At 45.3% G+C, this 539,719-nt stretch overlaps 13 protein-coding genes, 1 long non-coding RNA gene and 1 other non-coding gene across 35 annotated transcripts in view; 8 read left to right on the top strand and 7 right to left on the bottom strand.

The window, feature by feature from the left end:
• Window positions 1-5,330: 5,330 nt before the first annotated feature.
• Window positions 5,331-11,136, bottom strand: PHETA1 (PH domain containing endocytic trafficking adaptor 1). The gene is made up of 2 exons (XM_033159255.1): window positions 11,044-11,136; window positions 5,331-6,709 (listed from the first exon to the last, which is right to left on the bottom strand). The coding sequence occupies exon 2, from the start codon at window positions 6,695-6,697 to the stop codon at window positions 5,891-5,893; it is 807 nt and encodes a 268-aa protein (XP_033015146.1). The 5' UTR covers window positions 6,698-6,709; window positions 11,044-11,136; the 3' UTR covers window positions 5,331-5,890.
• Window positions 11,137-29,872: 18,736 nt separating this feature from the next.
• On the top strand, window positions 29,873-102,364 carry SH2B3 (SH2B adaptor protein 3). Of its 2 annotated transcripts, none has more exons than XM_033159256.1 (8): window positions 29,873-29,982; window positions 42,704-43,486; window positions 91,487-91,597; window positions 92,713-92,804; window positions 97,178-97,272; window positions 97,599-97,813; window positions 98,542-98,713; window positions 100,890-102,364. In XM_033159256.1, the coding sequence occupies exons 2-8, from the start codon at window positions 42,713-42,715 to the stop codon at window positions 101,198-101,200; spliced, it is 1,770 nt and encodes a 589-aa protein (XP_033015147.1). In that variant the 5' UTR covers window positions 29,873-29,982; window positions 42,704-42,712; the 3' UTR covers window positions 101,201-102,364. The 2 variants fall into 2 exon arrangements, with proteins under 2 accessions (XP_033015147.1, XP_033015148.1); XM_033159257.1 differs by lacking the exon at window positions 29,873-29,982 and adding an exon at window positions 40,440-40,569.
• Window positions 102,365-104,461: 2,097 nt separating this feature from the next.
• Window positions 104,462-164,501, bottom strand: ATXN2 (ataxin 2). 6 transcript variants are annotated; one of them, XM_033159259.1, is made up of 26 exons: window positions 164,359-164,501; window positions 148,338-148,374; window positions 145,736-145,795; window positions 144,742-144,813; window positions 142,833-142,983; window positions 138,983-138,988; window positions 137,778-137,902; window positions 136,174-136,265; window positions 135,174-135,371; window positions 133,806-133,984; window positions 131,743-131,952; window positions 129,937-130,119; window positions 128,776-128,973; window positions 127,007-127,117; window positions 126,452-126,522; window positions 121,978-122,282; window positions 119,612-119,675; window positions 119,229-119,381; window positions 117,331-117,391; window positions 115,423-115,607; window positions 114,773-114,905; window positions 111,357-111,410; window positions 108,955-109,100; window positions 107,336-107,563; window positions 106,041-106,212; window positions 104,462-105,211 (listed from the first exon to the last, which is right to left on the bottom strand). In XM_033159259.1, the coding sequence occupies exons 3-26, from the start codon at window positions 145,766-145,768 to the stop codon at window positions 105,183-105,185; spliced, it is 3,159 nt and encodes a 1,052-aa protein (XP_033015150.1). In that variant the 5' UTR covers window positions 145,769-145,795; window positions 148,338-148,374; window positions 164,359-164,501; the 3' UTR covers window positions 104,462-105,182. The 6 variants fall into 6 exon arrangements, with proteins under 6 accessions (XP_033015150.1, XP_033015149.1, XP_033015154.1 ...); XM_033159258.1 differs by having other exon boundaries at window positions 117,325-117,391; XM_033159263.1 differs by lacking the exon at window positions 131,743-131,952 and having other exon boundaries at window positions 117,325-117,391.
• A 394-nt stretch (window positions 164,502-164,895) lies between these two features.
• LOC117052385 lies at window positions 164,896-196,003 on the top strand. 2 transcript variants are annotated; one of them, XR_004427254.1, is made up of 3 exons: window positions 164,896-165,019; window positions 166,656-166,756; window positions 195,681-196,003. It is a non-coding gene; the product is annotated as an uncharacterized LOC117052385 (long non-coding RNA). The 2 variants fall into 2 exon arrangements; XR_004427253.1 differs by lacking the exon at window positions 195,681-196,003 and adding an exon at window positions 181,138-181,345.
• BRAP (BRCA1 associated protein) lies at window positions 185,401-200,850 on the bottom strand. Of its 3 annotated transcripts, none has more exons than XM_033159267.1 (12): window positions 200,606-200,850; window positions 198,939-199,100; window positions 197,166-197,367; window positions 195,118-195,307; window positions 192,992-193,105; window positions 191,509-191,657; window positions 190,760-190,835; window positions 190,206-190,344; window positions 188,205-188,314; window positions 187,244-187,333; window positions 186,414-186,517; window positions 185,401-186,108 (listed from the first exon to the last, which is right to left on the bottom strand). In XM_033159267.1, exons 1-12 carry the CDS (start codon window positions 200,685-200,687, stop codon window positions 185,748-185,750), a joined length of 1,779 nt encoding a protein of 592 aa, XP_033015158.1. In that variant the 5' UTR covers window positions 200,688-200,850; the 3' UTR covers window positions 185,401-185,747. The 3 variants fall into 3 exon arrangements, with proteins under 3 accessions (XP_033015158.1, XP_033015156.1, XP_033015157.1); XM_033159265.1 differs by having other exon boundaries at window positions 197,166-197,364; window positions 200,606-200,814; XM_033159266.1 differs by lacking the exon at window positions 200,606-200,850 and having other exon boundaries at window positions 197,166-197,408; window positions 198,939-199,064.
• A 111-nt stretch (window positions 200,851-200,961) lies between these two features.
• Window positions 200,962-230,792, top strand: ACAD10 (acyl-CoA dehydrogenase family member 10). Its single transcript, XM_033159268.1, has 20 exons — window positions 200,962-201,031; window positions 202,220-202,412; window positions 203,112-203,260; window positions 204,818-205,012; window positions 206,402-206,855; window positions 208,884-209,025; window positions 209,877-209,945; window positions 210,790-210,971; window positions 212,199-212,349; window positions 214,709-214,854; window positions 216,261-216,434; window positions 218,996-219,369; window positions 220,490-220,630; window positions 222,710-222,847; window positions 223,738-223,828; window positions 224,429-224,587; window positions 225,820-225,992; window positions 227,391-227,534; window positions 229,042-229,119; window positions 230,231-230,792. Exons 2-20 carry the CDS (start codon window positions 202,229-202,231, stop codon window positions 230,363-230,365), a joined length of 3,279 nt encoding a protein of 1,092 aa, XP_033015159.1. The 5' UTR covers window positions 200,962-201,031; window positions 202,220-202,228; the 3' UTR covers window positions 230,366-230,792.
• Window positions 230,793-232,698: 1,906 nt separating this feature from the next.
• Window positions 232,699-266,843, top strand: ALDH2 (aldehyde dehydrogenase 2 family member). Its single transcript, XM_033159269.1, has 13 exons — window positions 232,699-232,864; window positions 240,504-240,608; window positions 244,481-244,621; window positions 245,621-245,700; window positions 248,896-249,007; window positions 250,372-250,500; window positions 251,552-251,665; window positions 257,791-257,893; window positions 259,050-259,234; window positions 261,165-261,329; window positions 262,575-262,732; window positions 264,312-264,426; window positions 266,278-266,843. Exons 1-13 carry the CDS (start codon window positions 232,733-232,735, stop codon window positions 266,308-266,310), a joined length of 1,572 nt encoding a protein of 523 aa, XP_033015160.1. The 5' UTR covers window positions 232,699-232,732; the 3' UTR covers window positions 266,311-266,843.
• Window positions 266,844-269,801: 2,958 nt separating this feature from the next.
• Window positions 269,802-298,574, top strand: MAPKAPK5 (MAPK activated protein kinase 5). Of its 2 annotated transcripts, none has more exons than XM_033159270.1 (14): window positions 269,802-270,287; window positions 274,329-274,402; window positions 275,331-275,406; window positions 277,127-277,224; window positions 278,084-278,192; window positions 282,086-282,175; window positions 282,751-282,846; window positions 285,059-285,139; window positions 286,868-287,055; window positions 287,935-288,055; window positions 289,788-289,918; window positions 291,383-291,504; window positions 296,267-296,371; window positions 297,347-298,574. In XM_033159270.1, the coding sequence occupies exons 1-14, from the start codon at window positions 270,252-270,254 to the stop codon at window positions 297,439-297,441; spliced, it is 1,422 nt and encodes a 473-aa protein (XP_033015161.1). In that variant the 5' UTR covers window positions 269,802-270,251; the 3' UTR covers window positions 297,442-298,574. The 2 variants fall into 2 exon arrangements, with proteins under 2 accessions (XP_033015161.1, XP_033015162.1); XM_033159271.1 differs by having other exon boundaries at window positions 269,803-270,287; window positions 291,383-291,498.
• A 6,565-nt stretch (window positions 298,575-305,139) lies between these two features.
• LOC117050884 (disintegrin and metalloproteinase domain-containing protein 21-like) lies at window positions 305,140-307,359 on the top strand. Its single transcript, XM_033156815.1, has one exon. It carries the CDS (start codon window positions 305,140-305,142, stop codon window positions 307,357-307,359), a length of 2,220 nt encoding a protein of 739 aa, XP_033012706.1.
• A 2,363-nt stretch (window positions 307,360-309,722) lies between these two features.
• On the bottom strand, window positions 309,723-353,786 carry TMEM116 (transmembrane protein 116). The gene is made up of 11 exons (XM_033159273.1): window positions 353,675-353,786; window positions 347,982-348,028; window positions 344,512-344,575; window positions 340,842-340,982; window positions 330,396-330,500; window positions 325,193-325,242; window positions 324,050-324,133; window positions 322,004-322,130; window positions 316,297-316,441; window positions 314,587-314,660; window positions 309,723-310,508 (listed from the first exon to the last, which is right to left on the bottom strand). Exons 1-11 carry the CDS (start codon window positions 353,738-353,740, stop codon window positions 310,299-310,301), a joined length of 1,113 nt encoding a protein of 370 aa, XP_033015164.1. The 5' UTR covers window positions 353,741-353,786; the 3' UTR covers window positions 309,723-310,298.
• Window positions 353,787-358,482: 4,696 nt separating this feature from the next.
• ERP29 (endoplasmic reticulum protein 29) lies at window positions 358,483-368,236 on the bottom strand. Its single transcript, XM_033159274.1, has 3 exons — window positions 368,067-368,236; window positions 362,579-362,717; window positions 358,483-359,908 (listed from the first exon to the last, which is right to left on the bottom strand). The coding sequence occupies exons 1-3, from the start codon at window positions 368,208-368,210 to the stop codon at window positions 359,400-359,402; spliced, it is 792 nt and encodes a 263-aa protein (XP_033015165.1). The 5' UTR covers window positions 368,211-368,236; the 3' UTR covers window positions 358,483-359,399.
• A 4,935-nt stretch (window positions 368,237-373,171) lies between these two features.
• NAA25 (N-alpha-acetyltransferase 25, NatB auxiliary subunit) lies at window positions 373,172-409,093 on the bottom strand. 3 transcript variants are annotated; one of them, XM_033159276.1, is made up of 24 exons: window positions 408,973-409,093; window positions 401,533-401,618; window positions 399,203-399,341; window positions 398,317-398,435; window positions 397,096-397,170; window positions 395,933-396,040; window positions 395,006-395,084; window positions 393,776-393,887; window positions 391,793-391,882; window positions 389,407-389,576; window positions 386,773-386,885; window positions 384,088-384,295; window positions 383,194-383,283; window positions 382,414-382,594; window positions 382,154-382,253; window positions 381,168-381,319; window positions 380,592-380,717; window positions 379,011-379,254; window positions 378,680-378,803; window positions 377,521-377,583; window positions 375,949-376,046; window positions 375,727-375,837; window positions 374,100-374,246; window positions 373,172-373,684 (listed from the first exon to the last, which is right to left on the bottom strand). In XM_033159276.1, the coding sequence occupies exons 1-24, from the start codon at window positions 409,031-409,033 to the stop codon at window positions 373,562-373,564; spliced, it is 2,919 nt and encodes a 972-aa protein (XP_033015167.1). In that variant the 5' UTR covers window positions 409,034-409,093; the 3' UTR covers window positions 373,172-373,561. The 3 variants fall into 3 exon arrangements, with proteins under 3 accessions (XP_033015167.1, XP_033015166.1, XP_033015168.1); XM_033159275.1 differs by having other exon boundaries at window positions 377,521-377,586; XM_033159277.1 differs by lacking the exons at window positions 398,317-398,435; window positions 401,533-401,618; window positions 408,973-409,093 and having other exon boundaries at window positions 377,521-377,586; window positions 399,203-399,306.
• Window positions 409,094-414,197: 5,104 nt separating this feature from the next.
• Window positions 414,198-414,361, top strand: LOC117052516. The gene has a single exon (XR_004427263.1). It is a non-coding gene; the product is annotated as a U1 spliceosomal RNA (small nuclear RNA).
• Window positions 414,362-415,889: 1,528 nt separating this feature from the next.
• TRAFD1 (TRAF-type zinc finger domain containing 1) lies at window positions 415,890-428,614 on the top strand. Its single transcript, XM_033159278.1, has 13 exons — window positions 415,890-416,036; window positions 417,965-418,033; window positions 418,644-418,712; window positions 419,643-419,778; window positions 419,886-419,939; window positions 420,940-421,345; window positions 422,141-422,398; window positions 423,376-423,443; window positions 424,474-424,695; window positions 424,792-424,924; window positions 425,750-426,059; window positions 426,668-426,725; window positions 427,836-428,614. The coding sequence occupies exons 3-13, from the start codon at window positions 418,663-418,665 to the stop codon at window positions 427,881-427,883; spliced, it is 1,743 nt and encodes a 580-aa protein (XP_033015169.1). The 5' UTR covers window positions 415,890-416,036; window positions 417,965-418,033; window positions 418,644-418,662; the 3' UTR covers window positions 427,884-428,614.
• Window positions 428,615-430,287: 1,673 nt separating this feature from the next.
• HECTD4 (HECT domain E3 ubiquitin protein ligase 4) overlaps window positions 430,288-539,719 on the bottom strand; it is a 112,138-nt gene continuing 2,706 nt past the window's right edge. The window contains exons 1-76 of one of the 9 annotated variants that reach the window (XM_033159287.1): window positions 534,604-534,956; window positions 515,233-515,750; window positions 511,268-511,357; window positions 510,682-510,812; window positions 509,111-509,219; window positions 508,707-508,845; window positions 505,514-505,684; window positions 504,706-504,898; window positions 504,175-504,336; window positions 502,642-502,755; window positions 501,745-501,885; window positions 500,515-500,747; window positions 499,555-499,700; window positions 497,280-497,350; window positions 496,153-496,258; window positions 495,041-495,161; window positions 492,630-492,752; window positions 488,278-488,402; window positions 487,189-487,342; window positions 485,780-485,880; window positions 484,081-484,279; window positions 482,154-482,273; window positions 480,671-480,775; window positions 480,254-480,417; window positions 479,197-479,430; window positions 478,531-478,723; window positions 478,224-478,328; window positions 476,374-476,462; window positions 475,965-476,140; window positions 474,529-474,664; window positions 474,277-474,418; window positions 473,139-473,305; window positions 472,359-472,505; window positions 470,880-471,064; window positions 469,108-469,261; window positions 467,478-467,758; window positions 466,220-466,409; window positions 466,055-466,136; window positions 465,617-465,819; window positions 464,484-464,619; window positions 463,899-464,081; window positions 463,500-463,670; window positions 462,606-462,775; window positions 461,112-461,227; window positions 460,266-460,369; window positions 459,883-460,044; window positions 459,593-459,741; window positions 459,151-459,230; window positions 458,896-459,059; window positions 457,255-457,492; window positions 455,343-455,479; window positions 454,384-454,510; window positions 453,967-454,104; window positions 453,126-453,262; window positions 452,850-453,010; window positions 451,403-451,584; window positions 450,997-451,202; window positions 449,885-450,015; window positions 449,355-449,560; window positions 448,801-448,980; window positions 446,628-447,931; window positions 445,019-445,226; window positions 444,100-444,323; window positions 443,721-443,872; window positions 442,817-442,923; window positions 441,262-441,385; window positions 440,879-441,069; window positions 440,580-440,726; window positions 439,914-440,033; window positions 439,616-439,771; window positions 438,171-438,274; window positions 436,957-437,178; window positions 434,659-434,825; window positions 434,339-434,534; window positions 433,728-433,950; window positions 430,288-433,183 (exon numbers count right to left, since the gene is read on the bottom strand). In XM_033159287.1, the coding sequence (XP_033015178.1) occupies window positions 433,047-433,183; window positions 433,728-433,950; window positions 434,339-434,534; window positions 434,659-434,825; window positions 436,957-437,178; window positions 438,171-438,274; window positions 439,616-439,771; window positions 439,914-440,033; window positions 440,580-440,726; window positions 440,879-441,069; window positions 441,262-441,385; window positions 442,817-442,923; window positions 443,721-443,872; window positions 444,100-444,323; window positions 445,019-445,226; window positions 446,628-447,931; window positions 448,801-448,980; window positions 449,355-449,560; window positions 449,885-450,015; window positions 450,997-451,202; window positions 451,403-451,584; window positions 452,850-453,010; window positions 453,126-453,262; window positions 453,967-454,104; window positions 454,384-454,510; window positions 455,343-455,479; window positions 457,255-457,492; window positions 458,896-459,059; window positions 459,151-459,230; window positions 459,593-459,741; window positions 459,883-460,044; window positions 460,266-460,369; window positions 461,112-461,227; window positions 462,606-462,775; window positions 463,500-463,670; window positions 463,899-464,081; window positions 464,484-464,619; window positions 465,617-465,819; window positions 466,055-466,136; window positions 466,220-466,409; window positions 467,478-467,758; window positions 469,108-469,261; window positions 470,880-471,064; window positions 472,359-472,505; window positions 473,139-473,305; window positions 474,277-474,418; window positions 474,529-474,664; window positions 475,965-476,140; window positions 476,374-476,462; window positions 478,224-478,328; window positions 478,531-478,723; window positions 479,197-479,430; window positions 480,254-480,417; window positions 480,671-480,775; window positions 482,154-482,273; window positions 484,081-484,279; window positions 485,780-485,880; window positions 487,189-487,342; window positions 488,278-488,402; window positions 492,630-492,752; window positions 495,041-495,161; window positions 496,153-496,258; window positions 497,280-497,350; window positions 499,555-499,700; window positions 500,515-500,747; window positions 501,745-501,885; window positions 502,642-502,755; window positions 504,175-504,336; window positions 504,706-504,898; window positions 505,514-505,684; window positions 508,707-508,845; window positions 509,111-509,219; window positions 510,682-510,812; window positions 511,268-511,357; window positions 515,233-515,750; window positions 534,604-534,795 (13,272 nt within the window). In that variant the 5' untranslated portion in view covers window positions 534,796-534,956 and the 3' untranslated portion in view covers window positions 430,288-433,046. Of the gene's footprint in view, window positions 433,184-433,727; window positions 433,951-434,338; window positions 434,535-434,658; window positions 434,826-436,956; window positions 437,179-438,170; window positions 438,275-439,615; window positions 439,772-439,913; window positions 440,034-440,579; window positions 440,727-440,878; window positions 441,070-441,261; window positions 441,386-442,816; window positions 442,924-443,720; window positions 443,873-444,099; window positions 444,324-445,018; window positions 445,227-446,627; window positions 447,932-448,800; window positions 448,981-449,354; window positions 449,561-449,884; window positions 450,016-450,996; window positions 451,203-451,402; window positions 451,585-452,849; window positions 453,011-453,125; window positions 453,263-453,966; window positions 454,105-454,383; window positions 454,511-455,342; window positions 455,480-457,254; window positions 457,493-458,895; window positions 459,060-459,150; window positions 459,231-459,592; window positions 459,742-459,882; window positions 460,066-460,265; window positions 460,370-461,111; window positions 461,228-462,605; window positions 462,776-463,499; window positions 463,671-463,898; window positions 464,082-464,483; window positions 464,620-465,616; window positions 465,820-466,054; window positions 466,137-466,219; window positions 466,410-467,477; window positions 467,759-469,107; window positions 469,262-470,879; window positions 471,065-472,358; window positions 472,506-473,138; window positions 473,306-474,276; window positions 474,419-474,528; window positions 474,665-475,964; window positions 476,141-476,373; window positions 476,463-478,223; window positions 478,329-478,530; window positions 478,724-479,196; window positions 479,431-480,253; window positions 480,418-480,670; window positions 480,776-482,153; window positions 482,274-484,080; window positions 484,280-485,779; window positions 485,881-487,188; window positions 487,343-488,277; window positions 488,403-492,623; window positions 492,753-495,040; window positions 495,162-496,152; window positions 496,259-497,279; window positions 497,351-499,554; window positions 499,701-500,514; window positions 500,748-501,744; window positions 501,886-502,641; window positions 502,771-504,174; window positions 504,337-504,705; window positions 504,899-505,513; window positions 505,685-508,706; window positions 508,846-509,110; window positions 509,220-510,681; window positions 510,813-511,267; window positions 511,358-515,232; window positions 515,751-534,603; window positions 534,957-539,719 lie in introns of those variants that run through there. The other 8 variants (XM_033159288.1, XM_033159284.1, XM_033159283.1 and 5 more) reach the window with 8 other exon arrangements.

The following is a 539,719-nucleotide window of genomic DNA, read 5'->3' on the forward strand; positions in this document are numbered from 1 at the left end:
GCATTGAGTAGGGTGTGTGCTTCCCTGCCCCCCCCCACCCCGTTTTCATCAGAATGGAAGGCATTTTTATGTATTGGCAGTTCACGGCTTCCCTTGATCTGGGCTTCTGACAGGCCCTGAAAATGCCCCCCACCCCCCAATGCAGGAACCATCTGAGCAAATGCAGTTTTCATGTACCGTTAACTTTTCTAACCGTTTTGCACGTCAGCCGGAAACAGAAAGTGGAGTTGGATCCATTGACTTCTTCCCCCTGGCTTTAGTGGAACAGGATTTTTGAACTAAGCACTTAAGAGAGAGCCTTTCAAACCCGGAGAGAAATCCTGTCGCACTGAAAGCTGGCGGGGAGGCGTTAGGTCACGTTTTCTTAGCTTCATGTACTGTACTTTTAAAAAGTTTCTACAAGATTGATTGAACTTTGTTAAACATTTTAAAGAGAGAAAAAAGGACCACAAGTTCTGTAAAAGAGCCACTAAAAATAATAATAATAATAATAATGAAATTGTATAACATCTTGGCTTGGTGTCTCAGTTTATTGTGTTGATCTCCCATTTTGTCCACTGCCTGCCCTGCTAGATTAATGAAGTCTGTGTCCTGTGTTTTCCTGCACTAGGTGATGGGAGGAAAGGCCAAGGGAACTCATGCAAGAGTAATTCTATGATGTCTATATCCTGCCTTTCCTCCAAGGGCATTAAAGATGGTCTTCATTTGCAGGTGGTAACCCAAGCTTCTCTACTGCTCTAGCTCACAGGAGGCTCAGACAACAGCTTTCTGTTGTGGAAGCACACTGACAATTCAGCAAAACACGTAGAGAAATAGATCAGTGCGGCCCAGCTGCTTTGTCTGTCTGAGCTCGTTGCTGCCTTCCACCGGGAGCTGCCCCACCTTCTGCTGAATTGGGTCACCATCAACAAATACAACTGAGCCTGGAGAAACTTCATTGGGGAGGTGTGGTGCAGCAAGATTGCAGCTCTCTGTTTGCCTTGCCAGCTCACCCAGCCTCTCACCTTGTTTTGATTTGCTCTGGGAACTCGGAAGCGATTTCTGATCAGCTGCAAAATGCTAACACTTGTGGTTTTTCTCTGGAACGGAAAAGGGTTTCGAGCAAAGCGCGCAGGCAGCTCGGGCGTGAATTGGACACCCTCAACTGTGCTTGGAGAGGCTCCTTGGGTTGTGAAAGAGGAAAACACAGGCACAACACGTTCGGTTTTGCGGCTCAGTTCTTCATGGAAATCTTTAATTCTGTTTCTTAATCAGAAATATGATACAACACTGGGTGCTTGCCATGACAGCCCCAAAGCATAAGTATCACCTGTGAAAATGAGCTGCCAAATTACAGCTCTAGGGGAGTGCAGAGTGTTCCTCTGGGCAGCATCCATCTCTCTGAGGCAGCCATTCACCAACAGTACCAAATTTAAGCAGGTTTCGAAGGAGAAGCAAGAGACGTTGATGAACCATCTCAAATTCAGTTCACATCTTTGCATCAGCTCTTTTTTTTTTAAGGGGTCACAAAAATTCAGCGGCATTTTAGGGCACATTTCTCCCAGAATACATATTTTTCATGTGATATCCCCTAATGCACATTTTTGTATGTTGCTTTTACCAATGTACAGTATGCATTTTCTTTGGCACACTTTTCCCTTAAGTTATTCTTGTACACATCTTTTGGTTGCAGAACTGCACCCCCAAATTAAGAAAAGTGCCATTTCAAAAAAAAAAAAAGCTGCACTTTGCGTCACAGATGGTTGCAGGAAGCATGAATTAGCTGGGTCTGCATTAAAATGCAAACCAGACCAAATTTCTCTCCCATCCCCAACACTTATCCAAAGATTCCTTAGTTGAGGGAAGGGAAGGCCACGGCAGTGAAATCAAGTTCCAAACTGGTTTTGCCTTGTTGTGCAAATTCTCACTGCATGACTTGTCAGGGAATGTGACTGGCACAACTGCCGGGCAGCTCAAGGGGACTTGAGAGAAATGAATTGTCACACCCAACCTGCAACAAGCACACTGTTTGGACACAGCAATGAATTTGGAATCACTGAAAGCAAGGCGGCAAGATCTAGTGAGGAAGGTTGCGCCCACTGGAGCATGCTCAAGCATAAATGATCGCAGAGGGGGGCAGAAGACTTAACCCTTTGCCATAGTGCCAGCCTTTGCAAACCTGGCACCCTCAGATGTTTTGGACTAAAGCCCCCGGCCAGCATGCTGTTGTAGCCCAAAACATCTGGAGGGTACCAAGTTGGTGAAAGCTGGCACAATGCACCAATTGCTTCCTGCCGACTCTTGTGGCTGGAGACACCGAGTGACAAAATTGCATTCTCCTCTTTCAGTGGCAAAAATATGCCCTCTGTCCTTAAAGAGCTGCCTGCACTTTCGACAAGAGGCATCCCCAAGCCTGCCTCCAGGAGTTGTGAGCAAGCTGGGCTGCTGCAAGGAAGCCTGTCCTTGTCTCCCATTTTCTTTGTGAGAAGAAACCCCACCCAAGACCTTAGCTGCGGAGCTTTTCAGAAACCCACCGGCAGGTTCAAACCCCAAGCACAGGTAGGTCTGCAACAGACCCCTGCTTGAAGCGCCCAGAGAGCAGCTGCTAGCCCGTGTAGACGATGCTAAACTATAGACGGGATCAGGATCAGCTTGTGAGCTGCGTCCTATTTTCGTTTGCCTAAATGCATCTTTTGGGACGTTACCAACCAGAAATGCAGAGGACGCCTTCTTCCCCTATCCCATAATGCAAGGTCGGAGGCTGACAGAGGGATGCACATATTCCGTTCTATTTTTACAGTCTGCGGTAGCTGAGTTCATCGGAAGGAAGCAGGAACAGAAGTGATAGATTATACCAGTGTTTTTCAACCTTTTTTGGGCAAAGGCACACTTGTTTCATGAAAAAAATCACAAGGCACACCACCATTAGAAAATGTTAAAAAAATTAACTCTGTGCCTATATTGACTATATATAAAGTAATTCTCTTGAATAGGAATCAAATAAACACAAAGAAAGTATTTTATAATTACTTTATTATGAAATAGTAAGTAAACAGAAATATGAAAAATTATAAAATACTTTTTCAGTGCGCAACCAGGGCCTGTTTGGCTGAACACAAAGCTGATATTCTGGCTGGAATTTTTCCCACGGCACACCAGGCAACATCTCGCGGCACACTAGTGTGCCACGGAACAGTGGTTGAAAAACACTGGATTATACATACCCACAGGGACACAGAAACAAAGCTGGTTTCCCCACTGGAACCCCACTTCACACAAACCTGACTCAAGGAGCATCTTGTAGGAAAAAAGCCCAGACTGGAAAAATACCTCAGAAGGTGTCGTACGACGCCTCCTCTTTTTGCCTGAAGTTTGGAAATGATTCCTAAATTCCCCAACCAAGATGGCATTTCTTTTTTTCTTCCAGTCACTTTTACCAATGCAATTTCCCACGCTGCTTTGCACTGGCATTTGTAAATGTGAAAAGCAGGAGCCTGATCTCTGGAGAAGGTGCAAGGTTCAATCTGTAGCATTTCCTGATAAGGCCCAGGGAGCCTCTCCAGCTTGGACAACATGAAACGAAATGAACCAGTGATGTGGGCTTGGAGCAGGACAGCTTCCCATGCTCCTATTTAACTCAGCTCCTTATCAACAGCCATGAGACCTAGGGACTTACTTCATTTGGAGGGGAAGAGCTGTAGTCCAGTGGCAGGGCTAGACAGGTCCCTGGTTCAATCCCCAGTATCTCCAGGTAAGGCTGGGAATGTCTTTTGTCTGAAACCCTGCCACTCTAACCACTATGCCGTGCTGCCTCCCCCTCTTTAGCAATGAAGAGTAAAGGAGAAATGAACATGCATGAAGCCGTCCCTCTTGTTTCCTCATCACGAGCGCCAGCTGAGCATCCCACTGAACACACACACACACACACACAAAAAAACATGTACATTTTGGGGCAACTCGCTCAACTCCTTTTCTGTAAAATGAGATTCCCTCTCAGTGTTGTCATGATGGCTATAGTTCAAGAAAGATTCACTGCCCTTCAAACGGGCTTTATAAAATGGTAAATGGGGCGGCGGTCAAGACCAAGGAAATCTTTTACAAACTTCTTAAGTCAGGCATAGGCAAACTCGGCCCTCCGGATGTTTTGGGACTACAACTCCCATGATACCTAGCTAACAGGACCAGTGGTCAGGGATGATGGGAATTGTAGTCCCAAAACATCCGGAGGGCCGAGTTTGCCTATGCCTGTCTTAAGTTAACAGAAGCAGTGCAGACAACAGGTTGGAGGCAATAAAGGCTGCATGTTTATTCAGTTCATTCCGTTTCCACGACATTTCCTTGACTGCTAGGTTCTGCATTACATTTGAGCTTTCACTCAACGTAAAAGCTACTTCCAGAAACATTGCATAAAATGCAACAAATATAGCACACATTTCCATGTTATCTGCAGAAGGTTTTTTTTCTGCAGGCAGATGATTTTTTTCTATATCACAAATAGCAGAGGGACGGGCACTAAACTGGCTCCATATTCCACTATATTTCAGAAGTGCCTTTTATGTCATGCAAAAGCTGGAATATGATACAGAAATTGACAGTAATGGGAAATATTAGGAAAACTGGAACTAATTGCAGCCTAAGTGCTACTCAGAGTAGACCCCTTGAAATTAATGGCCCCAAGCCTCGGCTCTTGCTCTGTAAATTACTATTGTTTGTATAATGTATTTTACATTGTAATGTAGCCAAAGCAAATTCCGAGTACATTGAAAAATGTACTTGGCCAATAAATTATTATTCCATTCTATTCTAAGTTAAGTCATGACCATCTACTCCAAAATGTCTCCCCTGAGCAGGACCAGCAATGGATGCATCCCAGTATTTTGGTATGGCAGGACACACACTTTATTCTTGTGCAGTTAAACACAGCCTGCTCCTTGCATATTGCAGCCGTGTCTGAATCATTAACCATGCCTCTTGGTTTAGAATGTCAGAGCACCAGGAAAAAAAACCTGACAGCTGCCCTTTATTTCAGACTCTTAGTGGATGTTTCCCCAAGGTCATATTTGGGATGGGGGGGGGGGGAGTTGAGCATTACACCCATTCACAATTGTAGTGTAGCCATAGTCTTAACCTTACCTAAATCAGTGCCATTCAAAGGTGAAACTGACTTAAGAGGAGTATGCAGAATGAAGGGTCCCTGAGGGCCTCTATGGGATGGCCCTTCCTCTTTTCTCACACCTGTATGCTCAGGTGCCTCTAATTTAACCAACGACAAACCAGGAACCCCCAACACCTGACAGTGCTTGATGCAAGATGGAAGAATCCCAGGAGACAGCAAGTAAAACGATGGCGGACTTTTCCAAACCAGCCCCGCCATGATATCAGAACCGGGATGGTCCGTGTAGATGTCTCTGCCTTCCCTTTGGTGGAGAGCTGGCCCAAACCATCTCATCCCACTGCTTAACCCGGTCAGGATGCTCTCCCACCGCCCCAAACTCTGTCCAACCCAGTGGTGACTTTGGTAACAGCAGACATCCATCTCAACGGCAGACAGGAAGGAAAGGACCACGGTAAGAAATGTCAACATCTCTGATGGTGGTTCTAGTCTGGCCTGGGTGGTGGTGACAGCTGGTATTAAACTCAGATTCCTTTTTATCATTAAGAAGCTGAGGCTTTCTAGGTGCAAAAGAATAGCAAGTCTTCTCCAGGAACTGCACGGAGGTTGGTGGGAAAGCAACTGGGCCTGGTTTTAAAGGCAATGGTAAAATCCTCCTGCCACCATCCATGAGTTGGGCAGGAGGTCGGTGCAACGGCAGGCAGAGAGCAGAGTTTCCAGGAGCTGAGTGTTACCTACAGCAGACAAGGTCTCCATTTACTGGCCTCTCCCGGGGTGCCCCCGCTGCCAAGGAGCTCCTCACAGCCCTCCATCCTTTTGTCCCTCCAGCCATGCCCTTCTCAGCTCCAGGACTTCCCTTCCATACCAGTCATGGAGTCTGGAAAAACAGCTTGGGCTGCCAGGGCCCTCTGAACTACAGGAATTGCCCGACAGGGCCCTCCTCCGAGGAGGCAGCGGTGGGGGCTTCAGACCCCCGTCGAAGCTGTCCTCCCCACAGGTCCTGGTGCTCCAGGAGTTGGCTTGGGGGTACCCCGCCGGCAGGCTGGTTGGGCCTTTGGAGTTGTACCAGAGGGCGCAGCCATTTTCTTTCGCCGGGATGCAAATCGGGACGGACGGCTTCTCCGGGAGCAAGTCGTGTGAATTCAGCGCCGTTTTGTTCTTCCGGTAAAGCGGCGCCCTCCGCTGGACCCGGTGGCAGCCCGAAGAGGCCTTCTGCATCTCCTCCAGCTGCTTCTCCAGCTCCCTCACCAGCAGCCGCAGGTAGCCAAAGCTGGCGCGAGAGAGGGCCTTGACCCAGCTCTCCATGGCGGCCTGGCTCTCCGCCGCCAGGACGTAGGTGCGGGACTTGGCGCAGTCAAAGCGGATGGCGAAGGCAAACTCTTCCGTGGACTCGCACAGCTCCACGGTGCAGCCCTCCAGGATGACGACCCCCACCGGCTCCCGGCTCTCCCGGTCCTCAAAGTAGAAGAGCATGTTTCCCCTCAGCACAAACCAGCGGCGGTGGTAGGCCGTGTTCCGCTCGCCCTTCTTGTAGAGGAAGCCGGCATTGTCCGCCGGGGCGTCGCAGGTGGCGTAGAAGGCCAAGCTCCGCTCGTTCAGCTTCATGTTTGCTCGGGCCTGGAAACAAGGAGGAAAATAAGAGGGAAAGGAAAGGCTGAGTCTCCCCAAGGCCGTAACCAACCCCTGGCAGGCGTAATAGGCAGGAACCAGGAGATCTATCAGGCCAGGAGATGTCGGCTGTTTTGAGCCCTCTTCTGGGGGCACAAAATGGCTGCAGCCTCTGCCTCATGAAGAGATTCAGGAGAGGCAAGAGGAAGGACTTTTTCACACAGCGCTTAGTTGGAACTATGAAATTTTGCTCCCACAGTATATAGCAACGTTCACGACTGGGATGGCTTTGAAAGGAGTGCAGGCAAATTCGTGGAACATAAAACTACCGGTTGTAGTGACTATGCGCTACTCCAGCATTGGGGAACTAACTGAATTCCCCTTGCGAGCATCACAAGTCGGAAGGCTATTGATCTCGGGTCCTTGTTTGCGGGATTCCCACTGGGGCACCCAGTTGCCCACTGTGGGAGCAGGATGCTGGGCCAGATAGGTCCTCTTTGGCCTGATCCAGACACTGGTCTCTTCTGATGTTCATTCATGCCCTCCAACACTTCTGCCCTGCCTGGGAGCACTGGAGGAAGAAGAGGAGTGCGGGAGGAGCACACCGCCATCCTGGTGGGGTGCCATCGTGGCTGTGACCCCGCCCATGCTGGGTGCCACGCCCCTGCAGGCGGCATGCCCCGCCCCCAGGACAGCGTACCCCTGCCTGCTCTCTGCCCCCCACCTCCCCAGCGCCAGACCCTGAAGCTCCGTCACAGCCTTGGAGGTACCCAAATTTCAGGCAGAATCTCACAAATGTTGTCCCCTGGCTCAGCTTTCCCCCCAGGATTCTTCCTAAACAATTTATTGCCATATAAGGCAATAACCTCTGGAGTTAAGGTGAGCACACAGGTTCAAAGGAAATCAGCATATCAGTCCATCCCCACATCTCAACTCACTGCCAAGAGTTGCAGCTGGTCATTTAGGTAGCTTTTCTAAGCCTGGGCTGCTCACACAGCTGAGATCTAAGGTCTCGCAAGGGAGCTTTGCAAGAGGTTAGACTGCTCAAGTGTAGCAGAGTTTCTTAATTGCAAGCTCTGCCACCTCCAAAATCTGCACGCTTTCTCTAAACGCCACCAGTATCTCCGTATTGTCTGCTGGGCAAATGTGCATATGGCAACTTGGTTGACCTGGGGTGGGGGGTGGGGTGGATGCGTCTGGATGTGACTGACAGCTGTTTCCAGGATCGAAAAAAACAAACGAGGAAACTCTTCAAAGCCGATTCACTTCCTCTATTCTAATCTTAGCAGCTTTTACTAACACATAAAAAACAGAAGGAAAGAAAGAAGCAGAAAATGGTTTTAACTACGGAGAAAGTTGCTAATCGGGTCAAACAACTCATCCTGCCCGCCTGGTGCTGAGTAACTCTCCCGAGAGGACGTGCTCCCTTCCAGCCATCTCCTTCCCCTACCCAGATCTTGCCACTGCATCTTCTGAGGTCATTTGCTATTAAGGAGGAGTTGGGGAGTTTCTAAAGGGATCTGTTGAAGAACGTAAGAAGAGTCCTGAGGCTGGATCAGGCCCAAGGGGGCCCACCAAGTCCAGCATCCTCTTCCCATGGTGGCCAATCAGATGCCCCATGAAATAACCTGCAAGCAGGACCTGGGTGCGAGAGCAGCACTCTTCCCTCCTGCGGCTTCCAGCAACTAGGATGCAGAGACATTTATTGTCTCCAGCCATGGAGGCAGAGCTCAGCCGTCAGGGCTAGCAGCCACACGCAGCCTCGTCATGAATTTGTCCATGTGGGAATGTGCAGGGAGGCAGGAGAGGATATGTTGTTTATTAATATCCTTCCTAACTTGCGCTACCAAGTTCTTTTACTTAGCAGAGTTTTACATTCCCCTTTTAAACGCACGGCGGATAGCTGGTTGCAGGCTCGTGTAAGCCTCTCACTATTAGGTTCCTGGTAAGTTCATCGCCGAAGAATTGACGCTTTTGAATTAGGGTGCTGGAGGAGACTCTTGAGAGTCCCATGGACTGCAAGAAGATCAAACTTATCCATCCTTAAAGAAATCAGCCCTGAGTGCTCACCAGAAGGACAGATCTTGAAGCTGAGGCTCCAGTACTTTGGCCACCTCATGAGAAGAGAAGACTCCCTTGAAAAGACCCTGATGTTGGGAAAGATGGAGGGCACAAGGAGAAGGGGACGACAGAGGATGATATGGTTGGACAGTGTTCTCAAAGCGACTAGCATGTGTTTGGCCAAACTGCGGGAGGCAGTGGAAGACAGGAGTGGTTGGCGTGCTCTGGTCCATGGGGTCACGAAGAGTCGGACACAACTGAACGACTGAACAACAACAACAACAAGTTCCCTTATACAGTGGTGCCTTGCAAGACGAAATTAATTCGTTCCGCGAGGGTTGTCGTATAGCGGAAATTTCGTCTTGCGAAGCACGGTCAGAGGAAGCGCGTTTTTATGAAAAAAGAAATCGCAAAACGTTTTCGTTTTGCGAGCCACGGCCATAGGGAAATTCATCTTGCGAGTCCCCCTTTCGTTAGCGAATGCCTTTCGTCTAGCGAGTTTTTCGTCTAGCGAGGCATTCGTCTTGCGAGGTACCACTGTATCCCTCTTAAAAGAATAAACACGCCACAATCTTGTTTAAAGTATGTAAAAGAAGTTTACTCATCTCAGTTTACAGTGGGATCCCTGGAGGCAGACTTAGTTAAAGATATAATATACATGTTGATCTATCCCATATGGGGATAATCCCAGTGTCCTCTGTTGGCTAAAAGCCAACAGGGCGTTTCTAGCTAAAGAGCTGCTCCAACGACAGAGGAAGTCAAAGAGAGAGAGGATGTGCTGTGTGTCTTGTCCTTTTGTTACCTGGACAGGTGAGGTCACGCCCACATTCAGTCACATGCAAAGGAAGGATGTTCCAGCCAGGAGGAAACAGGAAGTTTTCGACTGGCTGGACCGAACATTCCCCCGCATGTTTTCCACTCTAGGAAAACAAGGAATGTTGTACTTGACAACATGGATGAGGCCTTTCCAACTTTGCAGTTCTGTGATCCAAAGCTAAATTGTTGAAAGCTGTCATTTTCCATGGCTCTATGTGGATCAGAGGGTACAGCTTTGTCCCTGCCACCTCTATGATGCAAGCCCTACCTGCCTGGCACAGACCGGGTGGCAAGAGGGTTGTGCTTCACACCAAAAGCATTAAAGGAGGACCCTGCTGGGCTCAAGAGCATCACCCAGAATCCATCACGGTCAGTGAGTGTTCCTGGCAGGAAAGGAGAATGTAGGAAGAAAAACCAGAAGCTGCCCTCGAACCAGCCTTTCGGCCAATGATGCAAATAACCAATGGTTAGGAATGATGGGGCTTGTAGCCCACCAACATCTGGAGGGCCACATCTGGATGTTCACCCCCCCCAGAACAAACCCCTGCCATGCTTGGGACTAATCTTGCTCAGTCCAAGGACCAAAGCCTGAAAATGGATGCAGTTGAAGCAAAATAATAATAATAATAAATAATCTATATGCCCCCTTTTCTGCAGTAACAGCACAATCCTAACCATTCCTAGTCAGAGGTCAGTCCTACTGAATTCAACAGGGCCTACTCCCAAGAAAGTGTGATTTCAGTCTTACTTGTTCCTGTGGTAATATTAACCAATTGGATTATGACGTCATTAAGAAGCTATTTTATCAATTTATCACTTTTATAAAAATACAGACGCCCTCCCCCACCCCCACCGCCGTAAGATGTTGACTCGATTCCTCCCTTTTCTTCTTTCTCCTGTTCTTAAGTCCATCTCCTTCCATGCTTGCTACCTTTGACGTAAAAAGGTATTGCTGATTCAACTGAGGCAGGTGTTATCTTAGATGTGAAAAGAAGGTATTTATTTATTTTATCCAAGGACTTAACAAAAGCCCCAGGTAATAACATTCCCTCTTTGTAAGAGAGAGTCCTGTTGAACTGAGAGGGGTTTAAAGGTAAAGGGCCCCCTGACCATTAGGTCCAGTCGCGGACGACTCTGGGGTTGCGGCGCTCATCTCGCATTACTGGCCGAGGGAGCCAGCATACAGCTTCCGGGTCATGTGGCCAGCATGACTAAGCTGCTTCTGGCGAACCAGAGCAGTGCACGGAAACGCCGTTTACCTTCCCGCCGGAGCGGTACCTATTTATCTACTTGCACTTTTGACGTGCTTTCGAACTGCTAGGTAGGCAGGAGCTGGGACCGAACAACAGGAGCTCACCCGGTCGCGGGGATTTGAACCGCCCACCTTCAGATCGGCAAGCCCTAGGCTCTGTGGTTTAACCCACAGCGCCACCCGCCCTTGTCCCTTTACTTACACGTTTACTTACACGTAAATCTCTGTCATCAGGCTGGGAGGCTGCAGTTCTAAACCCAAAATGGGAAGGAACTTCCTTCTTTGAAAGGAGGGGAGGAATCTGGATTTTCTTGCTGTTCACAGGCGCCTCACTTTAAACTTGGCTCTGAGAAGGCAATAATAGAAAAATTTCAGTTTTCACAATGGAAAAGCATTGTTTAATCTCCATCCAGACAACCCAGGATGTAAAAGCACCAGGCAAGAGGATATGCAGTCATCTGTGTGTCAAATGGTTGGGCAATGGGCACCAGGCATGAATCCATCGCCAAAGCTGTGCATATTTGGGTATGTCTACCGAACGTTAAGCAATCGTAGGGCAGCTGTAGTCTTTCTTAGGAGGAATCACCTTGGAAGAGAGATCTGTCTCTGACTGGCACACCACACCGAGAAATGGGACAGGAATGCCTCTCCTAAGATAGCAGCGCCCAGACGTAACAACCATGACTACCGAGTGGGAAGGGTGTAACTCTGCGACAGAGCATCTGTCCCACATTCAACTCCCAATGGCATCTCCAGATGTGGACTACTCTGAACTATATGGAGCAACTATCTAATTCTGCCAAAGTACTGTACTTGCTGGGCTGCGTGGTGGTATCTCTCACACAGCAGCAGCAGACACGACTTCAGGAGAGGAATCCTCTCCCACCATGGAAGGGAAGTCTTCTTATCTAAGATGGCACCTGTGAGGTCCATGGGGTGGTTGCTCTCCAGTAACGAGTCAAGACTCCAGCCTGGCTATATACAGGTTTTTTTATGCAAACTATTTACAGTGCAAAGCAACAAGTCCATGTCCGTCTCAGTCACTGGCAGAATCCGGGAGTGGCCACTTCTGGCTCCGTCCCCAACATAAGAACTTCGGCACCCCCAACTCTCCTCCTCCCCTCCTTGCATTTCACCCCTCTGCGCAATTGGGGTGACGGAAATGGCGTACCTCCCTCCTGGCCCGCTGGGTCTCTGAAGCATCCCCACGCCCTCTCCTCGCGGGGCTAGCCCCTTCCCGTTCCTCCCCACTGGAGGCGTTGCTGCGTCCCCCGCTGGAAGAGGTACTGCTGTCCAGGTGCTGCGAGGGCTCTCTGTATCTCGACAGACCCTCCACCACCTTCCTAGGACCAGGGGGCAGTTCGCTGACAGCACCACTGGTCCTTTGAGAAGAGGCATTCTCTCTTTAAAAATAAAAATAAAAAATTCCACAATAAATTTATTGTGAGAAGAGGCATTCTCACCCAGGAGGGGAGAGGTCCTTCAAGATGCTACCTGCTGCAACAGTTGCCCTGCCCCATCGTCTCACCCCTTCAACACTGTCATTTTACTCACATGCAAGCTTACGTTTTCAATCTGTGAAAACTCGTGCAATTAATCAACTCAGTTTTCTTTTCACCGGATGACTCTCCTAATTAACCTTTCCTCGCACGGGCACTCAGGATTACAGTATTTAATATGGACTAGTTACCGGTTTTCCCAGTAGTAATGTACGGAAGTGAGAGCTGGACCATAAAGAAGGCTGATCGCCGTAGAATTGATGCTTTTGAATTATGGTGCTGGAGGAGACTCTTGAGAGTCCCATGGACTGCAAGAAGATCAAACCTATCCATTCTCAAAGAAATCAGCCCTGAGTGCTCACTAGAAGGACAGATCCTGAAGTTGAGGCTCCAGTACTTTGGCCACCTCATGAGAAGAGAAGACTCCCTAGAAAAGACCCTGATGTTGGGAAAGATGGAAGGCACAAGGAGAAGACGACAGATGATGAGATGGTTGGACAGTGTTCTCGAAGCGACTGGCATGAGTTTGGCCAAACTGCGAGAGGCAGTGAAGGATAGGCATGCCTGGCGTGCTCTGGTCCATGGGGTCACGAAGAGTCGGACACGACTGAACGACTGAACAACAACAACAACAGTTACCGGTACTCCTTAGCAGCCCTTAACCACCACCACCCCCGTTGTACTCGCAGGTGAGACCAAAATCTCTCCATGCAGAGATGAAGCCACCGGTAAACTGTCAAGTGCCACCAAGATCCCACTGCCGAACCCGGTGACCTCCAAGCTAGCCTGCTGGTTCTCCACAGCAGCGCTGAAGCAAGACCCAGTTGCCAGTCCAGTCAGGAGTGGGAGACTCCCATCCTTTGAGAATGCAAGAAAAGCCCTGCATGAATCAGGCCCATAGCCTATCGAGTCTAGCATCCTGTTCTCAAAGCCACCAACCAGGTGCCTGTGGGAAGCCATCGAGCAGCATCCAAGCACAGCTCTCTTTCCTCCTGTGGTTTCCAGCAACTGGCATTCAGAATCATTTCTCCCTCGGACCACGGAGACAGACTGCCCTCTTGTCCACGAATTTTTTCCTCCAAGTGCATTTCCTCTGCTCTCTGACCCCTAGTCCTGGAATGATTATATTCCATGATCACCCTTTCTTCCTTTGAGGTTGGCGGTTAAGACCCCTCTGCGCCACATTGGCCTGATCTGTGTATCTACTAAAAAAATGTACAAATATTATATATTAATATCAACACTAGTAGTAATAATAATACTAGTTCTATTGTCCACCTTTCACCCTAAGGCCACAGGGCCGGTTGCAGCACTGAAACACAGTATTCAAAACAGCTTTAAACAGCCGACAATCGCATATACGTGTACACGCACACACGCAAGGCACCCAGACCCTGCCCATGCCCACGTGCCCCCTGCCCCCAAGGGTCCCCTGCGCCCCTTCCCCTCTCCAGAGGGGCGTGTCGCGGGAGGGAAGGGGAGCCAAGGGGACACCCCCGCCCCAGTCCCGAAGCTTGGCCCCCGCACCTCGCTCGCCCTCCTGGGGAGGGGGGCGGGGAAGGAGAGGCGCGCACCCCTTGGCCATGTGCAGAGTGCGCGCCCAGGTGGCTTCTTGCCGGGCCCCTCTCCTCCTCCTCCGGCTCACCCCCGCGGCGTCCCCGGGCGCAAGCTCTCCTCTCGCCAGCCAGGCAGCTCCTTTTGTCCGGCGGGGATCGGCGCTGCGCCCTGGCCCGGCCGCCTGCGGCTCCGCCTCCGCCTCCGCCTTCTCCGGGCTGGCAAAGAGCCCCGCCGCCGCCGCCGCCGCCGCGCTCCGGCCGCCCCTCGCCTTCCTCTTGCCGCCGGGGGCGCTTAGGGCAGCTGCGCTCAGCAGTGGGGAGGGGCGCGCAGTGGAGACGGGGGGGGGGTCGCCGCTTGCTTCTCTCTCTCTTTCTCTCTCTCAAATGTCATTCCTATATGTTTTAGATCCGCGAGAGCCACCATGGCACGGATGTAAACAAGGCACATGTAACCACTGCCTTGTAGGAGAAAAAAAGGCTAAGGAGTAAACCCTACACAAATCTGAATCGGAGTTCCTAAAACGGTTCGATGGCACCTTGGATGCCTCCTTCCGGCAACTCCTGCAGCCGAGCTGGTGCCAAATATATTGCTCTGCATTCCTTTGGACCACATCAGCGAGGCTTGTGGTCTGGGCAGAACCAGGGCCTCCAGACCAGACACACGTGCCAGGCTTGTGTCCTGGGGTGGGGTGGGGTGGGGGTCACTTCGATGCTGCTAACCCAGCGGTTAGACTTCGCCCCCGGGGGTAAAGGTGAAACTCGAAAAATTAGAATATCGTGGAAAAGTCCATTTATGTAAGCAATTGTTTTCATTAGCTACTGGAGTTTAATATACGAGATAGACTCGTGACATGCAAAGCGAGATATGTCAAGCCTTTGCTTGTTATAATTGTGGTGATTATGGCATACAGCTGATGAAAACCTGAAAGGACAAACAGGCCAAAACCTACGCCAAAGGATAAATGGATATAAATCTGATATCAGGAATCACAAGACAGAGAAACTAGTAGAACACTTCAGTCTCCCAGGACATTCTATAAAAGATCTCAAAGTAGCTGCCTTAATACAAAGGAATTTCAGAAATAGACTGCAAAGAGAAGTGGCTGAATTGCAACTAATCGCCAAACTTAAAACCATGGAGAAACCTGGTCTGAACAAAGACATTGGATTCTTATCTCATTATACATGACAAAGCTAACTTTAGCCATCTCACCCCTTGCCTTTCCCTGTAAAACCCTGTAAAAATTGCATTTGTCAACAGGTTTTCCACACCTACCAGTATCAGCTTATCACCCATTCCCACCACCCTTCTGAGTAATACCCCTCCCCACTCCCTCACTATATATAAGGGTCTGGTGACTTCCGTTTCAGTGTATCTGAAGAAGTGTGCATGCACACGAAAGCTCATACCAAGAACAAACTTAGTTGGTCTCTAAGGTGCTACTGGAAGGATTTTTTGATTTTTGATTTTATATTTTGTTTTAACTATGGCAGACCAACACGGCTACCTACCTGTAACTTTTAAGTTGAATTACTGAAAGAAATGAACCTTTCCACGATATTCTAATTTTTCGAGTTTCACCTGTACACTCCATTGTCTCTCAAGACAGGCAAATGCCCAAAACAGCAATACATTTGTGCGTGTTTAAATGCCACCTTAGAGGGGGGGTGCCCCCCTCCCAATTAAAATACAATGCATTACAGCAGCAACGCTTGAATTCATTAATAGGCTGGAGAACACGGGCACACATACCCAAACCCACACACCCCACTTTCTAAAATACGGGGGTACTCCTAGATGCATCATTGAAATATATATATATCTCACCCTTGATCAAGAGACTACAGGGCAGTTGACAGCATAAAACACAGAACACTTAATATAATAACAGTAAAAGGGGTGTGTGAGAAGTCTTTGACATTTTGCCCAGGTGACCTTGGTGGCCAGGAATGCATTTTATTTTACTAGATTTGTCTGGTACATCAGCTATGGCTGCATCAAGATCAGGATCCTTTGGCTGCTGTATTCCATGCCTTGGTAACCTGGAGACGGTTGGAGGATGGATGGCGGCTAACAGATTGAGGTTGAATCCTGACAAGACAGAAGTACTGTTTTTGAGGGACGGGGGGTGGGGGTGGGGGGGACTCCCTGGCCTTGAATGGGGTAATTGTGCCCCTGAAGGGCCAGGTGCGCAGCCTGGGAGTCATTTTGGACTCACAGCTGTCCATGGAGGCGCAGGTGAATTCTGTGTCCAGGGCGGCTGTCTACCAGCGCCATCTGGTACGCAGGCTGAGACCATACCTGCCCGCAGACTGTCTCGCCAGAGTGGTGCATGCTCTAGTTATCTCCCGCTTGGACTACTGCAATGCGCTCTATGTGGGGCTACCTTTGAAGGTGACCTGGAAACTGCAATTAATCCAAAATGCGACAGCTAGACTGGTGACTGGGAGTGGCCGCCAGGACCACATAACACCGGTCCTGAGAGATCTACATTGGCTCCCAGTACGTTTCCGAGCACAATTCAAAGTGTTGGTGCTGACCTTTAAAGCCCTAAATGGCCTCGGCCCAGTATACCTGAAGGAGCGTCTCCACCACCATCATTCTGCCCGGACACTGAGGTCCAGCGCTGAGGGCCTTCTGTCGGTTCACTCACTGCGAGAAGCAAAGCTACAGGGAACCAGGCAGAGGGCCTTCTCAGTAGTGGCACCCGCCCTGTGGAACGCCCTCCCATCACAGGTCAAGGGAATAAACAACTACCTGACATTCAGAAAATATCTGAAGGCAGCCCTGTTTAGGGAAGTTTTTAATTTGTGATATTTTAAATGTATTTTAATATTTGATGGAAGCCGCCCAGAGTGGCTGGGGAGACCCAGCCAGATGGGTGGGGTACAAATAAAAAGCTGCCGGATTGCTGATGGGGGCATCTGCTCAGGGACATGGGGCTCCCTTGCTTTTTTCTTTTTTCTTTTAAAAATAATTTTATTGGTTTTGCAGGTGCAAAGTTATAAACAAAGAATCAAAAAAGTATATTCGTATAAAGAGATTCCTCCGAATCTCAGGGCTTCCCCTCCCATCCCCTCCATGGGGTCCCATTTTTAAACATTTAATACTGCATATTCTTCCATACACAATTTTTTATATCAAACCATTTTATCCATGGTAATTATTGAACTACAAGTGAGATCAAAATCCTGCTCATGTTTCCATCTGCTTACAGTGGTCTCCTAAATAACTTATAAAATTTCCCCCGTTATTTTATCAAGTTTTTATCCTCTTGGTTTCTGAGTTTTCCAGTCCGTTTTACCATCTCAGCATACTCCATCAGCTTGGTCTGCCATTCCTCTCTGGTAGGGACTTTCTCTTCTTTCCATCTCTGAGCTAATAACATCCGGGCGGCTGTTGTTCCTTTACATAAAAAGTCTCTCCTCTTCCTTTAGGATATCAAAACAAAATAAAAAATTGAAAAATCCTTCCAGTAGCACCTTAGAACTAAGTTTGTTCTTGGTATGAGCTTTCGTGTGCATGCACACTTCTTCAGATACCAACTTAGTTGGTCTCTAAGGTGCTACTGGAAGGATTTTTTTATTTTTTATTTTGTTTTGACTATGGCAGACCAACACGGCTACCTACCTGTAACTGGAACTTTGGGATATCAGTATCTGTAATTCCTAATAGGAAAAGCTTCTGGTTTCTTAACAAAAGTTATTTTAAACATTTTCTTCATTTCATTGTACAATATCATCTCTGTTAAAAACTTTTATTACTTTACAAGTCCACCACATACGATCAAAGGTATCTTCCTCTTCTTTACATTTCCAACAAGTATTTGTAGTTGTCCTATACATTTTTTTCCCCCAACTTGGCAGGGTTTAAATACCACCGGTACATCATTTTCATATAATTTTCTTTCAATGCACAACATGCCGCAAATTTCAAATCTGTTTTCCATAGCCTTTCGCAATCTACTATCTGAATATTATGTCCCAGAACCTTTGCCCAGTGTATCATTACTGACTTGACCTGTTCATCTTTTGTATGGCACTCTAAAAGCAAGCTGTACATTTTGGACAGTAATTTAACATTATTCTCTAAGAGATCTTTTTGAAATATTGATAATTTCATGGCTAAAACCTTTCTTTTCACCTATCTTGAAAACATTGTTTAATTGGTGAAACTGTAACCAATGGGACTCCCTTGCTGAAGCTTCTGCGCTCGCCGGCTGCCCATCTAGAGCCGAGCCAGCCCCAAGGGTCTTGGGTCAGCATGCAACGCCCTGCACAATTTGAGCCTGAGATACCTTAAGGGCCACCTGAGCTTTTATATCCCTGCTTGATCACTGAGATTATCCAGAGGAGGGTCAGCCAGGTAACATAAGCCCAACAGAACTCAGCTGGAAGTTGGGCATTTTGTGTTGCTGGTTCCAGGCTGTGGGAGACCTTTCAGCAGTCTTTGCAGCTGTTTATTCCTTTGATTTGCCAGACAGTTTAATGATTAACTGTATTGTTTTAGTTTTGTGCTTTCGGTATTGCACACAGTCCTAACAGTTTGTGATAATGCTGTGCATAAATGCTTTTTAAAAGAAACAGAGTTGTTGGGGAGGCAAGGAGAAGTGTAGCTTCTCAGGCAAGTTGGGAAAGGGCAGCGTGTGGGAAATGAGTCAGTAACCACCAGGAATCACAGGATATTGAATACCATTTGGAAAAGGAAATCAGAAAACCCAAGTGGAGAGAATGAATAGGCTTGTTTGAGCCCCTAACAGCTTATCGTAACAGTATTTTGGCTGCCTGGAGCCCTAGGCTCGCAATAGGGAGTGAGGTTGTATTCTAGCATTTCATTGCAGGACAGAGCTGGTGTCAAGAGTCTGACACTAGCAGTGAATCAGATGAGATATCCATGGAGGCCCAGAGACTACTAAGGGACAGACAACTGATCAGGGGTTGTTGTTGTTCAGTCGTTCAGTCGTGTCCGACTCTTCGTGACCCCATGGACCAGAGCACGCCAGGCACCCCTATCCTCCACTGCCTCCCGCAGTTTGGCCAAACTCATGCCAGTCGCTTCGAGAACACTGTCCAACCATCTCATCCTCTGTCGTCCCCTTCTCCTTGTGCCCTCCATCTTTCCCAACATCAGGGTCTTTTCCAGGGAGTCTTCTCTTCTCATGAGGTGGCCTCAACTTCAGGATCTGCCCTTCTAGTCAGCACTCAGGGCTGATTTCTTTAAGGATGGATATGTTTGATCTTTTTGCAGTCCATGGGACTCTCAAGAGTCTTCTCCAGCACCGTAATTCAAAAGCATCAATTCTTCGGCGATCAGCCTTTTTTATGGTCCAGCTCTCACTTCCATACATTACTACTGGGAAAACCATATCTTTAACTATACAGACCTTTGTCGGCAAGGTGATGTCTCTGCTTTTTAAGATGCTGTCTAGGTTTGTCATTGCTTTCCTCCCAAGAAGCAGGCATCTTTTAATTTCGTGACTGCTGTCACCATCTGCAGTGATCATGGAGCCCAAGAAAGGAAAATCTCTCACTGCCTCCATTCAGGGGTGTCTTACCCATAGAGGCTAGTGGGGCAGGGCGCCAGGGTGCCAAGTTCTGGAGGGCACCAGGGAAAAGGCGGAGGTTGGACACAGCGCCTTCTGGCATCAGCTTGCTGCCCTCGCCCACCTCCGCCATGCCGCACCATAGCAGCGCCACACCCAGAGCCTCCGTCTGCTGTGACCACTGCAGCACGAAGCGGCCAGCTGAGCCAGGAAGCGCCGCATCCAGTCTCCGCTTCTTCCCTGCCGGAGGAGCCACCCTCCAGCCGCTGTCTGCCTCCTCCAGCCCCACCGGCAATGCGGTCCTCCCGAAAAAAAACTCTGGGAAACGGGGGCGGGGGGCGGCATCAGAGGGAGCTTTGCACCACGGCGCCGGATATGCTTAAAATGGCCCTGCAACTGATGAATGCCACCGACCCCTCCACCAACTCACAATCGGACCCAGTCCGTGAACCCCCTTGCATGCAACCGACAGGAATCTACAGACACATTTCATAACTATAGAAAGCACAGAGAGAGAGAAGCATCTGCAGGCCATCTCGGTCAGTGCTGCTGAAAGTGCAGCAACTTTGGGCTCAAACACTTTCCACTCCAGCTGGCCATTACATAACATCCGTAACTAAAAAATAGTGCTTGTGCTTACATTTTTTCCTCCAGCCTCCTAATCCCTTTTCTTCCTGTGTCATGTCTTCTAGATTGTTAGCCTGAGAACAGGGAGTGCCTGAGAGCCTTTTTTTCAGCAGAGAAGTAAAAAAAAAAGGGGGGGGGACTTAAACTTTGAAAAAGTTTCTGCAGGTGCCTTTTTTAAAAAAAGCAAGTAAATGTAGGCTCCAACATGATCAGCCTTTGCAGCTGCATGCAGGCCCAGCCCAACTATTAGGCAAAATGGCAGCCTCAGGTGGCAGATGGGTGGGAAGGAGCACTGAGTTTATTTGGAGACACAGCTGCCTCCTTCAGCCCCACCAAGATAGACTGCTGCTTTTGGATTTGGTGCAGTATGTGATCCCATCATCAGCTTTGAAGATTCAGCTGTCTATCAGGTTAGCTTCTGTATGTGGAAGGGAAGGCACGGAACTTTGTCCCTTTGCTTCAGGCAGCAAAATGTCTTGAGCTGCCCTTGGCTGCATCTCTGAGTTATCTTCCTTATATACATAAAAATGTAAGGTTGTCATCACACAGCCCAGATTGGATGTTTGGTAGTGCTGCACCACATTCCTGGATTTCTGTGAAGGAATGGGGTTGGAAAGGTGAAAAGCAAGCTTGGTAGTTGCATGAGGCGAGAAGGGGAAGCTCTAGGGGGTTAATGTGGGGGGGTGGTGGCAGTGGGGTTGGTAAGCAGAATGAGCAGGGGCACAGCCCCTAGTAATGGTATTAGGAGTGATATGGTGGCAGTTGCATAAACTTTTGGATCAACGCTAAACATAAGTAAGGTTCCGGGAAAAACACACCCTTTGCTCCCAGGCTGTTGATGAACTACAATGATGATGTCATTTCCTGTGACTTCATAAAATCATAGAGTTGCAATGCAGGAATATTCAGCTGTCCCATATGGGGATCAAACCTGCAACCTTGCCATTGTCAGCACCACGCTCTTAACCAACTGTTTTATCCAGGCTGACTTTTTATGCACGATATTTCTACTGCTGCTGTTGTGGATTGCTTTGTGCATTGATTGATTGATTTTTAATATTTTTTATAATTTTATGAAGCTAAAACTATAAACATTAAGGCATAATTGTGCATTATTTAAACGGATTGCATATGTGGTTGTTTTTTTTTTTTTTTTTGCAAATGTGTTTATATTCTAATGTTTGCCCCGCTCTCCATTTACTTATTTATTCCCCACCTGCATAAAGTTGTGAACGTAAATTACGGGCCCGCTGTAATTGTGGTATTTTCTTATGGTTTCCGTTTGCTCAAAGCAATTATGGTGGTGGCCACCAGGTGGCGCTTGAGCCTTGTTTATTTGCAAACTCTGTCCTATGTAGTTGGTGGTTGGTGGGGTTTCGTTTAGTCCTGTCCGACTCTTCGTGACCCCATGGACCAGAGCACGCCAGGCACTCCTGTCTTCCACAGCCTCCCGCAGTTTGGCCAAATTCATGCTAGTTGCTTTGAGAACTGTTGTGTCGTGTCGTGGGTTCTGGTAGCAATAAGTCCAGCAACACTTCTTAGTGAACAGCTCTTTATTATGTATAAGGGATAAGACAAGACTGGGGAATAGGGGGTAGGGCAAGCTCTATTTATAGACACATTGGGACAGAGGGAAAAGATACATTTTAGCGGGAACCAATAATATTTAAACTTTCCGGCGGGACCCAATCAGGCTGTGGATTGTGATTGTACTCTTCAAATTGACCAATAACATTACACACTGTCCAACCATCTCGCCCTCTGTCGTCCCCTTCTCCTTGTGCCCTCCATCTTTCCCAACATCAGGGTCTTTTCTAGGGAGTCTTCTCTTCTCATGAGGTGGCCAAAGTACTGGAGCCTCAGCTTCAGGATCTGTCCTTCCAGTGAGCACTCAGGGCTGATTCCCTTCAGAATGGATAGGTTTGATCTTTTTGCAGTCCATGGGACTCTCAAGAGTCTCCTCCAGCACCATAATTCAAAAGCATCAATTCTTCGGCGATCAGCCTTCTTTATGGTCCAGCTCTCACTTCCATACATCACTACTGGGAAAACCATAGCTTTAACTGTACGGACCTTTGTCGGCAAGCTGATGTCTCTGCTTTTTAAGATGCTGTCTAGGTTTGTCATTGCTTTTCTCCCAAGAAGCAGGCATCTTCTAATTTCTTGACTGCTGTCACCATCTGCAGTGATCATGGAACCCAAGAAAGTGAAATCTCTCACTGCTTCCGTTTCTTCCCCTTCTATTTGCCAGGAGGTGATGGGACCAGTGGCCATGATCTTAGTTTTTTTGATGTTAAGCTTCAGACCATATTTTGCACTCTCCTCTTTCACCCTCATTAAAAGGTTCTTTAATTCCTCCTCACTTTCTGCCATCAAGGTTGTGTCATCAGCATATCTTATTTTACTCTTTATTATTTACGTGTACACAAATGCTTTATGCTCGCGTCGCTCTAAAGACAACGTAGGAACGCTGCAAACGGTCAACCTGCCCTTGCAAATTCTCACTTCTTAAGAGAGATTATACACTAAAAAAAAAAAGGAGGGGAAAGTTGCCCAAAAAACAGCAGCGCAGGATGAAAACAACGCTTTTTGCACAGCTCCTCTTTCTCTGGGGGTCACGGAGGCCTCTTGTTCCTGAAACACAGGAGTTGGAATGGCAGCTGTTTTCCTTGGAATTCTGAGTTATTTTTAGGTTGTGCCTCACGCTTGGAGAAGGCATGAGGTTTGCTCTTCCTGCTGGCTGCAGTGTTGCTGCAGACACTCGCCCCTGCTCTTCCCACTGGGCTGGGGGGCTGGGGAGGGGGGGAAGGGCCCCCTGACCGGCTCTTGCTGAGTAACCAAAATGATCAAGGGGTGGAGCGACTCCCCCATGAAGGAAGAAATCCAGGTTGCATTGTTTGGGACTTTTCAGTTTAGAGCAAAACAGAGCAAGGCCTTGTCCTTTCTCCCACTCTTTCCAGGTACACTCTGCACTTTAAAACTCCTATGTCTGAGCACACACACACTTTTTTTTGGGGGGGTCCACAGTTTTCCCTGCAAAAACCCGCTGCTTAAAGCTGAATCGGAGCAAACGCAACTGAAAAACCTGAATTGATGTCTTCTCTGATGATAACAATACAGTGGAACCTCGATTTTCGAGCATCTCGGAAGCCAAACCATTCGGAACCTGAATGCCGAAAAACCGTAAGTGCATGCTTCCGTTTTCGAACGTGCCTCAGAAGTCGAGGTGCGTGTCTCCATTTTCTCCATTGAAATTGCCGACCGCCCATTGCGCCTTGGTTGTCAAATGTTTCAGAAGTCGAACGGTCTTCCGGATCAGATTACATTCAACAACTGAGGTTCCACAGTAATAATATTTATACCCCGCCCATCTGGCTGGGTTTCCCCAGCCACTCTGGGCAGCTTACAGCCGACATAAAAAAATTGTAAAACATCATACATTAAAAATTTCCCAATACATGGCTGCCTTCAGATGTCTTCTAAAAGTCAGGTGGTCGTTTATTTCCTTGACATCTGATGGGAGGCTGTTCCAGGGCGGGCGCCACTACCAAGAAGGCCCTCTGCCTGGTTGAACGCTAAAGAGTGAATTTTTGTAGGGAAAGCTCTGAGCCAAAGAATTCCTGTCGGAATACACTGCGTGGATCCGTTAAAAGATCCGCGGTTAATTGTTTATTTTAATGGTTATTGAGAACTACTTTTAGTATCCTTACGCGTAAAAGCGAAAGTGAAAGTAAGAATGAACAGTCGGTTTGCCAATAAGATAAATCCGCCTTTAACTTGTAGTCCCGGTAATGTTTCAAAGTTATCAATGAACGTTAACCCTGCTTCCCGCCTTTTTGGAGGGCAGCAGCAGTGGTTTTATTGGTTGGGGTGTTGATCGTGATGTCACATCTGTTCCCTAATAAAAGGCTGAGGCTCCCCGCTTAGGCACGTTTTCTTCTTTTGGGTTCTTTTACTTTCAGTTCAGGTCAAGTTTAGTTTAAGGGTTTTTGGGAGCGGGCTGGATGGGCTGGATGGGTTTTTCCTTTAGTTAAGGTTTAGTTTGCGGAAGATATTTCGGTGAGATTTTAGTTAGGCTTTTAGGTTTAGCCTAGGGCTAGATTTGCGGAAGATATTCGGTTTAGTATTATTTAGTTTAGTATCGCGGAAGATTGGGCGCGCAGGGACTGAGAGCTTAGGGAAACTTAGCTTAGGGCAAGAAACGAGCCTACGCGGGTTTTGCCAAAGCCACTAAAGATATACTCGGTGTTTGTCGTCCTTTGGGGAAAAGGGTAAAGGTTTTAAGGATTTTTTAATTTTAACCAAAACTTAGATAACGTCCTTGGTTTGGTTTTCCCAGTTCAGATTCAGGGCATCCATTGGTTTTCGAGGCATCCATTAGTTTTCGAGGCATCATTTTAGTTCCGAGGCATTCATCAACTCACGCACCTTCGGAGTCATTTTCCGTCTTACTCAGCTTCCTTCAGATTGTGAGACTTGGCCGGCGCCCGTGCTCATAAGCACGTGGAACGCTGGCCGCTTTCCCCCCGCAACTGGTACCTCGTGCGTGGGCAGCTTAGGCTCACGCACGGGGAGCTCCAGCACCGAACCCCGGCAAATTCCATCTCTACAATCCTATGATTCAGACACAGGCCTTTACAGCGTGGCCATGCGCCTGGAAAGGTAAGTGTGGATAAGCCTTTTTTTTCTCTTTCTCGTAACTCTAGGACTCGGGGGCATCCCATGAAGCTGAATGTTGGAAGAATCAGGACGGAAAGCAGAGCGATACATTTGGCACCAGTTTGGCTGCAGGAGTTGCTGGAAGGAGTTGTAAAAAAGTGCAAACCAACTGTCTTAGGGACTCTCCTCTGGATTTGAATCAGGCTTACTCCTGATTCCCAAAGATGTCCGTCCACAAGGCAGCAGGTACAGATTTTTCCTTGGGGTTTGCTCCTGAAGCCTTTCTCATGAATGAGTATATCTGCAAGGTGATGGAGGTTTTTGGAGTTTCCTTCTCCCTTCCCAGGTTGATGAGCCCCACCAGCCCCTCACTTGTGCTATAAGAATTTAAGGTCTCAAATACATAAATTAAATGTACAAGGCAAACACGTACATAAATATATAAACCACATGTCTGAAACAGTGCAGGAAGACAGTCCTGAAACCATTTTGACTCCCCCAAAGGCGGAGGAAGGCTCCGCGCTACCCGGGGCAGTGAAACGAGGTGCCCCTGGGGGCGGGGCGCCGTGACGTGACGGAGTGCGCCTATGCGACATTTCGCGCAGGTGCACTCCATCGGCGGGCCGCTGCTGCTTCCGCAGCCCCCTTTTAAGCCGCAGAGCGAAAAGGCGGCTCGTGGGGCCGTGTGCTGCTGCTCCCAGGGTGACAGAGGGAGCGGCAGTGCGTGGGGGTGACAAGCGGCAGCGCCTCCCGCCACTCTCCACGCACCACCGCTCGCTCCGTCGCCCCAGGAGCAGCAGCGCCGCACAGACAGGGTGCCGGGCAGCGGGCCTCCCCTTGGGGAGTGGCGGGAGGGGCCGTCGCTTGTCACTCCCCTCCCCTGGCACCCGGGGCGTACCGCCCCCCGGCCCCCCTAGCGACACCCCTGGACTCCCCCAAACTGACCAAATGTTTCTCTGCAAGGAGGGAGGAAATGAAAAAAACCTCCCGTTGTCTCTGTGCTTACAAATCCTGCCTTAAGGGCACATTTAATGTGTGAATAGGGTGAGCCTGTGACCTGGACAGTATTTATCATTACAAAAGAATGGCCAGGCTGCCAGGGTGATCCAACCAGTGACCATTGACAGGTTTTCTGCCACACAGGATTTTGCTGGGGATGCGGGTGGCGCTGTGGTCTAAACCACAGAGCCTAGGGCTTGCTGATCAGAAGGTCGGCAGTTCGAATCCCCGCGACGGGGTGAGCTCCCGTTGCTTGGTCCCTGCTCCTGCCCACCTAGCAGTTCGAGAGCACGTCAAAGTGCAAGTAGATAAATAGGTACCGCTCTGGTGGGAAGGTAAACGGCGTTTCCGTGCGCTGCTCTGGTTCGCCAGAAGCGGCTTAGTCATGCTTGCCACATGACCCAGAAGCTGTACGCCGGCTCCCTCGGCCAGTAACGCAAGATGAGCGCCGCAACCCCAGAGTTGGACACGACTGGACCTAATGCTCAGGGGTCCCTTTACCTTTACCTTTTTTACCTCCTTCTGTGATGTATGTATGATATATTGGGGGTGGTGGTCTTGGGCTACACCCCTTCTCGGATGTATGTATGATGTTTCTGGGGGTGTTCTTGAGTTTGAGGGTGGGCAATTTCAAAAGTCTATAAATTAAGGGCTGGCACACCAATGTTCTGGGTTCCTCCACCCTCCTGCATGTGGTGAGTGGGGACCCTGTTGCAACAGTTTACTAAAAATCAGGCTTACTAGCTGCTTTGCTTCTCAATATTCTCTTGTTGGCCTCTGTTATTTTCTCCTACCGATAGAGAACCCACTTAAGGACTATACGGGCTCTTGGGTACCCCATAAGGGTAAAAGGGCAGATTTTGTTTACAACAGTTCCCTCTCCAGCACATGCAGAAACCACCTTCTTGACTGTTGGCCAATTCCCTGGAGCCTGTCTTCACAGGCAGGAGAAGTTCCTAACTCACCCAGGATTTGAAACCCATCCGCTCCCCTCACCTGGTTTAGCCGGCCTGCTGAAGTCGTTCTCCAGGTGTGGCCGCTGTCTTGTCGCATGCTGACAGCTTCTAGGAGCCACAGGTGAGAGCTGAGTGCAGGGTAGGGGCCAAAGGAGGACAGATTATCCCAGAAGGAGCACAACGTGTCCCCCAGCAGAGCTACCATCCCCTCCCCTAGCGATTATACAATTCTGATTCTATGAGGAAGGTTTTGGATATTTGACCCGCAGGGGGCGCTGGCTGCACAATAAGCCCACATGCCTGGTTTTTGTCAGGCATGGGGAGAGAATCCTAATTCCTGTTTTTTTTCTGGGGGTACGCATACCCCTAAACATTGTGGGAATCTTTGTACTTTTGTCCATTTGTTGTTGTTGTTGTTCAGTCGTGTCCGACTCTTCGTGACCCCATGGACCAGAGCACGCCAGGCACGCCTATCCTTCACTGCCTCTCGCAGTTTGTCCAAACTCATGTTAGTCGCTTCGAGAACACTGTCCAACCATCTCATCCTCTGTCGTCCCCTTCTCCTTGTGCCCTCCATCTTTCCCAACATCAGGGTCTTTTCCAGGGAGTCTTCTCTTCTCATGAGGTGGCCAAAGTACTGGAGCCTCAACTTCAGGATCTGTCCTTCTAGTGAGCACTCAGGGCTGATTTATTTAAGAATGAATAGGTTTGATCTTCTTGCAGTCCATGGGACTCTCAAGAGTCTCCTCCAGCACCATAATTTAAAAGCATCAATTCTTCGGCAATCAGCCTTCTTTATGGTCCAGCTCTCACTTCCATACATCACTACTGGGAAAACCATAGCTTTAACTATACGGACCTTTGTTGGCAAGGTGATGTCTTTGCTTTTTAAGAGGCTGTCTAGGTTTGTCATTACTTTTCTCCCAAGAAGCAGGCCTCTTCTAATTTCGTGACTGCTGTCACCATCTGCAGTGATCATGGAACCCAAGAAAGTGAAATCTCTCACTGCCTCCATTTCCTCCCCTTCTATTTGCCAGGAGGTGATGGGACCAGTGGCCCTGATCTTAGTTTTTTTGATGTTGAGCTTCAGACCATATTTTGCGCTCTCCTCTTTCACCCTCATTAAAAGGTTCTTTAATTCCTCCATTTACTTTCCCTGATTTGAACTATAAAATGGTGGATTTTCTCGAGGCACGCACACACACACACACACACACACACACACCGCCCCATGGCTTCCTCCGTGAATTGGTCCAAACCCTTTTTCAGACTGTCCCAAGTTGCGGGTCAGTACATCTGGTTAGGAACCTAGGAAACCCCTGAAGTTAGGCTGCTGTTGTTCCATCTATTTCAGGATTGTCTACTCTGACTGGTAGCATCTCTCCAGGGTTTCGGGCAGGGGACACACCTCACCCTCACCTGGACACGCCAGGGATTGAACCCAGGGCCTCCTGCATGCATGCAAGGCATTTACGACCCCACCTGCTCTTTCTGGTCACGTATTCCCCAGGTCCCACGACAGCATTATTGGCAATTGTTAACACAAAAACTCATTCAGCGTTGCTCCAGGCAGCTGCTAGATCAGAATTAGCAACTCATTGGAAAGATACAAACCACATTGTCATAACACAAGTAGTAATAATAAATAAATAATATTTTTATCCTGCCCATCTGACTAGGTTGCCGCACGCAGCCACTCTGGTTGGCTTCTGGCAAGTGGCTTCATAGAGTTTGGCGCGACACCCTGTAGGAAAAACTGGCAACGGCTCGGCTAATGTGAGGCACAACCAAAAAAGGCCAGTTTTTAGTAATTTGGCAACCTTTCATCGACTTTATAAACAAACAGCAAAGCTTGCGCTGTCCTAGAGGTGATGCTTCATTCTGGAGAGGATGCATTCTTACTGTGGCAGAACTGGACTGAATTTCCCTTCTCTGTCTCCTTATTTTACCCTCTCTCCCGCACTCCCAGCCAGAAAAAGTAAAGGCCGCTCACAAATAACTCTTCCCTTTGTTGATGTGACAAAAAGGTTTTATTCACGTTGTTGTATGTTGCACATCTCTTTGATGTCTGTTAAAATTTCAGTTAAAATATTCTGAATGGAAAAAAGCAGCTGCCTTATCCTGCTTCAAGCTGTTGATCTGCCCAGACTAGTATTGCTGACACTGACTGGCAGCAGTTCTCCGGGATTTCAGGTGCTAAGGACTGAACCCAGAGCCTCCTGCAAGCAAAGCTGCTGCCCTGCCACAGCGCTACACAGCCCTTCCCCTAACAACAAGCTGCCTCATACAGAGCCCATACAGGCCAGTTTTGTTGACATGGGCTGGCAGCAGCACTTTGGGGGTTTCGGGGCGCTGGGGACTGGATCCGAGCTTTCTGCAAGCAAAGCAGCTGCTCGGCCCTTTCCCTAACAAGAAGCTCCTTTATACAAAGTCCACCCAGACTGGTATTGCCAACACCGACTGGCAGCAGCACTTCGAGTTTTCAGGTGCTGACGATCGAACTGGAGCCTGCTGCTGTTGCTGTGCCACTGCGCCCTTCCTCCAACAAGAAGCTGCCTCATACAGAGCCCATCCAGACTAGCATTACCGACACGGGCCGGCAGCAGTTCTTCGGGGACTTGAACCCGGAGCCTTGTGTAGGCAGAGAGCAGCCCTTTTCCCCCTACGGAGATGGCGAGCGGGGGCGCGTGGGGAGCCCTGTGACCTCTCCAGCTCCTATGCGCTCTCGGCGCTTTCTCCTCCGCCCCTGCGCGCCGTTTCCTGGCGAGGCGAAGAGCCGCCTCCGAGGGTGGGAAAGATGCGGGGCGGCGGAGCGGCGGCGGCTCGGCGGCCCTCCCGCTTACACAACCCTGGCCGCCTTCCGCTGTCGAGGACCGAAACTCGGCGCTAGAAAGTTTCCCTCCGCGCCCGGGCGCTTCTCGTTCCCTCCTGCTTCTTCCCCGGGTCGGCGAGCGCGCCAGAGCGCCAACTTCTCCCTCCGACGACGACGCGCCCCGAGGAGCCTCCGCCGTCAGAGCGCGCGGCCCGCCCGGCTCTCCCGCGGCCCCCGAGGGGCGGCGGCTCCTCCTTCCTTCCCGGACCCGGGCTGACTTTTACATAACCGCCCGAAAAAGGCGTCGCCAGCGCCGCCCGGGCGCCTCGAGGGGGCGAGCCGAGCCTGGTCCCTTCGCCGCCGCCTTCTCTCTCTCTCTTTCTCCTTCTCGACGAGGCGGACTCTCCTTGCTGCTGCTGCCGCCCCGGCGAGGGCTGTGGGCGGACGGGCGCCGGGCAGGGCGCACCATGGGCCACAGGACGAGCGCCGGCTTCTCCTACAGGTAAGGGGACCCCCCTCCCATTTTCTGCCGCTCCCCCTTTCTCTTCCCTCGGAGCAGACCGCTCACCTAGCGCGCCTCTGCTCCGGGAAATACTTCGAGTTTGGGTTTATTTTTGCTTGAGGTCTATCTCTCTCTCTCTCTCCCCACCCCCCCCCCAAATAAAAAAGGGCATCTTCGTATATTTTGTTCAAAGTTGCTTGCTCGGGGACAAAACACGAGCCCGCCCCCCCCCCCAAAACAACTGGGTTTTCCCCCTGTGCTGTAGTACAAAAAAAGAGTGCTGCTGAGCATGGACAGAGTGCCTATTCCTTAGCACTGAGGAGCTGTTAGCTCAGGATAGGAAGGGGTGGGCAGGCTGAGCTGAGCACCCTCAGTGCCGTTTTAGCCAGCAGGCAGCATGGAAATTAGTCATGATGGGAAAGCTGCCCCTGTTGGATTTCTGACCGCTGGGTGTAGATGTGAAGTGCAGGATTTCTGCAACTACTTTTCGCTGCCCTCCTGCATACGTTGGCTGTGATCTGCCATCTTACCTCCCTCAGTGCTTATTATTGTTATCATTAGTGTAGGAGCATTTATTACCCCCCTCCCCAATCCACCCCAATATTTTGAATTTTGGGGTGGTTACAGCAATTGGAACATTTCGTTTCACTTTTAATTTGTATACTGCCTTTCTGCGTCGCTATGCCCAAGGCAGTTTACAACAACAAAATATACAACCAAGAACACACACCTTATAATAAAGGTCGTAATAAAACAAAACTTTAAAGTATTAAACGAAGTAATAGTCAATAATCTATTGGGATATAATGGCACGCAATAAAATTAACTCTCGAAAAACATCAGCAAATGATAAACAGAAATTCACTCTTAATAATAATTACCAAATCATGATCTATAAGAATAACTGCAAGTATCACAAGGCATAACAGTTTGAAGGAATTTTAAATCCCAGAAATAAGGTGGGTTCTAGAAATAACACGGTCCACTGTCCCTCAGACCTTGTGGGGGGCCGGACTATATTTTTTTTTGGGGGGGGGGAATATGAATGAATTCCTATGCCCCACAAATAACCCCAGAGATGCATTTTAAACAAAAGGACCCCTTCTACTCATGTAAAAACACGCTGATTCCCAGACCATCCATGGGCCGGATTGAGAAGGCGATTGGGCCTGATCCGGCCCCCGGGCCTTAGGTTGCCTACCCCTGCTGTACAATGAAGTTGCCAGATAGGTGCATCTCTGTGGGGAGGGAGCCCCACAGTTTAGGGGCTGCCACGGGGAATGCCCTCTCCCCCTGGGCCACCCAGCAACCCTGAGGGCCACCCAGCAACCCTCTTCTGAGGGAGATGGAACTACCCAAAAGGGTGGTTGATCTTGGTACCTTAGAGGGTCTGTACTCCGTAGGGAAGGAGATGGTCTTTCAGGTGTTTGGGGCCTGAGTCATTTAAACACCAATGTGAGCACCTTGAATTGGGCCAGGAAACGAACCCGCAATCAGTGCAGCTATTTTACAAGGAGAGTTATATGAGATGGGAAAGCGAACCAGCCAGGAATCTGGCCGCTGCATTTTGGACCAATTGAATGTATGATCATGAACCTGCCACCCCTATTTTTTTTAATAAAATATATATATTAAATTTTCGATTTTAACAATCTGATCAAACCACATCATATATTCCAAATTACACATATTATTCAATAATCAAACAGACCAAATATTATGCCAAATTATAAAAAAATAATAATATTGGGGGGGACTTCACCATGCTCCGATGTCTGATCATCTCATAATCATTCCCGATAGTTCCCATAAGTCATTCTGGTGTTAATCCTCATTATTTTCCGCAGCCTCTGAGTAGTTCCGGCAAGCGAGGTAGCTCAAAACAGTGTGGTTTTTGTGTCCAAGATTCCCCTCCGTAGGTTCTCAGCATCTCTTCACAGACCGATGTTTCTGCCAAATCAGTCCAAAAATCTTCCCACTGCATGCAGGTGCCCAGTCCGTTCGGTCCGGATAAAATCCCATCAGGGCATCCGCCCAATACTTTTTCCCAGACCAGTTGTCATTCAAACATTAGCCTTTCCAGGGAAGGGTTTTAATTGAAAATACAAACATGAAATAGTGAAGACTATGTAATTTGATTCAACAAGGTGGTCGGCACTTGAACCTGCCACCCCTAAGTGTGTGTGTGTGTTTTCTCTCTCCCTGCTGCCTGGCATGGGGTGGGCTGTGCTGCTGCTTTGGGGGTTGCCGGTTTGTGCCAGGGAACCTCTGCCTTTTTGATTAACCAGCTAAAATAGACCGAACACAGACATGGAGACACTTTCCTCCCTTTTCTCTCCATGCCTGGAAAATCTTTTGTCTGCTAGATTTCTGCATGTGTAAAAAGGTGAAAAGTTGGCAACTCTTAACTGCATGTGTGGCAGGAGAGAGAGAGAAATCTTACAGGTGTGCAGTCTTGATAGTTGTGAAGAACTGAGATGCGAGGTGGGGGGTGGAACAACGCACATTTGGACAGAAGCAGTATTTTTAAAAGTCAGGCTATATAAATGGACAGAATAAATAAATACAACCAATACAGATGCACCCAGTAGCTGCAATTTCAGCAAAGGTAAAGCTAAAGGTACACCCCACCATTAGGTCCAGATTCTGGGGTTGTGGCGCTCATCTCACTTTATTGGCCGAGGGAGCCAGCATACAGCTTCCGGGTCATGTGGCCAGCATGACTAAGCCACTTCTGGTGAACCAGAGCAGCGCACGGAAACGCTGTTTACCTTCCCGCCGGAGTGGTACCTATTTATCTACTTGCACCTTGATGTGCTTTCAAACTGCTAGGTTGGCAGGAGCAGGGACCGAGCAACGGGAGCTCACCCCGTCGCGGGGATTCGAACCGCCTGCCTTCAGATCGGCAAGCCCTAAGCTCTGTGGTTTAGACCACAGCGCCACCCACGTCCCTTCAGCAAAGTTAGAGACTCTCAAATGGGTGTTCCCATTTCCTTCATGTCGCCCCCCTCCCCACTGGGGCTTCGGTCCTAGACACAATCACAAACACACACACACCCCCCTTCAAGTCTTCCCTGCCCCACTGCCAAATAAGGTTGCAGCAACCCTTCCTCTTCAATGACTAGAAACTTTTTTAAAAAACAAAAAAACCCCACAAACTAAATTAAAGCTGAGAATGTCAGGCTTCTCTTTTCTATATGCAATTCTAATTTCTGTGCTTTTGTGGAATTAGTCCAGCCGTTAGTTTGCATTTGACTCATCTTTGAAAAACAAAAACAAAAGAGTGCATATTTCCTATGTCTCCTCTTCAATCCACAGAGAGATTCTTGAAAGTTTGTGTTCTGAGTGTATGTGGAAAAAGAAGATTTGGTTGGTGCGATCCTTTGGCTTTTGCTAGGCTGCCCTGGTGCAAAAGAGGGCCAGTGGCCTTGCTATGCCTTTCAGGGCTCCAGGACAGAGAATGAATTTATCTTCCCCCACCCCACCCCACAATAAGCTGCATGTACTGAAATTCTCCAGCCACAGGTGGACAAATCTGTCAACTTTGATTTCCAACCGTTCTTGTTTTTTGTTGTTGCGATTTTTCTCTTTAGAAGCTGTCGTGAAAATTCACCAGCCGTTTATTGCGAATCGTTCCTAAATAACCAACATTTTAAAATGTAATTTCGCCCCGCCTTAGCATAATGCATTTTAGTGTTATTTCATGGCCATGGATAGTGTTAGGCAATCTTCCCCTTAATATATATATATAAATTTGGCCGGAGAACTGAACCACAAAATTCTGAGAAGTGCAGATTTTGAAGGATAACTGTGTTTTCTGGTTCAGGGCGATCCAAATTAGGCCGGCTGACACAAATCCCTCCCCCAATATCACTATTCCTCTTACACCCTTGTTAAGGCTTTTGTAAGTCACATTGTGGCCCTCTACAACCTAACAAACACAATGTGCTTTTAACTGTATGTTTTAGATCAGGGTCAGCAAAGTCTTTCAGCGAGGGTCCTGTCCACTGTCCCTCAGACCTTGTGGGGGGCCGGACTATATTTGGAAGGAAAAAAATGAACGAATTCCTATGCCCCACAAATAACCCAGAGATGCATTTTAAATAAAAGGACACATTCTACTCATGTAAAAACACGCTGATTCCTGGACCGTCCATGGGCCGGATTGAGAAGGCGATTGGGCCGGATCTGGCCCCCGGGCCTTAGTTTGCCTACCCATGGTTTCGATCTAAGAGGCAACAATCTGCAAGGCCCTTTTGGAGAATAGTCTGCTAGTTCAGAGCCGGTGAGCCACATCATTATATATATTTAGGTGTCTTCTAGAAACCAGATTACAGTGGTACCTCGGGTTACAAACGCCTCAGGTTACAGACGCTTCAGGTTACAGACTCTGCTAACCCAGAAATAGTACCTCGGGTTAAGAACTTTGCTTCAGGATGAGAATGGAAATAGTGCGGCGGCAGCGGGAGGCCCCATTAGCTAAAGTGGTACCTCAGGTTAAGGACAGTTTCAGGTTAAGAATGGACCTCCAGAACGAATTTAAGTTCTTAACCCGAGGTACCACTGTAATTAAGAGTAAGGGTTTGATGGTTATTTTGCTGAAATGATATACAGTATCTTCTGTGGGCATGTAAACACCCACCCACCCCCAAGTTTAACTTGTATTTTAGTTTTCTGGATCACTTGCTAGAATCTGTAGCTCCTTAGGAACATGAGAATCGGTGATGAAACCACTGGTCCATCTAGCTCAGTATTGTCCACACTGACTGGCAGCAGCTCTCCAAGGTTTCAGGCAGGAGACGTTCCCAGCCCTACCTAGTGATACCACAGATTGAACCTGGGAGCTTCTGCGCGCAAAGAGGGTTCTCTGCTGCTGAGCTCAGGCTGTAAGTTTTGCAGTCCTTGTGGCTGTGAAGAAAGAGAAGAATTAAATCGGAAGGTGGAACCGTTACACTTGGCGGTCAGTGAATCTGGCTCTTAATAGTGGTCGTAGTAACAGTCACAAAGCTGTTCATTTAACCTCTTCATTATTCTCAGATCTTTGGCCACATTGACTCATCTCACTCTGTTCCCGCCATTGACATTTGTAAGCTCCTGGAGGGCAGGGACTTTTTCTTTTAATTTGCCATTAATTTAGGGCCTAAGATATAGGGAGTGTTATTCATTTTTTTCCATGCATCCACCCTGTGAGGCAGGTTAGGGCTGGAAGGCAATTTTCTGGAGCATTGTGGCTGAGTAGGGAGTAGGGATTTGAACCCGAGCCCTTGTGGCCCTAGACCATGGATAGGCAAACTAAGGCCCGTGGGCCGTATGCGGCCCAATCACCTTCTCAATCCGGCCCGCGGACAGTCCTGGAATCAGCGTGTTTTTACATGAGTAGAGTATGTGCTTTTATTTAAAATACATATCTGGGTTATTTGTGGGGCATAGGAATTCGTTCATTATTATTTTTCAAAATATAGTCTGCCCCCCCCCACAAGGTCTGAGGGACAGTGGACCGGCTCCCTGCTGAAAAAGTTTGCTGACCCCTGTACTGTACCTAGACCAGGCATCCCCAAACTCTAGCTGTTTTGGGACTACAACTCCCATCATCCCTAGCTAACAGTACCAGTGGTCAGGGATGATGGGAACTGTAGTCCCAAAACAGCTGAAGGGCCAAGTTTGGGGATGCCTGACCAAGACCAACACTTTAACCACTTAACACCGCGTTACACCAGCTTTGACCGTGCTCTGTGAGAAATTACACTTCTGAATAAGCAAAAAGTGGATCTGAAGCTTCATTAGACCACTGAAGTTAGGATTTCTGCCCCATGTTGGAGCACTTATTCCCCCCCCCCGCCCCACAATATTCATATTGAGATAACGCCACCTGTACAGGTGACTGGCCTCTACAGGTGCCAAGGGATTGCAGCAACCTGAGGCCAGGATTAGCTGTCAAGGAAACTGGAGAAAAGGCCTTGAATGCTCCTACGGAGGGAGGGAGGTGCAAGGGTGCAGGCAGGGAGAAAGGAGAAATGCTTTGAAACAGTCTGACGCCCCCCCAGGCTGGGACTGATGGGAGCAGTTGTCCAAACCAACTGCCCCCCAGCCTGTTCCCAGAAAGCAGCGTCTCATTATAGAGCCAGAAGCCACAGTGTAAGGAGGTGTGCGTGAATCTGAATTTATGGTATGGTTAAACCACAGAGCCTAGGGCTTGCCGATCAGAAGGTTGGCAGTTCGAATCCCCGTGATGGGGTGAGCTCCCGTTGTTCGGTCCCTGCTCCTGCCAACCAGAGCAGCGCACGGAAACGCCGTTTACCTTCCCGCCGGAGCGGTACCTATTTATCTACTTGCACTTTGACGTGCTTTTGAACTGCTAGGTGGGCAGGAGCTGGGACCGAGCAACGGGAGCTCACCCCGTCGCGGGGATTCGAACCACCGACCTTCTGATCGGCAAGCCCTAGCCTAGGCTCTGTGGTTTAGACCACAGCGCCACCCACATCCCAGTACACACTCGTAAGAACAGTGTCTCTTGGGCTAAGCTGGCCCCTACCATTAAGCCAAGTGAGGCAGCTGCCTCGGGTAGCTGATTTGGGGTATTCCCAAAAGGCGGCAAATTATTAGTTACCCAATTTATTACCAGCTGGGGCTGATGGGAGCTGTGGTCAATAGACCCCCCCTTCAATTATATTAGCCTCATCTCCTTGTAAAGCCCCCTGAGCTAAGGGCTACCATTGCATCTCGCAGCACAGCAGAAATGTTGGTGGCTTTGAAATAACCATTACAACTCATAGCTACAGACAGCCTTGCCCTCCATGAATTGTGGAATATATCAAGTGAATCGTCTCCTACTGTTCTCTCTGCCTGCTGGAAAAGTCACTGTAGGCAGAGCCGTGGGTGGGGTGGGGTGGGGTGGGGGAGGCCAGGATGGGACTGGGTGTGTCTCCCTCTGGGATTATGCATTCCAGATCGTTGGTATTTGGTTTCAAACTTCATACGTGGGTGGGGATTGTGATGCATAAATGCCAATAAATTATGGGGGGGGGGAGGGCAATGCTAGAACTCATTCATTTACCTCAGGGGGTCAGCAACCTTTTTCAGCCATGGGCCGGTCCACCTCAGACCATGTGGTGGGCCAGACAGACAATATTGGGGTGGGGAGTGGGGAGGATGAACGAATTCCTATGCCCCACAAATAACCCAGAGATGCATTTTAAATAAAAGGACATATTCTACTCATGTAAAAACACCAGGCAGGCCCCCCCCCCCCACAAATAACCCAGAGATGCATTTTAAATAAAAGCATACATTCTACTCATGTAAAAACACCAGGCAGGCCCCCCAACAAATAACCCAGAGATGCATTTTAAATAAAAGCACATATTCTACTCATGTAAAAACACCAGGCAGGCCCCCCAACAAATAACCCAGAGATACACTTTAAATAAAAGGGACACATTCTTCTCATGTAAAAACACACTGATTCCCGGGCCAGATTGAGAAGGCAATTGGGCCTGCATCCGGCCCACAGGCCTTAGGTTGCCTACCCCTGATTTACCTTGTGCTTGTTGCTGGTTTATTTATGACTCAACACTTTTAAACTTTAAAAAAATGTTTTTATTATTATTGACTAGGTTTGTGGGTAAAAAGAGTGGTCTTTGGATAATCTCTGCAGTTGGGTTTGTGATTTTGGTTGTTTGAAATGGGCCTTCCCCCCACCCAACACACTTTCCCCCCTCATTCTGGTCATATGAGAGCAGAGCTGACTGGGTTTCTCAAAGGCTTATTTGTCTGGGACGTCCTCAGTGGGTTGCAGGTTAAAATGAAAGATAGTCTCCCTCCTTCTCCACCCATCCCCCTGGGAGCTGATGCCATATCTGGATAACATCCAGGAGGATCATCTGTGAGGGATTTGCCTCGGCCTTTTTGAAGTTTCAGAGCCTCTTGTTGTGACTTGCTGGTATCATATGCCGGGAAGATGAAGGATGGATACAGAGGGCCGTTTCTCGCAATTCCGGAGGGCTGTAAAAAGTTCAGAGCCAGGCTTCCTGTGTCCAAGTCCAATATGCTAACCATGACAGCTAAATGGAACCTCCATAACCCAAGGCAATGTACCTCTGACTATCAAATGCTGAGAAGAAACAGCAAGGGGAGGGGTTTGGAAGGCTGCTTGGTGCTACCCAAATTAACAGGCCAATGTTAAAAATGTTAAAAACTTTGTCGAATGCCTGCAGATTGAGAGACTTCCAAAAATAGTTTGCAAACCGGAGCAGTTACTTCCAGGTTTGCGGCGTTCGGGAGCCAAAACGTTTGAGAACTAACCTGTTCGAAAACCAAGATATGACTGTAATGACGAATGATTCTTTTTTGTAGTAATGAGGGGCCTTTTATGAAAATGTGTGTGTGCATGGACGCAAGCACACTTTGCACTTTGGAGAAAACTTTCACAATGCCCTCTCGTGAACTTCCATGATACACCTTTCTCCACTTTTCCTTGCAGGGTCGGCGTTTATTTTTACAACCTGTTGGCCGAAAGCCATCTATGTGTGCGAGCGACAGAATCCTGGAGGTGGTTGTTTGCAGTGCCCAGAATGGCTGCATTCTGGGGATGGGTTGGTGCTTCTCAGAAGTTTGTTTGTTGGCGGTTCTCCGAGTAGATCAGGAACGGTGGGCATCTTGTGTTTCAAGTTCGGTGCTCAGCCAGAGGAGGGTTGGGGAGCTGGGTGTGTCACAGGCACACACAGAGCAATGGCAACACACAGCAGGCCTGGCTAGTGTGCGCTTTGTGGCTTCCCAGCACCGTCCACACAATGCCAAGATGCTGTCTGCGGAAAGGGATCCCTCAGCGTGGAAACAAGGGAGGCAGCCAGCCAATTTCTTTCCTTCTGTGCGCTCCTCTTCTGTCTGGCTTTCTTTTCTGCTTCTGCTTATCTTCCTCCTTTCTCTCTCACCTTTCTTCTGCCGTTGCTCTTTCAAAATCCCTTTCTCTCTCCCAAAGATTGTTGCGTTGCTGCAGATGCAACCCATTATTCTAGGTCAGACAGACCTCACGATCCTATTGCAGCTTGAACATCTCCCACTGAATACCAGGGAGCTACCGAATATCTTCCTATATACATTAAAATGTAATGCTGTCGTCGCACAGCCCACATCGAAGGATTTCAAATTGCACGGGGCAAGAAGCGGAGGCTCTAGGGGGAATTTAATGAGAGGGAAATAGAAGGGCGGTTCGCGAGGAAAACAGGCAACCGTACAGCTGTACAGTGTGTGTGTGTTTGTGTGTGTGTGTGTGTGTGTGTGTGTGTGTGTTGTATATATGTTGGCTGTTTCATGCACTCTGGTGTTGCCTCTGTGTGCCAAGGCAGGAGTTCTCATGCCCCAGAGCTTCAGACCTCCCTGCTCTTCAGAATCATGAAATATGCTGCCCCCTGCCTCCATCTGTGCGGCGCGTCAACTTCCCCAGTCTAAAAAGGAGGAGAAGTTGGGAGTGGACTTCCTCCTATAGTGCTTGCTAGAAAAAGCCATTGTGTGGTTGTTTTTTTTTAATTTTATTCGGCCGGCAGAAGGGGGAACCTTCCAAGCGGTTCTATTTCGGTGTTGCGCGGCTGCCGTCGGCGCACGTCCACGCCGTCCTTCTTAGTGCGTGACCGGGACCTCTGCGCACACAAGTGGAGTGGGGGGGGGGCTCCACTTTTGCGCCCGGAGCTTCCCTTCCCAAATGGGTGGGCCTCCCCCTCCAGCCAGCACGCCCACAGGTGCCAGTCTGCCACCTGCAAGGTAACGGTGCACATCTCGTGTCGATTTGGGTGTGTGTGTGTGTCCTTCCTTTACTTTCTCTGCTGCGCTGGAGTGCAGGGAAAGCCCCTTCCTGAAAGTGCGCTTGGTGTTTTGCAATTTTTGGCTGTGTCCCTAAGAGGGGGGCGGATTCCACCCGGCTATTTTCAGTGTGCGTGTGCTGAAGGCACGAGCCTGTTGTGAAGACAATCCTGTCTTTAAAAGAGGAGTTTCTACAAAGCTGCCGTATCCAGGTGCGCTGATACGTAGTTGTCCGATGGGAAGGAAAATCCAAAAATGGCACCTCTCCTTTGGAAGGGAGGACCAGTTGTTGTTGGGTTTTTTGCAGGTATTGTGGTGCTTGGGGGTTTCTCTTGTTCAACTATGATCGCTGGGTCCCACCCACCCACCCACGCTCTCTCCCCTACCCCCACCCGTTACCCAGTGACCACTGGAAAGCTTGAGGTGAAGCACGAGGCCTGGTGTGTGGAAGTGAGAGCAGCTGCTGAGTCATGGACAGGCTGGTCTCGCTGATAGACCCAGCAGGCGGGGGCCCGGCTGGGGGGCAAGAGCTCAGGCGCCCGACCAGCAGCGGAGCACGTTTGCGTGCCTTTCTGGGTTCTGGATCCGGAGCAGATTGGAGGCTTCTGGCGTTGGCTTCCAAAGTTCTGCCGGCTCTTCTGAGCTGGGTGGCCTGCCCCACCTAGGGGTTCGGCCGCCCAGAATCGTGGTGGCGTGGTATCCGTGAGGGTCCTCTCAGCCACGTGGTGCCCTTGCTTCTTCCTTGCGTTCCTTCCGACCAAGGGCATGTGAAGTCTCTGCGCCACCAGCAGCGTAAGGAAGAATCCTCCCCATCCTGCTATCTCCTTCGCTCCAACTCCCGGCCTGCTGCAGCTAACTCTCTCCTCGCTTCGCCCATTATCGTGACCCCTGCTTCTCAGACCGCTCCCTGCTATGTCTTCCTGTTCCCCACTCCGACCCCTGGGATGTCTTGCCACTCAGGCCTGCCCTTGACACATGCCAGACCCCGACGCCTTTCCTCTTCCCGGGCGAGCTCCCAAAACGTCGCACGGGCTCAGCGTTTTGCGACTGACCCTTTCCCCCCCTCGGAAACTGTGAAATGTTCCCCGCCGATCTGAAATCGCAACCGACGCAGCCGCCGGGTGCTCAACGCAGCAGCCCATTGCGAGTGTGTGATTGTTAAAGAAAGCTTTGCAATCTGGGCAAGCTGTGAATCAGAAGCGGGGAACCTTTTTTTCAGCCTCTTGGGGAAAGTGGGGAGTGTCGGGGAGGGGCCCCCTGTCTGTCAGTGGTGGATGGAGCTAGATTCAAAAGTGGGCATAGCTGCTTCTGCAGCGGGCAGAATGCTGTCGTTTATAAGACTTGGGTTGTGATCGTTATTATTTAAAGGACCCTCTCTCTCTGCCAGCAAACTTTCCTCGAGAGGCGTTCCCCCGTCAGTTTGCCTTTTAATTGCAAGCATGGGTTTTCTCGAGGAAGTCTCGAGCCTGCCTGCGAAGAAAGGCTGCCCATGTGCTGCTGGCTGGGGCGAGCAATGAACATGCTTCCTGCTTGGAGTGGCGTGCGCTGCAATGATAAAAAACACTTTTGCAGGATGGAGAGAGGGGCTGGCTGGGAGGGCGTCAGGCTCTAGAGCCAAGCGGGCTGCGAAATCCCATGCCTTTGGGGGAGCGCCGGACTTCCTTGCACAAACCTGAGAGGCTTGGGCCAGGGCCGGCCCTAACGTTAGGTAGAGACAAGGTTGCCGGCCTCAGGCAGCAGGTGCTTAGGGGCTGCGAATGAGGTGCTGGAGGGACAGAGGGGTGCTTATATGCCTCACAGCATGCCTGCCCCGCTAAGCTAGCCTGGTACCCTCAGGTGCACTGCACTGCACGACACCATCCCATTGCAAAGTGTGGAACTAAGACCACACTCACAACATTCATTCAAAGCGCTATGATACCACGGTAAACAGTGACGGTTTCAGTTACAGGTATCTGAAACTGAAGAAGTGTGCATGCACACGAAAGCTCATACCAAGAACAAACTTAGTTGGTCTTTAAGGTGCTACTGGAAGGATTTTTTTTTTATTTTGTTCAGTCACGGTTTCACTTTCAGAGTTCAGGGACGCATCCCAGACAGGTAGAAGCACTCAAGGAGAATGCAAACCAGGACTACAAGCGGGTGTTGCTTGGGGAGAAGTCCTGAGGGTCAGATCCAGAGGCTTGCAGGGCCACCTGTGGTCCCTGTGTGCAAGGTCCCCCACCCTTCCTGTATGGGTTGTGGAGCAGATACTTCAAAACGTAGCATGTCTATTCCTTTTCCTTGGAAGAACCTGGTCTGTGTGCAAAACCGGGGGGTGGGGGTGGGGTGGGGTGGTCAGGGGGCTGCTCTGATGTGGAGTCTGATAGCCAGGAACAACCTTCCCCTACAGATGGTCAGGAATCTGTATTGCAGTTTTTAAGGCTATACATTTACAACCATATGCATTTATTGCATTTTAATTTATTGCTGTGTTGTCTCTTCCCTAACCCTCTCCTCATAAGAACCCTGCGAGGTAGGTCAAGCTGAGCCGTAGCAACTGAAGGTTGCCCATGAGCTGACCTAGGAACCTGGATCTCTCCAAATCCTAACCAGACAAACCGTTCTGCTCAATTTCACTGTCCGAATGAGAGGTTTTGGGTTGAAAATGTCCTTGAAAGTTAATGCAGGGGTGTTCTTGTTCTTGGGGGACGCAAGAAACCAACCAGCTTGCTTTTTGTAACCACTTTTGAGTTTCCTTTCTTCTTCTTTTTGCAGTCGGACAGTGTATAAATCTTATAAAATAATTGGAAACTAAATAAATTGACCCGTATAGTCAGAACCCACAGTGTCTATGAATTCAAGTCCATTGTTGCTCCTTTGTGGCATTATTACTACTTTTGCAATTTATTCCTATTTTGGTTGTGTTCTCGTTTTTCCCCCGCAGTGCACCCAAATGTTTCCGGCCCCTGTGATGAACGGGCTCCCTGCCCCGCCAGGTGACCCCGCGCAGCCCGGCGGCTGGAATGAGTTTTGCGAGCACCACGCCATCTCCACCGCCAGAGAGCTGGCCCGCAAGTACCTCCTGTTTGTCAGCGAGAACCCCCAGCATGAAGTCCTGGCGGCCGAGAACTTCTCCCTCCAGTTCGCCGACCTTTTCCAGCAGTACTTCCGCAACGAGGTGAAGGACGGCTTCGCCACGAACCGGTTCCGCATCCTCCCCTTCAGCAGGGTGCGGGATTACCGGGAGACCGGCCGGAAGCAGGCGGGGGGCTCCCTCGGGGGTGTCGTGGCCAAAGCCGAAGTGGGGCTGGCCGACCAGGCCGCCAGGGGCCCCGAGGCCCACCCCCGAGGCCTGCCCAAGGCCTGGAGCTCTGAGGAGCTTGCAGGAACGGCTTCCCTGTTGGCCGCGAGGAGACCCTTTTCCCTGGACCGCCTGAGGAGGAGTTGGCGCAGCTTTTTCCGCAGGAGGTCCTTGGAGCCGGCCCCCGGAGGAGGGGAGATACTGGACTCGGTTTCGAAGCCTGGCCTTGCCCGGAAGTTCTTCCCGTGGGCCCTTTCGCAAGACCCATCTTCTCAGATTCGGAAAGAGGGCACTCTGAAATACTGGATGGTGACCGAGGCTACAATGGACAGCGGGGCTTGCTGGCAGAGGTGCCGGCTGGTTTTGCGGAGAGCGGCGGCTTTGGACAACGGCGATTACATCCTGGAGGTGTTTGATCCCCCCAAGGTGAGTGAAGGGAGCCGCTCCCGGAGGCCTGTCTCTCTCTGTCTCAGTGGCTTGTTGCGGCGCTGGTTCCCTTGGGGAAGCTGTTTGCTGTCCTGAAGCACGAATGTGCCTTGTTTCCAGTAAGCAGAATTTGTCTCTTCCTGCATTCTCATTCATCCTCATGGCAAGAACCATTTTGCCCCAGAGACTTTGTTTGATTCAGGGAAGGAAAAGACGACTCCTTCCTACGGTGCACAATTATATTTCCAGAGTCCTACTGCTAGTAAGAGGGCAAAGGGTTGCTTTAGATCAGGGCACAGGCAAACTCCGGCTCCAACATGGGGCAGAAATCCTAACTTCAGTGGTCTAATGAAGCTTCAGCTCCACTTTTTGCTTATTCAGAAGTGTAATTTCTCACAGAGCACGGCCAAAGCTGGTGTAACGCGGTGTTAAGTGGTTAAAGTGTTGGTCTTGGTCAGGCATCCCCAAACTTGGCCTTCCAGCTGTTTTGGGACTACAATTCCCATCATCCCTGACCGCTGGTCCTGTTAGCTAGGGATGATGGGAGTTGTAGTCCCAAACATCTGGAGGGCCGGAGTTTGCCTATGCCTGCTTTAGATGACTGTGCGCTTAGAGAAATTCACAGGGAAGGAGAAACTTATCAGAAGCCAGGGCCATTGTCAAGGCTTGGCATGGTGAGGTATCTGTCCAGATGGTTTGTTGTCGTGTTGGCACTTTGCGTGTGGGAAAGGAGACCCATTTTTTTGTGAATCTTCTACTAGAACGGGGTTGTTATTGTTGTCGATGATGTTTTCTTGACTGGTGAGAAGGACCTGGTTAAACGGTGCTTGCCCTAGTGAAAGCAGTGATCATCATCTTCCCAAGGGAGGTGGGTTTACTGAAAGTGAAACTGAGTTGGGGATGTGGGTGGGGAGCTTAGATGTGGGGTAGACATCGCCTCCCCCAACAGGCCCTTTTTTCAGTTGTGCATTCATGGTGGTTTTGAGGGTGTAAAATGCAATTCCGCTTTCGGTGCAGTTTTGCAACTGCAAGGAAGTTTTGGGGGGTGCTCTGTTTTTAATTTTAAAAAAACCATCAAGGGGGTGGAGTGACTCCCCTATAAAGAAAGGTTGCAGCCTTGGAGACGTTTTAGTTTCGAGAAAAGGCAAAAAAGAGCCGCCACTACAGAGGTTTATGGAGAAAACGGGCCGAGAAAAGTTTTCATCCTCGTAACGCAGGAATTTGTTGACATCCGGTGAAGCCGTATGTTGGAGGAGCCGGATAAAAGGAATTTGTAACTTACACAGGCCACAGTTGTTGTTGTTTATAAATGTTTTTATTTATTTTCAAAATTGCAAAAAAAGCATAAAGATCAACATAATGTAATATCTGGTTTGGCAAACATACAATCCTGGTAATGGATGCTAGAATCAGAGTCCATCAGCTTATTCCAAACGTTATCCCACATCCTTCCATGTGTGTTTGATGGTTTTCTTCCATCATCTTCGTCTTTTATAGCCTGTGAATGGCAACCAGGAGCTACAGAGTGATAAACGACCACATTTTCCTTGTGCTGCTCATATGTCAGTTTTTCTGCCGATGCTACCATACAGAATCGAGTACAGCCGTACCTTGGTTTTCAAACAGCTTATTTTTTTTTTTTTATAAGATTTTATTATTTTCTATTAAGACAAAGGGAAAACATAACATAAACAACAACATTCACAATATAAGAATACAAAATACAATACAAAAACACAACACAAAAACATAATCAAACAATCACAATAAAAGAAAACATATACATACCTTTAAACTAACACTTATCCTCTTACTTTTCTTGTTACTAACTTCTCTATTTTGAGGGACTTCCCCCATTCCCTCCACTGTCTTCAAAATCATATATATCTTCAAGGTAGCTTTGTATCTTGTTCTATTCACATTAGCTCAATTTCTAATACACTTTACTTTGCTTAATCACATCTTAACTTTAACTCCAAATCTTAACACAATTCCTAACAATTAAGTTTTTCACGCAAAAATATCTTACCAACAATTTTATCTAACATATGTCTACTGAAGCCGCTATTCTATTTAATTCTGCTCAGATATTCAATTTTACTGTTTTAACTAAATAATCCTTAAATTTCTTCCAATCCCTTGACACCTTCTCCTCCCTCTGGTCCCGGATTCTGGCGGTCAGCTCTGCGAGTTCCATATATTCCATCATCTTCATCTGCCATTCTTCCACCGTTGGTATCTCTTCTCCTTTCCATGTTCTTGCCAATAATATTCTAGCTGCTGTTGTGGCATACATAAAAAACACTCTATCCTGACTGGGTATCTCTTCATTGGTCATGCTCAGAAGAAATGCCTCTGGTTTCTTACAAAAGGTAACTTTCATTACCTTCTTGAGCTCATTATAAATCTTATCCCAGAAAGCATTTACCGCTGGGCACAGCCACCACATATGATAAAAGGTACCTTTCGCATGTTTACATTTCCAACATACATCTGACATTTTGGTATTCATCTTAGCAATCTTAACTGGTGTCAAATACCATCTGTAAACCATTTTCATTATGTTTTCTCTTAAACTATGACAAGCAGTAAATTTGATACCTTTCTGCCACAATCTCTCCCAGTCATCCATCATAATATTATGTCCTACATCTTTCGCCCAATCTATCATTGACGATTTAACCAGTTCATCTTTCGTATGCCACTCTAGCAAAAGATTATACATTTTGGAAAGGTTCTTAAAGTTCGATTCTATCAGTTCTGTTTCCAGTTTTGATTTTTCTACTTGAAAACCAACTTTTTTGTCCATTTTGAATGTTTCATATACCTGATGATAATGCAGCCAGTCGGGGACCTGACTTTTCACTTGATCGTAGCTTTTTAGCTTGAAAGAGTCCCCTTCCTGCTGCAATATGTCCATATATCTTAACCAATTTGCAGACATGTTCGGTCTCTTATAGGCCTTGGCCTCCACTGGAGAGATCCATCTAGGGGTCTTTCTCTCTAACAAGTCTTTATATCTAGACCAAACCTGGTATAAGGATTTTCTAACTATATGAGACTTAAAAGTTCTGTGGATCTTAGCCTTGTCGTACCAAAGGTATGCATGCCAACCGAACATATTATCATACCCTTCCAAGTCCAATACATCAACATTTTCTAGTTTGAACCAGTCCTTTAACCAGCAAAAGGCCGCTGCTTCGAAGTAGAGTCTTAAGTCCGGCAGGGCAAAGCCACCTCTCTCTTTAGAGTCCGTTAAAATCTTAAACTTAATTCTTGGCTTTTTGCCCTGCCATATGAACTTTGATAAGTCCTTTTGCCATTTCTTAAAACAATCCAATTTGTCCAGAATTGGTATGGCTTGGAATAAAAACAGCATCCTTGGTAGGACATTCATTTTTATCACGGCAATTCTTCCCATTAACGACAATTTCAATCTTGTCCATATTTCCATGTCTTTCTTTATTTCCATCCACAGTTTTTCGTAGTTGTCCTTATACAGGTTCAGATTCTTGGTTGTGAGGTTGATACCTAGATATTTTACTGTTTTAACAAAATTGAGGCCAGTGCTTTCCTGTATTCTTTGAATTTGTTCTGCACTCATATTTTTTCCTAAAACTTTGGTTTTCTGCTTGTTTAACTTGAAACCAGCTACAAGTCCGAATTGTTCGATTATTCCCAAAGCTCTGGGGACACTGCTTTCCGGTTCTTGCAGGGATAACATCAAATCGTCTGCGAAGGCGCGTAGTTTGTATTCCTTCTCTCCCACACGAATTCCTTTTATCTGTTTATCCTTTCGTATCATATTTAGGAGGACTTCCAGGACCGTAATGAAAAGTAAAGGGGAGATAGGGCACCCTTGTCTTGTTCCCTTTTCAACTTCAAACTCCTCCGATATCACACTGTTTACTATTACTTTAGCTCTTTGCTCTGTATAGATGGCATTGATGCCATTCAAAAATTTTTGACCAACTCCCATCCTTTCCAAATTCTTTTTCATGAATGTCCAAGAGACTTTATCAAATGCTTTCTCTGCATCAACAAACAATAGTGCCGCATCTGTATTTATGTTTCTCTCCAGTTTTTCTAAAATGTCCACAATAATTCTCGTATTATTACTAATTTGTCTTCCTGGCAGGAAACCTGCTTGGTCTCTATGTATATAGTCTTTCAACACTCTTTTCAATCTTGTAGCCAATATATTTGCAAAGATTTTATAATCCACATTCAAAAGGGATATTGGGCGATAATTTTTCATTTGAGTCTTATCGGTATCTGGTTTTGGAATCAGTGTGATAAAGGCTTCCTTCCACGTCTCTGGTGCCCTATCTCCTTCTAGTATCTTGTTGCATACTTCTCTTAGTGGCTGCGATAGCCAGTCTTTCAATGTCTTATAATATTTTGCTGTTAAACCATCCGGTCCTGGAGCCTTCCCCAATTGCATGTTGTTTATCGCATCTTCTATCTCCTGTGTCGTTATTGGGTGGTTGAGAGTAACTAGTTTTTCCTCTGGGACCTTTTGCAATCCATTCTTTTCCAGAAATCGGTCAATTTCTACTTCATCTATCTTCTCCTCCTTGTACAGTTGCTTGTAAAATCTTTGAAAACACCATCTGATTTCCTCAGGTTTCTCCACGTTTTTTCCGTTTACTACCAAGGTATTGATGACATTTGCCTTTTGTCTTTTCTTCAATTGCCAAGCTAGTAATTTTCCACATTTATTAGCCGATTCAAATGTTCTTTGCTTCATCATTTTCACTTTCCATTCGATGTCCTGATTCATTATGTTGGCATATTGAGATTGCAAGTATTTAATTTCTTTTTGGATTTTGACACATCTGGGATGTCCTCTTAGTTCTTTTTCCTTTTCTTTGATTGATTTCAACAATCTCTCCATCTCTACATTTTGTTGTCTCTTCTTTTTTGCTTTTTCACTAATGAGAAATCCTCTCATTACAGCTTTACTTGCATCCCAAGCAATTCTTTTCTCCACTTCGGAGCTCCAATTTATCTGAAAATATTCTTTCATCTTTTTCGCCGCTCTTTCCACTAGCTTGGTGTCTCCCATCAAAGCGTCATCCATTCTCCATCTAAAAGAGTCCTTGGAAATCATTTTTAAATTTAACTGTACAGGGTTGTGGTCTGAAAGAGTTTTAGGGCCAATTTCTGCCTTTTGTATTTTTGGAGCCAATTCATTCGATATCCAAATGTAATCTATCCTCGACCATGACTGCTGAGGTTCGCTAAAGTATGTTGCCTCTGTATCTGTGGGATTTTTTAATCTCCAAGAGTCCACCAAATTCAAATTATCCACCATTTCGAAAAAAGTCTTTGGGAGTTTCCCATCATTCGTTAATTTGGTTCTTTGAGATCTATCCATTAATGTGGAAACTGCACCATTAAAGTCTCCAAGGCAAACTAATTTGTAATCCAAATAGTCCAACAGCAGATCATGTATTTTCTTATAAAAAATTGACTTTCCATCATTTGGTGCATAAAGTCCCAGGATCAAGAATTTTTCGCCTTGTATGTTAATTTCAATTGCGATGTATCTCCCTTCTTCATCTTTAAAAAGCTGTCTTGGGCTATATTTCTCCTTTACGTATATCACTACTCCTCTCTTCTTGGCCTTGTCCGATGATATAAACTCTTGGCCTAATTTTTTATTCTGTAGTAATCTTCGATGACGTCGGGCTATGTGGGTTTCCTGTAAGCATATTATATCCAAATTCTTCTTTTCTATGCTATAAAACACTCTGCGTCTCTTTGGTCTCTGATTCAATCCCCGGACATTCCATGTCATTAACTTGAGCGCCATTTTCCTTTCTCTAGCCTTCTCCTCCAGTTGCTTCTCCTATCTTGTCTTCCTCTGGGTCCTTGCCTGGACTGGGTAGGCTTGGTGGTGGTCCCGGCGGTGGAGGAAATACCTCTGGAAACCTGTAGAATTGTGCTGGGTCGAGTGGTGTGCCTTTAAATTGTTCCAGGTGCTTGTCCAAAAACTTCTGCTTCTCCGCCAGGGACCTTATTCTTATCTTTTTTCCTTCAAACGTAAATGCCAGGCCTTCTGGAAATTCCCAACTGAAGGGGATTTTCCTTTTTCTAAGCTCAGTTGTCAAATCGTTGTAGGGAACTCTTTTGTCAAGGAAAAATCTGGGGATGTCCTTATAAAAAATTACTTTATTCTGCTCCACCACCAGGTTGTTTCTATAATGCAAGTCCAGAAAGTAGTCTCTGTCGTGTCGATCGTGTAGCACAATCAAACAGTCACTGACTGTTTTACTGCTTTTCTTTCCTCTGGAGCCTCTTGGACCAAATCTGAAGGCCTTCACTATGCGTGCTGAGACGTTGATTTCTTCTATCTCCCAAAATCCTGAGAATAACTTCACTATGTAGTCTTTTAGGTTTTCCCCTTCCAGTTCTGGAAGATTTCTTAGGCGGATGTTGCCCTCTCTTTGATGAAGTTGCAGAAACGCGAGGGACTCTTCAACAGACCTCTGTCGTGATCCAATACTCTCTATCTGTTCCAAATCTAAATTATCCAATTTTTCCTCTACCTTTTTTATTTTTTCCTTGACCACTTTAATTTCCTCTGAGTCCTTTTTCAAGGTAGTCACCTCTTGCCCAATCCTATTGATCTCTTCTCTGTTCTTCCTTACGTTCTCCTCAATTTGTCCAATGGATTTTTCTAGGGTCTGCGTAGAATTTTTAATGTCAGCTTTTATATCAGCTTGTAATTTTTCTATTGCTGAATTCACTGCTGTATTTCCTGATGAAACTTGATCTTGTGTTTGCTTCAACCCGTCAGTCACGCTTTTCAATCCTGCTGCAATTTCTGCAACACTAACAACTAATTTCTCCATTTGTTCCTGTAGAGTTAGGGAAACAGAGCCTTTTCTTTTTTCAGAGCCAGTTCCTTTTGATCTAAGTTCCATTCCTTGTGGGCTCTGTAACTGTAATCTCAAGGTCACTCCAGTTTCTGTAGTAACAATCTCAGACATTCACAGCAGAAGGCCAACAGTCCCAAAAGTAAACACCAGGTGGCCAGCAGCTCAGTCCTGAGAACAAAGAGGCTGCTGAGCCAGGAGCCCACACCAGTCCCGAAAATCCAATTTTTAGGCAAAGAGTTTTAATTTTCCAAAATATAAGTTCCTTAAAGCCAAGAAGGGTCCATTTTCATGTAGCCCAAGTCAGTCACAGTTCCTAACTTGCAGTGTTACCACCAAAGTCCACAAAGTAACTTGTATCTGGTTACAAAGAAATCAAAATGTCTCCACTGGTAAACAGTCCCTGAAACACCAACAAAGGAAAAAAAAATGGCAACAATATATCACAGCCCGCTACTGACCCGGAATCCTAGTCCAGAGGGTGAGGGGCGTCTTCTTTTGCCATATCAACTGTTTTTAAGTCTTTAAACATCCTTTAAACAACTTTTAATCAACTTTTAAAAAGTTCGCAAAACTTTTCCGTTAGTCGCGGCTTTGATCTTTTAGCGCTACCAAGCTCGCGCAAACAGTTTAAAGGGAACAGGCTTCCTTTTGCAGTTCCTCTGTAAGCAGTGCTCTTAAAACTTGTAAAAATAATCCAATTCTTTAACTTACAGAGTTTCTTTGGAGATTTCTATGCAGGAAGTGCCGGGTGCTCGAATCTGGCGGGGTCGCTGCTTTGATCCTCCGCAGGCAGACGCTTCTTCAGTCCCGTGCCGGCGCTCCGCTCGCCCGATTTACCCCCTTACGAGGGTCAATCGGGAACGGAGACGGCACGTCTGGGACCCACGAAGCTCAGGTCCACGGGACGCTCTTCCCGTGGCTTTAAGGGACCCGTGGCGCAGGCACGGAAGTCCCTAAAGCCTGGCGGAGGACGGAGCCGTCGGACTCCCGTCCGCCATTGACCGGCACCTAACCGGAAGTCCCTCAAACAGCTTACTCCTTGAACGTTTCGGCTCCCGAACGCCACAAACCCGGAAGTGACTGTTCCGGTTTGTGAACTATTTTTAGAAGCTGAACGTTCTGACGGGGCTTCCGCAGCTTCTGATTGGCTGCAGGAGCTTCCTGCAGCCAATCAGAAGCCGCACTTTGGTTTCTGTATTTTTTTTTTAAAAAATAAGAATTTATTGGATTTTCATAATAAAAATACACAAAATACAAATACATACACTACACAGACTACACAAAATACACACAAACAAAACAGTTATTTACTCATCCTTATCTTCTTTATAATCCTAAACTTGGGACTTCCTCACATTCTCTCTTTCGTGTTCATTTCTAATCTTCTTTAGTAACTTTGTAACATTGTAAAATCTACTTTCTTACATCTAATCTTAATCTTACAATTATAATCAACATATCTTAAATCTTAAATCTTATTCTTGTCAACATATCTTAAATCTTACTCTTATCAAATAAAAGATCAGATTCCAGATCTCCACTTCTTTTATACTCTCTTCATTTAACTTTGTTATGCTGTGGCCTATATTTCTCCTGATTCCAATTTCATTCATATATATATAACACATCTTAACAAATACCTAAATATTTCTTCCATTCTCATAGTCCGTTTTCCCTCTGGTGTCGGAGTACCGTGGTCAGCCTTTATAATATCCCCATTAATCCAAACTTTATCCCACCCCCTCCTGTCCATCATCACCCTTCCCTTTGCCTTTCCCATCCCCCAACAGTCTCTCCCCCAACATCCCCCCCCCCAGTCCAGGTTCTTCTTCTTCTATTATATCCTTCATGTTCAGTTTTACTTCTTTTCCTTCTATTATTTCCTTCAGTTGTAGCTTCCTCTTTTTGGTTTCTGAACGTTTGGTTTCTGAACAGATTCCGTTCGACTTCCAAAGTACGACTGTATACCAAGATTCACTATTTACACCCGTTGCCAGTTTCCAGAACCTAGCAACTTCCAACCGCACTGCAGGGTAGCAGAAGGGGCATTTATGGGCGAATCTCTTGCCAGGATTTCCCCGTGTCCCTAGCAGCACCAGCACAGGGGATGCAGAGATGGGCACACAGGTAGCTTGGCCGTATTTCATTAAAGACTTACACGAGGGTGGTCCAATGCATGGCCCTCTGCAACATATAATCCCTTCTCCCAACCCTTGTGCTGCCTTCCCAAAGTAAATGAGGCGCTGGGCTTTAAGAAGGAGGCATGAGGGCTCTGACAAGGCCCTGGAGGTTCTCATGATTCCTTCCCCAAGCTTAGTCAGTGTTTCCCAGCTTTGCGAAGGAGGTCGGAGGGCTCGAGGACCCAGCGAAAACCTCATGCCTCCTTCCCAAACCCCAACACTTGGTATGAAAAGTTGGGCAGTTGGACCGCCCTGCTTTAGACCAACACGCCAGCACATGGTTAAACCGTGGAACTCTCTCCCACAAGAGGCAGTGATGGGCCACCGATTTGCATGACATTTCAAAGAGGGCTGGACAAATTCATGGAGGAGAAGGCTGTGCCCTGATAACCTATGCTCTGTATCCATAGTCAGAGGCAGCAGTGCTTCTGAATACCAGTTGCTGGAAGTCACAGGAGGGGAGACGCTTGCTGTGGTGCAAGGACCCTGCTTGTGGGCTTCTCATTGGGGCATTTGGTTGTCCACTGTGATGCTGGACTAGATGGGACATTTGCCCGATCTGGCAGCCTCTTCCTATGTTCTTAAGCACAAGAGAGCAGGTCCCTGTCCCAAAAGAGCTTACAGTGGCGCTGTGGTCTAAACCACTGAGCCTCTTGGGCTTGCCGATCCCCGCGACGGGGTGAGCTCCCGTTGCTCGGTCCCAGCTCCTGCCAACCTAGCAGTTCGAAAGCACGCAGTGCAAGTAGATAAATAGGTACCGCTCCGGCGGGAAGGTAAACGGCGTTTCCGTGCGCTGTTCTGGTTTCGCCAGAAGAGGCTTAGTCATGCTGGCCACATGACCCGGAAAAACTGCCTGCGGAGAAACGCCGGCTCCCTTGGCCTCTAAAGCGAGATGAGCACCGCAACCCCAGAGTCGTCCGCAACTGGACTAGACCATCAGGATTAGGTCAGCAGCAGTTTAGGATTTTTATCAGTCGCTGCCACCACCCCTCTGCCCTGGTCCACATGTGAGCATTTTTTCTCCATTCACTTGGACTGAGGGACCTTGGGTTGTGGAGGCCATGGCCGGCCCAGAACTGCAGACCACGCCATTTAATCTCCCTCTGATTCAGTTCACATTGATTCCAAAACGACTTGCAAACCAAAAGGCAACTATCCTTTGAAATTCATCCTTGCCCCAATGTTAGTTCTCCACCTAACTAATGTTTTGTTGTTCAGTCGTGTCCGACTCTTCGTGACCCCATGGACCAGAGCACGCCAGGCACCCCATCCTCCACTGCCTCCCGCAGTTTGGCCAAACTCATGTTAGTAGCTTCGAGAACACTGTCCAACCATCTCATCCTCTGTTGTCCCCTTCTCCTTGTGCCCTCCATCTTTCCCAACATCAGGGTCTTTTCCAGGGAGTCTTCTCTTCTCATGAGGTGGCCAAAGTACTGGAGCCTCAACTTCAGGATCTGTCCTTCCAGTGAGCACTCAGGGCTGATTTCTTTGAGAATGGATAGGTTTGATCTTCTTGCAGTCCATGGGACTCTCAAGAGTCTCCTCCAGCACCATAATTCCAAAGCATCAATTCTTCGGCGATCAGCCTTCTTGATGGTCCATCTCTCACTTCCGTACATTACTACTGGGAAAACCATAGCTTTAACTATACGAACTAATGTTTACAAAAATGCTTATCTTAGGGGGGGAATGTAAAGTATTTTTTTTAAACAATTCATGCATTTGTGAAAATAACATGCAGAAATTTGTCATATTTGGGGAAAGTGCTTGCAAAAATGTGTACGTTCATCAAAACGGAAAACTTTTCTGTTCTGTCAGGCCTATGAAGGCAATTAGGAATTCATCTTTCCACAATATCTGATTTCTGATTCTAACTTTTTAAATGTGGTTTTTATTGCACGGTTCTGTGTACAGTTGTTGTGAACCGCTTTGATATTTTCTTTATAAATTAGCTAGATATAAGTATCTTTGCAAACAAACAAATGATGCGTCCCTTGGGAGAAACTTGCACCAAAATGCGTATTGGTTTTCATGATGATTCTAAGATAAACAAATCGCAGAATTGCCGCAGAAATGTGGAGAACTGACCATAAGAGCTGTTTGACAGTGGAACGGACTCTCTTGGGAGGTTGTGGACTCCCCTTCCTTGGAGGTTTTTAAAGCAGAGGTTGGATAGCCATCTGTCATGGATGCTTTAGCTTAGATTCCTGCATTGCAGGGGGTTGGACCAGGGGCGTAGCGAGGGGGGCGGGCCGCCCCGGGTTCCATAATGGAGGGGGTGACAAATTAGCAAGAAAATTTTTTTTTTTGCATTTTTTTTTTTGGGGGGGGGGAAATGCCTGCTCCGAAGGTCTTATCTTACTATACTATGGATTATATAGCTATATATGAAATATCATGCATATTGGTTAATATCTTGACCCTCCCCACCAAAATAGCTGTTCACTTGCCTGTTTTCCTATGTCATGAAGGCTGAAATTTCAGTTCAGAGAACACTTACTGTTCCCAACCCTAACCCTGTGGAAAGCCATCTAATTAGACTTTGAGAGGTTTTTAGGAGGTAATTTAATTATTGTTTGATTTTATACCAATGTTATGTATCTGGTGTTAACCACCCTGAGCCCGACTTTGGCCGGGGAGGGCGGGATATAAATAAAAGTTTATTATTATTATTACTTATTATTCCTTTGTAAGAAAATATGAAATAACGTAAAAACAATTTGGCGGGGGGGGGGGGGGGTCAATGGGGGGGTTGACAAGAAATTTTCCGCACTGGGTACCACCTGACCTTCCCATGCCTTGGGGGGGGGGTGACAAATTTTTTTTGCCCCCGGGTACCAATTTACCTAGCTACGCCCCTGGTTTGGACTAGATGGCCCTTGGAGGTCACTTCCAACTCTACAATTCTGTAAAACTGGGGGAAATGAGCAACTAAGATAACCCGAAACTGACAGGCCCTTCCATCCTTTTTCCCTTTGAGAGATTTCCTGATTTAACCCAGAGATGAGGGAAAGATTTTGGTGTGTGTGTGTGCTCTGACAGTTTGGTTGCCTTTTTTGGGATGGAATCAGTAGATAACAGCTTCCCTCCTTTGGCAGCCAGAGCTGCTTTTACATGTCTGCAAAATTTTGGCCCCTGCATATCTCATGGGTGCTAAGGGCTGGAAGCCAGTGTCCTTGGATGAGCCGGCCGAGAGTAAATACTCTTTCCATAGGGTTGCCAAAAAATAGGGGACAAGCCGGGGGGGGGGGTGTTTTAAATTAAATTAAATTATATATTTTCTTACAAACATTTTAACACGTATTAAAAGACCATTTCATCATAAAGCTTTTGAATAAAAAAAAAAAGTCCACTATTTTGTAGAAAAAAAATAGTGAACATAATGTGAAAAAGTGGACTGTCCACTCAAATAGTGGACACCTGGCAACCCTATCTTCCCGTCTCTTTGGGGTGTGTGTGTGTGTGTGTGTGTGTGCACACTTAATCCTGGCTGCTGCCCCAAAGGAAGGCATTTACTGAATGATTTTTAAAATAGTTACAAAATTACTAAAGTAAATTTGAATTGAATGGGGGAAGTCCCTGGAATAAGATTTGGAACAAGATTAAGAAAGTTAAATAAGTGTTTTATGTATGTTTTTTGAATTTTGTATGAGTTTTTCTTCTCTGTTTTTCTTATTTTTTGTTTAATCTTTTTTTAGTATGTAGTATGTTTGTAGTGTTTTTATATGTTTGTTACCTTTTTTTGGAAAATCAATAAATTCTTTAAAAAAACAAAACAAAGGAAGGCATTTACTACACTTTGAATGGCGAAAGCCCTTTCCAAACTTCTCCTCCCACCGGCCTTTAGCAGCGGAAGATTTTGTAAGTGCAGGTCACAATGAAGCTAGGAAAGGCCATGGTAGCTAATAAGAATTGTCTTTTTTTTTTTTCCTTTTGCAGAGGAGAAATGTGCTCTCTCTCTCCCCCTCCTCCTCTCTTCCATGCCTTCAAAGCTCCCCCTCCAATGTTAAAACAGGAATCTATTCATCCAGTGCACAGAGGCCGACAATTAATAGAGAGCCGAGGACGGGGATTGAATTTAAACTCATGTAGGGTTGCCAAAAGGATTCGCTCTCCTCTGTCTCTGCCCCCCCCCCGGCCCTTCAGGAACTAAATATAGCTCCGTGGGGCCATGTCGGATGCAAGTGTCTTCCGGAGGACTCAACAACATAACATTCTCCTAATGCGTCTTTGGCCTTCGTTTAATGAGAGAATGTTTTCTACACACCGCAGCTCCCCCCACAACCCTTGCAAGAAAAGGGGAAGAAGGGAGTCTGCATTTGCCCTTAAGTTACAAATGCGTGAGCATTTTGTGCTCGCTGGTTTTGGGGGGGAGCAAGTTTTAACTGTTGTTGTTTTTTCTTAAAAAAATAAAAAAGAGGACAAAGGCGCAGGGGGTACTTCTTAGATCAGCTGCAAATCCAGTGATTTCTTGTGTCCGGGGGAGCTCTGTTGCATTTCGAGGGATTCCTGCCTAACCCCCAGGGTGTAAATGCTGCTTTGCCTGCATCAAATTCATTCATTCATTCATTCATTCTTTCATTATTGCATTTTCCTCCAAGGAGCTTTCCTCTTCATCTAATTCCCACAACAACCCTTTGAGGTAGGTTAGGCAGAGAAGCTGCAAGAGAGGCCCCAAAGTCACCCAGAGAGCTCCATGACCAGGTGGTGGGATTCGAACCCTGGTCTCCCAGGTCCCTAGTCTGGCACTGCACCGCACTGGCTCTTAATTAATATTAATTAAATATTAAACAAGAGCGGCTATTTATTAAGAGCTTTTAGTATACAGGTACATTTATTTATTAAACAGATTTCTTTGCTCTCCCCTCACGTTACATTGCCCATGCCCAGGCAGTTTCAGGTGTTTTTTTTTTTTTTTAAATGCTTAGAAGCATCAGAAGATGCCAAGTTAAATACAGCAAATTTGCCATTTTCAAAAACCACAGCTCAAACTCCCCCCCACCTTAACATAGGACTGGGATTTTATTTTTAAAGGTTTTAATATTTCTCATAAAAGCTAGCCGTGACAAGGACCTTCCATGTTTCTCGCTGGGGAATGAATTCCAAAGGGGTGGAGCCACCACTGAGAAGGCTCTGTCTCTTCCAAGGGAGAGCGTAGGAGCCTGATTTTGAGGGAGATCCACCTACACCGGGGGGGGGGTAGGCAAACTAAGGCCCGGGGGCCGGATCCGGCCCAATCGCCTTCTAAATCCGGCCCGCAGACGGTCCGGGAATCAGTGTGTTCTTACATTAATAGAATGTGTCCTTTTATTTAAAATGCATCTCTGGGTTATTTGTGGGGCATAGGAATTTGTTCATTCCCCTCCCCCCAAAAAATGTAGTCCGGCCCCTCCAAAAAATGTAGTCCGTGCAGGGACTGGGCGCAGATTCCCCCCTCCGCCCCCCTGACTCCCAGCTGTGGATGTTAACTTTGCCCCACAGAAATTATAAAGCGGGCAGGGGTGCTAGAGAAAACTGGTGCTTCTGCAGCTCCTACTATCTAGCACAAGGGTCAGCAAACATTTTCAGCAGGGGGCCGGTCCACCGTCCCTCAGACCTTGTCGGGGGCCGGACTATATTTTGGGGGAAAAAAATATGAACGAATTCCTATGCCCCACAAATAACCCAGAGACAAGGACACATTCTACTCATGTAAAAACACACTGATTCCCGGACCGTCCGCGGGCCGGATTTAGAAGGCGATTGGGCCGGATCTGGCCCCTGGGCCTTAGTTTGCCTGTCCATGATCTAGCACTGTCTCAAAGACACAAACCTGCAAGTGATGCTAGATTTGCTATTCCTAAACTGGCTCTGATCTAGATGCTTTCCCTGGGCTCTGTCTCTCGGTCACATCAAGACCTATCTTTGGACTCAGCTGCACATAAAACGTTTTAAGCATGTTTCAAGTGCAATATACAGTGGGACCCTAGATAGCGATGGTGAGCCTTATGGAAAATTCAATGTATTTTTAAAAGTGCTTTTAAAAAAAAAAAGCATTTTCAGAACTTTTTTTTTAATATGTCTGTAGATTCCACCTTTCTTTATTTTTATTTCATTTAGGAGATTTATATACAGTACCACTGTTCACTCAACAGCAGCAGCAGCAGCAACAACAACAACAAAGGTCCCAGAAATGTCACGTTTAAAAAGCAAAATGCAATTAATGTGAAAAGTAATTAGAAGAAAGCCCCAGTTAAAACTTCAGATAGATCTAAAATCCCTTAAGAGGCCTGAGAGAATGAGAACAATTTTGACTGGTCATGAAAGGACGGCAGAATGGACTCTGGGCAGTCCTTTTTTGGGGAGGGAATCCCACCGACAGGATGTCACAGCTAAAAATGCGTCATCGCTGCTAATGAGAGGACCTGGTGAAGAGCGTCATTAGATGACGCCTGAATCTCGGCAGGTGTTCCATTAGGTACCTGGGGCAATGCCACATAGGGCTTTCAAAGCCATCACCTTGAATTGGGCTTTCAAGAAAATTTGGAAAGCCAATTAAGTACTTTTAGTGCCCAGAAACCTTGCACCTGCAGTCTCTACTAGGTGTAGCAGAGGGGGATTGCTCAGTTGGTAGAGATATTCCTTACTCTTAATCTCAGTTACAGGTGAGTAGCCGTGCTGGTCTGCCATAGTCGAAACAAAATAGAAAATTCTTTCCAGTAGCACCTTAGAGACCAACTGAGTTTGTTCTTGGTATGAGCTTTCGTGTGCATGCACACTTCTTCAGATACACTGAAACAGAAGTTATTTAAGGATCTGGTGACTTCTGTTTCAGTGTATCTGAAGAAGTGTGCATGCACACGAAAGCTCATACCAAGAACAAACTCAGTTGGTCTCTTAAGGTGCTACTGGAAAGAATTATCTATTTTGTCTTAATCTCAGGGTCGTGGGTTTGAGCCCCACATTGAGCAAAAGATTCCTGCATTTTAGGGGTTGGATTGGATGACCTTTGTGGTCCCTTCCAGCTCTGCAGTTCTAGGATTCTAATACTTTCCAAATTGTCTTCAAGGGAAGTTCAGCATAGAATGTATTGCCAAGAGAGAACCAGAGGTCAGATCACTGTGGCCAAGACAGCAATGCCCCAGAGACTTTGCAGCTGGTGAAAGGCACTGCAGCCCCAGGCTGGAGGAATGTGGATCTGTCCAGAGCAGAGTATCAAACAGAGCCAGGAGGTGATCCACCCATTGAGCTTCTGTCTTGCTTGGATCGAGCTTCAACTCATTGGCTGCCGTCCTGCTGTTGGTTCAATAATTCTTGTGTACACACGCAAATATTCCAGATTGCAACATGCTTCTTACTGGTAAAAGGATGTGTTGATTTATTCTTTCTGGTGGTTTTTATCCATTTCCGCAGCGTCACTTGGAGATTTTCACACTTTGTCTCTCATGCCAGGTCCTTCAGGGCATTTAAGGTGCCAGCTGGCCACTGGGGGAAGGAGCAAGTGTCAAGAATGGCACGCATGACAATGTTTATATGGTGTGCTTTTATGTTTGCAGTGTGTGTGTGTGTGTGTTAAGCTCAAGGAGCAGATACTCTGACTCTTGGCAGAACTTTTAGCACTCCCAAGTTTGTCTCGCAGTTGAGGTTCGGCAAAGTTTTCCTTTTTCCTTTCCCCTCTTAATTTAACGTGCCGTGCAAAGCAATGTTTGCTTTCATCTAGCAAATCCAGCTCTTGGAACACGATGCTCATGAAATGGTTTTGGACACGATGTTGGGGGAGAATCCAGAAATACAGAGAGACTAAATACAGAGAGACTTAGGACTTGGCCTAAAAATTGGGTGCCTCGAAAGGAGAAGAACTGGCAAATTTCGTGCCACCGAGCTTCTCCCTTGGGCATCCCCTGGACACAGGTGATGAATGGCCAGCTGAAAGGATACTGGAATCAATAATTCCAGGAAAGCATTTTTGGGTGGGTGGGTGGGGGCTGTTTTCCCCTTTGAGAGCTGACTCGACTATTCCTGCCAGGTTCCAGCCCAGAGCAATACAGTATTTACAGCCAAGCTGAAAAATCCCATGAAAATTAGTACTTCCAACGGAAGCATCTGTAGTCATTTTATTTCAACCAGATGTTACGGCGGGAGAAGGCTTCGGGAAGAGAGGATGTGCTCTTTGTGCTGTGTTTACCGCCATGTGCTGTGTGGGGGTTGGGAACGCGACAGCATCATTTCCGGGGGTCAAGAAGGAACTTCCTTTACCCCCCCCCAAAAAAAACACTATGGCTATTGATGGGGAGCTTCTGGCAACTTGGGCTATTATGTGGCCCTTGAGGCAATACTCTCCGGCCCTCAGGACTCTCCCCAGTCCTTGCTCCTACTTGACTCGGCTCTGTCAGCTGAACGGCAATAAAGCGTCTTGCTTCAGCAGGTGTGGCCCAGAGATGTCCAGGAAGCCTTTCTCTGCCTGAGATCCTGCAAGAGCCGCTAGTAGTCACAGAAAGTAATAGGGATGTTTGCATGTTACACGCAGCAAACATGCAATCTGTGTACATGTCAACAATACCTCAATACGTTAAGGGACAACTCTCCCTGTATGAACCGACCCAGACCCTGCGCTTGTCATCTGAGGCCCTTCTCTACGTCCCCGCTCCTAGAGAGGTTCGGAGGGTGGCAACAAGAGAACAGGCCTTTTCTGTGGTGGCTCCCCAACTGTGGAATGCTCTCCCCAGAAAGGCTCACCTGGCACTGTCATTACAAGTCTTTAGACGCCAGGGGAAAACATTCCTCTTTACCCAGGCCTATGGCTATTAAAATAATCTATGTCCTGTGAAAGTGTGTGGGGAGAAGACAGTTATTCTGGTGATTATTTTACCATTAGGCTGTCTGCCAGTATGTTTTTATTTTTATCATGGAAGTTTTGTAATGTGTTTCTATTGTTGTACACCACCCTGAGATCTTTTGATAAAGGGCAGTATATAAATTGAAACAACAACAACAACAACACACTCCACACAAAAACTTGGACATTTATAGAGACGGCTTATGCCAGTGTTCAGTATATATGAGTCATCTGAGCTAGATTGGAACAGGCTATTCCCCCCCCCCTTTTTTCCCCTGTTGAGGGACATATTTCCCTGGGGTTGATCTGTTGGCAGGGGCTGCATACTGGTACCCCGTTTTTTGCTGGTCTTGTGAAATTTGGTTGAGGGCTGCCAATTTCTCCTCCCACGCTAGGCTTGATGGACGGTTAGTCTGGTATAAGGATGGAATGGATAAAAAATTGAAATACAAGTAATTCCCTGGAGTGAAGAATCTAAAGAGATTCTTAGCGTTTCCAGCAAGTCAGAAGGTGGAACTTGGTTAGAACTGAACATGGAAATGTTTTGTTTCTTCCAAGGCCCCGCTGTCCATGTGGCTCTCTCAGTTCCCGTAAATTTCTCCATTGACTCTCCTCTCTTAATCACACTTGCTTCCTTCCCTCTCAGCCCCTTTGCTTGGTCCCAGTAATTTGGGACCAATTTGGGACCAACTTGGAATGTTGATAACGTAACAGAATATGCTGCTATTTTATTTGGCACCTTCTTGCTTTTTATTAATTGGCACGGGCAAAAGTTAGTCAGGCCTCTGCCGCATGGAGCTTCCAATCTAATTTTGCTGGTTGGGAGAAAGAAAGTGTGGGATGACACTTGTTTTGTTGTAACGTCATCTAACCTCCCTAACGAAACAAATCAGAGTGAATGTTCATTAAATAGCCAGCGTTGTCTAATCTCCCTGCAAACGAACCAGGATGAGTGCTCAGTTCAACAGGTGGTGCCCCGATCTTTCTTGCGTTCTTTTCTTCTGGGCCAAAGCTGAACTGAGGTGGGTGGGGATGCCAGCTACGCAGATGTGCGAAATTGTGGTTTGTGCGAAAGGATGGAATGGGTCGTTGGCCCAAGTTGTGTGTTCCAGGTATCCTCACTTTGAAGTGGCTGTTCGCTGGGGCTCCTTGGTTTGGGGAGACGGTGAGGCCTGGGCCTCCTCCGCAAACTACGAAGCGTACATCTTGCAAAATACGACCCACAATCCTTTGCAAGGTGCAGGAATCCCCAGAGCAAAGGACTCAACCTGCAGAGGGTTTCCTGCCAGCAGAACGTTTTGAAACCGCCATCCGGCTGCGACGCGGCCCTTTGTTCCATTTCCCACTTTGAAACCTGGAGACTTAGCACAGCAATGTCTTTCTGCCTCTCCTTTCCATTACTTGCAAAACCAGTGGGGTGGGCGAGTGTGGGGACCCCCCAGCCCACTCGTTCCAGATACATCTGCTCTGCTCTTCATTTTTTCGTGACTCCTGTGCTTGATTTCTCCGGAGGCACGGCAGGAGAACCTTGCAGCCCTGAGCTACGGCAGGCAGGCCTAACCGCAGGCCCGGCTCGGAAGTCCCTGGGCTGGCTCTTGCCTTTGTGAATGGAGCAGAAGTCTTTTGCAGAGCCGCTTTTCATTCATGGGGGGGGGGGGTGCTGCTTTCAAAGAGCTGCTTTGCCGCACGGCTTCCTCTTTGGAAGGGGCAGCAGCCCTGAGAGCTCTGTTCGCCTTTTCAGTAACGGCACCGAAACTGTTTTGATATGGGGGTGTGTGGGTGGGAGTGGGGTGGGGAGTTGGTTGAAGCGGAGATGCCCAAACTTGGCTTTTTGATGAGCCCCCGAAACGACTCTTGTGCAAATAAGTGGTACCTTGGGTTAAGAACTTAATTCGTTCCGGAGGTCCGTTCTTAACCTGAAACTGTTCTTAACCTGAAGCACAACTTTAGCTAATGGGGCCTCCCGCTGCCACTGTGCCGCCAGAGCACGATTTCTGTTCATATCCTGAAGCAAAGTTCTGAACCTGAAGCGTTATTTCTGGGTTAGTGGAGTATGTAACCTGAAGCGTCTGTAACCTGAAGTGTCTGTAACCTGAGGTACCACTATTGTTGTTGTTCAGTCGTTCAGTCGTGTCCGACTCTTCGTGACCCCATGGACCAGAGCACGCCAGGCACCCCTGTCCTCCACTGCCTCCCGCAGTTTGGCCAAACTCATGCCAGTCGCTTCGAGAACACTGTCCAACCATCTCATCCTCTGTTGTCCCCTTCTCCTTGTGCCCTCCATCTTTCCCAACATCAGGGTCTTTTCTAGGGAGTCTTCTCTTCTCATGAGGTGGCCAAAGTACTGGAGCCTCCACTTCAGGATCTGTCCTTCTAGTGAGCACTCAGGGCTGATTTCTTTGAGAATGGATAGGTTTGATTTTCTTGCAGTCCATGGGACTCTCAGGAGTCTCCTCCAGCACCATAACTCAAAAGCATCAATTCTTCGGCGATCAGCCTTCTTGATGGTCCAGCTCTCACTTCCGTACATTACTACTGGGAAAACCATAGCTTTAACTATACGGACCTTTGTCGGCAAGGTGATGTCTTTGCTTTTTAAGATGGTACCACTGTACTTGTCTGTATTTCTCTGTTTATTTACAGTGGTACCTCAGGTTACATACGCTTCAGGTTACAGACTCAGCTAACCCAGAAATAACGCTTCAGGTTAAGAACTTTGCTTCAGGATAAGAACAGAAATTGTGCTTTGGCGGCACAGCGGCAGCGGGAGGCCCCATTAGCTAAAGTGGTGCTTCAGGTTAAGAACAGTTTCAGGTTAAGAACGGACCTCCAGAACGTTTTAAGTTCTTAACCTGAGGTACCACTGTATTTCTCACTTCTGTTTATATCTTGCTTGCCTTTTGGCAGCCAAGCTGTGCCTCGCAGCTACTGTTGGACTCCTGTTCCCATCATCCCTGACCAGGGGTTGTGTTGACTGGGACTGATGGAAGTTGGAGTCCAACAGGAATGGAGTGGAGGGGGGAAACCAGCGCGGTTCAGATTTTAATGCGAACCTGCCTGATTTGCACTTTCCGAAAGGGTCCGTAAAGTAAACTGACACTCAGCTGTCGCTCAAAATTTGCACCTCTCCAGATTTTGTGGTTTCTCCAAACAAATAAGGCACACAAAGTGTAGTGGGCATAAAAGGCATATATTAGTGAAAATAACATATAAAAAGGTGAGCTCCCGTTGCTCGGTCCCAGCTCTTGCCAACCTAGCAGTTCGAAAGTGCAAGTAGATAAATAGGTACCACTCCGGCGGGAAGGTAAACAGCGTTTCCATGCACTGCTCTGGTTTTGCCAGAAGCGGCTTAGTCATGCTGGCCACATGACCCGGAAGCTGTACGCCGGCTCCCTCGGCCAGTAATGCGAGATGGGCGCCGCAACCCCAGAGTCTTCCGCGACAGATCCTAATGGTCAGGGGTCCCTTTACCTTTTTATGTTGGGGAAAGTTGCTTTGTACGCAATGTTCCTTTGAGAGCAAGCAAGAAACGAGAGACTGAAAGGGACTGAAATTGACAGGTATGCCTATCCGTACAGTCAAACAGCTTCTGGAGGGCCTTCTGGACAACAGTCTTTGTCTCTGAGGTGGGCTGAATCCAAAATTTCTTGCACAGAAAGCATGTTCTTCCTAAAGACCATATCCCCATAGCGCAGGATTCCAATCTTCAGTGTATAGGAAGTGGTAGGTTGAAGCATAGAAAAGCACTCTTATCACGCTCCGGAGCATCCCTGGTTCTGCGGTATGCCTTTAAGTCTGTGCCTTGCCTTTGAATCTGTAAACTGATTTCAAATTAAACATTTTCTCCACAGGAAGGGGTTGGCATAGAGCACTCGGCAGAGAAGGGATGGTGTTGATGAGCATTAGGCCAAGGCTTGGGAGATCCTGGTTCATATCCTCATTCAGACAAGGAGCTCATTGTGTGACCTGGTTGTACTCTGCACCCCGAGCTTTCTAACCTACCCCACAGGGTTGCTGTGAGTGAGGGTTAAAAGGGGGTGGAGAGCTCCTTACAGAAAGGTTGGGTGTCAGTGTAATGTTGTTGTTCAGTCGTTCAGTCGTGTCCGACTCTTCGTGACCCCATGGACCAGAGCACGCCAGGCACGCCTATCCTCCACTGCCTCCCGCAGTTTGGCCAAACTCATGCCAGTCGCTTCGAGAACACTTTCCAACCATCTCATCCTCTGTCGTCCCCTTCTCCTTGTGCCCTCCATCTTTCCCAACATCAGGGTCTTTTCCAGGGAGTCTTCTCTTCTCATGAGGTGGCCAAAGTATTGGAGCCTCGACTTCAGGATCTGCCCTTCCAGTCAGCACTCAGGGCTGATTTCTTTAAGGGTGGATATGTTTGATATTTTTGCAGTCCATGGGACTCTCAAGAGTCTCCTCCAGCACCATAATTCAAAAGCATCCATTCTTCGGCGATCAGCCTTCTTTATGGTCCAGCTCTCACTTCCATACATTACTACTGGGAAAACCATAGCTTTAACTATACGGACCTTTGTCGGCAAGGTGATGTCTTTGCTTTTTAAGATGCTGTCTAGGTTTGTCATTGCTTTTCTCCCAAGAAGCAGCCGTCTTCTAATTTCGTGACTGCTGTCACCATTTGCAGTGATCATGGAACCCAAGAAAGTGAAATCCCTCACTGCCTCCATTTCTTCCCCTTCGATTTGCCAGGAGTTGATGGGACCAGTGGCCATGATCTTAGTTTTTTTAATGTTGAGCTTCAGACCATATTTTGCGCTTTCCTCTTTCACCCTCATTAAAAGGTTCTTCAATTCCTCCTCATTAATAATAAAATGAAGAAATAAATGCTAATAGAATTTATTTCATTGAGTGTCACGTTATCTAAAAAGATGTGTGTTGGCAAGCCTGCTTGTTGCCAGATAGGCGCTTCTCTGCAAAACTGGGCTTTTGTTACTGTTTTTGTGTCCTAGGAGCTGAGGTCTCTCCTCCCCACCCCACCCATAAAATATTTTGTCATTGCCATTCAAATAGTGTGCATGTACCACATCTTGCGATCGATTATGTGGGGGTGGAGCTTACCTAGCTTCCCCCCCCCCAATATTTTATTCCTCTGTAATTTGTGTAAAATGTGTGAAACGGCTCTTGTACTGTACCAACACTGAGGTTTTCTGGGCTAAGCCCCAGTTGAGTCACAGCCCTGATTAAGCCTCCCTCCCCGCTCTTTTAAATTCGGAAACTCTGAGGTTTTTTAAAAAAAATTCTTCGAAGGCTGTCTAGAAGGCAAGTGTTGGGGTTTCGTGCTGGGTTTCTCTCCCCCCACCCCACCCCGGCCGAGGAACATTTTCCTCTCCAAGTTTTGCAAGAGGAGACAAGATGTGTCAAAATCTTTGTTTGTCATTTATTAAAACCACAGCTTTTTTCCATCGTTGGTCATTTCCGGCTAAGACTTCAGAGCAGCTTTAACGACGCGTTTTGGCATTAATCACTAAAGTATGAAGTGTTTCTCATTTTGAAAACTCTGTTGCTGGGACAGTCAGGGCGTGCGAAAAGAGATGGGCTCTTTGAAGAGAAGACCACAGTGCTAGGATGGGGAATGACACCACCCCCCTTCCTTATTAAAATACAGATTTCCAATTTATATAAAAAAGCTGCTAGTTCTGCGTGTTGGCGTGGTGATCTTATTTTTCAAAATCCTACCCTGGAGCGCAAATGAGCATTAAAAGGTTGTGTAATCTATTGACAGTTTGTTTAATAACATGAAGTTATGGAAAGTTCTTGTTTTCGGCATGGGCTCGTTTTTTTCTTAGCATGTTTCCAAAATGGCAGGCTGGAAGGCCTGGTGCCAGCTTGCTCAGAGGTTTAGAGACGGCAGCATGCCAGGAAGAAGGTTCTGCTGTAGCCTTCAAGGTTGTAAATTATTCCAAACCTTTCAATTCCTGATTGAACTGGAAGACTTATTTCTAGGTAAATGTGGGTAGGAGTCAGTTGCAAATCACTGCGGTGTTCGTTCATTAGGGGATACCCAGGGGTTTGTGGGTGGTTTTTCCCCCCCAGCTGTTTCAGCACTTCTCAGGTGGGTTGATCCCAGGGAAGAAATCCCAGCTCTGCGGGCCCGATCCTGATTGGAGCTGCTGCTGTTGGGGAACAACAATCAGCACGTGGGATTACAGCCTTGTACACTTGCTCACGAAGACAAATCTGTTTCTCAACCACCTCTTGTTCTGCAGCAATTTCTACCGGAGGGCATCTTGTCCTATTTTTAGATAAGATGCAATACAGAAAGAAAAGGAAAGAGAACGAACTCCCTGACTCCTTTTGTTTAGCTTTGGCGCAGAGAGCAGGGAGGGCTGTCTGTTGGTAGCAAGGCTTCCTGGAATAAATAAGTTGTTATTGCTATGAATTTATTGTTATCATTTATCATCCTTTTCGCAAAAAAAAAAAAAAAACCACTTGGGGATGCTTATGTTAAAAAGTCAACAGAATGTAGCCTCCGAACGACAAAATCAAATAGATCCAGTTGCATTTTTGATTCCAAAAGGGCCCGTTTTAGTGAGCCATATTCTCCGACTGTGTGTGTGGTTGTGTGTAGGGTGTGTGTGTTCCCTCTCTTGGGGGGGGGGACTGTTCTCCACCCAGGAGGGACTACAATGCAGAAGGCCTTGCTCTGGATTGACCCCCCCCCCACCTCCCAGCTTGTCTGTGTTGACCCTGAAGTTTCTCCTTTTGGGTATACTGAACTATAGGGCTGGCCCCACCCATGAGGCAAGCTGAGGCGACCGCCTCAGGTGGCAGGATCCACAAGGGCAGCAGATCCCAATGTAGATCTTTACCCCTCGGCCCCCTTTTCCGGATATACATCTTTACCCACCCTTTCTTCCCTGGTGGGAAGTGGGGCACTATTTCGTGGTTTGCGTCAGGCGCCAAAAAACATTGGGTTGTCTCTGCTGAGGTAGAATGAAAGTCCTGAATCAGCTCATTCGGAGGAGCTGCAGTTCCTTCCTGAGGGTGTTTACACTCTCCAGCAATTTAAGACTTGGGAAAATGTATTTGGACTCTGGTTATAAACATTCTTCTAGCAGCAAAGGAGCTGAGCTACAAAATGGGGGGCACCCCCCCCCCGCAACCTGAATCTCGCTTGTGTGTAAAGTAAGATTCTAGTCCGCATGACTGTGAATGAAGGGTTTCAGAAGAAATCTGAAAGCAGAACAAAGGTCTATTAGTGACCATAGCAGGTTGGCTATATAAAGAGAAAAAAAACTTAGTCAATTAATTGCATGCATATCTACATATGGGAAAGCAACAAATGGTCTACAGGGAAAAGGCATGCCTATGTTTTGTTTTGGGTCGTTTTAGAAGAGGCTACCTCCCTCGCCAGTGTGGTGTAGTGGTTAAGAGTGGTAGACTTGTAATCTGGTGAACCGGGTTCGTGTCTCCCCTCCTCCACATGCAGCTGCTGGGTGACCTTGGGCTAGTCACACTTCTTTGAAGTCTCTCAGCCCCACTCACCTCACAGAGTGTTTGTTTTGGGGGAGGAAGGGAAAGGAGAATGTTAGCTGCTTTGAGACTCCTTCGGGTAGTGAAAAGCGGGATATCAAATCCAAACTCTTCTTCTTCTCACCCTCTCTCACACCAGACCAGAGAGAAGTCCTATACCTTGATTACTGCCTGCAGGGCCTTGTCTGTGGCAGCCCCTAAGCTGTGGAACTCGGGTGCGTTGGGCTTCTTCACTGTACAGCTTTCAAAACAAAATCGAAAATTCTTTCTAGTAGCACCTTAGAGACCAACTGAGTTAGTTGCTGGTATGAGCTTTCGTGTGCATGCACACTTCTTCAGATACACTGAAACAGAAGTCACCAGATCCTTAAATATAGTGGGGGAGTGGGGAGGGGTATTACTCAGAAGGGTGGTGGGAATGGGTGATAGGCTGATAAGTGTGGAAAACCTGTTGACGACCCTAAACGGCTGCAATTAGTCTTGCAGGGAAGGGGTGAGATGGCTAAAGATGGCTTTGTTATGTATAATGAGATAAGAATCCAATGTCTTTGTTCAAACCAGGTTTCTCCATGGTTTTAAGTTTGGTGATTAGTTGCAATTCAGCCACTTCTCTTTCCAGTCTATTTCTGAAATTTCTTTGTATTAAGACAGCTACTTTGAGATCTTTTATAGAATGTCCTGGGAGATTGAAGTGTTCTCCTACTGGTTTCTCTGTCTTGTGATTCCTGATATCAGATTTATGTCCATTTATCCTTTGGCGTAGGGTTTGGCCTGTTTGTCCAATATAGAGAGCTGAAGGGCACTGTTGGCATTTGATTGCATACACAATGTTGGAAGATGAGCAATTAAATGGTCCTGAGATGGTGTGTTTGATGTTGTTGGGACCAGTAATGGTGTTATCCGGGTTTATGTGGCAGCAAAGTTGGCATCTGGGTTTATTGCAGGCTCTGGTACCAGTGTCCATGTTGAGTCCTGTTTTTGTATTATTGTGGGTGAGGAGCTGTTTGAGATTGGGTGGCTGTTTGTATGCGATGAAGGGTCTTCCTCCCAGAGCTTGAGAAAGAGAACTGTCATTGTCTAGGAGAGGTTGTAGATCTCTGATGATGCGTTGTACTGTTTTAACTTGGGAGCTGTATGTGATGACTAGTGGTGTTCTGTTATTTTCTTTTTTGGGTCTGTCTTGCAGCAAGTTCTCTCTGGGTATCAGTCTGGCTCTGTCGATCTGTTGTTTAACTTCATCAGGTGGATATTTTAGTTCTAAAAAGGTTTGCTGTAGATCTCTTAGGTGAGAGTCTCTGTCTGTAGAGTTGGAACAGATGCGGCTGTAACGTAGGGCCTGGCTATATACAATGGATTGTTTGGTATGTTTGGGATGGTAGCTAGAAGCATGTAGATATGTTTGTCGGTCAGTTGGTTTGCGGTATAAGGTGGTGTCTATGTGTCCATCCTGTATTTTTATAGTAGTGTCCAAAAAGTGTATTTCTTGCATAGATTGGTTCATAGTTAGGTTGATGGTGGGGTGAAAGTCATTGAATGTCTTGTGGAAGGTGTCCAGGGTCTGTTGACCATGTGTCCAGATAATAAAAATATCATCAATGTAACGCAGGTACAAGAGCTTTCAGTGAATGCAGGCCTTTTTCCATCCGAGATGTGAGTTTTCAGGGCCCATCCCCGTTCATGTGAATGTCATGCTTTAACTGTTTTTAATTCTGAATTTTGAGTTGCTATCACATGCTCCCCTCCTCCGCTCCGGGACCTGCTGGTGAAGGGAGGGAATGGGGCCTGCCCCCAATCTTATGTGGCTGTTCACATTGGTGAAGAATGAATTAAGAGGAGTCACACATAGAGAGACCTGTTTCTCCAGTCTGCAAAAACCTGAACTTGTCGGCAGAAGGAAGTTTCAAATCCCCTGTCTCTCTCTAAAGCTCTCGTCCCCGCCCCCTTTTGGAGTTGTTTTTGGGTTTTTTTTGCCGCCTCAGCAGGTTTTCTCATCTGGCTAATGCAGAGAGTTTCTCTTCCGCTTGCGTGATGGGCTGGTAACGCAGTCTAATTTGGGGAACGAGCTCTCTTGAGATCTTCCTCTTTGACTTCCTGCAGGGCTGCATGTCTTTGTTCGTTTGGGCCCGGGGAGCGCATGAGTGTGCTCCCGTCTGTTTCCTGCCTTCTCGTGCTCGGTGCCAGCCGCGCATTTGGCAAGGACGTCAAGGGGAAGTGAGGTGTGGGGGAAGGAGGACAGGAAGGGAGTGGGGGGGGTCGTGCCCAGGGGGGTCCCTGCTAGCAAACAAAATCCACACTCACAAGAAATCCTATGGTTGGTATTGCTCATGTAGCTCCTCTCTTTTGTGGGGGCAGATTTGGTCACCTGGAGGCAAAGTTTGCGCTCTGTGTGGGGCTTCAGAAGTTGCAGTCGGTGCAGAACGCTGCAGCACGATTGCTGGTGGGTGCGAGACCCTGTCAGCATAGAACACTTGCGCTCAGAGATGTGCCATGGTTGCCCGTTTGCTACCAGGCCCAGTTAAAGGTATATGAAATGCCCTTAGCACCTTGGGACCAGTTAACTTGCAAGATAGCTTTACCCTGTGTGTGTCCACTTGACTGCTTCGACCTGTGAATCTGGCCCTGTTGCAGGTTCACATACCGGTAACTCTCTTTCCACATTTGTTAAGAAATAGATCTTGTATACTTTGGAACTCCCTGCCTATTTACACCAGGCCTCCAAGGTAGGCCTACTGTTTTCAGTGCCCGCTGAAAACATGTTTAGACAAGCCTACCCAGATATGTAGAATGTTGATACGTATTTAGCTTATCGGTTATTTAAAAAAATAATCTATTTGACTATTTAAATAGCTGTTTTTACTGAAACTTTTAGGAATAGGAATAATTTATTATTGGCCAAGTACATTTTCCAACATACTTGGAATTTGTTTCGGCTACATTGCAATGTAAACATACATACACTGTTCCTCTCACAATACAAAGAAGCAAAGAAACCCCACCCATATTTTACCTCCCCTTAAGCTATACAACTACGAATTTAACAATTTAATGGCACAAGGGAAAAAACTATTCTTGTGCCTGGCCGATTTTGTATATGAAGTCCTGTAGCGACGTCCAGATGGAAGTAAGTCAAGCAGATGATGACCGGGATATAAAGGATCTGCTACAATTCTCTCTGCTCTCTTCCTAACTCGGGTAGCATAAATTGTCTCTATTGAAGGCAAGCTAACACCAATTACCCTTTCTGCAATTCTTACAGCTCGTTAGAGCCTTTTCTTGTCTCTCTTGGAGGCTGTACCGTACCAAGCTGTTATAGAATTACAGAGAACAGTTTCAATGATGCCTCTGTAGAATTGGATCATAAGAGTGCCTTTTATTGTTTTAGATATAGGTAGGTAGCCGTGTTGGTTTGCCGTAGTCGAAACAAAATAAAAAAAATTCCTTCCAGTAACACCTTAGAGAACAACTAAGTGTGTTATTGGTATGAGCTTTTGTGTGCATGTACACTTATTTTGTTTTATTGTTTTATTATTTTTGTAAAATGTTTCGAGGGATTTTTTAAAATATAATTAAGTAGCAGATAAATGTTGCGGAATTAAATAAATAAATACATAAATAAATAGGCAATTGGTTATTTACAGACTGAACCTCAGATACACCCACCCACACCCACACCCGCAAAGTATCTGCTTTTTGCATGCATCTCAACCCTGTGGCCTGTGATTAGGATGGTACAGCCAGGCATTGGAACTATGAAAGTGGGGAAAGCTCAGCAATGGAATGTTAACAAATTTTGCTTTTGTGAATCATCTAAATAATGGTAATTTTATTTTATTAAAGAAGGCCCTTATGTCTTCCTAGGGAACTTTTTCTGGGTTAATACTGTATATAATTCCAAGTAGATTTTTTTTAAAAAAATGATTTTTGAAGTTTTGTAAACGTCACCTCTATCTCTTCTATTAAGTGGGATGGTTGACTTGTCTTTCTTTAGGCGATTAGCCCAAATCTTGCCTGGTCTTTCGCCATTCTCCCAATATCTCTGTCCTACACAAGTGAGTTTAACTTCTGTTTGATGAGCTAATACATTATGTAATCCAAATTTCCTTTTTTTTGTTTTTTTTTTTGCATTTCCTTGTACAATATACTGGTAGGATTCCTAATCACTTGTGCCCTTAAGTCAGCAATGGAATGTTGACAAGCAGCGCAACTTCTGTGAGAAGCATGTGGCATTTGTGCCTGGTACTCAGAGGGCTGCGTGCGTCCCTTGCGCTAAATAAAAAAACTGCTCCTTGTAAAGGGTTTCTATTGCAACACCGCAACGTGCCTGCAAACAGCGTTTCTAACCACATTTACAGCCACATTTACAGTTCTCCTGTGCCTGAGCCCTACACACAGGCAAAACACATCTTGAACCCTTCGGCCTTGGGGGTTCTCTACATGCACACCCATGTGCCTGTACCAATATGACTTTTGGCTCATGCAAGGCACCCAAGTAACAGCTAGGAGAACCTGGCAGGGCCTTGCTTGCCACCTTGCACCAGGGACGAGGGGGTTAAAGAGCCCTTTGCTTTCAGTCAAGGGGTGTGTGTCCTGCATTTTCAGAGAGACTTTGAATACCATTTGCTGGGAATCACAAATGGAGACAGGGCTGTTGCCATCTTCAGGTCCTGCTTGCAGACACCCCAAAGGCTGGTGGCCAATGGGTTTTGGGGTAGATGGGCCTCGTTTGGTCAGATCCAGTGTCAAGTCTCTTCTGGTGGTCTTACCCCCCGCATGATAATTGTGGCTGTGTGTGGAAGGGGCCTTGGGAATTAAGGGCTCTGCTTTGGGAGCAAACAAGTATACCTGAAGGAGCGTCTTCACCCCCATTGTTCTGCCCGGACACTGAGATCCAGTGCAAGGGCCTTCTGGCAGCTCCCTCGCTGCGAGAAGCCAAGTTACAGGGAACCAGGCAGAGGGCCTTCTCGGTAGTGGCACCCGCCCTGTGGAATGCCCTCCCACCAGATGTCAAAGAGAAAAACAACAACCAGACTTTTAGAAGACATCTGAAGGCAGCCCTGTTTAGGGAAGCTTTTAATGTTTAATAGATTATTGTATTTTAACATTCTTTTGGAGGCCGCCCAGAGTGGCTGGGGAAACCCAGCCAGATGGGCGGGGTATAAATAATAAATTTATTATTATTATTAATAATGATGATGATGATGATGATGATAGGGAAGCCCTTCTGGGCTGGGTTTGGCCCTAAGGCCACCGGCTGCCTACTCCTAAAAGTGGATTTCTTCGACTGTAAACAACAACAAACCCTGTCAATATTTCGGTTGCTTCCCCCCCCCCTTTCCCCCTCACACACGATGAGGTATTTCTTTAATTCCTGCCCTTGAGGTTAACTCTCGGGGCTGATTTTGCCGTGTCTCTTTCTGTCAAATCTTCTCCCCAAAACCAGTTTTGTTTTGAAGGAACCGAGAGTGAATCGCGGCTTCGGATTCTGCCAGCCCCTCGGCCCTCAATCAAAATGAAAATGTGCGGTTAGGCACCTTCTTCTTCTTTTCATTCGAGGCTTTTTAGTAACGAAATACGAAATACTTTGCTTGTTGTTCAATCCAGCTTGAAAGCAGGAACAACAACACACACACACACACACACACACCCCGCTTCCCTTCATGCACACCCCACACATCCTTTAAGTTATTTGTTCTGTTTTCTTATCGGAGCATGATGGGGATTTCCCAGCTTCTCTCTGGCTTTTGCCAACATATTTTTAATGTCTCCAGTCGGCTTCTTTCCTTCAATGTGTTTGTCTTAATAAGAAATGCATGTTTAGTGTGCGTGTGGGGGGGGGGGGAAGGTTGCCTCCCCACCAAAAATTACTTCTTACTCTATTTTGTTGCTAAACAGCTGTTTGCTATTTCAACAAGGAAGCTTTTGTGACTGGATGAAGCCTTTTTTTATCCACTGAGGGAAAGCCCATGGCCACGATCCAAGAGACCCCCTTCCTGCCTGCACACAGATTTCCTGTCAGCATTTGGGTCTTTCTGGGGATTTTGTTTCCTTCCAGTGCAAAAAAGCATCTCAAACTGTGTCAAGAAGTCCTCCATATATATATATTTGGGGGGAGGGGTGGTGGAGGAAGGTAGACAGCTTGCCTAGTGGTTGCTAGGTCAGTTCACACAACAATTTGCAGATCAGCCTGATAAAATCAGGGGACCCTTCATTTTTCTTTGCCTTTTAAAATGAACCCAGCAAACATAGTTCCATTTAAGCATGTGAAAAGGGTAACCTGTAAATGTTTTGTTTAAAACTAAAAAGGAAAAACGTAGCAGATCAAGGCACTTCCTGTTTGTTATTTTGATGATCTCTTCTAAGTTAAGCAATTATTATTATTATTATTATTATTTATTAATTAATTAATTAACAATCAAGCCTGTAGTCAGTGCAGTTGCCAAAACTGAGAGAGTCTGGTAGCCCCAGAGCTCCTTGGGAGCCATTCTGCCTATCCCACCTTTTCTTCAAGGAGCTCAAGGCTACTAGAGGGGTTTTTTTGTGGGGAGGGGGTTAGCAGGGGGCAGCAAGAAACCGATCGGCGGCTACTGGCTATGAGGCCTCTGCTCTACCTTCACGGTTAGAGGCAGCCATGCTTCTGAAGATCAGTTCCTGTAAACCACAAAAAGGGTGTTCTTTTGCTCGAGTCCTGCTTGTGGGTTTCTCACGGGCATCTGGTTGGGCATTGTTGAGAACAGGATGCCGCACTAGGTTGGGCCACTGGCCTGATCCGGAAGGCTGTTCTTGTGCTCTTATCAGCCCCAGCACTGTATGGCCGTGCTGGCTGAGGCTGATGGGTGTTGTAGTCCGCAGGGCGCACCAGGTTCGCGATAGATATTCCAAGCTTTTGAAAGGAAAAGATGGCGGCTGTGACTTTCCTGCAACCTTGCAATCTCGCTTCCAGCTCGCAGCCGCATACCCTCCAACATTTCTCCAATGAAAGTAGAGGCGTCGTAAGGAAAAGTGGGAAATTCCGGGATCAAATCAGAAACCGGGAGGGCTTCTGTAAATCTGGGACTGTCCCTGGGAAATAAGGACACTTGGAGGGCCTGTGAACTTGCAATCTCACTTTCCGTTGCAAATGTAGAGCTGCCACTTGGTCACATCCCGACTTTGCTAGCTCTCTTGGTCCCCGTGTGGTTTTAGAAGGCAGTAGTTGCTGTTTTGTTTTTTCTTTTGAGACCTGTAGCTTCCCCTTGATCATGACCAGAATGGATCCCTATGTAATAACCATAATAATAAGAGGAGTAATGTCAGCCAAACCTGCTACCATATGCTTCCCCCCCCCCCGAGAAATCCTCATGACAGATACTCAAAGCACAAAACGAAGTGCTGCGTTGTTGTTGTTTTTAATAAATAAATCTGTACCTAAATACAGTGGTAACTTGGTTCTCGAACTTAATCCATTCTGGGAGTCCATTTGACTCCCAAAACGGTTCGATAACCAAGGCGCAGCTTCTGATTGGCTGCAGGAGCTTCCTGCAGCCAATCGGAAGCCGCATTGGACGTTCGGCTTCCGAAAAACGTTCACAAACCGGAGCACTCACTTCCGGGTTTGCGGTGTTTGGGAGCCAATTTGTTCGGGAGCCAAGCCATTTGAGTACCAAGGTGCCACTATAAATGAATAGTATTCTGTAGTAAGATAAACCGAATTCTGAGATGTGTACGAAATCAGAAAGTGTGAGTATTCACAGTGAATACACAGAACATACTCTGTGCCAGCTGAGGGGAAGGGCAGGGGAAGATGCGGTAGTCAAAGTCTCTCACCGTTTCTTAGCTTTGACTACCATCTACTGCTTACTGGGTACAAGACTGCATCCATGAGGACTGGAAACTTTCTTTGGTTCAAAACGAGGTGCCGAGGAAGCTGGATCCCACATCACCCACCTGTTCTTTGCTGCCTCTGAACCCACGTTTATTTAATATTCTGAAATGCTTTCAAGCCACCCTTCAGCCAAACATTGCAAGGCAGTAGTGTACCATGCAAGTTCTTTTTCACTGTTTGTAACATTTAATTGTTCTGACCCACCCTGGAACCTTAAGGCAAAGGGCAGGTAATAAATTTAAATAATAATATTTAATCATAATCATGGAATTGGGGGGGGGGGAGGCCTCCGGACAACCCTCTTTTTCATGTTGGGAAATTGGTCACAGCATATTCACAAATTCATGGCTATGCTCCATGGTTCGAAAAGACTGTGAAAGCATTACAGTGGTAACTTGGTTTGCAACTGTTTTAAATTACAACCGTTTTGGATTACAACCACATCAAACCCAGAAGTGTGTGTCCCTTTTTTTAAGATTACAACCCATTTTTTTATTATTACAAACCCCCCCCCCCTTTTTGAGGCCCCATTGGCGAAAGCGCGCCTTGGGTTACAACCTGTTTTGGTTTACAACCGGACCTCCGGAACGGATTATGGTTGTAAACCAAAGTACCACCGTATTAGATCATTAACTCTCCAGTAATCACTGCTCATCCATGATGTTCGTTGAGTGACCCTTCACCGGTCACAACTTCTCAGCCCTAACTAACCTCATAGGGTTGTTGTGAGGATGAAATCGAAAGCGTGGAGAACCATCCTTAAGCTCCTTGGGAGGAAAGGCGAGTTAGAAATGTAATGGCGAGGAGCAGATAGTAATCTCTCTTTGTTTGCAAATGACCTCTGAGCTATCCAAGTCTTCCCTAAACTGAAAACATTTCATGGTAATCTTCTTCTTCTTCTTCTCATATTAATATGTCAGGTTGAGCAAACTTCTCCTGGAGCAATCCACAGTAGTTGCACTAGTATCATATCCATTTTATTTATTTACAACATTTTAATCTCACCATTTCCTCCGAGAATCTCCAGGTAATGTACATGGATCCCCCTCACTCACCAGTCAACCTCTGCTGGCACACTCTAAAAGCGCTGGTCATCTTGGTTGTGACTTCAGATGTCCCAGAGTGAATTAAGCCACAGATGAAGAGGACTAGAAGCTTGGCGCAGCTTTATTAATTGCGCAGCATGCCACATCTTAGAAACACTTCCAGAGTAGCCAGAGGCGCCATTATCACAGTGAATTTTATGGTAACTGAATTGGTCTCCCTTCATTTCTTTCATTAGTTCATTGCCAGAAGAGCCTAAACCACTTTCTGCCCACTTGTTGTTGTTTTTTTGGAGAGGTGTGCTATCCTGAACTTTATATCAATATTCCCAGGGCCGGATTTAGGTTTAATGAGGCCCTAAGCTACTGAAGGTAATGGGGCCCTTTATATGTCCAGCTGTCCTTTGTCAACAACAAATTCTCGCTGTTTTTTTGTGTTGAATATATACCATATGGTAATTTATGGACCTAAAGCCATTTGCACACAACAAATTATGTATTTTATCAAAGTAATTGTTGAACTGAAATACAATTAAGCAGAAGTATATTAACAGTGAAATTTTGGGGGGGCCCCCAAGAGAGTGGGGCCCTAAACTATAGCTTGTTTAGCTTATACGTAAATCCGGCACTGGATATTCCAGATCTTCTTTATTTAGATATTATGCCACTGACTCCAAGGTTGTTGCTAACTTCGCAAGCCTGCTGTTGTTGTATCGATCCCATTATGTTTGTCATTTATAGGTACATCCCAAAGTGTGCAATGAAGGATGCATAATTCACTTATGTATTCCCCGCCACTCAACATGATCTTTGGGATGTTTTGACCGTTTTATACCAGTTTGATGTTTTGTCTGTACAGTGGTACCTCTGGTTACGAACTTACTTCGTTCCGGAGGTCCGTTCTTAACCTGAAACGGTTCTTAACCTGAGGTACCACTTTCGCTAATGGGGCCTCCCGCTGCCGCCGCGCGATTTCTGTTCTCATCCTGAGGTAAAGTCCTTAACCCGGGGTACTATTTCTGGGTTAGCGGAGTCTGTAATCCAATTTTTGTAACCCGAGGTTCCGCTGTAATTGGAAAGGGCGGCCTTGGAGACTGGCACGTGAGGGCAGCTTGTGCCACTCGTGGAGTTTTCGAGGCTTGGACATATCAACCTCTTTCATCTTCCTGAAAAGTCCTTGAGTTAAATGTATTTTAATGTTTGGTGGAAGCCGCCCAGAGTGGCTGGGGAGACCTAGCCAGATGGGCGGGGTACAAATAATAAATTATTATTATATTATATTATATTATTATTGAGTGTGTGGGGGGGGGGCGCTTTATTTGGAAATGTCCCTTTCTTGCCGTGGCTCCAAATCTCACCCAAGTATCTTCCGAACCCGGGGGGGGGGGGCATCCTCTGCATCCTGTCCCCTGCATGCCTTTTGCAGTGGCTGGTGGAGCCTTCTTCGAAGACCGGACTTTGCTGGCCTCCTTATCGCAGGAATTTATCACTTCCTCTTTTATTTTTTCTTCATTTTCTTTCTTTCTTTCTCTTAATTTATGCCCTGGTCTCTCCTCCGCCCCCCCTCCTCCCACGCCCCTCTGTGTTCTCCGTTCTAGGCAGCTCTGAGGTTGCTTTTTCTCTGAACTGCTTCTTCTTAGAACTTCTTCCTTTTCTGTGCTCCCCAGAGAGCACGTGGCGGAACAGTGGCTTCTGAGATGGAAGGGCGATGCTCCCTAGTGGGTGGGGACATGCGTTGGGATTCACATGGCCATGATTCTCTCTCTCTCCCCCTCCCCCTCCCTCTCTGCACCCCCAATTTTTCTTTCTTTAATATTTTTATTAAAGATTTTCTTGATTTACAAAGGTAGTGCAATGTCTCTCTCGTATTTTTCCAGTTTTTGTTGTTGAGACATTAGGGAGGAAAGGGGGAGAGAGGTGGGTGGGATGGGGAGATAGGTGGGGTGGTGCACCCCCAGTTTTTTGTTTTTAACGCCATTGGATTTTCACATAGATGTTTCAACCAATATACCATATTATAGTCACCCTGTAAACTGGAGCAGGAGCCATTTCTGGCGGGCTCAGTCATGTTCACGTTTCCTTCTAGATTTCCTTGCTGGCTGCTGGCATATCATTCCCAGTGTCCTCTCTGGATTGTTTTCATGGCGCAGACTCTTCCGTGTGAGACTTCTAAGAGCTGCCTGATAAAGAGTTTCTTTTTTTTTGTCGTTTCTGGCCACGAGGTCTGCTTCCTCCTGAGATGAGAAGGACTGATAAATGCTCACGGGTAGAACATCTGAAGGCAGCCCTGTATTGGGAAGATTTTAATGTTTGATGTCTTGCTGCATTTTTATATTATGTTGGAAGCTGCCTATTGTGGCTGGGACAACCCAATCGGATGGGTGGGATATGTTGTTGTTGTTGTTGTTGTTGTTGTTGTTGTTGTTGTTGTTGTTGTTGTTGTTATCTCCAGTTAGCAGGTATTGAGAAAGGCCTCTGCTTCTGCAAGAGACCCTTGAGAGCCGCTGACAGAGGGAGCAGGTGCTGCCTTTGTTCCAGAAAAGTCTTGGAGGCAAAGGAAGGGCATCTGGGTTTTGGGCAGGGTTTGAGATGTGATGGTTGGGGGGTGGGAAGGAGTTTGTTGGGGGTACAGGCAAGACTATAACATCAGGCTGCTTTAGGCCAATAGCAAGTTCTTCTGTGTCCCTAGCTGGGCTCCGTGTGTGTTGAACCAAAGGCGAACTGTTCCGGAAGTTCCACCAACACCATCTTGGTAGCGAAGATAACCTTACAATGAATTGGTTGGTAGTTGTTGTAGCTGCAATGAGCTCAGGCATGCTTACATTCAGATGCTTGGATATAAGCTAACTGTCTCGCTTTGATGTTGTCCTTATCTGTGGGTTTGGGGTGCTGGGCTCTAAGCCCAGAAAGGGGAGCTATCTGTAATAATTGGGGAATTGGCCACCTATGCCCTTATTTGGGCAGGTGGAGCGATGGGAGGTCCTGGGCATGTTGCTTTGTGTATAAAGAATATGTGCAATTTTGCTTCCTTGCTGTGGTGTCCGCAAGAGAAGGCTAGGCCCGGCAGCCTGACTTGCTGCAAGCCTACAACTTTCTGAATAAAGCATTAGAACTGGCCATTCTGACGCCTTTGGTATCCCTGCACCCAGTGACTCCCGCAAGCCCTCTGCAGGGGCTGTGGTTTGAATCTCCATGGGGTCCCATGCCTGAGGAGGTCTCCCGCTTGCCTGCTTGGGCTCCTGGGACCCTTCTTGAGTGCAAGGCATGAACCACTGAACTGCCCTTCCTCTGAGCAATCTGTACAGGCAATTGAAGCAGTTGTGCTCTTCTTAACCACAGCAGCTATTCTTAACGCAACCCAGTCCTAGTTCCCAGCGGCAGACGGAGGAGAAGAGAGGCGTGTGTAAAATTTTGGGTCTGCCCTAGATGAAGAAGCAGAGTTGTGAATGGTACTCTGGAGCCACAACAAACCTAGAGTGTTAGGCTAGGACTGAGGCGACCCAAGTTGCCCACTTGGCCATAGAAGCTCACCGGGTAACCTTGAGCCAGCCTAACCTACCTTGCAGGATTGTCGTTAGGATATAAATGAAGAATACTTGCTCTTCTTTCCTTGGAGGAAAGGTGCAGCGGATACATACATAAGAGTTGTCTGCATGTTTTTTTTTTTTTGCTCTACTCTTCTTTTATGCTATAATGTTTTATTTCTGGAATGCATTGAACTTTTAACCATTTTATTTCAAAAATGCAACAAACGAGGGCAGAATTCTCAGAATCTGCTGTGCATATAGCCTTGCAGTCAGGGGCGTACCCAGGATCAAAACTAGGGGGGGGGGGGCAAGCCATGGTCATTCAGGTTGTGACGGAAAGGCAAATGAAACCAAAATTTTAGGAAAATTATATATAATTATAGCAGTGCTTTATTACGGTAGTTATTACAATTATTTGCTTGAATTTTTTTAAAATAATTATTCTAGTTACATGTCTTATACCGGGGGTAGCCGACTCCCAAGAGACTGTGATCTACTTTCAGCAGTGATCTACGCCCGTTTTTTGGGGTTCAGCTCAAAGTTGTTGACCTTTTTTGGGGATGAGGAATGCCCCGTTTTTTAGGGGTTCAGTTCGTTTTTAGATTACTGACCATATTATGTAAACAGCAAACAAAACCAGCTTCAAACATGAGAAAAACTCCCCCCCCCCAAACAGAAAGCCCTCAAATGGCTGAAAAACTCAGTTTCCTAGGATCCTCAGCCATCGCAACTCACCATGCAAGGGAACTGTTTCCAAAGCTCCTTTGCAACGATCAGCCGGCGCAACACACACACACACACACACACAGTGGCCGGCTGCCGGTAGGCAGAGCTCAATTGTTATTTAGATTTTGGGAGGGGGAGAAAGAACAGTAGTTGAGCTTTTTAGGAGAGCTTTTTTTTCCTTTTAGGCTGCCGATAACCATTTAATTATTATTATTTTTTGCTTCGGGGGGGGGGCAGGTGCCCCCTCCTGCCCCCCCTTGGGTACGCCCATGCTTGCAGTGAGGAGGACCCAGTAGCACCCATGTAATCCTGACTTGAGTCACAGCAGCATTTTTTGAAGACTCTTGAGCTCCACCCACTGGAGCCCAGGCAGATTACTTGGCTGGGGAGGGGGATACCCTTTGGATGAAGGAAGAGGGTGCCAGCGTCCCAGAGGCAGCAGAATGGGCCCTGCCTCGAAGGGAATCCTCTTTTGAGTAACGCTTCATTCAACCTCACCGACCCACTTCTCTTGTGGAGCAGAGGAAACGAAAGTTTTGTGCCGTGGAAGCTGGTGGTGTTTTGTGGAAGTGTCTGCTTGGGGTTTTGTACCCCCTTTTTTGTCATAAATAGTGGAACCAACTCGGCTTTCTGCACTCGATTCCGGCCTCTTGAGCATCTGTCCTCTGCTCCAACCTCTGATCTGGCAGGTTTCCTTATTTTTAGGGCTCCTAGCCAACTGGGAGAATTTTTAGTACATGAATCATGTACACTTACTACATGAATTGCTTGCTAATTGAGTTTCAGTATAAATAAGGTTTGCTTTTTTTGCCAGAAAGCTCAGAGCGGAAACGAAGGTCAGACCTGCAGTTTTTGCGTGTTGACACTCGCTCTCAGAAGGAAAGTCAGTAACATACGGGCCTCAGAAGAGCTTTCTGAAATATCAGCAACTTGGACCCCTAAGAAATAATATTGCATCCTCTTCTTCATCAGCTAAACCTTTAGCTGACTGATTTATAAAAGGACACAGGCCATGGTGTCCACTCTTCCTCAAGCCAGCCCTGCACCTGAAATCCTCTCCCGTCTCTGCCATTTAATATGCCACGGAGGGTGTGTTCTGCCTCTCCTGCGATTAGGCAAACACCCAGGAAACACAAACCCTGGATAAGGGCCTGGGCCCCTGTAATCGAGCACTGCTGGCATTAAATTACCGGTACACTTTGCCTCGACAGCAGCCCAGTGGTCAGCACTGTATGTTCCCAATTACTGGTCCACCTAGCTCAATATTGCCCACTCTGGCTGGCAGTGGCTCTCCACGATTCCAGGCAGCGAGTCTCCCCCAGCCTTCTCAGGAGATGCTGTTGGGACCTTCTGCTTGCAACGCAGAAGCTAAAGACCAGGGGTCAGCAAACTTTTTCAGCAGGAGGCCGGTCCACTGTCCCTCAAACCTTTTGGGGGGCCGGACTACCCGGTATATTTTGAAGAGAAAAAAAATGAACAGATTCCTATGCCCCACAAATAACCCAGAGATGCATTTTAAATAAAAGCACACATTCTACTCATGTAAAAAAAAAAAAAAAAAGCCAGGCAGGCCCCACAAATAACCCAGAGATGCATTTTAAATAAAAGGACACATTCTACTCATGTAAAAACACGCTGAATCCCGGACCGTCCGCGGGCCGGATTTAGAAGGCGATTGGGCCGCATCTGGCCCTCGGGCCTTAGTTTGGGGACCTCTGCTAAAGACCCTTCCCCTGATGTCTGGCAGGTTAAATTTCATTACATTTTCTATTACCCAGGCTTCCTGCAGTTTCTCTGGGTCTCGCAATGCATTGTCACGAAGATAATTGCATCCCATCTGGGAGACTCTGCTGGAATAGCCACAATTTGCCCCACTCCCACCCTGCTAAATTAGCAGGCAGGGTATAATTAATAACTTTTATTTGCCCAGAAGCTTCTGTGTACTTTACTGCTCACTGTGCTTTTGGAATTTATAATTTTTTCTCGTTGTTTTTATCTCTCCCCCCCCCCCCCCCGGTTGCTGCCCCACAGCCCGTCTTTGCAAAGGGTTGAGAGAGGAAGAATTTTTTCCCATCAGCTATCTATGGCAAATGCATTTCAGCATCTGCAAACTGAGAATTTAAAAAAAAAAAAAAACAACCTCGTTGAATCCTGCAGAGGTGGGGGACCTTTGAAGAACGTGGTGTTTGTGTTTTGCGTGTTGAAAGGACACCCTGTTCTATTTCGCTGCAGAGCCTGGTGACTTGCCCCCCCTGGCCTGCCGGCCTCTTTATCTCTCCCCACCAAATGTCTCCTAACACTCCCTGCTCCTCTGCCTTTTGTCTGTTCCTGGTGTTGCATTCTGAAGAACCGCAGAGCAAATTTGGGCGAAGCTGATGGGCATGTTGGGGGAAAAGACAGAGGGTTTTTTTTGTTTTGTTTTTGTAGTGATGTGTTGGCGTCAAAATGAGCCTCATCGTGCAACTGTAGGTAGGACGGTTTCTTTTATCTACTTGTGTCCTAGAATTTCAGTACGAAACGAAACATCTCAAAGCAATTTACGAAAAGAATAAAGCAATTAAAATATCAGTGAAAACAGTTACGAGCATCTACATAAAACATTTGCTGTCATGAATAAAAGTAACGATAAACTAAAAACTGATCAGATGCGTATCAGCATTCTACATATCCGGGCAGCTTGTTCACTCAAAAATGTTTTTAGCAGGCATCAAGTGAAGGTGCCTGTCTGGTGTCAATAGGCAGGGAGTTCCAAAGTGTGGGGACTACTGCACTAAAATATGGATTTCTTAAGAGTTCCATGGGAAGAGAGATTGGTTGTTAAACAACTCTCATGATTACTGTTCTGTGAGGGGAATAAGGGGCCTCCTAACAACTCTCAGCCCCCTCAACTAACTACAGCTCCCAGAATGCTTTGGGGGAAGCTGTGAATTTTGTATCATAGAGCTTTAAATGTATGGTCCGAATGTGGCCAATGTCTGGTGCAGATGATGCTTGAGGTGACGCAGTGACATCACACTGTGCGCCTGGGGTGTCATGGCGACAGCATGTCACCCCAGGCGTCGTTTTTATTGGGCATGGCAAAGAAAAAGGCCAAGCGGTGTGGAGAGACTTCTGACACATAGCTGGTCCCAGAGAGGGGCTGGATGGTGGAGCTGCTGTCCACATGCGTCGGGGAAAATGGTGGAATTTATTGATTTGATTTGATTTGATTCCTCAAAAGATCTCAGGGTGGTTCACAAGATTAAAAACGTAAAATAGAAGCGCAAGTAAACAGTCAACACAGAAAGCAACAAAACAGTAACACACACACACCCAAACGCATTTAAAAGGCTGTAGAATATTAATCAGCCCAAGGCCTGGTTGGAAAGGAACGTCTCTACCTGGCGCCTGAAGATATATAATGAAAGCGCCAGGCGAACCTCCCTAAAGAGAGCATTCCACAGACGCGGAGCCACCACAGAGAAGGCCCGTTCTCATGTTGCCGCCCTCTCGGCCTCTCATGGAGGAGGTACATGATGAATGCAGAGTCCAGGATGGTTTATACAGAGAGAGGCGGTGCCTGAGGTATTGCGGTCCTGACCCGTTTAAGGCTTTATAGGCCAAAACCAGCACTTTGAATTGGGCCCGGAAGCTAATTGACAGTCAGTGCAGTTGGGCCAGGGGCGGTGCCATTCGTTCAAGCTGTGTGGCCTGGTTACCAACCTAGCCACCATATTCTGCACCCGCTGCAAGTTTCTGAACCGTCTTCAGAGGCAGCCCTGTGTATAATGTCTTGCAGTAATCCAGCCTAGAGGTTATTAGAGCCTTGATAAACAGTAGTTAGGCTGCCCCTGTCTAGATAGGGGTGCAGTTGTGCCACCAGCTGAAGCTGATGGAAGGCACTCCGTGCTACTGAGGCAAGGTAAAGGTAAGGTAAAGGTAAAGGGACCCCTGACCATTAGGTCCAGTCGTGTCCGACTCTGGGGTCCGGCGATCATCTCGCGTTACCGGCTAAGGGAGCCAGCGTACAGCATGACTAAGCTGCTTCTGGTGAACCAGAGCAGTGCACTGAAACGCCGTTTACCTTCCCGCTGGAGTGGTACCTATTTATCTACTTGCACTTTGACATGCTTTCAAACTGCTAGGTGGGCAGGAGCTGGGACCGAGCAATGGGAGCTCACCCCGTTGCGGGGATTCGAACTGCAAGCCCTAGGCTCAGTGGTTTAACCCACAGCGCCACCTGCGTCCCCAAAGGATCCAGGAGTACCCCCAAATTACGTACCTGCTCCTTCAGGGGGAATGCAACTCCACTGAGAGTATGGAGAGTATGGTTTAGGGAACCACCCACTAGCAGTGCCTCGGTCTTATCTGGACTGAGCTTCAGTTTGTTGGCTCTCATCCAGTCCACTACCGAGGCCAGACAAAACGGTCCAGCACTTCCACTACCTCACCTGCAGATGTAAATGAGAAGCAGAGCTGAGTGTCGCCGGCATATTGCTGGCAATGTACTCCAAAGCTCCGAATGAGCCCACTCAGCGGTTTCATGTAGATGTTAAATGGAATATAAGGGGCAATGCTGTTTAGGAGCCCCTTCCCAGCTGCTGCTGCTGCTGCTGCATTTGACTCCGGATTACAAAAGGGGCCCCGTGACTCACCAACCCACAAACCTCAGAAGGCTGCAAAACTGGGAACAAAAACAGCTTGACATAGATGGAAAGCAGAAGCGAATTCCCCCCCCTCCCCCAGATAGCAGAGAGAGCAGAGATATTTTGGGAGTCTCAGCCACATCCCCTTCCACTGCAACAAGGAAATCCGACTGGCCTCCTCCTTCCCCAGCACCGCCACTAACTTGCCCGGTACCTGGAAGGTGGTATTGTTGCTGCTGTTAATGATGAATAGTAGTAGTAGTTGTTGTTGTTGTTGTTGTTGTTATTATTATTTTGTGGTGGTGCCCTTTCAATGAAGTTTTACTTTGTTAAATATGCATGAAAGGCTGGTGTCAGGCACTGGACTGAGGAGGGATGGTGGGGACCGCCTCCACCCCCCCCCCGTGCCTCCTGAACCTTCCCGAGAAAAGGAAGACCGTATAGATTTAGAACAGTGGTTTGCAGAAGGTCATAGTTCAGAGGCTGCAGAGGGGAGAAGCTGGGAAATATTGGGAGAGGAGCAAAAGGAAGAGGAAAAAGCACCAGGGAGAGACAGCTAACAGACTCGGTGTCTTTAGAAAGCATTCTTTACCCCCCCCTCCCAGGACCAGGCGTGCCTTGAGAGTAGTAGAACAGAAAGGTCAGAGGCAAAAAGCACCGATCAGCCGACGCAGGGGTGACGTATAATAGGAGAGACGGAGCGGGTGGGACTCTGAACACCACCATTACCAAAGAGAAACAGTATTTTCTATTTCTCTCTCTGTGAGTATTGAATAAAAGACTTGGTAAGAACTCTTCTTGTTTATATACTTATTGGCTGCCACCAAGGGAGGGATCAGATTCCCTGGAGCCTGACAGCCTCTGCCTGCAAGGAATGGGCAGTCTAAACTGAAACTCTGCAGCTCAGAAGGTCGAAGACCCCAGGTTCCATCCCCAGGTAGCTCAGGGAGAGACCCCCCCCCACCTGAAACCCCAGAGTGAGCTGCTGCCAGTCAGTGTGTAAGCCAGCATAAGACTCAGTGTAACACAGCTTCCTCCATTCTTCTGTTTCTCTGTCTCTGCCACAGAATGTGACCACTGCTTGCACAGATGGCTTAAAAGTGGGCTGGGCAACCTATAAGCCTTCAGATGAGGATGGGGTCGAGTTCCCATCATCCCTGACCATTGGGCCAGGGTGAATGGGGCTGATGGGAGTTGAAGCCGAATAGCAACAGGATGGCTGCAGATTCCCCATCCCTTCTCTGAACAATATAGCTCTCAGCAGTGATGGCCAAAAGAAACCTCCATTCTCAGAAGCAGTCTATCTCTGAGAATCGGACACTAGAGGGCATTTGTGTGTTTCTGGATTGATGAATTAAGACCATATCTGCATCATACACTTAAACCACACCCAAGGCATGTTTGTAGCACACGAAACACACATACCCTGCAAGAATCCCGGGAACTGTAGTTTTCCCCTTACAGAGCTACAACTCCCAGGAATCTTTGGGAGAAGCCATGTGCTTTAAATATGATTTGGAGGTGCTTAAAATGTATGCTGTGGACCTGCCCTTAGAACCTGTGTCCCTCCATATGTTGCTGAACTACAAGTCCCATCATGGTTGTTCCTCATGGGGAACAGGCAAATGTTACCTACTTTTTTTAAAAAAATGTGTTTTATTGATTGGGGCCTGTAGGTTGTTTTGTCTGGATTGTTCTGAATGTCCTGAGCATTGGCCGTTTTTCTTGGGGGAAATGGGCATTTTTTGGTGTCCACAGCAGTGTCTTAGATTTCCAAATGCACGCTCAGTCTTTAAAAAAAAAAGTGTTCAGGAGAGTACAGGACTTAACTTTGTAAAAAAAGTAAAATATCTAGGAGTCAATTTAACTTCGAAGAATCTAAACCTGTTCAAGGATAATTACGAAAAACTTTGGGCGGAGATGAAAAGGGATTTGGAGACTTGGTCGAGATTGAAGCTTTCTTTGATGGGCAGAATTGCTGCCATAAAGATGAACTTGCTACCAAAGACGCTGTTTTTATTCCAAGTAATACCAATTATAGACAAGTTGGACTGTTTTAGAAAGTGGCAAAAGGATTTGTCTAAATTTATCTGGCAGGGGAAGAAACCCAGAATAAAATTTAAAATACTAACGGACTCCAAAGAGAGAGGGGGATTTGCCCTGCCAGACTTGAGAATTTATTTTGAAGCAGCAGCCTTTTGCTGGCTAAAGGATTGGTTTAAGTTAGAAAATACAGATGTATTAGACTTGGAGGGCCACGATAATGTTCATTCTGTTCTTAAGGGGCCCCAAAGGCTTGTGTTTCAAAAGACAGGAAAGAAACATTGCAAGCCATTTAATAAAGAAGAAGGTGAATTTTGTGGTTCTTTTCTTAAGGAAGCCTTGTGATGGGGAGGGACAGACAGCTGGACTGGCAGACTTGATTCCAGAGCCCGCCCACCTTGGTCTTGTCTGCTAGGGTAGAAGCTGAGTGACACGTCTATGGGCGATAATTTGCTTGAACTTAGAGATGGCGACTAGCAACAAGGCCACCCACAGTTGAGTGAACCCTGTTCTCCCAATGTCCTAGCCTGAGACTAACCACTACACCACCACTGCCTCTCTAATAATCAAACTTTCTGACCGTAAGAGCTCTCCGGCAGTGGAACAGACTCATTCAGAAGGTTGCCGACTCTCATCCCTTGGAGGTTTTTAAGCAGAGGTTGGATGGCCATCTGTCATGAATGCTTTTTACTGAGATTCTTGCATTGCAGGGGGTTGGACTAGATGACCCTTGGGTCCCTTCCAACTCTTAAGATTCTGTGATTCTAAATGATCTGCTCTTGTGTGTTGATTAATGCATATGTTCACCATCCTTGGGAATATCGTTTGGGAAGGGGCAAAGCCGATGGCCCAGCACCGACTCCAGGACACGTGAATGAGATGTTTGGTTTTTTTTGGGGGGGTGCCTGCTGCCTGCTGGGGCCTCCTCCCTGTCAGCTGGCCTCCCCTCCTGTTTCCTTGCGCCTTCCACGTGGGGAAAGAGGCATCTCTCTGTCTTCCTCCCATTTCCTGGATGACTTCTGCAGCCCTTGATCTGCAAGCGGTTTCACAGATGCTGGAATCTCAAGCAGCTGTGGCCTTGTTTTCGTCCCCGTCCCGTCCCGTCCCCCCAACTGCCTTGCAGGGTGCCAGCATCCAGCAGGCCTGGGGTTTGGTTGGTTGGGTGCCTACTTGCCACCCTGTTGCTCCTCTGCTAACACCGCTGACCCCGAGTGGCTATTGGCTCCTTAATGCCAGTGACTCACGCTGGCCGCCCCACTCGGCCAAGAGGATTTCTGAGGCTCTCGGCCTGTGGAAAAATCCAAACAGCCCATCAGCTGGGGGTGGAAATGGCCTGTCTGGTAAACCGATTGCGTCATCAGGTTTCCTGCATTGGCTCAGCGTTCCCGCGCCTCACGCCAGCTCTCAGAAGCCGACCCTTTTCGTGCCAGTCCTGCTGCATTGGTTGGGGGAACTGGTCCCAGCTGTTGTCTGATTTTTCCCTCCTGGTTTCTTGGGGTGGCATAGTTACCAGGGAAGGTGGCATTTCGGGATCGGGGTGGGAGGGGTACCGCAAGGGCAAGAATGAACACACCCTGCGGTCCAGAGACCCATAAGGACATATCGGGCACCAGTCAAGAGAATCTTTTCCACCAGTCAGGAGCTTTCTGCACTCCTCAGTCACATCAAGGGAGCATAGGAAGTGGAAGTTGTCGCTGAACACAGTGAGGTTCTCTGCTGAAAATGCATCTGTTTAAGTTCCAAGGTTCTAGTCCTCTTGACAGCGGAGAAAGGTGAGTTTTAAGGCAATCTGGGTTACTAAACGTAACCTCAAAGCTGGAATGGTCCAATTAGGATTCTGAATGGCACACCTTCCAACATTTCTCTGATGAAAACTGGGACGTCCTATCCTATTACTCAAAACAAAATAAATAATAATAAAAATTCCTTCCAGTAGAAACCTTAGAGACCAACTAAGTTTGTTCTTGGTATGAGCTTTCGTGTGCATGCACACTTCTTCAGATACACTGAAACAGAAGTCACCAGACCCTTATATATAGTGAGAGAGTGGGGAGGGGTATTACTCAGAAGGGTGGTGGGAATGGGTGATTGGCTGATAGGTGTGGAAAACCTGTTGACGACTGTTAACGACTGCAGTTGGCCTTACAGGAAAAAGCAAGGGGTGAGATGGCTAAAGATAGCTTTGTCATGTATAATGAGATAAAATGTCTTTGTTCAGACCAGGTCTCTCCATGGTTTCAAGTTTGGTAATGAGTTGCAATTCAGCAACTTCTCTTTCCAGTCTATTTCTGAAATTCCTTTGTAATAAGACGGATACTTTGAGATCTTGTATAGAATGTCCTTTTGAATATTTTAAAGAATCAAATTTTAAACATTTTAAAGAATCAAATAATAAACCCTAAATGTTAGGTCGTTCTTTGGCTCATTCAGGACTCCTAGGACACGATCTCTGCTTCTCCAACCTGGAAATGCTCCAGATGTTTTTGACTAGAGCTTTCACCAGGCATGAGGTCGACAGGAGATTCAGGGCTGATTCACAGTGCACTTCCACAGCACATGACACCCCCCCCCCAAAAAAGAATCCTGGGAACTGCAGTTTCCCCCTCGCAGACCAATTCCACGCACCCTTAACAAGCTACAGCTCCCAGGATTCTTTGGGGGCAAGATATGTGTTTTGAAAGGGCATTAGATGCGCCTTTCAATGTGTGGTTCGGCTCTACCCATAGTCCAGATCCTCTGAGGGATGCCAGTGTGTGGACTTGACTCACCGCGGCTGCTTCTCCTGCCTCTCCACAGAGTTCAAAGCCAAAGCTGCAGACCACCTGCTCGGAGATCCAAGAAATCCGTCCCTGCACTCGCCTGGAGATGCCGGACCACGCGGACACCTTTGTCCTCAAGATGCGGAAGGTATACTTATGCAGCCGCTGCACTTATGGGAGGGAGGGACCCTTCAGCTAACAGATTGAGGTTGAATCCTGACAAGACAGAAATACTGTTTTGGGGGACGGGGCAGTCAGGTATGGCCTTGAATGGGGTAATTGTGCCCCTGAAGGGCCAGGTGCGCAGCCTGGGAGTCATTTTGGACTCACAACTGTCCATGGGGGCGCAGGTCAATTCTGTGTCCAGGGCAGCTGTCTACCAGCTCCATCTGGTACGCAGGCTGAGACCCTACCTGCCCGCAGACTGTCTTGCCAGTGGTGCATTCTGTAGTTATCTCCTGCTTTGGACTAATGCAATGCGCTCTACGTGGGGCTACCTTTGAAGGTGACCCTCAAACTACAACTAATCCAGAATGCGGCAGCTAGACTGGTGACTGGGAGTGGCCACCGAGACCACATAATACCGATCCTAAAAGGCCTACATTGACTCCCAGTATGTTTCCGAGCACAATTCAAAGTGTCGGTGCTGACCTTTAAAGCCCTAAAAGGCCTCGGCCCAGTATACCTGAAGGAGCATCTCCACCCCCATCGTTCATCCCGGACACTGAGGTCCACCTCCAAGGGCCTTCTGGTGGTTCCCTCCCTGTGAGAAGTGAGGTTACAGGGAACCAGGAAGAGGGCCTTCTCAGTAGTGGCACCCTCCCATCGGATGTAAAGGAAATAAAGAACTATCTGACTTTTAGAAGACACCTGAAGGCAGCCCTGTTTAGGGAAGTTTTTAATGTTTGATGTACTTACCGTGTTTTTAATATTCTATTGAGAGCCGCCCAGAGTGCCTGGGGAATGTATGTATGTATAAATTATTATTATTATTATTATTATTATTATTATTATTATTATTATTATTATTTATTCCTGGGCAGCATATAACTCCTGTGCTCTGAGATCTTCACTGGATGCCAGTTTGCTACCAGGCCAAGTTGAAGGTGTTAGTATACTAACAGTATACTATGCTGTTAGCATACTGGTACACATTTTATGAAATTAAAGGGTGTGGAAATGGGGTTTTAAAGACGATCTGAACCTAGCCAGCATTATGAGGCATTCCAGTGTTTTTCTTCTTTTTCTCTCCCCCCGCCACAGGTGAACACCTCCATGGATGTTGTATTTGAGGCTGGAGATGACCAGCAACTGCGTTCCTGGGTGTTTGAAATTAAAGAGTGCCTCCATCGAGGGTAAGTTATTGCCCCACTACTCTCTGTGCCAGGGCTGTGTGATGCAGTTCTCCAAAAGGTGTTTTTGTTGCATGTGTGTGTGTGTGTGTGTGTGTGTGTGTTTTTAAAGAGGATTTCTAGTCCTCATGGCTGGAAGATAAGCTTGAATGTGTACAGCAATTCCTTTTGGAACATCTGAAGCAAGGGAGGCATTGGGCTGCCCTGATTAGCAGATGCAGAATGAATTAGACAAGATTATCTTTTTAAAATGCAGACTAAGGTGGTTACAGGGTCCGCCTTTTCCTGGTTGCAGATTTTCTTTCTCTCTTATTGCCGCGGTGCAGATCCAGGTTCACATGCTCAGAGTCTCTCGCGTTGACTTTTGCTTCATGTATTGCAGACCGTAATCCAGGCCCTAAAAAGTGGTTGCAGGGCTGGTCCTTGGTTGGTACAAATCGAGCTCTGGACAGAAGGGATTGGAAGACAGGGAAGTGCGTAGGAATGTTCTCCTCCCTCCCCCCCTCCCGCCCCAGGTTTTCTCAGCACCTCATGAGGGTTAGAAACCTGCTTCTTCAAATAAACAAAAGCCTATCCTGAAACTTCCAACATTCAGCCTGATCGGTTGCCCACAAATTCTAGAGTTATGAAAAACTTTTCTCTATCCGCTTTCCTGATGCCAGGCATAATTTTATAAACTTCTTTTTCTCTAAACTAAAAAGTCCCAAACACGGCGGGCTTTACTTATGGGGGATTCGTACTATCCTATTTATCATTTTTATTGCCCTTTATTGATCTTTTTTTCCAACTCCACACTACTGGGTATTTCCTGCACTCTATACCCTAGACTGACCTAGAGGTGAAAAAGCCCAGATTAAGGGATGGCTTCTGTGATTACAATAGCCATACCTGAAAGAAAACGGTGTGGGACTGGGTGTTTCTTGTGTGCAACGATGCAGGAAAGCTGAAGAATGAGGTATCGGTTGAGGAATTCAATCTTTATTTCCAAACCTTTTCTTTTTAAAGTTTCTCGGCCTTATGCCTCCAAATATTGGGTTTGAAGTGTGTGACTGATATGTACTAAAAATTTCTAAAGCTGGGAGAAGGTGCCGAATGAGATTGCCAGCGACGGGGTTGTTTACAATATAAAAATGCAAAAATGCATACCATCGTAACAAACAAATACAATATAGCACAGTTTTAAAAGGCCATAGATTAATTCAGTAAAAAGGCCTGCTAGAATACACTTCTATCAGGTGTATTCTATCAGGTCTAAACTAGGTGCACGCTCTAGTTATCTCCCGCTTGGACTACTGCAATGCACTCTATGTGGGGCTACCTTTGAAAGTGACCCGGAAACTACAACTAATCCAGAATGCGCCAGCCAGACGGTGACTGGGAGTGGCTGCTGAGATCACATTAACATCAGTCTTGAAAGACCTACATTGGCTCCCAGTACGTTTCCGAGCACAATTCAAAGTGTTGGTGCTGACCTTGAAAGCCCTAAACGGCCTCGGCCCAGTATACCTGAAGGAGCGTCTCCACCCCCGTCGTTCTGCCCGGACACTGAGGTCAAGCATCGAGGGCCTTCTGGCGGTTCCCTCCCTGCAAGAAGTGAGGTTACGAGGAATCAGGCAGAGGGCCTTCTCAGTAGCAGCACCCACCCTGTGGAATGCCCTCCCATCAGATGTCAAAGAAATAAACAATTATCTGATGTTTAGAAGACATCTGAAGGCAGCCCTGTTTAAGGAAGTTTTTAATGACTGATGTTTTAATGTATTTTTAATCTCTTGTTGGAAGCCGCCCAGTAACTGGGGAAACCCAGCCAGATGGGCAGGGTATAAGTAAAAAATTATTTATTGTTTATTATTATTATTATTATTATTATTATTATTATTATTACTACTACTACTACTACTACTACTACTACTACTACTACTGCGGATTCCATGTCCTTTCTGCACCTTGTCTTCTGCTTGGCTTGGGAAATTTGTTTTAAGCCCTGGAGTCCATAGGAAGCAAGGTGCAGAGAGTATATACCTTTCTTGCGATACCGAGAACTTCCTCTCCTGTATCTGGGGGTTTAAAGTCCTTCCTAAGTCAGAGTGCAGGATGCCCAGGTGGATGCAAGCCCAGTCTCTCTCTCTCACACCTCTTGGAAGATTGCTAAACTCTGGTTGAGTTTAGAATGAACTGAATTCGCAAAGAGCTAAAAGACTGTAAGATGATTTATACTGAACTAAATTCAGGAAAGATATAAGAAAGGAAAACAAAACAAAACAGACGGATGAATGAGATTGAAAATGAAGTGCTGTATGGCAGGTGGAAGTCAATATTTGGTTTATATTTTCGGTACTGTAGCAATGCAAGGAGAACTATAGTAAAGACAAGTAAGGTGGATAATGTATAGTTAGAGATAAGCAGTGTACCCTTTGCACTGTAAGATGTATATATACGTATATATATTTCTTTATATTATATATAATTTTAATGTTTATTTTTGATTTCCCCCCTTTTTCTTTTTTCCTTTTCCTTTTTTGGTTTCTTCTTTTCTTTATTAATTATTATTATTATTTTCTACATATAGGATTTGATTATATGTTTCTAAATAGTTGAATGGAATGTTTTAACTCTGTTGTGAATTTTTTAAACATGAATAAAGTTCAATAAAGGAAAAAGAAAATAAGAAAATTGATAAACTAGCTCCCACCCCCTGCCCCATGTACTACCTGTTTCTCATGCTATTCTTTCAAAAACGCCTCACTTCCTCTTGGGGCTTCCTCTTACTGAAATCTGCCAGGGGCAAGAAGTGGTATTGTGAATTGCAGAGAACCACTGTGATTCCTTTCATTCACACACACACACACACACACACACAAACACACCCTCCACCAAATTTCAGGCTCCTTTCTGAGCTTCTTGTAGCAGCAGTGTTGGGTGGCAACTGAACTGCCGTTGTCCAAAACCTAGGAGCATTACTATCCCACAACCTGCCTGCTTCTCTCCAAGGACCTGTGCCCCATTTTTGGAGTATAAAATGGTTACATTAACACTGGGTGTTTGGTCAGGGGTAGCATAAATGCGTCAGGAAATCCGGTCCGAAACTTGTCACCAGTGCCAGGCTGCTTGGTAAGTGGGGGGCGAGGGGTGGAGAAGACAACCTGGGTGACATCTGAGCATGTAATCTGTGTGTGCCCAAATAGTTGTGCTGCACAAATCTCTTTCACACAAACGCCTGTTCATGCACGAGGCGACTTGCACCTGTGTTCAGTGCAACGTGTGAATAAGCCTGTACTGCCAGCAGTTCTCTTCCTCCTGCAAAGGTTAATTTTCAAGGCAGGAGTTCCCAAATTCTGGTCTGGGGAGCACCTGTGGTCCGCAAGCTGCACATTGTGTTTGAGGAATGGTGGGAGCAGCACATGAAATAGTCATGTTGATTTTTAGTTGCATTTTTATTGCTGCTTCTATTTCTTGTCTTGCATTTTGTTTTTTTATCACAGTATTTTCCATTGCGTTCTATGGAATTAAAATGGGAATGCAATACAATAAAATAAATAACAGGCACAATAATGATAGCAATAATAATCCTACAACACCATATTATGATTGCTATGACAAGCAGACAAATCGTTAGGTGGTCAGCAATGTTCAAGTGATCCGTATAGGAAGAAAGAGTTTTGTAACAAACTCCAGGTGTTGGTTGGGAGGGTTAAGGCTAGTTTTGGAGGCAGGTTGTTGGCAGGGGGGAGCCCTGTGAATGGCCCCTGCCTTGGACTCGGAAGGCTTAGCGTTGCAGTCCCAACCCCTCCTCAAGTCTGCGGCTAGCCCCATCGCATGGCCATGGCATCCTTTGCAGAGTAAGCAGGGCCACTAAATCTGGCCTCTTTGCTGGACCTGGACCTCAGGCCTGACAAGAGCACCAATTCTGAGGCCGTGTATTGATGGCTTTTGCAACATGGCTTCCTTTGCCTGGGTGTTCCATGTATTTGCTAACCATGTTTCCTATAAAAACTATGAATAAAAGTATTACGATTCAGCAGTAGTAAGGATGCATGTGATCTCGCTTGTGGAACCTCATGTTGCAAAACCCATTTCCACTCCAACCCTTCTGACCAATGTGCTTTCCTTCATCTTATAGGCTTGCTTACAAAGGCATTCAAAAAAGTCTCTTTCCCTTAAAGTATAGTGCCAGCAGACTCGCCACTGCCTTGTCCTCAGAGAAAGCAATATGGGTTTTTTTTCCTGGAATTTCAAGCTTTCCAGTCCTCACCCCCATCAGGGAGCTCTTTCTTTTTCTTTTGATTTGCCTTATGTTTTTGTTGCTGGCCTTGGGGGCAGGGACTTTGTGTGTCCTGTTGGTGTCTCACGATGATCAGAAACACTCCCTCCTCTTTCAGGTCAGAAGGCACCGACGTTGAGCTGATCTCAGACTCTCACTCGGAGGCTGTGACCGCAAGCCCCACAAACAGCAGCACAGACTCCCTGAACCAAGGTATTTGGGGCTCATCTGTGGTGGGGTCTGGGGGTTGGAGAGGACTCATCTCCTATGCCTTTCAAGGAAAAGTACCAAGAAACATCTGGTTGAGCAGTTCAGGCTACTGGACTCTGGGGAAGCATCTCTGAAGTCAGCAGAAGGGAGTTGCCTGATACTAACAAAGCTGTCTATTTTTGTGTGTGTGTGTGTGTTGCTAATTCTCTGGCTCTGCAAACTGTAAGCACTTGTGTGTGGCGCAACACACTTTTACCATAGCTGCCTTGAGCTTTTCTGGGGGGAGAAATTGTTTAAAATGACAGCTGAGCCCTTCCCTCTCCCCCTAGGGGCAATGCCACCCAGCCTCCCGGACCAGAACGGCCAGAAGACCGATCACTACCTGACATCTTTCCCCTGGTTCCACGGCCCCATTTCTCGAGTCAAAGCCGCTCAGCTCGTTCAGCACCAGGGTCTTGACGGACATGGGGTTTTCCTCATCCGACAGAGTGAAACCCGCAGGGGAGATTACGTCCTCACGTTCAACTTCCAAGGAAGAGCAAAGGTACAGCACCTCTTCCTGAGGGGACTCGCTCTGCCACCAGTCAGCACATTAGCAGGCAGGCTTTCATGGCCCAAAACTGGAGCACTGTTGAAATCCCACTTGTACTTCATATCTAAATAGCTTTAAAAAAAAAAAAATGTCCAGGAGACTTGCGATAAGGCAGCCACATTCTGGGAGGATGTATTCAAAGGTATTAGATAACTGGACCAAAAGTATTCAAAGGCGCAGAGTTGGCTTTACTTAATCTTTACCCAGGGGACAACATAAATCTGAATTTTAAGCCTCTTATTGGCCAGCTGCTGGAAATTCTTAAGAGGATGGGGGATTGACCACATGGTTGAGATGTCTGGCATTTAGTGTTGATGGAAAAATTAATCACTAAACAAAAAAATAGCAAGAGGAATGAAATGAAAAGACAATCTTTTGGTGGATTGGTATACTTTTTATTATGTTCAGTGAAAGAGAGGAGAATGCAATTAAAAGAGAGAGAGAAATGCTTTGGATTACAACTCTCATGGCCATGCTGACTGACGCTCATGGGATTTGTAGTCCCAAGACACCAGGTTGGGGAAGGTTAGGCAGCGGGGTTTCCCCCTGGCTCAGGTGATGGGATTTGCACATGCTGGCAACTTGCCGCCCTTCTGGTCCTTGCTGAAACTTTTACATGACCGGTATGAATCGGCTGCTGTCGCTTGACATGCATCTTCCTGCTTCCTTTACCTTGGCAGCACCTACGGCTCTCCCTGACCGAGAGGGGCCAGTGTCGTGTCCAGCACCTGCACTTTGCCTCCATTTTGGACATGTTGCACCACTTCCAGCGCTTCCCCATCCCTCTGGAGTGTGGAACGGCCTGCAACGTGCAGCTGTCCAGCTATGTAGTGGTTCTTCCACATGCACAAGGTAGGAGGCAGCTATGGCTGCCATTTAGCCTCTTCCGTGCATTGGGCCTTTTCAACCACACTCGGCTTTAAGCAGGAAATAAGGAGCAGATGCACAGACGGCTGGGGACTGAACTAGGGAACTTTCCTCTAAGGCTGTGATCAGTGAACACTTAAGTTTGTTAAGATTTTTACACCATCCTGTTTTCTGCCAACATCTATCAAGGTGAAAGTGATGTTTTCTAGAATTCCTGCTGGAACAGCTTCAGCAGGCCTTTGAGAATTCAAAGGCTCTGTCCTTCTAGAATGAGGAAGGCTGCTGGCTTTAGACACCAGCGCTTGTGGTTTCCTTCCACTGTAATTTGGTGGGGGAAATCTCTTGCCATATCCTCCGCTCTCTTCCGCTTTCGATCACTCAGCTGGAAGGTGGGAGCCTCTGCCTGCTGAACTGAGCTAGAGAAGTATGTGCGTTGTATATATAAAAAAAAAGATAACCCAAATCACATCACCAACATATGATGCTTCTGCAGGAATGTGTGTTGCTTAGGGGTGACATAGCCCATTCCTGTTTTGCTGATACAGGAATCGGAAACAGAAAAGAACGAGGAAGGAAGCTCTTAGCACCACCAAGGAACACCTAGCTAGCTGCAAAACAGGATGGCCTCAAAGCAATCAGGCACAGTAGTGTAAAGTTAGCTAGTTCATGGTTTCCTTTCTAGTCATGCCAGCAATGACTACTGTAGGTCCATGCAGGGCTAGTAACTTTCAGAGTCTTGTCGAGAAGGGAGCAGAGTGCCTCACCTGCTATTTGGCTGCTGTCTGTGCTGCCCTTGCAACTGTGGAGGCACTGCATCTTATCATGGTTCCTGGAAACATGGAACCAGGCCATTGTGCCTATCACCACTGTGGAGTTGTATGGGATGTCATATTTGGTGTTCTGTAAAGTAAACACAAGATTCTAGTCCTTACAGCTAACGGTACTTTTTTTAAGAGTCGGTGAGTTGTGCCTTCTCAAATATCAGAAATGACTTGACACTGCCTTACATTTTCAATGGCTGGGGATGTGGGCAGGTGCCCCATATTAGAAACTTACCCTAGCAAGACTGTAAAAAAATAATAATGCATATAGTTCTATAAACATCTGCCAAGTCACATCTTACTTGCCTTTTTAGTTTAGAGAAAAGGCGTAAGAGGCGACATGACAGAAGTGATAAAATTAATAGTTTTAACACTAGAAGTTACGGACATCCAGTGAAGCTGTATGTTGGAAGATTCGGGACAAGGAAAAGGAAGGACTTTGTCATACAGCATAAACTATGGCACTCTCTCCCACAGGAGGCAGTGATGGCCACCAACTTGGATGCTTTTAAAAGAGGCCATTTCATGGAGGGCTCTCATTGGCTCCTTGCCATGATGGCTATGATCTGCCTCCACAGTTGGCAACAGTAAAGCCACAGGAAGGGAGAGGGAGAGGGTGCTCAGGTCCTGCTTGTGGGCTGAGGCATCTGGTTAGCCACTGTAAAACCAAAATGCTGGACTAGATGGGCCATTGGCCAGATCAGGCTCTTGTGATGCTCTTACTTGTTTGCATAATCCAGGGGTCAGCAAACTTTTTCAGCAGGGGGCCAGTCCACTGTCCCTCGTGGGGGGTCGGACTATATTTTGAAAAAAAATATGAACAAATTCCTATGCCCCACAAATAACCCAGAGATGCATTTTAAATAAAAGCACACATTCTATTCATGTAAAAACATGCTGATTCCCAGACCATCCGCGGGCTGCATTTAGAAGGCAATTGGGCCGCATCCTTAGTTTGGGGAACCCTAGCATAATCTCTACAGAGTGCCGAATTTGGCTTGCCTGTTTAGCATGCGGTTCATGCCGTCCCGTCTGTGGAACGTCATACAGTGGTGCCTCGCAAGACGAAATCAATTCGTTCTGCGAGTGCTGTCATATAGCGAATTTTTCGTCTTGCAAAGCACCAACGGGGGAATAGCGGTTTGACGGGGGGGGGGGGGGAATCGGAATTTTTTTCGTCTTGCGAGGCAAGCCCATAGGAAAATTCGTCTTGCGAGACTGCCTTTCGTCTAGCGAGTTTTTCGTCTAGCGAGGTACCACTGTACTCCCTTAGGATATTGTCAGCATATTTTTAGGATCTTCAGTGTAACTTGCCCACATTTCTCTTCCTCGCCATGCAGGCTCCAGCAGCACAGTCCCACTCTCCCCCTCCGTCCACCGCTGCCACCCGGAATTCAGCCTCGTCCAGCTGACCCCATCCAGCTGCCCGCGGATCCACCTGGCTGACAACCTCCGCCGCAGCTCCTCAGTAGAGCAGATATTCCACCTGGTGCCCTCTCCAGAAGAGCTGGCCAGTGGCCTGTGGCCCAGCAGCCACCTGACCAGCCCACCCGCCACCCCTGCAACGCGCCAGTGGGACAATGATTACGAGATGGACTCACAAGGCAGGTCCCACCTGCGGGCGGTTAACAACCAGTATACATCCCTCTGACACAGCGGGATGGGGCAGCAGCCTGCTTTTGCACAAGACTCTGGATAAAGGTTTCAGAAAGCCACGGAAAATACTTATTCCTCTTGGCTGAAGGCTCATGCTGGGGCGGGGCAGCTGGGTACACTTGCCCCAAGCCTTGGAGGGCTAAGATGGCAGTGGGGGGCTGTGTACCAGGGACCAGCTGCTTTTTTGTTTGAGTTTATAACTTCATTCTAACAAGACTCTGCCCCAGGCCTCAGAAAAGCTCTACACATGCCTGCTTGGCTGTGTTGGTTTGTAAGATAAGATTGATAACTCACCCCACTATGGATGTGACCCTTGGATTCGGCTTATTAAATGGCCTGTTAAGTTTTTTCACTCAATCCTCTCATCGGTTTTGCACATGGCTCTTCCTTTGCTTTAGGCTCCTAGTTTATTTTTGTTGCTACAATATTTTTTTGGTCTCTGTAAGGATGTTCCTCCACTTGAGGAAAAGGGGAAATGTGTGGGCAGGAGAAGAAAAAACCCAGATCCAACTAGACTCAAGTAATTGATCTGCTTTGCTCTTTCCATCACCCGCCACTCATTTTGTTGCTGAATGAAGGCAACTGAGCTCTCTTAGCTGAGCTAATTTCTTGGCTCCCTTGAGAACTAAGGAAATCTGTGTTTAGTTTTTTTAAAAAATTAAGCTCCTTCCAAGTAGGGTAATACAAACAGAACCAGGTGGCTATTAGAAGTGCAGGCAAGAGGAACCACCATGGTAGAAGGTCATCACCACAACCCCTGTGTACAATTTTTGGCCTTAAATATCTAAACACTCAGATCTATCAACCTCCATGCAGGCCTAAAACGATACAAATGCACCACGAGGAAGGCAGATTCAACTGTTGTGGCTTCCCAAGGCTAGGCAGAGGAAGATCACACTTGTGGAGTGGATGAAAGTTCTTTTTAACAATCCCATCACTGTCCCTCATCTAGCCTAACATTGTGTACTCCAGACTGGCATAGCCTCTTTGGAGCCTCACCCATACCTGCTGTATGGTCCTTTAACTGGCTAATGGCAGAGACTGAGCCTTAGGACTCCCGCATGCATGCTACAACTGGGCTATGTCTCCTCACCTTAAACTAGAAGCGCCAACAGGGGACACAGATCTCCTTTCAACATCAGCTAGAGACGCAGCAAGGGAAGTGCCTTTTTCCTATCACCAGCAGTGCTTGGTGACTCATGCAAATAAATTTCTTTCTCCATCCCCTGACCATCACCATCAGAGATCCTGTTTGTTTGCTCAGAACGTCAATCAGGGCTCAAAGCCTTCTGGGAAGTTACAATTTCTGATTCAAGTGCAGGTGCTCATTGAGGGCAGGGTTTTCAGAGGCTGGGGGCAAACCTGCATTCAGGCTCAAAATTGTCCTGCAGGTGGCATCTTCCAAAGGGGCTCAACATGCAGTGTAAAATTAGTTTACCTGGGTCCGGCTGCATCCTCACATTTGTGCCAGTCCTTCAAGATGCGCCACACAAAAGGAGACGGACAGCAGGATGGCAAAGCCCCAATGCTGAATAGCACCCGGCCATGAACAGTTTACTTGACGTCATCTCTGTGAACTGTAGGTATAAGCCTCCCGCACTGTGGTTTCCAAATTTTAAAATCTTAACAGATTAGTCTCTATCAACAGCAGCAAATGAATGAGCTCCACAGCTTGCTATTTATTTTTTTAAAAATACCAAATAGGCATTTAAAGAAAAACAACCTGAGTGTTCTTGTTAAGTTCACCACCTTTCTACTCTTGTATAGTATAATTTTTCTATATATTGTTTCTGTATGTACTGTACATGTAACTTATTCTTTAATACATCTAAAAATACATACAGAACTGCCCCTGCAGTAAAATAAAACTGTTTTTAGAAATTTTCAGTGGTTGGTTCCGTGGTCATTTCTTGTTTCCCTCCACCTCTGTGGAGCCATCCTTACAGAATTTTATTTTTAACTCACCTGATAAGATACTTGAAAATGGGGATAGCCAATGTGGTGCCCACCAGATAACAGGATCTGCCGTGTGGGCTGCTGCAAATTGGGAGCCCATCAACTTTTGAAGGGCACCACCTTGCTTTCTCCTGCTTTCAAGCTGAAACCAGTCACACTTCTTGGAACGGGAAAGAACTGCCTGGAGGATGCAAGTCTTACATCCTGTGAGCACAGAATGTAAGGAAGAGTTTCCATTAATCACACACACCTCCCACTTCAGGCATTCCTGAGCCCAAATTACGTTGTGATGATGAGTCACTAGCTCAGGAAGCCGTTGGTGGAAGAGTGCACCATGAGCTTTTCTTAAGCTATGAGCCCAAGTAGCCGTGAAGCTTTCATGCCAGAGGTATGTACCCTCTGATATGTAGAGGAATAAACAACTTAGGGTGTGTGTGGGGGGGGGGGCTGTTGCATTCAGTCCCTGGGCTCCTGGTTACTGCTGGACAGAGTATGGTAAAAGAGTTGGGTCGTCAGGCTAATTCAGCCAGTCTTCTCTTGGAGCACAAATAACCCGCAGACCCAGCAGGTACCAACTCCTAAGTGAACGTAAGTTTATATCGGGGGTGAGGAAACTTTTTCAGCCTCCGGGCTGCATTCCATTCTGAGCAACCTTCCAAGGTCCACATGGGTGGGTGAAGGAAAGCATGCAAATTTCCCCATTTTCAGGCTATGCTCCCCTTTCCATACACACTCAGTATCCTTCCTCCAGACAAGCAAGAGGCGTCACCAGAGTTCAAGGGTACAGTCCAGGCAGTCCAAAACACATGGGTGTGTGTGTGTGAAGCAGGGCCAGTGAGGGATGTGGCCTGTGGAGAGTCCCAAGGACCACATTTGGCCACCATGCCTAAGGTTCCCTGCTTCTGGTTAAGATTGTGAAAATCGGCATTGGCTTAACTACTTCCAATGCAGCCTTCCCCAACCTGGTGCCCTCCAGATGTTGGGAATGCAATTCCCATTCGTCTCTAACCATGCTGGCTAGGAGATGAGTCCAAAACATTCAGAGGGCACTAGGTTGGGGAAGGCTTAATGCTTTAACGGCCTTAAGCACCACCATCCCTTCATCTGCCAGAACACATCTGTTGGCCCAACTCACACATTTTATACAGAGGCCACCTTTAGACAGATGTTTTTCATTTTTTTCCTCTTTTGCTCCCCTGTCCAAAGGCCCCTCTGCCAATCATACACACCAGTGAACTGCTAAACCGGAAAATAGGTAAAAGGAAACAAGGTGAAGCATACAGATTCCAGAAGGAAAAGGTCAGTTTTTAAAACTTTTTTATTTTTAATTTTTTTTAAAGTTTTTATTTTATATTATCTACAAAGTAAAAGTTTCCTCTTAACTTAAAAGTTACACCGCTGCCTTGTGGCAGTGGCTTTCCCCCGTCATCAAACATGATTTTATAAATAATAAATCCGTATCTGCTTGACGATTAGAACTTGCTTTTTTTTCAAACCTCTTTCAAGTTTAGTTAGAAGTAAAAGGTATTGATTTTTTATGTTCATTTAATTTCTTTTTTTTATAGTGAGAATAGCAGCAAGAATCACTCTCGTTACGTCTTTCTCTAGCTGATGAATTTGTGACTTTGAAGGGTTGCTTTAAAAAATAAATAGGTTTTTTTTCCAGTTTTATCTGCAAGCGGAAATGGGGCAGGGCTTTTTTTGTTTTGTTTTCCTTTTTTGACACAACACATGGAATTATGGAATCGTCCCACAAGGGCTCTACATGCCTTTTGTTTCAGTCCGAATTTCTCCCACTGCAAAGTGAACTGTTAGCATTCCTATTGGATGTTACAAGATTTCTTTTTCCTCTTAGAAACAAAAATAAAGTGGAATACTAGATTTTGTTTTGATTTCTGTTTTTGTTTCTGTGCTTCCAAGTTGGTAGAAGCAGGAGAAGGAAGGTATTTGGCCTAAAAAAAAAAAGAAAAGAAAGAAAGAGACAAAGAGGGATCCAGCCTCACAGTTACTCCAGGTCAGCTTTACAACTGCTGTTGATGGTGGGTTTGTACTGGAAGAAAAAGAGAAAGAGAGAGAAGAATGAGTTGAGATGAGACATGAGATAAAGACCCCAAATCCTACCAAGGGCATTTTAAAAAGCGGCACGGCTACTACAAGAGTTGTCTCTCTAAGATATACACTCCCTTTATCCACCTGCAACACATATTCTTGCTCACTGGGACAGGGTGGCAGGAGTGGGAAAAGGAACGGAAAACACGAAACGTGCAAAACCAGGTGGCGGCTGCTTTTTAAAAACAGGGCGTGAGCACAGCCAAGGCTTTCGTAATAAGCCAGAGCATAAGCATGAATCAGTTTTGGAGCACGGCGGCTGGTCAGCCAAAGGCCAAGTGTAGGCAGCAACACCAAGGCTGCCATTTAAGGCGCTGGGAGAGGAAAGGCCAGGAGGTGGGAGGAATCACAACACAGCTTGGTGTACCCATGAAGCAGGGGTAAGGAACCTGTGGTCCTCCAGAGGCCCCTTGAGCTACAAGTCCCCGGGCCCCTCATTCCTGGCTACCCTGGCTGGGGCTGATGGAGTCCAATGACATCTGGAGCTCACAGGTTCCTCACTCTGAAATGAAGACTGCTCCTGAAGGGAGTAAAGATTCAGTTTGGGGGGGGGCATTTTAAGAGCATTTGTTGTGCCTCAATGGCAGCCCTCCCCTAGACCGAGCTTGGCTAATCCTATGCGCACTGCAGTTCTGTGCAAGGGAACCCACCCAAGCTCCCCCTTTGCGCTCCCCAAAGCCCAGCCTCGGCATCACATGACCTTCATCTTCTCTCCCTTATCCCCCCCCTCCTGGGACCTGTGGCGGCTCCCAAGTACACACTCCGCTCACCTGAAGGGTGTGCCATGTAGGGGAAGTGTGTCGCTGTTGAAACTGGAATGTGCTGTAGTGCACTTTGCGCAATGGCGGCTTGGGCCCCACCTGGTGGTGGCTGGGTTGTCATGAGCATCATTGGAGCATGGGCAGTTGGGTGAGAAGGAGCCATTCCCGACTGCACATGGGCCTGAAATAAAGAGCTCTTTAGTAGCAAGGTCATGGGGGGGGGGGGGGAGAGAGACACACGACAGCCAGCACCACAGGAGTCCCAGAGATGGCACTAAAGCGGATTTGTTTCAGCAGGGGAGGGGGGAGGCCAGGACCCCACCGAACTCAGGCCATAGTTGCAAGGCTCCCCTCTCAGAGGAATAAAACACCTTACCACTAGAAACAGCACAAAATATGTTGTTAAGTAGCCAGTTGAGGGAGAGAGGCAGCACTTGGCTTGCCATTCACAGCTGGGGGGACACATTCGGGGGCAGAGCACAAAATTTAAGTGTACAGTGGTGCCCCGCTAGACGAATGCCTCGCTAGACGAACGGCATTCGTCTAGCGGAAGCTGCCCTGCAAGACGAAAAAGTCAATGGGGCTGCTTCGCAAGACGAAAAATTTTCGTCTTTTTTTCCGTTTAGCGGAGCGCGGCTGTCATTGCCGCTTCGCTAGACGAAAAAACCGCTAGACGAAAAAAAATCATAGAACGAATTATTTTCGTCTAGCGGGGCACCACTGTACAGTTGAGGGAGGCTTCAGACTTCTCTGCAAAGGACCTTTTTCAGTGTTCAGGCCTCAGACCCAAAAGCTCACCGACTTACCACCAGTTCCACAGGGAGGATCTCTCACACTCGTAACTTCCTCAGGAAGGACACCACCCGCTGTGGCACTCAGAGCCCGCTTCCATAACAGGGGGCCAAGGAGCCACACCACCCTTCAATCGCCATGCCCAACCTTTCAAGCTTTAGCCAAGCAGCAGCAGCGCCACTGTCTACCCGCTAGTACGAATGTCATGCCCTGTTCTGCCTGCCTTCCAGAGCGAAGTGCTCAGGTGACCATTTCTGCCACGGGCAACCCTGAGAAATCCACAGTCCAGGGATCCCGTAGCACCTCCTGCTGGACAGAGATTACTCCGTGTGCATAAATACTCATCAGGCATTCTGAACAGCTCTTTGGTGCACAAGGGGGTGACACACACCCATGGCCTTCCCCGGATCAAAGCAGCCCATGTTAATGAGAAATGCCCCCTCCCGTGTCTTCTCCTCCCTGGAACAGAGAGCACTCTTTGGACCTCAGACTACATCAAGTGTCTTTCTTACCTGGGGGACATGGGCCATGTGCGGTTGGTTGGTGTAGGCGGGCTGGACGTGGGAAGGATGGATGGCAAAGACCGTCTGTTGAGCTGCAGGGAAGCTGCTCTGAGGAGACTGTGTGCTTGAGCCTGGGGTCATGGAAGGAGGAGTTGGCGCAAGACCAGTGTGGTAGATGGCCGACTGCTGCTGGGCGTTTGTCAAGTGGAGGGCCTGGGCAGCCTGGTGCTGATGGTGCTGAAGAAATCATAAGCATAGCGATGGCTTGGCAATATTTACATTCAAACAGTGCTATTTTTCTAGAAAAAGAGGTGCCGGAACTCACCATGAACACCTCCCTTGTTCTCTTATAATGGCAATGGCGCCCACCTGAGAGGTGCCGGAACTGAGCTCTGGTGAGTTCCGGCTGAAAAAAAAGCAGTGCCCTCAAAAACGCTTGTTCTGCTCTCAGGCTATGCTGGGAATGCAAAATACAGTGCTTTGCCAGGGTTCCTTCCACCTCATGGCAAGCTGGCAACAGCAAGGAAACCTGGCTGGAAAGAGGCAAATTTCCCAGCAGCAAAAAAAGGTGCATAATAATCCAACATGCTTGACATCCATGTTCAGATTCAGCATTATGAGTTGAGGAACCTCAGGTGTATGCCTCACCCTTTACAATCCACCAGGGCAGCTCAGAGGTTCTGCTATGGATTCGAACCACACTCAGAAGCTGGGCTCTCTTTGGTGCTGCTAAAGTTATGGAAGAACATCCTGACTGAAGCCTGCTAAGCATTATCACTATTCTGTTCTCGGTGTTCCAAGCTGCTACTTCTTTTTGTGCTAAATAAACTAAAAGCAGATCATCATTTTTATGCTGCAATGGGTATTTTTCAGTGGCCAGAAGGCTCATGTACTTTATGAATTTATAAACAATGGTTTATTCTCTCAATCCCGCTGAAAGGCCAGCTCCGTCAGAGTTTGTCAACCTGATAGCAGCTATTCCAAGAGGCTGCCTCAGGGGGTGAGATGGGAGGCAGAGCTCATTTCAGTAGCTCTAGTGAAAGGCCAGCTCCATCTTGTGCTTCCTGCTCCTGAACAGTTTCCACTCCTGCAGATCACATTGGGGCCAGAGTGTGCTTTCGCCCTCTTCCCTCCCGGTCACTTTTTGCTTTTGTGTTGTGAGTTTTAGACTGCAAGCCTTGTGAGCAAGAACTTTTCCTTTAACGGATTGTATGTAAGCTGTGCCAGGGGCCTTTTTTTAATGAAGAGCAGGGTACAAATACTCTTGGATAAAGAAAGAACATTTGTATTTTACTCATAAGTACAAGTGCCATGGGACCATTTAAGAAATAGGTGTTTAAGAAGTGTAACTATCTGCCTAAACTTTCTGACTTGCATTAAGCTTGCATCCATCAGGATGGCTAATCCCAGTTGCTAGCTTTTCCCCCCAGTGGAAAATAGTAGCCTCCAGTGTGCAATGAACTAGTGATATGGTTCCTACCATGACGGCATGCTGGCCAGAGTAGTCAGCTCTGGTTGCACAGACTGCAGGCAATGAATGCAGGGTCTCAAAGGCAACTGGCCCAAACAACGGCAGAGCAGGAACCTGCTTCTCTGTTGCCACACAGATGGCCAGTCATAGCGCTTACCTGCACTGGGCTGGGAGCTGGGTGGTTTCCCCCATGTTGACTCTGCTGCTGCCCTGTGGGTGTGGCAGAAGGCTGTGGGTGCTGCGGGTGCGGATGCAGGGTGGCACTGGGATGGGCATACTGCTGAGCAAGGGAACCAGTGGAAACTAGGAAGAAAAGAGGGGAAAGGAAATTGAGAACGGATGCCAAGCTGAGTCAGCACACAGGACTCCCCCAACTCTGGGTGCTTCCCTTTTAAATAGCTGCTTTTCTTTCCTTCATTTAAAAAACAATATAAATGCCAGCCACCTGGGACTTGCCCTCGACTCAACATCACTTTTTTTTCTTGCTACTGCCGCAGCCTACAGAGCACATTCTTTAATACCTACATGGTTGCGGGGGGAAGTTTGAGGGTGTAGAAGTGAAGTGCCAGGCTCAGTGAGAGTTGAGAGGCCTTTCGATCCTCTCCTGCTGAAAATGGCCATTTCGCTCCAGGCTTCCTCTAACCTTAAGCTCTTGTCACAAAAGTCAAATTTATTTGGGTCGGGGTGGGAAAGCGCACACAAACACACACAAACACCTGGCTCCAGTCACAGAACTGCGTTTCATACTGAATGCAGCATTTGGGTTCCCTAGCATACAAGTCTGGCCCATGGACCAGGGAGGGGGATCCTGTGGGGCCCTCCAGATGTTGCAAGACTCAACTCCCATCAGGCCCAGCCAGCATGGCTACTAGCCAGCAACATCTGGACGGCCACAGGTTCCCCATCCTTGCCTTAAAACTCTTCATTTCCTCTTCAAACCCACAGAGAAGAAATGGGACTTGCTGGTGATCTCTTTTCAGTCCAAAATAGATTATCTTGCTGGCAGGAACTGGAGGAACTAGCTCAGGGCAGTCACATTCAGAGCTCAGAGAGGCATGTCCAAAGTTTACTGTAGACAAGATGGGGACCCAGAACCTGCACCCAAGTTTTAAAATTTGCATTTAAAGCTCCCATACCAGATGCAAAAGAAAGATACATCCAGTGTGAACACCACCTGCCTTTCACAGGATAGATAAGCTACATAATTAGTTCCCGTGGCCCCCTGCCATAAATGGGAACAGTGGGGCAAGATGGCACTTAGTTCTTTGCGAACTGCAACGTCAGCAAGAGGAAGGAGGAAACACAAACAGGAGCAAATGCTTTGGGATAAGGGAAGGATAATGTGTAGAAGTTGCAAGTTGCAACTGTAATCCTAAAAGGGAGAGAGGGGTGGTGGATAGTCAAGGCAGTAGGAAATGAAGAAAGGCAGGGAGGGGAGGGAAAGACCAACCAAATCAAACACCCACTTAGATGATATTGGGAAGAGTCAGTGCTTTAAGTGTGAAAAGTGCCTGAAGGTAAACATAACCACAATTAGACGGCAAAAGAGACCTTCATTTGAATTATAGGAAGCAAACGTAAACGGATGTTACAGACAGACAGCGGGCTCCATTTTGCAAAGGAAGATCTATTAAAGGAAATTGACTTGTTGAAAGAGTTTCAGTGCACCAAACCAATGTGGTTGCGTTACAGCCCTCCGACCAAATGGAACAGGTTAGCAGCAGATTCCTGGGACAACTCCATACCAAAAGACACAGAGCTCCGGGCTTTCTGCTGTGCAATAAAGAGGAGTGCCCTCCTCCTCCAGCTGACAGCTCTGGCTGTGTAGGTCATTCCATCACAATGGATCTTTGCGTTCACTCAAATACATAAAAGGGAATCAGCGCTTTTAATTAAAAGATCCAGGGGCCTTTGTGACCACAACTGTGCTGCAAAAACCAACACCAAATTTCATTCAGCTCAACCTCAGGCTTTTTCAAAGTTTTCTAGCTCTTGTGGTTAAAGCAAACTTTCAGCATTCTGCCTGCAAGGGTTCATAGATGGGTTAGGCCTTCCAGGGGTCACAATTTCAACTCTTTGGGGAATGTCTTGCCCTGTAGATTCCAATCTTGCCCTTTCAGATTTTTTCTCCCACCCCCTAAAAGTCTGAATCTTCCTTTCCCAAACCTCTGACCAACCAATTCTGTACCCTTTATCGTGAACCACTGCAAAGTAGACAACCCTTCCTTCACAGGGGAGTAGACCGTGTTGGTTCAAGGAAATGCAAGGAGGAAGTAAACATGTCAACCAAGTCTCTACACAACTGGACTTATTTTTACTCTTTTCACCTAGTGCTTGCTGTCATCTTACCTTCTCCATTATGATAATCTTCCTCAGACAGTTTCATCCTGCATCTTTATATGTCCCATGAGTCCACTGGTTTCTCAGTGACAGAAAAGCTTTTCCTAATTCTGAGTAGGTTTGGTGCAAAGACATCTGTTCAACAAGCCTATTCTCCAACAGATTCTTTCAAAGTTGTTTACTGTGCAAATCAAAGTTAGTACAAAAACCCCAACTCACTGGCAAAGTAGAAAGAAGGACCTGTCTCCTTGCTGTAGGGTATTTTGGGACATGCTGAATTTGGGAAATAGAAAGGGAAATTAGCCATGTGCCACAAGATGAGAGCACCACTTCCAGTCTTCTGGAAAGGTTAAGTCAATCATTGTTTTCATGCACAAACCAATTTGCAATTTAAAAAAAAAAAAAGTTAAAGAGATATTCAATCACACAATCTTCAGCTGGTGTTCATCAATTTTAAAATGTCCACTATTTTAAAGTATTTTACATTCCATTAACTAACCACAGCATGAAGAATAAGGATTAAAAGTGCTTTGACTGATTTTCAATGAAGAGAAAAACACCATTTACAATCCCAGAAAACTGGATTTCCCCAAGATGCAGAGCCCCCGTTTCCCCAATTATTACTTAGTTCAGCATACTAATTTGTTTATTTATTTTTTTAGCAGAGACAGGAAACTAGATAGCTTAGAGAGAGAATAAGACACAGAAAAATACTGGATCAAGCTGGTGAATAAACATTATCTTGGTTTACCGGACTTTTGAAATGAGCCTTTCCGTCTTAACAGAAGTTCGGCAATTAGCAATTGCTGACATATACACACATTTATACAAAGGTTAATAGAATGAATTCCTATGCAGGTATTAATTCTCTTTGCTAGATACATTTATTCAGTATTTCACACACATTCTCTCAGTAACCTCTACAACAAACCTGTGAGACAGGAGAGTATTGTCATACCTACGATTCAGACGGAGAAGGGCGCTGAGATTGAAAAGTAAACACCAATACATTTGTGCTAAGGTTTGAACCAATGACTTTTGATTTATTGAATATTTACACTGCCCTTCATCTGAGGATCACAGGGCGGTTTACAATATAACTTCCTTTCTTTGCTACACGTAGCTAAGTTGGTGCAAGCCAGACAAGAAAGCATTAAGATATACGCAGATGGACTATCATCTATTATATGGTGGCTGTACCAAACTCAACCAGACACTATCACCTCTGATGATTTAAGCTTCCAAGGACCACCACCTTACACTGAAAGAAAACTATCAGGAAATTTCTTAACAAAAACCGCTGAGCACTCTCTATGTCTTGGGATTCATCCTGGTAAAAAAAAAAAGTGGCAGGAAGGTGACAAACTGAAAACAGTGGTCGTGTTCAGACGATCGTATCTTGGTTTAATAAGCCAAGATGTGAATGAGCCTTTTGTCTCCAATCGCAATCATTTAAAGCTGGCATCATTCCAAAGCTAAGTACTGTATACTGTAAAGCACTGAGAGATCTTCTGTCAAGTAAGCAGTATAGAAAGGCTTGACAAATAAATAAATGAGTTTCCCAGTTTGGATGAAATAGGAAACTACATTTAGCAGAGGACTTCTTGGTACGTTTGCTCATGCAAAAAGGAGAAACCGAGTGGCTGTGTGCCTGGGCTCGTCCATCTCTTGGCCAATGGGGTCATGCGTCCATGAAGGAAAAAAGGGCCAAACTGGTCAGGTTGCTTCCAGGTCAGCTGCAGCAAACAGGTTAGAGGGCAAGGCCAGTCAGCTGGGCCTGGGAAAGCTCACTCACAGCATCCAGTGGTCAGCAGGGGCTTCTCTGTTAGAATTGATAACATAGCACTTCGAAGCAGCCAGCTGAAACCCCCGAGTTACTCTTGGGTGACAAATCTCAAGACCTGCCTAACACATGAAGGGGAAGAACGGGGGAACCCCTTCTGGAGATTTAATAGCTGCACAAGGGGGGTGCCTGGAGTGTTCTACAGAGGCCTTCCCACTTTTATCAACATTTAGGAAGATGCCTCATACAGAGTCTGTTTATTAATCAATTTATTTATTGCATTAGACCTATGGCCATAGCACATAGTAAAAGACCAGGCAGTAGCCTGACACGATTATGCAAAGAATACAACAGATACAGTTAAAACAATTGGAAGTAAAATCGTACAGGATAAAACAAATAAAATAAAAAGCACTAGCGGGCGTGACAACAGTGTCCATGTTGGGAATATACATAAGACTAAGTCTAAGGGAAGTTGGCCAAAAAGGTGGTCCTGAGTTTCAGGGCCTGTAATATGTAGATGGCCACTCCACGTGAAACCAAGGGGCTGGCATCCACCAGTAGATATTTCATGCAGTCATCGTCCCTGGCGATAGTCGGCGGGATTAGAGGGAGAAGCCTAGATCTTATTGAGGCATATAGTGGGCAGTAGAGGAAGAAGTGAATAAAGTCCTCTATCTTTCCATTGTTGCATGGGCAGAGTCAAAGATCCAGAGGGGTATTGGAAAATACACCCTGTAAGAATGCTGTGGGAATGTTTATCCAGTTTACTATTGTCTACAAAGACTGGTAGATCTTGATGGTCTTAGTGTTTCCCCCCCCCTAAGGCAGGTGTTTGGCCACCAACCACAGCCCTTTCCTCGAGGAGAAGCCGTAAATTCACTTTAAAGCAAGGACAACCATTGGTGTTCCTATGACTAGTTGAATGACCTGGCTGACTAGACGGAGCAGTGGAGGTTTCTCCTCAACTTTTCCCTTTCCCCCTCCAGAAATAAAAAGGGCATGAAGAAGAATTAAGCTTATTTTACCTATTTGGGTCCTCCCGTGTGGTCCAGCATAACAACACAGCCCTTTAGTGGCTGCCCCAAAGAATATTAGCATAATCTCTGAATCCCAAAATCACCTCAGCATCACTTAATGCTATGCCATCAGCCCACAAGGAAATCATCCTTGCGTTACAGGAAGCCATCAGTGTGCAAAACCCACACTTGGTGATACCCCCAAGCCAGAAAGGGGGGTGGGAAGCAAAAGACAGACACATCTCAATTCATGCAGAGAAATCAACTGAGCACTGCAGGCACATAACCCAAACACTGCCCCAGAGCAGGAAATTCGCGCCCAAAACAGTGCCTGTGTGAATGGAGGCCATGCCTCAAATCCTTGGCACAAATTCTGAGTGCCAACTGAGAGTAGAGTTAGGTGCTAAGAATCCCCTACCAATACAAAATGGTTCATGTATGCGGAATAGTAGTACATTTGAATGGACACAGCAGCACTACAAATATTCACTCTTTGGTGCTTAATGATGTGTACTAGCTCAGTCACACATGCAAATGGAGACATACATAAGTGAATCGGTCCCCAGTGATAAATAAGAGCCCTTTAAAAGGCTGCTGGCGGCAGCACATGGAGAAATTGTGATATGCTGTTTTATCAGAGGTATCTGGGACAGAAAAGTCAGCTGTTCATGCTTTACAATGGCATTTCATTCTCCCAATCTCTCTTTACTATACCGGTATCGAAACGGGTTTCAGTGAATTTCAAAACACAGAGCGTTCCAGTTCTCTCGGCAAGCCACTAAAAACGAGATCCTTCAAAGTTTCAAAAGAGAACTCATTAAACAGTGTCCTACCATACATCGTGTGGGTCTGCTCGTGCGCACCGTACTGCGTAGCGGTGGAAGAAACTAAGCCGGGCTGCGGGTGTGCCGGTGGTGCCATCATCCGGGCATTGCCCTGTATTACAGGGCTATAGACGTGGGGGTGCTGCATTGAGCGTGAGAAAGAGAACGAGGAAGGAGTAAGTCCCTACAGGTACTTTCACAGGTACAAAATGCCTTTCTTCAAGTTAGTCAGAGATGCTCAAGTTATACTAGCAGACTTGGCTGGATTTGAAGGAAGACTCAGGATCCACCATGGTTCTCCTCTGCAGCAGTTTTTCCAGCCCCTCCTATTATGGCACACAGGCCTCTTAACATTACAGCATTAAGGTGAAATTATGCCATTAGGTAACCTAAAGCTTTCACATGCCAATAGACCTAGGTAAGACTTCAGTAAACATCCAGGTCTCTTGAGTCTTTTCCATCGCTCAACTGTCTTGTCTGCATGCAAGGTGGCCTGCACACCTTCCCCCCCCCCCAAACATGCACACAGGGCATCATGCGACAATGGCCCTGGGTGTTATCACCATAGGCAGTACATAGCATCACCACTTAGGCAGTGTGGCAAAATACACATTCTAATTCCACCGTTCAAGCTGCAAAGAGCTCAGCTGAAGGCATACCTGAGACTGGTAATGCTGTACATGTTGAACGAGAGGTTGGTTGGAGAACTGCTGGGGGCTGTAGGTGACGTACTGCGTTGAATAAGCCGGTGGTGTAGCAACAATAGGAGCCCCGGCAGCAGAGGCAGGGTGCATCATGGTGTTTTGATGGTGCTGGTCTTGCCGCTGCTGGGGCATATTTGATACTGCAAAAGAAGGAGAAAGGGCACATTAAGAAAGCACCTCCCCCCCCCCAAAAAATATAAACCTATGCCAACATTTCTATGTACAGCTACGTACAATGGCAACCCACAAGGAAGCCAAACACAGATGAGGAGTCAGCTGCTGACAGGGTTCAATAATCTCACCCTTTAAGCAGGCTTTAAGGTGACAGGAGAGAGAGAGAGGTCAGCTCAGAGTAGGCTGGGCTATCATTTAGGCAGAAAGAAGGCACCACAGAAAGACTATCCAAGCATTAGCCGATATATACTGGAACACTGCTCTGGTGCAACAAAAATGTGTTACTTTTAAAAGATTTTACTTCCTGCCTGTGGAGAGATGGGCAGACACATCCCATACAAGGTTCACATTCCTCCCATACAGAAGAATGGCATAATTATTATTTTCGAGAAAGACGGGTTTTGTTTTTGTTGAACAATGTCACTGGTACCACAACTTTCTTGGTGGCCAAATTTCTTTTTTCGGCCCTTAAACGCCGTAAGGTTAAAATCGACAGCATTGACATGGGTCTAAATGTATAATCTACTTCTCATTGTATGTTTTAGTGTTAAGCTCCTTGAGATGTGGTGGGTAGAGTGTGATGAAGATAAGGAAAGTATGATGGAGTGTTTGGTTTTTAAGATGTTGAAAAATGTCTGTAGGTTGTGTATGTTTTGTCGGAAATATGTGTATGTATTATAATTTGAAACATTAAAATAAAGCATTTTTAAAGAGATGTTTAGACGTTTTAATTTTTGTATTGATAATGATTGTGTACTGACTGACAGTCGAATAAATTTTATTGATTGATTATTATTATTTTTCTACGATTACATTTTTTCTCCCTAAGACCAACAGAGCCCATAACAACAGTAAAATCCTGTTAAAACACAGCACTCTGGTGTCAGGGAGGAGCTTTCAGAATCAGTAGCTTTGTGCTCAACTGTATGCATAAAAGCTTCCTTCAGCTAAAAGCCGTACAGAAGAAACAAGCAAATCAATATGTTGCTTCTGCTCATCATTAGGTACCTAGAACAGGAGCTAATCAAACACCCTTTCAGTACCTTCGTATGCATGTTACTGAGGGGCAAGTCATGCACTGTGTTCAGCAGGGTGTACTTCTAGGAAAGTGTGCATAGGATCTTTCAGCTTTAAGTATGCATAAAAGCATCCATTCAAATATTTAGAACTGGGGCGAAGACACTAGGCCAGGGGTCAGCACACTTTTTCAGCAGGGAGCCGGTCCACTGTCCCTCAGACCTTGTGGGGGGCCAGACTATATTTTTTGGGGGGAATGAACGAATTCCTATGCCCACAAATAACCCAGAGATATGTTTCAAATAAAAGCACACATTCTACTCATGTGAAAACACGCTGATTCCCGGACTGTCTGCGGACCGGATTTAGAAGGCGATTGGGCCAGATCCGGCCCCTGGGCCTTAGTTTGCCTACCCATGCACTCGGCCTTATGCTGCTATAAACTTTGCCTGCTCAGTGCTGCAAAATCCAAGAAACAAGAGGACACATGAGCAGGAGGCGGAGGAAGAAGAAGAGGAGGAGGAGGCGGCTTGGTAAGGGAGTTGCACAGAAAGGCGGGTTGCTAATTCACGAGCAAAGTAAGTGTAACAGAACAATGAGCAAGGCATGTTAGTTATTCTACATGCAAGCTACGTACAAGAGCATGCAATACTGTATTATTCTCACCTTTACCTGCTCTATAGGTCTTGGCCTGGTTGACTGGCATAGGCGTCATGGGAATGGGGTACAAAGGCTGAAAAATAACATGGTCGACAATTAGAGGAAGACACTTGCACACACCCCACATCATATGTATTATTTCTCCTCTCTGGATGCAAGTCATGCGTGGCGGCCTGCTCCCCACTGGGTTCCCAGCAGATATGCACCTCACACTTCTACCAACAAACATTTGATTATGGGTGCTACTGTCTGTTTATTGTCTTGTGCTGAACCTCACCACCCAACCCAAGAGGTGCCCACAAAGGATTCCTTGCAACGCTCAGAGGATCCTGGGGCAGAACTCTCCAAAGGTTAGTTTTAGGAACCAACCATGGCTATCTGCAGCAGCAGCACCAACACCACTTGATTGTCACCATTCCTTATAAAGCCCAAACAGCACCACCGGCAGACAAGAGGGAGGTATTGGGGGAACCCAAAGGTTAGCACACACGGAAAAGCTAAGTGGAGGTGCTAACTGTTGGGGGCGGGGAAGAGGGGGAACCACCTGAGTGGGAGGACTGAACTTATCTTGAACAGGAGCACATCACATTTGCCTTGAATGCTAACATAGCTTCCCTCAGGCTTGATTTAGACGGTTTGTAGCCAAGAGTTTAAGCTACAATTTCCATGCTCCAGTGTTAACCGGAAACTATGGCGTAACAAAACCTTGAATTGTTCCGTTACAGTGTGAGAGAGACAGGAGGAGGGAAAAGCACCAGCACCATATTCATTCTCTTTAGGCAGCTGCTTTTATATCTGAACCAGGCCTTTGCTTGAAAGAATGTTAACAGTGCCACGATGTGCAAGCAGGTGAAAATAGCTTGAGTGGGAGGGAACGGGATAAAAATACTTGTTAGAAATGTGACTAAAAATAAATGCCTTACTTTAAAGTGATCCCCATATACCAACCACCGAAGACAAATTGGCAACACTCAGAGATAATTTTGGAATGCTGTGGCAGCCAGAAAGAGCACAATGCATTCTACTGAGATGAACTAAAAATTCTTTGAACTCGGGTCTCTTATTAGTAAAATCAATAACACACTGTTTAATCAATTAGGCTATTAGAAGTTTTCATCACCATTGCAGGTCATGGACAAAATCAAGTATCAAATAAAACTGGACCCAAAGTAAAAATAAGTAAACAAACCAAGGTGTGTACAGGGAACCGATATGCTTAAAATGCACATCTTATCATATACACTCATCGTTTCTGACATCTGTTGTAATAATTTTCTTGTGGCCACAGCAAATACTCTTCTCACAGTTGTACAGAAGGGTAAGAACAGTTGGCTAACTAAATAGTTGGCCAGTTCCTCCAACAAGGATCTCCTCTTGGGAGAGTATACATTTCACAAATAGAGTACACAAGGACAAATGCTCTCAGTCACATGAGCTCTGCAAATACAAAGTTACTGATCTGATGGGATCTTCTTTCAAGACATTGAGTAGGCCTCTGCATATATTTCAAGGTAGCCTTCAAGCTAGTAGCGGTATTCAATATTTTTAAGTGCCAAGAAAGGGTACTATGCGGTGCTGAAAACCAAGTGGCCCAGCCTCTTTTCAGAAGGCGGAAATGCACATCACTTTGGCAAACAAAGGTGTCCAAGTCCAAATCTGAGCAGTTAACATTAATGGGGGGCGCGCGTTTGTATGGGAGAGGGGCTTCTTAATCTTTTCCTTACTCACCAATACACACACACACACACACACACACACACACACACACCATCTCCCATATGTAAACACTAAGGACTCTCACATGCGTCATGCCCTGTTCTGCCTTTCACACTCCAAAGCAGTGACAAGTTGATATCCACACTCAATGCAGCAAGTATAAGCTTGTCACATTAAAGCCTTTGCCGCTTTACCTGAACACCTGGACTCACGGGAACAGGGTACATCATATTTGGTGCGAAACAAACCGACTGGGTGTACACCGGAGTGGGCTGCTGATGGCCCACCATGGAAGGGCTGGGCTGGGCCTGAGGACGGGGTGACGTTGGTGTGGTGGAAGGCTTGGGCTGCCAAAAACATGAAGGAAAAACGGAATAGCTGAGCTGTAAGTATGCTCTGAACAGTTTGATCAAGCGTGCATCAACATGCCCCATGGACTTTTCCCAGTGAGCTCTCGTTACGGCTGGATAAAGCAGGAAAACAAACTATGCAGTGACTCCTTCTAGTGGGTGGCACATAAAGAAATGCAGCTTCGGAGAAGCAGAGAATGAGGACAGCAATGCCTCTTAAGACTCACCTGAGCAAATGATCGAGGGTTGAACTCCTTTGCGTTAGGGTTCAGTGTTGATTTTCTAACTTGCCTATGGAAGGGTGGGGGGAAACACAAGAAAGATGCGTGTCAGATTGGGCTTCCCACCATGATAGTTCATTTCTCTCAGATAAGAGCTAAATATCCAGGGATGGTTGACTCCTCACATCTACTAGTGGAGGAAGACTTGTAGAGGCTTCAAACCTGTGCCATGTGCATTGGGTGTGAGTGGCAGTGAGTTGTCCTCTGTGTGTGGGAATTTCTATTGCTGAGGATGCACAACACAACTAAAAAATCTATCAAAATGTAACATGTTCTAGTGAAGGAGGAGCTGCCACCAAAGAGGAAAGTAAGGACAGGGAAAAGATGTTCATTGCAAGGTTTTAACTAGAAAACACTCCAACACCGCTATTTCCTTGACCTTAGGCTGTTCCTTTTTTCTGAGACTGAAGGGCTGCAGCAGGGGAGGCTAACCTTTGGCCTTCTAGATGTCGCTGGACTATTAACCCCCACCATCTCTAACTATCATCCATGCTAGCTGGGGATGATGGGAGGTGGAGTCAACAACATCTGGAAGGCCATGTGTCAGCCATCCCTGCACTAGACTATTGGGGGAGGGGCGGCTGCAGATCAACAGCGCAGTAAGGACTCTTAGCATGATGCCTTGACTTCCCCCACACATAATTGGGGGCCTGCAACCACAGCTTATCAGCAGTCAGCGTTATAGATGGGCTGCTTGCAGCTCCCCTTGCAGGCTCAAGGTCTTCTGCTAGCTACTAGAACGGACAGATTGCAGCCAGAACAGAACCACTGAGAAGGCACAAGGTCCCTTTGCAGCAATCAAAACTAGAAGGTCTGCTTGTGGCAACGGAGGCCACAGATAAGCAGCTGCGAAGACATCCTCCTGCCAGCAGCAGCTTTAGGAGCAGCTGTTGCTAGTTTAAAAATGCACCTACCCTCATTGAGAAGGCCCAGAAGCCTGTTGTAGAGCATGAGAAGGCCCAGCTGCCACCCAGAGAGCTCTGCTGACAAGTCCTGGATCCTGAGCTGCAGCTCTTGCTGCACGAAGATATTAGAGGCTCCGGGTCAAAAATAATATATGGGGGGGGGGCACCAAAATCCCTAACCTCCTTTGGCTCAGATGGGGCCAAATACTATTTGGCTCCTCCCATCCCAGAAAACAGTCTCTCCCTCTCTCTCTTTCACACAAACACACCTCTTGCAGGACCTGAATTTGCTAATATTCCTCTTCTCTCCATGTTCCCTTTTGGATTATGTCTATTAAAATTTGAGGTTTTTCTTTACAAACAAGTGGTATATGACTCTTATGAAATAAAATTATTAAATAGCCTGCAAACCAAAGGTTGCTATCCTGTGGTCATCCAGGTATTGTTACTACAATTCCCATCACCCCTGACCATTAGCTATGCTGGCTGGGAGCCCAGCAAAATCTGCACAGTCCCAAGGTAGCTGCTGTCTTAAACTGTGAGAAACCTTGAACGTATCAGCAGAAAGGCAATACTGTATACAAATTTAGTAAATACATTAAGAAGCAACAACTAGCAACAACAACTAAGGAAAAAGAGGGGAAAGTATATTTTACAAAATAATAATTCACAGCTTATAAGCTCCATAAGAGATTCCGTCAGCCATGCTCCCTCTGCGGAGGTAGGCTGAAAACTGAGAGGGCAACTGCCCTGCCCAGTAGAAGTGTGAAGCCTCCACAGATTCTGCCTCTGTTGGTGGAGTGAAGGAAAACTGCCCATCACTTGATGCCTCCTTTCTATTTAAAAATGCAACACAAGCCTTCCAAGAAAAACATGAAATTCTGGATCAATTTCACAGAGTAGCAGGAGAAAGACTGGCAAGCGAACAGAGACAGAAAATAGTATTCTCTTCCTAATCACTGACCAAACACCCATTTTTCACCAGGTGCATAATACAACCCCTGAAAGTCCTGTGCATATTTTCCAATTTGACACCGGAAGCTGACCAGAAGAGCACAAGAACATTCAGAAGAGCCCTGTAGCAGGATCAGGCCAAAAGCCCATCTAGTCCAGTATCCTGTTTGCACAGTGGTGAACCAGATGCCTGTTGTGGGAAACTCACAAGCAAGACCGGGGAGCGACAGCACTCCGGACAACTGTGATTCCCTGAAATTGGCATTCTAAGCACTCAGCATTCTAAGCACTGCCTCCAGCAGTGGAGGTAGAAAACTTTATACAAATATGTTAAATGCAAATAAGGAGCAGAGAAGAAAAATCTGTGCATGGTTTGAGTCATCTCAAGAACTGGGCCCTCCACAAAAGCAGTGCCAAATCTGTGCAGGAGCTGTTGCAGCCAGAATTACTCACTCGGTGGTGTCCCTTTTCTCTTCTTTCTCCTCTTTCTCCTGCTTCGCTCCGGGGCCAGAGGTCTGCACTCCTTGCGAGGTCACCTCAGGCCCTCGCTTTGGCTCCAGGCTGCCACCAGGTGGTGAAATACTGGGGCTGTTTGATTTGCTGCTGCCACTGGTTGAGGTGGCATTGCCGCCAGTTTCAGTTACAGAGTCCTTACAGCTGGCGTCACCCTTCTCCTTAGGAACCTCTCTGGATTTTTCACCATCTCTGTTTTTGGTTAGCAGCTGTTCCACTGTTTCTGGGGCGGAACTGGGTTGTAACTGGAGGGTGCAGGGGGATGGGGTGGGAGGAAACAGGAAAATTATACTTTTAGCAGGTACTTCCTTTTTTCCCCCCACATAATTTTTATTAAGTTTTCTCATAATTATACTTTAAACAAAAAATATACAACATTTATGAATTATGTATGTATACAAAGATTTGTATCACAGGAAAAAAATACTCTTATGCTTATATCATATAGATAGCTTATGCAGTTTGGAAAAAAAAAGAACCAACTTCTCCCCTTGTTTCCCCCCGTTCTTCTTCTGTTTTCTTTTGTCACCTATTTCCACGGATATATGCTTCTTTATTACAATTATCATCTGTCACATGTTTTCAACTTAGTCCCATATTGTAAAGCCACTCCTTCGAATTTATCTTATATTATTGATAAAACCGAGGGTATTTGGAGAGAAGGCACAGTCTACGTTGATTTTAGTTTTGCACATTATTTCTTACAGCTTGAAATAAAATTTGCTTCATTTCCCACAGACTGATGTACAAAAAACCCAGGAATATACAGGGTGCTACTATCAGTTGCCCCTTCATGGATCACTGCCTTGTCGTGGCGAAGGGGCTTGAATTACTCAGGAAGCTATGGACAGGTCAAGATGGACAGGTCATAGTGGAGAGTTTGGACCAAACGTGATCCACCTGGAGTAGGAACTGGCAAGCCACTCCAGTATCCCTGCCAAGAAAACTCCATGGACAAAGACAACAGGCATATAAAAGATATGACGCTGGAAGATGAGCCCCTCAGGTCGGAAGGCGTCCAACATGCTACTGGGGAAGAGCGGAGGACAAGTACAAGTAGATCCAGAGCTGATGAAGCGGCTGGGCCAAAGCCGAAAGGACGCACAGTTGCTGATATGTCTGGAAGCGAAAGGAAAGTCCAATGCTGTAAAGAAAAGTATTGCATAGGAACCTGGAATGTAAGAACCATGAACCTTGGAAAGCTGGATGTGGTAAAAAATGAGATGGCAAGAATAAACATTGACATCCTAGGCATCAGTGAACTAAAATGGACAGGAATGGGCGAATTCAGTTCGGATGACTATCATATCTACTACTGTGGGCAGGAATCCCGTAAAAGAAATGGAGTGGCCCTCATAGTCAACAAAAGAGTGGCGAAAGCTGTACTGGGATGCAATTTCAAAAATGATAGAATGATCTCGATACGAATCCAAGGCAGACCTTTTAACATCACAGTAATCCAAGTTTATGCACCAACTACCAGTGCTGAAGAAACTGAAATTGATCAATTCTTTGAAGACTTACAACACCTTATAGAAATGACACCAAAGAAGGATGTTCTTCTCATTATAGGGGATTGGAATGCTAAAGTAGGGAGTCAAGAGATAAAAGGAACAACTGGCAAGTTTGGCCTTGGAGTTCAAAATGAAGCAGGGCAAAGGCTAATAGAGTTCTGTCAAGAGAACAAGCTGGTCATCACAAACACTCTTTTCCAACAACACAAGAGACGACTCTACACATGGACATCACCAGATGGGCAACATCGAAATCAGATTGATTATATTCTCTGCAGCCAAAGATGGAGAAGCTCTATACACTCAGCAAAAACAAGACCTGGAGCTGACTGTGGCTCAGATCATCAGCTTCTTATAGCAAAATTCCAGCTTAAACTGAAGAAAGTAGGAAAAACCACTGGGCCAGTAAGATACAATCTAAATCAAATTCCTTATGAATACACAGTTGAAGTGAAGAACAGGTTTAAGGATTTAGATTTGGTGGATAGAGTGCCTGAAGAACTGTGGATGGAGGCTCGTAACATTATACAGGAGACAGCAACGAAAACCATCCCAATGAAAAAGAAATGCAAGAAAGCAAAGTGGCTGTCCAATGAGGCCTTACAAATAGCGGGGGAGAGAAGGCAAGCAAAATGCGAGGGAGATCGTGAAAGATACAGGAAATTGAATGCAGATTTCCAAAGAATAGCAAGGAGAGACAAGAGGGCCTTTCTAAACGAGCAATGCAAAGAAATAGAGGAAAATAACAGAATGGGAAAAACCAGAGATTTGTTCAAGAAAATTGGAGATATGAAAGGAAGATTTCGTACAAAGATTACCACAATTAAGGACAAAAGTGGAAAGGTCCTAACAGAAGCAGAAGACATCAAGAAGAGGTGGCAAGAATTCACAGAAGAATTATACCAGAAAGATATGGAGGTCTCATACACCCCAGGTAATGTGGTTGCTGACCTTGAGCCAGACATCCTGGAGAGTGAAGTCAAATGGGCCTTAGAAAGCCTCGCTAACAACAAGGCCAGTGGAAGTGATGATATTCCAGCTGAACTATTTAAAATTTTAAAAGATGATGCTGTTAAGGTGCTACACTCAATATGCCAGCAAATTTGGAAAACTCAGCAGTGGCCAGAGGATTGGAGAAGATCAGTCTACATCCCAATCCCAAAGAAGGGCAGTGCCAAAGAATGCTCCAACCACCGCACAATTGCACTCATTTCACACGCTAGCAAGGTTATGCTTAAAATTCTACAAGGCAGGCTTAAGCAGTACGTGGACCGAGAACTCCCAGAAGTGCAAGCTGGATTTCGAAGGGGCAGAGGAACCAGAGACCAAATTGCAAACATGCGCTGGATTATGGAGAAAGCTAGAGAGTTCCAGAAAAACATCTACTTCTGCTTCATTGACTACGCAAAAGCATTTGACTGTGTCGACCACAGCAAACTATGGCAGGTTCTTAAAGAAATGGGAGTGCCGGATCACCTCATTTGTCTCCTGAGAAATCTCTATGTGGGACAAGAAGCTACAGTTAGAACTGGATATGGAACAACTGATTGGTTCAAAATTGGGAAAGGAGTACGACAAGGCTGTATATTGTCTCCCTGCTTATTTAACTTATATGCAGAATTCATCATGCGAAAGGCTGGACTGGATGAATCCCAAACCGGAATTAAGATTGCCGGAAAAAATATCAACAACCTCAGATATGCTGATGATACTACCCTGATGGCAGAAAGTGAGGAGGAATTAAAGAACCTTTTAATGAGGGTGAAAGAGGAGAGCGCTAAATATGGTCTGAAGCTCAACATCAAAAAAACTAAGATCATGGCCACTGGTCCCATCACCTCCTGGCAAATAGAAGGGGAAGAAATGGAGGCAGTGAGAGATTTCACTTTCTTGGGTTCCATGATCACTGCAGATGGTGACAGCAGTCACGAAATTAGAAGATGCCTGCTTCTTGGGAGAAAAGCAATGACAAACCTAGACAACATCTTAAAAAGCAAAGACATCACCTTGCCGACAAAGGTCCGTATAGTTAAAGCTATGGTTTTCCCAGTAGTAATGTACGGAAGTGAGAGCTGGACCATAAAGAAGGCTGATCGCCGAAGAATTGATGCTTTTGAATTATGGTGCTGGAGGAGACTCTTGAGAGTCCCATGGACTGCAAGAAGATCAAACCTATCCATTCTCAAAGAAATCAGCCCTGAGTGCTCACTAGAAGGACAGATCCTGAAGTTGAGGCTCCAGTACTTTGGCCACCTCATGAGAAGAGAAGACTCCCTAGAAAAGACCCTGATGTTGGGAAAGATGGAGGGCACAAGGAGAAGGGGACGACAGAGGATGAGATGGTTGGACAGTGTTCTCGAAGCTACTAACATGAGTTTGGCCAAACTGCGGGAGGCAGTGAAGGATAGGCGTGCCTGGCGTGCTCTGGTCCATGGGGTCACGAAGAGTCGGACACGACTGAACGACTGAACAACAACAACAACTATCAGTTGAGGGAGTCCTCTTGCTTCTTCTTACATACTCAAAAGCTCAGGGGGCGGCAGCCCAGGAGAAGTAAGCCCTTAAATTGTGGAACTCCCTCCCCACAGAGGGTGCCTGTAAAACATTTCAAGAAGTGTATGTATATGGATGAGAGGGTGGCAAGGCAGGGGGCATACTTGTACTGGTTGCTCTAGGGAGTGTCTTATTTGCAGCTGTTTAAATGTCCTGTTGTGACCTTCATTGCCCTAGGTAATGTACTTTTAGTCGAGGGAGAGAATAGACAAGGATTTATGTGTTATATGTTTTAATCTGCTTTAAAATGCTTATTCCTGAAGCCACCGTTCCTACCTGTGTATAGTTTGATCTGGTACTGCCTTGTCTATTCAGTGACAGCTGTCATTAATAGCAAAAGCACTTACCCTAAAATCATTCTTGAACTTCTTTAAATCATCAATCTGTTTTCTATGTTCTAGAACAGCTGGAGACACGCCTGTTAAGAGAATATACATATATACTGGGTTGTAAATAACAGGTGACATGGATCAGGCATATATTTGGGCCAAACTGAAACTATCTAAAGGAAGTCCCAATACAGTGACCCAAATCTGAAATGCTGTCTCAGCTCGGGGGGGGGGGGAGAAAGAAACCCGCCCCCCCCCCAAAGAGTTCAGTGGAAATTGCAATCCAGTTACAACCCAGGAGGTTGTGGGGTGGGAATCAAGTAGCTGGAGCAGCAGAGAAACTGGAGTGATCTGTAAACCATGAACTCCTTTTTCATTGTGCACAGAAATATATTTTAGGGCTGCATGCCATGTTGTCTTTCCCAAATCTCTACAACAATCCAAACAGCAATGTAACCAAGCCTGCAGTAAGGGAGTAACCAACAAGGCGCTTCCAACTCCCATTATTCCCCGGCCACTGTCTTTATTGGCTGCAACTGATGAGAGTTGAACACAGCTTCAGAAAGCTCCTACCTTTGTTTTCAGGTTTGCTAAAGCTGGGAGACATTTCACTTGGCTTCAGGGGTTCCTTGGTGCTAGCAGGAGAAGAACTCTGCCTCTGGTCCTGAAGTCTTGAATCTTTAGCTAGGAAGGAAAATCAGTCCCTGTTTGAGATTTCATATACACAGAACTCTTAATAATTCTAGATAGCAATAGGTGGGGAAGGAAAAGAAAGAGGGACAAGTTGTTGAAGATTTCTATGCAACCAGGAAGCTCACAAAGCTCAGCACCAAAACAATTTGTTCCATACAATTTGTTCCTGATCGTCTCCATTTATTTGGGGGAACCAACATAATCTTGGCCGTGAGTCGTGGAAGACCTACTTATTCCCTTGCTGGCCTCTCTCTAGCCAGCCTGGGAGAACAGGGCCCTGACTGACAACAGCTACAAAAGCTGAGGTTGCTGGAAAAACTCTTGTATTGTGTATTGTTGCTGTTATTAAGATTATTTTTTGTTTCTGTATTTTTAAATATTATGATTTATGTGGAAATTATTCAATTTGGTTGTGTACTTTCTGCTGTTTTTCATTTATTGTTTATGACTACTTTTGCTATGTTTGCAATTATGTAAATCTTTTCATGCTGTAAGCCATCTCGATTTTGGAAAGGAGGCGTACAAATAAAATGATGATGATGATGAAGATGACTAAAGAGAGACTTTCAAAGAGCCACTTTTCATTCTAGATTTTTTGTTAATGAGTATTTTTTATATTTTAATTCTATTAGTGCTTAATTACATTTTAATGTTTGTCTTTCTATGGTTTTTACTTTTTTCTAGTTTGTAGGCAGTCTTGAATCCTGGACTGGGGGAAAGGTGGGCTAGAAACAACAATAAGAACAACAACAGCTCTGCAAATCAAATTAAATGTATTTCTTCCAAAATAATAATACATGGGAGGGCAATGTTACTTTTTAAATATTACTGTTTTACTGTATAAAACCCTAATCCAGCCTTTCCCAACCTGGTCCCCTCCAGTTGTTTTGGACTTCAACTCCCATAAGCCCCAGATGGCATAGAATAGACATACCAGATGGGATTTGTGGAAGTTTAGTGGGTGGCGCTGTGGTCTAAACCACTGAGCCTAGGGCTTGCCGATCAGAAGGTCGGCGGTTCGAATCCCCGCGATGGGGTGAGCTCCCGTTGCTCAGTCCCTGCTCCTGCCAACCTAGCAGTTTGAAAGCACGTCAAAGTACAAGTAGATAAATAGGTACTGCTCCGGCGGAAAGGTAAAAGGCATTTCTGTGCACTGCTCTGGTTCGCCAAAGCGGCGTAGTCATGCTGGCCACATGACCCAGAAGCTGTACGCCGGCTCCCTCAGCCAGTAAAGCGAGATGAGCGCTGCAACCCCACAGTCGTCCATGACTGGACCTAACGTTCAGGGGTCCCTTTACCTTTAATTCTAGAACAGCTGAAGGGCACCAGGTTGGGGAAAACTGCCCTAATCGGCTGAGTTGAAAGCAAGTCAACAGAGCACAACCTTTTCCTACTCATTCGTGTAATTTTCAACAGCCATTCAGAAAATTATGTAGTTGCCTGGAGCTGACAGTTTTCTCCGTCTGTGTAAAGATTCCCACAGAGAGAGAAAATTGACTGCATATGATTAGCATACCTAATGCATAAAAATAAACGTGTGAGAGAACTGCTCTCCAACCACTTAAAACACAGAAGCAATTTTTAGATCATTATACGTCTTTGCATTTCTACTCAGGCTCAGAACAGGGCAAGATAAAAGGGCTCCTTACCTTCAGCTGATGGTGTACCTGCTCTAATGGATGCAGGGCTGGCTGGGGTAGGAGATGCAGCTAGAACAGGTGCAGCTACTGGCTCTGCTGGAGTAGAGCCAGCTTGAGGAGAAGACAGAGCTGGCCCAGAAGGCACACTGCCAACGCTGCTCTGCCTTGGAGATCGGGGTCTGTGCGCTTTAGGGGACAACCTAGGGACTAGAAACAGAATAAAAGAGACCCTGTTGAAACACTGCACAGCTGTTTTGTACTAAAAGGAGTGAAACCTAATGCCAGACTTACAATGAGCTGATAAAATTGTCACCAAAACCCTTTTTCCCTTCCTAGGAAAGTCCCCAGATTTCTGTGATGTTGCTTCTCTTCCCCAAAGAAGTAAGTGCTTCTTTTAAAAAATTCTTGTAGAATACAGTACTAAGAATCCTTCTACTGTGAAACAATGCTTGATAATTGATTGCATTGAAGCAAAGGTTTGTCAAGGGAGACTTTAAGCAGAGTCAGGTTGCTTCCTATTACCAGCCCTCACTAACATGGAAAAGTATCTGAGACCCAGCTTCCATCTCATAATGACCCAGTCCGCTCTTCAAACAGAAATTCATGGTAAGAACCCATTTCTGTTTGTAGTCCCAGAAATCGATCTGCACTATCCTAAACTCGCTGCCCTGTGAAAGTCCACCTAGTTTCTCGCTGTTCCTTTCAGTGTCTTCCGAGTCACCCTCAAAACAGGACAGAAAGAAGAAAAGTGGGCAACCAGGAATGGGGTTTAGGCCTAAGAATACTGAGGCTCACGGGAGCACAAGGAAAACAACCTGATCATCACTCCAGAGGATGATGAACACACAGAAGAGACTGGAGGGAAAAGAAAAGTCAAATCACCCAAAGGCTGAGAGCTCCAATCAACTGACCTACCAGCCAGTCTCTGGAAAGGAATGTAATCAACTGATAAAAACAGCCTATCAAAGTGGAAGGGAGAAACAGCACATCCAGTTTTACCACTCTCAGTTGTAACATTTGGTTTCTAGCCAGGCAAAATAAAGAACCAGGATTAGCCAACCATCATCAGCAAGCCTGCTGGGTTCTCAAATGTTTGGCTTAAGAAACAGGCTTCTTTTAACTGTAAGATCCCCAAACAGGACTTTCTGTAGGAAGCTGAGCTTGACTTACCACCACTGACCACCGATGACCATGTCCCACCTGAAGGGCTGCCTCGGGCCGATGAAGGTGTGGTGGCTTCTCCTGGCACGGGGTGAGAGACAAATTCTAAGCCACTTGAAATTGTGCCCCTCCCAGTAGAGACTCTGTGGCCTCGAGGGTGCCGCTGTGCCTTTGGAGACATCCGTGGAGGTCCTGAAGAAAGCAACACATGCAAAGACACCCTAAACTATGAACACAACATGAAATCTCCGTGCTCCCCCCCGAATTCTATTAATTTTTGCTACATAAGGGATGGGGAACCTTAGACCCTACAATCATCCCTAACCATGCTGGCTGGGGCTGACGGAGGCTGTAGTCCAAAATATATGGAGGCACAAAGGTTCCCCATCCCTGGGCTGCCATCATCATACATGGTCTCAGGACATTTAAAAATCAGCACTCCTCTATATATAGTTCATGACAAAACTGCAAAACAGGGGAGAAAAAATATGAAGCCAGGCAGATGCTAGGTTAGGATACAATCCATTGGACATGCCCCCTATATGCACATGCCCCATAAAACAAAAACAGGAGATGTGCAAAAAGCACAGCAGAGAGAATTAAGTGGATTTCACCAGTTAACTCTTGCTAACAAAACCCAAACCTGACCGCTTTGAATGCTCTAGCCCTCCTGGCAGCAGAGAACTTAGAAAATTTAACAGCAAAATAAGCAGCCCACATGTAATAGTTTTTCAGCTCTCATCATTTTTATGTCCCTGCATATCACAGAGACATTTCAAAGAATTGCCTCAGAATTTGAGAAACAAGTCAATGTGCCCCCTGCAAATGATTCAGCATCTTCAAAATTCCTAGATAAAGTATATGAGTTGAATGCAATTAAAGTATGGAAATTAGCTGCAGCTGAGAATAGGCTCAATCTATGATTCCTTATTGCAGAACAAGTCTCATCCTCTCAAGACAGAATTAAAATTATTCAGTTCCACTGAACAGTTTCAGGAAAGTCAAGAAGAACTCAAACTGAATTTAAATACACAATTAATTTCCATCCACTTCTAACCAGTCTCCCTCACCGCAATTGCCAGTAAGGATTCTGCAGTGGGCACAATGTGAATCAGGCATTTTAAACAGATTTATGTCATAAAGCATCATTCTGAGCAAAACCCTCCATCACCAGCCACTTGAGGAAATATGTAGATGCAGCTCTCTCAACTCCTTAACTAGGGTTATGGGATCAGGAATGGGCCTCAGGTTCATATACCTGTCCCTCCACCTGATCTTCCCATCTAGCACAGCAATTCCCCGGACTGGCCTTAATAAAGGCTGAAGGTGACATTCATCTTAACCATGGCTAATGCTAACTAGTTTGTTTCTAACTTGGCATCTGAATCCAAACAAAACATAGTTAGCACTGAACATGGTTAACGACAATGGAGATATAACCTTTAAAACATGGTTATGGCCAGTGATCGGTAGGGGCAACGGTGTGATCCTGCAACCATGGCTAAGTGACTGCAGATAATACATCCACATGTACTCTGCAATACACTAAAGTAGCACTAGGAAGCTGAATTTCTCACTTTCAGGAAAGGGCCATCACTTTCATGGTTTGGTTTTCTGTGAAATTCCCTTTTTTTAAACAAAATAAAAAAGGTTAACAGAAAAAAACAAAAACAATAACTTTAATTTTTTTGAAGTGCACAAATAAAAGGTTTCGTAATGAAGAGAACAATTCTTTTAACTGTAACTCACAAGAGGAAGGGGGGAACACAAAGACAAACAAAAATTCATGAACAAACAAAACTGTGGTCTTTGTACCTTCTGAAGACATGCGTTTAGGCATAGTAGAGGCAGGAGCTGGAGAGCCATGAGCAGAGGGGTGAGACGGGGGCCTGGACGGCCGCGAAGGGGGCCTGGAGGGCGGCCTTGTAGGGGTGGCTGCCCGAGGTGGAAGAGAGTTGGGACCTGACTGGTAGCGAGAAGGTGGGCGAGAGGAAGGAGATGGGCAAGGCGATGGCCAGGGAACACCTGACAGAACAAATGATATGAAGGAAAGTATAAAAACTAAAGAAAATAAAATTATGGGGGGGAAACAGAGGGAGGGGAAAGTAAAAATGACAAAAATGATTTCTCATACCTTTTTTTTTTAACCCATTGGGGATTTCTACAGGTTTGTACAAAATAAAAATTAAAAAATCTGCATTCCACCATCAATCTAGGACAGATCAGTTTGCAATCACCAACCAGAGTTTCCCCCCAATGGGTTAAATTCAGGATCTATGAACACTACCATGGAAAAGACAATGGCGTGTAAATCAGTTAAGACTATTTGCATACAATGGACCACACTTATATGGCTTGTGCTTAATCACGGATAGCTGTGCATGGTTCCATGAGCGGCGAGGAAAACCAAAATGTGCAGCTAATCCCCCATGTATCAAGGAAAACATGCCTGCATCAACTTGCCCAGGGTAAAAGGAGAGCACTGAATGCATCACTTGGCACAGCAGCTTTTCAGAAATGGAGCTACAAGAGGCTTCCAGGGAATTTCATTAAGCGGGTGAAGCACACTGACCGCTGGATGTACCACTTTCAAACGCTAAGACATGTGAAAACTACAGAAATTACATTACAAAGAGAGCTGTGTTTAGCTGCTGACATTTACTTCTATTGTGCCCTTTCAATAATGAAGTCATTCAGAATTTTTGTGAAAGGGGAAATTGGGCCACAAGCCTCCACACAGATCTCTGCCCCTGACAGCAGGAGGTTCCTCTAGAGGGCACTGTTTCCAAATTCAAACCTGCTGCACTTCAAAAACACAAGGCCTTTGATGATCTTCCATGGAATATATAGGAAGCAACAGAAAGACACAAGTCCAAGGCATGGACTTATTTGCTCATCTGAACAGCGGCCCTTCATGGGACCCACAATGTAAAAAGAGAGGAACAGCAGCAGCCGCAGGAGCGCTTGGTGGGCTTCAGCCTCATTTTATCTTGCAGGTACCACACAACTATCATTTGCTTTTGACCAGATGCAGTTCAAAGTCTTGTTAATGCCACTTACCTGAAATCAATGCACAGTCCAGGCCTTCTCTTCCCCCAACCCCCACACTTAAGAAAAATGTGCTGTATTTCTTTAGAGAAATATATAGCTTGCCACACATGTTGCCAAAGACCCCTAGGGCAGCTTACAACACAAAAAACGAATTACAGTTTTGTTTTTAACTGGACTATGTGTTTTGATTACTTTCTGCCAATTTTGGAAGTTAAGAACACAAAAAAGCTGCAGCTATTATTGATGTATGGGTAAAGTAACTGGTTGCTGGTACTGCCAAGGTTATTGCAAGCAGCATCTGGTAGCAAGTGTGCTTGGTGTGAAGTGTTGTGCAACAAGCACACAGAGTGCAATGAGATTGAGTGTTTGTGGTGGGGGGGGAAGGCTCGGTTGATTTCACTGAACAGAGGTTGTACATTAACAATAAAGGTATTATTATTATTATTATTATTATTATTATTATTATTATTATATGGAGTCAAACCAGAAAGAAGGCTGGATTGCCTTTCTTCCCATCCACCAGATCCATCTCCATTTCAACACTTAGCATTTGTTGGCTAGTTCAGCCGATGCAGACCTACTGACCACACTGGGGCTACAGCAATAAAGGGGATCAGAGAACTGCCCTTTCTAATCCAACAGGGACTCGCTTGATGTTTTCAAAAGGGAATTCACCACATATCCATGGACACAGCTTTAGTTTCTTTCTGTTTTAGTGGCGGGATGCAACAGGAGACATTATTTCAAAGGGCTACTACCCCAGGGATCCAGCGATGGCAAGCTCACTCTACAAAGGCTTTCTTATTTCAGTCATGATGAACACTTGCCTCCATTAACTACTCTTTGGTCTGCTCCAGAGTTAGAACTGTAGTCCGATGAGTGAGAACCAGATCTTGAAATTGGTGGGCCTGAACTAGACTGGCCCATCCTTGGTGAATTCTGCCTTCCAGTTCCCCAGGAAAGAACATCTCTATTCCGCTGTCCAGGTGGAATGTACTTATTCTCCCTGAGGGGAAAAGCGGAAAGGAAGAGAGACATAAGATGGACTTCAGCTCTTGGCTTAAAATCACAGGTTGCTTTGCTCTTAAGGGCAGGGAAACTTTTAAATATTCAGGAATAAAAGGGAGCAGGACATGTCTGATATTAGCAATTCACATTAGCTTCAAATTGGGAGAGCTGTCATTATTTCTATGCAACAACGACAACAAATTACAGCTCAGAGCCACCAGCAATACTGGACATTGAGACATTTAATGCCGGGTTCTGAAAATAATACTTGGGATCATCTCAGTATTGCTGACACCATTGTCATATGGATCTGCTAACACATGTCCAATAAATACAGAAATCATAAACAATAAAATATTATCAGTACATAGAAAGATGAACAAAGGAATGATATGCAAACAAAATGTACATGCGTGTATGTTTGTGTATACACCCACACCCGTGGAGGTGCTAAAAAACTACGGCAAGCTGTCTCCTAGATGCTTTGGGGGTCGTCCCTAGTACAGGTCAAATAAATACGACCCCACCTCCCTCGTTCTCTTAGATTCAGGCAGATGGTTAGGGCAGCTCAGAAGGGTCCTTGCACAAATGCGTGTACATGCAACGGCAGAGGCCTGGCTGGAAAGCTTAAAGCCCGCCACTGCTACATGAGAGATGGATTGAAGAAAGGGAAATAAGAATTGGCCCCGACCTGTAGCTTGACCAATCATGGATAGGAGCTAGGTAGAGCTGAAACTTGGTTCCACCACCTCTCAGGTGGGTGCCATTGCCATGATAAGAGAACAAGGGAGGCATTCATGGTGAGTTCTGGCACCTTTTTCTAAAAAAGTAGCACTGTATACACATACAGATATCTCCACTAATTTAAAATACAGAGAAACAGTCCAGTCTTACAGCTAAACCATTTTAGGTGGACCCTCATGCAGATTCCACTGCACACACAGAAGACTGAGGATCCTTATACAAGTTCAGAGGAAGAGCACTCCTTATGTAGGAAAATAACCTTGTAAAATGTAGCAATCCCTTTCCCCCATAAACTGTACAGAGATTACAGAGAAGTTATGCTATCATCCAGAAACTCAATCAACGGATGAACGCCAAACTACTTGGCCTGTAAAAACAATTCAATACCTACTTCTAAAATTATATGAAAATGTAGTGAATCCCCACTTCCCCCTGCCAGATACCTGGGGGTCACACTATGGCCTTCTCGCTCGCTAGCACTTCTCTGAACAGCTGTGTATTTTTCCTCTTCTGACCGGTCATCGTTTTCCAAAGCAGCTCGAGCTTTGTACTGAGCACTAGATTCAATTTCTTCTGCTAACTGGGTCGCTCTGGCTTCCCTTTTTAAAAATTCTTCGGAATTATCCCTCTCAAGGGGTACCCTAAAACGAAGGGGAGAAGGAGAGGTAAGAAAAGGAGGGGATTGGTTTTAAACTCTAGATACAAGCAAAAACAATTCCATAGTGACAGTGTTAAGATTGCAGCATTGGAGGAGCCATCTGATGGTGGCATGACGGTTTAATAGCACATCTGCCAGTGACTTCCCAACCAGCTTCCTTCAGGAAATCCTGTCCACACTGTCATCTTCTCTGCAAAGGAACTCCTCTGCCACAGAACCCCAGTATTTTACCTTTTTTATATTAAGACAACCCCCTGATTAAGGACAAGTTGAATTTGGGATTTGTACCATTTGGGGTAATGAATCTGCACCCTGATCCTGTTGATTTGCTGTCAAGGGCAAAGCCAATTAATAAAGTATTGTGATACAATCCAGAGTACACATAGCACTGCCCAAAGCTTCCTGTTAAGCAGTCAAATTTGTGATATGTTGATTACAGTAAAATAGGGTTCAGGCGGCAAAACTGACCTTATTCCAAATGATTCCCTCCCCCATCTGTTTTTTTTAATGTTTATACTGGTTCATATGTATCAAGTGAATGTTGGCAACTGTTTCAACTTTAGAATTCTTTTATGACTACTATCTCCAGAAAAGAATGAAGTTTGGCATGCGTCAGAAACCTAACCACCCTTACACATGCAGGGGGGGGGGAGAGAAAATTTAAAGTCCTCCCCCCCCACACACCCTCTTCCTAGGCAAAGATCCTGGAGGAATATTCTTAATCTTGAAGACTAAATGAAACAGGAACAATAAATATAATAATCACACCACCTATTGTAACTTACGTATATGAAGACAAACTGCTGTCGTAAGTTGACACTACACCATAGTTTTCTTCATTGTATCGAAACATGTCATTAGGATCCCATCCATTAGACTAGAAGGGGAAAAAAAGCTTGGGGTTCACAACAGTTCAAAAGTCATCTAAAGCAGGGGTGGGAAACTTGTGGACCTCCAAACGTTGCCAGACTACAACTCCCATCATCCCTGAGCATTGGCCATGCTGGGAACTGGAATCCAACAACTGCTGGACGACCACAGGTTCCCCATCCCTAATCCTATGGAAGTCTCTTTGCATTTTACAGATATAAATCATAAAGCCTGGAATGTTTTGAACTGCAGGGCCATGTTTTACCCAAGAGCTGCTGTGTAAATTATCTTTAGTAAAACAGGAAGATTATTCACTACATGAAACACACCAATAGTTTGCCTTGCTTTGACTAGTCCTGTATGTGTAAAAAAGAAGCATTACTATTATAGACACAACATATTTGGGAAGGTTATTGGAGTCAAGCCACAGAGCTAGGGGGTGAAGGCTAGCTCCCAGCAAAATGTTGTACAAAATCATCTTCATTACATTTTACAGACAACTACTGGAGCAGCTGCTTGATTAGAGAACTGCAGGACATGGTATTTTGCAGAATAGCAAATCACACCAATCAAGGAACAATCACACCAACGCAAGGCTGCACAAGCATCCAGAATTTTTATCATATGACATCTATATGACATATGTGAAATATTTCTGTATGAAAAGGTGTGGTCTTACAGAACCTGTCCCCCAACACAAAAACCTCAAACACTTCCATAAGTTAGCCGACAATTTAGCACTAAATCTACAAAATTTAATTTAAATGAAGTTCCTTCAACTTTAAGGTACAGGGGTTCAGCAAAATCCTGTTTTAACTAGTTCTCACCAGGGTGGATAAAAATCAATGCTTTTTTAAATTTTTTATTTAAATCTGTTTTTTTTTTTAAAATTAAATTGGATTTTTAAAATAAAATGCTTTTGGAGGAAAATATAGTTCTAAAGATACTTTTCTATTTAAATTACATTATAGTCCAAAGGCTATTAATCAGGAAATAAGGATTTGTTTTAAGTTTTTCATGTGTGCTGAAACTCAGTCTAAGTTGGTTTTTAAGGAAATTGTTATTAAGGAAATGATTATTTTTCTCCTTCCAATAAAGTACAGCAGAAAAGTTGTCCAAACATAAACAGTTAACTTATTAAACCTCACAATAATTTCACAATTATCTATGTATTTCTAATAGTATAACCAAATCAGTAATTTTTGATATAACTGTCAAAACTACTCTGAAAATTTATTATTCCAAAAATGAAACCTTCATCTGGTTGTAAATATTAAGATTATACCAGCAGGAATGTCTTTCTGGGGGAAAAAACCCAAGATTTAAATCAAGTCTTACTGACTAGTGATTTAAATCATGGTTTAAATCAATTTGATTTAAATCAAATCCACCCTGGTTCCCAGGCAACTCTTTTTGGAACGGTTTGTGCAAAAATAAAAAATGCCATATTGCTTGGATGACTTTCCTTCAAGCTACATGCCCTCCCTCAAATGTCAACCCAAGACAAAGATGTGCTCACAACATCGGTTTCCAAAGCTTCAAGCTCATCTGTAGTAGTGCCTTCTCCACCATCCCAAGGCTCAAGATCCTTTTCTTTGTGTTCGCCGTTAACTTTAGCACTGATTGCAGAATCTGTAAAAGCATCTGAAATTGAAAAAATAAAATCAATGCAATGCTAACATCAGTTCAAGTTAGTTAATAGTCTATATACCTTCAAATTCCAAAACCAATCATTTGATTCCACAGAATGAAGGAAACATTGAACAAGATTAGGACAAAGCTTCATCAATCAGTACCCTTTAACCATTCTGCAGAAATTGCTTACGTAACCAACCTTATGGCTTGAAAAACAAACTTTGGAACTGCTTCAGTTACATAAGACTGTGTCTGTGACCAGGAAAAAAAAGTATGAATCTGGAGCTCATCACCTTAAGTTTGCTTTATTTTACCTCCAGTTTAGAGCCAATTCTGCACCCCTTGCGTTGGGCTGAAGCATCAGTGGCAACACTTGGGAAGGCCATACAAAACCTTATGCATGTCTACTCAGAAATAAGCCCTATTACGTACAAGTTACACTAGCATAGCTCCTCCTCTGAGGGCTGCACCACCTGATTTCACAGTCTACAACTCTCTGTATCTTACACATGGCAAGGAGAATGAGGCCAGGCACCTTAAGAGCCCCCCCCCCCAAAAAAAGTTACAACAACAAAAATGTAGGGACACACACTCCAAGGGATATTCCTGTCAACCTGGTTACTTAAAAAACAAAAACAAACTGCTTTGTCAACACTTGGCTACAAACAATTCTCATGCAATTGCTTTAGGCTTCATACTGGGTGTAGCAAGAGGCAATATTTATATTTTAAAATAAATACAAATTACACACAGCTAGAACTGTGACCGCACACATTGCGCCAAACCCGGAAGTTACCCAAAAATGTCACAAGAAAGGGGTAGGGTGTTTGCAGGCTTTTTCAATGGTGTTTCAAATATATGCAATGTCACTTAAGCATGTGGTGCCTTGGACCGTAATCCCCATGTAAATTGGGAGTTGCCTGTATACAAAAATAATCTTGTAACCAATTTCAATTATTTGCAGCCTGCATGATTTCTACTGCCGTAAAGCTGCAAGCAAATATAAAACACACTGATTACATACTACTTTTTGAAGGAGAAATATGCAAATTCAAAGTACGGAAATAAAAAGACTGCCAAATATATTACCTGCTTCTGAAGGAGTTACAACAGACATGGGAAAAGAAAGAAAACAAAAATCAGTCATAGAGTAGCACAGGTGCAAATTCACGTATTTTGCATTCTCTTATCTATCCCTTCACAAACATTTATTGTGTCATTTCTGCTTTGAAAACTGACCGCCACAGCCTCAAAAATCTGGATAAGTTGTTTATTCCTAGACGCACATCCTAATACTCCTTAAATTTACTGTAAATACAAACATGGCTTGGACAGCTTCAGGGTTTGAAATCTGGTCCAGAAAGTTAACAGCTGCAGCAAAGGCTATTAGCTTTTTTTGTTTTGTTAGAAGTTTGGAAAATCAAGCACATCAAGATTAAATATTACCAAAAAAAAAAAATAGTAGGTAAGGTAACTGCAGTGCCACAGCAAAATTAGCCAGGAGCATGAATGATGCCTGTGTCACAAGTCAGATTCCAGCAAACCCACCAGATACTCCAGGATCTGAAAGAGCCTATTAGTTTGATGGCAGGCACTTATTTCCCCCAACTCATCCCCTCAATCCCTGTAAGGGGTTGGTGACTAAAATGTGAGGCTATTTTTTCAGTCTCAGATTAAGGGTTTTTTTTAAAAAAAAAAATTATTAAATATTTTCTTGATTTACAAAGGTAGTGCAATGTCTCTCTCGTATTTTTCCATATAACATTTTTACAAATCAGTTGTTGAGACATTAGGAAGAAAAGGGGGAGAGAGGTGGGTGGGAAAAAAGATGTTTTTTCAGAGGGAGCCCAGAGTTCTGCAGCACAGCTTGAAAACTGCTGTGCACGCATTGCTGCTCAACAACCATTCAAATATCTAATATCACAGTGGGCCAAGAAAGCTACCCATATTTTATCTCACATATCACACAACAGGGAGGCAGAAGGCAGTAGCTGAAAATGTGATGAGTTTTCCAAAGTTATGCTTGAAAAACATAACCAATAATGCAGGAACCGTGTTAGTTATTAAAGCAAAGGACCTTATTAAGATTAGGGCAGCAGTGACATTTTGAGGATCTAGGCTATTACAACTCAGTTCAGGTAATCTTCCACACTGTGGTACGGAGGACTTGGGAACAAGCAGCAGCTTCGCATTCTGATTCTGTCCTCAGCTTCCTAGTTTTGAGAAATGATTCTTAGCACTACCTCTAAACCAAAGGAACATGGCTTGGAGACCATAGTTTTCCCAGTTCAGGCACTGCAATGAACTACAACTGGAATAATTCTTCTTTCTGCTGTTTGGGGGGGGGGGCATACCCAAGTCCATGGTTTAGAAGATAGTCTGAATAGAGGCGAAGGCTTTAAAATAATGAATTTGGAACAGAACCCTGAAAAAAGAATACTCCTTGTTCTTCTACCATTTCATAACAGGGAGCCTGCAGTACCTGATATACTCTGGGTTGACTGGTAGTGCCATCTTCCAAAATAAAACCCGAACACATAAATATGATAAGCGGCAAAGAGCAGTGCTAAAATTAGTTTACCTGGTGGGTCCCCAAATCACAAACAAATGAACATACATACATACATCCTCTCTTACTCCCTCCTCCCTTTGTCAAATCTGATCTATTATGGTAGAAGGAATTTAGAGAGTCACGGGGTGGCTGGTTTTTGATGCAGTAGCAAAATAAGCTTCTTCCTCATTCCCCGTTCTGGACACTGTTTAGCTACTCTCTGAACAGAACAGTCAGCTGTCCTGCATTTCCTGTTATCAGAAGTGAGTTAGTCATAGCAGAGAAAAGTGCATCTATAAATGATTAAAAGACAAAAGCCCAACAAGATCTCCTTGTAATATTACTGCACTCTCAACGCACATACCCCACTCAAGAGAAAAGAAATGGAGCGCCATGACTTCTTTCAGGGATGCAAACTAAGCTCATGGAATCCTTTAAATCTCACTTAGTCAAGACTGCCAGAATTTAGTTACTCCCTCCTCACCCTCTGTCTCCGCTCCCTCAGATATAAACACACATGCTACTAGATCCTCAGGAATTCCTTTGTTCTACAATGGAGCTTCCTGTTAAACCAGTCAGAAAAAACTCAGGTTAACTAGCAGACACAGATCTCTCATACTTCCAATATCTAACCTTGGCAAGATTAATCTGCTTTCTGTGTATCGCTTGGGAACTCACTAGGTAAAATAATTTTAGAACATGCAGTTTGGAGCTCTAGAGCAGTGTTTTTCAACCACTGTTCCGCGGCACACTAGTGTGCAGCGAGATGTTGCCTGGTGTGCCGTGGGAAAAATTGAAAAATTCAAGAGAATTACTTTATATATAGTCAATATAGGCACAGAGTTAATTTTTTTAACATTTTCTAATGGTGGTGTGCCTCGTGATTTTTTTCATGAAACAAGTGTGCCTTTGCTCAAAAAAGGTTGAAAAACACTGCTCTAGAGTTTGGGAGTTTTTTTTGGGGGGGGAGGTCATTGCCAGTCAACCCAGAGTATATCAAGTAAGTTAGTTATCTGTTGCAACATACTAGGAGAGCTAGAAGTATTCTTTTTTCCAAATACTTAATATGCTAACACAACAAATGAAGATTGCAAAAGGTTATTTTAAACCTTGATGGGGAACCTGTGCCCCCACCCCAATTTCCTGCAGCATTCTAGATATTGTTGGTCCACTCTTGCTCTCTGGGGCCACCCCCTGAGAATTGCTTTGTCTTCCACTGTGTGACAATGAGAGACAGGTGGAGTAGGAGGTGTGGCTGTTGTTACATGGTGAGCCTGGAGGGAAAAGCTTCACAGTGAGCCACGGGGGGGGGGGGGATCTCCGAGGGAGAGACAGAGGGAAAAACTGGAGACGGATGGAGTGAGGGGAGGAGGAAAGAAAAAGCCCTCTGCAAGCAATCAGTTCTAACCTGTACTAATGGAAGGGTGGGTGGACAGAGAAAGCTGAAAAGCAGACACCACAAACATGATGGAGTAGCAGAGAGACAGAGAGAAAGCTAAGCAATAGAGCAGTGCTGCAAACTCTCCCTGCTTTCGGCTCTTGCCCTGCCCACCTCTGGCATGCAACCCTTGAAAGATTACCCCTGAGGGAATGCAGCCCTTGACAGGAATAAGGTTCCCCAGTCCTGCTTTAAAACTATTGCTCACAATTCTGGGACATTTAAGACTTCACCACATTTATTCACCTGTTCGGGTGCCTGCTGCTTTTGTCCTTATAAATCCAGTCTGGCTTTGATCTCCAGCTGAGTCCTCCTGTCAATAAGTTACTATCACTACTTTTCTAAAGTAGAGCCCAAACAGACTTATTTTCTTCCCCACTGGGTTTTGAAAACAATATCGAAGACAGCTGCCACCAGAACATGAATGCTTGGATTAAATTGAAAATAACAGCCACCCCGCACTGTGTGACTCCATAACATGGGGAGAGCTGTAGCTGTTCTGCTGTAACAATGCAGCTGGCACAGTTGTCCTTCTCTGCCTGGCAGATTACAAGGGGCAAGGTGCTTTCGTCAAGTGTTGTAAGCAGGGATTCAAGAGGTTGAATCCTTCTGAGTAGTTGCAAAGACTGGGTGCTCCAAACCTCTGGAGGGTTCAATAGAGGGAAAAGCATATGCTCCACGTGTACATCGCCTTGTGGCGAATCTCTGGCAGCTCCAGAGTAAGAAAGCTGGGAAATAACTTTCCTCAAAACCCCAGAAGAGGAGCTGCTATTCAGTAGGCAGTATGAAGCTATGTGGACTAAGACTCCAACGCTACAGAAGGCAGCTTCTTATATCCTAACCCCTTCCTCCCACAAAAAAAGACACACACACCAAGCTAAGCCTTTAGGAACATTTTTTAAAAAGAGAAGCTAGTTTCAGAAACCATTCTAACACATAGAAACAGGTACCTTTCCGTGCATAACTGGAATCCATGTCTTTGAACTGCACCATCACAAAATCCGAAGACTTGAACAAGATACTCTCTATTATGTCTTCTCGTTTTGGACCCGGGCTAGATTCTGCAGTCTTTCGATGAGCTGCATCAAGCACTAAATCACACTAAAAGGCAAGGGAAACGTGAACTGAGCAAGCTTAATGTGAAAGAACTTAAGTTTCAACAGATGGTCTGGAACAGCCTTCCACAACCTGGTGCCCTCCCATGCTGGCTGGGGTTGATATGAGATGCAATTCAAAACATTTGAAAGGCCCCAGGAAGGGGGGGGGGTTAGAAAGTTTTCTCAAAGACATGTGTTGATATCCTTACAACTAGTGCATACATAACTATGGCTCTCTGCATACCTCAGAAGGCATGCCACTTTCCTTTCCCTTCTTCCTATCAAGGGTAATATTCTCATCCCTTTTAGCATTAATATTTGTTTCAGGGATGCCTACACAAACCATGGAGAACTTGTATCAGGCTCTCTTGCAACTGTGGTTTATAAACCCACTTCAAACAATGGTTTCAGTCTCTGGTTTAACCACAACTTAACTAGTGCACAGATAGATTAACAGTAGAGAGATTGAGGAAATTGCCCTGGAGAGAAACAGGGAAGGGAGGATATGCTAATGGAGCTAGCTTTTAATTTGCAAACCATTGCCTGAAGAGAGTGGAAGTTATGTACATAATTCAAATCTTCTAAAGAAGTGTGGGGTTTCCAGATATTTAGCCTGCACAAATGTAAAAATTGAGAAAAATGAACCAATAGGCATGTGGTCATAATGTGACAAGCAAGCTTGGAGCTCACACAACCTGCTGATCAGCTCAGATTAAAGCACATGAATAGACAGCGAGGTATTTTTACCTTGCTCAAAAGGCTGCCCAAAAGAGAAGGCTTTTTTAACCTTCCTAATCTACATGACCCGGAAGCTGTCTGTGGACATACGCCAGCTCCCTATGCCTATACAGCGATATGAGCACGCAACCCGGGTCATCCGCAACTGGACCTAACTGTCAGGGGTACCTTTACCTTTTTAATCTACAATAGCCTCCCTCTTTCCCTCTAGTGCAGTGGTTCTTTAACTTTTTTCCTCTTGGCCACACTTTCAGAATAAAATTTTGCTCATGCCACACCAAAATTGCTATTGGTAAGAAATACATTGGAAAACAAAAAGAAACAACTCCTAGCAGTGCTTGATTTTGAACTAGAACACAACTACTTTATAATATGCTCATGGGGCATCCAAAAAGTATAAAACAAAGCAGCTACATATCGGCATGAATCATTCCCAAAACAGAATTATAAACAAGCCTCTTACGTATATACTTTAACTATATATGCAAACTTGACGAGAGGTGTGAGCTTACTTTTGCCAGGAAATCTCATTTATATTAGGTCCAATTTGAGAGAAACTCTCATTTGATTGTCCTTGAATCTTCCTGCCACACTTGCCACCCTCTCCTGCCAGCCCCTTTGGGAACAACTGCTCCAGCAAATTTTACATACATCTCAAAAGGCAATGCAAACACAAAGTTTAAGAAAAGAAAAATTACAAGGTGCCAGTTAACAGAATCCAGATGACATTCCTACGTTATCAAAAATATAACAGCTTACCTGCTACATGGGCTTAAAAAAACTGAGTGCACGAATGCATGGACTTCACCTCTGAACCCAACACTCAATTTTTTCATCTGCTTGCGAGTTTTTAGAACTATTCAAATAAAACCACTGAATTCTTAACACCGTGAACTCCAAAATAATTAATTCTATCCTGGGGCGCCAAGTGAAAACCAGAAAGGCTAGATCCCTATGCAAACTTCCGACCTATACCAAATGAGGATAGGCAACAGGATCAGAACAAAAAGCTAATCACACTTACTTTAGAGCTGTAAGTTTTAAAAACTCCTTCATATATATTTCCATTTTTCACTTGGACTTCACATTTTGATCCCTAGATAGAAAAAAAAGACTCATTAAGAGGAATTCCCTTTTTAATGTAAGAGTTTGAAAACAAAGGATTGCACACAATGGAAATGAAACATCAAGTAGTTTACATAACTACACAAAATCTCATTACACATTTAAGGTGATTCTCTATCCTTCTTACTCTAGCCCTCAATCAACTAAGGTTTATAGCGCACCCCCCTCAAAGCATGGTGCAGGCAATAATACAAAAACACCATTCCAACAGCAAAAGTGAATCAAGTTCCAACACAATAAGAGCCCCTTACTCTTTGCTGACTTAATTTTATTAAAGTATGGAAGCTATTTAAATAAAATCAATACAATGCAAAGTAAGACAAGAAATAAATATAATTTAATGCAAAACAACCCAGTAATAAAGCAAACCATCAGCAGTTTAAAAGTCACGGCAGCATATTTTAAAAAAATAAGATGTTTTTTAAAGGTCTGCTTCAATGAAACCTAAAAGACAGGAGGGAGGAAGTCAGGCATACCTCTCTAGAGAGACCAGTTCCCTATCCCGGATATCACAACCCAGAAAACCCTCCCCTGTGTGACTACTTGCCTATTCTACGGTGGCAGAGTAAGAGCCTCCATAATGGAACCAGGTTTCAGGAAGGATCATTGGGGGGTGGGGGGAGTAGGGGGAAATACACTCTGCCAACCTCATATTAAAGAGACAGTGTACAAATGTCCTGACTAGAAATAGTAAATTTTACTAATTTTAAGGTAGTGTTTAGTTTTATGCTATTTTTTTAGTATTTTATTGATCTATTTTCTGTGGGTTGGTTTTATGCACCCCACTTAGAAATGTAAATTAATAGTTATATAAAAAATAAGCCATTAAGATCTCCTCTAACATTCTTGCTACAAGTAAAGAATCCCCAGGGAAATGTTTGGTTATAACTTACGACAACTGATGTGAGAATGTGAACCATCCGCATGTTCGCATATATACCAGGGAAAGAAATCTGAAACAAGAGGAGGGAAACTCATTAGGCATCAAAGCACAGCTACAACTCACAAAAATTCAGACTGTTGGTGGGCTGGGCCAGGCGGGCAGAAGGGAGAAGAGCCAGGAAGCCATTGGAATAATTATAACTGGGTTAGTCAAGGTGAATCAAAACGGCACTGATGTTTGTTCACACCCCATTCATTTGACAAATCAATTGCCAAATGCTGAAAAGAGGTGGGATGTCTGACCAATCAAAAAAGATTTGGTTGTTTGACTGCTCAGTACTTTATAGAACAGGTTTGATATATAAAGAGTAATACATAGCTGCTATTGAAAAACAATGTGATATTTAAAACAGTGCAATAAATTAGTGCTAAGTTTTAAAGGGATTTAGGGATATTTTAAAAGCCTGCTCTTTAGCCAAAAGAGGCTCCCACCAGCAGCCTTACAAATCACTAAAAGGGGGGGGAAGGCGAGAGAACCTCCAAAGCAGATTTTGGGAGGTGCAGGGAAAGGAGAGGGAGGGAAGGTTGTGTTATGCAAACTGAAATTGTGCTGCTCACATGAGGACTTGGTTGGAAACAACCGTAGGGGTTGCTATTGTAAATTCACAGAGTACACACAGAACCCTATAAATTGCCTGCAACATACTTGATGCCTGTATGTTAATCATTGCCAGGCTTATTTTAACTTTCCTATTGTTTTGTGCTCCAACAAGATAGATTAAATTAAAATGCTTTGAAATCCTGGAAAGACAAGAATAAGCACTGCAATTTTTACTTCTGAGTTAAAGGCAGCTTTCCCCCAACATGGTGCCCTTCAGCTATAATTCAGCACGGCCACGGCACATGGAGTTGGTTGGAGATGTAGTCGAAAACATCTGGAGGGCAGCACCAGGTTGGCAAGGCTGGTTTAAAAGCTAGCACTTCTACAATAAGTACAGATTCACAGGGAGATGTCTAAAAAAGCTATGTTAAAGTCAATTCGAAATAGATTCCAAGACCAATTTTCTTTTACACTTTGGTTCCTCACATACGACCGCACACTGTTCATTACAAAAGAACGTACATGGCATGCTTCTGATCCTACCAAATGTGAAATGTCACACAGGCAGTTGCCTTTCGTGGGTCTGCACATACACATGTGTAGCGATGGCAGAGCTTCTAGATTGGAAGCTGTCTCCATTCTTCCATCAATTTTACTCTTGTGAACCAGAGAACAAGAATGACGAAAGCTCCATTGTAATCTTTTTGATTGACCAGCTGACTTTGGGCTGTCTCCTACTGCCTGGGTGTCATGTAGCCCTCTCTATATTGAGGCACATTAGGTTTGTGACATCACCCATTTACCTAAGAAAGCATTTTAGGAGGTAACTTGGTAAAAGTGTATTAGGGTCATCAGCTGAATTACCTTGAGCATCCTAGACAATATATTTTGTTAAAATACAACTAGAGAAAAAGGTTTCTAACATCAATTTTTTATCATCAATATGACTACATATTTATGTCAGTTTTCTACTACTTTTTAATGTCATAGCTTTCCCAAAGTTTCTCAGATTAGGAGAAATTGAGTGGAGGTGATCAAAGCCATGGTCATGAATGAAGTTCGATTTCTCACCAGTAGGGGAAAAACAACAGAACAGAGATATAATATACAGACCCAATTCTGCACATCTCCCTACTGCAGTTATCAAGATAGTAAATTTGTTTTTAAACTCTGTTGATTGTATCTATATTTTGTTAATTTTATTATGATTTTTTATTTTTAAAGTTTGTTGATTTTGTCAGCATTTTCTTATAGATACTTGATAGAATTCTAAATGCTCTAAAATCTGTTATTAAAAAATAAAATAAAAAACCTGAGCCCCACCTTTCTGCATATGGTGCACAAGACAGCCTAGAAACAAACCTAACATATTACAAATGCAATAAAAGATCTGATAAATAAAATATTATATGAGTGTAGGAGGGAGAGGTTGGTGCTTCAAGTCTCAAGCAAGAATGAAAATATTTAGGTGCTGTCACCAGCAACAGCTTTAAATTATTCTGCCTTTGTGCTGCCTAGTTGCCAAAAATATCTAGAAAACTTGTCAGTTTAGTGCTTTATACTCCCAAGTATAATTTTGTCTGAAAATGTCAGGTTGCATTCCACCAGAGTGTGACAAATGGCTTGGCTGGACAACACCTTTCTCTGATCCAGCCCACACAAGTTGTATGTTGAAAGAAGCAAGAGCATGCCTGCCCTCCCTACCCAACTAGGAAATTGCCACATGTGAACATCTGCGGCGGGACTTCTCCTTTCCATATGAACTGGATGATGGAGAGGTCATTATCTGATCCAACCCAAATGATAATGGATTGGATCAAGGAGAGGTTATTATCTGATCCGGCCCAAAGGAAAACCCAACAGCAATGAAGCTAACATATTTATTATAAAAAATCATTTGAACTATCCCAAACAGTAAAACAGCTTTGTGTTCTGCCGTTCACAGTCAATATATCTCATTATCAGGGGTGCATCAAAGAACCACAATATAAAATATTAAAATATGTACTTACTGAAGGCTGAGGCAGACTTTTGCCACTGCTGCGACCTCTGCAATTAATAAAGACAGTTATGAGATTAATAAAACAAAAAGACGCTTGTTTAGGCAGCTGAAATTTAACTTTCCAGAAAGAACGGAAAGCCTCACTATAGTATGAAACAAGGATGAAAAATCCCTACTTTTGCAGTCATTCTTCTCTGTTGTTGTCCAGAACATTACCACATATAAATCAAGTGCTATTTTAGTGTACTCTAGGGTTTACAGCTATTGATGATTTCCCTAAGAAACAGATTTGCCTAGTGTTTCTCAACACATCAGAATATTGTTTTTTATTTTTAAAAAAGCTCACAAAAATAAGCAAACTTTAAAATGGTGACAGAAATTTTAACTTCCCAAATAGATAAGCGGAGGAGGGGAATAAATGATAACCTAAACATATGACTCAAAGCAACTCTCCCCGCCCACCCCACCCCCGGTCTATTAGGAGGGGAAATAAACTGGAAAGCACTTAAACAGCTCATTGCAAACATGTTGAAATTCAAAATTTTCCTCATCAAAGAAAAGCAGAGCCGGAATACCAAAAAGCCAAGCAATCTTAACCCCTCACTGCAAGTAAGAGCCATCTACTCATCGGACTAACTCACTCAACACGTCATCATGAGTCTGACAGGCAGCAGTCTTATGGCACAGCAGAGCACAATGCCTACAGAAGAGACATCTTGATATTTTAGTAACCTAAAACTATTAGGGGACGTGGGTGGCACTGTGGTCTAAACCACAGAGCCTAGGGCTTGCCGATCAGAAGGTCGGCGGTTCAAATCCCCGTGACGGGGTGAGCTTCCATTGCTTGGTCCCTGCTCCTGCCAACCTAGCAATTCTAAAGCACATCAAGTGCAAGTAGATAAATAGGTACCGCTCAGGCAGGAAGGTAAACGGCGTTTCCGTGCACTGCTGATTCGCCAGAAGCGGCTTAGTCATGCTGACCACATGACCCGGAAGCTGTCTGCGGTCAAATGCTGGCTCCCTCGGCCTATAGAGCGAGATGAGCACTGCAACCCCAGAGTCGTCCACAACTGGACCTAATGGTTAGGGTACCTTTACCTTTAAAACTATTAGATCAGTTCTCCCACTGACAGAACAGCAGAAAAACAGTAAAGTGATTGATTTTAATGGCAGTTCTAGAATTCCCTGAAGTCTTGCATATAGACCCACTATGTACATTTCAGCATATGATCTGGGATATGTGACTCTGACTTGCAAGAAGTGGGGGGAGGGGGCTCAGAAAAATCATACCAAGAAAGATAGCTAACTTGATGAGAAGCTATCTTCAGGGTTGTGGGTTCAAGCCCCATGTTGGGCAAAACATTCCTGCATTGCAGAGGGTTAGACTAGATGAGCCTTGTGATCCCTTCCACCCAACACTACAATTCTACGATTCTATGATGGTAACCAGACAACGTCAAACAGTTCAAATTACAACAAATTCATTTAATAAAGGTACTTGTGATATACAGAACAGACATTACATACTTGAGTACTTTTCAAAATTGTTTTCTGAGAAAGTAAGTACATAAGCATAATTATGCCCGCACACATCTGATGTTATTTGATAACTAGGGTAATATATAAAGCTTGGTAATTAACACAGCACTTTCTATCTTAATTCAAGCTCTGCCTACCTCTCCCATTGCAAAACTCTCAGATATTTGAATATGAGTAGCTCATTCTCCCCTGGGGTCCCATCACCTCAAAAAGCACACTAGCCTCAATACAAAGCAGCTCCTGCTTCAAAGGAAAAAAAATCAGGTCAAAATGCATAAATGTATAAAGCTAAAAGATTTAATTAGCTGCATTTTAGTTTTGAGCAGTAACAAAGAAAGCATTACGTATGATTGTTACACATGTGAAAAAAATGCTCAGCTATTTTGTGAACTGCGCCGCCCCCCAATTATGCATGTTTTTTAAACTTTTCAAAGATGAGCAAAGAGTTCTCCCCTACTTCTAACTTGCATGCGATTTCTTTGAGACCTAGATGTGCATTTCTGGTAGCTGTTCATTAGTATCGTTTGTTTATCCAACCAATAAAACGCCCAGGGGTATGGATCACAATACAGTATATCTGATATCTTTGCTACTATGTTCCATGGTTTTACTGTAATTTTCGTATGTTGCCCTGTGAACTTTGGTTGAAGAGCCACCTAAATATGTAACATATGTTAGAAATTAGTGATGCAGGTTTTGCAATTTAAAAAAATATATTCCAAACAGATTGGGATCTGATTCAGCAAGCTTGGGGTGTTTTAAATTCTTGCTTCACCTATTAATGAATCAAGTATGTGTGTGCATAGGAACATGAGCCTGCTGGATCAGACTAATGGCCCATTTAGTCCAGCATCACATTCTCCGTGGCCAACCGGATGCCTGTTGGAAACCTGCAGGCAGGAGCCATGCACAAGAGCACTTTCTCCTCGCATGGTTTCCAGCAACTGGTATTCAGAAGCATTGCTGCCTCCAATTGTGGAGGCAAAGCATAGCCATCATGACTTGAAGCCATCAATCACTATTTCCTTCATGAGTTTGTCTAATTCTCTTTTAAAATGTTCTAGATTGGAAATAATCACCAATGTACATATGTGCAACTCCCCATTTGCATGGGTGGGGGTTGTGTTCTGAGGCACCTACACACGCTGCCGGGACGTGCATAAGCCCCATTCTACCCTGTCCCGTTTTCAAAGGCACATCTGTACACTTGCTGCAAACCACCACTCTTTACACTGGTCTCTTTCTAATTGGTTTTTTTTAATGGCCAACACTGATTGTACAGTGGAACCTCTGTGAACACGCACGGCGCGATTTAGCACTTCTGCGCATGTGGCGAAACCCGGAAGTAACCGTTCCGGTACTTCCGGGTTGCCGCGGGACGCAACTTGAAAAGACGTAACCTGAAGCGGACGCAACATGAGGTATGACTGTACTGACAAGTGACAATAGTTGCATAATAGTTGCATAAATCAAACATTGCAAAAACATATAAATACCAATTTGAGTCATCTCATGCTTGCACTTATTAACCAACCTGCACTACGGACACACAGGAGAGGTACTGGCAGACTTGGGGGGGGGGAGGCCAAACCTGCCCCAAAACAACAAAAGCACAGACAACCAAGTGACACAAGGGTGTGTGGAGTGGCTGGAACAGGAGATCAGAGAAATGTTAAATACACAGTATGTGTGTATATGGCAGAAAGCAGTGCTTTTTTCAGCTTGAGCATGCCAGAGCACAGTTGTGGCACCTCTCAGGTGGGTGCCATTGCGGGTCAGTACCCCCCCCCCCGCCTACTTCTTGCCTTTACATACTTCTGAGAATCCCAAAACAAACATTTCAAGTCAAAACAGAAGCTGTTCAGCGTGTGCAAGTCTACACTTTCTTTTAGATCTATGAATTCACCTAGCTTCTAGCTAATCCTAGACAAGCTACGGGGCAGGGCCAATTCATATTTCCTTTTCTTCAATCTGTTCCAGAAGTCCGTTCTTAAACTGAAACCTTTCTTAAACCAAGGTGCGCTTTCCCCAACAAGGCCTCCCGCCGCTGGTGCCCTTCCACCGTTCAGATTCCATTCTTAGACTGAAGTAAAGTTTGCAAACCGGGACACTATTTCCAGTTTTGCGGAGTTCATAAACCGAATAGTTCTTAAACAGGGCTGTTCTTAAACCAAGGTACCACTGTATATTCACTGCCACCACAGAAAACACCAATCCCCTTTAAACCCACAGGGGCCATCAACCCTTATGACAGTGATACTAAATAGTGAGAACTTTGGTGGCTGAGTTGCCAAGCTCTCAGTCGAAATCATTAGATACAACAGTGTGTAAGCTTAGAAGGGCTTCAGTTCACACCCAGGAGCTGTTGCAGAGGTGGCTCTTTAAAAAGTCTGTCAATGGATTCCCTTAGCTGCAACCAAGACTCAAAACCTTCTGCCCTGATGAATAAGCTTGTATTACTCCTGACCAGTTTGGCATACAAGACAAATTGGTGCATTCAGCCCTGTTCTTCAATTACCTTTGTGCTCTCACATAGTAGACAACTATGCCTCATGTTGGAGGAGACTCAGGTGTACCTCCTCTGCTCTACATTTACAGAGGCATGAAAGCTTTGGCAAAAAGGTGGAGTGAAACAGTGTGGCAAATCAAAGGCTTCTTTATGTATATTGGGGTTCAGGCTACTTACGGTAATAAGCTCAGGCCTGAGCTCCAAATAAACATATTTCTGTGTAAACAAAGGAGCAACTAGGATCTTGCCTTCTGGTATTTCTAGCACAAAAAACCCCAAATATGGAAAGAACAAATCAAATACAGTGTAAGGCAGTATTCTTTTATAAAAAGCATCAAACTCATTTTGGAATCACTTCTGATTTAAAGTGTTTGTGTAGAACGTGGGGTCAAATCAATAATCTCATGCACAATAATAATAATTTATTATTTCCCAGCCACTCTGGGCAGCTCCCAATTGAATATTAAAAACACAATACAGCATTAAATATTAAAAACTTCCCTAAATAGGGCTGCCTTCAAATGTATTTTAAAAGTAGGTTAGTTGTTTATTTCCTTGACATCTGAAGGGAGGGCGTTCCAGAGGGCAGGTGCCACTACCAAGAAGGCCCTCTGCCTGGTTCCCTGTAACCTCGCACGGAGGGACCTGCCAGAAGGCCCTCAGCGGTGGATCTCAGTGTCTGGGCTGAGCAATGGGGGTGGAGAAGCTCCTTCAGGTATACAGGACCGAGGTCGTTTAGGGCTCTAAAGGTCAGCACCAACACTTTGAATTGTGCTTGGAAACATACTGGAAGCCAATGCAGGTCTCTCAGGACCAGTGTTATATGGTCCCAGCGGCCACTCCTAGTCACCAGTCTACAGGTAGCTGCCGCATTCTGGATTAATTGCAGTTTCCTGGTCACCTTCAAAGGTAGCCCCACGTAGAGTGCATTGCAGTAGTCCAAGCGGGAGATAACTAGAGCATGCACCACCCTGGTGAGACAGTCCGCGGGCAGGTATGCTCTCAGCCTGCGTACCAGATGGAGCTGGTAGACAGCTGCCCTGGACACAGAATTGACCTGCGCCTCCAAGGACAGCTGTGAGTCCAAAATGACTCCCAGGCTGCACACCTGGTCCTTCAGGGGCACAGTTACCCCACTCAGGACCAGGGAGTCCCCCACCCCCGCCCGCCCCGTCCCCCAAAAACAGTACTGCTGTCTTGTCAAGATTCAACCTCAATCTGTTAGCCACCATCCCACAACCCCTTCTTTCAAGGAGCTCTGAGGATCATCACCATTATGACAATTCTGCAAGGGTGAAAGGTGGTGGGACATTAGTTTGCTCAATATTCTCTACACTGACTAGCAACAGCTCTCCAGGATTTCAGGCAAGGGACATTCTCCAGCTCTACCTGGAGATGCTCAGGATTAAACATGGAATCTTCTGCATGCAAAGCAGATGCTCTACAACTGAGCTGAAGTCCTCCCTCCATAGATGACTTATCCATAGCTCTCCAAAATCCAAACACCACACCAATCAACACACTACATCAGCCAAGACATACAAAGCCAATATACCATGGTTTAGGATCCTGTCTTGTTCCAAATGTATAGTTTTCTAGTTCTAACCAAACATATTTGTGTGAGTAAAAAGCTTGTCCTAGTTTATCTTGGCTTATGATTGTCTGAATGCAGCTAATGCCAAACATACAACTGAACAGAAAGCTGTCCTGATAAATGGCTGTCCTGATAAATGGCTCTATGCTCCAACAACACAGTTTTCCTCAAAATAGTCGTAAGCAAATGTTTCCATGACAGTCAATCATTACCTCCTTCCTTAAACTTGGTCTGCACATCCTAATGAGTTCAGCAGGTAGGTACAAAGTGACTGGCTTTTTATGTTCAAATAGGGACTGAAAAGAATAAAAAACCAACATTAGACAAATATTGATATTATTGTTTATACCCCACCCACCTGGCTGGGCTTCCCTGGCCACTCTGGGCGGCTTCCAGCAAAAATATAAAAACAATAAAATGTCAGATATTAAAAACTTCCCTGAACCTTCAGATGTTTTCTAAAGTGTATTTTGCAACAAGGCAGTTTGTTGGCCTGACCTGGGTCCTTTTTTTAAAGGGGTATCAATTCCTAAATAAGATTACAAAGACACTTAGATTCCCCCCCCCATTAAGGGTTGCTATAGCTGTTATCAATCATTACTCACCTATAAAGCTCCAAACTGTCTAGGACAGGCTTCCTCAATCTTGGCCCTCCAAATGTTTTGAGACTACATTTCCCATCATCCCTGACCACTGGTCCTGCTAGCTAGGGATCATGGGAGTTGTAGGCCAAAAACATGTGGAGGGCCAAGGTTGAGGAAGCCTGTTCTAGGAGTTCTGGTAGACCAGTGTTTTTCAACCTTTTTTGGGCAAAGGCACACTTGTTTCATGAAAAAAATCACAAGGCACACCACCATTAGAAAATGTTAAAAAAATTAACTCTGTGCCTATATTGACTATATATAAAGTAATTCTCTTGAATAGGAATCAAATAAACAAATTTTTCCCACGGCACACCAGGCAACATCTCGCGGCACACTAGTGTGCCGCAGAACAGTGGTTGAAAAACACTGTGGTAGACTACCTCCTGCCACACAACTCTTCCTACCCAATGCATTAAATATCAGTGGCTCTGCAATGCATCTCATCACTTTCAGAAGCACAATTAGCTGGGGCACAACGGGGAGGGGGGTGTTTTCTGCAGTAGTATCCATGTTGCAAAACTTCCTTCCTAGAGTGGTTTTGATTGGTTTCAGGTGAGCTTGCTAAAGCTTGAATTCTGTTTATACCGGTATCTTGATAGGTTTTTACATGCATTTTATTAACTTTTTGTAATCTGTTTGTGTTTCTTCTGTAAAAAGCTGAATGCAATTTCCCTCCTATAAATAAATAAATAAATAAATAAATGCAGATGTCCCAGGTTTTTGTTTGGTGATTACGTTATCACTCATTACTGCTGCTGTGGTCAACTCTGTTTATTTTGTATATATTTAAAATACAACTGAATTGTCACAGACTGCATTTTTTGCAGTTCACAACATTTCTCCTCAATGTTTACTACTGACGCCTGTATGTATATTTACATCTCAGCTAAGGATAAACTTAAGGGACCCAGGTGGCGCTGTGGGTTAAACCACAGAGCCTAGGGCTTGCAGATCAGAAGGTCAGCGGTTCGAATCCCTGCCACGGGGTGAGCTCCCGTTTCTCGGTCCCAGCTCCTGCCCACCTAGCAGTTTGAAAGCACGTCAAAGTGCAAGTAGATAAATAGGGACCGCTCCGGCGGGAAGGTAAACGGCGTTTCCGTGCGCTGCTCTGGTTTGCCAAAAGCAGCTTTGTCATGCTGGCCACATGACCCGGAAGCTGTCTGCGGACAAACGCTGGCTCCCTCGGCCGATAGAGCGAGATGAGCGCCGCAACCCCAGAGTCGGACACGACTGGACCTGATGGTCAGGGGTCCCTTTACCTTTTAAGGATAAACTTCATGCATATAATGAAATGAAATCCCATGTATGCTTTGGTAAATCCCTGTCTTTTAAGATGCCACTAGCTCCTTAATGATTTCTTGTAGTAAAAACATGACTACTCTTCTGCCATCTTTTTTTGGTCAAGTGTTCAGTTAAGCATTCTTCTAGAGTTAAGCATGCCTACATTAACATAATTGTTTCTGTACAGTATATGGAAAAGAGATTGTCCAGATTTTGTCATAGGATAGAAGAAGACGAAGACGAAGAAGTTTATTATTTATACACTGCCCATCTGGCTGGGCTTCCCCAGCCATTCTGGGTGGCTTAGACCTTATAGCATATCTAAAAACCTAATAGAAACAACAAGATTAAAAAACCTCCCAATATAGGACTGCCTTCAGATGTCTTCTAAACGTTGTGTAATTCTTTCATCTCCGTGACATCTGAATGGAGGGTGTTCCACAGGGAGGGCGCCACTACAAATAAGGCCCTATTCCTGGTTCCCTGTAAATTCACTTCTCGCAGATTGAATAGAGACTAAAACAACTGGGTATTTGTCTAGCACGTATGTTCTTCCTGTTCCCTCCCAAAGAACTAAGGATTCAGATCACACTCTGCCCCTTTTTGCCTAGGGTAAATAAACCATACCCTTCAGTCTGCTCTGCCAACAAAACATGTATTTCTCTTCCACCCTCACTTATCACCATGTCCTCCCACCTTCAAGATCTGTGGTACTAAAATAATGAACAGTTGCACTTTCCACACTACGCAGAACAAACTCACTGGCTTTCCATGCCCCTTACGGGGGCAGTGGGGTGGGGGATTCTACCACCTTATAGGCAATAGCTCATTTGTACTCCGCATGTATCAGTCTCAAAAAAAGTTGCTGTAAAGATACTAATTAGCAACTGGCTGGGGCAGGAAGAGATTCTCAAGGTCACTTCATCATTTCAAGAGCAGCTAGAAAGAGCACATTTCCTTGTCATTCCAAAAGAGCAGGGCAAAGATATCAAGCTTAGTTAATGATTGCAAGAAGAGAAACACCAACTTCATCTTTGATTTCAAATATATAGGATAATCACAGAACTGTGGAGTTGGAAGAGACTCAAAGCATCACCTAGCGTAACCCCCTGCAATCCTAGAATCTCAACTAAAGCATCCAAGACAGATGGCCATCCAACCTCTGCTTAAAAACGCCCAATGAAGGAGAGTCCACCACCTTCCGAGGGAGTCTGCTCCACTGAGCTCTTATCCTCAGAAAGTCCTTCCTGATGTTGAGTTGGACACTCCTTTCTTGTAACTTGAATCTATGGGTTTGGGTCCTAACCTCCAGAGCAGGAGAAAACAAGCTTGCTCCATCTTCCATGCGACAGCAGTGGGGGTAGGGTAAGTGAAAACAAGCTACAACAATTATAATGTTGTCCACTGCTCCTGCTCAAGCTGCACAGAAAAAGCATTTTGGTTTCAGAAATTCATTCCAATTGCGCAGATTAAATATAATTGATAGAATTCTACAGGATGAGGTATTCATGTGTGAAAACAGTCAAGCTCCAATGATCCCCAGGCATACACCTCCAGAAGGTGGAGATGTCAGGGGTGCCCAGGCACCTTCACTTGGTCTCAAGTGGCCAATAGACAGGTGCAAAATGAGCCTGGGGCCTGGCTAATTTCAAACACTTGTGCTTTGAATTATAAAATGTTGATACGTCATATTGGCATCCCTTGCACTTAAAAGATCATACAATTTCACTCCAGCTTTCTTCCTTTTCTAAAAAAAATCTGATTCTGGAACTGCTCCTGACTGCTAACACCTCCCCCCAAATCACTTCCTCTAGCACAGCACATGGCCACACTCACAAATGCACAATCAAGCCTCTAAACAGCTCAGACAAGCAAACAGACCCAATCCAAAAGACACAATATACCCTCATGAAGGTTATGGATTTAGAGAGAAAGCAAATACATTTATTCAAATGATATTTGAAAGGATGGGGCAATTCCAGGTAACTGGCCTCCTCCTCCCACCCCTGGGCTAGGCTCTTAGAATTTCAAACCAAACACACCTTTAGGTTGGTGTATTAAAAATTCATATAGGCTACTAAAGAACCAAAAGACACCAAGCTTCATGGTATATTGTTCCTACGAAAATGAGGGGAAGCAGCAAAGTGGGAGCATTTGGGCAGTGAACACTAGAATGCTGTTTGGTCCTAATAAGCCATTAACCATCTCTTTTTGTTATTTGTGAACAAGGTCTATGTATTTGGGAATGACCTTAGACCAGACATGTCCAAAGTCCATTTCAGGGGCCTAATCCGGCCCACCAGTCAGTTTAATCTGGCCCCTGTGGCAGTTTATTTCCTGGGGTAAAATCCTAAAAAAAAACTCCACAACTTCAACCCTAAAAAAGCTCAACAACTTCAATCCTAAAAAAAAGGTAAACAACTTTGGTTGGCCCTCACGGCCCTTCACTTCATCAAATCTAGCCCTCTTTGAAAAGTTTGGACACCACTGCTAGACCATATGCTCTGCTTGCCAAAGATTACAACTTAATGTAAGTTTGGGAAAGACCCTGTGTCTGAAATTTGGAGAGAGCTGTGGCCAATACTGAGCTAGATGGACCAATCATTTGACTCCATTTAATACAGCTTCCTATTTTCCTATAGTTTGTTGCTGATTGTGATTTGTCAGAGATAAGCCATGTTCCTAGTTCAGATATGGCAACAAACCAAGGCTCATGGTTTGTTGTCCCCACCAGCCTAAGGAGAGAAGTAGAGCAGGAATGATGAAGCAGTATGCACTAGCATGCTGCTCAGTCTTGGTAAACCATTGTTTACTGACATCCACATACCCAATGGTAGTATGTACTTATGTCCAACCTCTTTTGCAACTGATTGGCAGGGGGCATTCAAAAACAGTTTGTGAAACCGTACGAGGACTTGCTGCATAACCAGGGATAGGGGAAGAGCTATGGTTTGACGGATAGAGTATATAAGTGGTGCCCCGCAAGACAAAATTAATTTGTTCTGCGAGTGCTGTCATATAGCGAAAATTTCGTCTTGCGAAGCACCAACGGGGGAAGAGCAGTTTGACAAAAAAAAAAAATCAGAATTTTTTTCGTCTTGCGAGGCAAGCCCATTGAAATTTTTGTCTTGCGAGACAGCCTTCCGCTAGGGAATGCCTTTCGTCTAGCGAGTTTTTCGTCTAGCGAGGCATTCGTCTAGCGGGGCACCACTGTAATTCCAATCCTGGCCCAACTACCCTAGCTGACAATTAGTTTCCTGGCCCAAATCGAAGTGCTAGTTTTGACCTATAAAGCCTTAAATGGCTCAGGACTACAATACCTCAAGGACTGCCCCTCCCCACATGAACTGTCACAGAGCCTGTGATCATCATCTGAGGCCCTTCTTCATGTGCCTCCTCCATGAGGGGTCTGGAGGGCAATTTTCCGGTGGTTTCTCACTTGTGGACTGCTCTCCCAAGGGATGCATTTGCCTGACACCTTTATTACATATATTTAAGTGCCAGGCAAATGTATCCCTCTTCTCCCAGGCTTTTGGCGTATTTTTTGTGTTTGTAACTGTGTTGTGTATTACTGTGTTTTTATATTGTAAACCAGCCTGTGATCCTCAAATGAAGGGCATTAATAGAAATTTAATATAACAACCACCACCACCCCACCCCCAACAAATGCTTGGGTGTGTCTATAGCAGCTCTCGGGGTCCCTCTGCTAATATTAATACACATATCCAAAATGATTAATAATGATACTGGGAAATCCTCTAATCCTCTACAATATTTTTTTCCTTTTTTGCTAACAGGTTGAACACAGCAGGCATTCCTGTTCGCTGCCAAAAAAGCAGATGTACATACCTATTTCCTTCAGAAATTATCTCCACTGGATAAAAATGGAATATTCATTCACATTTTGAATACAAAAAACAACTTCAAAACATACAGCAGCAGGACATTTCATGTCAGCAGGATTCTATTGTACAATAAACTAGTATTGTAGCATAAAGAGTAATAAAAGGCATTCAAGAACTTAAGACCAGTAGTCACTATTCTCAAATGCTCTACATATTTAAAAGAAACATGGTATCAGAATAGGGGCATGCCAGAATTATCCGCATCCAGTAAGGTCTCCACACAGAGGTACAGAACACAAGCCCATTTTAGAAACCCAAATTAGATTCTAAACAGGTGCTTTAATCCTCAGTACATGCAACATTTCCAACTGACAGATACACAACTCTTTCAATCTGTAGATTTTGCTTTTCCACATAAAAGCATTAGCCTGAGACAGATCACAACCACTGAAAATTCAAATTATTAAAAATAATTTCAGCAAACTAAAATGGTAAGTAGAAGTGAAAGAAAAATGGGCTATTTCTGTTGAAACCTCACTTAATATTAGAATTAATAGCTAGCTATACTCACACATATCACATTTCAAAAGGGGTGACCAGTATTAGAAACTCAGATATGTAAGCTAATAGCCAAATGGCACCTTAAACCTGGCCTGTGCTCACCACAACAGAATGTCTAGAAACATTTTAATGAAATTTTTGTTGTTGTTATTAATTTCTCTTCTATACTGCTTTATATTTTGAAGAAAAAAATCTCAAAGTGGGTTACAACACGGTAAAACATCAAATAAAGCAATCTAGAATAAAACATACTTCAAAATATTTCAGATACTTCCCTAAGTTACATTTTGCTTTCCCCATATTTATGTACCTACCTAATCTATATATTTGCCCCATAGAAGAAATACTCCAGGAAGCCAGTGTGGTGATGTGGTTAGAGTGTTAGACTAGGCTAGGACCTGCGAGATCAGGGTTCAAATTCCCAATCATGAAGCTCACTGGGTGACCTTGGAGTCAGTCACAGCCTCTGGACCTACCTCACAGGGTCATTGTAGGGATTAACTGAGATGGGGGGGAACCATGTACTCCTTGGAGAAAAAAGTGGGATATAAATACAGTGAAGAAACTCTTCTGTTTACCTGCTTAAGAAATCTGGAGGGTCAGTCAAATGGGAGATGACATCTAGAGATCTCCATGTCATCACAACTGGACCCACACCAGTCACAAAATGTGTCCAGGGGATTTCAAACACTGGTGGGTGACAACATCAAACAGGTTCTGCCTTATGCCCTTTCCAAGAATATTCCTATTTATTCCCCACCCCCACCCCAAGTCTCCCATCTAAGAAGTAGAGTAAGTTCTGGAGGACTGCACTATTGATATCCACTATCCACTTTTCAAACAGAAAAGAGAAATGGAGGCACTCTACATTTCAATGCTATATCTCTGCGAGTTTTAGATGTTATGCACCAACTGTACAAGATATGCTGATATGCAGATCGTGTCAGGTTTATATAGTCTTCAAAAAGTTTGTGTGGCAAAATGCAGTCCTGGATAACAGACACCCCCCCATGTCCCTGATCTAAAACAGACTATTTATAAATGGTGCTTTGAACTCTCTAAAGTACTTGTCATTATCTTGGGAATACTTACAACCAATATTATTATCCTGCTATTACAGACAGTGGGGAGTGAGAGAAAGAGAAAGAAGTTTGCCAAAGGCCACCAGAAGCAACATTTGAACTGGGGACTTCCTGGTTCACAGTTCAGCCTTCTTGCTATTGATCTAAGTATCTGATGTACTTCTGCACAACTGAAGGCTCTGGCCGGCATGAATATAGAAGCAAGTTTGTCAAAGAAATGTCCAAATTGCAAGAGGATAGAAAGAGGGGGAAGGGCGTTACTGGTTTGTTGATTTGATCTACGTTCTAGTTGTTATTTCGTGTTTTTATATTGTATTTTTCTGATGTGAACCACCCTGAGACCTGTGGGTTAAGGGTGATATACAAATTTAATAAATAAATAAATTTAAATGAAAACAAGACCCACTGATTAGAACTCTCAGCACCTTTACTTGGAAACAAGTCTGAGCGACTTCTGTTGGTCTTCCTTCTAAGTGATTGTTCTTTTAATATCAGATAGTTGTAGTTGGGTAAATAAAACATGCAAAAAGAAGTGGGGAAGCCAGTACTTTTAAGGGTATTAAACACATCTTGGCAACAACACAAATTCTGTTTATACATTGTTCCATGGACAACACAGCAAGTTGCTTAGCCTGAAGTTATATTGCTTCCTGCAGGCACATGATTCAATGACAAATGCACATTACCGTCTATGCACCTTATATTGCATAATTTTAATACTGTAAGAATCATGAATGTTTTGGATCAGTTTGTATAAAAAACTCTGCTGCTCTGAATAGACTAGCAATGGTGTTGAAAATCATAACAGAAAAACAGCTGGAGGGGAAATCTAGTCCCACACATTCCTGAATCACCTTTCTCTTCCCTTTCCAAGAGGCCTGTTTTAAGAGAAGGACCCCCTGGTTTGGGCAATGAGGCTTGGCAGGATCATTTGGGGAGTGGAGCTGGGGGAGAACCTCAACTGCGATATAAAATGGTCACTCTCTGCACTCAAGGCTGCAGTAACGGGTAAGACCGGCTGGCAGGGGCCTGCCTCGCAGCAAACCAGGTGCCCTCTGCCCAGGCTGTTTTCTGCCTGTGAGTCTTGAAGGGCAGGCACCCCAACACACAAATACACGTCTGCTAATCATCCCCCCTCTCACACATACCCAAGGGAACGATCAACTCCAAAGGCCTAGACCCTGGAGTGACACTTTCATTTCCAGGCCCGGCCAGCCTTTGCTGCAGCCTCGGCCTTGGGGAGGGGAGGGAAGGCCTTCTACTGTCACAGCTCGCTGGTTGCAGTGCGTGTGTGTGCGTGCCTTCCCCGGCAATTCTTGCTCCCTCCCTCCCTTTGCCAAAAAATGCTTTCCCACATATGGGTCGTCCTTCCCTATTCTCCCCCACCACCCCACAGCAATGCCCAAATCTTGGAAAGGCCTTCTGCCTCCCCTCCGGCAGTGTGAGCAGAAGATCCATCCCAGCTCAATTCTCCTCCTTCACCCCACTCTCCAAAATACTATTATGCGGTATTCTCTCTCCTCAAGCCTCTGCCCAACATGGAGGCCAAGCTGCCTTTCCTGCCTCTGCCCGATGTCCTGCCCCTGTCACCCTCCACGAAAAGCATTATGCCCCCCCCCTTCCCAGGGCAATGCCAGTTGCTGCGCCTGGGAACAACATTGGGCCAGCTGAAGTTGGGAGGGGGAGGTCCCCCATTTCCTTTCCCCGAGGGGATGCGGAACATGGAATCCCTTTTTCTCCTCCCACCCCTAAAATACAATTTCTTCCAGGTCAAAGTCAGCCACTGAATTATTACATACCCCCTCCATTCTTAAGATTCCAGGTAACACCTCCTCCTCAACACAATGCAAGGGAAAGTGATGCCACACCACACACACACCAAAACCTTCCCCACTCACCCCCCTTCCAAAGCGGGGAGCCTCCAATGCCCGCTCCCCTATGACAAGTGCTCTCTTCAAACAATGCCACCCTTGCCTCTATCTTCGCATGCCCCCCCAAACCCTGTTATACAATTATGCAGTTTTTTTACAGAGAACTTGGGAGGAAAAGAGACACTCTTTAGCCATTATTTCTACAACGACCAGCGGTGGGGTGGGGTGAATCTTCTCTTTTATTTCCAGGCAACGCGGCCCCTTTACATTTCACCTAGTCTCTCCGCAGCCCCAGCCCCTCTCTCCCCAAATCATCAATCATAACATTTATTTGCCTTGGGTCCTTTCCGGGAAGAAGGAAGGTTAATCAGAATGGTATCAACGCCGCAATCACAACCATCCAGATAGGCCTCTCCGCGGCACACACAAAAGACGGCAATATTCCTCCTTCAGCCTCCTTACCAAATATTTGCACAGCATATTCCCCCATGGGTCCGCACACTCCTCTGCCCTCCTCAAGGAGAAACCAGCCAGCAAAGCGCCCGGCAGAGGAATCCCACCGCGTGACCCCCTTCTCCTTTTTCCCTTTCCTTACTCCGAAGCAAGCCTGAGTCCCGCTTCCCTCCCCGAAGCGAGCGGCCGCAGGATCGCAGCCCTTTCCGAGGCCGGCCGGCCGGCCGCATCCACCACACGTCCGCTCGGCGCCTCCGAGGAAAAGCGCTACTTATTACGATCGCTGTTAATTATGGGCTCATGTGCGGGCATTTATGCACGAGGCCCGGCGCCGAATCTATTGGGGATGAAATGGGGGGGAGGCCTAAAGCGGAGGACCCCCCCCCCCAAACACACACACCCAAAAATAAATATTACCCGGGACCGGGTTGGTCCCGACAGGCGTCTTGCCCTCCTCTTGCCACCCGAGGCCTTCCACCCGCCTGCCCGCCGCGACCGGGCCTGGCCACCCTATTTCCCACCCTCCAGAGCCCAGGTAGCGCCGCGAGCCCGGCAGGGAAGCAGGCGAGGCCCGCCCGTCAAACCCGCTAGGCCTGGCGCAGGGGGAGACACCCCCCCCCACACACACGTCCCTCTCGCCCCCTCGACTCACCTGCCCAGATTCTGCCTGCCTCCGGCGCTTCCTCCAGCCGGGATCCCGCTGGGGCCGAGGCCTGCTCCGCCGCTGCTATTCCCACCTCCGCTACCGAGGGGTTTGCGGCTGCTGCTGCTGCTGCTGCTGGCCGACTGGGCCGGCCCCTGGGGCGGTGGCGGCAGCAGCGGCGGCGGCGCCGGCTGGCTCGTCGCCGTGGTCGTCGTCGTGGTGGTGGCCGTCGTCGTCTGCTGAGGCGGCTGCGGGGACGGCGGTTGCAGAGGAGGCGGCGGCGACGCTCCCACGGCTGCTGCTGTTACGGCGGCGGCGGCGGCGGCGGCGGGCGAAGGCTGAGGCGATGGCTTGAGGGACATGGCTGAGCCGAGGGAGGCAGGCGAAAGGAGCGAGAGGGGGAGGGACGGGCGGAGCGCGCGCACGCTCGTCCGTGCTCGCTGCGGAGGCTCCTTCCGCCCCTCACGGCGGCGGCGGCTGAGGCCGCCTCCTCAGGAGGTGGGGAAGGCAGGAGGAGGAGGAGGAGGAGGAGGAGGAGGAGGAGGAGGAGACAAGCTGGCCGGCCCACCGACCCCGCGCTCGGCGGATAGTGGGGCTGAGGGTGGAGGCCGCCCGCCCGCGAGGAAAGCGGCAGCACCGGGGAGGCGGCAGGGCGGGGCCCAGCTCGGCGGTACGTAGATGGGGGGAAGCGGCGCCCGGCGCAGGCCTCGGCCGGAGGATGACGAGCAGCCGCAGCAGCGACTCGTCTCCCCTCAGGCAAGCGGGCGTACTTTGGCGGAGGGAAAGGCCCCGAGGGAGGGGGAAAGCTCTGGATTAGCCCCCGGGATCTTTCCGCCCCCCAAAGGGAAAGGGGTCGTTCGAGGGGGCTCCTGACCACGCGCAGAGTGGCGCTTTCTCTTCTCCTCTCGATTGTGGGAAGGGGAGGAGACGCGCTTAGAGCCGCTCGTGGCCCCTCTTCCACGCGCGCGCACCCACCCACCCACCCAACCTACCTCTGCAGCCGTGCTTTTTATTTTTTAAATAATTTTTATTACTTTCCCATTAAAACATATATAATCACATCATTATTATCCACTTGACTTCTTTGGCTCCTTAGAGCCTATCGATTTCTTTCCCTCCCACCTCTTGGTTTTCAAAACTAACCTTTATATTACAACATTTTATATATTTTCCAATTCTACCATAACTCTTTACTAAATACCTCACAATTTAAGTAAATACCGAAAGGTTAAAAAAAATCTCATTACAAGTCTTCAGATAACCCTACTAGTGTTGTTAATTGCTTACAATGAACTTTCAAATAATGAATTAATTTACTCCAGTCATTTTGGAACACTTGATCGTGCTGGCTTTGGATTTTTCCCGTCAGCTTCGCCAGTTCCGCAAAGTCCATCATTTTCATCTGCCACTCTTGCAGCCATGCTTTTTAATCAGCCCTTCTAATATTTAACCGCATGTTGCTTACCGTACTCTGTGCGTGCGTGCGCATAAACATAAATTTACACAGACACACAAATATTTACTTACCATTGCGTTTGGAATTCTTCCCCTCCTGTTTTACCATTGCAACAGCACTGCGAGGTAGGCTGAGAGAGGCAATGCCTGTCCCAAGGTCACCCAGGGAGCTTTGTTAAGTGAGTGGGGATTTGTGCCCAGGTGTTCCCTAACCTTTACACAGCAGTGGATATATACAGTGGTGCCCCGCTAGACGAATGCCTCGCTAGACGAACAGCATTCGTCTAGCAGAAGCTGCCCCGCAAGACGAAAAAGTCTATGGAGCTGCTTCGCAAGACGAAAAATTTTCGTCTTTTTTTTTTCGTTTAGCGGAGCACGGCTGTCATTGCCGCTTCGCTAGACGAAAAACCCGCTAGACGAAAATTTTCGCAGGACAAATTATTTTCGTCTAGTGGGGCACCACTGTATTTAAAAATTGCCCCTGGTTGTGGAGCCTGCGGCTCTCTGGATGTTGCTGGACTCCAGCTCCCTTCAGCCCTATCTGTTGGTCATGCTGGCAGGGGATGATAAGAACAGTGTTGGTGTTGTTGTTGTTTTAATTAATTTCTCATTTTATTTGACGAAATCCATATGCAGCTTGATGGCAGTAAAACCTCTAAGCAGTGAAATTTGCAGTTTTTGTTACAGCATGGAAAGTTCTTTTTTAAAAGGAGCATTTCCCCACCCACGAAATCCATCTTTCCACCATAGGAAATGATATGTAGAAGAATGACAGCAGTCTCTGCGCTTTCAACATTAATTAATAATTTTCTGCAGGTATCTGATCTCCTGCCCATCAAATATATTTTCAGGTTGGTGATGGAGCCAGTGGCTGCCTTGCGTGGCTGAAGGGAAAGAGGAGGAGAAACTGATTGGCACAAATAGTTTATAAGCCAAGAGGAGTCTGGCAAAGGTGAGAGAGAAAGCATGTCAAAGCAACAGAGCAATACAGTGGTACCCCGCAAGACGAATGCCTCGCACAACGAAAAACTCGCAAAACGAAAGGGTTTTGCGAGTTTTTAGTTGACTCGCGAGATGAATTCGTCTATGGCTCTTTTTCGCAAGACGAATTCGTCTGGCGAGGTACCACTGTAAGCACCGGATCCTCGCCCTGCCGTGTTTTAAAGCTGCAGGGAGTGCTGCTGTTCGCTCCTTGCAGCTTTAAAACGTGGCGCGACGCGGATCCGGTGCGCGGGGGGCGGCGTCGGATCGCGCACGGCCATCCAAAATGGCGGCGCGATCCCCCCGTCCCCCGGAGCCTTGCCCCGCCGTGTTTTAAAGCTGCAGGGAGTGCTGCTGTTCGCTCCTTGCAGCTTTAAAACGCTGCGTGACGCGGATCCGGTGCGCGGGGGGGCGTCGTCGGATCGCGCACGGCCATCCAAAATGGCGGCGCGATCCCACTCCGCCCCCCCGCGCACCGGAGCCTCGTCGCACCGTGTTTTAAAGCTGCAGGGAGCCAACAGCAGCACTCCTGTTCGCTCCCTGCAGCTTTAAAACGCGGTGCCGCGCCATTACAGGGAGCTGTAAAGGCTTACCTTTTTCTCCGGTCGGGAGGGGTGTTGTGCATCGCATCCATCTTGGATCGACTGTGCATGTCTGGAGATCGCAGACATGCACAGTCGATCCAAGATGCATCGGGTCCATCTTGGATCGACTGTGCATGTCTGGAGATCGCAGACATGCACAGTCGATCCAAGATGGACGCGATGCACAACACCCCTCCCGACCGGAGAAAAAGGTAAGCCTTTACAGCTCCCTGTAATGGCGCGGCACCGCGTTTTAAAGCTGCAGGGAGCGAACAGGAGTGCTGCTGTTGGCTCCCTGCAGCTTTAAAACACGGCGCGACGAGGCTCCGGTGCGCGGGGGGGCGGAGTGGGATCGCGCCGCCATTTTGGATGGCCGTGCGCGATCCGACGACGCCCCCCCGCGCACCGGAGCCTCATCGCGCCGCGTTTTAAAGCTGCAGGGAGCGAACAGCAATGCTTCTGTTCGCTCCCTGCAGCTTTAAAACACGGCACGGCGAGGCTCCGGTGCGCGGGGGGGGGGCGGAGTGGGATCGCGCCGCCATTTTGGATGGCCGTGCGCGATCCGACGCCGCCTCTCCCCACCGGAGCCTCATCGCGCCACGTTTTAAAGCTGCAAGGAGCGAACAGCAATGCTTCTGTTCGCTCCCTGTAGCTTTAAAACACGGCGCGGCGAGGCTCCGGTGCGCGGGGGGGCGGAGTGGGATCGCGCCGCCATTTTGGATGGCCGTGCGCGATCCGACGCCGCCTCTCCCCACCGGAGCCTCATCGCGCCACGTTTTAAAGCTGCAAGGAGCGAACAGCAGTGCTGCTGTTCGCTCCCTGTAGCTTTAAAACACGGCGCGGCGAGGCTCCGGTGACGGTCGGAAGGGGCCCCCGGACTTTTTTTCCCATAGGAATGCATTAATTAAATTTTAATGCGTTCCTATGGGAAACGGTGCCTCGCAAGACGAAATTTCCGCAAGACGAAAAGTCTTGCGGAACGAATTAATTTCGTCTTGCGGGGTACCACTGTATGTGAATTGCCTCCCCAAGTCTGTGCCAGAATGGAAGAAATGCCATATCGAGGCATATGGTCCTCCTTCCCTCCCCATTTTATTCTTCCCTCGCCATTTTATTAAATAGGTTAGGCGGAGAGTTGGTGGCTGGTCCAATATCACCTATTGAGCTTCACCAGGGGTAAGCAACCTAAGGCCTGGATGCGGCCCAATCGCCTTCTCAATCTAGCCCACGGACAGTCTGGAAATCAGCATGTTTTTACATGAGTAGAATGTGTCCTTTTATTTAAAATGCATCTCTGGGTTATTTGTGGGGCTTGGGATTTGTTCATTTTCTCCAAAATATATATAGATATAATCCGGCTCACCACATGGTCTGAGGGACGGTGGACCGGCCCACAGCTGAAAAAGGTTGCTGACCCCTGAGCTTCACAGCTGAATGAGGATTTGAACTTGGGTCTCCCTGATCCTCGTCATACCCTCTGATCACTACACCACCTTCATGTTGCCTTTGCAAATGTAGATTTAAAAGGTAGTATGGGAAAGAGCAGTGCAGAGGCTGCAGAACCTTGAGCCAGGAGAACCAGTGTAGTGCAGTGTTGGACTAGGACCTGGCAGATTCAGCCGTGACGGTCCTTTGGATGACTTTGGAGCAGTCTCCGCCTAGCCTGCTTCACATGGTTGTTGTGGTTTAGAGCAGAGCCATGTACACCACCTTGAGCTCCTTGGAAGAACAGTGAGCTATAAATGCAATAGTAAATAAATAAATGTTCTGCATCAACTTCCCAGGAGTCTCCCAGCACTAGTTCAGCACATTGGTTAAACCTGCTTCGTTGTTGTTCAGTTGTGTCCGACTCTTCATGACCCCATGGACAAGAGCACGCCGGGCACGCCTATCTTTCACTGCCTCCCGCAGTTTGGCCAAACTCATGCTAGTCACTTCGAGAACACTGTCCAACCATCTCGCCATCCCCTTCTCCTTGTGCCCTCCATCTTTCCCAACATCAGGGTATTTTCTAGGGAGTCTTCTCTTCTCATGAGGTGGCAAACCTTAATGTAGAGCTTTCCAAACTGTGTGTCGCGACACATCAGTGTGTTGGCTGCATTGCGTAGGTGTGTCGCATCGATGCTCTCCAAGCTGCTCCCGGGGCTGGAAAGGGGTTAGTTTAACCTCTGGTTTGCTAGTAAAACTGAATTACTGTGTCATGATGCAGGTCTAAAAAGTGTGTCACCGACATTAAAACTTTGGAAAGCTCTGCCTTAATATATTAAAATGCAATACTGACCAACCTACAGATTAAGTCCCAGAGAAAGTGGTGTTGCCTATATTGATGGCAACAAAAAGCCTTTCCGCTTTGGACATCACAAACTGGGATGCAGAAGAAATGGATGCCTGTGTACTACAAAGGATTGTTTGTTCAACAGACTGAAATTGAGGTGCTCAGCAGCCTGGGCAACTGTGTGGGTTGGTGTCAGAACCCACACAATCATGACCATGACAGTGACTACTAGATATAAATGTGAATTGTGTCAAGCTTTATGTTTTACAATATTTGACTATATTAAAATGTATTCAATATAATATTTGAGGATCATATTTTATCTGCTATTTTCCTTCTTTTTTGCAAATTAAAAATGCAGTATTCAAACCATAAATGTATCAGAACTTGTAGTGTTACACTGGTGCTATAAAGTAGATGGTTTTTTATTCATAAACAAGTCCAGTAGGGTGATAAATTAGAAAGAGTTAGGAATCTGGGTAAAACAGCATAGGTAATAAGTACAGTGGTTGTAAATTAAATGCCAATTTTCCTCTGTTCAATTGTGACATCCTAGATGATAGTGTCGTCTTCTCTTCTTCACCCCCTATGCCTCAACTGTTTAAAAAGCAGTTCATCTTACACACTCACCAATACAACTAGAACATGCTAAAGAAACTCCAGCCTGTGGAATCTACACACAAGGGCAGGCATTTCTCCCTAGATTAATGGAATAATTACCGGTATTATGTCTTTACCACTGCAAGTGTAGATCAGAAATCCTCATTTGAGCTCTCCGCCTGAAACTGACAAATTATAGCACTGGAGGGGAAGAGCTTCACTTGTTGGATTTCTGCCTGTCACTGCAGCTGTGAAAGGCACAGGTGGCCAGCCTCCCACAGATACCAAATAAACGTATTCATTTCAACCCAAAGCGACATCAGAGGTCTTTAAACTGAAGTTGGATGGCCATCTGCCAGGGATGCATAAGTTGTGATTTCTGCATTGCAGGAGGCTAAAGTAAATGGCCCTTGGGGTTCCTTCCTACTCTACAATTCTATGATTCTATTGTAAATCCTCACCTAAAGGAACTCTTGCCATTTTGTATGGGATGAGCAAAAGAACTGAGGGATGATTCCCGGAGGGTTGCTAAATATGAGACAATTACAGCAGAGTCCTCGCCCTTTCTAATATTAAAAGGAGAAACGATTGATGTGGCAACAGAACCACCACTCCATACCTCACAGGAAATGGTTTGGGGAATCACAGCCTTGCCTACTTCCCTCTTCAGTTATTAAAACAATACCAACCCCCCCCCCCACCCAATGCAAGCCAGAGTTATATACTTCTTTCCCCACAGCCAAGTACCACTTAGGCCCCAGGACATAGTCTAAAAACAGATGAAGCTAAGCAGCATTGGTTATGATCCATACACAGCCAGGAAACCCGTGGATAGACACCACCTTTATTTCAGTCGTGAAAGAAAAGTGGGACAAAAGTTTATAATTACAGCTGCAATCCTATGCACATTTACCTGGGTCTTGATTCCCAGCCAACATGCATTAGAGCCTAAGGAGTCCTGCTAGATCAGGCCAATGGATGATCTAGTCCAGCACCCTGTTCTCACAGAGGCCAACTGGATGCGTGTTTTAACCAGATCTTCATTTGAAGCTGTCCAAGTTGGTGGCCATCACTGCTTTCTGTGGGAGCGAGTTCCAGTTTTAAAAGCGCTGGCCTGAATTGAAGATCCACAGGAATTGTTTATCCTAAAGCCAGCAACACTGAGGAATGAACCTTTAGTTATCACAGGGATGGGGAAACCTGTGGTCCTACAGATGTTGTTCTCCAGCTCCTATCAGCCCCAGTCAACGTGGTGAAGGGTGATAGTTAGATCCAAGCAACATCTGGGTGGTCATTTATGGGAAGAATCCAAACTTAGCGAGAGTGGAACTGTGTTGCATGCAGCAGGTTCCGTCTCTGGCAATTTGAAATAAAATGATTGGGTGATGGGAAATAGGTCTTTCAAACCCTTGCTAGTTGTTGTTGTTCAGTCGTGTCCGACTCTTCGTGACCCCATGGACCAGAGCACGCCAGGCACGCCTATCCTTCACTGCCTCTCGCAGTTTGGCCAAACTCATGTTAGTAGCTTCGAGAACACTGTCCAACCATCTCATCCTCTGTCGTCCCCTTCTCCTTGTGCCCTCCATCTTTCCCAACATCAGGGTCTTTTCTAGGGAGTCTTCTCTTCTCATGAGGTGGCCAAAGTACTGGAGCCTCAACTTCAGGATCTGTCCTTCTAGTGAGCACTCAGGGCTGATTTCTTTGAGAATGGATAGGTTTGATCTTCTTGCAGTCCATGGGACACTCAAGAGTCTCCTCCAGCACCATAATTCAAAAGCATCAATTCTACGGCGATCAGCCTTCTTTATGGTCCAGCTCTCACTTCCGTACATTACTACTGGGAAAACCATAGCTTTAACTATATGCCTTTAACTATACGCCTTGCTAGAGCCTCTGCTAAAACAAAGAGTACTGGACTAGATGGTTAAAAGTCTGACCCAGTGTAATGCAGCTTCCTGGGCACCTAAGCTGAAAGGCCCTGGAAACTTGGCTTGATTTCTAATGAAAGGTACTGTACTCAAACAAGCCTGAATGTCATTTATTCCACCTTGGTGTCAAGCAGATGGTACCCATAATATACAAAACACTGTTCCAAAGCCCCACAAACCCCCTTGACGCAATCAAGGGGAGGAAGACATAGGTTACGAAATTAACCCCATCCAATGGACTCGAATGTGGTCTAAACCTCCCTTTAAATCCGCATCGGCGATATGGCGGTGGGAATGCCCCCAAACCCAATTATTCTGGATAACAGTCACGCAAGAAATAAGTAAAATAACTGAACGGGTACTAGAGTCCTCTCAGAACGGACCCTACTGAACATCTTCCAAGATAACAATTTATTCCACCCTGGAAATGTTCTGTACCCACAATTGTGGAGGTTTGTCAGTGGTGAAAGAGGTGTCCTGCTGTTGCTTCGTGTGGCCCGGGACCCTGCTTAACATTGACATGCAAGCTCAAGGTCTCTTAGCCCCAGCTCAGGTGAAACCCTGATTGTCACAGCCAATGCATACCTGTTTGTAAGCTGTGGTTATTCAGGGTGGAGGGAAGTTAGCAACACTATGCATAGCACATAGTTCAGCTATGACATTTGCTACCACAAGATATCACAGTGTCCACCATCCTCAATGGCTTTACAATTAAAGGACAAATTCATGGAAGCTGACAGTGTTAACTGGTCTTGATCCTTCCAGTGTGGGATACAGTTTGCCTCTTGAATACCAGTTGCTGGGGAACATGCATGTATACATACAAAATTTGACTTGTATCCCCTCTTTCCATAGTTGGAACCATGCTCAAGAAGGCTTACAACATGGGGGGAAATACATACAGGTGAAACTCAAAAAATTGGAATATCGTGGAAAAGTCCATTTATGTAAGCAATTGTTTTCATTAGCTACTGGAGTTTAATATGTGAGATAGACTCATGACATGCAAAGTGAGATATGTCAAGCCTTTGTTTGTTATAATTGTGATTATGGCGTACAGCTGATTAAAACCCCAAAGTTGAAATTGTTAATTTGGGGTTCTCATCAGCTGTACGCCATAATCATCACAATTATAACAAATAAAGGCTTGACATATCTCGCTTTGCATGTCATGAGTCCTATCTCATATATTAGTTTCACCTTTTAAGTTGAATTACTGAAAGAAATGAACCTTTCCACGATATTCTAATTTTTCGAGTTTCACCTGCAACTACCAACATAGCCAAAGTAGTCACAAGCAATAAATAAAACGTCAAAAAGTACACAACTGAATTAAACATATTTCCACATAAATCATAATAAAATTTGAAATAAATATGTAAAATATTAATAACGAAAACAGCAGCAACAACCTCTAAACAATGCCCCAACCCAAGCATGTGTTCAGCAGCCTCAGCTTTTGTGTCAATCAATCAGGGTCCTGCCCTCCCTGGCCAGGTAGGAAAAGACCTGCAAGCCAAGGAGCAGGTCTTCCAGGACTCTCTCCCAAGATAGATGGGATAGAATTCCTGGCTAGATGAGTCCCCTTTCGTCTGATTCAGCACATCTCTCCATTATGTTACTATTTTTAAGTAGTGGTGTTGTGGAGAGCCCCCTCTAAAGCCCCATTACCTGCTTTCCTACTTGCTTTTTAAAGCTCTCGCACCTTTTAGGATTTGTACCAAACGTGCTACTATTTAAAGCAAGGTCGTTCCGCGCACCTTCATGAAAGAGAACACAATGCAGCGTTTACACACAAGCAAGGTGGAGGAGGTGTAGTCATGGTTACTCAAAAATTGTTAAGAGATTCATCCATTAAAAGAAAGGTTTCCTGGAAAATATATCCATATATCTATTTCCAGCGCCACTGACTTCTTTGCATTCTGCAAAAGAGGGTACTCGTGGCTTAGAAGAATGAGAGGCATGGATTCCAGCACAACTAACATTACAACGTCTCACAACTTTTTCCATTTGCATTTCCTGTGCACTTGGGATGCTTTTTCCTGGTTTTGTTCTCCCTCCTCAACCTGAAGAATGATGAGCTGACGCAGTGTTGGTTCACCCAATAGGCATGCTTAAGGCACCAGCAAAGCAGGGGTACCCAGAAAAATGAAGTTTTTCTTAAAGGAATTTGACGTTTTGTTTTATTTAAAATCATCAACATGAGAAAAATCTTCCTTACTCTCCACACCTTTTCCCAATTTTTCTGTTCTCTATTTATTGCTGTGCCTTTCCTCACCTAAATTGGGGGGGGGGGGCATCCAATTTGAGGGAATCGGATACTGTCATGTGTTGCACATGGCATACATGTTTGTATATTTCAGCATGCGTGTGAGCTTTGTGTCACTTTGGGGGGGGAAATAATTGCAGTTCAGCAGTTTTTATTTTACTTTATTGGGCTCCATGATCACTGCAGATGGTGACAGCAGTCACGAAATAAAAAGACGCCTGCTTCTTGGAAGGAAAGCAATGACAAACCTAGACAGCATCTTAAAAAGCAGAGACATCACCTTGCCGACAAAGGTCCGTATAGTTAAAGCTATGGTTTTCCCAGTAGTAATGTATGGAAGTGAGAGCTGGACCATAAAGAAGACTGATCGCCGAAGAATTGATGCTTTTGAATTATGGTGCTGGAGGAGACTCTTGAGAGTCCCATGGACTGCAAGAAGATCAAACCTATCCATTCTGAAGGAAATCAGCCCTGAGTGCTCACTGGAAGGACAGATCCTGAAGTTGAGGCTCCAGTACTTTGGCCACCTCATGAGAAGAGAAGACTCCCTTGAAAAGACCCTGATGTTGCTCTGCCGAGCTCGTGACTTCCCTCCCTCCCTTCAGCTGGTTTCCAATTTCTTAATAAATTGCATACGCATTTCTACTGTTCGTTTCTGTCCTTCAATACATATCAAATCCTTATATTTATCCATGGTCAGATACTATTTATATCTTTTGTTACAGGATTCATATCAGTCCTACTAGTGTCTTCACATTTTTACAATGATCTCTTAAATATTCAACAAATTTACTCCAATCTCTCTGGAATTTCTGGTCGCTTTGGTTCCGGATCCTCACAGTCAGTTTTGCTAACTCCGCATAGTCCATCATCTTCATCTGCCGCTACTCAACCGTTGGTAATTCCTGTCATTTCCACCTTTGAGCTAACAAAATTCTTGCTGCAGTGGTGGCATACATAAATAGTCTTTGGTCTACTTTTGTAATCTCTTCTCCCATCAACCCAAGCAAGAATACTTCTGGTTTTTTTGGGAAGGTATATTTAAACAAGGGGACCCAGGTGGTGCTGTGGGTTAAACCACAGAGTCTAGGGCTTGCCGATCAGAAGGTCAGCGGTTCAAATCACTGCAACGGGGTGAGCTCCCGTTGCTCTGTCCCAGCTCCTGCCAACCTAGCAGTTCGAAAGCACGTCAAAGTGCAAGTAGATAAACATGGACCGCTCCGGCGGGAAGGTAAATGGTGTTTCCGTGCGCTGCTCTGTTTCGCCAGAAGCGGCTTAGTCATGCTGGCCACATGACCCGGAAGCTGTCTGTGGACAAACACCGGCTCCCTTGGCCTATAGAGCGAGATGAGCGTCGCAACCCCAGAGTCGGACACGACAGGACCTGATGGTCAGGGGTCCCTTTACCTTTACCTATATTTAAACATCTTTTAAAATTCATTATAGACTATTCCCTGAAAAATTTTCCACCTTATCCCAAGTCCACCACATATGGTAAAAATATTTATATAGAAGTTTAGACTCTGCAGTGTACCATATTGGCCCTAATATAAGCTGCACCTTTAAAATTCAAGGGGGGAAGAGAGAAAAACACAACACGCAAATAAAAGCCGCTCACTTAAAATTCCGCAGGCACTCACACCCATTCCGTTTTACCGTATGTCTGTTCCGTTTTACCGTATGTCTGCCGCGATATCGTAAAAGCCAATATTTGTAAATTTAAGCCACACTTGTAACTTTTCACGGTCGGAATTTGGGGAGTGAGTCTTATATTCAGGCCAATACGGTACTTCACACAGGCAGTAGTAATATCCTATATGTGAAATTTCATGTGCAACTTGTATCCTAGGCACTTTTGGTAGAGGTTTGTTGCATGCTTTTGTCCCCATTCCAATCTTTAAACAAAATGTTTCCATTAATAATGTAGTGCTATGAACCACCCTGAGATCTACGGATGAAGGAAAGAATACATATCAAATAAATACATAAATAATGATCTCAATACAAAAAAAGGAATGACGAAAATTATTCTGGGTCTCTCCCTAACCCCAAAGCTAAGTTAGTTGCTGGGCTTTGCTGTGGGGGTATTGGTTGTGGTGTATAGTAATGTTGGATTTTTGTTCTTAAAGGCACATGGTCAGTTTTGCCATTTCAGCAAGTCTCCAGCTCTTAGCAATCCTTTCTTTCATTTCAATAGAAAGGGCTTTTGTGCGACGGTTGGCAGACTTCAGGCTTTCAGGATCTCCATTGTTTTTTTTCTAGAACACTGAGGTCCACCAACCAGAACCAGGTGCAAATGCCATGCACTTCTAATGAATGAATCTGAAATTTGTTCCGAGTACTGTACCAGAATGAACCTGACCTCACAGTCTTTCACACACAAATCTAGTTCTGCTCACCCCCAAAGCCACCACCATTTCTATTATTTGGATAAGAGGCAGCCATTGTGCTGCTCCTTCTGTGGAACAATTGGATGTCTGAAATGTGGGAATGCTTAGGAGTGTGGATGATGATATATTACTTTATATATCTCATCCCAGCTTGTATTAACAAGCTCCAAACTTAGCAGAGTTCCATTCCCTTTCTAAAACACAGCAGAAAACGGTTGCATAGGCTTGCTAGAGCCTCTATAAGAAATATATATTCCTGGTATATTCCCCTTCTTCCCTCTTAAAAGTAAAGACACAACACAGTACTGTTTATAAGATATAAAAGAGTTTACTTACAGGCATCCTGAGTAACAGCATACAGTCTCAGAAAGGTAGACAGGCTTAGATAAATGTATTTACATGTAGAAGCTAACTTCATAAGGGAGGAAAGCCTCTTTGTGCTCTCTTGGCTGAGAGCATCTTCTCCTAAGATGTTGCTTGTTCAAAAGATGATGCAAAAGAGAGAGATGGGGTCTGCTTCCTGTGGTTTTGTGTAAACCTCCCCAGGTGAAACCACATCCATCTCCAGTTACATAGAGGAAGTTGTCTCAGTCCAGGTAAACAGGAAGTTAAGGCTGGAGGACTGAGACACCTTCATGTCCACTCTAGCAATGTTGTGTTTGACTGCTCTGTGTTTACATCCCACCTGAAATCCTTGCATTTACTGCAAATTCTGCAAAGCTCCGAGAGTAGATTCAGACCTACCTTCTGCCCTCAACCCACCCACAATGCCATTTACAGACATACCAGAGATTCAGCTGTACAGCTGCAAATAAAATGTTTGAAGTGTGTTATAAGTGTAATATACAATGTGAGACTAGATGGCAATGGTGAGCCTTATGGACAATTCAATGTATTTTTAAAAACTCTTTTCAGAACATTTTTTATATGTGTGTAGATTCCACCGAGGAATCCACCCAGCACAGCCAATGTGCTGGATCAGCTCACAGTGCCAATTTTGTACTGTTGTATCCAGTTTTTAATACAGTGCTACCTTGGTTTTCAAGCGTCTCGGAAGCCGAACGTTCCGGTTTTTGAATGCCAAAAACCCAGAAGTAAACGCTTCTGTTTTCGAACATGCCTCATGTTTCCCAGTTTTCTCAATTGAACTTGCAGCCAGCCCTTTGCACTTTGGTTTTCAAACATTTCGGAAGTCGAAAGGTCTTCTGGAACGGATTACGTTTGAGAACCAAGGTACCACTGTATGTGTATATCAGTTTTAAAGGTGTGCAAAGGCACTGAAATTGAAGAGGCCAGTGAAAGCACTACACAACCACTTGTCACCATGGCACAGAGCAGGGATAACCAAAATGGTGCCTCCCCTCCAGATACTGCCGGACTACAACTTCCACCAGTTCTTACCAACACCACACTCCCTGCACTTGTGATTGCCTGCAACTAGTATATAGCAGGTTGCGCTGTGGTGTAAACCAATGAGCCTAGGGCTTGCCAATTGGAAGGTCGGCGGTTCGAATCGCCCCGATGGGGTGAGCTCCCGTTGCTTGGTCCCTGCTCCTGCCAACCTAGCAGTTCAAAAGCATGTCAAAGGAGCATGGTGCATAATGGTTAGACTGAGTTTTGGACTAGGACCTGGGAGACAAGGGTTTGAATCCCCACTCAACCATTAAGTTCACTGGGTGACTTTGGGCCAGTCACTGCTTCTCAGCCTAACCTGCCTGACAGGGTTGTGGTGGGGATTAAATGACAAGGGGAACCATGTATGCCACCTTGAGCTCCTTGGAGGAAAAGAAGGGACCTAAATGCAATAAACCCACCCAGGACGCAGGTGGCGCTGTGGTCTAAACTACAGAGCCTAGGGCTTGCCGATCAGAAGGTCGGCGGTTCGAATCCCCGCGACGGGGTGAGCTCCCGCTGCTTGGTCCCTGCTCCTGCCAACCTAGCAGTTTGAAAGCATGCCAGTGCAAGTAGGTATATAGGTACCGCTCCGGCGGGAAGGTAAACGGTGTTTCCGTGTGCTGCTCTGGTTTCACCAGAAGCAGCTGTCATGCTGGCCACATGACCCAGAAAAACTGTCTGCGGACAAACGTTGGGTCCCTCAGCCAGTAAAGCGAGATGAGCGCCACAACCCCAGAGTAATTCGCGACAGGAGTCAGAGGTCCTTTACCTTTAGTATATAGCTGTCTATCATCTGTTCCAACATACAGGTACACAGTGGACTAACTGGGTGAGATTGTTAAGAGGTTTGGACTTTGGTGGGGAGCATCACTGCAATCACATCGAGCTCTCTCCTTCCCACCCATGCCAGGTTCTGTGGTCTCTGCATTTGCTGAGTGGCGGACTCCGCGGCCACCTCCCTTACAGTGACAAAGGGTTGCACAATTGTTTCGCTGGCTTCTTCATTTCAATGTAGTCTTTGTGTTGCACTCTTTAGCTTTCATTGTGTGGGTGTGGCATGCATCAGGACACACCCCCGCTCCACTTCTCAAAGAGGTAATCTTTTTAGTAAGGGGGGAAATGTTAGAAGACAAAAGCCAAGCAGCTGCTATAGGATCATTGCTTTATTAGGAGAAGCTTAAAAAAAACCATCTTGCCAAACAGTTCTAGCTAATGTAGTTCAAAACATCTCAAGGGCAGGATGGCAAATGCTGGGTTAAAGCATCAAGAGTGTACAGAGAAGCAGCTGTATTAGTCTGTTATAGCTAAAACAAATGCTCTTGCTTGGGGAATCTTAAATAGCTCAGGTCAGGGGTTCCCAAATTAGTCCAAAGCATCTGCAGCATCTTGGAAGAGGTGTAACATCATGGGAGGGGTGCTTCCAGTTACTCCAGGGACAGTGAGCAACATCACAGGGGTAGAGGGTTTCTAGGACCAAGGCGAAACAGTCAAGCTCTCTTGTTTTTGCTCTTGAATGTTGTTACAGTAATGTAATCTTGTTTTATATATAGTACTGAAATAACATTGGTTTTTTTATGCTGTCATATTTGCTATTGTGCTGTTGTTTTATTGTGTTATTATGAAATTTGTACTGTTTAGTTTTGAAATGCATTCCTCTTTTCTTTGCTGTGTGCCACTTTGAGCATATTTTTTTTGGTGGAAAAGCAGCCTACAAGTAACGAATGAGCAAGCACAGCACAATTGCTACAACAGGCAGAAAAATCATTAAGTGGTCTATCAAGATCCTCTGCAATTGTCAAAGGGTCCATGGGTTTGGGAACCAATGGCCTAAGTTTTCATGTACCGTACTAAAGCGCATGTAAGATGCATGGAGTAAAATCTTAATTGGCAGCTCTATAAAGAAGAAAATTGTAAGGGGTGGGAGCAAACTAGCCAGTGACCATCATCTTAAAAGCTTAAAGAGGGCACACCCTTTTCACAGGTTGGTGAGAATTCCCTAAGCACTGCCAGGATGATTGCATTATCACCTGTAGTGGGCAGGGAGCCATAAGCACAAAACAACTGTTGATGGCACAGATACCCTGGCATTGGTAAGCCAATTAAGACATTACAGTGGTATCTTGGTTTACAAACTTAATCCATTCCGGAAGTCTGTTCTTAAACCAAAGCGTGCTTTCCCACAGCAGTGGGGGACTCAATTTATAAATGGAACACGCTCAACAGGAAGCGAAACATGTTCTTATTCCAAGGCAAAGTTCACAAACCAAAACACCTACTTCCAAGTTTGCAGTGTTCTTAATCCAAGTTGTTTATAAACTAAACTGTTATTAAACCAAGGTACTACTGTAGTGTGTGTGTGGGGTTAAATAATAATAATAATAATAAAATCCTGTCTCAATTTAACCCACAAGTGATGGCACTGAACTTCTTGTTCTGGAATGGTGAGCAGGACTCATGAGTGTGCCAAAGTTTGAAGAGGATGTAAGATGTGATTAATTTAGTAGTCTGCAAATGGCATACTTTTTCGTCGTGCCAGGAAGCGTAATTTGTATTTTGTTCACCCGGCCCTTTTAAATAGCTTAGGTAGTTTTCAAAAAGCGGGGCAGCACAGAGAGTTCCATTTTGTTGTGTGCCTGTAGTTTTTCCCATTTATGGTTTACTTTGCTTCTAACTTATTTATTGTAAGCCACCAAGGGAACAAATGTCAAATAAATGGCTGAACAGTCACTTCAAAGAAGCATTCGGGGGAGTTTAGAAGAGGAATCTTTGCTCTGTGAATTGCAGTGTAACCAGTTCCACTGAGTTCAGTGGGATTTTCTCCGCTAAATATGTTGTATAGCTTTGCACCCACAGACTCTTAAGGCAGGGAAATAAGCAATGTCTCCCCCACCAACTCTTCCTATATCCACAGATCTGCTCACCCATCTGGTATCCAGACCCAGGACAGTTCAACCCTTTGGACATTGAATGACAGGCCCTAACCAACTTTGGTTATGGTGTAGGGGAGAGTTTTAAAAACTCCAAGCGCCAGGCACAGGTCCATTTGCAACCTCATGGATATCTCTTGATGCCAGGTTGGCGACTGACATCTCCATCTGACTGAGCCCTCCAGCTTTCTTAAGCAGGTAAACAGAAGAGCTTCTTCACTGCATTTATATCCCACTTTTTCCTCCAAGTAGTACTTGGTTCTCCCCCTCCTCAGTTAATCCCTACAGTGACCCTGTGAGGCAGGTTCAGAGGCTGTGACTGACTCCAAGGTCACCCAGTGAGCTTCATGGTTGAGTGGGGATTTGAACCCTGATCTCCCAGGTCCTAGTCTAACATTTGAACCACTACACTACACTGGCTTCCTGGAGTATTTCTGCTATGGGGCAAATATATAGATTAAGTAGGTACTGTACATAAATATGGGGAAAGCAAAATGCAACTTAGGTAACGATCTGAAATACTTTCCTTGAAGCTTGAATTTGCTTTATTCTGGATTGTTTTGTTTGATGTTTCAATGTGCTGTAAACTGCTTTGAGATTTTTTCTCTCTTTAAAACATAAAGCAGTATAGAAATGAAATTAATATTAAGAACAATAAATCCCACTGGGGGGGGGAAATGGTGCCTAGACATTTTGTTGCGCTAATTGTAGCCTAGGTTTAAGGTGCCATTTGACAATAATAATAATAATTAATAAATAAATAAATTTTTATTTATACCTCGCCCTTCCCCGCCAAACCGGGCTCAGGGCAGCTAACACCAATAAAATCACAACAAAAACATAAAACAATTCATTAAAATACAGATTAAAATACAATTTAAAATTAAATCTAAACTGCAGCCTCATTTTTAAGTAGCCCACCAATCACACCAAAAGAACGAAACATCAGGGTTAAACTGAAACCAACCCAAAGGCTAGGTGGAACAGCTCTGTCTTGCAGGCCCTGCGGAAAGATGCCAAATCCCGCAGGGCCCTGGTCTCTTGTTCCAGACTGTTCCACCAAGTCAGGGCCAGTAGTGAGAAGGCCCTGGCCCTAGTTGAAGCCAACTTAGCATCCTTTTGGCTCGGGAGCTCCAACAAATTATTATTTGAGGACCTTAAGGTCCTACCCGGGACATACCAGGAGAGGCGGTCCCTTAGGTATGAGGGTCCTAAGCCGCAATGGGCTTATATGAGTTTCTAACCCTGGTCCACAGGTAAGTGACACTTCCGTCGCCTCTCAAAAGCCACCTATGAACAGAGGATCGATGAAGCCATGTGGGAAGGCTTTTATCCACTGGAGCAGGCATTAGAACGTACGGCTTTGCGACAGGAGGCATTCCAGAACTGCTTCGCTTGCTCTGGAACGGCCTTGACCAACATGTTTAAAAGGATACCTGTACCCCTTTTCCCCGGGGAGAATGCCTACAGGCTGGAGGATCTTTGGCCCTTGTTTTAGCCAGCAGCAAATTAGATGGTCTGACTCAGCAGAAGGCAGCTTTGCATGTCCTCGTGACCATCAGCATCCTAGTGTGGAAACAGCAGAACTCTTCGCCCACAAGCTTGCTACTTCAATGTACCTTCTTCCAAATTATCGTAGATAATAGTAAATCTGCTACCCAAGGGAAACACGTACACAAATGCTAGTGCATATTTTAATCCAGTTTAATAAAGTCCCATTGCAGGTGTTACAATATATAATATTATAACAGACACCCATATTAATCCGTGGGTGCCGCTAGTGTCAGCCAAACTCCAGTCTATCCTCTGAATAAATCTGACTGCTCTTAGCTCAGCAGGGCAAAAAGCTTGGCAGATTTAACAGTGTTTGAACACAGCACAGGTGGCATCTTTTTGATTAAAACGTCAAGCAATTATCCTCAATTTCTAAGAGGTTAGGACTACAAACTAAGAAAGAAGAAAAACATTTCAGAGGAAATATGCAAGGCTTCTCAGGGAAGAATCCAGATCTTGATCCAAGCCCTGAAATTAGGAAAGTAATGATGCCAAGGAGAGTCTGAATCTTTCCAAAAGATTCCCTGATAAACAACACATTTCAAACAACTACTCTTGGTGCCCAGGTTCATCTTTATATGATGTGGACTTAGTGGTTTTTAAACTGCGTCCTCTCTTTCTGCCTGAACTTTTCTCCCCAGATGAAGAATTTCCCTCCCCTAGCACACCAATATTGCACAAGCCTCACACTAACTTCAGGGGACCCAGGAGGACAGAGGAGATCACGAAGCAAGAGTAACCAAGTGCAAAAATAAGATTGTTTCAAAAATAAGCAGAGTAGTTTCTATAGAAGACGGGTACACTGACCATTTAGCTTTTAAAATTATTGTATCAAGAATCCTGCTGTACAAGGCATGTGCACAGAACTTTTTTTTTTTTACAGATACATTTGTGCTACAAAATTTGATCAAAAAGAGTCAGCAGCAAGGAGCTCAGAAAATTACAAATCAGCTAAAGGTAATAAAAATCTGGTACAGCAGCAGGTGGCAAACTGCATCAAGTGAGCTTGATAGGCCTATGTTGGTGGGATGGATGCATTTATTTTTTCCCTTTTCAAAGCAAAACATAAGCATGTTAGTGGAAACTTGTAGGTTTGATTGGGGGGGGGGGGGAAACACCTATAATTTTCAATCCAGTCAGTAGAATACTACCAATGCCAGTATCTCGCCCTCTGGCTCTAGTTTGTTCAGCGAGGGCCGGCACTCATTATACCTCCATCTAGACAAAGCGTTTATGTGTACAAAAAGAACCACCAGGGCCTTAACTGGTCATAGCCCTTTAGATGTGTGCAACGCTTGCTGCGAAGTGTAAAGTTGCCGCGGAGAAGGAAAAAAGAGCAACGTTTGGCATGGAAATGTGCCATTTTGAGGGTGGGGGAAAGATCCACAGCAGTGCTCAGGTTGCAGACAGGAACTGCCCATTCCCAGCTCTCTTAAGATGTCAAAAGGGCATTAGGGCAGCCACACCCATTAGCAAACAGAGGAGACAAGAGGTTTGCTTAAATTGCAGGCGTCTGAAGGGGGCAGAGTGTCTCCCAGCCCCTTTCTGACCACCTCCACTTGGTTTTTTGTCCTTAGAACCCCCTGAGCAGGGTTCTTTTGTGGGGAGGAGGGTTGGCTTCTTAAAATACCTGCTGACGAGCTCATTCTTCACAGACTGCTGAAATCCTGCTATTTCCTGCTTAGGGCTAACTAAAATAGAATTGACACACAAACACACATAACCAACTCCCAAGGTTCTCAGACATGAGCTTTCAAGTTGCAAGGAAAACCGCATGTGTGGAACCCCACAGCGGAAACACACGCTTGGGACATGGGCGAGCGGTTAGGAAGTGAAGAAGCAGCGGCAGGGGACAGGTTAAGTACATGCACACAACTTTTTCACTCTAAATCACTCACTCTCAAGGCAGGTTTCAGGGTTTGGTCACATGTGTTCACATGCAGTGCATAGTCAGGTATCAAGGCAGAAAACACTGGTTGTCAAGAGGAGAGGCATTTGGAAGAAGACAGGGAGAGGATGCAGGTTCAGTGCAGCACAAGGAACTGGGGCGTTTTGAATGAACTCGGTCGGGGACACCCAGCGTGGTAGTTTTGCAATTTCCCAGAAAGCTCCCTAGCCAGCAGGTCCTTGCTTTGATGCAAGCATCAACTTTTCTACTAAGCCCCAGGCACCTGAGATTTCAACAAGGCAAACCTTCATTGCATTTCCCATCCCTTAAGCATATTTCTCCCTCGCTTTCTGGACAGCCCTTCAAAGTCTGGACAATGCTCTTCATTAACTCAGCCCTCCGCCTATGATTCACTAGCCAAGGCCTCCCAGAGGTTTTACAACCTGGGGGACAGGCTTAGGACAAAGGCCTCAAAAACGACGCATCTCACAGAGATGCAGTTCTTGCACCCAAAGCCTTGGAGCTCTTCAACGCCAACATTCAGCAAGGCTCCTGGCACAAAACTTTCCAGCCGAGCAGAACTTTCCCACTCGGCTGGCAATTCTGCCACTTTGCAGCACGCACCTACCAAGAGGAGAGACTTCCTGCACGTGCTTTCAGCCAAGTGCCTCGAAATCAGGAAAGGGGGCCTGGGTCCAGGTGTACTTCTAGCTTACAAAAGAAGGCGCAAGGTCACAACATCCCTTCCTGCGCCCCCCCCCCCCCCCGGGGAAAAAAGAAATCTAAGGCTCTTGTCGTTTTGGTTTTTTTTTTGCACTTACTTTAAAATGATTTCAAGCAAACATCTAAAACTTGAACACAGTGTTCTCAGGTTATGCAGCAGAGAAGGGGAGGCTAAATACGGCCAGACAGCCAAGGAGTCACTACATACTGCCTATGAGTAGCTAGATAGCCAGCAGAGGGAAAGAACATCTTAAGGGCTGCCGATTGCTGTTGGCTAGTGCACTGGGGTAGGAAAGGCTCTGCAAACTGGTCGCTCATCCCTTGCTAGACTCTTGCGCCTGCTTCACCTGACAGGCGACTCTCCTTCAGCCCCCCCGGCCACCCCTCTGTGGCCAGTTTCAGTAAGGTCAGCTGCGGCCACCCCATCCCTCACTTGCCCCTCTTGCCTCTGCCCTTCCGGGACGAAGGCTTCCCAGGACCCCCCGCCGATGAGCCGGCTGACGATGCCATGGCAATATTGATCTGTCCATCTTGGATTTCCTGCCTAGCCTCAGCGGGGAGGTGATTGATCTTCTGCTGTGTCTCCAAGTAGAACATGACGTCCCGCAGTTGCTCCTGGACCTCCGTGATCTGCAGGTCCTTCTGCTCACATGTCTCCTTCAGCAGCTTCTCCTCCTCCTTCAGCTTGTTCTGGAGCAAGATCTGGTTGGCTCGCAGATACTTGTTCATTTCCTGCTCCTCCTTCAGCTCCGTGGTCAGCTTGGACACTTTGGTGTTTAGTTGGGTGCACCTGAAGGGCAGAGAAGGAGAGGAGAGGGAACTGTGTTACATTCAGTCTACTCCGTAGGCTGTGGGTATCAAACCGTAGTCCCAGAGGCCATGCCAAGGTAATTACTTCATTATGAATGCAGCACGCCAGCAACGCATGCACATTTGGCTTTTCATGTGCTTGGCAAAGCAATTTTAAAACATTTTAAAAGGGGGCAGGTGTCCAGGAAAAAAGACTTTGGTAATCCCACCTGCCATTGAACCCAATGTGGTGTGACTGCCCATGATTTTGGCCTCTTAAGAATAAACACAACACAAAGTACATACTTCCTTTCGACAGATTGCTTCTCTTTGACCAAGTCATTCAGTCTGTGCTCGAGCGAGTCGCATTTCTCAATCGTCTCTTTAAATTTAGTCTTCATGTTGTTAATCTGTTTTTAGGAAAAGAGGAAATGGCACTTTTCAAGCAGGCCAAAGTCTAATTGGGTGTTCTCTCCATAAGGGTTGACTGTTCTGGAGTGATTTCTAGACTCTGGCCATTTTCTGGGGGTGTCATTGAAGAAATTTAGGAGAGAGAAAACCAAGAACTACGTAAACAGTAATAATAATAATTTGAATTGGAGCTTGCTTGCTTCCTCCCCCTCCATTTTCCTTTTGGGTTGTGTGTTTAAAAACACACAACCCAAAAGGAAAATGGAGGGGGAGGAAGCATTGTAAGCCTGAGAACAAGGGTGGTCTTTTTGGGGGGAGCCTTTTCTCATGTGCATTATGCAAAGGGCCACAGTTCAGTGGCAGAGCACCTGCCTTACTTGCAGAAGGTCCCACGTTCAGTCCCCAAGCAGAGCTGGGAGAGAACCCTGCCTGAAATCATGGGAAACCATGTCTAGCCAGTGGGAAAAGTGGCAAGAGGGGGTGGTACACTCATGCCATGTTCATCCTCTGCCTCCAAAAGGCCTGGGTAAAAAAGTCTAGGATTCCGTTCAAAATCCCCCGACCCCTGAACTCAGGACCATCAGAGAAGATGCCAACTTGTTGGACCAACTTTAGTGGGAAGAGCAGTAGCACCAATTTGCCCAACCTCCCTCCACTACCAGCCCGCCACCAGCATTTCCTTCAACCTGCCATCCTCAGAAGAGCTGGACCCATAAGAAACTCACCTCTTCGGCCGTGTCCTTTTCTATTCGGACTATCTTGTTCTCCCAGTATATACGCTGGGACTCCAACTGACTTGTCAGCAAGTAAGAGTACTGTGTTCAGAGGGAAATAAGAGGCAATGAGAAGGCAATATTCCACAGGGGGAATGCCTGCATTTGACATGGGTCTAGGATTCTGCCCTAACATTCCCACAAACTTAACAACGACCTTGCAACTAAAAAGTGTGGGAATGTTTAGGAATGTGGATGAGTATATATTATTTTATATATATCATCCCAGCTTGTGAGCAAGCTCCAAACTTAGCAGTTACATTCCCTTCTAAAACACAGCAGAAAACGGTTGCATAGGCTTGCTAAAGCCTCTGTAAGAAATATATATTCCTGGTATATTCCCCTTCTTCCCTCTTAAAAGCAAAGACACAATACAGTACTGATTATTAGATATAATAGAGTTTACTTACAGTCATCCATGAGTTACAGTACAGGCTCAAAGAGGCAGATAAGCTTAGATAAATATATTTACATGTGGTGAAGCTGATTCCATAGGGGAACAGGCTTCACCTCTGCTTCTTTCAGCTGCAAGCTGAGAGAGAGCATCCTGCTTGTTCAAAAGACGAGGCAAAATGGAAAATCTTCTTTGGGATCTTGTTCCCAGGTAAGACCACACCTACTTCTGGTTCCTTTAACTCAGTCCAGGTAAACAGGAATTTAAGCCTGGAGGACTGAGTTACCTTCATGTCCACTCTAGCAGTGTTGGGTTTGGCTGCTCTGTGTTTACATCCCACAAAAAGGACCTGCGGCCTCAGTTGTCCGAGTGCCATTCAAACTTATGCATCAACGGGGCTGCCTGTTGTCTCCATTCATTTGGGTTACTTTGCACCACCCACCCAACTTTCACCAACCATTAAGGAAGCCAGAGAGAATGAGCAAAAGCAAGAGGGGAAGAAAACCAATGCGGACTTGCCTCTAGTTGTAATGCGTCAATCTTCTCTTCTTGGCATATGTCCCCCTCGCACTCATACTGAACTAGCTTCCCGTCTGTTTTGCTGGCCACTAGCCGGTGGACGTAATTGTCTAGAGAGAGAGAAATGCAACAACCCTGACTGACTAGCTCCAATTTCCTATTTGGAATTACAAATAGATACAGAAACCAGGATTAAATTTCAGTTACCAATTCTACCCATGCCCACCACACAACAAGCCCACCCTGTTGGTAATCTCGCAGGTGGAGCACTCTGCTCCTTCCAGTCTCGCCCTTCAGGAGGAGTTGGGCCCTGGAAATGAAGATGGCTGCACCGCTAAGCTTCTAGCAAGCTCAAGCTCAACTAACTTGCTTCCTGCAATTGTCCCACAGAAAGAATGCAGGACCCAGGACCCTTCTTGATTAAAAGTTCCATCTAACTTAGTATTGTCTATACCAGGGGTGTCCAACTCCCAAGAGACTGCGATCTACTCACAGAATAAAAAAACTGGCAGTGATCTTTATTATACTATTCACAACGTTGCGTCCATGGATGTTGTTGGATTACAACTCCCATCGTTCCTAGCCAGCATGCCCAGTGGTCGGGGCTTATGGGAGTTGTAGTTCAAGAACATCTGGGGACTTGAGGGTGAGAAAGGGCAGTCTATACTGATTGGCACGGGCTCTCCAGGGTTTTAGACGGGATATTCCCACCCGATGTGAAAATGCCAGGGAATGCAAGCAAAGCAGGTGCTCTGCTACTGAACTTTGGGATAACTTCAGTCCTGGCCTTTCTTCAGTTCTATCAGAGGAAGTATTCTACATATGATTTGCAGAGAATTCAGAGGACAATGCTACTGAATTTATGATACTGTCTCTGGGGGGTAATGGAAGGTTCTAGAGAAGATTGTGATGCTATCATAAACACAACAGGAAATGGAATTTGAACATATGGAACTGGGCATAAATTAAAGGATATATAACAAGGGGAGAAATTATGGAATATTATCCCAATATGTGGTTGCAGTGGAGATTTTATAACATGGCCACGGATGGAAGGATTTACTATTATTCTATATGGAGGAAGAGTGGTGAGAATTAACAGAGGTAAATATTAAAGAAAAAACATGGTTGACTTTTACCAGTAATAATAATAGTTTAGGAACCCCTCTTGGGCTTTTTGTGAGAAAAAGAAATGAATGATTCTGAGACACTTTGACTTAAAAGAAATACTGTTTAACAGAAAGTAGAAAAGATGGGTGTTATCATGGACTGAATGTCTTAATCTTTTCTTTTTCCCCCTGTAACTGGGCAGATGGAAAATCAAATGTCCTTTTGACTTTTCTGTAATGTTGCTTTTCCTTTTGTCTGTTGCTTTCTCTCTTTCCTCTCTTCTTGTTTCTTTCCTTTTCCACTTTTGTATCTCTCTTTTTCTTTTGAGTCATATGTTTGGGGCCTTTGCTAATGTCCAGGGATTGTGTACTCATGGGGGGTGGTTCATGGCTGATGGAGGTCAATGGGTGGGAGGCAGGGCAATATTGGTCTACCTGGGTGGGAGGCTGGGAGCAGAAAGGAAGGATCCCAGGTGAGAGCTGAGAGGGGTGCCTACCTTCTGTGGGTAGTGGGGGCTGAGAATGCCTTTAGGAAAGAACTCCGTACTGTTTCTTCGCAGTAATTATTTTACTGTATTTTGAAAAACTTCAATAAAAATCTTCTAACAACAACAAAGAACAGTGTTCTGTCTGGCTCAGTACTGCCTACACTGGCTGGTTGTGGCTCTCCAGGGTTTCAGATGCAGACTGAGGTCATTCCCAGCCCCTTTTTGAACTGAACCTGGGACTTCCCACATGCAGAGTAGATGCTCCACTTTCCCTAGATGGACCAAGAGCCTGACAAGGTACGAGACAGGTTCCTAAAGCAGATGGCTCGGCAGCTAAATACCGAAGCACAGATTTAAGGCTCAGCAATGGCTGTTCCTCAAGCAGTGTCAGGTAGAGGAAATACCTCCAGCATAGTCCCAGACTCTGTGATTGGTCAGCTGCATGGCATAGGTGTGCTGCGTCTCCTCAAAGTGCTTGTAGGCGTGCCGGCTAACGTAGCGCCCGCATCCAATGTGCCCGCAAATCAGACATATCCACAGGTTCTGCATGAAAAGAAGGATTGACGGTACTGAAGCTCAGAAAAAGCACACACACAGCCAGGCTCCAATCCTTACACTTGCTGCAAAGTCCCAGTGGAATGGAGAGTTTTGAGTAAACATGCAAAGGATCCCATCGTAGGGCACCGAGAGGAACAGAGGGACACTCAAAGGTGGGCTGGGGCACACTGGGACAGGGAGCAGACCCTGCTTGCTTATCAGGTGCATGAACCATTCACAACTGGGTGGACACCCACTGTGTCTTCTGATCCCTCCTTACTCCAACCCCTCTCCCAGTGAGATTTAAAAGTGCATTCAGGGTTGGTTAGTCTGGAGCGAATGGTTCCCTCTGTAAACAGCCCCCGCTGCAGACGATACAAGTATCAACATAAAAAATTGCCCCTGTTCTGTGCCCACTCACTTCTTGGACTCCACACTCAAAGCACTTGTTCTCCTCCACAGGTTCCGGCGTCTGGCAGTACCTGCACACAGGACACCTGGAAGAGGCAGGGGAGAGAGCAGTTGTTACAATCCAGGCTGATGAACTTGTGGGCGGCGGCGGAGCAGGGCAAATCCGGAGCGGCCCTGCAGGATCAGACCAAAGGCCTATATCTAGTCCCAGCACCTTGTTCTGACAGTGGCCTCTCAGAAGTCCACAAGCAGGACCCGGGCACAACACTCTCCCCAGCAATTGATCTATAGGCAGGCACCATGCCTCCAACACTGGAGGCAGTGTCGGGTTATGAACTGTTGGCTATTTTAGATGGGGACCTGCCCTACTGTACAGACTAAAAATACTGGTGTTTATATAGCCCATAAAAGTAACATGATTTGTTTTAAAAAGTCAAGTGAACACGCTAGATCAAACCAAGTTGTTTGGTGGTGGGTTGTTTAACCTACAGCCCTCCAGGACTTGTTGATCTCGTTCGCACCAGCCAGCAGGGCCATGGCTCATGGATGATGGGAGTTTCAGCTTAACAGCTTCTGGAGGAACTCCAGTTAGCCACCCCTGATTCAGGGCACTGGCAGGTTTTCTGGAACCCTCATATTTAGGGCCACTGCTACATGTTGGAAGGGCAACAAAATTGGGAAAGGCATGCAAACAGCTCTCTCTCTCTCTCTCCCCCCACTCCCCGGAGGCAATAGTCCAGAATGAAGAGAGCTTCTTACGTGGTATCTTCCCACCGCTGCAGACACTGGCTGTGGAAGCTGTGGTTGCAAAGCGTTGTGAGAATCCCATTGACGGACTCGTCCATTCTCTCTAGGCAGACAGTGCACTTGGGAAGCTCAGTCAGGTCCATGACAGGAAGACTGGCCCCCTGCAGAGGAGGAGGAAGGGGGGGAAAGGCACATACAGATTTGTCAGGGTGCTGCTTGATGGCACATACGACCAATCACATATTTACAGCATAGCTGTCAACTTTCCCTTTTTTTTGCAGGAAATTCCCTTATTCCAGCACTGTTTCCCACTGCAAAAAAGGGAAGGTTGACACCTATGATTTACAGTGGCAATGTGCTCATTTTTTCCCCCATTCTTCCTTTTGCCTTCCTAGTAGTGAAAAGGCATTCTAAGCCCACCGGACACTTTATGCAGAGGCCAAAAACAGCAGTGCTCATCCATGGCAGCACACAAAGCTGTAGTGCCCGAAAAACTGCTCATGGTATAAGCCAATGCACAAAGCAGACAGGAGGGCCAGGGGATTGGGGGAGCCAGAGGAAGGAAGAGCCCAAGTTAGAAACAAAAGATCATGTTTGGAGATAATGCTTTGATGGGAAAAATGAAGCCAGTGTCAGGTTAGCTAAAGTTCAAGCTAAACCTGATGCATATATGGCTTCCATTTCTCATACTTATTTACTCCTCATTTGTAGGTGCTAAACCATCAGCCGTTCACGGGATGCAGATTTCTAAATAGATTTCATAAACTAATGTGATTCCGTCTTTATTTTCTATTCCTTATTTGTCTTCCCAATGCACGTACTGGCTAATGGGAATTAATCGCAAGAGCCCTGCATTGGCTTTGCTGTCTTTGTTACTCTTTATTGCACCTTTCAGATGGTACAAAATGCCTGGAACACGCTCAATGCTTTCCGCCGACTGCATACAGCACAGGAAGATCGCTAATGGTGGAGAGGCTGTCATTCAATATGCCAATCCCACCCCCACCCCCTCCAATTACAGTGGTACCTTGGTTCTCGAATGGGTTAGTTGGCGAACAAAATGGCTTTCTTTCCTCTAAACATAGTCCTGGGCAGTGAACAATGATCAACAAACCCGGAAGTAAGTGTTCCGGTTTGCTAATGTTTTTCGGAAGCCGAACATCCGACATGGTCTCCACTTGAGTGCAGGAAGCTCCTGCAGCCAATCGGAAGCTGTGTCTTGGTTTCTGAACGGTTTGGGGAGTCAAACGGACTCCCAGAACGGATTATGCTTGAGAACCACTGTACTGATCTTCTCCCCAGACTTCCTCAGAACACAGCTTGGAAGCCACTGGGCAAAAGAATCAAGGTGTTTAAAAATGCACACAAACAGGGACAAGTTCTTTTGTAGACATTCACAGTTCCTGCTGGAACCTTGAGCTGCTGCATCCTGCTGGCTGAAGGGACCTGGGATCCTGAGAGGATGCCAGAGTTGGAAAAGTGTGAAGGAACTTACATCTTCTGACTTGAAGACCTCTGCCCTCTCCACGTAGACCAGCTGGCAAACATCCTCTTCTATGGAATTGAACTGCCGGCCATTGCAAGTCATGTAGAAGCTGTCTGCATCTGCCTACAATTAAAGCCAAGGAGAAGAGACCGAGCTGTTTGGATGGAGAGAGCATAGCCCACGGCAGTGAAGAACAGCACAGAGGCATCTGTGCCAATAGGAGACAAGCTGAGACTGCTTCCCAGGCCAGTGGTGCTCACACAGTTCCCTCAGAATCTAGAACATTTTCTAAAGGAAATAAGTATTTATAATGCACACATCCTAACTCTGCTGAAAGCTCAGATACTGCTGCAAATCCAAATTATATTTTGAAAGCACCTGGAGCTTTAAACACCAAGATTAAGCCAGGACTGGATAAGATATAAACTTTATAGGTACCGGAATCAAGCTAAAAACCCAGATTCAAGTTTTAAGGTGCCTGGGGTTTTCCATATATGGATACTGCTATATTCCAATAGATTAAATCCTAATTTCACAAATGCACATGGAATACTTTTATGGGTTTTCTGGTCAAAGAATCGGGTTTTATTGGAGACAGCCCACCTCCAGCTCCTCTGCTTCTTGCCACTTTAATGCTCAGTCAGAATCCCCCAAGCCCACCTGAGTCAGTGCTTCAAGTCAAACATACAAACTGAATCATTTTAGACAACTGCAAACTGCTTGTGTTGTGTCCAGTAACAGACTCCAAACAGCCCTGAATTGCAAATGGTTTCAAATCAGCAACTGGATCCAAAGCCCTGAGTGTCTCCAAAGAAGTAAAGCTGGCAAAAAAGGTTGTACTTTCCCGTAAAAGCCAACCCTCCCTACCAAGGAACCAAACGGCAGAGACCTTAACTTAACTCACTCTCCTCCAAAAGTCTTAACACTCTAACACAGATGTCAGGGATTGTCTGGCTCCTCGCGAGGAGAGGGCGAGGGGAGGTCCTACTCGGGAGGAGAGCCGGGGCAGAGGTATTCCTTGGGAGGAGTGAGGGGAGAGAGGTCCTCCTCCCGAGGAGGAATGGGACAGGAGGACTACTCAAGGGGAAGGGCTAGGAGGAGGTCCTACTCACGAGGAGGGCAGGGAAAGAGGTCCTCCTCGGGAGGAGGACTGGGAAAGCAGCCCTTCACGAGAGGAAGTCTCACTAAGTTACAGGGAACCAAAGCCACTTCTGTCAACTGACTCCTCCTCCTCCAGCATTTCCCCTGAAGTCTCTCCAAGGGGGGGGGAGGAGGTGCAGAGGGTTGGAGACACTGGGCAAAGACCCAGCACTGCCAGCCAGAGAGGATTTGAGGAAGAGATGCCGCTTCCAGCACCAACACAGCATGGGGGGGGGGGGTGTCAGGAGGCAACACAGACATCGTTTTAGGGTGCTGAGACTTTGGTGCTGGGTGGGAAACAGAAGAGCGGCACTTCCAGATTCTTCAAGCGACTGAGCGGTCATGTTTGGAACTAGCTCTACACTGTAAATAGGAATGCACAATAAATAGTCTTAGCAACTGAAGGCTCTGTCGTTACTCATGAGCAACCCTTGGAAGGATCCTGACAACAGCCTTCCCCAATCTGGTAACCTCCAGATGTTTCAGATTGATGGGAGTTGTAGTCAAAGCACATGGAGGGCACCCAGTTGGGGATAGGTTTTCCAGCCCTCAGAACAATCACACAGAAGGTACCTATGGATAGCATAGCCAGTTAAACCATTTAAGACGGCATATGGGGCACATGAGCTGGGGTGGGTGGGTCTCACAGACCTTCATGAACCTAAAATGGACTCCAGTAGCTCTGGGCTGCATCCAGGTGCTCCACAACAGCAGTTTTAGGAAGGTACATGCAGAAGAGCATAGGTTTTACTGCTGAATGTGCCTCAGTGAATGGTTAAACCTGGTCAGTGGTTACTTGGGTTTAAAATTGGTTTCATTTTTTTCTGGGGTTAAAGTGTCCTTGTGAATCTTGTTAACTACTTCTGGCATCCTGGGAAGAAGAAACAGCTGGGTGTTGGGCATCCTTTATAAAGCATTCTTTGAAAGCACTGAGTACTTTGAGAAAACTGCCCCCCTCTGGGGCCAAAGTAACATTTCATCTCTTGACTTTTTACCTGTGTACTAAATTTGATCAGGACCATGTACTGGTTTGGGGTGGAGTCTCGTATGATCTTCATGTGCTCGATGACGTCATAAAAGGAAGCCACAAACTTCATGAGGTCATGGCTGGTCATCGTGGCAGGCACCGTGAGAATGCACAGCATGGCACTGCGCCGTACGTCTTCTTTCAAGGAGGTCATCTTACTGCATGAGATGGGAATTAGAATGGTCAGTATGTTCGCCGGCATTTTGAAAACCTCAACCCACCAGTGAAAGCCTTAATTAAAAAGCACCAATGTATTATGAATCTACTTCACCCAAAGGCTCCCACAGTACAGATAATTTGTATAACAGGGTCTTCTGAAGAGGAAATGTACTACCTCGGTCACTTTCCTGAAAAATTGCACTAATCAACCCAAGGGCAGCCAATGTGGTGTCCCTCTAGAGGTTTTGAACTCCAGCTCCCATCATCCTGGCCATTGGCCATGTTGGCTGGGGCTGATGGGAGCTGGAGTCCAAAACATTTGGCATCACGCTGGCTACTTCTGGATTAATCTGTAACTTCGTTTCATTATAGGTTTGTCAACCCCACTGAACCTGGTTACCTATTATTGAAAATCACTGCTGTGATAACGAACAGTACAGCAGAAAGGCTCATCTCAACTTCGCAAAGAAGATGATCAGCGAAGGAAGATGGACTTCCCCGGCAGGCAGCTGCGAGCCACTATGGATCTTCTTTTACAACGGGGGTAGGCAACCGCCAGCCTGTGGCCCAATCTTGGCCCACCAGGCCATTTCCCCTAAACCATTCCCATCAGCAGGCTTCAAGGTTCAATGCACCACTGGCTACATGCATCTGATGAGCAGAGATTGGTGCTAGAGTGGCATGAGAATGAGAACTTAAAAGGAAAGGGATGGGGGAGAAACTCACAAAAGCTTATGTAAGGCTCCTCCCACTTCCCCTTTTAGATTGGCATGAAAGGTACTTTGACAGGTGGTCAAATTTGGTCCCCTAGACAGATCCTCCTAAGTACCTTACGCGTGGAGCCAAAATGTTCCCCACCCGATGTCAGGAACAGGCAGGCCACTGTCTCCCAGAACCAGGAAGGAATTGACAAGGGATGCAGAGAAAGTTTCTATGTAGGAGTGCTCTCTGGCTGTGTGCACACAGCCCATTAGGGAAGGATACATAAACTGGGGTGAAGGAAAGGGGGGCCCTGTTTCAACTGCTGCATAGTCCAGAGAGCTCAGACCTGGAAATAGCTGCCTAAATTCTACACTGGTGTGCGTAGGTATTCAGAGCTGCAGAAGCGACTGTAAATGTTATCTTTAACAATAAATACTTTACTATCTCCTGTGTGCATTCCTTGGCTGTGAACCACCCATGGCTGCCCCCACCCTACAATGTGCAGCAGCTGAAAGAATAGCTACAGTACACTCTTGAGGCCCAAGACTCAGGGCAGTGTTCAAAATATGAGCAACCGATTTGCACCCTGAAATATCCCAGAGCCTTCTTCGGTATACAGGGGCTGCATAGCAATGCACAGGGTTCCTAAACAGGTAACAGGCGTTTCCTAATTGGTAGAGAACCACCACTGTAAAGAAACTAGTGCAAGCTTGTGCTGTCAAACATAACAGATGTTGAACCAAAGTGTATGTAAATATTTCAAACAAACAAAGCACTTTCCCCCCAAACACTTTCCCACACCCTTTAAAGCATCAGTTAAGGCAATTTTAACCTGCCTCCCTGGACTTTATCCTGCTGCTACTTTCTTTTATTGCACTTTTAAAAAAATGACTAAACCAGAGTTACCTCTCTTCCAAAATAAATAAAAATAAAAATCCAGGAACTGGATTTATCACATTTCTAAGAGTACCTAGGGATTTGCCTTAAATCAGGTTCAGTTTGGCCTAGTATTGTCTATGCTGGCTGGCAATATGTGTGCTCTTCCGCTGACTTAAAAGCCCTTCCCCTAAGGGAGCAGGAGTTTCACAATAACCATACATGGCTTGGATCTGTGACCCGCTTCGCACAAGCCACATAAGAGAAGCACTTCCTTACTTTGTCTTGTAGAGGTGCATGATGCCATGAACTATTTCAACCGAAGGGTTTCCACTGAAAAAGGAAATCTGGTCTGGAAGCTGCTTCGAGGGGGAATCCGGTGCTGTCCCAACACCCCCACTTTGGCCATTATGTTTACTTCGGTCATCGGGGGAGGATGCCTCAGACGCTTTGCCTTCCTCCATCATTGCTTTCAACGCTTCTTTTTTTCATGAATCAAGAAAAGAATAGGTCAGACACTGCCTGCATGAAAAATTCAACTGCTCTTCTAAAACACTATTTCCACACATTATAAAGGGAATCTACTCAGAAAGGGCCCTTTGTAAATTGTGTACATCAATGACTACTTCCAAGCCGCAGTTCACTATTTATCCACCCGGGAGCATGTCCAGCAGAGTCAGTGAAACCAATTTGAGGGTTTTGAGTAAGTGACTTGCAAACTGGTCCTCTAGACCAGTGTTTCCCAACCTTGGGCCTCCAGCTGTTTTTGGACTACAGCTCCCATCATCCCTAGCTAGCAAGGCCAGTGGTCAGGGACGATGGGAGTTGTAGGCCAAAAACAGCTGGAGGCCCAAGGTTGGGGAACACTGCTCTAGACTATTTAGTCATAGAAAGGATCAAGAGGCCACTGACAGCTCAATTCCATGCATACTGATTCCAAAGCAAGCTCCAGTGTGCCAATGGGTATTCCTTCCAAATAAGTGTGTTTAGGATTACAGCTCTAACCTAGCAGCCAAACGGTAAAGGCCGCAAAACAGCCCCTAACAATTAGAAACATTTCTCAGGTTATGTTTGATCACAAAAGGTTGCATCCGATGAAGGTGTTCCATTCGCACAAGGACTTCTGCATGTGCAACAGAACTTCCCCTCCCTCTTTTCTCCCTACCCCCACAACCAAAACCTGCTCCAGAGGATTGCAGGAAAACCCAGAACAGATTTGAGTGGCTCAAAGGGGTGGGGAGGACAGGGAGGGGAAGGTCTGTTATGCTCATGCAAATCCTTTCATGCAGTTCAAAGCATTGTAAGGCAGGAAAATTAATCCCCGATTATTCATTACTTCTTCATATCATTGTAGGATTATTAGAATGGGCTTTCCCTATCTGACTCCCCCTAGACCAGTGTTTCCCAACCTTGGATCTCCAGCTGCTTTTGGACTACAACTCCCATCATCCCTAGCTAACAAGACCAGTGGTCAGGGATGATGGGAACAGTAGTCTGGAAACAGCTGGAGCCCTAAAGTTGGGAAACACTGCTCTAGACTACCAAGTCCCATCAACCAAAGCCAACATGGACAATGGTCAAAGATGCTGGGAGTTGTAGTTTAAAACATCTGGAAGGCATCTTGTTCAATACCCCTTCAATAGGAAGGCATCAGTTCTGAGAACACTTTAAAACTTTAGAGCAATCTTGCAAACAAATCTACAGAAGTTGCAGGCTCATAACCATTCACTGTTTGGGGCATGTCCTCGTCTCTAAGAAACAAGGGCCGAGAGCCAGCTCTATTCCTGTCCTGCCCTCTTTCCAGTAACAACAACAAAGAGTTTTCCTGTTTGGTCAATTAGTTCATTCTTTCTTGATACGGGGAGTGGCACTTAACAAGTCTGATTTAAGAGTGGTCCTGTTGTATGGCTAAGTGGAAAGGAAAACACTCACACCATCATATGCATGTAACTGGCTCTGCCTGACACTCACTCTGATAGTTGTACATTTTCTTGAAGCGTAAACTTGCATCTGCATTCTGCCTAGGATCGCATGGAAGCATCATACCAGTACCTGCATCAGGCTTTATAGTCTCAATGATCATATCAGTCATCTCCCTGCGGCCAATGTGCTGGTGAATGATAGCTGCTTTCTCGACAGGTTCCTTTCCATCTAAGGAGGCTGTGGCAGCTGCTAGTGATTTCTCCTGGATTTCCTCATCAGACATTTCAGTGGCTAAACAAAAACAGGGATGTGTATTATTATAATAGCTATCCACAAGCTAGAACAAAAGCAAACACGCCCTGCCAAATCTAAATGATTATATCCATTGCAGTTGAACTAGCCTATTAATTCATTCTTCTTTAAACTTGTTGGAAACTATCCAGAGTGGCTGGGGCAACCCAGTCAGATGGGTGGAGTACAAATAATAATTAAATGTTTCCTGCCTCCTATTGGTTTAGCATTTGGGCTGCAAGACACCTGTGACATCATTTAGCTGACATCAAGAGGCACTTGTAAATACAAATCAGGTCATGAGCAAAGCATTACACACACACACAGGCAGTGTAACACAGATATCTGGACAAAATAAAATAAAAAATTCTTTCCAGTAGCACCTTAAAGACCAACTAAGTTTGTTAAGTTAGTTGGTCTCTAAGGTGCTACTGGAAAGAATATTTTATTTTGTTTTGACTATGGCAGACCAACACGGCTACCCACCTGTAACAGATATCTGGGTTTTCCTGTTAGAACAATTGATAGGATGCTTAATTAGACAACTGCCACCACAATATTATTATGAAAGGGCCCTGTTTGATGGGGTCTCTGTCATGTGCTTCCCCCATCTCCTTCTTGCCATTATATTAAGTTGTTTTTAACAATTTGTCATGTACAATAACAGACATACATAGAAACCAGTAGTCTGTGTAGCATTACCCAGGGGAAAAAATAAACTTTCTCTTACATTTTCTAAGATGTCACAGATGAAGACGAGGCCACACTTCTATACCTGTGACTGCCTATTTTAACACATAATTATTACTTCAAGTGTACATCCTGCATTCCCAAACATATCACAAGGATTTGTCCTGTGTTGTCCACACATACTCTGCATTAGCTTCTCTGGCATCGGCTTCTGCCAGAGGGCTGATTAGTAAACCAAGCACACCAACTTTCATATATAACTGTTGCTGGAGGGGGAGCCCTTTTTTCATTTGAAACATTATCATGCTCTATGTAAATCGATACCAGTAACTCTTCATAGTAAATAGCAACAATATGAAGTTTGTCATTAACTTGGGAGCACTGCTCAACATTATCTACTTCAACCGGCATCATCTCTGTGTGATCTCAGCTACAGAGGCATCTGCTCTTGGTGCCTTTTAACTAAAGGACATAATTTGGTTAGGCTTTGTACCTTTGGGGATAAAAAAATAACAATTGCTGTACTTTAAAAGTTGTACTTTTTTCTTGTAAAACACACTGGGGGTCATTGTAATAGAGTAATTTTTAAAATATTTATGTTTTATAACTAAAGGATATAATTCGGTTATGCTTTCTACCTGGGGGGGGGGACTTGCTGTGCTTTAACTTGTGCTTTTTAATTGTAAAACACTGGGGGTCATTATAGCACAATAATTAAAAAATATATATGTTTTAATCCCTCTCTGACCAAATTCCCTCCCTTTCTCCCCCCCCCCCGGCTTGTTTCCCCCTCATTCTCTCCCGAGCCCCCTCACCGGCCGCGCTGTAAGGAAAGCCGCCCGGCACGGGCGAAGTCTCGGCCAGCTCCAAGCGAAGGACCACCAGCGACACACTCATAGGGCCCGCCCTGGAGGGGCTCCCGAGCCCGCGGGGCCCGAGCGGGGCAGGGGAAGGGGAAAAGAGGCCCAAACCGCCCCTGAGGCGCCGGCTGTGGCTCCTGCTGTTGTTCCGCCGCCTTCGCCGCCGCAGCTCCCTAGGATTATGAGCCACTTCCGCCCCCTGGCTCCCTGACCCTTGACCCACGCGCGCGCAGGCGCAGAGGGGGGGGCGGAGCGAAGGTTGCCAGATCTTCTGCTGTTTAAGTGGGCGGGGCTGTCGTGAGGACGTCGCTCTTCCCTCCTGCCCCTGTTCTCGCGAGAACCGCCGAGAGGCAGAAGCTGCTGCGAGGGACTCGACGCAAGGCTCGTCTCGGGTCAGAGGTCACCACAGCTGCTTTCTGAGGAGAGGGCGGAAGTGAGGGTGGGGGACAATGGAGAGAAGGGCAAAATGCGGGGTGCTGGAGGTTGTGGCCTCAGCTTCAGAACGGGGTGTTGAAAATTGTCTTTTGCGCGTTGGGATTTGAGTCACAGGTGGTGTTTGTCTACTTATTTGTATGATCTCATGTCCCCCATTTTCAGTGTAGATCTTTTGTTCTCAGGTTGGCCAACGGTATAATAATAACAGCGACAAAAGCATGCAAATAATTCAGCAAACTGAAAGCAATACCCAAATAGATGCTAGAATCAAACTGCTGTACGTTAAAAGAACAAATATGTTCAAATATTATTTATCAATTTCCTATTTAATACATATTTCTTAATCCTGCTTTTCAGGAGATAGCTTTACAAAGCCACACACCTAAACGGTACGCGGCAAAACACAGTTTAAAACTTGTAAGCAGCACTGCCACGGCTAGAATTTCTGCTGCCCAATTAACATTATTCCTGGAAAGTAGCAGAGTTCTACACCCCCTGCAATCGTGCCTGAGCATTGACCATGCTGGCTGGGGTTGGTGGGATTTGTGAACCACCGACGCCAGACAGGTAGGAACTGCACTAATACTGTGCAGGTTTACAGGCACAAAGTCATAGGGATGGTCTTCAAAGCCTTATACCACCTTCCCTTATCCTAGACTGTTCATAGCTTACGTGCCAGTATGCCCACAACGTTGTTGGGCATGTAGTGGATATTATTTTCACTGGCAACTCCGCATTTGTGGAAACCTGGTCCAGTTAATAAGATCAGACAAGACTCATCCTACAAGTTTTAAAGCTGCGTTTGAAAACATGCTTGTTCAGTAAAATTTGGAGGGCCACAGGTTTCTGATATGAGGTGCGCAACCCAGCCCTAGGGAAGGAGCCACCTGCATAGTCATGGTAAATTATTATTTATAGCTTACCACAGGAATATGGAACTTGTGGCCCTCCAGATGTTTCTGGATACTAGATCACCACACAGAGCCAAAACATCAGATGTGCTCAGCAACCTGAAAGATGCGAAAGTTATCATTGAAAGAGAAACCTGTGCAGACAAGAAGTTATCCCAAGACCCGGAAACTACTAACTTGCAACAAATCTCTAAAGCATTTACTTTCCCCTTTACATACACAGTTCCAGAAAATGTGTGCTGGGCGGTTCTTCCAAGCCTTCTGTAACCACCATGTCAGGAGATCACACATCCTACAACGGTTCTGGTACAGACCTCCGCACTCACTATGGAGAAATTCTTCAACCTGTCCCTATAAAGCTGTGATCTTTGATATGGGGGGTGTTCTCCTTCCTTCCCCAATCAAGCTGGCAGCAGGTGAGTGTCTGTATCAGTGGCATTCCCATGCCTTAATATGGAATGAGTTACAGGTGGGTAGCCGTGTTGGTCTGCCATAGTCAAAACAAAATCGAAAATTCTTTCTAGTAGCACCTTAGAGACCAACTGAGTTTGTTCCTGGTATGAGCTTTCGTGTGCATGCACACTTCTTCAGATGAGAAGTGTGCATGCACACGAAAGCTCATACCAGGAACAAACTCAGTTGGTCTCTAAGGTGCTACTAGAAAGAATTTTCGATTTTGTTCTTAATATGGAATGTAAAGTGGAATATTCCAAGTCCTTTCTCTGCTATGTAAAATGTGTCTTGTATTATTGTGCCCAACCCCAAGCCTTAGTTGGTCTCTAAGGTGCTACTGGAAATAATTTTTTTATTTTATTTTGTTTTGACTATGGCAGACCAAGCTGTAACAGCCACAGCTTGGTTTCAGACACACTTCTATGTCTCCAGCTTCCAGCATCAGCCCAAACTCTGACACACATCCCAAACTCTCACACACAATTCTACGACTCCATTCTAGACTTCCCCAGGCTGCATCATCCCTGACATGACAGGTATTGCCAATATCAGAGAACAACATTTCTTTCTATAGGAAACACCTGTGACTGTTAGGAAACCTTTCATGTCCCCGCCCCAATTATTAATGTTGGTTCCTCACCCATCTGCCTTCCTTTATGTAGACTGGGAGGTTCGGCATCGTGTGCCCCCTGGCACCATCAAGCAGGCCTTGAGATCGGGAGGGGAGGACGGACCTTGGCTGAGGTACATGAGAGGGGAGCTGCAGCCAGCAGAGTTCCTGCATAAATTTGGACAGCAGTGCTCCGAGATCGTAAGCCAGCTTTTCTGCTTGTTTTCTGTCACCTGAATCGGGGCCAAGTAGAAGGGCTCACATGCAGAGTCCTTATCTCAGGGGCAGGAGAAACTGTGGCCTTCTGGCTGTTGCTGGCCTCTGCCTCTGTTCAGCTCTAGCTAAAAAGGCGAGTGATAAGGGATTATGGTATGAAGTGTTCAGAAACGCCTAGAAGGCTGAAAAGTTCTCCACTCCTATTTATTATTATTATTATTAATCTGCCCATCACCCTAACCTACAACATTAAAAATCGCTTAAAGCCACTTATAATCACATACGGTAAATAAGATGAGTCCTAAAAATATGCATATGTCAAATGCTAGGGCAAAGAAGCTGTGTCTTCAGCATTTGCTAGAAGCTTTGCCATGAAGGTGCCAGACGTACCTCTGTGGGGAGAGAATTTCCCAGCTTGGGAACTACCACAGAGAATGTCCTTTCCTGGGCCGCTGCTGCCACCCGAAGTTTCTAAGGACAGTGGGTCGCCTCTGGTGATATTGGCACCCAGGAAAGTCTGTAGGGAAGGGGGGTGTTTGGCATTTAGGGCCTGAAACAATTACAGAAACATCCACAGGCAGAAATTGGAGACATCTCCACCGTGAACTGCCTACGTGTCTTAGCATATTTGCATTTCACCTCTTCCTCCAAAGAGCTTGTTTTAGTCTTGCGCTCACTACAACCCTGTTGGGTAGGCCAGGCTGAGAAAGCGTGATCAGCTCAAGCCCAGCCAGAGAAGTTTTAAGAGGGAGGGAGCCCTCTGCTCTTTCCTCCATCTCCTTTTTAGCCGTTGTGGACCATTTGGTAGCACCTTAGAGACCAACTAAGTTTCGTTTGCATGCACACGAAAGCTCATACCAGGAAACAAACTTAGTTGGTCTCTAAGGTGCTACTGGAAGGAATTTTTTATTTTATTTTGTTTTGACTATGGCAGACCAACACGGCTACCTACCTGTAAGTGGACCATTTGGTTCAACTTCGTTCTTTCACGCTATAAAAAAATGATTCAGTGTTGTCTATCGAAACAGAAAACATCAAGAGAATGGGTTATATATAAAGATTATTTAAAATGTTATTGTATAAATAGTTCCATGTTAGCAGAGATTGAATGATAGTTGTAAAGAAAAATGATAAAAAGAATTGTATAGGGAAGAAAAAGAAAGGTTATAATATAGTATTAACCTGTGGGAAAATAAGGATACAGCAACCGGTATAATGAGAAGGATTGGAAGCACTGCATGTGTAAGTTTTATTGTTGTTGATATCTTTTTTTATTTATTTTTGTCGTGGCTTTTCTTCGGGTTTTTTTTTCCTTTTTTTCTTTTGTGTGTGTGTGTTTTTTCTTTTTCTTTTGAATTGATGTATGATGTTCTATAAATATGTAATTTTAATCAATAAAGAAATATTTTTTTAAAAAATGATTCAGTGTGTAGAATATGGCATGGTATATTATTGGGTTGTGTGGAACATTTGGCATGATCTTTTCCACCCAAAGGTGTTTCAGCCACCGTTTTCCTTTCTCTTTTTACCTCTTCCCACAAGGCAAACTCCTCTGTCCCAGTGGAGTCTTTCCTTGCAGATTTGACCAGCGTCAGAATGTCAGGGCAGCTTCCCGTTATGACTGAGGCTATAAAGTGCATCCGAGCAGAAGGCCTGAAGACGGCCGTCCTGAGCAACAATTTCTATTTGCACAGTGGAGAAAGTTTTCTGCCCCTTGACCGGCAGCAGTTTGATGTGGTGAGTTCACAGCGTGCAACAGAGATTCCAGTTTTTGTTTTTTTTAAGGCTCTCTTCCCATTAGAGAAATCTTATTATGCTGTCAGAGTTTTGTGTGGTGTAGGCTGAAATCCCCTCTTAGCCATGAAGTTCACTGGGTGATATTCGTTCAGTCACCACTTCTCAGCCTAACCTACCTCACAGGGTCGTTGAGCTCCTTGGAGGCAAAGGTGAGATATAATTCCACTAATTAAATAGTGTAATCAGATGACTGACCGGTGAACAGCTCCACCCAGCTTCCACACTTGGCCTGCAGTGGGCAAGCTCCCCATCTCTATCATAGACAGTGATCCAACTAGTTTATCCAACATTGGTTTATCTTATTTGCATTTAGTAAAGAAAGCTAAAAAGCTTGAAACTGCTCATTCTGCATTTGCAGTTAGCATCCATACATGGTGACTAATGAACTTAGGAAACACTCCAAAACAAGAAATCTCTGGCTTCCTTGTGTGCACCCAATCTAATATTTGCTTTACAATGGTACCTTTGCTTCCTGAACTCAATACGTTCTGGAAGTCCGTTCGACTTCCAAAATGTCTGCAAATCAAGGCACTTCTGATTGGCTGATTGGCCCCAGAAAAAAATGCTGACAGCTGAAACAGATGTTTGGCTTCCAAAAAAGTTGGCAAACCGGAACACTTACATCCGGGTTTGCAGTGTTCAGGAGCCAAGTCGTTTGGGAACCAAGGTACCAATGTACCGTATTTTTCGCTCCATAGGGTGCACCGGACCATAGGGCGCACCTCGCTTTTAGAGGAGGAAACAAGAAAAAAAAAATATTTTTCTGGTTTTCCTCCTCTAAAAGCCCTGTTTTTCTGAGGATCAGCTAAAAGTTTTGCAGCTTTTTTGCAAAGGGAAAAGCCCTGGTTTTTTTGAGGATCAGCTAAAAGTTTTGTAGCTTTTTTACAAAGGGAGAAAGGCAAAGCTCCTTTTGCAAAGGGGGAAAAGCAAAGAGGAAAAGCCCCATTTTTTATGGGGTTCAACTCACATTTCTGCAGCTACTGAAGGAAAGAGAGCCATTTCTACAGTTTCCAGACGGATAATCTAATCAGCCAGTCACATGTAGCTGGGGAAACAAACAACCTCCCTCTGCAGCACATTCAACAATGGAGGGCGGGGCTGAAAGGGAGCCAGGACTCTTATCTCTCTCCCGATCTCTTGCTGATCAGCTGCTCAGTGGTGTCCTTTCAACACCCCTTTTTCTCTTTGTAAAATAAAAAGCACTATCTGCTTTTGGCCCCTGGCCAATTCGGCTCCAGGGAACATCATTTGCTCTATAAGACACACGGATATTTCCCCTTAATTTTTAGGAGGAAAAAAGTGTGTCTTATGGAGCCTTTTGTCTTGTAGATAATTGAGTCTTGCCGAGAAGGAGTGTGCAAGCCGGACCTTCGTATCTATGAGTTGTGCTTGGAGAGACTGGGCGTTCAGGCCAAAGAGTCCATCTTTCTGGATGACCTTGGGCAGAACCTGAAAGCAGCTGCCCAGCTGGGCGTGAAGACAATAAAGGTGAGCAGAGGTGCGGCCGTGTCAAAGACCGTCACCGACAGATTTGTAAAACCAGCCTGCCTGACTCGCCTGCTCCCCTTCCTTCCTGGAGCCCATGCTTGCTACTTCACCCACCTCTTGCCTCTCCCTCCCTCGCCTCAGGTTGATGACCCGGACTCAGCAATTCAAGAGCTGGAGAGCCACCTGGGCTTTGCCCTGAGATCATTTGTTCCTTACACGTGTTCCGTGAGGTCGGCAATGCAGATCCCCACAGCCCCTCTCCAGAAGTACATTGAAAGCATCCTGGGGGCTCCAGGTATAGAATCTTTCCCCCTCCCCCGCTGTCAGAGACCAGGCTGAGGAGTACTGCTCTGATGAGGAATGGTGGGAGCCTCTCCCTCCCCCTGTTCCTGACCAGGATCCTGAAGCTGCCCAGGAGCAGTGGAGCAGTATAGATTTGGAACAGTGGTTTGCAGAGGGGCATAGTTCAGAAGACAAAAGTTGGGAGGGTGAACAGCAAAGTGAAGAAGAACTGGAAGAGAGAGAGCTAACAGACTCTCTCTCGCTGGAAAGTGCCCAGCCTATCAGTCCAAGGTCACATAAAGCAGATAAAGTGTCTACCCAAAAAGCACGGTGGTTGCGAGATCAGGTTGCAAGGCGCGGAAGTGACTTGGGGGGAAGTGGGTGGAAACCTTAATTGGGAGCACCTTCATTCCGTGAACGGCTGCTTTGTTCTTTTGCTGTGATCATTAAAGACTCTTTAAATGGTAATAGACTCTTTTCGCTTTGTCCTGCTTATCTACGGCCAAAGGGGGGGGGGAGCCAAGTCCCCGAAGCCTGACACCCGCCCTCCAATATTATGGCATTTTGCACATTTCCGCTTTGGGTGCCCTTCCCAGCTATAAAAGATACAGATCTTGAAAGTGCCAGGAAATTCTTCGCTACTCTTCTGTCGGCAGATGACTTTGTGTTCTATAGAGACACAGCATGGCGTAGTGGTTAGAGCAGGGTTGGGGACCCTTTTTCAGCTCATGAGCCAGAAACCTTTGTGCGGAAGCTTCCAGGGGCCATATCCCAGCAGTGAGGAGGTCCAGGGGCCACATTTATCTTTGTAGATCAGGGTACATGCCAAAGCCAGAGGTTTCTGTACAAACACCGCATATATATATAGATATATAGATATCTCAATTCCTCATCCAGGTAAAGGAAGAAGCATTATCACATTTCAGGGACACCTTCCATCCAGGCAAAAATAAAGCAGAACCATTAGGGGTGTGCCCTGGAGCGCCACATCTGCCCCAGGTCTGATGTTTTTGAGTCAGAGTGCTGGTCTAGGGACAGAGAGACCTGGGTTCAAACCCTCACTCGGCCTCAAAGCTCCCTGGGAGGCATTGGGCCAGTCACCTCTCTCTTTTCCACACTCCCCACCTGGCCTGCCTCACGGTAGATTGTTAGGAGAATAAAATGGATGGGGGCAAGACCACAGACACCTTTGTGAGCTCCTTGGAGTAAAGCCAGTTTCACTCGCTGATGGCTCACGCTCCCACTTTCATTTTTCATATATCCTCCCATGTTACATATTTTCACCTTCTGACGTTTATTTATAATACCTTCTTCATTTCTTATACGCTGTGAGTTATATGTCAATATTCACGTCTTGCATACCTTATCCAAGTATTCTGTAAACTTTCCCCATTCTTTTCTAAACATTTCATCCCCATGCTGTCTGACTCTCATTGTCATTTTTGCAATTTCCATATATTCAGTGATTTTTCTGTTGCCACTGCTGCACAGTTGGTATTGTTTTTTGTTTCCAGACCTGTGCCAGCAGTAGTCTCGCCCCTGTCGTGGCATATAGAAAAAACTTTTAATCAGAATTCTTAATCTCTGGTCCTACCATTCCTAGGAGGAATGCCTCTGGTAATTTTTTAAAAGTATATTTAAATATTTTTTTGAGTTCGTTGTAAATATTTTCCCAATACTGCTTTACTAGGTCACATGTCCACCACATATGAAAAAACTCCCCGTCCTTCACCTCACATTTCCAACAATATTTACTTCCTGTTTTATACAATTTCATTAATTTAATCGTGAGATGCCAACGGTACATCATTTTATACAAGTTTTCCTTCAGTGATGTACATGCCGTAAATTTCATACTGATGTTCCAAAGTCTTGTCCATTTAGCAAGTTCAATGTTATGCCCGATGTCCATAGCCCACCTTATCATCACACTTTTAACCTCCTCATCTTTCAAATTCCATTCCAGCAAGTAGTCATAAGCCTTAGATAACGTTTTGGTATTATTTTGGACAACCTCCTTTTCTAATGCTCCCACTTTCAGGGCCTCTGGTGCTACGGCAGTTCAGCCATGGGCAGTCTAACCCTACCTACTGGATCAGGTTTGGGGATCGTCAGTTCGTTCTGAGGAAGAAGCCGCCAGGCCCCCTCCTTCCCTCTGCTCATGCTGTGGAGAGAGAGTACAGGTGAAAAGTCTAGCAACTGTCTCCATCCTAACTCAGAATAGTGGTAAACTGACATATCGGATTAGTCACATGTAGCTTGGTGGAAGCAGGAGCGTGCAAGCTTTTGTGTTTCATAGTATTATGTATCAGGCAGAAGAAGTTCTGCATTATTGGAAAGTGTGCAGTCTTTCACTTAACATAAGTTGCACAGATTTAAATGTTCAATTTTGGGGTTTCCCCCCCCCCTTCGTGTCTTGCTGCTTGGGGTCTCCATTCAGTCATTCCTGAACACTTTGGTGAGTTTTCAAGCAGCAGCCTATGAATCACCCTTTTCAAACAAAAAGGATGGGGAGAGGCAATAAATGTTAAATGTTTGTGTATTCATTCCTATCATATATTAGTTGCTTTTTGAGGCTAAGCCCTCGCAAAATGAAGCACAAAGAGAAAAGTATCAGAAGCTCAGGCAGAGTGTGAGAGATTCTAAATTAGACCACCGCCCTAAGCTCTCATGAGGAAAGGCAGCAGTAAAAAAAAGTAAAAGTTTAAGGCCGCCTTGGATGCCAAGGGAGGCAAGCAAATGTTAACTGTAGGAGAGTTCCACATCCACGGGGCCACCACCTGCAAAGGCCCTGCTTCGTGTGCTGGCCAACCTAACAGATTTCATAAGTTCAGCACACAAGCAAGATGTCAGGCATGGATCTTGGGTTATAGGCAGGTTCTGAATTGGTACAGGCAGTCCTTATGGTAATTCATTTTTTATGCAGTGGCACAATGTTATTTTTAATGTATCTTATCACATTCAGGTTATATATATATAACCACATTCTAACAAATTTTTTCAGTGTTAATTCTGGCCTCCTTTACCCTGGCAGGGTTTTGAAGGCTGTTGCAGAGGCTGGTGTTCCAGTTCCTAGAGTCCTTGCCTTATGTGAAGATTCAAGGTGCATTTCTTGTGTGTATGTGTGTGTGTGTGTGTGTGTGTGTGTGTTTGAGAATGAATCAGTGGGCCTGTGTAATTTTCAGTCATCTCATAATCTCTCTATACATTGCTGATTGTAAAAAAACAAAGAGACAAAAAACCTCCCAAAGCGGCTTTAAAAAAAAGAAAACAATAAAATTATCAGTAAGAACCCTTATTTAAAACATTCAAGCAATAATGAACATCAACGATGGGCTAGGCTAAAGACAAGATGGAAATACATGTCAACATTCCACCTATCTGGGTCGACTTGTGTCAGCAGAAAGGTTTTTAGCAAGCGCCAAAAAGAGTGCAGTGAAGGCACCTGCCTGACGTCAATAGGCAGGGAGTTCCAAAGTTTGTACGCTGCCACATTAAAAGATTGATTTATTACAAAATCAGAATGGGTATTAAGTGGCACTTGTAACAGTGCCCGTTTGGCAAATTGAAGCAGTTGTGTGGGCATATTTGGGGTGAGGCAATCTTGCAGGTAAACTTGTCCCAAGTCGTTGACGGCTTTATGTATCAATAGTAACTCCTTCGACTTGGCCCAGTAACAAACTGGTAACCACTACAGGTCTCTGAGCAGAGGTGTTATGTACTGAAAGGGTCTTGCTTCTGTCGGCAATCATGCTGCAGCATTCTGCACTAACTGCAGCTTCTGAATCAAGCAAAAGGAAGCCCCACATTGAGTGCATCGCACTATTGAAGATTCACCTCTCGAACTCCTTTCTGCTGCTGCTGCTCAATCAATCAGTCAGTTTATTATGGTCAGAGACATGCAGTTTTGCTGATGTTCTTGCACTAACACCCTCGTGTCGCCCCAGTATCATTGGCACCCCATTTTACCTCATGGACTACTGCACCGGACGGATCTTCAAGGACCCCTCCCTCCCAGGACTGGAGCCCGGCCAACGGACAGAGATTTACACCGCCATGAACAGAGTCCTCTGTAAGATCCACAGTGTGGACATCAAGGCGCCCGGCCTGGAGGATTATGGGAAACATGGTGCGTAAAAGTTTGCAGCAGTGGCATTGCTCTTGTCACGCTCTAGTGTGAGGGTTTGGAACTGTGATAGCCCTCAAGATGTAGTTAGGCTCCCAGATCCCATCAATGCTAGTGGTCGGGGACGGTGGGAGCTGGAGACTGATAACTTACCCTCAGTTTTGAGCTATAAGGTAAAGCGACCCCCTGACCATTAGGTCCAGTCGCAGACAACTCTGGGGTTGCGGCACTCATCTCACTTTATTGGTCGAGGGAGCTGGCATACAGCTTCCGGGTCATGTGGCCAGCATGACAAAGCCGCTTCTGGCAAACCAGAGCAGCGCACAGAAACGCCGTTTACCTTCCCGCCAGAGTGGTACCTATTTATCTACTTGCACTTTGATGTGCTTTCGAACTGCTAGGTTGGCAGGAGCAGGGACCGAGCAACGGGAGCTCACCCCGTCGCGGGGATTCGAACCGCCGACCCTAGGCTCTGTGGTTTAACCCACAGTGCCACCCGCATCCTTTTTGAGCTATAAAGCCTCATGTGACTCAGGCCCCTGATGCCTCAAGGACCGCCTCTCCCCATATGAACCCACCAAGACCCCCGACCATAATCTGAGGCCCTTCTCCATGTGGCTCCTCCATGAGATGTCCCAAGGGCAGCAACAGAAGAGCACGGCTTTTCAACATTGGCTCCCTGCATGTGAGCTGCTTTCCCCAGGGACGCCCACCTGGTGCCATCATCTTTAGGCCGAAATTGAAAATGTTTCTTTTCCTCCAGGCCTTTGACTTTTGGTTATCCATGGCCTCCTTGAGAGGGTAGATGTTTTAATCCTGGCTTTAAAAACATTATTGTCTTTTAGAGTTTTTTTTGGTTTTTGTTTTAATGTATGTGTTTATTGTAAGGCACATTGAGTTGCTTTCATTAAAAAAAAAATCAAATAATAAGTTTAAATAAGAATGACAGCAATAGTAATAGATAACATCTGAAGGGCCACAGGATCCCCATTTCGTAGAGCGTGGTGCTCATAATGCCAAGATTGCAGGTTCGATCCCTGTATGGGACAGCTGCATATTCCTGCATTGTATGGGGGTCGGACTAGATGATCCTCAGAGTCCCCTGCAACTCTGCAGTTTTACAGACCTATTATTTCTGTGCTCGGTTCTGCAGAACTTGTTTTTTTTCTCACTTGATTTTTCGTCCCGAGAATTTCCCCTGCCGTATTTAACGACATCTTTGTGCTGCAGGTAACTACATTCAACGGCAAGTCCAGACGTGGAGCAAACAGTACCGTGCCACAGAGACTCATACCATCCCAGCCATGGAGAGGCTCATTGCCTGGTTCCCGTCCCACCTGCCGGCCAGCGAGGGCCTCTCTGTTGTCCACGGAGATTTCAGGTGTCAAATAACGGCATTCTCTCCCCCTCCAAACACAGTTTTCAGGAGTCCCTTTAAACCAGGCATAGGCGACCTCGGCCCTCCAGATGTTTTTGGCCTACAACTCCCATGATCCCTAGCTAACGGGACCAGTGGTCAGGGATGATGGGAATTGTAGCCTCAAAACATCTGGAGGTCCGAGGTTGCTTATGCCTGCACCATATTTTTTCAACCTTCTTCAGTCCATGGCTCCCTTGACCAACTCCATTCTTCCTGTGACACTCCTGTGAGGCTCAGGAGCCCAGTTATGTCACCCCTTGCCTGCAGAGCTGGCAGTCTTTCGCCCTTTTTTAAATACTCTCCCTTGTGGACTGTTCCCTCAGCCTCCTGCCCTCTCCTTGACAGTCCTTTGGGCAGCTGCTGCTGCCGCCACCCCGGTCTCTGAGCTGCCTCCCCTGCCCCAGATAAATGTGCCTTCTCACACTGCCCCACAGGTGCCTGGGAAGCACCCCCTGGCCAGCTCCAGAGGCACCGTTTGCCTGCGGAGCTTGTAGCCAGGGCTGCTGCAACAAACAGCTATGCCAACCTTTAGGAGGCAGAGATGCAAGGGGGCATTAGAGGAAGGAGGGAAGGAAAAAGGGACGGAGGCCAGTGTTGCACACAGCACCCCTGACCATCATTCAAGACACCCCAGGGTGCCACGGCACACTGGTTGAAAACCACTGCTTTACATTTTATGAAATAAATAGGTAATATGTATCGCTTGGTTGTAAAGAAAAGGAGGTGGGAAATCCCTCAAAGCAGTTTACCCAAAAAATAAAACAATAAAATTATCAGTAAAAGAGTTAAAAACAGCTGCTTAAAACATTAAAAAATAATTAAAATCAGCGATAAGCTAAAAACAGACCAAAACACGTGTCGGCATTCCGCATATCTGGGTAAGGACCCCCTGACCATCAGGTCCAGTCGTGTCCGACTCTGGGGTTGCGGCGCTCATCTCGCTCTATAGGCCGACGGAGCCGGCGTTTGTCCGCAGACAGCTTCCGGGTCATGTGGCCAGCATGACTAAGCCGCTTCTGGCAAACCAGGGCAGCACACGGAAACGCCGTTTACCTTCCCGCCAGAGCGGTCCCTATTTATCTACTTGCACTCTGACGTGCTTTCGAACTGCTAGGTGGGCAGGAGCTGGGACCGAGCAACGGGAGCTCACCCCGTCGCGGGGATTCGAACCGCCGACCTTCTGATCAGCAAGCCCTAGGCTCTGTGGTTTAACCCACAGCGCCACCTGGGTCCCTTGCCTATCTGGGTAGGCTGGTCTAAACAAAAAGTGGTTTTTTTTGGTAGGCACCAATAAGAATGCAGTGAAGGCGCCTGCCTGATGTCAACAGGCAGGGAGTTCCAAAGTGTATGTGCTGCCACATTAAAAGTTTGATTTCTTACAAATGTGGAACAAGTGTATTACGTGGCACCTGTAATGGTGCCGGTTGGGCATGTTACAAATGGCAAAGGTGTGTTCAGATCACTGTTTCTCTCAGCAAAATATGTAGCAACCTGGGAAAAGGTTAGGGCCAGAGGTTCAGAGAAGGGGAGCTCTCTGACATGATTCACAACTCCCTCTGTGAATGTCCCTTCTCATGATTCTTTAGAGCAAGGGGAGCGCCTATAGGATCCCCTCCGAAAGTTATGGAGAAGCCGGGGGGGTGTGATTTTTTAAAAAACGCGTTGGGCTTTTAAATAATACTTTGTGGCACCCCGAGAACTTTTCTCATCTTGGTTTTTCTTCTTCACATTCAGGTGAAACTCGAAAAATCAGAATATCGTGGAAAAGTCCATTTCTGTAAGCAATTGTTTTCATTAGCTACTGGAGTTTAATATATGAGATAGTTTAATATATGAGATAGATTCATGATATGCAAAGTGAGATATGTCAAGCCTTTGTTTGTTATAATTGTGATGATTATGGCGTACAGCTGATGAAAACCCCAAAGTTGAAATTGCTAATTTGGGGTTCTCATCAGCTGTACGCCATTATCATCACAATTATAACAAATAAAGGCTTGACATAGCTCACTTTGCATGTCATGAGTCTATCTCATATATTAGTTTCACTTTTTAAGTTGAATTACTGAAATAAATGAACCTTTCCACAATATTCTAATTTTTTGAGTTTCACCTGTATCCCATAATCCCTGACCACTGGCCATGCTGGCTGAGGGGAGCTATAGTCCACATTTTTTTGCCAGGTAGGGAAAGGCTGCTTTAGAGGAAGCTGGTTGCAAGAAGGTTTTTAATGCACAGCGTATAGGAGCCCACACACCTCCACTTTTAAGGTGGCACCTGCCAGAATCCCTCTGCATCTCTTCCCCTTTTCCTTTGATAGGCTGGACAACCTGATCTTCCACCCAGAGAAGCCTGAGGTGGTCTCTGTCCTCGACTGGGAACTCTCTACCTTGGGCAACCCTCTTTCCGATGTGGCCTACAACTGCCTGGCGTATTATCTGCCTTCCAGCTTCAGTATCCTGAAAGGTACACGTTTATTATCAAGTCATCAGAGAAACATCCGTGTGGGTTTTGATTGCTTTTGCTTACTTGGAATGTGTCCCTGAATGGTGACAATGCCTCTTGCTTGGCCTAGAGGGAGAGATCATGTAGAAACCCCTCTGACATTCCCATGACTGCAGTGTAGCCTGTTGTAATTTTTAAAATGTCATAGCCAGCACGTTTAAACAGCTGTCAGCCTTGTAAGACCATAAAACACGGTATAATCTGAAATACTTTGCACCACAAATTTACATATTCCAATTAAAATCCTTCCACAAAGGGTCAGAAAACAGGAATAGCTTATGCACAGATAATATGCGGATGAGACTTTAGTAATTGCATCAGATTGTTGTCACATATGTGATCTTTGCTGCCTAATTTGTTGCTTCTTCAGCTTGCAAACTGCCTTGTGTATATATAGAAAGGCAGTATACAAATTAAAAGTGAAATTAAATTAAATTAAGAGCCACATCCATCGCTCCACCTAGTTTTGCTTCTGGCCCTACCTCCAGAAAGTTGCCCATGGGGGAATGTAGCCCTTTGACTGAAAAAGGTCCCCCTCTCTCCCTCCTTCCCACGCACGCACACATAGCTGTCAACCTTTCCCTTTTTTGCGGGAAATTCCCTTATTATAGCATTGGGGAACAGCAGGGAGGGTTGACAGCTATGCACGCACACCTTAGAAGAAGAAGAAGCGTTTGGATTTGATATCCTGCTTTATCACTACCCGAAGGAGTCTCAAAGCGGCTCACATTCTCCTTTCCCTTCCTCCCCCACAACAAACACTCTGTGAGGTGAGTGGGGCTGAGAGACTTCAGAGAATTGTGACTAGCCCAAGGTCACCCTGCAGTTGCATGTGGAAGAGGGGGGACGCGAACCCTGTTCACCAGATTACGAGTCCACTGCTCTTAACCACTACACCACACTGGCTCTTACAGTCTGTGGTGCAGGCAGCCGTATCCCAGAGTGCTCTTGCATGGGAGAACTCAGAACATCAGAGCAGGCTTGGTTCTTCCCCTCCTGTGCCACCATGGTGTCCCCAATTGCAGCTCCTAACCCTTTGCTAGTGGAGGAAAGACAAGGGGCAGCTGAGGCAGGAAGGCGAACCTGGAGAACAAAACCCTGTCCCACCTGACACCCCGTCGGTATCAAGGCATGGAGCCTGGGAGCAAAAAGGCTTGTCTTTTTAGGGCAACCTGTGGCCCTAGCTCCTGCCATCCCTGGTCGTTGGCCATGCTGGCTTAAAGGGCTGCTGGGAGCAGGAGTCCAGCAACACCTGAAGAGTCACAGATTCTCCCTCCCCTCTGCTTTACACTAGTATCAACCTTTTGGCCCCAGCACCAAGCCCTGATCCTGCTTTCCGTCACTAGCTTTGCTTTCCCTCCTTGCAGGTTTGAGGGACTGCGACCTGAGCCGGCTAGGCATCCCCACGGCAGAGGCCTATTTCCAGATGTATTGCAAGCACATGGGCACCCCAACCGCCGAGAACTGGAACTTCTACATGGCCTTTTCGTTTTTCCGAGTGGCTGCTATCCTACAGGGGGTGTACAAACGCTCGCTCACAGGTGAGAGGGCAAGGACATCAGGAGAGTCATTGGCCTTTTCTCGTCCAGCATCCAGTTTTCAAAAAAGTTAAGGGATGCAGGAAGCAGGACATGAGGGCAACAAAACTTTCCCCACTCGTGATTTCTAGCAACCAGCATTTAGAGACATATTACCTCTGGCAGCGAGGCCACTTGGGCCAAGGGCTGGGGGAACGGGCATCCATGGTGTGAGGGAGCTCCCCCCCTTCCAATGAAACCACAATCTCTAAATCGCCAGCTTTCATTTGTGTAAAAAAAAAGTGTGATTTTTTAGCACTTTCAGAACCTGACATATGAGGCAAAATGTGCATTATTATTATTATTATTATTATTATTATTATTATTATTATTATTATTTGTACCCCGCCCATCTGGCTGGATTTCCCCAGCCACTCTGGGCGGCTTCCAACAAAAATCAGATACAAAAAGATTACACATTAAAAACTTCCCTGAAAAGGACTGCCTTCAGGTATTTTCTGAATGTCAGGTAGTTCAGTGTTTTTCAACCACTGTGTGCCGCGAGATGTTGCCTGGTGTGCCGTGGGAAAAAATTGTTTGATTCCTATTCAAGAGAATTACTTTATATATAGTCAATATAGGAACAGAGTTAATTTTTTTAACATTTTCTAATGGTGGTGTGCCTCGTGATTTTTTTCATGAAACAAGTGTGCCTTTGCCCAAAAAAGGTTGAAAAACACTGAGGTAGTTATTTATCTCCTTGACCTGTGATGGGAGGGCGTTCCACAGGGCGGGTGCCACTACCGAGAAGGCCCTCTGTCTGCTTCCCTGTAGCTTTGCTTCTCGCAGTGAGGGAACCGCCAGAAGGCCCTCGGCACTGGATCTCAGTGTCCGGGCTGAATGATGGGGGTGGAGACGCTCCTTCAGGTATACAGGACCGAGGCCGTTTAGGACTTTAAAGGTCAGCACCAACACTTTGAATTGTGCTTGGAAACGTACTGGGAGCCAATGTAGATCTCTCAGGACCGGTGTTATGTGGTCCCGGTGGTCACTCCCAGTCACCAGTCTAGCTGCCGCATTCTGGATTAATTGTAGTTTCCGGGTCACCTTCAAAGGTAGCCCCACGTAGAGCGCATTGCAGTAGTCCAAGCGGGAAATAACCAGAGCATGCACCACTCTGGTGAGACAGTCCGCGGGCAGGTAGGGTCTCAGCCTGCGTACCAGATGGAGCTGGTAGACAGCCGCCCTGGACACAGAATTAACCTGTGCCTCCATGGACAGCTGTGAGTCCAAAATGACTCCCAGGGTGCGCACCTGGTCCTTCAGGGGCACAGTTACCCCATTCAGGACCATACGCAATCAAAGCCAGGAAGCGCCTGACCCCTGCAGACAGCTGGATTGACATTTTGAAGGTCAGCTGGGGAGCAGGGAGTTCCATCCTGCTGCTTTGCCAGTGTATGGGAGGCCCTGGTGAAGCAGACCCCTCCCCTCCTCCCCATAGGTCAACGTTTGAGAGGTGGGAGGGACCACCAACCTATCCGCCCCCTGGCGTCTCCGTGGCAGCAGGTGATTGGCAGGTGGGTGACCCTGCGGGGGAGATCCCCAGCCCTGTTCTGCAGCAGCTGCTCAGGATTTTGGATCGGGAGCCTTTACCACCCCTTACCTGGAGATGCCAACAGGGTTTGAACCTGGGTTCTTTGGCCTGCAAAGCAACAAAACCTGCTTCCATGGAGATGGAGGTGCTGGCAGTCAGCAGGTGGTCCCTGGCAAGTGGTCAGCCCCGTCACCCATGGTCACCCATGCCAGGGAGCCTAAATGTGGTGCGGGGGTGCTGAAAGTTCTTCATACCCACCTCACAGGAGGGTCTACCTGCACATAGAGATGCAACTATAATAGGTAGGTTGGGGAGGAGTGTGCTTCCAGAGAGGGCAGAATCACACCATGCACCTTTTTTTAAAAGAAAAATAATTTTCATTGATTTTCTTTCTTACAACAAATATCCACCATCATTACTAAACATTCATTTTCCAATTTCCCCCCCCACCCTGGTGACTTCCCTCAGCTTCCATTTCTGGTTTCTTACATCAAATGATACAATCCGCTGTTTGTATTTCGTACTACGTTGTCCCATTGTTATACTTCTTGTTCCCTTTAGATAAAGTTGTAAGTGTTTATTTGAATCCTGCCAATGAATCACACCATGCACTTAAAGCACATTTGAAGCAAGTGACTTCCCCCAGAGAATCCTGGGAACTGTAGTTTCACACACACCATGCACTTAAAGCACATTTGAAGCACGTGACTTCCCCCAGAGAATCCTGGGAACTGTAGTTTCACACACAGCCACGATTTCCAGCACTCTTAACAAATTGCCATTCCCACCATCCTTTGCAGGAAGCCACGTGCTATGTACATGCGCTGGGTGCTCTTTCAGTGCATGGCACGTATCTGTCCACTCTCCTGGACCCTAGCAGTTGTTCCTCCAGTTGAGGCCCCAGTTTCTTCCCTCCAGGCAGAAAGAGTGGCATGTGGACTCAGGGGTGAAGGGTGTCCCTAAAGATGTGGCCTCTGTTCATTCCACACAGGCCAGGCCAGCTCAGCCACTGCTGGGAGCAGCGGGAAGCAGGCCGAGTTCATGGCAGACCTCGCCTGGGATTTTGCTACGAAAGAAGGCTTCCGGGTCTTCAAGGGACTTCCAACTCCCATGGCCCCCACCAGGGCGTTCAGTACGTGGGCTGGCCTGAGGCCGTTCCCACGGAGCAGCTACTCCACGCTGGCTCCTGCTTCCAGGTTCCACCTGATCATCTCTCCGGACGGCCTGCCCAGCCGCGTCCAGGAGCTGCACCACAAAGTGAAGAAGTTCATGGAGGACCTCATCTACCCAGCCGAGCAGCTTCTGCGAGACCACCAGGCTTCCTCGAGCCGGTGGACCCCTCACCCCTTGATGGAAGAACTCAAGGCAAGTCCCCTTCCTCCTGGCATCCCACGGGGCAGCACCCTAGTTTGGGCCAGGCAGGTGGCTCCTGGGAGAGAGCATCCCCTACACTGGGTGCCATGAGCAAAAAGGCCCTGCTCTGGTCTTTGTTGCATAAAATTTCTCCAAGAGAAGGAGACTTTCTATAGGACACTGTCAAACAACCTCAGATTCCACAGTCTGGTTATGATATCTTCACATCTTAACTGCCCATTTGGGGCAACCTGTTCTGTTCCCAATAGTTATGGGAAGAGATAAGTTGTGTATTTCTTTCCTCTGATCACAGGAGCATGGGTGGTGCCAGACAAGGGGCAGGAGGATAAGCACCTAAACACACCTGCCCCCCCTTGTCATTAACATACAGTGTTATTTTTCTTTCAGAGATCTTTACATGTGGGACACAACTCGCTCACCTAGAAATATACTTTACCCTTTCAGTCGTCCCACCCCCCATTTTTTTCTACTGCCCCACTGCACTGGAGATATCATTTCCCACATCTCCCTGCTCCCCCAGCTTTTGCTGAAATACGTTTCATCAATCACAAGCCATATGGTTTTGGATTTCTCTCTGTAGTCATAATAACAGCTAGGAACCTGATTTCTAAAAAGAAGGAACACATGCTGGCTCATTATACACCCTTCTGTGTCCCAAAAAGCCTTGATCTGATTCTGTGAGAGGGTTGTTTTTCCCCCCTGCATCATTCCCAAGTGCAAATTCTTCCGTGCTTTTGTTTTTGGTGGTCCTCCTTTGAAAAGCAAGCAAACACCACAAATCCAAACAAAATAGAAAATTCTTTCCAGTAGCACCTTAGAGACCAACTGAGTTTGTTCTTGGTATGAGCTTTCGTGTGCATGCACACGAAAGCTCATACCAAGAACAAACTCAGTTGGTCTCTAAGGTGCTACTGGAAAGAATTTTCTATTTTGTTTCGACTATGGCAGACCAACACGGCTACCCACCTGTAACTGGAACCACAAATCCAGTTTGCCCAGCCCAATCCAATCTTGCTTCTTGGATCTAGTTACGTTCCCTGGAGGCAGGCGCAGGAGGATGTAGCCCTCAGGCCTCTGTCTCAGCCTCTGCACCTGTTCTCTCATCCTTCAGGAGAAGGCAAAGTCTGAGGGGCTCTGGAACCTTTTCCTGCCGCTGGAGAGTGACCCGGACATGAAGTACGGAGCAGGCCTCACCAACGTGGAGTACAGCCACTTGTGCGAGCTGATGGGGAGCTCGCTCCATGCGCCTGAGGTACCTGCCGGAAATTCCTAACCCAGCGAGGTTGGCCTAAAACAGGCAGGGAGCCTTTTCCAGCCCAAGGGCCATCTTCCTTCCTGGGGAACCTTCCAGGGGCCACATGCCAGTCGTGGTTGGGGCCCGAGGGAAGAGTGGGCAGAGCAACCAAGCCGCTCACTTTGGAGATTTTTATGCGCGCACATGCAACATAAGTGTCTTCCACCCTTCATCCAGGCACACGTTAGGCCTTATCACCATCCAAGGACATATTCCAGCCCTCAAGGAGAGTGGTGCGAGGCTCCAGCCGGAGAAACCCCTAGGGAAGCTTCAGAGGAGGAAGGCTCAGAGCCAGGGGAGTGGTGGTGGGACATGGAAAAAAGGCCAGAGGATGAAGGGGAGGTGACAGAATGGGTCAATGCTGAACAAGCAACAGGCTGGAGTGAGAGAGAGGAACCAGATGCAGAAAGCACTGCAGATGGAGGACAGGCAGCTGAGGAGGAGGAGGGGACAGAGGCTCCAGCAGCTTCACAGGAGCCTGCCAGTCCTACTGTATCCAGCTCCCCTCCTCCCTTGTCTTCAAGGGCACATAGGGCTTTGCATGTAGCAGAGCAAAGAGCACAGAGGCCCCCACTCCCTGACGCAGTTTAAGACAGCTGGGAAAGCAGCCGGCCGGGGAGGAGACTTAGGGGGAAATAGGTGGCACAGATTGTCAGTTCTGGCAACTGCTTGACTGGGAGCCAGTCTTGCCCGTAGGTTTCTCTGTCTGTATTCTGTTTCATTGAACAAAGAATTAACTTTACTGCTCGTCTCTGAGCCTCCGTGCTGACCAGCTGCTGAAGCAGCCCTGATAGCTGGACAGAGAGCCTCAGAGGGCTACCTTTTCCCCCTGGGACCAAGGTTCCCCACCCCTGCTGGATCAGGCCAGTGGCCCATCTGGTCCAGCACCTGCATTGACTGAGCTTGTAATCTGTTGACGCTCACTTAATGTTAAGGATTTGGCAATTTGAGAACTTGTCCTGGACTCACACACCCTAGACCGTTCCTTAGGCCTTGGATGTCAGCTCTAGCAGAGCATGCAAGAGGCTTCTCTGAATAAAGCTGCTTTTAGAAAACCTCTCCTCATTTTTGGTGCCTGTTGTTGGACGCAGAAGCATTTCAGCATCCTATCCTCACTGTGGCCACCCAGATCCCTGTGGGAAAGCAGGACCCGAACACAAGAGCCCCCTCCCCTCCTGTAGTTTCCAGCAGCTTGCATTGCTATGTCTGACCACCCCAAGGCCCCAGGGAGCTGTATTGGACAAATTAGTTGGGTCGGCTTTATAAATCAGCTTTGCTATGAGAGATGGCGTGGCGAAGGGGCTTGAATTACTCAGGGAAGCTATGGACAGGTCAAAATGGACAGGTCATAGCGGACAGTTTGGACCAAACGTGATCCACCTGGAGAAGGAACTGGCAAGCCGCTCCAGTATCCCTGCCAAGAAAACTCCATGGACAAAGACAACAGGCATATAAAAGATATGACGCTGGAAGATGAGCCCCTCAGGTCAGAAGGCATCCAACATGCTACTGGGGAAGAGCGGAGGACAAGTACAAGTAGATCCAGAGCTGATGAAGCGGCTGGGCCAAAGCCGAAAGGACGCTCAGTTGCAGATATGCCTGGAAGCGAAAGGAAAGTCCAATGCTGTAAAGAAAAGTATTGCGAGGCTCCAGTACTTTGGCCACCTCATGAGAAGGGAAGACTCCCTGGAAAAGACCCTGATGTTGGGCACAAGGAGAAGGGGACGACAGAGGATGAGATGGTTGGACAGTGTTCTCGAAGCTACTAACATGAGTTTGGCCAAACTGCGAGAGGCAGTGAAGGATAGGCGTGCCTGGCGTGCTCTGGTCCATGGGGTCACGAAGAGTCGGACACGACTGAACGACTGAACAACAACAAATGAGAGATGGGCCTGCGTTCACATCTTCCATCTCATGGCTGAATGATGGCAACAAAGATTAATTCTCTGGTGCAGGAGCAACCCCTACCCTAAAAGTCTCCCCCTCTCCCCTCAAAGCTTGCCAGCTGCTGTTTGACCTCCTGTCTCTCTTCTCCAGGTATTCAACTGCTCTGCCCCAGACACGGGCAATATGGAGGTGCTTCTGCGCTATGGGACGGAAGCACAGAAGGAGCGCTGGCTGCAGCCATTGCTGGATGGGAAGATCCGGTCTTGCTTTGCTATGACGGAGCCACAGGTCAGTGGCCCTGGGCCCCAAGAGGGCTGCCCCTCCTCTTGGTTCTTGAACACTAGGGAAGGAAGTATTTGGGATTCTTTCTAATTAAAATCTTTATTTTGGTAGCAGAGTATTTACATCATGCCGTATAGCAAACAAACAAATAATAAGAGAAAGGAAAGGCGATGCACTGATATAAATTGAGGCAGCCACAGCAATCAAAGTGTTAAAAAAAACACAACACCAGGTAAAATCATCATCTTCTTAATAGGCACAGCACAACTTCCCTAAGACGGCAGCTGAAACAAAGGTCTTGGGTAAGGTCCTGGGGGCTGAGCTGTTTTATTCAAGCCATTCAGTTTGAGGAAGCAGTGGCACATAAAAACAGCAGATTAATAAATGAGCCTTGCGTCTATATTCCCTCTTGTCAGAGGGCTGCACTCGCCGGAAGGCAAGGAGTTGCAAGGGCTTTATCGGTATCGCGAGCCCCCGCCTCAGCTGCTGAGCAATTCATCTTCATCCAGTGAGGGAGGCAGTGATCGCTCTAGTGGGGAGGGGGAGATGGGAGCAGGAAATAGGAGTCAGGGCTCTGACAGGGGAAGAGAGCCCTTGCACCAAGCAGAGGCTGGAGGGGAAGCACCTCTTCCGTCTCCCCACTTGCGCAGGGGGGAGAGGCGCAGAGGGGGGAGGCGGGGGTTCCGCATCCCGTGCCTTTTATGCTGGGCTAAGAACCGGAAGGGGTCATTCCCGGACTCTGCCGAAGGATGAGCTGGATGTCCTTTTCTTAGCTGCACTGTATATATCTGCACAATAAAGAAACTTAGTTTCAGAAGTTTTTGCGTCAGCCTGGTTACTCATGAGCAGCCACTGAAAACCTTACACCTCTTAAACAAAGCGTCTTTTCTTCTTAGGTTGCTTCCTCCGATGCCACCAACATTGAAGCTTCCATTGTCAAGGAAAAAGACACCTATGTCCTGAACGGGCGCAAATGGTGGATATCAGGTACACTGCACCGTCTCCCCGGTTTTTGGTATCAGGGCTCATCGTTCTGCAGCTGGGATGCTGAGGTGTGGGGTGGGGAAGAAGGCCGGCTCCCAAAAGGGCTCAGCCTTTTCCTTGCCTTGCAATTTAAGGTTTTCTTGTGGCTTCCAGGGAGTGACGGTGGGCCTGTTCCTAGAGGGCTTCTTGGAAATTTTCTTGTTCCAGATTTCATTGCTTGCCCGTAAGACACTGCCTGGAAGCGCTTCTCAACAGGAAGTATGGAGCAAAGAAACTCAAAGGGTGCTGTGAGCTTGGGAACCGTTCTCAGCTCTTCAAAGAATGGCCTTGTGGGCATTTCCCGGATGGCCAAAGGAGCTGTGACTGGGTGAAATCAGCCCCCAGGCAGAGATGAGTGGGTGGCAAAGCATTCAGTCTTCCCTATAGGACCGTTGGGGGTGGAAGCTGCCTGGGGGTGGGGGCTTCTTCTGTTTCCAATGCATCGACGCAAGTCAAGAAAGAAGGGCATTTGGGGGAGCGGGGTTGGCAAAGGGCCAGCCAGCATGGAGGGTAGTACCGATTTCCAACCCAGGCACCCCTCACCCAAACCTCTCTTCCCGGCAGGTTCCTTGGACCCTCGTTGCCAGCTCTGCATCTTTATGGGCAAGACGGACCCCACCGCCCAAAGGCACAAGCAACAGTCCATGTTGCTGGTCCCTATGGACACGCCTGGAGTCACCGTCGTGAGGCCGCTCAGTGTTTATGGCCTGGACGACGCTCCAGGTCAGGCAAAACATTTTTATTTAGGGCTTTCCCTGTAGGTCTCCCGGGGAAGGAGGGCTGGCATGCGCTGGGCCTCTCTTGCCTTTAGGGTCTTCCGCAGATGGGGCACCACCACTGCAAAGGCCCTGTTCCCAGTTGCCAACTGCTTCTGGCGGTACCTGGGGAAGAACCACCACAGATCAAGCGTTGCGTTCTTGCTAATTTCAGTGATCATAGACTCATAGAAATTGTAGGGTTGAGAGGGAACCAAAGGGTCCACCCCCCTGCAAGGCAGGAATCATAGCTTGAACATTTGTGATCTGTGTCTGCACTTAATAGTTAGTGTTAATAAGGCTTCAGTATGCTCTGGATCAACCCAAGTTACTGTATTTTTCGGTCCATAAGGCGCTCCGGACCACTAAACGCACCTGTTTTTTAAAGGAGAAAAACCAGGAAAAAATATTTTACTGGTTTTCCTCCTCTAAAAGGCAGGGAGGGGTGCGCTGGAGGAGGAGCCCTTCACAGCGGCTCATCCCCGCATGCTTTAAAGGGACATGGGGACGAGGGGAGAACGCTCCGTTTCTCCCCTTGTTCCCATGTCCCTTTAAAGCATGCGGGGATGAGCCTGCTTTTGGCATCGGCGCGCAGGATGGTGGAGAAAGCAGCAGCATCCCCGCCAAATCCTCCACCAACCTCCCTGCCGACCACCGATCCCAAAAGCAGGCATCGCAGCTGCCTCCCCGCACCTCCCACCGAACGCGGTGGGGGATGGGGAGAGGCAGCAGGAAGTGAAGGGGATGTTGCTGGATCGTGCCCAGCACCTGGCACAACCCAGCAACATCCCCTTCGCTTCCCGCTGCCTCCCCCCATCCCCCGCCGCGTTCGGCGGGAGGTGGGGGGAGGCAGTGGAGATGTTGCTGGATCGTGTCCAGCACCTCCGTTCGCCGAAAGAAGCTTCTTTTGATGAACGGAGGTGCTGACATGATCCAGCAACATTGCCGCTGCCTCTCCCCACCTCCTGTCGAATGCGGCGGGGGGTGGGGGGAGGCCGCGGGAGCGAAGCCTTCGCTCCATAAGGCGCACAGGGATTTTCCCTTCCTTTTTAGGAGGGAAAAAGTGCGTCTTATGGAGCGTACTTAGGCAGAGCTCCCCCCCCCCCAACGTTGTGAGGTGTGGGGGTGTTGTGTAGCAGCAGCCAGGGAGTGGCAGGGGGTTCCCTCTGCCAATAAATTCACACTTCCTTCTGTTTCCAGCTGGCCATGGAGAGATGGCCTTCGACAACGTCCGTGTGCCCCAAGAGAATGTCTTGCTGGGCCCTGGCCGAGGGTTTGAGATAGCCCAGGGGAGGCTGGGCCCAGGAAGGATACACCACTGCATGAGGCTGATCGGCTTTGCGGAAAGGGCGCTGGCCCTCATGAAGGAGAGGGTAAGCGACACAGCAAGGTGTACGGGCTTGAGGGTTCCCATGGAGCAGCTCTCCTCGGCACTTTGGGTCATGTCCGCCTGTCACTGGGCTCCTTTATCCAGCACAATCTCATTCTGAGCTGCTTCTCACCCTCCATTTTCCCCAAGCACTCACTCTGCGGTTTGCATTGCAGCTTGTTTACTGTGACCGTGACAAGTTGGCTTATCAGGGGGAAGACCTGTCCGAATAAAACCCTCTTTGCCAGCTGCCTTGCCATGTCAGATCCCTGATCCTTTCAGCTCAGTCTTGTCTACACTGATTAGTGGCAGCACGTCAGGGTTTCAGGCAGTGGTCTGTCCTAGCCCTGTCTAGGGGCTAAGTGGGTCTCCTTTCACAAGGAGTTCTCGCACCTGGGAGGAGCAGCCACCAAGGAGGCCCTGTCTCAGGTTTCCACGAAGAGCCTCTCCGGGGTGTTTTAAAACCCAGACAGCCCTGTATGTTAAAAGAGCGACTTGGTTCCTTGTCACCACGAGCCCCTCTGAAATATGCCTGGAATTAACCTGCTAGCCTTCAAAGCCTTAATTTTTTTTTTAATTTAAACTAGGACAATACACTTCAATAACACGCAAGAATTAAAAAAAAGGAAAAAGTAATGGAACTGATTGATAACTAAATTAAACATACGCACACAGTACAAATTTGGATTGTCTCGTTCATACTCCCTGGGGGGAAAAACCTGATTACCATGATTAGCGTTGGGCAGGAAGAGGGGGTAATTTTGTTGTTGTTGTTTAGTCGTTTAGTTGTGTCCAACTCTTCGTGACCCCATGGACCAGAGCACGCCAGGCACCCCTATCCTCCACTGCCTCCCGCAGTTTGGCCAAACTCATGCCAGTCGCTTCGAGAACACTGCCCAACCATCTCATCCTCTGTCGTCCCCTTCTCCTTGTGCCCTCCATCTTTCCCAACATCAGTGTCTTTTCCAGGGAGTCTTCTCTTCTCATGAGGTGGCCAAAGTATTGGAGCCTCAGCTTCAGGATCTGTCCTTCCAAGGGGACCATGCAGTTGAAAGCAAACCGTTTTTTGCGGGGGGGGGGGTCCCCTCTAGTGTACCTTGAATTTTAAGTTACTTTTTGGAACAGATATGGCTGTACCACTTTTAAACTTTCTAAATATTTCATTTTTTGTGATAACCCTCCTAGCAGCACACAATAAACATAGAATCATTTATCTATTTTTAATCCGAACCATCTTCATGGATGGTTTTCTTCAGTGAAGCTGTCTTTAATTTGGGAATAAGGATACCCTGGTCAGTAGTCTGCCTGAAGTCCTGTGAACCAGCTGATGTTGCTACGGCAACCAAACAGTCTTTGGCTAGGTCAGAGCGAAACCCTCAGCCAGGTGTACCTTCCTTGGCAGGTGGCATCTCGCGTGGCCTTTGGGAAGCCCTTGGCAGAGCAGGGCACCATCCGGGCAGAAATTGCCGAGTCCCGTGTTGAGATTGAACAGGCCCGCCTCCTGGTTCTCAAGGCAGCACACTTGATGGACACTGTGGGGAATAAGGTACGTGCTCAAAGAATCTCGGGGGTCCGAGAACCAGCGAGAACCGCGGCTGTGGGGCAAGGAAAGTTTTCAACCCTGTCATTCCCACCACCAGCTCACAGCAGGGATGTGAATGCAAGAAGAGCCTTCTGGATCAGGCCAGTTGTGGCAAGTAGCCATTGATGGCCTTATCCGTGGATCTGTCAGTTGTTATTATTATTTATACCTCGCCCATCTGGCTGAGTTTCCCCAGCCACTCTGGGCGGCTCCCAACAGAATATTAAACACATGATAAGACATCAAATGTTAAAAACTTCCCTAAACCGGGCTGCCTTCAGATATCTTCTAAAAGTCAGTTACAGGTGGGTAGCCGTGTTGGTCTGCCATAGTCGAAACAAAATAGAAAATTCTTTTCAGTGGCACCTTAGAGACCAACTAAGTTTGTTCTTGGTATGAGCTTTCGTGTGCATGCACGAAAGGAAGATGTTTCAGTGTATCTGAAGAAGTGTGCATGCACACGAAAGCTCATACCAAGAACAAACACAGTTGGTCTCTAAGATGCTACTGAAAAGAATTTTCTATTTTGTTTCTGAAAGTCAAGTAGTTGTTTATTTCCTTGGCATCTGATGGGAGGGCGTTCCACAGGGCGGGTGCCACCACCGAGAAGACCCTCTGCCTGGTTCCCTGTAACCTCACCTCTCACAGTGAGGGAACCGGCAGAAGGCCTTCGGAGCTGGACCTCAGCGTCCAGGCTGAACTCCATAGTTTAAAGCCCTCCGAGTTTGCAGCAGTGAGTTCCACAGTTCAACAATGCACCGTTGTGAAGGAGCACTTCATCTCTCTTGAACCTTCAACTTCATTGGATGGCCACAAGTTCTAGTGCTATGCGTTGTGGCCCTTTCCTTGCCACAGGTGCACAAGAGCGGGGAGCGGGGAGGGCAAATGATCCCCACATTGCAGGGGGTTGGACTAGATGACCCTTCCAACTCTACAGTTCTGTGAATCAGAACTGTAGCACTGGGGAACGATGCAGGCCTCAGACTGAAGCGGGCACAGATGTAGAACTGGAGTGGCTTGAGGCCCAAAGGGTGAAATCAAGGAATGGGGAACCTGTGGCCCTCCAGATGTTGTGGAACTCTGATCTCCATCAGCCCTGGCCAGCACGGCCAATGATCAGGGATGATGGGAATGGAAGTCCAGCAACATCTGGAAGGCCCCAGGTTCCCCTCCATTGATCTACACCGTTGCTGAATTTGAGAAAGTGCTGGGCTGGCTTTTTTGCCCCTTCGCCTGCCACCCGTTTTTCCCTTTGGCGCTGTGTTCATGGCTCTGCCCAGTGGCCGGATTGGGCCGCACAAAGGCAGGAGTGGAGGCTCTCCCCACCCTGTGCTCTGCTTCTGGTCAGTTTATAAGAGGTGGCGTCAAACGGCTTCGGTGGGAATGAAGGCAGGTTGAGAGCTGTGCCCTTATGTATGTGGGGGGGGGAGTCCTGAGGAAGAGCTGACCGACATTTTGTCTCGTCTCCTAGGAAGCGGCTCTTGAGATCGCCATGATCAAGGTGGTGGCCCCAAGGATGGCTCTGCGCGTTGTCGACCGAGCAATCCAGGCGAGTGTTTCTCACGCTAGCGGAGGGGCAGGGAAGCTGTAGTGGGAGTCCAGGTGTTCTCGGATGCCTTGGCCATTGTCTGGGGCTGATGGGAGTTGAACTCAAACAGTATATTGATGGGTACAAGGGTCTCATCACAATTCAAAGGGAAGATAATTTACACTGTATTGAGCCAGGCCTAGCTAACAGGCATCCTCCAGATGTTGCGAGACTCCAACTCTGGCGAGAGGCAGTGTGGTGTAGTGGTTAGAGTATCAGACTAGGAGCTGGGAGACCAAGGTTCAAGAATCGGCCTTCAGTCGTGAAGCTCACCTTGGGCTCACTGTCAGCCTAAGCTACCTCCCAGGGTTGTTGGGATCAAATGTGGAGCAGGAGAATCCTGTACCCCACATTGAGTAAGTTGGAGGAAAACGTGGGATGGAAATGCAATAAATAAGCACCCATCATCTCCAACCGTTGGCCATGCTGGCTGGGACCAAGGGAGTCGAAAACGATTTGGAGGAAGCCATCTTGGGTTTGGCTGGGATACCATGCAGCTTTCCAGCTCCTTTCGCCATTTCTGTCTGGATTATTTAGTTATTTATAAAAAAAAAATGGATACAACTATTTCATAAAAATATATATCAAAGTAGTTTACACCAATAAAAACATACAGCAGAAGCATTTTTTCCAAGGTTAAAACGTTAAAAACAAAGTAAAAAAAAAAACCAAGCATCAGTAAACCATTGTCTTCTTAGTTGTCTGCATAGGCCTGGCGGAATAGAAAAGTTTTCAGCAGGCGTTTAAAAAGTTACATAGAAGGCACCCACTGAATCTCCAGTGGCAGAGAGTTCCACAGGATTGGGCCGATGACACTAAAGGCTCAGGTTCTCATGGTCAAATGAGCCCCACCCACTCAGCAAAATGACCAGCGATGCTCCTGCAGGTGATCTCAGTGATAAAGGGGTTCAGAGTGAATATACTCCCTTGCCCCTTGTTACTTGGCCGAGCCTCTTTTTTGAAATCTAATGCGTTGTGCAGATACTTGCAATACAGTGCATCCTGCACATTATTTTTTTTAAATAACGCTGTGTTTCTTCTTTGCTCCCTGGCTTCTTTCTCTTACTCACAGGCTTTTGGGGCAGCAGGACTTGGCAACGACCAACCACTGGCGCAGTTCTTCGCCTGGGCACGGGCTCTCCGCCTCGCCGACGGACCCGACGAAGTCCACCGGGCGGCCATCGCTAAAATGGAGCTCAAGCGCTAACGGAGCCCTGTCCAGGAGGCCACATGAACCCCCAGCAAGCTAGAGTTGGGAAAAGGGCACTCCGTCTGCAGCTCCGGGGACCGGCGAGGTGTGGTGCTGGGGAGGTTATATGGATGTGGTTTGCTTATTGGAAATCCAGTGTCTGTGCTGGTTTCCTTGGGCCACTGCAATAATTATTGAGCTGATTACAGAACGCACAAAGAATCACAGGGGCCGGCCGGCAGCTAGTGATGGACTCAACCGTGGGCTGAGAAGGCAACCCAGTTTCCTAGCTGTGACCTCTCGGGGTCTCTGCTGAAGAATCTACACGGGTGCATTCAGAGATCCACAAAAGAAATGAACTTTCTTCATGTGGTGGGCGACTATGATGGGCAATGGATATTGGAAAGCTACCCGTCACCTCTGAAGAATCCTGCCTCGCTCGTGTATGAGGAAGCGCTGCTTCGGATCTACCCTGCAGGATGTTTAGTAGTATGGTGGAGAAAATATGGGCGTCCCTTCGTGGATTCTAGCAGAGGCGCCCCTAACCAGCTGCCTTTCAGAAGAGTTTTCTGTGCCTTGGCAGGGGGCAAGGATAGGCACTTTGATTATATACTTACTGTAATTCACTGAGGGGATCTTGGGGAAGATCGAAATCACAGGAGAAATATAGATTATCCAAGTGTCCTAGGGAACGGTTGCAATAAAAGCAGAATGAACACACTGACTGAACCACCTTCTTTTCCAGAATGCAGTTATGAAACCTTAAGTTTTGTGCCAGGGTTTTTACAGCTGGGAGGGGCGTTTTCATTCTGCTTGCCTGTATTCTCCTTGGCTGCTAAGCATGGGAATGAAGGCGACACGTTCATTTCAAACGAAATGGAACTGCAGTTGAAACTCGCGAAACGAAAGATGCACTTTTGGGGGGGGGGCGGAAGTGGGTGCAAGTGAGGTGCTTATTGGGTGCTTCTAGGCAGAAGCTGGGTTGTTGCCACCCTCCAGACCTCATGCCGAAAAGGCACATGAAGAAGGGCCTCGGATGATGAACACAGAGTCTGGGTACTCCGTTTCCAGCAGGCGGTGGAAAGAACACGGCAAAGGCCCGTGCCTAAGGTCAATAGGCAGGGAGTTCCAAAGTGTAGGTGCTGCCACACTGAAATATGGATAACATAAAAGGGTGGAAACAAGTATTATGTGGCACCTGTTCCGCCGTTGGGTCTGGGCTGATGGGATCTGGAGTCCAAATGAGTGTTGCCATATTTCAAAAAGTAAAAACTTTTTTAGGAAGACCCCAAAATTGTTGACAGACCCCAAAGTTCTTGAGCTCCCCCCTCCGGAAAACACCAGAAAAAAGTGATTTTTTGGTTTACTTGCCAAAGATCCAGGACAAACCGCCACCTTCCGGAAATTCCCCCCAGACACCACTTCTGCCTTTGAAATCCCAGTAATGTCTGGGAAAATCCAGACATATAGCATTGTATAAATACTTTGAGCAATATTTCAGTGTGGCGTAGAGTGCTGGACTAGAACCTGGGAGACACCAGGGTTCAAATCCCCATTTGGCCATAGAATCATAGAATTGTAGAGTTGGAAGGGACCCCAAGGGTCATCTAGTCCAACCCCCTGCATTCCAGGAAACTCAGCTAAAGCCATGGATCTCATTTGGTTGACCTTGGACCAGTCACTAAGGGTGAGTCTCCTGCAACGCCCATGGTGTTTGGAAGGCCCCAGGCTCCCATGCTTGGCACTGGGGTGGCACGTGCTTAATGGAACTTATGGAGAGCAGGTTATCTGGAAGGAATGCCACCCTCACACTGGCAACAAAGCATTAAAAAAAAAAATCTTGCAGGACTTGCTTTCGCAGCTGCTTTAGGCAGCAGACAAAACAAAAACCGGGAAAATATGTCACAGGTGAAAGAAGACGTGGGGTGGCTTCACCTGGGCATGTGGTCACGTTGGCAACTTTAGCAAGCAATGACCTAGCAGAGCTCCTGCCCTGCCCGCAACACAGGCTCCTTCACACGTGCTTTGAAGCCGCAGTCTAAAGGGTTTTGTTATTTTTCGCGCGTGTGAACGAGCCACGAGGGCAGCTTTGCCCTCATCTGTCCCGTGGAGAAAGCACGCCGCGCGCGCCGTTTCTGGTGGCGGCAGGGCGCTTAGCAGGGGGCCGTTCGTGACAAGCGTAACGTGTGAATCCTCTCGGCTCCGACACGCAGGGCGCAGCTGAGCGCCGCGGGGGCGGGCCCTCGCTAAACCGCTTGCCATTGGCTGCCTGGAGGAGGGAGAGGGCCGTTGGCCGACTCGCCGTCCCTCCCCCGGCCAGGCGGAGCATCGGGGTGCAGCCGAGGCGGCGGGAGCGCGCGCTCCGTTTCGCAGGAGAAGGCGAGCATGTTGCGAACGCTGGCGCTCCGCTCCGGCCCGCTGCGCCTTCGGGCGGCCCCCTTGCTCCTCGCTGCCAGAACCTGGTCCGCCGCCGCCGTCCCCGCACCCAACCCGCGCCCGGACATCGCCTACACGCAGGTAAGGAGCAGGCCGGACTCACGGCCCCTACTTCTTCGCAGGGGAAGCAGCAGCCGCGCCTCCTGTCCGCCGGCCAGCCCTGCTTTTCTCGGCCGGCAAGAGACTCCTGGAGCGCGTGCAGAGGGCAATTCGTTTCTCCTACCCGGACCCCCCGGACCCTCCCCCAGCTAGGGGAAAAAAGGAAGGGGGGGTCTTCATCCATGTCTTCTGCATCTTGCTGTTCCGCTGAGCAAACTCTACAGCCTCCATGACTCCGGGATATATGGGAGGAGAAAGTGTTCTTCAAGTTGCAAAGGAAATGGCCGGGGGTTTCGGATCAAATTCTTGCCTCCCCCTTAAGAGATCTCCTTAGCTTTCTGGGGGGGCGGGAATGGGAAGGCGAGGGGGCTGCCCCTCTTCCCCACGCATGTGTGAAAAGCCCTGATTTCTAGCCAGATGAGAAGTTTCTCTCTTTTGCCCTGTCCTTTTTTTTCTCTTCTGTAGATACTGTATTAAGAAACATAAAATGTAGCAGTCTCAGGAAAAAAGAAGGAAGGAAGGAAGGAAGGAAGGAACGCCCCCGTCTCTCACTCCCTCTTAATTAGGCAGTCATTTAAAGGGAGGGAGGGAGGGAAACTCGGGTTTTGCAATCCATGGTTTGTCTCGGGGAAACTTCTGCAACTTTTTTTTAAAGGCTGGATGCAAGTCGAAATAACGGTGGAGGTTCCTGATTTCTACTGACCACACACCCGCACTCCCTCCTCGGGAATGTTGAAATCGTGATAAAAGGAGAGAACCAGCCTCTTGCCCTGAGTGGCTCAGGAAACACACCCATTTTTTAAGTGGCACCTGCAACAACATGTTGCAGTATGGAGTGCTACCCTTTTCCAAGACGACACACCATGACATCCCCTTTTCTGATTTTTGCATTTCCCCAACAGTCAGCCAGCCTTGAGGTCCTTGTTTGGCTGCTTCCGGTTCCACCCCCCTTTAACCGCTTGACCTCCCCTAAATGTTGTTTGCACTTCTGCAAGCCTGCCGGTTCTCCTCTCCTCTCTGTCTGGATGGTGTGGTTTTAGCTGTGTGAGGATCCACACCAGGGGTCAACCAACTTTTTCAGCAGGGGGCCGGTCCACTGTCCCCCAGACCTTGTGGTGGGCCAGGCCATATTTTGGAAAGAAAGAAAAAATAAATTCCTATGCCCCACAAATAACCCAGAGATGTGTTTTAAATAAAAGGGCACATTCTACTCATGTAAAAACAGGCTGATTCCCAGAACATCCGTGGGCCGGATTTAGAAGGCGATTGGGTCAGATCTGGCCCCCCGGGCCTTAGTTTGCCTACCCATGATCCACACTCAGTCCTGGGTTTTGCAAATGGAGAGAATAGCTAACTAATGTCTAGAAACTTAGGGGCTTCTGGTTTCTCAGGAGGAGTCCTCCTTGCCACTTGCTTAGGCTGTTGCTTCTGTTTTCTCTGAAACTTCCTGACCTTGGAGGTTCCTTCCTTCTCTGACTCCCCAACCCTCCAGCAAGAGTGATTGGAGGAATCCTGTCCTAAATCATTGTTAGGCGTCGTTTGTCAGCCACAATTTCCCCAAAGAGCTATCTTTGAAGGTGACCCGGAAACTACAACTACCGTATTTTTCGCTCCATAGGGTGCACCGGATCATAGGGCGCACCTCGTTTTTAGAGGAGGAAACAAGGAAAAAAAAATATTTTTTCTGGTTTTCCTCTTCTAAAAGCCCTGGTTTTTTTTTGAGGATCAGCTAAAAGTTTTGCAGCTTTTTTTGCAAAGGGAAAAGCCCTGTTTTTTGAGGATCAGCTAAAGGTTTTGCAGCTTTTTGCAAAGGGAAAAGCCCTGGTTTTTTTGAGGATCAGCTCAGATTTGTGCAGCTTTTTTTTGCAAAGGGGGAAAAGCCCTGTTTTAATGGGGTTCAACTCACATTTCTACACCGTTTCTACAGTTTCCAGACAGATAATCTAATCAGCCAGTCACTGGGGAAACAAACAACCTCCCTCTGCAGCACATTCAACAATGAAGGCCTGGGCAAGGGGGCAGGGCAGAAAGGGAGCCGGGGACTCTTATCTCTCTCCCAATCTCTTGCTGATCAGCTGCTGAGCAGGGACCTTTCAACACCCCCTTTTCTCTTTGTAAAATAAAAATGGTGGCTCCAGGGACCACCATTCACTCCATAAGACGTACAGATATTTCCCCTAACTTTTTAGGAGGAAAAAAGTCTTATGGAGCGAAAAATACGGTAATCCAGAATGCGGCAGCTTTACTGGTGACTGGGAGCGGCCGCGAAGACCACATAACAGCTGTCTTGATTGCAAGAGCTACATTGGCTCCCAGTACGTTTCCAAGCACATTTCAAAGTGTTGGTGCTGACATTGAAAGCCCTAAATGGCCTTGGCCGCTTTGAGACTCCTAGCCGCTTTGAGACTCCTTCGGGTAGTGATAAAGCGGGATATCAAATCCAAACTCTTCTTCTTCTTCTTCTTCTCGGCCCAGTATACCTGAAGGAGCATCATTCAGGCCGGACACTGAGGTCCAGCTCCGAGGGCCTTCTGGTGGTTCCCTCACTGTGAGAAGCCAAGTTACAGGGAATCAGGCAGAGGGCCTTCTTGGTAGTGGCGCCCGCCCTGTGGAACACCCTCCCACCAGATGTCAAAGGAAAAAACAACTACCAGACATCTGAAGGCAGCCCTGTTTACGGAAGCTTTTTTTTTTAATGAAAAAAGTTCTTTATTGAAATTTGTTAATGTCATTACAGATTTAACTTCACGCACGCACACACACACACACAATATATATATACACATACTATAGATATACTTAAATTAGTTTAACTTAGAATGCTAATTTAACCTTCTAATTCCACTTAGATATCAGCTAAGCTAAAATCATATAATGGTACATAAAATAAAGTGTGGGGGGGACAACAACAAACTAAACTAAAATAAATATAGACTTCCCATCATTTCCCAATATAGTTGACATTTGTAATTTTAAATGTACTTATAATTATTGCCTTACATTTAATATACAGTACTTTCTGATACTTTCTTATAACCTGGCGTACCGTTTTTCCTTTATTTCTTAATATTTTATGTACACAAGGGAAGCTTTTAATATCTGAAGGACTATTGTATTTTATTCTTCTGTTGGAAGCTGCCCAGAGCGGCTGGGGTAACCCAGCCAGATGGCCGGGGTATAAATAATAATAATAATAATAATAATAATAATAATAATAATAATAATAAATATTATTATTATTATTATTATTATTATTATTATTATTATTATTATTATTATTTATGTTTTGCAGCCAATTTCCCTATCTAAGGCCATATGGTACTTTTCAAGCAAGCAGTATGATGCCACTTTAAACAGTCCTGGCTTGCCCCACAGAATTCTGGGAGCTGTAGTTTGTGAAGGGTGCTTGAGTGTTGTTGGGAGACCCTTCCCCAGTCTCTTCCCAGAGCGACAATTCTGAGTGTTCCCTGGAAAAGAGGGATTGATTGTGAAACCAACCAGGGAATTGTCGCTCTGGGAGGGGAATAGGGGTCTCCTAGCAACTCTCAGCATCCTTTACAAACTACAGCTCTTGGGGTGGGGTGGGGGGGAATCCATGATTATTCAAAATAGTATCAGTAGTGTTTTAAATGTATGCTGTGATGTTTTGGAATACAACTCCCATCAGCCAGCGCGTTTGTGCTTCCACCATCATGGAGCTGTGCTGGCTGGGGCTGATGGAGTCTGGAGGGTACCGAGCTGAAGGTGGCTGGAGCTTAGAGCATCTCGGAGGAGATGCAAGACAAGCCAGTTAAGACTTTGAATGTGTGTACTGCTTATATAACATGATTTATTATCTACAAATAATCCACCTTTCTCCCCGCCCCTTTCTCTTTTGAGCTGCTGGTGGACTGCTGAGGGTGTGGCCTCAACTTCTTTGATCATTTTATTTTAATCGGATTTCTTCGTGATGTGCCATGCCGTTAGCAAGAGAGAACCAGAAACGCAGCCAGATTATCCTGCGTGGTGACTTTTGTGTGCTGCCTTAGGGACTGCTGACGGGGTGCTTTAGAGAAAGTTGTGTGCACTCTGATCCTTGCCCAACTTTTCCCTGATAAAAGAAGGAAAAAAAAAAAACCCACAGCAGTGCAAGCTTGTTACTGTTGTTGGCGGAGGGGTGGTTGTTGTAATTCTTGCATCCGTTCACGAAGGGAATGTGCCTGGCACATTGGTGATGGGGGAGAGAGAGAGAGAGAGAGAGAAAGAAAGAAAGAAAGAAAGAAAGAAAGAGGAAGGGAAAGAAACCAGCTCTCAGTGGACCCTTCTGAATATCAACCACTGTATATTTTGCTCTTTCTGAGTGTTGTGATAGAGGACATCACATTTGTCACCCCTGGTCTACAGGTTGATGGGAGGCTGTAAGAACATAAGAGCCTGCTGCTGGATCAGGCCCATGGGCCACTGAGACCAGCATCCTGTTCTCACCAGATGCCTGCAGGAAACCCACAAGCAGGACCTGAGCACCAGAACACTCTGTTCTCCTATGGCAGGCATCACCGAACACAGCCCTCCAGATGTTTTGGGACTACATTTCCCATCATCCCTGACCATTGGTGCTGTTAGCTAGGGATGATGGGAGTTGTAGTCCCAAAACACCTGGAGGGCCGAGTTTGGGGGTGCCTGTCCTGTGGTTTCCAGCAACAGACTCAGAAGATTGCCATGGATAAGTTTAAAATATAAGAGAAATGCTTGAGGGCTGAGATCTAAGATAGGAATACCGTACAGTATAAGAAAACTTTTCTTTGTCTACTTTCTGCATGCATGTTTTTTATAAACTTCTATCCTCCCACCCTCTTACTCTAAATTAAATTATCTAGTCTCCATGGTGCCCAAGGCCATCAGCCCAAAAACACTTTGGGGAAAACATGATGGAGACATTATATTATTGCAAGTAGTGTGGGCCCAGTCGATTGTGCCTTCCTTCTGGGTCTGGCTGGAACTGATGGGAGTTGTAGTGGGTGCCAGATTCGGAAGGCTGCGTAAATTGATATACACTCTTAATATGCCTCCTTCGTAATCTGCCTTCTATGAAACAAACAATCAGACTTCATCCTTGTTCATTGTTGAGAAAATGTTGTTCTGGATTTTTTTTTAATTTTTTTTTTTTGTGAGTTATGCAGCACTTGGCAAGGTTCCCTGACCTCTCGGTTTACAGCCCCAGATTGTAAAAGCTTGGCTTTTGAACTCTTCCGCGGCTGGGAGCAGGAGCTAGCTTCTCCCCAAAACTTCCTTTTCGTCTCACTTTTAAAACCAAGCAGCTGACAAACCGTTTTGGAAAACGCCGGTTGCCATCTCCCTACTTCTGCATTTGGACTGCATTAACTCAGGCCTTAAACTGTGATACCACTTTAAACAGTCACAGTTTCCCGAAGAAATCCTGGGAGCTGTAGTTTGTAAAGGGTGCTGAGAGTCATCAAGAGGCCCGATTCCCCTTTCAGTGTTTAAATTCCCAGAGTTCCCTGGGAAGAGGGATTGATTGTTAAACCACTCTGGAAATTGTAGCTCTGTGTTTATTCACTAGGACATTTGGTCTAGTTTTGAAGGGGTTAATTAGCTAACCTATATATATTTACCTGAATGTATTGTTTTTCCAGAAGTATAAAAGAACTTTTTAAGCTTTTCTTTAGGAAACCTCTGTGTAAAGCTGTGAACTTTGATCTGCATTGCACTTCTTTCTTGCAATCTGTGACTAAGAGTCTGGAGATAACAGTAGAAGGTCGACCTTGCACAGAGAGTAACTGTCCTTGCACAGAGAGGAATTGTCTAGGTCACAGATAGGATGGCCTTGCTGGAGTGCGCATGAACCAACTCAGGGCTAAATGTCCTTTTGCCTTATATGTACAACAGGAAATGTACAACAGGAAATGTTCCTTAAATGGACAAGGATGTACAAGAGGCAGATTTCTGGGGTGGGGAGAGCCAGAGAACTGTCTATAAGAACTGTCTGAAAATTGACCTTTTTTGTACTTGCTTGGCTGTCTGAACACCGCAGGTACCTCTGCATGCAGATAATAAATCTTTCTCTCTCTGAAGCCAGCAGCCTCAGGTGTCTTTTCTGCTTCCATGTTTTCTCACCGGGCGCAACCGTGGGAACCCGTAGGGGCAAATAAGGCTCCAGTTTCTGCATTAATCTGAGATTTCTTTTTAAATCTGTATGAAAATTCATATGCACATTTTTCTTCAAATATGTCCTTAAATATGTATTTTGTCACATAAAGGTAAAAGGTAAAGGGACCCCTGACCATTAGGTCCAGTTGTGTCTGACTCTGGGGTTGCGGCGCTCATCTCGCGTTACTGGCCAAGGGAGCCGGCGTACAGCTTCCGGGTCATGTGGCCAGCATGACTAAGCCGCTTCTGGTGAACCACAGCAGCGCACGGAAATGCCGTTTACCTTCCCGCTGGAGCGGTACCTATTTATCTACTTGCACTTTGACATGCTTTCGAACTGCTAGGTGGGCAGGAGCTGGGACCGAGCAACGGGAGCTCACCCCGTCGCAGGGATTCGAACCGCTGACCTTCTGATCGGCAAGCCCTAGGCTCTGTGGTTTAACCCACAGCGCCACCTGCGTCCCGCTATTTTACCACATAATCCATATTTAATATGCATATTATTCAAAGCATGCAGTTCTGATTGTAGTATATCATGAAATACACATTTTGAATGCTTTTTGAAACAGGAACTGTTTTGCCCAATTCACAGAAATGCAAAGTCTAAAAGGTTAAGAGATCCACGTATTAATACACAAGGTGCTACAAAGTGAGTTGGTTCAGTTAAAAATGCAGACCGAACAGATGTCTCTTATCATTACAAACAAATGCTTCCTGTATGTGTATAATCTTGTCAGCTGTTTGGAGCTGCTGTCAAAATGACACACAATACCTGGGCCAAATTGTATTATAACTAGCACTATGGGGCAGGTGCTGGCACTTGAAAAGGGGCCACAATGGCTGCCTGTGGGCCCTTCCTCAAGTGCATTCACTCCCCCAAGCAACCGGGAAGATCGGGGCAGCAATTATCCTTCCTGTAAATAGCGAGCTGTATTTCTTTTTACTGGCAAATATCTTAGGCATTTTTTTGTGTTGCAAGCTGTCAGGCATGCTCAGGACACTTCTTATTTCTTGAATTAGTTACTTGTTTTGGAAGAGGGTATTGTCCCTTTTGCTACACTCTGATAAGTGCTTATCTCTGTTTGTGCTGTGTAAATGAGCTGGGCGGCAGTTTCTGAATCAACGGTTGCTGTATGTGTCAAAGGTTTTTCATAAATGGCTAAAGAATATTAACATCTAGCACAGTAGCTGTTTTGAATAGGCCAATATTTCTTGTACTGCTTAAGGTGCTGTTCAGGCCACTTCTTGAATTTTTTTTCGTTCATGAGGGTCCACTTCAGTATTTGAGCATCTGTGGGTCTTGGTTTACAATGGGGTACGGGATTACTTCAGGAGGGGAATGGCACTGCCAAATCTGCCTCTCAACACTAAGGTTCCACCTAGCTGTGTGTTGGTTTCTGAAGCATCGATCTGTTTGCCGTCGCTGTGAACCAATTGCGTCCCGAAAGCTTACAGTCCACGTTTTCAATTGCAGATCTTCATCAACAATGAATGGCACGATGCAGCCAGCAAGAAAACGTTCCCGACCGTCAACCCGTCCACAGGGGAGGTTATCTGCCAGGTTGCAGAAGGAGACAAGGTACCACATCAGTGGGTTCAGGGGAAATGCTTGTCCCAGTTTCTTTGTGCCTGGCATTGCTTCGTGCAGCCTTTGCCAACCCAGATGTTTTGAAAAGCACTGGGTTGGCAAAGGTTAGCAAGTTTTATAGCAGCTGCCTTTGTATGGAATCAGGGCATCTAGTACAGGATTGTAACCCTGCATTTCAGCCTCACACCTGGCACGTGGTAAGAATAATATCACAAGTTTTGTGGCAAAACTGACTGTTAAGTTATTTACTATTATTCATTATCATGAGAAGAGAAGACTCCCTAGAAAAGACCCTGATGTTGGGAAAGATGGAGGGCACAAGGAGAAGGGGACGACAGAGGATGAGATGGTTGGACAGTGTTCTCGAAGCGACTGGCATGAGTTTGGCCAAACTGCGGGAGGCAGTGGAAGACAGGGGTGCCTGGAGTGCTCTGGTCCATGGGGTCACGAAGAGTCGGACACGACTGAACAACAAATTATCTAGATCCTGCCTTTCTCCCAAGCTGGGATTCAAAGCGGCTTCCCACAGTTAAGGACATCATTATAAAGTAAAGGTAAAGGGACCCCTGACCATTAGGTCCAGTCGTGTCCGACTTTGGGGTTGCAGCGCTCATCTCACGTTAATGGCCGAGGGAGCCGGCGTACAGCTTCCAGGTCATGTGGCCAGCATGACAAAGCCGCTTCTGGCGAACCAGAGTAGCGCACGGAGACACCGTTTACCTTCCCGCCGCAGCGGTACCTATTTATCTACTTGCACTTTTGACGTGCTTTCAAACTGCTAGGTTGGCAGCAGCAGGGACCGGGCAACGGGAGCTCACCCCATCGCGGGGATTCGAACCGCCGACCTTCTGATCAGCAAGCCCTAGGCTCTGTGGTTTAACCCACAGCACCAAAACACATTTAGGACCAGCAATTAAAACCCAGTTTTCCCTGACAGCACCTGCGCCTCAGTTTCCAAGGACCTGCCTGGGCAGGAATGTCTCAGCCTGCCAGTCTGATCTCTCTTGGGAAAACAAAATAAAAAATAAAAAATTCCTTCCAGTAGCACCTTAGAGATCAACTAAGTTTGTTCTTGGCATGAGCTTTTGTGTGCGTGCATGCACACTTCTTCAGATACATGCACACGGAAGCTCATACCAAGAACAAACTTAGTTGGTCTCTAAGGTGCTACTGGAAGGATTTTTTTTTATTTTTCATTTTGTTTTGACTGGCAGACCAAGACGGCTACCTACCTGTAACTCTCTTGGGAAGAAATCACCACGGGAAAGTCTCTTGTGTCACCACCAGCCATTCCACTGATGTTGATGCTCACTGAAGGATCTTAACCCCCAGGCAGGTTTTTTATGAGGAGATACAATCTCCCAGGTAGCTTAGACCCAAAGAGTCATGTGGCACCTTTAGGTTTTATGGTTCTTGGTACTTTGGGAGGCTTTGATTTAGTCTTCTGCTTGCTTTTCCTTTAATGGAGCCTTGGCAAGTTCTGGCAGATTCAGGAACTTGGTGACCCTTCTTTTTATGAGGGCTGTGTGTCCTTAATAAAGATACTAGCCTACAATGGCATTTGGGGTCATATCAGTATTTCTCTTTGTCTATTTTAAGCTTCCGTCAGCGTATAGGAACAGATAGAGGAGGAATTTGCTACCAAGATCTGTGCTGTTGCTATTAAGCTTCGGTCTGCACAATTAGGTGTTTCCTGATCCTTCTTTTGATTTAAGTATTACAATAATCTGAATTGTTGATTTTTTAAAATTAATTTCTAAATTTATTCCTTTAAAGCAATAATTATTAATTTTAATGTACTTTAATTTTAATACGGCCAACCCCTTTTAGATCAAATCTCAGATCAATTTTAAATTGCATTTATTATTGATTCTATATGTGTCTTTTGTGTGTGTGCTGGTCGTCGACCGTAATAAAGTAAATGAGAATGAGAATTTGCTACCTAAGGTCTTGCTGAAGCTTTCTACAAATTCTGCATCTCTGCCTCTCGATTACACCAAAAATAACTTTCCAGCAACATAGAAATCGTCTGTTTGTCTGGTCTTAATCAGAGATTGTGAAACAAACAGGCTGCTCCTGGCAGACGGCCACACACAGAGTAAACATTTCCTTGTTTTACCAGACCATCAGCCTTTATACGGCTGCGTTTTGGCAGCCAATATGTGGCTGTTCCTTTTCACATGGTAATGTTATATCTGGGCAGAAGCTGGGTTAGCAAACAGGAATGACACAGCAAAAAGTGCACAGCACCCAGGAACTGGTTCCCTGCAGGCAGCACCCAAGGAGAAGTAATTAACTGCGTAGCATCTGGCCAGGAAGAGCGAGCAAGCAGGAGGGGTGGGGAGATCTGTCAGTCTGGGTTTCTCTCAGGTTCTCGTTTTCCTGAACTTAGGTGCAGAGTACCACATAGCTGCATCAGCTTCAGTTAAGAAAGTAAAAGGTCTCGTGAAAGGTTGTCAGTGTTTCTCCCAACACACACATTTTTGTCTGCAATCTTGCCCACACATCTTATTTGCAGGCAATTCTCTATTATTATTCTTATTATTATTCTTATTATTCTTATTCTTATTATTTATTATCTCACCTTCTAAACCACCATTTCAAGGCAATTTGCACATGAAATGATTAAAAACGGTTTAAAACACAAAAACAACAAATCCACTTAAAACAAGGCTCAGAGGTCCTCAGTTTAACGTTGGTGGACTTTTCTGTCATCAGGTTGTTTCAGTCCGCTGGGAGAAAAATTTACTGAGAAGATAACAAAGTAGAAGAGCAGTGCAAGAACCATTGCGTCAATACTGACAAGTCTATATAGTAGCGGTTGGCGTTGGACTAGGACCTGGGAGACCAGGGTTCAAATCCCTGTTTGGCTGTGAAGCTCACTGGGTGAAAAATTGTTAATTGGTACCTCAGGTTAAAAACACTTCGGGTTACAGACTCCGCTAACCTGGAAGTAGTACCTAGGGTTAAGGACTTTACCTCAGGATGAGAACAGAAATCGCGCGGTGGCAGCGGGAGGCCCCATTAGCTAAAGTGGTACCTCAGGTTAAGAACGGACCTCCGGAACTAATTAAGTCCGTAACCAGAGGTACCACTGTATATAAAAAAAGCTCTCTTACATTTTAGAGTTGTTGGATTTTGTAGGTAAGATAGTAGGAAACATTCTTACGAGACAGGTACCGGTAGGTAGCCGTGTTGGTCTGCCATAGTCAAAACAAAATAAAATAATAAAATTCCTTCCAGTAGCACCTTAGAGACCAACTAAGTTTGTTCTTGGTATGAGCTTTTGTGTGCATGCACACTTCTTCAGATACACTGAAACAGAAGTCGCCAGACCCTTATATATAGTGAGAGAGTGACATCTGTTTCAGTGTATCTGAAGAAGTGTGCGTGCACACGAGAGCTCATACCAAGAACAAACTTAGTTGGTCTCTAAGGTGCTACTGGAAGGATTTTATTTTTTATTTTTTATTTTGTTTATTTTTACAAGAGATGTAATTTTCCTTAGTGGGCAAATGGCTCTGTTGTTTGATACCAAAGAGCAGGGGTGGGGAACCTGAGAGGCTGTTGGACTCCACCTCCCGTTACCGCTAGGCAGTGTGTGCAGGAGTCAGGGGTGATGGCAGCTGTAGTCCGGCAACATCTGGAACACCACGGGCTCCCTGTCCCTCTCACAGAGACACTGCCTCGGCGGATCTCTTGCTTTCCTGAGACCTAGACTTGGTGCCCTCCCCATGGAAGAATGGGAAGATGCTGTGTAGACTAGCTTGGTGTCCTTTACTCCAAATGGGCAGTTCTCCAGAGTCTCAGATCTTGCTTGCGGATTTGCCTGCTCATTGTGTGCCACTTTGATTCTCTTCCAGGCCGACGTAGACAAAGCTGTTCAGGCAGCCAAAGAGGCATTCAAATTTGGATCTCCCTGGAGGCGGATGGACGCTGCCCACCGGGGCAAACTCTTGAACCGCCTCGCTGATCTGGTTGAGAGGGACCGTGCATACCTGGCGGTATGTTTTGAACTCTTTTTTTCAGGCACATTCTCTTCTTTCCCTCTTTTGGATCCTTTCTTCTTCTTCTTCTTCTTCTTCTTCTTCTTCTTCTTCTTCTTCTTCTTCATTGAATTTATATACTGACCTATACCTGCAGGTCTCACTTTGGGAAGTGTCTAGCAGCACCTGGTTCCTCAGCACAGGAATAGGAGGCAGTGGGGTGGGAAGAATCAGACAAGTGACCCACAAGGTGCCTTGAGTTCAAGAGCGCTTTCCCCTCACCCGCGTGCCCCAGAAACTGGTATTTAGAGGTCTGCTGCTTCCGATCCTCAAGCAGGATGTAGCCGTCTGACACTGAAATTCTACTCAATATTGATCCAGAGTAGATTCCAGTGTATAGTTAGCAGAGTAACAACTTGAACACGTTGCAGGATTCCCATAAAATAGACCGGAGGCAATTAATATTTCATCCAGCAGAGCTTTACTGCTACTGAAGGCAAATGAGCATAATGGTCACAAATCCAATACATTCAGGATTGGCACTGTCCAATAAGAAATCCAGTTGCAGCAGACTTAACTTAAGACTTATAATAGCTTATAATAAGACTAAACCTTAACACTATATACAGAATACCACACCAGATGGAAAAGAGATTGAAAGAGAAAGTGTAAAACCCAGGCTCCTTCTGGCCTTACTTTTATAGTCAGCATGACATGGACAGAAAGAGATAACAGAACCAATTTAAACCAGCTGTACTCAGCTTCTCTGAAGGAATGAACCAAACATCATGAAGTTTCTGCTTGTTTCTTTCACACAGAGAAGCTTCCAGAACCCTCTGGAATTCAATAGAATATCAAAAGATCAGATCAATATTTTCTGTACTAAGAAATGCAAACTGACACCATGATGACTAGTAGCCGTCGATAGCCTTATCCTCCCCAAAATTATCTGTATCCTCCTTGAAAGCTATCAAAGTTGTAACGCATCAGGGTTTGCTGATTTCCATTTGTTCGCAGGCCCTGGAAACTTTGGACAACGGCAAGCCATACTCGGTCGCCTACCTGGTGGATTTAGATATGGTTGTCAAACACCTGAGGTAAGTAGTTGTAATCGTGCATTGCAGGGGCTTGGGTTAAATCACACTTTGGGGCCTCTTTCAGCTGTGCCATTATGTGATTTGATGTAGCCCTGACCGTTAAACAGGCATGGGAGGAACGGGAGAGCATTGGAGTTTGCCGTGTCTGTCCTGCACAAACCTCATGGAAGTAAAGAGGAATCGCACAGGAAGTGTTCCTGGTGTGGTGTGTGTCCATTGTTCGCATTTTTATATTAGTTCTGGAGATAGCTTGGAGGTTAGCGAAGAGATAGACTCCTGGAGTAGCTGTGAATAGGTTATTCCTTAGTGCTTTCCCTAAGAACCGGTGCCATGTTGTTGCTCAGTCGTGTCCAACTCTTCGTGACCCCATGGACCAGAGCACGCCAGGTACCCCTATCCTCCCGCAGTTTGGCCAAACCCATGCCAGTCGCTTCGAGAACACTGTCCAACCATCTCATCCTCTGTCGTCCCCTTCTCCTTGTGCCCTCCATCTTTCCCAACATCAGGGTCTTTTCCAGGGAGTCTTCTTTTCTCACGAGGTGGCCAAAGTACTGGAGCCTCAACTTCAGGATCTGCCCTTCCAGTGAGCACTCAAGGCTGATTTCTTTAAGGATGGATAAGTTTGATCTTTTTGCAGTCCATGGGACTCTCAAGAGTCTCCTCCAGCACCATAATTCAAAAGCATCAATTCTTCGGCGATCAGTCTTCTTTATGGTCCGGTTTCTTGGACCATAAAAAACCGGTGCCATAGACCAGCTCAACTCTTGATTTCAGCAGACCCTTGGTTGCAAACAGTCACTCACATGGGATGAGTCCAGGGTGGATAAAAATCAATGGTTTTTTAAAAAATAAAATAAAAAAATCAGATTTTTTTATTTAAATCGGATTTTTTTTAAATAAAATGCTTTTTGGGGAAAATATATTACCATCCAAAGGTTATTCAATCATGAAATAAAGATTAGTTTTTTAATTATGTAGAATAAGGCTATATATGTTTAATTTTTTGGGTAAATAAATTCCATTAATCCATTCACAATGTCATTTATGCTCTTCCAGAGGTTTTTGTATGATTATTGGGAAAACCAGCGTAAGCATAGATGCCTATTCACGGATCAGTAGAAAAGAAACTTAATATGGCAATATGGAACCCAACAGCTGTATTTATTTTGTTCTGTATTATAAAATTCAATGAATAGTCTCCAGGCTTTACCAAAATCATCTGAAACTCTCTCTATGTGCGCGTGCTCTATTTTTTTTTTTTTTTAGCCCAATGATTTCAAGCACTTCAATCTTAATTTATTTGCTGTTGCTCTTTTTCATTCAGCCATTCTTAGGGAATTGTCAGTGTTCCCCCAATATTTTCTGTCCTGAGTTTTAAGATTGTTAGGGAGGCCCTGCTGGAGGTGCCATAAGTGAGTGAGGACCGAGAGGGGGCACTGGGGCACATGCACGGTCTTCTCAGTGCTGCCTCTCCACATAGGAACTTCTCCTGACTGAGATTCGATGGTCCTCCATGCTGTTGATGTTCGGGCATCGGCTTAAAGGTTATATATTTTGCCAAGCCTTTGATGGTTACCTGAACACACTTTTACAGGGATGGCATTGTCTTTGAGAATTGTTATTGAATTATGTTGTTGTTGTTCAGTCGTGTCCGACTCTTCGTGACCCCATGGACCAGAGCACGCCAGGCACGCCTATCCTTCACTGCCTCTCGCACTTTGGCCAAACTCATGTTAGTAGCTTCGAGAACACTGTCCCACCATCTCGTCCTCTGTCGTCCCCTTCTCCTTGTGCCCTCCATCTTTCCCAACATCAGGGTCTTTTCCAGGGAGTCTTCTCTTCTCATGAGGTGGCCAAAGTACTGGAGCCTCAACTTCAGGATCTGTCCTTCCAGTGAGCACTCAGGGCTGATTTCCTTCAGAATGGATAGGTTTGATCTTCTTGCAGTCCATGGGACTCTCAAGAGTCTTCTCCAGCACCATAATTCAAAAGCATCCATTCTTCGGCAATCAGCCTTCTTGATGGTCCAGCTCTCACTTCCGTACATTACTACTGGGAAAACCATAGCTTTAACTATACGGATGTATTGAATTATACAGACTTCTAATTGCTTTATGCGATTTTATTGTGTTTTAGTATGGTTAGCTGAGTGGGGTATAAAGAGCATTACACAAATAATTAAAATATAGGCCTGTCAATTTCATAAGAACTTGTGAAGAGCCGGCTGGATAAGGCCAAAGGGGGCCCATCTAGTCCAGCATCCTGTTCTCAAAGTGGCCAACCAGATGCCCCAATGGGAAACCGGCAAGCAGGACCCGAACACAAGAGTGCTCTCCCTCCTGCAATTTCTAGCAACCCTGGCTGCCTCTGACTGTGGATGCAGAGCTTAGCTAACTGGGCTAGTAGCCACCGATAGCTTTCTTTTCCTTTATGAGAGAGCCAGTGTGGTGTAGTGATTAAGAGCGGTAGACTCGTAATCTGGTGAACCAGGTTCGCGTCTCCGCTCCTCCACATGCAGCTGCTGGGTGACCTTGGGCTAGTCACACTTCTCTGAAGTCTCTCAGCCCCACTCACCTCACAGAGTGTTTGTTGGTGGGGGAGGAAGGGAAAGGAGAATGTTAGCCGCTTTGAGACTCCTTCGGGTAGTGAAAAGCGGGATATCAAATCCAAACTCTTTATGAGTTGACCCCATCCTCTATCAAAGCCATCCAAGTTGGTGGCCATCACTTCCTCCTGCAGAACTATGCCCTGCACGGATGTCTATGGAACTTGTGTGACGGCCTCGGTCCTGTATACCTGAAGGAGCGTCTCCACCCCCATCATTCAGCCCGGACACTGAGATCCAACGCCGAGGGCCTTCTGTTGGTTCCCTCACTGCGAGAAGCAAAACTACAGGGAACCAGGCAGAGGGCCTTCTCGGTAGTGGCGCCCGCCCTGTGGAACGCCCTCCCATCACAGGTCAAGGAAATAAACAACTACCTGACATTCAGAAAAAACCTGAAGGCAGCCCTTTTTAGGGAAGTTTTTAATGTGTGATATTTTTGTATTTGATTTCTGTTGGAAGCCGCCCAGAGTGGCTGGGGAAATCCAGCCAGATGGGCGGGGTACAAATTATTATTATTATTATTATTATTATTATTATTATTATTATTATGTGTGTCAAACTGATGTGACAGCTGAATTGTTCTGCCTCAGGTACTATGCCGGCTGGGCTGACAAAATCCAAGGGAAGACCATTCCTCTCGATGGGGACTTCTTCACCTATACCCGCCATGAGCCTGTGGGGATTTGCGGACAGATCATTCCGGTAAGTAAAGGCGCTGCTGGAAGATGGAAGCAGGTCTGTCTCCAGAGCTGCGGAAGCCAGAAGCTTTTTGTGTTCTGCTTCCTGCCTCCTCTAGGTTTGGGCACCATGCCCAACGTGCCTATCCTGTCATGCCACTCTCCCCCCCACCACCACAACACACACAAGCTCCTGTCAGAGGGAAAGAGGAAGGAGGAGTTTTTAGAAGACTTTTTAAAAACACTTTTCTCCTTCATTGTTTGCCCCAGATGTAACTACAGTGGCACCTCGGTTCTCGAACGTAATCCGTTCCACTTCCGAAACGTTCGAAAACTGAGGTGCAGAGGGCTGGCTGCAAGTTCAACTGGAAAAACGGAAAAACATGCAGCGGAAGCCGTTTGACTTCTGAGGCGCGTTCAAAAACGTAAGCAATTACTTCTGGGTTCTCGGCGTTTGAAAACTGAAACGTTCAGCTTCCGAGACACTTGAAAACCGAGGTACCACTGTACTTTGTTAGGTTTGTAAAAACAATATTTAGTGCTGTCTTTTTCATGCTCAAAACAAAAAACAAAACAAAACAAAATCCTTCCAGTAGCACCTTAGAGACCAACTAAGTTAGTTCTTGGTATGAGCTTTCGTGTGCATGCACTTTTCTTCAGATACACTGAAACAGAAGCCACCAGACCCTTATATATAGTGAGAGAGTGGGGAGGGGTGATTGGCTGATAGGTGTGGAAAGCCTGTTGACGACTGTTAACAACTGCAATTGGTCTTACAGGAAAAAGCAAGGGGGTGGTTTTAAGTTTGGTAATGAGTTGCAATTCAGCAACTTCTCTTTCCAGTCTATTTCTGAAATTCCTTTGTAGTAAGACAGCGACTTTGAGATCTTGTACAGAATGTCCTGGGAGATTGAAGTGTTCTCCTACTGGTTTCTCTGTCTTGTGATTCCTGATATCAGATTTAAATTGCAACTCATTACCAAACTTAAAACTATGGAGAAACCTGGTCTGAACAAAGACATTGGATTCTTACCTCATTATACATGACAAAGCTATTTTTAGCACCCCTTGCTTTTTCCTGTAAGACCAGTTGCAGTCGTTTGTTTTGACAATGGCAGACCAACACGGCTACCTACCTGTAACTTTTCCCCTTGCTGTAAGCCACCTTGAGCATGGTTTTAACCATGGAAAAGAGGCATAATAAATAAAATGATGTATGCAAGCATGTTACTCTCAGGGACTTTCCCCCCTTGGCTCTGTGTTTCTCCAGCAGCACCCTCAGATCCCTTGTGCCACCTTTCTCTCTCTCTCTACATCACCCCCCCCCCCGATTCCCTCCTCTTCCTGTGTTTCCTCGATGCTGATCTGGCCCCTTTCTTTTTATTGCAGTGGAATTTCCCGTTGCTGATGCAGGCGTGGAAGCTAGGGCCTGCCTTGGCCACGGGGAACGTGGTAGTGATGAAATTGGCTGAGCAAACGCCTCTGACAGGCCTGTACATGGCCAGCCTGGTCAAAGAGGTGAGAGAGGTCCCTGGGGTGACTATATGAATAAACACTGTTCAAAACAGAACATGTTGTTATGCTTAGACAAAAGGAGTAAAATGGAAAAAGGGACCCCTGACCATTAGGTCCAGTCGTGTCCGACTCTGGGGTTGTGGCGCTCATCTCGTTTTACTGGCCGAGGGAGCCGGCGTACAGCTTCTGGGTCATGTGACCAGCATGACTAAGCCGCTTCTGGCAAACCAGAGCAGCGCACGGAAACGCCGTTTACCTTCCCGCCGGAGTGGTACCTATTTATCTACTTGCACTTCGACATGCTTTCGAACTGCTAGGTTGGCAGGAGAGGTTGGAAAGGATAAAACCAATTAGGATGTGATAAGGAGATTAAAATTCAATAACATAAAGATTGCAATGAGAGTACAGTGGTACCTCAGGTTAAGAACTTAATTTGTTGCTGGAGGTCTGTTCTTAACCTGAAACTGTTCTTAACCTGAGGTACCACCTTATTTTTCCTTTTCTTTTTAAGAATTTATTAAATTTTAATCTGAGGTACCACTTTAGCTAATGGGGCCTCCGGCTGCTGCCGCGCCGCCACAGCACAATTTCTCTTCTCATCCTGAAGTAAAGTTCTTAACCCGAGGTACTGTTTCTGGGTTAGCAGAGCCTGTAACCTGAAATGTCTGTAACCCAAGGTACCACTGTACTGAAATTAAAAGTTAAGGAAGTTGAGGTGTGGTGGAGGGGAGTGATAGGGTCAGGTGATGGGAATTCATGAGGGGGAGAAGGATATAGTTTTATATATGTTTATGTAGTATGAAAATTTAATAAATAAAAATTTAAATGTTAAGAGAGAGGTCTCTGGGTCTGCCACTCGCTGCTTGGTTATTCACCCTTCCTTGTCCTGCTCACTGACTCGGATGATGCCTGAGCTCCAAACAAACCCTTTCCCCTTCTTCTCCTTGCCTGGGTGCTCAGAAGACATTGAGTTCTGAGCACCCTGGCAAACTTTTGATTTTTGGAACAGACGAGACTATTGTGATGATTTTCACTTGTCTTTATAAACCTGCAGGCTGGATTCCCGCCAGGCGTTGTGAATGTGATACCTGGCTACGGGCACACCGCAGGAGCAGCCATTTCCTCCCACATGGAAGTGGATAAAGTTGCCTTCACTGGCTCCACAGAGGTGAGGAATATCTACACGTATGAATCTTCCCTTTTTCTCCCTCCCTTCTGAAAGGTGTAGGATAGGTCACACCCTGTGCCAGATCTGTACAGTAGGCAATTATTTTAATGTGCAGTTTCATTTTAAAGTAGTGCATATTTTAAAGTTGTTTTGGACTCCTGACTTTTACTGATTTCTTTCTTTACAAAATAATAATAATAATATTTACCGTCGTACCTTGGATCCCAAACGCCTTGGCCTCCCGAACAATCAAAAACGATTTTCGGAAGCTAAATGTCCGGCGCGGCTTCCGCAGCTTCCGATTGGTCGGAGGACGCTCCTACAACCAATCGGAAGCCACACCTTGGTTTTCGAACGGTTCCAGGAGTCAAACGGACTCCCAGAATGCATTCTGTTTGAGAACCAAGATACGACTGTATTATACTTTTAAATATGCCCAAATCATACTTTATGTAGGCATAGCTGTCAACTTTTCCCTTTTCTTGCGAGGAATCCTATTCGGAATAAGGGAATTTCCCTTTTTTTAAAAAGGGAAAAGTTGACAGCTATGTATGTAGGTAAAATGACCTTCAAGTCTAATAGTTCCAAAATTTGCATTGTACGAAACCACAGGAGAAGGAGGGCGCTCTTGTGCTCAGATCTTGCTTGTGGGCATCTGCCATTCCCAGTGAGGCATCTGCTTGGCCACTGCGAGAACAGGATGTTGGACTAGATGGGCCATTGGCCTGATCCAGCAGGCTCTTCCGATGTTCTTCTAAACCGTTCTTTTGTTTAAAATCACAGAACAGTTTGTGCAAATGAAACCATGAGATAGAGTTATAACCAGTGCAATATTAACCTAGCAACATACAATTGAACTATTGGTACAATATATAATCACAACATAGAAAGGCTGCTACAAGCTGCCACAGGCTCTTTTGGAGTGCAGCGAAGCCGAGAACAACCCCCTTGTTCATATAATTTTAGAATTCCACAGATCAGTTGGTTTACGTAGGCGTAGCAGCAGAGCATATTTAGTAACCAAGCCACTGATAAGAAAAAGAATTGCCTGCAAATCAAAAAAGCGCACCCTGAAAATTACAGTGAATACATTTTTGTTTCTGTGCTTTTATTACATTTTCTGATTAGATAGATAGATAGATAGATAGATAGATAGATATATTTATTTATTACGGCCATTGGCCCATCATACAACAATTTCTCAAGACAACATATAAATACACTTAAAACTTCCAGCTTTAAAACATCCAAAAACTTGGGAAGATGCAGTACAGTACAATACAGTGAATTTGTGAAATAAAACATTCCCTCTGTTCAGAAATATATACAGGACATCAATATGGTATCGCCTAGTTGCATCGCGGATCATAATTTAAAAGGGTTATCCGAGCCGCACGGAAGTCCGTTTTTCTTCTTTAGGGATAGGGCGCTGATCAGAAATCTAGCAACCGAAAGTGATCTTAAAGGGTCTTGCATCATTCAGCAGGTATCTGATTTTTATGGTGAATTTAAACTGATTTTATCTCTCCGGTATTTTTTGCGACCTTGTTTTAACACCACTTGGAGGCTACGGTGGCATAATACGTTTTCCTCCCCTTGGCAAATCTCCTCAGACACCCAGGTGTCTCCTCTTCATCCCTATAGCAAAGAATGAAGATGGATCAGGGGCGTCGCTGGGGAGGGGCGGTGGGGGCGGGACGCCCCCAGTGACAGGGTGAGCAGCGGCGGGTGGGGGTGTCAAGCGGCGGCCCCTCCCGCCACTCCCACGCGCCGCCGCTCCCTCCGTCACCCCCGGAGCAGCAGCACATGGATGGGGTGCTTCTGCCGCTTTTTTTCGGCGGGGGGGGGGGGCGACCCGCGAGGGGGGTTGTCACCCCCTCCTCGCTGGTCACCCCCCCCGCGCCGAAAAAAACCGCGGGAGGGCGGGCGGGGAAAGCCTGGAAAGGAAGCAGAGCAGGCGCGTTTAAGCGCCGCTCTGCTTCTTTTTCCGCTTTCCACCGCTTTTTTTTCGGCGGGGGGGGCGACCAGCGAGGTGGGGGTCACCCTTGTCACCCCCTCCTCGCTGGTCACCACCACCCCCCCGCCGAAAAAACCGCGGGGGGGGGCGGGGAAAGCCTGGAAAGGAAGCAGAGCAGGCGCGTTTAAGCGCCGCTCTGCTTCTTTTTCCGCTTTCCGCCGCTTTTTTTTCGGCGGGGGGGGCGACCAGCGAGGTGGGGGTCACCCTTGTCACCCCCTCCTCGCTGGTCACCACCACCCCCCCGCCGAAAAAAACCGCGGGGGGGGGGGCGGGGAAAGCCTGGAAAGGAAGCAGAGCAGGCGCGTTTAAGCCCCGCTCTGCTTCTTTTTCCGCTTTCCACCGCTTTTTTTCGGCGGGGGGGGGGGCGACCAGCGAGGTGGGGGTCACCCGTCACTCCCTCCTCGCTGGTCACCACCCCCCCCCCGCCGAAAAAAACCGCGGGGGGGGGGCCGGGGAAAGCCTGGAAAGGAAGCAGAGCAGGCGCGTTTAAGCCCCGCTCTGCTTCTTTTTCCGCTTTCCGCCGCTTTTTTTTCGGCGGGGGGGGCGACCAGCGAGGTGGGGGTCACCCTTGTCACCCCCTCCTCGCTGGTCACCACCACCCCCCCGCCGAAAAAAACCGCGGGGGGGGGGGGCGGGGAAAGCCTGGAAAGGAAGCAGAGCAGGCGCGTTTAAGCGCCGCTCTGCTTCTTTTTCCGCTTTCCGCCGCTTTTTTTCGGCGGGGGGGCGACCAGCGAGGTGGGGGTCACCCGTCACTCCCTCCTCGCTGGTCACCACCAACCCCCCCGCCGAAAAAAACCGCGGGGGGGGGCCGGGGAAAGCCTGGAAAGGAAGCAGAGCAGGCGCGTTTAAGCGCCGCTCTGCTTCTTTTTCCGCTTTCCGCCGCTTTTTTCGGCGGGGGGGGGGCGACCAGCGAGGTGGGGGTCACCCGTCACTCCCTCCTCGCTGGTCACCACCCCCCCCGCCGAAAAAAACCGCGGGGGGGGGGGGCGGGGAAAGCCTGGAAAGGAAGCAGAGCAGGCGCGTTTAAGCCCCGCTCTGCTTCTTTTTCCGCTTTCCGCCGCTTTTTTTCGGCGGGGGGGGCGACCAGCGAGGTGGGGGTCACCCGTCACCCCCTCCTCGCTGGTCACCACCCCCCCCGCCGAAAAAAACCGCGGGGGGGGGCGGGGAAAGCCTGGAAAGGAAGCAGAGCAGGCGCGTTTAAGCGCCGCTCTGCTTCTTTTTCCGCTTTCCACCGCTTTTTTTCGGCGGGGGGGGGGGCGACCAGCGAGGTGGGGGTCACCCGTCACCCCCTCCTCGCTGGTCACCACCACCCCCCCGCCGAAAAAAAGCATCGGAAAGGGGGAAATCCCCCCTTTCTGTATACACGTGCGTCGTGACGTCATGATGACGCCACGGCGCGCGCGTCGTGCCCCTCCCCCAGGGGTTGCCTCTGCGCTGCCGCCGCCCCCAGCAGCGCAGAGGCTAGCGACGCCACTGAGATGGATCAGACCCCTTCCACCTTGGTCATGGTAGCTGAGAAGCTGAGCTCACAGCAGAATCTGGAATCCTTGGGCAGCCACGGGGGTCCCATAGTGATGCCACCAGCTGTGGAGGGGGGAAGGCAGGCCTTCGTGTTTTTCCAGCACTGGGAAGCTGGTCTGTTAATTCCCCACAATGCCCACATTTAAAAGGTTGGCTAGATTTAGCCACTCCTTCCTGCTGGTGCCACCTAGCAGGGCACTCCAGGGCTCTGCTTCCTCCCCGCTTGGCCGTAGATAAGCAGTACAAAGAGAAACCAGTCTCTTAGTAGTAACATTTTAATGAACACAGCAAGAGAACAAGTGGCCATTCTCAGAGTGCAGGTGCTCCCAATTAAGGTTCCTCCCACTTCCATCCTCTCGTCTCCTAGCCACCTAATCTCTCAACAGATTGAGGTTGAATCCTGACAAGACAGAAGTACTGTTTTGGGGGGACAGGAGGCGGGCAGGTGTGGAGGACTCCCTGGTCCTGAATGGGGTAACTGTGCCCCTGAAGGACCAGGTGGGCAGCCTGGGAGTCATTTTGGACTCGTAGCTGTCCATGGAGGTGCGAGTCAGTTCTGTGTCCAGGGCAGCTGTCTACCAGCTCCATCTGGTACGCAGGCTGAGACCCTATCTTGCCCGCAGACTGTCTCGCCAGAGTGGTGCATGCTCTAGTTATCTCCTGCTTTGGACTACTGCAGTGTGCTCTATTTGGGGCTACCGTTGAAGGTGACCCGGAAACTACAACTAATCCAGAATACGGCAGCTAGACAGGTGACTGGGAGCGGCCGCCAAGACCACATAACACCGTTCTTGAAAGATCTGCATTGGCTCCCAGTACATTTCCGAGCACAATTCAAAGTGTTGGTGCTGACCTTTAAAGCCCTAAATGGCCTTGGTCCAGTATACCTGAAGGAGCATCTCCACCCCCATCGTTCTGCCCGGACACTGAGGTCCAGCGCCGAGGGCCTTCTGGCGGTTTCCTCACTGCCAGAAGCGAAGTTACAGGGAACCTGGCAGAGGGCCTTCTTGGTAGTGGCACCCGCCCTGTGAAACGCCTTCCCATCAGATGTCAAGGAAATGAACAACGATCTGACTTTTAGAAGACATTTGAAGGCAGCCCTGTTTAGGGAAGCTTTTAATATCTGAAGGACTATTGTATTTTAACCTTTTGTTGGAAGCCGCCCAGCGTGGCTGGGGAAACCCAGCCAGATGGGCGGGGTATAAATAAGAAATTATTATTGAGCCCTTTGCGAAGCCACCTTAACTAATCTTATAGCCTTGGGACTGAGAGGCTTTACATCTTCCAGTGAGAGAGAGTCTGCTAGCTCACCCTCTTCCTCTTCCTCTTCCTCTTCTTCTTCTTGCTGTTCACCTCCCGGTTTTGCTCAGCTGTTGTCTTCCGAACTGTGCCCCTCAGCAAACCATTGTTCCAAATCAACACTACTACTCTGCTCCTGTGGATTTTCAGGATCCTGGCCACGAACAGGGGGAGGGGGAGGTTCCCACCATTCCCCATCAGAGTTCTACTCCCCAGCCTGGTCTCTGACACCAATGGAGGAGGTCCACCAGAGGAGACACCCCACCCATTCCCCAACCCTCCAATCTAGAGCTAAGCCTGCCACACCGTAGTGGTTCCTTAAGCCTATTTTTATACTGAACGACAAGCTTGCCTGTCTTTCGATTTCTAGGTTGGCCATCTGATCCATAAGGCTGCAGCAGAGAATCAAATCAAACCAAATATCTTTATTACGGTCAAAGACCAGAAAGCAGATAATGACAATCCGTAATCGGATATAGCATTGAAGGATGAAATATAAAATAAAATTACAATCAATTCATAGAATTGGTACTTACTTTTAGGCTTAAAATTTAAGATTAAAATTTTTACAATTATAAATTAATGGAACTTTTCCACCTATTAACATTCCTTCTGAAGGTAAAGCTCGAATCTCAGTCACTGTTCTTTGCTGGCATCATTATTCGTCTTACTCTTGTCGCGATATAACAAAATTTTGCAACAATCCTAGTGGCCTCTAAATCTTTGTCCGCTAGGAGATGTCTGGTGTAATCTTCCTCTGATCGGCAGGGCAATTTCCTCAACAGGGGTTCTATCAGTTCTTTCCTTGATTCACGAGGCAGTGGGCAGTATAAAAGAATGTGCCCTATGGATTCAGTCTCATTACAATCACAGGGGCATAATCTTTGATCAATCGGTGTCTTACTATATCTGCCCTCTAAAAGAGCTGAGGGGAGCGCATTAAGATGAGCCCTAGAAAATGCCCGGTGATGTTTGGGGTTATCTAATGACTTGAGATAATCTGCTGGATGGAGCCTTTGAGTATCATAGAGGGGCCTATAAATTGAGGAGAGTCGATTAAAATCATTTTGTATCTCAATGTCCCTAATTCTTTCTTTAATTATGCTCTTGGCCCTTCCCATTTCCAGACTTAAGAGGTACTCTGGAGATAGACCATATGTGGATAATTTTCTAGAAATGCCCTTCCACCAGGTTGTTTGGAATTTATCAATAAGCATCAGGGGGAGTAGTTCGACTGAGGGCCTATTTTTATACCGAACGACAAACTTGCCTGTCTTTCGATTTCTAGGTTGGGCACCTGATCCAGAAGGCTGCAGCAGAGAGTAATCTGAAGAGGGTCACCCTTGAGCTTGGTGGAAAGAGTCCCAACATCATCATGTCTGATGCCGAGAGTAAGAGACATTTCCCTCTTGACAGGAGTGGGTTTGCCCCTGCGGAGGGTGGGATTGACTGGTGACACCCTGGGCCTGCCTTCGCCAGAAGTGAAACTCTTAGTAATTCTTTAGTGTTTAAGATACAGTTTTATTTATAAATCCATGACATCACAACATAATACGTTACATAGCTACACAAAAGACCTTCAGTGTAACAATACAGCACGCAACGATTTAGAACAAACTAAAATATAAATTTCCGAAACACACAAAATGTGTCCGCTAAGCATCAGGAACTGCTTAGCCTGGGAAGTATCTCAATAATGACTCCAATCAGAAAGTTTTCTGGAGAAGTGGTGATTGCACTTCTCATCTCTAGCTGGCCACTTACTTCCACCCCTCGTTACGTTAGGTAAAGGTAAAGGTAAAGGGACCCTGACCATTAGGTCCAGTCACGGACGACTCTGGAGTTGCGGTGATCATCTCTATTTACTGGCTGAGGGAGCTGGCGTACAGCTTCCGGGTCATGTGGCCAGCATGACTAAGCCGCTTGTGGTGAACCAGAGCAGCGCACAGAAATGCCATTTACCTCCCCGCCGGAGCGATACCTATTTATCTACTTGCACTTTGACATGCTTTCAAACTGCTAGGTTGGCAGGAGCTGGGACCAAGCAACAGGAGCTCACCCCGTCGCAGGGATTCGAACCGCCGACCTTCTGATCGGCAAGCCCTAGGCTCTGTGGTTTAACCCACAGCGCCACCCGCGTCCCATGTTACGTTAGGTATTTGCACATATTTTCAGCTAGCGCAAGAGGCCAGATTTTGAACCACCATCCTTGCAATGAGAACTTCGTAGAGGACTTCCACTGATGGCTTAGCTTTAGCCAAGTAGCAGCTATCAATTACAAGAGTAGGTCTTTGTAAATGAAGCCATTATTGTTTTCAGGAGATAACGAGAGAAGGGGCAAGAAAAATAACCTGGTTAACAATGGCTGTAATCTCCTGAAACACTCTGACCTATTGTTACACATGCACCACAGAACAGGGCCACCTCACGGTGGATTCATGCAACATATCTTAGCTGGGGTGATGCATTGGTAATTCTTAATGCTGTTGGTGGTGAATAGAATTGCTTTCCACATCTCCTGACCTGTGGCTTCCTTCTCTCCTCCAGTGGACTGGGCTGTTGAGCAGGCTCATTCTGCCTTGTTCTTCAACCAAGGGCAGTGCTGTTGTGCTGGGTCCCGCACTTACGTCCAGGAAGATATATATCATGAGTTTGTGGAGCGGAGTGTGGAGAGAGCCAAATCCAGAGTGGTTGGAAACCCATTTGACCACAAAACAGAGCAGGGCCCACAGGTGAGAGCACAGAGATTCCAGTTTGCCCTTGTGAAGCACATTCTGGATTGGGAGAACTGTGAGACATTCTAGACCCAGTGTGGTGTAGAATCATAGAATCATAGAGTTGGAAGAGACCACAAGGGCCATTCAGTCCAACCCCCTGCCAAGCAGGAAACACCATCAAAGCATTCCTGACAGATGGCTGTCAAGCCTCTGCTTGAAGACCTCCAAAGAAGGAGACTCCACCACACTCCTTGGCAGCAAATTCCACTGTCGAACAGCTCTTACTGTCAGGAAGTTCTTCCTAATGTTTAGGTGGCGTTCTTCCTAATGTTTAGGTGGATAAGGTGTAGTGGTTAAGAGTGGTATACTCGTAATCTGGTGAACTGGGTTCGTGTCTCCACTCCTCCACATGCAGCTGCTGGGTGACCTTGGGCTTAGTCACACTTCCTTGAAGTCTCTCAGCCCCACTCACCTCACAGAGTGTTTGTTGTGGGGGAGGAAGGGAAAGGAGAATGTGAGCCGCTTTGAGACTCCTTCGGGTAGTGAAAAGCAGGATATCAAATCCAAACTCCTCCTCCTCCTCTTCTAGACATGGAAGGAATTTAGCCCTGGCAAATGGCCCCAAAAGAGCTTTCAGTTTATGTATATTTAATTCATTTTTAATATTACCCAAATGGCTACTATTACTATGATAATGCAAGTGCTGGCTCTACATGTGTGTTCACAGCCAGTCTAGAGACAAGGATAGGGAGGGGAGGAAAGGAAAGGAGAGGGGGAAGAAAAGCATTTGCTGTAGCCAAGAGATGGGGGTTGGGGGGTGGGACACAGCAGGAGTGTTAACCCATTCAGAGGGCTTGAAGCACTAGTTATTAAGAGGAGGGAGGGAGGGAGGGAAGGGGGGTCGGAGGCTAGTGGCTCCTGTGGCTTCCCCCACCCACAGCGTAACACTCCCAAGGGAGCCACGGCTCACCGGTTTAAAACCACTGATCTTCAGCACTGTTTCCCAAACTTGGGTCTCCAGCTGTTTTCGGACTACAGTTTCCATCATCCCTGACCACTGGCCTTGCTAGCTAGGGATGATGGGAGTTGTAGTCCAAAAAACAGCCGGAGATCCAAGTTTGGGAAACAGTGCTCTAGAGAAAGAGTGATGTCAACGTATTTATTTAACAAGTAAAATATTTTAAAGCTTGCTGCCTACTCTATCCCAAAGGCAGTTGATTTAAAACAGGGACGGGGATCCTGCGATCCCCTCCAGATGTTATTGGTCTCTCGGCTCTCGTCAGCCCCAGCCGGCTTAATCAAGGGTCAAGGAAAACGTACAACGAGAGCACCATGGCTTCCCCAGCCCTGACATTGTCAGAGGATCTTCAAAACCTCGTCAACAAAAAGTTGGTGTCTGGATCTTTCATTCTACCTGTAGGATCGCTGTTCGCGTATGGGCATGTACACACGATGTTGTGTTAAAAGTGTGTTTTTCTGTATTCTGAGAAGGATTGAACTGACCTGCCTGTTATAATACGTCCGGGGGGGGGCAAGTTGTTAGACTGACCCCCAGGTAGGGACGAAGCCTGCGTGCCCTCCTGGCTACTCGAGTCCAGGGGCACATTGGTAATATGTGATTGTTCCCCAGCTTGAAGAACAACACACACGAGCCGTGAAGGCTAAAAACTACTTTATTGCAGATTAAATGCAGAGTATGTCTCTGCTTGCCAGCTCATGATTTCAGAGCTGTCCATAATAGCGTCCAGCATCTCTGAGCCAGAACTGAAAGAAAAACACAACAGTACAGTACAAAACATCACGTGTGTGAGAAAGCTGGTATGACCAGTGGCTTTCCCACAGGATAAAAACAGACACAGTCATACTGACCTCGCTGCTGCAGTGTTCGCAGCTCGGCTTGTAATAATATCACAACACTGCCAATACCATGTTTTTTGTCTTCTAGGTGGATGAAGCTCAGTATAAGAAGATTCTTGGATACATTGGTACTGGGCAAAAGGAAGGTGCCAAATTGCTCTGTGGTGGCAATCCAGCTGCAGACAGAGGTTACTTTATCCAGCCAACCATCTTTGGAGATGTGCAGGACAACATGACCATTGCAAAAGAGGAGGTCAGCGGGAAAATGTTTTCCTGTACTTGTTAGTCTCTCGATAACATTTCTATGGTTAGAGGGTTCTACGCGATCCCTCTCTTATTGTCTCCTGCTGTGTTGCTCTGTGTCACAGAGCTAAAATGGTGGCCTCCAGAACTGACCAACCACCCCCTTTTACCTGTACGTTCGCTCTCATGATTTATTTAAAATTACTTGTTATGATTTTTATTGTAGTGTCCCCATCTCGCTTTGAGTGCTGTCAGTGCAGAGAATGCAAGTTGCAATTTTGGTTTTTTTACTGATAATGGCATTGTTTTATTTGCTTTGTGGGTTTTATTCTAATCGACCAGTATATAAATCTTGTGGAGATAACTGTCAGATCTGTGTTGCGGTTGCTCACGAGTAACCAGGCATGTGTCTCAACTGTCTTTTAACAGTTTATTGGTGCAGACAATTAACAGTGCAGAGAATTTGAAAACATGACCGTCCTAGTCACTCGCAAAATCCGGGAGTGCCGGTTTCCGGATGTGACCCCAACATAAGAATTTAGGCACCCCAAAGCACTGCCTCCCCGGTCTCCTTTTGACCCCTGTGTGCAACTGGGGCGACAGAAGTGGCGTACTCCCCTCAGAGTGAAACTCAAGAGGCGTGCTGGGGCTCTCAGCAGCATCTCCAAGCTCTTGACTCGCCTGGCTGTGTCCAGCTTGCCCCTTCCCACTGGAGGAGGTGCCGCTTTTCCCTCTTGAAGAGGTTTCACTACTGAGGAGGTGTCGGGGCTCTCGGTACATCGACAAGACCTCCCGCCCTGCCGAGGGCAGTTCCCTGACAATAATCAAACAAACAAATATTTCATCCCAAGACTGCAACACAAATACCAACACAAATATCAGTACTGTAAGAACAAGGACAATCTATTGAAATGCAGTCTCAACAGCCAGAAAGTTCTCAGTGGTTTGATTGGTATCAATGACCAGCAAAGGCTGGAGGCACCAAAAACTCTGCAGAGTTTGCATCTGCCTTATTTCGGGGGGGGGGGGTGATTCTATATGCTGGGTGCTAGGACAGAAAAGGCCTTTCCCTTGCTTGCTACCAGGTGGATTTTTGCAGGCTGGAGGGGACTCACCTTGAAACCCCAACAACCAGGCAGGACTATATGAAGGAGGGCATTCCTTCAGGTAACCAGGTCCCAAGTTGGTTAGGGATTTAAAAGATCCTGTCTGCCAAGCCTACCTGTTTCCATACGCATGCTGCTCTGTCTTACAGATATTTGGGCCAGTCATGCAGATACTGAAATTTAAAACCATAGAGGAAGTCATCCACAGAGCAAACGACACCAAATATGGACTCGCGGCAGCAGTATTCACCAAGGACATTGACAAAGCAAATTACATTTCCCAGGGTTTACGTGCTGGAACAGTCTGGTAAGAGGCTAAATGTTGGGGAGCAGTCAGCAAATGCTTTAGGAAATGCTGTACGGTCATACCTTGGCTTGGCTTTAGAATGGAATCCGTTCTGGAAGTCCGTTCGACTTCCAAAAACGTTCAAAAACCAAGGTGCAGCTTCCAATTGGCTGCAGGAGCTTCCTGCACTCAATTGGAAGCCATAGAACCCATGTTGGACGTTCGGTTTCCAAAGAACGTTCACAAACCGGAACACTCACTTCCAGGTTTGCGACTGCAGTTTGGAGGAAGAGCACCTGCTTGGCATGCAGAAAGTTATAGGTCCTGTCCCTGGCACATAGAGCCAGTGTGGTGTAGTGGTTAAGAGCGGTAGACTCGTAATCTGGGGAACCGGGTTTGTGTCTCCACTCCTCCACATGCAGCTGCTGGGTGACCTTGGGCTAGTCACACTTCTCTGAAGTCTCTCAGCCCCACTCACCTCACAGAGTGTTTGTTGTGGGGGAGGAAGGGAAAGGAGAATGTTAGCTGCTTTGAGACTCCTTCGGGTAGTGAAAAGCGGGATATCAAATCCACACTCTTCTTCTTCTTCTTCTTCTGTCAACTTTTTCCCCTTTTTAAGGGAAATTCCCTTATTCCGAATAGGATTCCTCGCAAGAAAAGGGAAAAGTTGACAGCTATGCCCTGGCATCTTCTGGTATGCCAGGAACTCCTGATTTGAAATTTTGGAGAGCTGCTGTCAAATCATGGTAACAATATTGAGGCACCAAGAGGCTATGAATTAGCTTTCTCTTTTCAAGGAATTTTCGAAACTGTTATGTATTGCTAACTGTATGACATTCTTCAGAATTTAACTTCCTAGCTGGTTTAACTTTTCTACCCTTTTTTGGGAAACAATTTGCTCATCTTTGTGGCTGACCAGAAATAACACATGAGTGAGAACCCACATGGATCTGAGGCTGTATTATTTTCTTTGTTTTTTAAATTTGTTTTTAATTGTTTTTAATTTCAAAAAACATAAATACATTTGCATAAACGTACACATTTTGTTGCACATGAGCATATAACTAAAATAAACAAATAAAACAGTCAAAATAATGTCATTTTTAACTTGTAAACTGAGATATATGAGAGAGGATGAATGTCAGAGTAATTATATTTACAATTGCATTGTGATGTTTAGATTGGTGAACACAGGCAAATATTTAAACCTGTAACAATTCGGAATTTTACGTTTCAATATCCATTCTTTATGTCATTGGTTACATATATCAAATGGAGAAATAATAGGCAGTGAAAGTATTACTTCCTTTACTACTCTGTTCATGAGTGCCGGTTTAACAAAAGGCCCCTTCCTCTCCTCCTCAAATGTGAAATGCTGGAAGTTCACATCTCATCTTCTGTATTCAAACCTCTCAAACAAATTAGTGCCTGTTCTCCAAATTGATAGAAGAAGAGGAGGAGTTTGGATTTGATACCCCGCTTTATCCCTGGACAAGGCCTGCAGTGTTAAGACTTGGTATCAGGTGGACAAGAAATGAGATGAGTCTTCTGTTATCTAAATGCTCCAGAAATAACTCCTAACCCCCAATGTCTCCTGCAGGATTAACTGCTACAACGTGTTTGGCAGCCAAACACCATTTGGTGGGTTCAAAGCATCTGGACAAGGACGGGAAGGGGGAGAATATGGTCTCACGCCATACATGGAAGTAAAAACGGTAAGGATCTGAAACTCTCGTCCTCGTTTGGTTTTTAAGTATTTTGAAAACTGAAGCTTTTATTTTGCATCTTCCAGTAGAGAATGGCAAGGACTTCTAAGTGGTAAATAAAACTTGTCTTGCTTATGGGAGAATTGATGGTATTTCACTTTGTACAGAACGAAATAAAGAATTGTCAAATGTTGTTCTCCTTAGCCCACTGAACATTGGTTTCGTAGACATAACATGAAAATGTGTCTTTCACTAACTGTGGCTTAGACTGCAAACCATGGTTTGTCTGATCTTCTTTCCCAATATTCCCAGAGAATCCCTTGATGACATCCTCAAAGGGGAGAGGAATTCCCAAACCATAGTTCAGGCGTAACACTAAACCACTGTTCGCCTGACCTATGTGGCAAGCCACTTTCAAAACCTAACAGTAGATTATGGTTTGGTGGCCATTGTGGTTCAGATGGTTTTGGTTAAGGCCTCATGACAAATCATGGCTTGTCAATATGTCTAAACCATGTTCCTATTTTCAATAAACCGTTTTTTCCTGATGGCAGCCTTTTAGTTGTGAACAGAAAACCGAGCTTCCATGCCTAATGGTGGCTACATCTGTCTGCAAGTAAAATTACAACTGAACAGGACAAGAGCAGTATTTCTTGAACAAAGAGGCTCCAAACATTACTGTCTTAAGTGTTTGTTTGTGGGGTAACATTGAGCTAATGCTTTGGTATGCTAGGTTATCGTAGAATTCCTGCTACATTTGGATCATAACGAAAATGTTTAGGCACCTTTTAAGTACCTGCTTGGAAGCATTTCTTAAAATGTAAAGAAAGCACTGGAATCCTTCTAGTTTTGAAGAATTGATACCCACCTTAGAGTCAATTTAAAGTGTTGAAGTGAGAAGCAGTTGTCCCAGTATCCCACAGCTTGAGCAACAGAATTAGGAGATTTATGCAGTGCTACTTCTGTATGCCTGTTGTTTTTGTCCATGGAGTTTTCTTGGCAGGGATACTGGAGTGGCTTGCCAGTTCCTTCTCCAGGTGGATCACATTTAGTCTAAACTCTCCGCTATGACCTGTCCATCTTGGGTGGCCCTGCATGGCATTGCTCATAGCTTCCCTGAGTTAATCAAGCCCCTTCGCCACGACAAGGCAGTGATCCATGAAAGAGAATTAGGAGACTTATACAGTGCTACTTCTCAAACTTATCCATCCTTAAAGAAATCAGCCCTGAGTGCTCACTGGAAGGGCAGATCCTGAAGTTGAGGCTCCAGTACTTTGGTCACCTCATGAGAAGAGAAGACTCCCTGGAAAAGACCCTGATGTTGGGAAAGATGGAGGGCACAAGGGGAAGGGGACGACAGAGGACGAGATGGTTGGACAGTGTTCTCAAAGCGACTGGCATGAGTTTGGCCAAACTGTGGGAGGCAGTGGAGGACAGGGGTACCTGGCGTGCTCTGGTCCATGGAGTCACGAAGAGTCGGGAACGACTGAACAACAACAACAATGCTATTTCAATAAGCCAAGTAGATCAGGCACTGGGCTATAGTCCTGAAAGCAGTGAAATTTGAGTATTGCTCTGTCCAATGCTAGTGGATGTCTCCAGCCAATTCTGTTGTAAATGGGAAGCTGTAGGGTTTGATTAACCCAGCACAATATTATGTAGACTGCATCCTGTTTTGAGGAAGGGCTGAAGCTCAATGGTACAGCATGTGCTCTGCATGCAGAAGGTCCTAACAGCTTCCTAAAATTTCTGCTAAACTGTTTGAAACTGAACTGCATTAACAGGGTTGACATGGTGGGACTGTCTTGTAGAGTGAGAGATGCAAAGTTGGCCAAGTCTAATGCACCATATTCTTTCTAGGTAACCATCAAAGTTCCACAGAAGAATTCTTAAAGGACATGTGCCACTTCAGCTGTATATCTGAAACCGTCAGTAGAAGCTGCCGTTCCTCTCGATAGCAGCATTTAAGCAGGAATGAAGTAGAGGAAACTCCTTCATGAAGAAAGCCTTCACCTCTACAAGCAACCTAAGATCGTTTATTTCACATATTTTAAGAAAAATCTTTATTTACTTCACTTTTTTTCCTGTACCAGGCACCTCTATATCTTAATGTTACCTTAATGGATACAGATATCCATTTGAGCTTTAAGAATAATTTCTCAAACTAGTTTTTCAAACTGATTCTATGGTACCTGTTTATCGTAATCTGGAATGTATCTTGAGGTTTGTTTATAGGAGCAAATATCTAAGTACTGAGAACTTCCGTCCTTTCTCCATGTGTAACCTGAACAGAAACTGCCCCTTTTATATAAGAGAGCTCTAAAACTGTCTGCTTACTTTGACAATCAATGCTGTGAAGCCAGCGCAGGCTGTGATTTTCTCCTCCTGATCTTATATCAAATACATAAAGAAAATTTCATAGTTGACATGCATTTGTTCAGTTGCTGACCATTTTTGGTTAAAACGGTTACCCTTTTCTCTTAGTGCAAATGGGGTAAGATGAAATAGAGAGAAAAGGACTTGTATAACAGAGGAAGGGATGCTTTTTGGTGGTTTTCTGCTTCTTCTTTTGAAGTCTCAGCATGCCAAGGCTTTTTTCTAGTGATTACAAAGGAAACAAGAAAGATGGATGAGTGTTTTGGGCCACATTCACACCATACATTTAAAGCACCATGATACTACTTTAAATAGTCGTGCCTTTCCCTAAAGAATTATGGGAGCTGTAGTTTGTGATGGGTGCTGAGAGTTTTAGGACACCCTTATTCCCCCCAGAGAGCTACAGTTCCCAGAGTCCCCTGTTTAAACCACTCCGAGAAATCTAACTGCATGGAGGGGGTGATAGGGGATGTCCTAACAATTCTCAACACCCTTTAAAAATGGCAACTCCCAGGATTCTTTGGGGAAAACCATGAGTTTAAGTTGGTATCATAGTATTTTCAATGCCTGGTGTGAATGCAGCCTTAGAGTTCTTCACTATTCAAGTGAAAAACATAGGGTTCAAATTCCATGCTTCCTGAGCAGCCACCTTCTTCAGGATTCAGTTTATTTTGGGTTGTCATAGGTTTGCTACTTAGAATATTTGAAAACCCAGCTTTGTTATATGGTATAAGCAGTGATTTTTTTTCTTAAAAAATGTTTAGGTGTACTCTCATTTTGACTCAAGAAAATCACCATTTCATAGTTCAAATCGGGAAAAATACAGTAAATGGACAAAAGTACAAAGATTCACAAAATGTTTAGGGATATGCATACCCCCAGAAAAAAAACCCACCGGGTATAAGCCAACAGGCAATCGCAGGCAAAAATGGACTGTCACAGAGCATCCCTTGTCAACTGTCCATGGCTATGGGATATATTACCTGCTGCAAGTCATCTGCAACCAAGCAACCTTAATTTTAATACTCTGAACGCTTTGAAAGTAGGGAGATTGTCTGTCGTGTAGACAGTATGGTGACTGACAGTCCTTCCCATACAGAATGCAATTTGCTGAGAGGGACATTATTAAAGTGAGTGTGTAATTTAGCAGCAAGAGGAGTTGGCTTCTGCACACAAGACTTCAAGAATCACCATTGGCCGGTCCTATACTTACTGGAAGTCCACAAGCCAGGCATGCAAGCAGTGCAAGGTTTCATATAGCCACCGATTAAACAAATTCACAGAGCAAAATAATCTGTGTTGCCACATTATGTGGCAGCATGTTTCATATCCTTTATATCGAGGTGAGGAACATCAGGCCCTCCCAGCCTATGTGGCCCTCCCAGCCTCTCTACATGGCCCTCAGGACTCCCATCAGCCTCGAGTGCTTTTGTGTGGTTGGAATGTGCCCTTTTCTGATGTGCCGATGCCTTTTGCTTCTTTGCATGGATGTGGGAGGTGGGGAGAGAGAGAGAAAAGAAACCACTGACATGCTTGGCTGGAATGTAGCCTAATGTACAAGGGTAACAGTCACATACATTTTACCCTGGGCACTTTTGCCTTTAGCTATGGCCAAAGAACTCATTGAACTCATTCTCTAGCTGCTTAAACTTGCATAGCTAAAACACCATCATCACCTACAAAAAGGGTTGGGGCAGAAGGGGGAAAATAAATACTTTCAGGAAGTGAACCATAGGGAAAACGCACAGCTTGGCCAAATGGGGACAGAGCAAAAAGTATGATTGGCTACACGATGTTGAGCTGGGAGAAGTGACAATAAAATGGCATATTGCTGTAAAGGTCATGGCTGGCTCAACAGGAGCACTGCACACTATAGCATTTTGGTGCCAGTCCTATTTGTATTTTATCTATAGATAAAGATGCAGAACACAGTTTTGCTAGGAAATCCGTTATCCTTTTTTTGTTTGTGCACAGAGAATTTTGGCTTCACTTCCTGAGAGGGTGTCAAAATTAAAAAGTAGGTTTTGCTGCTTATGTATGCTGAATACACGACCAGGTTTGGTAATATGCTTAAATAAATAAATGATGTTAGAGACCTGAAAGTTGGTACCTAAGAGCTTACCACAGCCCATTGGGCTTTTAACTTTTCTCCCTTAAAATTGGCACCAGGAGTCCTACCCCCCCCCCCCCACTGTGTGGAAGCCTCAAATCAGCCTGGGGAAAAATCCAGAGGGCAAAAACTGGCATTTCTCATCTCCCCCACCCTTTACTGAGGACAAAACCATTTTTTATTTGGTACCTATTGGTTGATACAGGGATAGTTATGCTGCAGTCCACAGACACAAACGTGTGAAAGGAAATGATACACGGTTATGTTCGCGTTTTTATTATGTCATTGTGGGTGCGTGTGTTTAATATGGTTAAGAACAGCGGGGTTACATTTGAGTATTTTACATAGGTTTTAAGTACGGATAGAGCTCCGCTGCCAAAATGGCACCGGCCTCGCTTCCTCCCTCCTTCGCTTCTCTCTAAGTGCTTGACGATCTCCAAACATCGCGAGACTTCGCCTCGAAAAGTGGCGAGTGACCCAAACCTCCCCACCGACCCACAAAGGGGCGTGTTCGAAAGGGGGCGGAGCGAAGTCGTGCCAAGGAAACCCCTCCCCTCTGCCGGCATCAAATTCCCTCCCCGTTTTTATTCCTACCCTCAGGTAACCCCGCACTGAAGCGCCATCAAAAAGCGACGCGAAAGAGAGGAAGGTCCCCGGGCAATAATAATAATAAAAAAACCACACACCCTAAACGTATGTGAAGAAAGGCGGAAGGGCCTTTCACCTACGGCGTCGCGTCGCTGATGTGCAGCTCGTGATGATTGACGCTGCCTATTTCACTCGCCTGATAAGTTTTTTTCCCGCCGCGAAAGAGGCCGATTTGGGGTCGCTGCTCGCGTGGAGGGGCTGGGAGCGAGACGGCGGGAGAGAGAGGGAGCTAGGTAGGCCCCGGCTACAAACGCGTCCCCGCTAGAGTTGCTCGGCAGATCAGGCGCGGCTGCCCTCGGCGGGGGCGAAGCTGTGGCAATGGCTGGTGGCTCCTTAGCCGGAGTCGAGCCTCGGCGCCTGAGGCGGAGCCCGGATTAGGAAAAGCTGAGGCGGCGGCGGCGGCGGCAATAATTTCCTCCATCCCCTCATTTACCTCAGCCTCCCCGCCGTGAGGAAAGGCCCCTCGCGCCCTCTTCGCTTTCCTTCCCTGGCTGGGTGGGGATGAGGCGGCAGCCCGGCGGAGGAGGCGGTGGCGGAGGGGGCAGCAGCAGCAGCAGCAGCGGCGCCGGCAGCGGCGCGGGCGGCGACAACAACAACGACACCGACGACACCGACTTGGAGGGGCGGCCCCCCGCCTAGCCCGGCCCCGCTCCCCCTCCTTCCCCACAGGCTCCCCTCGCCGGGCCTGAAGCGGCGGAGGATGTCGGAGGAGCCTGACGCGGACAAGATGATTAAGGTAGCGGGGTCTGCTGGAGGGCCTTTATGGACGACGCGCGGAGGGGTGGGCAAGGAGGAGGAGGAGGAGGCCGCTTTATTTATTTTTATTTGAAGCCTGGGTTTAACGTTCAGAGCGCAGTGCCTCTGAGCGTGTGCAGAGTTCGGACGGCAGTAGGGCCTGCGCCACGGGGCGGAACCCCACCCCCGGCCTCTTGGCAGATTCAAAACAGATAGGAGAAAGTGCTTATCCATGCAGCGCTTGGTTGAACCGCGGCGCTCGCGGGAGCCACTGATGGCCACCAACTTGGATGACTTTAAAAGAGGAGCCGTGGCGGATAAGGCTATCGATGGCTACTATGCTCTGGCCTCCACAGTTAGAGGCAGTAAATGCTTAGGATTAACAGTTGCTGAGGGGGGAAGGCTCTTGGGCTTGGGTCCTGCTTACGGGTTTCCCACAATAGGCATCTGTTTGGCCACTATGGGAACAGGATGCTGAACTAGATGGGCTCCTTGTGCCTTGATTCAGCAGGCTCGCTCTTACATTCTTATCCTGGACCTTGGCAATCGTGCATCTCTTATATATTTTTTATTTATTTGTGGCAACCTTCCCTTCTAGCCAGATGTTGTTGGGCTCTCATAAACCCAGGGCAGCAGCGGTCAGGAATGATGGGAGCTGTAGTCTCAACAGCACCTGGAAACTATACACTGCGGGAAAGACTGACTTAATGGCATTTGTAGGTTTTTCTGTGACATAAATTTCCCTGGGTGGCATACAATAGGTAAGCTTAAACACAAATAGGCATAAAAAATAGACACAGATACAACAAAAACAAAACCCTCCAGTTCCAAAGTTAAATGGTTTAAAAATGGAGGGCCACAAGTTGTACTTTATTTAAAAGGCCTGTGTAAACTGAATGCTTTTCTGTTGGTGCTGAAATTACGGTCTTTTCTCAGACTAGCATTCCTGGGAAATTTGTTCCACAACCAGGGTGCCTCTTCTTGATTGGACTTAGAACTATAGAACTGTAGAGTTAGAGAGACCCCAAGGGTCTCACTTCATTTGACATGGCACCCATTATTCTTATATAATAACTACAAAGCAGCTAGAGTACTTGGCCAATAAATTATTATTCTATTCTATTCTACTTACAAATATGAGTCAAAATAAAAAATCTTTCCAGTAGCACCTTAGAGACCAACTGAGTTTGTTCTTGGTATGAGCTTTCGTGTGCATGCACACGAAAGCTCATACCAAGAACAAACTCAGTTGGTCTCTAAGGTGCTACTGGAAAGATTTTTTTATTTTGTTTCGACTATGGCAGACCAACACGGCTACCCACCTGTAACTGGAAATATGAGATAGTCACTGCTCGCTACTGGCTTACAATCTTACTAGAAACAATGCAAAAGGAAAGAAGTATACAGAGGAAAGAAGAAAGCAAGTGTTGAAGCAGCCCGCTACTTCACTGGAGAATGGTTGGGGCCAGGTTGATCTCTCCCTTGCCATGATTCGTGGCCAATAAGTCACATGTCCCACAGGCCTGGGCTTGTGGAGTACAGTGACTCAGAGAATAGTGTTCCAATGCTTACAAGTTTTGTTCTCTGTTAGGAATATGAGGATTAATTTAGGCAAATACCGTGTCAGACCACTGGTCCATGTAGCTAACTGACAGTGGTGCTCCAGGATCTCAGATAGGAGTCTTTCCCAACCCTATCTGAGATCCTAGGGATTGAACCCAGGATTTTTTGCATACTCTGTCACTGAGCTAGTAGTAGTAGTAGTGTAGAGCCATTTGTATATACCAGTACACAACACTTATCAGAGAATGAGAGAACAGGCTTCTGCCCTGATTGTTAAAAATGAAAGTACATTTCTTTGTTACTATGGTGTTAGTATTATAGCTCCATTCACATACACAGCATTCCCAAACAATTATTCTTATTATTGATTTTATAAATTTACTAGGGGTCTGTGGCCCAGCTCGCTTCACTTGCCAACCCCACCTACCACTGTGCTTGTAGGTCTGGGCCACCTACCAGGCCATCCGCCCACTTGTTTGCTTCATCTCTTGTTCCATCCTTCTCACCCTTTGAAACTGCTGTGATGGCCCAGCAACTCTGAGGGCCCAATTTGTCATTGTACTGTAGTTTGCAGTGCCATGTGTGGGTGGCCACACAAACTGCAGCGTGGCAATGTTCTTAACTATTTATTATATGCAAGATATATTTCCATCAATATAAGATGACAGGTCTCTGCCTCAAGGTGCTTATGATATAAAATTGGATATTGGGGAGACAGCAGAGGGAGGAGGCAGGGGCAAATAGGAAAATGTTTAATTATTTGAGTTCAGCATATTTAAGTATTCAGGTTTCAATGGGAAGAGAAGTCTCTGTCCCAAGACGCTTGCAGTATACATACACATGTATGCCTGCACAAAAGAGACTGTAAAGCAGGGATGGCCAAACTTGTAGCTGTTTTGAGGACTAAAACTTCCATCATCCCTAGCTAACAGGACCAGTGGTCAGGGATGATAGGAAATGTAGTCCCAAAACAGCTTGAGGGCCAAGTTTGGCCATTGCTATTATAGAGGAACAGGGAAGAAATGTTTATTGAGGGAAGAATGTGTGGGTGTTGCTGTACACATACACTAAATTTGTACCCCTCTTTATAGTCCCAGGTGTGAACCTTTGCCCTTCCAAACGTTGCTGAACTGCAACTCCCATCAGCCTCAGTAAGCATTGCCAATTGCCAGGGTTGATAGGAGTTGTAGTTCAGCAACATCCAGAGGGTGAAATTTTTCCCAACACCTATTGTAGTTGGATGGCTTTAGAAATGGAAAATATCAATAAAAATGTAAAGAAGTTATTAAAGACCAGGGGTTCTACAATAGCATTGGCATCTAACTGAAACAGAAGATCAGGATCTAAAAGCCAGAGATTCTAAAATGCACCAAGAAAACAATGCACCAAGAAAACAACACACCAAGAACTCTGGCCAATAAAGTTTCAATAGTGGGAATAGTCCCTACATGCAAATCAACAGTAAATTATGACAAAAACTATTCCCACTATTGAAACTTCATTGGCCAGAGTTCTTGGTGTGTTTTTTTCTTGGTGCATTTAATAACAAGATATTCTAAAATGACTGTGAGTATATAAAGGTGTCAAAGAGCGAGCTGGCTTTAAATCACACCATTCAAAGTTGGAATTAAACCTGTATTAACAAAAACATGAACTGCACAAACTTGGCTGATGTCAGGTCTAATGAGCACAGCAGTTCATCCCCGGTAGGTCTTACCCCATGAATCAGTTGTCAAGACTGGAAGCCCCCGCCTCCCCATAGCCATCTTAAGTCTCCCCTCCAGGGCTTTTCCCAAACTGCACCTGTGTGAAGCCTGTTGCTGCTCCACCCATTTCGGCCCTCTTCTGGTTTGGGGAGACAGGGGAGGAGGGGAGCTTGTTGCAGCCGTAGGGGGAGACACCTGTGACTCTTCACCAGCCTGACTCATCTTGGCCTCCCTTCTCCCACTTGCCTGCTGCAGCTTCTGCCTCTGATTCTGGACTTCTCTCTGTCACAGACTCTCCCAGTTACCTCTTCAGCTTCCAGCACCTCCTCTTCCCAGTCTTCTCCCACTCGTCCCACCCCCAATCCCTGGGTGCTTTGTTCCCCAGCTGGTCCTCCTTCCACTCCTCTGCATCCAACCAGTCCATGACAAAAGGTCATCACATGGCACCCAAAAGACATAATGCTACCTGCCTGTGTTGCTGCCCTTCTCTCCTGCTGCCCCCTTCCTAATTTATTATTATATATCCAAATTTATTGTACATATCTCATAAACAGCAAAATGCTAGAGTTACAGTTAAATAAGATCCAGCATATAAACTGAACAGAACAAATTGGTATTGTAGATTTGTGGAGATGCTCTATATATAATTACCATACTATACTGTACTACATTGCACTATATAGGATTTGCAGCTGTTATCACATAGGGCTCTGCCTGAGCTCTCCAAAGATGATGCTGTAGTTTCATGTTTCTTCTTTTCCCTTTTAAAACAGGAAACTTCTATTTTAGAAGAATACCATATTAACTGGACTCAGAAGCTGGGAGCTGGTATCAGTGGTCCAGTAAGGTAAGAAGATGCATTTTATTGCTGTGATTAAACTCTCAGGATAATAATGAAATACTGAATGCTTTAATTATGCTGTGAGCAGAAATGGAGATTCCTTCGCTCATTTCTTACTCGGTTTGTGTCAAAACAAAGTTATTTTGTAACACATCTTTAATGCTTTTATTTATTAGGCTTCTGTCTCACTACAGTGGTATCTCTGGTTATGTACTTAATTTGTTCCGGAGGTCCGTTCTTAACCTGAAACTGTTCTTAACCTGAAGCACCACTTTAGCTAATGGGACCTCCCGCTGCTGCTGCGCCGCCATAGCATGATTTCTATTCTTATCCTGAAGCAAAGTTATTAACCTGAAGCGTATGTAACCCGAGGTACCACTGTATTGCATAAGGTTCCCATCCTCAGTTTGCACCTACATAACTTCAGCAGTTCACAGGACTCCTTTACAATGGGTTAAAAAAAATGCACTAAAATGCCATTCTCATTTGTGTTTAATCACAGCAAAACATGACTTTCAGACATGGTCACATGCACCTCCAAATTGTTTTGGACTGCTTTTGTGCTCATGCATAAAGCACCTTTTAATCCAGCTACTTAAATAAGCTAGCTGTGGCCCCAGTAGCTTTTTTATTTTAGGAAGCATGGATGGGCAGGGGTTATATTTGGGTTCTGACCAATCAAATGACTTTTCCTATGTTCATCAGGTGTGGGGAGATGCCGTGGCTTCCAGACAGGATGTTGTGCCCTGTTCAAGGGATGTTTCCCAATACACTGTGTCCAAACATTAATGTGGGAATAATGCAGGAGTCTAGATTGGGAAGGATTTATACTCTTTTTGTGTGTGTGTGTCTTCAAATGAGGAATTCATTCATATGTCGGTAGCTTCTTTATAGCTTCCCCACTAACCAAATGATTTTGCTACTATCTGGACAGAGTCTGCATGAAAAAATCGTCTCAAGAACGGTTTGCACTGAAGATCCTTCTCGATCGCCCTAAAGCTAGAAATGAGGTATAGTCCGCTCTTCTTGAAAAATGTTCTATAGATCTGTTGCTCCACTTGTGTGTTCTTCCCCTGCCCACTCAGTTATCCTAAAACAATTTATAGCAGTAAGAAGCACTCCTTAACACATCCCATTAAATATATATGGACAGTTGCTGTTTTATTTAGAGCCACTGTGATTTCCTAATTGTCTAATAAATTTCTGTCTATTTTCCATGTCAAATAAAACCAGCATGGCTTACAATGTAAAATAAAGCATAATGCATCAAATAATTTTTTTTAAAAAATAACACTATTACCCTGTGGGAGATCAGGCATTTCCCTTCCTTGGTGATGTTGGGCACGATTTGAAGACATTTTTATCTGTCGGTGACTTTGGAAAGGGACAAGCTTGCTCCATCTTCCATGCGACAGCCCTTTAGATATTTGAAGATGGCCATCATATCTCCTCTCAGTCTGGCTAAGCATACCCAGCTCCCTGAACCATTCCTCATAAGACTTGGCTTCCAGACCTTTTATCACCCGTCTTAAAATTGTGATGCCCATGTGTGCCTTATGCCCTAGAATCCCTCACTCCGCACCTGAGGTTTGCTCTGGTTCTGCCTTAATGGCAGTAAGATTCCACGCAGGAGGAAGCTTGATGAAATTGCTTTGCACCCGTACTGATGTTAGTGGTGGTTCTGGCTGGGCTGGGCTGAAAATCAACCCCCCACTCAGATCTGGAAGTGAAGCAGGCAACAATATCCAGGTTACAGGGTCAGGGCTGCTCCTGGTTTCCCCCATACACTGCTACTCGTTGCTGGAATGTGGGTGAAATTTTGGAGATAGTCCCAGCTTTCTGACGAACCCACACATGGGTGCTTGTGGTGAGTTACTCAGAGGCTTTTCTTTATTTTTTTTCAATTCCCCTTCGCTAACTGCTGTGTCAAGAAAGTTACTCATCCTTGCCCTGTTGACCCTTGAAAGGCCTGCATTTGGGATCAGCTTCCTTGAGCCCAGCTTTTGAGCACCTCACCAGAAGGAAGCAGGGGAGGCTGCTTAGCAGGCTGCTCCACATTCTTCCCAGAGCAGATGGACCTCTTGGCAAACGTTGCTTTGCTGTACCTACTTTGCTTGCCTGTTTGTAATCCTCCTTGTTTTTGCCTGCCTGACGTCTTCTGCAGACTTAGCCAGCCAGCACCCACGTGCGTCTTGGATTCCGTCAACCAGCCTTGATTGCCTTCTTGTTCCTCGGCACAATCGTGCTCCTTTGCCTCTTGCCTGATTCTACCCTGTACCCCAAGGCTCAGGCTAAGCATGGGCTTATCTTGGCTTTAAAAATACTGGCGCTCATGCTCGGGCAGCCTTCCCCCAGCCTGCTGCCCTCCTGATGTTACGGAGTATAACTCCCTTCAGTCCCAGCCAGGATGGGAGCTCTTGTCCAAAACATCTGGAGGGCAGCAGGTTGGGGAAGGCTGATCAAGAACATGCCAGGCAGCCAGCATAAACTGGAAAAAGAACTGAGCATGTGGCTGATGTGCTTCCCTCATTGCTAAACTAAGTTGATTCTCGTGCTTAAGAACCAGAGGTAAGGACTTCAGGAGGGGCAGTGCTCCTCAAGCTGACCGTAATTCTGTCCGCAGGCAGAGGGGTATAAAAATGGGGTGGGGGAGAAGCAGAGGCTTGGAAAGACATTTGCTAAGGCGGATGAGCACGGCTGCATTTTAACTTGCCTCTTCTTCTCCGTCAGGTCCGGCTGCACATGATGTGCGCGACACATCCCAATATTGTCCAGATTATCGAAGTTTATGCGAACAGTGTGCAGTTCCCTCACGAGTCAAGTCCAAGGTAAGACTCTGGCAGGGTGGTTTGCTTTCCCACTGCATCCTTTCTACAATCAGGCTTCGACGGCGTGGAATTCTGTCTGGAATTTAAAAACCGCCTTTTATCCAAAGCAAACTGCAACTGTCATATGTCTTGTGTCTCTCCCCCGCCCCTTTCATAGTAGCGTGCCTTTCTTTCCATTGTGACAATCGTATTGTACAGAATATGTCAACATTTTTCTTTCTTCCAGCTGGTCTCACTTCTTAGCCATTTGGTTCCCAGCGTCCAGGACATTGGGGTGTGTGCAGCATAGATAGCAGCCCTTTTTTGAGATAGCCGATGGGCTTTCCGCTTTCTTTAAAAAAAATTAGTGCTCTTGTGAGGTAAGGCAAAGCATCTCAGGAGATGCAAATTGGGTGCCATTAAGGCTGGCAGAACAGCAAAAGATCACAGGGCAGAATCTGCCAGGAGGTTCTCCTGCTCCAGCCTCCCAGAAGCAAACAGGAGCTGCAATGGCTAGAACTGCCTTGACTTGGCACTTTCCATGAGCTTGCACAAACCTCTGACGGCAAATGGTAGCATTAATGTGCATATTCCTTTGGAGAAAATCCTTGCCCATGACGTGTTTGCTCCCCACCCTCTGGGAGTAAAAGGTCCTCCCTGTTTCTAGTTTCCTCTTTCAATGATGCCCAGAAGAACAGAATCCCTGGAATTCCCAAATCCTAAACTGATCACCTTCTCTTTAATATTGAACTGGGCAGTAGAGCCCAGTTGTCTCAGGACCCGCCCCCCCCCCCCGGCTTGAAGTGTGGGGTGTTAGCTCTAGTTTTTATTAACGCTTTGACTTTTTTTCATATAACGAACTGGAATGCTTTTAAAACAGGGCTCGGCTCCTAATTGTAATGGAGATGATGGAAGGGGGCGAACTGTTTCACAGAATCAGCCAACATCGGCACTTTACTGAGAAGCAAGCAAGCCAAGTAACAAAGCAGGCAAGTTCTTAACACCCCACCCACCCCCAACACCCACCCCGCCCTTGTCTAAGCAAAAAGCATGGGAGGAAACAGCCCATAAAATAACTGACAATTTTACTGGGAGGGCAAGCGGCAAGCTTTTTAAGAAAACAACCCTCTGATCTAATCAGAAGATTGCCTGCTTTGTTATGATCTCCTGGACAGCCTTTCTCCTTTTTGAGTTAAAACTCAAAAGTTTCCCAAACTTTATTTTTTAGGGTGTATGAAGACAAGAATTACTTTACCTTAACAGGGCCCATCCAAACCTGCCTCTGCAGGTCCCTGTTCCGAAGAGGAGGCATGCCCGGCACCAGTTGCTCGTGCAAAGACTTGAGTGGGCTGCCTCCTTTGGGTGGATGGGGGGTGATTTTGCAGTGTCAGGTTGGGCATAATCGCCTGCTTCCAGCAAAGGCTGATGGGAAGGCAGCAAGGCCTGAACAATGACTTGTCCAAGGATGTAGGAAGCAGCTGATTTTGCTGGCAGGTGCTTTGAGCTCCAAGAAACATTGAATTTATTCTCTTGCAGCGCACAATTTTGGGGATTTCTAGTCTATGCAAATGCGTTAAATAAAGAAGAAAAATCAGAGGGATAGGGGTAGATATTAATGAAATTCTTATCCGTTGGCCCTTTACTCAGGGTAAACTTAACCTAGCTATGAATTCCCTGCCATCACAGCTGCTACGAAGCCTTTGAAGAAAGGGTGACGAAGTGTGTCATCAGCACAGGGTTCCCTAATTCAAGGCAGAAGCATGGTCTTGTGTCAGTTGAGTCTCTCCCAGTTCTTCATAATCTGGAGATCCATGTAGGCCCTACCCTAGTGAGTAGGCCAATGGGCAGTTTGGTCACAGTCCAGCAGATGTGAGAGCAAGCCTTGAAACTCAAACCTTTGTGAGATGTGGGCAGTCTCTGAGCAGTGGAAGGATCAGTTGTTTCTGGGTCCTGTGAAGTATCCAAGGAGAGACAGCCCCTTCTTAGTACAGTCGTACCTTGGAAGTCGAATGGAATCCATTCCGGAAGTCCATTCGAGTTCCAAAACGTTCAGAAACCAAAGCGCGGCTTCTGATTGGCTGGAAGAAGCTCCTGCAGCCAATCAGAAGCCCTGTCGGATGTTCGGCTTCCAAAAATAGTTTGCAAACAGGAACTATTCCAAAAATAGTTTGCAAACAGTTTGCTGTGTTTGGGAGCCAAAACGTTCGAGAACTAAGCTGTTCGAAAACCAAAATACGACTGTAGTCTGGTCCTTAAGGAATAGCAGGCTGAGAAATACTGTAGCACAAAGCTGAATAAATCAGTTTCCCTACTGGGAATGAACATGTATTTTTTTGTATTCATGTTTGATGTGGTTGCTTGTTCCTATCTCTTGTCATGATTTGTGTTGCTGGTCTTTTTTAAGGAATATGGTGTATGCCTTGGTGACAGGGTGACCTGAGTGTTCTGGCCCAGCACCTCTTCTCTCTACTTTTTTTTTGGGGGGGTGAGGTCTCTGGGTGCCTTGTCTCTTGTTCTAATGAAGTGTTACCCGTGAATCCACCTTTTGTTCTTTCTGTGTGTTTTCTGCTGCGACTTTTTCATCGCAATGTAATTGCAGTGCTTTGTTCTGATCTAACGCAGGAAAATTTCTTCAGGGAGAGTTCTTTCCAGAAAAGTAACTTGTTGGAGAAACATTAAATTCTAAGATTTTTTGTTTTTTGTTTTAAATAATCCCGCATGAGCCGAGTGCTGTTCATTGTGGATCTGGTAAAAGGCATCATTAAATTCGCCTCCCCCTTGCATGTGATGTGGACTCACTAAAGAGTCTCGCTGGTAGATGCCCCATGGGGATGGTTGTGAATGCTATAACATTTATATTTCCATCTAGTTCCATCCATTTTGACAGGTTGACAACTACTTTTAAAATACTGTTTCTAAATGATGTTTTCTTTTCAGAAACACAAGGTTAAATATATGTAGTTAGAATATTAATCCAGCTGAATTTAAGCATTTGGGCAAAATATTCCTGCATTGCAGGTGCTTGGACTAGATGACTCTTGTGGTTCCTTCTAACTCTATGATCCTATGATTTCCTATGTGTACATCCTGTTGATTTAGTGGGAGATAACTGTAATCAAATTTCCAGTTAGAATCTGTGGAAGTTAAAAATGCTTGACTTTGTCTGAATTGTCCCTTGCCTATCCTGAGAAAGTCAAGAGTGTCTGGTTTTATCCAAGGTTGGTTGTGAGTGGACAGAGAAGTATAAATGATAGGTTTTGTGTCAACTTTAATTTTTTTTACTAATTCCCATTCCAGAGCCCATATATACAATCCCACACCATGGTTTTACCATCGGCAGCCTCAATTTTCAGAAAAGAATGCTGTGAAGAATTAGAGTGCCCACTGGCCTGCTACCTGCTATATTAATGAAAATATTTACATAATTTTCTCTTTCTTGGAGCTAATTGTGCATTTTAGCCTGACATTTTCTGCGAAACAAATTGGCCATCTTTTGGCTTTTATTCTTTTTAATTTCAAAATATGCCCTTAACAAAATTAAAACAGTTAGCACTGAACGTAGGTGTTCAGTGTTCTTTGCTTTCAACTTGCACCTTTTAAATGGTGCCCTTAATCTTGCTCTGGTTCTAAGTGGCCTGCCATTCAAAAACAGACATTGTGTTTCATAGTAGACTTGTGGTCAGCCGTGGCTGGAGCTGCTGATTGGCCCCATAGCAAGTTGCAAACAAGGCAGTAAATCTTCTGTCACCTGCCTTCATCGTTTAAATCTTGCACATAAACATCAGGGTTGAGCAGAACCTAATCACTTAATTACTTCAGAGATTCAGTTGGCCTGTTAACAGCAAATGAAGGGCCACTGTTGAGATACAATTGTACTATTGAAAATGTTTTTTAATAAGTTGGATTAACACTTTAGTCTTGGAAACGGAAAGCAATTAGCAACAAGCTGGGATGGGTGTGTGTGTCTTTCTCTTAGCGTTTCCAGTTGACCCTGGGGCAAGGCAAGGCAATTTCAAGCGCAACTTTTCCAACTGTTGCAAGGTGGGCTTTTGAGATGTTCCCTCCTCTCCCCCATTGTGCCTCTGCAGGAATGCGAAGAGGTCCCTGCTCAGGTCCGCTGAGAAGATTAGGAAATGCTTGCTGCAACTTCATCCTGCTTAAACGCCCAGAGAGGTGAAAGCAGGAGTTGAAAACATTCCCCAAGGGCCCAGGCAGCGGGCCACCTTAAGCCTGGTTTTGCATACCTTGTTTTGATTTCCTACTTGCACCCTCCCCGACAGAACTCACTTGCCTCAAACCACGAGAATCTGTGTTGTAAAAACAGAAGGAACCTTTTGTTGTGTAGACGCTGCTTGCCTCAAGCTGGGATGGGTGGCTTGATTGATAGAAGCAGCCTGGCGAGGCAGAAACAGCTGTTTTCTGGATGTGTGCCTCTCTCCACTCCAGCCCCGGGAGTAAACCACCCTCTTTCCCATTTGCTCAGCAGTGTGTTTTGCCAGATCTCAAGACAACCCTTTTTGAAGAAATGCTCCGCCTGCCCTTAGCAGTGTGCTTTCAGGATCCGTCTTTATTCCCCACGTGTATGCCTAGTCTTCCAGTACATGCAAATGGTTAGGATGGGTGGTGGTGATCTGGTGGAGATTTGTGATCTCGGAACCAGAGCACAGAGACTGAGCCAGAGTCAAGAGTTGTGGGGCTGTGTCTCCATCCCAGATCTCCAGCTGCTTTTCCTTAGACCTCCTGAGCCATTCTAAGGGAAATCCTCTGTGGTGGTGCTGAGGGGCATCTACTGTGCTCCTTTTCTTTTTTTAAGTGCAGATGCCACCATGTCAATGAGAGCCTTTTGGTTACTGTGTTTTGACTCCTTGTGCCCTCTTTCCAGATAGCTTTGGCTTTGCAACACTGTCATTCTTTAAACATTGCGCACCGAGACCTCAAGCCTGAGAACCTTCTTTTCAAGGATAATTCTTTGGTAAGATGGAGATTTGCTACTTTGGGTGTTGTGAAATCAGCTATGCTGCTGGTTAGTTCAAATCAGAAATGGCAACTCAACTCAATTTGCCCCAAACTCCCTTTACCTGTCCCTCCAGCCAACCCCCCCTCTTCTTCTTCTTCTTCTTCTTCTTCTTCTTCTTCTTCTTCTTCCCTCCAGCTAACAGCAGCCCTTTCTGTCCCTGGGCCCTGTATGAGTTTCCCCTTTACCCCTCTCTATCCTTGGCCCTCCTTTCCTTGACTTCTTGCTGCCTCCCTCCATTCTAACCTCAGGTTCTTCTTTCCCAGCTCCCTAGTTATTCTGTCCTCTCCCTTTCAGCCAGCAAACTCCTTGCCTTTTAGCTTCTTTATCCCCCTTTCTTCCCACTCAGGATCACAGTCCTCAACACCCGTGTGATCCCTGCCCTCCACCCCCCAGTTCTTAAATAACTTCTCTCACAGAAGCCGTGCTGCTTTGTCTACCTTCTGTTGCCAAGTGTGAAATGTGTCTGTGGGGAAAGGGGTGAAATTGGGATCGAACCAGTCTCACAGGTGTCCCTTGCTGCTTGCCTTTAGGATGCCCCAGTGAAGCTGTGCGACTTTGGATTTGCGAAGGTGGACCAGGGTGACCTGATGACACCGCAGTTCACTCCTTATTACGTAGCACCTCAGGTAAAGGATGGATTCCACCAAGAGTGGTGCAGCTACACCTCTTATCTGGACATGGGTAGACTATCACTAACCTCTGTTGTCTGTGCTCTGGTAACCTTTAGGCTATATTACTGTAATGCATTATACATGAGGCTGCCCTTGAAGATGATTGAAAACTGCAGCTGGTGCAGAATTAGGCAGCCAGGTTGCTCACTGGGGCAAGGCGGTTTGAGCATTTAACACTAATCCTGGCATGACTACATTGGCTACCCATTAATTTCCAGGCTCAGTTCAAAGTGCTGCTTTTGCTATAGAAAGCCTTATGTGGCTCAGGATCCTAGTACCCCAAGGGCCCCTATATGAGCTAACCTGGACCCTGTGATCATCATCTGAGACTCTTCTCTGTGTGTCCCTTCCACAGGAGGTCTGCAGGATAACAACATGAGAACGGGCCTTTTCAGTCATGGCTCTCTCTTGTGGAATGCTTGCCCAAGGGAGACTTGCCTTTAGGTACCAGGCAAAAACATTTCCACCAGGCCTTTGGTTTTTAATTATCTGTGGTCTCCGTGAATGGGTGGGATGTTTTAATCCTGCTTTTAAAAATAAGGCTATCTTTTATATTTTTCTTTTGCTGGTTTTAATGTTTGCATTTGCTTGTTTGCTTATTCTTGCTTTGTGCTGCTTTTGTAGAAAAGGTGACTAATAAGTTTAATAAATAATCATAATTGTAACATAGATCTTCCCAGTACAGTACAATCAGACCTTAGTTCCCGAACGCCTCCGTTATCATATGTTTTGGCTCCTGAACAGCGAAAACCCAGAAGTAAATGCTCTGGTTTTCGAACGTTTTTTTTTTTATTATTATCCTGAACATCCGATGCCCCTTCCACTTGAGTGCAAGAAGCTCTTGCAACCAATTGGAAGCTGCGCCTCAAAACATTTCGGCAGTCGAACGGTCTTCCGGAACGGATTACGTTCGACAACCGAGGTTTGACTATACTCTGGCCTGAACTGAATGTCATCCCTTCCCAAATTTCTGTGATGCTTGTATGCTGTAATGGAACAAATTTCCCAAATTTCTCTGATGCTTGTATGCTGTAATGGAACATGAGTATGCACAGAACAGAGTAAGCACCATAAGAATCTAGCAGAGACAGTCCCTTGGGCCTGGTTGCTGAAAATGAAACCCCCCCGATCTAAACCTCCCTATCTGGGCCACAGGACTCTTCCTGTGCCACACAGCTTCTCCATTGGCCATACCCATCACCAGCCCTGTTCTGCACCCTCTCTGAGTCCTTCTGCCTGGCAGGAACATGCCCTTAAAGAATGCCTCTTGCTTGCCTGGATGGAGGCTGAATCAGTGGGTGGGCGGGTGTCTAGAAACTTCAGACTTTTGCATGGCTGGTATGTAGCTGTTGCATTCTGAAAGGTTGTGTACCTATGCTCTAGAAGTCCCGTCAGGTAGTTCTCTGTCCAAGCCCAACAAGCCTGAATGGCACTTGGGCAATAATGAGTGTTAATGCAGAACTTTCTGGTTGAGTGCCCTGACCAGAGTAGTTGCAATATGCAAAACATTACATATGCAGCACATATGAGCCTATTTTGCCGCTCAAGATGTTTTGTTCCTAGGCCCTCTACAAGACCGGGTGTCAGTGTACAAATCTTAGGCATTTGTTTTGAACTTTGGCAACCTGAGTTTTCGTCTCGCATTAAAAAATAAATAAAACCTTGAGTTTTCTAGCTCCCGTGTTGGTAAAAGTCTGAAAATATGTTAGTAGTGCTTGTTGAAATTTTGGAAGGAAGAGGGAGGCCGAACAGTGTTCCGAGGGAATTGGATTTTGGTGTGTTATATAACTTCCTTTGCCATTATAACTAACACAAGCAAAATAAAGAAGCAGATATTTGCAAAGCCTTTTTTTTACCATTCATGGACTTTATATGCCAGAACAATGGCAACTTTATTTGTTCTGAGATCTTTGAGAGCAGCATTGCAATAACAGTTGACAGCTATTGATGTGAGAAGCTTGCTTTTAAAAATTCCTTGTGTGAGCAGCATCGAAAGCATCTATGAGCCAGTGTAACCCTTTGCCCCCTGCTCCCAATCCTTGCAGCAGGTGCTAAAGTCTGGTTATGGTCTATGTTTCTTGATCACAAAGGTCTCTTTGATGTTTCTCTCTCCTCTTTGCTGTTAATGTCTAAAGATTGCCCATATTCCCCCCTCCATCCCTTGCAGGTACTAGAGGCACAGAGAAGGCATCAGAAAGAGAAATCTGGTATCATTCCTACCTCGCCAACGCCCTACACTTACAATAAGGTATGCTTCTCAACCCAAGTGTCCTTGGCTGTGTTTCAGATATACCCAGCAGCTGTCTTTCCATTTGCCTAATTTTTCACAAGGAATTTTAGGCCCGGCACAGAAGATGATTTCTGGTATGGAATTCTGCAGTGTTAAGCATCAATTTTTTTGTGGTTTGTTGTTGTTGCTTTTTAAAACACACGTTTTGAAGCCCTCCAAGTTAGGGAAAGGACTGAAACGTTGCAGGCACCAGCTGCAGAAATCAGTTGCGTACAGGGAAGAGGGAATGGAAATGTGTGTCTGCATGATTACTGTATTTTTCGCTCCTAAAAAGTAAGGGGAAATATCTGTGCATCTTATGGAGCGAATGGTGGTCCCTGGAGCCGAATTGCCCAGGGGCCAAAAGAGGATCGTGCCTTTTATTTTACAAAGAGAAAAGGGGGTGTTGAAAGGACCCCACTCAGCAGCTGATCAGCAAGAGACTGGGAGAGAGATAAGACTCCCCGGCTCCCTTTCAGCCCCGCCCCCTTGCCCAGGCCTCCATTGTTGAATGTGCTGCAGAGGGAGGTTGTTTGTTTCCCCACTGACTGGCTGATTAGATTATCTGTCTGGAAACTGTAGAAACGGCTCCCTTTCCTTAAGAAGCTGTAGAAATGTAAGTTGAACCCCATTAAAACAGGGCTTTTCCCCCTTTGCAAAAGAAGCTTTGCTTTTCCCCCTTTGCAAAAAACTGCACAAATCTGAGCTGATCCTCAAAAAACAGGGCTTTTCCCTTTGCAAAAAAGCTGCAAAACTTTGAGCTGATCCTCAAAAAAACAGGGCTTTTCCCTTTGCAAAAAAAGCTGCAAAACTTTGAGCTGATCCTCAAAAAAACAGGGCTTTTCCCTTTGCAAAAAAAGCTGCAAAACCTTGAGCTGATCCTAAAAAACAACAACAACAGGGCTTTTAGAGGAGGAAAACCAGAAAAATATTTTTTTTCTTGTTTCCTCCTCTAAAAACGAGGTGCGCCCTATGGTCCGGTGCGCCCTATGGAGCGAAAAATACAGCACATGCTCTGCTTTTGTGACCTCCAGTCAGTTTCCCAGAACTATGTACATCCTCAGTTATATTTCTCCTCCCACCATCAAGCTCTTCCTAGCGTGTATTAAAAACACTCTTCTGCCACCTATTTGCATTGTATGAGAGACATTTGTGCAGAAAAAGAAAGGGGGGAGTCTGTTGTACGCATTGATTTGCCTAATGCAAGGCTTGCATTTGACTTTCCCCAATGCAGAGTTTGCCTCTTTCTTCAGTGTGGAATATTTACACAGCCACGTCTATTATCAGCATCAATCATCTTTGATAGTTGCTTTTCTCACAGAGCGACCCAAAGCAATTTGCGCTGAAATGAGTTAAGAACATCTAATACAAGTCTAAAAACACAGCTATACATATAAAACAAATCGGGGCTTACTGATCGCACCCCACTAAAAAAGACCGCAGTGCCTCCCTTCAAATCAAGGGTAAAAGCCCTGGTAAAGAGAAAAGACTTTGCATGGTTTCCAAAAATAGATAGACTGTGCCAAGCATGCCTCCGGGGGAGAGCATTGTATAAACAGAGGACTACCACTGACAAGGCCCCAAGCCCCCAAACCACTCATGGAGGGGCACATAAAGAAGGTGCTTGGGGGACCCTTATTCCTTCATCCCGACCCCTTCAACTCATGCTGCATACAAAGTTAAAATTCCTTTTTATCCTTCTCCCAGAGCTGTGACTTATGGTCCCTGGGTGTCATCATTTACGTGATGCTGTGCGGCTACCCACCTTTCTACTCTAAGCACCACAGTCGGACAATTCCCAAGGACATGCGGAAGAAGATCATGACAGGGAGCTTTGAATTTCCAGAGGAGGAATGGAGCCAGATCTCTGAAATGGCAAAAGACATGGTGCGCAAGTAAGTCCCATCACCAGTGGGTTGGGGGGGGGGTTGTGCAAAACTCTCCCAGGTGGGTGAGTCATGCTGCCTGTAGCACTTGTTTGGTGGGGGGTGTCACAGCTAATACAAGCAGGTGGAGGCTTCCATTCACATAGTTGCTACTTCCCAGGCATAAATCGGTCTCTGCCACAAGTATCTTTTACCATGGGGCAGGTGGGCATGGCTTGGCCGAAATGGTCTTGTGGGCCAAATGGGAAGGTCCTAACGAGGCCCACAGGAGAGGTTTCCTACCCTTTTCCCTGCATAATCAGAATGTGCTCTAAAATATGCTTAACACTTCCCTGTGTTGACTTGTGAAGGACAGTATCAGTGTCTTGGCCACTTCCAGCCGCTGATTATTTATTTATTTAAATATTTGTATACCGCTGAACCATGAAAATATATCACAGAGGTTTACAACAGTATGAAAACAATAACACCACAAAAAGTTAAAAAACAAAAGATGGTTCGCTGTTACCCTCTTAATGAGAAGCCTCATAAACCCACACTCCCCTGCCTGGTGCCTTCCAGGTTTTGTTGGACTACAGTTCCCGTCCCTGACCATTGGCCGTGCTGGCTGGGGCTGATGGAAGTTAGAGGCCAATACCATTTAACACACAGGGCACCAGGACGCAATGGATGTCACCTCTCTGTCGGTGTTTGTCTCCCGAATTGACACCTTGAGCTCACTCTTGTGAAGGAGGATGAAGATGGTAATCGGAGAAGAGCTGACGTTGAGCTGCTCAGGGTTTTATGGAGTCTAAAGGCGCACTTGGGAAAATGGAACAGGATAGGAGTGCATTTTTTAAGGAAACGGGTGGGTTTGTGATTGATGCCTATAACTCCTTAAACTCCTAGGCTGCTGAAGGTGAAGCCGGAGGAAAGGTTGACAATAGAAGGTGTCCTGGACCATCCTTGGCTGAACTCCACGGAGGCTCTTGATAACATTTTGCCCTCCGCCCAGTTAATGATGGACAAGGTTCGTACTATTTTTGGCTTTCCTAAATAGATTGTTTTAAAGGATCGAGGAACATTGGTCAGCAGAAAATTATCCCAGGCCCATCTACTTGTCTAGGCCAGTATTTGCAGTGGCGATATTCTCCCAAGCGTCTTGTGAGCAAGGATAAATTTGAAGCATCGCAGTCAGTCATACTTCTCCTCTTTCTTTCTTTTTTACAAAATAAATATTTTTGCCTTTATTAACATTACTAACAACCCAAAAGTGTGGTAGCAGGGTATTGCATCATACCACACACAAAGCAAACAAGCAGTAACTAGTAAGAGAAAGAAATGGGGACGCATCCATATAATTCAAAACATCCATGGCATGGATGGTGAATGTTGAGCTTCTAAATCTGAAGGATAGGGAATAAAACCCCACCAGATGACGTAAAAGTGTTCTGGATCCCCCTGGAAACATATGGTTTACAGGTAGGTTTTTCATACACGATGTACCGTAACTTGTCCTCATGAACACTGGAGTGTTTGTCAGCTTGCGCCATTTGCTATTGCTGCTGGGGAGAGCTGGACCAAGAAGTGTCACTCCTGTTGCTATGACAAGTTGCAGAGCAAAGATTCGTAATCCTCGGCGACCCATGTGTGGTGCCGGGCAGGTTGCAAGGGCAGGAAATTCCGGAGCTGAGGGACAAGCCGCTAAGGCAGGCTTCCTCAACCTCAGCCCTCCAGATGTTTTTGGCCTACAACTCCCATGATCCCTAGCTAGCAGGACCAGTGGTAGTCTCAAAACATCTGGAGGGCCGAGGTTGAGGAAGCCTACACTAAGTCCTGACTAAGCACAGCACTCTCAAGAGGGGATTCCTTGTCTTAAAAGCCGAATTGGATTTTAGGAGAGGAGGCAGTGTGGTTCTAATAACACATCCCTCTGTCATATTTTCTTGAAGCGTCCCAAATGTTGTTGTCCCAAATTTGGGTTTCTCCCAAATGAGAAACCTGGTCTGAACAAAGACATTGGATTCTTATCTCATTATACATGACAAAGCTATCTTTAGCCATCTCACCCCTTGCCTTTCCCTGCAAGACTAATTGCAGCCGTTATTAAGAGTCAGTCAACAGGTTTTCCACACCTATCAGCTGATCACCCATTCCCACCACCCTTCTGAGTAATACCCCTCCCCACTCCCCCACTATATTTAAGTATCTGGTGACTTCTGTTTCAGTGTATCTGAAGAAGTGTGCATGCACACGAAAGCTCATACCAAGAATAAAACTTAGTTGGTCTCTAAGGTGCTACTGGAAATAAATTTTTATTTTGTTTTGACTATGGCAGACCAACACGGCTACCCACCTGTAACCAAATGTTGTTGTTTGACAGCTGACCATGCTGTTACGGAGCCCACTTCCAGGAGATCTGAAATTGTTCACCCAAGCACCGTCTGTCTGTGCTGTTGATGGAACCCTTGCATGGCAAATTCATGCCACGAGCTTTCTAGTTAGAGGCTTTTGTAAATCGCTCCCTCTTGTCAAGAGGTAATCTAAATACAAGGCTGAGCCAACCTTATTTTGGGGTCCGTATCCCTTGGGGTGGCTCGCCTCTCTCTGTGGCCTTCAGGAAGCAGGTGCTGGACTCAGGCTCAACACTCCTCTTGCAGTTGGTTTCTGTTATCACTTCTATGCGTTAATTCAAAACCTGACTTGTGATTTCTTTGTCTCCCTCTTCTCTCTTGCCCCCCGCCCCACCCTGATTGTACCAGGCAATGGTTGCTGGGATTCAGCAGGCACATGCAGAGCAGCTGGCCAACATGAGGATCCAGGATCTCAAAGTCAGCCTCAAACCCCTCCATTCTGTCAACAACCCTATCCTGCGCAAGAGGAAGCTGCTGGGGTAAATATTATCCCAAAGCAAAGGCTACAGGAGGGCAGTTCAAGAATGGGGAAGGAAGAGCTGAAGAGAGTCAAATGCTTATTAGGGAAGAATAGTGGCGTTCCGGATATGGTTGGACTCCAGCTGCCATCAGTCCCAGTCTGCATGGACAGCAGTCAGGCATGAGTGGGAATTGCAGCCCAACAACACCTGGATGGCCACAGGGTCCAAACCCCCGCCCCCCCAATAAAAAAACCTGCTAAAGCAAGAAACTTGTCCTTGGGAAGGAGCTGCCTGTGTGGCCTGTTTGAAACACACAGCAGGCACCGGTCTTGGAGGTATTCCGCTTCTTCCAGGGCAGGGATGGGGAGGCTGCAGCTCTCCAGATGTTTTTGGGCTCCGGCCCACATTGGTCCCAGCCACAAGTCCCCCACTGCTATAGCACAGGAGCTGGGGACCTGCCCAAAAGCTGACAACTGGGGCTAGGGAAGTCATGGGCATTGGGGGTTGGGATGGCGTCTTGCTCTTGAGGGTGGCTCCCTACTGGAAGGAGGAAGAGTTGCTCTGAGGCTCTTCTTCCAGCCCCGTTGCCCAACAAGACAGTGAAAGGGATGAACAGCAAAGGGAAGAGGAGAGCTTTTTTAAAAAAGAAAAGAAAAGAAAGGAAAATTGTTTTTCCTTCAACGTCTTCATCATGATCTGCAGTAATGGATGCATGATGCTGTTGGGAGAATTTCTTCACAGCCACTCAATAATAATAATAATAATTTTTTTATTTATACCCTGCCTTTCCCAGCCAAAAACCGGGCTCACGGCGGCTAACACTAATTAAAATCACAGCAAAAACATAAAAAACAATCAATTTAAAATACAGATTAAAATACAAATTTAAAAATTCAAAATTAAAACTGCAGTCTCATTTTCAAATAGCCCACCAATAAAAGAATGAAGCATAAATATCAAACAGAAACCAACCCAAAGGCCAGGTGGAACAGCTCCGTCTTGCAGGCCCTGCGGAAAGATGCCAAATCCCGCAGGGCCCTGGTCTCTTGTGATAGGCTGTTCCACCAAGTCGGGGCCAATACTGAGAAAGCCCTGGCCCTAGTTGAGGCCAACCTAGCATCTTTGTTGCTCAGGACCTCCAAAAGATTATTATTTGAGGACCTTAAGGTCCTACATGGTACATACCAGGAGTGGCGGTCCCTTAGGTACGAGTGTGCTTGGCAAGGAGCTGGAGTGGTGTGCTTGGCAAGGAGCTGGAGTGGTGGGGAATCCCAGAAAATGGAATAAGTGTAGAAGGAGGGAACAAGCAAGGAATCTCCATCTTGGTCGCTCCCTTACCTCCGGCACAAGCTTCTTCATTGGCGGCTAACGTCTCTCTTAGGCAAAACAAGAATCCAGAACGCCCACCTGATATTAGCTGAAGGAGGCGCTGGGAGACCCTGATGCTTGGGGCACTCACATTTCTCCACTGTCTCATTACAGAACAAAACCAAAGGACAGCGTGTATATCCACGATCCTGAGAACAGCAGTGAAGACTCCAATGTCGCCCTGGAAAAGCTCCGTGACGTGATTGCCCAGTGCATCCTGCCACAGGCTGGTAAAGGTCGCAGATTTTAAGACAAGCTGTGTTTGTGGGAGAGGGAGGTGGTAGGAGGGCCACAGGTCACCTGTGCTTTTGAACCCTTTTTCCAACAGCCACAGTTTGCACGTCACACTGGTTTACAGCAGCATGGAAGCATAACTGCACACGCAGGTCCCGCTTGCCGAAAACAATGCATTCCCTGGAAATCATTGGTTAGGCGAGTGTTTGCTTAAGGAGTCCATGGTTTCCATTGTTTCCTATGGGAACATTTCTAATCCATGATCTCTCCCACCCCCCTCCCATCATGGTTTCTTTCTAAAATGGCTGCAGCCAACCAGCAAAAAAGAGAGACAGAGGAAAAACAGATTTGATCTTTCTCCCTGCTCCCACTTTCCATGGTTGCTGCACCAAAATGGGTGCCGTCGGTCAGCAAATGGCAAGTACGGAAGTGGGCAAGTTGTGGCTGTTCGAATATCAGAATCGGCCATTTGTGTAACAAGATTTGGGCATCATTCTTTGTGTTCGGATAAGCGAATATGCAGATAAGAAATGGGTGGATAGTGGGACCTATGTCTCACAACACAGCCAGAGTAACAGTGCAGCAGAACATTTACTGGAACAAGCTAATAAAAACAGGAACATTTCAAATGTCTGTGTGAGGGATAGCACTGAAGTTTCCAGGTGGGCTTCCTTGAAAACAGCATTTCATAAGTGAGGCGCCACAACTAAAAACGTCCATCCCCTGTTGATAGTATTTGCTTTATATAGAAATGGAACTCTCATTACTGAGTGTTCACACATTAAAATGTTCTCTCTGTTTGACGTGTGTACCTGTTGTAAGGACAGCTGTGTCTGGCCCAGTGACATTGACAAAGGCCTAAACTGGCCCTATAGCCCAAACTATCCCTCTGTCTCCCTCTGCTGGCCGCTTACCATTTCGCCACGACTAACATGCAATTAATACTGGTTTCTAGACTTCCCAACATTCTGCTCTGGGAGTGGGGAGAGGAAATGAAAAATAATGCATACTAGTATTTTACATCCCACTTTTCTGTCCAGGTAGAGGGTGGTATAGAACAGGGGTCCCCAAACTAAGACCCGGGTGCCAGATGCGGCCCAATCGCCTTCTAAATCCGGCCCACGAACGGTCCAGGAATCAGCGTGTTTTTACATGAGTAGACTGTGTCCTTTTATTTAAAATGCATCTCTGGGTTATTTGTGAGGCGTAGGAATTCGTTCATTATTATTTTTTTCCAAAATATAGTCCGGCCCCCCACAAGGTCCGAGGGACCGCTGAAAAGGTTTGCTGACCCCTGGTATAGAAATAATAATAATAATAATAATAATAATAATAATAATAATAATAATAATAATATTTTTTTAATAAGAATTTATTGACATTTTTACTTATAACAACATACAACCTTAACCACACCTACATTTATACACATACAGAACAAATACAATTACACATCTAATACAAAAATTGCCATGATTTTTCTTCTTACTTAGACATTCTCAAAAAAAAAAAAAATTTCTTTTTCCAATCTTGACAGTTGACTTCCCCTGCCTTTTCACCTTCGAGTTTATATCCATAATCTACTTTTTAACCTCTTCATTTAAAAAATTAAACTTAATTATATATATAGAATAAAACATTCGTCTTAATCTTCATCTTAATCTTAATCTTCTTAATCTATAAACTTAAACCACTTAAATTGACTTTATTTATACTACATCCTCATAAATCCTCACACATCGTCCTCATCAAATCTATCTCTTCTATCCTTTAAATTGCTGCTAATAACATAAAAACTTGAAATATCTCCTTTCATGTTCAAACAAATAATAAAACAAACTATTGTTGACAGTGTTCACCCTCCGATTTCAAAATGCCATAACAGATTGCTTTGGATTTTACTTAATACTTCACCCCACACCTCCTCTGTCCATTATTCTTTTCCTGATGGCATCAGCACTGAACTTCCATGCAGCTTCCCTCTCCAAATGTCCACAGATCCAGGCACAGTCCAAAACTCTCCTTGCCACGAGCTCCGAGGTGTCCATCTCTTCCTCTCTCAGCTTCTCCGGTTCTTTGTAACATTCCTTTTCTTCTTGTAAATACCTTAATTCTCTGTCCCTGGCCCCCGAGCTCACACCTCGGGGACTGGATATAGCAAATCTTGACATCGCCTTGGGGCTGCCACCCCCAAAGAGCGAATTTCTTCTCCGAAGTAGCTCACTCATTTCTTCCCATCTTTCCATCCATCCTCTCAGCTCTTTGGCAAGACTTTCTTCCAAAGTATCAAAAGTTTTATAAGCCTCCTCTGTGGGCATTTGGTTCCATTTCAGACCCCCACACAAGACTTTGACTTTTCTATAAAGTAATTCCACATTCAGGGCAGTGAGCCTTTGTTCATCTGTTAGTCCAGAGTTCAATACCAGTTCAAGGACGAAACCCAACATACTGGCAGAGGAGGAGGAAGTGGGTATCATATTTCTTCTCCTGTCTCTTTGTTCATCGCCATTTTCCTAAGCTGGAGCGCAAACACCGCAACTTTAAATGGAGATATTTTCCACTAGTTAGCTTCCCCAGAAAAAGGTTTGCCAGTCTCATGTATCGATTTTAAATACTTTGTGACCAGTTCTGTGGCAGCAATCCCTCAAATTGGTTAATTTCTTAGGCTCGAAGGGAGGGAGGCAGGCTGCCCTTCTCCTTCCCCCCGGATCGTTCCAAAAACACGATTTCTGCCAAGATTATTTACTCACGACCACCGGGTTCCTTTAGCTCCATTCTTCACAGGTAGAACTTAGACGCTCACCGCGGGCTTTGCCGCCGCATTTACATCCCGGTTGGGGCATGTCCCCGTAAGCCCGGCTCCGTTGTCCCTTCACCCCCACTCCCCCTTTACAGGGGGGGCGAGGGAAGGGTTCGGAGCCTCCGCGGGCGCAGCCGGGGAGCCCAGGGTGCGGGACGCTCTTCCCGCACCCCAACCGGAGCCGCGCGCTGCGGTAGCGCGGCTCCTAACCCCCGGGATGGACAAGGCGCTTCGGACCCGAAGCAGCCTTCGACCACCCGGCGATGGCGTCGCCGCCGGAAGTCAATAATAATAATAATAATACCACTTTTACATGCAGTGAGCATAACTTAAGTTCCATAATGGCTATTAAAATATATCCCTCGTCTCATTTCTCTCTCTGTGTGTCCTTCTCAGCCACTCTCTCCCCCCTGTCATTTCCTCAACATACAGACTCTTATCTGCCATCCTCACTCCCCCTCCTGTCAAATCATTTCCTCACTTGCTCTTCTGTCACAGCAGCTCTTAGCCATGTGTGGGAAGGCTGCCACCAGCAGGACCAGGCAGGCCTTGTCCTGGGAGCGTTTCATGACAGGTGCAGTGATTGAAAAGGCCTTCTGTGAATATCCACACGGCCTGGTGCTTCCAGGTTATCCAGAAAAACCAAGGTTCTTGCCCTCCTGCCTGCACATCCTTATAAAATCTTGATGAAGCATCTGAGGCCAGGCTGTTGCCTTTCTGAGTGGAGGCCCTCGTTCTTTGGAATTTGCCAGGGGGGATGTCAGGCCAAGCTCCTTGACTTCTGGCATTTAGGCACCTTGTCAAAATGCACATCTTGGGCGTCTTCTTTACATTACTGGTTCTGATCTGATTTTACTGTTGTATTTTTAACTGCAGGTCGTAAGCTGGTTCAATAAAAATAGGCCCTTCTTCCACCAACTCCCTTTCACTTATTCCCACAGTAAAACTGGTGATGAAAGGAAGAATAGCAGTAACTTGTGTCCCATTCCCCCCCCCCCCCCGCCTTTTCACTCCATGTTGAGCCTAGCTGGGGAGGTGGGCAAGCACTGCAAAGGGATGGGAAAGAGCAGAAAACAAACCAGGGAATCAAAAAAGAGCTGTAAAAATCCACTAGGGCAAGTTCCTAGTGTGTTTCTGCAGTATCTTTACAAATGGGCAAGTGCAGCTCAGCCTGGCTAACTACAGCAATTATTATTATTATTATTATTATTATTATTATTATTATTATTATTACATATTTACACCCCGCCTTTCTCCCAAGTTGGGAGTCAAGGTGGCTCACAACATTATAAAATATAAAGTAATAAAAACAAACTAGTTCAAAACAATGATTGAAATACTACATCTAAACATATTTAAAAACCAACCATGAAAGCACAGTTTGTCCTCGCAGTGGCCCAGTGGTCAGCATCATTTTGGTTTCCAAAGGCCTGTCTGAATAAGGTCTTAGCTCTGCCGGCAGAAGGATAACCAAAATGGAGCAAATCTAATCTCTCTTGGCTTTGTTGGATTAACTGTACCTCTCAAGTAGCTTCACTGGATCGTGTTTATGAAGGAGCAAATAGGAGAACTTTCCCTTGACAGGCACTTTCTCAAAAATGGACTTGGAACAGGTTTTGGATTGTGGCTTTTCTGGATGGCAAGGACCCTCCCCACTGCAAACAACCAATGCACCCCCAGTATTCCCTCTCCTGAATGCCTCTTATGTGATTTCAGTTAAGATGGGGCAAAGTTGTGGGACCTCTGCAGACATCAGAGTTCTGAGATCTGTGGCCTTGTATGTACCCCCGCCCATTGAAGAACCCCCCCCCCCTTGCACTTCTATTTTGGGTCCAAACCGCAGAACATTTGATGCATCTGGACTGCTGTGGGGTGGGGGTACAGTTGCCCTTCTCCTCCCATCTGTGCAGCCTGGCGTGGGCTGTGATGGACCCTCCTGTGACCCTTTTCCCATTCTGAAACAGGTGAGAACGAAGACGAGAAGCTGAACGAGGTGATGCTGGAGGCCTGGAAATATAACAGGGAGTGTAAATTGTTGCGAGACACGCTGCAGACCTTCAGCTGGAACGGTAAATATTTCTTGGCATTAAAAAAGAGTGGGGAGCCCAGCCTCAAGAGGCTTTAAGCAGAGCTGAGCGTCCCTTCTGCCCCACCCTCTGGTTTCCCCGGCCTTGATATCACCTCCACCCGGCATAATCTGTCTCATGGAGTTGTGAAAATAAAGTGGGATGATCCATGTATGCATTCTTGAGCTCCTTGGAGGTCAGTCAGGATCCAAATGCGATAACAAGAATCATGTGAAGCTGCAGCTCTCTGTCCATGCTCAGTGATGGCTCTGTTATCGCCGTACTGAACTGTGTGCAAAAAACACTTGCCAGCTTTTGTTAACTTCAGGAACTATTGCAAAGGCTGAAAAGGGCCCTCCTTCAAGTTCTGCTTGGGACCAAGAGGCACCTCCTCTGACTCGATTCTTTGCATACACACATAATGCTAAGCCATGGTTTGTTTTAACCATTTGCTCAGTAAGCCACAAGTCACCCTGCATATATAGCAAAGAAATCACAGCTGCTTAGCAGCTGCTGTTGCCTTGTGCCTCTAGCTTGGTTTCTGGAGTGGGGTGGCTAAGCAAACCATGGTCAACCAGGGCTGCTCAGTTCAGACACAGTGCCAAACCATAGTTAAAACCAGCCATATTTTGTAAGCCAGCAAAAAATCATAGCTTCACATTTTGGTTTGCTGCCAGGAGGCAAGCCATGGTTTCATGTTGTATTTGAACTACCGTATTTTCCGGCGTATAAGACGACTGGGGGTATAAGACGACCCCCAACTTTTCCAGTTAAAATATAGAGTTTGAGTTATACTCGACCACAGATTCTCCATCCGGTGTATAAGACGACCCCTGACTTTTGAGAAGATTTTCCTGGATTAAAAAGTAGTCTTATACACCAGAATATACAGTAAGCCAATGAATGCATTTGACGGTGTCTTTCTTTCCCCCCACTTCACCAGTTTGGCACTAACCAAGGTCATGTCTTCTATTTTAGGCAGAGGATTCACAGACAAAGTGGACCGACTAAAACTTGCAGAAATTGTGAAACAAGTTATTGAAGAACAGACAAACTCCCATGACTCTCAGTAGCTGGAGCTGCCTATTCTTAACAAAGCAAAAACACCCCTCCTTTTTTTTTAAAAACCATTTGAGATTTCTCCTTTAAAATGTAAAAAAGTATTTTTATGTAAATTAATAAATCACAATTATTTCATTTAAATTTTCATGCAGCTTGAGAAATGCTGTATTATAGATGTAGATAATGAGAATCATTGGTACTGTAATATTTTTTTAAAAGCTCAGTTCCTCAGAATATATATATATATATATATATAATATAATTTTTATGTACCGTTTAACACATGACTGTTAGACGGGGCAAATTATGATTGTCTTCTTTTCAATAACCAGATGCTGTCTTCTTTCCCTCCAGCTGCCTGTATCAAATAGTTAACAGCCTGTATCACTTAGCCTTGTTCTATTTCTGCCCTTTGCATTCAGCTCAGTAAATTACTTGAACTTAGCACTGAAGGATACGAACAGCATGATTGTCCTTTGTAACTTTTCTTCCAAGGCACCTGCTTTGACGGCAGAAGAGCTGGCTGTGGAGGGTGACCCAAAGACCCTCTAGTCACTGCAGAGGCAGCCTGCCTGCTCCTGGGTCTCTTGAGTTTCATGCTGCCCCCCTGCCCCACCCACCCTGCTTCTGAAGCTGAAAAAGGACAGAAACCAGCCCTCTAATCTGGATAGGTTGGTTTTCTTCCTTTCCTTTTTTTAACAAATTCATTTAACAAAGATCTGTACATATTTCTAGTTTTTTATCTTGCGACACGTTTGCGTTTTACGACTTGACTGAGGACGGTTTTATAGAATTATTTTGGTACAACCCCTTGTGCCGTTTAGCGTGTAAAGTGCCGCTTCAAGGCTTCTTAGGAGCTGTTGACTTTTTCATGTGGATACTTTTTCATTGCTCACTTACTTCTGGGGTTGTTTACACTTGGGTTTCCTGAGCCATATTGCCTCATCAGTTGCTATGCTCCATTTTTTTGTCCTTTTACCGCTATTTCGCTCACTGCTCACTAGCTGCCTCTGCCATAATTTTGTGTAAGTCAGGACTGGAACCCTTGCCTAACAAGGATGCTGTCTCGCTGTGTAACAGCCTTTTTCTTAGTTCTTTCCAACAATTCCCAGTGGAAAGTATTAAACTGATTGGTAAATTTTAAGGTGGGTGCCCTATGTTTTTTTGGTTTAGGTCTCCAGCACTGACAGCTGCGCTGTCAGGCTGGGAGGAAGGCGCATCAACAGGCCACCCTCCATGCTTGTCCACAGCTAATAAATTGGGGCAAGGCGTAAGTACAAAAACCGTGATCTGACTTGGGCACTAAGAGCACGCACCAGGAAACTGTTGGAGAAGCCCTTCTCTGGACATGCCCGCAAGCCAAATGTCAAGAGAAGATGGGCCTTCTGAAGTCTTGCTCACAGCAAGGAAGTATTATATTCACTGACGCTTTGCAGAGTGAGGTTCATAGAATTAGAAATGGCCCAAAGGGTCGTCTATTCCAACCCCCTGCAATGCAGATGGAGGCTTCTACTCAGAAGAGCAATGCTGAAGTGGAAAGAGACTCTTGGATGCTCTTCAAAAGTTCCAGGTGAGGTGAATCTTTACCACCAGCTTTGTCAGTAGCTGCCCAGCTGGAATTCACTTGTGTGTGGAAACATCAAACTATCCAGAAGCTAGTGTCTCTGTTCCTGTTCTCAGTGAAATAAATAGCAGCATCTTCCCTTTCAGTATTGTTCTGCTCTAAAAATTGGCACCTGTATTCTTCAAGAATTTGACACACACCTTTGTTCTGGAACCGCTGTTCCTCGATTTCCCTCCCCACGGAGGGCATTAAGAGTGGCTGCCTTGAAGTGGCGTGATGAAGAACTCACAACAGCGGCTGTCTTGCCATTTTCTGCGGAAATTCTGTGCAAAGAGTAGACTGTGGCGAAACAATTGTGGCTTTGAGGCTGTTCTTAAATTCCAGTGGCTGACCCCTCCCTGCTAGCATAAGCAGTTCCCAGAATGCTCTGCTTTCACCACTCTGGTTAACAAGATCTGATCTGGCAACCCTTGCCAGATCCGTCACTTTGAACAATAAGGAAAAAAATGGATTAGATTAAGGTTAGTATGACGAGGTTGAAGATCAAATGCTGTTATTTTTTTCCCTTTATTACGAAAGATTAATTTTATTTCCTTGACTATTTTAAGTGGGTTTATTTATTTATTTTTAAATGCCTTGTTATGCATGCCAGCATATCTTATTTTAAAGGAGGTTAAGCGGCTGAGATCTCTGGGTTGGTTTTTGTTCTAAGTATGTGTTTCATAATACAATACAGTGGTACCTCGCTAGACGAAAAACTCGCTAGACGAAAGGCATTCGCTAACTAAAGGGTGACTCGCAAGACGAATTTCCCTATGGCCGTGGCTCGCAAAACGAAAACGTTTTTAGGTTGTTGTTTTGTTTCTGTAAAACCGCGCTTCCTCCGACGGTGCTTCGCAAGACGAAATTTCCGCTATACGACAGCACTCGCGGAACGAATTAATTTCGTCTTGCGAGGCACCACTGTACAAGGCAAGGCAGATACTGGATAGGAGTTTTGCTTTCAACGGACAAGTCCATGGGGAGTGGGTTGCTGAGGAAGAATTCTTCTTGAGAATACCAACAGCCTACTCGGTAGCTCAACCACTAAGCATGTGTAGAACTTAGGCATGGGCATTTTGTTTACTTCATACAGACTTGCCGTCACTTTTGAAGTAAACCAGGGGAGCCCTTGCAGGACACAGCTTCATACATACATGGGAAACCTCTGCATCAGTAGCTGTTTTCTGAGTTGGAGGGACAGAGAGCAGTAGGCAAAATGGGAAAAAATCTTGCCAAATGAGTTGTGCAACCTTCTGTTTTTCCACCCTGGCAGTGCTTCTGGCTTAATGCGTTTAGAGCCTTCCCCAACCACGTCCTCCACATTTTTTGGACTGCGACTTGTATCATCCTTTTTTTTTAAATAAAATAAGTTTTCATTTTCTGATATGCAAGAAGGAGTAATAGCAATAATAAAGGAAAATGAGGAAAAACTGATCTAAACAAGAAAGAGAATGGAATGATATGAGGTGAGAGAAGGGAGTGGTAGTACTCCAAAAACAGCATTATAATTCCAGACGACAGTCCTTCATAAGCATATTATCCAAAGGAATCTCTTGAGGTAGCTGCCAGTTGTGTTCCTTTAATGTATGATGCAAATAGAAGGATTTAGAAAAGCTGTCTTTCACTTTTGGATTTGCGCAGGGTTCAGCTGCATTTTGTTATAATTTTTCCCGTTAAAGCAGTGGTCCAGATCTGGTGGTACCAAGACTCTTGCAAGTCTCCTGCAGCTGACTTCGTGTTTGGCTGCCATGAATGTGAACAGGAACCAAAGTCATTGGAAACCTCCATGTTGTGCGGCTGATGCAAGTTGTAGTCCAACACATCTGGAGGGCACCAAGTTGGGGAAGGCAACTATAGAGGATTTGTGTGTGGAAAACCTCCAACTTCCCCTTTGGCCAAAAAAAACAAAAACCTGTTTGCAAAGGTGCCAGATTCATAACAGCACGTGACAATCATTCGTGGAACTGGAAATGCCGGTGGATTTTTTTTTTCTGATGTAATGTTTTCCACATTTATTTTCCCTGTTGGAATTTTCTCAGCAGCCCCTCACTATGGTGGGCATCATGTTCCAACTAGCTCAGATGAGCTAGTCTGGTTTGTTATTCAGAGAAGCAGGCAGGGACTTGTCCAGGAAAAGGGAGTTTGTTCTGAGCCTGGCTGGCAGCATGGGTGTAGCTGTGTCACCACCCTAAATTCAATGGATGTTCTCTCAAAATCTCCTTTCTTCACCATTTCAGTGTGTCTTTTTTTGTTGTACCATGGTTCGGTTCGGTTCTCTCCCCCCATCAGTATTATATAAATGTAAATATTATGCATTGGTGTACATAAATAATTTTACTAAAACTTTTAAAAGTATCTGGCTCTTGTTGCTTTTGTGTGTGTGTTTTCAAGTTTTAGAAATTAAATTGCAGATTAGCATTTTAGCAGCGGGTATCATCTCAAGATCAGTCAACTGCCCTCATGGCCAGATAGCCAGCTTCCTCACCCCCAGCCATCTTCTGCATGGCAAAATTGGGCAGGGTAAAAAGTCTTTCTGCATTTTGCAGAGTAATGAGGTCTGTTGCTAAACTCCACCAGTTTTTGATAAATAGCTTCCAATTGAACACGTAATGCATTCAGAGCTTGTTGACATTGGCAGTTTGGCTTATGAGGGTGCAGATCTAAATGGGCCATTCCATTGTCACTGGTGGGGCACTTGGACCATGTTTTTTGGTATTCACACATGTGTAACAGTCTGACTAAAGAAATAAATCTTCCTCCAGACACTCCTGACCCGAGCCTATTTAGGGCTCCCGCTGCAATTGCAAATAGAAGTGAATTAGGGGCACCTAACACTGTTGGAAATGCTTTACTGGACTCCCAAGCCCCATGTATCAAGAATGGATGGAACCTGGTCCTAAACCCAAAAAAGATTGTATTCGCAAACTATCCTAAACCGCTGGGCCCCTGCATAGGGATAGACCGTGTGAAACATCTGCTGACTATCATAAACGGTATCTTACCGGGGGTAGTTAAAGCAGACGATCTAGCCGATATAGAATATCCATGTGTAACAATGTAAATATACATAAAAATTAACAACCAAAATTTAAACTGTGTTCTTAATAAGATACTGAACATTTTACTAATTTTTTATTATTTTTATGGATATTTTTGACAATTTTATTAAATGTTAAAAGTATTGTCACGGGTGGGACAAAAAAAGTACATGGAGCTTGAGATAAGTTTGATTTATAGAAAAACTCTGAGTTGGGAGTTGAATCGTTGATAAACTCAGCATATCTGTTTAAATCAATGTTTATTGGTTACAACTATGCAATCAGAAATAAAGTTTAAGAAATTTAAGGATACAAAATTAAGGAAAAAATGCTGTCACGGGTGGGACAATCATCAGAAAACTTTTAACTTGAACACTTCTGTGAAGACTACATGGGTGGACTTTTGAAAAGAAGGTCCATAAACTGAACTTCTTTTGTCTGTAGCTTTAAAAAAAAATGGTTAGACTGCACGTTTGGAATCTTCCTCACCAAAGTCCAGCGCTCATCTAGCATTCTTATCAGGCTCATTTTTCATGGAATGGCCCAAATCAGAGGTGGGGAACCTGTTCTTTCCATATGTTGGTAGACTCCCAATTCCTATCCACCCCAACCTGCAAGGGCAGGCATATGGTGGAAATTGGAGTCTCAGAGATCACCCACCCCTGGTCTAAATGCTCTTTCCATCACAGTTTTGTCGGTTGCCCCAATATTTTAAGCATGTATATATGTTGCAAAGCATTGGAACAACGGACTGAATGGGGCTAATATTTCTTAAGGAGTGTGTAGCGCAGTGCCTCCCTCCTTTGGGGGGCTCGCGTGGGTTTGTGCCTCTCTTACGAAACTTTTTCCTCCTTTGCTTATCCTTAATCAAATTATGATAGGGGTGCCCAAACTTTTTTCAAAGAGGGCCCAAAGTTGTTGGGCTTTTTTAAAGGATTTTGCCCAAGAAAATGAACTGCCACAGGGGCCGGATTAAACCGAACGGCGAATTAGGCCCCCGAAACGGATTTTGGACATGCCTGAATTATGATATCAGTCTGTCCCACAGAAGTCCCCTGCACTGTCCATATAGCACCATCTATGCACATGTCGCACCTTTCCAAAGGAGAAGGGGACAGGTCTCTGCCCCAGGCAGCTTGCAATCTACAATTCAGCACAGGAGACATTGCACAAGAAAAAGGGTGCAAGGGGCTGAGGAAGGATGTGATTTGCTTTGCCTAGGTGTGGCTACAGGCTGAATTGCACTAAAGCATGGTCAGAGAATCGTGGACCCAGCTCCTTCAACCTTTCTTCATAAGGCCCTGTTTCCAGATCCTTGATCATCTTGGTTGCCCTCCTCTGCACACATTCCCACTTGTCAATATCCTCCTTAAATTGTGGCCACCAGAAGGTTCAAGCAAATACGGTTTTGAGGGGCAACTGGACAGGGAAATGGGAAGGCATCAGGCAAAGGAAGCAGGTCATTGAAATCATTGCAAACATGCAAGTGTCTCACCAGACCCAGCATTCAGTCAGTCAACCAGCTACAAATCCACCTGTTACCTAATTGAACCCACATTTTACCATCTTCCTCACAAGAATTTCATGGGTAGGCTTTGACAAAAGCCTTATTGAAATCAAGATACACTATGTCCACAGCATTCCCCCGATCCACCAAGCTTGTAACTCCTATCAAAAGAAGAAATAATATTTGTCTGGCAAGGCTTGTTTTTGAGAAACCCATGCTGGGTCTTAGTAATCACAGCATCCTTTTCTAAATGCTCACAGACCAACTGTTTTGGAATATCTGTTCTAGGGCCTTTCCTGGTATTGATGTCAAGCTCACCTGTTGGTAGTTACCTGGGTCTTCTTTCCCCCCTTATTTGAAGATGGCGATAACATTTGCCTGCCTCCAGTCTGTAGGGACTTCACCTGTTCTCCAGGAATTCTCAAAGATTACAGACAGAGGCTCTGAGATTACATTCTCAAACTCCTTTAGTACCCTTGGGTACAGCTCGTCAGACCCTGGCGCTTTGAATTTGTTTAACGTAGCTAGGTGTTCCTTTCCCACCTCTTCTCCTATATTGGGCTGAAGTTCCCTCCTTGCATTGTTTCTTGTTTTATCACCAGATTGGGCACTCCCCGCAGAGGACCTACCACTTGCTTGTTCTTCCTGTTGCTTTGAACATAGCCAAAGAAACCTTTATTCTTATATTTTACCTCTCTTTCAAGCCTGAGATCATTCTGAGCTTTAGCCCACCTGACCCTTCCCCCTGTCCCTGTTGGCCACTCATGTATGCTCTTCCTTCACAATTCCCCTTTAAACCCACAGTGTGTGAATGTGGCCTAGGTTAGCTCTCTTGGCCAGGATTCCAGCAATAAGTGGGTCCCGATCCACATCGAGAATAGCAAACAGCTGCTCTCTACCCTGTTCCATGCTCTTCCGATGCCCGCCTGCCTCAGCCAATGGAATGTCCACATTCAAAAAAGCATGAGAAACTGTTATCCTGGTCATGGAATTTCCCACCACAGAAGAAACCACAGGAGAGGACATTTGAACCAGGCATGGTGGTTCCTCCTCCCTCTTTGTCATCTCCTTTGTCATCTAGAAGTCTCTGGAAGTACACTTTAGAAGATTAAATGATAATTCCTGGGATAATTATTGGGTATCTTCCTCTCTCTAGTGTCCACCCCTCCTCCTTTTTGGTCCTTGGTATCACCCGGCAAGGTGACCACAACAGCTTCTGAGAAGAGAAAATGGTGGCACCTAGGCCATGAAGTTGCGGAGGCCTTTAGAGTCAAAGGTTTGAGGAAAGCCAGTGTTTTGGTTGCCCTAACTCCATTTGCAAATGCCAGACAGCATTGGGCACATCACCTTTTTAAACTTTCTCACAACCAAATGATGTCGACGACTGTCAAGAGAGAGATGGTGGTAGTGGCGGGAATCGCCTTGTGTTTTCTTGAGCGCACCGACAAGTTTAAAAAAGCCCCTTGAGAATTAATGATTGGTGGGGATGTTAAGTCAGAAAGCCCAGTCTCCTCTCTACTCTAGGCTGTTTAAGGATAGCGAATAGTGGGAACAAATAATGGCATGTGGCAGCGGTGGCCTCCACAAATGGCTGGTTCTGCAGTTGACGAATCCTGTTATTTTGCTGGGGTTCCTCCTTCCCACCAGCTCATTTCCTCCTCCTGAGTATACGTCGTATGAAGTGATCACCCCAAGGCGGTTGGTGCTTTGGGGAGGGAAAGCCAAGAAGGGTGAACTTTCCTATATCCTCAAGGTATCAGGAAAGGACTACGTCATTCAGCTGAAACCCAGGAAGAAGGACTTCCTGGTCAAAAACCTCCCACTCTTCACATACAGTTCTGAGGGCAGACGGGTCGAAAGTCATCCGTACATCCCTGTCAATTGCTACCATGAAGGGCACGTGAATGGCGTAGCCAATTCGCTTGTGGTTCTTAAGACCTGCTCTGGCTTGACAGGATTCCTAAGTATCAGAGACAGAAATTATGGCATAGAACCTTTCCGCGATTCTTCAGCTTTTCAGCACCTTCTCTACTTGATCAAAGAACCAAGGCCTTCTATGTGTGGAGTGAGAGCTCCAGTTGCAAAGCGTCAGGCAGAAGAACTGAGGAGAGAGAGGTGGCAACGGCCTGACCCAAGGCGCCCAAAATACATTGAGCTGTACATTGCTGTGGAACAGAAGCTGTTTCAGTTTGAAGGTGCCAATGAAACCAGGCTGACGTACCTCATTTTGGACATAGTTAACTTAATTGATGCGCACTTCCGGATGCTGCATACAAATATTGTCCTGATTGGACTGGAGATCTGGAACCAAGGCAACCCTTTCAAGGTTGAAAATGACATCAGGTTGCTTCTGAATACTTTCAACAGCTGGAGAGTGAACAGTATTGCAAAGTGGATTAAGCACGACACAGCCCTGTTGTTCACCCACCAGAAGTTCCATCACGCCCTCGGGAAGTCCTACAGATATGCCATCTGCAGGCCGAGCCATTCTGCAGGGGTTCTGAGCTACTGGCAGAAGAATCCAATTCTCTTTTCAAGGGCCATTTCCCATGAGCTGGGTCATCACATGGGGCTTGAACACGACAAACCCAACTGTGTTTGTGGAGGGTACAAAAGCTGCATCATGCATTCGTACATGGCAGAGACGAACAAGTTCAGCAACTGCAGCATTCACACTTACGCAGAACTCGTGCTGCATGGCGCCCTGGACTGCCTGGGCGACAGGCCCCAAAGAACGGCATCTTACAAGAGATGCGGCAACGGACTGCTGGATAAGGGGGAAGAATGCGACTGCGGCGGCATACGGAGGTGCAGGCAGGATCCTTGCTGCAACACCAACTGCACCTTGAAGCCGCGTGCGCAGTGCTCTTCTGGGCCATGTTGTAAAAACTGCCGCTTCCTTCCAGGTGGAGAGCTTTGCCGAATTCAGATCAACGAGTGTGACCTTCCCGAGTACTGTAATGGGGAATCCGAGTGGTGCCCCAACGATGTGTACATGCAAGACGGGACGCCGTGCGGCAACCTGGAGTCCCATTGTTATGCCAAGCAGTGTTGGACTCACAACTTCCTGTGCGCCAGGATCTTTGGCTATGGAGCCAAAGCGGCTCCGGAATCCTGCTTCCAGTCTCTGAATACCGTGGGGGATGAGTATGGCAACTGCGGCGGCGATTCGACAGGAAGTACTTTTGTGAAATGCCAGCCTCAAGACGTAAAGTGCGGGAGAGTTCAGTGCACCGACGTCGGAGCCGTACCTTCATTACCACACTATACCGCGACTACCACTAAGTTGTCTGGTGCTGGCTGCTGGAGCGTGGCCTACCACGGCGGGACGGATTTCGTGGATCTCGGAGTGGTGCCCGATGGCACTCCATGTGGCCCTGGGAGACTCTGCAAGAACCAGACGTGCGTTTTCAGGAAGAAGGCAGCGTGTGACCCCAGGAAAAAGTGCAGTGACAGAGGTGTTTGTAACAACCGCAACAACTGCCACTGCGACAACGGCTGGGGCCCTCCGTACTGCAAGTATTGGGGGCTCGGGGGAAGCATCGATGGCGGGTATCCAAGGCAGAACTGGAGCACAAAAATGGTGAGGAAAGCTTTTGAAGTAGTGATCCCTGTAGGAGTCCTGGTTCTTGCCGCTCTCACTGTCATTGTGCCAAGGCTGGGGAATATACTGGGATGGTTAGGAAATCAACGTAAGCGATTCAGCAGCTCATGGGTTGGAGAGAATCTGCAGGGTAGCAGCCCAGCTGTTGACAAAACTTTGGATTCTAAAGAGTAATGCTTGTGGGCATTTCAAGGCATCTTCGGACCTCCTGTTGAGACATCGACTGCAGTCCAAAGCATCCACAATAAAGCAGAGGTTGGTGGCATGTGGACTCAATTTCCCATCATCCCTGGCTGTTGACCATGCTGCTGATGGGAGCTGTAGTTCAGCCATATGTGGGGAGGGGGCACCCCTCATCCCAGAAATAAATTTCCCCTGTATAAAGTTGTAATGCTCTCTTTTCTCTAATAAAATTTGCATTCCCCCCCAGTTGCAAAAGCCTTAAGAAGAATGCACCGAAATAGTTTAATGAAATCAAATGTTACACTCCGTGTTGTGTAACCCGGCAGCAGTAAAACTGTCCATGTTGGGTGACTAACTCAGAACTTCAAGGACCATCTAAGTATCATTTCACTAGCATTTTGTTGTTGTTCAGTCGTGTCCGACTCTTCGTGACCCCATGGACTAGAGCACGCCAGGCACTCCTGTCTTCCACTGCCTCCCGCAGTTTGGTCAGACTCATGTTGGTAGCTTCGAGAACACTGTCCAACCATCTCATCCTCTGTCGTCCCCTTCTCCTTGTGCCCTCCATCTTTCCCAACATCAGGGTCTTTTCTAGGGAGTCTTCTCTTCTCATGAGGTGGCCAAAGTACTGGAGCCTCAACTTCAGGATCTTCAGGTGCATTTAGGTCTGCGCAATTAACCATGTGTACAACCTTGGTTTCCCCTCACTCGCACTTTTCACCCAGGGTGAAACAGCGAGTCAGGCCAATGGCCCATCTAGTCCAACATCCTGTTCTTACAGTGGCCAAACTAGAGGCATATGGTAAACCCACAAGCAGGATTCCCTTCCTGCAGTTTGAGGGCCAGGGCTGAGGGCAAAGTGGTTGGAGGACACCATGTTGGCAAAAACTGAGCTTAGGCTGAGCAAATGATGGAGGAGGGACATGCTTGTGGCTGCTCAAACTTGCCCAGGGGGGAGTCCCATTGCAGGGGCAGCACTTGCTTCCAAGTAAGCATGCAGCGATGTGCACAACTCGCAATGTATTCAAAAGGCCCCCTCGGTGTGTACAAGAGCACGCGCACACACGATGCCGCGGTGTGTGTATGAGTCAGTGATGGCGCAGTAGTTAAGAGAGCTGGACTAGGTCTTGGAGAGACTTGGGTTCAAATCCCCACTCAGACACGAAGCTCACGGGGTGGCCTTTGTGCCAGTCACAGTATCTCTGTCTAACCTACCTCACAGGGTTGTTGTAAGGATAAAATGGCTTTAAAGGTGTACAATGCAAAAGTTATTACCACTCTTACTTATGCTGCTCCGCTTTGGGCAGCTCTGGTAAATCCGGCCCCGCTGGAGGTGCTGCAAAATCAGTTTCTTCGCCGGCTTTTAAAACTCCCTACGTGTGTTAGTAATGCAGCTATACGACTAGAATTGAAGATTCCTTCACTAGAGACTCTCTTATGGAAACGAATATTCACCTACTGGTTAACTCTTTGGCATAGATTACCCAGCCATTATCTCGTCCAATGTCTTTGGCGTGACGAATTTGCAAACCCTTGGACTGGGAAAATCCACGCCAAACTTCTGTCCTTTGGAATCTCTCCTTCAGATTCACTTAAGTTAGACCTTGCTTCAGCAAAAAGACTAATCAATCAAAGACTGGACGATTTGGAGCTGCAGCGTAATCATATGCTGGGTGGGGGTGTCTGCTCGCCTCGGAATTTTGGAGTTACTCCAATACATCATGTCCCTCTATACCTATCCTCGCTCTCCACTGCTGGGCACCGATTCGCTTTCACCAAAGCGAGGTTTAATGTCTTTCCTTCTAATGTCCTGAGACATAGATTTTCCAAGGGCCTAGTTTCCGCCTTTTGTGATTGTGATAAACAGTCGACGGAATCTCTCCATCATATAATCTTTATCTGTTCCCTGCATAGTGAGGCTCGGGCAAAATTACTAAGACCAATAACTCAAAAACTTACAGGTGCACCAGCTGAGTCACACCTTGCCTTACTCCTGCAAGACAACGACTCCTATACAACCTTGCAGGTGGCAAGGTTTCTAAACTCTGTCATATCTCAAAAAAGGCGCTGTGGCCAACTACACGACCCCTAATACTTTTGTTTTCTGCTTCCTGGTTGCAATTTTAAAACTTGTATTTGTGCTGTGGTTTGTTTCCCTATGACTCCAGGGTCTATGGTTTGCTGTAATTTTATGTCATATATTCCATATTTTATGTTTTTATGGGCTTATAGCCGCAATAAATTTGAATTTGAAAAGGATAAAATGGGGAGGAGTAGGAGGTAAGCCAGCTTGAGCTCCTTGGAGGAAAGGAGATATAAATGTTAATAATAATAATATCCAAGACAATAAATGCCACATGTTCCCTTTTGTCTTTACTGTCGAGTGGAAAACGACAAAAACAAGCAGCTCTGAGGAAGAAAAGCTTGGCCCCACAGCAGCCTATTATCACACACATCCAGAGTCCAACACAGTCCTGGAATAATCTCCTGTACAGAAAACGTTGCAGAATTAAAAGAGGCTCCCCCTCACCCATATAAATAATGGTTGTCAAACACACCCTCCAGCTCCCATGACGAAGCCTCAGTTTTCCTGCTCCACCAAAAGGCTCATGGGGGAGAGTGTGCCACTGCTGCTGCCGCTGGCCAGTCGCGGTCTTGCTCCTTCTGCCGGCTGTAGACCAGTCCTTTTCTGAATGCCAGAGTTCTTGCCCGTGCCCTCCCACCTCGTAGGTTACGGGGCGCTGGACTGGATGAGGCCTCTTTAACTTGGCAGGGCAAAGGGTGGGATCGGGTGGGGAGCCTGGTGGGCCAAGGTGGCTGGGCTGCCCACTTCCCCCTCCGGCAATACGTGGCAGCGAGGAGGGTGCCAAAGGAGTGGGGAGGAGAGAGTTTCGGGTGCTCGGCCAGAGGGACTCCAAAAGCCCCCTTGCTCACAGCACCGTGGAGCCCGCAGCAGACTTGGCCTGTGCCTGGCGGCCAGCGGCGGGGAGCGTGCTTTCGTAGAACCTCTTCTGGGACCGCAGGAGTGGCGTCTGAGTCTCGCCGTCTTGGCAGGCCCTGCGCTTCATGCAGCGGAACGTATGCTGGGTCCAGCAGTAAACGGCGCAGTTCAGGAGGCCCTGGGATGACGCCGTCAGGGCCTAGGAGAGAGACGGGGAGACGGGCAGGGTCAGCGGCTGCAGCAGAACTGGAGAGCGGCAAAATTCCAGTTGAAGCAGCAGAATCCGGCCATTTCAACCAGCTCTTTTTCCCCCCCTCAAGACCATGAGGACTAGCACCTTAATTTATCTTTAGGGGGAAGGACCACAACGCAGCAGTAAAGCCCTTGATCTGCATGCTGAAGGTCTTGGGTTCAATCCCTGGCACATCAAGGTAGGTCTGGGAGGGACCCTTGCCTGAAAGCCACTGGTCCAACTCCACGAAATGCTGTATTTTTCGCTCCATAAGATGCACTTTTTTCCTCCTAAAAGGTAAGGGGAAATATCTGTGCGTCTTATGGAGCGAATGGTGGTCCCTGGAGCTGAATTGCCCAGGGGCCAAAAGAGGATCGTGCTTTTTATTTTACAAAGAGAAAAGGGGGTGTTGAAAGGACCCCGCTCAGCAGCTGATCAGCAAGAGATTGGGAGAGAGATAAGAGTCCCCGGCTCCCTTTCAGCCCCGCCCTCCATTGTTGAATGTGCTGCAGAGGGAGGTTGTTTGTTTCCCCAGCGACATGTGACTGGCTGATTAGATTATCTGTCTGGAAACTGTAGAAAAGGCTCCCTTTCCTTTAGAAGCTGCAGAAATGTGAGTTGAACCCCATAAAAACAGAGCTTTTCCTCTTTGCTTTTCCCCTTTTGCAAAAGGAGCTTTGCTTTTCCCCCTTTGCAAAAAAAACAAACTGCAAAACTTTTAGCTGATCCTCAAAAAACAGGGTTTTTCCCTTTGCAAAAAAAAAGCTGCAAAACTTTTAGCTGATTTGGAAAAAAACAGGGTTTTTAAAGGAGGGAAACCATTTTTTTTTCTTGTTTCCTCCTCTAAAAACGAGGTACGCCCTATGGTCCAGTGCGCCCTATGGAGCGAAAAATACAGTACTTTACATTCATGTTGGGACTTAGTCCGTTTCCAGACTCTCTGGAGTCTCCTATCCTCACTGTTGCTGTTGTTTACACTGCTTTTCTTCTGCTATCGCCCTGTTTTCCTCCCTTAAATGTATTCCTTCTCCTTATCCACATCTTTAAACAGAGAAAAAGGCCCCCTCTGAAATTGTATGCCTCAGCTTCCCCCCCCCTTTCCGTACCTTCTGCATTCGAAACAAGGCGCTCTACCGCTGCCCCTCCCCAATATAAATCTTTGACATGAAATAACGTGAACACTGCCCACGACTCTCGTTGGGTTGACTTGGACCTGTTGCTCATCCTGACTCACAGGGTTGGCGTGAGAATAAAATGGCAACGCAGGAAGGGGAAACAGTGCAGGTGGTCCTCTGAGCTCTTTGAAGAGAAGGTGCTGGGGTAGAAATCCCATAAACCGAGTGGCCCCAAAGAGCAGCCACCTCCACACACACACACCCCCCCCAAAAAAATCCCATTTGCTTTTCAGAAGGAGCACCCCAGTGCCATTTTGAAAGACGAGTAGAACCCGCAACAAAACTTTGCAGCGTGGTTCGGCACACTGCAGCCCCTTTCCATCCCCTCCTGGAAATGGCCTAGTTCAGCATGACAATTCCATTTCCTTCTCCATCCTGTTTTTTCTATAAAAAAACAACAACCCACCTGCCCCAAAGCAAAAGTCGATCAGCATTGTGTAGCTCCTGAACATGCTCAGTACACTTGCCAGGTCAGGAGCGCCCCCGTCCCCTGAGATTTCAGGGCCCAAACTTGAGACCTGGGAGGCGGAGGGGGTGCTGGTGATTATCTCTGTGCCCCCTCCCACCACTGAGCCCTGAAGATGGAAAGGAAAACCTGTTCTGTCTTCCCTGGGCTGTTTTAGCATTCCCCTACCCCGACATATTTTCTGAACTTCTGCAAACCTTGGGTGGTGCTTTTCTCCCTCTCGGAAGGTGGATGGTGCAGTTGGCAGGTGGAGAATGAGTTTGCTGTTAGTTTTTAGGATTCATTTTAATGTGGCTTTATTACCCCAGCTGCAGTCGGGGCAAGGGCCCCACCCTGCAGAGCTAGCCCATAGGTCCCATTGTCCGCAGCGCTGCTCATGTCGGCGGTGCCGTCAGGGGTTGACCCGAGGCTCACCTTGTTTGTTTTATTTTTATTTATTTTCCTTGCATTGACAGCTTCCGCCACGGAACCCAGAGGGATGCAAACCCAGAGGGATCCCAAGCAGTCACTGTGGGATGTGATCCATGAGAAGCAGTCAAGTACAACATTGCTTGTAATGCTAGAGAAGAGATGCGAGGGAATGTTTGGTCCAGCCAGTCGAAACTTCCTGTTCCTCCTGGCTGGAGCATCCTTCCTTTTGCATGTGATAGAAGGTGGGCGTGGCCTTACCTGTCCAGGTAACAAAAGGACAAGTCACGCAGCACCCCTCTCTCTTTTTGACTTCCTTCTTCGTTTGACCAGCTTCTAGCTAGGACTGCTCTGCTAGCTCTCAGCTAGCAGCAGCACTGGGGTTATTCCCCCCATATGGGGTAGATCCACATGTACATATTTGTAACTAAGTCCGCCTTCAGGGATCCAACTGTGAACTGATGTGAGTAAACTTATTTTATCGTCTTTGAATAAGATAGTGGGGCCTTAATTCTTTTTAAGAGGGATTCAAGGGAACTTACCAGGAACGTACAATTCAATCTGAGACAGACTGAATTGTATAATAGTGAGAGGCTCACACGAGCCTGCAACCAGTTGTCTGCTGTGCATGAGAAGAGGAATGTAAACTCTGCCAAGTAAAGGAACTTGCTAGCGCAAGGTAGGAAGGAAATTAATAATACATCCTTTCCAGTCATCGTGGGAAAGGGAGGTCATCAAAGAGGTTCAGTCCTGTGGATTGTCACACCTCTACCTGGAGTCTATGACGTACAATCAAGCTAGAACTGCAATCTCCCGGAGATTGAGCAATATTGCCAGACAAGAGGACATAGCCCAAGTGAAATCAGGGGTGTTCCTAGGGGACCAGATATATCAAATGACACCAGCCCCTTATCTCGCGGAAATCCACTACGTGGAATACCGCAGACTCCTTACAGCGGCTAGACTGTGTGGTGTAGTGGTTAAGAGCGGTAGACTCGTAATCTGGGGAACCGGGTTCGTGTCTCCGCTCCTCCACATGCAGCTGCTGGGTGACCTTGGACTAGTCACACTTCTCTGAAGTCTCTCAGCCCCACTCACCTCACAGAGTGTTTGTTGTGGGGGAGGAAGGGAAAGGAGAATGTTAGCCGCTTTGAGACTCCTTCGGGTAGTGATAAAGCGGGATATCAAATCCAAACTCTTCTTCTTCTTCTAGACTAAACACCCTTGATTCCGCGGTATTGTGGGGAAGGTACAAGGGAGTTCCATACACCCAGAGAACCTGTCATTGTACTTTGGACGTGGTTGAGTCTACCAAACATATTTTTCTGACTTGTCCTCTCTATGTAGAACTCAGGCAAAACCTTATAGCTCCACTTTTACGTCAATCTAGCTTTCTATCCAGAGAAAGACAGGTTTTATACTTACCGAACAATGTCACTAGAAATACAGCCTGCCAGGTGGCTAAATTTATTTTTTTAGCTTTTAAGCGTCACAAGATTTTAATAGATTGCATTGATATGGGGCTATCTGTTTAGCTCCATTCCATTGTGGGTTATGTTTTCCTTTCCCCCCCTCAAATTCAGAGGTTTTTTTAAATTCTGTACAAATGTATTCCCCCCCCCCTGACTGACGGTCGAATTAAAGAATGTATGTATAATATATCCTCTCCTGCCACCCAGAACATTCCCACAACCACCTGCTCAGGCACTGACAAGCCCCAGACCTGCATTCTTAATTGCCTGCATAAGCCTGATGGAAAAGAAAAAAAATTCAGCGGGCACTGAAAACCTGGCACAAAAGGCGCCTGCTAAATCTCTAGTGGCAGAGTGTTCCACAGGACTGGGCCAGTGACACTAAAGTCTCTGCTTCTTGTCGTCAAATTTGCCTCACCAACTCAGGAAACAAGCAAAGACTCTTCTGCAGCTGATCGAAGGTTCAGGCGATTTCTGAGGTACCCTAAGCTGTTCAGGGCTTCGAAAATTAACACAATGCTTACCTCTAAAACACAGATTCCCATGTACGGCCTGGTGTGCTCCAAAGATGTCAGTCTGAAGATTCCAAGGATAAAGGCTGGAAAAATTGGGAGGGGAGGACTCAAAAACAGCCAACAATAAAATCGCATTGCTGTAGCCCCAAAGTGACTTCGGTCAGGCACAGATAGGTGTTTTTATTTCCCCAGCCAATTATTTGTTTTACTAATTCAATCTGTATCTTCCCAAAGATGTCCCAGGGTGGCAAACTTCAAAACTTTAAAGAATACAACTGAAAATACAATACTTTTAAAACAATTTTAAACCAGGGCTTTTTTTCAGCTGGAACGGCACCTCTGAGGAATCAGAGTTGCTAAATGTGCCCCTGGATTCTGTGGGCTCAGAATTCAGCTGAAAAGTCCAGTGTACTTACTATGATTATTATTTTAATCAATACATGCCAACACACCTATTTTTCCTCACGTTTACAAATAAAAGCTTGCTTCTTTCCTATTCCACCCCCTCTTTCCCCCCCCCTCTCCTTTGGGTGCTTGTCGTATTTAGATCGCAAGTCTACGGAAAATGCCCCTTCACTTTGAAAAACCGAATCCATAGTCTCTTTCTAAACAAAATTTGGTGATAAAGAAAGGGAAACACAGGGAGGAATCTAGCTCTGAAGGGGGTGTGCTTAGCACAGCTTGCCCTGCCTCAGAAGCAAAGCAAATAAATCTAATTGATCCACATAAACTGGATTTGCACCATGTATTTTTGGTGGGTCTTTAAGTGCCCCCCCCCGACATTGTATGGAATAAAAATAGTTGTGTTTGTTTATCTCTTTTTTGGTGGGGATTTAAAAGCCTATGGGTTATTAATAATCCAGAATGTCAAATAACACTGGTGCAAGAGTTTTAGCATATTGGACAGACAAGTTAATTCATGGAAGTTCACAGAAGGACATTTTCCAGTCTACAGCTCCCCTCTTCTTTCATCCAACTTGCATCCCCCAAAAACCTTTCTGGAGCTTCCAAGTTCTAAAGGTAAAGAGACCCCTGACCATTAGGTCTAGTCGCGGACGACACTGGGGTTGCGGCGCTCATCTCGCTCTATAGGCCAAGGGAGCCGGTGTACAGCTTCCGGGTCATGTGGCCAGCATGACTAAGCCGCTTCTGGCGAACCAGAGCAGCGCACGGTAATGCCGTTTACCTTCCCGCCGGAGCGGTACCTATTTATCTACTTGCACTTTGACACGCTTTCAAACCTAGCAGTTTGAAAGCATGTCAAAAAAAGCAGTTGGCAGGAGCAGGGACGAAGCAACAGGAGCTCATCTCGTTGCGGGGATTCAAACCGCCAACCTTCTGTTCAGTCGTTCAGTCGTGTCCGACTCTTCCGTGACCCCATGGACCAGAGCACGCCAGGCACGCCTATCTTTCACTGCCTCCCGCAGTTTGGCCAAACTCATGCTAGTCGCTTCGAGAACACTGTCCGAGAACACCAAGCTCTAGAGGCCCCTAATTTTCCATAATGCCTTTTTGTGGGTTATCAGGAGAAAAGGTAAGAAGGAACATTGTTTTATTTATTTTCTTCAAATTAACTTATCTGAGAGAGCAAGCCACACACACACACACACACACACACACAAACATATAATCAACTTATCTGGGAGTAACTCTCATTGACTTTCTAGACACGTAACAAGGCAGACTGTCAAAGGCAGGGCATTCCCCAGCTTTCCTTACCTGGACCCCAGCAGCAAAAAAATATCATGGGGTACAGAAACACTCTTTGCTCTACCATCTTAATCATCGCCCACTCCTGATCGCCCACGTAGCCAGTTGAATTCAGAAACTTCTTGTACAGCCCTCTGGCTCGGATAAGCAAAACCTGCGGAAAAAACAAAACCAGTTTTCAGAATCTACTAGTTCCTCCTGATCGTGTTTAATGAGGAGGGCTTGGGCTCTAAGCCCCCGGCAGCCACGAAGCCCAGGATTAAATACACCCTGACTTCCTCAGAGGAAGCTGTTGCTATAAATCTCACTAACATGAGCAATACACTCTATGCGTAAATAAAATAAAATTCAGCACAACCACCTGCTTATGATAGCAATGAAGTAGATGGAACAGGTAGCACTCAGAAGACAGCAAAATCGCATCTGGCATGTGAGTTCCATTTAGGGCTGCACGATATATTGATACAGCGTCCAAAACTGGTTTGAAGTCTATACTGTGATATCGGTGTCATAGTTTTTGACCTGGCAATATATCACAAAACATGGTGTGTGTGTGTGTGTGTGTGTGTGCTATGCAAATTCAAATTCAAATTCATTCTTTATTACGGTCAAAGACCAGCTCTTAAAAAGGAGGTAAAGTAAAAATAAAAAATAAATACAGCGGATCCCTTGGACGAAACATTTTCCAGGGATGTTACATATATAAAACTCTTTGAACAAGATTTAAAAGAAAATTATTAATTGCATTACAATGTTAAAGATTTAAAATAGTGGCTGCAGAAAGCTGAGCCCGGCTCGCTCGAGATTCCATTGAGGAGAAACTTAGATGGGCTGAGAAGAAGGTCTATATCTGCAAATTTGGACACAAAATCTGGCAACCGCCCTGGTAATCATCGGGTCTTTACCTAACAAGAACAGGTTGTATAACTGCTTTTCTGGGAGGCTTGCAAACCTCACCAGTATGGGGTCCATGATCTCCCTTCGAGCTTCTTCATATAGAGGGCATCTGAAGAACGAGTGTTCAGGGCTTCCTATTTCCCCTAGTGGGCATACGCAGAGTCTTTGGGCGTATGGGATTTTTTTATAGAGCCCCTCCAGCACTGGCGTGGGCAATGCCGCGCTTCTGGCAAGAGTAAACGCCCTTCTTGAGTTTTTTGACAGGAGAAAGGAGAGGTAAGGTGCTATGCAAAAATCACAACGTGGGGGAAACCGTGAAGCCAGTCAATGCCTTTACGTAGCTCCAGCCTTATTTCAGATAACGTGATATATTGGTATATTGCTATGTTTAGCTGGTGATATGTTGCGATGCTGAAAACCAGATATCGCACAGCCCTATATATGCAAAACCACATATACTTGAACTGCCCTCCCATGGCCCTCCTTACCTTCCTGAGCCAGCACAAGAGCAGACCTTATCCCCCCCCCCCAAGCAAGGCAGAGAGCAAATTTTAAGCACTCTGCTTTCCTTTTTTAAAAAAATCTTTTTATTAATCATTTACACGGTATTTTACAGAAATGTACGGTAAATATTCCAAATACAAATAAGAATAAAAACTTTGAAAAAAACTGTTATCCCATATTGTCATCATTTTGCTTGATTACTGCTCCGTAGCTCTTTACGATTTTATCTATAGACACACATCTATATTGTTTTAAATAATGTTCAGTTAATATTTACCATACAACAATTAATTTTAAGCCAAACCTGAGTATAAGATCATCCACTAGGCTAAAGAAAAAATACATATAAATAACTACAAAAAAAAACAAAACACCCACTTTACATTCCCCCCACCAGCCAAATTAAAAACAAAAAAACAAAACAAAAACAAAAAAAAACTTGACAAAACAAAAACAACAAAAACCAATGCTAACAGATGATCCAAACCCAATTGACTTCCTGTCCACCCCAAACGTATAACCCATTCTTACTTATAAGTGTAAGTCGACAAGTCTACATTTCTTCATTACATCATCATTCCACTGCAATATCAACCGGTACCCTGAACACTCTGCTTTCCTTACTGGGCAAAGCTCATTCAGCACACAAGCTCTGGGATGCTCTCACGAGATCTCGTAGGGCCATCTAAGTTCCCGTGAAATCTCGTGAGAGCTTCCCAGACCCCAGCAGGCAACGTGGGATGCTTGAAAGCTCTTTCCGCATCGGGAAAACACAGCACAAAACGAGCTTTTTACGCTATCCACCTCGCATGCAATTAATTTGCAAGGTTTCAATTTGCAGGGTCCATCGAACCTCCTATGGGGAAGGTTCTCAGGCAGGGTGGAGGGTGAGAGGATTTGTCCATGCGATGACCACCAGGTGGAAAGCCTTGTTCATATGGTTTTTCACTGCAAACTTTACGACGATCTCCGCCAGCAATTCCTGGACCAGCTATTTATCCCTAGAAGGAGACCAGAGCGGGAAGTCTTACGTTTCCTACTAACGGGGACTGACCAGGAGCTTACCAAATTGGTAGCTCAATACCTACATTTGCTCTTTTCTCGTCGTAATATTCTGCAGTCGTCTGAGTTATCAGGAGTCCCAGAGATGTGATTGTGGACAGCGGAGTCTTGTCTCCTTTTTCTTCTAACATACCATATATACTTGAGTATAAGCCTAGTTTTTCAGCACACTTTTTGTGCTTTAAAAGCTGCCCTCGGCTTATACTCAAGTCAACCATTCCTTAAGAAGTGTACAAGAACGGCGGTTCTTTACTCTCCCCAGGCAGCTTGTTGCATTCCAGAATTGCTCACATAAATGCAAACTTTAGACCCCAGAAGGCAGAAAGCCTATCAGTTAAGGAAGTATTAAAACCCCACAGGTGCTCACTTTCCCTGGCTCCTGCTTAAACAGGACAGGATCCCAGCCTTCTCTGTATAACACAAGGGAACATTGCGCTGTGGGTTAAACCACAGAGCCCTAGGACTTGATCAGAAGAATGGCAGTTTGAAACCCTGCGACGGGGTGAGCTCCACAGCAGCAAAGGAGGAAGAGGAAGGAGCAGCCCAAATGGCTGCTTTGGGCTGCTCGTTCCTCCTCTACCACAGTGGCAAAGGTGAACCGGCTTATACTTGAGTCAATAAGCTTTCCCACATTTTTGTAGGGAAATTAGGTGCCTTGGCTTATATTTGGGTCGACTTATACTCGAGTATATACGGTAGTCTGTGCCACTGTGAAAGTATTAATCCGCTTCTGTTTTGTATGTATGTGTGTTTGTTTGATGCCAATAAAAGGTTGATGAATGAATGAATTTGCAGGGTTGAAATTGTGAAAGTCAACTGCCCATAAGATGCAATTGCACTGTATTGCAAAAATGGTTATCTCACACAGATACACGCATCCTACATTGGCTCTTCCTAGTCATCAAAATGCTAGAGAACGCTGGGGTCTCATCAGCATGTGGTGGGAATGTGCGAAAGTGGCTCAGTTCCAGGAAGAATTTGTTGAAATAAAAGCAAATACTGAACAAAACACGTCTAAATGTCCAGAGCTGGCTCTGCTCAGCATTTTTTCATGATGTAGCACTAAGTTACAGTTCAAACCCCTGGTGGCCACATGCTTCTTTAACAAACTGGTACAATGAAGTACGTTAAGCAGCACTTGTGGAAAAATTGACTAACAGAATAAAATTCACATATGGTTTAAAGCAAAAAGACTCTTTTGCAATAGATTGGTACAGATTTATTACGTACACAGCTAAGCATGAAGAAAAGAGGACTGCCTTCACATTATGAAACTGTTGGGTAAACTGTATAGTTATGGGTTTGCAGGGAACAAGCGTCTCCTAAAATTCCTGGGTGCCCCGGTTCTCCCCACAGTTTCTGAAATTAGTAAATGTGGGGTTTGGTCAAAGGATTTGGCAAGGCCTAAAAAATAAGTCAAGCCAGCTTCCTCAGGAGATTGGCTGGAGAGGTGCCATTGAAGAACAAAAACAGGCGATGGCAGAGCCATCCCCTGAGAAAAGGCGGGGCATTCAGTTTCCTGCAAGAAAGGGGATGGACTCCAGCTGCGGGTTAGCTAGCAAAAGGCAAAAGCAGAGCTGGGAGAGGGAGGCTGCCAGGAATTCAATGTAGATAATGAGTCCTTTTTTTTTTTTTTTTGCCTCGTCTTTTGAATAAGCAGGATGCTCTCTCTCAGCTTTCAGCTGAGAGAAGCAGAGGTGAAGCCCGTTCCCCTATGGAATCAGCTTCACCACATGTAAATATATTTATCTAAGCTTATCTGCCTCTTTGAGCCTGTATTGTGACTCACGGATGACTGTAAGTAAACTCTTTTATATCTTATAATCAGTACTGTGTTGTGTCTTTACTTTTAAGAGGGAAGAAGGGGAATATACCAGGAATATATATTTCTTATAGAGGCTTTAGCAAGCCTATGCAACTGTTTTCTGCTGTGTAACTCTGCTAAGTTTGGAGCTTGCTCACACAAGCTGGGTTGATATATATAAAATAATATATACTCATCCACACTCCTAAACATTCCCACAAAAAATATCAATGATTCCATGATTCTACTGTGGGGAGTTTGTGGGGAGAGGTATCCCAAACGGGTTCCTCAAAGCCCCACTGCCTGTGCTGCCAGCTCCCCCTTTCCATTGTAAGCCTGGTGGACTAAGGCAGTGGTCAGCAACCTTTTTCAGCGGTGAGCCGGTCCACCATCCCTCAGACCATGTGGTAGGCCGGACTATATTTTTTGGGGGAAATTAACAAATTCCTATGCCCCACATTTTAAATAAAAGCACACATTCTACTCATGTACAAACACGCTGATTCGCGGATCGTCCGCAGGCCGGATTGAGAAGGCGATTGGGCTGCATCCAGCCCCCGGGCCTTAGTTTGGGGACCCCTGGACTAGGCCCTACTGTCCCTCTGGGTTGCAACACCAGTCTGTAGCTCAGTGGTACAGCATCTGCTTTGCATGCAAAAGGGCCCATATTCAGTCCCCAACAGCATCTCCAGGTAAGGCTTGGGTGAGAACCCTGTCCAAAACCCCAGAGAGCTGCTGCCAGTCAGTGTAGGAAATATTGACCCAGATGGGCCAATGATCTGTGTTGTGTATTGATTCAAGGGTTATCATATCTGTATTATTATTGTCTGTATTCACATTAGGGAAAAGTAACTGCCTTCCTGTTCCAGAAGGAACAGCTACTATTGGTTCATTTAAGTTGCTGCATTTGGATCCGCAGTCTTATTGGTTCCCACCAAAAGGCAGCTTTGTGATTGCTTGAGATTGTTCCCTCCAAAATGTATCCTTTCTAGCCAGTCTTCTGTTCCTATAAATGTAGCATCCCTCTCCTCAGTTCCTCAATCTTGTTTGCCTGAATAAAGAGTGTTACATAAAAAGCTGTCTCTTGCCTGCTATGTCAGAGCTGAAATCACTTGCTGAATCACGATCCCCACGTTACAACAATCTGTACAAAGCAGGTTCTGTCAGCTGATCCTAAGGGCCTCAAGGCTTGATTCTCCAGTCCAGCCGACTTGTCTCGTGTCTTTCCCGTGGGTACTGCTTTGGGTCTTGATCTCTGCCTAGTTTTGATTCTGTGCCCCTATCTCTGGCCCTTCTTGCTGTTCCAGAACCTGAATCCCTCTTGTTTTAAACCACACCCTGGCTTCTGGAATACCTCCCTGCCCACACCTGTAATTCCAGATCACCTGGAGCCCAGCTCTGCTTTTCCTGAGGCCAACTTTTTTTGCCATGAGTGCCTGTGTCTCTTACCAGGATAGCAATGAAGCTGGCAAGGAATGAGATGAAAAACACTCCGATGCCGTAAGAGAACATCACACCGCAAGGATATTGATGGGGACCGGTGATGAACTTGACTTCCGTGTGCATCAAGAGGCACCTGCCGGACAGAAAGAAGAAGAAGAAGAAGAAGAAGAAGAAGAAGAAGAAGAAGAAGAAGAAGAAGAAGAAGAAGAAGTTTGGATTTGATATCCCACTTTATCACTACCCGAAGGAGTCTCAAAGCGGCTAACATTCTCCTTTCCCTTCCTCCCCCACAACAAACACTCTGTGAGGTGAGTGGGGCCGAGAGACTTCAGAGAAGTGTGACTAGCCCAAGGTCACCCAGCAGCTGCATGTGGAGGAGCGGGGAAGCGAACCCGGTTCACCAGATTACGAGACTACCGCTCTTAACCACTACACCACACTGGCTCTCCACACCACACTGGGGACCCTAGTCCCTGATAAAGCACAATATGGACTCACAGGTCAGTGGGACAGGCTGCAGAGGCTCACACAGGCAGGGCCAGTCATCGTCAAAAGGAGGCACCCCATTAGAGGCACCCCAAGTAGCCTGATTGCTGTAGCCCATGAGTGGATAACCTCGGGGCTGGATTACTGCAACACGCTCAATGTGGGGCTGCCCTTGGAAGCTTCTGCTGGTGGCCAGAGTGCTGGTGGGGAACCTGGCTAACATCTCCAACTGGGCCAGGTTCAAGCTCCTTGTGTTATTTTACAAAGCCCTGAATGACACAGGTCCAGGGAACCTCAGGGGCCACCTGAACACTTATATCCCAGCTTGATCACTTAGATCACCTGCAGGAGCATCGTTGCTCCCTCCCTGAGTTGGCGAGGCTCACCTGAGATCGGCACAGAAGCCTGTGTAAGGCTCTGTCGAGAGAGATTCAACTTTCACCTTTTATACTAATGATCGGGAAGGGCGGGGTATAAATAAAAAATTATTATTATTATTATTATTATTATTATTATTATTAATTCTCAAATGTTTACTGAAAACATTTCTTTGCAGCCAGGCTTTCTATTTTTCCCCCTTTTTGTTAAAAAATGTATTTTTCTTTTTTATTTATTTAAACAAGAACATACACTGCAACAACACACAAGAACAGAAGAACAAGAAAACTGAACGAAAACTAAAATTAAACATGCACACAAAATACAAATTTGCAAATTTGTTTCATTCACATTCCGGGGGGGGGGGGGAAATATGAGACTGGTGTTGTGGGGGTGGTAATAAGATTTGTAAAAAGAGATGTTTTATTTATAAATATCTGGATCTAATGAAATTGTCACTTAAAGCTGCAAGAGCTGGTGGAGTGGTCTTCTTCGAGAGGCTGTGGAATCTCCTTCCTTGGAGCTTTTAAAGCAGAAGTTGGATGGCCATCATTAGCCGAGATTCCTGCATTGCAGGGGGTTGGAATAAATAACCCCTGGGGTCCCATTCTATGATTCTATGATTACTAAGAGTCATTTGGACCTTGTAATCATTGATATACAAAATTAAATTTTGCAACATATTTGAAAATGAAGCTTCTTTTGTTTGTCCTCTACTGTACCTTGATTTTTAAGTTATTTTTTTCAGCAGTAACTATAGACCAGATCTAACTATACCATAAATCCTTAGTTAATGCCTCTAAATACTTCCATTTCCTTGTGTTAACCCTCCTGGCAGCTAACAATTAATACATATTCTATTCCATAGCCAAACCATCTTCATTTGGCCCACCCTATATCCCCATTAACGCTAAGGAGGGAATTGGTATTCTGCTGACGAAGAAAATTAAGAAGCATTTTCCGTAATAGTCAGCTGACGATTAGTAAATTAAAAGCCAAACAACAATTTAAACACTATCATTGTTGCAAACCGCTTTGATTTTTTTTAAAAAAATGAAATTGCGGTATGCAGATAGTTTTGCAATAGCTAAATAAATATCTAATTGTTAGAGGGGGGGGGCTCCATTCAGTGCTGTGGAAGGTGCAGTCTTGATTCATTCAGCAACAATGAATGTCAGGTTGACTCACCCATGTTCCGCAGTGAAGTTCTGATAACATTCGTAATAGTTGCCCAGCCCAAACACAGGACCCATCAGTAAGAGAGGGACAGCACTGGAAGGAGAAATTGACAGTGTCCCAGTTAAAACAGGCCTCGCGTAAATCTTCTTTCCAGGGACAACAAAGAAACAGGATTGGTCACAGTCCAGAGTGAGTGAATATCCGAATCTGCTTCATATGGAATCATAGCTGTCAAGTTTCGGATTTGAAAATAAGGGCTCAGCAGTCTCACCTATCCCGGGGACAGTCACATGTCAGTGGTGGGCGGAGCCAGAAGCAAAAGTGGGCGGAGCAGCAATGTAAACTCCAAGCGGGCTCGGGCTCGGAGCGGAGCAAAGAGGAGGGCAGCCATGTGCTCCGCGCGATGGAGCCCTATTGTCTTCTTGTCTGATCCCATCAAAACAGGACAGGAAGCAGCAGCTGCTCAAAGGCAGCCAGGCTCTGCCCACCAGCTAACCCTATTGGCCGGCTGAGGGGCTCGGCGGCAACGGATAGGGGCTGATGTAGGGGGAGGAATACACCCCCCTGTAAGCACGGGAAACGGCTCCCACTTGCTTTGAGGGCTGAGGCTTTTCTCTCCAAGTAGGCGAGGTCTTCCCACCCAGTCCCTGGCCAGCAGGGGAGGAGCTGCTTCCATTAAAAACGGGAAATTTAAGGGAAATAAAAAGTAAGGGAGAGCAGCGGAAAACTGCTTGAAATAAGGGAGAATCCCGGGGAAAACGGGATACTTGACAGCAGTGTATGGAATCAGATCTTTGGGCCACCTTTGACTACACCATACATTTAAAGCACTACCACTTTAAACAGTCCTGGCTTCCCCCAAAGAATTATGGGAGCTGTAGTTTGTTAAGGGTGCTGATAGTCAGTTGATAGCTCCTCCCAGAGCTGCCATTCCCAGAGTTCCTTGGGCATGGAGACTAACTGTTAAACCGCTCTGGGAATTATAGTGTAATAAGAGAGGATGAAAAACCTTTCTTTAGCAACCTTCTCCACTAACCACAATGTTATTCGCTTGGTTGCTTAAATATATACTACCTTTGCTTTTTTTAGAAAACAAAACAAAACCGTTCTTTCTGAATAGAGGAAGTCCTATTCCAAACCATTTAAACTTACCCGGACAAAACGATAGCTATTCGGCCAATGTGATTTACGTAGCTTAGAATCTGCAAAAGAAAGGGGGGGAAACCACACACAAGGGATTTAACTGCTTTGTATAGTTTTGACACAAGACGGGGAGTCACCGTTTTGATACGCATAAAACAACTGCGTGTGACAGTAATCCATCACCTTACTCTCATTTGACTTGCAAAATTTCAACCACGCGAGTCAATTCTCAAGCAAGTCGGAGAGCTTAGGAGCTCTTGCTGTGGCTGTAGAGACCAAGGTGGGAGAGACATGTTTTGTTGCAGCTGGGACAGATGAAGGTGTCCAGTTGTGCTGCTGCAGATGCACCATCAAGGCATTTCTTCTCTCTGCACTCTCTGTTTTTTGTTGTTCAGTCATTCAGTCGTGTCCGACTCTTCGTGACCCCATGGACCAGAGCACGCCAGGCACGCCTACCCTTCACTGCCTCTCGCAGTTTGGCCAAACTCATGTTAGTAGCTTCGAGAACACTGTCCAACCATCTCATCCTCTGTCGTCCCCTTCTCCTTGTGCCCTCCATCTTTCCCAACATCAGGGTCTTTTCTAGGGAGTCTTCTCTTCTCATGAGGTGGCCAAAGTACTGGAGCCTCAACTTCAGGATCTGTTCTTCTAGTGAGCACTCAGGGCTGATTTCTTTAAGAATGGATACGTTTGATCTTCTTGCAGTCCATGGGACTCTCAAGAGTCTCCTCCAGCTCTCACTTCCATACACTCTCTGTTTACCGGGTGCAAAGAGAGCTTTTTAAGCTCTCCATTTTCCTTGGAAGAGCAAGGCCCACTCAGTGTGCCAGCTCTGGGATGCTCTCGTGAGATCTTGTGGGGCAATCTGAGATTTCTTATGAGCGTTCCTAGCTACTCATATGCTGATGAATTTTCAGGATGACATTTTAAAGGGAGGGGGGAAGCACACACACATGCAGAATTGTAGAGAACTGAACTTAAGACTATTGGGGGAAAAGAGACACTGATTTGACAGATTCATCCATCACTCATGCCACGGAAGGGTTGTGAGCTTAAGCAAGGAAGTGGGCTGCAGGAACCTGCAGTGAGGTTACATAGAAGTAAAGACAGCTGTTCTTCCAGCCACTGAGAAATTCAAAGCAAGGAAGGGATCCCCAAAGGTCATCTTGTCCACCCCCTGCAATTCTGGAATCACAGCTCAAGAATCCTTGGCAGGTGGCCGTCCAACCTCTGCTTAAAACTCTCCAGTGAAGGAGAGTCTGCTACCTTCTAAGCTAATTCTTTGCACTGCCTTGCCTTCAGAAAGTGCTTCCTAAAGTTTAGCAGGAAACTCCTTCCTGGTCATTCGAATCCATTGATTTGATCCTCTCTTCTGGAGCAGCAGAAAAGCAGCTCGCTCCATCTTTCAGATGTTTGAAGATGGCTCTCATATCTCCTTTCAGACTCATATTCTCCAGGCTAAACATCCCCAACTCCCTCAACCATTCCTCATATGGTTTGCAGACCCTTTCCTCCTGGGTCTTGTGGCTGCTTTGGGTGCCCAGGCACACACTACACTGTGGGTTTGTGGTCCAGGCCTGAATCTTTAGGTGCCTGGGGGCAGCTTGACCTCAGCATCTCCAGCTATTGGGGTGTGGGGAGGGTGGGTGGGTGGGTGTGGATGTTATGAGACTTCCCGCTGGGGCAAGTTGTGAGACTGACCCCCAGGGTGGAACGAAGCCTCTGTGCACTCCTGGCTACACGAGTCCATGGGCACATTAGTAATATGTGATTGTTCCCCAGGTTGAAGAACAACACACACGAGCCATTTAGGCTAAAACCTACTTTATTGTAGATAAAGTGCAGAGTATGTCTCTGCGTAGCCAGCTCAGGAATTGAGAGCTGTCTGTAATTGCGTCCAGCATCTCTGAGCCAGAACAGAAAGATACAACAGTACAATACAGAAACATCACATGTGTGGGAAGGTTGGTACGACCAGTGGGTTTCCCACAGGATGAAAACATGACTCATAGTCAAGTGACCTCGCTTCTTGCAGCTCGGTTTGTAATAATATCACAACAGTGGATGCTTGAGAACCAGGAGGAAGAGGCTGACAAGGGAATATCCCACACCAAGGAGACAAATAACTTGTTATGCAATAAGAGTGTTCCCCTTTTTTCCCTTTTTTCTTCCAGACCTGGATTTATGGGCAGCACTCACGAGAGTGAGGAGGCAAAGGTTGACAAGAGAAAGAGAAAGTAAGTGAAGGTGAAAAGAGAGAGAGAGAGAGAGAGAGAGAGAGAGAGTGACCTGCCTCAATTAGTCTGGCCAATGTTGGGAGTTGTAGTTTGCAACGGAGAAATTTACTACTCTTTGCATTTTAATGCAAATCCTTCCCAACACACAACTCACAAACTCCCGCCCCACCAGGCCTCCTCTTCCCCAACTTGTCCAATTTGTCTTGTAAAGCTATCCAAGTTGGCGGGCATCCCTGCTTCCCCTGGAAGCGAGTTCCATTCTTTAACCATGTGTTGCGCAAAGAAGGACTTTCTTGTATCTGTATCTTGAATCTTACAACACTCAGAATCACTGGATGTCCACGAGTTCTTGTGTTAGAAGAGAGGGAGAAAAATGTTTCTTTGGCTGTTGCTGCTGGTAGGTAGCTGGAAATGCTTTACCAACCTAGCAATCCGGCGCACAGATCGTGCAGCTGCCTCCACCTGCAGAAACTACACACGGGGCTCCTTGTGTCCCTTGAGACAGCGGTGAGCTGAGCCAGCTGTGGAGGGACTGCTGATCACAGAGCAGGTGAAGTATTTACTTAGGTTTGTCTTTTTCTCAGAACTGTGCCCCTCTGTTCCCAAACAGTGACGCTTGCTCCTCAAGAGTGTTGTTTGAGGGCAGATGACGACAAGGGAGCGGTTTTGCGTCTGCCTCTGCCCAGGAGAACCTGCTCTGCTCGGGTTACGGACACTGCAAACAGCAACCGTTCCTAGACAACACCCACCAAAATTGACACTGCAAACAGCCACCCTAGACAACACCCACCAAACATTACATGGCTATGCATGGATGCAAGTCTATGCGTCACTTTGCCATCAGGGAGCAGATTAGCAGGTACAAGACAAGCCCAGACACCATGACTTTCCCCCAACAGACACTCAGAATTCTCTGCTTGTAACAGCATGAATCTCACATCAAGGATCAATGCTTGAGATCCAAAGTATTTGTAGTAGCCTGCTGTAGGAGGCTGTATCACATGATGTAGGTCATGTGATTGTATGTCTCAGGCCAGTTATGTTTCCCCACCTAGTAGATCGTTAACCAAAAGAGCAAACATTTGCTTTTTTAAATAATGCTCCCCGCAACTCTGTGTTCAGGAAAGCAAGGAAGGTGTCAAAACTGGCCAGCAATATAGCAGAATGAACAGGCCATGGTGGAAGGTGGAGAAACCACAAGCGGGCAAGGTGGTCTCTGTTTCTGTCCATGAAATTTCGGAGAGCCTCCGTGTGCACGCACCATGTTGTTAGGGTTATACACCTATACACACCACAACACAACCTCACAAAAAATGTCCCCAGCCCTGTATGAAAAGAAAATAGAGGGGAATCACTCCTGTAATTTGCAGGCATCAAATCCATGTTCTCCGAGAATGTTTGAAGAGCCTTTTGGACCAGGCCAATGGCTCATCTTCTTCGGCATCCTGCTCTCACAGCAACCACCCAGATGCCTGTGGGAAACAGGATCCAAAGACAAGAGTGCTTTCTCTGCCTGTCTGCTCCAGCGACTCATTTACAGGAGCATTTCTGCTTCTGACTGTGGAGGCAGAGCATAGCCATTGTGGCTAGTAGCCATTGATAGCCTTTCCGTCTGTGAATTTGTCTAATCCTCTTTTAAACCCGTCCAAGCTGGTGGTCATCACTGCCTCCTGTGGGAAGGAGTTCCATAGTGCTGCATGAATTTTGTTAATTATTAATTTTAAGTGTGTGTGTGGGTGTATTGCATTTAAAGGTAAAGGTAAAGGGAGGTCCAGTCGCAGACGACTCTGGGGTTGTGGCGCTCATCTCGCTTTACTGGCCAAGGGAGCCGGCGTACAGCTACCAGGTCATGTGGCCAGCATGACTAAGCCACTTCTGGCAAACCAGAGCACGAAAACGCCATTTACCTTCCCGCCAGAGTGGTACCTATTTATCTACTTGCACTTTGATGTGCTTTCGAACTGCTAGGTTGGCAGGAACTGGGACCGAGCAACGGGAGCTCACTCCGTCGTGGGGATTTGAATCGCTGACCTTCTGATCGGCCACCCGCCACCCGCGTCCCACAAGGTAAAGGTACCCCTGACCATTAGGTCCAGTCGCGGACGACTCTGGGGTTGCGCACTCATCTCACTCTACAGGCCGAAGGAGCCAGCGTTTATCCGCAGACAGCTTCCGGGTCATGTGGCCAGCATGACTAAGCCGCTTCTGGCGAACCAAAGCAGTGCACGGAAACGCCGTTTACCTTCCCACCGGAGCAGTACCTATTTATCTACTTGCACTTTGATGTGCTTTCGAACTGCTAGGTTGGCAGGAGCTGGGACCGAGCAACAGGAGCTCACCCCGTCGCAGGGATTCGAACCGCCGACCTTCTGATCAGCAAGCCCTAGGCTCAGTGGTTTAACCCACAGCGCCACCTGCAACCCGGGTGGGTTTATTGCATTTCGGTCCCTTCTTTTCCTCCAAGGAGCTCAAGGTGGCATACATGGTTCCCCTTGTCATTTAAGTCCAAAACTCTTAACTATTATGCGCCACGCACCTGCACTCCAATACAAACCCACTCCCATATACATTTATCTTATATGAAGCAGCCCATCTTTCCCAACACAGTGGTACCTTGGTTTAAGAGCAACTTAGTTTTAACTTGGATTAAGAACGCTGTAAACTCAGAAGTAGGTGTTTTGGTTTGTGAACTTTGCCTTGGAATAAGGCAAACATGTTTCGCTTCCTGCTGAGTGTGTTCCATTTGTAAATTGGGTTCCCCTGATGCTATGGGAAAGCACGCCTTGGTTTAAGAACGCTTTGGTTTAAGAGCGGACTTCCAGAACAAATTAAGTTCGTAAACCAAGGTGCCACTGTATTGCCTTACCTGCCAGTGAGTCTTTAGGGTCACCGCTCCCTCTTTTCTTCAAAGCATCATAACAGCCCACAGGAATCATGTCAGTATCTATACAAGCTGCGATCAAAACGGAATTTACCTGGGGTGGCCGGTTTTGTAGATTCTGGTTGTATTTCATCTTCAAGTCTATGTAAAGGTGCCAGGTGTAATTGACAGTACACAAGAAGGAGGCAACATAGAAGATCTGGGGAAAGGAGGGACATGGTTGTGCGACATGCATGACCCACAATTCTGCAATCACACTGTGTATAAACTTGGGATCTGTGCCAGTATGGAATCCTCTACTCAGCCAAGCTCCCTCCAGGCCCTTGGGATTTCACTAAGAACTGCCTGCTACATGCTGTCAAAATGATTTCCATCCCCCTAACGACTAGCCACTTGCTTCTAAAAAATAAATAAATTAAAACGTGCCATTTTCAGGACGCTGAATTCTGGGACATGTACACAAATGACAAAAAAAATTGCAGAATATGAAGCTTTAAGTGGCTATTTGCGTTTTAAAATGACTGGCATATCCTCGGATTTTAGAAATGGCTTTTCCAACACCCACCTGCCATAATAACTGTTCTTATAAGAAGAAAAACGACAAGTCCAAAAGAAAAAGAATTCTGCCTATTATTGTTAAAACTGCCTTGGGCCGGGGCATGGAGTTTGAAGGCAGAAAGGGTTATGGGCAGAAAGAATTCCCCCTACCCACCAAAAACAACAACAAAGGAACTTTTAAAAACTGTATGACATTATGAATACCATGAGGAAGAAGAGTTAATGTTCCCCCTTTCATAACACCGGAATCCCGGGGGACCAGCTGATTGGCAGTGGATTTCAGATGGAGAAAATAAAGCATTTGCGGAAAGGGACCCTGTGTCATTTACGGTGGTCCTGTAAAAAAGCTCTTAATTTCTGGAAAGCAGTTTTTACTACTATAAGCAAGTTTATGCCACAGTCCGTGGAACTTGACCCCAACCCCAGCACGCGCCTCCATCTGCAAATGGGGTTGGATACACAACTCCCTGGAACATCAAGGTTCAACCCTGAAACCATTGGTGGGTTCAAACTGTTCTCCAACAGGAAAGAAAGATCATGAGAACTTTTCTATACGCAGGGCAAGTGTGGGGAGGAAAAGGCATGGATTGGAACAGGGGTCCCCAAACTACGGCCCGGGGGCCGGATGCGGCCCATTCGCCTTCTCAATCCAGCCCGCAGACGGTCCAGGGATCAGCGTGTTTTTACATGAGTAGAATGTGTCCTTTTATTTAAAATGCATCTCTGGGTTATTTGTGGGGCCTGCCTGGTGTTTTTACATGAGTAGAATGTGTCCTTTTATTTAAAATGCATCTCTGGGTTATTTGTGGGGCCTGCCTGGTGTTTTTACATGAGTAGAATGTGTCCTTTTATTTAAAATGCATCTCTGGGTTATTTATGGGGCATAGGAATTCGTTCATATTTTGTTTCAAAATATAGTTCGGCCCCCCACAAGGTCTGAGGGACAGTGGACCGGCCCCCTGCTGAAAAAGTTTGCTGACCCCTGGATTAGAATAATCAAGCACTGGCGGAGGAACGGGTGTGAAGGGAGCGCACTACCCCTGGAGGCACGATCCCAGTGGGGTGCTATTGCAGCGGCCTCCCCCTGCACTGGGCGCCACGCCCCTATGATGCGTGCCACACCCCCCACCTGCTCTCCGCCCCCCCCACCGGAGCTTGAAGCTCCGCCACTGTAATTAGGGGTAAAGGTAAAGGGACTCCAGACCATTAGGTCCAGTCGCGGACGACTCTGGGGTTGCGGCGCTCATCTCGCTTTATTGGCTGAGGGAGCCGGCGTACAGCTTCCGGGTCATGTGGCCAGCATGACGAAGCCGCTTCTGGCGAATCAGAGCAGCGCACGGAAATGCCGTTTACCTTCCCGCCGGAGCGGTACCTATTTATCTACTTGCACTTTGACGTGCTTTCAAACTGCTAGGTTGGCAGGAGCAGGGACCGAGCAACAGGAGCGCACCCCGTCGTGGGGATTCAAACCGCCGACCTTCTGATCGGCAAGCCCTAGGCTCTGTGGTTTAACCCACAGTGCCACCCGCGTCCCCTGTAATTAGGGGTAGAGTTTTCGAAAGTGCACCAAGTAACTGCTATCTAGAATCAATCTGGATTGAAAACAGCATGCTGCAGATGGCTACAAGATGTTCTGGATTGAAAGTTCATTTTAGTGAACTTTTAGGAAACAAGAAGAATTACCGACGAAAGGAAGAATGGACAGTGAAACTGATGGAATATGCAGAACTGGATAAAATGACGGGAAGAATCCGGGAACAGCGGGACCAGAAATTCATCAAAGACTGGTTAAAGTTTACGAACTATTTGAAAGACAATTTGCAATTGAATACGCTAACAGGACTTCAAGAAGTTTTGTAGTTAATGTGTAGAAATATTATTGTAAGTATGGTAGTTAGAGTATGCATGAGATTTATGATAATGTAAGCAATGGTTGATTAAAGAAGTATAATACTAATTTTGAAAGCCATGTGGAAGGTCTGAGGGAAGTCACGGCTATGTTAGCCAAAACTGGAAAATGTATGTGAATGTATGTTTGATTTTCTTGTTGTAGTATAGTATAAAATAATAAAAAAATTATTATTATTAAAAAAAGAAAGTTCATTTTAGTGCTCCAAACGGGGTCGGCATGTATGCGGCTTAAGTCTGACCCCATTGGGCTCTTCTGATATTTTTGTCCTGCCTCCCTCCAGCCTTTCCCCCCCGCCCATCATTGTAACTGCATTGCTTTCCTCCCATCCATTGTGCCGGCCAAATGGAGTGGAATTTTATTAAAAGCTTTCTAGGCCATTTGGATTTAATTGAGGGTGTTGGGGGGGGGGGAGCAGGTAACTTGTACAACAACCACACAAGGACCTTGTTGCATTTCAGTGGAGCATGGAATTCACGTTTGTATGGGGTCATGAGAGGATCCTCAAAAACACAAATGGTTCTTTGGCAACTCTGGAAAAGCGAATGGAGAGGACATGGGATGGCCCTGTTGGAGTTTGGTAAATATATTACAGTGGCATGCAGAAAGAGAAAGTCTGGTTAGACTGCTGGCAGGGTGGATAAAAATAAATAAATGAGTTTTTCAAAAAAATAAAAAATGGATTTTTTTGTTTAAATCGTTTTTTAAAAAATTGCAATCAGATTTTTTTTATTTAAATCAAATTTTAAATCAAATTTTAAAAATAAAATGCTTTTGGAGGAAAAATATTCCTAAAGGTAGTTTTCTATTTAAGCTACATTATAGCCCAAAGGCTATTCATCAGGAAATAAGGATTTGTTTTAAGTTTTTCATGTGTGCTAAAAGTCAGTCTAAGCTGTTGTTGTTTTAAATCGTTTAACCGCAGCAGTTAACAAACATATGCTATACTGTTACTGTTTTAGTTAAATAAATTGTTTAAATTGTTATTAAGGAAATGATTATTTTTCTCATTCCAATGAAGGCCAATTATAAACAGTTAACTTATTAAAGCTCACAATTAATTTCATAATTCTCTGTCTATGTATTTCTAATTGTATAACCAAATCAGTGATTTTTGATGTAACTGTAAAAACTACTCTGAACATTTATTATTCCAAAAATGAAACCTTCGTCCGGTTGTGAATATTAAGATTATAACAGCAACAATGAGTCTGTAAAAAAATGAATTAAATTGCGACTTAAATTGATTTGATTTAATATCAAATCCACCCTGACTGCCGGTTTAAAGCAGGCTTCCTCAACCTCAGGCCCTCCAGATGTTTTGAGACTACAATTCCCATCATCCCTGACCACTGGTCCTGCTAGCTAGGGATCATGGGAGTTATAGTCCCAAAACATCTGGAGGGCCGTGGTTGAGGAAGCCTGGTTTAAAGCATAAAGCCAATTCTGGGTATAGGTTTGCATGCGGCCAAGATGGAGCCAATGACTTTACATTGGCATGGACTGAAACTGGCTTGAACTTGGAGCAGCAGCAGCAGCAGGAAGGAAGTAAAGCCTGAAAAGAAAGCAATTTGCTTTACCAACAACAAGTATTAACTATAAGAATTGCAGAAAGGGTAATTGGTGTTAGCTTGCCTTCAATAGAGATAATTTATGCTACCCAAGTTAGGAAGAGAGCAGAGAGAATTGTAGCAGATCCTTTACATCCCGGTCATCATCTGCTTGATTTACTTCCATCTGGACGTCGCTACAGGACTTCATATACAAAATCGGCCAGGCACAAGAATACTTTTTTCCCTTGTGCCATTAAATTGTTAAATTCATAGTTGTATAGCTTAAGGGGAGGTAAATTATGGGTGGGGTTTCTTTGCTTCTTTGTATTGTGAGAGGAACAGTGTCTGTATGTTTACATTGCAATGTAGCCAAAACAAATTCCAAGTATGTTGGAAAATGTACTTGGCCAATAATAAATTATTCCTATTCCTATTCCTAACTAAAAGAGAAGGCATAGCTAATTGCAAGCATTGTTGCTTTATTCCCAACAGGCCCAGGGCCCTGAGCACCAGGGTTTTTTCCATTGCGCCGTGTATCTCCTTGCCGTTCCCTCGTTTTATTCAACCCCATTTTTTTTTAAAAAAATATTTGGTTCCTAGGGTGGCTGTGCATCCTGCAAAATGCAACGTCGGCGAGACCCCCAGCCAATATTAAATTGCACCGTGGGTCTTTTAAGAAGTAGGATTAGCATTATTACTATTTCAATTTCTCACCCACCGTAATATTCCAGGGCAGGTTACGCCAATTTAAAAAGACAACATTAAAATCAGTTCGAAACAAATTACAAAGAATAGAGTGAGTATCTAACTTCTACAGCATCTCGAGTTGCTGCAAACGACAGGAAGGTAGAGTGCTCTCGTGCTCAAATCCTGCTTGCTACCATGTTTTTCCGTCTATAAGACGCCCCCATTGTTGTAAGAATTTTAAGGTATTTTATTTATATATAATAATTGTTATTATTGTACCAAAACAAATAAGGCCACATGTCTGAAAAACAGCACAGGAGGACAGGCCTCACTCCATTTTGACTCCCAACTGACCAAGTATTTCTTTGTCTCAGGAACAAAGGGGGGGGGGTTTGCCCCTCCAGCTACTCAGCAGCCCTCTGCCTGAGTGATAATCTCTGGCATCCTGATACCTGAGTGCCAGACAAAAGGGTGTAATTAACTTGGCTGGGAAATAGGGAAATGTAAATACCGGTATCTTTTGTTTTACTTGATGGGTTTTTGGTGGAGGGCAAGAGGAGACATGGGGGCAGGGTCCAAGATGCTCAGATCACTGCTACCAGACCCTCCCAATTTGTGATGTAATTCTAATGTATGGAGGGGTGGTCTTGAGCTGGAGGGGGGCAATTTCAAAAGTCTATATAGGAGCTTGCGCGCCTTTGTTGGAGGTCTTTTTGCTTGCAAGACACCCTGCTGCAGCAGTTTTCTAATAAAGGGCTATCGCCTTGCTTTGGGAGATTCTGTATCGTCTCTATTTGTTCTTAGGTGCTCTTGACAGGAGGGGAGCCCTGCTGAGGCTCTCCCTTGGGTTCGTGGACTCTCTTCTGGGGCCGAACCAAATTTTTATTACACCATATACAAGACACCCCACTCCACCCCCCATTTTGGGCACTCAGTTTTAAGAAAGTGAGGGGAGATGGCCCAAAGTTGTTAAGCCTCTCCCTGCTCGCAGCTGCAGGCAGGAAACACAACCTAGATCATTTCCCGCGCGCAGCAGCATCAGGGGAAGCTGTGCCCGCTGCGTGCAGCGGTTTCGGGAGGGGGGGGGAATTTGTGCTCCTACCAACGAGTTGGCTGCCGGTGCGCAGCTTCTCCCTCCCATGCAGCTGCAGGCAAGAAACACCCCCCGCCCCAGATCGCTCCCTACTCGCTGTGGCATGGGGGAAGCCGCGCTCCTGCCAACCGAATGGCTGGCAGCACGCTGCTGCTTCTCCCACCCCACCCCCATGCCACTATCCCTGTATTGGACAACCCCAGTTTTTTGGCATGATTTTTGAGTCAAAAAACCTCGTCCAATACATGGAAAAATACGGTAGTTTCCCACAGGAGAGAACAGGATGCTGGAATAGATGGGCCATTGGCCTGATCCAGCAGCATCTTCATATGGATCTAGATCTGGACCCCAGAATGCCACACACACACCTCAGAGGACTTCTTATAGTGAAGGATCTGCCAAGAGGGCCCTCTCTGCTGATCACAACCCCCAAGAAGGCCTGTAGGGAATTTGAGCCATAGTAATGCCAGATACTGCAAGGAACTTGGAGACAAAGCTGTCTCCTGCCTTTACTTTCCTGGCAAAATTTGTTAGCAGACCTTGCAGCTTGGGTCAGTTAGATGGGAATAATCGCTTACAGTTTCTGAAGTTCAAAGGCTTTATTCATGCAGGAATTATTGACAGGATGAGTGGAGGTGAGAGGGAGAAAATAGCAGACGTATCTCAACAAGCTGGGAGAGAACAACAAACAAAACGGCTCAGCTTTTAGGGATGGAATTAATTTAAACAAAGAGCTACAAACAAGTGCTGGCTAGATTGCTCCACAAAAGCAACACATGCATTCACTTTGAATTCAAGGGAAGGGAACGTATTTGCTTTTCTCAAACAAAATTTTTACATTTGACCACTTTCTGAAGCTAAGAAGAGAACGCCCTGCTGACTCAGACCAAAGGCATCCAGTATCCTATTTCCCACTGTGGCAAACCAGATTGTTCTGTAATATTACCTACACTAATTACACACAGATACAGATTTAACTTGATTTGAGACACATATGCAACCTTCGCATACTGATTGCGGGAGGCAGTTTACAAAGGGCCTCAAAGATGAACTTCTGGGTGCAGAGCCCAGGAATGTGGTTTGGCTAAACACTCTGCCTATATTTATTCAGCATTTTCCTTCTGTGGGCAATTTGGCCTGAGGGCAAGTTTTGTATACCGGCAAGATGCTCCAACTTCCTTTGGATGTGTAAACAGCTTCAGAATAATTCAAATGCTCTCTTGAAGGCAGGAGCAAACTAGGGACCGAGGGAAATGTCAGAAAGACCAGATGTGCTGCATGCCAGCAAATGGAAAAAATGAAAACACAGAAACAGGAAGATCGGATTTCCTGGCATGACTGATAATACTTGTGCAACAATAAGCTTGAAGGTTTGGAAAACAAGTAGGCCACTGTCATTTAAAAAGGAAGAATACAGTGATTCTAACCAGGGACTCCTAGAGCGGGGCTTGCAAGGCATCCCATTCAAGGAGTAGCACAGGTTCATCCTAATTTAGACCACATTCACACCATGCACTGAAAGCACTATAATACCACTTTAAACAGTCATAGCTTCCCCCAAGGAATCCTGGGAACTGTAGTTTGTGACTGGTGCTGATAGATGTTAGAAGATTCCTTTCCCCCTCCCAGAGCTACTATTCCTAGAGTACTTTAACCATCACTCCCTCTTCACAAGGAAAAGCTCTCTGGAACCTGGAAGGCCTGGAAACGATGCGTTATGTCTGAGGAGCAGCTTAGGGAGCTGGGTATGTTTAGCCTGGAGAAGAGAAGGCTAAGGGGTGATATGATAGCCATGATCAAATATATAAAAGGATGTCATATAGAGGAGGGAGAAAGGTTGTTTTCTGCTGCTCCAGAGAAGCGGACACGGGGCAATGGATTCAAACTGCAAGAAAGAAGATTCCACCTAAACATTAGGAAGAACTTCCTGACAGTAAGAGCTGTTTGACAGTGGAATTTGCTGCCAAGGAATGTGGTGGAGTCTCCTTCTTTGGAGGTCTTTAAGCAGAGGCTTGACAGCCATCAGTCAGGAATGCTTTGATGGTGTTTCCTGCTTGGCAGGGGGTTGGACTGGATGGCCCTTGGGGTCTCTTCCAACTCTATGATTCTATGGATTTAAAGTTTAAGAATATCTGGAGACTGGCTACCAGTGAGAAAATAACTCATAACAGGAGTGATTAAAAAGGACAAGAAAACTGGGCACATGTTATGCAAGATGGTGGCCTTTTGGGCAATGTGCAAATGAGTCTGGTCTTAAAGAAAAACTCATCAAAGCATCTTTGCCTATTTTATATTTATATTTATACCCGAAGGTCTCAGGGTGGTTCACAGAAAAGATCAACATAAAAACCACATTCTATATAATAAAAATACAAAAAAACACCCCAATAACCCCGCCACAAAGAGCCACATTTTAAAAGTGTATAGGACGTATAGCTATCGTGAACAGTATGACCTGAACTGTATTCTTCCCTGGGAATGGCTATCTGTGATAGATAATAAATAAATAAATTGTGCTCCCCCCAATGCTGGAAATCTCAATAGTTTGTACAGATTGATTAATTATTATTATTTATGTTAATAAATGGGATTCCCTAGGATCTAGGGCAAAGGTAGCCAATGTGATGCTCTCCATATATGGCCATTCTGGCTGGGAGCTGGAGCCCAGCCACATCTGGAGGGTACCACACCTGCTACTCCTGGCCTGGAGAAATTTCAGGTGCTGAAATATTGGGTTGACCGGCTCTGAATACACCCCCCCCCCCACCATCCACAATCATGAGGTGGGTATTTAGCTCTAGCTCTAGCTTCCAAACTGGGGTCACAGGCACTTTGGACCCCGGGATCAAAGGCACAAAACACATCGGCACAGCACAGGAACATCAGTTACTGCTTTCCCTTGAGAGTGTTACAGGTGGGTAGCCGTGTTGGTCTGCCATAGTTGAAACAAAATAAAAAATTCTTTCCAGTAGCACCTTAGAGACCAACTGAGTTTGTTCTTGGTATGAGCTTTCGTGTGCATGCACACGAAAGCTCATACCAAGAACAAACTCAGTTGGTCTCTAAGGTGCTACTGGAAATAATTTTTTACCTTGAGAGTGTGTTCTGCATGTTCGTTCCAGGAAGTGTGCTGCAATTTCGCACCTGTTCACTGCCAGGCAAAGTTTTTTGGCACAGACCCATGTTATGGTTTTGCTCTATCCAAAAGCAAACAAGAGACCTTTGCAGTCCCCCTATCAAGTGGTGCCTGAGACCCCGGTCAGAGCACACAATTCTGGGTGTGGCAGATTAATTTCCTGGTTTAGCGTAAGGCTTCTTCCAACAAACACTTGGCAAAACCCAACCAACCCCACAGCCTTACAACAACCGCTGCTCTGATCTGCAAGTTTCTGGGGGCCAGCAGGTATGTTTTAATCAAAGAGGCAACTGTCTTCTGCCTCCAACCCAGAGCTCTCCGAACTTTTCATGTTGGTGACAAACTTTTTTAGACACACATCATTTCACAACACAGTAATTCAGTTTTACCAGCAAGCCGGAGGTTAAACTAACCCCTTTCCAGCCCCGGGAGGAGCATGGGGAGCATTTGAGCGAAACACCAACGTAGTTTCGAAAGCTCTGGTCTAGAAGGAGAGGCTACTCAGATGCCGGCTCAGCTCCTTGAAGCCACCCCTGCCCTCTCAGGGCCACCTGACATGTTTACCAAACCAGACCTCTTGTGACAGCTCACCACCCAGTGAGCACACATTCCAGCTGGCACAACCAAGGAGAAACCCACAATGCTCCAGTCTGGAAAGCACCAGAAAAGCGAGAGCAGTCTCAAAGTTGGACAACTGTCTTGCTTTTGTAAAGATTGTCCAAGGAAGTCCTGATTCTCCAAAGGTGGGCAGTGGACCATTGACCATTTGATCACTGGTCAATTTCTAGCAGACCATCTCAGGCCTTCAGGTGCCTTCAAATCATGTCAATTATTATTATTATTTTTATACAGCATTCTGCTTTTTAGGGGAACAGGGGTGGTGGCTAACAACATGGGGTAGGGGAAGGAAGACCAGTTATCTTAAAGCACTAGTAAGTCCACAGTTATAAAACCCCATGAAACAAACAAACAGAAAACAACCCAATAAAACTGTATCAGAAGCAGGAAAAAATAACCAAGCATAATTAGAACAAAATAAAATAAAAAAATTCCTTCCAGTAGCAACTTAGAGACCAACTAAGTTTGTTCTTGGTATGAGCTTTCGTGTGCATGCACTCTAAGGTGCTACTGGAAGGAATTTTTAATTTTATTTTGTTTCGACTATGGCAGACCAACACAGCTACCTACCTGTAACAAGCATAATTAGGGTAGAATTAGGACGCCAAAAGCCTCCTGGGACAACAGCCACATCCCTACTAAACAGCAGAAGGCGAACAGTGATGGGACCAGACTGGCTTCTCTAGGGAGTGTTTTCCATGAAAATGGAGCCACCTTGGAAAAGGCCCTGCCTCTATTGGCCTGCTTGACCACGTGTAATCTACTTGTTTTGAATGGGACTGAAGTTATCTTGAACTTTGTCTAAATGAAGTAGACTCTGGAACATGGCTATGAGGGGATTTGAACCTGGGTCTCTCCCAGGTCCTAGTCCAACCCTCTAACCACTACAGCACCTTGGCTCCCTAGGCAGCTTGCCGCTAGCACCGCAGGCAAAAAAACCCACTCTCCATCCCTGAAGCAGGCCAAAGTGCCGGTGTCGTTCTTACCTCTCCTGTGGCTTGTAGGTTGTAGCAAGCAGCCTCCTGGCTTCCGGATGTGGCAGCCTCTTCACTGTAGAAGAGAGCCCCGAACAGCCAGCTCATGCCCAGAAAGAGATCCAAGAGGCTCAGGTAGAACAAAGGCCGTCCCTGGGGAAGAAGCAGAGTTGTTAGTTCCTTATTTACTGCATTCGCAGCGCACCTTTTTCTCCAAGGAGCTCAAGGTGGCTTCTTCCCCTCCATCTTATTTAATCAGAGCTTCATGGCTGAGTTCAGGATTCAAACCCTGGTCTTTCCCCCAGGTCCCATTTCAACGCTCTAACCACTACACTACACTGTTGTGGCGTTGTCCTCCTCCAGGAATGCATCTAGTCCTCTTTTAATTTTTTTTTATATATATAATTTTTATTATTTTTTTCAGAATAAAATACAATTATTAACACATTTAAACAAAAAAAAATTTCTTAAACTCATCTTTGGCTAACAAACCATGACTTCCCTCAACTCCTTCACATGGCTTTCTAATTTATATCTTAGCATTATACTTCTTAAGTCAACCATTGCTTACCACTATCAGACAAAAAAATTTTTTTTACTTCTATTCTACTTACAATGATAACTCTACAAATTAACTACAAAACTTCTTGAAATCCTATTAACGTATTCAATTGTAAATTGTCTTTTAAATAATTTGTAAACTTTGACCAGTCTTTCATGAATTTCTGCTCCCGCTGCTCCCGGATTCTTCCTGTCAGTTTGTCTCATCTAGTCCTCTTTTAAAGCCGGCCAAGTTGGTGGCCATAATTTCCTCCTGCGGAAGGATGTTCCGTAGTTTAACTAGACACTGCTTTAAGTTCTGGTGCCCTTTCCCCGTTCCACGTAGAAGAAGCCGACCAGACCAGCGGTTGAATCCTGCTTCTTCATCGCCAATGATGGGGTAGCATCTTCTGCTCCCAACCCCTCGAGGCAGCAGGTTAGATTAGGGCAGTGGTGGCCAGACTTGGCCCTCCAGCTGTTTTGGGGACTACAATTCCCATCATCCCTGGCCACTGGTCCTGTTAGCTAGAGGATGATGGGAGTTGTAGTCCAAAAACAGCTGGAGGGCCGAGTTTGGCCACCACTGGATTAAAGGGTTCCAGGACAGCCTGCTGCTGCTTGCCCCTCAGCAATTGCTGCCTGAGGCAGGGGCCTCACTCTGCCTAATGATAGGACCGGCCCTTTGGGTTTCAGTTAAAATACTGCTATTGACTTATCAAATTTGCCGAAGCTTTAAGATCCATCCCATTGAGCTGGTTCTCACAAACAAATGCGCAGCCTCCCCAGAAAGGACCTCGTGGTCACTCTGGTTAAGATATGGTGGTATATGAGCACTGTTGCGAATAAATAAAGTAAATTAATTCCATTCTTTAGCAGGAACAACTGTGGGAGGGGCAAGCGTTTCAAGATTGTACGAAGCAGTTTTGCGGCCCATGAAAGGCTAACCCATTTATTACAGCACAATGTTTTGTGGCCGAAGTCCACCTCATCAGGGGCAGAAAATGGATTCTCGGTCGGCAGATATTTAACCTTTGTATATCATATTGTTGTTTTATTGCTGTGGCTGAGGCAAATAAAAGTTCCAACCTTTAAACAGAGTTTGAAAGGTGATGAAATGTGGGAAGGACCCTCATTGGGAGAGGGAGGGATCCATCGCCTCCCTTCATAACCAAGCAGTTTTGGCCACGAGTTCCAATCCTACAAGCATCCTTTGAAATCCCTCCGCTGTGGTAAGGAAACTGTCAAACTGCCTAGTAACCACGGGGGCCGAAATGAGCCCCTTCACATTCGACATGCACCAAATTTCCTGGTTGCTCTTTGGCTACATTCACCCCATACATTTAAAGCACTATGATACCACTTTAAAACACAATGGCTCAACCCCCCCCCCCAAGAATTTTGGGAGTTGTAGTTTGTTAAAAACGCTGAGAGTTGTTAGGAGGCCCCCTGATCCCCCTCCCAAAGTTACAATTACCACAGTTCCCTGTGGAGAGGAACTGAGTGTTCAACCACTCAGAGAACCGTAACTCTGTGATGGTTCCCTCACTACCCTTAAAAAAAAACTACACTTCCCAGAATTCTTTGGGGGAAGCCACGACTCTTTAAACCACTTTTAAATGTATGATGTCAATGTGGCCTTTTCTATGTGGGTGTTGATTGTAGCAACAGGATGTGAACATGCATGTATGCGAAATTTGAAAAAAAAAGCAATAAATATTTTGAATAATATATTTATTTTAAAAATGCACCCACGTCTGAAGGGTCCGAGGTTGCGGGAACCTGCGCTTGAGCCATGTGTCATGCTTCAAGAATGAAGAATGAATTTAAAAAACCCTTTTTTTGCTATAATTCCAAGGTCTGTACAGTAATAAAGTTTCTTGTCTCCTCGCTCAGCGTCTGTGTCCCCCACCAGCTTCTATGGTGTGACACACAGAAGAAGAAGAAGAAGAGTTTGGATTTGATATCCCGCTTTATCACTACCCGAAGGAGTCTCAAAGCGGGTAACATTCTCCTTTCCCTTCCTCCCCCACAGCCTGGAAAGAAGGCTGATGTAATGCAATTTGAAAATTGGCAGAGGGCAGATATAGTTGAAGAAGAGTTTGGATTTGATATCCCGCTTTATCACTACCCAAAGGAGTCTCAAAGCGGCTCACATTCTCCTTCTCCCTTCCTCCCCCACAACAAACACTCTGTGAGGTGAGTGGGGCTGAGAGACTTCAGAGAAGTGTGACTAGCCCAAGGTCACCCAGCAGCTGCATGCGGAGGAGCGGAGACGCGAACCCGGTTCCCCAGATTACGAGTCTACCGCTCTTAACCACTACACCACACTGGCTCTCTTAACCACTACACCACACAGACATAGATGGCATGACAGACAGAAAGTCAACAGGAGAAGCTTCTCTCCACAGGCATGCAGTGAAAGGCTCCCCCCCCCATTATTGCATTTATACACCATCTTCCCCCCCCCCCCCGGGATCTAAAGGTGGTATGCTTATTTCTTTTCCTTTTCCTTCCTTAATCCCCACGGCAGCCCTGTGAGGCGGGAAAGCTGAGAGAGGCAGCAGCAACAGGCCCTAGGTCACCCCAGCGAGCTTCATGGCTGAGTGGGAATTTGAACCCTGGTCTCCTTGCCATGAAGCTCGCTGGGTGATGTTGGGGGCCAGTCACTGCCTCTCAGCCCAGCCTACCTCGCAGGGTTGTTGTGGGGAGGGGCAGAATCACACGCACCACCTTGAGCTCCTTGGATAAAAAAAGAGAGGAATATAAATGCAAATGTCGAAAATAATAATAATAATAATAATAATAATAATAATAATAATAATAATAATAATTGCAGCCGATTATTGGCCAACGGAGGAGATGACTTCTTGCCAGGGGCTCTGCTCTTGCAAGAGCTTATAACAGGGCTCTAGACTGCTGTTCTGAAATGAAACCAGAGGATGATTCAGCCAGCAGCCTCTGGAGTGAAATATTTGTTTTAGCAACTAGGAGGGAAGAATGCCCTTGAAATTTTAAAACATTCTTCGTGGAGATTTCTGCCCCTCCCTTCTGAGCTGCTTACATAAAGTGCAGTTTAGCTTAATTCTTTTTTTTTTTTTAAGCAAAGCAAAACAAAACAAAACAATAAAAGAAATTCCCTTACCTGGGGGGAGCTGCCTGTATTCTGGAGCACTGCACAGCCAATCAGCGAACTGGACCCTATTACGCTGTGGGAACAAAGAGTTGCTTGGTTGAGCAGAAGGGTTGCCCACAAAGGCTACCTGACATCTAACGGAGGGGAAGAAGAAGAAGAAGAAGAAGAAGAAAAAGAAGAAGAAGAAGAAGAGGAGGAGGAGGAGTTTGGATTTGATATCCCGCTTTATCACTACCCGAAGGAGTCTCAAAGCGGCTAACATTCTCCTTTCCCTTCCATACCCAAAACAAACACTCTGTGAGATGAGTGGGGCTGAGAGACTTCAAAGAAGTGTGACTAGCCCAAGGTTACCCAGCAGCTGCATGTGGAGGAGTGGAGACACGAACCCGGTTCCCCAGATTATGAGTCTACCACTCTTAACCACTACACCACACTGGCTCTTGAAGTGGGCGGTTTGTGTGTGTGTGTGTGTGTGAGAGAGAGAGAGTTTTTGGCATTGCACAGGGTGCCGCTGATATATGAGACACCAAGGTCCACCACTGTTGCCAACTTTTCCTTCTAGTGGGGCTCTCATGCCTTGAACAGCAGGTGAAGAAGAAGAAGAGTTTAGATTTGATATCCTGCTTTATCACTACCCGAAGGAGTCTCAAAGCGGCTAACATTCTCCTTCTCCCTTCCTCCCCCACAACAAACACTCTGTGAGGTGAGTGGGGCTGAGAGACTTCAAAGAAGTGTGACTAGCCCAAGGTCACCCAGCAGCTGCATGTGGAGGAGCGGAGACGCGAACCCAGTTCACCAGATTATGAGTCTACCACTCTTAACCACTACACCACACTGGCTCTCGCCACCAGAAAGTAGATGACGGTTTCTGCATCATTGAGCCTGCATGATGGAGAAAGCTTATCTGCTGAGTTTCTGCTTCCCACTCAGCTGCTTAAAGGGTGTAGGTACAGGGGTTGGCAAGGTTCACCTCGCCTGGGCTGGTTCTCTCCAGCAGAGATCCCTCCGTGGGCCGGATTGCGTGCACACTTGCAATTTCCAGTAAACATGATTTCCGGCGTCTGCGTCTGCACAGACGTGGTTTCTGGCACTGCAGAAGCGAGTCCCTGCGCTGCGCTGCGCTACTTTAGCGCAGCACGCAGGGACTCACTGAGTGGGCAGCTCGGTTCGAGGGCAGCTTGTGGGCTGGTTAAACGACCCCCGTGGGCCGCTTGTGGTCCATGGGCCTTAGGTTGCCTATCCCTGGCGTATTTGTGTATGGATCTGTCCCTGCAAAAAGATGTACATTGGCAAATGCTCCAGACAAATAAAACTCAGGATCAATGAACACCGATCCAGAATACGCAACCAAATAATGGAAGCGCCGCTTGTGGAACATTATATTCAACAAAAACACACAGAAGATGATTTCTTATTCTTTGTAATTTGGAAGCTATCTCCAGATCGTTTTCACCACAAGAACACCGATAAACTCCTGCTACAACAAGAAACCTGACTTATTCACCTTTTTGATACGGTTTGTCCCCGAGGTCTAAATAATTATCAGGACTTCACTCCCTTTTTGTAAATTGCCATAATACTTATTGCGACTTTAAGATTTAAACTGTACTACTGCTGTTTAAATCTTGTCTGTAAATTGTTTAATCTGTAACTTTAAGACTCAGACTGTACCACTACCGCTTTAAATTTTCAGTAAAACACACCTTAATCTTTCCTTTAAATACTACAAACTCACTTTGGGTTACCTAATTCTAAACAACGCATTGGTACACGTAGACCTTAAGACTTCAATACTTAATTAGGTAAGATTAATTTTCTTTATATAATTTTCTCTATATATCTCATATATTTGTTTATATAATTTTTAGATAACTTTGGACTGTTGTGACGATAATTTACATAGGGTCTCTTATTGTTGCAGCTGAAGAAGGCAGAATTTCCGAAACAGGGCCTTGTCCTGGTGCTTTGTTTCCACTCGACAAACAAATACTAAGAAATAAATTTACAAAAGACTTGTCAAACTGAAATTAATCAAACCATTACTGTGGCCTGAGTTCTTGTTACTCCATTATTCCCTACCCCTGGAGTAGGAGCATCTCCAGGAAAAGAAATTGATGACCGCTTGCAGGGGCGTACCAAGGATCAAAACAGGGGGGGGGGCAAGCCATGGTCGTTCAGGTTGTGACATTTCAGCACGGAAAGGCGAATGAAACCAAAATTTTAGGAAAATTATATATAATTATAGCAGTGCTTTATTACGGTAGTTATTACAATTATTTGCTTGATTTTTATTTTATTTTATTCTAGTTACATGTCTTATACCAGGGGTGGCCAACTCCCAAGAGACTATGATCTACTTTCAGCAGTGATCTACCCCCGTTTTGGGGGGTTCAGCTCAAAGTTGTTGACCTTTTTTGGGGATGAGGAATGCCCCTGTTTTTTAGGGGTTCGGTTCGTTTTTAGATTACTGACCACATTATGTAAACAGCAAACAAAAACAGCTTCAAAAAACAGAAAAACTCCCCCCCCCCAAACAGAAAGCCCCAAATGGTTGAAAAACTCAGTTTCCCAGGATCCTCAGCCCTCGCAAAGGAACTACTCACCATGCAAGGGAACTTTTTCCAAAGCTCCCTTGCAACGATCAGCCAGCGCAACACACACACACACACACACAGTGTCGGCCAAGAGCTCAATTGTTATTGAGATTTTGGGAAGGGGAGAAAGACCAGTAGTTGAGCTTTTTAAGGAGAGCTTTTTTTCCTTTTAGGCTGCCAATAACCATTTAATTTTTATTTTATGTTTTGCTTCTGGGGGGGCAGCTGCCCGCCTGCCCCCCCTGGGTACGCCCATGACCGCTTGAGCTCTGGCTTTGCATTTCTCTCTCTCTCTCTCTCAGACACACACACACACACACACACACACAGCCTAATCCTTGCTACTTCCAGCTTCCACTGCCTTAGACAATGAATGCAAAGGAGGACTGGCATATGCAAAGGTTTGCCAACATTTCCCCCCCAAGCCCCCTTACTGTGCTTTTAAAGTGGCTTGATCTGCGGACAGTAGAAGGCAACCAAAAATACTTCTCTCCGTTCTGCAAAAAATCTGCACCTGCCAACTTTTGCTGAAGTTACCGGTAATGGCACAAAGCATGCACAGAGGTATTTGCACAAATGCACCTCAAGGAGGGCACTGGCCAACAGGGGCAGAGAAAATGTTTTAATTTGTCAAAACTCCTGGCTGGTGACATTTTCATTTCATTCATTCAAAACGTTCACCCGCCGCCTCTCTGACACTCGAGGTGACTCACAACAGGCTTTAAAAGTAAGTAAATAAGTAACATCAGCAATGGCCAGTAAAAGAGAAGAGAACAAATCCTCAAAGAGTTTCAGAGCTATCCTAAAACGAGAGACCAGCCTCTGGCGAGAGGTTCTCCATCAGTTCCCAGGTTACATCTTTAGAAAGAAGAAGCTTTGCAGTACCTCAAAGAAGCCATGACTGCTTGGATCCAGTGGATGACAGGAAAGATCTGGAGAGAAGAAAGAGCAAAATGAGATGTATCCTGGCATCACCACGGGATAGCTCAGTTGGTGCTGGTATGGCCAAGGTTGCAGGATCAATCCCCGTATAGGACAGCTGCATATTCCTTCATTGCTTGGACTGGATGATCATCAGAGTCCCTTCCAACCTTATGATTCTATGATATAGCCTTCAACAACTTGGAGTCCTCCAGATTGAGATGTGATGGACTACAACTACCATCAGCCTCAGCACGCATGGCCACATGACACTGGGGCTGATGGGAGGTGTAGTTCTGCACATATAGAGGGAACCAGGCTGGCAAAGCCAATGCATTATGCGGGGGCTGAACATGTGGATATACAGTACTCAAGTGTGGTCACGGGAAGGACCATGCATGCCACCTCGATTTCCTTGGAGGAAAACCGTGGGACATAAATGTAATAAATAAGGGACTTCTTTACACAGCACGGAGCTGTAACTATGGAATTTGCTCCCGCAAGATGTAGTAATGGATGGCTTTAAAAGGCATTTAGGCAAATTTGTGGAACATAAGGCTACTACTGATGATGGTCATGTATTATGCCAGCATAGGGAACTATTTTTTTTTTAAAAAAAGAATTTATTGGTATTTCCACATTAATCAACAAATAAAACATACACATACAGAAACACTACAATTACAAATAACAAAAACAGAAAAGAAGAAAAACTTATACATACCTAACCCGACACACACAGGAACACACCAACTAATTATTATTTCTATCTTATTTCCAATCTTAATTGGGGACTTCCCCCGTTCTCTCATCTGCGTTCAGTTCTAATTTACTTTAGTAACTTTGTAACTAATTTAACTACATTCACCAATATTCATAATTCAGATCCATTCACACCCTATCTTATCTCAATTAACCTATTAATATCCATAATATCAATAAGAGCAAAAAAGAAAAAAATTCATCAACAGTACTTCTTCTGTGCTATTTTAACCTAACAGTGTATAACTAAAACCATTTAAATTCACTGATTTTGCTTCAAATGTCCAATTTTTCACGTTGTTTAAGATATTCTTTAAATTTCTTCCAATCTTCTTGTACCTTCTCCTCCCTCTGGTCTCGGAGTTTCGCGGTCAGTTCTGCGAGTTCCATAAAGTCCATTAACTTCATCTGCCAATCTTCCACTGTTGGGAGCTCTTCACCTTTCCAGCTTTTTGCAATCAAAATTCTAGCGGCTGTTGTGACATACATAAAAAACACTCTATCTTTCCTGGGTATCTCATGATTGGTCATGCCCAGCAGGAAGGCCTCTGGTTTCTTAATGAAAGTAACTTTCATCACTTTTTTAAGTTCGTTATAAATTTTTTCCCAGAAAGCCTTCACTTTTGGGCATGTCCACCACATATGATAGAAGGTACCTTCCACATTTTTACATTTCCAACATAAATTACTTAAACCATGATACATCTTAGCTAACTTCACTGGTGTCAAATACCATCTGTATATCATTTTCATAATATTCTCTCTTAATAAATTACATGCTGTAAATTTGATACCTTCCTTCCATAGCTTTTCCCAATCATCCATCATAATATTATGTCCAACATCTTTCACCCAATCTATCATCGCAGATTTAACCATTTCATCTTTCGTATGCCACTCTAGCAACAAATTGTACATTCTGGAAAGGTTTTTAGAGTTCTGTTCAATTAATTCCGTCTCCAACTTAGATTTTTCTAGTTGAAAGCCAATTTTCCTGTCTATCTTAAAAATTTCATTTATTTGGTGATACTGCAACCAGTCGGTAACCTCCTCCTTCACTTGCTCATAGCTTTTCAGCTTAAAAGTCTGACCTTCTTGTTGCAGTATATCCGCATATTTCAACCACTTTGCAGACATATTCGGCCTTTTATAAGCCTTAGCCTCTACTGGAGATATCCATCTAGGGGTTTTTTTCTCTAGTAAATCTTTGTTCCGTATCCAAACCTGATACAAGGACTTTCTAATAATGTGATTCTTAAAGGCTTTGTGGGCCTTAACCTTATCGTACCAAAGATAGGCATGCCAACCAAATACATTATCATGTCCCTCCAAGTCTAGAACATCTGTGTTTTCTAACTTGACCCAATCCTTCAACCAACAAAAGGCTGCTGCTTCAAAATAAATTCTTAAGTCTGGAAGGGCAAATCCCCCTCTTTCCTTAGAGTCTGTCAGAATTTTAAATTTTATTCTGGGTTTCTTCCCCCACCATATAAATTTAGACAGGTCCTTTTGCCATTTTCTAAAACAGTCCAACTTGTCTATAATTGGAATCACTTGGAATAAAAACAGCATCTTTGGTAACACAGTCATCTTTATAGCAGCAATTCTGCCCATCAAAGATAATTTCAACCTTCACCATGTCTCTAAAACTCTTTTAACTTCATCCCATAATGTTTCATAATTGTTCTTGAACAGGTCTAGATTCTTCGAAGTTAGATTTACCCCTAGATATTTTACCTTCTTAACAAAGTTCAATCCAGTACGTTCATGTAATTTCTGTATCTGCAATGGATTCATGTTTTTTGTCAATACTTTAGATTTGGCTTTATTTAATTTAAAACCTGCTACATGTCCAAATAGTTCAATTATCTCCAAAGCTTTGGGGACACTGCTTTCTGGTTCTTGTAGGGATAACATCAAATCGTCCGCATAGGCTCTCAGTTTATATCCTTTCTCCCCCACCCTTATTCCTTTTATCTGTTTCTCTGATCTAATCATATTCAAAAGGACCTCCAGGACCGTAATGAAAAGCAAGGGGAAAATAGGGCATCCTTGTCTCGTACCTTTCTCAATTCTAATTTCCTCTGATATCACACTGTTTATTATAATTTTTGCTTTCTGTTCTGCATAGATGGCATTAATGCCATTTAAAAACCGTTGACCGACCCCCATTTTTTCTAAATTTTTCTTCATAAAAGTCCAAGAAATATTGTCAAAGGCCTTCTCTGCCTCAATAAACATCAAAACTGCATCCGTATTAATCTTCTTTTCCAGCCTCTCCAATATATCCACAGTAATCCTTGTATTACTATTTATCTGTCTTCCAGGCAAAATTCCTGCTTGATCTTTGTGGATATAGTCCTTCAGCACTCTTTTTAATCTCGTGGCCATGACACTGGCAAATATTTTGTAATCCACATTTAAAAGCGAGATTGGTCGGTAATTTTTCATTAAAGCTTTGTCTGAATCTGGTTTCAAAATCAGTGTGATATAGGCCTTCTTCCAAGAGTCTGGTGCCCTACCTCCCTCCAGCAGACCATTGCATATTTCTTTCAATGGCTGTATCAACCAGTCTTTTAAGGTCTTATAGTACTTTGCAGTCAGTCCATCTGGTCCTGGGGCCTTTCCCATCTGCATGTTATTAATAGCATCTTCCAACTCTTGTGTTGAAATTGGGTGGTTGAGTATTGTAGCTTTATCTTCTGGGACTCTCTGCAATCCATTTTTCTCCAAGAATTGCTCAATCTCAATCTCTTCTATTCTCTCCTCCTTGTACAATTGCTTATAAAATTTTTAGAAGCACCATCTGATCTCCTCAGGATTCTCCACATTTTTGTCATTAACCGTTAAATTGGTGATGATATTCGATTTCTGCTTTTTTAACTGCCAAGCTAACAATTTTCCACATTTATTAGCTGAGTCGAAAGTTCTCTGCCTCATAAACTTAATCTTCCATTCTATTTCTTGATTCAGAATTTTTGCATATTGAGACTGCAATAATTTTATTTGTTTCTGGATCTTTTGATTTTTTTGGGTGCCCTCTTAATTTCTTTTCCTTTTCTTTTATTAAGCCCAACAGTCTTTCTTTTTCTACATTTTGCTGCTTCTTCTTTTTAGATTTTTCACTTATGAGGAATCCCCTCATCACAGCTTTGCTTGCGTCCCAGACAATTCTTTTCTCTACTTCCGTGTTCAAATTAATTTGAAAATATTCCTTCATCTTTTTTGCAGCTTCTTCAATAAGCTTGGCATCTCTCATCAGTGCATCATCCATTCTCCATCTAAAAGAATCCTTGGAGCCAACTTTTAAATTCAATTGTACAGGATTATGATCAGAGCAAGTCTTGGGGCAGATTTCTGCCTTCTGTATTTTAGGTGCCAATTCTTTGGAAATCCAGATATAATCTATTCTCGACCACGACTTCTGTGATTCATAAAATGCCAGCATAGGGAACTAATGGAATTCCCCTGGTGAGCATCACAAGTAGGGAGAGGGCTATTGATTTCAGGTCCTTGTTTGCAGGATTCCCACTGGGGCATCCAGCTGGCCTCTATGGGACTTGGATTAGATGGACTTCCTTTGGTCTGAGTCGTTGTCAGGCTCTTCTGAGGTCCTTGAAATGAAGACTCCGTTGAGCTAATACTTACTCATGGCCCCATCCTTCATGCATTTGGCTAATCCACTTTTAAAAACATCAAGAGTCAGCAGGCAGCACAATGCCAGGGCATCCTGTAGCAGTGAGTTCCATAGTTATGCCCTGAGTAAGTTATAATTTTTATTACTATTTAGATTTTCGTGGCCGCCTACCAATAGATAAATGTGCCCCAGGAGGCTTACAAACAAGGCAACACTTAAAAATGCAACCTTCCATATTTGCCTCGTTAACAGAAGATAGACTCAAATCCAAGTTCTGCTAACTGAAGCATACATAGCCTGAACCTTTCTAGCTGTGTGCCTTACTTTTAAAAGCATTTAAGGTTACCAGATTTTTTTCAATGAATCCGTGGACACTTTTCAACTTCAATGGATTTTGTATGGGGACTGATGTGTAAATCCGGGGACTGTCCCCGGGAAATGGGGGTGTCTGGTAACCTTAATTTAAGGGCTCAAAGCAGTTCCTTCAAACAGCATTTGCGCACTCATTGTCATCCTACTAATGTTTGCAGAGTCGTTCCTGCTGCAAAGCTAATTGGAGAATCCTGACGGAACATCCCACAAAATGCAAAATGCACGAGGAAAGTTGACTTAGCCACCCAATTTCCTTTAGTTTGTTCTGGATACATATCTGCCCACCCTGCCTGCCCCAAGCTCCCTGGAAGTTCTAGCATTTTAAGAGTATTTTGCCCACACCCTCCAAACCCTTGCATGTTTTCGTCAAACTGAGTAGATTGCGGATGTAGCTGAGGGCGTGCTGCTGTTGTTGTTGCTGCACAGCAAAGAGTGTGATACCTCTCTGATCCTGACGACGAGAGCACATGGCCATGAGGACTAGTAGCCATGGATGGCCAAACCTGAGCACAGAAGCGAGAGGGAGGGGCAGCTAAGCGGAGGCAGGCAGGATCTTTCCACACAGAGGACTAGAAGCCTGATTAGGCTGCAGGGAGCCGCAAGGAGCCTGCACAAGGGACTCCAGAAGCAGCGGTGGGTTTCTCAATTGGAAAAGGCAGGGGTAACCCTTGTGAGGAGTAAAATTCCCCATCCTGCTCAGAAAGGGGTCCCTCCCCAACCCCGCCTTTTCTCTGCTCAGAAAGCAAATGGGAGACTTCTGGTCGGGATAAACAAGGGTGATCCTGGGCTGGCCAGAAGGAAGGAAGGAAGGAAGGACTGGAGTCAAAGAGGTGCGAAGTCTGCTTGGAGAGAGGGACGGGCATCGTGGCGGGTTCTCCTCGCTTACCTGCTGGGACCAGGCGTCCTGGGTGCTGAGCCCCCCGGAGGCAGCGCCGGGCGCGGAGAAAGCCATGCTAGCCAGGCGGAGCAGCCGCGGGAGCGGCCAGCCAGCGTCGTCCTCCTCCCCGCCCAGCCTTCGCTGGTCCCGCCCCAGGCGCAGCCGCGGGTCGCCGCGCAACCTCCGCTCCCCTTAGAGAAGAGGAAGAGAAACCGGGCGATGAGCGCGGGGGGGGGGTGTGGAGTGGAGAGAAGTGGAAAAACATTTTGATGATGTTGTTGATGATGGAAGGAAACACGGACCGAAAATTTTAAAAGGTAGGAAGTAGTGAAATGGGGAAAAAAGAGGGGTTTTTAGACAAACAAAAGAGCAAATAGAAAAGAAAAAAGACGCTCGATAAAGGTGCAAAGAAACGGCAAGGGAATTTCTCTGCAGATCAAAAGCAGGAACAGCCCCAGAACTGATTCCTGCATCGCCGTGGGTTGGGCTAGATGACCCTTGGGACCCTTTTCAGCACTACGAGTCTACGATTTCTTTTCTTTTGAGTCTACGATTTCTATGCCTCCCTGCGGCCCCTTTTCCAGCTGTTTATTTTGCTGTTCTGCAGAATTATTGCGCATCCACAGCACCCCCAGCCACTTACCCGTTTTTTTTACAATCCCCCGCCAGAATAATACGAGGAGAAACCAGCAGCTGCCTACAATTCCTTTAATTTTAAACTGTGGTCCCTTCTACTAATGAATCAGTATCTCCATCTGCTGGTCGCTGCGCAATGCTCTCCAATGCCTTTATGCCACCGCTCCAAATGGGAGCATGGCCTCCTCTTTTCCCTGTCATCTCTGCGACAAAGAATATTAATAAATATATAGACCACTTAAAGGTTTTTTTTAATTATTAACCAGGATTAATCGTATCCTCTGAACATTGCGCTGATTAGGCAAATGTCATAAGGAGGCCTGCTAGCTTAGGGATAATGGGAGTTGTTGTAGTTCCAAAAACAGCTGGAGTTTGGGAAACCCTGGTCTAAACCTACTGCTTGGGGGGGGGAGGGACTTAATCACATGGCATGGAATAAATTTCTGGAATCTGAATTAACTGGGGTAGTCGGTTGATTTTAGAATCTGGACTGAAGAGTCTTGTAATGTGCACCACGTGTTTCAAAACGTAGTAAGCTAGCCTTGTTGAATTTGTGAGTGGGACTGATTCTGCCAAATTGGTGGCGGAGCGCAGAGACCTCAGGCCCCAAGTTTTGTCCTGACAAAATGTGGCGATATAATCACAGGCAACATATGGCTTTAATGTTAAATTTGCATCCCACCTGACTATATAATAACATGTCCAAAGCAAATTAGGCAGTTTCATGGCGGGTAGGACTTCAGGTGGCTAAACCTCCTGATGGTTAAATCCATGGGTTGGCAAGCTAAGGCCCGGGGGCCAGATCTGGCCCAATCATCTTCTAAATCCAGCACGCAGACGGTCCGGGAATCAGTGTGTTTTTACATGAGTAGAATGTGTCCTTTTATTTAAAATGCATCTCTGGGGTTATTTGTGGGGCATAGGAATTCATTTTTTTCTCTCTTCCAAAATATAGTCCGGCCCCCCACAAGGTCTGAGGGACAGTGGACCGGCCCCCTGCTGAAAAGGTTTGCTGACCACTGAAATCCAACCACAGACAAGTGCAGTGTACCTCCAGATACATTGCTGGGTGCAAAAGTGGAAGGCAGCCGAGCATCCTCTGCTCATGAGCCTGCTGCAAACATCTGCTGGACCACAACAGGAATCTGGACGCTGGACCAGACGGGCCTGTGGCCTAAAGATGCAGCTGGGCTCTTAAGGGGTTGCGAGACAAAAATGTTCTGTAACCTGCCAGTGAATGGCTGACTTGCTCAACAAAATTGTCAGGGGGAGGGGGAAGAGTGCAAAAAAAGGAGATTTGTGAGTACACCAATCCTAGCCCAGTTTCAAAGAAAGCTAAAGAGAACACACTGGATCTTTTAGGCAGGCGCCTCTGCTTAACTGTTTCTTAAGAATTAAAGGGAAATATTGAATTATGGTGCTGGAGGAGACTCTTGAGAGTCCCATGGACTGCAAAAAGATCAAACTTATCCATCCTTAAAGAAATCAGCCCCGAGTGCTCACTGGAAGGACAGATCCTGAAGTTGAGGCTCCAGTACTTTGGCCACCTCATGAGAAGAGAAGACTCCCTGGAAAAGACCCTGATGTTGGGAAAGATGGAGGGCACAAAGAGAAGGGGATGACAGAGGATGAGATGGTTGGACAGTGTTCTCGAAGCGACTAGCATGAGTTTGGCCAAACTGCGGGAGGCAGTGGAGGATAGGGGTGCCTGGCGTGCTCTGGTCCATGGGATCATGAAGAGTCAGACACGACTGAACGACTGAACAACAACAAATTGATTTGGGATTTCCCCCCCCTTTTCAAAACCCAATAAAAACAAGTTAAAACAAACCAAAAAGCACCAGTCCCAACTATATGAGACACCTGCCCCTATAGTCCTACTCTCTGCTTCCTATTATTGCGAGTGTGTTTTTTTGAAAATCAAAAACAATTGCAAGGAAGTACTGAAGGGAATTATTTTCCTAATACTTGTTATCCAGAACATCACAAATAAATTCCAGGCTTTGCAAACTTAAAAAAAAGAATTTAATAAAAGGGCAGCAGAGAGATGTGCCAAGCTGGATTCACCGCTCTGTCATCAAAACAGGCACCTGTGACTCCGCTTGAGTGGGCAAGTCTTTTGTGTCTTCCTGAAATGAGCCAGTGTCTTGTCCTTCAGTGGAAAATGAACACTAAAAAGGAGAAGCCCTGCGGCTTTGGCCCAGTCACTTGGGGCAGGGCGGACAATTTCAGGCTGTCCATTAAATCTGTTACTTTTTCATTACCATTCTTGAGCACCTTTGAACCAGGAAGAGCCAGCAGTCGACACAAGTCTGCTTTGTCTGTTTGGACAAGCGTCCCTCCAGCTCCGTCACCTGAAACGGGAGCGGCTATCCTTTCCTAGCCCAAGGGCTGTTTTCTTGTCAAAAGTATTTAATTTAATTTTTAAAGGAAAGCATGCAACACAGCTCCCAAGCAGGCTTCAAGCACAACCACCAGGGCCAGCTCAATACATTTTGGCACTTGAGGCAAGCCACAAAATGCCTTCAAGCAGCGTGCAGTGGGCAATGCATTCCTTGGGAGGCCAGATCTGCTGCCCCTGTGGATCCTGCCTGCCTGAGGAGGCTGCCTCACCTTGCCTCATGGGTGGGCTGGCCCTGACAGCGACTCTCCCCTCCTTCTGCTTCCAGCAGTATAGCCATCATGGCTAGTAGACGCGGACAGCTAAAAGGACGGACTTCTTCAAACAGCGCATAGCTGGCCTGTGGAACTCTGTCCCACAAGAAGCAGTGACGGCCAGTTACATCCTTAAGGAGGAACTCCAGGGGGCAATCAAAAGGAATTGGGCAAGTGAGGCAGTTGAGCTCCCTGCTCACACCCAGTTCTCCCCACTGAGAGTGAGGTGGGCATGTATTGTTTATTTGTGGGGATCTGGTATTGGGCAAAGATTTCAGCGTCACCAAAAAAACACACACAAGTTTCTAGATCGTATGATGGTACGGATCGGCTCTGAAGCTTGGTGAAAATGAAGCGGACTGGAGATCAGGGCTCTCGAATTGTGTCTCCAGACATTAGTAGGGTTTCCCCTGCTACATAGAAGGCCAAGCTAGGGACAGCACATGGGAGATTCCCCAACCTGAAGTCCCCATGCTTCCACCCTCCTTTTTTTTAAAGCAGCTGCAGATTTGCATGCTTGATTTGGATTAGGCTGATGGCCCCAATCCAAACTGCCACCCCCATGGTTGTTGGTTTTAATAAAGGGAAGAACGTGACACTCCAATCTCAGCATTCCCACTTCGGGCAGTTCTCAAACACTTCAAAGTTTATTAAAAAAAAAAAGGGGGTGGGGAATCAATCATATTGAAGTGCCAACTTCCACAATCAGTTCTCACAAATTGCAAATTACCGTATTTTTCGCTCCATAAGACGCACCTTTTTCCTCCTAAAAAGTAAGGGGAGATATCTGTGCGTCTTATGGAGCGAATGGTGGTCCCTGGAGCTGAATTGCCCAGGGGCCAAAAGAGGATCATGCTTTTTTATTTTACAAAGAGGAAAGGGGGTGTTGAAAGGACCCCGCTGAGCAGCAAGAGATCGGGAGAGAGATAAGAGTCCCTGGCTCCCTTTCAGCCCTGCCCTCCTTTGTTGAATGTGCTGCAGAGGGAGGTTGTTTGTTTCCCCAGCTACATGTGACTGGCTGATTAGATTATCTGTCTGGAAACTGTAGAAAAGGCTCCCTTTCCTTTAGAAGCTGCAAAAATGTGAGTTGAACCCCATAAAAACAGAGCTTTTCCTCTTTGCTTTTCCCCCTTTGCAAAAAAAAACTGCAAACTTTTAGCTGATCCTAAAAAACCCAGCGTTTTTCCCTTTGCAAAAAAGCTGCAAAACGTTTAGCTGATCCTCAAAAAACCAGGGCTTTTCCCTTTGCAAAAAAAAGCTGCAAAACCTTTAGCTGATCCTCAAAAAAACAGGGCTTTTAGAGGAGGAAAACCAGAAAAAAACTAGTAAGTTTTTCTTGTTTCTTCCTCTAAAAACAAGGTGCGCCCTATGGTCCGGTGCACCCTATGGAGCGAAAAATATGGTACTCTGAGCAAGACTTCAGATTGAATAAGAGCTCCATTTTCTTTGACTCAGCACAGAGGGCAACACTAATCTTGTTGACAAAGCAGCAAGAAATGGGGGGGGGGGGAATAATAACCCGACTGTGAATTTTCCACCCAATAACCTTTATTAGCAAATTAAGTACCCATGTAATTCCCCTCCAAAAAACATTTTTGCAAATACTGGTCAGTAAAGAGACGAACACCATTTTTGCCTCCCCATCTCAAATGCATGTTTTGCTTTGGCCAAACCTGGGCTCCCAAAAACACACACACACACCAATGATTCCACCCCCTGCTTGCTCGGATGGTTGAATTCCTCAGCACAGATCACACAAAAACAGGGAGGGCGGCCATCTTCTTCCATTGCCCGCCAGAACACCAAGCACCATTTTGAGAGCGGCCATTTTGAGCTCACCACGCTGACTGCAGCCTGCCATGAATATCTGGCAACTCTCCCCACCCAATGACTCAATAAATAAGCCTTCTGTTTTGGTTGTGGGCCAGCTAGCACGGTCCACAACGTTACAGGCCTGGTGGGGCCAGGATTGAGAATTCAAGCAATGACAACAGGCCGCCTCATGTTCCGAGTGCAGCCATTTTGAAAACCCCACCAGTGAAGGAGTTGCGCCAAGTCCTGAGGGCGGCCATCTTGGAAGCACGACTGGCATGGACGACACCTGTGAGGAGAAGCATTTTTCTTCGAGGAGAAAAGGGAAGGGGGGGGGAGAGAAAGGATTATTATTATTATTATTTGCCTTTTTAAACAAAGGATTAACGGATCTTCTACCTGCAATGCTCTCAACAGCGCTGGGAACGATGGCAGTCTCCGTACTGTTCTGAGTGGCACATAAGGGATGCCTTTCGTTAAAGGTTTAAAAGGGTGTGCGTGTGTATGTGGGAAGCTTCTCTATGAGGGGAATTCGTTAAAAGAGAGCGGGGCATTTTTGCTTGCGTGAAGCAGCACCAGAACGGGACCTCGACCCCCTTAAGATTGCACAGAGCACGCCATTTCTAGCATGTCAAAGTTCGTCTTTCTCCTCCTCCTTGGTCTTCTTCTGGAAGGAAGCAAGGATGTTCAAGCGCTTCTGGAGTTCCTCCTTCTTGCCCTCGCTCATCTTGTTCTCCTCAATGAGCTTGCTGATCCGGGAGACTTCGCTGGCGGCGAACTGGTCCCCCTGGGCGAGGATTTTGCTCATGACCTTGACGTACTGCTCTGAGGACTTCTGCTCGGTCTCCTTCGCCTTGGCCAGGAGCTTCCGCCCTTCTTCCAGGAGGGCCTGGCGCTCCAGCTCTTTCGTGGCGCCCACAAATTTGCTGGCCAAGGCGTCAAACTCCTTCAGGCACCCCGGCATCCCCATGTAGATCCCCCGGCTCTTCAGCCAGCGCTGCAGGGAGCTCGCTTTGACCTGCCCAGGGTAAGGCAAAGGGTTGTCCAGGTCGCCATCTTGGAACAGGTAAAAAACCGGGTAAGCGTCTTTATCAAGCTTGTACTTCTCCCCCAGCTCCATGTTCAGCTTGTCACCATAATCTGCGAACAGAAGACCGATAATGAAACCTACTAGGACTTGAAAATAGGGCTACGGCTGCAATCCTACAATCTGTGGGATCAGGCCAATGGCCCATCTAGTCCAGCATCCTGTTCTCATTTGAGTGGCCAACCAGATGCCCCAATGGGAAACCCAAGAACTCATGCAACGTGTTCCCAGACAGCTGGGCCACTGCCAATATAGTCCACGATCAGGACTTGTTAAGTGTTGTCGTTCAGCAACATCTGGAGAGCTGCGGTTTAACCGCCCTGGTTTCAGTGAATAAACACATACTAGTTTTTTTCTCACTGAAACCTGTGGGTTTTTAAAGTGTCTAAATCTGGACTGTTATTGATTTTCATTTTGAAATGTTCTAGAGTAGACTCAGGAAAGAGGAGCCGAATCCTATACCCACACAGAAGTAAGCGCCACTTAACTTAGTGGGGATCTCTACTCTGGGGAAGCCCCATATTATTATAATTAACTCCTTGATTGCCTTCTAAACCACTGTCTCGGTGCGATTCACACATAAGATAATTAAAAACGGATAAAACCACACACACAAAACCAAATACGTTTAATAAAATGCTAAAATCCTGACCAGTGAACACATGGTAAAGACCCATCTAGCCAGTAGGGAAAGCCTGCCCCCTGTAGAGGGGCGGAAATCCCATATCAGAACCCCCTTGCTTGCAATGGGAGATCACTGCTCACTTGCATAAAATCAGGGATTCCCTTGGGCCAGTAGAGGCTTCTCCCATTTCCACAGCAAAATGGAGGGGGGTTGTGTGTGTGTGTGTGCCTAGGAGACAACTGTGCAGGGCTGGCAAACGGCACTTGTCACGCACCATGCCTTGCACATTCCCAGGCGAAGTGGTGATGCAGAAAGGAGCACGCAAACACGCACCCACCAGTCTTACGCAGGGGGAGCTTCCTCAAAATACCCCATACCTCATAACTGAACACATTGCAAGCCTTGCAACCTCTCTCTCTCTCTCTCTCCCCATCCCCACTCCTCCTAAGCAAACACACACAGAGGGTTTCCTGCAATTCATTGGTGCAGTCAACACAAATCATTTTGCAAAACGCAATCAGCCACTTGCCGCGACAAATCCTATGGCATGTGTTCTATCTCCACCTGACTACCAGCTGCTGAGAACTGCAGGCGCTCGAATCCTGCTTGCAGGTTTCCCATTGAGGCATCTGGCTGGCCACTGCGAGAACAGGATGCTGGACTAGATGGGCCTTTGGCCTGATCCAGCAGTGAACTTCTTCTTTTTTATTATTAAAATAAGTCTTTATTAAATTTATGTTTCTTTAAAAAAAAAAAGGATTCCAAACATAAAACACAACAAAACATTAAATCTTACATCGCACAAATAATAAACATAAATTAACAATAGTCTCTTTCAAATTATACATCAAATTTAAAATATGACTTCATATTGCTTCTACAACGGTTTTCTTAGTATAATACTCATTTCATTACTCTAACTAATAATTTAGTTACTCTCATTCTTACAAACGGACAAAAAACAAAAAACGGCAACAATATATATATGTATATAATTTAAATCTCCCACGTGCGTAACTTAATCTAAGCAAATCATTAGTTCCGTTTTCAAACCTTCTTTTTTAAAATATTCTTCCAAATATTTCCATTCTGTTTTTGTTTTCTGTTTTTGTATATCTCTTATTGCTGCTGTCATCCTTGCTAAATTCATATATTCTATTAGCTTAGTTTGCCATTCTTGGACTGTTGGTATTTTTTCTCCTTTCCAATCTATAAGTATCCTAGCTGCAGCACATGCGTACAAAAGGATGTTTTTTCTGTCTTCAGGAATATTCTCAGGGGTCAGCAGGGAACTTCTTACAGTGCTACATTTTCTCCCTCTCTGGCAAGGAGCAGATAAATGGAATGAGAGCGCACACTGTTTTTGCAAGCTGCTTTCACCTCCCGGCAGTCTCTAAGGGTCCAAGCTCCTCCACCCCCATCACAAAACTCGAAAGTTTTGAATTAATGACATAAGCCCTGTGCTTCTGGCTGTGTGCAGCACCTTTTCTCACTCCACCCATATAAAATAAAAATCAGTAATGACTAGCTCTGTCCTCACACGGTTCCCCTGCTCCTCAAATCAAAATGCAGGGGAGTGCAAGGGAACTTATGGAAAAATTCCTCCTGCAGACTGGGCAATGGCAGGGGGAAAGAGGGAATTAAAACCATGACTGTTTCTTCTGCCTCCCTCTACGCATCTTCAACACAAATTCTTTCCCTCCCCCCTGAAAAACAAAAAATTCGGTATCTTAGTCAGACAGTGAGTTTACTCCCCATTTCTTAATAATCCACAAGACCACCAATCTCTCTCTCTCTCTCTCTCTCACACACACACACACACACAATATTCAGCAACGTCAACCAGTCAATACAATTAAAGCTCTGCTAAACTCAGTATGTAGCATCAGCCAGGAGGAAAAGATGTTTGCAGAGATTCAGGAGGAAAGGCATCATTCTGATCAGCTTATCCTAAGCAAAAAGCCCTGCCTCCTTTATTGATGTTTGCACAGTGTTAAGAGTTCCAACAGTTAATCTGGTGTCCATTTAAAAAAGAAGAAGTGAAAGATAAATTTATAGACCTCATAATCTGTGTACAAGTCCACCGTAAGCATCTCACCTGATATCCCCACCTCGGCCACCAACAAATCGTCACTGGATTCTGAGCTTTCGGCCACCTTTTTGAACTCATCCTGCTTCTCTCCGTAAGGATACTGGGTGTCAAATTTCACCAGCACGAACTTGTGCTTCGGGATCACCTAAAAGGAAAGCGCCACAAAAGCTGTGAACGTGCGCTGTGTGGAAGCAATCTGGTTTCCAAAGTCACCTGCAAAACACCTGAGGCATTCTGACTACTGAACGTCTAACCTGAGGCTGTCAGTGGTCACTCAACCTTTACAGCTGGGATAGGGAACCTGTCCCCACCCTGCCTGCCTCCCTCAATAGTGACTGGGCAGTAAGTCCCATCATCCTTGACCATTGGTCATTGATGGGGACTGGGGTCCAACAATATTTGGAGGCCCCCCCATCTCCCAGAAATTCAGCATGCGCTTCAGAAGAGAGAGGCACTGTGTTGCTCCTTCTCAAACACCAGTGCTGACCCTCAACTCTAGCTAATTATCCAGAAATAATTTAGTCAATCGACTCTAGATCTTAAAATCTTTTTTTAAAAAGCCATACTTTATTGATATTCATAGAAAACAAAAACAATCTTAAATAAACAAAAGAACAAAAAAGACAATCTTGTGTAAGTCATCTTATATAAATCTACCGTATTTTTCCGTGTATAAGACTAGGTTTTTTCCCTAATGAATTATGTCAAAAATTAGGGGGCGTCTTATACACAGGTAGTACTGAGGCCATTTTCTTAAATCTGAGTCCCCCCAAACAGGGGTTGTCTTATACATGGGGGCATCTTATAGGCGGAAAAATACGGTAATTCAATCTTAAAATAAGGTACCTTCAGCCAATAGGATTCTGTGTTATTGTCGAAAACAGTTAAAAGTCGCTGTTTAAAACATTCGGAATTTCAAAATTGACGATAAGCCAAAAACAGATTAAACACGACAACATTCTACATCGGTGGGTGCGTTTGCCTAAACAATAATAACAATAATTTATTATTTATACCTTGCCCATCTAGCTGGGTTTCCCCAGCTACTCTGGACAGCTCCCAACAGAATATTAAAAACACGATAAAACATCAAATGTCAAAAGTTTCCTTAAACAGGGCTGCCTTCAGATGTCTTCTAAAAGTCAGATAGTTGTTTATTTCCTTGACATCTGATGGGAGGGCGTTCCACAGGGCGGGCGCCACTACCGAGAAGGCCCTCTGCCTGGTTCCCTGTAACCTCACTTCTCGCAGGGCAGGAACCGCCAGGAGGCCCTCGGAGCTGGACCTCAGTGTCCGGGCTGAACGATGGGGGGTGGAGAGGCTCCTTCAGGTTTCCAGCAGGCACCGAAAAGAGGACAGTGAAGGCGCCCGTCTGATGTCAATAGGCAGTGGTTTTAGGGTGCTGACTATCATACTAAAAGACTGATTTCTTACAAATGCAGATATAGGGGCACCTGTGTCAGTTCCGTATACCAAAGTAGCTGAGTGGGCATTTATGCTGTAAGGCAATGTCACAGGTAAACTGGTCCCCAGTTGCTACTGTCTTTATATACTAAACAGCATATATGCCACATTTCCAGTGATGCACTGAGCCATGCACTGAACCTAAACATTAGGAAGAACTTCCTGACAGTGAGAGCTGTTTGGCAGTGGAATTTGCTACCAAGGAGAGTGGTGGAGTCTCCTTCTTTTGAGGTCTTTAAGCAGAGGCTTGACAGCCATCTGTCAGGAGTGCTTTGATGGTGTTTCCTGCTTGGCAGGGGGTTGGACTGGATGGCCCTTGTGGTCTCTTCCAACTCTATGATTCTATGCCATTAGTCCACCTCGCCAGCGTTGCCTACACGGACTGGCAGCAGTTCTCCAGGGCCTCAGGCCGGAGTAGTGCCCATCTCAAAACCCTTTTTTTATAACTTTAGAGGCCAGAGAGTTTCTTGCATGCAAGGCAGCTGCCCCACCGCTGAGCATGGCCCTTCCACCCCCCATCTCACTTAAAAAGCTATTCTAAGCTGCAATCCTCATGTGAATCTGCAGAGTTGGTTGTCACTGAGCCCATTTTACAGAAGGGTAAAACAGGCTGTTCTCAAGGGATAGTCCCATTTTTTTAAAAAAAAGGGCAAAGGGAAATAGGATGTTTGTTCTTGGTTATTAAAAAATTAATAAAATTTAATTTAATTATTTTTAAATGCGCAGGGGTGGGATGGGGTTTCTTGCTGCACCCCACTTATCGGATAGAACTGCTGCAGGGCACAAAAAGTGCAAGATGTGACTTGTCTGGAGTTTCACAGTTCCCAGGCTTTGGGCGGAGACGCTCCAGTTCCCACGCCTCTGAGGCAGCCCTGCTTAATTTTTACTTAGCACGGTAATAAGTGCAAAATGCCTGGACTTTGCCGCAGAAATGCTACGTGTTAACAGTAGGCTAATAAAATTTGAGCGGCTTATGACTACACGCAAACGTACTCTGGAAATGCAGCTAGCAAGATAGGAATCCTAAGTTCTTTCCCAAAAATTAGTAAGTTGTTGCACCCTGGAGCTTCCATTCAATTCCTCAGTGTAATAAGCTCTTCAAGCTGGTTGAAATTCAAGTCAAGCACAGGTGCATTAAATCCCCTACCCTGACTATGATGTACATATGATCTAACATATATGATCTAGCAGGGGTGCACAGATGCTATGCTCATGGGACCTGCTTTGTTTTTAAGTAGACTCCCAGGAGATCCACTGAGTAAAGCTGGGAGCAAAAGATCTTTCATTCAGAATTATGAGCCCGGGAATTTATTTTGAGAAGCGTTAACTGAATGGACCTCACAGTCCTTCCACACACAAAAATCCATTTCTGGTTACCTCCCCACCCCTTACTTCTTTTCGGAAATGTAATTTAGGGCAGGGAGGGATCATAGCTCAGTTGGCCAGAGTGTGGTGCTGATTAACACCAAGGTTGCAGGTTTGATCCCCATATGGGACAGATGTATATTCCTGCATTGCAGGGAGTTGCACTAGAACTAGATGATTCTCAGGGTTCCTTCTACAATTATATGATTTGACGATTAGACAAATTAATGGAAGAGAGGGCTATTGATGGCTTCTAAACGGCCTCGGTCCTGTATACCTGAAGGAGCGTCTCCACCCCCATCGTTCAGCCCGGACACTGAGATCCAGCGCCGAGGGCCTTCTGGCAGTTCCCTCACTGCGAGAAGCAAAGCTACAGGGAACCAGGCAGAGGGCTTTCTTGGCAGTGGCGCCTGCCCTGTGGAACGCCCTCCCATCAGGGGTCAGAGAGATAAACAACTACCTGTCATTTAGAAAATACCTGAAGGCAGCCCTGTTTAGGGAAGTTTTTAATTTGTGACTTTGTATTGTATTTGTTGGAGGCCGCCCAGAGTGGCCGGGGAGACCCAGCCAGATGGGTGGGGTATAAATAAATTATTATTATTATTATTATTATTATTATTATTATTATTATTATTATTCTGCTAGCCAAATGGCTATGCTCTGCCTCCACAATTGGAGGCAGCAATAGCTTCTGACAACCAGCTTCTGGAAACCACAGGAAGGGAGATTGTTCTTGTGCTCAGATGCTCCTTGCCGGTTTCCCACAGACATCAGGTTGACCACAGTGAGAACAGGACGCCGGAGTAGATGAGCCATTAACCTGATCCTGCAGCGTCTTTTGTATGTTCTTAATGTTTTGCTGGAAGAAGAGGTCTACTGCTGGCTTATTATATATTACAGGAAAATAAATTCTCCATTTCAAGAGGGAGTACACCTCTGAGGCTAGGAATATACAATGGGGAGGGTGTGTGTTGTGTGTGTATATTCAAAATGAGTCGCTGGGACTCTGAACCCATTTTCCACCCACCACTCCAGGACTGATCCTTCCATGTGCTTGCTTAGAAAATGAGCTCTCTGCATAGACTCAGGGGTACTCTCACTTCATTTTGCTCAGGGGAGGAATCCTTGGTGCCGATTCAGGAATCAGGCACAAATTGTGCCCTCCCTCACCCTGGAAAGCAAAGCCAAGTTTGCACTGCCCTTGGCATCCACTTGGACAACCATGATTGGTGACTGTATGAAGCCACCTCCCTCGCCTGGGTGGAGCAAGGAGACAATATTTGCAATTAAACTGCAGGTTGCATATCCGAAACTAAGGGCAGAGAAAGAAGTGCGAGTGAAACAGCACACGTAACCCCCCATTTCACGCCCCACTTGCAATAGTTGTGGAGTTACACAGAAGTAAATTCCACTGAAGACAGTGGAGGTTACTTCCAAGAAAACAGGCACAGGCACTCCTTCAGGTTCCCCCCCCCCCAACAAAAACACTGGATACTAATGGAATGTCAATAGCAACAGTGGTATAAAGGCTCTATTTTTAATCTAATCCAATCCACTGAATCAATATTGCAATCTATTGCTGTCAACATGCATGATTCTGTAAGATCTTTTTAACATAATTTAAGGCAGCGGAGCTAAAATAATTTAGGGTGAGATTTATGTTGTGTTCAGAGGCCTTTTGCGTCTTGAAAATGTGATGCGGAGCTAGTGTGTGTGCAAAAAGCAGGCCTAAGACCTGGGTTCAAATCCTCCACCCAGCCATGAATCTCATGGGTGACCTTGGGCCGGGCCAGTCACTCACTCACTGCCTAACCCAGTGTTTTTCAACCTTTTTTTGGGCAAAGGCACACTTGTTTCATGAAAAAAATCACGAGGCACACCACCATTAGAAAATGTTAAAAAATTTAACTCTGTGCCTATATTGACTATATATAAAGTAATTCTCTTGAATAGGAATCAAATAAACAAATTTTTCCCACGGCACACCAGGCAACATCTCGCGAAAAACACTGCCCTAACCTACCTCACAGCGTTGTTGTGGGGATAAAAGGGGGAGGAGAACTATCCATGCCACCTTGAGCGTACCCTGGATGAAAAGTGGGGTCTAAAAGCTATAAAATAAAAATACAACCTAAATAAAACCTATCGCAAATACTGTATGCGCGGGGATTCTCGTTAGTATGACTGCGCCTAGGTAGCCTTTGTCCTCTCCAACACCCTCTCCCCTTCTGTCCTGCTTCATACCAAGGCGCCCCCCCTTAATCGAGTTGGAATATGCCCCCTGCCAGCCAATAATATGGGGAGGGGGCGTGTTGCGCAGCTGATCCCTTTTCAGGCGCACCACCCCAAGCCTTCCTCCTGCAGAGATGGGCAAAGCGATGGGCAAATCGCTTTAACTAAGAAGCAAACCGGGCGCGCAACGCCGGACTTTTGCAAACGCCCCCCCCCCCCTTACGTGCTATTTGCAATTTTTGGCATTAATTTGAGAGAGATGCCCCTATGTCCACCGGGAGGAGGAAGGAGTCGGAGCAGAAGGTCGTCCCCCCACCCTCGTTCCTCCTCCCCAAAAAGCATGCATGCAAGTGTGGTTTCTAGCATCACACACACACAACCCTTTGAGAAAACGAAATAAAAAGCAGAACGGAAAGGCAACAATTGCTATTACCTTGTAGAAGGTGATGGCGTCCAGGGGCAGGGCGCCCTTGGTGTGCAAAGCGCAGCTGCTCTCCAGGGCTAAGCAGAGCAGCAGCGACAGGAGCAGCAGGCAGCTCCGCCGAGGGATGCCCATAGCCATGGCGCCCCGGTGCATTTCTGGGCGAATGTGGAAGATTCTACAGGGAGGGAGGGGCTTTGCTGGGCATGGACACGTGACCAAACGCTGGATCCCTCCTAGGCACTTCAAAGGGCCGCCTCATTTAAGGCACGGGGGGGAGGGGCGTGGGGGGTTTCTTTTTTTTGGGGGGGGGGGAAACGTTGCAGAGAGGTAACGGCTTTCCTTCTCCCCAGGATCCAGCCCCTGTGCGCCGCCTGCTTTGCTCATCCCTTCTCTGCCATAGCTGTCAACTTTTCCCTTTTCTTGCGAGGAATCCCATTCGGAATAAGGGAATTTCGCTTTAAAAAAGGGGGGAAAGTTGACAGCTATGCTTCTCTCCCGTGTCCTGTTTTGCAGCAAGGAAGGCCCACGTTTGCAACGCAAGGTTCAAGCAGGCATGTGCAGAGTTGCCTTTCCCCCTTTTCATTGAAATGCAATCAAAGCAAGCCCAGCTCTGTATATCCCAGATTCCCAGACAGGGCCGGATTTACGTATAAGCTAAACAAGCTATAGTTTAGGGTCCCGCTCTCTTGGGGCCCCCCAAAAAATTTAAAGGGGGGAAAACTGGTTGTACATTTCCAAAATATAAAACAAAAACATAAAAACCTACAACAGTGTTTTGTGCTGTGTAGGCTCCTATGATTTAAGTAATGGGCCCCCAATCATTTTAAATTAGAACTTAATAATTATTTCACTATTAATATACTACTTCTTAATTGTACAGATTTTCTCCTTTGTCAAGTTCAACAATTACTTTGATAAAATACATATTTTGTTATGTGCAAAAGGCTTTAGATACCCATTAGGTCCATAAATTACCATATATTAAAGACAAAAAACAGCGACAATTTCTTGTTGATAAAGTTGACAGCTGGACATATAAAGGGCCCCATTACCTTCAGTTGCTTAGGGCCTCATCAAACCTAAACCCGGCCCTGATCCCAGACCCCCGATGGTGCAGCCAGGCACCCAAGGCAAGAAAAAGAAAGGGGTCTAGGGAGCATGCCTTGTTTGCAGGAGAACAGAGAAAGCTGCTCTGCTTACCATTTGAAAATTGGCAGGAAGGCGAGGAGAGGCAAAGAAAAAAACGCTTTGGGCAAGCTGCTGCCAATCTCTCGCTCTGCATGAAGGGAACGGGCAGGGAGTCAATAAATGTGATCCTGCCTTATCCCTGGCCATCCAAGTCCAGTTTGAATTAAAAACAGTGCTCCCCCAAAACATGTATGATTTAGAAAATCTATAGGGGGAAAGAATGCTGAAGGCGAATTGTCTATTACTGATAAAGCGCTTGGGTGCAAACTGATTCCAAGTGAAGCTGCAGTGAAAATCATGCTATTTGCTAAGCCACTCTTCACTATGAGACCCCCAGCACGTTACAATTTAAAATTACAGTAAATTAAAAATAGTGCTCATTTGAAAGGAAGGGTGGGATATAAATTTAATGAAGTAATAATTTTCTCTGTAACATTCTGAGCCAAATCTGCCTCTGTTGCAGCTAAGCATTAAAAAAAAAAAACCAAGGCTGGGAGTCTAGAAATCCTTCGTACTTTTGCAATAATAATCATCCCACACCCTTAAAGAAAAAGGCAGAAAAACTTGTTTATAAAGAAACTGACCTTTATATATATATTTATATATATATAAATTATAAATCCATCCAGTTTAAAGCAGATTGCTAGCAGTTTTGTCACTTACTCAGCTGCTTAAGTGTTTCACAGACCTTCCAAAGTCATAAATTACAGAAAACAAGTCAAGGAATAAAAAGTTCCAAGCTATCTTGCATATAACAGAAATCCCCTTATTAGATCCAAGTAAGAGATAAACCCTCCTCCATGATTCAACATAACAATTGCAAAATATAAATGCAATTTTAAACAAGTTAAAAATTACTAAAAAATATACACCCTCCTCCCTTCCAGCTAAATGGGCAATACAGGTGGCTGATGTAGTTTTCTTGAGAGGAACGTAACTGGATTACAACCCTGAACCACAATGAAATATTTTAACTTTAGAAATTGGTTGCTGGAAGCAGCTGCAGAACCATTTTGGCTCATGACCCCAGCACTGCATAAAAGTACCGTAATTATAACCTCTGTCTATAGCTCTCTTTTTATACATGTTTAAGTCCATGAAACCACAACAAAAATTAGATAAAACAACAGCGCTACATTATTTCACATATTCAGAAAGGTACGTTTGTGTGTATGTGTGTGTGTTGCTGTAGAAGGTAGGAAAACATTTGGTTTATTAAGAACTTGAGTTTTGTTGACAATGATCAGTTTCTCCAGAAACTTAACAATTTAACTTTTCTGCCAAATTCTCTCCCTGTAGTGGACCCAAATGATTATTGTGCTGGAATCTGATTCTGCCCCTGATACATATGTAGTTGTCAGAGAAAAACCCCAAACAAACTCCTATGTAATGGAGGATTTTGATTATAAGGAGTGGGGAGCAGGGCATGTATTTCCTTGCTTAGATCCTGAGAGCTTTGCAAACCGCTGCTTCAGAAATAAATTCAAATGTGTAGGATTTTCCATTTCTTTTAAAGGGCAATGCTGCTACTCACATGGATACGCCCCGCCCCCCATGGGTTTTCAGGAGAAATTGGTTCCAGGCCCAACACAGAAGGAAGATGTTGCCACAAAGCAACACCACAACAGGCAAGTTACACAAGAGCATTGTCATAACTGAAGACATTCACAACTTGGCAAACAGAATTCACCACCCATACCATTTTGAGACACTTCTTGGTTATCCCCATTGCCTAGCATAGTTCTGTCCCCTGCTTTTGTTCTGTATGGAGAAAGGTGGGGTGGAAATTTAAAAAGTTTGTTTTTGCTTATGCCTTGAGTGACCTCTAGCACTGCCAACAAAAGGAAACACCTGGAATCAAGGTGTCTGATGCAGGTGGGCTCCTTTTAGGAGCTGCCAGTGAAATGTCTCTGGAACTTTATATGATTCTTGCTATAACTGTTTTTTCTTTTTCCTTTTAAAGCCTCATTTCCAAAAGCAAGCACAGAAGGCCTTCATTCTCCAATAGATCTTACTGGCAAATCTAGACTTCAGTATGTCACTAAATTGCATGTGTAGCTGGAGTGAAGAACAGCTCCAGATTAAAATAAATAAAGACCGATTTCTTGTATGGTGTCTAAGAATCATGCTGGGGTTTCTGGAAAGAAAACCTATCTATGTAGGCATCATTCTGACACACACACACACACACACACACACACACTGCTCTGAGGAGCAAGTTGATCACAACACCAAACTATTCAAGGTGGGTTTCACACAGCAGCTTTCCCTCCTTCCACAGGTAGCGTGGGGATTGTTCCTGGAAGAAGCAGGTACTTCTCCTGGGAATGAGAGGATGGCCACAGAGAATCTACTGGTCCCCCTCAGCTGTGCGAATTGGTGATTAAGCAGGCTAGAGTGGCTAGAATGTACTAACACAGCAACACAACTGGCGAAATAAAAGCCGTGTGGATCGTTCCTAAAAGCGCACCTGAAATTTTTACGGTCAAGGTCTTCAGATCCCTCCTAATTAATAGCAGAAACAGGCTAATCACAAAGTTCACAGGGCCTAGAATTCTGCACAAGGAATCCATAGTGGACCGGCCACAAGAGAAACGGCTCACCCACTTGTTTCTAGGAAAAATGATGTGCCACCACCAGGACTACCAGCTCTTTCAAAAATTTAAAGCTTGTTATCTGATGCTGCTTTTCCTTTAGCCAGGTATATGCCAAAGCCTGAAGTCTTTGTTGCCAAAAAACCCAAACTATTTTCAATACCCACTGATTCTGAAACTGCTATAATTTGGTAGAAAAAGAAGAGTTTAGCGGTAGAGGCAACTCCCAGTTTAGGCGAGTCTGAATGATGCATGATGGTGCCCAAGTGCATATCCCTGAATCTGTAAGTAGCCCCAAAATATCATAAAGACGCCATGACAAGGGGCCGGGTGGGCTGGGGTTATGGAACGATACCCCCAAACAAAACAAGGACTGCCTGTACCATGTAACATGATGAACAAAGTAACAAGGAGTGGGAGGAGGGATATCCAAGGTGGTACCTGGATAATCAAGCCTGCTACACTTGCTTACGTTTGGTTGCAAAGGAAGATCAACATACTTTATCAAAAGCCATTTCTTTTGGCCAGATAGTTTCCATGCATTTAATAAAACACTCCATAATCCAGGAGGAACCTACACAAATGTTCACCAAAAGCTGTTTCAGATACGATGAAAGGTTTGGAATGGTGAGAACGAAGAGGATTTGAAATGGATTTGAGCTCCCCGTTTTCTAGAGTCTTATCCAAAATTTATCTAATGCACATTCCCTAACGATGCCCAGGATCAATCTTAGAGACTTATGAATAACAGGAAGCACGAATCAGACCATGCATCCTGTTCCTCACCACATAAACTTGCTTGAATACAGCCGTAAACCTAATAGGAAGCATCGAAGGGCACAGACACCACCTCAGCAATTCATCTTTTACACAAAGGAAGATAGGTGTGTTGAGTTTATGCAACAGATTACATAATACACACCTTTAACCATCAGTCAACAGTTCCATTTGCACCGAGCTGCAGTTAAAGTTGAGTTTTCAATCAAGTTTATATGTTGGAACAAGCTTAAGCAGATACCAACTTTTTCTGATTTTGTTTTGTTTTTCCTTGCAGGATTGGAAAGCAAAACACACAAGGGCTTGAAGTTGCAACTCATTCAGGCAGTGCCTTCAGTTGTTAGGTTGGTGGTGTGAATAAAAATAACTGTTCTGGTGTGTGTGTGTGGGGGGGGGAGAGAAAGTCACCTGTCCTGGGAGAAAGAAAGAACACCCAAGAAGTTACACAGTGGAGCACTGGGCTCTCTGAACTTCTGCTTTTCTAAGGCAAGAAACTTGCACACAAAACTATAAATGCTGCAGTGTGTGATGGAAAAAATACAAACTCCTTGGAAATATGCTTTACACTGGATTTCTATTGCTGCTTCTAAAGACTTCAAGCCCCCAGAGAGCTTCTGGAGAATGCCCCCCTCTCCCCACAAAGGGAAGTGAAACAGGTTAGGTTTTTTTTTTTTGCCTCTGTTACAATATGCTTATGAACATGTATAAAAAAGTGGTCTAACCCTGACGGACAAGGGTCCCTGCTTCTGGTTTTTATGTACAATAATTTAATCAGCTTGAATATATCTTTTTAATACATAAAAAAACTATTTTTACGATCAAAAGTCCTTCATGCATTTATGAGGAAGTTCCAGATTTTTAACGTTGAAGGGATGGTGGCAGATGCTGTTTCCCATCTGTTGTCGGCATTTCAGTCTTGACCCTTGGCACCCAGGACACACTTCCTTAAACCTTTAGAGTTTTGATGGTATCAAGTCTCTTTTTCAGCAGTTCTCCCATTTCCTGTATTGCATGTTGGTAACTGTTCTGGACTTTCCTCAGCGCAGTCTTTGTAAACTTCTTTTCTTCCTGGGAAGAAACATTTTTTTACACAGATAAATACATCATCTGTGTGTGTGTGTAAGCAATTTATATGCCACTTAACTACAATGGTTGAAGAGGTTTACGAAGGTACAATACAAAAATGAAAACCAGTTAAAACTACTGACTCAAACTACCCCTAAAATGCCTGCTGGAATAAAAAAATTCTTCAGTAGGCACAGGAAGTTCAATAGCGAAAGAACCTGTCTGATCTCAGATGGAAGGGAGTTCCATAAAACTGAGCCCATGAATTACACAAAATGTAATTAAACAAAGTTTAATTACATTTTAAAATGTCTCAAAGCACATTTGCATCTAACACTAAACCACGGTTTGTTTTAATCCTGAGTAATCTCAAATCATAGAATCATAGAACCTCAATGTATAAGCAGCAGTTTCTTACCTGTGACAGTACATTGTCCTCTATGGAGAGTTCTTCAAGTTTAAGCGCAGCTAGAGTGATTTCCAGCCCTTTGATATGATCTATCACATTGGAAATGAGAGTCTGGAGACCGGAAATGTAATCCTGAAAGCTGGTGAACACAGGGGGCTGCAGAGAGAAAAATAAAAGCTTTTGCACCCTGACCCACCAAATATCTGTGCAACATTCTCTACAGAAGTGTATCATAGGTTTTTGTTTTGGAGGCAGTGCTTTTTAATGAGTATGTTTAGCAGCATAATGTAGGGACACGGGTGGCGCTGTGGTCTAAACTACTGAGCCTCTTGGGCTTGCCGATTGGAAGGTCGGAGGTTCGAATCCGTGCAACGGGGTCAGCTCCTGTTGTCCTGTCCCAGCTTCTGCCAACCTAGCAGTTTGAAAGCATACCAGTGCAAGTAGATAAATAGGTACCACTGCAGTGGGAAGGTAAACAGCATTCCATGCTGGCAACATGACCCAGGAAGCTGTCTGGAGACAAACGGCGGCCTCCTCAGCCTGAAGAGTGAGATAAGTGCTGCACCCCATACAGTGGTGCCCCGCTAGACAAAAATAATTCGTTCTGCGAAAATTTTCGTCTAGCGGGTTTTTCGTCTAGCGAAGCGGCAATGACAGCCGCGCTTTCGCTAGATGGAAAAAAATAGACGAAAAATTTTCTTCTTGCGAGGCAGCCCCATAGACAAATTCGTCTTGCGGGGCAGCCTTCCGCTAGACGAATGCCTTTGTCTAGCGAGTTTTTCGTCTTGCGAGGCATTCGTCTAGCGGGGCACCACTGTAATTGCCTTTGACTGGACTTAACAATCCGGGGGTCCTTTACCTTACTTTTTACCTTAACGACATAAATAGAGTACAAATCAAAACTATATCATTATTGTTGTTGTTGCTATTATTAATCCAATTTCTCACCTGTCCTTCACCATAAAATCAAAAGGCAGGTTACAGTAATTAAAAAAATAGTTTTAAACAAATTAGTTAAGAGTGGGCTCTGAATATATATATCTCAGGTGTTAAAGGCCAGGGTAAAAAGTAATGCAATGGAAGCCACATAATGAAAGTTTCAGATGTGTAAGGACTGCCACAAAGAATGCCCTCTCCTGGGTGCCCACCCCTCAAACCTCTGAGGTGGAGCTATCAGGAAGACCCCCCCACCTGACGATCTTAGCACCTGACAGGCACCCTTTCTGAACATTGCTACAACTAAACATGGAGGTTTCCATTAGCTACTGCAGCTTATAACTGATGACAGAAATCGATTCTCTGTGGTTTTAGTGTAATCTTTCCTTAAGACCACCACACCTCTTAATTCATTACAAGAAACCCCTGTTCTAGGCGTGAACAAGATGTGAGCGACTGCGCACAGACGCACAGCGCCAAACCCAGAAGTGACCCGGAAATGTCATAAATCATGTCACCAAAAGGGCGGAACAGGGGAGCATTTGCAGGCTTTTTCAGTTAAGACACGATTTCACAGAAGCATGGGTTGCCTGTGCGCACTGAATGGAAGCAGTACTTTATTTTGCCTGTCCTGAATCAACAGTCCATTTAAATTGTGCCCTGTGGATCAGGAGCAGTCCCAGAAACCAGCATTTCCTACCATTGCTACAACACTCTCTTTCTTCTTCTTCTTCTTCTTTTGCAAGCTTGATCTGTAGGGCCTGAGGACGGCATCAGAATAACTGCATACCCACAGAACAATGGAGATGGTCTGCAAGAGTGAGAAAATGGGTTGTCACGCAGGCACTGTTAGGGGCACTGGTTTTTGAAACCGACAAAGGGGGGGGGGCAGGAACAGCTTTCCAAAGGTCTCATTACTCACCTCCACGAAGAAGACCAGATTTTCTAAAATATTCGGATGGGTTTGGAACCTGCCTTCCCTGACTTCCAACAAATCACCTTTGCATTTATTGAATTGATCTGTTGTTGTTGTTTTAAAAAAAGAAGGAAACAAGGTGACCTTTATTAATATTGCTTTAATGTGACTGGTGCTTAATTACTTTTTAAGGATTATCTTTCATTTGTTTATAGTCCCGCCCCCCAATTTATTTGTGCTTTTGTATTTATATCTGTAGCTCCTTGAGTCTGGGTGGGGTGGTGAAAGTGGGATATAAATAACAACAACACATGAAGCTGCCTTATGCCAAGTCAAACCGTTGGGTCCATCTAACCCAGTATTATCTTTGACTAGAAGCAGCTCTCCAGGGCTGCAGGGGTCTTTCTCATAACCTGCTACCTGGAAATGCTCCTGATGACAGAGCGGCTTAACATTGTAACTGTGCCCATGGCATCTTTGCCATCTTGCACCATTTGAACTTTGGTCTGATTTACAATTGTTTGCTGATTGGTAAATATACTAACGCAGTAAAATTTGGTGGTTGAGTCTGTTTTTTATGTTTGGTTTCTGGGCATTAAAACCAGTTCTTGTACATTTCAAACGGTAAACAGTATCTGAAAATGCAGAAGCAGCTGTTGGCTTATTTTTATGTTTTTCTTTTCTTTCTCATACCTCTTCAATGTTATAAAATAAATATTGAACTCAGGTGTGTCTGGCACCAACGTCACTTGATTTTCAGTGTCTGTTAAAGTTGCACCCTTTTGCCCCAAACCATTGGAAGAGGTTAGGCAGCTATTATAAGAGCATCACGTACTGTAATTCAGTGATACAATAGCTGCTCTGCCTACAGGATATCCCAGGTTCAATCTTTAGGTATGGCTGGGAAAAGATTTGTGTCCTGAAACAATGGACAACTGTTGTCAGTCTGTGTAGACGATACTGAACTGGGTGGACCAATGGTCTGATTCAGTATGGCAGCTTCCTATGTTATTTATGGTCTTGCTTATGGTTCTGCTACACTGGTACTCTGTTGTAACATGCCCTGCATCAGGATGATGAAGGAAGAGTTTGCATTTCGAAGGAGGTGAACAAATGAAATAGTCTTCCGTGCATTATTTTGGCAGTCTGCATACATAACAAATGGAAACCATCTTTCCAGAAAAAGGTAGATAGCCGTGTTGGTCTGCCATAGTCAAAACAAAATAAAAAGTAAAAAAATCCTTCCAGTAGCACCTTAGAGACCAACTAAGTTTGTTCTTGGTATGAGCTTTCATGTGCATGGTATCTGAAGAAGTGTGCATGCACACGAAAGCTCATACCAAGAACAAACTTAGTTGGTCTCTAAGGTGCTACTGGAAGGATTTTTTAATTATTTTTTATTTTATCTTTCCAGAAAGTCATCCACAAAAAAAAAAACCAATTTATTTACTCCTGGTGATACCCTCACATACAAAGAAAAGTGAAGTTTTAATTGTATATGCTTAACTGATAAGCACGGACTAATTTACATTTTTTCTAGGCTACAACTTTTGGTATTGCGATTTTCAGCAGATTTACCTGTTAGTTGTTCTAGTAATGATTTAAAGCTATTTCCTATTCTCTCTTGAATTGCTGCCGAATCTTCTGAAAGTAAAGAAAAGTTATCAAATGGCTTATGCAAATAGTCAAATTATATCTCTATATCAAGGGACAGATTTAGAAAAAAAAAATGAAAACAAGCAACCGCTGGAGAAGAAAAAGACTATCACAAAGACTTAAATTTGCTTCCCTACAGGGGTTGAACTAGATGGCCCTTGGGGTCACATCCAACCCTGGAAATGAAAAACAAACATATATTTGGTCACAATTAAGCAAAAAGCAAAGCAGTTCTTACAGTACAAAAATCATTCAATATATTTCTGGGACCCACACTATTCTTGTGAATCTTAATTAGTTTAAACCTCTTCTAAGGCTCTTTTTTTAATGGCTGCAAATCACCCTGGAACCTTAAGTGAAGGGCGTTTAAGAAATCAAAACAAGAAGAACAAGTGGAGAACAAGGACTGGCACGTGGTATGGACCACAAGGCTCACTGCAGGGATGCTGGACAAGAACTCCCATCTTTCCCGGCCATTGGCTGTGGTGGCTGGGGCCTATGGAAGCTGGAGGAGCCAGTGTTTATCCCATTTCTGGCCTAAGAAAAAGCATTAGCCTGCTCTCAGGAGAGAATGCCTCCTTTAATTAGAGACGTTCTTCCATCTCTTCCATACAGTAGGGAATGGACACACTGTGACTATCTAGATATTCCTGAACTGCAACTCCCATTAGTCCAAACCACTGGCCATGCTGGTCAAGGCAGATGGGAGTTGGATTCCAAGATCTGGAGGGCCACAGGTTTCACACTTCTGCCTTGCCAGATTGTAATTTTCATTTTTAACCCGATTCAACGAAAGTACAGAGATGAGGCAGAAAATTCCAAAGAAAATGGTCAGAAGGCTCATAACCAGATGGCAAGCTGAGATTCATTGGGTTTTTTCAAATCTTAAGCATCAGGATTTATTTATTTTTTAAATAAGAGCTCAGAATTCCACATGAAGAGCCTTTGGCATCAACAGCAGCTTGTAAGAGGCCAATATATTCAAACAGATCTGAAAGAGCAGCACACCCATGTATACCTCCCTCCCGCTTCAGCAGACACACCTAAATTGGCTGCTGGCTCCAGGAATTTCAAGACTTACCTAACCCAATAGTATCTAATTCATAAATTTCACTAACAAGGTGAAATAAACTGGTCTGGCACTGGCAGCTCCCACTGTTGAAGAAACCAGCCATTCGGGAAGGTGGGGGGCCAAGGACCGGATACTAGGCAGGAAGAAAAGAAGGGGGGAAGAAAATTAAATATTGTACCTTTTGCATACAGGAGAAAAGCAGAGTTGGTTCCTGGTATCAGCCATTAGCTCTCCAATTAAAGCACCATGCTGGCACGTTAGAAGAATCTCAACTCTTATGTCTCCTGGCACAATCACAAACTGTTTTAAAGAAATCAGGAACGGTTTCTCTTAGTTGTACCTGAACCTTCTGGTCAAGGAACTGCTTTCCAGACTTCACTGCAGCGTCCAGCTTCCGCAGCAGAGCTCTCATCATGTCGATCTTGGAGGAGACGCCATTTTCCGTGGTTTTCTCGGAGTTCTTTGGCTGGGCGTTGTGGCCAAGAGCTGGCAGCCCACTTATGAGCCGCAACATCAAAGATCGGATCTGCAACCATATGGTCTCTTCCTCCAAGGAGAGTTCCTTGTGTTCTTCAGAAATGCCCCTGAGATAGAAAAAAAGGAAGGAGGGAGAAGGGGAGAGGGTGTCCAAGAACTGAGATATAGAAGTACAAGCTCAAGCTTCCCTGCTCTTTTTGCAAGCCCAATGCTGAGCCACAATCTGATTGTTGATGAGCAAGCCGACCTGGTGTGCATCACCAAGACCTTAGTGGACCTGATTTGACTCAGTTGTACCTGCCCCGGTTCTTGGTGCAACATCAATTCAGACTGGAGGGGTGGTGGGGTAGTGTTGCTGTAGTACACTTACTACCATCAGAAACCCCTTCTCTCTTGGAGTGGGACTGGAGAGCCTACCTCTGGTGTTATATTACTGTAATGTGCTCTATGTGGGGCTGCCGTGGTTTGGAAGCTCCAGCTGCTGCAGAATGCTGCAGCCACATTGCTGATGGAAGTTTCTGGTTGAGAACACGTGACACCATTGTTAAAACAGGTGCCCCGGCTATCCATCTGCTACCAAGCCAGGTTCAAGGTTCTTGTATTGATTTACAACTTGGGTCCAGGATACCTCAGGAGTTGCCTGAAACCTTATATTCCAGCTTCTTCTGCAGGAATGTCTTTGGTCATTCCCCAAGTTGGTGAAGCTCATTTGACAACAACAAGAAATCAAGCCCGTGGAGTCAATTAAGAGTACATCCCCTACAATGGTCTGTTGATTATTAGTTTTAATTTCTCTTTGGTTTAGCTTGTTTTTAACTTTTTATGACTTTATTGTATAGTTTTCTGCTTTTATGTTGTTGTAAACCGCTGTGATATATTTTAAAGATGCAGCAGTACATAAATATTTTTATAAATAAACACAAAAAATATGAAAAAGCAATGGTAAACAGCGTTAACTACCAATGCAGGGATTATTGGGGAGGCCATACAGTAGGGGAGAAGATTCTTTTCACCTGAAGACCAGACATCCTTGTGGAAAAACTCCTTCAAGGGCCACCAATCAGTTGTGGGCAGGGCCAGAGCCAAAAGTGGGCAAAGCAATGGATGCAGCTCCTACCCTTTGTACAATAGGCTATATACCAGATGTGCAAAGGTTCTCTCCATCTAGCAAGCAAGAGGCATTATCACAGTTCAATGACCAATCCCAGCCAGACAAAAGCACTTGAGGAGAGTGTGGAGAAGGGCCAGTGAGAGATGCGGCCTGGGGGAATCTCAAGGACCAGACAGAGTTAAAGCACATTTAAGTGCTGGCTAAATGTTATATAACTGTTTGCATAAATATAAAAGGGAAGACAATCCGTTTTTAGGTTGCAATTTAGTGGACAAATTCCTGAAATTTAGCCTTCGGATAATGACAACTACAGCAGTGGGTTTTTGTACCTACCTGTCTTTTGGGTCCCAATTAAACAAGACAGTGAGGTCTCGGTTGTCCCGCAGGTCATTCCAGGGAATGTCATCCTCTTCTGGACTTAGGCTCATGGACTTTATACTTTCTTCCAAACTCACTGATCTAGTTCATGAAAAGCAATACGAAAGTATTGGGTCAGGTGCTTTTAGGAAGAACTGAAGAGGATTTTGATCAGACTTTGTTAGCACTCAGACTGACCCTGCTATAAATAATGCAATGCTCTGTGCAAAAATTAATTCATCTTATGTCCAGGAAAGCAGCACTTTTCAACCTGAGAAAGTGATAGAACAACTCCCACCTTCCTGAATCACTGGCTAAGCTGAAGAGCATCAGGGTCCTCACATCTGACTACTGTGCAGCACTTTGGGTAGAAGACAGCAAATTCTGCTTCATCGAGAGATCTTTCAGTACCGCTGGGATGTGTCCCTCAATTGAGACGGCTAGCAACGCTTCTCCAAGCTAACATCTCTCAGTTTTACCACGCCACAACCTGCCTGAGGCCCCCCCAGGATAAGCACTCGTAAGATTAAAAATAAACTCTTCCACACTCACATATTTGCTTCAAGTAAGAGGTCCAGTAGCATCCGTTCTGTGCGGACTTGTGCAAAGTGAAGTGAGGAGTTTAGTCTGTTCCTGAAAGCAATGAATTCTGGGATCTTCTCAAATGCACCATATTTATAGGCTTGAATAATGTATTCTGAGGTCTAAGAAGGAACACAGGATGGCCTCAGCATTAATTAAGCAAGGAGCTACAGATTTTTTGCATCACAAGAAACATATGACCTTGGGAGCAGCCCTCCTGCTGCCTCTGCAGCACTAAAATGTTCTGGGCATGTGTCCCCTGCTTATGCAGAAATGGGCCATTCCATTGTCACGGGTGGGACACTTTGACCATGTTTTTTGGTATTCACACATGTGTAACAATGTAAATATACATAAAAATTAACAACCAAAATTTAAACTATGTTCTTAATAAGATGCTGAACATTTTACTAATTTTTTTTATTTTAATGGACATTTTTGACAATTTTATTAAATGTTAAAAGTGTTGTCACGGGTGGGACAAAAAAAGGACATGGAGCTTGAGATAAGTTTGATTTATGGCAAAACTCTGAGTTGGGAGGTGAATCAATGATAAACTCAGCATATCAATTTAAATCAATGTTTATTGGTTACAACTATGCAATCAGGAATTAAGTTTAAGAAATTTAACGATACAAAATTAAGGAAAAAATGCTGTCACGGGTGGGACAATCATCAGAAAACTTTTAACTTGAACACTTCTGTGAAGACTACGTGGGTGGACTTTTGAAAAGAAGGTCCATAAAATAAACTTCTTTTGTCTTTAGCTTTTAAAAAAATGGTTAGACTGCACGTTTGGAATCTTCCTCACCAAAGTCAAGCCCTCATCTAGCATTCTTATCAGGCTCATTTTTCATGGAATGGCCCAAATGCAAGAGACACACCCGATGGAGAGATTCCATGTGTTCTCTGAGGGGAAACTGGGATACACATTTGGGGGTCCCTTTGCCACTTACATCTTTCTGGTTGGAGTGGAAAAACCTGAGTGCAAAGTTGCAGGATTGTGATGCGGCAGCATAGTGACCGAAGGCTGTGGCATAGCGTGTCAGCAAGTAACTGTAATACAAACAAAACCAAAACAGTAACCATGAGAGGGCTGCTCTGTACCCTCATTACATTTTTTTGGCTCTGAAGAGGATCAAATTTGACAGGTGGACAGAGTTCCCACCTGCCAATTGCTTGAAACCACAATTACGACCAACACCACACTACCCACCCGATGGTGTCGTGCTGTATGTGCTTGGCATCGAGGCTGGAGTAAAGCTCCACGACTGGTTCGAACGCCCCGAGCATGCAGTAGATCCGGATGAGCAACAATTTGAACTGAGCATTGGAGGGGCTGTGAGCCAGCCCTTCTTCTAGTAAAGTCAAGCAGTGCCAGGCAGCCGGCTCCTCACCTGGGAAAAGAACACCACACTCAAGCCTTGAATGAGAGGAAGGGGCAGGAAAGATGGCCAAGCAGGGATGAGAAGCCCTCCTTTTGCTAGTATCCAAGAGCCACGGCCATGTCCCATGCTGGACATCCCACTGCTTCCCACGATATTATGATTATTTCATGAGTTTATATCCCGCCTTTCTCCCAAGCTGGGATTCAAGATGGCTTACAACATTATAAAATACAAAGTATTAGTTAGTTAGTTAGCTAGCTAGAAACAGTACAACACATTTAGAACCAGCATTAAAACAGCAGAACAGTGGTAAAAAATGTCTGCACCTTTGTTTTCTAAGGCCTCTTTGAATAGGAAGGCTTTAGCCTAACTTCACTAGGAAAGAAATCCCACAATCTGGGAGCAGCCACAGAAAAAGAGCAAGTGACCAAAGGTCACACACAGTGAGCTTCAGGGGCGAGTAAGGATCTGAACCCTGGTCTCCCAGGTTTTAGTTCAAAACTCTTAACCACGCTGGCTTTAGTTCATGTGGCTGCAAACCAATGCTTGAGCAGTTTTGGGCTGAAACCTCTATTTGCATGCATGCAGTGGAGCATGTAAGGACATACCTGCCTCTAGCCAGATGTCAAGGAGCAAGTGAACAGCAAGCAGACAGTAGTAGTCGGAAAACTGCAACTCTGTTTTCAAACAAGACTTTCCTATGGAAAAACAAAGTCAAGCAATGTAACTGAAAAACTTGTGGGTCTAGCATTTTAAACAATACCTAGCTTGCAAAAGGTATTGTTCAGCAAATAGCTACAGTACATCTTGCATATTTACACAGGTGTCCGCCCCACTGAATTCAATGGGACATAATCCAAAAGTTAAGCGTGCCTAGGATTGCACCCTATGTGCCGTATTTAACTAAGTTTTCCTTAGAGTAGAGCCACTGAAACTAATGAACCTACCTTAGTCATGTTCATTAATTTCAGTGGCTCTACTCTTCAGTAAAACTTAGCTAAATGCCAGCTTATTTCTGGAAATCAGCATAGACTTTTTACCTAAGATTTAACTAATAAACAGTTAAACCACATCTGCTTATAATCCTTCTCTGACTAAAGTAACTTTTTCAGTTTGTCAAAGCAAAATCCATTAAAAACCAAGCAAACCATGTAAGACTTCTGATGCAGTTCCATCCCTGAATGTAAGTAGGAATCCATTGGACTCCACTCTAGAACTCCTCAGAGGAAGGATTAAATGCACCAGGGGGCTGAAGTAAGCCAATAGCAGTGACATGGTAGGAGGCAGAGGAAATACGGTATTTTTCCGTGTATTTTGGGGGACTAAAAATTGAGAAAATGGGAGGAGGGAGACTGCCCTTGTATAAGACGGCCCCAATTATTTTACATTCTTTTATCATAAAAAACCTAGTCTTATACACGGAAAAGTACAGTAATTATTAGGATTTCCCCCAAGAACAGTGAAGTGGTCTGACATTTAGACTAGATTCAAGCCCTCCTCACCAAAATTCAGTCCATGCCGATATCGTGACATCAAGTCCTGGATGGCACCCAGTTTTTGGGCTTTGTCCATGGTGTGGTAGAGGCCAAGCAACCTTGTCAACTGCACGACACACAAGTGTTGCTGCAAAGCTTTGATGTTAGCTGGTAGTGCAAGTTTCTCTTCTGCTGGTGCAGACAGGGGGATGACCCCCAGCAACTGGTTGATGAACTGCAGGGGAGGGAAAAGGAAATGTTAGATTTGCAATACCCAGCAGGGATGGCAGAGAGATCCCATTAGTGCTGCTGAGACCAGTTACCTTTGGTTCTCCCCCCCCCCCCCCGAACTGTTTCCATTCCACCTGGCCGTTATGAAAACTTTAAGAACTGGCACCTGAGTTTGCTTTTATTCTTTCCTCCTCACCCCTTTTTCCTTTTGCATCTACCACCAGCTGCCTTATGGGAAGGATTCTAATGAATCTATATGTGTTGATTATTGTGTCTTCTGGTTTTTAAAAATGTAGTTGAAAACTAGGGGGAAAGCTTGATCACAAAACAGTCTGTTCAATATAAGCCACAACTAGCCTGAACAACAAAGTTTAAGGACCAACAGAAGGACCTTCTTAAATAACGGATCACCTTTCTACTGGTTGCAGCTCGTCTACTGATTACTCCAAATTTGGTTTGGATAATTTTTAGTTGTCTGCTTGGAGACGAAAGGTTTGGACTCTGGCTCACATGGAAAAGCTGACTAAACAGTTAGCAGCACTGAATGGAAATTGAATAGAAAGCTGTTTTGTAGAAACAGGGTATGCCTTTACATATCAGAAACTGATTCTGGCATGCAACGTCTGGCAATGCTTGCCCAGTTATGGCGGAGTATATTTGGCTGCTCTCAATATATTATTCTCATGAGGGAAGAGTGTCATTTTTATTGCATGGGGGTTTCCAGCATTGTTATAATAGAAAACATTTACATTTTAAATGTTACTTGTAAGCTGCCTTGGAAAGATATACATCCACTGTTTGTTATAAATAAAGCTGGTGGTGGTCCTTGTATTTTTTCAGAATCTAAGCCTGTAGACAGGGATTGGCTTTTTAAATTATTGTTTAAACCACTTAGGGAACCGCTGCAGCTGAAGAGCAAGGCTAAAATGTGCTAAGAAGATAAATGTGCAGACGTTTTGGAATGTATAAGCAGGTTGTATGTCTACATCAGCCTTGTGCAATCTGGTGCCCGTCAAGTATTTCGGACTACACCTCCCATCAAAATACCTTGAGGGCACCAGGTTACAAAAGCCTGGTTAAGAACAAAAAACACCTAAATTTTCTAGCTAGAAACTGTTCTGCACTGGGTTCTGCAGGGGCATGGTGTAGGCTTGTTTGGATAGGAACACTGTGAAGTAAGGGCAGAATTCTCAAATCCTTATCATCTATGAGAGCCTGGGGACAAACATTTTCAATGAATATACTTGAAATCGCTGCACAATACCACTTGTTCAAGGGCACCAATTGGGGAAAGCTGGCATTGTGAGGGAAGCAAATGGCATCCTACTTTCCCCTCCCCCATGGATACAACAAAAGAAACCAATGAACAAATAGTGAAATGAGTGGCATGTAGAGGCGTGAGCTAGGGAATCAGTGTCCCTCTTCTTCTAAAACAATGCCACCTTCTTGAGTCTCCCTGCAGTCCTAAGAGAAACACACTTAAAAAAAAACACTTCTAAAAACTCACAATATTCAATTCAGCACCAGATCTTAGATTTCACTCTTATGTGACAAACCCTACACATGCACATGACCTTGCCTTGAAAAGCCAAAATTCCTGCCTTGGAAATCCCACATCAAGTGTGTGAGGGAGAGAAATTTTTGAGGAGTTACAATGATGCTTTCCCTTCCAGTAAGGCTTTTAATTAAGGGACCATCAGCAGGTATAAGGCAACAGGTTAGGATTTCAGGGCAGGGTAGTCATCTTCCACCTGTGATCCTAGAAAGCTACTGCCATCAATATTGGGCAATGGGGACTCCTGCTGAAGTGGTATAAGGCAGCAACATCTATCCTAATATTTGATTAAAGTAAATTTTGTTTTAATGTACTGATGCTTACAACCTGCTTAGAAATGGCATCTGCTGGATTACACTCAATTGCTCAGTGACCTTTGGCGAGACCCACATTGGAGCTAGCAAAAGAACAACAAAAAAAAACCCTCTTAACCTCAATAGGGCTGGGACCATAGTTCTCAGCAGTTTTGTTTACAGCCTCTGACAGGCCAGGGTCCCCCCCCCCCTTTTCTTTTGCACATTTAACCCTCTAGCCACAGGGGCTTAGAAGAACAATGAGTTGAGCACCAGGATTTCCAGCTGCTGAAATCACTCAGTACAGCTACTCCTGACAGCAAAGTCTCTTTTGCTCTTTTGAATATTTAACATGGGGCAGGGCCCTCGCTGCACTGCACAGCATAGGAAGCAGAGGGAAACTAGAAAGAAAATAAAACAGTAGATTTTAAAAAAATAGATAAAACAGCATCTTTAGTCAGGTTGACTTGAGCTGGGGCAGGAGTACACAGGCCTTCCAAGTTTCTGCATAATCCCAAGGTGCACCCAAAATGTTTTGCCTTAATTGTATATTTCAGTCATTGGAACAAATAATACAAGAAAGGAAAACAAAGGAAGAGAAAAGATCAGCAGACAAATGGCCACCAAACTTACCTTTGTATATTGGGTTGGTGGGAGGAGATCTACAAACACCTTGAGATCAGTAAAGCAGCAGGGTTTGTCCCCAAATTGTTTGAAATATTGGAACATCAGCTCTTCTGGATCACCTTACAAGTATAAGAGCAGTGATTTAAGATGTTTTTTCAGCAGTAAAACTGATAACTGAAGGGAAGTGACATATCTACACCTTAGTCTCTCTTACTGAACTGGCATGACTCCCTGGTGCACTCTGAAATTTAATACAGTAGTAATTTAAGACTAACATGATGAATTAGGAAGTTAGGTGATAAACAAAGATGATTCCAAAGTAAAATCAAGCATAAAATCGAGAAGGCAACATGTGAGGAATATAGCAAGTCAGAACAGAGAGGTTTCATTTTCTGAGTAAGGCTTACAATTTTAACTGAGTGTTTTCATTTTTAACATATCCTCTGTTGGCACACTCTCTTTGGCTTGGGGGTGGGAGAGATGGAGAGTTCTGCAAGTTGGGAAGGGATGGAGGACACATTTCTTCTCTGCCCCCTGCCACCCTTTGTCTGCTATGCTTATAGTGCTGGAGATGCCAACCACAAACACTCTTTGTGGGGGTGGAGGGAGTGGAAATACAGGTTATGGTACACTATCTTCTTTCTGAACTCTGTTATCTTCTCTCTGTAAACCCTTGGCAAACGTGCCTCTGCACACAGACATAAATACAACAATTTGGGCATACAACTAAGATGGGGAACTGCTTTTGTTAGGCAAGCCAGTTCAAATAGTGGCCAGTCTTCCAGAGGCCACATTTCACAGGTGGGCGTGGCAGCCCACTGTCAACCACATGATGTCAAGTGGAAGTGATTCCACCTAAAAGCAGCAGGGCTTGCATTCAGTGACAAATTTAAAGTGTGCAGAATGCAAGCTGAGGCTCTAAAGGAACAATCAGGAGCATGTGGCTTGGAGTGCCCTCCTTATTGTCCCTTTCTAGCCCTGCTTGCATTTGGTGCAGATCTGAGTAGAAGAGACTCCACCCAAAAGCAGCAAGGCTTGCACTCATAGCCAAACAGTGCTGAATGCAAGCAGGGACAACAAAGGAACAATAAAGAGTGCACTCTGAGACTCCTATTGTCTCTTTGTATCCTCAGCTTAACCTGTTCTGCACCTGATGGTAGGCAAAGTGAAGCTCAAAACAGCCGCATGGGCCAAATTGAGAGGTTCGCCATTATTGGAATATACCATTCCCGCTAACAGCAATCTCAGGTGTTTGAGCATTTATAATTTTGGAAGTGGTATGGGGCCAGTCAAAAGTAAGGTAGTGGCTTTTGCACTCTAGAAGCTAAAAATAAGGCAGTGGCTCCAGGTAATCATAAATTTATTAACTAAATGAAAACAACAGTTTTAAAAAACAATCAGAAACTGCATGGCAGGAGCCTGTGAGCTTACAAATTGTTGGTGGCAACTAAGTTTAGAGAGAGAGAGAATGGAGTGAGGAGAAAATGCAAATGGCTATAGTTCAGTGGTGAAGAATGTGCTTTGAGATTGCAGAAGGTCCCAGGTTTAATCCCTGGCATCTCCAGGCAAGGCTGGGCATGTCACCAGTCTGATGAAACCTAGAGGAGCAACCGCCTGTCACTGCAGACAATAGTGAGCAATGTGGACCAATAGTATAAGGCAGCTTCCTATGTTCCTAAAAAGTGCCCTAAGAAACCAGGAATCAGGAAGGCAGTGGATGTCAAGCCTGTAGTTTGAGACACTGAATGGTTAACCATCCATACAATGCTCCCAAAAGAAATGGGGGAGGGGCAAAGAAAAAGGAGGAATTTGACTTGTTCAAGCCACCAACAAATAAAGCAAATACCATAGCAAATATCTGGTGTATGTTTGGGGAGTTTGATGGAAGGATTCCTTGTCCATCTCTAGAACTGTATGCACCCCACCCCACTATAAAGCTATGAAATACTGTTATCTTTGGGGCAGGTGGGACAGCAGAAGGCCTTGGAGTTGGGGGGGGGAAGAGAAGTATCCTTATCCCTTCCCCACTCCTGAAACTCACCCCCCACCTGTCAAGAGTCCTGAACAACACTAAAGGTTCCAGGCTATATTAGTGGGTGTGGTCACACTGCAACATCTTGTTGCAGATCCCTGCTTGCTTCTTTTTAAAAGGACATGAACTCCCATCTATCTGCCCAGTAAATTTCCACTTAGATTTTAACTAAAAGAAAAAAAGAAAGCAGCAGGGATGCAAATACATCTCACTTCACAATTTGTGAAGAATGTGCTGCACGAACTATTTCTCCAACTACTGAAGGGATTCTACTTCACTCTCAGCAGGGAGACAACTCTTAAAGCACTAATAACACACACACACACACACACACACACACACACAGCTAGTTTTAGTGTTCCTTGTGCTGCAGCAATTCTTGAGGCTCCAGGGTGTCGGCATCTAAACATTTACCATTCACAAGCTGCCTCTCCATGCCAAGGATTAAAATAGAAGACAAACAATCCTCTCCCCAAAGCATGGGCGGATTTCTGCAATTCTTGTGCAGAGTTTACATCAGCTGCAGCAATCCCAGGACGGAGCCCTGGTTCTACTTTCACACCCTCTCCCCGTGAGGCTCAATTTGGCATCCCATTAGTGGCCCTTACCCAACTTGTGTTCTTCACTGCAGCCTCTGTGCCGCAACCGCCTGATCAGCTCCAGTCGGGCAAGGAAAGGTCCCCGGAGTGGCCGGGCGCTGTTGGCTTCTTGTGTTATCCTCTGCTCTATGAAAGCCATGGCTTGCTCTGTGCTGTGATGCACTTCGCCTTCGAGAGAGCTGTGCACAAAAAGGAAGGATGAGTTCCAGTGCCTCCTTTTTGTGAAATTGTGATCAAGGAATGGGACGCTGCATTGCGGTTACTACAAGGCTCTGGTGGGCAGGGTAACATATGACTTTTTAGGATGAGAATGGGCAACCGCAAGTACAGGGCATCAATACAGCTCATGGCAGCTTCCTGCCTCCCAGTATAGCTCTAATTCAAAGACCCCCCCTCTGTCTCTAACCCCCCCATCTTTCCTATTCTTTACCATATTTTCCCCTTTTAACCCAGGATTGAGGAAATTATGGCCATCCAGATGTTCTTGGGACTCCCAACTCCTATAAGCCCTCGCAGCCAGCATGACCAATGGGCAGGCATGTTGGGAGCTGAAAGTCCAGCAACATCCAGAGAGCTGCAGGTTTCTCATCCCTGTTTTAAAGCCTCCTCCGCATCTGAAGAGCAGCGAAGGCTTGACCAGAGTCCTCCTCTTATTTTGACCTCAAAGTGTTCACAAGCCAAGAGACAGCTGGAGCAACCAGCTGGGGTGTATAGTAAGGTGAAGACCGTGACAAACCTTTGGCTGATGCTCAAACCGGAACTTTGCCTACATCCCAGCTGGCATGCAGAGGAGTGTCTGTGACACTCATTAAAAGGAAGAAATGAAAAGATTCTGTCTGAACCCATGTCCATGTGGGAGTTTAGGGGTGAAGCTCCAAGCACCTTCTTTAGCAGATGTATGTTATGAATTACAAAGGAGAGAGCTTTTTGTATTGATGCCCCAACCTTAAAATACCTTCTTGAAGGGGATCTATCCGGCATCAGCATCACATTATTTTTGGTGAAAGTTGAAGACTTTATTTGCTGAGGTATCTTAGAAGCAAAGTGCAGTCTGGTGCATTTTTGTTCCTTAGTTTTAAATTTGTAGCTTATATTTTACTTACTTGTGTTGCTATTATTATCATTGTGTAATATTGTTTTGATGTTGTGTGGATTGTTCACACTGATGAAAGGCAGGTTCTGTTTTCTTGTTAGCTCAAACCAATTTTGGTTTGAATGAACAAACAAACAAACAAACAAACAAACGAATGAATGAATGAATATTGCTAGTCTTTCAGGGTTTGCCCAAAACTGATTCAAAATCAGATAGCCTAAGAGGAAAGGAAGTGAAAAATGTATAAATATACTATAGCAACAATGAGAATAATAGCTACAAAATATAAAATGCAAATGCAATGGCTTGACACGTATACCGGGTATTCAATGGTGCATAAACACTACTAATCAATGACAGTCTGTAGTGCAATAAGTTGATATTCAGTAATATTCTGTTTCAAGCAAAATTCCTTTTCATAAGAAGACGAGGAATTTTGCTTGAAACAGAATATTACTGAATATCAACTTTATACTTACTTGGAACATTTACGATTCCTAAGTGATTTATTGCACTACAGACTGGCATTGATTTGTAGTGTTTATGCACCATCGAATATACGTGTCAGGCCACTGCATTTGCATTTTATATTTTGTAGCTATTATTCTCACTGTTGCTATAGTATATTTGTACATTTTTCACTGTCTATTGTCACGGCTCTTTGTTTTGTGTTTGCTTATATTTTCCGTGACTGTCTGTTTGCTACTTACTTAAGAGGAAAGGAAAGCTGGTGTCTATGATGTCACTGGCAGGGTTCACATCTAACACCACACCACGTTTTAATAAACTATGGGTATTAGACCATGCTTTATTTGATTTCCCAAACCTAGCCAGCAGCTTAATTATGATTTGTCAATCACAAACTGATCAGACTTGTAAACCATAATTTGTTGTTTCTTATAAACCTTGGGTTTGTGTCAGCCATGGCTGAGTGTTACATGCAAACCCAGTACTCATTTTGGATCAAGATCTGCACTACTAAAGTATTCAAGAAGGTAGAAGTGTCTCACGCCCCTGGCTAGGAGAGATGAGTGGAAACACCTGAATTTTTGCATATACTGCTTCATATGAGGTGATGCACTAGGCACTCATTTGGTCCTCTCAGGACATTTCTTCCTAGATGACATAGGGTCCAGATGCAGGCAATACCTGATGCTGTGTTTTGGAGTAAGGAACTAACAGCCAAGTGTACTAAGGAAACGAGCCCGTATTTCTCTACTCTCAAAGCCCCCTTACCATGCAAGTATTTCAATACAAAAGAGACAAACATTCAAAGCCCTCAAAAGAGAGTAAGACACTCACTGCTCTCCTTCAGCTGGGGGAGTCCAGGCTGCATCAATCAGTTGAAAGATGGAATCGAAATAGATCATATAAAACTGCCAATCATCTGGGCTAAAACAGAAAAGAGGCAAGCAGAAGAACTGAGCACAGTGTAAAACAACTTCTCTCTCTCTCTCTTTCATGTTACGGAAGGCAAAACGCCCACATCTGGGGTAAAAGTGTCCTGAGATTTACTACCTAGCAAGGAAGATAAGAACAGCTTCATGTCTGTTGCCTTTCATGTCTTAAAGCAGGGGTCAGCAACCTTTTCCAGCCGTGGGCCAGTCCACCGTCCCTCAGACCATGTGGTGGGCCAGACTATACTTTGGGGGGGGGAATAATGAATGAATTCCTATGCCCCACAAATAACCCAGAGATACATTTTAAATAAAAGCACACATTCTACTCATGTAATAACACCAGGCAGGCCCCACAAATAACCCAGAGATGCATTTTAAATAAAAGGACACATTCTACTCATGTAAAAACACACTGATACCCGGATCGTCTTTGGGCCGGATTGAGAAGGCTATTGGGCCGCATCTGGCCAACGGGCCTTAGGTTGCCTACCCGTCTTAAAGAAAAGGCAACGTAAGATAAGCACCCCTAACAAAAAAATGCACCAGTGAAAATATTGAGCCTTTAGTGTCACCAGCGCAGTCTTTAGGAATACTCTGCCAACAGGGGCCTTCTCTTTCAACACTTAACAGCTGGGGGGGGGGGGTCAACACTAAAAGTAACTCAATTAAATAGTCAAACAAAATAATTACATTTTCCTATAAATTAAATGACAAACAAACCAGTCCTTTGTCTAAGTATTTGTCAACCACCACAGTACCTCTACTCACAAGCCAGGCTTTTGAGAGGTGAGTGAAGGCTGACTTCTTACAAAGCGTAATTTACTATATTTTAGATCCTATTTTATCTGATGACAGGGCAGAGCAGGGGGGACACTGAAACCTGTTCTTATCCATTATAAAAGTCAAGATGCTGCTTTACTAATGCTTCTTAGGAACACAGGAAGCTGCCTTACACAAAGTCAGACCGATTTATTTGTTACATTTATACCCCATCTTTCCTCCAAGAAGCTCACAGTGGTGGACATAGTTCTCCTCCACATTTTATCATCACAACAACCCTGTGAGGTAGGTAAGGCTCAGAGTGAGTGGCTGGCCCAATGTCACCCAGTGAGCTTCATGGTTGAATGGAGGATTTGAAACCTGGTCTCTGAGGCCCTAGTCTGACACACTAACCCAGGGGTCAGCAACCTTCGGCTCTCCAGATGTTTCGGACTACAATTCCCATCATCCCTGACCACTGGTCCTGTTAGCTAGGGATCATGGGAGTTGTAGGCCAAAACATCTGGAGAGCCGAAGGTTGCCTATGCCTGCACTAACCACTGCACCGCACTGACCCATACAGCTCAGTATTTTCTACACTGACTGGCAGCAGTTCTCCAGGGTTTCAAACAGGGAGTCTTCCCCAGACCTTTCATATGCAAAGTAAGTGCTCTACCACTGAGCTACAGACTTTCACTCAAGGTTCCCATTGCTACTTGCTCTTTAAAAAACTAACATCTTCCTTTTTGTTGACCTTAGGAGGGAAGGCAATTTTTCCAAACTGCCCCCAAATCAATCAAAGTCTCTGGCTGCTCTTGTTGTAACTCAAAGTGCTGCTTTCAGCCAGTGGATGTAGGATGGATCCAATCAATCCTGTTTAATAGGACAAGCATCCCATCCCCTCACACCCTGGCTGGGTGGGGGTGGAAATATAAACAGGTTTAGGCTCTTAAATTAGGAGAAACAAGAAGATATTCCTTTGGGATTGTCACAAACAACTTGCTTATTTGCCTCGGGAATATGATGGTGTAGTAGTGGCGATGAAGGAGATAATACCTTTTGCTTCAGTTCAGTTAGGGACCCCCCAAAAGAGAGAGAGAGAGAGAGATATGAAACTCCCACTCACTTTTTCAGCAGAAGTTTCCTGGAGAGTGCGTTGCATTCTGGCCACTTGCCCAGCTTTTTGTACATCTCCATGCACTTGTTCTCTCTGCTCTGGAGCTCACTGGTTAATTTCTCTAAATGAAACAAAAAGAGTAATAAATTCACAAAGTCCTAATCACAAAAGCAATCTCCCCACCACCACCAAACAGATAAGGCCACAGGCAGGCTAGAAACATGAATGAAACTTAGATGGGCTTACTCAGAAGGCTGTTTTACTTTACCAAATAATGCAAAACGCCTGGAGTAGGGTGGGCAGGAGAGAACCTCACATATGCATGTGAAACAATGCTGTGGGCAGAGGTTGCGAGATAACATAGTGAAAATTAAATGGATGGCAATCCTTTGTGCAATGGATTAGTAAAGGTAAAGGTACCCCTGACCATTAGGTCCGGTCATGGACGACTCTGGGGTTGCGGCGCTCATCTCGCTATATAGGCTGAGGGAGCCGGCATTTGTCCGCAGACAGCTTCCGGGTCATGTGGCCAGCATGACTAAGCCGCTTCTGGCGAACCAGAGCAGAACACGGAAACGCCGTTTACCTTCCGCCGGAGCAGTACCTATTTATCTACTTGCACTTTGACGTGCTTTTGAAGTGCTAGGTGGGCAGGAGCTGGGACCGAACAATGGGAGCCTGTGCAATAACATGGGAGTAAATGTCCATGTTCTTCATTTGACAGTCTATATATTTATTTCAATGTTCACAATAAATATGAAACATGACCTACTGCATTGTGTTTATATTGTTAGATTTCAGAGCCATACGGTTTTGTCTGTAGTTTGCTCTAATCAGCATAATTGCGTATGCTGAAAAGAAAGCATTAACTCTACTTATTTAACGGAGGGTCACAGATTCAATTAAGAGATTATCACTAGAGATTTATTGCACCCACATAATGTGAATCAGGCTACTTTGAAGGAATACTTCACATAACTGATTCGAAACGTATGTGGAAGTCTGGTTTGACTTTTTAAAAAAATCATTTATTCTTATCCGTGCTGGGCAAAAAGCCTTATCTAGTTCAGCAACTCAAAAGCCTACAACAGGACATGAGAGCAGCAATCACCACCTGCTGTTTCACCCCTCATCAACTGGTATTTAGAGGGACGCTGCCTCCAAACATGGATGCTGCACCTTGTGTCTACAAACCACTGAGACTTGCCAGTTGTCAAATTTGAAAAAGAGATACGCTACCTCCTAATTTTCCTCTCACGACATCCAGAGCTTCCTGGTATTTCTCCAAGCGTTCTAGAATCATGTAGTAAAGCTCAACCTGTGGAAGTTAAGAGAAACAGGATGCAACTGAAAGAAGAGGCAGTGAGGTGACCACCAGAAGCAGTCTCTGCAACTTTCTTTTTAAAGAGGGTATATTCAAGTGGAGTGAAAAATCTATGCTACCCAACAAATTGGAAGAAAACTAATAATTTATCTTTAGCATTACCCCTCTAACCCTTTCTTCTATCTTATTCTTATCCACCTATAAACATTAAACTTGTTTGTGTTGCTACATTTTGATTGGCTGGCCTTGCAGATAGTGGCCCACTAGTGGTTGAAATGCCTCCTTGCTCCAAAACCCAAAGCCTCTGGAAGACAAATTGCCAAATAAAGAGGTGGGCAGGAAACACAGGGCAAATCTGAGGAATTAAAACAAAACTCCACATTTTGCACTGTTTCTTACTCTTGTAAGAGGGTTGCCACTCTGGTCAACAGAAAAAGCAGCTGGGACTCACACCTGATCAGCAGTCATCTCTCTGCATAGGGTTTGCAGGGAAAGACAGCAAGGCTTTTGTATCAAAAGTCAATTCATTTGATCCAATTATGGGCCCCTTGAAACTACTCAGATCTTCTCTGCCGCATACTCAGGCCACCAGCATTTGTACAGATATCCACAATATCCTGGCAAGCCTGAAAAGAGCTGTAACCAAAAGAGCGGAATCCCGTCAAGTTTTGGAGAAGGATTAATCCAAATCTGGGGCATGCTCAAGTACCCCTTCTAAGCCACACTTTCCATTTGCTCGTGACATGCAAAAGAAACTATTCAAAACCTAGCTGTAATAATTCAGTGATAGCAGAATCTGAATTGATTTGATCAACAATTAGTTTTTAAAAAATATATCTTACTTCTGCCTCTGCTTCAATTTTTTCTTCCTTCACCATTTTTTCTACCATTCTTTCAGCTAGAGGCAAAAACATGGTTTTTGAGAGATTTTCATCCTGTGCAGATATAGACTGAAAGAGAAGAACATATAGAGCTGCCTTATACAGAATCAACCATTGTTTCATCTAGCATGGTACTTTCCACTCTGACTGGCAACCATTCTTTCCTAGCTCAGCTACTGGAGATAACAGGGGCTGAACGGAGGACTCTCTGTGGGCAAAACATATGCTCTGTCCTCTCAACTATGGGCCCAGTCAAAAGTTTTCAGCTGCTGTGAATGTTCCGTTAAACAAGTGAACATTCTGGCAAACTTAGAAAAAATTAGTTGAAAGCTTTGCTCAGTAAACATGCTCCTCTCACCCACAAGGAAATAGTTTGATTATGTTCTGGGATTGCATCACAAAAAAATGAAGAAAATGAATTGCTAAGTCAGTTAAAATGAACTAGTAATGCAATGTGCCAGTTCTTGTTGATTTCAGACAGACTGCAAAAGAGTTCTGCCAACGGCCTTTGAAAGGCTATTGCTTGGCTGAACTCCAGATTTACACCAATAGTCACATCTCAAGTAACAACCTCAGAACTCAACTCATTTAGGAGAACAATTATAGACTGAAGCAAGTGAGGCAGAGAGGCGGGCTGTGAGCTCATCTCAATGCCTCTCATACCCTCGGGGAACAGATTATATTCAGTTGCAACAATCATACTTGGAGTGGAGGAGTGATCCATCTATGACTTGGGGGAGTATTGAAGGGCATCTGGTTAAGACTCCTGGAATTTTCTGTTATCTCACAACATGCCCCATCTAAGATGACAAACTCCCAGTCCCCACCTGCAAACAAGTTCTGTGATAAGGGTAGCCAATGTTGTGTCCTCCAGATGTTTTGGGGCCTCCCATCAGTCTCAGCCAGCATGGCCAGTGGCTATGGGAGTTGGGAGTAAAACATCTGGAGTGTACCACATTGGCTACTCTGCTTTATAACACTTGCAGTATACTGGCAACGTGTGATGCACTTGCAGTACACAGTCTACCCTCAAAACGTACTGAACATCTTCACACAGAAAATAAAACAGAAAAAGGGCAATTATTTCAAAGGAATTGTTATCTCCCTTGAGACACTGTACCCACCTGCATAATTAAGCTCATCACAGACCAAAAATAGTAAGGGTTTTTGGGAACAATCTTATAAAGTGCCATTCCAGCCTGAAAAAGAAGGAGGTATAAATAATTCCTTCCTAAATGCTTGATTCATTATACTACAGCCTGTGGTAAAGGAGACCCGCTGAAAGCTCTTATTAGAAACACCTGAGAGGGGAATGGTTTCGGTTTGACTATCCATGGACTAATTCACTTGTCTTTGAGTTCTTGTACCATTGTGTTAAATGCAAGACTTGTTTGCTCAAACCTGTTAACCACAACAGAAAACTGTTCTTTTTCACAAACCAGAACCCATCAAAATATGTTCCAAGTAAACTCTGGCAGTATTTCAGGAGTCCCTTAATGAGAAGATCAGTAATGGTGGACAAGTTTCCTGAACAACAGCTCCCCCACAATAACGAATTCTGGATTCAATTTTGATGATAATGGCACTCAACACAAAGCTAGATCATCGTAATTAATATAGGTGTTTCTCTCTTCACACACACACCCCTCCCTCTCATATTCAGGTGCGGATACACTAAAATCAACAGAGACCTCTACTTGCATTTTGCACATTTGCAAAGCCTGATATTACAAGATGATTATACCCTTTGAGTTAAGTGTGCATATATTGATATGAATGCATCTGTTATCAATGCACAGAGCAATTCATGCTTTTAAGTAGTGCTACTCACAGGATAAAGGATTTGCTAGACTAGGCCCATAAATTAATTTCATGGGTCCATCACATTAATGACACTGTCTCTACACATTTTTCAAACATTACAGGTTAAATGTGAATGCGAAGCACTTAAAGGCACCTCAAATCATGAGTATTTTCAACCAAAGAAGTCAAATTTTCAAAAAGGTTTCGGAGTAAGTGTTTTCTATGAGTGGAGGACATGGCCAGTCGGTAGAGCATGAGACTTTTAAGCTCAGGTTTGTGGGTTTGAGTCCCACGTTGGGCAAAAGATTCCTGCATTGCAGTGGGTTGGACTAGATGACCCTCGTGGTCCCTTCCAACTCTACAATTCTATGTAAACACAACTTATATAGGAGACTTTATCCATAACGGATTACTAATAGGTTTACATATACACATCATAGAATATCAACAGATCTTTAGGCTGATCTTAGGTTGAGTTGCCTCTCTGAGGGGTGTATTCACTCTCAAGCTAAATTGAGCTAGCTCCGATTCAGGTAAATTACCTGTTGCATCTTCTTGTATTCCCCAACCCTTGCATAGGCCATGAAGAGGTGGGAATGATACTCTTCACTGCTGGGAACTTTCTTCACAGCTGCCTCGTAGAGTTTTGTGACCAGTTCCGCTAAATGAGACATTTTAAGAAAAAGGTTGTTTGTTTAGTTAGGACCTATAGACTTCTCCCAAACCCTAAGTGATTGTATAGAGTACAGAACTCAAAACAGCCTTCATAAAGTTTTTTTTTTTTTTTTTTAATGAGGCTTCAGCCCCAGTAAGGGGTGGGGAGTCCTCAGATTTGTTGGGACCTGTGTGGCCAGGCACTTGTGATTTTTCCAGACTTGCATGTACAAAGCATTCTGCATGCCTTTTGTCACAGATTGTGTGTTGAGTACCTTTATCCTTTCCCTAGCGCTGGTGTCAGCACATTGCTCCCATGGGAAGCTGCTGGGGCCCCAATATCTGCCTTGGGGGCCCCCCTTACAAAACAAAAACAAAAACCACTGACCCAGCACTCTAAACTGCTTGGTTTACCTGCACCCCAATTACTCCTGGAGCGATGCTATGTCTGAAGCATTGTAAAAGTATTAAAATGGCAGCAAGACCCAGCAATCTAGTGTTGTGTCTACTGTTAGGTGAGCTCGCCACCATCAAAGCTGGACCCTGTACCATCACTCCTCCTAATTTCTACAACCCATAATTAAATACTATGGGAAACATTATGTCTAGAGAACAACGCAGCTTAACTGGCCACCTCTCCACCCCTCCCCATCAATTAGCTGCCGACTGGCTGCCACAGTAGTGCTTTTGAATCAGGACTGCTGTTGTAAGCAGGACACTGGCAACAGCATTCTCTGAAACGTCTGAAACAGGAAGGAAAACCAAAGAACTCACGCCGATGCATTTCCCGGTATAGGATAGTCAGAGCTTGTAACGAATTATCGTCCGTGGGTTCAAGAGCAGCTACTTCTTGTGCTAAAGTGAATGCTTCATCTTGCTTCCCGGTTCTTTGCAGGCCAATTGCTTTCAAAACCTGCACATGGATCAAAGAAGCAACTTTTAAAGGGTTTCCCAGCAGCGATATAAAGGAAGCACTATTGGGGGGTGGGGTGGGGAGGAATCCAGCTGCACAGTGAATGGGGCAGAATTGTTTCGGCAGGTGGCAACAATGGAGCACATACCAAAGGAAGGAGCTGCAGCCCACGGGCAGAGCACATGCTCTGAAGGCAAGTGGCCCGAGATTCAACCTCTGATGTCTCCAGGTGGGCTTGGGAAAAGCCTGTTTGAAGCACTGAACAGCTGCTGCCAGTCAGTGTAGATAATACTGAGCTAGATGAACCAATGGTCTTATTATATGTAATGCAACTTCTTATGTTCTCTTCTGCACCTCCTGCTAACCTTAGTTCAGGGATGAAGAGCCCATGACCCTCTAAATGTTGTTTGGACTCCAACTCCCATCGCACCCAGCCAGTATTGCCAACAGTCAAGGAGATGGGAGGTGTGTTCCAGCAACCTCTGGAGGACCACAGGTTCCCCACCCCAGCCTTAGTTCACTGGACATCTGGTTAACTTAACAGTAGACTTGGAAATCTAAGTAAGCTCTGACTCTGAGACAATCACTAGCCAACACTGTAATAAAAAGTTGGGGTCACAACATACCTACCGTTGCAGATCTCATAGAAAGAGCACAGTGAGCAAGCCTCACGTTAATAAGCTGCCCAAGGGCAGCTGGGTAGGAAGGGGATACCGCATTTAACAAGGTGCACTTAAAACTTTCTCAGCTGTGTCCCTGGAATTCCCTTCTCCTCAAAGTTTGGAAGGTGGAGACTTTGATGTTTTCCCTTCCAGAGAATTAAAACAACCTTATTCTTCCAGGTGTTTGGAGGGGCATCAGTTGGCAGATAGTGCCAAATACCGAGGACACACACACACACACACACGTGTTGTCCATAGTACAGCCACTACTGCCAGCCAATTCTAACACACAGCCCACCAGGCATGTCTGCCCTAGACTTCTTTATATTGTAGGGGTGGGGAAACCTTCTTGGCCCAGTGGTTCAGAGCCTTATCATTCTCCACCCCCAAAGGCCACAGATTACCCAACTGTCAAAATTCCCTTGTGCAGTGCTTCCAAGCTGGCTGTCAAGTCACTTGAGAACCACAGCGCAAGAGGCTTTGTCAACCCTATGCTTGCCACTTCCCCAGTGCTGCACACACAGCTGGCAAAGCTGTTTTCTGCAGAGATTGGCTGCCTAATCAAGTTCCCCATGGGGAACTTGGCCAGGCAGGCAACCAATCCAGCCATTTCCATACATGCCCTATATCTGACACCAAGTGTGTGGGGGAAACTGTTTCCTGGGCCACACTGGGATCTGTTCTGTGCCAGATGTCACCTGCAAGTCAGAGGTTCCTCACTCCTCTTGTAATTAGTCCTATACCTACCATGTGACAATATTTAAGTATGTTTGACTTGGTCAACTGACCAACCCTAATTGCCTTGTTTTGCTGAGCCACGTCAATGTAGATAGAAGCAAAAGTTGAAAAAATGTTAACTTTTGCTCTGTTGCTATTCAACAGCTCGACTAACATGGCAGCAAAGTTGACCTTATTGTTGTGAGTTTGTGGAACAGAAAGGCTGGAGTAACACGGGTTAAGCTGAAAAAGAAGAAGTAGTTGTGCACTGGTGGTGGTCAAAGCACAATCACGCTCCCACCCCCATGTGTCCCATGATGGCTAAGGGTAAACATGGCAGAAAACATCCCTCTTTTCCAGAACAGACCAGGGATCAGAACCTCCTTTCAGTCACATTCCCACATAGGCAACCTTTCAGGAGCCACATGCCAGTGATTAATAGGGCCAGATTGGGTGGGGCCAGATCCAAAAGTAGGTGGAGCAGTGGATTTGACTCTTACCTACATTCCAGCCATGTAGAAGTCAAAGCTTTCTACAGACAACCAAGAGGCATTATCACAGTTCAAGGACATATTCCAGTCAGGCAAAAGCACCTGAGGAAGGCACAGAGCAGTGCCAATGAGGGATATGGCCCTGGGAGAGTCCCAAGTGTGAGACAGAGCGGTCTAGAGGGCTGTCTTCAATTCCCAGGGCTTCAAATCCCCCACCCTATACTAGCAATGCAACACTAAAGAGAAGAGCCTTGCCTTGTTTATTTAAGACTGAACACACTGACTTTTTAGCATGTTAAAACAAACAAACTCTGAGCTTACCTTAGCACAGTGAAGGTCTTTGTGTTTCTTCAGCAACTTGTCTGCCTGCTGGATTGCCATTTTATTATTGCCATTGTCAAGGTAATCTAATGTAGGAAAGGGGGAAACCACAAACATTATTTTTATGGTTATTCTTTGTGATAATTTTTTTGTTTAATTTTTTTGTAAACCACTTTTTTACAATCAAGCAGTGTATAAATTTTAGGAACTAAATAAAATACATAAATACTGCACACTGATTTTCTGAGGGGGTGTCTTCACGTTTAGGTTAGTTTAGAGGAAAACAAGAAAAAAAGAATGAGAAAAGAATAATATGATAGAGGTATTTAAGATTATAACTGCTGTAAATGGAATGGATAACTTATCTGCCCCCTCTTCCTGACTTTCCTGCACAACACTAGATGTCAGAATCTACCCAATCAATTCCAAAGGTGATGAGAAAACCATCCAAGGTAGCTCTTCACACAACATAAAAATTAACTTGTGAAAGCTATTACAGCAGCACATGGCGACAACCACCAGCTTATGTTGGGTTTTTAAAATAAACTCAAGGAATAGAAAAATTATGGGAAGATAATTCTTTGAATGGGTAATAGTGATGGCAAGCCTCTATGATCAATGGCAGTGTTTCTCTGACTTCTGGATGCAGGGGAAGAGGGAACAGCAGTTACTGAAGTTTCCCATGTCATCTTCTTGGTCATTATAAAGTCACAATGCTGAACTGGATCAACCTTAATCTGTCCCAGCAAGGCATTCTCATGAAGAACCTTACGGATGCTTTTTAAAGGGTTATTACACAGAGGGGCGTTAGCCTTACTGCCATTTCTTATGTATACATCAAATGGGATTTGCCACCTTTATTTGGTTCATCATCACAACTACTCAGTAAGAGGCTAGTACTGCAACTTTCAGAGCTGGGATGGACAGGGACTTGCCCAAGTTTATGGCTGATGAGAACTCAATTCCTCTCTATCCACTGACTATATATAGGAGCTGGGTACAAAAAAATAGCCCTCAATAGACGTTCATAAATGAGTACTTCAGGAGTGACCCAAAGAGGAGCAAAACAAGATGGTAATGGACAAGCAAATAATTAACAGCAGTTTTGCTAGCATTCAGGAGGAGCACAAATGAAATACTGCTCCATTTTTAAAAGCAGGCAAAGGATTGACCTAAGGCAGGGGTCAGCAAACTTTTTCAGCAGGGGGCCGATCCACTGTCCCTTAGACCTTGTGGGGGGCCGGACTATATTTTTTTGGGGGGGGGGATGAACAAATTCCTATGCCCCACAAATAACCCAGAGATGCATATTAAATAAAAGCACACATTTGCCTACCCATGACCTAAGGCAATGGGAGAAGGCGATGGACACCCAACAGGAAGGAGACTAGCCTGGATGGTCCACAAATGGATCATAGCAGCCTCCTGCATCCCTTTGTCTCTTGCCTGAAAGAACAGGGGGAGCATGTGGCTCAGGTGGCAAATACTATATTGCATTCTGGTTCTTACTCTTAGCTCCAAGACAACATAGAGAGCATGAGCTTCATGCAGAAACATTAAAATAGGCACTGTGTTGTGGTGGAAGCACTGGCTTAAAGTTGTGGTGCTCAGCATTGGTTTACCCGAGATCACACAATATGGACATCACTGGATGACTGAAGCTCCAGTATATTTTTAATAACAAAAACTTTATGGAGCAATTGGAAAAGTGGCAGTCCACAAGAAATATAAATGGATGCATAGAGTATGATTAGACAACCTCACCAGGTTTCTCTAAAACGCTGCCAACACCCTCTGTTCTAACAGAATTAGCTCAGCTACCAGAATGGCAAATTGTTGAGAACAGAGTATTAGACATCATCCTAAGGGTGGAGGACTTTGGGGAATACAGTACAACTTCATTAAGCTTCTGTACAACATATAAGCAATTAAGATAAAAGGCAAACAGCAAATGTAAAAGATGCTTAACTTTCATCAAAGAAGCTGAACTGTTGGTGAAAAGTGAAAAAAATAAGAACATGTCCAAACATTTACATTAGTTTCCCCCGGAGACAATTGCCTTTGCAAACTCTGCAACTATGTTCACATGTCCAATTCATAGTCGGAGGGCAACATCTTATTCTAACCAACAGCATTTACATATCTCTCTGTGTTTCATTACAAGCTGGCTGTTTCATGTAGATAAGACACGAAAATCTTTACACAATGGAAGCAGAATTTGATTCAAGGTACTCCTGATTGTACATAACTAAAAACTATGGTCCAACTTTCAAAGACCTATAAATAAAAACTGCAAACAAACTTGAGCTCATCCAGTTGAAATTAATGGGACTTACTTGTGACTTAGAATATACAGTCTATCCAGGCTACCCAGTCCACAGTAACCCTATTGTCATCAGGATATTAAACTGGTTGTCACTGTGCTCCTGGGCTCAATTCAGGATGCTGCTGGCTCTAACCTACAAAGCCTTACACAGCTTGAGACCCTAGGACTTGAAGAAAGCTTACATGGGGCTCGAAGTCATCTACAAAGAGACATTCTGAAAGTACTCCCTCTTGTTTAAATTTTGAGGGTGGCAGCAAGAGATGGAGCCTTCTAGATGGTGCCTTCCATCCCACCTGTGGAATGCTCTCTCTGAGGAGCTTGCTACTCACTTTACATTTTTTTTTCTGCACAAGGTAAAAAAAACAACAGGTAAATTTTTAATATTTTATAGTTAACGTGCTTTTCCTCAGCCAGTAGCTAGGTGACATTTTTACTGCAGCTGCCACATCTTTGAATGGGACTGTTCTGTGTTTTACCCAGTACATTTCCGAGCACAATTCAAAGTGTTGGTGCTGACTTTTAAAGCCCTAAACGGCCTCGGTCCTGTGTACCTGAAGAAGCGTCTCCACCCCCATCGTTCAGCCCGGACACTGAGATCCAGCGCCGAGGGCCTTCTGGCGGTTCCCTCATTGTGAGAAGTGAGGTTACAGGGAACCAGACAGAGGGCCTTCTCGGTAGTGGCGCGCGCCCTGTGGAACGCCCTTTCATCAGAGGTCAAGGAAATAAGCAGTTATCCTATTTTTAAAAGACATCTGAAGGCAGCCCTGTTTAGGGAAGTTTTTAATATTTAATGCTGTATTGTTTTTAACACTCAATTGGGAGCCGCCCAGAGTGGCTGGGGAAACTCAGCCAGATGGGCAGGGTGCAAATAAATTATTATTATTATTATTATTATTATTATTATTACCCAGACTTGTGTTCAAAGGGGTTTTCTTGGTGGGTGTCTGCGAGATTTAATTTATGCAATAAAAAAACTTGTATTGTGATATTGTATGTTTTGTTTATCTCTAAGCTGCCTTAAGGAACTCGGATAAGAGACACAAATTCTATTATTACAGAGCAAGTATGGAGTAGTGGTTAGGGTGTTGGACCAAGAAGTAGGGTACCAGCATTCAAATTCCCACTCAGACATTAAGCTTACTTGGACCATTCATTGCCTCTTAGCCTAGCGGCCTACCTAACAAGCATCATTAGAAACTAAAATATATAAGCTAGGCTCCAAATGGCACAGTTGTCACCACCACTGGAATGTCTATTTGCCAGAGGGTTGGACTAGATGACACCCAGGGTCCCTTCAAACACTACAATTCTATGATCTCAACTACATTGCTTGACTGTAGCTTGCTCTTACAACAATGCCCAGCAAGGGGTCCATGATGTGTGCGGCAGTGTAGAAGATCAAGGCACACATCTTTTGTTGCACATAAGTCAGCTGTCTCAATGGAGATGTCAGTTGCCAACCTGGCACTCAGAAACCTCAACATAGTCGCAATCAGACCAGCGCCAGTAACAAAACGCACCTGGCAAATTTTGAATACTGCTCACAGGGTTGTTGTAAGGGTACAATGGGGAGCAGAACCATGTATATTGCCTTAAGCTCCTTGCAGGAAAGGTGGGGTTTAAATGTACTGGTAATAACAAATAAATTAAATACTTATCAGTGCTTCTAATAAGCCCAGTAGGTCTTTATAAGGTCCAAATACAATGCAGATTGTTGCTTGTCAAAATATATATTTTTGTATGTGACTTGTTTGTTTTAAGGAGTATTACCAGAAACTACTTGTGGAAAATTAAGACACTAAAAATACGTCATTTAAGAAATTAAAAAAACTACCTCTCCTACCTAGTTTTCAAACCTAGTTTTCAAACTTAATTTCCCATCATACGGTAACTGATCAAGGCTCCAACTCAAAAACACATCCTATACTGAGGCACAACTTCATGCACATGCACACACTCAAAAGAACTGAACACACAGAACTTCAGACCACATCTTTGAAACAGATTTGCACAGGCTGAAGTGGAAGGAGTTTTTCTTTTGAAAGGCAGAGGCAGCTCTTCAGGTTTAAAATCAAGCAGAATTAGGTTCAGACCTGGTACTAATAGAACCTTTTGGCTACACACCATTCCATTGAATTCATTCAAAGTGCAGAAATGTTATGGACATTTGTGCCTGTATAGTCACATCTTAAACCATGAAGTTTGCACCGGTTCTGCCCCCAAAGCAGTTCTTCTAAAGACTCTTGACTAGCATTTCATATTGGCAAGTTAAGAACTGCTTCTTAACTTTCTTCAGTGCTTTTAAAAAAAACTTTCTTCAGTGCATTTAAACTTTCTTCAGTGCATTTAAAAAACTCTCAAACCAAGTACTGTACAGCATTTTATCTTCCTTTCCCAGCATTTCCAAGTACCATGTACAGTACAACAAAGCAACCTGAGTTCCTAGCCAATATTCCTAAAACAGATTGAAAAGGAGCAGCATCCAACACATTTTTTAAAATTATTCATTTCATTTTTATGCTGCTGTATATTTTTAAGAAAACTATCTCAAAGCAGTTTACAACCTACATTAAAACACCAAATAAAACAATCCAGAATAAAACATTACTGAAGGAAGTCAAATATAAAGTATACATTCAAAGCAACATAATTAACAGGAAACTAAAATATTATCCTGAAGCATTACAAAGGTCATCTTTTGACAAGCAGAATGCATATTTAACTCAGCAGAGTTAACAAAAAATATTGGAATACAGTATTACGGTACAAAGTACCGGTAGCTTCCTTAAGCAGTAGGATCCTACCCAGACAACCAACTTTTAAAGTTTACAATGGGGGAGTAGGGGGCGACCAAAATTAATGTGGTCACTGCCTAACGAAAAGTGAAGGTTCTCCATACACTGTTAGAAACTTGGGTATATAAACTAGGTGCCAAATGGCACCGTGAATGTAGGTTGCAGTCGCCGCAACGGAATGCCTATTCACCAGGGAGTTGGACTAAATGACCCTTGGGATCCCTTCCAACGCTACAATTCCACAATCTGAACTGCATTGCTTGACTGTAGCTTGCTCATTTGTCTCAGTGCAAGAAGGAGAAACACACACTGGAAATGGAAATGATATTATTAACAATGGACTAAGACTAATGTGGAGATTTCTGGCGCCTGACTAATTTCCAACTGGTCTCCAAGTGTTTTCACCTGAGAGATGCACATAATGTAAAGGTTTCATTCAGCATACCGTTAAGTGAAAATGTGTAAAAAGTAGCAATAGATTTCATAAGGAATATAACATATGCATATCCTGCAAGGAAGTGATTGCAGGCGACTCCCAATTTACACAGGGGTTACATTCCAAGGCACGTTTAAGTTAAATTGTGTATATTCGAAACACCATTGGGGAAAGCCTGCAAACATCCCACTCTGCCTCCTTTTGTGACGTTTTCGGGTCATGTTTGGGTTTGGCGCAATAAGCGTGGTCATGCACATCTCAGGCGCACCTAAAAAGGATACTGCCTGTAAAAGCTGGATCAAGTTTTAGACACAGCAAAAGAGAGGCTTGCATGTGTAGTGTTGTTTAAATATGATGTGGAGTTATCCTGATCAATAAATTATTCTTGCGGACTTGTAATCCAGACATATCAAACCTTTCATGGACTGTAGCAGGGCACCAGTGAGGGTTGGATAGTGATGCCCTTTTTCAGATTGTTTCTCACTACTACATCAAAGGCAATACTGAGGGGGCTTGGAAGTGTGATCTGGTCCAATACTCTAAAGTTTTGCACAAAAAAGGGGGGGCCTGCTACACCCATACTACTCAATGAGATCAAAGATGCCAGCATCACACACTCCTCAAAATTAACAGCAACGACAAAGCCATTGCTACCACCACCACCAAGCCACATTAAGTAAGCCACACAAGCAGGCAAGACTTTACAATTCATATCTCCCTCCTCTAGTTTAACAAGGATATGAAATTTGTGGCAACTGGTCGCATGAATGTCATGCAATCCTTGCCCCCTGCTCAGTCCAGCCTAGCAAATCTACTGTTAGGAAAAACAGGACCATAAGCTTCTGTTTCTCCGTCTTGGCTCCATGAATGCTATAATAAGGATCCGTGCAGTGCTGAAACCCCCTTTTTCACCCACAGCACCACCTGTCTCTTTAAAAGCATAAATGTATGAAGCCCCAGACTATCAGCTAATGATATACTGTATTAAGAAATGGTTTTAGACCATTAGCCTGCGACCCTGCTGAGTCCAGAATAGGGAGTTGGGGGGAAGAGGGTCCCAAACCCACCATCTCCTCCTGGAGAAGGGAATGGTCAGGATATGATGAACTTCTGAACACGTGTGTAAGACCCCCAAAATCTCCCTTTTCTTCCTCACAGGGTTTGTAATGAACTCGGCAGCTCCTTCCACTAGAATCCACACGAAGGCCGGGACAAATATTGGGGTTTGTGTGTGTGTGTTTCTGCTCAGCCTTTCCCCACCCCCCCCCCAGCAAATGCCACACTAAAGGTGAACAAATCCCACAAACCCCGCCAAATCCCACAATGGCAAACCTGGTGATACCTGCCTGAGCCCACAATACCACACAGAAGCCCAAACATGGGGGTACCTGATGAACGCGCCCCCCCAAATGCCACAATAGAGGTGAACACGAGGGGACGGCATTCCTTCCCACCCTCCAATACCACAACAACGATGGACATTATGGTGGGGTGGGGGGTGTCCCTGCTTAACCTCCCCCCCCCCTGCCTCGTACCACAATAAGATTGATTTTGGGGGGGGAGGCACCCGCCTGTTTCGGTTCTTTTCCTCCCGCCACCCCCCCCCACCTTAAACTAGGGTCTCTGAGGGGAGATGGGGGGGGGAGCAGGTGAAAAAGGCGGGAAGGTTCAAGCATGTGGGGAGGGGGACGCTGGTTCAGGGTGGGAGATGAGGGGGCGGCGAAGGGTAGGAACGTCTTTTGGCGGGGGGGGGCGGCCTCGGGAGAAAGGGCACGCGCGGCCCCGCGCTTAGGACGGAGCCACGCGCGCTAGGGAGAGGGGAGGGGAGGGGGAGGGAGAAGAGGAGGGAGGGGAACCCCCCCCCACGCCCGCGGCGTCGGTACCGTAAATGGGCCGGAGGCGCCGGTCGTTGGGGTCCTGCACATGGCCCCGCGCCGCCGCCATGATGAGAGCGCAGAACCGCAGCGCGCAGCCGCCGCCGCCGCTGCCGCCACAGCCAGCCAGCCGGCCGGGCCTGGGCGGGCCCGTGTGAGGGAAAGGGGCCGGGCTGAGGCTGAGGCGAGGCGCTCCGAGGGGGCCAAGACCGGCGAGGAGGAGGCGGCGCTTAGCGGGCGTCCTCGCTCCCCTGTCGGCCTCCCTCGTGGGCCTTGAGGCGCCGCCGCCGCCGCCTCAGGTTGTGAGGCGGGTAAGCGAGCTCCCTTCAGCGAGCCGCGTCATTGGCATCGTTGTTGCCTGAAGGGCCTCGTTTAGGGCAACTCTCCTCACAACGACCCTGTGAGGTGGGCTGTATTGAGGGGGGAGTGGTGTCCTCCTGGCCCCTCACAAGCACCTGGGCTAGGTAGGCAGGGCCGGATTTAGTTTTTGATGAGGCCCTAAGCTACTGAAGGTAATGGGGCCCTTTATATGTCCAGCTGTCCTTTGACAACAACAAATTGTCGCTGTTTTTGTGTGTGTTGAATATACGCTACAGTATATGGTAATTTATGCACCTAATAGGTATCTAAAGCCATTTGCACATAACAAAAATATGTATTTTATCAAAGTAATTGTTGAACTGAAATACAATTAAGAAGTTATTACAGTAATAGTGAAATACAATTAAGAAGAAGTATATGAATAGTGAAATAATTATTAAGCTCTAACCTAAAATTATTTTTTATTCATTAGCAAACTTAATAATGCAAACACATTGGCATTTGGCAATAACTTTCTATGGGAAAGCGCTTTTGGAAAGTGTTTTGGAACACTTTGGTTTTGGAACAGACTTCCGGAACGGATTAAGTTTGAGAACTGAGGTACCACTGTATATAGAAATGAGCAAACCAGTGATATTTTAGGGAGCAGGCTAGCAGGCGGGGCCCATTACTTAGAGATCATATGAGCTTACACAACACAAAACACTTTTGCTGTATGTAGGTTTTATTTTATTTGTTTTTTTATCTTACATTTTGGAAATGTACATCCAGTTTTTTCCCTTTTCCCTTTAATTAAATCCTGCACTGGAGGTAGGCCTCTCAGGGAGCTGAGAGTGGATTTGAACCCAGGTGTGAGGCAGGCAAAGAGGAGGTAGCGGCAGCCCCTCTTAGCCTTCCCTGCCACCCCATGACTAAGGAACAGCTCGCCAGGCGCGGTTGTTGCAGCAATGGCAGAAAGTTATTTGGTGCTGTTGACCCAGGCTGTGTTGGTTTCGGTGTTAGAAGCTGAAGATAGGAAGGCTAGGAGCTAAATGGCACCTTAAACCTAGGTTATGGGCACTGTCTAGGCGCACTTTTTTTTGTAACAAGAATACAAAGCTGAAAATGAATGAAACACAGCTAAAACCTTATGTTCACTTTTCACATGGTCTAGTTCTCCTCTGAAGACTGCAAAACAAAAAAAGCTGTGCTTCCCCTGCCCACCCCCACCCCCCATAATATTATTAAGAGGGTCCCTTCTCCAGTCTTCAGAGAGTCGCTGGAAGTAAGGAGGCAGAATAAAGGTCCTCCTTTCCTTCCACTCTGCAGTTTTAATCTGAAATCTTAGGCGCACCACTGCGCCCAGAGCTCAGAAACTAATGAAATTCCTTATCATAAAACGATTGCCTCGAACAATGGGAGTTTCGAACGCTGGTTGGTTCATCTATCAGATTCTACTAACCAACCTCCTTCAGCTGGGAAACTGACGTATCCCCCACTCTTTTATCCTTGCAACAGCCCTGTGAATTGTCAGGGTCACCCATGGGGCTTTGTGGCTAAACAAACGCCTGGAGTTGTCCTTCATTCACAGCTATTACAGGAGGATAATCATACCCTACTGTACAGGGATTCATAGAATCATAGAATTGGAAGAGACCACAAGGGCCATCCAGTCCAACCCCCTGCCAAGCATAGGGTGGTTGTGAGGATTGTTAAGATAGTGGTGATCAGGGATGCCAACTTGAATAAAATATTGGGGGAGGGGCAGGTAATCAATCACAAGTTGCGGTAAACACCATTTGAATGGCAATGCCCATCAACTTGGGGTGGGGGGGACCCAGCCCCTTCAAATATTTTATGGAGGTTCCTTTGCCTCTAGGAGTTGGCTCCTATGGTGGTGATGACTGTTTCAAGCCATGTTTTCCTTTCTTGGCCTTTTAATCAGATTTTCCTCCCGCCAATGATCTCAGGGTAGCATATGTAGACCCTTACAACAGCACTGTGAGGTAAGAGTGCTCGCTTTAGTAGCTTAAAAAACGAGGAGGTGGTTGTCAACCTCCCACTATGTTTCAAGATATGTTTCATGTTCCTGTGCACCCCATTACCTGATTGGTTTGCTGCACTTGCAGCATCTCCCCAAACTCTATTCAATGAAGCTGCTGTCTGCGCATGCACAATTTATCTGTGCATGTGTAACAGCTGTCTCAAATGTACACACTTCAGCTTAACCCCAGCATGAGAGTTTGAATCGGATAGAAGCTGGTTGGAGAGTAAACTCATCAATCAGCAGTATTTCTCAAGAAACTACATGAAACACATGGGTTGTGGCTAGCATCAAACACCAGATTATGGCTTCAGAAACCAGTGGTGTTTCTCAAAGACATCAGAAATATAGTGTCCCGATCAAGGGAAATAATAGTCCTGCTTTATACCACCTTGGTCAGACCCTGCCTGGAGTCCTCTGTCCAGTTCTGGGCACCACAATTGAAGAAGGATATTGACAAGCTGGAACATGTGCAGAGGAGAGCAACCAAGATGATCAAGGGTCTGCAGACCAAGATTTATGAAGAATGGTTGAGGCATTGGGTATGTTTAATCTTAAAAAGAGGAGACTGAGAGGAGGTATGATAGCCATCTCCAAATATTTAATGGGCTATCACATGGAAGATGGAGCAAGCAACATCAGTACTGTAATAACTTTCTGACCATAAGAGCTGTTTGACTGGAACAGACTTCCACGAGAGATGCTGGACTTTTCTTCTTTGGAGGTTTTTAAGCAGAGGATGGGTGCCCATCTGTCATGGATGCTTTAGTTGAGATTCCTGCCTTGCAGGGTGTTGGAATAGATCCTCGGGGTCCCTTCCAATTCTATGATTCTATGGTGGCAACGCAGTAGAGCTTCAGTAAATGGTATTGCATGCACACCCTTAAGTATTGTGGGGGGGGGGCTGCCATGGGGTGCTTTGTGTCTGAGCTGGGATTTCTAAGGGGCTGTTTAACCCCTTAAAGAAATCTTACAGCACTGGATCTTGGGTCTCAGTTTGCATCTTGCACAGAATGAAAACTGAGGGTGCATTGTTAGCACCTGTGGTTTACTGCTGGATGCAGTCCTACTACCATGTGGCGCTTAATCAGCAGCAGTTGGGTATCAAATTACAGCTGGAATTTCCTGCTGTAGCTTATTGCTTTTTTCTTCAGCTTGAGTCAAAGGGAAATCCTTAATGGTTATTTATTAAATTAAAAGCATTTCTAAAACCAAGGTGGCTTACAGGAAAACAATAAAGCACCAACATTACAGCATAAGTGTCAGCTGGAAAAAGGCGTCAATGGTCTGGGAGCACCTGAGCAAAGAGAAGCATTTTTAGCAGGCAATGGAAACATGCCCGTTAGTAGTTGCTATATTGCTGGGGCAAGTTAATTTCAAAATGTGGGCGCATATTGCCTCTGATATGGACCTTGGCCATATGAATTTGCCAAATCCTGTTAAAGCCAACCAGGCTTGTATTGGTCACTAATTCTATAGTGTTACTCTGTGCTGAGCAAATTAATGCTTCATTTTGTCTGTGCTAGTCCTTTCACCATTTAGTTCTTCCACCTCTGGTCCTTGTATTATGAAAGAGGGTAGGCAACCTCTTCCCTCATGCCGTCTTTCAATTTTCTTCACATTGTGTATGTCATTTCATTGATAACCAAAAATAGAAGTGGAAGATTCTGATCACCTTCTTGAAGCTATATTGGCAGAAGAGGGGAACATAAGAGCCTTCCTTGCACTTGCTGCAGCTCATTCCTGTGGCGATGCAATGAGGACAACCAAACCAACATTTATTTATTTATTTAGTAAAAAAAACCCTTCACATGAAGATCATGTGGGGGTTTACAACTTAAAAAAAGAACACAAAATAAATAAAGGATTATATGGCAGAAATGGGTAGCTTGGTCTCAAACTGTTTGCACTTCATAGGTTGAAACAGCACTTTGAATTATTTTCTCATACCAGGGATCTTCCAAAAAGGAGAGGGTATGAGAAAACCCAGATTGGGAAGGCAGTGATTTGGGGAACATCATTAAATAGCAGGATGGATGAGTTCAAATTCCAGTTGCTTTGATCTTATCCTGTATGCAATTCTTCTAAGGCCCTTCAGAACATCTGCACACCCACCAAAAAGGCATGGGAGGTGAGTGGCCTGCCTGGTGTTGGATCTCCCACCGGTGGTTTTTGTAATGAGGGTGGGTGATTGAACTGGGAATGAGAAGCTCTTGGTTACTTCTCTGCTCTGCAATAAAGAATTCAGTGGTACTGTAAAAGTTAAAGTCAGAAACTGAGCTGTCAGAAGGGAAATTAAACAAAGTCAGACATCCCCTCCCCATCATAAAGCCCTAAGGTGCAACAAATCAAGCAATGTCCAAAAAATGGCATGCACCAAATGAGGGATGAGCAACCCGCATCCCTTCCAGCGCTGTTGAACTTCAACTCCCATCAGCCCCAGCCATCAGGGATGATGGAAACGAAGGTCCAGCAGCATCAGAATAGACACAGTTCCTCACACTGTAGAAAGCAAAGCCAGTCCTGTTTCGTAGTGATAGCAACATGGGTGGATATAAGGACGGAACGCTTTTTCCAGGATGTGAGCAGAAAGAGATGCCTTAGCTCCACCTCATGGACTCTCAGTGGCAGCGACACCCGGCCTGTGGGGGAGGCAACGGAGAGACGCAATCACGTATGCAAATATGCATGCCCTGCAGCATTGTGGGAGAAACAGCCAGGGTGCAGACCGGGGGTTACAGGGCACCCCGAAACACTAGACTGCCCAATGGGGACCTGGGAGCACGGCTGCTTTGCAGGATCGAGCTTATTGGGGCTGCAGAATGGAGGTCGCTGTGTCCTCAGTAGCAGAGAGAATGAGGGCCAGGAAGCGTGTTTGCCACTTCAATTCATACTTACCTGGCAGGGGAGATACCATGATCACAAAGGTGGTTTTCCCAGGGTGAGGCTCATCCATTGCACTGCGGGTGTGCTGACCCCTGCGATTTCCCCAAATGCGGGAAACTCGACTGCATAATTTGTGGTAGTGGGGGACTGCGTTCGCGCTTTCCCCTGGACTCTGTGGTTCAAAAACAGAAAAATTTTGTACTTGTTGCTGTTAGCTTCATAGTTCTTGTTTCAGTGTATCTGAAGTGTGCATGCACACGAAAGCTTAGTTGGTCTCTAAGGTGCTACTACAAAGAATTTTTGATTTTATATTTTGTTTTGATTATGGCAGACCAACACGGCTACCTACCTGTAATTGTAGTTCTTGTTTTAGCTTTGTTTTCTATGGAATTCAAGTTGTGAAATAATAAAGTACAATATCAGCAATAAAAATGCTATTAAAATCCGTACAGTACCTAGCACAGTCCATTACAATTCGTAGAAGGGATGTTCGCCTGACGCCTTTGTTACGTATCATTGGGTGCCAGGCAAAAAACATTCCTTTTGCCCCATGCCTTGGGCTAATTAAACAATATATGGCCTTTTAAACTCTGGGAGGGTATTGCTTTTTACTATGTTATGCATTGTATTAAGAGAGGGGTATTGCCTCTGGTGGGGTACACATCATGCTCCCTTTTGGGGTAGTTTGTCCATTCTGAACTCAGCTCTCACCAGTAGAAGCTGCCAGCATGTTAGTGGTGCAACAATAAATCTGCTAGCACATTTGCAAAGCTAAGCAGGGTCCGGTATGGTTTCCAACTGGAGGGGAAACTGCCTGTTGAGATTCCTGCATTGCAGGGGGTTGGACTAGATGACCCTCGAGGTCCCTTCCAGGCCAGCTCTATAATTCTGACTCTATGACAGCAGCCAAACCCCCGGAAACGGCTTCAACTGGCCTACTAAACCAAGTGACGCAGCTGACGTTTCACAAACCCTCAGTGAGTCAATTAGGGACTTTCCCTGCATGCGAAGACAGGCTGTGATGTGTCTTCTAAAAAAAACACATACACACCTTGGTCAGCCCAAACGAAGAGCCCTGCTGGGTCTGACCAGCGGCCCATTCAGTCCAGCGTCCTGTTCTCGCAGCGGCCAACCAAGCGCCTGCCGGGAACAGAACGGAGGTGAGGGAGTGGGAACGAGAAGAATATCCCGGTCAAGGGCAGAGGCAGCTGGAACCAGGAACAGGAGCAGACGCTTTCACTTCCCCAGGTAGGAAATCAAGGGGAAGAGGCGCAAACCAATTTCCCGAACAGCGTTCCCCGACACGCGGCTGCTCCGCATCCTGCCCTGCGCGAACAGTGCGATTTCCAAGCCTGCCTGCGAAAGGGCGCCGCTCCGCGGGAGAGGCGGTAGCTGCGCTCCGGCGCCTCGGGATTCCCCTCCGGCGACTCTCCCTGCCGCCGGCCAATCAGGAGTCAGGGCGAGAGGAAAGGGGCACTGCGCGCGCGCGCTGTGACGTCACCCGGCCGGAGCCGAGAGCGGCGAATGAGGGTGGGGAGGGGGAGGAGCAAAGAGAAGAAGCTGGGAGGCGGGACACCCGCTTCCCTGCTCCACGCGATTAACGAGCACCCTTAGGGACCAATCGGAAGAGCGGTAGGATGAAGCCGGTCCGTTTGGCAGGTCCGCCGGCCAATAAGAGCTCGGAGCAGGCCAACCGGCGAGGCGCCGCCGTCCAATCGCGATCCGGAGGGCGGGTTAGGAAGCGCTGAGGCGGCTTCGGGATCCTGCCTGCGTTTTGTGAGGGAAGCGGGTTGAGGCGGAGAAGAAGTGGAAGGAGCGGCCGAAGCCCGTGAGGGAAGCATTGGTAGGTATATCCCTCCCTCTGGGTCTGGAAACGGGGCCTCTCTGCGAGGAAATATGGGGAGGGGCGTCGGTGTTTAGGACCCTCTTAATGCTCCGGTTGGGAGTCGCTTCAAACTCCCTTTCAGTTTTGTTCTCTAATGTTTTCACCTGCCCCGGGACCTTAAGGACGAAGGGCGGGCCATGCTATTGCTATTATGCATATACATATAATTTTAATAACATTTTTCGAATGTTTTAATTTTGGGGTTTGTTTTTTTACTGCAACCCCATTATTCTGTTCTTTTGGCAAAGCGCTTTACATCAGGCGGTGTATAAAGTTTATGCAATAATTAAAATATTCTGCATTGTTCTATGATGATTTTATTCTATTAATTTATTAAATTAATATACCGCCCTTCATAGATATTAATATAAATTAATATACCGCCCTTCATTATTTGAGGACATCCTTCTGCCTCCCCCGCCAAAAAAAACCCCAACCACTTTAACACCACTTCTAATTTCCTTGGAGAAAAAGGCAGGTTATAAATACAATAGGTATCTGAGTCACCCTCATCCTCCTGCCCTTCTTCAGAGGGGGCTTAGGGTCACCCCCTTTGACCTTCGCAAGGTCTCTCTTTTTTCCTACTTAGTGCATGACAGCCCCTCTCTCTCCCTTGAAGGCCCAGAAGAAGAGGCTGCTTGTTGGAGAACCGGTTGGCAAAGCAACTGCGCATAGGAAAGCTACAAGCTCCAGCTAAAAAGCGGGTGGAGTCTTGCTCCAGCCCATAATAACCGGGGAGACTTAATCTAGAAGGGGTGATGGGGAGAAGCCCTTCTCTAAGGCAGGGGAGTTTTGATACTACTCTCTGTGTGTGATTTTTCTAAAAATTGTTTTCTGTTTCTCATATTTCTCCTCACACCACACACAGATTGGGTGTGTATTCTTTGTTAATTTTATTTAAAAGCTTTATTTCTGTTAGGTACCTGTCGCTGAACAATCCTAAGCATGTTTACTAAGAAGGAAGTCCCATTGTATTCAGAGGGAGTTGCTCTCTAGTACAGTGTTCTTCAACCACTGTTCCGCGGCACACTAGTGTGCCGCGAGATGTTGCCTGGTTTGCCGTGGGAAAAATTCAAGAGAATTACTTTATATATAGTCAATATAGGCACAGAGTTAAATTTTTTAACATTTTCTAATGGTGGTGTGCCTCGTGATTTTTTTCATGAAACAAGTGTGCCTTTGCCCAAAAAAGGTTGAAAAACACTGCTCTAGTAGGCATGTGTAGGATTGCGGCATTAAACTATAGAAGGCAGCATCCCGTATGTTGTTAAAAGATAAGAACAGATTCTTTCTCCTGTAACTATATAGTATGTGCAAAGCACTCTTAACTGCTGTAAATTGTTGCTGTAATGAAAAATATTTAGCGTTTATATAGCACTCAATGTATTGTACAACAAGGCCGTAGGCCATTATTATTATTATTTATTACTTGCCACCAGAGAAAGAAACATGATGTCCAGGTTTCTCACCTCCAACTCTTGTAAGTACAGGGTGGTGATGGTGCCAGATTTCTGCCCTGTGACAGCTAGTGGCTAAACAGGAGATGATGTATTTAGGGAGGCAGTTGGGTCTGTGAGAGAGGGTTCACATTTGGTCATCCTCTCTGGCAGAAGAGCTGCATGGGGTGAATATTGATTCCACCTATACATAATGCACACCTACCAAAGATCCTGAGCATATTTAGCCCTTGAGCACACATCCCCTCTCTTTTCACAATGGTTTGAGATACCCATCTCCGAAAGCAGGTATGGGGATTATGGTTCCTGGTTGAGAGTGGGTCTATTGTAGTCTCCTAACTTAAAATATTTGCATTCTCAACAATTTCTTTTAAAATGTACAGGAAAGTGTCACAAAAGTACATTTTGCTTTCCCCTACCCTTTTAGAGTCACTGAGGATCTGATCAGTCACCTTCACTCAGAGTTCTGTACTGCTCTTTTTAGTCAGCTTGTCTCAGGTAAGCTGCCTGAGGGTTTCCTTTCAAATTGGAGTGTTTTAGAATGCATGCTACTTTTGGAAGTATCTTGTGCTTCATTCACATTTCACAAAAGAGTGCCATATGACACAGTCTCCTCATCATTCAGCATAAACACAAGGTTAGGCATGGAGGAAGAGACCTAGCTGAGGGGAGAATGAGAGAATTCCTCATGCACCTCATAGAGTTCTAGAAGGTTCAGTGACAATGGTCCATGCAGGACTATGTCGAGTCTGTGGAATAGAACGATGGATTTGTCAATGTTTGTGCTATTTCTAAAAAAAGAAATGTTGCAGCTTTCCTTCCAACTCTGTGTGAAAGCATAAATTGGCAAGCAGTGATGAGACTCACAGCTCTTTAAGCATGTCTGTCTTTCCTTTAAGCTCGTGGGCTTCAATGAGATGAAATTGGTTTCAGGGCAATCATGCTGTCAAAAGGGCTGTTTGACTGCTGCTTAAACTCTTGGGACAAGAAGGGATCCTGCTGATAAGCACTAGAGGAGCCCTCTGTGAAAGGGTTTCTGAGTAGGAAGGGAATGAGTAAGCATGCGTGGGAAACAAAAAGATAGTGCCCTTCTTTCTCCATTCCTTAGTTCCTTGAACAGCAGGGCGATGGCTGCCGTGGTGGAACAGGAAAGTGAAACCCAACTGTGCAACAATTGGTAAGAAAGGAAACTTGTTTGTTTCAGTAACTGCCTACTTTGTGTGTATGCAATTGGGTTGGTTGATTAGCTCTGTTTCAGAACTATTGCTCTAATTTATCAGGTTTATTTTACTTGTTTTTAGTAAACAAAGCTAAGAACCTGGAAGTTAAAACAAACAAACAAAAATTCCATTCACTGCTGCTAATGAACATGTGGAATGGAAAATTTTCAGCAGCAAAAATCATTTAAGAAATATTGTGTCCCAATCTGGGGTGGTTGTTTGTTTCTCCTCAACAAGCCATGATTGCTAGCCCATCTTAAGCAAAATATTCATATTGGTTTATGGATTGTAGCTGGCTAGGGAGAAACAAACTGATCCCTGGTTTGGAAATAACAACAAATCATGGCTTTTTTATTTTCATACTTGCATTCACTGGAGTGATTGTGCAGTATGCATACACATGCTGCTCCTTCATGGCAAACCACAAGAAGCCAGAAACCCTGGCTTATGGTTGTGTGAGTGCTGATGTGGATGTGGGCAGCGGTGGAGAGACTGGTTATGGTGGAGGATGGGATCAGTGCAGCTGACTCAGGAGCTGGTGTGTAATAGTGGCTTTTCTCTCCTTCACTCTCTGGAGATGTGAGCTTTGTCTCCTGAGAGAACATCCCTGCTGGTCCATGAAAGGGGGAATGAATTGAATAGTGCCCAAAAGACTGAGCTAAGGACTGCAAAATCCCTTACTGCCATATGCTCACTGTGGACTGTGGCTGCAGCTTCAGTGCCACGCAGATGGCAATACTGACTGACCTTGCAGGGTTTGCTTGGGTTAGCTTTCTTTTAAAAAATCATTTCTTTTGCACCTTCCTCACCCAGCAGCTCTACTCCAAATTAGTGTTCTAAACCGCAAGTCCATGTTATCTTTTGCACCTTGTCCGTTTTGTTTCCAGCAAAAAAGACATTCCTGCGGCAAACTTCACCATCCATGAGATCCATTGCAGTCGAAACATAGGGGTATGTCATATCTGCAAGGAGTCTTTCCCAAAATCGGAAATGAGGAGCCACCAGGAGCTGGAGCACACGCAGGTGACAAGCAGCCCTTTCCCCCCTTTATGCAATGGCTTCTCCCTGGTAGACGGGTTTAATCACAAACCCTGTACTGGTTTGTGTGTCTGTTTGTTTTTCAATCTTAGGTTGTCTGTAAGTGCAGCATGAAGATGGACAGTGGTCTTTTGGAGGAGCATGTGGTTAGTAAGCATATCATTGTCTCGTCTTTACCTGATGATGCAGGGTGGAACTAACAAAAACTGCAAGGAGTGGATTGTGTGTGCGAGCCTTCAGGCTAGTAAGATTTTTTTAAGGCACTTGCACATGGTTCCTTGTGGAGAGCAACAATCACAAGCAGGGGAGCTTTTCATAAACTGGAAGAGAGTTGATGGCATAGTGCAGGATCCAGGCTCTTCCCTACAGAGGAGAGGGATCCAGAGATGGGCTTCAGGGCTAGCTGCTGGTATAAGGCAGCTTCTTATGTGCCTATTAAGGGCTGCTTCTCTCGGTTGGCATTTTTACCAACCTGCATTTCTGGAAAAAAATGTTCAGGGGTACTGCTCACCTCCTCCCTCCTTGCAGAGAAAACACTCGGTCAGCTGGGAGTCAAAAAAATGGTGTCAGGCCTGCTGCTTCAGACATGTGGCCTTGTTTGCTTGGTACATTTCTGAACATTTATTATATATATATATATATATATATAGAGAGAGAGAGAGAGAGAGAGAGAGATATGACCTTAATTTCTTACAACAGTGCAAAGATTCACAAAATGTTTAGGGGCACCCCCCCCCCCCGAAAAAAATCACTGGCCCCACCTAACTCAATATTAAAAACCCATTTCTAAAACGGAGGTTGTAAAGCAGCCATGTGCTGTGGATTGTGTGACTACCCTTGTGTGGCGCACTACAGCCAAGGGGTGAGATTGCAGCTCACTCTTGGGATTTATTTTGCCATGCATTCACCCTAATGGTCACTGGCCCCTTGCAAGTCTGATTCAGTGCCCTTGATAAACTGATACTGGTATTCACAACAGCAAATGCAGCTCCTTTACACCATCCTAATTGTGCAGCTGGCTTCAGGATGTTACAACTCCATGCTTGTTCCTTCGGCCTGTGCTGGCTGAGGCTGATGGCCAGATAAATGCAAAGAGGTTGCTCAGATGATGACCTTATGCACAGTTTCCTTGCTGTCTCATCATAGGCTGCAGAGTGTCCCTTGCGCCCCGTGGCCTGCCAGCACTGTGATATTGAGCTTGCATTCAACAAGCTCCAGGACCATGAGGACTACTGTGGCGCTCGAACTGAGCGATGTAGCAGGTGCAGCCGCAACATTCTGCTCAGAGATCTGAAGGAGCACCCTGAGGACTGCAAGAGGGAGGCTGAGGAAGCAAGAGTCAGCCAAGCCCGGCCCTGCTTGAACTCCGAACCAGTTTTGCATAGCATTCAGACAGTCAGGAATGTCCTCCATCCAGACAACTCTGCACGATCCCTGCCAAGGTTGAGCCGGTTTCCTGAAAGTAGGCTTTATAACTGTCTCTCAGGTGACCAGCTGCCCAGTGAGCGCAACAGAAGGAACATTGCTCTATCGCAGCCAGATCAGAATCAAGGTAATGGCAGCAAATGATCACTTTAAAAAAAGAATACTTGGCATTTTACAATGTGCCCCCTCTCCCTCACACGTTAGTGTCTAAGAGTGCATTCTCGGTTAATTGAATCTAACCTTTTTTGTGCCCCTCTTCCCAGTGGCACACACCCATCCCAAATTTTCATGCTTTCATGCCGTGTCCTAAATTTTATCCTCTCTGGGTATGTTTACATGGGCAGTTGGTGGATGGATCTTGGAACTATTTATATTCAGCCAGCAGTCATTTTATTACTGCTGGAAGATCCTGTTGCTGTTTTCCTGGCAACTAGGAGGGAGAAAAGTTGGCCATGCTGGCAGTTCCAAGGTGTAATGACTTCAGCCCTCTGGGGCAGAAACTCTGTTGGGTCACTTCATCATAGTTCAAGTACACATTCCAGCCAGGGACAATCACTTCAAGAGAGTGCAGAGGGGATGGGATGTGTAGGGAGAATCCAGAGGATGAGCTAGGGAGGCTACATATGTCCCCCAGGCCTAAGGTCCCCCTCCCCCTTGCTGGCGCAGCACAATTGGTGTATTGCAGATGCTTGAATTGCAGATGCTCTTCAGGGGGTATTGGCTCTCCTTCTCTGCCTTGCTTTCTTGAAATAGTTTCCAGCAACCTTTTTGCATGTTCTGAAAAATGTAAGCCCGTCTTTGGGTATGTTGTGCTGCTCTTCTTTTTTACAAATGGAAGGTCAGACAATGATCATCATGATGGTAAAGATCAAGGCAGCGCTGCCTTCGTTTCTAATATTTGGTTATATTTCGTCCCATGAAGTCTACCTGGAAAAGATGACAGCCCCCTTGCCTTTCGGTGGAGAGCCAGATTGCAACCTGGATTACCTGCTGGCTCTTAGCTTGCAGCAGGAAAACACCTCTCATGAGCACAGTGGCACACAGATCCGGAGGGATCTCTGGAAGAATATCTGCCCCGCCAGAGCTAAAGCAGCTGAGGACTTGGATGACGCAAATGACCCCGGTATCTTCTCTCAGGGTTTGCTGGCACCTGCTAATCATGCTTTAAACAGGCCCAAAGGTAAGTAAACATTTGCTGTTGCTCAGAGTCATTGGTTGAGGTGCTGTGATGTCATGAAATGGTTGCAGGCCGAAACCATTAGGAAAATGTTGTAAAGGCTTTGGCTTCTGTGAGGGGTGCAAAAGTGCTGCCAAGGTTGGAAGGTGAGGACCCAAGGGCAGGAGGGGCTCTGTGTTCTCAGAAGGGAGAGGCGAGGTTGCCTGTGTTTCGTTGGCATAATTTTGTTTTTTAGTGCTGCTTGTAATATATATATATTTATATAACATTCCCCCCCCAAAAGTATTTGTTGTGTGCTGATGTGGTTCTAAACTGCTCTCAGACTTGTCTTGAAAAATGGCATGCATATTTATTTATTTATTAAAAATGGATTTTGTAGAGGTGCTGGTAAGAGATTTTTTACCAACTTGCCCAATCTTCAGCATTGTGGAAATTACTCTGTGAGAAATCTCATGATTTCTGCACAGATAATGAAAATAGGGCCTGAAGTAATGGGGGGTGGAGGGTGGGATGAGTGGAGAAGTACTGAGAAACACTTTTTTCTGGAATGAGATGGAATTTCTTGACCTTGAGCAGAGGGGGCTTGAGTTTGTCGAAGGCTCTCGTGAAATCTCCAAACCTGAAGAATGCTCTGAGTATTCTGATCCTTCCTCCTCCTCCTTTTTTTTTTTTTTTACTTTAGTGCCCTGAAGTTAACTTTTTGCATCAGAGAGTTAATTTACTAATGTGGCTAAATGTTTGGACTTTAGCTCTGTAGAGCTGGGCTGAGGTCTATTCTCTGCTACAGATTTGCTGGCTGACACAGGTAACTCTTTATCAGCCAGTGGGCTTTATAACATGGGAGGAACAGTCACCTGCCTCCTCGGTTGTTCGACAGAGGGTTGTGTTTGTACACTGCCTTGCACATGAGTGTAACTGATAGAAATTCCAAAGAGGAGGCAACTATGAGTTATGTAACCTTGTCCTTCCTTACTTTGCAGCTGAAACACTGCTGCCTTGTGAGTTTTGTGAGAAGCTGTTCCCTGAGGAAGATCTAATCCTTCATCAGGTTTTGTATATATCACATACTTTTTTCATGCTGTTAGAAGGGGGGAAATTAGCAGATATGCAGATGGGGCAGGTGATCCTTTCTTATGCCTTCCCCGGTGCAGTGAAGGCAAAGTTGGGTAGTTCATGACAACTGGGCCAAAGCTATAGCTGTCACCTACTATCTGGTTTGGAAAGAGGTTTGTCTATCTGTTCCCCTTGTGTTCAGACGCCTCTTGTGATAGCATTGGTGCAACGGTTCACGAGATGGAGGAGCCAGTTTTCGTCTTGTGTTTGGATACTGTTGGACACCATTTTAAATCCAGTTGGTGGACTGAACCATTCCAAGCTGCACTGATTTGGACAACTCTGAAGATACTGTTGCCCATTTTGGCACAGTGGTTCCTGAGCTTGAGGACCAGATTTTGGTCTTTGTTTGGATACCAACTGTTGTCCACCAAGGGTACAGTTTTCCGGCTGCAGGAAACATATTGGCAAAGTAGCACCCAGCAGGATTAAACCCTCCTACAGTGTGGTTTGGGGAAGAGATGCAGTCTCTCCTTCCTCCTCCCAGTCATATAGGGTTGAAAATATTGGCAACAATATTGCAAGTGGCATCCTAACACATAGAGAACAGTCAGACAAACCTCTTTTCAAAATATAAAGTATTGTATTATAATGACTGAGTGTTTTTAGTTGTCAGTTGAAGTGTCTGAATTATCACCTTCAGAGACACTGTCATGAAACAAATCTGAGTCTTTCAAAAAGCATTCTGTGAGGCTTTCTCCCCAAATTATCTAGATACAAAATTGAAACAGCAAGCTCTGTTATGATTGGAAGCAAAAGGGGTATGTATAATCTCATCTTTAAAAGCAGGTATTTCTGATAGTAACTGAAAAGCAGTGTCTGTTCATGGGAGTCACCTGTCCTGTTATAGCTTTGCTGGCTGTGTCTGATATGCTTGCTTGCCTTGTGTTGTATTGTGGGGATCTCTAGAAGAAGGAAACTAATGTAAGTTTCCCCCCCTTCCCTTTCCATTTTCTATATAACAGACTGGCTGCAATCCTGTCAGCGCTTTGGCATCCTTCAGCAAGAGAAGCTCTTTTGTCCCTCAGGCTGAGCGTCTTCAGGATCTCTGGGAACAGCTGCAGAGCAGTCAGTCTGCTGGCAGCAGGGAAACGGTTCCTCTGCAGCATGACTCCTCCAGCAGCCTCATGCTCCCTTGCGAATTCTGTGGTGTCCAGTTGGAAGAAGAGATCCTCTTCCATCACCAGGTACAGAGAGCTTGCCTTGAGTTTGTCGATTGTGGCGGGTGCGCTGCATGCAAGCCAACTCGCCCCCCAAATCACCGGCTTTGTTTATTGATCCAGGATCAGTGTGACCTGCGTCCAGCCACTGCCCCCTCAATAGGAAGTGGCCCATCACAGCAAGGGACTCTGGCTGTGGATAACTTGGAGAGAACAAGCTCCCCAGATCTGCCTAGAAGACGGATCCGGCATCAAGGTATTGTCATTGGCAAGCCAAGCAGGTTCTCAGGTTAAGAGCTGAGGAAAGCAGAGGAGTTGAGCCTGCTTTGCTGCCCACAGCAGGACAGTTCTGGAAATGGGGGGTGATCCGACTCATGTTTACCAAAGGGTATCTGTGCACCTCATTTGCAGAGACTTGCTGTTCCATTGCACTGCGGTAGAGTAATATGCAGGATTGTCTCCATTCCTGCTTACTGTGGTGTTTGGTGTATCTCTATAATTTCAGCCAATGGAAATGCAACCCTTTGGATTAAAGCCCAGAGGATTAAATTTTCAAGGAGTTAATCTTGTATAGTGTGGCAGCACCTGTGCTTTGGAACATCTTGCCTAATTGATAATAGGCAGGTGCTCTCACTGTATTGTTTGGGATGCCTGCTAAAAGCATTTATTTCAGCAAGTCTACCCAAACATATGAATTTGTTACGTAGATTTGTTTTAAAAGTTTTACTGATTTTTTAACCTGTTTTAATTTATTGTTTTATGTAAGTTTTTCAAAAGCTTTCTGGATTTTAGCTCTGTTTTTATCTACAGTTTGTTTTTGTTTTAAATTATGCACCAACTAGATGACTCTTCATTTAAGTGCTTTATAATTCTTTCTAAATAAAATTCTCAGTGGCTGGACAGTGTTGCTGTTCATCTTCGAAGGTGAACTGTTTGTTGGCTGTAGTGCCTGGGGCAGTTTTAACATCAACCAGCCTGTGCAGCTAGTTCAGGTCATCTCTTGGGGCCAGATCCAGCCTGCTCCATATCTGTGGCCATTTCTCTCCAGCGCTGTTCCTCACTTTGTTTTTTCCTGCTTCAGGGGAAATCTCACCTCAGTACCTTGAGGAGTTCAGGCAGCAGAAGCCTCCCCACCCCATCAGAGGGAATCCCTCCCGCAACAATCTGGTGGCTGCCAGACACATTCAGCAGGCCCCTCCCAACAACACAAGAGACGACAATCTTGGGCCTTCAGAACGAGGGAAACCCAAGGAGCTGGGTATTGGTGGTGGTCGTGGAAGAGTGCTGAGTGACCATGCAGCTGCCCCCCTCCCCAGCAGGCGTTGTCCCTTCACTGTCTCTCCTAGTGGCTATGTGCCCAGCTTCCCTGTCACAGTTCCAGCTCGGCCCAGGTAGATGCTGGTTGCTTGAGGAAGGGGCTGTTTATCTTGTTATCAAGCTACAAAATCTGTTTCTTGCCTGAATTTGGCAGAACCAAATTCTCTGTAGTACAGAACTTCCTGGTGTGAATCTCCTCCCACTTCCTCCCATTGGCAGGACCATGTGGACGTTGTGGTGTTTGAGTCCTGCCTGTTCCCCAATAACTCGTCTTGAGAGGAGCTGTGCTCTAACCTTTGTGCAGCATCCTGGGCTTCCTCTGAAAATACTACGTGGGGGCTTTTGCTCAGGTGGTTTTTGACAGGAGGCAGTAGCAGCTCCTCTGTGATCTCTTCAAGAGGATGCTGGTTCTTAAAGAGTTTTAAAGACTTTCTTGTTACAGTCTGCACTTCATTGATGTGCTGCTCTTGACCACTAATTAAAGGACTGTTTGGTAGATTTGTTTTAGGATTTTGTAACAAAACAAAACTACAAATCTTGGAACTACCTTGGGAGGGTTAAGTCCTGAAAGGCATGTTAGAAACCTTTTAATAAAGTTGCTTAATAATGTTGAAGTGAAGGAAGATTTAGATTCCAATGGCAAATGTTTTCTTACCTCCCTCTCTCCCCCCTCCTCCCACAGCCTGAGAAGAGAAGGTGTCAGGAGTCCTGCTAGCCCTTCCAATTACAACAACACCAAGGTAAGAACTATGGCAGGCTCCAGTTCTCTCTTCAGGCTCATGGTTCTCTGCCAGAGTTCAAATAATCAAAACTCCTGTGCTGACGCACATACATTTTTAGGGCTGTCACCCTAACCCCAAAGAAATCCTAGGTTGCATTCCTAAGGTGGAAGCAAAAACCTGAGGTGCTTCATCTGCCTCATCCCAAAGGCCCCTGTTTGCAACAATTTTCTGCCCTGTTGGACGAGAGGCCATTTCCCTCCCATTGTGAATTATGGGAGTGAAATCAGAGGGAGAGTTGGAGGCCAGCTCCTGAGCTGCTCTAAATCTCTGCCTGGGTTGGGAGTGTGTTGGGCTATTGAGTTAGCTTTGGATCCAAGCTCTTCCCTAGTTGTCCTTCTCCTTGGTCCTGTCTGCATCAGTTCTGAGACCAGTTGGAAGAGTTTGGGGTTTCTATAAGTGCTGAGAGGAGAGGTTCAACATCAGTGAAGAAGACCCAACATATCCTAGGGGCTGTATCATTTCAGTCCTAGTTGATCAAATTAGTTAAAATCAATTGCTTGTTTCTACATAAATGAACATACAAGTAGGACAAGAAAAAGCATACTTTGTTTCAGATGTTATATTTTTGAATACTGTGCACCATTTTAGAGGCATTCCTTTCTGTGTGAATGTGAAGAGTGCCTCTCTTAAGCAAAAAGGAATGAAAGTGCCCTTTTAGTGTGTTAAAGCTTTTTCTGTCAAAGTCTGCAGCCACATATTCTGCCTCTGAAGGGGGCACTGAAGCTATCTATCTTCTCTTTCAATCATCTGGTATCTGTCGTCTTTCCAACACTGGACCTATGCACTCAGTCATACCTTTGCAACTATGAGGGTCAATAGCTTGCTCATTTTTAAAATGCAAGTTGAGATCTGTGCCATCGTACCTTACTTTCTGTATGATTTTTCTGGATTCCCATAGAACCAGGACATGGCCGTGCCAAGTTTGAGCTGTAGTTCTGACAAGGCAATGCAGAACTGTAGAACTTCTGAATTGGGGAGGGGGGAATTCTAGTTGATGGCAGATTGCTCTGTCTCCTTCTCGCTTCCCAGATACTGCCCTCCTTCAATTCCTGCCATTCTCTTTCGCAGATGAAATCGTGGCAAGCTGAATCTGACTACTCGGACAAAGAGCAATAGGGAAAGGGCCTTCCCAGGGCAAGTGGGTTTGCCCTTGCCTCTGTTCCCTCATAAGGTCTGGCTGCAGGGGGGTAGGGAGGTGGGTGATCATACCACAGCTGCAGGCCAGAGAAGTGGTGGCAGGAACCCTTCTCTCCTGATTTAGGGCTGCTTTTTTTTTAAAAAAAATGTGCAATGTCCTTGTGCTCTGAGGTAAGGGCCAGGGTGTGTGTTTGTGGGGGGAGGGGATCAGATTCAAATGTGTCCTATAGTCAAAACAACTGAGCTGAGAGTCTTGTAGAAGTTCTGCTTAAAATGCTCAGCCTTGAGGTGTTGTCCGTGTGCAGTGCAGTTAATGACACACGGGATTGTGTGTTTAGACTTGTGGCTGGCCTAGCAGCTACCAGGCAAGGCCTTGTGAGGAAGCCTGGGTTGGTTGGTGCTTTGGCTTAAGCTCAACTTACTGGGCTTCTTAACCTGTTCTTTTGGTGCTCTAACTGCACTTAGCAGTCTATTTCCCTAGTCAGGACTGTGTAACCAAATGGGAGGAAGAAGAAGCATAGGGAAAAGCCATAACATTTCATTGTTCTGCCTCTGTGTTTGTATAGCCTATCTTTAATACCAGAAGTGCCCAGTTTCATTTCTGTAAAAACAACAAAACCAAGACAGGCTTCTGTTCATTCTCTTTATGCTGATTATTCTGCTATACTGGAGACTGTCTCAAATTTCTTGTAATAAACTTTGTATCTCGTTCTTGCGTCCTGTGCAGTAGCAGAGTTTTTGTCATCCTCCACCTGTTTTAACTGCTTCAAAATTTACTGAATAGATTGAGATTTGAACTCAAAACCAATCCCACCCCCCGTACCGTTTTGTTAGTTGCCACATATGAAAATTGCAAACTGCAGCAGTCACTGCTGTGTCCTCATGTGACCCACTGCTCCATCTCCCGCCCTCCAAAGGGGTGTATGGTCTCTGCCTGATTTACTTCATTTAACAAGCACCCTTGAAATGGTGGGCTGGGCTCCTTACCATTGTGCACTTGAACATTTCTTATGTTTAAAAGTGCCTCTAACTTTCTGCTGTCGTAAGTTTGGGAAGGGAAAATCACCAATGTTCTCTTGTACCTAGGTAGGTAGCCATGTTGGTCTGCTGTAGTCGAAACAAACAAAAAAAATTATTCCAGTAGCACTTGGTCTCTAAGGTGCTAGTGGAAGGATTTTTTTTATTTTGTTCTCTTTACAGTAAGCTTACGCACATCTAACTTGTGAGCATTCAGATTTATACACATGGCAAAAAAATCAAAATGGGTGGGTGTCTGGCGGGGGGGGGGGGAGACTGCCTCTCCCTCTGCACACACATCCAGCCACATTGCAGGAGGGGTCATGCTGGGTGCTGCTGTGCCAGAGCTACTTGTCCTCACCTCTCCTGTGCTACTTTAGTCCTCCAATACACCAGAGCTCAGTGGTGGTTAGGCCCCTGCCATCACCTCCCACACCACTGCTGCTGCTGCTGCCTCTGCTGCATAATGGGAAGTAGCGGCCTAAGCCACATGCACCTCTCTTGCAGAAGTCAGTTTGGGGAGGTGGTGGCATCAGCAGCAGGTTCAAGCTGCCATGTTGTTTCAAAATGGTGTCCAAACAGAGCCCCAAACTCACTCCTTGATCTTTGTAAAAAAACAAAAACAAAAAAAAACCCACACAAAGTTGGGCAATGATATTCCTGCATTGCAGAGGGTTGGACTAGATGACCCTCCGAATCCCTTCTGATCTTACAATTCCATGAGAACTGCCAAAATCCCCTCATCTACAGAGCCCTGGCTGTGAGATAGTGGAGGATGCAAAAAGGACGGTAGAAAAACAGAAGAGCTTTTCCTGCTAGCACTGAAGGCTAAAATTGTAGCTCTGCTCACTGCTTATACTGTTCTATTAATGCAGCTAAAGATTATCCTGAACTCCCTCTGGAAGAACTCAGTGGGTACATGAAAAGTCTATTAACACAATGCAAAGTATGACAGAGCCATGACAGTAGTTAGTTACAGGTCTTAGCACACTTTGTAATTATTTTCAGTAGCCAAATGACAAAAGGCAGCACAGCTCTAGTCTCTGCTCTCAGCAACTAGCTTGCCATTTTGGCACATATTATGTGTTGCAAAGAGCTTCAAGGTGGATTTAGCAAATGCCTGGCCTCTCCTTTCTTGACTTCATAGGGACTGGTTCAGTTAAGTTTGTACAGATACATAAACAGTTACCGCAATCAACAATGCTGCTTTGAAAGCCTGCACAAAAGAACTGGTGGGAAGTTTGTCGTTCTGCCCCTTGTGGCATTCTGGTTCCAGCGATTCCTAGTGCCTGGTGAAGGTCAGCGGAAGCCTGTGTCACACAAACATGCTCTAGGCCCAGCTGATCAAATATAAAGCAGCTTTAAGGACACTTCCACCAAAAGTAAGCATTTATTAAATACAAGAAAAGCCAAAGAGACTTCTGAAAAACAAGTGGCAACTAACTGCAATGTTATTTCCAGGGGCAAAGCACTGTGGTGGGTTTACGGAGGAAAGCTAAGGTTGTATCTGATATAGTTGAGAAGGGACAACAGTTCTAAGGGGAGACCTTCGCAGTAGAATCGAGGTGTGGAAAGCAGAGAATAAATTAACAAAAAAAAGGCAAACAAAACACACTTGTCAGCTTGGTAGCTCGTCTCCCTTGGGCAGAAGAAGGAACTTGGAGCCCCTTCTGCACAAGAGGAATGGCAGCCCTTGGCTCACTTTTCCCTTTTGTACAAAATATTTACACGTTTGCTGTAATTAAATACAAATTAAAAACTACAGTGCTTTAAACCCATCTCAAAATGAGCCAGAGATCGGGCAGCCTGCAATTCGTCATCTCAAGTAGTTTTAACTTTCTGTAGGTGAATGCAGCTTGGAGGTCACAGGGTTTCTGTTTCCAGGCAAAAGATTAAGGAGCAGACAAGTAGTAAGATTTCCCTTTTAGCCTGGATATTTCATACCTGACCAAGAGCACTTAAAAACAGGTTAACAGTGTGTAATAAATAGCAAAACAGATGCCTCAACATAAGCTTAAATGCCTCAACATCCATATTCTCTGCTGTTAGGACAGCTTTACATTCGGAATGAATATTCAAGTTAAAAATAAAAAGTCACAACCCAGAGTATTTAGTGAGAGACACTCTTACTGCAGACTATATAGTCAATGTTCATACAGTGAACAAGAACCAATTTGATGGGTTCAGGAAGTCCAGGGCAGATTTCTTTGCCACTTGCTCAGTCTTAGCAGCACCCTTTAACTTGTCCCTACCTGCTCTTCCAAAATAGGAATCCACAACGCAGATGAAGGGCTTAAGATTTGGATACAAAATGTTCCCAAACAGAAACTCCATTTACGCCGGGCGGGGTGTAAACACCATGGAGGACATTTTGTTTTGTTAAATGCAACCATAAATAGTTGGAATAAATATACATCAAGTCACTTTACAGCACACATGCTTCTGGGCCGAAGGGTGGAGACTCCCAACGTCCCTACGTCCTCTAGGAGGAAGCAGCAGGAACGGCAGCAGCAACAGCTTCCTCATATTCACAGCTGGCAACAGAAAGGCCTGTGAGGTATTTGACTGAGCGAGAAGTTCCCTTAAGAGAAAGCTGGGCAATTGAAAAACAAAACAAAACCAGCCAGATTTTGGTGAAGCTCAGCCCAGCATGTCCTTCACGCAACATTTGTTTTTCATCTGAACGCATTGTGCCCACTTTGGCCAGAAAATGGGCAAGGCTCAAGAGCTGAAAGTGATACCTAAACAGGTGCGAGTTCTTCTTCTCTGACAATGGAAGTTGGGTCTTTTTTTTCACGCCAAGATCTAACTCTAAAAACAGTCACACTCTTCCTCTCGCACCCTCCCCGAGCTCCTTCCACACACCATGCAGCCCAAATAATTACCAGTATTCACAGTTATATACAATAAATACAGCTGTTCCGTTGCTACAGGCAAGCAAAACTATTCTGACTCTTGTCTCCTGCCAGCCCTAGCTTACAGCTTGCAAAATTGTGGGGGAGGCTTTCGCAGGCCAAAAAAAAACAAGATTTAGAACCAAGTACTGGCACTTAAACTCCTACATAGCACTGCATCTTGGGTTTGAAGGCAACCCGGAAATGGATCAATCCAACAACACTACCTTCTTCAGGACCCACAACACTTCATATTAGTAAAGGGGGGGGGGGGTGTCTGCTTGATGGGTCTTGAGGCAGGGTGCACCTTGTAACAGGCCCAGCTCTGCTCATGTGTAGCTCTTCTCCCTTTGTGTAGGAACCCGGTGGAAAGCCCAGCGAAGCAAAAAAAAGAAAGCCACAAAACAGCAAGGCAGAGTGGATTGTGCCTGCAGTTTTCCCAAGAAACAGTAAAACATTAGCTCAGAAGTCAGACGCTTCTCATCTCCCCCACTTTCTGGATGCAACATTTTAGTAATAATAATTTCCAAGTGATCATTTCTGAGTACAAAAACATTGCAAGTGCGTCCACCGGCTTTGCTGACTGTAGAGAGCCAAGAGGCAGGGCCGGTGGATTTTAGCCCTGAACCATGTGTGTGTTTGTTTGTTTGTGTGTGTGTGCAAAAGAGTAACTCATACTTGTGGTGTGATGGAACCCAGAAACTTGTTTTTACATAGCCTCTCTTTAATGAAACACGTGAATTGACAGGATCCTCGCCACCAAAACCTGGAGGTGTGGAATGCTGTGAAGTTGCCACCTGCATCACTGGCAAGAAGGGAGGGTTTTCAGTCATTGCCCCAGTGAGGATTCTGTTGTGTGTCAATGGCAGCCGCTCCATTTTTGCACTCAGAAATGATAGCGGGGGAGAACTCTGCATTGAAAGCTTCATTAACTTCCCATTCAGTGATTAGCACTCTTCTAGTTATGAAAGAAAGGTAAGGATCTCAAGGTTTGTGAACATCAGTCTGTGTACTAAACTTACCCTAGAAATATTTCACAGACAAGACAACCCATCCACCACAAAAAGCCTACAAGTATGAAATGGAAGCCTCCCCATAAGTGCCATTGCAGAGGCAAAGGATCAGCCTTCAACTCTCGCCTTGTCGCTGTTCGGTGTCAATTTTCAGCTGGGCAGGAGCCTCTTCCAAGGACTTCCGCAGAGACGTCCGTTGCCTAAAGATGTGCAGCAGCTCAGCCGCTGAGAGGGTCTTCGCGGTAGTGGATGGCGTACCGGAGTTTATCCAGCATTATCTCCAGGGAGGAGTATTGAGGAAGTTTGATCATGAACATGCAGGTCTCAACACGAATGTAGCGCGAGTCTGGGGAACCTACAAAGAACCGCAGAAAAGAAGAGAGGCAGTTAAATCTGCTCTGTAGGCAAGGGCTTTTTTTCCTTCTTAGTAACTCTTGGTACCTTTAAGACATGGGTTCTAAACTCTGAAACCAGACAACTGAGAGATCTGGAGGGAAACCAGGGCAAATATATGGCAACTCTCATATATAAATATTGCTTCAACACCTGAGCTTATTCTCTTCTTCCCTCCCTCTGCCCCTTTCTTTTGCTTTGTGTGTCTTGCACAGTAAGCCTTTCTATCAAATTATATACCACTTTCCTGATGAAACATCAAGGAAGTTTACAAACACAGCAAAGTAAATCAATGCCCCCAAAAGTCAAGAAGGATTTCACCCCCCATTTGGTTCAGTTGCTTTGAAAGTCAAAGTGATGTCAGAAACATAATCTGATCTCATCACAACATTTTGGGATGTTCGCTTGTCTGTCAACTTAGTCCTCAGCTTGGTGCGATTCGGTAAAAATACTCATTTCCCCAAAGGCACAAACAAAGCTCTTTCAGAGCCCAGTGGCCCATTCACCTGCAGTGCCATCCGGAGGTGCAATTTTCATTGGGTACGGAGGGACATGCGCAGTGTCTGGTCCGCCATCTTTGCAGGGACAGGTGAAGGGGATGCGCTCCTGGTTGCAGGCAAATTTGATGAACTTGCAGAGCTCCTCCTGTGTGAACATCTCTAGCGCCCCCCAGAAAAACTCAATGTGCTGGTCAGTCTCCATCAGTCCCACTTGGTACATGGTATGTGCCTGCCCACCACAAGAGACAAAGGGGGAGAGGGAGAACAGTTATGGCCCAAGGGGGAGAAGTTCCTGAGGACCCCAAACCTTATGGATCTCCCCCCCCCCGATACTAGAATAATAATATAATAATTTATTATTTATACCCCACCCATCTGGCTGGGTTTCCCCAGCCACTTTGGGCAGGTTCCAACAAAAAATTAAAATACAATAGTCTGTTAAACATTAAAAGCATTGTATTGTTGGACTAGAGTCACGTTTTACACTGGATCCTATATCTAATAAATAAAGGCTCCATGCTACCAGATTTTTCCAACCCTCTGGATGCAGCTTCAAGGTTTGCATAACCTTTGGCCGGGGAAGGTTCCACTCTGCAGCCTGGGAAGCAGCAACGCACCTTGAGGAACTCCAGGTTGATGTAGGGAAGGCCGCAGGTCCTCAGCTCCATCTCCAGGGGAGTCAACATGGTCAGAAGCTGCAAAGGGATAATGGAGCCTAGGCCAGACCTCACGGCCGTCGCACACTCTGGATTGTGCAGCTCGCGTAACCTCAGGTTCCGGATGGCTGTTGCATAGACGTCCTTGTTCTCCCACCTGAGGGGAAAGAGGCAGACAGTCAGGTCTCCAGGGTGAAACTCTCGCCACACGCCCATGATGCAGCTTCCCCTGCTACTGCCCACACGCGAATCCTTTTGTCCCAAAGGCCCCTGCTACTCACACAACCGGGATGTGCCTGCCTCTGGTGCACAGCTCCACTTCTTCCCCCGTCATTGTCAGGTATGTGAACTTGCAGCTCGGTTTGTTGGGGCAGTCGGGGCTCTCCATTGCAAGGTGCTGGGAAGCAATTTCAGCACACAGGGCCTCCAGCTCCGACTCGTCGTTCAGCTAGGACAACACCAGAGAGGAACGTGAAAGGATCTGGCTTGGCTCAGCCTTCCCAGGCAAAGCAAATGCCTCAATGCCCTGGCCTACATGAACTGCAAAGTGCAGCTGGAGTGCCGATGGATGGGGCTCCCAATTCACTTAAATGGGAGCAGCGGGTTCATGTTACACAGGAGGACAACAGCCACCAGGCACTGTGGGAGGACAGCTGGCATGGGCTCACTGAAGGACTACTTGCAGAAATAAGAAAATTGCTAGGGCATTGTGAAGACTGGAAAAGGTTCTGAGAAGAAGGGCAATAGGACTTCTGGAGCAGGCAGGAGAATCAGGCAGCTACTAGCTAGGGGAGACCAAGGCCCTGATGAGTGGCACCTCCAGAGTGCCGGAGCCAGAAGGGACAGACAACAGGATCCATCCATTTTTCCTAAACCTGTTCTGGGCTTTTCCAGAAACACTGAGGTAGCCAGTAAGAGTTGTACAGATCTCTTCCTGCCCCACTTGCCTTGGGCCCATGAGGATGGGCAGGCATTAAGGACAGCTGGGTCGCATTCAGGAGCACTCATTCTCTTTCAGACACACTAGCTCCAATACTTTGGCCACCTCATGAAAAGAGAAGACTCCCTGGAAAAGACCCTGATGTTGGGAAAGATGGAGGGCACAAGGAGAAGGGGACGACAGAGGACGAGATGGTTGGACAGTGTTCTCGAAGCTACCAACGTGAGTCTGACCAAACTGCGGGAGGCAGTGGAAGATAGGAGTGCCTGGTGTGCTCTGGTCCATGGGGTCACGAAGTCAGACACAACTAAATGACTAAACAACAACAGACATAAATTTGGCATGTATCTATATGCGATGTCAGTGAGGAGGTGCTCCTCAATTGCTGAGTCAGAACTATGACACTTTTTTTTTCATTAGAGCACATTTTTTTTTAAAGACTACCTGCTTTTAGTAGTTCCATGCAGTAGCTTCAATACAGGTGCACAGCAACAGACAGTCACAAAGAACAAAGTTTAGTCAGTTAAAGGGAAAGATTGCAGTGGAGGGTTGTGGGGTTTGTTTGCTTTTTGCAAGAGTAAGAAGAAAGCAAGATGAACTAGGCAATGTATCAAGTTTTGTTTAAATCACAGTTCTCCAGAGCTTTTGCTTTAGTTTAAACAAAACATATGCAACCATACATTGTGACATTAGGGAAAAACACTATGGAAAACACTTGAGAATTCTGACTGAAACTATGACACATGTTGTAAGAAAAAACTGCTCCTTTAAGACACAGCACTCTGCCTAAGTTGTGAGCCAAGAGACAGATGCTTTTTGGAAATGCTGCGGAATGGAGCAGCAATCTTGATTTTGGCATTTCTGAGAGAGAGAAGGAGTGCGCACATAACAAATAGCTGGTTAAAACCAGGCAGAACTTTTGACATCACAGTTCCCTGGAAGCCTCTCTCACCCAAGTCCCGCCAGCACTGCAAGGGCTCTTGCCAAAGTTCCATTCATTCCAGAGAGCCTTTTGCAGACATTCCTGGTGGATTCCGCTTTGACGGTTGGGAGTTCTTTGCTGTCTACAGGTCAAGCATGTTGTGTATATATTTGGAAATGTATTTTTTATACAACTTTCAGCCCATATAAAGCACTCTGAGCATTGTAAAACAATAAAATATTAAATCTCAAATTAAAAACTCTAAAGGCAAACCAGCAGAGAAATGGGGCGTGTCTATCATTTGGGTGCGTGCACTTTCTGATCTAAGCACTTTGAGGCCTTGAGATTCACATTGTAAATCTGTGGATTATTTATTTACACAAGAGGGGCAGTAGATGCACAGAGAATTTTGGCGGGGAAAACCCGTCATAAAAGAATGTTGAAAGTGTCTAGCCTCACTTTTTGGTGCACTGTAAAGCACAACATCTCCAGGCTGCTTGGCCCTCCTGATTCACAACCTGCAGCCTGACCCACAATCAGCCCCACTGGATTTCCCCAGGAAGCCACCAAAGTAGATGGAGCGACGAAAGGAGACCCACGATTGATCCAAGATAGATCTTGGCTGGAACAATCAGGACTCCCTTTTTATAGTCTTGTCATCCAGCAGCTTCTACAGCTGACTAAAAAGCAGGGGAAAGGGGAGGAAGCATCACTTACATTTTCAAATTTCTTGATGTAGTTGTAGGTCAGTATGTCAGCCTCCTGGAGGTCAACATCTGGATCTAGTGATTCTCCAACTAAAGTCTTCCAGAAGGAGGGCAAGAGATCCAGGGGCAAGGGGACGTCTGCCCGGATGGCAATGCCCAGCAGTTGCCCGAAGAAATGCAGCAGTTGCTCCTCCCCATAGCTGATGGGGCTGGGTGTCAGGATGTATTTGCCCTGATGGTGGAGAACAGCATTAGCCAGGAAGGCAGAATCTGCCCAGGAATAGTATTTATTCATTAAAGATGTACAGTGGTACCTCGGTTGTCAAACGTAATCCATTCCAGAAGACTGTTGGACTTCCAAAATGTTCAACAACCGAGGCTCAATGGTGGTCTGTGGAATCCATTGAGAAAATGGAGAAACGCCCCTTGGAAGCCGTTTGACTTCCGAGGTGTGTTCGAAAACAGAAGCAATTACTTCCGGGTTTTTGGCATTTGAAAGCCGAAACGTTTGGCTTCCGAGAGGCTCAAAAACCGAGGTTCCACTGTATTCCCCTTTTCCGCTAAAAAAGGAAGGGTTTCAATGATGTCCTATCCAGGGCTGGCCCAAGACATTTTGGCATTGGAGACAAACCACAAAATGGAGGCTTCCACCCCCAGGGAAGAAGGGGTGAGTGAAGATCCACACTGGAAACAGGGGGGGGGGGGCAAACCAACTTTATCCAACAGTTGAAATAGGAATCCAAGGCTATCATGGAGGCAGGGGGTGAGAAGGGGCCCACTCTGAATCATGCTGAGCAGGTGCAGACCCCAGGAGACCCCAGAGGGTAGTTCATGCCATTTCCTCCTTAGGCATGGAAGGAGACCAACAGGGCCTCCTATTCACTGAGAAGCCGCTGCAGAGGCAGGGCAAGGAGGGGGTGGGCCTTCCACAGAGGTGGAAGATCCAGCCTCCAAGAAGTGTGCTGCAGCCATTGATGCCACTGCAGTGGCAGTAGAAGCGATGCATTCCCTGGAGTCCGGATCTGCTGCCCCTGTGATCCTGCTGCATGAGGTGGTCGTCTCACCTTGCCTCATGAGTGGGCCGGCCCTGGCCGTATCACAACAAAACAAACATATGGTGCCTCCCTGTGGCCAGAAGTGGCGGCAACAACAGCGCAAATAAGCTGTAGCTTCACAAGGGTGGCGGTAGGCAGCTCCCCCTTCTTCTGCACTGGCTTAGCATACCTTGTTCTTATTGACTGCTGAGCTGGGGCAGAGCAAGAGGAGGGAGAGCAGTGAACTCTGGAGCTCCTTGCAGACCTGCCACAAGAAGTGGCGGAAGGAACCACCTGGAAGGAAGGAAGATGAAGCTTTGAGAGCTGCATAGCCACAGCTAGTTGTGGTGCTTGGGGTAGCAGTCCCATGGAAAGGAGTCCTCTTAACCAGCCAACTCAACTTGTACTGCTGGAGCCAACAGCCATTTGTTAGAGAGAGAAAAACCTGTACAAAATCTAAAAAAACCAGGGTTCACAGACATCACCTTACAAAATAAAGTGCATTCTTAAGAGACTACACAATAAATTAGATGCTGCAACAAAAAACAACCTGATGGAGAGATAACACAAAGCAAATGTCATGAATGCAAATCAGTTTTCCAAAGGCTGCCAAATGAAGGCAAAATCCATAGGTTTAGCTGCACCCCCAGCAACCCTTAATTTATGAGCTTCTCAGAAATGAAACAAACATTAATTTATTGAACCAAGTATTTAAAGAAAAAACCTCCTTCCAGCCCTGCGATATGATTGAATGGGCAGCTACTATGGTTTACATGTATTTGACCCATCAAAAAGTGATAGAAGACACAGTTTGGGGTATAAAGGCACTGGTGCCAACTAATATTTCAGAAGTTTCTTTCATTGCCTCTTCCCAAAATGTGTGCACTTTTGCAAGGCCTGTGCCAACAGGTCTCTCTTTTGCTATATCCATCCCCTCCAATGCACAGGGGTTCTGATTCTAGTTATATGTGTACGGTGGACTGGGGTCAAGAACCATCAATAGGTTCTTTTTAAGGTGTCTTCTCAGATATTTGTGGAGATGGATCTAAAAGGGGAAGTAAGGCACCGTTTTCCAGAGTGGGTTGTATTTGAGGCAGGAGATATACCCTGATGCCTTCTTGCTGAAAAAGATCCGAATGAATTTTCATATTAAATACTCCCCACTAGCTTACTTATGGGACACAGGTGGCGCTGTGGTCTAAACCACTGAGCCTAGGGCTTGCCGATCAGAAGGTCGGCGGTTCAAATCCCCATGACGGGGTGAGCTCCCGTTGTTCGGTCCCAGCTCTTGCCCACCTAGCAGTTCGAAAGCACGTCAAAGTGCAAGTAGATAAATAGGTACCGCTCCAGCGGGAAGGTAAACGGCCTTTCTGTGTGCTGCTCTGGTTTCACCAGAAGCGGCTTTGTCATGCTGGCCACATGACCCGGAAGCTGTCTGCAGACAAACGCCGGCTCCCTCGGCCTATAGAGCGAGTTGAGCTCTATAAAAACCTCAGAGTTTTCCGCGACTAGACCTAACGGTCAGGGGTACCTTTACCTTTATCTAGCTTACTTAAGTGCTGGTGGCTTGTTCTGAAAATAGTTGCTGCAAGTAAAATTTCTGGCAGCCCATGATGAAAAGTAGAAGCTGCTTACTTGTGCCATGGACCTCCTCGCCTGTGAAGCGAATGTTGAAGGCATAAGTTGGGTCTCCCCCGCTGGCCAATTTCACACAGAGCTGTGAGGACGGCACGCATGCCAGCTGCCGGGCGGCCTGGCAGAAGTAGGAGTTCTCTGAAGAACGAATCTCTCCTGTGCAAAAGCAGGGAGAGGAAAAGAAATAAGCTTGGTGTGGGCAGGAATTTGAATTCCATCAGCTCCAAAGGCACGCTTCCTTCTTCCTCCTCCTCCTCCGCTTATTTCTACAGATATAAGCAAAGAAAGGCTACCGTACCTCCAACAATTTCAAGCGGGTCCAGGGTGATCTCGGGGGCTGCATGATCGGCCGTCCTTTGCACAGTGGCATTTAGCACTCTGTTCATGACAGCCACTTTTGTATCGTAAAAGATGAATCCTAAAGGAAAAGGCACAATGGTTCTTTGTTAACAGGCAGCCTTGGTGGGGGGGGGGGGCAGAGAAGCAGACACTGACCAAGATGGCAGTTTAATTCCTTAGCTTCTGTTCCAGCAGAGTAATGAAACAAAACCACCTTAACCGAAAGAAAACAGAACAAAAACAAGCAGTACTCATTCAAATGTTACAGAAAGGAGCCCTGGATATGTATTTTGAAGAATAGATAGGCTCTGACTGACTCACATTAAGATTTCACAGCCACCTAACAAGGGCACCGAAAACACCGAAAACAGTCAAAAGCTCCTAAGATCACATCTCAAAAGGAAAATTAAACATGACTCCTCTGAAGCACCAAAACCTTGTGATGTAAAAGTGACAGGAAAGATGGAAGTAACCAAAGCAGCTTCTGAAAAGTTTGATATGTGAATGACTTCTTCACTTTGTAGTGGTGGGAGTGACATGGTTTTAGTTTCCTGAGTTGGCAATAGGATTATTATTATAACCCTCCAAGGATCACCCGGCCACCTAGTCCATGCAAAGCCCTAACCTTTAGCCTCTTGGAGAAGCGCTGCAATGCTGTTGGTGTACATTTCCGTTTGCCGGAGCTCCACTAGCGGTAGGAAGAACGTCTCCAAAGTGGTGTTGAGGGACTGGAGTAGAGCAAAGCGCAGGCGGAGGCTTTCAATAGGGACGTCTGCAATTGAACAGAGGTGTCAGGAACTGAGAGGAAGGGGGTGAGACAAAGCATCAACGCATTCCCAGCCGGGCCATGAACTCCTCAGCACACCTGCCCCCAAAAGTGGTCTGGGAGGAAGAAGGTGCCGCAGCTCAGAACTTCACACATACTCAACAGGCAGGAGACGCGTGGGTCAGCTGTGTCAGCAGGGTCCAAGTACACTTCGTGTGGGTGGAGCCGAGCCGGTGTAATTGCCAGATGGCGGCAGAGCCGGTTGATGTATTGAACCAGGGCGACGTCCATTTCCAAGGACCACTTGCGGGAAGCTTTCTGGGCATGTCTGGCATCGATGCAGGCACACCTGGAGGAACAGGGGCAGACTGAACCCTGCACAGCCGTCGGGCACTTGCATCATAACAAATGTTTTCAACCAGCCACTTGCCAAAATTAACCCTCCTGATGGGGCAGATGTGAGTTAAGTGGCATTCAGCTCCTCTTTTGTAAAAGAAACTTGGGGGAGGGGGGAGCATGGAGAAGAAAGCCAGTTCTTTACCTTTCAAAATGAAGGTCATAACCACATGACAAAATGGCTCGCCACACGCTACGGATGTCCTGTTTTGCCCGGTCAATGACAAATCTGTGAAATCCATCTAGTGTCAGGTACTTCTCTTCAGGAACTGAAATGAGTGTGAAAGGGAAAGAAAGTATTCAGTGAGTGTGGGGGGTGGGATCCAGACTCCCCACTTCCCTAACGTATCATTTCCCCCACTCAGTATCTAGTTATTCAAGTTAAAAGACCTCTCCTTCTATTCTAGCTTGTAACACAAGCTCTCAAATGGCATTCATGTGAGTTTTTTTAAAAAAATATGCAATGAAATAATTTCAAGGCAGTAAAGCATAAGGGCCACACCAAAGCCGAAGGAATAAATCTAGTCCAGGTGTTGAAAATAAAGATAGCAGGACATGCTATGCTGCAAAGGCTCTCCAGGCAACTGCAAGTGACAGGGCTTATTAGACAATTTTATACAGCGGGGGCCACTCAAACCGGTGGTGAGAACACTCAAAAGCAATACCTTTTCTGACCATCTTAGGGCATTGAGGCAATCCTGTGTGGTAGAAAATAGAAGGTGTGACTTTTCAAGATTCTTGGACCCAGGTCACACCACTGCAACAGCCTCTCCTAGCTATTTTTGTATTAAAAAAAAAATACTCCTAAAAAGGCGTCCAAAGGGAAGGTTTAAACTTGTTAAAGGGACCTTGCCTATGATCAAACTAACATTTGGTTCCTGCGTACATTTTACTCCTCCTTTTCTGATAATTTGCAATCATTACTGTTTTGTGATAATGTATTAATAAATATTTAAATAAAAAACAAACATTTATGGGTTGTGAAATAAGCACAGGCACAACTTCTGCAAAACCCTGCTCCTAAGGTTCTCGGCACTGGAGCATTCTGGCCCCTCTATGACAGGGCCAGCAAACAGACACCAACTCATGGCTCAGCCACCAATTCCTTGGCTTGACCTTGAGCAAGCCACTTGCTCTCACCCTGGAAAATGGGGAACGGCTATGAAGTCTCTCAAGTGGGCTTGTTGTAAAGCCATCCGAGATAAGGACTGGAACGTTACATGCTTCCTAAGTACATTCACTTGTTGCAAATATACAGTGGTGCTGGAGGAACTCTCTTCTGAATGAACGCGTATGAACCCAGATGAGCTTATAGTCAGCGGTGCAGGAAGCCGCTTGGGCGCCTGGGATGGCGCGCCCAGGGGTGGGGCGAGCCGTTCGTAAGGGCGGGGTGCACCATGGGGCCTCCAGAGTCTGCCTGCCTCCTCCCACTCAGCCGCCCTACAGCTGGGGGGAGGCAGCGGGCGGACCGTTTGGTGACACCCGGAGTGGCCCGCACCCCCATACCCCTCTTCCTTTGCCCCTGCTTATAGTACCCACAATGTAAGCTAGTGCTGGCCGAAATTTCCATCTTTTGCACAAAGGAGCACTTTAGATGCTGCAAATGTGTTGCCTGGAAAGGATTTTTCACTTATCTTGCCTAGTGAAGCAACTGGGCAGAGTGTTTCTGCAGAGGCCTAAAAGAGAAAGCGGGCAGCTACCCTCCTGTTTCTTTGTGGGAGACTTGTCAGGGTCCTTTTCCTCAGGCTTGCTTTTCTCTGGGGATTTGGGCTTCACAGTCGGCTTCTTCTCACTCAAAGCTGTCCTGCTAATGTGAGGGAAACCTTCATGTCAGATAGTGTGTTTGCACTGTACTTGTGCAAAGCAGTTGTATATAGAACACAGAGATAATGCATAACGTTTTTTAAGTCCCAGAAAATACCCAGAATGAGGAATTATTGTTGTTGTTATTGAAGTACAGTGCTACCTCGGTTCCCGAACACCTCCGTTGTTGTACATTTCGGTTCTCAAAGGTCAAAAACCTGAAGTAAATGCTTCTGGTTTTGAATGTTTTTCGGAACCCGAACGTGTGATGCAGCTTCCGCTGAGTGCAAGAAGCTCTTGCAACCCTCGGTTTTCGAACGTTTTGGAAGGGATTCCGTTCGAAAACCGAGGTACCACTGTATCATCATCATCAAATTTATTACTCGCCGGTCTCTAGCGGATACCAGAGAGGGTTATGACAATTTAAGATTCAGGATTAAAAACAGTGAAAACCGTCACAGGGATAGGGTGGGTCCTGAAAGCACACACCTCGGGGGTTAAAGATGTGCACCTTCAGCATTCACCAAATTGTAAACAAAAACCCCCAAAGCTGTTTACAAAAAGAGATGAACTGGATGCCCGCTGCAAGGAGTGCCGGACCAAATCCAGAAAGAGGCTTTGACTCAGTGGATGGCTTTCACACCGTGCATGACTTTTAGTGCGTCCCCCCCGCGCCCGCTTCCCCTTAAGGCACTTCCTGCATTTCCAGTTGGGGGTTGAAGTGCCAAAGCGAGAGGCGCTTCATAGGGAAGCTGCGTGAAAAGCGTTGGGAGCGGAGCCAGAGTGGTCAGAGGATCTCACCTGACACTGTTGAGCACTGCCTTCTCCTTGGCGGGGGGCTTTGTGACGGGCCGCTTGGTGCTCACAACTTTCACCGGGTGCTGCTCTTTGCCAGCCTTGTTGTACTTGCTCTTGTCAAACTTTGGCTTGGGAGCCCCGTATTTTCTCAGGATCTTCAAAGCACAGAAGGAAAGAGCGGTGAGGGCCGCAACTTATAAGGCAAGGCTGAGCACATTTGCCAAAAAGAAGCCCCCACAAGTGGGCTCCTGAGATCAGGAGGAAAAGGGTTCATACAAGGAAACACACAACAAATATTTCCCCTAGTCGCAGAGCTTCTCTTTTGGGCACAACTGCCACTATCTTCAGCACAGAGTAGAGCAATGCAACATTTAATGCCAACCTGGGTGAGCTGATCCTCAAGAACTTTCTTTGGGGGGCGGACATTGGTGAAGAAGGTGTGCAGCAGGTTTCCTGGTGTCTGGGCGTTAATCTGCTCTTTGCTGAGATAAATCTCTGCCACTTTGGTCGGTTTTGCAGGTGTCAAGCTCAGCATTTGCTCAGAATGGAGGCAGCTTTTAAATATTTCCGTGAGGACTTCGCGGGCACCTGGCACAAGTTTGTCACCTGAAGGAAGTCAAAATATTAAGAACGGCCATGGGACAAAGCCAGTACAAGACCAAACACATGGAAACTTGTGGAAAGACCCACTGCATTAAGGACTCAAGTTACTCTTGTGTCGGTTTTTCACATTTCTGTGCAGAGGCCAGGCAGTCCATTGTAATTTTCTCAACAGAATTAACAGTTAGCTTTTGTATTGCAATATGGTTCATGTTTATTTGTTGATACACAAGTTTGTAACATGCTGCAATAAATATTTTTCTTAAAAATAAATGAAACAAAAGCCAGCACAAAACAGCTTTCTTCGTTTATCCAACACTTAAACCCATCTTTTTAGAACTAGGCCTGAAGACTATTTAATGGGTGTTCAATTCGTTAATCGCTGCCAGAAAACATGTGCTTCTTGTATCCCTTGTGAAAGGCTGTGGCATTGGACTTCAGTTCCCATCAGTCTTGGCCAGCGTAGGCAAAGGTTAGGGAAGAGAGGACTTCTTAGACTATAAGTCTGCAGCTTAAAGGTCTGGATAACTGAACTCCGGCAGTGCCATGAACGTGGCTCAGCTCACAATGGCAGCAAAACCTCTTGGCATCTTCTCTTGCACAAACCCCAATGAAATGAAATGAAGGTCTGTTTCTCAAACACACATAAGACACATATAGCATGAGTGCAAAGTGCTTTCAAAACATAACTGAACACGCACCTTTGATGGTCTTGTCATTGAAATAGTCTTCAAGTGCAGGACTCCCTTGTGTATCAAACAAACTCTGATTCACAGTTGAGACAGTTAAAATCTCCTCCGTTGACATTTCCATGAGCTCATCCTCTCCATCCAGACTCGACAAGCCAATCAAATCGCTGCTGTTAAATAAGCTGGCTCGGATCTTTTCTATCTTGGCCCGGGATCGTATCTATTTTCAACAAACGCACACATCCAGGTAAATTTATGAAGGTAAATTTATGAAGGTAAATGAGTTCTTTTCAATCAATGGCTAATGCTTCTTTTGATCTTATGACTCTGAATTCTAGACCTGCATTACATTCACCTCTACCCTTTCCCACTCCCTTCTGACATCCACTTTGCCTCCTCCAAATCCCAAATTCTGCAAAAACAAAAAACAAGATGAAGAACCTATTATATATTTTAGGACTCACCCAACGGCAAATTGTTTTAATCTAATTTAATGTTGTATTTTTACAGTGCTGTAATCTGCACTTTGACTTTATGGTGAAGTGCTAGTAAGAAATTTGTTAATAATAAATAAGAATAAGAATACTGTGCAAATGAAATTAAACTGCTGCATCACCACAGTCCATTTTAAGATGGCTGGGTACCAATATAGTAATTTCTTTTGCATTGAAATATACCTCATCTTACAAGCCAGGAGAGCAACCATTGTTACTTTTTAGCCAGGCTTAGGATCCACTGAGATGAACCAAAGTCTGGCCATGGCCCATCCTCACATCATGTTAGATGGCTGCATGAAAACACAGCAAAGAGGTCTATGGCACCTTACAGGCTAATTCATTGTAGCCTGAGCTTCTTTCGTAAGGCAGAAGCTTAGCTCAACAGATACACTCGTGAACTGCAGGCTCTTCCATCCTCAGCTTTTTCATAGTACAACAAATTAATCTTTACGGAATCATAGAGTCTCTTTGCTGTCTTGTCTGACATACATGCAAAGCCCCCAAATGCGATGCAGTTTGTTGTGACTCAAGAGAAATGGATCCATGTCTCCTTTCCCTCCCTGCTGCCTGAAACAATCCTGACAACTGCAGAGCACAGAAAGCAGGATCATCATAGGAAGCAAACAGATTTAGCAACAATCTTTTAATTCAAGCTGCCTCAAGCACATACTTGTCAGCTCTCCACACTAAGAGGTAACTTGCACTCCACACTAAGAGGTACCAAAGTTACAACTAATTGTACAATCAGCCTGTCCTATCCAGATCAACCTGCTGTGGTGCAATTATGCTATCCCTTGTCTGTCATGTTAAGAATATCCAGCCCCCCCCCCCCTCCATCATGTATAAGCAGAGGAGACACATCCTTTCTGCCAAGATCTATCTTGCAGGAACAGGGTGAAACCTGGTGATAACACCAATATATATGGAATTCAGCTGGCTGTTTCCTCATTCTCATGGAGACCACCTTTAAAAAAGTGGGAATCCTGCCCTCTTGCCTTAGGTGACACATAAGAGGGTGGTGGAAGCTGAGAAAGAGGAATAGGGTAGGTCCCCCAGGGCTAGTAAGGCTACCCTAAAGGGTTGGCGTCCCTACCACTACATCCTCTTCTGCGGAAAACAATTACCTCCACAACTGCAAAGCCCTTGATGGGCCTCGAGGGGACTGGCTGGCTGTCCAGAGATGTAACAGTGTACATAGATCCGACATCTGACACCGATGCAGTTTCCACATTGTCGAGCTGCTCCCCGAGACTCCCCAGGCTGCCCAGACTCCCAGTGCTACAGAGTGAGAGGTCTAAACTCTCCTGGCTGGAAACCACATGTGGCTCCAGCAACCCAGGCGGAATGGCCATCTCCAGGCCAGCTTGAAACTGGTCTACAGAGATATCGCTAATGGTCCGTGAGATCCCCTGGGAGCTACAAAGAGAGGCTTGGCTGGTGGAAGCAGAGGCACTGATGCTCATGGCAGGCGTGACGCTGCTGGAGCTGCTGATGTCCAAGCTGTCCACGCTGCTGGAGACCACAGGCTTGTCCATCTCGGTCTTACATTCCCCTCCCTCCGCTTTGTCCTTGGTTTTCTTAGGCTCCTCCTCCTGAACTGGAATGTAGATCTCATCTTTGAAGACACCGCCGTGGGCATTGCAGGCCTTGCGGATGGCGCTCCGCACAGTACCTTCCTCCAAGTGGGTGGGGATCCCCGAAATCACCAGTAAGCGGCTGTGAGCAGTTGTCCCAACCAAGGCCTGGCAAGCATCAGCCACAGCATCGTTTGTCACACCCAGCCCTTGGGGATCCTTCTTTGTTAGATGCCTGAGGATTATGAGCAAGGTGAGCGCCCGATGGAACCACAACATGTCCTCTGGCTTGCTCCCACCGATGCTCAACAGAGCAGTGTCCGTTTCGGCAGCTCGGGATGAAGTTCGCTTCCCTGAAGATGTTGTCTTCTCTCGCTTCATTTTAACCTTTTTCCTCTTTGACAGGAGGCTTGGGCTCTGTGGGGTCTGCCCAGGAGATGATGAAGAGGAGGAGGAAGAATCACTTAGATTTGGGCCGCTGGTCGATGACATCACATTGGCTGTGATGCTCATGTTGATCGGCAAGGTTACTTCTGCTACGGCCAGGCAGACCTCCATCAGAGCATGAAAATAAGTGGAAAATCTCCCCTGGTCAGCTCCTCCAACCCCGGACCCGCCACAAGCATTTCCAGATGCCCAGTTTTGGGTTTCTTCATCGTACAGCCTGTGCAGTTCTGACTGGAGAGCCATCAGCATGGCCAGGCAAGGGTTGAGCTGAAGCGCAATGGAGGAGGACAACCCTGCTGGGTTCTTCTTCTGCTCTAGGCCATGAATTTTGCGAAGCAATTCGGCTAGGAGATGAAAGAGCAGTTCCTTCACACAGGCTGCCATGTTGATTGTCCACAGGAAATTCCCTAGAAATGTGCAAACAGGATGGGGAGTCAGGTTTTTTATTTATTTATTATTTACATATTTCATAAAATTTATACACCACTTGATTGTAAAAAAAGAAAACTCAATGGGGGCTACGGCATTGACAGCAGAATGTACTCCTATTTATAAGTAAGTTTAGAGATTAGCAGCCTAAAATGGAATATGCTCTTTTGCTCCAGCTTGTGCGGAAGCTGTGAAAAACAGCACCCCATCCTTAGCTAGCTAGTCAAGAGTGCTCGCCTCCAACCTGCGTGTTAAAAAACCAAGAGTCTTATTGTTACCAAGGAAAAGCAGGAGCAGAGACTCTAGGCCTCCCCAGAGCTCAAAAGATGCCATATTAGAGGACATAGCTGGTGTTGTGCCTCCCCAGAGCCATGGATGTCTGTTACATAGTGTAGGTTTTCTGGGTGGCAGGAATTGGGTCTCTTTAACAGGGCACTGAAAGTGACCAAAGCCTATTCACCAGAACTGGAATCCTAAATCCTACGAGCTCCTTATTCTCCTTATTCCCCATTCATCATTACCATTTCCAAAAAGGGGGCAAGGGGGTGGGGGAAAAGAGAGGGGAAGGAAGGAAGGAAGGAAGGAAGGAAGGAAGGAAGGAAGGAAGGAAGGAAGGAAGGATTCCACCAGCAATGCACATATCAGATCTGTTGCATCCAGCTCAGCTGGGGCTTTTAACTCAGGGCAGCCCAGCAGTGAGGTGGCCACAGGGTGGCTCACTGGAAGGGCTGTCTTAATGTTTTTTTAAGCTCATGGCACTGGGGCCATTTGTCACTGTAGTTTCCAAAACATTATTATATTTCCCCACCCATGGTTGTTTGTGTACAACAAGGAGCTCCATTCTCACCAAGGATTTCCACCACTTGCAAGAGAACTGAGGCAGGGATTGTGTCCAGCTCCTCTTCAGATTTACCGTCGCCATTCTCGAGTTTCCAGGTCAGCAGCTGCTCTGCAAACGCCATCGCCAGGGGAAATTCCAGGGGAAGGGAGTGCAGGATGAGCACAGCTCCAGGAGGCGGTGACACTCCTTGAATGAGACCCACAGAAATAAGAGTAGCCGCTGAAGTTCGCTTTCAGCAATGGTGTTTATATGCATTATTAAAAAGGAGACTTGTGGTAAAGAAAAATCAGCCCCCACCCCTTTAGCTTCCCCAAGGAAAAATCCTTGAGCAATGTGTACCTCCAGAATTCTCAAATGCAAGGTTTAAAGAGTGGGGTTTTAAAAATCAATTATAACATGATGAGAATAGCTCTTGGGTAAATTAAGATCTCTCAAGCTAGTATCTCAGATCCTGAACAATAGTGCTTCAGCCTCTATTCATGACACGCAGTTAAGATCTACTGCTGCAGTTATCAAGCCATATCCCAAAGACGTTTTTGTGTGTGCATTTCAAATCTTACCAAGTTTGATGTGGACCTTGTCTGTGGATATGATGACGGAAGGATACTGATTGGTTGTGGGGGGTGGCGTCAAGCCTGTGTTGGTTGGAGAAGCATCTCGAGGGTAGCACACAGCCTCAATGAGGTTCAACTGGCCACTCCTCTTCACTTTGTGACCAAGGCCATAAACAAGAATCCGAGCCCAGGGAGCCTTATAAAGCGAGGAGCTACAAAACAAAAAGGAAGGTTTGCTAACGGTGCAGCACAAGAAGCTTTTAAGGAAACAGACCCAGGAGTCTCATCTTCAATTGCTTTGAAAGCTCCTTGGGGTCAGGGATTTATCATGTCACCTGCGTTAAGGCAACAGGACTGTATCACTAGTGACATTGTACAAGATACTGTCATTATCATGACATGCACTTCTCCCTTTCTGTAACCATGGTGTGGCTTGGGGGAGGGAAAAATCAGCATTTTAGAATTCTTTGGTGGGCAGGTAGATTTTTAAAGCCGGTTTCCCTCCACCCTCATTCTCTTTGCTCGCAGCAACTTACTCTTTGCGGAATCCAGACTGACTTTCCTTACAGGACACAACTATAAAGGCTGCACCAGGGAAGTTCACGTCCATGTTGACTTTGGATTCAGAAATGGGAAACTCTTCAGATGGGAACTGTTCGGGAGCATTCTGAAAAGCAAGAGTTTTTAAAACAGTTATAAACCAGAGGTTGGAGACATAGCCATCCATTCTACCATTTCTACAGTAAATTAAATTGATGCTGAGCTAGGCTAGCTAGCTTATGACTAATCTGGAGAGCCCCTAAATCTCAAAAACGTACGGAGTCAGAAGATGCCACCTTCTTAAGCTACAAAGGCGCTGAAAAGGCAGTCTCTTCCTTATAGTTCACCAACAAGGGGAACAAGCAAGAGCCAGAAAGCACAATCCTGCCAGGGACTCCAGCATCACCTGACCTTTTCTCAAAGGCTGGCTTTCTTTTGAACAGGGGCTGGATGAAGGTGTTTTCCTCTCCAGCAGCTCTTTTCTCCTATGGGCAAGGAAGGAATCCAAGAAACCCCTTCCAGTCCAGCACCTTGTTCTCACAGTGGCCAAACAGATGTGTATGTGAATCCTGCAAGCAGCACCTGAGTGCAGTACCGCTCTCCTCATTTGTGATGCCCAGCAGCTGGTATTCAGAGGCACAATGCCTCCAGCACTGGAGGGAGAGCATAGCTAGCAGTTGTTTGTGCTCTGACCTACTTCAGAGCCTTCTCTGATCTACTATAAATACAACATACAATTTATTTCAAGATGGCGAATGGGCATTTTAATCAAAGAAAGAAAAGCCTGAATAGCTTTGAGAATGCTTTTTATGAAACTATAATACAGACGTATCTTGGAAGTCGATCAGAATCTGTCCGGAAGTCTGTTTGACTTCCAAAACATCCAGAAACCAAAGTGTGGCTTCTGATTGGCTGCAGGAAGCTCCTGCAGCCAATCGAAAGCTGCAGAAGCCACACAGGACGTTCAGCTTCCGAAAATTGTTCGATAACTGAAACACTCACTTCCAGGTTTCGATCGTTCGGGAGTCTATTTGTTCGGGAGCCAAGGTGTTCGAGATCCAATGTATGACTGTAAATTAAAAGGTGATATGGGAGGGGGGGAACTTACCTGCAAGAAGGAACAGATCTGTTTTGTCAGATCGAGCAGACTCTCCTCTCCCTGATGGAGGGTCCGAGCAATGGCAACTGTGAGCCACTCCTGGACTGTTTGGGAACTGCCTTGGTAGAAGAGGTCTGTGGCTGAGCAGTTCTGGGAATGTATGCAGTGCTGGAGGGACTGGGCCAGGAGGATAGAGCTGGAGCTGATGGTTCCATCTGTCAAGTGAAAAAGGAGACATGGCTCTACTCACTCATCTTTGGATAGCCATATTCTCTTCATCATATTACAAGAACAAACTGATCTCAACAGCTACAAAGACTGAATTGATTAAACAAATAAACAAATGTGCACACTATCTCATTTATGGATATGGTTAAAACTACTGTATTATTTGCTTTTAAAAGTCCCATTTTACCAGGAAGAGGTGGTGCAAGAAGCTGATTGGATAGCAGCTGGAGGTGTTCTAGAGTGATGTCCCGAATGGCAGGGATGTGAAACAGGTGAGTAAACATGTGAGGAGATTTAGGGGCAAAAATATTTAGAAGAGCCATGCGGCAGTACAGCCTAGCAAGTGCAGCTTCACATCGTAAAAGTTCTCTGTAAAAAGAGAGATAAAGAAAACACATATTTCAAGGGTCTTAAAAATAAATAAATCAGTATACAACAATAATTTGTCCCTGAACCTTCTGAACCAAAGTAAGATGTTTTTCAGTTTAGTTGGGTCCTATTTGTAAAACTGCAGTGCTTAAGTTCCTATAGTAGCTTTGCAAGGGAAGAATGGGAGAAAAACAGAACTTGGCCACCCCTGTGGGGTTCATTGGGCCTGTGACCCCCCCCCCCAGTCCCACCAGGTCTAGTGGTCACCAGCTGTCACTGCCACCTCTCTGTATCTGATCAGCTGTATTAAGGCATTAGCAATCCCTTAGGATTGAAAAATGTGTGTACTTTCCCCCTCTTCCCTTCAACTGTATTCTAAATACAGGTGAAACTCGAAAAATTAGAATATCGTGGAAAAGTCCATTTATGTAAGCAATTGTTTTCATTAGCTACTGGAGTTTAATATGTGAGATAGACTCATGACATGCAAAGCGAGATATGTCAAGCCTTTGCTTGTTATAATTGTGATGATTATGACGCACAGCTGATGAAAACCCCAAAGTTGAAATTGTGAATTTGGGGTTCTCATCAGCTGTACGCCGTAATCATCACAATTATAACAAATAAAGGCTTGACACATCTCGCTTTGCATGTCATGAGTCTATCGCATATATTAGTTTCACCTTTTAAGTTGAATTACTGAAATAAATGGACCTTTCCACGATATTCTAATTTTTCGAGTTTCACCTGTATGTGTGGTACCGCTTATATTCTTTCACTAGATGGCACTGCAACACAGCTTGCTTTGGCATGCACCAAGAGACAGCAAACAGCACTACAACAGCATCTAGGTACAAAGCGCAGCATTCATTCCTGAGAAATAGTTGTTCCTTTACTATCTGTGGCAGTGAAGGGCAAACCTCTCCAGCTGAACAGGACAGGTTACAGGAAGACTTGTGAGTAAAACTACCAATTAACCCTGAATTAATAAAACACTGAACAGAAATTAACAAGTGTTAAGTGGCTAAATTTAAAAAGAATCACGTAGATTCTTTAAAAATGGAAAATAACCATTATCAGAACGTTAGTTGAACTTTGGCGGAGAAGGTCCTTCATAAACACTGTCAGGTTTTCTTTTAGATGTCAGAAAATATTTTATTACACAAAGCTGCACCTCTTGGACAGCACCAGAGACCTTGGATGTAGCTGCCAGGATAATGGTCTCAGGCGCAGGATCCCTCCCCAATGCTTTCATTTTAATTTACCTGTGAATCTGAATGTTTGCATTGTCCAGAGAAACCAGGCCATTTGTTGCAGTCCTCCTATAGCCAGCAGGTGGTCGTTCAAGCATATCAATAGGGTACCAGTATCTGACCAAGACACCTTCGCTCCTTAGATAAGTCTCTACCTGGACAAGCTCATTCACCTGAAATGACAAAATGTTTTTCACCTGACAACTCTGCGCCTTTGTGACAGGCTACAGTAGCCAAAACGCCAGAGCCACCCCACCCCACCCAAGCTTAAACGTAGCTTCCACTTGCCGAATCAACATCCAGAACTACTCCGTGGAGCCCAAATGTCTTCAACATCCCACGGATAGCAAACTTAGGCAAGGCTGTTCCTACGGCATTAGTGGCCACGTTGTTACTATCTGGGCAGCGGGTGACGACGGTGAGACCTGAAACCAAGAGAAAAGTGGCGGCTGAAGCGGAGGGGAGAGCTTCCCTTCTAGCCGCACGGAGCGCTCCGTGCTTGCCGCCCACGCCCAGCCCGGGCTCCATGGCGCGGCTGAAGCGGCGGGGAGAGCTTCCCCTCTAGCTGAACATAGCGCTCCGTGCTTGCTGCCCACTCCCAGCCCGGGCTCCATGGCGGCGGCGGCTGAAGCGGCGGGGAAAGCTTCCCCTCTAGCCGCACGGAGCGCTCCGCGCTTGCCGCCCATGCCCAGCCCGGGCTCCATGGCGGTGGCGGTGGCGGCTGAAGCAGCGTGGAAAGCTTCCCCTCTAGCTGAACGGAGCGCTCCACGCTTGCCGCCCACGCCCAGCCTCCATGGCGGCTGAGGCAGCGGCGGCGGCTGGAGCAGCGGGAAGAGGCTCCATGGCAGCCGAGACTGCGCACGCACGCTGAGACGGCGCACACAGCCAGCGCCGGGACGGAACTCCGCGTAGCGTCCCATGATGTTGCCGGCGTACAAGACGACCCCCGACTTCAGACAAGATTTTTCGGTAACTCCAGCACACCCACCCCAAGCAGATCTTCGCCTGCTTCTCAGTGGAGGTGGCTCACTCATTCTGCTTGGAGCCATCCAAGGGGAGGCCCTGCATCCACCCTTAATCTAACCCAAGGAGAACCAAGGTCAAAGACCGACCCCCTTCCAAAACGTACCTTTCCGAACTTTATCAATGGTGAACTTATTGGCTTCGTCTTTGATATCCTCAATTGTGGGAAGGTACAGGTCTCGAGGGATGCCCCCGTTTTCCTCATAGAGGAATTCCACTGTTTGCCGGGCTATATCAACCATTCCTGAAACAAAGACCAGCCTTCAATTAAGGAAGCCTATGGAACAGCTTGAAGGCTAGCAGTTTGGATCACTGGGAGCGAGACTTCTCAGGCAATGGCTGAATGAGCAGGTCACTACAGGACAGAATCTCTAGCAAATGTGGAAAACCTTTTATGAGTATCTAGCTCTGTATCAAAGCAGAGGAATAAGCACAAGAGCAAAGGTTTGCCAGTGTGGGTATCAACAAAGGGGCCTGGAAATTGGTGCTAAATTCAGAAGAGAAATGCTTCTGGTGGACTTACCCAGCTGCAAAGCTCCTTTAATTTGATCCAAGCCAGACTTCCTCTCTGCTTCATTGCGGAACCGCCTTCTAATTGTAGGGAATACTTTGGTCTCCCAGGCTTTCACTAGCAAGGCATAGTGATCCTCCTGCCAAGGGAAGCCAAGCATGTCCATGTCAGATCAAGGGAGGGACATCGGTCCATCCAGCCACGGAATATTTATCCTGACAAGCAGCAGCTCTCAAAGAGCTCTAAGACTGAGAGCTTCTAAATGCAAAACATCTTAATTAACCCAGAGGTATGCCTCCCACCTCAACGCACACACATAAAAATCCAAGAAAATGCACATTATGCAAACGGCAGTGTTGAAAAACAAGAGTATCTACAGTATATCCAAGTTTTGAGCTGATCCCTCCTTGTGTGAATCATGGCATTTAGAAGAGGGCGGGGGTCTACAGATTTGCAGAAAAATATAGAATTCTGTTATGGGGTGAGTGAAGGAAGCATCCATAAGAAGGCAAGCAATGAAAGAAAGGCAGTGCTAATTGAAGCTGAGGAGCTGAGGGAATCCACTTAGTGACGCAGCTGGCAGCTATACTGATGACAATCTGTAAATGTGGGAACTGGCGGGCAGACAGACAAAGTACTCTTCCTTCCCAAGCTACTACATTTGTTCGTGTTATTTTCAATTCATCATTTGGGTAGAATCTGGAACCTGGTTAGCATGGAACCATGTGATGCTGTCAAGGAGATGCGCATATGAGATCCAGTACGGGGTGCATGGATACGGACAGCCAGCTTGAGAGGTCTACAAAAGGGGCAATGTAGAAGCTCTGTGACTTTCTACATCAGGTGCCAGAACACCCAGAAGCAAGCATTTGACGTGAGTTGAAATTTGTTATTGTTAATGTTGAAAGTCTGAAATAAAAAGCAACTGAGCATGTAAGAACCCCAGCATGGAGGTGCCTCATTCTGCTTACCCTTGGGATGTCATCATCGTCTTCGTCATCGCTTTCATCATCTGCAAGGGGAGGAGGGTGAGGCTCAGGGCCCGATGTGATGAAGTTTTCATAGCTGAGTTCCATCTTATAATGGCAAGAAGTGTCACTGTCATATTCTGCAATCAAGCAAGAGGTCGGGGGGGGGGGGGGGGAGAGAAAGAGAGAGAAAGTTGTGCCAACCAACAAATCTGATGAATGTAACATGACCCTTAGTTTGGAGGAAAGCTTCCTGATAACGCTTTTGTCGCAATAACGGGAGGCTGCAAATGGGCACAAACATATGAAGCTGCCCTATGTGCAATCAGGCTAATTGGCCTATCTGCCCCCCAGTGTTGCTGACTCTGCATCTCTCCAGGGTCTTGGGGAAGGAAAAGACTTCCCAGTCTTGCTAATGCCACCAGTGGCTCCAAGTTGTGATGGCTAGAAGCTACCTCTAGGAGCAGAGGTAACAAACCTGTGAACACCAATCACTAGGCGGCGGCAGCAGCAGCAGCAGTGGGAGAGGACTATTGCCTTGATGCTGCATCAGGCATCCTGTTCTCACAGTGACCAACCAGATGCCCTTGGGAAGCCGGGAAGCCTTGCTTGTGGACTTCTTAGAGGCATCTCCTTTGGAAAATAGGGTGGTGGACAAGATAGGCCTTTGGTCTTATCCAACTACAGTGGTGCCCCGCAAGACGAAATTAATTCGTTCCGCGAGTGCTGTCATATAGCGAAAATTTCGTCTTGCGATGCACGGTCAGAGGAAGCGTGGCTTTACAGGGGAAAAAACAAAAAAACTGCAAAACGTTTTCGTTTTGCGAGTCGCGGCCATAGGGAAATTTGTCTTGTGAGTCACCCTTTCGTTAGCAAATGCCTTTCATCTAGTGAGTTTTTCATCTAGCAAGGCATTCGTCTTGCGAGGTACCACTGTAGTCTCTTTTCTTACCTAGGGTTGCCATATTATTATTATTTTAAGGAAATGCCTCCAAAAATGTGACTTTTTCATGACAAAGCACCACATTTTGGAAATGTTCATTACTGCCCTTGAAATCCAGGAAAATCCAGACATATGGCAGCCCTATTTTACCAAAAATCTGAGACATTCTGCATGCATAGTGTGTGCTCTGTCACTGAACTACAGCTTCTCCCTACTGGATAAGGAGGAAATATCATTTTGATTGCCAATGATCTAAGTGATTCTCAAAAGGTGGGTTAGAACCACGATAGGAGACAAAAGCCACCTGGAAGGTAGCATTCTGCAGGCTGCCAACAGCAAAACTTTGAAAGGAACAACATCAAGTGTGTGGCTTTTACAACACTGGGTGGAATCAATGGGGGATCAGGAGTAAAACTGACTCTAAATTACAGTTTAGAAATGGCTAGTGTACCTTGTTACATTGAAATTGGTATGACTGGTATAACCAGCTGCAAACAGGGCACTGGAGATGGCCTTGGGTTCAACTCCCTGCTCCAACTTAGATAAAATATGAGGCTATACAGTACAGTTGCAACCAGTTTTAAACCATCATGCCAAACTCTAAGGAACTGTGGGTTTCTCTGCTACAGATCTGAAAATTCTTCTTATGGAAATACAATTCCCAGAGTTCATAAACGGTGCAAGACAGTCATGATGCTTAAACTGGGTCAGGTCTACAGTGTAGCTACATCCTGCATTTCAGATCCTCATTTGCAAAGGCAGAATGTTCATGGCCTACCTCCTAGGGCCATCATAAAAACTAACAAGAAAAGGTTTTTGATTCCTTTCCAAATTAAGGTATTCAAGAGGTAGTAGTAATAATAATACTACTAGAGTTGCATGCAATAAATGTCAGTTGCTGTCAGAGCTCCAGTCACCCTCCACTGGCACGTCTAGTCTGTTTTGCTACTAGAGGGGAGCTGCTCTCCTTACGTTGCTGAGCTGTGGCCACAGCGGCAATCCGGCAAGGCGGCCCATGAGTCCCTGGGTCGGAGGCGGTGCTGGTGCCTGCATCGTTATCGCTATCGGAAGCCATGGCAAAAGGCAACGCTTCAAAGTTGGCACTTATTTCTTCTGCGAGGTCGATGCAGAGGTCGGCGGCGTTTCGGTGAGCTTGGCCTTCTGCATAGGCAAACTGACGAGACCCAAAATTGGCTCGGACTTTGGTGTTCTGCAAGGGGATGGAAGCAAAGCAGAAGGGGTCAGCTAGTGACCTCTTTCAGTCTTATGCTCTTTGCTGTACTCTGGCAACAGAGGGTTGTGTTCGGCTTACTAAATACTTCTGAGAACTACGGTTTCTGTTGAACAATAACCCAAGAAGCATTTTTTTAAAATGGTATTACTGATAATGCAGTTGTTGTCCAAAAAGGAAATTAGTATTAGAAAAAGGAATCATGAAAAGATGTTTTCTTGTATTCTGTTAATGTATTCTGTTAATAACATTGAATATTGAAATCTATATCTAATTATTTGGGTTATTTTCAGCCAGCTTCTCAATTATGCTAGACCCCTAAATCAGGATACAATTAAATAATTTTAATAATGCATATACAGGTGAAACTTAAAAAATTAGAATATCGTAGGAAAGTCCATTTATGTAAGCAATTGTTTTCATTAGCTACTGGAGTTTAATATATGAGATAGACTCATGACATGCAAAGCGGGATATGTCAAGCCTTTGCTTGTTATAATTGTGATGATTATGACACACAGCTGATGAAAACCCCAAAGTTGAGATTGTGAATTTGGGGTTCTCATCAGCTGTACGCCATAATCATCACAATTATAACAAATAAAGGCTTGACATATCTCGCTTTCCATGTCATGAGTCTATCTCATATATTAGTTTCACCTTTTAAGTTGAATTACTGAAAGAAATGAACCTTTCCACGATATTCTAATTTTTCGAGTTTCACCTGTAAAGTAACAAGAAGAGATCCAAATGAAGCCAAGAACAACTAAAGCAGTAGTCTGTCAAAGAAAGGAAGATCTGAACAGCCAGGTTAAAAGGGGCAAGCTTCTGAATCTGTTGCTGGGAATCCAACACCAAGCCTTATGGAAACTTATTTATAGATCTCTCTAACCACAGAAAGATTTTTTCTCTACAGAACAAACACATCAGTGCCAGGATAGGGGTAGCCAATGTGGTGCCATTCAGACATTATCTGACTCCAACTACCACCAACCCCAGCAAGCATGAGCAATTGTCAGAGAGTATAGGGAATTGGATTATTTTTCATTATTGCTGTTGTTATTGTTATATTATTATTATTATTAGTAGTAGTAGTAGTAGTATATTTTTTCAAAACAGAACTAAAAGCAACTTTAAAAATGAACATCAAAAACAAGGCGAAAACAACTTAAAATACAACAAGATGTATAAAAACATTTCATTTCTTCCCTTACATGTGTGTGGGCTGGTTATGATTACATAACAGACAAACAGAGGAAGGTGCTCAGGGGTTTTTGCCATAATTTTTGCTCCACATGTTCAAAGGCTTGGATTTAAGAATAGGATCTGGGGCCAAGCTCAGGGGAACTCTAGCTGGGAGATACAGAGGGTGTTTAACCTGCCTTCTTCTGGATATGGACGACAGGCCACATTCCCCCAGACACATCCTCCAGATATGGGCCCAACCGCAGTCCACAGTATGTAAAATACACCCGGCCTTTGGCTGGCTGCCCTGGAGGAGGAGGGGTGCCTTCTGCCCTTTCCCAGCCAATGCCTGCAACATCACCTAGGGGAAAAGAAAAGGATTAAAAGGGAAAAAGGTTGTATCTCTCTGCCACTCTCATAAGATGCTTGCAGGTTAAACATAGCTGACATACCAGGAGAGAGGGTCACATCCAGTCTCACACTTTTCCACTGCAGCAAACTGGAACCGTTGTAATGAACAGCCCTTCCATTGCTGAAACCATGTGAAGAAAGGGGTGAAGCATTAGCTGGAGAAACAAGTCACTTAATATTTCACTTGAGCACTAGGAGTATTAAGTCCCTAAAAGTAAACTTCAACAAGCCCATGCTCAATTGTTACCATACTGAGATAGCAAAAAACATTCAGACCTTTTGCAAAGCCCCAAAGGGGCTTAGATGTAAATGGGCTTGTGCTCAATTCCTGGGGCAGATTATGGAAGGAAGTTACACAGAACACCAAAACCCACTGGTCTCATTCTGGGACCCTCATAACAGAAATAAAGGTGGCCTGATCATGAGTTCCTTAAGATTTCCTACACCAGATACAGCTTCACAGTAGATTTGTTTGCAACCTACTTGTGGAAGAGGCAGGTGCCCACAGGGTTGGTCCACGCTCCATCACGCTTTTCTGCTTCCGTGGCAAAGCCAAACGAAACAATTGGCCCTGTGTCATCATCTGTATCTCCGTAGGACACTATCTCAATCTCCCAATAGAAGGATGGTGCCTGGAGAAAGGAACAAAGCACACAGAAGACCATTCACGGATTAACCCAGAATAAAAGGCACTTCCCAGCACCTTCTCAATCAGTATTTGTGCATGCTTGAACACAGGTAAAGAGGCAACTATACCCATCATGAATTCTCACCTGTACCGGAACTGGCGATGTGGCGTAAATGAAGGTGCCACGAGGCAGCCCTCCGCCGGCACTGGGATCCGCAAGGAAAGTCACGGCTGTAAGATGTGAGGAGAACATACAGGCTCGCACAGGTGGGAAGACCCTAGAAGGATTCCAGGTGACTTCCTTGGGCTGAACCAAGAAGAGAAGGGCCTGCATTTAATTATACATAACTGCAATGTGTAAACTGTTTTTTTTTGCCTGCAAGCTCCAAAGTACACTTAGCAGGAGACACTCATGAACAGATATACAATTGGACATTTTATGCTGTAATACTAGCTCATCGTCTGCCTTCTTCAGGCACCAAAACAGTTCAAGGAAGAGGCAGGCTAAGCCTCTGCTTATATATTTACCTGCCTTCGGTCTGCCTGCAGAGGTGGCGGTGGAGGGCGAGCGCTGTCACGATACAGCATCCTTAACCTTTCACACTGCACTTCTACAACAAGGAGCCGCTCCCCTAGAAGATTACAAACAAAGCCAGCAACAATGTCCCTGTCAGACCTTGAGATGAGAATGGGGCCATTCACTTCACTGAGTCCTCCTGGAGCGTATTTTTAACCTCTGAGTGTGATCTCAAAGACCTCCAAGGTAGAATTAGCAAAAGACTTGCTAACTAGCAAAGTCAGATTGTGACATGTTGTTTCAGCTGTTTATTCATATTAGTTTAATCCTGCCCTTCCTTCAAGAAGCTCAGGATGCCAAACGTGGGTTGTACCTAAACTCCATTTCACCTTCACAACCTCTCAGGAGGAAACTGAGCCAAGACCACCCAGTGAGCTTCAAGGCTGATACTCTAGCCAATATACAACATGGACTCCTCAGTTAGATCATACCTCTACCCCTTTCGCAGTAGATGACTGATATATTATTTCAGCAGTGATCTACTGGTAGCTTATGAACTCAAACTGGCTTCCAGATGGCAGCTGGTTGGGCTATCATGGTCTTCAGGGGGGTAAAGTGAACCCTTTAAGCTCCCTTCAGAACAGACCGCACAGTTGTCAGATGTAAGTAAGTAAGTAGGGCCACTTCTGGGGTGAGGATGTAGCGACTTGCCCTGCTCCAGACTGGTCAAACCTAGTTGCCAACCTTATTTCAATCAAACTGCAGGCACAAGCCACAGCAAAAACACACACTGTATCTTAAATATGGGCCAAGCTCATTGCTGCATTAACTTCTGCAAAGTAAGACTGAGTTCCTACCAGGGCTGCATTCCTGGGCAACGAGGTTAAGGACTTCCACAGCAGCTGGACACTGCTGGATGAATTCTTCACAGAAGGAACTATCCTCCAGCAACTGTGCCATCACCAGGCATGCTCTTGGGAGACAGGGCAGAGGAGGAGACAAAAAGGACAAGGATTGAAAAATCCAGCCAGAACATAAACAAGATTACACAGATTACATTGCTGGCAGATCCCTTCTGTATTGCTTGCAGAAACAAGTGTCTTGGGGAAAATAATCCCTTGCCTGCTAGTTACGTCTACTGGTTTCAGTTGTTCATTAGGTCTCACTGGGCCTTTTGTGATAAAGAAAGTGATGGGGAAAGGCAATAGAAAGCAGGAGATATCAGTCGTTGACACAACGTAATAAAACCTTCCTGCAAACAAATCAGAACGAATGCTCAACACAGGCAACAACCGATTAGGCCGGGGAAAATATTCCTGACCCCCGCGCACATCAGCGGAGGGAACATAAACCTACTCCACCCTGATATGCCCTGCCCCCTTTTCCGGCAACCTCTGGGTTGCCACATTGCGAGCGTGCGCTGTTGAACGTCAATTGGACGCACGTAAATCAGTCGTTGCCTGCATACAGTTGTTATCATATACTCTCCTTGCAAACTTTATGCAAACAAATCAGGATAAATGTTCAACAAACAGGTTGTCTGAAAGTGGCACAAGTCCTTTCAGTATAGCCACACACTGTATCCAGTGGATATGTTTGCTGTTTGCTCAATTAAGGGTAAAGACAGACATAACGTAGAGCAATGCGTGATCTGGAAGTGCAATTGCGGTGCACAGTTGAGGTGCACTTTTCCTCTCTAGGCCAGAGCTCAAAAAAATCTGGTTCTACAAGTCTGAAGCAGAAGCCTCCTATCCATGATACTGACAGGCTGCCCTCTGCAACGTTGCCAAAGATTTCTCTTGAATGGAGCAGTTTTGCCCTTTTTTGCTATAATATTTTATATAAAATTTAAAATATTTTAGGCTGCTTTCTAGGCAAATGTCTATCCCAAGGAACTTACAATTAATAAAGTAATGAATCAATTACTAAGTGTTCATTTTACACTTTTAATAATAAACAGGCAGAGTGAAGCTCATCAGATGCAGCCCGAGTGACAGCTGAGACAGCATGCACTGTTAGGCATGCCTGGCCTTTCATTTGCTGAGTCTGAGCTCGTCCCACAACTGAGGGGTTCACCATGAGCTCTGTCTTCTCTATCTGTCTTCACCCTGTATCCACTTCACTTCTGAGGTGCCATAAGCCCTCTTTTTCCAGGACATGTCCTCTTTTTCATGGGTAGAGGCGTCACAGCGATCCATAGTTAAAAGCAGAAGTCAGCATTTGTGTCCTCTTTTCTACTCTTCAAAATATGGCAACCCTACAGTTTCAACCCACCTAGCAAAGCACCCAGCCCTCCATGACACCTGCCTCCCAGCCATAGCTCAACTGCTGCCAGAACCGCCACCACTCACCTGGTTCTAATTTCAGCAAGGAGTCGGACCACTGCCATTACTGGAGTTGAGCCATCTCCTGTTGCAGGAAGTGAGGTATGAATAGAGAGACTTCCCTCCTGAGGAAGCAACATGGACTGGACTGCCTGTACTACCTTCTCAGTAATGGACAGTTTATGGAGAGGCAATGCCTGGTGGTGGAGGAGGAGGAGGGGGCACGGTAAAAAGTTAAATTCAAGTTGTTAGTTTCTGGGAAATGAGGGAATTACCTGGAGTTATACAGCCTCCTTATTACATCATCAAAAAAACACATTGCACAGTTTAAAAAGTTACAAACCAAGAAGAAAATGGCAAGATAGCCACAAAATCTCAATGATTTACATTATATATAACACTGGAATAAAACTTTCAAACTGCCTTCCTTACAGAATGCCCAAACTGCCACACGTCAGCTTTTCAAAACAACAACCCGCTCATGAAGTGCCCCCTCTAAAAAGCTGCTCAGATTTTAAACTGCAGCTTGAATTTGACAATTCAGTCCTATAGCCTTGCATGCAACAACTCACCCAGTAGCTATATGTGACAAATAATCTCATGCAGGGAAGTAAGAGGGCTAGCAGAAAACGAATGTGTCTCTTTCCTATCTCCAGCATCCCACACGGTTTCTGTGCTGGCCACAGAGGAAGGGAAGCCTCTCCTTTCTCTCCCAGCCCACTTGGTATGAGGCAATTACAAAACCACAACTGAGGCTAGTTTCCTATGTTCCCATGGTGGCCACAGAGGAGAAGGCTTCTCTTGAAATGCAGGCTACTGGTCTCTATAGCAGTAAAATAAAACTGCAGGCCAGCAACTTTTGTTGGCTTATTTACACGGTTGAAGTATTACGCTCAGCGTTGGATTTTAAAATGACCTTACCTCTGATCTTGGAACACAGAGCCTAGATAATGGAATAGTTAAAATGTCTGATGCTTGGGAGGTCTTTCTACAGTCTATATTGGTAGGTGGAAATTTGACCGTTGCTATACCTTCCTGTTCATTAATAGATGCCACCACTCCAATGCTTCCTGCTATTCCCCTACCCAAAACCTATTGAAAAGAGAAAGAGGGAACAGTCAGGAATGGAGGTTAGATTTATCTGGGGCTATAAATAATTCACTGCTATGGATGAAGTAACAAACGTAGCACGCTGCACAGAGAAGCATGGCAGCCATAACAGAAAGGATGGCAGTGTTTTATATCCTCAAGCAGAAGCTTTGCCACTGATTTGCAGAACAGAGGGTGGGGTGAGGAATTAAAGGGTGCATGGCCAGTCACCTGCACTTCAGAGCCAATTTTGATCGTCTCTTTGAAGCCACCAAGAGCGCAAAGAGCAGCGACTGCCTGGCGAGCAATCCTTTGAAGCTTGGCGAGTTTCCTTCCGCTGCTGCTGCCATTTTCCAGGATGCTTTCTGCGTATTTTCCCAGCTGAGGAATATACATCAGAGCACGCGAAAGGACCTGAGGGAGTATGGGGAAAATACACACAAAGTTTATTATATATATATAATAATAATAATTGTCCAGTGACCAACTAAGATTGTTCTTGGTATAAGCTTTCGTGTATAAGCTTTTATTTTTCTATAAAGGGGCTTGGCTAGGAAAAGGAAATGGAAAACAAGGACAGGGGTAGGTGTGTGGAGAACTGGCCAATTTCAGCCTTTGACAACTTGTAGTATCCTTGATACTGGATTCACCCCAATATTTTGTGGTAGGCCCTACCTTCTGCATAATTGCTGTCTTCTGACTGAATTCTAGGTGACTTTTTATGCTTACAGAAGAAGCTTGTGTTGCAGTTTGGGCAAGTGACTCCCCAGCTTTTATGTTCACACCCAAGAAGCTAAGGATCCTTCCCTGACTTACTTTTTCAGCTGTAGTTGTCCATATCTGAGCTGCATTAGATTCTGGTGCCATGAGCAAGCTGTGAAGCAAAGCAATCACCTCTGCCGCCATGCTGTTTGCTACATGGCCACTGATGAAGGGCCTCACAGGGTCGGTTCTGTTGAGAAAAATGAATGGTGGGCTGTGAGTTGCTAATCCACCCCTGCCAGGCCCAAACAACTCTTTGATTAGCAAGTGTGGGTGAAACCAAGTGGATGACAGCAGTGGAAAGATCTGGCTCCATGTCATCTTTGCCTGCAGCAGAACCTCAGGTCTGCAGGACAAACAAGGCCCTCAAGGTCTCTCTGCCTGGCCCCACGTTTTACCAGTGCTATTCCATTACCCACTCCTTTGCCTTGTTCTGGCAGGAAAGTGTCCTTGAACTGTGATAATGCTTGCCTGGATCAAGGATGGAGACATGGGTATGCATGTCAGAAACATAAAGCAAGTCAGCAACCTTCAACTTTTGCATGGGTAGAATATGATGCACTGTGCAAAGTTAAGACCATCCACTCTTGCCTGTGGCCCTGACCACCACTGGGATGCAGCCTCTGGAAGGTTGCCCACAACGGATTGTGGCCCACATAGCCTGATAGAGGTTCCCTACCTCTGGTCTACAGGGAAGCTAACTAGGGGTCAGAGTGACCTTTGATTAGACAAACCAATTGTGTGGCCAAGATTATGGCTGTTAAGACCTTTGACTAACAAAGAAGATGACTGTGTATGAGACCTTGGTGCTTGGGGAAAAAACGAAGAGGAGAAAAGCCTTGTAAATTGATAAAAAGGATGGGAAAGGTCTCATTAGTGGATAAAGAAGGTGAGAAATACCTTGTTTAGTGACTCAGCAGCTGATAAAGCCATAAGATGAAAGCAGCAATGGCATGCGCTTTTGAGAAAATGCTGAAATGGGATGTGCTTACAACTAGTTTGGAGAACTTTCTCCCTAGCAGAGTTGGAGTAAACAGGGAGAGTAGAAAAGTCCTATGCCCACCTCTTTGTGACAATCTCTAAGCAACGTAGATATATGCTTGTCCCCACTTAAGCCTAGGGTGGAAGAGTACAGTCCACTTCCACTCTACATCAGGGTATTCTGGACACCAGCAGAGATTCTGTACCTGGCAAGATCTGAGTTCCGCTCCCTGCAAATGGAGATTTGTGCTGTTTTCTTTTTGTCCCCAGTTGACAGGCCACTGGTGCTTTCGGGGCTGACCGTTTCTACCGGTGGCCCTACGCTCACGATCAATCCAGACTGTGCCCACTTGGTGGCCTTCCGCAAAGCGGCAGCTGCTTCCTCTGTGATCACTTCGCAGCAACCACTCTGAAAAAGAAACAGCTCTTTTGCATCTTACACAGCATTTGGAATGCACAGGCCAATGCCATTTACCCTAAGGATAACTATCACTAGAAATCCCTCTTTTTCTAGTCCTGCAGGCTAACTACAAAAGCATCAATATGCAAGCCACATCTTCTTGCTGGGGAAAAATTGTAATTATTATTTCCACTCTTGCAAAGTGGATTAAGCTATTCACACAATTAATTTATTTTGCCCTTACTTTGGTCATATCTCGATCCATCTTAACCACCTTCTCCATATTGGCTCCTGTTCCAAGGCGAAATGGCCGACCTTCTGAGCTACTACAAAGGGAAGGATAAAATACAGAATAAATGTGGCTGCGGCGTCCAGATTTCTTAACTGCGTTCCACAGAGTTCAAATTACCTCAGCAATGGCTGAAGCACTTCATGAGATGACTGGTCTTCCCGCTTATGTATGAAAATGGAAAGTTTGCCATCCACAGCCTCACTCTCTTCTCCTGGATCTTTGTCTCCTTTAAGGGAACCTTTTGGGCTGGCTTTTGTCAATGAAGTATCAGGTTCAGAAGCAGTTGGTGAAAGAACCGTCTGACATCCTGCAAGCAAGGAGGAAAACAAGCTTTAAGCAATAGCTGTAAACACATTCTATACCTTTTCTGGTAGTATACAAATACTAAAGAAATTTAATTCAGTTTATAGTTTGTCCCATACCAAGTTACAGGAATGGGCAAGCTAATCACATAACTCTTAGCTACAATGATGAAGCAATCTATTGTCCTAATCCTGAAGTATCTCAGGCTTCCAAAGGTCAGTTTGAAAAAAAAATGTCTCACGCTGATTCCAATGGGTATAGGCTTGGTCTATAGATATGTATATGCAGCAAAATGTGATGGTAGAGTCCTGCTTGGACTGCAATATTTTAAACTGCAAACAGAAATATTGAGACGCCAACAGGTTAACACCACCTCCCCACAATCGCCTAGGTCAGGCAAAAACATCTGACTAAGTTTTGAGAAGTTTAGCCAGCTCCTGAGACTCCTTTCCCTGTTCTGATCTTTTGCTAAGTTAGAACCACAGAGCAATGGAAGAGGGAAAAGAAAGCCTTGCTAGTTTTTCCTGGCACATGGTTTTTACTTCAAAGAACATTCAAAAATGGCATTTCTTTCTGCAAAAAAATCATTTCATAGTGGCATCTTAAGATCCACTGCACTGGAGAACAAACTTTCACCATGAAATGGTCCTGTCCTGAGGATATTGCATGTGCAGACTGAGACTTGCAGTTTGAGCAATAGAGGTTCTCTGGGGAAGAAAAGCACAGACTTGTGGTCCAGCCACTGGTAGCATCTCTCTGAAAAGCCTTGAGGTCCAGGCTAAGCACATATATGGGAGGCTTGAGACAAGACTCCAAGCCAACCTTAAAGGCTGAGCTGAGACATAGTGGTGGAAGTGGCCTGTAGCATCTGCTTGTCTGGAAACCCCCAAAGGCTATGGGAGATCAGGGCAGACAATGGAAGCACTGAGGCAAAGTGCTTCTGTGACCCACCCCTAAAACGTTTTGTGGAGGTTTCCAAGCTGTTATAAAAGGAGGATCACAAAAGTGAAAGATGCTCCTTTAATTCTCATGCAGCAATGATTAGTTTCTCAAGATCTTGTGCATTCCCTACCTGGTACCACGTAATCAGCCAGTTTTGCTAAGAGCAGGGAGGCAATTTTAGAAGCTGGGTCACTGGGGTCATCCTGCTCACTGTTTAGGGAGGGCACAGAGTAACTCCAGGGTGGCAATTCGACATTCCCGCAGTCCTCAACACTCATGAGTGGAAGAGCAGCACGACAGAGTTGAAGGATGATGAGGACCAGCTTTGGAGAGGGGCGCTGGTCCAAGAGCAGAGAGAGAAGTTTGGATACACAGGCTGGTTGGCTCAGAATTGCTTTGCCAATGTGACTCCTGAAAGAGGAAAAACACCAACAGGTTTGAATGCATTTTTTAAAAAAAGATCTATCTATCTGTCTATCTATCTCTCTCCTACCCATTTCGACTCTCTGGCACCCTATCTGCATAATCTAGTAATTCTAAAATATAGACACGCTTTTACTCTCGCAAGATTGAATGTATTGTCCTCGACGATTCCAACAGATTCCACATGAAAAACGCTTCTATCCCTGTGGAGATGGCAGTACCGACTCGGTGGCGCATGCCCTTCTGGCTTGCACTCTTTATAAAGATTTAAGGAATGTGATTATCACCCCTCTTTTATTGTCCATTCCGGGTCGCCCAACCACTGCCACAGTGTCCTTTCTCTTGGCAGATCAAGATGAGCAGGTGACAGCAAAGGCTAAAAGATTTTTAGCTGGGGCAATTAGAATAAGATCCACTATTTGACTATTGATTCAAAACCCTAAAATGTATTTTATATAATTGACTTTTTATTTCTATACTTTGTATATCATATTGTTGTTTTATTGCTATGGTCGATGGCTGACGCAAATAAAGATTCATTCATATATATATATATATATATATATATATATATATATACATACACACTGTATATATATACCGGTGTATGTGTGTGTGTGTGTGTGTATATATATGTATATATGTGTATACATATATATATATATATATATATAGTCTTGAAACAAAATCAGGTGAAAACAGGCCTGCCAAAATTGTTCTAAGATTTCTCAACTGGAGAGCAGAAACAGAGCTAAAAAGACTAGAAGCAATGCATCTTCAATCAGGTAACGATTGTGAACTGTAACCATTTATTTGGGATGTGTTTCAGCTATTGCTGGGACTAACAGTGGGTTTGTTTGGCTTTCTGCTTAAAATGACCCTTTGGGGGCCAAATTACAACACAACCTTTTCCACTTTCCATGGAAAAAGGCAGGAGGACAGCTCTCACAACAACACAGCTTTGGACAAAATAAAAGGCATTGAAATTGGCTGAGTCATTTTAAGCAACAAAACCTTCCCTATGACTTCCCACAAAATTCAAGGGACACAACAGGATTGCGGAGTCATCTCAAATTAATCTTTCTAATTACATTAATGATACAACATACTAAGAAGAAAATGTGCTACAGGAAACTGTGGGTGTTAGACTCTGCCACCCAAATGGATTTTGGTCCAGTAGCATAGCATATCAAGCTGCTCAAATATACTTGATTTATGATTCACACAAAAAATCCAAGAGTTTTTTTTTTTTTACTCGAAAGCTCTGCCACCAACATTACTAAAACGAATTCATTCTAGTCTAAAGTGTGATCCAGAGACCAAAAATTCGGCCATACCTAGACAGATCATTCAGGAGACTGAGCACATCCTGCAGCGCATCATTCCCAGCAGCCTGGTTGCCACAGCACTCTGTGGCACGTGCCAGGTGGTTGGTTAAGAGACTGGAGACCTGGCGAGCCAACCCTGAGTGCACAGCCTCAGTTGATCCACCTGCAAAAGGAATATAAATGGGATCATAGTTGATGAGATCCAGCTATAACACACTGAGAAGCTATTAGAAACAGGAAGAAGAAGAGTTTGGATTTGATATCCCGCTTTTCACTACCCGAAGGAGTCTCAAAGCGGCTAACATTCTCCTTTCCCTTCCTCCCCCACAACAAACACTCTGTGAGGTGAGTGAGGCTGAGAGACTTCAGAGAAGTGTGACTAGCCCAAGGTCACCCAGCAGCTGCATGTGGAGGAGCGGAGACGCGAACCCAGTTCCCCAGATTACGAGTCTACCACTCTTAACCACTACACCACCCATAATGAAAAATGTAGATTGGAGGTTGGTGTACATGTTGGTGTACATTTATTGATTTATAAAAGTATTTAAATACCACCCACTCATAAAATATCAGGTGGTGTACAGCAACATAAAAACAAAAAAAAAAAACATTAAAAGCAGTATAGTCCTGAGTGAACCTTTTAGACATTTTTGTTGGGTTTGAGGTTGTAAAATTTGAGTTATAAGATGGTTGCTTTTGATTTAGATGCTCTCCAGCATAGGAAAGTCAAAAGTACACAGGAGAATTAGAAGTATAATAGGATGTTTTGCTCATGAGTGTCAAAAGAAGAAGAAGAAGAAGAAGAAGAAGAAGAGGAGTTTGGATTTGATATCCCGCTTTATCACAACCCGAAGGAGTCTCAAAGCGGCTAACATTCTCCTTTCCCTTCCTCCCCCACAACAAACACTGTGAGGTGAGTGGGGCTGAGAGACTTCAGAGAAGTGTGACTAGCCCAAGGTCACCCAGCAGCTGCATGTGGAGGAGCGGAGACGCGAACCCGGTTCAGAGTCTGGCAGCCAAGGAGAAAAATAAGCATCTCCAAGAGTCTCCTGATTAGCTAAAAGGGGCTGAGGTGGGAAGTGATAATGCTGTACACAAGTCAGTCTAGAACAGGCTTCCTCAAACTCGGCCCTCCAGATGATTTGAGACTACACTTCCCATCATCCCTGACCACTGGTCCTGCTAGCTAGGGATCATGGGAGTTGTAGGCCAAAAACACCTGGAGGGCCGAGTTTGAGGAAGCCTGGTCTAGAAACTAGTCTGAAAAAGTCGAGGAGTCAGAAACTTGAAAAAGTGAAGAGCTGCAAAAGAGGAAAAAGGGGATGAGATGCTTTAAGAGAGCTGCAACATTGGAATATGAGAGTGTAGATGGACAATGAAGCAAAAGGGAGCCAGGAGAGTTTTATACTAAGTTATTGCCACTGAACACTCAGTTCAACCAAAAGCTTCTATATCTCTTTACTGCACAAATATGTTGTCAAGCATCTTAGTTCAAATAATAATAATAATAATAATAATAATAATAATAATAATAATAATAATATGGTTTCCCCAGCCACTCTGGGCGGCTTCCAACAGAACAATAAAATGCAATAATCTATTAAACATTAAAAGCTTCCCTAAACAGGGCTGCCTTCAGATGTCTTCTAAAATTCTGGTAGTTGTTTTTCTCTTTGACATCTGGTGGGAGGGCGTTCCACAGGGTGGGCGCCACTACCGAGAAGGCCCTCTGCCTGGTTCCCTGGGCCATAACCAGGGCCAGGCTTGCAAGTCCCTCCTACCTTCCTCTTTTTCCCATTCGACACAACGGTTGGCCAGCACTTGGAATGCAGCCCAAGCCATGGTGGCCACTTTCTGCTTCTTTGTTTGCTTCTCATTGGAGCTGGATTCGGTCTGGCTGCTTAAACTGCACAACCGATCCATCAGCTGGACGAGGCCACTCCGCACCAGGCACTTCTCTTCACTCCTGCCCAGAAACATGAACCACGATAGTGGGGTGACAGTAACATTTTAGCCCTCTTAATACATGCCCAAGTTGAAACCACAGAACAAATATACAGCGTCTGTATATAATACCATGGTGCCTTGTGCTTAACTATTTTCATTGTTCTAGTTATATTCTGAATGCTGAGTCCCATTGTGAAGCTATGGCCAGAAAAAAGAGATCTTTAACGATCTATAGGCAAATTTGGACATAAAAACTGATACGGGCTGCCTTGGCATTCTCAATACAATGTGGAGTTACTCTAGCCCTTTTCACACTAGGGTTCTTTAGAGCTACTAAGGGATTGCTCTTCCACAAGCATTTAGAAATTGAATTACTGCTACAGTTCTACATAGCATTTAATGTATGCTCCCACATTCCCCATAATAATCCCAGTATGCCTGTTCTCACAGGCAAGATTCTAATATGTTTATTCAGAGGTAAATTCCTTTCAGTTCAGTGGGACTTGTTGCTTTAAAAAAGTGTCAGTGTTTCCCTGTTTGGTGTGGTTTAAAGCAGCTCCTATTTCTCCCAGTCACCCTTGATTAGTTTCTTCTTCAACCAGGTCAGAAAAGAACTAGTTGGGGGGGGGGGAGAACTAAAGGGCTGATATATGGAAGAATCAGGAACTGCTTTAAACTGCATCAAAATGGGGAGACCTTTATGCCATATACTAGTAGTCAGACAATTGTTCCGTCCAGCTCAGTTATGTCAACACTGATTGGAAACCTGGGGAGCCACTTCGAAACAGGACTCTACCTGAATACGTTGGTGATTGAATCTGGGACCTTCTGTGTGCGAAGCATGTGTTCTACCACTGAATTATACACCCTTCCCATAATAACCAATTAAAGGGCTGATTTCAGAGAGATAGAGATTACAGAAATGGGCCCTTTAATCATTTCCTATACTCATTCCCTCCTGGTCAGCATCACTGGTGAAATCAATTTGTATTTACTTGTCTAATTTTTTTATCGGCACAACTGCACCTGATAAAAATATTACCAGTACTGTACTTCAAAATGAGATGGGGGGAAACTCAGTTTGTGAAGACAAAATTCCAGCGGTGGGGGAAGGGGTGGCATAACAAAACATTCCAATGGCAGCAGTGCAACCAGAAAAGGAACACAGAAAGGTGAGGGAGGCATCACCAACCACTTTTAAAAACGCTTCTCATGAACAATTGCAGGTTATTGGTAAAGCTTAATTTTGGATACATTTCCTCATGTAACAGGATACTCTGCTCACAAGCTCTCCCACGGTGGGACATGCCTACCTGGTGTATGGTATCGTGCACAGCAGGCCAATGCTGTTTGCACATGCAATGGGGTAGCGAGCGCAGAGGGCCACCACAGAGGTCATGGTCTCCCCAAAGGCTTCCTGAACTTGCTCCACCATCCCACCGCAGGTGAGTTCTTCAATTCTGTGGGAAGTTAAACAGTCAGGCCCTATTGAAATACACTTTTTAAAAACATAAACTGCCCCCAAATCCCTGGAGGATGCAAGTGTGAGGTGCGTTGTAAGATAGAAGGGACTTTTTCGCATTGAACCAGCCATGCATTTTAGCAGCTTGCTGCAATTAATACCCACACCCTTGAAAAGAGCAAAACAAAATCCAATCATATATATAGTGAAGGGAAGAGGCAGAGAGTCAGAGGCATGTTAAATTACAGACTTATGCTGGTTTTTAAACAGCAATGGTCTTTCCTCAGGGAGCCCTGCAGATTGGCAGCTTGGACTTACTGTGACATGTTGTTCTGGCCAATGCATTCAATAAGGGGGTGCCAATTATTACACAATTGCCTAAAGAATTTGTTCAGCTTTCAAATTTGTCGGAACCTTGGCTTTAGCAATCAATTTCAAGGCAGTCTAACCAACCACCGCTCAAAGGTGTCCCTGTGACACGGTCTCATGCCACAAGCAGTGCTATTTGGGCCATCTCCACTGTTTCTTCATCAAGTCTGTTTCTGAAGATAAGGCTTACTCCACCCCCCCACAAAAAAATCCACACTCCCCTCCAGCCCTCTCCAGATGTGAGTCTCTGAAGGGAACTTACCGGGGGCCTCCTTGAAGCACCATTGTGACTGGACCCACAAGATGCGTCACACCACCAACACGAACAGCTGCTGTCAGGAGCTCTCGCATGTGCACCAGGGCCTGTTTTCTGGTGTTTCCACGGCGCCACCGAGTCTGAGCAGCTAATAGGAAACTGCTGCTTGATACCTATGAGAAAGGGATGGGTGAATCCTATGACACTGCCGCTGGGGACATCAGCTATGTTTCTGTTTGTGATGGCTGGCTGGTTCAGAGCGTACCATCTTCCTTGAAGCATGCAAATTGAGGGTTACTTATAAAAAGTTGCATGTAGCGCAGAGGTTGCCAATGCAGCACCTGTGGATGCCAGCGTGCTCATCCGTGTCCCCTATGGTGCCCAACAAGTCTCAGTAAATATCGCTTCAAAAAGCCACAATGCACAAGTGACCGTTTACTCTTCCTGCTCAATTCCTGGCTTGCGCTATGTCCCCTTAAACATGCTCACAGTTCACTGGATGCCAAAACTAGACCCCTGCCACTCCTTCCATTCTGAACAGGATTTAGGGTTAATCGCTACATACTGTAGTCCTACACACTTCTGAAATCAGGTCTCAGTCTCTGGGATCTCCAGCTAAGAGGATCTCAGGCAGCACATCTGAGTCATTCCCAGTTAAAAGTAGACCAACGGCCTTAGTATAATGCAGCTTCAGGCATATAATAACTTTTGACAATGTGAGCCTTTCTACCAGGTTTCTACAAACCCCGTGATCTGAAGTTCAGCAGGTGGTGGGTGAGGAAAGGGGTCCCTTGGTCATGATGTCCCATTTATGGAATAGTCTTCCTCAGAAAAGTTCACCTGGTGATAATGTTGGTATCTTTTTGGTGCCAGGCAAATACTTTTTAAATCTGCTTGGTCATCCCAGCACATTATGTAGCTGGTCAAGCGTGCTTTTAATGGCTTGCTGAATTTTGAAGATTTGTTGATTCTTCGCTGGTATTGCTTTTACCTAGTGTTCTATTGTGATGTGTTTGTTGCTTTTATTCTGTACAGCCCTGGGAGACATTGTTTTGTTGCAGAGTATGCACAGGTATGAGAATTAATGCTCTTTGACTGCAACAGTCTGATAGGCACACTAACTTCTGTCACTGGCATGACTTACTGCTTGATCAGGATTGGTCCCGATGAAAGCAAACAGCTGCCCCAGCAAGACACTATAGGTGGGCTTGTCTCGGCTGTCCTCAATAGTGAGAGACTGAAGAAGAGTAAAAGAGCTGCTTCTGTGACTAGTCACATGGCGACGCCTACAGAGAGGGAAAACAGATCTTATTAGGGAGATTCAGTCACCTCCAATTACACTGAGAGGGTAACGAAACACTGACTGAACTTAAAGGAAGTGAGAGACAACATATACCTCTGGCTTGACCTCGTGAACTCTAGGTCATCATTTGCAATCATTTCAAGGTCAGAGGGTGCTGACATACTGCGGAGGAAAACAGGCTGGCGGACAGCATGGGATATCACCTTTGTTTCTGACGCTGATTTGCAAGCTGTAGTGTTACAGAAACAGAAAGAAGCTTTGGTTTATTATTGTTGTTGTTGTTGTTGTTGTTGCTACTACTATTTCTATATCTCTCTTTATCCAAAGATCCCAGGGCTGTGTGCAACATTAAGAACATAATTTACATAGCATAATAATAAAATAATAATCATAATAACAGTCCCTACCCCATCCCCACATTTAAAGAGGAATGCGTTTGCCTGGCACCTAAAGACATATGATAATGGTGCCACCACAGAAAAGGCCCAATCCTGTGCTGTCACCCTCTGAACCTCTCAAGAGAGTGGGGACATAGAGAAGAGCCTTGGATGACAAACACAGGTTCCGTGTCAGTTTATATGCAGAGAGGTAAGGTTTCCTGCCCACCTAGCAGTTTGAAAGCACGCAGTGCAAGTAGATAAATAGGTACTGCTTCGGCGGGAAGGTAAATGGCGTTTCCGTGCGCTGCTCTGGTTCACCAGAAGCGGCTTTGTCATGCTGGCCACATGACCCGGAAGCTGTACGCCGGCTCCCTCGGCCAGTAAAGCGAGATGAGCGCTGCAATCTCAGAGTCATCCATGACTGGACCTAATGGTCAGGGGTCCCTTTACCCTTTACCTTTACCAGCACTTTGAACTGGCAGCCCATGCAACTGGGCCAGGATCGGCTTTATATACTAAAACAGTTTTGTTCTGGTGAGCAACCTGGCTGTCAAATTTTGCACCAGCTGAAGTTTCCAGGCCCATGTACAAGAATTGCAGTAAGCCAACACAGAGGTTGCCAGAAAGTTAGGCTATCCCTGTACAGATAGGGGCGTAGCCGGGCCACCAGCTGAAGCTGATGGAAGACACTCCGTGCCACTGCGACCACCTGGGTCTCAAGCAACAGTAATGGATCCAGGAGCACCCACAAGCTATGTACCTGCTGTATACAACCCCTCCACCACTCTAAATGAGGTGACATAAGATTAACATTAAAAAGTTGATTAATAGAAGCTTATATAGGCTGGGAATACTGTTAATATGTTATACCTCTCTTTGTCCTTTGTAAATTCGATTTTCTTTTTATTGTGGAATGTTACATTTACATTTAGGAGATGAAGCAGAATTAAATGAAGTAAGAAAGGGGGGAACCCAAAACACATTCCTCCTATCCCTTAAAAACATTGCTGCTGCTTTCTCCTTCTCTTGCTTCCTACTTTCATTGCCTGAGTTTCTACTCCGAAGCAGCTTGCAAATTGCAGGGAACACTGCACTGAGAGCATCTTTCGCTTTAAGACATGGATTCTTTTCTTTGGCCACTATCCTTACCTGGTGTCTCTGCAGGTGTGCCGGATATACTTCTGGTAAGCCCAGACTGTGCAGCAATGGTGACATGCAAGAGCAGCTCTGCTCGGTTCATCAGGCTCTTGACCAGTGTTTTTGTTTTACCCATGGGATGCAAAGGCTTCTGAAGCAGAGAGTTCACTTCTTGGAAGAATTTCTCCCTAAAAAGCAGTGAAATAAAATCCCACACAGGTCAGATGTCCATTAGATCTTCAGAAACATGTTGGAAGAGAACATGCAATGCTATTCAAATCTGAGATTGCATTAGGAGAAAACCTGGATGTTGGGAACCTCAGATTGGAACTTACAAATGTACCAGCCCACACATACCAACCAAATAAAACACCCAAATTAAGAGAACAGAATTTCTACCAAATTCAGCAGCCACACTAACCTGAGTGAGAGAACCATATTCTCGAGATCACTTCCATCAAAAGAAATCTCTTTCATTGAACACAAAAGTTCCAATTCTTTCATTTTGCTCTAGAGAGAAGGGGAAAATATACTGAAAAGGGAGGCCAGATATTGTGTTTTTAGGTTGTATAGTGCCTTGTGATATTTCATAGGAAGGCATGTTTATTGTTTTTTAATGAATAAATTAGAATAGAATAGAATAGATCTGATTCAGGAGATAATGTGGAGTTTTTGTTGATTACATGGACAGGAAATGTCCACTTGCATCTGGGAAATAAAATCCATCTTTCCTCTTCAGTGGACAGATCCAGCACAGCATTGGTGCTCTGAGCTAGTTGCACCGGATGCATTAGGAAGCCAAGAACGCATCAAGATTCAGTTCCTTTCATTTCCAAACTAAGAATCAACCTGACTGATTAGCCCAACCTTCCCCAACTTGGTGGCCTTCAAATAGGGGTGGATAAATTCAGTCAATTCCAGTTTCTCATATTTTTAGTCTTAAATTCAGTTTGACACTTTCTGCATCAGTTTACAATTTTTTAAAATCCTCACAAAAATTCCCCAGCATTTTAGTGAGAATGTCTCCTAATATACACATTTCCCAAAATATACTGTATTTTGAATGCTATTTTCACCAATCTATGCATTTTAATGCATGTTTTCCTCTAAATTACATATTTTTGTACACATTCTTTGGTTGGAGAACTCCATCACATAATCTGAAGAACTGTGAATTTTGAAAGACAGCTGCACTACGGTTCAAAATATTGTTCCAGGAAGTATGAAATAGGAAGGTTCACTTTAAAAGTGGACCAACACAATTTTCTCCTCTGCCCCTTCCTCCAGCTGTTTCGGACCACATCTCTCATCGTGGCTGGGGCTAATGGGAGCTGGAGTCCACAACATCTAAAGGGTGACAGGTTGGGGAAGGCTAGATTAGGATATATCAGGAACAGAATCTAGTTCCAAAAGGGTATAGACTCTTCAGGTAGCTAAAGGCAGGAAACTCCCACCAAATACTAGCTGGAAAGGAAATACCGGTACATATCTGCAGACATTAGTTAGGCCCTAAATGCACAGGCAATGCCTTTGTCTGCAGAGCACCTTCTCCTTACTACCAGATCTCTAACTGACTTCAGCATCCTTCTACATCACGTTGAAACAAAATGCAGTCAAAAAAGCAGGAACCCACCCCCAAACCAGCAAACACCTGCATCTATACAACAAAACCAAAAGTCAAAACAACTTCAAAGGGGATGTCTAGGGGCCCCTGAGGAGACCCCAACTCTACTGTTTCATGCAGGAGTCTTTCCCAGCCTTTCTAAAGATACCCAGGCTTTTTGCATGCAAGGCAAATGCTCTGCCTTCACCAAACCTGCAAGTTCCCTTCCCCCTTCAGTCTAAATAATGTGAATTATACTGAAACAATTACCCAGAACCAGACCCATTTTCTAAATTATCTGGCAGGAGTAGAACACTGGTGACTATTTTTACAATTCCCTCAAACCGCTCGCTTCCAGTTGCTCTGTTTTATTACCCTGACATACTGAGGAAACCCTCAGATCCTTTGGAGATGCCTTTCCCTTACATCTATGCCTGCAAAACCCAGCTGTTCCTGGAAGAAACAGCAATCAGCATTTGCAGCTTAATTTCCAGCACAGGGTCGATCAGTCTGCCTGCTTCAAAGTGCCCATGATTTGTTCTTGGGCACTAATAAAGCCAGCACAACGTTTTATAGGGAAAGGAAAAGAGTACAGCAATTTAGAGAAAGCATTGCCTGAGTTCCTCCATTCTTACCAGCACTGAAGGGAATCAACATTAGGTACTCACCTCATTAAAATGATAATCATAAAAGAAGGGCACATTGTTTTCCAATTTCCCATGCATGGCATCTTCCACTTCACTTTGCCATTTCTGTTCTAATTCGGCGACACTCTGGGCAAAAAAAAAAAAAAGTGGGGTGTGTGTGTGAAAGTGTTGGAGCATCATTAGCTCACCCAAAGGTAAGGGGAAATGTGCTCAGTGTGCTAAGAATACTAAGGGTCCCCCTGGAGATATACACCTTAACTATAAAGGGCCCTCCATCTTCTTTCTCTACACAAGGAAATTTATTTATTTATTTTTGTAGTATTTTTACCTGCAATTGTCTTTCCATGGCATTTAGTTTCTTAAAAGTTTCTCCCATAATTTTACAAAGCAAGTCATATTCTTCTGCATGCTCCTCTTGATACTGGAAGTTTATGAGGGACTGGAGTGCATCAACCAGGTTCAAATGTTTGATCACACACGAAACTACCATTTCTTCCATTATGTCCGGCTGGATTACCTCTCTGTTGAAGGTAAGAATCAAAAACAAAAAGTCGGTTAAAAGGTTTTTTTGGCAAATGGGCATGACAATTCTGTAGGTTCATTTGGCCTGAGAGTGTGGGTCCACTGTGAAAGATGTATAAAGGACCAGTAATCTATCAACAACATGGGTCAGTTTTTAATAATATTAGTGTGTGGTGGGGGAAGGGGACGATTCACACTTGCTCTGGGGCCTAAAACTGTCTCAAGTAGCATCTACCTACATACTATAACCATTTATTTAAAAATCACATTTAAACTCAGAAATCCAACTACTAAACATACCTAATATCATAGACATATTATGAAATGACAGCTATTGAAGAATTAAGTAAAGCCACCCTTCAGTTTACTTAAAATGAGATTATTTTAAACGTATGCATCTGTTGAAGCTACAAGTGCATATGACCCAAAATGAACAAGGGGGGGGGAAGGAGGAAGGAAAGATGTTGCACACCTGATGCTGGGTCTGAACTGAGGCCGAGCTCGACCGGATATTTCCCTGAGTTTGATCATGATTCCAGGAGGGAGCCTGATCCTTGGCAAGTCAAAGTAGTGACCAACAGGAGGCACAAGTATATCGGAGGGATAAGTGAACTCTCGGTCTTCATCAATGGTGAGAGGCAGCGGGGAGGGGCTTGGGGTGAGGGCTGGAGAGATGACGCCATTGGCTTCTACTTGCCACTGGCACCTGGAAAATGAAAGAGAGGGAAGAAGTCTTCTGTTCCTTTCATCACATCAACCTGACCTAAGAGGCCTCAACACAAGAGCTATCATTTCCAAAGTAAAGCAGATTAGAAGACAGTGTACCTGAAGTGTGCATTCCTAGCAGAAGAAACACACTTATTCCTCAAAACAACTCTAAAGACCTTAAAACAGCTTCACCATGAAGCTGTCTGACAAACACCAACTGGGCCTTCAGTTTAAGAGTCTTTCTGACATCTCTTCTGAGAGCCCTCTTGCACACTGTGGAATCTCTTTGTTGTTACTCCCATTTTGTTTGCAATTCAGCTATTCGTCCGATTTGTGAATTTAGGAAAAACAACCATCTTCCACAAATTTCAACAACCTTGCTGTAACTCAGAGCCAATCTGGATGTGACTTGGGAGGTCTCTCGCCCAATCTCCCAATGCCTTTTTCTTTGGTGGCAATGAAGGGGTGCCTGTATGTTAACCCTTTCCTGCTGGACTGGTCCTGACACAATCAGCCACACACCGAAGCTGCCATTAGGTGTGATTTCACTTGGGTAAAAGGTGCAGGGGAGAAATGTTAACCTTCCAACTCTACAACTGTATAATTTTGTGATTCTTCTCCCAGAATCCCTCTCCCCAGCAGCTGCATTTCAACAGAGAAGAAGACATGGGAGATTCCTAAGCACAAGAGTACCACTTCATATGGGCTGACCTTGGTCCTAAGCTACCTGCACACGGGGGGGGGGGGAGGCTTTGGAGGTTTCTGGCATCTGACAAGGAATTAACATCCTGTCCCCTTGCATTCAGCCATATATTATTTACCTCTGTAAAAGTTTAGATCTCAGAAGATCTTGGCACGTTTCCTCCTCTTTGGTTATTTCTGGTCCATTGTACAGAATCCTCAGCATAGAGCAAGCCAGCACAGACAAGCCTAAAGCAAGGTCTACCAAGAATGGCAATCCCCCCGACACATCTTCTGATGACTCCTTCAGCATAGAAAGGCAAAAATGCACACACAGCAATTAATGTGATTGGTTTTTATATACTTATAAGAGTGTTAAAGTTGAGTGACATATGAATGTGTAGTCAAGGTTCAGACAACATAGTTCGAGCCCACAATATGTTAGGCAGTACCATTACATGCCTGTCCTCCTTCCTCTCCCCTCAAACCCTGCATATTTAGATTTATTGTAGCAAATTTCCATTAATGTCCCATATACAAACCTAACACAAGCCTACCTGTGCTCGAACTGTACAAGCAAAGCCCCACATAGCTTTGTCTGGGGTGTTGTGTTCTCGGCCACTCCGCATTTCAAAGGAGAAGGTAACGGTGTCCCCTTCCACCTTATGTTTTGAAAGGGCAAAGGAGAAACAGTTAAACAAGCAGCTAAAGATAGGGTGCAATCCCTCTTTCATGCACTGCTGTCTTCACAGACTTTCCATGGGGGTCTCAGGAAAAGCGTTACAATGTCTGAAATGGCTCTAAAAATCACAGAAAGTCACATTGGACAGACTCAGGTTCAAATCCCCACTCAGTCATGGAGCTCACTGGGTAACCTTTGGCTAGTCTCCCCACCCAGCACTGCAAACGGAACCTATCTAACAGGATTGTGAAAATATAATTGGGAGGGAGGGTAGGGAAAAGAAGAATTGATGCTATACAGAGCTCCCTGGAAAGGTAGGAGGCAAATGCAGAACATTAAATAAATGGATGTGTGTTTTAAGAGACTCTGCCAAAGCACAGAGATGTGCACACATTGTTCTTGATAAATGTCAGGAACTCTGATGTGTGTGTGTGTGTGTGTGCTTTGAACAGAAACTAGGAAAACGGCAAGCTAATTCCACCAGGCCCAAATAATCTGTAACTTTGCAGAGTTATAGCATCTAGAAAAAAACTAACTTGGACATTCTTGGGCAAGAGTTGGCTTTGGATATAAAAGCCAACCACCCTTCTTCCGGTTGACCATACATGAGATGGGAAACCCAAATACTGTATATGCTGGCATATAAGACTACTTTTTAATCCAGGAAAATCTTCTCAAAAGTCGGGGGTCGTCTTATACGCCGGGTGGAGAATCTGCGGTCGAGTATATCTCAAACTCTGTATTTTAACTGGGAAAGTTGGGGGTCGTCTTATACGCCGGAAAATACGGTAATACTCGCATACATAATCTGATTTCAGAGGTTGCAAGTGGTAGAGGTCCTTGACCATGGAACCATGACAAATGTGGAAAACACAAGGACTGGAGGTGACAAGGAAGTAACCGCGATTGTTCCAGGTCCATGAATCCATCTCTCTTACATGAGATTACCCTTATGCCTAACTACAATAGCACTATTGTTTCATAATTTTGTTTTTAAAAATGACCACTAGCTTTTTTAAAAGAAGTGTTTTGTTTTTTTTAAAAACCAAAAAAACAAAAACAAAGACTTTTCCTTTCCCTGTACATTTCAAGTTATAACTGTATCAGAAGATCAGATCAGCAACATTTATAGCCCTGGAGCTGTTCTTTGCTTTTCTCTTCTCCTCCTGCCACTCCTTGTTTAACACTACAAAATAAATACTGAACTCAGCTGCTACAGTTCTCCCTGCATAGTTTTTTTATGGGTCCACAACAAAACACAAACCATTTTTCTATAAAGTAGTTCCCAAACAACATTCAAATTTGGTTGAAATCTTGTTGCTGTCATTTTAAAAAATGGAGAAATCGTTACTCTGTACCTTTACTAAGTCTTTGGGCCAACCAGTTCCTAAGACACTCCGGCTGCCATATCCTAGGGTGTTGCCCCCATATTCAGCAACCTTCCGGCTATTTGTGTTGGGGCCTGCGTAGATCACCAACTTCAAGAACATGAAATAAACTGTTAGGTGGGATAAAGACAAATACAACGTGCATACTTACGGCAGTTTGAATATTTAAAGTTCATTCCAAATTGTTGTGAAGGAGACAAACAGGTGGCTTCCTGGTTTTACACACAAAACACTGAAGCAATAATACAAATGGCTTTTTAGAAGTAAATAGCAGGTGCAGGGCCTCTGATCTGGATCAGGAGCCTGGCAGGAAAGGCCACTTTCCTTTTTGAACCCCACTCCCCATTATCCTGATCAGGATCAGATCTCCTGGCCTGCTGTTTGTATGCAAGAGAAAAGATCTGATCCTTGACAACTGAAGTTTTCCTTCCAATGCAAACATCAGGTGCAGGCACTTCGGTCCCAATCAGGGTCACAGCAAGAGACAACCTTCCCCATCCAGTTCAGATTTTGATCCAGATCACAACCCACTCCATCCTACTTTTGCAGGTGTTTACATTTTTTTAAAAAAAAGCCACTGGCTAATGACATGTATGGTGTCACATCTAGTTTGGCCCTCAACTAGCGGTCAGCATTCAGCGATGAATAAATTAATTGCAAGGGATCACCTCTTCATACACACCCAGCTTCTGTGATCCCACACAGAGGCTGGAATCAAAAACTTCCCCGTTTTTTTCTTCATGGCAAAAAACGGTGCTATAGATTATGGTTAACAGACGTTCCCGCTTCCTGGGGACAGTCCCCGGATTTACAAATCTGTCCCCGGACAAAATCCATCCCCAGAATGCCCCCAGATTTCATTTAATGTCCCCGGATTTATATTTTAAGTGTTGTAGATTTATTAGTATGAAATGAACGTTGTGTGATTGGTTCAACAGCATAAGATACATCATATGGGGACTTCTGGCAAGGCAAAATGCCGGGTGCCACGGCAGCAAGCAGCTCCTGAAGCCAGCCAGAGCCAACTGCAGTACCAGGCTGGCTCCAGGCTGCTGAGACTGCCACTGCCACTGCCAAGGGGGAACCAGGGACGCCCAGCACGTCAGCTGGGGGAACCACTGACCACCCCCCCCCCGACCCAAATCAAACCGGAAGCGAGAGCAACCAGCCACCCAGCCGACTGCCCAGCAGCGCTCCGGGGCCAGGAAAACCCTGGAGCTGACACAGGGAGAAGGAGGAGAGAGAAAGAGGAAGGAGAAAAAGAGGGGAGCCCCAACCTTGCTGCACCGCTGCTGCCGCCGCCACCACTGAGAAGGAGAGGTAGGAGAGTACTGGGAGGGCAAGGACACATGGCCGAGTCCAGGCCCAACCCGAGCCTACTCCACGGTGGCTAGCACTCCAAGATAGCAGGCCGGAGCCCAGAGGAAGGCCACACGAGAGAGGAGACCACAGAAGAGAAGATAATACTTCTTTTTCTTTTTTTTAATAACCTTTTTTCTCTCTTTAAAAAACAACCACCTTACTATAGATACATCTGATAGGCACAATCTGCACCTTCTGGAAACAACTGAAGCCATTTTCTTCCTTTAAAAAAATGCTCTTCCAGCTGGATAAATAGGTCTCGGCCATGGGTGTCCATTTTGTATCGTTTTAAAATTCATTTGTTTTTTGTGCTGCTTTCAACTGTTTTTGTTTTTTTAAGATGCTTTTATTATATTCTGGACATATGTGGAAGGCGATTAATAAATAACAATAATCATATTGTCCATGATAAAGATAGAGAGCATTAAGGGACAGAAGCTGCTCCTGTGCAAACTCTACTGAAGGAAATGGAAATTGCACCACAGCACTGACTTGTTGTGTTCCACTGGGAAGATCTTTCTAGCATTTTACTAACCTTATCATAATCATACTGTGAAGAGCAGCGGCTATCAAACCTCAGGTACAAACAACGGGCTCCCGGAATATGCACTGTCTCTTTAAATTTGTAATTGTCTCTGACAGGATGGACTGTCTCTACTGTCTTCCCAGCAGCCCAAGGAGCTGGAATCTTTAAGCCAGTAAGGAAACCTGGCTCTTCTTTTTCTTCTAGCATTCTAGTATTTAAGAAAAGAGTGAAAAGGGACGAACATTAGCAGAGAAAACCTGGAATCTGCACAACAAACCTATCACAACAGCAAACACATGGTATGTGAAGAAGGGCCTTGTGCTGAAGACAATTGAAGGCAGTTTGAAAGAGGAATCGCTGCTCATGTGGGCTACATTCATCTGACTTTCAGCTCTGCTCAAGAGGCTTGGCAGGTTTTTCAACTTACTGAATTCCCATCTAGTGGGGGTACAGACCCAAGAAGGACCTCAAAGCTTGTGGGTACAAATAAAATGCCACTTCCATTGATGAGGAAGGCAGTTCGAACAATGCACCCTTAATATCAGGCGTTGCTGAAATCTAATTCCAAGCTGATATTTACCATACAGAGGAACCACACAGGTTTCATACAGGCACATACAAGCTTTTCCTGAAGCACAAGGAGCATATTTGAGGGTGCTTGCCATTGGGAAAATAGGGAAAGTGGGGAGAGTTAACCCCCTTACCCCAGTGTTACAGTGTAATGGGGACCCCCATGGCTGCTGTTCAGTTCTACAAAGCCACACAAGATTCAGTAACAGATCTTACAACATCCCACCCACTTGTGACATAGCCGTATTTTTCGCTCCATAAAACGCACCTGACCATAAGACGAACCTAGTTTTTAGAGGCGGAAAGGGGGAAAGCCCCATTTTGGGGGGGAATCAGCTCACAGTTATGCAGCTTCTTTTGCAAAGGGGGAAAGCCCCGGTTTTTTTGAGGATCAGCTCAAAGTTGTTGAGCTTACTTTGCAAAAGGAAAAAATCCTGTTTTTATGGCGTTCCGACTCACAGTTCTTCAGCTTCTTTAGGAAAGGAAAGGGAGCCGTTTCTACAATTTCCACACAGATAATGTAATCAGCTAGTCACATGTCTCTGGGGAAACAAACAGCCTCTGTCTGCAGAACATTCAACAATGGAGGCCTGGGAAAGGGGGCGGGGCCAGAAAGGGAGCCAGCGATTGACCACACTTTCACTCCATAAGACACACAGACATTTCCCCTTACTTTTTAGGAGGAAAAAAGTGCGTCTTATGGATCGAAAAATACGGTAAGTTGTTAAAAGCAGGATCAGGTAATATACATTGTGCCCATTATGAATTAAAACATAAAGCTCTTGAAACAATCTCAACCTTTCCTAATTTTTCTTCTGTTCCTCTAGAACCCTTAAGGTGGCAGGGAAAGGGAGGAGAAGTAAAAGCTGTAACTTGCTCTCCAGAAAAACCTTCAGTTGGATCTATAACTTTCAGCTCTTTATGAGAATCTTCCCCCCCCCCCATGAGCCAACAAAGCAATTTTACAGAGCAATCCAACGCGGACCCTGTGGGGTTCCTTGCCTCTGAATCATTCTTCCATAATGATTTATGTCCAGAAGCAACATTGCCAGCAAGCATATGAGAGAGTGCATTCAACGTATTAAAAGTAGTGAAGGATGAGGGTCAAAGGGCAGTCGGATGATGTTACGTTGATTACCTCTCATCAGGGAATAGCTTGCTCCTCTGCTCTGATGCCCCTCCAGGAGAACTGCCCGCTTCAGAGAAAACAGGAGACTGGGTTTTCAGCAGCAAGGCTGTCTGTAGCAAAATGAATATGTTTTGCTTGTGATTAGTAAAGTAGTATATAATTCTATCTCTCAAATAGGGAAGGGGGGGAAAACTGGAGAGGCAGGTGAGAAAGAGAGAGACTGTCTCTGCAAGGGGTTGGACTCAAAGACTCTTTGAGTCCCTTGCAACTCTACAATTCTATGACTTGCTATTGGTACTGATGCTCTGTCAATCCTCTCTATTGCCCTCAAAGATAACACAGCTCCCCTGGTCCAGATTATTGCCTGGAAGGAGAATGAGGATGTTTCCTCAGTAGGCATTTAGAATGACATTAACACGATTCCTTCACTCGCTTTTTACAGGGCACCCACACAACTCTATCACCTAAACATTGTCGCCCTGTGGTTCTTCCATCTTTTCTTAGACCACAAAAAGTCCAACTTCTTTAGGAAGAACAAAACAACAGTGCAGTCTCACAGCTCAACACACATTCATTATAAGACTTGTGGGGAATGTTGTTTTACGACCCTTTTTAATTGCTATTTTTGTACTTATTTAAATGTTTTCCCATCTATATTGTTTTAATGAAAGATGCAAAGCACTACAACACTCCACAGCTAAAGCATTATTTCAGTATAGTGTTACAGCACCATAGAATCATGATAAATTATATTATAGCTTGCAGTGTTATAATGCTTTGGCAATGTTTCGTTTGAAAATAGTCAGAAAAGTGTTTCAGTGATAACTAAAATAATTATTTCAAAAGGAAATAAACAGGGGTCAGAAAACAAACAGCGGTTATAACATACCACAAGGGGTTTAGTGAAGGTGTGGCATGGACAGAACACAGTGGAATGTACACACAGAAAATGCACAACACACTCAAACAGGGTGGAAAGTCAGCTGCAATTTCACAATGGAAAAGCAATAATTGGGTCATGCTAGGAGCCACCCATCTAGATGTAGCCTGAAGTTCTGCTTATTGGCAGATTTTGAACTGTGCTCCACATAGCACCGTATTATGGCTGTGTGTAAGTCTTTGTGACAAGGCAATTCAGTATCCTAAATGCATTGTGGGAGCTCAAATTTGAAAGGGATGACCATTAAGAAAATAATGTGATACTGTCTGCCATAAAAGGATGAATGCAACCCCTATGGCAAACCCAGTGGGACAATAAGCATTATAAAAAGTTTGTTACAAGGTAGAATGTAACAATACTGCTATTCTGCACAAGGGTTTAAGTAGCAAAGATCATTCCAAGGGAAGAAAAGAAACACAAAAAAATTTGGAGGGGTGGAGGAGGGGGAAATGACCAGCAGAAGAAAAGGAGGCCGTACCTGACTTGTGTAGAGGACCAGCTGCACCAGCTGAGGCATCAGAGCATCGGCCATGGTCAATGTTTGGAGATTAGGGTGCATCAGAGAGGTCAGCAAAACCGGAAGCAAATGGCCCAGCATTGTGGCTTTGGTCACCTGCTCCAGGCCTTTTAACCTGCAATGAGAGGCCCTCTGGATTTAGAGCATCTTGCTGCCATGCTCACGTACCAGTCCTGCTTTGGCACACACCCAACTGGCTTACTGTGAATGTCCCACCCCAGGTTGCCTTAACCCATCCCTAGCGAACAGGAGCAGTGGCCAGGGATGATGGGAGTTGTAGTCCCAAAACAGCTGGAGGGCCGAGTTTGCCTGTGCCTGCCTTAAACTCCCAAATACATCCTATCTCCTCCATCTTCAACAGTGCATCTCCCAACTTTCCACCATCTCTTCTGGACCTCCTGAAGCCTGCCCTTGTTGCTGCTATTGTCAAACTTCTCCTACTGACACAGCTCATATTTAGGTCTCTCCCACCGTCTGAAGGATGAACCCTTGCTCCTGGTTCAGACTTTTCTTATGCCCTGCACATTTTAGTTTGAGACTCAGACCCTGCCTTAACTTGCATCCTGCCAACCAAATAGCCTCCAGCACACACAAAAACTGCGTGACAGTTCCTCAAATCTCCTGATTTGGGCAACAAATTGCCAAGGAAGCAAACAGAAACTTGCAAACTGAAAGGAAGCACATTCTAGTGCCATCTATAGGCAGAATATCAAGGGCCATTGGACTATTGCACCTCCCTCTCTCATCCAGGAAAAGGGAATAGCAGCATAGCCACTTCTCTCATCCAGAGAAAGGACAGCTGCAGATAGCTTGCTTCCCTCCCTCCCTCCCTCCCCAGAAAGATCACTCTGCACCAACTGCCAGTGTCCTGGGACTGCAGACCAGAATGGAAGCACATATCGATCCTATCCTTCATCCAGACAGCTGAGGGATATCAGGTTGTGCGACTTTTTGTTTTATGCTTTGCAGTCTGTTGTAAAGTGCCTTGAGGACCTTTCAAAATAAAGGTGGGGCATGAATCTCCTAAGCAAATGAGGTTCATAAACTTACCGCTGCTCCCTGTCTGGAATATCGCTGTTTATCAGAGCAGTGGTGACTTGCTGCAGCATTTCTAGAACTTCATCGCATCCCGTAAGGATCTGAGTAGCCAGAGCCAAGATACTAGCTTTAAGCTCCTAGGCACAAAAACGTTAAGAAGAAACTTGTGTTTACATGACCAAGGGAACAGCTGGTCTTAAAAACAAACAATCAAGCAAACAGAACAAAAAAATAAGCATGGGTTTCCGAAGTTTATGTGATGGTCATGACAATGAAGCCGGCACCAACAGATCTCTCCAGGACTGAGACTGGAGACAGACAACTGAAGGTGGTCAGAGAAGCACCACTGCCTGTGGCAGATACATTCATTTGGTCCCCATCTCCATCCAGAGGTCATTTGCTGTGCTTTAGAATCCCCACTCATCCACCTTGATCAGAGGTGTAACTGGAACACATGAAAACAGATGTTCTGCAGGGAAACGATCTCTCTTTTCCTGTGTCAGCTGGACGTTTAAAATGTTAAACTCCAAAGTACTAGGAAAAATGTAATTAATTAGAATGCAAGATGCACTATGCAGGAAATTAAGGACAGATTTTGACTAGGAGGGCTCCCTGTCAGTAAGGCCTGATAAAAAACAATATGGAAGCCTTATTGGGTCATTTTTAAAGTAGGGAAGGTTCCTTCTCGGACACACAACGTGTCTTCCAATATCTATGTATGAAGGTGAGCTCAAGGGCCACAATTTCTAGTGAGGAATCAAGTTTAACTGGTTTTTTTTTTTTTGAAGTGCCAAAGTCATTCGGCAGCAGACTGTGGAAAAAAGTTTAACTTTTTTCTTTAATATAAGTACTAAAAAAATACAAGTAGTAGGCACCCATAACAGAAGGGTTATATTTGTATATCTCTCTCTGTCTCTGTCTCTGTCTCTCTGTCTCCCTCTCTCTCTCTCTCTCTCTCTCTCTCTCTCTCACACACACACACACACACACACACAAACAGGAGTGGTGGAATTCCTATTCTAAAATGCTGTTTACTTCAAATAATACCTCCCTCAGAATGATTGCTCTTCCTCCTATGCAAAATGACACAGATTTAATCCATAAACCTTTTACAACAACTAGATACAGTTTTTTTTTCCTTTTTGCAGCAACCTTAGTGGGCACAGGAGCACGCACACACACACATTCCCCCTTCTTCTGTCCTCATCATCCTGCCCAACTGGCAAATCTTCTGCCGATCTGATGGCGCTATTTATACTGCAGAAAAACAATGTTGCTTGATATTTTCCTGTGGCTGACTTGAAACAGTCACCCCCCCCCCTAGATTCTTTTTTTAAGTGGGAGGGGGAAAATAAAACATGCATGTCGCATTTGGGAAACTCCAGCTAGTTAACTGCAGACAAAGGACTATAGTGGACTAGGCCCCGACTGCATACAGTACTTATCAGAATGGTTAATCCAGCCCTGTCTGCTGGCCAGACAAGGAACGAAACAGACAGTCTTAGAAGGGAAGAGAGGATGATACGAACTGCAGAGAAGAACTGAAAAAAATAAAAACGTGTTTGTAGGATGAAAGACGGCATGGACACAGTTAGCATTTACTTCATACAAGTACACAAGTATGCCAAAGAATAGCAAAAAGGAGACTGACAGAATTGAAAATAAAGGGGCAAAACTAAACATGGGCCTCCTGTGTGGGCCCTGTAGAAAGAAATGGAAGCTGCTCTTATCTACCAGCCCAAGGGCTCAGCCTTGAGTAGTGGGCTGTGGGCTGCCTTTCCCTCTCTGCTCCTCCCTGAAGCAGCTGAGATAATAAATGCAAAGCCAACTGGAAAAGTAGCACAGGCCCTGCATAAAAGCATATTTTGCCCCATTTCTTCAGATAAGCAACTAATATTCCCTAGAGAGTGGCAGTGGAGTTGATGGGGGCATCTGTACCACAGACATAAACAGGTTTGAAATCTGCTTAAGGGCCAAACCATATGCTGCGATAGACATACTTTTAGGGAAAGGGTGCTTAAATCAAGCTCCCGCACATTTTTACTTTTGTTTTGAGAAAAAGGGTCTCAATTTGGATCACACAATCTACTAGTGCTCAGAGTCCTGTGCAGGTTTCCTGTCAAAAATCCCTCCAGCTTCTTTGCTCCTCAGGGGTCAGCAGAACACCAGTATGGAGTAGGAGCAAATTCCAGAACCGGGCCCCACAGCTGCTATTTCTTCAAACTGAAAAGCGGTGTGCTTAAGGGCACTTTTTTTTTTTTTTTTAAAAGTATTTTATCAGAATGTGTAGTTTGGCCCTAGGCAGCACAGCTTCTTTCAGGAAACCCTGAGCATTTCTGAAGCTGCAGAGAATTCTCCATTTAGAGGTTCTTAGCTCCCTCACCAAACTGTAACCACCAAGGTCTGAGGTGTGAGAAAAGTCATGGCCTTTAGATAAACCTGTTTAAGTCTGTGTAGAACCACACAAGACAAAGGCTCCCTCTGGGGTTCCATGGAGGGGGTAGGGCAGCTCCAGGAATAAAAAGCGATGAAAATGCAAAGCTACCCTCCATGCCAGGGATGGGAAACTTGCAGCCCTCCAGATCAGCCCTAGGCAGCATTGCCAATGCTCAGGAACCACGGAAGTTAGAGTCCAGTAATATCTTGGAGGCCCCAGGTTATTCAGGCCTGCTCTATGCTAACATCCAGAGCACCCTTTTAGATTCCATATGGTTAAGAAATAGAGATTTCATTTGTGGGTGGGACAGGTAAATACTCTGGAAGTTTTAAAGGCCCATAGATGGATATATTCTAAAATGAATGGGAATAAAGTATACCGTATTTTTCGCTCCATAAGACACACTTTTTTCCTCCTAAAAATTAAGGGGAAATATCTGTGCGTCTTATAGAGCGAATGGTGGTCCCTGGAGCCGAATTGCCCAGGGGCCAAAAGCAGGTAGTGCTTTTTATTTTACAAAGAGAAAAGGGGGTGTTGAAAGGACCCCGCTCAGCAGCTGATCAGCAAGAGATCGGGAGAGAGATAAGAGTCCCAGCTCCCTTTCAGCCCCACCCTCCATTGTTGAATGTGCTGCAGAGGGAGGTTGTTTGTTTCCCCAGCAACATGTGACTGGCTGATTAGATTATCTGTCTGGAAGCTGTAGAAATGGCTCCCTTTCCTTCAGATTTTTTTTAAAAAGTGTGTGTCAAGACCTGGAATACAGAACTATCTGCCACAGTTCTTTCTCTAAAACAAGGAGACTCTGGCATAAGAAACGCCTGCTAGATAAGTCCAATGGCCCATCTAGTCCAGCATCCTGTTCTCACATTGGCCAAATAGTTGCCTGTGGGAAACCAGCAAGCAGGATTCGAGCACAAAAGCACCCTTACCCTCCTACTGTTTCAAGCAGCTGGTATTCAGAAGCACTGATGCCTCCAACTGTGGAGTCAGAGCACAGCCATAGTGGCTAGTAGCCTTATGTAAAGGTAAAGGGACCCCTGACTATCAGGTCTAGTCGTGTCCGACTCTGGGGCTGCGGCGCTCATCTCGCTCTATAGGCCAAGGGAGCCAGCGTTTGTCTGCAGACAGCTTCCGGGTCATGTGGCCAGCATGACAAAGCCGCTTCTGGCGAACCAGAGCAGCGCCCGGAAACGCCGTTTACCTTCCCGCTGGAGCGGTCCCTATTTATCTACTTGCACTTGGACCTGCTTTCGAACTGCTAGGTGGGCAGCAGCAGGGATCGAGCAACGGGAGCTCACCCCGTGGCAGGGATTCGAACCGCCGACCTTCTGATCAGCAAGCCCTAGGCTCTGTGGTTTAACCCACAGCGCCACCTGGGTCCCTAGTAGCCTTATGTACCTCCATTAATTTTTCTAATCCTCTTTTAAAGCCATCCAAGTTGGTGGCCATGACTGCATCCTATGGAAGAAAGTTCCACAGCCAATGAATTACTGGTAATGATAGTCTTTCAGTGCAGACTAACTCGCTGGTTCAAAATAGAGGCCCTCTTCAGGAACAGCCACCTCTGGACTGAATTTGCAGTTGGTGGAGAGCGGTGGCGGTGGCAGCAGCAGCATGCAATGATCTCTGTTGGTCTTCCTGAATGCCACTCTGGTGGAGGTCAACAAGGAGGCCTAGCCATGCATTGCAAATCACAAGGGTTCCTGAATTAGGGTACACATAGCTTCAACAGCACCTTCCCTCCTGAAGAGGTCATTGTTGAGAATTCTAGCTGAAGCTGTCACAAAATTACACTGAGACAACAAGAAGGGACAAGACAGCACAGAGAGGGTATACCCATCAGCTGAACTGCAGAGATACAAGGGTCGGAAGAGAGCATGGGCTGTTGAAATCAGAACTGGAATTTAATATTGGTGTTTACCTGTACCTTCAATGTCTCTCCCTGCAAGGAGCTGTCACTGTCATCGTTTTCGTCAGGCTTAATCAAAATTGTATTACTCAGAAGATGGTTCTGTACGGCCATCAGATACCGCAGGCAAGAAGAGGCAGCCTTTAATATAAATGAGCACCATTTGCATTATCATCTTAACACTTCAACTAGAAAATCAGCACAGAAAAAGGCCGTGTGCTATTTTTGAAACACAGAGGAAGAAAACGAACAGGGAAATGTCAAATCATTCTCCTGCTAGACTGTCACCACTCTGTAATGCATTACAAGAATGTAACAAAAGAGTCACTAACTCAAGCTAAAATTTGAGAGATGTGTCACAAATTGCTGGATTTTGCTTAGTTGACACATAGGCATATAACAGATAGTCAAATTAATTCTTAAAACAAAGCTGAATTCATAGGGATCAATGGATACATTCCAGAAAGGTCAACAGAGTGGGAATGGGATCTCATCATATTTATTGCTCCGTAACACAGTACACAGTGTAACTGCAAGTTTCAAACAATGCTGTACAGTTTATGCTTTGATTCCATGGAGGCATAGAAAACCTAAATTGAATTCAGCTTCCTGAAAACCTCATGCTGTCATTTTTTTTTACTTAAAGCAAGTTGCTAGCCCTTATTGGCTTTTCAGATATGCTTCAAAGTGTGAGGAAATGTCTGCTGAAATCTCAGGAGTGGAGGCAACTAGAAAGTAACAGGGCAGGAGAACTCAAATACTCTGCCTAACTCCTTACCCCTCCTCCACAACTGGCAAAACCACAATGATGCAAAATAGAAGCAGTTATGCAAATCTGCATACCTAGAGAGGACACAGAATTCCGCTATTCTTGATGCAGACTTTGGATGGCTTGGGCCCAGCATTTCAATTAGCGCAGTACACTGGTCTAAATCTGGTCCCACCTACTACTTCCCACACCAATACCCATTTGTTTAGCATCTCCTGCAATTCTTCCAAAACAGTCATAACCCAAATATTCAGGCTGCTTCTTCCTAACCCCCTGACTTTCCTGTAAAGCGGGTCAGGATTGTTATGTTCATTATACAGCCAGTATGGTATAGTGGCAAAACTGTGCCAGAAAACAATGGAAATCATTAGGTTCAGTTTCCCATTTAGGTGCAAAACTCGCTGGATAAGCTTGGGTCATTTACTCACACTCACCTACATCTCATGACTGTTACAAAGATAAAAGAACAGGAAGGCTGTAGCTCTGAGCAAATGAGGCAGGATAAAAACATAGCAAGATAAACACTGTTACAATGAGGGCTGAGGCTAAAACAGAGTGGCTTGGTCCATTCATTTGTTTTTATTTATATCATGGGCTGTCCCCTGAGCCCGCTGACATTGCAAGGGATTGTTGCTTAGGTGAGAGAGAAAATTTTTCAGGGACGGTTCATACCCCGGCCAGCACCTCTTGAATCTTCTACCCTCGGGCAGGAGATCTAGGAGTATAATCAGTCGTACCAACAGGCTAAAAAACAGTTTCTATCCGTGGACTGTTAGGCTGCTGAACGGAAAATAATATAGTGCAACTGACTTTTGGGGTTGGTGTGTTGTGAGACAAGCACACAGAGTGCAATGAGATTGAGTGTTGGGGGGGGAGGCTCAGTTACAGGTTGTACATTGACAATAAAGGTATTAATAATTATTTATTATTATTATTATTATTATTATTATTATTATTCCCCTGTTTTCTACAGATAGAACCAAATGCAGCTTGCAAGTGATTCAAATACAATCTAAAATAAAAAATCACGTTAGAAGCAATCAACACTGGTTTGCTCATTGAGTTTTACTACTAATACCAAGACTTAAACCGGACTTCCCATCAAGCCATTCACTTTTAACTACCATGCTAACATTAGCTCTTAATTATGATTTTTTAATTTTTTTTGGTGGCTGATGTTTAAAATAAGTGGCGGGGAGACAGAGCAGGGCAACATGTGGATGCAAGGCATTATCAGACATCTGGCCAAACACTCACAGCAGACAGCATGGAAAGGTTCATGCCAGTTTAGCCAGGTGCTCAATTTCATGGCAGGACAAAGTATAAGACTGCTCTTCCTAGGTGAGGCTGGGAAAGAAACTGGAAGAGCAGCAGCAGCTGCTGCTGCTGCCTGTTAGTACAATCTGAATCACAAGCTCCGATGTCTCCTAGGTACATAAGTCCTTGTTTCTCCTGTGTAGGAGAGTGTCAATACATTGGCATGCAGGTGGCATCCAGAAGACAATCAGTGAGGTTTGCAGGCTCATCTATAACATTTGACAATCCAAATGCTCCCTTAAACCTTGCAGAGACTGCTGCACTGCCCCTATTCTGACTGTACCCACAAAACAAGGGGCCCTTTTGAAGAAGAAAAAAGAGCAAGCTAGGAGGTGTTACTCACAGGCACAGTTGAGAGGAGCCTTTGAAATTCATCTCTGGATACAGTTTGGCACTTGGTGATTAAGATACATGATTCTCGGACAACGATCTTGAGAATGTAGTGCAAAAGTTCATCGTTTAGTCTTTAAAAATGTAGGAAATACATGGTAAAATGGTGAGGGTTCAGTACTGGAAACAAAAACACACTCATGTGCAAGCATATTAAGTATTAAGTCTTGCAGTCCTATCATCTAATGTTTGTTGGTTTGTTAAATATACTGCCCTTAGTTTTTCAGTCACATGTTTTTATGTTATGTCCATGGAGAGTAAGTATAGCAAGTAAAGATCTAGGGCTTGAGTATCGCTTTTGAATAACACAGACCTGAAATATCTGAAAGACTGCCTCCTTTCCTACATACCCTCTTGGTAGAGGGGGCCATCTTAGTAGTTCCTCTTCCCTGGGGACCCAGGATAGGGCATTCTGTGGAACTCCTTCCCCACAGAGGCGTGTCTAGCACCTTCATTATACAGCTTCCAGAGAAGGCTGAAGATGCAACTCTTTACCATGGGCTTTGACACTTGAAGTGTATATTTTTAGGATTGTTTTAATCTGTTTCTAATATTGTATTGTAATGCTGTAAACTGTCCTAGAACCTCAGGGTGAAGCATTAGCAGTAAACAAACAAACAAACAAACAATAAAAACATATATTCTGTCCTTGTAGCACTGGCTCTGTGGAGAATGTGCCATATTATTTATCTTACTGCCAAATCTTCTCTGTGATTTGAACTAAATTTTTAGACACTCTTCTTGAGGGGGAAATCAACTGGCCTGAAGCTACAAAAAAAAGCGATTTCTTGTAGCCTTCTGTTGTTGTGATTATTGTTTCTTGAAATCGTTACTAACTGTTCCTTTTCTGTTGCTTAATAAGACACAGGGAACTAGACACAGGATTTGTGCCATCTCCATTCCTTTTTAAAGGGGCCACTTGCCCCAAACAAGCTGTGATTAAACATTTGGAAGCTGTACGACAGAAGTAGCAACTCTAGTCTTCATTGGATATGATCCAGAGCTTTCAGCATGTGCACTTGGCAAATTACATCCCTTACATGCAGGAAGACCCATGCCACTTACCTGTAATGTTCATCATCTTCGCTGCCAAATCTGTTGTTCTGAAGCTGCTCAGCCAGGTTAGTCATGATCACATTTCGAAGCTGGGCAAGCCCACTGTTTCTGTCTCCTACAAGGGAATAATTCATGCGAGAAACTGGCTATATATAGATGTTGGCCTCAGCTGTAAATTCATGCTAGATGAAAATATTACTTATTTAATGGGCAGCAGACTATGCTTTCTGGATCATATACTTTTAGCCGGTAGATGCTTCTAGATGTGGATGATTTAGCAGCTACCAAGCATTGCTGCTGTGCTGTAAACTGAAAATGGAATACAAATTCTGCTTCCAGACTTCTAACACTCTGCAGCCAAGTGTGCAGTCCACTTTTTCCAACCCAAATGCTGGTTTTCACTGAGACTATTGTGAAATGGCCTCGGCCCAGTATGCCTGAAGGAGCGTCTCCACCCCCATCGTTCAGCCCGGACATTGAGGTCCAGCTCCGAGGGCCTTCTTGTGGTTCCCTCCCTGCGAGAAGTGAGCTTACAGGGAACCAGGCAGAGGGTCTTCTCGGTAGTGGCGCCCGCCCTGTGGAACGCCCTCCCATCATGTCAAGGAAATAAACAACTATCTGACTTTTAGACGACATCTGAAGGCAGCCCTGTTTAAGGAAGCTTTTAACATTTGATGTTTTATCGTGTTTTTAATATTCTGTTGGGAGCTGCCCAGTGGCTGGGGAAACCCAGCCAGATGGGCGGGGTATAAATAATAAATTTATTATTATTATTATTATTATTATTATTATTATTATTATTGGTTAAATACTCACTCCTCCCCTCACTGTACTCCTAATCATGGATTTGGAAAGGGAAGGGTTACATTGACAGATCTGATTTCCATAGAATGAAATGGCTAGCATAATCTATACAGGTCACAACCAGCCAGAATGGCAGCACAATGGGCCACCTACATCTGGGGCATCTGCAGGGGGGAAAGAGCTGGATTTTTGGCACTCTGAAATACAGTAGAAGCAGGAAAGGCATGATAGGGAGATATTTGTTGACAATGACAGGAAAACTCTAGAGCAAAAGATCAGTGTGGAAGCTGCCTACAATGAATTCTCATTACAGTCTTAGTGAAAACACTTACCTTCTGTTAAAACCAACTTAAGCAAGTTATTAATTTCCACTTCTCCAGGGTACAGGTTATTTAGACCAGAGCTTAAAGAAGAGAAAAGAAAAGGTAACATTTAGTATCTGCAAAGAGAACAGCAACAGAGTATTGGGGTACCTTAAAATCGAACAGATTAATTGTAGCATAAACATTGTCTTTCTCCTTTCTTTCTTTCTTTCTTTCTTTCTTTCTTTCTTTCTGCAGACTATTGAGACTACTTTTCTGAAATTTTTTAGCATTTGCTTCCTGAGTATAAAAGAAAAGCCAGGAACGTTGGGTTTTTTTGAATTATGTTTATGGTTAAGCAAGAAGGTCATCAACAGACAGTTTGGGGAAGTGGTGAGTAGGCTGGACTAAGACCTGGGAGACCAGGGTTCAAATTTCCACTCAGCCATGAAGCTCACTGGGTAATCTTCCAGTTGCACTATCTCAGACTAAGCTACCTCACAGGGATGTTGCGAGGATAAAACAGGGAAGAAAACTATGTATGCTACCTTGAGCTCCTTGGAGGAAAGGTGGGGTGTAAATGTAATAATAAGATATACACAGAAAACCACTAAGTTCAAAAAGAGCCTCTTTGGACATCAAAAGAAAGCCTTTTCTACCCTGTTATGTAACCAGACTCAAACTAAGAATTATTTTATGGGAAATAAGGTTCAAACAAGCAATTGCTTCTACAGTTAAAGGAATGAAAACACACGTGCTTTTTCCTCTTTATTTAATTGTCTGTTGTTGTTGCTGCTGCTGCTGCTTGTGCCACAGAGAGCAAGGAAAGCATACTACAGAAGCAATTATATTTTAGCTTAAGTCTTACCTGCGTCATTTCTTGAAATGTTTGTTAGCAACTTACACAATGTACATTCTCTATTGCATCCAGTACCCAGTGAAGTAAATTAAATATACCCTTATTTTATAGAAGATGATCTGAGGCTAAGTAACTGCAACTCATCCAAGGCTATGCAGTCAGCCTGTGGCTCAGGAGGAATTTGAACTCAAGTTTGCCAGATCAAAGTCCAGCACTCAGCTGCACGAGCATGCTGGCTGGCTATTAATTTAATTCTACACTCTGGAAATTTAATTCTACACTTCACCAGTGTAGAATTAAACCAAGCTTCTTCAACAACATTATCTGGTCATACCAGCAACCAGTTAATAATTCTCTAATATTAATCAACATAGCTGAAAAAAACAGGCTTTGGATCCAAAATACGCTGTTATTATTCCAGAACTGAGAACACGGCACCTCATAAATATAGATATGCAAACTACTCTAGAAGATTTTGTCCTCAAGTTTTGGAGTGTGTCCCATATACAAGAAAATGCGACACCCAAGATCAGGCATGGGCAAACTCGGCCCTCCAGGTGTTTTGGGACTACAACTCCCATTGTCCCTAGCTAACAGGACCAGTGGTCAGGGATGATGGGAATTGTAGTCCCAAAACATCTGGAGGGCTGAGTTTGCCTATACCTGCCCAAGATGAATGCACTTTGCCCTTTAGATATACATTATCTGGTTATCTTAACACAGGACTGTGATGCTCCCCCTGCTTTGGCCAAAAGATGAAAGAAGTGGCAGATAGAACAGTGGGGACCATCTTCAACCTTGTAACTACAACTACCCAAAAGAATTATGCCCAACCAGCAGCAGCAGCAGATCTCACAACAGAACTTCAAAGTCACCCTAAAGTAGATGGCAGAAATGCTTGCTTTCTTCTACATAGCTGATACCATCTAGGACTTTCTGAACATTTTAACTGATGGCCTCCTAAGAGTACAATGCCCAAAGCTGGGAAATAGGCTGGCCAGCTGGTTAATTTATAAGTTATGCATTTAAACGACAGGTTTATATTCTCCACCACTGTGTGCTGCAAGCATCCTGTATAAGACAGAACCAAATGACAGAGTTTGGATGTTGTCTGGCAAATATCCACCCCACCCACAACCTCCTCTCATTTTAAGATTTCTAACCTCAGCTAGCAAGAAGCAGGCTGGAAAATGACAGTAGCAGTATCTTCCCCCCCCCAAAAAAAAACACCCAGTGACCTGGAATAGACAGGGAGGAAGCCTAGCATATACTGAAGACCAAACTAGCTGCCTTCCTTTGGGCTAGGTTCAGCTAAGCCCTAGTGTAAAGCACAGAAAATTCACACTTTACTATAATGAAGCGTAGAATGGCCTTGGAAGTATTATCCTCACAAGGACTACAGCATTTGTAGAATTTGATTGATTGTAGTGAGCTAAGAGGACATACCTGATTGCCAGGCAGACCTCCTTCTGAATCTCAGGGCTGATCTGGTCCACTGGTGCCATCAGTAACTGCCAAAGCAAGAGGCCAGATCGTCTTACGATGTCACGATTCTTCTCGGTTTGAGGGCTGAAGAAAAATTTAAAAACCACCTGCAAGGACAAACATGGGACTGTATGCACAAATGCTCGTGTTGAATTGTCAGATATGAGTAAGTACCATAAAAAGAGTACATGGAATCTGATGGTTTGCTTATTTATATGAATATAATTTATTGCAGCCTCTGCCATGCCCACAGGGTTCCCACTCTCACTGAAAGGAGACTTAAAAGAAGCACCATAGCTGTCAACTTTTCCCTTTTTTAAAGGGAAATTCCCTTGTTCTGAATAGGATTCCTCGCAAGAAAAGGGAAAAGTTGACAGCTATGAGAAGCACTGTGTTGGAGCCAACAGATTAGTTTGCAGTGTGTGGTTGGTAGTAGAGTCCATGTGTGACACCTATAACAATTGCTTCAGTTTGCAGATGTGACCATGCACCCGAAAAAGGTGGACAACCCCTCTCATCAGCTTCATTCCAGTGGACAAAGGTGAGGAACAAAAAGCAAAAGACCATCAAGAAAAAACAGAATAAAGCGTGAACATTTCCTCGGCCCTCTACTGACTTAACCACACAAGTTAGCTGAAACAGGTGGGTCTGACAATGCTTCCAACAATTGCTGGCGAAAACCATCAAGAACACCTCTCTTGGATAAAGCTTCCGTGACTGAGAAAGAACCCACCAATGCTCCAATTCAGTTCCAGCACTTCTGACTCTGCTCACAGGAAGTGTGAGAAAATCCTTACATATCCCACCACTCCCAGGTTAAGGGAACCCCACTAAGTGTACTTTGCCTGAGTATCCCACACCCCCAATCCAAAAGCAAACAATTACATTAGGTTAGCACAATTACACCAGGATAGCACGCACCTGGAATACAACCAAGATGCAGCGTATAATGCAGGTGTCCCCATTGACCATAGCTTTCTCCATAATGTCGCAAATACTGCTAAGATGATGGCCCTCGATTGGGTGTTGCTTGCCCAGAAAGTTTGTGATTGGAAGGTTGTTACTCGCTGCCAGCAGGTTGAGTTGATGGATACACATAGCACCAACATGGTGCAGTAATTGATTGATAACCTCATTTGTGGTTATGGCATCTCCTAAAGCAGTAAGAAACATTTTATAAACCGGCAGTGTGCATTTCAAGGTATCGTCAAGGTTTATTCATTTTGTGGCTTTCAACTGTGCCTAGTCTTAAACATCAGGTTCCCCACCCCCAAATATTGAAATAACCGTGTGGAATTCAAACAGAGAATTCCCAGGTTTGATCCTCAGTGTCTCCAGGTTATAAGTAGAATGGTGAAGTTTGGTGCTTGCGGTCTCGAGGAGGCACTCTCAGTTTGAATAAGCAACACTAGGTAGACATCTAGGTGGGCCAATGGTCTGACAGTAATAAGGCATCTTCATATATTTATATGGATGGAAGGGAAGCAAGAGAAGGGTATGGAGATTGAGTGTAGCTGCCCACAAGTTTCAAATAACTGGGAATGTTAACCATACATGCAGTGCTGAAGCAAGGGTATTTTGCACAGCTTGGATCCCCCTAACATGGATTTGTTCGTTTCGCCTTTGCAAGCCACCACCTCTCAAACCCAGGTTTGTTTGTTTTTACAAATGGAAGACAATTAACAAACTACTTCATGAGACTCTTGACAGCGTAAACATGTTGAAGTTTGCCCCACACTACGATTTGTGCTACATAGCTGATGATGTGGTATCAATATCTGATTATTTCACTGCTAATGTTTGCATTCAGAGAAGCACAGTTTTGTGCTTTTCTCCTGCAGCTGTAATAAACTGCCTTCCTTCAGCAGAATTCCACAGAAATTCAAAGGAAAGATTCCAGCGTCTTGTAGTTTGTAACTTCAAAAGCAGGAGAACTTCAAACACCCTGATTATTATTTTGGTTCTGATCAAAGGAAGTTCTGTTCTATATATACCCTCACCAACCTTGTAGGAAAGAGCTGTTCTGCCCTGCTGGTTTCTCAGTCAGGTGCAGCATGGCTCAAAGGCAATGCCCACTGATCTAGGCTGTCCATCTCACATTTCACTAGCAATGACTTTGTACAGAGTGCTGACTGCTGATTTCCCCCTCACCTTTTGGTTCCATAATTATATGGCTGACTCCTAGCCTCTGGCAAACGTAATGGAAGGCTTGGTTCCCTGGATTGCACCATTGATCAATATAGTCGTTTGAGCATGTCCAGATCATGTTATTCATAGCATCATAGCACGCTCCTGGACAAAAACAATCAATAGCTCTCTTTATCAAAAGTAGCTTATAATGCAAAACAGGTCCAGACAGATACCTTTTTGGTTGGTAACAATTCCTTAACATACACGTACACCTCCTCCCTCTTCTGCACCCCTTCTCACCAACAGCATCATTTGGTCCTAAAGAGTCCTATTTCTCAGATATCAAGACTGTTTGTAAGCATTCCATAACAGCAGCTAAGCCAATGGCTAGGGAGGTCTTCTTGCACTTTTTCCGCTGCAGATTTGCTTGCTTTAATGGAATGCCTCCCTTGCTTTCATTCAACCACAGCAAGCACTCCAGTGTTTACCACTCCAAGGCTGGTGTTTACTTTGCAAAAAGATTTATAGATATTGCTATCAATGGTTCAAAATAAAGCAAGAAACAACTGTCTGAACTCCCCTCTGCCATGGTCCACAAATGCTAACTTAAAAAAACCCACCACCTTTACATTGCCAATGGCACCTTATGTCAGCCAAGGTTTAGAGCAAATATACAGTTTCAAGCAGTTCTCCTGTACATATATATTGTTAATTGCCTCCTATTATAAACTTTATTAGCCTTCTCTTACTTTGGCAGGTTATTTCTGTTACTTTTAAAAAGAAAAAAGAGGTGTGCCTGAACAGATTAGCTGTTTAAAGCAAGCCAGATTCTGCTCAGAGAAACCCTGTAATCAAGGGCATCAAACGGCATTATTGCCATTACCAAGTTGCATCTAAAACTGCATATCAATTCCTTACCAAGACCAGGAACAAGAGCACCGCGTCCAAGTGAGCTCCCAGCAGCATCAATGAGATCCGCTCGGCTTGCAAACTGTCCATCTGAGATACTGTACACCAAACTCGAAGCCAGAACTTTAAACAGAGAGCCTACAATCAATCCCTTGAAAGCTCACATATTTATCTGAACTGTGCACTATGCACAGGAGCTTAATTGTTAAACACAGACAGTTATTTAATTTCTACAGTGAGAGAATCGAGATACTGAGGCTTGTACTTAACTGGAAGCCTTTTGCCCTGGAAACTCTACCTGCTTGTCCCAAACTTCAGCTGGCAAACCCCAAGCCTCCCTCCATATGTTGCAGGTCAGGGGTATGGAACCTCAGACCCAGGGGCCAAAAGAGTCCACCCTTGGGACTCTCCCCAGGCCAAGCCCTCTGCCCAGACTAGCTCTGCAACCTCCTTGAATGCTTTTGCCTGGCTGGGGTGTCTCCTTGAGCTGTGATAATCCCTCTTGTTTGCCTGAACAGAGAGGAGTGTACGCATAGAACCCCCTGGCTTTTTGTATTGCTGGAACGTAGCCTATTATACAACAGTAAGTGTCACATCCACTGTACTACCCACTTTTGCCTCTGGCTACATCCACTACAGATATGCAGCTTCTGGAAGGTGCCCCTTGGCCTGAAAAATGTGGGTACTACTGTATATTCTGGCGTATAAGACTACTTTTTAATCCAGGAAAATCTTCTCAAAAGTTGGGTGTCGTCTTATACGCCAGGTGGAGAATCTGCAGTCGAGTATATCTCAAACCCTGTATTTTAACTGAAAAAGTTGGGGGTCGTCTTATACGCCCAGTCGTCTTATATGCCGGAAAATGCAGTATATAAGCATGTTGTCCAGTAACAGCAGCACCACCATTGCAGGGGGCTGGACTCGATAGCTCTTGTGGTCCCTTCTAACGCTACAATTCTATGCTCTCAACAGGGGCAGGGCACTCATGTGTATTTTAGTCATGTGACTGTCACATTCACATGTAAAGCAAGGGTGGAGGAGTGTCTAGTCATGAAAAGGAGATGAGAGGAATGAAATCCACCCCTCTTTCCCTCTGCTGTGCTCACTGCCTCAAGCAATTACCGCTCCCCCACAATCTTTCAGTATCAGAGCGGGGCTAAAAGAAAACCGTCTGCAAGAAAAGGAACTCTGCTGCATCAAAGCATACCTTTACCCCCATTTCATATGTCAACTGGGCAGATATTTTCATCAAATCTGAACACTAAGCCCTATGCTGGAAATAGGTTTCAGCGCTATACCCAGCTAGCTCGAATCAACGACTGAGAAATAAACTTGGAAGAAGTGCCTTATTTAAGGTGGACAGATGGAGCAAAATAATGATTTACAATAAATAAATATAATGGCACTGGATACATTAAGAGAATTATCTAGGGACCAAGTGGCAAGGCAGAGCAAGATGCATGGCAAATCAGTTTGCTAGGTTTAAAAAAAAAAATCAAAGCAACTCAGAGGGAGCAAGAAGGCAGGCTGGGGAGGACTTACTTTTCAAGGATGACAAGCCACTTGTTCCACCAAAGAGCGACCGTGTGGCAGAGCTGCCAGAGCCACCCGGGGGTGGGACTAACATCACCAAATAAGTCCCACATGTGTATATTGGAGTCTTTCGTAGCATTTTTAGAGGCAGACCACAACTAGTGTTAGCAGCTGAAAAGATCAGATGAACATCATGAGAAGCAAAAAAAATATATGCCCATGAAAAAGGCAGAAAAGGGGGGGTGGGACTAGATTCTGGGATGAAAGCTGGATGGATGGACAAGCGAGGTTCAAACCCCAAAGAGAAGCCTACAATTACTTGTGTTAAAACAATGTAGGATCTTGAGAAGAGACACCATCTACCGAGATAATGCCTTCATCTGAAACAAGAGGACCCCACACTTCCAGCAGAGACTGCCGGAGATGCTCCTGGTGTGCTCTGACATATAGGGCACGAGAAGCAAAATTATCCTTAATACTGGACTCTGCTTATCAAAGCAAATCAAGGTGCAAAATCATTAAAACAACCCCCCTCCTCACCTGCTTGGTCCTCTTTCAGTGTATTGGAGATGGTGGAGCCAGTCAGGGCAGCCAAGGTTGCTGAGGGAGAGGCTCTGTACCTTGAAAGCCTGCTCAGAAGCATCTCATTGATGCTTTTTGCTGAATCCCCCTCTTTCCTCATGAGTATTATCCGCTCTTGGAGGGGATTGGCCACACAGGCGCCATTTTCCACCTAGTCCAATGAGCCAAGACAACACAGAGCATTACTTGTCTGGAGGGGGAAAATGCACCCCAAACTCTAGTCCCTGAGCACAAGCTCAAATGGGGGAGGGATGAACCTTAATTCATAATAGAACGCAGACTGCCCATCCCGAGCAGCATCAGCGTTGATCACAATGCAATGAGAAAGATATTGGCTTTGGGCATTTTATAATTATGAAACAAAGGGATGAACACATGAGAGAAAAAAATCAAATGTTACACAGGACACACATTCAGCAGCAAGTAAATGCAAATGGAGAAGTGGAAGACAGAGGTGGAGTAGTCACAGCTACAGGGCGTAGAAGGGAAAATATTTTGCAAGTTGAAAGTACTCTGTAAACAACAAGCAGTAACTAGCTTTAAGCATTAAAGGCATTTGCATCCTACTCCTTTGCCAAAAAAAAGCAGCTTACAATATGGTCCCTTACCCTCACAATCTAAGATGACACAAATGGAAAAGGGACCAGGAGGGAGGAGGGGGAAAGGAAGCTCAGGCACTAACTTTAGTTACAGAGAAAAGCAATAGCACTGAGCCCAATGCCTACTGCAACTCCCCCCAAAAGACACATTTTGTAACAGCACTCACTGTGAGCTCAAAAACATCCATGAAGACAGAGTGTCCTTTTGGTGTTTTTTCATTCAAGCTTGCAGGAGACCAAATCCAATAGAAGTAGGTGCCATCCGAAGAAAGATGCACAGTGGTCATAGTGCTGCCAACTGGAAAGTGATCTGCTGGCATTGGGAGAAGCTGACATACCTGTAGCATCGCACAAAAGCAAAGGGGACAGGAAGGTGAGAGATAGGACGGGCGAAGGGATAAAAATTATGTTGTACTAACTCTCATGAACACTGACATGATAAACTTGCCTGGTTTATGTGTAATGCTAAGGTGCTTTACTCCTTCCTGGTCAATTTGTTGCAGTGCTGTCCTAAACCAAGCCAGCGGTTGGCTTAATATGTCATCCAAACCTTGGCTCACGGTTTAGCTCTCATGGACAAACCATGAGCCATCAACTGTACAATCTCATGGTTACCATCTTGTGATTAATTCAGAGAGATTTAAACCATGGGCTTGAGCCCAGATGATATGCCAAGCCATTACCACTGAGCAATTCTGCAAAAGACTAGCTCACTTGTCTTATTTTATAATTAACGCCAATTTTCATGCTTTGTAGGACTGTTGAACATACCTACCTATACAGTGGGACCTCAGGTTACATACGCTTCAGGTTACATACTCCGCTAACCCAGAAATAACGCTTCAGGTTAAGAACTTTGCTTCAGGATAAGAACAGAAATTGTGCTCTGGCGGCGCAGGGGCAGCGGGAGGTCCCATTAGCTAAAGTGGTGCTTCAGCTTAAGAACAGTTTCAGGTTAAGAACAAATTAAGTTCTTAACCCGAGGTACCACTGTATAGGGTTAGCTTTTTAAAAAGTAAAGTACTAGAAACCAAACTTGCTTTGTTTGGATACCTTGTTAAAATTGTTAAAGAAACAAAAGCACTTACATTTGCCAGTCAAGCACACTGAAATGTCGCTGTTGTTGTTTTTTTTTTTAAAAAAATACTTCAGTCAATAACCAAATAAGCACTCCCACCAATTCCCACATCCTCACAATGTTCAATTTTACTTGACTTCCTTGAACTTGGGAGGGCCTATATGTGAAGCACCTACTTTGCAAACAGAAAATCCCAGGTTCAGCTCCCAGCATCTCCAGGAACAACTGGGAAAAACTTGATGATTTAAGTAAGCAAGAAAAAGATTTTATTTAAATCAGTTTCCCTTTGATACACTATTGCTTCATTTTTACAACAAAATCCTCACATCACACTGTATACATTTTGCATGATTTCCATTTTAACTGGAAAAGGAGTATCTAACATATTCTTATACAGTACGACCAACAGCAATTACAGTTTGCAAGTACAACAGTACAATCCTATTTAATCAACCAGAACATAAGAAGAGCCCTGCTGGATCAGGCCAAAGGCCCAACTGCTTCATTTCTGCTTCACTGGCCCAGCCCCACCCTCACAAAAAAGGAGCAAACAAAAATGAAGAGCCCATGACTGATAGTTTAAAGTTGGCTTGATTGTTACTGGACAAACTGGAGAAAATTATTTCCATCAAGTGAAGATGTAATATTTGGTAGCTGGAGTGTAAATATCAGTATTTGGGAAATGATCAGATTCGTTCTTCATTGATGCATTTGTGCAAAATGAGGTATATAAATAGAATGACTGCGAACATAAAAAATATATTTTAAAATGCTTTATATGTTTTTCAAATTAGACTTGCAGATGACATCCAGAGAGATGTGTGGCTACAAGTTCTAAGTAAGATTCAAGCACACAACTAACATGACACAAAAAGCAGCAACAACAGAGGACCCCCAACCTCCAGCAATCATTTATCCCCTCATCCTAGACTAAGGTAAAAAAAGGTAAAAGTAAAGGACCCCTGGATGGTTAAGTTCAGTCAAAGGCGACTATGGGGTGCGCTGCTCATCTTGCTTTTCAGGCCAAGGGAGCCGGCGTTTGTCCACAGACAGCTTTTCTGCTCATGTGGCCAGCATGACTAAACCGCCTCTGGCGCAACGGGACATTGTGACGAGTGCCAGAGTCAACGGAAACGCTGTTTACCTTCCCGCTGCAGCAGTACCTATTTACTTGCACTGCCGTACTTTCGAACTGCTAGGTTGGCAGGAGTTGGGACAGAGCAACGGGAGCTCATCACCATTGTGCAGATTCGAACCGCCAACCTTCCGATCAGCAAGCCCAAGAGGCGCAGTGGTTTACATCACAGCGCTACCCGCGTCCCAACTCTGGTACAGGCACACCAGCCTGCAAAGCCAGCTTAATTTCTCCTCTGCACCTCTGGCATAACATCTTGTTCAGAGGCATTATGCAGGCATAGCAGTTTATATACCACATGCTAATGACTTGTTTGCTGATACATCAAGACTTAGGATCGGGACCATGCGTCACTGATATAGCTAGCATGCAATATTTTGTTGAGCCACAGATGTTCTTGATATTGGATTCCTACCCTTCAAAGAGAAACTGCTACAGTAATCTCTGAAATGCACACGGTGGGGGGAAATTATTAGGAGCCAAGTCATATTTTTTCACTTCAAGGCAAAAGTCAATAAAGCTTTTAAATCGCTAGATTAAGAAGTTCTACAGGAAAAGATAACACATACACTGGCCCTTTTTTTCTCCTTGGAAACTGCAAACAGTCTCCAGAGGACACTGACAGAAAGATGAAGTAACAAGGAAAAAATGGTTTCTGGTAGTAGGCATGCCCTGCATCTTCTTTATTTATCAGTGGAATACCTGTACACTCCCACCCCAATGGCATCCTTGCAAGTTATCAAAGCCACCCTCTAGGGCAGAGCTTTTCAGACTTTCCATGTTGGGTGACACACTTTTTAGTCATGCATCATTTCTTGACACAGTAATTCAGTTTTACTAGCAAACTGAAGGTTAAACTAAACCCTTCCCAGCGTTTGCACGACACATCTGCACACTGCAGCTGACACACTAATGTGTCGTGACACACGGTTTGGAAAGCTCTGCTCTAGGGTAATGGGAAATAGCAGCAGGTCTCCAGAGTCTTGATGTGAACCTGGAACACTGTGCTATCAAGGAGAGTTTTGTCTGCAAAGTGTGGCTACAGAGAAAAGTGGCTGAATGGACTATAAAATCTCTGATAAACATTTTCAAAAAAAACACTATGCCATGGATATGAAATTAAAGATACTCCAGTTTTTTACGTTACCTGCAGGGTGTTCTGGTCAATAACCTGGAAAAGGGAGTGAGGTTTGTTATCAAAGGAGACAGGTCTGTGAAGAAGCTTGCCATTGCCAAAAGCAACCCAGCCTGGCTCCAACTCTTCATTACGGCAGTACACAAAGCCTCTGAAGGGGAAAGAAGGGAAGTTACACTTCAATTATGACGCACCTTTATTTATTACAGTTCAGAATCATTATTATTATTATTATTATTATTATTATTTTATACCCCACCCACCTGGCTGGGTTTCCCCAGCCACTCTGGGCAACTCCCAACGGAAGACTGCTGCAGACATGACTCTCAACACCATTTGCTGTCCTGTGTTTGGGATGACAAATACAGTAATTGACAATATAAACAAACTGAGCATTTAATGATGCCATAGCTTACCGTAAAGTACCATGTAATCCAGATCCTAATTTGCTTATTCCTCTGCCAACTGAGTTTGTTGTATAAAGATAAAGCCCATCTGCTGCAAGGCAGCGTCCTAAATCTGCATCTGTACGAGGAAACAAACAGTGTTAGAAAAATTTGGTATACTTGTTTGTATAACATTGTTCTTGTTTATGAAACCCAATAAAATAATAACAAATCCAAAAAAAGAAAAAAAGGGGGGGGAACAGATATGAAAGCTAGGAGCTAAATGGCACCTTAAACCTAGGTTATGGGCGCAACAATGGAATGTCTAGGCGTGCTTTTTTATAACAAGAATGCAAAGCTGGAAATGAATGAACTGCAGCTAAAATATTATGTTCATTTTTCACATGGTCTAGTCCTTCCCCTGCCCACCCCCCGTCTCTTCTCCAATCTTCAGGGAGCAGATGGAAGTGGGGAGGCAGAAAAAGGTCCTCCTTTCCTTCCACTCCACAGTTTTAATCTGAAATCTTAGGCGCAACACTGCGCCCAGAGCTTAGAAACTGCTCGCGCAAATGAAATTCCCTGTCGCAAAATGCGCCTAGAACAATAGGAATTTCAAACACTGGAAACAAACCTTTAGAAGACAACCTTTTCCAAAGTCATAATATTTTGAGGGTGGTGGGGGAGATGCAGCTTCCCATTCAAACTATTGGGACAACACAGACACTATTGATGTGTTGTACTTACAACTTCTGGACTGAGTATCAGTTTCAGTACCAATACGTAAAGCTGCCCTAGACCATAAAAGAGGACAAAAAACCACATACACACACTTCATTCATACATCAAACCGTTTTGAAAATTACACTGCAAGGGCCAATATTCAAAGGTCCTGTTGTCACACACACTCATCCTATTAACTGTGAGCTCATCCTCAGAGAATTGAGCCTTGGGCAGTCAAGATGGCATCATCCACACCAGGAGGTATTAGCAGGCTCAGTGGAACCCCAAGATTTGCAGAAGTAGGAAAAAATGCACACAACCACCCCCCCCCACTAGACCTGAGGGGACCCCTCTCCCAAAACAGCTCTCTAAGGACTGAACATGCTCAGTGACCACAGAAAGCTGGCTGACTTTCAGAGGGGAAACACACAGAAAAGAAGGGTGGGAAGCAAAATGGAATGGTGAACCCTTGAAGAGGGCATGGCTGGTTAGCTGGAACCCTGAATAGGAGTGCTACAATATTTGTCTCCTACTTGTTAGATGATTTTTCATACTACAGACTGGAAAACAACTTTGCCATATCTAGCAGTCTACTTGGTAAAATCCCTCCTTTGTACAAAGAACAGTTTAACATGTGTGTGTGTGTCTGCTGCACAAGGAATTTCCACGTAAGCTACACTGGGAGCCTTTTTGGCTGAACAACAGGGTGCAAATGCAATTAATCAAATAAATAAATAAATATCTTCTGTCTGTCTGCACAGCACCAGCTGTCACCTGGACAAGATTTCTATCTACCCTTACAACTTCAGACTGTGGTAATTTAAAAGGCAAGGCAATCCCAATGCAGAAATGTTCTTGTTCTTTAAATTCATAAATCTCACCTTTATTTTCTGAGCCTGAGCCCGGGTTGGCATCAGGTGCTGGCAACATATCTTCAAACCCCCAGGACACCATGTGTTTGCCCCCAAGCAAACAAGAGGGTGATCCAGGCCCCCCTTCCAAAAGCAACAACCTTTAGAGAATGAATACAAAGTAAAGTTTAGAAATGAGGAAAATGATTCTATTAAATGGAAATAATTAGCTAAAGACAGACATACAGTGCACATTAAGCACCCATGTATAAGACGCCCCCTATTTTTGGGGACTCAGATTTAAGAAAATGGGGGGGGGGAGATGGCTCCATGTATAAGAAGCCCCCTAATTTTTGACATTATTTTTTAGGAAAAAACCTAGTCTTATACATGGAAAAATACGGTACTTAAATGGTGGACGGCCTGTGTATGAACATCAAGGACTATTAGTGTAGTTCAGGTTTGTAAATAGCTCTGGGTAAGGGTGGGGAACGGACTTTTCTAATTGCTCACTTTAAGGTTTTTTTTAAAATCCCAACATTGATGCATGAGTGTATTTTTAAGATTAGTCGTTGATCTATAGCAATGTGATTGCTCCCAGAAGCCTTCTTCCTACCTGTGTAACACATCAGCTACAGGCAGGGGTCCCAACTCTGTTTGCTTCTGTAAAAGGTGTACTGTGTGAACAAACGTTTTCAATGATCCCCTGTGGAAAGAGTTAAAATACAAAGCAGCAGTCACTCTTGGAAACTGCAGGACACCAACTGAGATCAACAGATGCTCTTAAAAAGTCAGACAAACTATTACTGGTTCAAAGCCTCAATAAGTCTTCTTGAAATACAACTTAGAACACACCTCCTCTGAGTATGTTTCAACATTTACCAAATTTCATTGAACACCAATGACATGGTGTAGATATCCATATTACCGGCATATACCAGAGATCCTTTTTACATATATCTTTATTATCTAAAGCTTCATGATACCCTACCGGTTTCACAGAAGTCTGGAGGCTTTCACCTGCCTTTGAGATTCTATTATAATTTGGGAGGGATGATAACAATGGACACACTTAACAATAGGCTAACGCCTCCATCCTCATCAGTTTTCTTCTCCTAGGCTGCCTCTTTACCATGCAAAATCACTGCTTGAACTGACAAAGCAGGATGTGAGTGGAACTGTTAAAGTAGTATCATGGTTGGTGTGGAAGGATCCATCAAAACAACAGTTCTGTACCCCATGAAGCCACCAGTACGGTGATCACATCAGCAAATTGGCCTGCAGCAGCTATTCCATCATTGATAAAAATTGGGTGTGCAACCGAAGCAAAGCAGCATGGTGTGAACTGTGCAAACTCTTGTGTGCAACAACACAAGAGTTGATGTGAACTTGACTGGCAGATTTGCACATGTACAGATACAAGGATACTACAGGGCCGATACTCCTTTTGTTCCCACTCGTCACAAAAGAACAACCAGTAGTAGTGAAGGCAAGACACTGGTAGACAAGACATAGGGGAAGGAATCAACACTGGCTACCTTATAGGGCAGCACCTATAAGGTTGAGGGCAGTCAGAAGTCAGAAATTCGTAGGAATGTCCACAGCACAGAATTTCAGTATTAAAGGCAACTGCAGCCCTACTCAAAGGAGTTTTCTTCCAGAGCATAAACTCAGAGCAAAATCAGTTCAAGGGCATGGAACTGTAGAAAATTGAATTAGAAGGAGTTGGCTTGCCTTATGTCTTGAGTTGCATTCAAGTAAGGAAATTGTGGGGAGGGGGAGCACAAGGGCAGTCTCAGTCGTTGAGACTACAACAATATTTGTATGGTTTCTGTATCATATAAATGCAGTTACAATACAGTTAAGATCTACCACATACTGTAAACATAATTAAGATAGGAAGCATAAAAGTACACAGAAATTAACACTGCCCCAAAACATTTCTGTAGACAATAATTAGCCAAAGTTGGGTAAAGGGAGTTCACTTCTGCAAAAGTACAAATATCCTTTTTACAAAAAGTATCAGATGTTGAATCATCTTGGAAAATACACAATCTCCAATATGGCAGCCAGATAAGAACATTTTGGTAATGTTTATTGCATGTAACCCTTTCCATATGAGAACACATATGGAGTCATTTCTGTAGTTGAAGAATCCATCTGTGAACATTAAAATAACTATGATAATATTATTTTTTAAATAAACATTTCACCTTAATATCTTATCAATAGAATCTCTCTCTAATGAGAGAGAGAGAGAGAGTTGATGTTGATGGAAGACACTACAACACCTTAAACTGGTCTGGGAAACCATTCTGGTAAATGATTGGGAGAAATATCCAGCATACATCTCTTTATCAGTATCCAAACGACACAATGTTTTGTGCTGTCATGCAAATAATACTAATGAAGAATCACACAATGCAGGTTACATTCCCACAGACAACCACAATAGATGAGCCACAGACAGTGATATTCGGAACTTTTAAAAAGATCACATCAGAATCAAAAATAATCCTCAAAGAAAATCTAAGTTCAAGTTCTCTCTCCCTTGTTTTCTTTATGTAATTGTCTTGAGGTTTACCTGTCCTCTCATATTGCATTGTTTGTATTATACTCAAAAATTACTTTTTAAAATGTGCAAAGAAGCTGCATACATCCAGGTACATCAAATGATTCTGTCATGCTTTATTCAGATGACAGTGAAAATTGCAGGAAGAGTCCATGAATAAATACTACTGGCAATGCAGTGCGACAAACATGGGGGAGAAATTTAATTTGACAGCTGTTCTCAATTTGCCCATTAAAAGTTCTGGGATTCTCAACCATTTCTATCTAATAATTTTCGCAACTCAAATAAAAGCCAGCACAACTCACTGTAACCCTTTCTGCAAGTTTGCTTTTTATTTAAGCATTTTGAGTATAATACAAATTGTGTATCTATTGTGATCTTTATGGATCACGGTTGGAAAATGATGGCATCATGCTCTCTAAATATCATAGCTTTATGGATTTGTTTTCTGCTAAGTCATAAATGAGCTGGAAGCACAACAAAAACAAAAACCTACTTTGCTAGTCTACTTCTGAAAAATGATTAAAAATGAGACCACAGAATTATTACATGACATTAATCACATGTATGCATAGTTGGAAATCTCATGTTCTCTGAGCCAATGTTCAAACCATCAGTTTCACAAGATCCAGTGATGCTACATAAAGGAATCCCAACAGGGGCAACAAAGTCAATACCGATCACAATCCAAGGTCTAAAGGCTCCTTCCCTGGCACTAAGGCAGCTAAGGAATATCCAATACCAGAATTTTCTGGAATCAATAGATTATTAGTAGGTGCCATTTCTCAGAACTGTCCACCCATATACCTGAGCTTTCTGACACATTATTTGTAAGTCAGACTAGCATTTGCATTCAAAGAACCTGCTGCTGCTCAAAAGCATAATCAAAAAGGATTATAAAAATGAATAAAAGAAAGAAAAGCTGGAGCAAAGAACATGCCTATATTAATTATAAAACATCTAAGAAAACATAATTCTACTGATCTTCAAAATATTTTTAAAAAATTCTAATTGCTTTTGCACAGTGTATACTAATGTGGGAAGCTACATTTTACTTGCAATTATTATGCCTTTACTTATATAGAGCTCTTCTACAACAAAACATTCACATGCCCAAGTCTTTTTTCTTTTGTCTCTCTTCGGGTGATTGGCTACAGCCATTTTAGGAGAAACCATGGCAAGATGGGAGAGAGAGATATCACAGATTACAAAAGTTCCCATAGGAAATCATGGAAATCATTGGTTTATTATGTGAATGCTCACCTAACAAGTGATTTCCTGGGAATGCATTGTGTTTGGAAAGCGGTACCTGAGTGTACTTTAATATTCACAAATGGATTCCTTGACCTACAAAACAACAGAAACCCCACTGTATAGGTTCCTTTAAATTAGTGGTTCCCAACTGAGGGTTCATGTAACCCACCCAGCAGGACTATAGCACCAGTGCTTTTTTTCTGGGGGGACACAGACCCCTAAACATTTTGTGAATCTAAGTTTGGCCTCATTGAAGGGCAGTATTTCAATATGAGTAGGAAAATGTGTGTACCCCTAAACATTTTTTTTTAGAAAAAAAGCACTGCATAGCACCATTCACATAACAAAAAATACCATAGAGATATCAAAATGTTCAAAAGTAGGGGGTCCATGGCTTGGCTTTTGAAAAACAAGGGGTCTGCAGTACTTAGCTAATGGGGAACTCCTGCTTTTATGATATGGGAAGGCTGTGTTAGACCAATCCTGGAAGCAAACAACTTCCCACCACTGCCACCTATGCCTCAATCCATGCCAGTACACATTCTTCCCTCTGCTGCTAGAAATTAAAAGTTGTGGCAAGGTGGAAAAGGTGAAAAGGAGGCAATGGGACAACAAGGCCAAATTCCCATCCCTGAGCACAGTCCTGAATCCCTGGGCACATCTTAATATTTCTGCCGCAGTTTAACATGGGCATACAAAAGGTGAGCAATGAAAAGATCTGCACGCCCAGATTTCCCACCCTACGCCTCTCCTACCTTGCACAAGCCAAGGCAACAAGGGCAGCAGCAGCGTTTTCTTTTTGCTTCTGTGGAATCTGTTGGCCTGAAGTGGACGTCTCCTCCAGCCATGAGCAGAGCAAGGACTCAATGCCATTGAGACAGTCCACAGGCTCCTTAGTCAAACTCAAGGGCTGACAGTCACGAAGGCAAGTCAAGAGCACCTCAGCAGTTATGTTACAAAGGGAAGGGTCCGTTCTGCTCTGGGACTCAATGAGAGGGAAGACCAAGAGCAGCCCCATCCGCGAAGTGAAAGGTGCTTGTTCAGGTTGCTGTAACAGGCCTTGCCGCTTGAGCAAGGCAAGGGCTTCCTCATCCCCAGAGTTTTCCCGTTCATGCTGTTCCTCCAAGGCAAGCTGGCGCTGGGCATTCCAGAGTCCACGCAGAGCATTCAAGCGGTATTCTAGCAGGCGGGCATAGGCGTTGCTCTGATTTCCACAGACAGAACGCAGGCGCTCCGACAGCTCCGTTGGATTCTTGGTTTCAAATGTTAAGATCTAGGCGGGGAAAAGAAGTGCATGCTGATGAATTAATGTGGCAGGGTGCCTTTAGAAGAACATTTGCACAAGTCAAGGCACTTGCTTTCGGTACCTAATGTGTAAATAAATATGACACAAAGGCAGAAAGTTCTAATAAAATAAAACCATATGTTTCAGATCAATCAGGTCATCTAAATTCAGGAGTAACTGAACAAATTGTGCACTTTAGGAGGTAACAACTGCAAAACGATTTGTCATCACGTTTAAGAAATGTTTTTAAGATGCTTACTAAGTTATATTTACATCAAATAAATTTGAGGATGTAGGATAAGGGAGGATTGCAACCCAGATCACAGTACGCAGGGAGGGAAGTTTTTAGTCTTTTCTCCCTAGCTACAATCTCCAAGAAATTTACACCCTACATGTTAATTAGCACTGGTAGAAAACTCATGGACAGAACTTTCTCTCCTTGTGCACTACAAATAAAGGTATGAGATCTGAAGCTGTAGATTATGCCCCACTCTTCAGCTAGCTTCCCATCAGATACAAGATGCTATGACATACCAACCTCCTCCTTAGAACAAGCAACACCACTTCAAAGAAAAATGATATGGAAGATTATGACAATCAAAGTAGGCAGTTCTTTCCTCTTTAATTAGCTGGTTTCTCTTTTTTAGAAATTAAGCCATAGCTAACTGTCTTGTTGGAACAGCACAGTGATGAAAATGCTTACACCTCTGAGCAAAGACTAATTTTGCTAAGTATCAAAACTGTATTTTAGGTCTTTCCTCTGGCTCAAATACAGAGTAAATTAAGAGAATTAACAGATGTTGAGAAATTAAACACTAAAATAAATATATATTATCAAAAATACATAAAATACTCCTAAAATATGGAACAGAAACTAAACAAGTAAAAGGATTCATGATTAAGCAGGTGTAAAATATAGGGGGAAATATTCTATAGGAGACATAAGATAGAAAAATGCATATCTTATTTTTATGTATGAACACAAAGGGTTACAAGATAATGACATGGTGGGGTATGTCAAACTACATTTTTCATGTATAATAAACATGTTCTATGTATATCATTTTAGTTTTCCAAAGTTTCATTAACTGGCAACCGTTTTTCAAAGTGGCATTTTACAGTTGAGTAAAACAACCAGAAGTATGACATGCAAGATGACTCAGAATTTCTCTATTTGTTTCTAATCTTCAGCTAAACACCTCACCAAGAAAATAGACAATAGGTTAATGAGACTTAATTTAGTGACAGTTTTGCTTTCTCATTTGCTATACGGAGAAGAAATTTTAAGTAAAAAATAAAATCAGATAAGCTTAATACAATGCAACACATACTGGTTTAGCAAATTATGTTGGTCACAAAAACATGTACTCTGCCAACCCAAACAAATGAAAGGAAAAATCTGTGTTTTATCTTTATCCCAATCTTTGAATTTCTTAGCATTAAGAAAATGTGATATTACTTGAAATGTTTTTTATATTAAACAGCTCGTGACCAACAGAACAATATGCAATTTACATAGTATAAATGTGTTGTCATATGTATCATTTAAATCCCTTTATATAACTGAGGTTTGTGTTTTTATTATGTTGGAAGCCACCCAGAGTGGCTAGGGCAACTCAGTAAGATGGGCAGGGTAGTATTATTATTATTATTATTATTATTATTATTATTATTATTATTCATTTTAAAGGAGTGGGGAGACAATAAAATGATTTAAAGTAAATTGGTAGCCATTTATTGAATACAGAGGATAAAATCACTCATAACGTTCTGAGGTATCAATATACAGGTGAAACTCGAAAAATTAGAATACAGTGGTGCCCCGCTAGACGAAAATAATTCGTTCTGCGAAAATTTTCGTCTAGCGGGTTTTTCGTCTAGTGAAGCGGCAATGACAGCCGCGCTTTCGCTAAACGAAAAAAAGACGAAAATTTTTCATCTTGCGAAGCAGCCCCATTGACTTTTTCTTCTTGCGGGGCAGCTTCCGCTAGACGAATGCCGTTCGTCTAGCGAGTTTTTCGTCTAACAAGGCATTCGTCTAGTGGGGCACCACTGTATTGTGGAAAAGTCCATTTATGTAAGAAATTGTTTTCATTAGCTTCTGGAGTTTAATATATGAGATAGACTCATGACATGCCAAGAGAGATATGTCAAGCCTTTGTTTGTTATAATTGTGATGATTATGGCGTCCAGCTAATGAAAACCCCAAAGTTGAAATTGTTAACTCGGGGTTCTCATCAGCTGTACGCCATAATTATCACAATTATAACAAATAAAGGCTTGACATATCTCGCTTGGCATGTCATGAGTCTATCTCATATATTAGTTTCACCTTTTAAGTTGAATTACTGAAAGAAATGAACCTTTCCACGATATTCTAATTTTTCGAGTTTCACATGTAGTACATGCAGGTCTCGCAAGCCGAACACAATGCGTTTTCAGGAAATCGTATGTTACACAAGCGTTCACATAACGAGTAAACCACTTCCATTAGACCCACAAGCTAGAGGTTCCCCACCGCTTGTGTAAATTGACACTTTCTGTATCTTTTTCTTGTTCTTCTGTAGAAATTACTTTTTAAAGAAAACAAATGATAACTTTTGTGTAAACCACACTAATTTCCTGCTACTGATTGGCCACTGCTTATGCTTCTGCTCTACCACTTATTCCCACCCTGGGAAAAGCACCTAAGCTTAATTCACTTCCTGACCTCACCAGTTTCATCACTGTGCCTTAATAGCCAAGCAGTTAAAGCCAGAGCTGTGGCAGCGGGGTGGGTTGGGGGAACCCTTCCCCTCCTATCCTCTTTAATGTTCCTGATCCATACTCACAAACATAATAATATAATCACACAATTGTAGAGTTTGAAGGACCCAAGGGTCATCAAGTCCAACCCCCTGCAATGAAGGAATCTCAACAAAAACATCCATGACAGATGGCCATCCAGCCTCTGCTTAAAGGAAGGAAAGTCCACCACATTCCGAGGAAGTCAGTTCTGCTACTAAACAGCTCTTACCAGCAGAAAGATCTTCCTGATGTTCAGTTGGAATCTCATTTCTTGTAACTTGGAGCCATTGGTTCAGGTCCTACCTTCCAGAGTAGGAGAAAACAAGCTTGCTCCATCTTTCATGTGACAGTCATCTTCAAATACAGTATCAAAAGGGCTATCTTATCTCTTCTGAATTTACAACGTTCTGGTCATTAAGAGCTGCTCTTTTGGTTTTGTAGGTGAGATTACCGGTACATGACATGCAATACCAAGGTTTTTCCCCAGAACAATTTAAATGGCATTTTGCATTATTTCTAAATAATTTTCAAGGACAAACTCAACAAACAACAAATTGGATTATCTAGAAAGGATTTCAAGGATAATTAACCAAATGAAATCAGCTGGTGTACACACTTTAGCAACTGCTGCAAGTATTGATTTAGCAGTGCCCAAAATTCACAATTGCTTTTAAAAATCCATTACGGTACTAAGCGTTACTAATTTGCAGTGGCACCTTGTCAGTTCTAGAACTAGCCAGTTTTATTGGAGGTAAACAGTAATACTTCCCACTTCACTCTCCCCAAGGTGGTCCTATACCCCATTTTCAAATCTAAGAATCTTGCAATTCCTGAAAGAACTCCGTTCCATTAAAAGAAATGAATTAGAGTCACAGCCAGACTATGATGTACAGAAAAAGTGGAGGAATGCAAATTCTGGCAGGCGTCAATCTTCGCTTTTTCCACCCATTGTCAGGAGTGTGTGCAGGAGCCAGGCCCCATAACCAGCACGCTTCCTGCCTTGCTGCGTCTGGCCTCCTGATTCCTGCCTCCTGCTTCCTGATCCCTGAACCTCGGCTTCTGGACTCCTTGCTTCTTGACCCTCGCCTTCGTGACTCCTTGCTTCTCGACCCCCGGACCTTTGACTTCGTGACTTTCTGCTTCCTGACCCTCAGACCCCTGGTTTCTGGACTCGCATTCCTGCTCCCACCTCGCTATCTTGCCCCCGGTCCTGATGTCCTCTGCTGGGACTTCGTTCAGCCATAGACTGGACCATGACACCCATGCCTGCCAGATTGTTATGGCAATGGAGAGGAAAGCAGTGGTCAGAACTGAAAGCTGATGACGGGGAGGATGATGATTAAGTAGCAGAGAGGAGAAATCAAATAGTAATTACATAGGAATACATGGTCAGGGGAGGAAAAAAACAGTATAATAGGTTGATCCAGATAATGAACTCTGTGTACACCAAAGGGCCTGGACATACTCCAGATACTCAAATGAATGATAAAGTGTCATCTTTTCAAGACAGAACTCTTGGAACAGAGAGTGACAGAAGCCCCTCAGCCAAAACTATCCCAAGGACAATAAAATATGCAAAGAGAGGAAGGAGCCTAGAAATTTTCTGTGTGCATAGAGACAATGAATGAGACAAAAGCAAACTCTACTGGAGGCACTACCATGGCAGAAGAACAAGGCCCATTTAATTTGTTGGCCAAGTAAAAGATAGGATGGTAGATGAAGAACTGTGCAACTGATTAAGTCCAAAGGGCTTTGGACTTCTATTTCTTGAACAGCAGTCCACCATATCCTAAACCACTTCTGAAACTGAAGGAAGAGCCAAAGGAATAGGGACCTGTTCAAAGAGCCTAGCTGATCTGCACAAGACTTTAGGCATGACTGAAATAGCTCTTTGAATCTCATACATTGCTAAGCAAATGGTGGTGTTTCAAGAAAATTGCACCTCTTCAGAGTCGCCCAAGTCACTATGTGCTGCTGAATTTTCACTATGGATCCTGTTTCCAATTCACAATCAGAAGACTGGTCGTGTCACACTTTTATAAAAACAAAACAAAACCAGAAGTATTTTTATTGGGAATGGGGAAGGAAATCCCCAAAAAGGATATTACATTCTTTCTGTATTTCACATTGCCACAACTGCTGCAGGACTACAATGAGCAAAGAATTGGAAGACCCAAGATTTACCCACTATAGATGAATGGCAACTATAGATGAATGGCAAATGAAGATGATGGACTTCATGGAATTCGACAAATTGACAGGGAGACTCCGCGACCAGGAAGAAGAGATGGTGGAAGAAGATTGGAAAAAATTTAAATTATATCAGGGGGGGGGGATGTAACATTATTAAAGCTTAGGGAAGAAATTATAGGTTTTCAGAATTTAGCTTAGAATTAGGTTAAATTGGGATTGAAAGAAATGTTGGTTTAGATTGTACTTCCCTAGAAACTGCCAATATAGATTTTGGATTTGAAATTCAGAAGGGGGGGGCTGGGAGAAGTCACTTAAGATGTACCATGTGTTATAAACGTGGAAGTCATGTTATGGTAAGAAGAATTTTTGTTTTTGTATTTTCTCTTTTTTTTGTTTTTATATTCTTTGTATTTTCTTTTTTCTTGTATTTTGTGAGTTTGATTTTCCTATGTTTTTCTTCTGTAAAATGAATAAAAATTATTTTAAAAAAGAAGACTGGTCGTGTCCACACAGAGGAGTTCTCTTGCTAATGGGTTGTTCAGATCTGATTTTTCTGTGTGTACACTTGTCACGCAAGTGTTTACACACTCCTTTTCCCAGTCATTATATTCATTGCAATTCTGCTACTTGCCATCTACACCAGTGGAAGGAGCTTAACAGAATGTATCCCATGATTTCAAGTCATGGGTCCAAGAGGGTTTCTTTTCGTCCTGCCACTTTCCCCAGTTCCAATTCAGCAGTTTGTTTTCCCAGGGAAAGCAGTGGGACAAGAAAAACCCCTCTCAGACCTGTTACTTTGAAATCAAATGAAGGGGGAAGGGCCCCAAGCTGTGTCACTCTCCTTTCTTGCACTCCACTACCTTTTCCATTCTGGGCAGGCATTTAGGTACAGTATTTCTGTTCCTGTGTTGTTAGTGCAGCTTTAAAAAAGACCTACAATAAGTGTCCAAGTGCAAGAACAAATGTTGTAAGCATGTTGCACAATGGGGGAAATGGATGGTTTACTTTGTGTTTATTACTACTTTGTATCTCACATTTCATCCAAAGAGCTCCTCCACGCCCCCCCCCATTTTATCCTCACAACAGCCCTGTAAAGTAGGTTAGGCTGAGAGACAGCAACTGCCTCAAGGTCTCCCAAGGGAGCTTCACATGGCAATGTGTGGGTTTGACCATTGGTCTCCCAGGCTCTAGTGCAACACTCTAACCACCACACCACAATGGTTGTGCTTTTGAGGGCAAGGGCACCTCAACACCCCCTATTCCATGGCTTCCATATATATAAAAAAGGAACAGACAATACTTGAAGCAGCGGCATTTCAATTAATGATTACTGGAGTGTCTGAGGCTCCATACCAGCTAAAGCCCATGAGTGTGAAGAATAACCAAACAAGCACCTGATGAGCTGACAACAATGAGCATGGGACCACCTGCTTGGACTCCCAGAAACAAAATGACTAGGTTGTACTCAGCTGAGGAGCAAATGGACACAAAGGTGTGGCAATAAAAGTCACTCACTAAAGTGTCACACGTGAAAAATAGCCCCCCCCCCCGAAAAAAGTGCAAAAGAGCTTCCACACCAGCAGTGGCTGCAGATGCGTAATGAGTTATTTATTGGATATTGCACAGTAAGGGGAAATCCACATTAAATGGGAAAAGTATGGCCTAGATGACAATGAAGTCATATGGATGCTGTGAAAAACTTGCATGCACCAGAAACACTGGTTTCACAATAAACTCATAGCTGCAAGTTTCAGCAGTAGTCCAGTAAGAAGTCAGGTAGTCTTAAGCCAGGGGGCAGCAAACATTTTCAGCAGGGGGCCAGTCCACTGTCCCTCAGACCTTGTGGGGGGCCAGACTATTTTTTTTGGGGGGGAATGAACAAATTCCTATGCCCCACAAATAACCCAGAGATGCATTTTAAATAAAAGCATACATTCTACTCATGTAAAACACCAGGCAGGCCCCACAAATAACCCCGAGATGCATTTTAAATAAAAGGACACAGTCTACTCGTGTAAAAACACGCTGATTCCCAAACCGTCCGTGGGCTGGATTGAGAAGGCGATTGGGCCGCATCCGGCCCCCGGGCCTTAGTTTGGGGAACCCTGTCTTAAGCACACAGCAGCCTATATTGTTTACAAGGTCGTGTTAAAGCAAACAAGAAAGGATTCTCATTTTACATCCCAGAAGGTGAGAAATAGGCCCAACTCTTCCAGCTGTGTGCAATTACATTCCACTTAACATCTCTGTGACACCTAAATAGATCGCAATATAATCTGGTACCTGGCTAGAGATTTTACAGGATGACTGTGAATACTGCTACTCCAACAAGTAATTTAGAAAATGGGTGGTACAGAAAGCCAGCTTGTGAGATTTCTGGATTCCTCTCTGAGTCTTCTCTCTTGATTCCTTCTGTTATTTGAATCCACTGTTTGTACAGGGTGTGTCTGCTGTTGCATGCTGATAGCTTATAGGAGCAGAAGGTGAGAGCTGAGAACAGGGTGGGGACCAAAGTTGGACAAACTACCCCAGAAGTAGCATGGCATTTCCCCCACCAGAGGTAAACTAAAGCTTAATGCAGACAAAGAGGTGTATGGGTAGTTAGGGGATGATAGATGGCTTCAACTGGCCAGCTAAACCAATATATATACACTCCAGCTTCTTTTCTTCCCCTCAAACTTGGGAAAAGAATCAATCCTGTGGGATATTATGCTCCAATTGCCAAGATGAATCCCACATCATCTTCTGAAACTGGCCTCCAAGCAAGGACCAAAACCATCAGATACCTAAGCCCATTCCCTCCAGTCGAGAAGCAAAATCGGCAGACATTCTGCCCCTATCTACTTCCTGACACAGTTTACCTAGTAAGGTGACCAAAGGTGTCTCAGTCTCAAAATTAGACCTGCTTGAAATGGGTCCAATAGGTTTCATCCAGAACCTGGCCTAAGATGCTACCACACCGTCAAGAATCTTGCCAAGATTCCTTGCAACCTCTAAACATGACCTAAAGATTGTGCCCCAATAGCTTCTGTAAAGGATCTCAAGTCTTCCTCTTGCTGTTTCTAAATATGCTGCCACCCCAAGTTACATCTTAGTCACTTCTGCAAATTAGACAGTCCTGCTCTGGTCAGATTCAGTCATTGGTCACTTTGTAAAGGTTAATTGGTAAACTCGGTGCCTTTAGGTCTCTCCCAACAACTTATGTTTCCACAGGCGGGTGCACCACAGCACACACTTTCAAGAAGGGATTACAATACTTAGGAGTAGGGCTGTAGCTCAGTGACAGAGCATGCTTTGGACGCAGAAAGTCCACTTTCAATCCCTGGCATCTCGAGCTAGGACCCTAGTCTAATACCCTGAAGAGCTGCTGTCAGTCAGTGTAGAGCTACCGGTAAATGGACCAATGGTCTGGCACAGTATGTTTAGGGAAGTTTTTAATGTTTGATGTTTTATTGTGTTTTTAATATTCTGTTGGGAGCTGCCCAGAGTGGCTGAGGAAATAATAATAATATTATTATTAAGCAGCTTCTTATGTTCCTAAGACCCATCTACGAACACCTAGGAACATCTACAAAGGACTTTTGAAGCCAACAAGGATCTGTTTCAGTGTATCTGAAGAAGTGTGCATGCACACGAAAGCTCATACCAAGAACAAACACAGTTGGTCTCTAAGGTGCTACTGAAAAGAATTTTCTACTTTGTTTCGACTATGGCAGACCAACACGGCTACCCACCAGAAAAAGGATTTGTATTGGAGATGATGGTTGCTGCTGCTGAAACTGTCCAATTAGGACTTCATTTTATTTCATTCTGTTGAGGGGCTTCAAGCACAGGAGAGGCAGGGCAGCATATTAAATAAACAAATGACACTGCCTACAGTGGTAAAAAAGAGGCTTTATATAGAGATAATGGATTAAATGAAATGATTTTCCTAGCCTGCCAAAACCTGATGACTTTTCAGCGTCACAGGAAAGAAAGGTATATGGAACATAGGCAAGATGCTGAATGATAGATAACCTGCAAAAATGTGTAGCCCAGAAGGCACTCTTTAGATACAAATCTGTTCTGCCAGATTTTATTGGGTATGCAACCTTCCAAGTTCTGCACCAGGTAAGCACAATACTAAATGGTGTCATGCCCCCTTCTGAAAACGAAGAATAGTCCACTGGGAAAATTTGGTAGCAAAATTATTAAGGTTCATTTTCATTCCATATTTTAATTAAAGTTATGGTTAGACATCTTTCAGTTCAGGTTTGAATGATGCTCTAAATAAGCCACAGTTTTGCACACACTGAAATTAACAAAGTAACAGGTGCTACCACTCTGCTATCACTGGGCCATAGCAAATAGATTCCCTGGTGGCAGCAACATGGCCCAATTAGTGGCATATATTGTGTGCAGCTTATAAAAATGCTTTAGGGTAAAAAGAGAAGAAAAGTTTCAATGACCCAATTTGCCATAAAAGAAAAGGGAGAGCTGAAAAGCCATCAAGGAATTTTGTGAGAATGGAGGGGGAATAGATCTTTTTCTTTGCTGATACCATGAGTGCAGACTTTGCATTTTTGACAGCAACAAAATGAGGAAACTATGTATGCATTGCGGACACCACAGAAAAAAATGATCAAGAAATGCAATAACAAAATTGTAACAGTTTCCAGCTCTCTCAATGGTGAAAATATCACCAAGGTTTTTCTTCCTGCATGGGATACCTTTTTTCTTGAAAGAGGCTTTGTACTAATGGTCTGCAACTGACTCTGCTACTACCACTGGTGTCATAATATTTTCCCAAAATTACGCATCCCATGGGCTGTTAGCCAAATTCAGCAAAAGGGGTCTGCACAATTTCTAAAGCTATTAAATATGCTTCTATGAATGTCAGAGGTGGCAGGTCTCATTCAGGCATGTCAAATGGTCCTCCTCATCCTGGATCCAGTGAAATTCAAGAACCACTGCTGAATACAGATGGACTTAGTGAAAAACAGTCAATGTTTTCAGAGGTCTACACATTTCAACACCCATTTCATATTTGATTTATTCACTTTGATTCTAGATGTTCAGCTCAATGGATAGACAGTTTTAATTTCCATCCCTGTCCTGGACAAACTGAGAGGCACTTGTTTCACTTTTTCAGTTCATTAACTGTGAAATAGGGGGACTAGAGCTCTATCTGTCTAAAAACTATGGAAACAATCTGCAGCCTTGATTGGTTGATTGATTGATGGTTGGTTGGTTGGTTGGTTGATTGATTGAAAGCATTTTCTTCAGCCAAAAAGGCTCCCAGAGCAACTTATAGATCAATAAAAAAAGACAGTCCCTACTCTCAAACTTACAGTTTAAAGACATGACACAAAAGAAAAGGGGGATGGATAATTAGATATTGTGTCACTTAAACATCAAACATGCATGAAACTGAGACTTTTGTACTGAAAGATAATAAACTGTGCTCTGCATCATGACAAAATTGCTGAGACACTACCATGCAGCTCAGGACATTTTAAGATATAATTTTAACATATTTCAGAGATCTGCAAAGCTGAGAGAAAGCAGCTCTCACACACATGCCGCCAAATTGTCTCAGGGTCTGGAGCAGCAACTTCTTTGGGAGCCCTGGGGTCCTGTGATTTTCAAAGGATTTTAGCCCACATTTTTAACCACTCAAGGCAGGCTAGCATATCATCACAATGCAATATTAAGATGGTATACAGCTGTCCTGGAAGACTCACCATACTATTAAAATTTGCCTGCAATAAGTACAGCCCTAATACTCACATGGCACTGCAGCAAGGGACAAGAGGATCGGACAGCACTATGCCTGAACAAACTGTGCAGCCTAGAACACTTCTACAACAAGCAAGGCTCCCTAGCAGAAAAGTCTAGCACAAAGCTTGCATTTCCTATTTATTGTCCTTCCTCTTGTTACAACCCTGTGTCTTTTTCAGTAAACCCAAAGCATGGAAGTGTGTTGCCCCTGGAACACCAGTAGACTGGTTGGTCTTAAATGTAGATGCAGATTCTGGTTTTTGCTTCTGTATTAACCAGCATTTTCAGAAGTGCCACTTACAAAGTGCAAGGCAGCAGGTCACAATTACTGAAACCCAATGTGAAGTCACTTTGGCAGCAATTGATTATAAGCATATGCTAAGCCAAGGCATTTAAAAAAATACAAGCGGAATAACTTAAAGCTTCTCTCATCCCAACCTGGAAAGAAACAACAATTTACGAAGAGGTGTATTTTTAGCACAGTGCTTAGGAAGCAAGAATCACAGCTCCTTGATAATGGTAATGCTCACGAGGATTCATCAATTGGCAGCTCAAAGGATCTCTGGAGCTGGCAAGTTGACAGTTTCTTGTCTGGTACAGGGTACCCCCCCCCCTTCCCATTTCTTCATATTTCGTTCATTTTATGTGCTGAAACACTCCCAAATAGGAAATGTATTAATCCTAGAGAACCACTGTTCAAAGAAGCAGAACTGGCCTTCTCAACAATTAGTAAAACAATTGTTTTACTAATTTGAATGGTGCCACCTTTTAACATTCAGCTGGAAGTTTGCAATTGGAAGCCTTTGCATGAGAATTAATCCATCATGGATGCTTCTCAGGTGCCAGAATAATCTCTGTGGAGCTCTGGCAACATCCCAAGCCCAGCACTGAACAAGAAGGTTCATCTATGCTCATACATTTCAGTTAACCTACACTGCACAAGCTGGCAGTTGAATGGAGCACATGCTAAAAAGGACAATGACATGAATACATGGGATGAAATTCTTTGGAGAAAAACAAAGGCTGGGATCCAAAGAGCTGAGCTGGATGTGGCCAAGAGCTTACAAAAGGGATATTTAATTTTCCCTCTGGAATGACAGACACAAACACCATAAAATTAAAATGTTTTGTATTAACATCAGCCTACTTTAAACATTTCTCAAAATATCTGACCCACTCCCTCAAGTCAGAGATTACGATATATTTGCTAAGAAATAAACCTTACACCTTTCACAATGAAAAAGTCATTTGCATCTTCAACTTTATTTCCAGTTGAACTATCACTCCCTTGTTTGCCCGAGAGCATTCCTGCATGTTTCTGTCTGAACAGGTTGCTTAGTCATTAGACACCTATCAGTTAAATCCTAATGAAATAATTGGTGGGTTGACATGCTGCCACCCAAAGAGAGAGATACAAATGAGGCCAGTTAAGAAATCATAATTTCCTCTCTGTACAGCCTTCTATTACTGACAAGGTGAATCACCGGTGAGAACCTCTGGAGAATGTTGCCACACCAGTTAGTAGCAAAAGTAATTTCTAAGGCACATGAAAGCTTCCTAGGGCTTACAGCAGCTCCAGATAATATGCACCACTGACTTTGATTAAATGAAGTACAGAGTGGTAGCCGCTGTCACTTAGCTTTTCCCTTGCGTTTAAGATCCTCAAATCCAGAGGCTTCTTGATGGCATGGGAAATGTGACCATGTGAACAAAGGCTCCCTTGTCCATAAGGGAAGCAGCTCTGTGTGCATGACAACAGTTCTACAAAATAAACAGGGTAGCTCTTCCTTACTTGCATGGGGACATCATGTGTACACTGGAACTCCACCAGAGTTTTGCACAGAACTGATAAACTATCCAGTATGTGTGCAAGTATGGCAGAAGAACAAAAGGGTGAGAGCAAAGATGCAATACAGTGGTAGCTCAGTTTAACAACAGCCCTGTTTATGAACTATTCGGTTTACGAACTCCACAAAACCGGAAGTAGTGTCCCGGTTTGCGAACTTTACCTCGGTTTAAGAACGGAAGCCGAATGGTGGAAAGGCACCGGCGGCGGGAGGCCGCATTAGGGAAAGTGCGCCTCGATTTAAGAACTGTTTCGGTTTAAGGAGGGGACCTCTGGAACGGATTAAGTTCGTAAACCGAAGTACTACTGTATAGAACAAGAAGATGACAGAGGCCTGCTCCTCAACAGATGGGCTGTGATTACCACTGGGCCCACCAAGTGTCTAAACCTGTTCCTCACAAGGAACATTCAGGGAATGTCTATTAACAAGTCCCTAGCAGGACAGACAATATACCCCAGATAGCATGTCAGAGAGGGGTTTGGCCCACCTAACACCCTGATTAGAACAAGCTGCCGAGCTCTGCTGTTGTTCAACTTATTTGCTCTAACCACAGAATGTAAAATATCAGAAGGGGAAGTGAGAGTACTTTATATGTATCTTTGATATACCTATGTTCATAATATTTATTGAATGAAGAATATACCAGGGCATAGTTATCAAGTTTGGCTACATACTTCTATGTGCATTGCTGAAAAATTACTATCACTGCATAATTTTCAGGAACACACATGACTGGGGACAGGTCCATGAACGATGGGGTGCCCAAAAGCAGTAGGCATTTATTCATTATGATCATTTAAATCCTACCTTTAAAAGAGAGAAGTCTTTCTAAAGTGCCTTACAAAAAAGTAAAACAATATAATTTACGGTATTTTGTTAATACAAAAATATAAGCCCAATATTCATAATAAGTCTTGCTTCAAAGCCAACTTAAAGGAGTTTTTCAGGAAAGCTATTCTACAGTTCTGGATCCATCACTGAAAAGGTTGTGCACTTGGCATCTGTCAATCTGATCTTCCCTAGCAGCTATCCAGAGAACAGGTACTGTCTTAAGAAATGTCTAGGCTCTTATAAGCATACATTCAAACAAAAGTGTGAGGTACCTTCTTCCCTTTGGTGTGGGAGTTACCAGTATATGCTATGCACATTTTCTGAGATGTTTAGGCAGGAGTGGGGCACCTCTGGCCCTCCAGATATTGCTGAACTATTGCAGGTCTCATCATCCCTGGCCATTGGCTATGCTTGCTGGGGCTGAAGGGAGTTGGAGTTCAGCAACATCTGGAGGGCCAAAGGTTCTCCACAGTCACATTAAGGGGTTTGGGATAGACAAAATTTGTTTCAAGTCCCACAGAGTCACATAAATATACCATATTTTTCTGTGTATAAGACTAGGCTTTTTTCTTTAAAATAATGTAAAAAATTAGGGGGCGTCTTATACTCTGGGAAATCTCCCCCCCCCCATTTTCTTAAATCTGAGTCCCCCAAAATAGGGGGCGTCTTATAGATGGAAAAATACGGTAATATGTGGATGGGTCAAAAACAAATATCTACTGGCCAAGAACTATTTTCTTTTCAGTAAGGCTGCAAGTGAGCAGTCTTGTCACATCTAGATTATGAACCTATAACGAAGCATAGCAGACACTTAAGACAGTAAAAAAGGACCAATTTTGATTAGCCTATCATACCAAAAGCCTATCTAGTCCAGCATCTTGTATCCTACAGTGGGCAATCAGACACCTATGGGCAGTCAACAAGCAGGTGTTATGAGGCAGTGGCATTTCAGGTAATTTCTTACAACACAGGACATAAGCACAATATTCATCTCCTACTATTATTTCCCATGTTTCTGATCCTGGAGCAAACACTATTACAGTGCATTTGACCTCCCTGAGATGGCAGGGTAAAACCACATAAATCTATTGTTTACAATCCTTCTGAAGAAGCCCTGAAACTAAAGTATTTCAAATGAAACTCTAACACTGCTTGCTACTACGAGAGAGAACCTCTATTCCTGACTAGTACACTGCGAATCTGTTATTTATAAGTGTGTTATTTCTCCATACTCCTTGTTGTGGTAACATGTAATCTCTATTCCATTTTATAACACCCTGCCCTCAAAATAGTCCCATTACTCTCCTCCTCCCTTTCTGAAATTCATAGCATGTGAATAACACAAATGGGAGACCACCAGGGCTCTCCATATCACCACAGTAGGACAGTGAGATGCTGCTGCACCAATTTACAGTCTGCCAATGTTTGGAAGCTTTATCTTTGCAACCATATGTGCCCAAACCCTCCCCCCCCCCTTCCCCCAATATCTGAAAGCCTGAATTGGCTCCATCACCATCACTTCTAACTCTTTCTTTGCCTGAATGAATTTCTGAAGCTTCTTGTTACTCCATTTAAATACTTTTCATGACACAATTACTGAGACAGGCTGCAAAGAGCTCTAATTAACTGTGACCTCTCTAATGAGGCAACTTTCCCAAGTTCTTGCCAAAGTGTGTGTCAGTGGTGTACTGGGGCAAGCACAAACAAAATTTACAGAAACAATGTATGAAATGTGCAGTAAAGAAACAAGATGAAGTGGCCAACACTACACCATAAAGTGCTGCAAGGGGCTTATTTTAAACAAACACATTTAACGGCAAAACACTTAAGGGTTTATACTACTGGAGTGTCTCTGGTTCTAGATAAGCTGAACCAATGGCATAGTCAGTCAATGGAGTGTCTGTAACACAGAGCTGAAAAGAGTCAACTCTCCCCAACCCCACACAAGGCAGCTCCACCCCCCCCCCCATCCTTGTCAGTTATCCCAAGCCTCCAGTGGCTTTGCAAACCTTAGTGCCAAAATTAGCACTATCTGGCTTAGGCTCAGGTTAGACACAATATTCCTGTTCTCTGTCTGGTGGGCTTGCATGCTACCTCTTCCATCTGGTACCAATTTACTTCCTCCTTCCTTCCATGGCTTCCTTTAATCATGGGGTGATAGATAAATATAATAACCCTTAATGCTGTTATTCCAACAAACCCATGTCGAATTCGTAATCCATACTATACAGTACAAGAGTGAAATATCTGTCAGCTGCAGTTTCTTTCACTTTACCAAAAGGCCTCACATATCCATTTTGATTTCGTAGGAAGTTTTACACAAATTTTCAAGTCTGGATAACAGGAGGCTTAATCAAGCAAACCTTGGAATCATGGCACAGTCAATGATCAACTCTTATGGATAGGAATGCCATGGATAAACCCAGATAACAACTACCAGACATGCAATTTGACTGTTAAAGTTTGCTTAACTAATGGGTTCAACTCTATATTTGCAAATAAGCTGTATTGTTACCAAAAAAATGAACTCCAGACCACAAGACTAATTAATCATTGCATTCTTCACTCCCCCAGAAACAGCAGATGTCAGTAACAAAAGCATAGCCCTGCAGAGCTAGTAGAATTCACTTAAATAACATGGGGGGTGGGCACAACAGTAAAAGAAAATATGTTTGGAAATATTAAGTCTCTTTTCCACATTAAGCTGAAGGGCATGAACAAGGAATTAACCTTGCTATCATCAGAGTACAGTAATAATTTTGTCCAGGCTGCTCACTACTAAACCTGTTACTGCTCAGGATTCTTTTTAGCAATAAGAAATAACCTTCTGTTGAGCCCCTAAACAACTGCAGGTGATCAAATATAAGCATTCAATGCAGCGCTTGCTGAACCATCCCCATTCGGTTCACGCCATCCGGCTTCTGACAAAGAACCTGTGTCACTGCAAGCCACACTGCTGGGGGAGAGGGCGGGGTGATGGAGGGAGGTGCATGAGAAAGAGATGCAGACTAGGGAAGAGATGCAAGCAGAAATGACTGACAATTTCCCCAAAATACATATTTCAAATAACACACAATTGCTCTCTATCTACAGTTCAACTGCCCACATTTACTGGAGGAGAAGAGGAGGCTGAAGTGAAAAAGAATAGCTGCTTCCCTCAGCCTTTCAACAGTCATTATAACCTCTCGTCTAGATACTCAGTACTTAAGAACACCCCAGATATTTCACTGTGAAAATAATCATTGGTAAATAACAAAATAATAATAATTAAGAACACCATAAAATCAATTTTCAAGAGACTGCTCTCTGGGCAATGAAGACAGGGAGGTTTCCCTCTTCCTGGTTCAAAACAAGGCTCCGAAAGCATTAACATCTTACATCCTGCACCTTCCGTGGTGCTGAATCACCTTTGCATCATCATTTCAACAAATTTGGGTGTCAGACCTGGCAGGCATGTGTATGACTTGTTGCTTCATTCTCTCCTAATTATCTATCAATCTCTCCCCTAACCTAATTATGATCCTAGTGCATCAAGGCTTTTTTTTGGAACAGTCAGGTGCTCCTCTTATCCCCACCCAAAACCATTCATCACCACCCCTTATTGAGTTTGCATCTGAGATTTCACAGCTCCCCATCCTCCATCTACCTGTAGTAACCACAATCCTGTACTACTTGACAGTATATCCTCAATCACCTTCACATTGCTTCTCCTAAGCTCCCTTCACCCCATCCTCACTCTTCTTGCTCCCCACATTTTACCGAAACCTAAGGGACTTGGGTGGCACTGTAGGTTAAACCACAGAGCCTAGGGCTTGCTGATCAGAAGGTTGGCGGTTCAAATCCCTGTGATGGGGTGAGCTCCCATTGCTCGGTCCCAGCTCCTGCCCACCTAGCAGTTCGAAAGCACCACAAAAGTGCAAGTAGATAAATAGGTACCGCTCCGGTGGGAAGGTAAACGGCGTTTCCGTGCGCTGCTCTGGTTCGCCAGAAGCGTCTTTGTCATGCTGGCCACATGACCCGGAAGCTGTATGCCGGCTCCCTCGGCCAGTAACGTGAGATGAGCGCCGCAATCCCAGAGTCGGACACGACTGGACCTAATGGTCAGGGGTCCCTTTACCTTTTTTAAGGGCAATTTATCCAGTCTGCTCACTAACCAACATTCCTGTGCCCTCAGCATACCTATACCCTTCTCATTTTGACTCTTCATCTTATCCCCACTCCCCTTTTGGCCTTCTCTTCAATCTTACCTATCTTTTACTAACTGGCACCCCACCTTCAATTATTGTTCTTTGTGATCCCTCACCCCTTCTTTTATTCCCCTTCCCCATATTCCTTCCAACTTAATGCCCTCTTTCACATATTTCTTCTGTCCTCTTTCATTCTTTCAAATCTCTCCATTTCAGTAACCCACCATTTTTGGTCCTCCATATCACAGTTTTGACATCCTACCTTATTCCAAAGCCTTAATTTGGGGGTACACCTAATTCTGACACTTCTCCTAAATGTTAACATTTCTTCCCAACACCACAAATTATGGAGATACCTATCTCCTCCCTAAATTGATACTCTGTCTTTTCTAACCTCTTGATTTAGGGTACTGCATACACATATCCCTTGAACATCTCATCTTTTACTCCTCCGCCATCCCTGTCCTTTGGGGTTGTAAAAGATGTCAAAATCATCCCCTGAGTTAACACCTAACTCTGAAAGATCTTAATAAATTGTTGATTAAAAACATCACCACCATCATCATCACTGAGAGGAGGAAAGTGATATGAGGGGGGATAGATTCTTCTTTTGACCCTTCGGCATCTCTCCCCTCTCTACCACCCCATTCACCTTGACATCCCCTCCCCAATGTTATTGTTAAATCCCCTTTGAGGAGGTCGGATGTTGGTGATGATGATGACAACCAATGCTGATGAATGACAGATCCAACCACCCACCCACCAATCTTATTGTTAAAGCCCAGTTATGATGATGATAAGATGCTCCCCCAATCTTAATGCTAAAAACTACTTCACAGGGAAGGGATGAATATAATGATGAAGATGATGAAGGCCAGATGCATCTTATTGTTAAAAGCCCACTCTGCGGAGGTGAGCAGGCCCTGAAGATGTTGAAGAAGAAGCAGGAGGCCAAATTCCACCCCACCCACACAATCCATCGCTAAATTGCAGGGATGAGGATGCTGACCTGATTCCTCACCCCATACACGCTCCATTTGTAAGCCTAAACTGGGGGGGGGGGGGGAGAGAGAGAAAGTGTGTGTTTACAGTTGTGGCGCTGGTGAAGAACGGATTCCCCCTCCCGCCCCACCTTATTGTAAAAGAGGTAGAGGAGGAGGAGGAGGAAGGCCAGCCAGGTCCAGTCCCCGTCTCCCTCCCCCTGCGCCCGCCGCATCCCGTTTCTCTCCTCCTCACCTCCAGCTCCGTGTCTCCCGGCTCGGCCACGCCGATGATCTCGCTCGGCAGCTCGGCCAGGTCCGTGACCCGGATCAGCCCGTCGTGGAGGAAGATGGTCTCCTCCTTCACCGACAACCACTGCGCAGAGTCTGCCGCGGCGGCCGCTGCCGCAGCAGCCGCCGAACCCGACGCGCCTGCCGGGGACCCCATCAGGAGGAGGCGGCGGCGGGTGAAGCCGAGGCGGCGTTGACAGCACCTGCCTCAGCGTAGGGGAGGGGAAGGGATGCTGTTGCTGAGGGAGGGAGGCGGATCCCTTCAACCCCCCGCCATGGCGGGGAGGAGCCGAGCCAAGGAGAAAGAGGGAGAAGAGGAGGAGAAAGGGAAAGGGAAAAGCGGGGGGCGAAGGGATTTTTTGGGGGGTGGGGGTAGGGTGGGTGATGAGGGTCGAGGGGGGGGGCCAGTCAGTAAGGCGGCGCCTCTCTCCCCTCTCCCCTCTCCTCTCCCTCACACACACAGGTGACAGCGCGACGCCATGTTGGAGGCGGAGGGCTGCTGAGGCGGAGGGACCAGCATGCACCGCGCGCGCCGAACCGTGATAGAGAGAGCGAGGGGAGCGGAGGCCGCGGCGCGCGGGCAAGGAGTGCGAGCGGGCGGGAGTGACTGACAGGTGCGCGCGCTCCAAAAGGGAGGGGGGAGAGCGGCGGCGGCGGCGGCGACGTCGACGACCGGGCCGCTCACTGGCCACCAGGGAATAAGGATCCCGCCCCCTTTCGAGCTGGTTGGCTCCGCCCACCTCTCCCCTCAGGCGCCTCTCCTGCCTGGTCTCCCTCCGGCGGCTTCGGTTCTTTTCTTTTTTAATTTCCCTCAGAAAATTTAAAAAAAATTGGGCTTGGCCCAAGGGGGAGAGTTCTTTGTCTCTCTCTTCCTCTCCACTGAACCGTTGTTCTCGCTGTTTGTAATAGCGACCTATTCCGTGTGTACATGGCGCGTGGCAGAGCTACATAAGCAAAGAGCAGAGGGTCCCTGCCCTCAAGGAGCTTCCAAATATGTATCTGTCACCTCACAGGGTACAAGTTCCGGTCACCCCTGTTTGAGTAAATGGGCATACTTTTAAATTTTCATTTAGTATTTGTATTGTTCGGTAAATTTGTATACTGCCCTTCACCCGTAGATCTCAGGGCGGTTCAAAACACAAGATAAAAACACTAGATACATAATAAAAACAAAAGCAAGACAAAAAAACACAAACCAATAAATCCTGTTCCCATTTTACATGCCAGCTTTAAAAATTCGTGTCCGCCTGGGTGGCTCAGTTGGTTAGAGCTTGGTGCTGATAATGCCAAAGTTGCAGGTTTGAGCCCCATATGTTATATATGCTGTAAGCGGCCTAGAAACCCAGCCAGATGGGTGGGGTATAAATAATAAAATTATTATCACTACTAGTATTATAATAAACTTTTATTATTTATCTCATGTCTGGTTTTAGATAGGCTTTGTCAGCCCATGAGAGTCATAGTCCAAAACACCTGAAGGGCACCAGGTTGGAAAAGGCAGGATTTTGCTCTAAGTTGATGTCGTCGTTTGTTCCTGGTTTAGAATGGTTTCTGATCATTTATATTCCCATTTGTGCTTATTTCCCTATCATGGTCTATACTCGATTCCTTTCTTATTTCTAGCTCAGCATCACTAAACTTTCTAGATGTTTCAAACAGTGCCAAATGACTAAGCCTGCCTTACACAGGATAACTGGTTTTCATACAGGCTTATTCCCAGATATGTCTGGTTAGGTTTGAAGCCTTCCATCTTCCAGATGAAGGAGGGCAGTCCTAAATTAGCCAGATTCCTCCTTGCACTTCAAAGCCATCCTTTCCTCTTGTGCCTTTGGTTTCTAGGTCTTCCTCTCACACTGCAATATCTTCTTGCTGCGCTGGCAATTTCCAGGACCCTTCATCTCATGCTATTGCAATTGAGGAGGCTGCTGTTAGTACGTATGTAAGAATGTCGGGACGCTTTCCAATACACAGCAGTACCGATCCAGCGATAGAATCAGGTACCTTAGATGGTTTTCTCATCCTGCTTCGCTTAAATTGCTTTACAAATCTCCAAAGTGCCATCTGATAACAGACTTATAAGACTCTCTCCCAGAGGCAGAGGCAATGCAATCCTTCCAAGGCAATCATCTGAAGCCAGAAATATACAGGGGGGAAATAGCTGGCGTCATATTACAACGTATTTTTATACACAATACATATTATGAGAGAAACCTGAGTGAAGTTATTTGAGATAAATGCAAGACAAGCAGGACCTGAGTAATGAAAAGTGGGGAGCAAGAGGGAAATGTAATAGTTATTGGCATTTTATTAATGAGAATGTGCAAATTAGTGCTCAAGTCGGAAAGGTGAGATGCATTTTGGCAGAGCCCAACCTATGAAAATGTGTACGTTAATCACTCAGCATCCCTTCCTTTGTCCCTGATGCCCAGTGGGTTAAACCAGCCTTTGCCAATCTGGTGCCCTCCAGATGTTTTGGGCTCACAACTCCCATCAGCCCCAGCAAGCAAAGTTGCAGCTAAACCAATAAATAATGGCAAGTTCTTGGGGGTTCACAAGGCAGTTCACTCCATTTTCCCAATGTTTCCTTAACTATTTATTTATTCATAAAAATATTTATATGCCAGTATTTCATTAAAAATATTGAAGTGGTTTACAACAAACATACATAAAACCATAGTTAAAATAGTATAGAAAAACTTAAAAACAGATATTGGTTAACCATTGTACCGTAGAAATATGTGTCTTAATTGCCTGCATAGGTCTGGCAGAACAGATAAAGAATCACAAAAGGGATTTGCATAGAAACCTGCTGAACTGAGCAAGATTTCACCCCCATTCATCAGCCGATAAGTGGGGGTTTAAATCCTACTGCTATGGCTGCATGCTGCTGTTCCCTGTTAGGAACAGGAGTGCACAACCAATGCCTGATATAACCTGCCCCTCTCCTTCTCATCAGATGACACCACGAGTAATGTCAGTTGATGGGCAGTTTGGTGTGGTTTGGGGAAAATGACCTTGTGGGCCAACCTGGACCCTCTGTCCAGCTAAGATTGGCAGGCAGATCCCACCCCTGTTCTATTTTAATCTCACAAAAGGCTGTGGGCTACCCAAAATGCCTAAAAGCACATTTCTCCATCTATTATTGCAGATGCGGCTTTCAGGGGAAGGGAGGTATTGCATTAAATTGTTAAGTTTTATACAAATCAGCAGCAATAAGATTTATTATACAACCATAGACCTTTTTATATAAATCCTATCAACCCCTTTCTCTTTCTCAGTAAGTGATGTAGTCTGCAAGGCACAAACAAAAAAATAAAGACCAGAAAAGGTTACCTTGCAGTAGTGCTGACTATTAGTTTACTAAGGTTAAAATGCCAAACCGGGGCCAGCATAGTCAGTAGGGTTGACAGACCTCTAGGTGACATGAAGAATCCAGTTTTTCCTTGATCCCTCCAGGTGGCAGGAAGAGGGCTTTCATTGCCAGGTGGGTGAGAGTGTATTAAACAATTTTTTCTTAGATGACTGCATGCAGCTTGCAAGTTTCAGTCTGGCAGGAGTCAACTGCAAATTATTACATATGCTCTCAGTGTGGGTGGGTGTCTGCACTTCTCTGCCCCCCCCCCCAATTAACCTGTCTCCAGGGCTCAGTAATGGGAGGGAGCACAGAAGAAGAATAACCAGGGATGGACCCAGTTATATCACCAGGAGACACCTATAGGTCTCTGGTTTGGGACCTGAAATCTCTGACCTGGTAACCTTAGTTAGCAACAACCTGTCATGACTCATATATAGCGTATAGCATGGTTCTCAGCCAAGATGCTCCACACTGATTCATTCCCATGCACTTCCTGTGTGTTGACAGGAGTGTCAAGCCTCAGAAGAGCAATTTCCTCTGTTATTATTTAGCCGAGTTCCTAACTGGTGTCATTTGTATGGCATGAAGAGTTGCAGGATGGGTTTTGACTTCTGGTAACAGATTTTCGGTGACTGCTGCTTATGTGCTAGTAGTCTATTACTCCAAGTTGATCGGCAATTTCACATCCTTTATAGGACTCTATACACTGTTGCAGCATGCAAGCCCAATATCTGAATGGCCAGGGACTCCAGGGGCCCCAGCACTGGCCCAGGGTTCAGTTACCTTGGAATGAAGGTCAATGGAAACTCTGGTGTCTTTGGCACCAGCACGGAGCAGACATGTCTTTTTGTCTCCAGCTTCCAGCACCAGCTTCTAAGCATCATCACACAAAACTCTGATACACAGCCCTTCCTTGGCCAGTTGTGGATGCCATATCCAGCCAGCTGAGGTGGGCCCACCAATGTCTCTATGGCAACAGAGCAGTCTTTAAAGATGTGAATGGCAGGTACTTAGCTGAGCAGCTAAGGCAAAGGAACAAAAGAACCAGCCTGGCTGGTAAAGCAAGCTTCCTCCTATAGATTCTAGCCTCCCATACAAAAGATTGCAGGTTTGGAAGAGACCCACTGGCATGGATGACTTTCTAAGAGTATTTGAGAAATTGATGGTTATTGCTGGCTTCTAGACATGGTAGCAGTGCTATCCGTTCAGGGTCAGAGGCAGCAGTACTTCAGAGTATCAGTTGCTGAAAGTCACAGAAGAGGCAAGTGTCCTTGTGCTTGGGTCCTGCTTGCTGGTTTCCCATAATAGGCATCTGTTCATCCACTGTGAGAACAGGATGCTGGACTAAATGGGCCACTAGCCTGATCCATCAGGCTCTTCTACTGCTCTCAATTCTTACTCTTATCAAACATGATTGTTCTACAGTATTTGAATCTTTATTCACGCTTGGATATTTTGAGTTTTCCTGCCCCTGCGGTATTCAAAGAAGCACAAGCAGCCTATGAGGTTCAACTTATTTGCCCTGGAAATTCTCAAATTAAAGGCATTATGTGTGTATCTAATGATGACTAACAAGGGCCTCATTCAAATAATCCTGCTAATGTTCGTTCCTATATACGTAGTTGGATGATAGCGTAATTTTCCGGACTCGTCAAACATGGCAACATCAGCTTGTTACATCATTTTATTTATAACTTAAGGGTTGTATTCAGGCACTGGCACTTGC

The sequence above is a fragment of the Lacerta agilis genome, chromosome 8 (assembly GCF_009819535.1).
Source record: "Lacerta agilis isolate rLacAgi1 chromosome 8, rLacAgi1.pri, whole genome shotgun sequence".
NCBI classification, from domain to species: domain Eukaryota; kingdom Metazoa; phylum Chordata; class Lepidosauria; order Squamata; family Lacertidae; genus Lacerta; species Lacerta agilis.

Coding starts and splice junctions, on each gene's coding strand:
- PHETA1 (XM_033159255.1), bottom strand. CDS start 6,697: ATGAAGCTGAACGAGCGGAGCTTGGCCTTCTACGCCACCTGCGACGCC.
- SH2B3 (XM_033159256.1), top strand. CDS start 42,713: ATGTTTCCGGCCCCTGTGATGAACGGGCTCCCTGCCCCGCCAGGTGAC. Junction 91,598..92,712: donor TTGTCCTCAAGATGCGGAAG/GTATACTTATGC, acceptor CCCCCGCCACAG/GTGAACACCTCCATGGATGT. Junction 98,714..100,889: donor GGTTCTTCCACATGCACAAG/GTAGGAGGCAGC, acceptor CTCGCCATGCAG/GCTCCAGCAGCACAGTCCCA.
- ATXN2 (XM_033159258.1), bottom strand. CDS start 145,768: ATGCGGATGGTTCACATTCTCACATCAGTTGTC. Junction 119,382..119,611: donor ACCCTCGATCATTTGCTCAG/GTGAGTCTTAAG, acceptor TGTTTTTGGCAG/CCCAAGCCTTCCACCACACC. Junction 105,212..106,040: donor CTACATGGCACACCCTTCAG/GTGAGCGGAGTG, acceptor TTTTTCTTCCAG/TACAAACCCACCATCAACAG.
- BRAP (XM_033159267.1), bottom strand. CDS start 200,687: ATGAGTGTGTCGCTGGTGGTCCTTCGCTTGGAGCTGGCCGAGACTTCG. Junction 197,368..198,938: donor GACTATAAAGCCTGATGCAG/GTACTGGTATGA, acceptor CATGAAAAAAAG/AAGCGTTGAAAGCAATGATG. Junction 195,308..197,165: donor ATGCACCTCTACAAGACAAA/GTAAGGAAGTGC, acceptor CATCTCATGCAG/TAAGATGACCTCCTTGAAAG.
- ACAD10 (XM_033159268.1), top strand. CDS start 202,229: ATGTGTGCTGGGCGGTTCTTCCAAGCCTTCTGTAACCACCATGTCAGG. Junction 202,413..203,111: donor CCCAATCAAGCTGGCAGCAG/GTGAGTGTCTGT, acceptor TCCTTTATGTAG/ACTGGGAGGTTCGGCATCGT. Junction 214,855..216,260: donor CAGCTTCAGTATCCTGAAAG/GTACACGTTTAT, acceptor CCCTCCTTGCAG/GTTTGAGGGACTGCGACCTG.
- ALDH2 (XM_033159269.1), top strand. CDS start 232,733: ATGTTGCGAACGCTGGCGCTCCGCTCCGGCCCGCTGCGCCTTCGGGCG. Junction 240,609..244,480: donor AGGTTGCAGAAGGAGACAAG/GTACCACATCAG, acceptor ATTCTCTTCCAG/GCCGACGTAGACAAAGCTGT. Junction 245,701..248,895: donor ATGGTTGTCAAACACCTGAG/GTAAGTAGTTGT, acceptor GTTCTGCCTCAG/GTACTATGCCGGCTGGGCTG.
- MAPKAPK5 (XM_033159270.1), top strand. CDS start 270,252: ATGTCGGAGGAGCCTGACGCGGACAAGATGATTAAG. Junction 274,403..275,330: donor GGTATCAGTGGTCCAGTAAG/GTAAGAAGATGC, acceptor CTATCTGGACAG/AGTCTGCATGAAAAAATCGT. Junction 285,140..286,867: donor CGCCCTACACTTACAATAAG/GTATGCTTCTCA, acceptor TCCTTCTCCCAG/AGCTGTGACTTATGGTCCCT.
- LOC117050884 (XM_033156815.1), top strand. CDS start 305,140: ATGGCATGTGGCAGCGGTGGCCTCCACAAATGGCTGGTTCTGCAGTTG.
- TMEM116 (XM_033159273.1), bottom strand. CDS start 353,740: ATGGCTTTCTCCGCGCCCGGCGCTGCCTCCGGGGGGCTCAGCACCCAG. Junction 340,983..344,511: donor ATACAGGCAGCTCCCCCCAG/GTAAGGGAATTT, acceptor CTTCTTCCCCAG/GGACGGCCTTTGTTCTACCT. Junction 325,243..330,395: donor TACAAAACCGGCCACCCCAG/GTAAATTCCGTT, acceptor TTTCTTTTGCAG/ATTCTAAGCTACGTAAATCA.
- ERP29 (XM_033159274.1), bottom strand. CDS start 368,210: ATGCACCGGGGCGCCATGGCTATGGGCATCCCTCGGCGGAGCTGCCTG. Junction 362,718..368,066: donor ACGCCATCACCTTCTACAAG/GTAATAGCAATT, acceptor CTTTCCTTTTAG/GTGATCCCGAAGCACAAGTT. Junction 359,909..362,578: donor GGCCGAGGTGGGGATATCAG/GTGAGATGCTTA, acceptor TTCTGTTCGCAG/ATTATGGTGACAAGCTGAAC.
- NAA25 (XM_033159275.1), bottom strand. CDS start 409,033: ATGGCGGCGGCGCGGGGCCATGTGCAGGACCCCAACGACCGGCGCCTC. Junction 395,085..395,932: donor AAATTGAAGCAGAGGCAGAA/GTAAGATATATT, acceptor TAACTTCCACAG/GTTGAGCTTTACTACATGAT. Junction 386,886..389,406: donor CAGTGAAGAACACAAGTTGG/GTAAGGGCCACT, acceptor TATACTTGTAAG/GTGATCCAGAAGAGCTGATG.
- TRAFD1 (XM_033159278.1), top strand. CDS start 418,663: ATGGCTGCCGTGGTGGAACAGGAAAGTGAAACCCAACTGTGCAACAAT. Junction 419,779..419,885: donor AGGAGCTGGAGCACACGCAG/GTGACAAGCAGC, acceptor TTTCAATCTTAG/GTTGTCTGTAAGTGCAGCAT. Junction 426,726..427,835: donor CCAATTACAACAACACCAAG/GTAAGAACTATG, acceptor TCTCTTTCGCAG/ATGAAATCGTGGCAAGCTGA.